We start from the raw sequence: 576,716 nt of genomic DNA, 5'->3' as shown, positions 1-576,716 counted from the left end.
ATTATTATCAATCTTTAAAAATCATACGTATGAAAGTCATAAAAACAACTAGCATTTTTTTATATTTATTGAAAATTTTTATTATAAACAGTTAATATGCGTCAAAAAACCTAATAGTTATTCAAAAATAAACAAAGTTTTTCAGAAGAACGATATTACGTGCTTAAGAAATATGCAAATAGTGCAGAATAATTTTCTGCATTAATCACACATTGTTTTATTTTCCGGTGTTTAATGAATCATTTAATTACTAAGTTCATTGGGTGTGAAGAATTGACGCAGTAAACTAATCTTTGTAATTTTCCAGTCATTTGGTATACTAGTGGACATTTTTTGCCGCGATGTAAAGTGAGAGATGGTATCGATTTAAGAACGGAAGTCTTATACATAATGATAATAGAGGTAAATTGAGACATAACAAATATTCTTCAGTGGTGACATATAATATTTCAATTTTAATATATATTAGATTATATATATATATATATATATATATATATATATATATATATATATATATATAAAAGTACTTTAAGTTTATAAATATTTACAGTGTAGTATAAATATAAAATATAAAAAAAGTAAAAAAAATAAAATGTATAAAATATCTTATAAACTATTGATTGTAATTGATTTTGATAATTAGTCAATAATTTTACCTTATGTATAGAAATTGTATTACCTTATCTAGAGAAATTGTATTGCATAAAAAATCATATAACTCCATTTAAAAATGTGAAGGTAACTTTCATATTTTTTTAGCGCTTCAACCTAGAAAAAAAAGTATATTTCTCTTAAAACCAGATAATTTTTGTTTAAAGCACTTTTTCTATAATAAACTACATCAAAAATAAACAATTTTTTTGGAGATAAATAAAAATGGGACATTCTGATAATAAAGATAGAACACAAGTCTTAAATGTTTATAGAGATATTTAGAAATAGCCATCTACTACAAAACAATGTCGCGGATTTTTATTTCGAAAAAGTAACGCGTAGACAAAATTGTTTCAAAATAATGATATTATTGATGTTAACGTGACATTGAATTAAATTATTTTAACATTAAAATTATCATCTAAACATGTATTCCACCTTTTCTATAATGTTTCATTGTATACAACATTAGTTTACATTGGTATCAATTGTTTATTAATTGGTTATCATTACATTTTTTAACAACGATTTTAACGTCACTTTGATTGATTTAATTTTATAATTGATTTTTAATTTTCATTTTAATTGTCATGTTTTACATTAAGCACATGATTTGAATAATGAATATCATCCTTGTAATTTGAATGCAATTGCATATGTATTTTTGAATATATTTTGACATTATCTTTATATACAGGAAAGTCGCAAAGTAAAATATTGTAGTTCTTGAAAAATTAAGTAAATTGGCTATTTGTAAATTTATTATTGTATATTATTAAAATCTTTAAATGTGTTATTATATGCTATTATACTATCAAAAAATATTGCGCATTGCGATAAAATATTTGATGTTTTTGCTATTTATAACAGAGCGCTATTTATAACATATAGGCACTGGGGATTTTTTTGTAACATGTATGTTTGTTTTAGTGAGGCATTTATGTAGTGGTGGGATATGCAATTATATGTCTATATTACAAATTTGAAAAAATGAAGAAAAATAAGCCAATTTGAAAATAAAAATACCTACAATTTATTTATTTTTGTATTGAAAAATAAAACAATTTAATGTTTTCAATGGTATTAAATGCTCTGATGGCTTTTTTAGAATATTTTGGCTGAAACGTGGGAATACAACCGTAATAACATGCAAACACACAACCAAGACAGATAAGAAATACGATAAAAAAGCGTAGGATTTATTATGTTGCTCAAAACACTCCAGGATGTTTCACCATGTAATTTTTTCGTGTACAAGTAAAAAAATAGAAAAGTACGATGTATGAACTAAAGAGATGTAACAAAATTTGACAACGCGGTGGAAATAATAAATTAAAAAATTGTAACTAACATATTAATTAAAAACCAAGGTGTTGTAAGATTTTAGATGTAAATAAGTATTAAAATTCACAAATTAATTGTCTAATTATACAATTACGTTCGGTATTTTTAATAGCAAAATTAAGAATTATGCACAGAATATAAATAAAATATAAAATTTTATTAACAATTATGAAAAACATTTTGTCGTTTTAATTTTATGCCTTTAAAACCAACAGATTTCATGGAATCCAAATACATGCTAAAATTTCAACAATTGTTATATTCCCAGTAAGTCATTTTTTGCTTAGATTGTATTGCTCATACTTTTTTCAATTTTATGCATTATTATGCATTCAAACATTATAATATTATTATTAAGAATATTGCAATTATTATCAACCTTCAAAAATCATACGTATGAAAGTCATAAAAACAACTAGCATTTTTTTATATTTATTGAAAATTTTTATTATAAACAGTTAATATGCGTCAAAAAACCTAATAGTTATTCAAAAATAAACAAAGTTTTTCAGAAGAACGATATTACGTGCTTAAGAAATATGCAAATAGTGCAGAATAATTTTCTGCATTAATCACACATTGTTTTATTTTCCGGTGTTTAATGAATCATTTAATTACTAAGTTCATTGGGTGTGAAGAATTGACGCAGTAAACTAATCTTTGTAATTTTCCAGTCATTTGTGGTATACTAGTGGACATTTTTTGCCGCGATGTAAAGTGAGAGATGGTATCGATTTAAGAACGGAAGTCTTATACATAATGATAATAGAGGTAAATTGAGACATAACAAATATTCTTCAGTGGTGACATATAATATTTCAATTTTAATATATATTAGATTATATATATATATATATATATATATATATATATATATATATATATAATGTATATATAATTAAAGCAATATATTGAGCAGCAATATATTGCTAATTAATGCATAATTAATGACATGTATAGGATTGACGATAAAGAGTTTAGCAAGGTCATTCCTTGAATCCTTGATCACAGCTGTGGACCAAACATCGCATTTTTGCACTGACTGGAATGATGCCTTTAAGTGGTTGTCGGATTATCGTGTGTCCGTGACGCGTAACGATTGTAAACGGCGTATATGTAGTTGATTAGAAATTAGCATTCAAAATGCGTAGTGAGCCGTCTGAGTCACTCCGCAAGATTGAGACGCAATCGAGACAGTGCCATTAACTATTTATAAAATTTACTACTATTCACGATATGCGTAATGAACTTTGGCACTGGGTGGTCCTTATTTGTAAGAGACCGCGCGTAGTGAACAAGCCTACAATCTGCGTGGCGTGAAACGTTAATGAGTATGATGTTTAGCGCTCCCTCATATCTGTTTAAATATTCAAATTGCGTCAGACGAAAGCAAAAAGCATGGAATTTTATACAGTTTCGTATTTATATTCGATTCTTATATTTAACTCTCAATTGGAGCACTGGATTACACTTAAGCTGTATAAAACAATGCTACGCATTCACAAATTTTCTTTTCTTTTTTCCTGAATATTTCAAATATTTTCAATTTCTCCATGACGCAATTATGTGCTCTACAATCGGGAGATAATGCTCTAGTTGAGGATTAAGATTGTTTTAAGTTCCTTTGTAAGATGTCATTAATCAATTGGACAGTTATATTAATACCGCAAGACATTACTTACGACGACCTTGAAATAAGAATCCTAGCTATCAATTTAGCAGTTTTTATAACGGTACCGATAAGGCTGTACGGCGGAAAGACAATAAAGCTTATGAATAACTTATAAAATAAACTTTGAAAACTTTTTTGTGAGAAAAACAAAGCAATAAATCATAAGCGATAAGACAGAGAATTTTTAGTTTGTTTTTAAATATTGACTTAGTTTAAAAAAATATTTTTTTGAACATATAAATTTTTTCAAATAAAAAGAAAAAATTACTTATAATTATATAATAATTATTATAATAAAGGGTTATAAAAAGTGTATGATAATAATTAAAATGTATAATGATAATTAAAAAATTAAAAATAATCAAGATACAAATATACAGTGTAATAATTTTTTTGCCGCAAGTTATTCGATTTCTTGATAAGGAAATGCATAATTATATATTGTATGATTAATTTATTGCCGCAATTTAAAAACAATTTTTAAAATTAAAATTTATTTAACTTTTGCAATAATTTCCGCGTCGTCACATACATGTATACAATCGACGATTATAAAACAGCAAAGTTGTGAGTGCTAGTGCTTCAAATTATTCATCAAGTAATAAAAAATTATGCTTATAAATTACGCTTATAATCTTTTAAATTTTAGCATGTTACATAGAGAATAAAGGTAAACTTTTTATTAATATTATAATAGATTTGATTTAATTCGTTTTTTTACTCTGAAAGATTCAAATTTGAATAGTTCGAGAATTTTGAATCATTTTGTAAAATTCTTGCAATTAATTTTTTTGTTTATTAAAAAGGATCTGCAATGTCATATGAATGAAAATATTTTATTACATTTAAATTAGCATATTATGTAAATTCGAAAAAATTTGCTTTATGTTCGAATCAAAAAGACTTGATTTCGAACGTATTATAAAAAATTTGATTTGATTCAATTTAAATTTAATTTTTACAACTGTTTTTAAATTTGCTTTGATAAACTAATCATGCAGCATATACACTTCCTACCGCGTAATCTTATCACTAGATATGTGCGGCAAAAAAACTATTACACTGTACATTTGTATTATAAATATTATTAATTTTTTAATTATTATTAGTATACTTTTATAACTTTTATAATTTTAATTATTATTAGTATATTTTTATAATTTTATCATAATAATTATTATATAATTACAAAAATAGTAGTTCTATCTTTTTATTTAGAAAAATTCATATGTTCAAAAAAATAGATTTGTAACCTAAGTGACTATATTTAAAAATAAACTAAAACAATAAATTCACTCGCAAATACTTGATTTCTATTAGAGAGTTTATTTTAGTACATTTTAAATAATATACTTGTTTTTTCTGCATATCATACACATTTTATAGTCTTTTGTGAAATATTCATATTCTTTATACATATTTTCTACATTAGTGTCTCATTAGCGACAATAATCAAATTATAGACTATAATTAAAAGTGATCTTATAAAATAAATGATCAAAAAATCCTTGTCATCAATAGATTTATCCTATCATAGATTTATCCTATCATAGACTATGCCGTTCACGACAGCTTTTGTACGACGTATTCTATTGTTTTTTTTTTCGATTAATACAAATCATGATAATTTAACGAAACATGCGTCGTACGAAATTAATGACATCGGTTGCCGATGAATAAGGAAGCGATGTTACATCCGCATAGTGAAGGAGGGGAACGCGACTATGATTAAAAGAGACAAAGGCTAAACTCGCAAAGAAAATATTATGTTGACTGCCGATCGGATCAACCTTGGCCGTGCCATTCCACGACTTGTTAATTATTGGTCGGTTATCGCTTGCGGAATTAAAATTCCCGTGATGCTTGGGTGACAAATGTGCGCGTCCGAATTTAAGCCGCCGTTTGCACGCAGAAGCACACACGTTGCTACAATACGTGTTGTTTACCTCGTGCAGATCGAGCCAACAACCTGCACACACATTACTAATTTCCAGATTTCTTGTTATTTTCTCCGTTTGTCCTTCTTTTTTTCTTTTTATTCTTTTTATTTTATTATTTAGACGATTATGTTGCTTTATAAAAAAAAAGAAGATAAAGTATAAAACAAATTAATCAATGACAATTAAAATTATTTAAAAATTAATTTAAAAAATAATTACTAAAATATGAAACTTGTATAATTTTGAGTAACAAATCAGAAATAAGAACGTTTGTGTTTGTGTCAAATACGTCAAGATATATCGCGTCAAAATATTATTAATAAACGGATAATGTCTTACATTTTTATTATGTTAATAATCTGCAATTTCAATTAATTATAAAACATTTAATAATAAGCAGAAAGATATTTGACTGATAATGTAACAACACAATTTAAATAAGAATATCTTTAACGGTCGTAGTTAGATTTTAGTGCTTATATTTATTCATGTGATTCTATATACTTCTTCAAGTTCAATAAACTGCGCACCGAATTGTTTTTTTGACCATAATTTAATAATACATTTCTATAAATAAAATAAAAAAATTACTTGATGATGCGTGCGAATATCACTGCAGTTAAATTTTTTTTTACATTAGCATATATTATGTATCACGTAACTTGGATAAAAATTATAAAAGTGAGCAAATTCATTTGACGTTGACAATAAACTTATAAATGTTCTAATAAATTTTCACCAAGTTGTGCAATACATAATTGGCCCCTTAAATACCATCCAGAATGTGTCAAATTGAGAGTGCTTTCAAAATATGCATATATGATGTCGTTGCTACTTTATTATCACTATAGATTTTTTTGTGAAATAAGTTTCTTTATAAAGCGACACACTGAGAGAAAAAATATCTTAAAACAAAAATATTTTACTTAACACAAAAAAAAATTATTTTGGTGAGCCTAATATATTATTAACTTGTAGTCAAGTTACAAGTTTCTTAATTAAAATTTTTATAAAATAAAATTTAAAAATAATTTTTAATTAAGTAATTTTTTTCTGCAGCTCTAAAAAATATTTACTGTTAGTCTATTTTTATATTCAAAGGAATCAGATTTCTTAATCTAAAAAAAAAACGATTTACTTAAGTTTAATAATTATTATTATTAGCATATTTGTAAAATTATTATTTAAACAATAAAAACTGTGAAAAGGGGAAAAATGTAAAAATACAAAATTATACACTCAAGATAATATATCTATTTATTTAAAAGTGAATATTTGTACTTAAACATAATAAACAAATGCTTGCATAAAAATATATAGTTTTAAGAAAAAATATTTTTTTTATTAAATTAAGTTTTTCTCTATAATCATTTTATATGTTTAATTCTTCTCTATGTTTCGAGATAAATCAAGTAAAAAAGAGAGTAAAAAAAAAGAGATGAATGTATGGTTTCGTAGAATAAGATTCATTATAAGTGATTATTTAAATTTTTTATGTCATGGCATGAAGTCCAGATTCGATTTATTTCACTGATTCATCGTTCGTTTTTTCTGTGCCCGAGGGTTTTAGCCTTTTCAATTTTTTTTAGAATGTTTCTAAGAGGAATAATTAAAATCTTTCCATTGACTATCCTTTTCTTTAGAGGTCACATATTGTGGCGATATTTTTATTTGCGAGCCTATCAAAAGTATCTTGTTTAAAAGAGAAACTCGTTGTCCTTCGGTAGTTAATGCGCGTTCAATGATCTCTCGTTCGCGCAACGGTACCGTCGTTTGAACAGAATAACCCAAAGGAAAAAAGAGACTTATATTTGCTATCTTTTCTTTTATACCGTTTTTTATCTTGCACAGAAAGGTTTTGCTAAAGTATCTAAAAATTTAGTTGAATACAGATCTGAAAATAATTTTGTTAGATCATAAAAATAATTTGTTAGACTCTCAAACTGAATTACTAGAATGAAACAATTTCTTCCAGCATTGCTCATCATGCTTGAACTTGTTATGATTATTTTAATAGTACAATAAAATTATTTTTAGATTTGTATCCAGCTAAATATTTAGATACGCCAACAAAATAATTCTTTTAATGCGTACTTTGAACCACATTATCATGAATGAAAAAGACAATACAATTCACTGAGAGGTTAATTTAATTTAAATGCAAATGTTTAATCTTGTGTCAGCACTTTTGCCAACTCATTTGTATTTAGACATTATAATACATTCCTACATACGTGAAAAACCATTTTGCATGTTAAGACTGTGGCGATTTTTATGCACAAAATTATTGGAAATGCACGGTCCGTCATTGACTTCATATTTATACGAATTTATTGTTATTTTAAAGATTTAGGATAGGTCTTTCTTACACACATAGGTCTTTTTTGCATCATGTGCCATTTCACACGTGTGAACGATCTATTTTACCTAAATCTTTGAAAGTTGTGTCTATTCGACCTGTCGTTCTACTGGTTTCTCTCCTCGCAAAAATACATGCATCTCGTTTTTCGTTTATTTTAATAAATAATTATCTTGACAAAAATGTTATTATTTTACTTTTGATTTTATCTTATTTTTACTTATAAAAAGCCATTTACATTAATTGAAATAAAATTGTTTAACAAAAAAACAAGCTCGTTTATGTCAAATAAACAAAACAATAAGAATATTTGGTCAAATTAACGAGCGATATCATAACTTTAATGTTTATTTCTAATAATAACTACATAATAATAATAAATATTTTAACGCGGCAGTATAAAATTGTTTATATTGGTTGTTTGCTCTTTTTGTTTAATAGCTTAGTTCTGATCTTTGCTTTAAATTTCATAATTCAATAAACTCTGGTAAAATCTGAAATTTTTAATTCAATAAGTTTATACGCCACAAATTGATAAAAAATTATATATTTAATTCTAAATTAATAACAATGATAATTAATTATGAGTGAATATTAATTATGAAACTTAATTATGAGTGTATATTAAACAAAGCTTTTTATATCTTTATTCATGTATGACCTTTATATTATATACATATAGTTTAGTTGAATAAAGGTTAAATATAATAAAAATAGTACGGCATAATGGTTAGGATATTTGTGAGGTAAGCAAACATCAATCTTACAGGATTAAAGTGATTCAGGTTTTGATAGCTGCTTTGTATCCGTATTATTTTAAAATTTGGAATATTGCATTAAAGAGGAAGAAATTATTTTTTAAATGTCAAGAGAATAGTAATAAAATTAAAACCTTGTTCTCGCGTTGAAATATTTCCTATTACGTGTTTGAGCGATAAAATTCTATTTAATAATTACACATTTCTGAGAAGAATCCTGATGACGTAGGATATGTGGAATTGATGCATCGATTAACGCGGAATTACAAGTTGCACACACGTGGCGTTCATTGTCCGATATATTAGTGTTCACGTAACGTGGGATATTACTCAGGATATTTCTGAAATCCTGTTTTTACTTTGAACTTTGCACATAATTTTTTGCAGCATGCGGTATATCAAGTAATCATGAGATTTAATGAGATAGGAAAAACACATTTTAATATCTTTTTTTAAATCTTTTTTTAATCTTTTGCACATCTTGTTTAACTTTAGAATGATCGCTATATGTATAAACAACATTTTTTTGCGAATGATATAATTTACAGCAGACACAAACCTGTTTCTGCTGTATAATCTGAGCTTAATCTTTTTAAAGATTACATAAGAGTTCGTGAGATTTCATAAGATAGATTGTTTTACTCAGTCCAGAATGCATTACTTTCCTGACGTGACGTTAATGACAGAATAGAAGGAAGGTTTCATTTATATTAAGCAAGATCGTGAAAACAATTAAGATGAAGACGTGTCACAGCACCTAGGAAGACGTAGCTCTTATATTAAATCTGACAAACTTCCTCTTTTTAATATATAATCACTTGTACTAATATATTTCTAAATTCAACACTCATTTTATTTGCCAATGATTACATAGGCAAAAGCATGGAGTGTAAACTGCTATTTTAACGACACTTGGGAATTTTTTTAACGACTATCCTAAAGGCTATACTACGCAATCGCTGGAAGCGGTTTATGAAGGTTAATGCAAGAATTTACACGCAGATATTTTTCTGCTACCGTTATTACCGGCGTGACCTTCATCTCTTTGCAATAAAATTCTGACGAATATTTTTTCAACCCTAATAATACGTTATGGTGATGCGCTAGTAGTTTCTGCTTTGTGCAGTTAGAGAGTACTTAATGAGAAACTGGTTACAGAAACACCTGTCTATATTTTTCAAAATTCTACAAGAGAGGGATATAGATTGTCTCACTCTTTAACGAGCTCTTCTGAAGCTATTTATTGCATCCGTTAATATAAGCCAGCAAGCAAGAAATATTAAATAAAAATTACGAAATATTAATTTGATATAAATTTTATTAACGTTCTTATATAATATAAATATAAATGTTTATAGTATCTAATAATATAATATTTTTAAATATTAAAAAAAATTTTAATAATATCGTTCCGAATATTTTATATAAATGTTGTTTTCATATATTTATTGAGATAAGTTCAATATATCTGTAATAGTATATTTAAAAAAAATAATATATTTTATTTTATATTTTATTTAATGTTAAAATAATAAGAATTTTGTGTTGTTATGTTTTTTGTATTACTTTAAAATATATGTCATAAATATCATTCTAGTAACATTGCTGAAATGATATTTTGCTTATCGAATAATTATTTCAAATAGCACACGATGTCCAGAGAGCGTCTACAGGACACATTAAATGTTGAATATATATCTTTAGAATGTCTTATGGACGTTTTTAAGAGAATTGTGGTACCTTAAATAAATATTGAATTATTAAAATAAATTTATCACTTATTCGTTCTTTGGTCCCATAAAACTAATTAATGCCTTTAATTAACATAAGTTAGCATACATTAAATGGTTATAAACCTAGCGTCAAAAATTGTTATAAATTTTGACTTCAGGGATTCATATTAACTCATACGTATGCGTGTTTATACATTAAAGTCTTTAAAGATGTGTTTCACTCGCTCAACGATTGGAAGCATCATTTATCATTGTTCAATATTTGATAAACGGCAAAGATGAAATAATTCAAGAACGTCAAGCGAGCGTCAAGTGGAACGTACATACCTTTAGTTATTGCTAAACTATTAAAAGTAACTATAAAAAAAAATGTATGCATATGTGAGATTCTTTAAATATGACTTTATCACCAAGAAAAAAACTTCGAATGTACCTAATTCGGTACAATGACTTAGCAGACTTTGTCTTGCAATATTACGATCTTTGTATTCAACTTCATAATTTATTCATAATTTATATCGTAAATCGCTGATTGTTTTTTTCAATTTTGTCGATAAATTTTCTAACACTATTTCTTCGATAAATTTTCCAACATTATTTATTTTTCATCTTAATTCATAATTTCAATCTTCACAGATTGATTTACTAATACGGCATGTAAAGTCCGTAAAAATTCTTACAGTTTGCAAATAAATACGATAATCAAGAAAAGGCTTTTTGTTTTGTTGAATTTATCTTATAAAGTTTGCAATTACAAAACAAAATTATAGTAATTATATACGCAACATCTGTATGATTACGTTACTAATTTATATGATTTAAAGAAAAAGTAACTAGTATTATTGAGTTTAAAAAAGATTTATGTGGAAGCAATTAACAAATTTCTGAAAATGTATGCAATAAGTAGCAAGTATTATTTCAACTTTTTATCTTCAATTTCCGCTTGAGCAGATTGAATAAAAGCTGTTTTTATTTAAAAATTACTATGTTGCATTCGTATGGACCCACTTATTTACGCTCACTTTCAATCGTCATAATAATTTCCTCTTATTAAAAGCGAATAATTAAAAGAAATAGACGGGAATCATTTGTTCCAGCAATTGAATATTATTAAGTTCTGAGTATTTTACGACTATCAAGAAAGGTGACTATGTTTGTAACTTTCCGTAGAAAAAATTTAGTTGAACGTGTTGTGTTATTTCTTACATTACTTATTTTACTAAGCAAAATGCAAATTAAATTAAAATTCTTGTTAAAACAATATTTTTTTAATTTAGTTTTATTTTTACTAAAATTTTGTTATTTTTTTTTTCAAATGTAAAACTTAAAATTGAAAATTTAGAAACTAGAAAAACGGTTTTGTTGAAATATCTTCTAAAAAAATTTTATTAGATAGATTTAAAAAAGTTTTTATTTATTAAAATAATTATGTAGAACACAATTAAATTATGTAGGACGCTCAAGCGTGATGAACAAGACTTAAAAGTTTTGACATCCTAGGAATTAATTTGAGTATCCTACAAAATAATTTAATGTCCCAGAAGAATTATTTTTAAATAATTCTTGCTAAATTTTTAGACATTTCTGCAAAATTTATTTTCTGTATATGTGTTGTAACAATCACATTTATAATAAAATGTCTAAATCTAAGCAATATTAAGATGAAAGTTCAAAGGAAAAAAACAAAATACAAGAAACCCAGAAAAATATAAAAAGAATCTTTGCTTACTTGCACAACAATTTCAAATAAGAAGTACAATTTAGAGTATGTTGCTAAATTGATTTATAATTAAACTAAAATAACTTCTCAAAATGTTACGTTTGCTACTAATTTTCCATAGCATTTTTGGCGCTAGGTCTATAGCCATTTAATATATGTTAACTTATGTTAATTAAAAGACATTAATTAGGTCTACGGGATCAAAAGAACGAATAAATGATAAATTTATTTTTTTTAAATAAATATTTTAAGAAAATGATTAAAAATTGTATTACCTCTTTTGGTAATAAATTCAAAATTTCTATATTTTTCGTGTAATACATTCGTAGAAATTCTCGTACAGTTAAATTTATTTTTAAATCATTTGACGTAATTATACTATTGACACTCAATAATCGCCGTTATCGATAAATCCACAACGATCTTTATAACTTTACAAGGCACACTATTTTTTAGAAACATTAATTATTCTTAGTTCACTGATGACACTTCATTTTTATTAACGTCAACGTTTAAAGATTGCACATTGAAATAAAATATTTAAAAAATGCAAAGTATTTATAACGCTTAGTCACACTCAGTTATTAAATCGTTTAAGCAAGAACCGGATTTTATTTACATACCTTTTACTTGTGTACATTAATTCTGGGTACATTAATCAAGTATAGTTAGCCAATCTTTAGAAAAATTTCAAGAATTTGCCCTCTCACAGATTAAATGCAACAAATTTTGTAGAACTAATGAAGCGGTTAAACCGTGAAAAATATTCAGTTATCAACAAGATCACGAACACAAAATTATGTAGCCTGCAAACTTTACTATCTGACTATTTTCTTTTTTTTTTTAATATTGAATAGAATAACAAAAAATAATGCAAACATGTCATACAAATTTTGTTTAATATTTTTTTATGTTTTTCCGGATGGAAGAAAAAAGTCGTTATAGCTTACAGCAGTAACATATGTTACACGACTAAACATCGCATATTACTATGAATTATTGCAACGCAAGTAGTAGAGCTATTGACGTTTTTGTTCCCTTGTTTTTATTAAAACAGATTGAGGAAAGAAAATTTTCATGTCTGGAAAAAAAGCTAATTAAAGAAGGATGCATATAGGTGTTTTCCGTCATGTACAGTTGGCTGTTGTCATGAATATCACATACGCGCGAATAATTGTTTTTTTCTTACAATGCGTCACGCATTCTAGTATTTCAAATAAGATAAAAATACCGATTAAATTCTGATTTACTTAATTGGTGAGTTGATACACACCTGTAAGATTTTATTAATATGGAATTATTAATTATTTGTGTTTTGTCGCAGAAAGATTAAATTCAGAGCTCGGCAAAAAATGCACATTTTAACCGATTTTTAGATCGGCTTCGCTACACTTTACTTAAAGCAGTTAAAAAAACTGGTACCAATTTTTATAAAAAAATTTATAAAATATGAAAAAATTTTTTTTAAACGACAATTCTTTATCTCATTTTAGGCGTCTCGCTACGTGGAATATGCTGATTGCAATGTCTTTGCCCGCAATCGTTTATAAAAAAAGTCTCTAAGTTAAACTAAATGATCTTCTCATTTTGCTTATGTTCAATTACTTAAAAGATCATCAACAGAATAGGCTAATGCTGTTATTAGCTAATGCTATTACAAAAAAAACGCGTTAAGAATATCTCATAGACAACGTGTAAATCTATTGGAAACGTATATAATGTGCGTTATACAATTTTGTGAACCGATCAGCATGTGGACTCTCGCGAAGCGGTAAGGTAAAGGAAATAGTGGTAGGCGAAGTTAATTTGAAAATTGATTAAAATGTGCATTTTTTGCCGAGTTCTGGATTAGATTGTACTACAACAAATTAAATATGGAACATTTTCTTGTAGACCATTGCGTCAGTAAAATTAAGCGTCGATAAAATCATATTTAAACAATACATTAATATGATACTCTTTATTATTTTTCTGAATAGAGAATTATTAACGTTTTTGTTGTAACGTAGTGTATATACAGGAAAAGATTAAATTGAAAACTCAACAAGTTATATTTAAAAATGTTTCTTTAAGCGATTTTATATTAAATTAAACGTAATAATACAGTGATAGATTATTCATTGATTAAATAATTGGCGTTTAATTAAACGCCGATTAATTTAATCAATGAATAACCAATCACTGTATTATTTTCTTAATATATATCAAATTATTAATTTTTTTATTTAAGAAAACAGAGACAAAAAATTATATAAGGTACTTTTGTATTGGTTAATACGATTTTTTTCAAAACTGATTTTACTATTATTTGTTTAACGAACGAAAATAAATCGAAGTGAATTTATTTTGACATTTTTGAATTTGCGCTTTAGTTTCTTTGAATATATTTAAATTAAAAGATAATATAATTACATTTAAATTTAACATGATAAATAGCTCATTGCATATTTTAATTCATTTAAATTTAAAAATAATATAATGGGGATATGAAACATTTAATTGTTTGCTGATTGAGAAAATGATAAATTAGCGCAGTTTGTATTTCAATATTTGAATTTATTTGAATAAAAAAAATTCCCGGAACTCTAAAACGCAAACTCGGATAAATTAAAATAAATTGTAATTTTTATTTAATTTGAATTTATTTTCGTTTGGTGGCTATATGTTAGAACGTAAAAAACTATAAAATATATTAAATGTAAAATGATTGATCAAATTGCATTATAAAAAGAAAAGAAGAAAGTTTTACGTTTTGATCTAATAATAAACTTTTTTTCTTTCCATATTGGCAATTCTATCAAGATTGAATTAATTAGGAGAAAGTATTAGGGTTATTGTACGCACTGGGTAATTGTACGCTTTGTGGTTTGGAATCTTCCCGATGAATAAATATATCATGACGATATTTGTCGATAGGCTGAAGGTATTTTTTTAATATATAACCATACGTTACATCATTAAAAAACGTAGTTAATGGAAAAAATAAGAAAAAGTAAAATCATGATTTTTGTTGCGATTTCGGCGTTTAAAAAATAAGGCAATAAGTCCGTATTTTTACTTTATTCATTTAATCTTGTTATATCTAACAAAAGTACGTTTTTTTCCTTCTTTGAGCTATTGTTTATTAAATTTAATTAAATAGTCATCAAGTAATTGTTTTTTTATTAACTCAAGTCCGTCGTGGACAATTTTACGCATTTATCTTGAAAGGCGTGAGACCAACTATAGTGTCACTATAATAGTGTAGTGCAGCTAAAAGAATGAACTATAATCCTATTTTTCTTCCGCGTACATTTATCTAACCGCGCGTAGAATTATCCAAGGCGCGAGAAATTTTTTCGTTTATCCACTTGCCTCTTTTTGCTGAATATAGCATTACCAAATGAAAAATTGTTCAATATGACAATACATAATGATAAAAAAATGTTTAAAGTTTCTATTTCTGTACTCGTATCGATTTCAACTTTAAAAATCACTTCACTGCGATAAATTTTCCTTAGGTGCGTGCAATTTACCTACTTTCCTCTATCGATTAAAGTTAATCAAAGTTGGTTGAAGTGGCCCTTGCAGACTACGATAGCAGCAATCCGTTTTTCCCGGTTTATATTCAATGGATAAGGAGGATTATTGTTATATCGACAACAGTTTCGAAGAGTTTCCTCACTCTGATTATTGGCGGCGCCAGTTTCTTCTGTTCTTTTTAACTGTTTTTAACCTCGTTTTTGCGGCGCACGCTAGGTGCTAGATGTGCGTGGTGCGAGCGCTTAGTAAACACTTGTAAATAAATTCGGTCACAGTGTTCCGAGCGTTTGAAAGAAGGTTGTTATAAAACCGATAGAAATTCAACTAATAATTCGCTGACAATGGTAAAGCTAACGCCGGAACTCATAGAGCAGTCGATGCAGTACATCAATCCTGTGCGGGATCGCGAATTGGATCTTCGAGGTGAGGAATCATGCGTGAAATTTTCTATTGTCATTTCGTGTATCGCTTTCGCTCCACTGTGTTTATTTATGCTGGTATGTTACAGGATATAAGATACCCACTATCGAGAACTTGGGCGCGACCTTGGTAGGTATACACTTCACTAGGAGAAACAACAATCTGTATTTTTACATTGCGTATTTAGTGCAAAGCCCGAAATAGAGTCGATTATTACATTAGATTACTTTTTATGTAGGATCAGTTCGACACGATAGACTTCTCCGATAACGACATACGTAAATTGGACGGTTTTCCACTTTTGAAAAGGATAAAGACCCTGTTCTTCAATAACAATCGCATCGTCAGAATTGGTGAAGGACTGGAACATTCCATACCGAATTTGCACACTCTGATGTTGACTGGCAATATGATACAAGAACTGAGTGACCTGGAACCTCTGATACCACTGAAGAATCTTACAAATTTGTGTCTGCTGCAGAATCCAGTGTCCGCCAAGCCACAGTACAGACAGTACATTGTCTACAGATTTCCTCAACTCAGATTACTTGATTTTCGAAAAATTAAGCAGGCGGAACGTGAGGCGGCGACGGAATACTTCAGAAGTAAGCGTGGCACGGAGATGGCACGCGAGATAGCTAAAAAGGTGAAGGCGCAAGCGGCGGGTACAGCTGCGGACAAGCCTTTGACCACTCCCGAGGAACGTAACAAAATTCGAGAGGCTATTACGAATGCATCTTCCTTGGAGGAGGTGCAAAGGCTCAGTAAATTGCTACAGGCTGGTCACATACCCGGCGAGGAAAGATTTCAAAATGGTACATGAGCTTTTAAGTCATGAGCTAAGCTATTTGTTTATTATATATGTAAGATAAATAGTGTTTGAACAGGTCTATACGTGGACGCCTACATAAAAAAAATTGCTATTAATTTTAACAATCTCTAGATTTTAGATGAAAAATTAACGTTAAAAAAATTAATTTGCAACAAAACTGGATTAGAGTTTATATTTTGATATTATTTTAAAACTCTTTTTTAAGAAACATGTATTTGAAAATATAATTTACTTTTTAAATAATACGTTAACAAATATTTAGGATATTGAAAACAAGCATTTTAGATTATCCAAATATTGATTTGTTCAGATGTTTTAAGTTTTTGTTATTTTCGAAGTTGAAATGTTTTTATATTTTTGTAAATAATAACGTTTTATATTTTATATTTTAGTTAATTGTACAATTAGATTAGATTAGAACAAAAATTCAGCAATATTGGCTCGTTACATATCCAATTACTGAAGCATTTACTTTACAGTATTTCTTAAATAGGTTGGATGCATTTGCGGACAAAATGAGAATAATTATCAATTTTGTTATATAATATTGTATTTTGTTATATTCCAGGTGGAGCTGCGGAACCTATGGAAGAGGATGATGATTAAATTATAATTTAACTTTGCAAAAAAAACAAACTTCCTTTTGTAAGTATGCACCGTGATGGAATAGGGTGTAATAATAGCATGTATGATGCTGATAAGAAAGTTGTATACTACACACACAGTTCTATTACTGTCTTTAAAATAATATGGATACTACTTTTTTGTACAAATAAAATATCGAGATTAGCCTTGAAGCGATTTCCCTAATTACTCCTCACTATTACATTGAACTTTATTTTAATATACCAATGTGTTTATTTCAGCAAGAACAATAAAGTTTCTTCAAGCAATTCATCTTGTTATCGCTTAATCTTTCCTGCGTAGCCGCACTCTACTAATGAATTTGCAGATTTACAAGTAAAGGTTGCGAACTTTGAGTAAAGCTCATTTGTACCAATGTAGCTTCACTTTAAGCTTGGTTTACCGTTTTAGTTTCAAGCTACGTTAATACAAACGAGCTTGAATAAATATAAAATGTATGAATGTATATTTGTATGTTTGTAAGATTCAATTTGTGATTTTTTAGCTTGTGGTTAATAATTTTGGAATAGTTGACACTTTGACGTATAATTTCTAAATTATCTGATTTAATAATCCATATAATAAATAATTGCTCAAAGTGGTCGATCGGTGCAATTTGGCGTTGTGTGTGCGATATACATTACGTAAGTTGAAGCAGCAGTAGATGAGTAGATGTCAGCGCGACACGATAGTGCCCTTACGATTTTCTCTCGATTGCTCGCTCCGCTGGATAAAATTAAGGATAATAATGGGTAATTGGGTCGCTACATATATAACGCATCCCGACACGATGCCCGTGCCCGACGGTAAACCGACGTTCGACCCGTTGTTCGGATTTCCGAACGGTCGAAAGATCAGAGGTAAGTATATTCTAACCTCATTTACGTTTTCATCGCGCAACGTCTTGTGTTATCAATCGAATGTGTATTTTCAATCGTTTGGATGTGGGACGTGTGCAATACTGAAATTTTGTTGTCACTTGTCATCTGGTTTCGATGGATGTTTCTGTCGAGATCGGATAACATAATTATAACGATTTTACTGACCATTTAATTAAATATATTATTATGATCTGTTTCAAATCTACCACAATTGAATATCTTGACGATGTTATATCTGTCGAAAATAGATTTTACAAAGAATTTGCTATACATTTTTTTTGGCAGAATGCTGACAGGATTTTACCAAAATATTTCATTTGCTACATCATGACATAACTCGAAAACAAAATTTTCCAATTTTATTGTTTTGAATCATTAAAATTTTGTAATATCACTTTTAAATGTAATTATGATAGCGATTTAGGACCTTTGCATCAATATGAAGCTTAACTTTTAATTTCGGTTTAACCTACTATCTTTCTTTTAAGAATTAAGTTCTAAAAATTAAAAAAAGATAGCAAGTAAGTTAAACCAAGTTTAAGTTACATTGATGCAAATGGGTCTACTAATTGTAGAGAAATACACAAGTATTAGCTCTATATTTAGTATATTGAATTTTTAGCTCTATATTTAGTATACAGAACTTTTTTGCAGCCAAGTAAAAGATGATAGTTTTTGATTTATTCACTGTTGTAGCAAATGAGCATTATGATGGCAAATTGATTGTAGAAACTGAGCAGAATCCATTGACAATCTACTGTCAGATTATATCGATAGAATAGCAGATGCACTTAATGCCTATCTGCTATAATATTCTGCTTGAATATGCTGGCAAACTGTTAGTACAATACTAATATTTTGTTCACTGGATACGTGAAAAGTATATAAAAATGTTAATGGTAACTTTGCCACGAAAAGCCTTGTTTGAATATACGTTCAATTTTTGAATGATTTATCTGTGAGAAATTAAAACATTGTCTTTTTATGTGGCTAATTAGCATTCAAGTTAATTTAAGGTGTAATTGTAAAACAATTTTGTTCGATTGTCTTTTATAGTATGACATTTTGTTATTTTATTATAAGACATAATTTGGAAAATGAGAATGTATTGTGTTTTGAGTATCGTTTACATAAAGTTACATGTGGTCAGCCACAGTGTTTATAATTCAAAAACTTTATTAAATTTAATTAGATATTAGGGGATATTAGGTATGCCAAATTCTATTCCGAATTTACAGAAATGCCTTTGTCGGAGGAAGATATGAAGGCTTATAAAATCCCTGTTGACAAACGCGATTATTGTGCCCACAAATATATGGATTTGGATGAATGTAAAAGACGCCATTACCCATTCATGTTGAAGTGCGCGCATGAAAGACACGAATATAACGCGTGTTATGTTGAAGAGTAAGTATTTGATGCTGTTTATGTCTACGTTATTACAAATTTTCGAGATATGTTGCCAAAAATATTGTATTTGTTACAGTTACACTATGAGAATGAAGGAATATGAAAGGGAACGTCGTCTTCTCGAGAGAGAAAAGAGGATACGGCAAAAGATGCAGCAAGCTGCAACAGCGTGAAGGTCTATAGAATTTCGATAAATTGTGCTTATCGTCGTCGGTAACTTAGGCTGCACATATGTAAAGGTGAAATTGTGTTCCGCTACTGTACATAAACTATATCAATAAAATGTATTTAACAATAAATTTTTTACTTTATGAAATGATAGACAAACACAGTAATAAGTCTTTGACAATTTACATTAAAATCGATATAAAATTCACAAGATTAAAACTGAAAATTATTTCGAACTTTGTTTTGAAAAATATTTAGATAAATATGAGATACTTTATATTCTATTTGAAATATAATTTTAATAATTTTTATAGAGAAGCAGATTTTTTTTATGAATTTTAGAAACAAAGTGCATGAAATATTTTTATGTCAAATCACATTTCGTTAACAATCTTTTTTTTCGTCACATAGATAATTAATTCACAGGGGTAGATTCTTGAAATAATTTGTCGTTTAATTAATATTTTATTCATTGTTACAAAATGGGAGATACAATATGTACAAGACGGTGCACGCGCGACTGGCGTACGCGAGATTTATAACCTTAGGATTATTGTCTCGCGTCGAGAGAGACTTAATAACTTATCACCTTATATCGTACAATTGTTAAACCTCGAGAGTCTTGTCGCGACTGCCCCTCAGCCCGACGCGACGCCCGGCATTGTTCGCGGCGTTCGCAGTATCGCTTCGTGCGCTCCTCGTGGCTGCGCAGCTTCATCGTGGGAATCGATAAAACGGGAAGCGCCGCGCGGACGTGCAACCGTGCAACTCCGCGGGTCCTCTCCGACGGCGTCGGACCGCGCGTCCGCGCTGGTTCTATCGCCTCCTCGCGACATTCGTCATCTCGCGTCTCGCTATGTAATCCCGTGGAAGTAGAATAAGTGGTGAAACATCAGCGTGGTCTCGCGGAATAATTCTCTTCATTGAATCAAACAATTTCGTATACTTCTATATATATATATATATATATATATATATATATATATATATATATATATATACCGCCTCTCTGTGCCTCACAGAATGGTGAGTTCGACAAGACGAATCGAAGCAATAGAATATGATATATTACAATAATTTAAGATTTGAGTATACTCGTATGATTTCAATCTGTTGTAAGCTTCATTCGTTCGTAGTAACTCTCCAGTAAGTCGTAAAGATTTTTCGGGAAGACAGGATTTGTATCACGCATTTGTATGGGTATTCGTAACATTAATATGGATATGTGAATTTGTTTGCATATTTCTAGCTGTCTCTCGACATATAAATTAGGATTGCCTGTCGCAATTCGTACCGCAATGCGGCATATCCGAGAGTCTCCTCAGCATTGGCGAGTTTTACATAGGTTTCCCGATTCATTTCGCGAATCGAAAAGTTATATTAACGCTTCTTGCTTACTTTAAGTGCAATGCAAAGATTAGCTCATCAGATATGTTTTTCTTTATTTTATATTAATTAACTGACTTTCCACATGGAAAGAACAATTTTACTGAAATATAGATCTGAAAATAATTATGGTGAACCATTAAAAAAATTAAATAGGATATTTAATTTGGTTGTTAGAATGTTAAAACTGTTTGCAGCAACATTATCATGCTTGGATGTCTTACATAATTATTTTGATGGCTCAATTTAAAATTATTTTCTGATCTGTATCTAGCTAAATTTTTAGATTCAGTAAAATTGTTCTTTTCATGCAGCATGGCTTATTTAGAAATTATACACTCAGAAAAAAATGTTGTAATATGAACGCAAAACGTAGTTTGATTCAATTAAAACGTAGTTTGATTCAATTAAACGTCAAATGACGGGCTGTCATTAATATATGTAGTTGTTTCAACTAATTTTATGTAGTTGTTTCAACAAATTTTATTCATTCAGCTATGTTTGTTATTGTCTTTACTTTTACTCTTTTTCGTTTCATTAATATTGTTATTGAATTAACAAAATATTTCCAGTTAGACTGATAACGTTGATTCAACAGTATTTTTTCTCCATGTGCAATATCATGCGCATGTAAAAAGATCTTCAAAATTTATAGATTGATATTTTAATTTAATAGATTGATTATGCAAAAATATAATAATGTCAAGATCGATTAGTCTAATATGGCAGAATATTTTTGTAACTGTGTCACCAATTTAATTTACAAGTCGTATACATTTTTAATTATTGCTTCGTTTCGTCTTTGCACGTTCTCCTCTTGATGCTTATTGCAATCTCACAGTTTCAGACTTTATATTCTCAAAAAAGAGAAAGTTATAGACTTTACCATTTATTTTACATAACTTATTCTCCTCGTGACGTTTCTTGGCACTTAAAAACAATCTTAATTGAGCGATGGAGACCGATTAAAATATAATAGAGATGACATTTAAGTTCGAAGTTAGATCTAATTGCACGCGCGAGACTGAGATATCCTGCGGAAGGTACACACCCGGGTATGACAAAAGTATCCTCTTCCTTACGGAAGTATGCTCCGCACCAGTGAAAATTGTTTGCCCTCGATCGCTTATCGGGAGACGTTTCAACACGACATTCATGAATCGGAGAGTCCAATTTATCACTGCAAAAGCGATCGACACATATTGATCGCCGCCTGACATAAAGAGAATTTCTCATTGTAGTGAACAGTTCTTTTTATGTCATCGCAGACTTTTTGTTGTATCGCCTCGCCAAGATAAAAAAAAAATATAAATAACAAGTACAATGGCATTAACCTGTTAACCGACTGACCCTTCTTTTCATTTATCATTTTTTTTTGCTATGAAATTTTCCCCTACTCTATATTTGAAATTCTTTATAATTATTTATTTATATATAAGATTTAGAAATTATTGTCGGCACAATTTTGCTTGACGCCGTAGTTATTTTTTTTTTTTTTTTTTTTTTTCGTCAACCTTTCAATGACTCCGATAAAAATTCCCGATAGAAAAAATCCTATCGTTTTGAATATGGAATTTGGTTCGTGAATTCACTAATGTGAATAGTTTTCTATCGAAAATTTTTACCAGGAAATTCCGTCATTTTCAAGTATTTCGATATTCTCCAGAACACGCGTTTAAATATTAACTTCTTTCGCTGACAATTGACATTTTCGAGAATATGTTGCTCAATGAGTTCCTCATCTGTTGATACATTAACAAGCGTAAAAGTTCACCGGTGTAGAAAGGAGCCACATTTCGACGCGACATGTGTGTGTGCGTGCGTATTGCGTGTTTCGTTCATCGTTAGAACGAAGATTTTCCCTTTCGTATGTTCCCTCGTGTGTTTTATTCAGCCTTGAGTTCCTTCACAGACTTTCCTTTACGGTAAGCGGACCTGTAAAAGTCGGAGAAGAGCGTGAAGAAGATCGTCGCGTGAAGTAGGAGGAGGGCCGCAATCAGTTTCGGATAGCCGCAATCGAAGATGAGGGCCTGCGCGCTATGCACGAACACCAGGAAGAATTGCACCTGCAAAAGTCGATTCAACAATTCAGCAAATTTAGCAATACAGTCGGACACTAGAGTCTATAAGTGGTGAGTAAAACTATCGACAGTTAAAAAAAAAAGAAAGGAATAAATCGGGAAGTACGAGAAATCAGCATTCAGACATATAAATCTCGTAATTTACGTAAAACTTTTATATAATAACGATTGATCTGAATCTTATAATTTATATTTATTATTAGTTTAATTTTTGTGCTTCTTTTCTAAATAATGTTTATAACAGCGGATTTCATCGTATTTTGCGTTGCGCGCTTTATGTTTTTCTCGATTCCTGCACAGCCGTGCGTTGCGTATTACTCGGTTGACTCGATCAACTCTGTATTGCAACCGAATTCATTAAGCGATTCGAAGAAAGAACGCAATGCAGTATGTAGCAATAACTGTCCGTATATCTAATATACGCAGCGCATATCGTTCTCTCTTAACGTACAACGAGAAGCCAGTCCAGTGAATGAGACAATATTGGTAGCGTGCGAATGCTGTTCTCGTACATAACTTTTGTGTAAGATTTACTTTACAACTGGTATCTCTCCCGTCCCCTAAATTGTCTTCGAAGATTGGCATAATGTGCGAAAGAAAAAGAGTTTCTTAGTCAATGGGGTGAGTCGTCACATAAATGTCAAACATCGTTGACCGACTTGTGGAAGGAGCGGCTAGGCGTGCGATGGCCGGAGTTTCCGGCGCGCACGACAGTTAAATTCATCGTGAATTCATCGGCAAAAACTTGCACTACTTTGTTATTGATTCTTTCAGCATCGCGCCTAATCCTACCGCAATCCTGTTTCGCGGCACATAAAACGAGATCTGCGAGCGAATGGTTGTGTTCCGCATATGAACGCAATATCTTCGAGAGATTGTTCCACGTTCTTACGAGACATTATTAAATAAATGTACTTAATTAAGGCAAACTGGCTCGAATGAAGTAATTGAAACGCGTGATGTCAGATGAGCGCGAGGCGAGATGAAATTATTTCGACGTGCTAATTTGCATATTTATTAATGAGTTTAGAATTAGAATCTTTCAACTTGAATCATTTGAAAAAAAGCCGCTTACTTTTCAATGTCAAAGAACTTATTAAATTTATCGAATGAACGGAAAAAGAATCTGTCATAATTATCCAATATCTAATTAAATCCTATTTAAGCGTGAAATCGTTGAAATGGTTATTACAATATATCATGTGAAATCGTTGAAACGATTATTACAATGTATCACGTCTAGTTTCGTGATTGACGTATTGCAGCGAGTACATGGAATTTTCCGGATTGGATAATTAGTAGAACTTTACTCCTTTTTATTCTCGTTTATTTAAATGTCAAATATCTTGATTCGCCAGGTAAATCGTATTAGTGTAATCCAATCATCAATCTTTCACGGAACAAATTTGATTAGTTTAATGTCTATTTCCACCACGTAGATTAACGTCGCGGACAAAAAAAAAAGATTAGTTACAATTAGTTGCAACAGCAGGAATCCGTGTTGTAGCAAAATTTTTAGCTGTATACGACTGCGATGTACAGATTTTTGCTGTTGTAACTAACCTTCTTTTCTTTAAACTGCAGTTTAACTTACTCTTTGTCTCTCTCTGTGTAAGAATTAAGAAAAGATAAAGAGATAAATTAAATCGAATCAAAATAAACGTGTACATTGGTAGAAATGACCATGAGAATTTTAAACAAAAGTGACCAGACTATCGCGTTCCCTAACTCTTTGCGAACCTATCGTTTCATTTCGTTCCGCGATATTAATTTTCAAGCAAAACCATGAATTTTCGATCGTTACTCATTTAAACAATCAGATATATCTTTTAAAATCTCCCTGCGCACGCAGTAGTTGATGTAGCAATCGCGATACGTTGAAAGATTAAATGACCGCGTATCTACAAATCTCTCATTGGATTCAAAGCGCTTTCGTCATCGAAGAAACTTTTTTTTCTGAATACCGCTATATATCCCTATCTATCGTCTTGCGACGAGCGGGACCCCTCGAGAGAATGCGTCACGAGCGGACGCAAAGTGAGTTCGTTGGTGCATACACCTGTACCTTGGCCGGACATGTGCGCCGGCATGTAGCAAATCGATGGTCTTGCGAGATAAACTGGGATAGGTTGAGGCATATAGGTGAGGCTTCGTAGGTATGCGGCCGGTTCGCGGTAGCTCGCGATGACGACGACGACGACGACGACGACGATACAACGACGATGATGGCAGCGACAGCGGTCGCAGTCGCGGTGGTGGTGGTGGTGGTGGTGATGGTGGTGGCGGCGGTGTCGAGAACAACGACGATGACGATGACAACGACAACGCCGGCGGCGGCGGCGGCGGCGATTCGCGGTGATGATGATGACGGTGGTGGTGATAGTGGTCGCGATGATGGCGATGGTAGTGGTACCCAAGTGCCGTATGGCATATCGGAATGCCAAATTGTTGCGCCATTGCCAACGTGGTTGGCCGAGTTCGGCGGCCGGCTAAAGCGAGGTCTAGTCGAGTCGAATTGCCTAACGCGCGTTGTACTTTTCACTTTCCCTCACCCCTACCTACGTGCGCTTGGCGTGAAATTTTGCCTAGGTAGAGACCGAGATTGACCGATCTAACGAACACCAACGGCCGATGGCCCAGAATCCGCGAGCGATCACCGTGAGTTCGTTCGCGCAATTCGCGTATCCGGGCCGAGACCGCGCCGCCAGTTTTTCGAACGTGCTCTCTTTTCAGCGAGGTGACGTAGTCGATTTTAGCGGTATTCTAATTAGTAGGTACCGGCGTTCGGCATTTCGCCGAACGACGAGGAGAACGAGTTCCCATTTTTTTGCTGCGCGAGGATGCCTTGCAAAATGTTTTCCGCCGTTATTGTAACTTCAGTTCGTTTTTGGTCATTTATTTATGCGTATTAACCCTTTACCTTGCATTTTGCGAAACATTTCATTTTGACGCTATAACGAAGAATTCTATTAATTGAATAATATATTGTGAGACGTTTTAACACATTTAATTGGAGAAAATAAGTTTTAACTAGAAATTGATTTATAATATATATTATTTATAATATATACGTATAAACTTGTACTTAAATAAATTTTCTAAATGTTTGAAAATCTATTTAAATGAACGTGGAGATCTAAGATATTTTAAATCAGGGATTCCCAACGTGAGGATTATGATTCATTAGGTAACGAGCCGACTTTTCGATTGCGAAATATTTTCAGCTGTGGTAGAAATGGAAAAATCAAGTTTTGAATGAATTATGATTATTAAACTTCTTGTACATAAAAATGATTTGCTTCAATGTAATCAAAGATATCAATAGAAACAGAAAATAAATGCATTCTTTATTTTCCTCTCTCTCTCTCTCTCTCTCTCTCTCTGTCTGTCTTTTCCTCTCCTTTTCTTTTTTTACACCTTTGTATTTTATTTTGAGAAATAGATTTATAAAAGTATATTCGATAAAAAATTTAAAAAGTAGGACTAAAGTGGTATAAATAATAATTTACTTTTCCCCCTCCCCCCGCTTTTTCATAATCCCTAAAATTGAATGAGTCTTATATATTTGCCGTTAAAAAAAATGAATCGCGATCCACATAAGTTTGGAAAACCCTGCTCTAAATGTTTCAAATAATGTAATTGACAGAGAAATATTTTTTTCCTTATTTATTTCAATAGAATAATAAAACAATTTTGGCAATCTTATTCTTTTTCCATGTGTAAAGGCACAACATTAAGAAGCTATAAATGTGAAACGTATCCTCGCGTAATTTGTTTTAACAAGCCTACGCAATGTGTTTCGTTATAAGTTTCATGCATACTACTTCGTGAGTTACGAAGTTTGAGGCAGCAATCATTACAGTTTTCCCCATTAATTCAAAGCGTACGATTGATTTAACGTCTCTATGATGATCGTTGCGAGAAATCCGCGGCAAAATCCTGTTTTGGCTCTTAGAATGCAACTCGTAAAGCGGCACACAGGGAAAGCCGGCGACGAAGTACGAGGGATGGTGAAAAAGTTTTGCAAACGAATACATAGATAACACAGAAGAGACAAAAATTATTTGTACATGATTTCTTGCCATCATTTATAATATCATCGGTGAAATTTTAGTTTATTCCGAGTGTGTCGTTTAGTTTTTGCGACAGGGAGAGCAAATGTTTGTTCAATATCTTTAAAAAATGAAAAAGTTAGAAAATCGTGCTGTTATCAAATATCTTGTAAAAAAAAGTTATGCTATCGTCTGAAAATTTTTGCACAAAAAAAAGAAGAGGGGGAGGAGACGCAGTCACTTGGAATCGCGTGAAAATAAAAAAAAGAGGGAAGGGATGAAGGCTTAGATCTAAGATTCGACACTCCTTTTTGGAGCTTCAGACACAAATCAAATTATGTGTCAATGATTAATCAATATGTAAAATAATTCAAAATATACTCGCATAATTTTCTCCAATGACATAACAGCTACACTGAGAAAAAAAATTTATTTGAATACTTGCAATAATTTATTAAATGTAATTGATATAATTTATTAAATGTAAATATTTATTTAATAGAAAAAGAATAATTAAATTACATTAGTGATTCTTGTATTAAACAAATATCTATTTACATTTAATAAATTGTGTCATTGCAAGTATTCAAATAAATATGTGTTAAAACTTTTTTTAGTAATTTTTTCTCTCTCAGTGTAGTGCAACAAAATCATGCAAATAATTTTTTTCCAGTTATTTATGTATTTATCTATGTAGAACTTTTTAAAGAACCCTCTTACGTATCGTAGACTTTAGTGGGAGGGGGCTCTAGTTTTAATCATTGAAATTCTCTATCGCGCGTTTCCTTTAAATATATCCCGTTCTCGAATTACAATAAAAATTCATTTGCGTCATCGTAATTGGTACTCTGTGCTTGATTTTCATCTGAAAAGCCTGTTGTTGGAACGAAGGCATACATTGCGTCGGAAAGTAGATTCGTAGGTGGAAGGCAAACACACTATACCTCAATGATCGATTAGCATATTTCATGTATTGCCGATGTGCACCCTTTAAATCTTTAAAACGCACTCTCAGTGGGTCAGTAGTGCCTGTCCATTCACTTTCAACGACGCGGGTTATTATCGGCTCGACGCGAAACCCGACGCGTTGTGCAAGAAGAAGGTATCACGAATCGGTTTAGATCCGTGCGCGGAAAAATACTACTACCGCACGCTCGCGATTCGGAACATTGGGTCACGTGTTGCATTTTTGCGTTACACTCGCCTGGAGTTTTCCGTGTCCGGTATTATTGCGTACATACACAATCGACACGTATACGTACCGACGGTATATGCCGCAAACATTGTGTACCGGCTTAAATTATATGCTGCGTAACGAGAGAAGAATTCCCCTTTTCTAAAAGACAGTAATTTTTTCCAGATTCCTTTACGTCAACGTATAATCCATTCTTAAATTGATCTATCTAATTGTAACAGGGCAGATTTCTATCTCCATGATCTTCCACGTTCAATCATGCTTAAAATTGTATAATCACGTATAAAAGATACCAGTAAATATGTTTTTTTTTTTTTTTTTTTTTTTTTTTTTTATCTAAATGCACCATTTAAAAATTACAGATATTGTCGTTCGTTTTAAATTTCCTTAATTCTTAAATTTCAAGCTGTCGAAACCAGACATGGTGATTTGTGTTAGCTTGAGAGACTCTTTTTCCTGAATTTGATTTAAGTGCACCGTTTAAAAAAAAGAGAGAGAATACATCGTCGTTTGTTTTAATTTTATTTTTTCTCAATTCTTAATTCAAGGCTCTTGAAACGAAGTGACTCGTTAATAGGAAGTTTAAATAAAGAAGCGGCTCGATTGACTACTTACCATTTGTACGGTAGTTAGGTGCTTCTTCCACCATAAGTATTTCTGAACTTCTGGGCCCATGGCTGCTAACATATAATACGCATACATGACCACGTGCACCGCGTTGTTTATAAGATTGCCCAGGGTGCCATGGCCACCCGCGATAAATTTCACGCAGATCCACGTCTCGAGAGGCGTTAGAGAATGGTGATACAAATGCAGGAATGTCACCTGACTGTCTTTCTTGCGTAACACGAAGAACACCTGAAATTTCGATGAGTAATTGTCGTTACGAAATTTTACGACCTTTCGTAATTTTCTCGCCACTTAGCTTGGCTTTATATTCATTGACCTATGATTTGGCACCGCGTCCGCTTCACCTATCACGACCTATGCCAAATAAATTTGAAAGTAACGCTAATTATTTGCATACAAGGTATTACGGAATTAGAAATTTGAATCAAGAATACGGGAGCACTTTTCATAAGGAAATGGGGTCGCTTCCGAGCTTTGTTGTTTCAAATAAATTATTTATTAACGATTTAATCTATTGAAAATAGTTGATCTTTAACTTAATTTTTAAGAATTCATTCGTTTCAATTTATTTGTTAATATTCCCGAATTACGTTTTGCAATGAAAAGAAATAATGGAATTTTATTGACCGTTCGAAAAGGAAGAGCGAGTTATATTTCACTGTCGTGTTAATTGTCGGTAATGCGTGGCTCGCGAGCTATATCTCCTGGAAAAGATCTATGTTCATTAACGAAGTGTAATGATTTTCGTCATCCAGGCACGATAGAACGCGATAATAGCAACATATACCGCTGTCAAAATTGAGCAACGAATGACGAAAAAGACCGTTTCGCGATGATTCCTACATTCGGTTGAATTTTATACACGCGCTGTCGAAAGCCTGTTTAAGCGTTCACTTTCTCTCTCTTTCTCTCTCGCTTTGCTCGGATAGCTAAACACCCGCTTTGCGAATTGTTCGGAAAGAGTATCTAACAAACGAGTGGCGATTGGTCGATTAAATCTTATCTGCTCCTCGAATCCAGCGCGATTGCGTGCTCGATAGCGATTCGGCGCCGTTTGTGCTCACTCGCACTAATGGAAATGATTGCTTAAGGGTTATTACATCGCGAGAAGGGATACATGAGCGTTCGTACATAATTATGCGATTCCTGTGGAATAGCTGGCGGGGAATAGTTTCCCACATCATACTCTTTCTATCCTTCGGACTGTTTACCACGTCCGCGCATGCAGTCATCGAAAATGCAGAGCGTTCACCAGATCGCGGTACGACAAATAAGAGATATACGCAATACGTTTTTCTTTGCTTGACTGCGCGCAATTTTCGATAGAGAAGTGACTTTGCGCGAATTAAGAATCGAAAGCGTAAGCGCGGATAATGAAATATTTTTCGCCCTTTTATCTTAACTAAGATATATATCTAATAGACTTTTACATCTCGCGTGGTTTGAAACTGGTTTCCGTTGCTTTGCATATAGATAACATGGTGTATCGATGACATTCCATTCCATTTCCGAGCTTGGTGGACATTAATAAGTAAATCTCGCTTTTATGTTGGTATGAATACCGGATAAAAGTTCGGAAGTCATTAGAGGACAGGGGATTAATTGTTTCTGATTTTTTTTTTATAAAATATAAGTTCTACGCGCCTTACTGAAAGAAAATTTTATTAATTTATATGTTCTATGGAGATGACGTAACACATATTACCTCAATAGCATGATTTTGTGCTTTACTGTTTGGACACATTTTCGAAAAGACTCAAAAGACATCTTCATTCCGTTGCCACATTCGTTTCTACCTACACGCATTGATTTAATTAAGACTATACAATGTACAGTCTTGGTTAAAAGTATTGGGCCCATTATATTTTAAAAAATATTTTTGGCTGGACGGATTTAAACAGAAATGAAAATGTGAATTATCTATTTAAACTTATATTATGTATAATGCTTGGAACCAATAGAAAATAATTCAGATAAAAGAATTCTAAATAAAAACGAGAACGTAGAGGTGATCAATACTTTTGGCCAAGGCTGTACATTTTTTGTATGACTTTTATTTTTTAATTTGCAGAAATTTATTCTTGAAAGTAATTGATTAGCGAGCTCGTATGTGACTATCACCGACTGGTATTGCGTACGTGAATTTAATGAAAGTGAATCGTACCGTGTCAGCGAATTCCGTGAATTTGCTGATGAAGTACCACCAACAGAGGTTCGCCATCCTTAGAGCGGATGGATTGTGGGAGTAATCGACCGGTTGGCATTTATAGCTGTAGTCCAACAACCATCCGGACATTAAGTGCTGCAAAAGAAATAGGAAACACTCGTATCAATTACAGCTGTAACGAAGTAATTTCTGTTACTTAGGCGACCTCGTAGTTTAGCCTCTTCAAGATAATCGATCACCACAAATATCGTTATTTCGTTATTACTAAGAAAGTTTGAACGCTTCAAAGTTACACATAAATCAGGCTGATGTAATGTAATTTTATGTAATATCGGTTTGAACAAATATTTATTTTATTTCGCCACGTCATACAAAAATGGCAACTATGTTTTCTCTCTCTTGGCGCGAGAGCTGACGAAAGTAAAACGTAAATTATAAAATTACGGTGAAAGAGTAATAACACAATTAGATCTAATCTTTATAGAGATGTATTTTTTTAATATATTTTTTTATTAAATCTATAGCTATCATATTTGTCATTGGCATTTTAAGTAAATCTATTATCACTTTTTCGTTTTTTTCTCCGTGTCCTCGATTCGCTTGTAAATCGGTCGGAAAGTCTATGTTGAAAAGACTGTGTTACGAATATATGTATTACTGATTTTCATACAACAAGTGGCAGCAAGCATAAATCTGTTTCAGGAGAAACTGTAGGTTTTGAGGTCATGTTCCATTTAATATTATTACATCTAATCTTTAAAAAAAAACCACTTTTAGTTGATACTCATTTTGCTTTATCCCATGACGATGATTAATTCTTTCGTCATACGCTGCGTTATACTTCGAACCATAAGCAGCTGTCGTGGTGGAAGTCATGAATCCTGGCAATTTTTCAGTTTGATAATAATGTGAGTAATTTCATTTCCTTCTTCATAAACGGAAATCAAGGTTGCGCGTTTCTTACCTTCCGTCTAGACTAATATCCGCAAGTATTAGAATGCAAAATCTTAAAAACCTTAGCTATGTAAACAACATATGAATAATAATCAAGATTGTACAATTAAAAATGGAAAATTTATATCTATTTTAATTTATGACAATCACCATAATTAACATAATATCCAATAAGGTAAAAAAAAGGTGTCAAGAGTGAATAGTAAATGTCAATGTCAATTGTGTTGTGAAAATTAACAGAGTGAATGGATACGCGTGTATGCATTATGACCCCAATCACATGAATTCCATCCAATGTTAATGTTTTAATTACTTTGACGAACTATAATTATCTCAATAGTTCTGTATTTGGAATGAGATTTTGCATTAATTGCATTAATTTCTATCATTAACTAATGTAATTAAATGATTTTTCAGCGTGAAAACCTTGACATGAAAAATACTTAATAAAAAATAATTTCTAGAATAGATTTGTCTTGTATCTCGATTGCTTGTAACAACGGTGATTTATCTGCTGTTTTGGTTGCTTCGATATAAAGAGAAGGGTCATCACCCTTCATTTTGTGTTTCAAAACGAATTGATTAATTCTGAACGTATAGAACTATCTTAGAAAACCTGTGCCATTTCGCGCATATAAAAAGCTCTCCTGACCGACTCTCTAACAGAAGCGGCAGTTATTGCGGTTAGTCACTTCTGCAAAGTGCACTTTCGCGCGGATGCAACCATTCATTATCCATTCCATAGCGCGTGAAAATTCGTTTCTTGTTTGACCTTCCGCATGAAGTTTTACTTGGTCTTTTTGATTGTGCACTGTGGGAGTGGTGCAAACGAGAAGTCAGTATTTTAAGGAAAATTTTGTTAGTAACAAAACGAGTGTATGTATAGATTGATTAACGATTGAAATTTTGTCATTGAAAAATGCTGCAATTTTTGTACATATTTCTCTCTCTCTCTCTCTCTCTCTTTCTCTCTCTCTCTCTCTCTAGATTATTATGCTCAATATTATAACTATAATGTCTAACTTAACGTATAAATGTAGATATTTGAATTTATATTTATTGTTTTAAGTTAATAACTGCAAGAATAAATATATAAAAATATAAACGTGTGCACAGAAAACTTGCATTACATCGATACATAACGTTCGCGAAAATATTGACAAGGACTACAGTACTATAGCAGAGTGAAGAAATATAAAAATTCATTGTGAAAAATTTATCGATTAGATTACATTTGATAATCAAATGTAACTGTGTCATTTAAAGACTCAAACAATGGAACATTAGCAAGTAGATATTCTAATTAATTAGCTTTAAAAATGGAGCAGACGTCACGTTTTAATAATATGGATATGTTAATATTCAAGGTTTAATGTCAAGACTACTGAGACGAAGAAATAGAGCATTTATAAAGTTTACAGAATTGGCACAGTATAATCGGCATTAAAAGTTTACAGTTTTTAAATACTAATTGAATGAATGTTATCAGAATTTTGTTGATATTTTTGCATTTGCTCATATTTAAATTAATTATATTTTTTGAAGGGCTCAATCAAAAGTTAAGCAACTTGTAATAAATCTGTTCTAATTATTAAATATTGCTTTATTCATGATTGTTTTTATATTTCTTGTAATATTGACTTTAAAACAGAATAGAGTTGTTTCTTATAGAAATCACGTTTTTTATAAAAATATTGGTATTCTGTCAATGAACGAATATGTGCATAATTAAATTTCACCGCCTATCATCCGTAACTATCAATTTAGAATTCACGATTCGCGGTGAGTCTGAATTACTAATTAATTATAATATTACAATTAAAGGATAAATCTAACCGACTATTATTAATTAAGATACAAATTAATTAAATTTAACATGAAGTGATTGAAAATAATTAATTAAAATATGAACCTTCATCAATTTGTTCCACACAAATGCATATTACAATATGAAAGTCAATGGTCGAGGCAACGAATTTTGAACGATCATTTTTCTTGCAGTTCAGTCCCTTCGTTCATGAAACTGAGCACTCGTTGGAAATGAGCAAAATTTAAGATTTTATTTGATCACAATGTCTATGTATGTTTATTTTGATTTAATTATTAAGCTGTGATTATAAGTTTTCTTTAACTATAATTATAGATCGAGGCGTGTATTGTCTTTGATGAACTCAGCGGCCACGCGATTTGCATAAGTATCACAGTGCGATCCAAGATAATAAGATGAGAATTACTTATCATACTTAATTACCTACGTGGAAATTAAAACTCGACAAAGCTTCATTAAGACAAACGGGAATTGTATTTTATCTGGTACCACTTGCTAGCTGAACGAGCGTCGACTTTGCGCGATGTAATCGTCGAAGTTCTAGGTCGAAGTCTTCTTCCTCGATCTTTGTCAACGATTACACGAGTCTATTCATCACATCTCCTTTCACCGTCACACTTTGTTAACCGCATCGATTTCGCGAGCGATGATTATTCGCGGCTGTTCACTTTGATAGTTCGTAATCCTCCCTACGATTAGCCATCCGATCATTTTCGATATCGAATACGTACTGCACCGGCGGCATACTTACATCGTGACCTATATAACAAGTAAGTTGTCTGACCGGCTTCCAATTGTCAGCCGAGTCCTTAGATCCCGGCGGATCGTTGGCGTTCGTGAACTTTGAACGTCATGTAACGCTATAACGAGAATCTAATGATGGCTGTAAGAAAACGCGAAAGTCAAGGGTGACATGGAAGGTCGTATCAAGACACTCTCTCTCACTCTTTCACAAGCGTACGATCTCATTCTCTTCCTTTCTCTCCCGATTCCTTCCAATCCTCTTGCACTCTCCGCGATCACGTTTCCCCGCCCAAGGATTGCATGATTTCGCAAATTACAGGATTTCTAGTTAGTGCGCTTCTTCGTCGGGGCATCTATTCCCCTGATTTTTTTTTTCAATTATCGTTCTGTACTTGTTTATCTAACAATTATATCTCCTCCACAGCTCTACGATATTTCGCTTCATAACGTAATGATTTTGACCAAGACAAGATAATTCCTTTACCTTATTTAACCAGATACATGACGTCGGTCTGTATTAGTAAAATACTTTGAAACAGCACTTAATTTTTTTTTTTTTTTAACCAAAACTATGCACTTTTATATTATCGACGATAAATCTTGCTTTCTCGAAAATAATTATCGAAAATGTTTACCTCGTACAGCATCCCTAGCGAGAAGACGACTTGAAACGCGTTGTACGCCACCAGGACCCCTCTGAGTTTATACGGTTTTTTATTGGCCATCATACGCGGGCCGAATATGACAACGCCGTACAGATATAGGAGCACAATAAGGATTGTCGGTACAGGCGAGTCCATTAGGGGCCAGTCGCTGACACGTGGATCTGAAACTGTCGTGAGGATTTCCGTGTATTGATCCAGGGCCATCCTGACCAGGCCTTGGGCACCTACAAAGCTCCTGTTCGAGTCCGTCATCTCGATCCTCAACTCCGGTTCTCTCTCCGCCACTAATTCCGCTGCCGCCGATGCCATCTCTAAAAATGCAAACCGACGTTAAATATATATAATATATGATATATAATTATAATACGCAATACCGAAAAACATTTTTTGTCCGATCAAATCATTTCCTTTAATTAAAATATTTATTAGTTAGTTAAAATAATGTATTTTTTAAACTTGGGAAATATTTTTTTAATCAAATAACTGATGCTAAAAAAAGACACATTTATTTGAAAACAACCATTTTCAGTGTAATATGTTACATAACGTGAATCAGGAATTTAAAGATTTTGCGTTTAAATGAGAAGTTTTCAAAAAAAGGCAAGGAGCTTTATGGAAATTGATGCGTTAAATTTAGAATCTTTGTATTGAAATTTTAGAATACTTTTGTATATATAATGTATGAGAAATGCCTGAAGCACGCAAAATATTTATTTGTCAGAACAATTAATAAAAAAAAAATCAATATTCTTTTTATAGTGAATGCACATTTTATATAACTCAGAGAATTAATACGCAGCAAACTACTACATTTAGTAGTGAAAGAGTTAATGCCCTGGCAAAGCCTCTTGGAATTTCTTGCGTATCAAGGCAAATACGTAGTCCAATCCGGTTTATTGTCGGATACAAGTTGGCCCTGGTGACCTATATTCGTACAGGTTGTTTAGCTGGACCCGACCTGCACATGAATTAATTCCTTTTTCGGATCGGGTAAGGTTTTTTGATATTTTCCGACCCGATAAAACAGTTGTGATAAAACAGTTGTGCGTGTCGGTGTTTATTATTTTGGATAAAATACATTTATTTTATAAGTGGAAGTTATATCTCCGCATGGGGAGATATAACTTCATTAGCATGTAAACTGTCTAATACTCTGTCTAATACTCTAATAACTGTCTAATATTCAAATAATTAAAGAAAGTTCTATAAATTTTTCAGGCTTGTGGGACAGAGAATCATTTGAAAAACTAATATTTAATTAATGTTTCGTCTTAAAAAGTTTCTTTTTAGAAATTTCTCTTCTTTTCTTTTCCTTACTATCAGAAATTTATATGTGGAGCCGAAGATTATAGCAGTTCTGCAATCAAACGGGATTCCCGGGATAACTCTTTCCGCTCACGTTTACGCGCGCGATTACATACACGTGTCATTCTAATCGTCAATCAAAGGCTTCGATTGGAACGCAATAGGTCAGGAAGTTTGTCGTGGACGTCGTTTAAGAGTCCCCTGGCCTTATATCGCGAAGTCATCGTCGTCGTGTCGCGCTTTCGCTGCGACTTTACGCACGGATGTAAACCGGTCTCCTCCTTCCCTCCTTCCCTTTCGTCCGTCACCTTCCGTCGCTTCTTCACATTTTCCTTTTTCGCCTCGTTTTCTATAAGAGCTAATAAATCACCAGCCTCGTCATTTTCGAACGAATGCAACGGAGATTCGCAATTACAATGTCGGAGATTCTCAATTACAATGTCGCTTAACGCATTGCGTGAAATTTAATCGTCACGAACGAACTTCCGCTTACATTCTTAAGAAAGGTGTAATTTGCATTTACATAATAATTTAATAAATTGCAATTGGACACAATTTAACGAATGTCTAATTCGTTTAACGCAGAATCTGATACGCTTAATATAATACATAATGTTTTGCAAGGAAGTTTGAACAGCTTACAAATGTGTTAGCAAACAATTGCGGGTAGATACTAAACAAATGAATTTTATTTTTAGGCGTGCACGTAAAATAAATTAATTTTAAAAGATTTATACGCGTCAGGCGTTAATCAGGCGCGTAACTGGCATTCAGCTGTACCGAACAGATGTGATTCCGTTTTGTGCTAAATCGCACGCATCATCTTTATCCGATAATAAAGAAGATAACGATGACATATGCGATTTAGCGCAGAACTAACTGCTGATTTCTAACGATTTCTAACGACAGTTTCTTAAGATTGAAGCTGTCGAACGATACGATTTTAATGGCCGACACAGACTAATGGGTATCGACGGATTAACTCTTTAATTTCAGCATTTCAGTATGCGCGCACTATATTTTTCAATTACATGTTACGCTCCATGCAAATTGCTACACGTGTTCTAATATCTATCTGCTTGAACGTGTAAGAATAGATCATATATCCGAAAAGAAACTTGTCGTGTTAACGGAGAATTCAGGGAAAGCTTAAAATCAATTTTATATAATCGACTTTAACTTTATTTACAAATTATAATGTTAGAAAAGCATCGTTTCCAAATGTCTCTGTTACAAAGAGAAATTTACAAGCAGCAGTATTTTAATAACGTAATATTGTCAGCAAAATAGAAAACAGCGTTATTGACTAGCCATGTGATATTAAACATAAAAAATATGTAATTCATATATATTTATAGATATACATGATTCCTTCTTGCTTTACATGAGTATATATTATCTTTCTCATTACATTTTACTTTAATTTACTTTAATTTACTTTCACACGTCTTCCAATTATTTTTTAAATTTAGCTGCTAGGTGATTGTCGAATTGAAATAATAATTGTTCATTATTTTTGTATTTGCAATGAACGTATTGTATATAATAATATTTCGAATTTATTATATAAACTCTCACCATGTTTGATTGATTTTATAACGTAATTTTTATTAAACGTAAACGATCACTCGCAGATTTTCTACATTCCAGCTAGCTTTAACAGTTCGGTACTATGATTATATGTGAGTCATAAGTTGTCTCTATTATGCAAATTGGGTCTTGGAATCCTCAAATAAAAGATCGGTATAAATTTTGGATTAGTAAAAAGAAAAAGTACTGTAACGTTAGTTTCATTTTTCCGACGCTGGAGTAAAAGTATTTTAGATAACTATTCTCGGGTTAACAGAAATAAAAATAAACCGCAGTACTACTCGTCGGAGATCATTTAGCGAGATTTTACCGTAATATACGCGTAATTACTCACGAACATTTGATCCTTTTCGATAAGCTCCTCGCGTAATTATGGAACAATCATGATGCGGATGATAATTTAACATCGACCGTTCTGCATCTCTCTCTCTCTCTCTCTCTCTCTCTTTTTCTCTCTCTGGTTCCGTCGCCGCGTCGTAACACACTTATTGAGATTTAGAGCTTGTCACTATTACTTATATCGTAATTTGTGTCGCACGGACAGCACTATGTTCATGAATGACACTTTCTCGCCGTCCATCACGAAAGAAATCAATTTCGTAATCTTACGTACCACGCCGTATGCATTATGTCGTACGGTCATTAGATTGCATTTTCGTGGATCTGACGACGTTTGGACGATTATTAACGATGAGTCGCGCAAACTTTCGCGCATAACAACTGATTCGCGTAATCGCGACGGAGACAGTTCGCTCTCGTAAGAGGTAATTCGTAATCGCCTAAATCGTTTTCGTTCGAGCCGTGTTTCTCTTCCGCGCCCCATTTAGGCCCCACGTAACCACCCTCTAAGACTTTTCTTGTTCTTTTTCTTTCGCCGTCACGTCGGGTGGCGCCGACTCATCATGCAGATACAGTCTGTAAACATCTTTGCAATTTGTAACACTCGATTGCTCGTGATTTCCGTGTTCATGACGTAATTATGACAACTTGACGAGACATGTATTATTATTTTTATATGAAAGCATTGAGAATCACGCCTGTAGAGAAAAACGGCGAGGGAGAAGGTTTGATCGATATCTTCGTGATTTCTGGCACGATTTCCGTAACCGTGATGCAACTGTAATGTCTTCCTACTAAGATTTTTTTAAAAAGTCATCACGTACGTAATAAATATTCAACGAAAATTACCGAATCGTCCGTTAAAATTACGAAGGAACGAAGCTTCAAAGTACATACGTATATGTAAAAAATTAGATGTTCATAACTTTCTTCTGGCGTTTTCCGAACTTTGCGTTATCTCGAACTGAAAGTGGTCTCGATCAGAAATCACGTAAGCATTTCCAGCACAATTTAGTGCCTGGACTATTGTTCTAAGATTCTTCTCCGATGTGTATCGAAGTGAGCTGCACTTGGCGCAATCATACTGAATTATAGTAGGAATAATGCATTGTAACTTATCACGGGTACATCGCATAGACGCATACGAGCATTGAAATACGGTTGTGAATCCCCTTAGACACGCGGGATGAGCAGGCGTTAAGTAGACCAGAAAAATTAAACGAGCTGCGATTTGGTCATCGCCGCGGTCGGCGTTTTAAGGCCAGCGGAGAGTTTGCAGTTTACGTAATCGATATTGCAGTTTCGCGAACTGCGAAAACTGGAATATAACGGTAATATAATATATACGCGACTGAAGGTTGCCCAATGTCGTGGCCCTACGCCTCTTTCGCCGACTTACTCGTTCGTCTTTCTTCTTCAATTTTTTTTTTCAACGGTTGCGCTTCTTGCGGCGTGGTGCATTACACGCCTTCTAACAAGTGCATTGTCCCGAAACGCGTCGGCTCGCTCGCGCGCAAATCCTCAATCCGTTACATTCCGCAACATGGCGGACCTCGAAATGTTCAACCTTAACACGACGTGTTATATTTTTACGTCACTCCTGATGCGCGTTATTAAAACATCGTTGTTTGTCGTTTACGGACGATTAATGTCGGCCGGACTTGTGTAAAAGTCAGGTTGCGTCGCATCGTTCACAAAGAATTTGGGTTAGTTAAGTTTCTATAAATATTTCTGCGTTGCTTAAGTGAAAGTATCACGCGTGGGTCTTTTTTTAAAAAGTCAGCTTTAGAATTCGAATTTTTAATGAATGTATTTACACATGGGCGTACGTTTGTGCCAGATAAAACTTGTCTATATATGCGCGTTCGCCTTTTAAATTATCATAATCTATTTTTTTTTAGTTTTCCAGTTTGCCACATAGAATTATAAAATCAATGAAATGAAGAATATTATAGAAATTATACGAAATAAATAATATTCACGGAATTGGGTAAACGAATAATCCATTTTCAGCCACGAAAATAAATATAATATTATCTAATGTAGAAGGGAAGCGATAGAGCCAAATTACAAGCAACAATCAGATGGTGTAGTTTTCCTTAAACAATTTTCAATTCTCCAATAGTATTAAATACTAATGTAATATTAAATGCTGCTATCAAGTACCGTTTCCCTTCTATAGCTTGCATTGCAAAAATAACGAGCGATGCAACATATATATATTTTTAAAAATATTATCTATTTTATAAAGCGTGAAACATTAGAAAAGTGTGAAACATTAGAAGACATCTCGTTTTCAAAATACTCTTTATAAGCCCTTTATATCCTATTTACCTCAATTTAACTAATATCACCATAATGATGCTAAGAGTTTGGTATCTCGGGGGAATATCTATCGTCAGACCGACAAGGTTAATAGCGGCACGTGTTTCACGCGAAACATCCGGCATGTGAATCTCGATCCGCGCGTTAACGCGTTTCATCTCGGCGCTGTGCCGGGTACGGATCCGCCGAGTCAAACGGTACTTGCTATATAGAGAAAGTCCCGCGAGAGTGCGAGATAAAGAGGGTGAGATCTGCTGAAGGTGGCGAGAAGAGGGACAAGGAGAAAGAGAGAAACGTTGTGTGGCCGGTGTCGTCTTCGGCGCGCGGGTTCTCTCTCAATGGGAGAGAATTCCGATGATGATGACGAAGGTAACATCCGTACGGCGGATGGCTCTTCGAGTTTAGTGGGTAAGTGGGTCGTGCCGTCCGGTTAATTACCGATCGGCCTCTCGTGGTGTATCACGTCGCATGCGAGATATTTTCGCCTCCCGTCACTCGCGGCCGTTGTCATGTCGTGTTGAAGAGAGGCGACTCTTTCCTTTTATTTTCCTCGACCTTTCCTTCTAACCGCGGTCCAAATTTCGTACTCTCCCAAGCGCGACTCCTCTACCCGCACGCACGTTCCTTTTTACTTTCAGGACTCGCGGCTCGAATCGCTGCCGAAAGAGATTTGCTTTAACGCGTCGAACATGGTGTTACTTTTGCCTCGAATTTCATTAAACTGTTGCTTGATAGTTTTATGATATTTCACGTGCTATCTTGATGAAAAAAGTATTCAGGATATTATACTTAATCTGGCTGATCTCATTACTATGTTGCTCAGTAAAAAGGTATGTGCAACTAAAGATGGGCAAACTATTCGAATACGAATTGAATAGAATCAGATAAGATTTAATTCATTTCAGATTTGAATCTCGAATAATTCAAATTGGAATTATTCGAAAATTTCTAATCTGACAGGTTCGAATTCGTATCACAAATATTGATAATTTTGTAAAATCATATTTAAAATGATTGTATCATGTAATCAACGTTATTTTTCTTACAACGTAGTAATCTTTTGCTATTATCTGTAATTAATATTCAGTAATAATTATCAGCAATAATTGTTGTTGTTAATTAAAAGTTACGTACGAACGATTTCATTCAATTCTATTTAAATTTGAATAAAAAAAATGAAATTCAAATCGATTCAACGTAAAACAATTGCGATTCGCGCATCTCTATTAACAACTGCATTCTATTATACATTGTAGATGAGAAGAGCTATTATTTCTTCATAGCGTACTTGTTCTTTGAAAAGTATTTTAAATATATACTGATCTATATCGCGAAGAGATTTCAAGCCGTAATTTTCGACGATTTACCGCATTCCGCAATCTTTCTATCTAGTAGAAACGCAGCTACAAACGTTAGATTGAATGGTACCTGTTACAAGTACTCGCTTAGTGGGTCTGTTAGCTTTTGCAAAAGAATGCGATTGCGATTCGTCTAATCGTGAACAGTAAATTAAGGAATTGCGGTCGACGCAGCATATTGACCGGATTACAATCGTGTCAAGAAAACACATCCGCGCATGAAATCATCACGTTGGTACATAAGTGCGACAAAAGGACAACTCTACCTTTCGCCGAGAGTTTCATGGACTGGTTTCATCATTTCTCTCCTATCTTTTTGTTTACTCTCGCAAAAAGTGCTCGGCAAATAAATGTCGTTAAATGTTGTACTTATAACATTATTTACAAAACCGCTTTATCTTTTTCCATGCCTCGAGAAACGATCTAAATGCATGATTAATTATTTATTACCTATGTTTAAAATAGCTTTTTGTCACTTTAATGAGTATAATAAACTAATTGATTTGTGGTTAAATAAACATTCAGCAGAGCAAAAGTATAATTTAAGACTTTGTTTTGTTACGTTTTTTTTCATTGCACTTACGAATAATACATGCCTTTTTGTCACAATCTTTTAATTATGCTTGTTATTTCGTTTTTTATCGTATCACTGTTATCGAAAGGCGGTTGAAACGTATTCGAGTGCCACGAATGAAATATCTCGATCCGCATAAACGGCACATGACGAACGGTACGGTCTACAATCTACGATCTGCAATTTATGGGACATGATCGTTACTTCCTTACGATAAAGCTTTCCTTTCAAGAAATAAACGCATGATGGAAGAATAATAATAATATTATGCCGATGATTGATAGAATATTGTATGCCCGTTTGCATTTCTCGTGTTTTAAGCAGTTTTTCTTTAATTCCTAAATCTTTGAATTACCATTGGTGAGAGTCGAAGAAGAGCGTACTAAGTAGGTAACGCTATTAATGTGACGTGTATGTAATACGCCTTCGGTGATTCTCTCATGGTTTTCGTGTCAGTGAATTTTTATCGCGATGCCACTTTCCTATCTTTTTACTCTGTCGAAGTCTGTACTTCACATTACATTTTATTCCGCATGGATACAAGTAATAATTTTTATCGAATCGCTCGGCTACAATATACGCTCACGATCTTTACGTATGGTTTGCCTCATCGAAAAAAAATTAAATGCTTCCTTTATTATAGCTTATATTTATAATTTTACGTATTTATATCATTTTATTATTATATACATTTATTATTATATACATTTTTTGATGGAATTAATCTATAACTGATAATCGATCTTCAAAGAGTTTTCTACGGCAGCGTGCATTTCCTACACGCATTCCATCAATTTTGACGTCAACTCAGAAAATCTGTCGTGTTCAAAACTTGCGTTTACAACTCGAAACATTCTTGCAATGATAATTTCATAGTGTACACTTAATTTTCGAAAATGTATAAACTTTGATGTACGTAATTATGGACTTTTATTGAACATTGACGATATTTATATTGAACCAATGTATTTTCTGTCTACTTTCTTCTTTTCAAAGAATGTTCTTCACCTCTTCGGAGAGATTTTGCAACATTATAAAGTCGTTTGTTACGCTTATTATAATTAATTAACTGTCGTAAAAGAGAAAAAACGAACGCGTTTTGATTAATATTGCACGTTATTTTACATTGTCCCTAATTATGATGAGTTATGATCTACTATTTTGCCTCGGATACGATTTGCTGATACATGCTTGTCAAGTGTCTTCATCTCTTCTTCGATACTCGCCTAACGGCACTAGTTTAACGTTTCAACGACTCTCACTGCCGTTTGCCATCGATTCGCCTTCGGCGGTTGCTCTTCCTCCATCGTTTTACGCGGTCCGGAAATGAGCATCCTATATCATAAAACGGACGGTTTATCTGCTCTTTCCCGGTTTATCCATTAAGCGTCATCGTATAACTCTTTTCTTACACGGTAAAAAGAACGAGAGAGGAAAAGAGAGAGAGAGAAAGAAAGAGAGAGGGGGGGGGGGGTTATTATTCGCTAATTTCTCTGTGCTACTAGCCTGTTCTTGCGTGATCGAAATGTATCGACTTTTAAGAACCGTTTTCACCGTCCAACGAGAGTAACGACGGCATTTATTTAGAAACGCCTAGATGGAAGCGCGGATTTACGATAGCATTAATAAAATGATGATGTAGTGCAAATAAATCAAAAGTAAATTTTGAAACAGTTGAAATCTGAGATATGTAACGTTTAACTTTAACGTTTGCGTTGAGAGGATCAAAAGCTGTAGCAAAATTCAAAATTCAAAATAAAGTAATCGAAGTAACGGTAGTAATGAGATATAAATGTAATATCTCAATGCAATCCAATGGAGAGATTGATAATTGTTACAAATTTTACAAAATATTGATGAAAAATTATTAGACAAGGAAATAAAAGAAAAAAAGGGAGAAATAAAGAAGGATAAATTTGATTAATTTATAATGACGATTAAGTTTATTATTGAAGAATATTCGAATCGCATCCTGGCTCCCGGTTAGGTATTTCGAGGGATCTGATAAAGTGCCAAAGTGCGATTTTCTCACTTCGATCAATCGCGGAGTGAAAATCGTATCGTAATACTGATACTGGACTGACACATGGCATAACTATTGTAAAATGTTTATTAACCTAAATAAAAAAAAGGTTACACACATTTCTCGCTTATTTTAATTATACGTTTCCCCACGTAATATCCTACATTTTTCCTCGAGTTCCCTAGTTTCCGTATTAAGCATTTCTCTTCAATGGAAACGTAAAAAAAAATCTGACGATCCAATCGCAGCACACATTTCTCTTTTCACGAAGAAAGTAGATAACGAAGCGATTCATAATATCGCGCACCTGTCCTTCCCCCTCCCCCAAAATTTATGATCAAAGTTAATTGCTTCAGACGGTTTTGTCTTCGGCCGCGGAATGAAGCCAGGTGCAATCAACAAGCGCGTTGTAAAACGATCGTACGTCGCTGTCGTAGCTCCACTTTCTTTGCGTGGATAGCACTTTTCGGGACTTAATTGTAAGGCGCGCTGCAATTTTCCAATTCGTCGCACTAACGTTTTAGTGCGCGTATCGATGAACCGATTAGCGAAACGTAAAAATCGCACCCGGCTCGGCTTTTTGTCCGACGTGAAAGCACGTTTTTCGAATAACATTGTTTGCACATTAAAATTTCCCATAGAGCCCGCCAATCTTATACCGCTTATTTATGAAGAGGATGTGTTTTTGCAGAGGTGGTTTGGAAAACAAATTGGATGATTTAGAGAAATGTAGAGCAATAAAAGTTAAAGTATCGAAAGGTACAAAGTTTTCTGTAAGAAGCAACTGAAAATGAGGAAAGGAAGACTTCCTTGCTAGAATTATACTTTTATCTAAATTAGAAAATAATCTATAGACCATATGCCTTCAGCTGGAATATTTTTTATGCAAATCTGACAACAGGCATCGTTTGATTGAAATCTCAGGCTCTGGATATTCAGATCATCGTACTTTATACAGCAATATCGCATAGATTGATAATTGATACAAAGAGGGTAAATCTTAAATAATATTTAAAAGATAACGCAAGAAAGCCTCGTTGTAACAACTCGAAAGTAATTATTTGCAATTCTCGAGTGTTTTAATGTCCTCGATTTGGATAAATGCAACGGTGCGTTACCGCTCTTTCGACATTCTGTAGTTGGAGAGATCTTAGCCTTGACTAGAGTAAAATATCTTCGAAGCTTTGCACAGGCATATTGTGTCACATACATGAAATCGTTCGCTAATCTCTCGTGTAAACGCGAAATGTACTTCTTTTTCCACTTTCTGCGCGACGATAATTATTCATCTCGGTGGAAGCTAACGATATTAAAGAACTTAGCCACAATGATTGTATCATCTCTCCTCATCTAAAGTCTAACAAGGCAATAAAAATCTTAAGAATTCTATTAAGATTAACGAGCACAAAGTGCGCACGTTTAAATACCGGAGATCTAAAGTTTTTTTTTTTTGTGAACTCTTAAAGGTTTTATAATTGAAATAAATGTCAACAGTAAATTTGGATTATTTTTTTTATATTAATTTATCGTTAATACTTGTAATATAATTATCGTAAATAAGAAAATTAATTAAAGAGACGAATAGTTCCTTAAAGAGATACGGTAATAATAATCCAAGTAGTAATCACAGTTCATGTTTTAACGAAACTGTAAAAAAAAACAATGAAGGAGACAAAAAACAGGTTCTGGTTCTTGCGGAACAAATTGATATTCACTACGCGTCTTCAGCTACTATAACGAGCAATTACATTACGCGATTTACTTGTAGTCGCAGTTGAGGCCTATTGTTCCTAATTTTAAGCGGAAGCTGTGTTATCACTGTGAAACACAAGTTCCGAGCAAAGAGCATCGGAAATTTGTCAATATCCGTTAGTCTAGTGCGTCTAACACAGACGTCCGTTTACACGATGTGCCTTGTTACACATTGAAAAATGATAATTTTATATATCTTATATTAAACCGCCAATAAATATGAAATTAATACCAACTTGTACTTTTAAACTTTCGTCGTTCTACTTTTCTTTATCTATTTTAGGACGCCTAATTGTTAAACATTGAATGTACATATTAATGAATGATTCCTATTTGGCATGTTATTATTCATTTAACAGAGTTAACAATAAGTAATAAATAAAAGGCTATCATGCAAAGCAATATAGGAAATTTCATGGCCAAGAAGGAAAACTAATGAAATCTATTAAAGGTGGCGTTACATGTTTCCAATGGTATAAAACAACTAAAAATAGCAAAAACTAAAAAAAACTAAAAACTAAAAAGAAAGTTGTACGTTATGTTTTAATTATCAGAGTCTTCATTAAAAGTTATAAATAAATAATAAATAATTGTTAATGTTGGAAAAACATAACTGAATTGAAAACGATGAGCCCGAGAAAAATAGAAAACCATAATCCATTTAATCAGTGATTAACATGCTTAACGTCAAGCCGATGTTACACAAATGAATATTACAACTTTCAGACGATAATACACCCATTAATAGAAATCATTGAATTTTTGTATCGGTATTAGTTTATTATCATTTTCAATATTATTTGATGCGTTACTTCGAACATAGCATATTGAATAAACGATAAATCACATACGAAAACGACGTTGATGTTATTCGTATATTTTTGACTTGCTAATCAAATTTTGCTATATAAATTCAGAATTACACGAATCCGGAGTTCTGTTCGGAAAAATTATTACAGTCAAACTTTTTGCACATCTGTAGATATTCTAAAGAGCAAACTATTCGTCTCTTTCGAATACACGAAATCACGTCACGTTGTTAAGAAACTGCTTCGAAAACGGTCCAGCGACCTTGTGCCGAATATTACAGCGTGTTTCGAGTCGATTGTGTAATGTGACGTGCTCGGACACATACGTGGGGGTTATATTAAGGTAGGTAGTTGACCATGCAAAGCGAATACGCCGGCACGCGTGGCAGACCGCTGAGATAACTTCTGCCAGATGAGCAAGGTTTCTATGTTGGTTAAGGATCTTTCCTTCCTGTCATGCTTGCAGAACCACGTGCAGACAGGGTCAGACGTTTGAATTAAGGCAAGTACGAAAGAAACTACGTTTCTAGTGCACGAACAACGGCAACTGTATCTTGCGGATGTGCTTTGCGGCGCAATGTCTTGGTTGTGAAATGTAGGTGAATTGTTACATATAAACTTTCAAAAAAAAGTTCCTATTTACGAATTTAAACGTTGTATAGGTTGTAGGTAAATGATATAGCTACGATTTGTCACACATGGATAATTTTTAATAATTTTATATTTGAAAAAATTTTTTAAGTTATATATTCCAAGTATCTCTAAGATCTTTTTTTTCAATATTATTTGTACGTACAAAATTAATTTAAAAACGTAAAAATATTAGTAATACAGTTACGAAGAAAATGAATTAAATTCAACTTGGATTTCTTTTAATAAAAGTTTTAAAAATGATGACCATGAATATTTCTTATTATGAAATATACTGTGAGAAATGTTACACACGATAAAAATGTTGCGAGATACAACCGAAAACATTCTTTCGATAAAGCAATACATTATATAGCAATCTGAGAATTAATGTCAAAACAGTGCCTATAAATGTCAAAATTTTCTTAATATAAAAATACTTCGTATGTTTAAATGTGACATGGCAACATCGACAATCTTAATTTATTTTCTTTTTTGATAGTTAAATACGATTTAGTTAATATAAAATTCTATATTTTCGCGAAGAGTTTATTAATTTTCTTTAACAATTCAAATTTTATACTTAAATTATTTTGCATATGAAATAATATAAATGTATAAACAATAGTGCGTGTTGCATGTATGCATACAGATATATTTTGAAAAAAGTATAGAATATTTTTAAAATTATTAGTATATACGTAATATGTATAAATAAATATTAAATTTTTTAATATTATAAATAAGCATTTTCATATTTTATTAATTTATTAATATTATTAATTTTAAAACAGTTTATACCATTCCTCAATTTCTTTTAACATCTTTTAGCAAAAAAAATTCCGTAAAAATCGCTTTTCTTCTTTTAAAAAATTTATTTGAGTATAAAACACGATAGGTATTTAAATATATCACAGGTCGATTTGGATTATTATCGTTATTTCTAATTTCTTGTTTTAACATACATAAATTTTAAAAAAGCAATTTTAACAAGCTTATTTATTATATGAAATACATTGTAATTTTTTTTATATCATGGACATTGCAATATGAAAATATTTTAAAATTTGATTTATAACGTTGTAGTCTTTACGCGAATTAAAGGTTGATTTTAGCTTTGTACCTAACCCTTTGTAGGGCACTAGCGTACTGTTTTACTACTTCACGCATTACATTATGCGAATAATTCAGTTATTCACACATCGTACAAAGATCAGTTTGCACTATGTAGATAGTGGCAAAAGTACTTTTCTCACTTGAGAAAGAGATACAAAACAAGAGAAAATATTGATATTTTTCTGATAAAACATTCGTCTTTCACACATTCCCTCACATAATACGAAGCGGTCTCGCATCATTTGCTGTGTTGAGCTGTGTTTCGTCTCGTGTTTCGTCTCATAACTTATATAGTATAATCTTACTTGAAGGGTTGATTCATGCAATTTTTATACGATAACTCGCGCACACACGGTTTTTCACAACGTAGGTTTTCATAGCTCGCGCGTCTACTCGTTTAAGGAGTCTGTCCGATTTCTCCACGCGAAAATTCGTTTTGAGTCGCTCTCCAGCGATCGTTCGTGCTCGGTCGAACGTTCCGCTCTCCACCCCAAAGTTTTCGAAACGTGCTCGTGCTTACCTTCCACTCACGCTCCGCCGAGATCAGAAACTGGCCGACACTGTGCACTTCACCACTCCTGCGCCTAGCTACTTCGCCACCGAAATGCGTGTGCCCTGCGTGATTCAGCGGCGCCGCATCAAGCCGAGCTACCCATCAAACGAACCATCCGAGATTCCGCTCACTTGACTCTTCACACTGTACTTCCCTATCCGGTTGCTGGACGCCGTCGTCGATCGGCAGGTAGAGACACTGGATGCCGATCGCGAGGAATCCCCTTTCTCCCCGGAAGCAAAGTGTTGCGAAGACTTCGAAGGGACGCCCTCTCGTCACTGTGTCACACGGTCCTTCTCTCGCAGGGATCAGCGAGACACACTTACATGTGAGTGCTACATATGTCCCCGCGATATCGCATATGCGTTCGTGAAAGTTGTACACCGAGTACTATAATCGGTCCCTAGGGCGATTTTAAGTACCGCGCGCGTATCCGACGTGTACGACGCGTGTACGCGCGTGCGATGAGGGCGTGCGTACGTGAGCTTATGGGTCCAACGGCCGATGCTGCGAGAATAGTCCGCGGCGCGGTAGACCCGCGGTTTAAGTATTGGCTAACCTAAGTGGGGTCCAAGCGTTCGTGTGAGAGGGGCTGCACCGCCGGGGCCTTAGGTGGTCGTCTGCAAACCCCGCGCGCCGCACTCAGTCAAGGTCGCTTCACTCAGGTGGTCATTCGAGGAGAAGTGGAAAGGTGTCTTCTCTACGGTGACGGACTACGAGCGTGAGATCCTTCGGCCAAGGTCAGGTGTGCTTCACCGTTTGAAACTGTGTTGCGCCTCCGGTAGAGGATACGAAGCTCGAGGATAGAGGATCGTGGCCGAGGAAGTATCGTCCATGTAGCACTTCTCTCATTTTTAGCACTTTTGTCTTCTTTTTCAATTGACCTCGTATTTTCCCTTCTGCGTACTACTTCTGCATATAGATAATCACTTTCATGGCTTTCAACGAAATCAAACGAAATACAGAGAGATCGTGGTAATTCACTTTTCATTATTTTTGAAAATGCATAGGGTACATTTAGAAAATGTTATGTTATCTTTTAAAAATTGGAAAATTATTTTAATTGTCTACCACGATGTTTTCGGGATTTTACAAAAATTGGTTTTTACTTTTTCTATATTTATCAGTAATATAACGTCGATTTTTAAACAGCATACAATATTTATAAATATTTATTACTATTTATTTATTTTTTTAATATTGTAGTAATACTTTATCAACTTAAGTGTACTTTTTCTAAAAAATGAATGAAATCTTTAAATTGCGCCAATTATAAAAAGAATATATTGCTCTTTGAAATGACTGCTGTATTTACTTAAAAATAAATATCTTAAGTTTAATCTAATCTAAATGTATTTTTTCCAAAAAAATGAATGAAATCTTTAAATTGCCCCAATTATAAAGAGAATACATTGCTGTTTGAAATAACTGCTGTACTACTTTTAACGAACAAAATGCAAGTGATAGTATATTTATTTTTTAAACAAAATTCAAGTAGCGGTATCTTTAATTCCTTTTTAAATAAAATTCAAGTGATACTGTCTGTGTATTTCTATTGAAACATTTTGTCGTTCTAACCTAAGTGGATGTACTTAATTCAAAAAAGTTTCAATGAAATATATAACATTTAATCTCAAAGAATTAAAGACGAAACAGAAATGAGAATTTTATTAAAATAAAAAATTTTTAAACTACAAAAACTTTGCGCTGCTATAAGACAAGGTCATATATAGTATTATGCTCTCACAAGTGCTATTACATTTTTTTAGTGTTATATTATATAATTTACAAATGCATATAAATATAATAATGAAACAAAGTTAATTAGATCGGATGCTTCTTATTAAATTTATTTTTATCTTTCTATTTTCCTCCAATGCATATGTCTCTAAGTCATAATTTTTTAACTCTAGCGTTAACGTAAATGTATATTTTAAATGAAATGACGTGTGAAACAGGTTCAAATGATTGAATAAAGATATAAAAATGATTCTAACGCCTGTTGTATGTATAATTTTACAAGTTGAGTCTCAGAGGCCTCAATGCTGAGTATTCTCTCTGGTTTCAGAAATTTGTAACTAGATTAATTAATAAGTATGGCAAGTACATTTTGAATCCTGTTTATTAAAGTTAACAAAATTAAGTGTAACTTTTACAATGTATATAGAGTTCACTAAAAACTGGTTAAGATTATATTTACGAAATATTTTCGTAAATATTTATAAAATATTTAAATAATTGTAACAAATTTGTAAATCTTTCATAAATACTGTGTGCTGTCTAGATTAGTGTCAACAAAAAATAGACATATAACTTCTAAACTAAACGTGTTATTTTTTATTAAATCAAATTTAAGAACAAAAACAAGTAATGCAAAATATAATTATTATTTCATTTAAAATAAAATTAATTTTAATAGAATTTTGATATAAAATAATAAAAAATTGCAATCAAAATATTATTAAATACGTTGCTAAGAATAATCTTAACATTTTTTGAACAATGACATTATGGTAATTTTCTATACGCTCTGTTTTCTGTATGCAAATATTACATTTAAAGGAAACTGTTGCTAGACATGCGTGCGAACTATTGTAATAGTTAGAATTGTGCGTGAGCTAATTAAGCGATTGTTGGCAATCGCGCTCAGCGATTATTGGCAATCGGCGATTATCTCCACGAATCGGCTTGCGATATGTGCATCGGAAATCGGCGTCTGCGACATCGAAAAACAATGACTAAGTTTCCACCGAGGGTTCGAATCGGGTCAGAGTTGGGTCGACCAAGAAAACATATAAACACAGCACGTTTGATAGACAGCTCAATTTTCATTTATCCTGTTGGCAACATTGCAGTAAGTAATGTCAACATAAATGAAAATTAAGTTATCTATCTTGATCGTTTCCACCATATCTCATTTGGACCTAAAAATTTTATTAGTTAGGGTTCAACCGCAAATTTGATGTTTCCACCGAGCACTCACCCCAATCCGATTCTGACCCGATTTGAACCATCGATAGAAACTTAGTCCATGGAAAGGTGTCGCAGGAGAAATCAGGAAGAAAGATCGAGTATTCGAGATCGATCCACCTAAGCGCATGCACAAAAGTCATTGTAACGTATACTTAGAAGTAAAGTTTCCATTAATTTCTACAACGGAATTTTTCTCACTAGCGATCCCTAATACATAACAGAAACGTAAAAAGTAAAGCTATTTATTTTTTATTTCTATTGTCGGATGCAATATTATTATAAATAATTTTATAATAATAAATAATTATTACATGACATTAACAAGAAATCTAGGAATTGCTGAAAATCAAGAATAGGTTATAAGAGCAAAGTAATAATATAAAGTTCTAATTATGTTTAAACATTATAATTAATACTAACGTAGTGGAAAAGTTCGAAACCAAAGATCATATCTTAAGAATGCGTATACCGATGTATATCGATTCATATTGACAATAACATATTGCTTTTTTTGTATCTAAGTTCAGGTATAATATGTAATCCTAGGAGGAAACGTAATAGAGTTTGTTGATGATATTTTTTTCTCGAACATTTTTTCAGCATTTTTTTACAAGAATTACATTTTCTGCTGCGTTTTATTTAACATATAAGTTTTTACTTATCTAACTTGTCATTAAAAGGAATGATTTTGCGATAACTAGCAATTATCTTCGAGCGTAATTATCATAATGCGTAGGATAACGTGCAGCTTCCCTTGCCGCCAAGAATATTTTGTAAGAAAAGTTAGCATTGAAAAAATGAAAAAAATAAAAAATTAGAAAATATTAAAAGCAAACGGCGCATGTAACGTACGTATTAATATTTTCCATAAATTATCCATTAAATCCACCTAAGAATTAAGAAAGCTATCTACCAAATAAACACATCTAATGATTTTGAGACACTCGAAACTTTTTCCCCTCCCTCCTTTCATTATTATTAAAATATATGGGCATTACAAATCATATTTGGCAGGATGACGCAATTAGCATAGAATATCACATTTAATTTTTTTACTTCACTACTTCTTAAAGTCGAGAAGGGTGAAGTATCAGAAGACAAATCGTCGTGCAGGTAAATTTCAAATCCGAGGTTAAGAGGAATTCTTGTCCTTGGTACTGTCATTATATGCGGGATACAGGGTTAACTATTAATCTTTGGACTTTGGCCCTTGGACTTAGAATTCATCCGTTCGTTCATCCGCACCTTTTTAAAAATTGATTGATTAATTCTCAGTGACGTGTAACTAAGCCACTTTACTCTTGCCCACCAACATTGTAGGCGGACAAATTATACAATGTCAGCAAAATATAGTTGACGTCATAGCAAATCAAAGAGACATGATTTGCGAACATGTGTTTATTTTGAGATATACCGAGCTCGACTTGCTTCACATCTAAAGTTAAGCAATTTTATAATTTATCAAACAGCACATAAATATGTTGTGTGCATGTTAAAATAAAATTATTTCACTTTGGATAAAGTCCAATAATTAATAATTATTTATTAATAATTTTATGCGCAAATTATATTTTAATAAAATCTAAAAAAAATTTATAAAATTTATAAAATTCCGAGAAACGTTCTAACATTTTTAATATATATCTTTCAAATGTTTTACGTATCTTTTAAGTATTGTTTTGTTTAAGTTTATGTTTTATCTGCATTAACGTTAAATGTTAAATAGATGATAAGTAAAAAAAAAAAAAATATCGCAAGACGCGACCGCGCCTCCTGACTAAGGAAAAATTAAATCTAATGTCACAGCTTGAATTCATTTTGAAATGCACTGATGCATTTAAAAGATATCAGTATTATAAAATGATAAAAACTTAATTACTATTCCTTAGTTTTTTACATACTTATGATTTGAATAATAACATTTATTGTAATATACTAAATTTTATTGTAATGTAGTAATTTCATTGTAGTACAGTAATGATTTTATTTAACAATGCAACAAATTAAAAAAAAATAGTAAAATATGTAAGAAATATTAGAAGAAGTGGGTGGAATACCATTTTGTTTAATAAACAATCAATAAATATTAATTCGACACAATTTTTATTAACACCGATTTGGTAATCATAAAATTTTATCAAACATTTTATAGATAAAAGTTTAACGGGAAATGTAATATACAATCTGAAGAAGGAAAAAAGAATACATTTGTGAGCAGCGAGATCGTGGATAACAACTAATGTCATTAATGATTCTTCGTAGATTTTACACACCAATAAATGTTACAAAACAAAATTTTATGATATTATATAATATATTTTATTTAAAAACATCTTATGAAATGCATTTTATTTAAAAACAAATTTTTAAATTAATTTCTTTGGTTTAAAAAGTAATGTTTTAAAATAATTTCTTTGCTGCTAGAGTAAGCATTATACAATATTCACTATGAGATAATAAAGTCGCAACAGCGGTCTTACGCTCGTAATACAAATGGCTTACGACCCATCTAACGACCCTTCTCACTACATGATTTGGCTTTATATGCTGAATTCATACACACATTACGGCACACATTAAATTTAATTATATTATTTAAAAGCCACATCCAAGGCTTCAAGCTAGACTAAAGTTAACAAATTATAAAATATTTAAAATATTTAACATATTTCTCAAAATTACATAGAGAATGTACACCTGTAAAAACCATTGTTACCTGCAAAACTGAAATTTAATTTTTTTAAAAACTTTGTGAATACTAATAACCAATAACTATTCTACAATATCTAAATAAACTGTACGAATTAATTTTAATGATTGCTTTTAGAATTCAATGCGAATTATATAAGATATGGAATATCATGGTATTGGTATCTCATCACCTCACACGTATCTTACAATTCCCGTTTTTTCTCTAGTAATTTTTTAAACTGTTATTTACTATATGTATTAAATATTGCTAAATTATTAAAAATTTTCTAACTTTTTAATTTTATTTTTAATAAATTATATTCTATCATAGACGATAAATTTTATAATGTTAATTAAGTTATTTTTTTGGCGGAGAAAAACTCTATGTTAACATTTTAAAATTTTATTTTTATCAATATTGAAAAAAACAAGAGTTTAAACTAATTAGAAATTTTATCAAAATTGAAAATTAATCATTGAAATTTAGATTTTGTTGAATAAATTTTTAGAGAATTTTATTTTTTCCAATTATTTTTTTACCATATGAATCAATTAGAAATCCAACATTTGTCTTAAAATTATTTAAGTAATTATAATATTTTTCTTTATAAAATTTAACAATATTTTAATAAAGAATGGAAAAGGTTTCAAAATAATATTAGTTAATATACTTTTATTAAAAAATTGTATAAAAAAAACTGAGAATATCCAAAACTTTTCGATATCCGGTAAGAACAATTACGATACATATATTGTATGAAAATCCACTTGTCAGCGAATAATCAAATGTGTGTCAAGCACGGTCACTGAGAATCTTGCGAAGAACTTCAGCAGTCAAGAACCTGCTATCGACCAACGTGGAGTACATTGGAAGTTGGTATCGTAAGAAAATAATCCGTCTGCTACGGCTGATGCGGCATTGAAAATTATAGTTTGTCAGCATAACACACGATACGATCAAAATTAAACGGTCGCTGCTGACACAAATTCAGAGTGACCGACTTAATCGAATCATCGAACGGTTTTAGGTCATCACACGAATGACATGTCAATATTCTCATTGCTTGTTTACGTAATAAGTTTTACGAGAAAATTACATCGCGAGTTTTAGGCTATTGAATTTTACGCAAGAAACTTCGTTCTATATTAGATTGACAAAAGATTCGTCATTTTTCCATGCTTTTTAATAGAAAATCGATCAAATTTTTTGAAAATAAAATTAAAAATTTTCTCTTTGAATAAAACGAAAAATATATGAAGACTACGACGACAATTTTGTTTTTGTTTTGTTAAAATTTTGTTTTAATCTTTCTTTAACAAATATAACAAATCTTTCTCATCAATCTATTTAGCGTGACAGCTAATTATTTTGGACAACAAATGTGCAAATTTTTATGCACCAACGGTTTAGTTTAATGATATAAACATTTAAAAAAAAATAATAAAAATGTTTTATGATAATATTTTTTAATGATTTTTTATATGCAAATTGATGTATTTGTTATTTATTTCAATAACGTTTTTCTTGTTTTACCTTACGACAATTCATAGATAATAATTTACTAGTAATTTATAGCTAATAATTATGTAAGTAGTGTAAAAGAAACTGCAAACAATTTTATTTATTTGACTATGTGTTGTGTAATAGAATGTTCTCTAGCAATATTCCACAAAGCCTATTTTAGATAAATTTATAAATCATTTAAAATTTTCGATTTTTTGCATTTTTGATATATTGTTCGGATTTTGAAATTCTTGCTTTTGTTATTGATAGCGTTTTTTTCTGGCTGCACTATCGCCCACTAATGCAACACTTGGATAGTGTAGCGTGTGAGAGAGAGTAGGAATAAAAGTATTTTCACAATCTATTCTCCACAAAGTATTCTCTAAAAGTATTCTCCACAATTATTAAAATTTTAATTTCTTTGCTTGCACAATTAAAACAATAGAATCAATGTTAATCTAATAGCGTTTTTCCCTGGGACGCACTGAGTGCGTGCTTAGTGTAACTTTGCACTAAACTTTGCGCTTACACGCAATGCAAAGTTACACCAAGTGTGACCCAGTGTAACCCAGAGAATAACGCTATTAAATTAACATTGATTTAATTGTTTTAATTGTGTGAGCAAAGAAATTAAAATTTTAATGATTGCGGAGAATTTGATGGTTTATTATGCACAATGACTGCTGCTTTTAGTGTTCATAAATATTTAATGTTGTAAAAATGCTTCTATTCCTACTCTCTCTCTCTCTCTCTCTCTCTCTCTCTCCTCTCTAATTGTAAACATATTATTTTTAATTAATAAATAAGCAGAAATGATTGTATTTCGTGTTATCTGTAATTCTTTGAACGATTATTTTCTCGGAAGAAAAATATATTGCAAGATGTATCAATTATTCATTACCAAACATGCAAAACAATGGTACAAAAAGTAAATTGATTTACGTACTTGTGCCGTAATGTAAAGAAGTAAAAAAGCTTCTACGTAAATAGTGTCATATAATGTTTAATTTATATTATATTTATTATAATTGTATTTATTATATTTATTTACTTTTTATAATTAAAAATTAAATTTATAAATTATATAAATTGTTAAAAACTAGTGTTGCAGAAATTAAAAATAAACAGCACTTATCAGAAAGAAAAATAATTCATAATCTCATAAATTGTTTTTTTTTTTTTATAATTTAATGACGGCAACTGAAAATTTAGCGTTTTGAATTCTTCGATTTTTATGAAACTTTATTATTTTAGTCAGCTAAAATGAGAAAATTCTAAATTCAGTAAATTTAATTTAATGTGGATTAACGTTTGATTTGTAAAATATTATTTACATGATATATGTACATTATTATTTTATTTGCACGTGCCATATTTATTTTAATTAATTATTTTAAACGTGTTAGAAAACTAATGTTTTGCCCGATTTGAAAACATGCTGGATTACAGATTTAATTGATATGATTGAAATCGAAAATACCAATTAAATTGTTAGTATCTTATAAATTAATACTTGATCGACGAAAAAGTTTAAAAATTGTACAGGATAAATAACTGTATCATTAATAGATGAATAAGATTTATTGTTTCTTTATGGGATTTATAAAATTACGTATTTTAAGTCAATAGTTTATTTTAAAGTATAGATAAAACCTGTTATTTAGTGGCTATCAAGAATATTTCCGTGTTACTGTGGAATTTAATGAAACTTATGTAAAATTATTAATGAAAATCTATAAGGGAATAAATATTCACATATTTTTAATTCCTCGTTGAATAGCAAGTTCTATTTTCTATAGGAAGTTGTATAATTCAAGACATTAATTATTTAAAATTATTTTGTGATTGTTTTGTGTGACCACAGTAAAAAATATACTCAAAGCCACGATTTATTTCATTTCTAAATACGACAAGCAGATGTATAATCTTTTTCAAAAGGCAACAGATCTTTCTCAGAAGCCGATTTCTTGAAAGCTCTTTGGTTTTGAGATAGAAGCGGTATGGAACGAAGGTTTCCATAGAAGTATTTACCACTGATAGTTCTGGTTGCATACGAAAGGTGCATTTGCCTGAGCTAAGTTGATGCATAACCTTATATTTTTTAATGAAAAGATAAATAACTTAAATATTTAAATTAAGTCAAATAATTTAAAAATAAATTTATTCTATTTCTGTTGAAGCTCACGTAATAATTTATACGTGATACTTTAATTTTTGTCTTATTTATATTTCTGTATAACATAATTTTATTTAATTTTATTTAAACTCGTATTTGTTGTTTAAATTGGCGTCGCTATTAAAGTTTTCTTAAATTGTGTCTGTTAAAAGCAATATTTTTGGCTATTCTCCCTTCTCTTAGAACTCATTAGTAATTTTTTATTATAGATTTTTGCTATAAATTTTGACTGCGACAGAAAACTAAACATCGTAAAAAATTCTTCTTTAAGCAATAATTTTTAGTATCTAGAAAATATATAAAATTATAAGTCAATTGGTCGTCTTTGAAAGCAGTCACGCAAGGTTTTTTTTTAAAACATTTGAATAATTTTATATTACTTTTTAATAAAATTTATGTGTCAAATAGAAAAAAATCTGATCTTTATAATAGAATAAATAACATGGAATAAAACAGAAAACGGATTTAGCTATTTATTTTTTTTGTTTTTCCATAAAATTCACAAAGTTTAAGGCCTCGTTTTTAAATAAATATGTTCCCCCCTTAATAATAAATTTATCTAATTTTAAACTATATTTTTTGCATTAGAACAATACAAGAAAATTTACAAGATTTGTGGAAGTAATAAAGTCTAATTTACAAAAATTTACGGTCTAAGACTTGTATTATCACTATTCTAAAGAAAATACGTTAACCTTACTAATTACTTAAATGAAATGTTGTTATGACTGTTTTACGTCATGTCATTTAAAAAAACATGATAAAACATCTTTGAATCTTTTTTAATTTCCGTTCCATCACAATACCTAATATTATGATTGACAATTCTCAATTATATATAGGAAAGTGTATCAAATTATTTGTAAAATATTATTTATATAATATATGTACATTATTATTTTATTTTTACGTGCCATATTTATTTTAATTAATTAATTATTTTAAACGCGTTAAAAAACTAATGTTTTGCCTGATTTGAAAATATGCTGGATCATAGTGTATTAAATTATTTTTATTTACATTAGTTAACATAAAATCAATTAATTAAGATGTTGTTTTAATGTGATTAAATGCAATTTTATCTCTGATAAAGGAATCATAATACATTTTGCGTAACGCGTAGTTGTTAATTTATATACGCGGAAAGATGTTACTATTGTACTTATTAATGCTATTTACTCGTATTCCACGTTTTTTCTCTGATAATTATTATCGTACGAATCTAAGAAATAAATCCAGCAATATAGGTCCAACTGTACAGGTGTTGTAATATACATGTAACTTATAATAATACTAAATTAATAATGCCACACGCACATACACGCACACAAGAATTGACAAGTTCAATTTTTAAGAAGACATGTAATACATTATTTATGTAATACGTATTATTTATGTAATACATTAATTGAAATAAGATCGCGATTTTTATAATACAATTCAAATCGAGAAAGATCTTGGTGCTAAAATAATGTTTTTTGTATGAATTTTAAATTCGTGCTCTTAATACACAGCGTCGGTTGTTGCAATAAATATTATCATATGTTTCGGTAATCCAGTTGGCTAAAACGTTTCACACGGAATGTGTAGGGAGATCCAGGTTCAAACTTTGGTTTGAGGTAATATTTTTCGTAACAAATTCTTTACATTTTTAGGAGGTGATGCTTATTAGTATCTTATAGATACTTGTTAGCATCAGTATTATCGTGATCAATTTAATTCTGTGATGTTATTTCTCTAATTCAATTTGAAAGCTGTTCTTGAAATTTTGTTTAACTTGTATGTTTTAAAATGCACTTGTATGTTCTAAAGCGTTTAGGTCGAAATTAAGAATAGTAACCTTCTAAACGAAAAATTCAAAGTCGACCGTCGGAGAACAGACCCATACGCGTGTGCGCGCGTTTAAATAAAACAAAAAAGGAAAAAGAGGAAAGGGGAAAAAGCAACGGGAGATAAAGGGACCCGACCAAAGAGAGATACGACCGACAAATCTAAGATCGAAGAAAAGCTATCCGAAAACAGACTGCATCTCGGAGTCGTTCGTTATGCGTCTACGGTATATTAATTATTCTCTGGGTCTGATTACCCCCTCTTCGCGCCTGCATTTCTTTTTTCGTCTCTTCGATATTATTGGAGGACCCCACCGGCGAGACTGACGTGTAATGACAATCAATAAAAATCAATCGAATTTTATCGATTTCTCGATTATTGTGTAACTCATTCCAATTTGACTTACACTTCTCAAGTCGAATAAATTAGGTATAATTTTAAATGCTATTTGACTTTTTCTCCAAAAAATTGGCTTATATTCCGAAAACATCCATAATTAAGAATCCATCTTAATAAAACAATATATGAAATTTTTAGATTTTTGATACTTATACTTCAAGAAATGACACATTTTTATCTAAACAAAGTTATAATAGAATTGTAATTATTATGGAAAATAATTTTTGGCTTGTTGAAGATAAGAATCACTTCTGGTTTGATACAACATTTCAAAGTGTAATTGAATTTTATTCTAATAGCTGGTATTGTACTCCGTTTTACCAAAAATTTCACATAAGTTCTCTATTTTTTTTTTTTTTTTTTTTGTAGAAACGTAAAGTTATTTTTGTTTACAGAACCATAACCATTAATTAATATATAATTATAGTTAATTAAAATATATTTTCAGATAAAATGGTAAATTCAAATTTTACTAAATTGTGTTAAAAGTTTATACTTATAAAGGCGATCGTTAATTTCATATTTCATTTATAGCAAGTTCCTTGTTGTAAAGTAAATCGCGCGCCTGCCGCATTGCAACCATTATTTACGCTGTGTCTGTTGGTCTCGTGAAGTTTATGCTCACATTTGACTCTTTTTATACATTGTGTCACATATAATTCTTTCTTTTTCTTATAAAAATAAATAAATAAATAATTTCTTAATCATAGCGCATTTCATTGATATTTATATTTTTCCGACTTTTACATACCTTGATGTCAAGAAATTCTTAACAGGTAGTAGCAATACACGCAATTGCACAATGCACGATATAGGTATAAATATATTATGAGCCCTTAATTGTTTTAATCGCGTGGATTTTATGCTTATGAGAGCGTGACGTGTGTACCTACTTGCAGAATATAATTTCTTAATCAATATTCATTTTTCTGCTTCTACGTCATCTGTTAAACGTACGCAAAAAAAAAGAAAAACATTTTCTGTTGCAATTCCTTTTTCCTTTCAATTGCTTTTCTTTATTTATGTGTACTGATGTAAAATTCATTTGAATTCAAAAGATTATCTGCCACGAATGCGCTCTTGCTCGTATATATATAACTAGAATCATTTCCCTTAATAATTTAATTCATGATTAACATTAACTGGTTCAATGTTTTTTTTTTTTTTTTTTATGCAAAGCCATCTTAAGTTATCGATATTTTGTCCTCCACCATTAGTGACGTCAAACTGTTTTTTTTTTTGTGTACACATTTCTTCCTGTTCCGAATAAATACGTTTGTCAGTGTTTACGTATAATAATAAATGTTGCGTATAATAATAACTGTATAATAATAACTGTATGATTGACAAATCATACAGTTACGTTACGTTAGTGGTTAGCGTTTATGGTTGCTCAGTACTCTATTGAGGTAACTTTATGATGACGGATTGGACTTTTTTATAAGAAAGAATTAAAGTGAAAAATTTGTAATTGTAAAAGTTTGTTTTTATTACTCATTTATTTATTACTATTTAAAAAACTAAAACTTTAACATATTCTAACCAAAATCTGAAACGTTTCCAATTTATTTTTCAAAGAGATTATATTACAAGGTTGCAATAGATTTACAATAAGTTTATAACGTTCATTATTTTTTCATCAAACTCTATACGTCTGTAAATTCTTTTCAGTTTATTCTGTAGATGCCGCTTAAACTCGTGAATTTACTTGTTTATAAATATACATTCTTAATCGCGCTAATTGCTGGATATATTGTTATATAACTCCGATACAATTAATTATATACATATATTTAAAGAATTAATTTTACTGTATAAAAAGGAACAATTAACACAATTCATACAGATATTCAAATAAGCACAATGTAGGACTGATGTCAATGATCTTATTGCGTTATCAATTGTCTTTTATTACGAAAACGCAATTTGCAATCTTACAAAATGCTATATTTTGTGTGGATGTGCGTGCGTGCGTGTGCACTCAATAAATAATTATATGAATGATATATCGTTTCGTTTACATAGTCGTTTCGTTCCAATAATGCGCAACGTTAAAATGAAGGTATTTCTTCGTTAGATATGCAGTACGTATCGTCGTATCTTCGCGATTCTCATAAATCGCGCGGTGAGATAAGCGAACCGTATACGCATAAACCGTGACTTTTTGACATTTTCATTTACTTAGCAAGGTACCTTGGTAAACCTAACTAAATGTGAAATCTAGCGAGGACCTTTCCAGTTGCAGCAATAACGCTAGATTAGTATTTACGACGTCGTGAAATCAAATTAATTAGACGACACGAGTAACAGGGCTAATTGTAATTGCGTGTTTGATATTGCGGGATTTTAATAAAGATCAAATATATTGATCAAATATATTGATCAGTAATATTTATAAAAAGTGGAGTGTGTTTTAGATATCAAATCAATCGTTAATCATTTAAGAGTGAAAATTCATCTACAGTCCAAAGTTACGTTATCAACAGTAATTGAATATTCTAGTGAGGAAATTTATTTCGCGCGCGCGCGCGCGCGCGCGTGTGTGTGTGTGTGTGAATAAAATATATACGTGTGTTTATGAATATATATTCGGATTAAACTGCGCTAATCGAAAATGAAAAGTTCAACGTGTTGAGCGTACGATGACCAAAACAGTTATCACTATAAACCTTTTAGATGAAAAGTTCAATGCCTTGTCATATAAAGCTATAATATGTAAGCTATAGTGTTCGCTATAGCTCATAATAGTGTTAAGTACAATGTTATCCACCCGACAAATTGCACAATACCGGTTTCACGAATTGAAGAAAATTTTGCAATAATTGCGTTAAGATGATTCGTCAGAGTGAAGTAATTTTATCAGAATAATATTTATAATTAATATTTGTTAAAATCTATTTATTTAATATTTATTAAATGAATATTTATTAATTATAAATTAATTATAAATATCTAATAAAAAATTAGAAAAATTTGAATCAAGATATAAATATTCTATAATTATTTAAAAAACCAAGTTTTATTTAAAATTTGACCATACTGACTGTAATAGTATTTTATGTTGCAACATTTCTAGAATACAATGTAGGAATAATTGTGCATTTTAAACACGGTGTCTGAAAGGTTGCTTTTCCGACAAGACGCGTTATATTCTGATTTTGTGTACTATCTCGACATGCATATTGTCTAGGTGCTAATACAATTTATTACTCTTGTTTGAAATACGTGTCTAGACATTATCCATATTCAAAAGGGTATTATATATTTAAAGTTTGTTCCATCAACATTCTTTGTTACGTCATAGGTGTCATAGATTCGTTATCCAATCTACATGTTAATATTTTAATGAAGTTTTACATAGATCTAGTTTATTTCCTTAAAAAAACCAATAATTACAATCGATCATTTGCATATATAATTAATCATTTTTTAAGCACATCGTCTTATTACTGTTTTATAAAATGCCAAGTTATAGAGAGAAACGACAATAAAAATTGCACGTCCAAATAATGGTGACTTAAGAATCACTAAAGGATCAAATTGTATTCTTTGTAAAGGTAAGTTTAAATATGTTTATTTGTTATATATTTGTAATTATTTACTTATTAATCAATTATTTTATATTTTTTATTATAAATTTATTTAATTATTTATATATAGTAAATTAAAAAATAATACTATTTTATGCTTTATTAATCAATTTTAATACACATTTTTAAATTATCTTTATTTCATTCATAGTTTTAATTTTAATTAATTTCATAAATGATCAACTACAAGTACACTATGCCAGTGTAAAATACTAATAATAATAAAAAAAAATGCATTTATATTATGTTGAAAATCGAATTCTCACAATTGCAAATTCTTAAGCAATTTCTTTCTCTTTTTATCTTTTCTTATTGATATTTCTATTATAAAGAAGTAAAGCTTAATTGACGTCATACAATTTTTAACTGATCCTGTGTAAACGACGATACAACGACGACAACAACGAAATTGCAACACTCGTTCAAATACCGGAGGCGAGTATGCAGAGAAAGCAAACATTTATCCGCCTCATTCGTTCGCTCACTCGCTCGCTCGCACATGCTCGATTTGCTCGAACAAGCTGCGGCGGCGGGATTTTCTGCGATCGGTAAGCGGCGATCTTGGCCAATCTGATCGTCGATACACGAACCGGACAATCGACAGACCCCGATGTTGACCGTATCTCTTCCCCCCTGATTTTCTGATGTCCTCGTTCGCGGCTAGTTTATGGTAGCTGGTCGTCCTGAGATGTCGCAATCGATGTCACACCAGACGATCGGCACTTTTCAATTACTCTCTTAATTCATCTCCGTAATAATGAAATTCTTTGTGCAACACACCCTCTCAATTTCTTCATCGCTCTTATGTTTTTCGTAAGAAGAAAAATTTTTTACAATCCACGTAGAAGGGGAGGTAGGCAAATCCATGCTGCTGTAGAGTTTACACAGTATATTTTTAATACGGGTATCCCTCTTTATTTACGATGGAATTACGTTCCCAGATTTCCCAAGTTGTAAATCAAATTGATCGTAAATTGAATAGCACTTATATTTCACATAAATGAAATATTTTTTATGCAAAATAATTATTACTAAAAACAATTATAAACCTCTTTAGAAAATAACAAAACAAATTTTTTAAAAGTCAATTTTTAATAGAGTATTTACTATTAAAAAATTAATATTTAATTTGAATTAATTTGGTTAACGAATGCTTAGTCAGTTTTTTTTATAATCCACTGTGTCACGGTTCATTGTTAGACAATAGGATACCGATCGTAATTTCAAATTTTTTAGTCAAAAGTCGTAAGTAGATCAAGGCTAAACTTAACGCACTTGAATTTATTTACATTCTTTTAATTTTAATTAACGCATTAATAGAGGAGAAAGAGATTGCGAGATAGTTGTGTGGTAATAAAATATGATATTTCATATAATTTGCGTTGAATTCTAAGAGTAATCGTTAAAATTGCTTTGTTACACTCTATTTACATTGTAGGAGTGTTACTAGTCATTAATTTGTACTACGTTTTTGTAAAAATGACATTTCAGTTTCGCATATCGCAGAGATTTTTATAGGTGTATAGTCTTTACGTAATTTTGAAAAGTATACGTTAGATATAAATTTTTTAATTTTAGTCTAGCTTGAAGGCCTTAAATGTGATTTTCAAATAATATAATTGAATTTAATGTGTAATGTAACGTGTGTATGAATTTGACATATAAAGGTATATTATGTACGGGAGAGAATCGTGAGCCATTGCATTTGCAATTGATGTTACGATCGCTCTTGCGACTTTGCAATCTTATAGTGAACATTGCATAATGCTCACTAGCAGCAAGAAATTATTTTAAAGTTATTTTTTAAAGCATAGAAGATATTTGAAAAAATATTCTCTTTTTCAAATAAAATATATTTTATAAAATGTTCATAAAAGCTCGTTTTATGGCACTCGTTAGTGTGTAAAATTTACGAAGAATCATTTGTGATTTTTTATAATTAAAAGTGTCTTTCATGAATTTTGTTGTTTGTATTCCAGGACCCCCCTGCTGTTTTACAAATTGCATCCTTTTATTCTTTTTTCAGTACATTGTAAATTACGTTGGTATCAGATAAATTTCTACTTATAATGTGATTGTTAGAACTCTATGGCTAACAAATTGATGTTGATAAGAATTACATTAATATTTACTGAGTTATGTTTAAAAAAAACAAAATAGTATTTCACCACCTCTTTCTCTCCTGTATCTTAATTAAAAATTGCCATATTATTTAATATAAAGCCTCTAATTTAAAGTTTTCCGCATTTTCGATGGGTCATAAATTTGTTAATTTAATAATTGTTTAATCCACATTATAAACAGAGAGCCTTTAATGATTAATTGTTTAATTAAGATAAATATATTTATTATAATTTTTAAATTAAATAATTGTGTAATTGATTAATTATTACAAATATTTATTTAATTTATAAAAGTATCGCTGCGAAAAAGACGCGTAGCGCACGTTGGTACGTTCTAGTATAAAAAAATGTATATATTAGTAATTAAACGACAATATAGTGAAATATTACTGGAATATTACTGAAATATTACTGGAATATTACTGAAATATTACTGGAATATTATTACTGCTAGATATTATATCGACGAAGGAAAGACAAAGAAGAAAATATTTTTATTCTTATTCTCGCAACTTAGTTGCACATCAAGGACATTATTTGGATGTTTTGTATCTTTATTTTGCGTCATACTGGTTTTTACTTGTCCGCGACCCACTTATCGGAGCCGACGTAAATTCACTTTTCACTCTCTCATATTTTCATAATTTCAGAGAAATTGTATAAGTAAATATTACGTACTTACTACGCATTGCACAAAAACTGTATGACAATACGAACCTATTTTTCTTTTGTGCATATTTCATCTGCAGTAAAGGAATAAAGACGTTATCCTTTTACTTTCCTAATCGCCATGTAATCATGTAATCAGCTGCATAACGGTGAGATCCACGCGATCCAAATTATTATGAAATTTGCGGAATGCATCATCCTCTTACATTTTTATTACATCGATTACCGTATCCCGTTTAATCGCTTGCCGAACAAGCGACCGCGGGATATCGCGGGATGATGCAAGATGCTCGAAATAATCTTTAATCGGCTTCTTTCAAAAAGAGAAACATCGTCTCATGCATTAATATTAACATTACAGTTAAGAAGTATATCCTGCAAAAACACATTGATTTCATTGAACGCATTCTCTCGTCTTCGTTGGCTGACCCGCATTCAGTGCTTGGTTGGCGTAAAAGAGTGCGGTAAAAGTAAAGCCGCGTAATATGAGTCCCTTCGTGAGCGTGTTGGTGCATTCGTGCACAATTTTGCGAGTTTCCACGCAGAAACCCGCCGCATTTCCTAATTAGACGCAACCTATTTCACAATGTGTTATGGAATCGAAACGCAAGAGCTGAGCGATCGATCTTCAATCTTGAAAGAGATGCGAGAAGCTGAGGTGAGACATTGGTGACGTGCTCGCTTTTCGCGCGGGATAACGGACACGTCGCGTATGAACGAAAATGAATGTAAGATCGAACATCGAGCATGATTTCTCTTCTGGTGTAAAAAGCACCGTCTATTTTGCACGGCATTTTTACGATATCGTAATTATCGAAGAATTGAAATTTAATCTTATATGGTTATATACTGGATCAATTTTAACTGTGTGCAAATTTAAGAGGCATTTTACTTTCCAAGTCAACTTTTTTAACTCTACTTATTACGTTATTTTCTCTCTCTCTCTCGCTTGGATATCGGGAATTTTTTGATGTAATAAAATTAGTATACTCGGTTTTTTTGTGCAATAAACAAAAGGAAATGCTATATGTGGAATGTAAAATTATATATTTTCTGTTTCACTCTTTGAGGAAAGTATGATGTGCTAAAAATGTGTACATTTTGACAAATTGCGAGCAATTTTATTTTGAATAAAAAGAAATAAATTAATGATTATATATACGTTTTTATCTTCTCAGAGATTAAAGTTTAATTATTAATTATATTATATATTTTTGTCTTCAATCGAAAGTTCTTCATTTTAAATTTTAGTTTACACGCTATATATGGTTTTGTCATACTTCCCTAAACGTGCAGAAATCGAATATGTTGCTGCAATATCCAATGACTCATATTGTACACGCAATTAATACTTATCAACTTAGGACATTATAATAAATTAATATCGCTAACATGCGATTGCTTAATTAAATAACAAATAACTAGTGTATTTAGCGCAATATTAGCGCACTTATTCTCGAAATTAATAAACCGAGCAATTGGAATCTAATCAAGCAATTAACATATCAAAGTTAATTAACCCATTAAAGCCCATGGTCAGAGCCAGCAAGGTTAGTAAACAAATACATTATTGGAAAAATCAATTTTGCAACTAGTTATGATAAATAAGTTATTAAAAATTGACTGTAGAAGAAAAAACTAATTGCGCTAAGAAACGAATATTATTCTTTTTTAAATCATTTTTATTTTATGTAAAAAAAATAAACAATCCAAATTCGTTCTTGCCCTTGGCCAGCAAGGCTAGTTAAAAAATAAAAATTAGATAGAACTAAAGTATAAAAAAACATTTCTTACACAATAAAAAGGATATTGCAAAAATCAATTTTGCAACTAATAATTATTTTAAACAAATTATTAGCACAATAATGCTTTTAAGCGCTCATGAATGCCATAAAATGAGAACAATTTAAGAAAGAGTTGTACATGTTTCCTTCATAATTTTTTCTAGAATACAGCGCAAATTATTTTATAGTGTTTAATTTGATAAATTATTAAATTTATCAAAATATTATCAAATTACTTGATAATGCAAGTCATCACTGTTCGCAGATGCTACGAATAGTTAAGTACGGACTACATTCTCGGCTTGACTCGCTCGTAAGAATCGGCTTACGGTCGCAAAGTCGGTGAGATTACGTCGTAAAATCGTTAAATCCACCGTTGAAGATTTGATGGCTTTGATACTTCTGACCGTCGTTGCAGAAACATAATGTAGATTGAACGGTTCACAATTTAATGGTGATGATATAATCGCTGCTTCGTGCGAACGACCTTGAGGAACGAACGAACGATCGATTCTCCCAGTCTTGGAATCTGTTGGCGGTGCACTCGATCGGTAGCTTCTTTCCTTTTTTTCCTTACGCGCAATCCTTCGCGATACACTCGCGATTTCTCTCTTGGCCTTAATAGCACACACTGATTCTTTCTCTTACCCTTTCTCTGACGGTGTGACGGTATCGTATTGAAGGTCTTGCGGCGGGGATTCGTGTTCTCGGAAAATATAAACGGATCATGATGGCAATGCAATATGTAAGATTGCATATGATGTTTCAACGTCCCAACTTAGAGATTGATTACTGTGCGCATTATTCTGTTTTAACAGTTAAATTTTCCAGCCAATTAAAAATTTTTTCTTTCTTTCTAAAAAGTCACAAAAAAATGTAATTTTCTGAAATTTTCCAAATTATTAATGCTGCGGATTCAATAAATAAACTGTTTGCATATAACTTCTTTATTTCGTTTTATTCGCGGCATTGTCTGTCCCACAAGTTGCGAAATTCATAAGAACAAAATCTCTCAAGACTTTCTTGTCATAATTTAATATACGTATACAATAATATTTCTTCATAACGTAGAACGCAATACGCAACCTGGCATGATAATAAACTGATGCTCTGAGACATATGTATGTTGTACTTCAATTTTATTGTTGAATGTAAATGTGTAAATTGATTTCCTTACCTCAGCAAAATTTTTCTGATTTGATTTGTGTTTTATTTTGATTTGTAACAGTGTAGAAGTATCGTGCTAATAGTACACTGTTGAGTCACAGTACAAATTGCAATGAAGATCAAATTGATCATAATACAGTATATAATTTAGTGATGATAGAAAACTTTTCACTTTCCAAAGCTAATTCGCCAAGGTCTAGATATTGCGAAATGTAATATAACTGTCATTTGCATTAATATTAATGCAACGCGGTACTTCTTGTTTTATACGATCTATTTTTACTTTGTATTGTTTAATTATAAATTTTACATTATGCACAAGTATTTACAAATATTTTTAGGTAACAATAATTTAAAAAAAGAAATAATTTAAATAAGTTTTCTAAATAAATTTTTTGCTCCGTTATTATACATAATATAATTTAATGAAAAATATAAACCGTCTATATAAAAATTGAATTAATAAAATAGCGACTTTAATTAAATTTGAATAAATTAGAATTAAAATTATTCCTGATATTGCGTTTTCAGGAAAATTTCTAATTAACACTATTTGAAATGTATTTCTCTTTGCTGTTGTATGTAAACATTTTTAACAAATATTTGACACATATTGACATGGACAGAGAAAAGAAAATTATACAACACTTTATAATGCAATGTAAAAATTCATCGATTCCAATTATACTGCTCGATTTTGTTGACATGTGCGAGTTCAATGGATAACATAGTGGATAACATATTCAAAAATATAATTATGTTTTTCTCTTTCGGATGTGCTCTTAGCTGTGATTAGGAGAAATGCAAACGGTAAATTTCCTGTTGTACAATATTCCGGAAATAATCTTTTTCACTTTCTTTACTGTGATATATTGTGTTATAAGAATTTTTGATCTTTTTGCATCATATAATATTGCATTTCAATTTCCGCGATTTCTAATCTTTATATAAATAATTCAATACTATGTGACATGATGAAAAAAAACGAAAATTTGATAGTGTTTACTTGCTATAAATGCTTTAAAATTTAGTTTTTTTTTTCAAGAGAAGTACACTTGTATTTCTAACAAAAAACACGAGACTGCCCTCTCTCTCTCTCTCTCTCTCTCTCTCTTTCTTTCAATTTTGATGAACTTTTAATATGTTGTACTTTAGATCAAAATAAGGAACACGTATTTTTTTAAAAGTATTTTAACACATTTTTAGGGAGTAAAACACAAATTCTTTTAAACTTTTAATGTGACATTACTAGTCGAATTATATAGATGTAAAAACTATTAATTAAATGTTGAGTTCATATTAATTACATTTATTGTTTTATGTACAATTAAATTAATATCTTACGACTTTGTAGCTGTCGTTTTTTTCAGTGTCGTGTCGCTTAAGCTCAAAGCGAGTTAAATGGAACCGCAAAGTACTTGTTTATTCATTTACAATGATTTAATTTACTTACATTAAAGTGTTACATTGTTTTCGCTGGGCACGATAATGTTTTCGTGATTTACATTCTCGATAAAATAGTTAGTTATTTTATATTAAAAAACTATCTCATATTAAGCACCTTTACCCTTACAGCAATTATAATAAATATATCTATTAGCAATAAAAATTAAAGTCAATTTTTAATGAAGATTAAAGACAAATTTTCATACACAAGTAAATAAATGATTAAATAATTTCTCAATTTACATTTTTTGATCATTTCAAATTTAATTATCAATTTGTCATTGACAAATTTGTAGATAGAGCTATTTTATTAAAATTTATTAAAATATGCCACCTATAAATAATTTAATGTCAAAAATCTTTTAGATTCTAATTTTGAACATTTGCAAATGTGTTTAAAAATGCATAAACTCCTGAAAAAGAAGAGAGAGAGAGAGAGAGTGCGCTGTATTTTGTCTAGAGAAGAATTTAACGCAAACTATTTTATAAAAAATGCAATTTTATGAAAGGGGTGCATGGAGGAGGAATTATACTAGTAATCGTGCGAATTTATTATTATGCAACTTTCTTAATTCTCGAGTGACGTAATAACGTCTGTCCGTGGGCAAGTAAAGAGGGAAACACCTGGACCAGTTCCCCTTGATCATTCAGGAGAGACCCCACCAACGCCGTGATTGCAACAGTGATAGTCTAATGTTTTAGTGCCCCACTTTTGCACTTGTCCGAAAGTGGGAAACACTTTGAACACTCCAAACGATCGCGATCGCGGTCGTTCAGTTCTTTGGGAGCATTGGATCATATGAGAACGATCACTGTGAAATCGAAAGTTGTCTCGTAGGAGGAGCGGCGATCATACCCTCTCGAGCATCGGCCAGTGTAGATTGGTGACGTCTTAATAATCTCTTTCTAAGATACAAAAACAGCATTTTTACATTATATCGTAAAACGGGAATTCTTGCTAATTCGAAAATCGAATAAAACATCATAATCATTCTGTGCATTGCGCGATCCTGTGAGAAGAAGAAAAACTCAGGGATCGCATGAGTTCGAGTGAACTGCGCGAACTATCCTAGGATGAACTAGTGAATCATATTGCTTATTGTGATTTTGCGAGATAAATTACAAAGGTAAGCTTTGCCCCTGGATACGTTGCTTTTGCAGAAAATACAGATGCTACTTCTTTACGTAGTTTACAAAATAATTAATATGTAATTGATGATTGATGAATATTATTTTATATAACTGCGTGTTAGTTTTTTATCTTTACTAGTCGCTGACGCTAACTACTACTGTGAGTTAATATTTCCTGAATGAAAGTGTCGCATTTCATATAACGAGAGATTCTCGACTCCCTGCGCTGCAGTCTCGCGAGCACCGCTACTTGCGCATCATTAAGAGAAAAGAGAAGTAAAAAATAGTTTTTGTCCCGATTTTGTTTGATACAGATTTAACGAGCTTCGCGGTTACAGTGGTTTCACTTCCTCCACGTTATGCTACGATTACTATCTGCAAAGACGGAGGCATTGACATTCGTAAAAAAGTCCTACACTTTTGCATATGCAAGTTAATTTGTTGAAATGAATAAAAAATGTTGATCAGTAACATGAAAAAATACTTGATTAAAAGTATTTGTAGTAAACTTTCTCTTTAAAAATGAAATAACGAAATCGAAACAAATTCGTTATCAGGTAACGATTCCTCTCTCTCAACTTTTACTATATACACATACAAGTACATATATACGCGCATTAATACAGTCCTGACCAAAAGTATTATTAAATACTTATATTTTATAGAGATGGGAAGCTGTTACTTTTTCGTTACTTTCCGTTATTTTTACTTTTTTTTATAACACCAATTTGGTAAAAATGTTACAATTTTCTATGATGACGCTGGTGTTGGAAAAGCGTCATCACACTTATGAAAATTGTGAAATAAAAGTAACGAAAAGTAATGGAAAAGTAACGACTTCTCATCCCTGATATTTTATGAACATATACGAAATAATACATTCTAGGTAATAGAATTCTCGATGAATGTGTGAAAAATATTTAAGTGCCTTTCATCAAGACTGTATGTATGCAGATGTAATCTGTAATTATTGAAAAAGCAGTTAATTATTGAAAAAGTACTTTAAATTACAATTAAAAAAGTGATACTAAATTGAAAAGCAGAGAGTTTATGTTTGCTACATTGACTTACAATGATCACTTCCTGTTTATACTGCGTCAGTCACGGACGTCAATGTAATCGTTAATAATTATTATTATGTGTGTAATACGCAATTACATTTATAAGAGCATATTTAGTAGTAAAAAGCGTGACAAAGTGCACTAGTAAATGAAAAAATGAATATATTTATTATAATACTATAATTTAACGACGCACTTCGTTATTCATATTACTAACTGATGCACTGACAATGAGTGTAACCGGAAAGTTGGCTAAAACATGTTCGCGTGCGTTTTTAACAACTTTTTAAATCTAACTTCCATTTCAGGGAAATCTAAAACAATATTATTATAGTTACTTGATTGTAACAGTTTTTGTAATACGGAAGGTAGATATCTTTTTGTGCAGCTGTTAGTGAAAGTATGAAAGAAAAGTGTATCACGTTACGCTAGTGCAGCTTCTGAGTTGCAGCTCTAATATTAAATGTTGTATATTACTTTTACAATCTTTCTAAAAATAAACGGATTGAAAAAAAAACGCAAATCTTTATGCAGAAGATCGGTATCCATCATCAATTTTTTCACATCGATTTTTTCATCGATAAATACGTTGCTCGCGCGTTTTCCGTTTTTCATAAATTACGTACTCGTCGAAATCGTGATTAATGACATCACATAGATACATTTTCACGGAAGCAATATATGCACTGCTCATAGATGTAATAATATACTGCAAATAATGACATATTGCAATGTTATTTCGAATCATTACTAGTGATCCAGAGCCCGCGAATGAGCAGTCAATTTTTTTAAACTGACGAATTATTACTACAACACTTATTCTTCAATTGCTTTACTGGCACGCACAAATGAGCATCGGATTGTATTATATTCTATTAATGTTTTATTTTATTCTAAAATAAAAGAGCTTAATAAAGCCCTTTCATTTTTCATTAAAAAGTTCTATATTTATTACGCAATATAAATTATCTTGGTGTAATAATTGATATGGAGTTAAAGAGATCATTAATTTTTATCGTTCGTTCTTTTTCAACTTTGTTTCATCATTTGGCAAGTTTGCGTTTGACCTCGCTACGCAAACTGCCTTGTATTTCGCTAATTTGTATGTGTTTTCACATTTCACACATGTTTGTACTAATTGTTACACCGTGTAGAACACGTTGGCGTGTGTAATCGCTTTTACTTTCATGACGAGTCTATAGCACAAGTACGAACGCTCTTGAATAAAAACGGGAAATGAATTAATATAGCACACATGCAATACATTGTAACATTTGCAAATTGCGTGCAATTATTCTGTTTTTGATAAAGTAACGGAAGCCACAGTTTTATACTAAGAATCAATTAACGAATTGGATGATGAATGACGATCCATATTTGCCGTATAATTTCAAAAAAGTTGTGAACTTAATATACAAAGAAAGAAAGAAAATTCGCTGCGGCGAATAACTGCGTTATCATACTTGATAATAGGTTTAATATTACTAATAATACTGGCGATGAAATTGCTTGCAGCCAAATAAATTTCTTTGCGGTTAAAATTGTTACAAGCTAGTTAATTTATCTTTTACATGTATATTATTTCTCGTTGTTGTCTTCTTTCGCAGAAGCTTCAATCGTGAAAATTTCCATCTATTAAGTTAATTTATACAGATTTAACTATTTCTTCTTCGACATTGTACAACACAATTCTAAAGCAAACATAAATTATTATGCATCTGTACCGGAAGTCGCAGATTTGTTTCACTGTCAGTGACAAGCCTCGATAACGGTATGTCTAGCCATGCACACAGATGGATGCTCCTGTTCCTCCGGCACGCGGGCACACGCGATTGCATGCATGAATACTCATTTGCTCTATTGCACGTGAACTTTCATATAACAGCACACGTGTATATATATGTATATACATATCTATATGAATATATATATATATATATATATATACAAATTGACGGTGAAATGGTTGACGGGAAGAAAGCGTAGCAGGAAATCAATGACATGTTGTTACGTTGGTCGACTTAACTGGTAAGACAGCATAAGTGATCCTGAAAGTACGCGGTCGCAAGGTTGATATCGCGAGATCGCGAGAGCTACACATAAGTATTCGTATTAGTAAAAACGAAGCGTTTGTTATACTTGGAAATTCGAATTAATTCAATTAGCTTCTTTCGAACGTGTTATGCGTAAAATTATTTCTAATAGTCCTTTCTAGAGCCGTTCCGTAAAATAAAACGTAAAAATTCCATAACATTGAAACTGTTTAATTCCGCAGTTCGAAGAGGATCAATGTATGATGATGCGTCTTATATCCGAGTTAATTATGCGTAATCAGCAGTCGAAATGATATTCGGAGATGTGCAATGTAAATCGCCGGAATTTAAATTAAATAATTTAAATCAACCGACTTTTTAAGAAATTAATGTCGATTAAAGATCATTTTCATATCCAGTATTGTGTAATTATTAATAAATAATACTTAAAATTTTTTAAAAAATATAATTATAAAAAAAATTTTTTTCATTTACATACTGCACAAAATTTGTAAGAAATTACATGAAACGTAAAAAATTGTGTATAATAATGAACAATGCAATTGAATTTAAAATAATAAAGAAATTCAATTTAAGCTAACGCAGAAAAGCAAATGTGTATTTTACAACGAGGCAAATGCGTTTAAATGACGATATTTAAATAGGTAATATTTACATTGCAATGTATTTATGCAGCATGATGTAAACGAAAATTCGATGCGTTTCTTTTTTTTTAATTTATTTTAATTTATTCGTAAACAAGGTTGGACAGGAAATGAATCGAACCAAGTCTTTAGTCTAAATTAGGCTTTAGACTTTATAGCTTTTAAATAATTACAATTTATATAATTTTATATAATTATAACTATATAACTGAAGATTGTGGTCTTTAAGTTTTGATCTTACTTATTAATAAATTGGATGTGGTGTTATCGCTACTCTCTATTTAACGCATGCTCATACATGTTTCATAGTGATTGTCTTGGCAAAGATACTCTCGATTTGCTATTGTCTTCCGAAAGATTAATTAAAAATCTAATATGTTCTGGATGAATTTGAAATTAGATTTTTAACAAGTAAAATTACAAGTAAAGTAACAACCGTTTAAAAAATTATTAATTTATAAATTCTAAATTTTATAAAAAAATATGTATTTCTTATTTGTAACTAATATTTTAATAGAACCTCCATCTATACTTTTAAAAAGCAATTCTTACATTATCTGAGATCTTAGATAATCAACAGTGTGGAATATGCGCGAACAAAACGACTAAAACAGTAAGCGCAGCTGCAACTTCGCTGCGCGACTTTGTTGTGCAATCAATTTCTCCATCGTTTTTCCATTTACCAGAAATTGCTGTTTGACATTGCTTGTATGAATTGAAGCGTGTAAATTATCATCGTTAGATCTTATTTTAAGTAGATTTCATTGAAACATTCCATTAAATGGTGTAAGAGTTGCACGTCTGTTATTTGTGTTAAAAATCTGGTTTCAAATTCATCCACAGAACATATTATAGATATTTAAATGATCTCTCGAAAAACAATGGCAAATCGAGAGTATCTTTGTCTCAAGACAATCATCATGAAACATGCATGAGCATGCATTAAATAGAGAGTAGTAGTGACCACATTCAACTTATTAATAAGTAAGATCAAAACTTGAAGACCACAATCTTCAGTTATAAAGGATCAACAAAATTCAAAAAATTGAAAATAAGTTGAACTTTATTTTTTACTTAGATATTTTTTGCGTAAACTTATTAAAGTATATCATCGAGATCATGTTAATTTTTGATAATTAATTATTTTTTTTTAATTTATTATACCAGCTGTGTCAAGTTTTACAATTCTTCGCCATTTTCACAATGAACTGATTCTGTTCTTTCTTCTTTACGATACTGTAAACTACGTTATTTGTTGTGTCTTTTCTCTGTCGTTGAATTGCAACGTGAACTATTGCGCCTTTCTAGTTAATGTTTTCGTAGTTGAAAGATTGCGACTCTATAATTTGTTAATCGCGCTGTCACAAAAACAGGGTCGATATCGATGACTTTTGCGTGTATGTGACAAATGACAATTATCCGAAACGAGTTTTTCTCAGACTGCAACGTCGAAGTTCTTGATACTTTTCAATAGATGTTTTTTTTCTGTTGCGTTTCTTTCTCTAATTATTAAAGGCCAATTACAGAGCGAGGGTAAATGCTGCTTCGTTTAAGCCTTCTCTTAAACCTTGGGAATATTATTGCACAATAAGAACTGTAATTACCGATAAATCACTTGATACATTTTTTGATCTTAGTTTAATAATCTCCTCGAGATGAATTGTTGCAACCTGCGAAACGTAATCTTCAAAATTGACGATGGCCGATTTTACGGCCGTGAAATTACAGGATAATGCAATATTGCCATATACGCATTTCCACAGCGAAATGCCGCTGTCTAAGTGGCGATGAAATCGCGCGTTTAAGCACCTCTATCGAAAGACGTTAGTATGTAGACAGAGAGCTATTAATAAAACGTTAAAAAATAAGCGGTACAATGGGCTGCTGTCGAAAGACTTTGCGTAAAGTAAACGGTCTTAAGTACATGGAAAATTCTCCAGAAAAGTCATATAGAATTTAGATGTGAGATAGAGCGAGAGAAAAAAGAGCAAATCTTTATCCTGAGATTATTTTAAGATTATCTTAAGTTAATAATAGTCTTTGCATAACGATCGAGAGGTTCAACACTCGTTCGTAACTTCTTAACAGCGTTTAATACGCGATTTAGAAACACTGGTTGCACTTAAACTTAATTAAGTTTAATTACACTGATCGATGAAGTTACTTGATTAAGTTTAATTACACCGATTGATTGAATAATTAGTCTTTAATATTTTTAATTAATAATTAATATGTGATATCATGAAACGATAGAAATCGAAACGAGATAATCGTACATTTAAACTGATTTGTAGTTGCACACTAGGCGGATGGTGGCGCACTTCTTTTTTCTTCGCATTCGTTGACTCACCGATCATGAATTACTCAAGTTGTGCTTAGCAATACTGATCGTATGAGTCTGCAAAATGCAAAAATCACACGGGCTCTTTCTTTGCTTTGTTATCGTGTTATTTCAAGAAGATATATGTGTATGCAATCAGCTGGTGATTAAGATCGAGATCGCGCGATCATTATCGGAGGATGAATATTGCGCGATTTCCTGCTGTCGCAAGCAAGATTCCACAGACCATCAGCGAGTGCATCGCTGGTCAGTAAACTCGCGTCGCGGCAGACAAAGTAAACGCGTTCTATGAGCGAAAGGTGCATGACTTACTTGGCGAACCGGTATTCGAGCCCTCCGGATCAATGTGGCATAGAAACGCACCGGACAGGAAGAGGCGCCGGTAAAGCTCCTAGTGACACACATACGCAAATTCTAATGTGCATTTTTTGTCCGCACGGAAAATGATTAGAAAACGATTGAAGTTGACAAAATTGAAATTTTTATCCCTCTACTCAACATTTTTTTTTTTTTTAGTTTATATTAGAAATATATTACACATTATTGTTACAACGTTAATTCAATTATTACAACATTATTACAACAATGTTACGAATTACAATTTAAATTAAAGAAATGATTAAAATGTGTAAACTAATGCTTTGTTATTTTTGAAGCAATTTTATTTTTGAGGTAAAATAAAATTATTTTTACGAATTTAATTTTGTGCCAGGGAGATTACAGTGTGATTTAAAGTTTTCTAATTTTTCATAAATCAATTCAAGAATCAATCCAAGAATTTAATCAATATTTGTCTTCCGTACTTATTTCTTTATAGCTTCTTATCATTTTGCAACGATCTCCTTCCGTGTTTTATTTATATAATCAGTATTTATAATGTATTGAATTGTGTTTTAATCACTTTATACACTGCACGATTATAATACATTCAAATGTGTATTCAATGTAAAACAACTGGTCGCCAATGACCATGAACGTTAGTAACACGATCCGCTAGTAAAAGTCCATGAACGTATTATTGCTCATTACTGCGGTTCACATAATTTATTCGCGTATTAATATAATTTACATCTGTACATTCTAATAGAAGTCGAGTATTCTTGATGAACTTGGACGTTTATGCATGCAAAGATTGAATCAGATGAGCATTGCAGAAAGAGAGAGTGTTATCCAAGGAAAATCAATATTAAGGACATTATTTTGCAATCATTTTTTTTTTTCAATCTCCACGGAAAGAATGGTTTTGCTGAAGTATCTAGAAATTTCAGTATGCAGCTGGATATATTGTGGATTTGAAAATAATTTTGTTAGCTCACATCAAAATTATGTAGGACACTCAAACTGATTGCTAAAATGTAAAATTTTTGCAGCATTACTCATGTTTGAACATCAGTCCTACGTGAAATTATTTTGTTAGTCCAACAAAATTATTTTCAGATCTGCACTTAGCTAAATTTTTAAAGTAAAAAATTGTTCTTCAAATTAAAGAGAAGTATATAGTTTGGATGTTCTCGATATATATTTTTAGATTTGGTACAGAATGCCTGAGAGGTAATTAAATTCTCTGAATCATTCATCGACCAACACAAATATATACAACATACTTTGCAGAAAGATCAATGAACGATGATGACATAATATATTCCAACTCTGCTTTACCTGTCATCACAGGCATAATAAGCGACCGGAATGCTGAGGTAAGGTGACAATAATCGCGGAACGGGTCAGTTATTCAAATCAACACAAGAATTAATAAATCACGACGACAAGGAGGAAAGTGAGACGAAAGACGAGCGCTGCATTTGTGCCATTCCTCGCGAAGTATACATCGAACGAATGAGACAGGGATAAATCGGAACGCGTGCCAGCAATGCGCGGATAAAGCGAAACAGCGAAGGAAATGCGTGTCGCAATAGTATAGGTGAAACTGCGGTCGGACCATTACGGACCCTTGATGGGCGATAGGAGCGTGCGTGTGATGCACGCGACGGACGACGCGCTGTTGGGAACGTGATGGACGTATGTACCAATGCGAATACTCTAAAGCGAGTGGATGGTACGTCGCAATTGCCGTTAAAAGGACAAATCGCCGCGGTAGCGTGTTTCGCAAGGTGAATTTATTGGCGGTCATTTGCATGGTCCTGAAGCAATTGTTGGTTTCAACGGAGTAGGTCGTGGAAGACAAAGGGTACTGGTAGAGAGACAGTGTTAGCGGTTTATTATGTAAAACGTTACTAGAGTCGATAATTTATGCGTTAACGGAGTGCAATGTGAGATAGAGGGATATTTAAAAGGTACATTGCAACATGGCATGTATCCTTTTCGTGTATGCGAAAATGATTGTTACTTGTATAAAGTAGAATTAGCCAGTAATTTGAAATGTGTTTGACTCTATATTTTAAATTTTCAACTGGAGAAGTGCATAGTTTGATGTACATCACTTGAGAAAACAAAGATATAAAATTATTCAATGCTGATGTAGAAGAGATGAAACCAATGACATGAATAAGTTTTATGCGTCAATTAAATGTAATCAATTTTTAAACGATTTTTTATTCTATCTGATTATTATTAATACAAGATTTATTGGGTTCTACTATCATCATATTTCTCACGTTGGCTCAGTCAATTTGTCATCAATAATTCAGTATGAAACAAGAAAACAAATACGCGTGAAAAAAATTCGGTGAATTAAAGATGAGAGAAAAAAAGAAAATAAAAGTTAAATTGGATGAATGTGATGGTTGAAAAGTTATCCAAGTTTTTAAAGCTAAATTGCTGAGTCCGACGATAGCGTACACATGGGAACCGATTGTCTATGTCCTAAAATAAAAAGCGTTATGTAAGAACTTTAACGACGTTACACCGGCCGATCTCCCGGGAGCCATTATACAATTGATGTAATGTTCGGTTTTGCGAAATATCAGAAACGAGGCGAAATTTTATGATTCTGCGATTTTCGTAAATCGCAACTCCCTTTTCTTTCAGATAATAAGAACGAGTGGATTTCATAAGAAAATCGTTTTGTCATTAATCAACCATTTATAGTGTCTATTTTCACTTTTTGGCAATATATTTTAATATTTGAATTGAAGATACATGTGTCACGTCTCAAAGCATTACTAAAAATTTTATAAGTTATTCTATTATTACGTTTATCGAGCATTTGTGTAAAATTTGAGATAATTCTCTTATTGGTTTAAAATTTATTTAATTTTTTTGTTTATTTTTTAATGTTATGTAAAATTGTTTTGTACTATTTATTTACAAATTTGATGAGGATGTTTTACGAATTAATTAAAAGTTTTTATATATACTAATAAAACTCAAATAAATATTTACGTAAAAGTTCACTTGAGGATCCATTCACTCATTAAAACTTATTTACCTAAAATTGCAGGAAAATATAGTTATTTACATTGCGCAAGCTATTGCAGGCAAAGTTATTTTCTTGTATTGTTTTTTATAACTGGTCTCAGGACCAAAAATTGAGAATTTGCAACCAACATTTTTTGTCGTTTCTTAGTAAGAAAAAGAATAACATTTAAGAAGTTTGTAGTTTATAAATTTTGATCATTTTTAAAGCTGCTGCTGTGTAGTCAAATCCTTAATTTAGATCAAGATAAACATTTTTGATCAAGATCACATTAGAATTTAATTGTTGATTACATATAGAATTTTCATAATGAGTAACATGCAACGAGATACCTGTTATTATGTTGGATACGATAGTAAACTCAACACGCTTAAAGCGCACGAAATACCATGTGATTTATAAGATTGCATGAAAACCATGCTGCTAATGTACAATAAGAAGAGGACTATTGTGAAAGACCGCACACATGCACATACAATTATAAAAAGACGTGTTTTTAAATGATATTTAAGATACAAAGGAGATTTAGACTGTGATAATTGTGGATTATGTGATGCTAAAAAGATACGTTGCTCTATATTCGTGGTACGTCATTAAATGAAGAAACATTGTGGAAAATGTATTCTTTGTTTATCCGCGTACGTAACTAACTGTAGACTTTTTAAAAATATTAGAAAAAAAGAAGTTTTTTTTTACAAAAAGGACTTCTGTTCAAAAGTTTATCTGAAAACATTTTTTTAATTAATATACTTTTAATTATATTATTATTATTTTAATTAAAAGTTTATTTTATATCAATCGCAAATGTTTAATCGTAATTATTTTTTATTCTTAAAAATTAATTATCCCATCAGAGGCTAGTAAAAAAAAACTACTACACATACTACTACTTTATATATTTTATGAATAATTGGATTGTGAAGAAAAGTGGTGGCTGGGAAGGAAAAGAAAATTTCAAGCGTCGATTGAAAATTTGTTGCATATACACAGAAAAAACGATTAAAAATTGAAAAATTTAGCTGGATACAGATTAGAAAATAATTTTGTTAGATCATCAAAATAATTATGTAGAGTGCTCTAACTGATTGCTAGAATATCAAAACTTTTTGCAACATTGCTTATTTTTGAATATTCTCTAATTATTTTGATGGACAAAATTGAACAAAATTATTTTCAAATCTGTATCTAGCTAAATTTTTAAATACTTCAGCAAAACTGCTTTTTTCGCGTAAATATTTGAAAAATTGTCTCTTCTAATGGGAAAGATTGTTCGTAATGTAGTGTCGCAATATAGAATCGTCTAATCTAGGTGCTGCTAGCTAGTTATTACCAAACCACTACGGCGATCACATCGGTTTTTTCCTTTTTTCAACCACTGCTCTCACTCTCCAGTGAAAAGTCCGGTGTGCAGTCGGTCGCCCGCTGTTCGCACCGGCAGTACTTCCACTTGGTTCCGCCGCGTTGTGGAAAGTCGTACGTGTTTGCAGTGGTCGTGGTTCTCTATTATCCGAAGCGGATAATGTTACTAATAGCACTAATAATCAGAAGGAGTCAAACGCACGCCGGATTGCAAATACGAAAGTGTGTCGGCATTGACAGATATCCGATTTAATATTGTGAGGAAACGGCATTATTAAACTGTTGCACCGTAATGACGATTATAGGGATATGTTTGTAAAAAAAGCGATTTATCATTTCAATCGTATGAAACGGCATGTTGTTTTTGATAACGAATAATTACGGATTTGTGCGTGATTTATATGGGCGAAACATACTGTTCTACAATGTGGTATAGAAGATGCGTGTTAAATACTAAATAAATAAAAAGGTATAAATAAATTAAAATATATATTTTTAAAAAGACTTTTTTTCTAAAAAAAATATTGATGCAAATTGTAGATATATTAAATAAACTTGTAGATATATTTCTAAATAATAATTTTTTTTAGTATATGCGATCAACATCGATGTAAAGTCAAACAAATGCGTTCTTAATATCACAAATTAAAAAGAAATAAGTACAGTCTATATTTTGTTCAATACACGTAATTATACATATTTTTGCAATTGTAGCATTGCTATTAAGCAAGTAGAAATACAACCTATCATTAAAGGCTGCGAAAATGAATGGTTTGTGATGCTTTTTATCGCTGTTCTGTCCACTTTCGATCATTCTAGACATGTGCGACCGGTTCAAACGCGGATTTATTGAAAGAATGCAGATTTCAGCAATCGGTAAATCTCGCGTCTTGCGCAAGAAAATGCCACATTAACCCAATTAGGGCCTCGCGAGTTTAATGACGATATAAAAGCAAGAATTCCTTTTTATGACAGATCTAACGTTTTATTTGCAACTAAGAGCGCCACAGTCATGCGAAGCTATTTATAATAAAACTTAGTAATTTGTATGTATGACGTGACGTTAAACTTCTCTCGAACCGCATACGTCAAATCGTATTTATTATATTTATCGTAGAACCTGGATATATTAAAGTATAGACTCTTTAAATATGTATTACTATCACATATAAATTACATCAATATGTTTTTTTTTATACTCAAACTTTTGAATGAGCAAGAGTATAATTAAATCAGTTTAGTATGGCAGCCGGCGAACTTAATAAGTAGAGAAAAAAGAAACTTGTAAAATGTGTTTCCAGTTAACTTCCCAATGAACATCACCGCGCCGCCAACGTTCGACAGAATGTCTAACATCTACAACAACTCCGTCGTGCGATACTGGCAATTTCTGTTCCATGATTTATCTGGTAAGTTCATTTTACATTATGTGAGATTTAAAGAAGATTATGACTATTGGACTATCAAAATAGTGAAAAAACATGGTATCCATCAGCACCAAACTTTTTTCAGAGGTTTCTCAGAAATATTTCCACCGAAAAATGAAACATTTCATAAAAGTTGCGAAATATGTTTGCAACATTCCTAAGACAATTCTAGCAAAATGTCCGCGACTCGTGCACTTGAAATCACGTTGGAAAGTTGCTGGACAGTTATTGAAAAAATGTGCCACTTTTCTAAAATGTTAACAAGAAATTATTGAAATAGCTAAAACCTTTTTGAAATATTGCTGACCGTAATCCTCCAAATTTTATCATTTTATTATTTCTGAAATATTTTATTAACTTTAACTTTATTTCTTAAGAAATTTCAAGTACTTCAGAAATAATATTTAAATTTATTGTACTTGGTAATTCCCCAAATACTAAAAGAATTACAATGAAAATTATATATAAGATGTACTTAGTATTTTTATTATATGTTTTTATTTAATATTTGCAATATAATTAATATAATAAATGTAAATATAATATTTAATAAAAAGAATGCATGTGCGTTATTTACATAACATTCTTGTATTTTACAACACAAAATAAAAATAAACTATTTCAATAATATTCATCAACTTTTCATAAACTTTCCATAAAATCTTTCCTAAATAAATAAAAATGTAAAGTTAAAACATTACAGCAAATGCTGTATTTGCTATTTAATGCACGTACTACTATGTTATCTTCATTAATGCCGTTCTATAGTACGTCCAATTGTACGAAACACTTGCAATTGTATCAATCTGTTGCTTTGTTATAAATCATACCCAATTAGAACAAGTCATAATAATAAAATAATAAAAATGAATTGTAATTGAATGGAAATTGACTTTTAATAATTATTTTAGAACCATTTTAGAACCATATGTTTTCAAATTTACTGTATAAATAAATTTTACAAATTTTAATAAATGTAACAAATTTTAGAAGCGTTTCTGTAGTGACATTTAATGGGGTGTTTACGATAATCCAAGTTGAGTTGGTTTCCACTAGGTTCGAAAAATGTTAAGCGCAACTCTCTCTAGTACCTGTACGATTCATGACAACTCAATTCTGTATCGTATTGCCTGAGTTAGATTTTGTGCCCAGTCCAAATTTTTTGGAAAATTTCCATGCAGTCCACCGACTGGGCACAGAGTCTAAACTTAACTCGGGCAATATGATACAGCGTTCATACAAGTATTAGAGAGGTACGCTCAATATTTTTCGGCTTCAGTAAAAACCAACTCAACTTGGGTTATCGTAAACATCCGAAATGTTATTAATATTTTGATTTCAAGTATATTCTTTTTCATTTTATTAACGTTGAAATTAATTTCTGTTACTTTATCATCCTTTAATCTCATAACCTTCAAGGCTAATGAAATTTCATTTGTTTTCACTTTCAACCAGTAATGTAATTTAAATATGTATAAATCAGAATTATAATAGATTAAAATCATAGAAAATCTATATTTTTAAATTAAGAAACAACAAACGGGATATCTTCTCATATCAATCGTTTATAACAAAAAATGAAATTTATAATAAAACTTTATCGACTACGATTTTACAACTGTTTTGTTATGCATACTGTTTATTTTTTCAGATCCTCGAACCAGGGACTGGTTTCTCATATCGTCTCCCATACCCGGCCTTAGTATCTTGATCGGCTACCTCTATTTCGTATTGTCGTGGGGTCCGAGAAACATGGAACACCGAAAGCCGTACCAATTAAAAAACATACTAGTCCTTTATAATTTTTTGCAGATTCTTCTTAGTACGTGGTTATTTAACGAAGGCATGGACGCTATATTATACCATAATTACAGCTTGACATGCGAGGGGGTGGATTTTTCATACAAGCCGTATCCTATGAAAGTACGTAAATATTCTCTGTGCTGAACATGTATCTTTAAGTTTTCACCGAATTTTCAATTAGCTTAATTTTATAATTTACCTCCTCGATACTTCACTGTTGTTTAATTATTAACTTGAAAGAGCCTCATTTTTTTCTCTCCTGTATTTTTGCGAAATATTCTCGTTTATTCGAGAGTGCGCGGATATCGCAATTAAACTTTTCTGATAAAAAAAAAACATGAAATATTCGTCGATCGTATCTTCATTCGGTTTCTGTGTGATACTTGTTACAGGTCGCAAGAGGCTTTTACGTCTATTTTCTGGCGAAACTCACAGAACTCCTCGACACTGTGTTCTTCGTATTGCGCAAGAAGGAAAAGCAAATCACATTTCTTCACATGTACCATCATACCGTGATGCCAATGATATCGTGGGGCGCTACGAAATATTATCCAGGCGGTCACGGCATCTTTGTAGGTACGTTAGAATAGATAATAACGTGGTGATATCTAGTTTGGTTTTCTCGTTTGTACATTTCCGTCGTTTTAATCAGATCAAAATCACACGTGCTAATTTCGACATGTGGTTTCTTTTGCAGGAATTATAAATAGCTTTGTGCATATCATCATGTATACTTATTATCTCCTGGCAGCATTGCTACCTCACCACCAGCAAAAACGGTACCTCTGGTGGAAGAAGTACATTACCACCCTACAAATGGTACGAGGGAAATAAACTAAAATAATTAATTAGCGAAAGACTGCTCTCCAAGACTGCTACCTTTTAAAATTAATTTTTATTTATATTCTTAAGAATTTATTTCATCCACAATACCGACTAATTATTTACGGTAATCTTTCTGTTCAACAGACTCAATTCTGTCTGGCCTTTCTGCACAACTGCCAATTGTTGTTCTACGACTGCAACTATCCGAAATGGTCGATCATCCTGGTACTGCCGAATACGATGTTCTTCTACTTCCTGTTTTCGGACTTTTACAATAATGCATATACTTCCAAGAAGGAAAATAACGGCGCAGTGCCGTCGATCCAGAAATCGACCAAAGCAAACGACATCGCGGAGAAAGCGCATAACGGCAAGATACCGAATGGAAAAGGGAAAAGCGACTAAACGGGTACAGCCACGGAAGGAGACGATGCGATCGCAATAACATTCACTATCACTTCACATTTCACTTGAATCGCACTGCGATCTCGCTAATCTAGCTAACGTATCATCAACGTAATATTTCACGCGCTGGGTCATTCAACGCGCGTAAAAAGGCAACGTGAACCAAAACGCAGAGGCGATCAAACATTCATGCAAACTGAACACATCTGACTATTCGACGGTTGAATTTTCAAGTCTTTCATACAAACAAAAGCGATCCACTCATTACGTATCTTTCTGTACGATAACGAATTTATATCGAACAGCTAAGTTATCAAAGACATGACTATAAATAATTAATGCGTAGAATATTTAAATTGTCGTATTTTATACTTGCGATAAATAGATAAATAATGAAAACGTTATTATTATTTGCATTCTCTTTGTCTCTTTATTCATATTATTTTATATATTGATTATTTCAAATGATTTTGGAATACCTTGCTGTGACAAACTTGAATTGCGATTTCGAAACCGGAGAAGTTCACTTTTTAGTTTAAAACTTTTTTAAACTAAAAAATAAATTATCTGTCCTGCGTTTTCGAAATACACAAAAGAACATGGAAGAATGCTTTATTATGTCTTATGGCAAATTTTAACAAATTGCAAATAATCATAAAATTTTTATTGCTATGTGAAAAGATTGTTCTGTGGAATGTCTAACATATTGTATCACTCATGTCATTGTCATAAAAAGTAACATTATTTTCACGTACTTCAAACAATTTATTAAATTTTTCTTGAAATGCAGAGATGGTTCATCAAAAAATGTTCACTTAGAATATCAGTTGTCATTATCTCCATTTCTAAAAAACCGTTGCGGCCTGTGACTTCATAGTAACACATATATCGAGCCCAGGTTGAAGTGATATTTTTTACAATAAGTTCTTTACAGTTTTTAAGATGCTAGTAGCATCATTATTAAATTTGACAATCAAATTTATTTGAGATATTATTTCTAGTTTCAGTTTATGATTGAACTGTAAGTCCGACAACCATATCGACATGTAATTTATAGAATTGAAAAATTTAATTAATAATTAATGTGAAAATAAAATATAAAGAAATTAAAAGTCGAGAGTCGGTATAGTAACACTATTATTATAAAAAAATTTTAATGGTTTAATTACATGATATATAATATATTACACGTCCTAAACAGTTTTTTTTTTTACAACCGTTGATATGAAAATATAAAACATCAAGATCCACCGCTTTGACCGAAACACAGCTCTCCTTTTTATTTCTTATGTTATTTACATATCGGTCTAATATTTAACTTACTATTGACAACAGTAGTCGTTCTTATGAGATTATGCAGATTTAATTGTAACGATATAATCGCAAATTAAATTGTGATTTAATTTGCGATTTAATTTGCGTAAAGAAGGTATGAACAGAAACCAGTGGATCAATGTGATGGCAAGCTAGTTTTGTATTTTTACGACATAAGCGACGTATCTTGTGATTGATCACACGATTATACTCAACCATGGGACTAGGATGGTATTACTAAATAAAGCGTGCCCTAATTATTACAGTTTTATAATAGTTAACGTGTAAACTAGCTTATAAATCAACCGCTATTAATGAAGAGTTTAGAGAAGTATTTTCAAGAGCGCATTTCAAATATATAATAACGTAAAACTTTTCTCCCTTTTGCTCCCGATGCATTTTATCTCTGTATCGCTGCCTCTTACGTATTTGCAAAATTGAAAAGTAACGTGTTACTTGTAACGCTATTACTGGTATTTTTTTTGTGACGATCGTTACTTTTTTTGTTTGTAACAGTAACGGTAATGTCATTACACTTTTTTAAATAGTTACACAAATTTCATCGTTATTTTATAAATATAAAATACATGAACCAAAGCGATAAGCCAAAACTACTTTAGATTTCGTATTGAGATGGTCAAATAGCAACATAGACAATTGAATGCTAGCGTAAAAAAAAATCATCAAAATTTTATAAAAAAAATAATGAAAAAAGTAACGAATCGGTTTTTTCTAAGTAACGATAACGCGTTACTTTTTAAAATCAGTAACGTACAACGGTAACGAGTTACTTTTTATAAAAAGTAACGACAACAGGTGACGCGTTACTTTTTAAAGTAACGTTCCCAAACCTGCGTATTTCATTATTAAAAACACAATCGATAGTTAATATAATACCAGACATACTAGTTTGGGACGTCTGGTACGTAGAGAATAAACCGTATATTAAAATATGCTAATCAAACGCATTACTTTTAAGAATGATTTAACGATTAACCTTTTGTTCTCTTTACACGTGATGTGCGATACAACAGAATAATGAAGTCTACCGAAGATACTCTTCAATATATTTTATACTTTTTCTTATCTCATATTGCATTAATCTTATTTGTTTTCAAAAAACTTTTTTTTCGTTTTACAATGAACTCTTAGCGATCAACTTACGTTACAATTATTATTGCCGTAATATAGAGAGAAATATAAAATGTATTATTTACAGTGAGATATGTATAAGATATATTATTTAAATAAAGCGCAATTCACAATATTTCAAGTTATTTGTAAAGCTATAAATGTTAGCTATAACTGTTAAAAATTATCCTTTCAAATTTCAAACATGAAAAGCAAAAATTTCTAAACAATTTGAAATTATTAAATTCTTCGATTGTTGAAAAATGATTAAAAGAGAAAATAATTTAAAATTGTATTGAGAATATCTTCATTAGATATCATTATCCCGTTGCTATTTGCACATAATAATTATATGCACGATGTATTATACGTGCGTTCAACAGTTTCCAATAATAATTATTCGAGTTACGCGTCAAATGTGTTCGGAACAAGTCAATAATCAAATCTATTTGTCAAATAATTGTAGGTGTCACTAAGAACACAAGGAATATATATGATTAATTGTCATTTTGAACATAATAACAATGATATATAAGTACGTGATATTAACAATGTTGATAAACTTCAAATATGTCAATTAATTAAACGTAATTGAAACAGAAAAACAATTTAAGAATATTTTTTTTGTCATATCTGCTTTTTAAATAAGAAACTACGTATAACATTTAATTTACAATTAGATATTATTTAAGGTAAACTTAAACAAACTAGGTATCCAAAATCTAGATAGATAGATAGCTTCTTGTCGGTCAATTAACATTTATATTTTTATGATTGGAGCTTCTTTTAGCTTAAGCAATATGTATTCATTTTCTTATATATTTCTCAAATTTTGATTATACTTTGTAAAAAAAAATATATAATAGACCACTTCAAAAATTTATTTTATAAAATCGTTTACTCAGATTTTTCTAACTATTTTCACAGAAATATTTAATAAAATTAGATATTTATAATGCTTTAATTGAAAGAACTTTCTTTCATAATGTTTGATGATAAAATTTATGGTGCTGCAATAGATTGCGACTATTACATTTTTTTTTATGAATTAACTTTTTATGTAAAAATTGAAAATTAATTTTAATATAAATAAAATAAATTAATGTTTATTCTAAACTAGGAAAATCAAAAAGCATTGCAAAAAGCATTGATATCCAAAATATATAAAATAATGATTAATTGAATCCAAAGAATATGGCTTTAAGTTTGTGCTCATTAATTTGTTTCAGTTGCTGAGTGTCTCATTAAATATCATATTTTCTTTCTCTTTTTTCTTCCTTTTTTCCTTTTCTCTTTAACTCATTTTATATTTTAATAATAAATTTAATATATCTTGGGATAATAATATATATGTTAGGTTTGGCGTACGGTTAGGCTTCGGATTAAAATGGGATTCTTAATGTAAATAACTACCAATTGCTAAAATTTCTTTTAACTTCAAAGTGAAAGAAACATCGCAATTGCAGAACTATTGGTCGATTGCTCAAATGCTGCGACCTCATATAATGAATAACTAATTATGTCGATCGCAATTTTGTATTATATATTGTATGTGTAATTCGTTGTAGAATAAAAGTGTCATTAATGCATTATTGTGTTGATCTCTTAACAATTGCGTTTATCTCTTAAGTATTGTGTTTCTCTCTTAAAACTTGACTACTGTCTATTTTTTAGAACAAAATAAATACAGTTATCGTAACTTAATCTCTTATCAAAGTAAGCTCTTTTTATCCATTTATTAATTTAGTTATTTAATTAAAATTTTTTATAACATTTTCATTACATTACTTGAATACTGCAAATACTTTTAGGAAAAAGAATGTTGATATTAATTTAGCGCACCGTATGCATTTTAAAGAATAATGGATCTCTGTCAACAAAGATTCATTACAAATTAAAAGTAATTTGTCACTCACCGACACACGATGCACAGCAGCGGAATTTTTAACGTCAATCTGTAAAAAAAAAACAAGTATTATAAATATAATTTACATTATAGTAGCGTGTGCTGTAATTAATATTGATTACGTTACATGTACATTGAATTTTTATTCATCTTTTTCAAGGAGACATTATTAATGAAATAATTATATTTTTACAAAAATCTCTATCTCCTAAATGTAAACTTTTAAAAAATTCGACAAATGAGTCCTTTTAAATTTATATAAATAAACCATGAATAAGCTAATTTTATGAGGACAAACTTAATTTTATTTTATTGATAATTTATTTATGAAAATAAAATTTTTATTTAATTTAAAAAATATTTAATATAATAATAAAAATAATAATTAAATAATTTAATTTGTAAATCACATATACTCGTTTACCTTGTGGTTGCTCCGCCATTGCCCGATGCTTCCCAGGTCCTATTTTCCTTTTCCTCTTCTTTTCCTGCTTGTTGCTTTTTTATGGCACTCACGGAAATACTATTACTTATGTAACGGCCAGCAATAATCACCTCGATACGATAATCGTGCGACATCGTGAACGGCATTTCCGATGTTGATGGCATGTCCGCTGCACAACGCGCAGTTTATTACAACGGAAAGTTAACGCGAAACGACAATCGTTATCCGCACTCGCGACAGGGAAGTTAACGCGATAGACGACGAATTTCGAGCGCAGGGTATCACGCAGTCATCTTTCCGTGGCGCGTAACATAACCTTCGATCCGGTTGACCGCAATCGTTGCAGCTGACACGCATTACAGACGCGCGTCTCCGAATAATTATTATATCTGCGTTCTCACGTACATACGTCGGTAAACATACGAATTGAGACCGAAAACAAACAGCCGCGGATTGAAAAATGCGATCGACCGACGCGGTTTACTGACGCTGTTGCTCGCGCGACGAGCTTCAGTCGAATAGAGTCACGAATCTCGCGATCCAACAGGTTGCCGGTACACTCATGAGTACGACGGTAATTACCTTGAGTTGAAGATCGTACGGTATCTTGCATGACACTTCCGATGTGCGCGATGCACAGTTTATTAACGGGAAATTAAAGCGAAACGACAAGCGCTATCGTACGAAGCTGCGGCTCGCGTCACTCGGTAGCCGCAACGACCTGAAGATAACCGCGCGTCCCGCTGCGCTCGAGCGTTCGAGATTCGTACATCGGCCAACGTCATGTAAAGGTTTGAAACACTCAGAAACATTTAGATAGTTGCATGAATCGTGTGACAGATTAGTGACCGCATGACAAGTGATTATCTAAATGTAATCTCTAATCGATTAGTTTTAAGCCTTTATTGGTTAAAAACTATTACTTGAAATAAAAATTTACAAATTGTTCTACTAAATTTTTCAATAACTTTGTTGCTGTAATATTTTGATTCATAAATTTTGCGACACTCTGTATATATGAGATATTTATATTTAGAAAATATAATAATATACACAAACTTAATTAACTCATGTTTTATTATCTACTTTATAGAATTAAAGAATATAAAAGTTGGACAATTTAAATTTAAAAAAAATGTTTAATAGTTCACACACATGTCATATACAAACACAAATACATACATATTATGTAATTATAATTCTCAATGCTAATGACTTTTTTCCCTACATTGATCAAGAGGCGTGGTCGTATCTCGCGCCAAGTGACACGCGAAGCGAACTCTATATTAATGCGAGCTTATGTGAGCTAATGTTTTTTTGTTAATTTCTTAGTGTCCTAATCCATTTTATGACTGATAATGTTTTTGAAAAAATTTTTCATAAAAAAATTCTGGTATACACTTTCAATATTCCAAAATACAATTTCACAATTGTCTAGCTCAAAACGTTTTTTACTTTCTTGTATTTGTATGTGTTCAAATTTGAGGCAGAATATAATTTAAAATAAAAATTCCCAAGTTTTACAAATCTCCGGTGGGACCACGAAAGATTAATTATTAAATATAAGATTTCAATTAAATCAAATTCTGCAATTAAATTAACGATATTTTTCTAATTCTTTTCTAAAAATTTTTAATTAAGATTTGATCTTAAATCTGACATATAATTTTAAAAAATGTTATTTCAATGTTAATACATTGATCTAATAATAACATTTTCTTAATATATATTATTGTTACACATTATTGTTATGATAAGTATTATTATTTGCCTTGGTAGTCGAACTGACTGACGTCAGCATGGAATATATAAAGAAGGATTCAAAATTGTTATCTTAAATTTTTTCAGATTTTTTAAAGCTAAGAATAATAGAAAAATTGAGCAGTACAAAAAAGAAAAAGTATGCATACAAAGTAAGTAAAAATATGAATGCTTATGGTTAATAATCACAATTGGTAAATTTATTTTTATTTCTTTTTCCTTCTTGTTCATTCTCATTTCTCTCATTCTTTTCATTCTTCTTATTTCTTTCTACAGTATGCAATTGAAATTTTGTACAGGGTTTCTCAAACTTAACACTGCGTTTAATAGTTACATATATTTTATACATATATTCTATAAGTAAATTAAAAATACATAAAAACTTATTTCCTTTTTTTCTATATATGTTTATACATTTATCTTTCACACATTTTTGATATTTTACTATAAAAGCCAATGACATTTGGAACGGTGCTCAATTGGAGATCGTAGTCATTTTGTTCCGTGTTTTTTAACAATATTATTTCTTTTTTATTTATATAAAAATAAAATGTAAGTATTTTTAAAGAATCTTTTGTATTTATTAGTTATTTACAAAGTACAACATTCATTATTAAGTAACTTTTTTCTTGTACGCTTGACGATAAAAGTTGCCAAATAAATATATAAAGATTATGTATATTACTCCGAACAAATAACTAGGAGCTTTTGGTATTCGACAATCCATGATTAAAGTTAATGATAGATAAACTAAAATTAAAGAAAACTGGAGCTGAAATGTAAAAAAGAATTTTAATTATTAAATCTGATTTATAGCTAATATAATTTATAACTAATCTGTTTAAGCTATCTATTTAGATAAACAATTTTAAAATAAAAAAATTTGAAACAAATTAAACAAATACTGTTAGCGACATTATAATACAAAAAATAACTATGAGATATTTATATATGACGATAAAATTCTATCATGTAAATATTGCATAAAAAATATTATGATACAATTAATATAATATAAAAATATTATGTTTATAATATTACAAAAGTACAAATCTTTGATTGATTTTATTAGTAGGTGAACAAATATTGATAGTAATAAAATATTGAAAAATCTATAATTTGCTTTAGTAACCAATTATGTAATTAAAGTTTATTACCAGTTGAATCCACGTCAAATATTTTTTCCACCAAATATATTTCTTGTAGTTAGGGCCAAGTGCTGCGATCAAATAATAACTGTACATAATGACATGGACTATGGAATTCAAGAGAGCAATCATAACACCTTGTACACTAGGTAGATATTTTAAGTAGCACCATGACAGAAGGGTCGTCAAAGTATGATGATAAACGTGAAGAAAAGTAACCTGATTTTGCTTTCTTCTTAAAACGAAAAATACCTTAAAAAGCAAAACATTTGAAGTTATATTTTTTTCTTACATTTTAACATTTTTTTTTACTAGAAAATTTTCTGCTTGTTTTTGTCCAAATTAATTCTTATATTTTAAATAGCTGCTGATATTTTAATTTGTAATATTATTAATAGCTTTTATTTTAAAGCGATACTGTTGGCTATAAAATTGATTATAATGAAAGAAATTTGTGAGGATATATAATAAAATTTTTACTACTTTTTTACTATTTTTGTACTTGTGAATTACAATAAATTTGTGTATTATTTACATATTGAATATAATTTTCAATTTAATTGTTATTTTAACATACTGTCATATTTGTCTGCAGAAAAGAATATTTAAAAAAGATTGTTGAATTTATTAGAGATTATGCAAACAATTGATAAATGTTACTTTTCGATGACCGAGTTAATAAAACGCTGTGTTCATATTTCAAAATGTTTGGTTGCAATAACTTTTATTGAGTAAGTGGTGAAAGAATTGTGCCACTTGTAATTGAAAACGGAAATATGAGATGTGCTTCATTGTCTTATTAGATTTTGCAAGTCAGTTAACTTAAACGTTTTAAATTTTAACCAATTAATTAATTTTATTATTATAAATATTTACTTACCGTGTCCAGAAGCTCAACAACTTTTGTGACAAAATACCACCAACTGCCTCGAGACATCTGTACATGCAATGTATTATGAGAAATATATTTATTATTTGTTAAAAATTATTAGAGTTATTTGAATTAAATTCAATATTGTTAAAAATTACGATAATAATATTTACTATTTTTATGTGTCTTGCAAGTTGTTGATTTGATGATATACTATTTTGATTATTAAATCCATGAATAAAGAACAAATATTTAAAATCCAGTTCCAATATCTGAAATTGATAAATTTTACATTATTTTAGATTATTATATATTTTAAAACATACGCGATATTTTAATTAAATTACGGTATACTTAATTCTTATACAATTTATTCCTTACTTGATTTTAAACAATTATTATATAATACGTGTCATTCGAGAAATGTTTATAGGAATTAAATAATTTTTGTCAGAAAATCATAACTTTGAATAATATTATGCATACAAATTATTTTCAACCTATTCAAACATATAATTAATAATTAGTATCGTTGTACGCTTGTAACGCTGTTTTTATGATATTTTCAAGTAGAATATGTACGAAAAAATATGGAAGAAAGTATTTTTATATTTCAATATACATTTTCTTATTTTTAATATTAAATACTAACAAGGAAACACAGGGAAGTGTCCGCCTCAGATTAAAACGAATTTTTAATATGTTGTAGTACAGATAAAAATAAAGGACACGTATTTTTTTATACGTGCTCATACGCACTTTAAGGGGGTGAAACACCCCTTTGAAGAAAATCGGTTTTTTTCTTTCAAAGCGTGTATCGTCGAAACTATAAGAGATAAAGAAAAATGTTCTCAATGAAAGTTGAATGCATGTTTTTCTCGCATATGATGACAAAAACATTTCGAGGACAGTCTGTGTCTAACATGAAAACGCAGACATCAAGAAAAACATTTACTACCAAATAAAACGACACTACACTGAAGAATAACAACAATTACGGTGTTGTAAAACATTAATTTCTTGTTTAGAAAATAATATGTAATTAATATAAGTTAAACATTTATTTACTGGTCTACATGATTCGACTAGAATATTTGTTCTCTTCAACATTTTACAGATAAGGAGACTTGGATTACAAAAGTTATTACTCACATATTCCATACCTTCACTATCTAACGCCAGCTTATCAATTAACAACAAGAGAACTAACATAAAACTAATTAAAAAATTAGTTAGAAATTTTATCTTTTATACTGCATTTATACAATTCTATTAATGTGTTTATTAAATTCGATTAGTGTAGAAATATACATAACTACGCTACTGGCGCGTGCACTTTGAGTCATTTCCTTACATACGTAACTCTTGAATCTATACATGTCAATACTGTCGAGACGTAAACATTCTATTTCAAGATAGGAAACGGGTGCGCGTACCGTGCGTATAGAGAAGTTTTTAATTATTTCTGGAAAATGGGAATGTTGTATCGTAACTTTATCATATACCGTTGAATTCGTAATAAAATAAGCTTTATTTTGCTTATAAAAAAAATAAAAATTTTGAAAAAAAAATAGGTAAGTGGTGGAGGAAAGTATTAAAAAAAATTAAAAAAATATATTTTTTTTTCGCTGTTATAAATTACTCTTCGAGCCATTCAACTTTCATTTAAAACATTTTTTTCTGTCTCTTATAGTTTCGACGGCATACGCTTCGAAAAAAAAAAGCAATTTTCTTCAAAGGGGTGTTTCACCCCCTTAAAGTGCGTATGGGCACGTATAAAAAAATACGTGTCCCTTATTTTTATCTGTACTACAACATATTAAAATCTCGTTTTAATCTGAGGCGGACACTTCCCTGTGTTTCCTTGTAAGATGACAGATATACTATACGTAATTAAACTTACTAAAGTTATCACCCAAATATTGAAGAGTACTTGAAATGCGTTATATGCAATCATAACGGTATTCAGCTGAAACGCCGGTCTGTTTTTCATCATCTTTGGTCCAATTTTTAAGACAAATATCAAATATGCACTGATAATACATAATATAGGACCCGGAGATTCCATTAAAAACCAAGTATCTACCATTGGATCTATAAAAATATAATTTATTTAATTTTTAATTTTTAAAAATCAAAATATTTTTTTTATTTATCTATCTTTCTATATTACCCATACAGCACAGATGTCCCAGGGACGTCCATGGAACATTCAAAAGACGTTCTTTTAGATAAAGTATGCTGTATGAGTATATATGTACATATGAGTATATACATTGTACATGTATGTAATTCAGTGTTATCCTAGATTTGTAAATCTATATATTGACTTGACATGTTTCGGCGCATTCACACTTTCCTTTAACTTAACTAGAAAGTAGAAAAAGACGTAGGCGTGAACACCGACACACAAGCCAATATCTACAACTACAATTTTTGGATAGTATTGATATACATATATGTACACATAATAGCAAGTGCATAACAAATACATTATTCTAATAATAATAAGTTACGTGCAATGCGACAAAATAAAAAGCGATTACATAAGAATTACAATATCGCTAATCGTATAATCAAAATATACGCAGAAAAATTTGATAAACACCAAGTTATAGTTATAAAATTATTATTTATAATTTTCCACTGAACAATGTCACTGTTCATAACATAACACCATTTTTTTTAACAAACAGTTATATGACTTAATGTTTATTGAGTAGTCTATTAAAATTTATTTTTTAAATATTAGGCAGACTATTACGCTTTTGCTCATTTTTATTTATTATGCTTACATCACAAAGTATTAAGAACAATGTACCATTATACACGAGCTAAAAAAATTTTTTTTATTATTCTTTTTACGAACTACGTTTTAAATATATGTGTTTGGATATAAAAATACTAATATTTAATTACTTTTTAATTTTTTTGCAACCGCATAAAAAAATTGATAAAAAAAACTTCATTATGTACAATTTTAAATTTTTTGAAAAATAATTCCTTTGTCTACACTTAATAGATTTTAAATTTGTATAAGAATACTTAACAGACTATTAAGCTTTTATTAAAATTTGAGTGTGAAATAATGAGTGAGATTATGTTTTTAATTATTTTTATTAAATTATTTTATACTAAGGTATTAACATTATGAGTATTGTATTATTATACACAAAATACAAAAGTTATTATTATAGACTTTTTGCAATATACGTAATTTGCCTTGAAGTAAATAAGTATGCTTGGAATATCATGTTTAATATCATGTTAACAATCGTATAACTTATCACAGAAGGTGTACAAGAAACTTGACTAATAGAATCTATTGTATATTTTAAATCCTCTACAGACATATAAAAAATTTATTCCATGCATATGCAATTAATGAAGGTCTGATAAATTGTTACCTGCACAAATACGTAACAATCATTAATTTCTTTAATTGCATTGTACAATTAATTATATAATGAATTGTAAGAGAATAGATATCGGACAAGGATCGAGGGATCGAAGATCAATTGTTATCGGTCGACAATCGTAACGACCTTATATGTTGTTGGAATTTGGGAGAGACAGTGCTCCGTGTCAGAGACAGAGTGTATAAGAACAGAGTAAGAGATAAACAGAGACAGAGTGCGGAAATTCAGAGTTAGCCACGAGTTTGTTTATTTCCTTTTACGTGAACTTTTTCAAGAAACGATTGATATTATTAATTTGACTGAAGCGACAAGATTCGCTCTATATGTGTAACTATTTAAATCGTATACTTAATTAAATTGCGACATTATAAACACCAGCTACCTTTAATCATTATATTTATTTCCATCTCATCCTTCTTAAAATCTTATTATCCTACAGAATTATATGAAACGATTTTAATTATAGGTATTAAAACTTTCTTTCGTACAATTAATTATGTGAGAATAAAAATTTGTTTAAGTATTATAAAAAAGCTTGATCGTGTACGAAATAAATATTGGACATTATTAATGCAGACGACCGTTGAAAAGTGTATTATTTTACATATAAATAAAAATATTTTATATATAAATAAAAATTTCATACATTTAAATACACAATTTAAACAATTTTGCAAGTTTTTGAATTTATTTATGACAAAAAATATTTTTTTAATAAAATATTTAATATTTTCATAATTAATTTTGTATTAATAACTTACCTTTGGCATTGTTTAAAACTTCGTTATAATTACTAACGACATGACGTATAAGATTAATCATGTTGATGATATAATTTTCAATAAATAAAGATGATTCCTGAGTTATCCTGAGAAAATCTGAAATATATGTAAAACGTATAATGATATTTTAATTTTACAGATATGTGAATTAATTTGTACCTTTTTTCCAAAATTCAACTTTTATTTACTATAAACAGGTAACACAAACTTAATTATTAAAATAGTTTATTATATTCATAACTTTGGTACATCTTTCAATAAATTGTTGAATTTCGTCGCAAAAAATGACAGTTTTAATTCGATAAATTTATCAGAATAAATTTTTTTATTTTTTCAATAATTTTAAAACTCGGGTCAGACAAATAATGTTGTAAGGACTCAGAATGAATAAAATCGAAATCAAATCTGGAGAATACGTCGAGTGTGATAAAACTTTACAACTAAAAAACAAAACTGTAAAATTAATTCAGTAAGGTATACATAATATATGAAACATGTTTTAAAAATAAATTTTGTAACTAATTGTTAGAAATAAATGATCAAAAAATGACTATAGAGGAAAATTAATTACGCTAATTGATTCTATAGGAAAAATTATTAAAGAAATATGTATACATATAATTCTTATATTCGTTCTCGTTTAATAACAGTTAATTGCAAAATTGATTTTTGTAATGTGCTTTTTATGTCAGTAATGTTTTTTTACGGTACGGTCTTGTTTGCAATTGTTATTACTTTTTTGTAATCTGGTCTGTGTAATTAGGTCTATGGACCTAAATGGGCTAAAGTTACTATCATTATTTACTTTTTTATCATACTTTCATTATCTTTGCGTGACGTCGAGTAATAAAACTGATAAATCTGTGGGCACCGAATTAATTTATATGCAACAATGTCAAGGCAGACGTTTATAGCTTCATGTGCTACTTGAGTCTCTATTATAAGTTATACAATAAGTATATTTGAAGAAATGGTTCGAGCTGAATTTAATGAAGTTTTCCAGGACTGTAATTAATAAGATTTGAATAGCCTTGCTGATAACCAAAATCAGTTCCAAATAAGCACGTAAAGAATGAGCTTATAAATGGTATCCTATATAGCCTACTCGCTGTTTTTAAGAGGGACCTTTGGAAGGTAAAAACAATCGATTATTTTTTTTTACCTTTCAAAGGACTTTGCCCTCTTAAAAGCAGCAAGGCCCTCTGGCCCTATATAGAATACTTTTTTATAATCTCTTTCTTCACGTGTCTATCCGTTTTAGTACATTTTATGAAAGTACGTATTTTTAAGAATTTACTCTTAAATTTTTATCGAAAAGTTTGAATAATTATGGAAGTATTTTATTCGATACTTATTTAATCATGGATAATATTTTTTATAGTACAATATATTATGAATAATAGTATTATATAATATTAATAACAAAATAAACACAATAAATGATACATTTCAAAAATTTTAACGATTTCAGATTATACAGTGTCGTCCCTGGCAATGAGACCAAGTCGCGCGTTATGATGAAATATGAATGAAGTAAGGAATAAAAACGACAATAAGTATAAACACATACATTTGAATTTCAAATCCAAAAGTACAAATCCTGGACAGCTCTGGACTCTGGCATAAATCAATAATAAGCACACACACATATTAATTGTGGGTACAACGCTAAAAAAGACTAAAGAGCCGCGCAAGACAATCGTTATTGTATATTATATAAATAAACTAAAATTTCATTTATACAAATAAACTTATTTAATTTATAAGCCCTTTTTAACATTATTATTGATTATTAAATCTACTGAGATTACATATCTATAATTGATATTGTTAATTTTTAATGGATAACGTTATTTTCTCTTGTCTGTTACATTAAAATTACATAATTATAAAAATACATAATTAATGTAAATCTTAAAAATATGTAATCAATATAAACTATACATTTGTATTTGCATTTGTTTTTGAAAAAACCTGGACGTAACGGTGAATGAAAAATCTTTCAAAACACAAATTTCTTGCTGCACACTTACCTTTTTTAACCAATTAAAATCTTGCGAGATTGATTATTTTCACAAACTCAGAAACCTCGTGACCTCGACCTTCTGCCGAGATTCTCCACGCTTGAACGAGGAATGCTTGGAAAGTTTGAATAGGACGTGCTTCACGGTTCCAATCGCCGGTCTCCGATGAGACGAGAGACACGTTCTACCAGTAACTGATCGTGCACGATGCTTAAACGCTACTAAGAAGACTGCTGTCCAACAAACGTGTCTTCCATGATCCCCACCGTCGAATCCCGCTACTTGCAACAGCGTAATAAAAGGTGATAATTAAAAATGAAAATACAGATAGTCTACAATGTATTGAAAATTTGTATAGTTTTATCGTCAATTGGTACAATTAAAATAAAGAAAAAAGAAGAAAGATAAAGAATATACGGAAGAAAAATATGAGGTGCTATATGGGAAACATAAAAGAGGAACGCGGCAAAAAAAGGCATTCTCTAAATCTGAATCAGTGAATAATCACTGATCATCAGTGCCAAGTATGCCACTGGTAATGTTTGATTATCTGAACTAAATATCAATGAATTTTCTCGTATATTTATTAATGACTATTGCGTATTTATTAGTATTTATGAGTGTATTTATTAATACACTGATCAATAAGAACTTTTCAATGATTACCAGTAACTTTTCATTGACTTTTAGTTTTAAAAAAATCACTGATTTATCAGTGATAAGTATGCCACTGATTCAGATTTAGCACTAAGGAAAAGGAGAACGATGATGGAATTTGTAAGTCATTGACCGCAATTATATGCCACAGAGCTATGCTATACCACAGTGTTATTGTACGAAGCAATAAAATGCTTAATTTCTTAATTTAAAAAGGTAAATGATAATTAAAAAATAGGGAGAAAAATGATTAATCAAACATAGATAATATTGTCCAAGATTATACGAAATGATAACGTTTAGTTGTTTTATTTAACAATTTTTATTTAAAAACTTTTAATTTACATTTAAATTAATAACTATCAATACATCCCTATAGGTGATTTTTAAATTAACACATTATTCCAATATACATATATATTAAGACTTTTAATTTACGCCAACCTCTTAAAAAACACGTTAGCTATAACGTTCAATTAATAAAAATTTTCAAAATTTAAATCTAACTTCAGCATTAACAAAAAAGTAAAAAGGATGAGAATGAAATAATTTAAAAAACGTGAATAATATGAAATACGAATTAAATTTCAGAAACAATAAACAATAACATAATAAAGTGCAATTTCTGTTTAATTATGTGAACTCATCAAACTACTATTAAACATACAATGGTACATATTTTTACTCTACACCTGCACATCTTGATATAACAAACAAAATTTTTTTCTTGCTAATAAAAAAAGTTAAGAATCACAATTAAATAGCATAACATTATTCATTCCACATCATTGAGAAAGTCCATAAAATATATACGTTAAACAACTTACTTTGAATTACAATAAAAGACACCGAAGTTTAGTACTCTCAAATTGTTAAGTAATCAATTATTAATGGGCTAATAAGAGTAACCGCGGTTGTTGGTGCGTAGAATTAACAATTTTGTTAATTTAAAAACGGATGTTTTGACTCAGCTTTGAGTCATCTTCAGTTACAGTTTCTTCTCTCTTGAGCGCAGTTACATATGTTTGCTTTTGCGAGAAGCTCCTCGGCTGGGCAATTCACCGATTAGGTAAACAATTTTTATGGGACAATTAATTTCCGGCCACAGAGGAGCCCGCAAATTGACAAAACCATTCACGTTCACTCCACTGTACTCTCGGTACTCTCCGAACAGTACGGTTCGGTCTTTCAATCTGATAGGTTATTGCGCGGAAGTATAATCGTTACAAGTCAAATAATTCGTATAATTCAAGTGGAATGAATGTGAATGCTTTGTCAATTTGCCGGAAATTAATTTCCTCATAAAAATTATTCGTGGGTCTTAACCGGTAAATTGTTCAGCCGAGGAGCATCTCGCAAAATAAACATATGTAACTGCGCTCAAGAGAGAAGAAACTAGCTGAAGATGACTCAAAGCTGAATCAAAACGTCCGTCTTTAAATTAACAAAATTGTTAATTCTACGCACGAACAACCGCGCTATTTATTAGTTCATTAATAGTTGATTACTTAATTTGCTTTGAGCTTGTGGAAATACGATTAAGGCTGACGGTAGATAACGAGACGTAAGCGCTTAAGTCTAACGATATTCTGACCATATTTAGTTATAACTTATTAAGATTATATATTAATATTATTCACAAATATATTAATATTATTCACTTTGTCTCTGCGACGCACTTATTAGGTATCCAACACAACATGTTTATGTCTCTGCGTTTTTCTCTGCCTTCCGGTTATAAGTCAATTATTCGGTCTAAGCAAAATAATTGACTTATAATCTCAAATTTTGCGATTTAAATCTTTGTCTTTAATAACGCGCAATAATTGTCTTGGGTTTCAAGTCTTAAACTAAAAAAAATTGCTGTTCGTAACTTAAGACTTGAGACACAAGACAGTTAATGTGCGTTACTAAAGACAAAGATTTAAATCATAAAACTTGTCTTAAAATTAAAAGTCAATCATTCTGCTTAGGCCCTTACCCTACGTTACGTCACGTCAGACTTAAGCGCTTATGTCTCGTTCTCTGCCAGCTTAAGAGTGCTATTATACGTGTCGTACGACAGATTTTTTAAGCATGTTGATTGGTTGCAGAATGGAAAATATCTCGAATCTCTGGAAATTTTCTATTCTGCAGCTAATCAACAAGCTTAAAAAAATTGTCGGACAACGTGTGTAATAACACCCTAAAGCAATGCAAATATGTCACCAGCGATAACAAAAATAAATAAGTACTTAATCATATTTAAAAAAAACCATTGCATAACGTTTCTTGCTTATTATAGCATGTTTTGCATCTTTCAATGATTATTATACTTAATGCTTCTTTAAAAAAAAATCTCTATTCCATATTACCTTTACCCTGTATTTAATTGTTGATTAAGGAACTTAAAACAACATCAAAAAGTCAAATGGAGACAATAGAGGTCATACGATTGTACTAAAACTTCGTGTATGTACATAATTATGTAAAATGTATAAAATGTAAATTAGTTAATTATCATCCGAATTTTGAAGAGTCCTGAACTGTGAAGTTACGAATTTAAATGTTTGACGTTGTATATTTGACCGGAATAAATAAGACTACGCAGGTAAAAAATGCTTATGACTAAATGAATATAATGCTATAATTTATTCATAAATGCAATGCGAATTTCTCATAAACTTATGTAACTTGCCTTTAATAAATTAAAATCTAAAATTTGCTACAATTTAAATAATAATACTTTCACATATTAAACAATATTATAATGAAGAATATTATAAATTCAACGTAAAATAGTTTATTTCAAAATCAAGAAATGTGGATACGTATTTTTTTAAATAAAGTTTTATTTGCAAGAATTGAACTTTTAATTCTAATAAAATTATATAAATAACAGTTTCCTAATTTTTTTTTATAGTTTTGAGTATAATCTTTTTTAATGTGTTATGTAATATATGTATTTTAGATATTATTAAAGCTAGTAAAGCCAAACAGATTAAAAATATTAGTTATTTTAAAAATAAGCAAAGAAAAAAAGATCAAATATTTAAGGACGGATTTTTGTTTGCCCGGAATAAGCGAATCAAGTGTGAACGTACCTCGTAATATAAAAATTATCTAAGATTTAAATCAGATATCATTCCATCCTCAAATTTATGTCATATCTGTGTCAATATCTAATATTTAGAGAACGTCTTCATAACATTATTGTCTGATATAGAATTTTTCAAAAAAGGATTGCTACAGTATGTGCATATGTATACGCTGATGTCAAGTTTTCAGACATTTGATTCATTTAGCAGCATTAGTGCATACAAAGCGTTTGTAAAAGTTTTTTGTTATGTATTTGTGAACTGTTTTATGTTTTGATAAACATTTTTATGCTTTTTTTGTACTTGTCATGTCTTTTTGCATAAAAAAAAATATACAACTGTTACATAGTCGATCACTTCAGACAACGTAAGCTTATACAAGAAAGTACTTTTGGTATTAGATTCTAAATTAATGTGATTCTTAATTAACTTTAAGGTTTATGCTGATTTACTCATTTTAATAAAAAAAAAGACAAAAAAATTTTTTATATAAATATACTTTATATACATAAAAAAAACAGAGTATTTTTTTTAAGAATGTAATATACTTTATGTAATTTTTTTAAATAAAAAAGGTATAATATAAAAGAGAAAGAAATCTATCTAGCGTTTATAAAAGATTTAAAAAAAATATTTATAATATTTATTAAATAGGTCAAAAAAAAGCGAACAAGTTCTGTCCGTTGGCGATGTTAAAAAACATAGTGAGTCACGGTAGTAGAGTTATATATAACAAGAGCGTGAAATAATTATAGTTAGAGCTTGTGTTTCTCGCACAGCACCATCGACTTGTTTCCGAGATGGGATTTGAAGGAGTCCCATCGAATACTATCTCGGAAACAAGTCGATGGTGCTGTGCGAGAAACACAAGCTCTAACTATAATTATTTTACGCTCTTGTTATATATAACTCTACTACCGTGACTCAATATGATTTTTAAGACAGAAAACTGGATATAACGTTTTTTACGGAGAATATTCACATCTCTGACCGCAAGACGAATATCTTTGTCATCAATGTTACCATTTTACAACTGGATGGATAATCGTAAAATCTCCGATAAGAAAATGTCTATATGCGTTCCAAGGCGACCTTTGTAGTTCAATTGTAATTTTTCATATTTTAATTGCGCTAACTTTTCCATGAACTTCTAATCATATTGTAAACTATTGCTATTGTTGAAAAGGAGCAAGTGAGCTCAAAACGTACATGTTGGAATGAATAACTTTTAATTAATTATATATCTTTATATTGACCATCTACATATTGTTCGCTTTTTTTTACCTATTTATTAATTTGACATTACGGATGCACATGTAGATTTTGTATTATATTTTATAATATTTATTTTAATACTTTATAAATATACTTACCAAAATATTTTATAAATATTTCTGTAATCTTATATTGAACAAACCATAAAGATTTATTGTAAATACATTTAAAAAACATTATTTCTTAATTAAGTTGTGATGCATATTGTTTTTATAAAAATGATTAATATAAAACACAAGAAAAAAATTTTTTTTAATTAAGAATCAATTTTTTCTGTTTGTAAAAACTCTAGCCAAATAAGGAAAGTTAAAATTTCCCTTCAATGGATTTGTCTGAAATTTGACCCATCTTTTATGTCATTAAAAAAAACTAAGTTTCTTAAATTTTCAAGTCTCGGACTTTTTCCTATTATTCATAACCTTAAAAAAAAGAAATATTTTTGGTAAATAATTTTTTTTTCTGTGCGAGTTTTTAATGAATCGATTTGAAATTTTAACTGGTGGTAGATATTATTCAGATACATAATTACAAATTTTGGTTTTCTATTTTGACAGAAAATTCTAATTTTACAAGCTGAAAAAAGATTTAAAATTGTAATATCTCCTCTCATAAGACTTGCGATTTTTATATTTTAATCATAGTTGCATTATCATGCAAACTATCTTCATGTTTCATTATTCATGTTTTTCATAATTTTTCACAGATATGTAAATATTTATATAATCTTAAACATAAAGTCTGTTCTTTATTAAAAGCTTAATTTGATTAAAAGATATAAACACACTGGTTCTTTTATGTATCTGAATAATGTCTAGCACCAGTTAAAATTTCAAATCGATTCATTAAAAACTTGCAAAAAAAAATTATTTACCAAAAAGTATTTTTTTAAGGTTATGGACAATAGAAAAAAAAGTCCGGGACTTGAAAATTTGAAAAACTTAGTTTTTTATAGTGACAAAAAGGTGGATCAAATTTCAAACAAATCCATTGAAGGGGACATTTGATCTTACTTATTCAGCTAGAGCCTTTATAAATTTTTTTATATAATTTTTTATACTTACCGTTATATATTTTGACCGCATGTTTCACGTAAAAAAATTGGTTTCAAATTCATAAAATAATATTACATAAAAGACATTATAATTTTTAAATATGATAAGAAACTAAAAAAATCTAGATTAGATATAGTTCTAGCTTCAATCAATTTATAAATAATCAATTTTAATAATCATTTTGGTACTTAATCAAATCTTTAATGTGATTAATAATGAATAATGAATAATGATAATGAATAATGAATAATGATGCTTCTGTTGAGTCCGATTAATAAAACTAGTTACAGCGAAGAAACAAATTCTGATGTTAAACTATGATATATTAAGTTGCAACAGAGGAAATAACGCAGAGTCATTTATATTTCTAACATTTGAAAGAATAATAACTGATACCGTTAAAAGGTATCACCGGAACATTTTATTTCTGCAAGAAAGCTAAATTTGCAAAAATACTATCCGAGTGTTACATAAATGATAACAATCGTTTAATGATTATTTAATACGCTTTCCAGTTCCACGCTCATACATATTTTATATATATATATATATATATATACACTACTCAAAAAAAAATAGGGAACACTTTCCAGACACCAAAAATTAGGCTATTTTCAAATGACTGTAACTCGGTGAAAAATCATCGTAGATAAAAAATAAAAAAAGCATTTTGAAACTTGAAGATCCAACTTTAACGCTCTATCAGCAGATTTTCAAAATTCTTTTAACTTCCTTGTCTTATGCAGTAAAAAGCACACCCTGTTTTGTTTCTTAAAATTTCGTATTTTTGACACTTTGCAGCTCGACCAACAAATTTTTTTCGAACAATTCAAGTAAAGCTTCATAAACTACAACATTTTGCCTACAAAATGCTTTTTTTAAAATTTTTTCTACGATTTTTTTTGACCGAGTTACAAGACTTGGAAGAAACACATTTTTTACAGTATCTTTTTCTGAAAAATGACGTCTACCGCCGACATTAGCATTACCCAATATGCACTACGTGGAGGTTGCCGGTCGGATATTTGCACATCGTGTGTGTGTGTGTGTGTGTGTGTGTGTGCGCGCGCGCGCGCGCGCGTGCGTGCGTGCGTGTGTGCGTGCGTGTGTGCGTGCGCGCGCGCGCGTGTGTGTGTGTGTGTATCACAGCAGAGATAAGGACCCCACAGTTCGTCACTTCTGCGGTATTTAATGACTCCAAACCCTCTCTGCTGTGTGTGTGTGTGTGTGTGTGTGTGTGCGTGCGCGCGCGCATGAGTATTCAATAGTGTGTATTTCCTCCTCTCTGATCAATTACTGCTTGCAAGCGTTTTTGCATATTTATACATCTTGCAGCCGCAAAATTTAGAAAAATTAGGAGAAATTTTAATGAAAATTTGGCACAACATTCCGCAAGATCGTATTGCAAGATGTATAAATATGCGAGAACGCTTGCAAGCAATAATTGATCAGAGAAGAGGAAATACACACTATTGAACACTCATGCGCGCGCGCGCATACACACACACACACACACACACACAGCAGAGGGGGTTTGGAGTCATTAAATACCGCAGAAGTGGCGAACTGTGGGGTCCTTATCTATGCTGTGATACACACACACACACACACACACACACACACACACACACACACGCACGCACGCACGCACACACACACACACACACGATGTGCAAATATCCGACCGGCAACCTCCACGTGGTGCATATTGGGTAATGATAATGTCGGCGGTAGACGTCATTTTTCAGAAAAAGATACTGTAAAAAATGTGTTTCTTCCAAGTCTTGTAACTCGATCAAAAAAAATCGTAGAAAAAATTTTAAAAAAAGCATTTTGTAGAAAAAATGTCATACTTTATGGCACTTGCATTGGATTAGTCGAGAAAAAATTTTTTATTGAGCTACAGGCTGTTAAAAATACGTAATTTCAAGGAAAAAACAGTGTATCTTTTTTGGGGCATAGTACTAAGAAATTGAAAAAATTTTTGAAAACCATTAATAACATGTTAAAGCTGAAACTTCGAGCTTTAAAATGGTTTTTTGATTTTTTGTCTACGATGATTTTTCACGGAGTACGGATATCATTTGTAAAAAATGCAGGTTTAGCTTCAAAGTTGCGTAACTCGGCCAAAAAAAATCGTAGAGAAATTTTTAAAAAAGCATTTTGTAGGCAAAATGTTGTAGTTTATGAAGCTTTACTTGAATTGTTCGAAAAAAATTTGTTGGTTGAGCTGCAAAGTGTCAAAAATACGAAATTTTAAGGAACAAAACAGGGTGTGCTTTTTTACTGCATAAGACAAGGAAGTTAAAAGAATTTTGAAAATCTGCTAATAAAGCGTTAAAGTTGGATCTTCAAGCTTCAAAATGTTTTTTTATTTTTTATCTACGATGATTTTTCACCGAGTTACAGTCATTTGAAAATAGCCTAATTTTTGGTGTCTGGAAAGTGTTCCCTATTTTTTTTTGAGTAGTGTATATATGTATAATATTAGCTGTTTGCAAATGTACGTATTATAAATAAACGTATTTCAATAAACACTTAAATGAGTAAAGTACGGATAAAAAAACATATATCGTAAAAGTGAGTATTTTCGAGTAACTGATGACGTTCACTTAAATGCAAACGGAAATCGATAAATCTTGTATCTGCATATACAAATATAATATGTAATGCCTGTGAATATGCAACTAAGAATAAATTTTTTTGCACAACAATGCAAATAAAAACGTACAATAACTATTTGATATGCTTTGTATTTCTACGTTTTTGTATCCGCTAATTGCAAACGCGTATAAACTATGCACATAGATACGGAAAGAAACATGATCGTAAACTGCGGATAGTTTCAAATACGTGGCAATGTCTATCTTCTTTTGTGCGTGCTAACAATACTTAAAAAAACAAATACTGATATCAATTTTTTATGTAACTGTTAATAATATAATAATACAATATTATACTAAATTTTCTTAAAAAATAAAGTCTGTTATAAAATATTTTACATTCATTATACAATGTACATAATTGAAATTTTATAGAAAAATTAAATTAACATTTTGATATAATCTATCAAATTTCTTAAATCTATTATCTCTAAATCGTATTATCACAAAACTTATTACAATAAATGCTATTAATGTAAGACTGATAAGAAATAATAAAAAAACTAATAATTAAAATAAATAAAAAATATGTCAATTTGATACTTTCAATACGATTTAGAAGATCCCTAGATACAATTTAGGTGACTGGTTGTTTAAATCTTTTGTAGCATGTTGCAGGTTTATAATAAATTAATTTGCTCTTGATAAAAGATTAAACATTGTATCAAAAGGCATCTGAAATATCAAGCTAATTTTTAACGTCTATTTGCGTAAAAATCAGCATTAAATAAGAAATAAAGAAATGAAAAAAAAATAACTTAAGTAGCATTCGGTAATTCTTCCTGACTTACTGTACATTCTTTTTTGCATAATTGTACAAGATCTGAAATTCCAGATAGTTTGTAGTTTATAGGATAAAATACGAATAGTTTGAATAGATCATAAACGACGTATCACAAACTTAATAACGGGAATTGTCATAAAATCTATGAAAAATCATCTTTCGCGTCGATCATCGACTTTAGTGATTTGATAAAAATCATTGAAAACATCTGTAGCCAACATGTAATATTGTGATTACTGAGTGATAAATGCGTCTTAAATCGTCGCCGCTGGTATGTAAAATAATTACTGACTGATCGATTGTGGCTTAGTCCATAAGAAGCACGAATATCCAAAGAAGTTATGAGCAGAAACGACCTAGGTGCTCATTGCTTTCTAACGTTCTTGGTTGAGGAAGTAAGTTAACGATTCGCAACCGAGAAATAGAATTAACTCTTTATAGTGGGTTAAGCGGTCAAGATATTATTAATAGAGATGCAACAGATTTTTACTTTTTATTAATATAGATTAATCTTAATTTCAGTTTAATTTACTTTTTATTTCTTTTTAATTTTAAGAATTAGGATAAAAAGTAAGTTAAAGATAAAGAATAAGTTGAACCAAAATTGAAATTTTATTTAATTGATAACAACTTTATTTATCTATGGTGCATATAAATGAGTAAAAAATATGACAATAGAGGTATGAATTTGTAACAACATATATTAATTAGTTCCTTTTTTAATAAAATTTTTTTATTATTTATTTTTAGTGAAAAATAGCATACATTGCTCATAAATTATCTAACAGATTTTCAAAAATTATACTATAGTATTTGATTTTCAACGTGACCAAGAAAGTCTCTTAATATGATGGTTATTTAAATGACCAAATATTACACGTAATTCAAATACGTTCCTTATCATCGTTTTTATGTTTATTCTTTTATTTTATAAATTAATTCAGTTTTGGAACAAACTAAATTAGAAGTATAAATTTGTATTATAAAAGTAACTTTTTTTATAAATATCAATATAAATATAAATTGTATTATTACTGTTGTATAACATATTTCATTATTGTATTAGAATAGCTCTTTTTGCAACTTATTTTTTTTTTACTTAAAGATAAATATCTAATTTTTACATTTCTAGTTAATTAAAGAATTAATATATTTAAAATACAATATATGCTTTTTTTATATATACATTCATAATTGTCATTTATTTCATACATTGTTGTCTAATTAAATAAAAAAATAAGATTTCTAATAAGAAAGAAAAATAAGTAGAGTTAATGTTAGTCGCGATACTGACAATTACTCTCTTCGGTCTTAAATTTTTCTCTGCGTTTTTAAAATAATTTTTTAATATTTTTATTTTAACAAAAAAACTATTTTTAGAAGAATTCCGAATAAACATAAAAACAAAGTACTTAAGATACACGAAAACCTAATACTCAAAATATCTAAATAGGATTCTAAACATGCGTTTCAACGAAGAAAGCACGAGCTACATCATACTGCTATAAAACGGCGCTACCAAAAAAAGATTAACTACGTTCATGCGTGGATCTTCGAGAATGGACTAAGATCAAATATAACGGTACCTGCGACACCTCCGTAATAAAAGCTATGATGCTATATGGATACATGTTCCGTTCATCGTCTCTTTACATTCTTCTCTTGTCCCCATTCACAAGACGTGTTCTCAAAAAAAGTAGGTCGTCTACCCGTTTGTATGCACATCATGGCCATGACTAATTATTTAACCGATATATTCAGTCGAACGGAAAAATAAAAAAAAAGAGTAATGCTGGAACAAGATAACTGCGGCCATTTGGATAAAAGAAGAATGTTCTCTGTACATTTCAACTTTAAGAATGATCCAAAGTAATACAACAAATTCTTTTTATATGAATTTTTTATACCGACCAATGGAACAAAATATATTTTTTTTAACAAAAGCTAAATGCCCCATTCTTTTCCTATCATTGAATTAAATAACTAATATGTGTCAGTTTTCTATCCTCCTATATTTTAAATATTCTTTGCAAAATTTTAAAATGCATTAATAAAAAAAAATTATTACAAAATTAAGCAGCAATTTTAATATCGCCTTAAAAATATTAGTTAATATTAAAATGTTAAACACATGTATTATCATAATCTTTCAGTTTATGATTATAAGTTACGTATAAACGAAATACAAGTTATATTACAGCTTAATATCAATGTATCAACTAAATAAGTACACATTACATCTATATTTATATAAAATATATATTTAATTAAATGTACTTAAAAGAAAAGATAAAGAATAACATTGTATATAGGGATTGTTAATGACTGCGTATATAAATAACAACGTTGTTATTAATAACAATTTATTATGTTGATATTAATATTAAACATCTTTTATATCTGTAACTTATGTAACTACCTATATACACTGAAGAAAAAGTCTTATTGCATTAACTGGAAATCTGGTAGATTTAACCAGTATGTTCAAAAGCGGACAAATCAGAATCTTGCAGGAAATACCGAATGATAAAGTCTAGCAAACATTGTAGTTATATAATCTCGATTGTTTTAACAACGAGAAATTCTGCTTAGTTTCACCAAAATACGCTTAAATGCATATAAGTATTGCTGATATAATCAAATTATTTATTTCAGTGTATGTTTATATAAATATGATAAATGTCTTTGCAAATTGCGTAGACAATAATGTAATTTTAAATTTAAAATAAAATCAGAATTCGTAATAATATCGCTTTTAATATGACTTTCTGAAATTAAAATTTATCATATTCCGAGTATAATATTGCAAAATCCTATTATTGCTTTTATTGCATAAAAAATTGGACGAATATAGAGTATGTATAGTTGAAAAACAATGTTAGCTAAAACGTGAGTTGTTTATCTTAAAAAAAAATGAAAAATGTAATAAGATTTTCATAAACGCTTATACTATATTCCTACAGAGCATAAAAAAACTTGAACAACATAAAATATAATATAATTAAATGGGATCATAAACAATACTCAAAAACTGCGAGAAATGATTATTTTCATTTTTGTGCATTTTTTTTTTTGTAAAACAGTGTAATTGGTTTATCAAAATGAAGATTTAAGAGATAAAATATATCGTCAAATGTATTTTTACAAAAGATTTATCAAACTAAGATAACGACCACAAAATAATAAATCTTATTAGATCTTCAGATCTCAATTAATATTTAATTTTAAGAAACATTTGTGTCAACGTGAAAAATAAAGTAAAATCGAAAAAGATTTTAGATCAGGTTTTAGACGAAACATTGTATTTCAAATTTATTGTTCTTTCGGTTTTCCATTTATTTCAGGGAAAGTGCCATTTATCTCTGTCTTTGTCATCGTTTTGATTTCTGGCTTTTTCTTCGTGTATGTTTTGTAATAAAAGTCTCCAAATAATAACATCATAAACAAATTCTGTGGTACCATTATATATACCGGCCATATTGGGAAGCCACAATCTTCCACCCAGATTAATTGTAAATAGTGACAAGCGATTAGGAAAAATTGGACCAGCTGCAGCTGAGTGATGTACTTTTTCCACGCGCTTGTTTTTATCTTCATGGATGCTAGTAGATAGTATGTGTACATTATTACGTGAACAAATGTATTAAGAAGGCCTGAAATATATACAAGTATGTGATTAATTAATTATCGTAAAATAGAAATACTTTTGTCGCTACATGAATCTTAGTCAATTGTATATAATTAATACTATATAATAAGTATAATTTTTCATTCCAGATTACAAAGTCTACATGCTAGAACAAATTTTAAGCACAATATGTGCTATCAATTATTAATGACAAAGAAGCAACAAATTGCGCACAAAATCTGCAATATCTGATAATATAGGTAAATTACTGTCAAAAATATAATAAAGCCTGCAGACATGCTGTGCTAGCAAATTTGTAATAGAAATCAAGCAGGATTTGCAGCACTTACTCGATTTCTGTGTCAGTCTGCCGGCAGATTGCCGGCGTGTGCAGATTTTGCTTGATTTCTGCCATTAATCTGCTGATATAGCATAGATAGGCTTTATCGACAGATTATGCATAAACAGATCGAATATATGGCTATAGAAATTCAGTCAAAATTTGATTAATTTATTGACAATCTTCCAACAAATTACTAGTTATGCAATCTGAAAATTTTATACATATAATTATTTTCTTAGGCTTTTTACATTGACTAATGTTATATTAAATGAAATGAAAAGATTTATTCAGTTATATCTTTAAATTTAGAATACATTTTAAATTAAAAAATATGAATATGATTTTTGTATATTCTATTTAGCGACAGAAAATTATTATCGCGTATATGAGCAGCATAGACGGAAGAGCGTTTATCGCTCTACTCACAACATTACTGTATATATAAATACAGCACGTTTGGGCTATACAATATATTATACAAGCTTAGAAAATTGAAAGAAAGTAAAATAAATTGAAAGAAAGTAAAATAATCTTTAGTCTCAACGCGATATTAAAGCAAAATATATTTAAATAATACACCCTCTCCCCCCCGCAATACTGAACCGAACCGTTCAACGGTATTATTTTGTGAATTAATAATTGTAACAGTGTTCTGATGCCACTCGTTTGAACCCGCTGGCATTATGAATCTACATAAACCTGCGAGCAGTAAAGAAGGAAGCTTCCCAATCGATCTATAAGCAGAGTCTGTGCGAAACGAATAAGTTTTTATCCAACCCGATAATTTTCTCTTGCTGAATAGGATAAAGATAAAATTTTTATGTTTAGTGGCACATACCTAAAAAAGTTGCATGACCACCAGGCAGATATTTAACGGCACACCAAGAAGCTATTAGGACACCAACATGATGATATACATGAAGGAATGTCACTTGATTTTGTTTCTTTCTGAGTACGCAAAAGATAGTATCCATTAAATCCAATAGTTTGATCATGAAATATAACCACACCAATCTGGTGACCTGCAGGCAAATTTTATGTAATAAATATTAATTTACCGAACTGTTTTCTTATATTTTATTTTTATATAGAACAAATGTAAAGATGCATTTATTTTTATATAAACTAGAAAACCGTTGCAATAATACTGTTACTTTAAGCTGTACAAGGTGCATTAAACAATATACAAATGAATATACTTGATAAATCGAAATTAGACCGTTTTAGCGAGATTGATTTCTAATTAACTAATTTTTTTACGATTACCAGTAGAGCATGTGGTGTGTCCGAATAATCAATAGGCTCACAAAAGTAATTATATTTTCCTAGCCAACCTTGCGTTAATGCCTGTAATGTATAATTATAAAGTAAATTTTTATAATAGAATAAAAGTTTAAATATTTTTTTTATATTGGATTATAATTACATTGCGTAGAGAGGAAGAGGGTATTGTGGACATTACGGCTATCCCTATTATTGACATTAGGTGACGAATTCTAGCAATTGCTTATAAATTTATTCGTATAGTAACCTGCATTTTTTTAGTGGCGCTAATATGCCAATACACAATAGCTAACAACTGCTATAAAGCATTTTTACTTTTGAACTTTTGAACACTTATAAACTTTTTCAAAGTACATTTTACCACTTAATTATACATACTTCCTCATTATTTTTAAATTTGAGCATATTATCATACAAATGTGTAATGTACACTCGACTGTTTTACTGTTATTTAACTTTGTATTCGGCTAGACTTTTTTCCCACCAATTATGCAGTGCGTTACGCTTTTGTAAAGCTTAAGTAATAAATATTTTATATTATATTTTATGTTATATTTATTATATTGCGTCTAGAATCTGTTAAACAACACTTTGACGAATATAATCGTCCAAGTTTTACAAAAGTTAAAACAAAATATTGATTATACACAAAGTTATCTAATAAAATAAAAAATAAGTATTACATTACCCTCTTCTTCTTTATTGAATACTCAATATTTAATTATTGAGGCTTAGAACCAGAAAATTCGTAATATTTTTAGAGACTCCTGTTTTTAAAGCATCAAAGAAATTTTTTGATGTCTTTATTAAATCACGTAATTTAATAAAAGATTACTTTTAAGGACTCATGTTAAATTATGTAAATAATAAAAAAATATTTTCTTGTTTTCAAACATCTTTGTAAAACAAATTAACGATTAAATAATTAGTTAAAAATGTAATGTGACTTACTTCGTAAAATAAAAATCCATTTATTAGAATTTGGAAGACATTATATATTTGTAATATCCTATTTAATTTGAAAGGTTGTCTTTTTTCCATAAGCCTCGGTCCAAGATTAAATATAAAATATAAATACAAACCAATTACAGTTAAACCTTGCCATGGTGTGCCAACCATAAAATAATCTTTGCTACGCCGATCTTGCAATATAAAAAATTAATAAAAATAAATTATTGAAAATTTTAAAAAATAATTTAAATATTTTCTAAAGCGTATTGTACATATAAATGAGTAAAATTGTTAACAAATAAATTTTTAAGATTTGATACAGCTAACATTGCTTTTTAATTAACGGATTAATATTGTGTATTTTATTGCATTAGAATAAAAAATTTATAGCGTTATTTAAATGAAAATCAAGAACAGATATATGTTTATAGATTTATTTAATCACATACGTGCCGCTATAAACTTTTGTTCCAATTCAAATGTATATATGATACTATGTATAAAATTATTATATGTAAAATATAAATCAATAATGAACATTTATACAACACTTTTCTACTGCCTAAAAGAAAATTATTTTAAAATACTAAATTAATAAAATTAATAGACTAATAACAAACAAAAAAATAGAAACGTAATACTAAAATTGATTTTGCCATTTCTGTGTGACTTGCGTGTATTGCAATTTCTGTGTATTTTTTGACATAAACTTTAATCAGCTATCTTGTTTTTATGATAAGAAATAGATAGTTTCAGTGATGATAACAAATGTTCCTATTGATATATTACTACAAAAATACAAATGTGCGCAGAATGTGCGAAAATTATAATACAAAATTGATGATATGAAAATATATGTAAATAATGATTGCTATTTCAATACTATTGCGGTAGTAAACTATGAGAGACGTAACGCGTATATACATAGTATACTTAAAATACTACCTAAAAAATAGTATTTTAGGCATTGATTTTTGAGAATATGTTACAAAGAAGAGATTTTCATGAGAAACCTTTACGAGAAAAAAGCTCATATAAACATATATTTTGATTTACTTCTTAAGAACCTTTCCTTGTTCAATTTTAAACATATAATATCAAAAGCCAAAAAATTTTAGAGATACAGAGTGCGTTAGAAATTTAATAAAATTATTATTTTTTCTTAATAATTCTTAAATAAAAAGAGATTTATTTTCAATTTTATCCAAATAAGCAAAATATTACCTTCATGTTACCTTCATAGAAACAAGATTTAAATAGTTACGGCTCTAAACTGATATAGTGCACACAACATACAGTGATTATCACAATATATAGTGATTAATTTAATTTAAAGTTATACATATATAATAAAGTTAAATCTTGGAATGTAAATACTTTGAAATAGTTCAACACAAAAATTAAACTTCTAAAACCTTGTCCCTTTAATCACTATTAAAAAAAAAAGATAAATTTTTTCAGTTAATTAAATAGATCTCAAAAATCAACTTCTAAAATAATGAACAAAAATTAAAAAATGTATGTACATGACAAACAAAAAAAAATCTATGCGTATTTATGATAGTATTAATACCCTTATTATTAGCATACAAATTATCTGCTTATTTTTGTAAATCATATAAATTTTAGGTAGTTTACAAGTATATATTTATAATATGACATAATATATATTTATAATGTAAACATAAACAAAATAGAAACAATCTTCAATAAATTAATATTTTATTTTAAATATTCAAGCATATTTAGTTTTTCTAAGAAAAGATTTTTTTTTAAAAAACATTTTTATAATAATTTATATAAGGATATCACACAAATTATTTTTTCTTTTTTATAACATTTTGTAATATTTTTTCATACAATAAATTATTCTAAAAATATGATAAATATCCCTAAATTTAAAATATTTAATGTAAGTAATAAGACAAAATATTTACCAGCCAAATCCTCGTTAATGTATTTATACCATGTTATAAGATCCAATATTATATTTGCCATGATAACAATATTAAGCAAACTTTGGCACTATTTTTATGTAATTATCTAAGAGAAACGTCATACGATTGTACAATTTACCGCAATATTCACACAATAAGTAATGTTGATTAATTAATTATTTCTTTTTTATTAAAAATCAGTAGTTTCGATGCGCTTCCTTTAGTTTCATTCAACCTTTTTAGGCACTTATTCCTGTATTTTTGATTTTAACAAATTGATTAACTCGAGCTTTGGCGTTTTATTTAATCACTTTGGAGATACCTTTACTCTGTGACCACTCTTTTCAACAATTTCTTTCACCGTGACTAGTCGTCACGAAGCTTTCAAACCGACTGCGACAACGCGTTTTCCCTTTCCGCTTCGGCATAATGTTAACATTTCATTGTATTGTAATTATAGCAAGCTTGTGTAATAAACGCGACATCTTCCAAGTATCGCACTGATGTTTACCTCTTCTAAGTTATGTGACCTCTTAGGAAACGTGACCCACCATTACAATTATGAAATAAAACATTGAATATTTATAAATGATTATATTATAAGAAGAATCCATGTTTGGAATTTTATTTAAATTGCGACCTTTCACCATTTGTCGAATTTTCAATCTTTTACCTTCGCCAATTTAACCAGTTGATATAACATGAAATCATATTCTGAAATACATAATATGGATATGAATGTTTGATTTGTATTATTTATTAAATATGTATTCCAAATTATAAAAGTCATTTAATGAATAAGGAAATTATTAATACGTATTTTATTTTTTTTTCTACAATAATTTTACGCAATTGCAGAGCAAAAAATTATAAAGTGTTTTTGACTAGTACTATTTTTATTTGTACAAATATATAAAATAAATAATGTAAAATACGTACGCAGCATTCACGAAGAAAACAATCGCTTTTCAAATAAGTCCAAATAAAGTTCAAGTAAAGTATCTTATCCAGCTAACAGCCCTAGTCGACATAGTTTAATTTTCAAAATTTTCCGAGCCCCTAATTCGTTAGCAACACAATTCTTTAATTTCAGCTTTCTCGCAAATAATTGAGGTTAATTGCAACGTAATTGCACTTACGATACTCAGACGCGCGACATATTGTTAAGAGGATAAATGTAACAAGTTGCAACAATCACGACCGACATTCAAGAAAAGATAATGCATTACTGCGACATTGCTATTTTCATATAATTTGAGAAAAATTGTTTTTCCACCTTCCATTGAAATACGCGATGACATTCACATATTAATTTTAAATTTGCCTATTAATATTCAATTAATATACTTCCTGCTTATGTGTGTGTGATGTAAGTATATCATAATTAAGTATAAAAAAATCACATAAATTAGTAATGGAAAACTGTATAAAATTTACATAAAATGATTACACAGAGTTTCTCCCTTGTGTAACACATTCGTTCACTGATTGCAATATGCAATTTTTCAAATTATTTCGAAATGGCTAACTCTATCAATTATAAAAATTATCTATATGTGTAGGATGACAGAAATGGCTACATTATGGTAACATTAATTCATTGAAAATGTTAAAAAATTCAGTATTTACTATAATTTAATTTTTTATTCAAATTTCATTATTAATACACTTCTTGTAACTAAATCTTAACTATTTCTAACTATTTTCTAGTAACTTAAATCGGTTTACGGTGACAAATAAAGCAATATTAAATTGTGTTAAAAAATAGATTTCACATCAAATTGATCAACGCATAATATTCTATTATTATTTGTACAATTAAAACTTGATTTGTGAAGACTCTTTCTTTTTCTTTTAATTGAAAGAAACCAAAAATTCCTTATATTATCGATACTGTAGCTGTGTAAATATTTCTGCAAGAATCTATCAAAAATTTTACAAAATAAAATACTATGTAATTATCTTCATATACTATCGTTTTAAACGATTAATTAACTCTAATATTAAAAAGTAAATAATATTATGTGTATATGTTAATATTGTTAAAGATTTATTTTTTAATAATTTGAATAAGCATCGTTTGAGTTTCGGATATATAAAAAGAGCTAAAAAATTTTACAAAAAATTATTTAATTTGATGACAAACAAGCTATTTTTGGTTTTATTTAACTGTATTCGATAATAGTCGTAATGGATTAACAAATCGTTTATCATACAATATGCTGTTTTTCATTGCGTAAAACAAGCATTAATAGCCTTAATATACTAATTATAGCAAATACTCTTTAACTGAAGAATATTAAAGGTCAGATTTCTTACATTTTTATTGCTATTTCTGCGGCTTTATTAGTATAGACAATGATGGATTACAATTTGTGTCAAATATTACGGTATTTCAACTAATTGAATAAGAATTCTCAAGTATTAAAAACTAAATAAGCACATAAAGGCATATGAGAATCAAACGTTGTTAATGACGTTTATACCTTTACATATTGTGCGTAACACATCATTGTCGTCAGGCAATTTTCTCACCTGAAAGGTGATGTGTAAAAGCAATTTTAATTAAGCCGTGAAACTGCTAAAATTTAAATGAAATTAATATCACAATTATACATACAATACATGTATGTATATACGTATTGTATAATTATTAATATATATAATTAATATATAATAAATATATGTACAATTAATGATTGGAAAATAAGCTAATGAGAGTCAGCGCGGGTAAAAGTGCACAATCACAAGTATTGATATTAAATCATTTATTCAATTTAAAATTACAAAACAAACGTTCGGAGCCATCTTCAGAGCAACAACTCTCTTTGTTGCTCTGAAGATGACTCCGAAGAAAGTCAAAACGTTCGCTTTGTAATTTTGAATTGAATAAATGATTTAATATCGACACTTGTAATTGCGCGCTGACTCTTATTAGTCTATTTTCCAATCATTAATTGTATTTAAATTTCAATAATTTCCGGATCTAATTAATTGTATAAATGTATGTTTATTATTATATAAACATATATATAAAATATATAGAAAAATATTACAAAATTAGATATTTTAACTTCATTATTATGTTATACTATATTAATTACACATTTTGCGAACCGTGTACAAACTATAGTTTATAATATCATATGTTTTTTCTATTTTTAATAATTAGTTTTATCAATTTAATGATTATAAAATCAACATTAAGAACATAAAATCAAACAACGATTGCAACGTTTGTCGCGCTTAACAATTTAACGTACCGTCACTGGCACCTATTATTTCATGTTCCACTAGTGCTGACAGTTCTCAATTAAGTTCGCAGTTATAATTAATTCTTGCTGGAATGCGAGAACTGTATATTATTATTCGTAAGTATAATTGTCTCTGAAACTTCTAAAGTGAAAGTTATGATGATTTTCAATTGTATATAGAATCATATCTAAGCATTTTATGTGTATAATCCTCTATGAAAAGTAAAAATAATAAAGAAATAATAACAATATTATATGCTAATTAAAATTTTTGCAAATAGTAATATCTCCGTCAATTTTGGAAAAATTCTATATATGCAACTTTCTATTTATTTTCAAATCCTTTTTTTAACGTTTTTTCTCTTTTTAAGTTCCTTTTCAATGTTATCTTATCGTCCCTTTATTATTATTAAATAAATATTTTTATAAAAATTTGACTGTCTTAACTATATCTTCTTAAAAATTATATAAAAAAGTTTTATGATTATGAGATTTAACATGCTAATAAAAATAAAAAAAAAATTGTATAAACTTTTGATTTTGGCATTTTATTTTATTTAATAAAAATAACAATAAAGAATTTATATGATACCCATGTATTTGTTCTGTAACTAATATAATGACTGAAATTCACATAAAGCGGAAACGAGAGTCGTTAATGAGTTCTAAGGCCGTGACCCCCAACTCTTATGTTAATCAAATAGTGCGATAATGATTTATAATTCAATTTATTACGTAATGGTGTTTATTTTATCATAAAAATTTTTCATTCGATGTGTAAAAAAACATAATAAAAATTTGAAATTTACTTTCTTCGTTACACTAATACATGTTGAAGATAACTCGAAGGATGAGCCGAAACGTACAATAAAGCTTTATCTAGGAGAAGATAAAACAGGGTACTTACTGTATCATGCGATTCGAATGCAGGAATCATAACCCAGCACACTCGTTAAATGCGATAATTGAAAGTTATTTATTCGTTAGCGAACTAGGCAGCTATGTTATTGAGTTAAATCACCATTTTTATTTTTTTGTAATTTCCTTATGATTTGATCTCATATTTTCAGTCGTGACATTTGTATTATATTATAGTAGTTTTCTTGTAAATGCTTGTGTTTCTGAAACAAAATTCAATAGGTTGTAAAGTAAGAATATTATTTTCTACTTTTGTAAACAGTGTTTGGAAAATTATTGATATCACTTTGATTAGATAAGAAGGGACAAGAAGGAAGTAAAAGAAAATAGTAACTGCGTACAGCACGATTACACACCTACTCGGCTATTAACCGTAGCCACTTACAGCGAAATTCTTCTCTTCGAACAGCTAATTAGCATTTGTACAATTGAGTTGCACTCGAACAAGCTTATGTCTGTTATTAATCTCACTGAAAACTATGCCGTGTGTTTTAGTTGACGAATGTACGTTTGAAAAGAAAACTTATTATCTGCTAAATTAAACAAATCATAATTTGCAGAACAACAAAAGATAAGGTGTATAATAAAAAAAAAAAACATTAATTTATTATAGTTCAATGCTGTGTTATGAGATTATAATGCATTTGTTATATCCTTTCAATTACTCATTTATTAACCTATTTTTCTATAGCATTTTATTGTTTAGAAATAACGTATAAGATTGTTATTGAAATAATCCTTTGACTGTATACGTGAATCTGAGACATTCGATACAATGTAATTTCTTAAGTTATGTTACAAAAAACATAAAATTTTTTAAAATTTTACTTAAGACTTATAATTTAACAGCTTATAATCCGAAAGCAATTAGCAGTGCCTAAACAATTTTGCTTTCAAAAATTAACTTTGAATATTATGAAAAAACGACACTAAATCTTGTTATATATTATATTAATTCTAAAACGTTTATATTACGTGCAATTAAATTTTTATTTTAAAATCAGCAGCTTCAAATTAATATTATGACTTATTGTTAGTTTTTCTTTTTTTTTGCGTGTGTGTGTTAAACTTATATAAATATTATAATATATAAATAAATTGATATAAAGAATTTTAAAAAATTGACAATTATCACAAACACGACAGTGCAAAAGTATGTGAAAATGGCTTAAAAGAATTTATTTTGTTTAAAAAAACAGCAAGTATTTAAACATGCGCGGAAATCAGCGTGTCATTCGTTTCCGATCATAAATATCTGGTCTGCGTGACTTGCAAGATTTTTTATATCCGCACGCTTAAGAAGCTATGCGTAAAGGAAATGATTGATAAAAAATAATTATATATATATATATTATTAAACAATGATTAATTTTATTTATTTATAATAGCAAAATATTTGAATAAATATAGTATAAATATTATAAAATAAATATAGTATAAATTAATTTATAAAATTCTTTTATGTAAATTATTATCATATAGGACTGCACAATAAATATTCAATGTTAATAACTTTTATTGGTACAATTAATAATTTATAACCTTTTTCAAAATTTTATTACAAAATTTTTAATGAAAGTCATCTCAATGAATCTAGGATTAACTTAATATATTTTTATTGTACTTATTATGAGATATATTATATAATACTATTACTTGTATTTTTATATTTCTAAGATATTTCCTAATTGAAAAGACAATGATTCATTTAATATATTTTCTTTCCACACCTATATTATGTTATACAACTTTGATGTTATATTAATCGATCTTTTGTGAAAATATTAATGCATTTTATATATATTATTTATATATTAATAAAATATAATAATAAGAAATCTTCATATTTTATGTTTTCAAATTGAATAAGATGAAAGGAGAGAGAAAAAAAGAAAGAGAAAGAAGAAGAAACGGAAGTTTTATGTATATTGACACTTTGTTGCGAGTCATTTCTGTGATTTATGTAAATAATGTAACCTTATTCCATTGTTTCTTTTCCATTGTACTTATAATAATAGCAATGTTCGAATTCTATCACATTATATTCTTTGATTAATAGATTCGATTTTTTTAAACTAAATTAACTTGTAAAATACATGTTTGTATTTAATAAATACTTTTTAGAAATGTCCCAAAAATATATATAAAAATTAATATTAGCTGATGGCAGCAAAAGTATTTCTCGTGTGTAATTAAGTTTTAATTAATATGACAAAACAAAGTTATATTTGTAACGTCACAAATATATTAATATCATATAAATTATCACGTACGTGATAATGAAGTGTACTGTCCCTTTTCATACTTTGTAATATTTTTATATAAAAAGGGAAATTATTAAGCTTTTTTAAGAGTTAAATAATTAAACGGTCTTGATTATTACATATAAGATGCCATGTCAAGTAAAAATTTAATAATTTATAATGCTTATATTTAACACATTTTGCTATATAAAAAATACGATAGAAATTTGTTACTTTAATAGATGCGTTCCGTTATTTATTCAGAAATTCTATAGTATATGTAATGTAAACTATACGAGTATTTTTTTGAGTGCTTATAGTAAATTTCGGAACGTAGTCAACGTGTAGTATTGATGATTTAATGATTTCTGAGCAGAGATTTAAAATATCGACAAACAGTACAACATACTTCTACTGAATCAACCGACTTTAACAGTGCTGGATTTTAAAAATTTTAAAATTATATGAATTTGTGCAACCATCGATAATACCATTGATTAATTCTGTCTTATCAATGTTTGATAAACCTTTATAAGAATCTTTTGTATATAGATATTGCATTTTGTCCTTGAAAGCATTGTTTCTTGATTTTTAAAATAAATTATGGTTATCAATAACATCTTCACTAACATAAACATGTAAACAATAAATCTTAGAAATTTTAATAATTTAAATACAATTATTATATAATGAATAATATAATTAAAATGATATATTTTTTGATAAATTATGAAGTATTTTATACAGTATTATGAAATTTAATACGAAGAAATGTGTTAAAAAATTTTCTTTAACACTAGAACGGATTTTATATATTTTTATATTTTTCTCCAAAAATACATGTAAATACACACAAAATACAATATTTATCAAAGGTTATTGCCTCAGATGCTTCATTTATTCTTTACATTTATTTTATAAAAAGAGATATAAAAATAAATTTGCAAATATACCCTTGCATAATGAGAACATAGATAAAATGAGTTTCTCTGTATTCTCATTAGTAAAATTTAAAACATAAACTTGAAATGCCCAGTTTAACTATATCATGCGAAAATAAATTTCTTGACAAAATTTGAAATACAGGACGGGTAAAATAAACCGATTTTAATCTTCAAAGTGGCAAATAAAAATGGTAGGTTTTTTTGTACTTTTTAAACTGCTTTATCTGATTCTAACCTTTAAAAAATTTAAAAAAAACTGTTTCGATTTTAAATCAAATCAAATCGAATTATTTATCTTGATTATTTTATTATTTTATCTATGTAATCAATTCTCGCGCCTGATTATTTCCAAACCTTTTTGTCTTATCTAAATCTTATAAATAATTCAAAAATTTATCTATACAATCATTTTTGTAATTTTTTTGTAATGTTCAACATTTCATAGGTTTGTATTATGATTTTACAGAACTTTTTTTTTGACTCTTGAAACTATAGCTATAGATATTAAAACATCTATAGTACTGTAAATTACTATTTTTGAGCTTTACGTACGTCGTGTTTTCCTATGTTTCTTCAATATGATAATATTCTCGTCTCTAATAATTAATATTTTGTTTTAAAAAATAACTTCATATACTAATTTTTTATTTTCCAGGCAAATTAAAATTTTTAAAAGAGCCAAATCAGATTTAACAGTTCTAAAACCATAAGAAAACATACCGTTTTTATTTGCTACTCCGGAAACCAAAATCGATCCATTTATTCATCGTCATTAAGCTTATCATACTAGTCGTACATTTCATGCAAGATTGTATTAATATCGTTTTGCATCTTCGAAAGACGTCGATAAATTTTGCAAGAGTATAAACAATCAATTCTTCTGTAATACATTGCGTATAGTCCGCGCAAAGATCGCTTGTAAGCTTGATTACAAGTAAGTCAAATTTATTTATACTGCTAAACACCTTTCTTACCTACGCGTTAATCTCTTTTTGTAATTTGCAGAAATATCGACAAAACAATGCTAAAATTGAGATAACGCCGCGTTATCTTATGTAACATGTTATTACATCTACGCTACAAAAATCTAATCTACTCTTTATTCTACCTACTACCACTATTTTTAAAAAAATCTTGAAAAATCATTCTTCTGCTCTCACAGTGCTTAGCCGAAAAGGCTCCGCGATAAATTCTTTAATCAGATTTATTACAATCTAACTCTTTCGTGAATGTATTGATGACACCATAAACACTATCAGCGCCATTGGTAGCACCATTAATCTTTAATTCCCGTCGCACGTTCGGTTTTAAATAATTATTTATGTAAAACGTTCCGAACATATACATGAATAAGCCGGAGTTAAGTGCGAGCAAGAAGGACAAAATCTTTGGGAAATTGCAGCTAGTAAACAGCATTTGAAAATTGTGGCAAAATACTATAACAAACTGCACGATCTGTATGGTGGTCAGATGCTTTTTCCACCAAAGATACTTCTGCATTTGCGGCCCGAACGCAGACAGCATGTAATAGGTGTACATAATGATGTGGACGAAGGCATTGATGACTCCAAGAAGAGTCGGATGACCGTCGGCAACAAATTTCACACCGATCCAGGCGCAGAACGGCATTAGCGAATGATGATAAAGATGCAGGAACGTGATCTGTCGATCTTTCTTACGTAAAACGAAGAAAACTGTGTCAAGCAGCTCGATCAGTTTGCATATGAAGTACGTGTAAACGCCTCGGGCCATCTACAAAGGCATAATTAGTGACAATTAAAGATTGAATTGAAGATACACTAATTGTAATTATAGATTGTAATTTTCAAATCAAATGACCTCTTCTTCCGGCAGAATAAAATGCTTCCTTATTTAAAATTTAAATTTATGATATAATTGTAGAACCATACCGTACTGAATTACAATATTAAGCTGTAATTCAGCTGCCGATTTAATGTTACCCCAAGAACAGGTAGAAATCTCCGTCACAAAAATACTAATCAAGTAGATTGAGAATCAAGCAAATTCACCGATACCGACACATATCACTTTATTTTTTAATCATATTTTTAATAAAAATCAAAAATAAAACTTTGGAAATAACTTTGGAATACAAACTAGAGAGCGTCTTTCATCAGATAATATAATATGTTTTGTATTATATAATAAAATTGTTTCGAATTTGACAATAATTAAATGTTTTCTAAGAAAAACAAAAATTAACGTTTAAATAAGCACTGGAATCAATATAATAAACAGCCAATATAATGCTACAATTTTCTCTTCTTTTCCTTTCACATGATTCTCACACACATATCTGTACAAAATACAAGTTAATGTATATGAGGATTCTTAGAAGCCTTTCACCCCAATATAAAATATTTTTTGCCGATTTAAACGGTTTATTTCTTATGTCAGAGTTTTCCAAATATATCAACTTAGATATCAACTTATTTTTTAAAACGGTAGACATCCACGACCCATTTAACTTTAGGAATTATGAAAAAGCGGCGAGCGAAAAGTAAATTAATTATGAATTTGTATTATTTTTTCTACTTTAAAATTTTTTATTAAAAATAATTTTATAAATTTATTTCTCAAAATGTAAAGTTGGAAAATTTAAGGAATGCGCTTATTTTCTATTTCTATTGGTAATATTTTTGACGTTAAAGCGAATCCTTGTACAGTTTAATCATTGTTTAAGAAAATTTAAAATTTGGTTAAAATTTTTATCATAACTGAAAAATTTTTTACGATCCAATAAAAATCAATTTGTAATCCATCAAGTCGCAACTCATACTTTGGGAATCCCTACCTTATACTATTCCGCAAGACGCAATATTTAAGGCGACAATATGTAAAGATTAAATTAGATTATTAACTTAATAGATAGATTTCTTAGTGTTGTCCTTTATTTTATTCTATATAGTTTTATTCTTTTTACTGTCTTTGACCAGCATTCGTCAAATTTTATTTTAAGATTGTATTATTTTAGGTAGATTGTGTTAATGACAGGTGTGCAGATTTACGCTGCATTCCACTTTTATGTTTAAAATTGCATTATAAGGAAGATAAAAAAGAGAAAAGTATAAATAAAATAGTTTCAGAACGCTACAAACACGTAAAATAATCTAATTTTATTAATCATATGCTTATTATCATTTAAATTACGCAATTTACAAAAAACTAATCGTAAGAATATTATTTTCGCATTCAAAGAATTTGTTTTTGACTGATTTTATATAGAAATAAGTCACGGATACATGAATTGAGGGTTTCTATTTCTTTAATTATCTACGCGTACATTATGTTTTTATCAGTACTAAAAAAGTATAATATTTATTTTCCGAGAAGTAGAGAAGAAATGTTAGAAGAATTACAAGTTGATATTGGCGACTTTCCTCTATATTGAATTCAAAAGTCTTATCATACCTTTTGTATACAGCGCGGAACATCACGTTGCAAATACATTGTGCAACAATAGATTTTCGTTATTGTAGCATCATTGTAATATTGAGGAAGCGATAAAAGCATCCGCTTTGAAAAAATTTACAGTATAACATCGCAGTATATTAATGCAACGTTAGAAACGTGGAGCAATATTGCATATTAAATATAATTCTACAAATAAATTTAATGTACAAATATGAGAGGTGTATAGAAAGCGGGATATCCTTTGCAGTGCAATTTGTAAAATTGCAACATTGCAATATTGTTGCAATATATCTAAAATATTCCTCTCTGTATAGATTATTATTAGAGAGTTATTATGTTAATAACGGTTCAGACTTACCCGCATTGAACTCGGTTTATATGAATAATCAACTGGTTGACAAATATAATTGTATTCGTACAACCAACCAGCCATCAAGCCTTCGTAAAACAGGTAAAAACTTAACAGAACCTGAATAAAGTTATAAATTATTAAAGTGTTTCTCAATTCGTACGGCTTCTTATCCTTCATATATCTCGGCCCAGCGGAAACGCAAAAATATATATATGTCGCTATGATCGTCAAAATTGGACCAGGACTAGACACTAAAAACCACTCATGTGTTCTCGGATCTAGAAAAATATGCTTAATATTAAACGTTTTAATTTATGTAATGTAACATAATTTAAAATATACATTTTTTTTTTATATAATTTTTTTATTGTAAAAATCACCACGTTTGTTGTCCATCAAATCTCTGTACCACTCCACGATGTACGACATCTCGTTGCCTGATTTTGTAAATCTATAAAAATACATTGTAAATTAGTTTGAGATATTAAAGTTTGATTCCTTTAAAATAAGGTTTACATTTTCTTTCTCAAAGAAATTCAAGGGGCAGAAGAATTTCATCACACTTTAATAACAATTTATAAATAATACTAAAGGTAATAGAATACAAAAGTTTTGATTAATACTAGTTTTATATACTTACATATTTAATAATAGAATAAGAATAAAAAAATTCGTACAGACTTATCTTTTATTATATATGTAACAGAAAAAGAGAGAGAGAGAGATATTGAAGAAGCTGGAAAAATTTGTTATATAAAAATTTAATTATTTTATTAATCTAAATTTATGAATTTTATAGGAAATTAACGTTTAAACGTTAGAAGAAAAGACTAGATTACTCTGTAAACAGTTGCGACATTGGTACTGCAAGGTATTGCAGTTATGGAGCAAACGAGCATTTAAAAAATGAATGATTATGAAAGTGTTTTGCATTGTTTTACTCGTCTTCTTGGCCGTCCTTGGTGGTCCTAATGACAATATGAATTACGCAAGAGAGACGGTAAGGGGATGGAAACTTGTTTGCACCTTTTCCTAAATTGCAAAGAGCGATTGCAACAAAGGATTGCAACGGCCGCAAAATACATATATATGCAATTTTAATTAGCAATCAACAAACAGTTTTTAACATAATTTGATTAATTTTGGACAAAATTAATTCTGAATCTTTATATAAATTGAATTTTTATATAAATTGGATTAAAAGTCAATTTTTTTTCCACCAACTAAATTTATCTAAATTTTTATTCATAAAGTAACATTGAATAATTGTTATAGAAAGAAATGTTTGAACTCAATTAAAATTAGATGTTAAAAAAGTCTAAATTTAATTAACATATTTAAGATACACGTTATTTTCAAAGAAAACTCTTGGAAAAGAAAATTACCAGGTAAATTAAACAGTGTGTAATCATTCTATTGCGATATTACGACAAGTTCATCTGCGCTATAATTAAATTAATGAAGAAGTATGTAAATTAGCGAGAATACAAGAATTAATCTTTTATAAGTAGAAAGATATTCAACCGGTAATGTAAATACAAATCTAAACAAAAAGGCCTTTCTCGGTCGTAGCTAGATCTTATCGTTAGTGCTTTATTTTTATTCGTGTGATTTTATATATCCTCTCAGATTCAACCAAACTGCGTGCCGTAAGATCTAACTACGACCGAGGAAGGCCGTCTCGTTTAAATTTGTATTTACATTACCGGTCGAATATCTTTCTACTTTTAAAGTCACGCGCTTCGAAAGCTTTTTTACACACATAGCCGATTATTGCGAGAAATATCATCACAGCCTCAGTGGTCGAGTTGGACACCCGTACCGGAGATTCGGAAGGTTCCAGGTTCGAACGCTGGCTGAGATAATATTTTTCGCAATAAATTCTTTACTGTTTTTTCAAAAGGGGAGAAGAGTTAGATGTTAGTCAGCATTAATTATTATTAGGTTAATCTAATAAAAAAGTGATATTACTAATTTTCTTATTCAATCCAGAAGCTGTGCTATGACCGATAGTAACGACGTGCAGTTTGATTGAATCTGAGGAAGTATATAAAATCACACAAATAAATATAAAGCACTAAGATTTAGCTACGATCGAGGAAGACCTTCTTGTTTAGATTAATCTTTTATATATTAGTGTAACGTGGATATTTATTTTTTAATGTAATCTTCCTGTTGTGTCATCTGAATATTATATTTTCATCTAACTATTATATTATATATTTCCCACACTATTTTGTCTCACGTTATTATGGAAGCAAGAACTCAGTTAAAATTAGTTAATGTTAAGGAAGTCTAAATTTAATTCGTATAAAGTCAAGTTCAAATTGAGGTGAATCAGATTTCTATAAGTAGCTGCAAAGTTAATGCCCTTTTTTGTCACTGCTTCCTTTGGACAGGTCAAACAAATCGGATGATTCTCAATGATTCTCTTCATGGAAAGAGATTCACAAAAACAATTTTCTGTTGTAATTGTTTATAGTAATACAGTAAAATAATTTTTCACTTTTATTACCGCTTAATTGGTTCTAAAATTTTAAAAAATGACTTAATTGTTTGAGTCTTAAGAGACACGATAGTGTCTTGCGTCAAGTATATTTTTTTTTACTTCACTCTGGCATAAATATATAATTTTTGTGAAAGGTCCCAGATCAATAGAGATTGACTAACAACGGACCATGATTTTATGATCACTAATTACAATCTTACGTAAGTATCGAATACTTTTTAAAAATGTATTATTATTTTTCTAAGAGTAACTGCAAAATATCGATAATTTAGTTCAATATATATAATACGATAATGACACTAGTGCAGTAACAAGCGTATTGCAAGAACCAAAGATTCGAGAAACGCTAAGACACAGTGTTGTCTTGTGAAATCATTATTAGCAATAAATCGTTGTTTAACAACGGGCTTTAAAAGAAACGATCAAGATCTTTGAAGGACGACGATATTATTGCGGCCAAATTTCTGTGGTTAACCACGGAAAGAAAAAAAAGACAATTTCTCTTTGCAACATACCTCTCATATCGTCGCTCATGCGTTACTTACAAAGCATTTTCGATTTGATTTAATTTCCATTTTATTAAATAGAAATTAACAAGCTATTGGATGTATCCGAAAGAGAAAGAGATATAAAGCTAAAAATAAGCTAAAAGTCGAATTATGTTAGTGCATCAATGCATGACACCCTCTCCTTGGTATATATAAAAGAACGTCTTTAGTCCTTGGATGAACCTTGAAGAAAAAAATTGAGGAAACCGGTTGTGATGATTCGGCGAGACTTTCTATACCGTTAAAAATATGCAGCAAAATTTAATGTAATGCCACGGTAGCAAGCTTCAAGCAGGTACATATATTTAAAAAAAAAATTAATGTTGTCAAAAATACATCAAATTTCATGCATATATTTTTCAGCAACATTGAATTTAATGTATTTATGTAACTTAATACAATAAATTTTATAACATTTTTAACAATGTACACCTAAAAATCTAAAGATACAGTATATTGAAAGAGTCATAACGGCATAATTAAAAGTTACAAATAATTTGCTCTAATTGAAAAACTCAATATTTCTTCTTATTTTATATTATAATTCTAATTATTTTAACGGTACGCTATTATCATTTTTATATTAGTTATTATTAGTAATTATTTCTCTGCATTATGTCTTATTCATGTACACATATGTTACAACAAAATAAATGTAATAATTCAAAATTAGTTTTCATGATCAATAAGAAACTTATATGATAAAAATAAATGGAACTTTATATTTCTGAATAAGGAAACTTCACGACCTTCGCAAAAGGTGAATGTAATCTCAAAAGCACATACATTGTAGAATTTGATAAAAAAAAAGCAAGGTTGCCCTTTTGAAATAAAAAAAAGATTGAAATAAATTTTCAAAAGTAAAATTTGTTAACACAACGCACTGATCGTCAAGTTTACGCTTTCAGTCGTAAAATGAGTTTGTTAATGATCAAATTGGCAACATAATTAATTTATTAACCATTTAATTTTGTTATAAAATGAATTTTATTACATTTTTTTAAATTACGGATAATTGTAGCGTTTTAACATAAAATATAAAAAAAAAGTATTATTTTAATGCGATCAACTTTTTTTTACCAAAAACTCTGTAATTAAAACTGAGAAAAATGTTTTGATTAAATAAGATGTATATTATAGAATTTTTGTGAAACCAAATAGAATTTCTGACTATCACAATTCAATATTTTATAGAATTTTTGATAAACTTAATTATAAAAGATTTAATTATAGTACATTTTCCGATTAGATTTATTATATATATATATATATATATATATATATATATATATATATATATATATATATATATATATATATATATATATATATATCTTTAGTATATATGTATATATGTATAATAATATCTATACTATATTTTATTTATAATACATTCACTATATATACTAAAATGTTACGCCGACCCAATCAAATATAAATTTCGTATCACTATCAAAAATTCTGGTATATTTAACAGAAACAAACTGATCGTGCTTATCTGGTAAAAGAATTTCTTCTAAAAAAATTTTGATTTGTTCATTTTTCAACAGATATATTAGTTAAATCTACCAGATTTCTAATTAAGAAATCCGATTTTTTCTAATGCAAATTATGCCTTCGTATATTCTCTGATTATGTACGTTATGCCGGAAACAATTGTTTTCGCAAACAATTATGAAAAATAATCAATAATCCATATTTAATAATTTATAATCAACAGTTTATGAATTACAAATAATATCCGCATTTTCTAGGACTTACGAAATAAAAATATACATATGTCGTGTTTAATTCATGGCCGCGTATATGTATATATGTAATGTAAATACGAGATATGAGTACGTAGATAAATATAAAGATTTATCTTTTCTACGTAATTTTTAATGCTATATTAATTCTAAATTCCAAATTCTCTCTTAAACATTTACAAACTGTCTATTAGTATCAGTACAGCAATTGCCAATTCGGTTTCGTCAGCAGGGCTTATTAAGTCTAACACTGTATTTGAGAAGAATTCAGTGACCGATCACGAAAAGCTAACATTGTTGAAAATATGAACGTAGGCGAAATATTGCATCATAAATCCATTGGAATCTTTGTAAGAAATCGTTTTTTTTTTAATACCATAAAAAATGTAAACTTCATATAGATAGAGTGCCATCAGTAGGAACGGTATTAATAATAATAAATACATTTTTAATTTTAATAAGCGTATTATAAAATTCAGAAATAATGCTAAACTATATTCATTAGAGATTAAATCTTTTCTTTAAGTTTGAAATAATAAAATGATGGTATTAGAAATATCTAGTTTCTATCACACAACAAATTACGAATGTTGAATATGATTATACAGAAACAAAAATGATAGCTTGTATTCTAGCTATTATTTAAGGATGTAATATTTTGCGTACTTTTTACATTTTTAATTAAGCATTTTTGTGATTGATTGTTGAGTTTTTCTCACGTACAGTGTTAAATACTTTATTACATATCATAACTAATTCTTGAACAAATACAATTTAAAAAATAATTATTTCTAAGAATAATGCCTATAAATCGTTTTAAATCTATCGAGTGTTTTTTATTCTTATATTCGAATAACATTAAAATATTGATTCGTTAAAAATTCTTTAATTTATTTTAATGTAACGTCATTAAAATCTTTTGAATGTAATGAGATGTTGAATAAAACAACAAAAAAGTGATGATGAATCTGGAAATAATCTTGCTAAGGATCTATTCAAAAATACAAGCGAGTAGTAAGTTTTTTATTATTATTTGATATCTAAGACTATATTACGATATATAAGAATGTTTTGTATCATTTATGTAAAATTTCGTATTATATAATGTAATGCAAGGTTTTTTGTAAATTTTTATCTTATTCTTTATGCTATTTTGTATGTAAAATAATATAACGTAAGAATTTTTTGTATAATTATCAAGATCGTTTTTATGTAAAAAGAAGGATACTATGGCCTTTTATTTACATTTTGTACAATAATTATTATATTTTTTTCCCAAACGATCTTGATAATCATACAAAAAATTCTTACGTTATATTATCTCACATACAAAATAGCGTAAATAATAAGATAAAAATTAAAAAAAAAAACCTTGATAATAATACATAAAGTATAAACAGATTAGAAGTGGAAACTGCAATTAACTTATCAAATTACTATTTCATGTGAACTTTGATAAAGAGGCCGTATTAGGTCTCTTGAAGCATAAATGCAAAGCTACATTAGCAAAATCATTCTATTGTTTAACTTGGCCTAACTCGAAATATGTACATACCATCGAATAAAATGTTAAATAACAAAAAATGTGCTCAAATGTACATATTCATGTAGTAATATGGAAGTTTAAAAAGAATAAGGATGTGTAAATGTAATTTAATGCTAAAATGTACTTTGAAAATATTTTAAAATGCTTAAAAATAAAAGTGCCTTATAACAGATGTCAGCTATTGTGTATTGGCATATTAAACAAATGATTCCATAAGTAATCACTAGAATTCGTCACTTAATAACGAAGATACGAGTAGGCATTATACAAGGGTCATAATACCACGCAATACCATCTTCTCCACTATTATATTTTTATTGTGTTAACTAAGAAGTATGAATAATAATGCAGAAAAACGAACATATCATTTTTATAAGTATTTTTACACTTTTCAATCCTTGATATGATTTAAATTTATTCTTTGCTGTAAACATAAGAGAATTTGTTTTTCCATACCATTTTTTACAGGAAAAAATTAATTTTTTTTCTCAAGTTGTGTAATGTAATTTTGATTTATTGTTTAACGTTTAACAAAAAATGATTTTAGTGGAAAAAAACCAAAGAAACTATTCCAAATTAAGTCGCAATTTTGCCTTATACTTCTATATTTTTATTTTAAGGCTAGTTTACATATGACGCAGAACGATGGATTGCAGGTCGCAAATACAAACGCAATAGTCAAATAAAGACGCAAAATAGTACTATTGATGCTTCTGTTTGAATATGGCACATTACGGCTTGTGATCTACGTTTCTGTGTTTTATGTAAAATGACCTTTGCTCTTATTAATCATTCTTACGCATTAGTCCTTCAAATATTTCTTTAAGAATGTAGAAACTTCCAAACTATGTATTCTTATTTCAAAATCGTATTAAGTAATGTCTTTAAATGTTAATACGATTTTGTGATTACTTGATGACATTTAAATACAAGACTTATAAATACTTAGCCTACATCGAAAGTGACAGTGACAGATAAATTATATATTCTCCCAATTTTTACTTGACAAAGTGATAATATGTAAAAAAATCCCAAATAAAAATCTCAGAAAATGTTTTTAGCTCACTCAAATTTTTTACGACATATTTATTTACACACTATTCCGAAACTTAAAACTTCTTATTGAAAATTGAAAATTAAATAAATATTTAAAAAGTTTAATTTTAAAGAGGTAATGATCAATTAAATAAACGTAACTATCAACTATACTTGGTAGTACTAGACGTAATCTATTTAATTTTCTATTAACTCTCTGTTTGAACTGCACTCGGTATAGGAATATGTGTTTCAATATTTCCGCGAATGATGCGTCTGCGGTCACGCATCATCGCAATATGCGTAGCAAAATGTTTATTTGGTTCTTATGGAACGAATTATGCAGGACGTGAAAGACTTCGAGTAGAGAACAAATTAAAAACACTTTAACTATGTGCACACAAAAATGCATACTATTCTCGGTGCAGCAGCATTATTGCCTTCTTACATAAATTGCGACGTCGCAGTAAAATTGGTCGAGTCCTTTCTCCGGTTTCTGTTGCAAGTTTAAGGATTACGTTTCGATGTTGTAAGTATTAATTGTATGTAAAGTACTATCAATATCCAGAACGTGCTGTTCCAATAATCGGCGAATGAGAGGTACGCCGGACGTGTAATTTCGAATCGATCGAAGGGTCGAAACGATCTAACGGAAAATAACGTTCAAAACGTTTAATCAACTGTAAATGGATAATTTCTAGATTATAAAATTGTTATAGCTAGAAGAATTCAGCTTGAATAACGCGAGTTATTTATGAGTATGTTTCATACTTTTTTGCCCTTAAACATCTCTTTTGTGGTAATGTTTTCGGATTTTTTGCTCGTTAAAACTTCGAGATTGACGTAGAGTTCTTCGGCTACGCTTCTTTGTTTGCGCTTTATACGCACATATGTATAACCAATTTTTCGGTATCTAAATAAAATAATGATACATCATTATCAGTCGCGTTAAAGTCAGTGACTTTCTCGGCCGCGTCCTTAAAAAGTTCCGGCCACGCATTCACGCGTCCTTCGATATCGAGACTCGCGGAGAAATTGTTTGATTTCACGATCGGTCGGTACTTTATATGTATATACATGTATAATATCATAAAAACATTAATATATGTGCTGCTCTTCTCACGAGCGACGTATATATTTTGTAGTTACCGATTCTTAAATATATAGCAGGGGCATAAGAGGGAATAAATTCATCGCTTTTCTTTGTACATAACAATTGTGAAATGTCCGTAGAACCGGTATACATGCCATCACCATATCTGCGAGTTTATCTGAAAAACTGTGTACAGGGATTGGACGTTGTGCAGATGTAATGTTATTATATGTAAAGTTAAATTTAATATTGCTCATAAAATTCAAATAATTCTTTTTCTGAAGAAATAAATTCTTGCCATAAGTTAAAAATTATTTATTAATTCTATGCATTTATTTTTATATTTTATTTGAGTAAAATTATAATGATTTTTAATGCATACGTGGATATTATTCAAATATCATGAAAATTGCATGCAACATTGAAAATCAATGCAACAAATGGTAGATAAAACATTAAAGTTCTGTGATATAAGTAATTAAGAAATGAACGATATTTTAATTATTCAAACAATATATTTAAAATGTAAAAATTAATATAAATAAATTACGAATCTAATATTTATGCATTAACGGAATTCAATGCAATTACGAAAGGTATGGAACATTGATAATTTCATTATCGTACAAGTGAAGGTACAAGTAAAGGTGATTAGTCGAGTTTTTGCTACATTAATCATTAACATTTATGAAGGAAACTTAATGTCATGATGTCATGTAATGTTATTTTTTGTCGCTTAAGTAAATCTACTTCTCTTTCTAATTTATGTAAAACTAGTATTGTTTAATTGATTAAAGTAAGATAAATTCAGAACTGAGAGATACAAAGTATATTTAACGTGACTATATAAACATAATTCAATTGAGCAGAACTACTTAGCGTGACAAACAGACAGTTAAACAGACACGTATCCAACAATTTTCCACAATTTTGAGATATTACAAAAATCTAAAATAATGCAAAAAAATAATTGTAATATCTTGGCGTAATCAATAAATATATCAATTACATTATGTGAATACAAGTGTTCACAGTGTGCACTAAATACAGTAACAGTTAAACAGTTTAATTATTATAATTATAATTTTATTATTAAAGCTTTATTATTAATAATAAAATAAAAATGTGTATTAAAGTAAAACATTAATAATACGATAAAAATTTGATTCAATTAAAATATTCAAAGAAAACATCCTAATGTCCAGAATAAAATCCTAATTACAGATGTCAGTGGAACGTTCATTATAATAATATAATTAGTGTCAATATTTATGCAAATATCGAACTTTTAGCTTCTTTCTTTATCTTTTTCCTCTCTCTCTCTCTCTCTTTTCTTCATCCCCCCCCCCTCTCTCTCTCTCTCTCTGTTTGTTTTGAGAAAAAATCTAAAAATTAATTAATTTGAGAATCTTTAAAATTTCGATTTTGTGAAATTATAATTTAAATATTTATATATTCAAATTTTGTAATATAAAGATATAAATTATATTAAAACAAACAAAAAATTAATTTTTTTATTAATCTTTTGCAAGACGTGGATAAAAATTATGTGAGATCTACGAGACCATAAAATAGAAACCCTCGAGATTCAATCGTATAATAAAGTGCGATATTACTCTTTTTCTTTTTATTATTTTATTTTCTTATAATCAAACCCTACGTGAAATTTTCTTTAACATTTTTTTATTCATTAAATACTCACTTCTTTAAATTTTATTTTATTTTAATTTATTTTTACGTAATGTTACTCAAATATTGTCAGAATAACAACAGAGAAAAACAAACACCAAACCGGTCAACTATTATTGTTTGCACTGTCAACGAAATATTACTAGGAAATACAATTTCTTAGATCAGTATTTATAGTCATAAATAATTCATACATGCAATCATATTTTTCTTGCAATCTTCGATTAGTTAATCAAAAATTGAAAGAAAAATATGATGGAATGTATAAATGAATTTATAATTAATTACGCTATTAAATCAAACATTGAACATTAATTACAACTATAAACATCGGCTTATTGTTAAATTATAATATTAATATAACACTCATTACAATACTCACATAAAAATGGAGAATAAAATCAATCCAAATCACCAAATTTCGATCAGAATCTTCTTGCCTCTGGCCTAATTAGAGTAGTCGGCGGCGTATAACTATTCTTGATCGCGGTCTTACAACAACTGAGCAATTCGAAGATCGTCTTGAACCACACTAATAGAATTCTTGTTACAATATATTAATTATTTTAGTGATGAAGCCAATTATCATTTATAAAATCTTTTGTGCAATCCTCATACAAAAAAACCGTTCTGTGTATCAAATTACCATGTAAAACAATAGATTATGAGTAATTGATGTAATTTAAGGTGTGAGAAAATACAAAGTAATCAAGAACGGAAAAAAATAGAGGAAACCAAACGGCGAATAGATTGGATTAGGCTCCGATGCAAGTTAACGAGACACTGCTCGAACACCGTGTGTGGAATGGCAATTCTTATCTACAGCACGATGAATGTGCAGTGCAACCGTGGTTCTTTCCCTCTTTCGCAAATGACGTAGATGTCCTCCGGAGCAGCAGCAATAACAGCGACAGTAGCGCAACACGTTGATGAGTAAAGTGCTTTTATCAGACCGGTACCTTCCGTCATATTATTATTTGGAAAGCTGTCACTGAAGAGACATCTATGCATAAAATCAGCATTTTGTGAGACCTTCGAAAGGCTTCAAAAAAAAATTACAGTACACTAGCGCATAATATATTAGTATGTTAATAAAACGTTTATTTTGTGTGATTACTTATTTGAAAAATATTTTTAAAATTTTTTTGTAGAAACTTTAAAAATGATATTGCTCAAAAAATTGCAAGTTGAAGAAGTATGTTTCAAAGTATGATATGAAGCCTTGTATCATGCAGAGACGAAGGGAATCCATTTTAGAAAAACAAACTAGTTATGTATGAAAGAATTAATTTATCTTTTTAAACAATGTTGTGCTTCTTTTAAATAATTTAAAATAATTTAGATAAAAATAAGATAAATTACATATAAATAAACCTTAAATAAGATAAATATGATTTAATTTTAATTTATATAGATTTTTATAAAAGATAAAATTATATATTTTTTTTAGGTAAATTTTTAAATAATATCATAATATTGAGCAAAGAAATTTAGATTTTAGAAACAAAAATTTTTCAAATAATTAAACCTAACAAAAAATATTCCTCTTTGGAATCAATATACAAATAAAAAAGTTAAAAAGAGAAGGAATATATAACAAACATAATGTGACAAAGATAAAATTTCTTCTGAAAGTCAGGGTCAGCCAAATCAGTATAAAACTTATAAATATTCAATTTCGTATCTTATTAAAAACTAAAATGTTAATTAGATTTTAATTAATAAGAAACAGCATACCGGTCAAAGGCAATTTCTGGTGTGCAACATTTTTTAATGTAAATTTACAAATATTTATAAGATTTCTTAAATTACCCGCCGAATTGTTTTTCCAGACTTAAATCATAGATTTTTAAAAAGAATGTAATATCACGAAATTAAATTGCTAGTCAATTTAATTATCTTTTTTATGGTATCTTTACTATTCCCCCTAATCCCGAAAAATTGTAAAAAAATTATTGTGAAGAATATTATTTCGACCAGGGTTTTTCATAATAATTTCTTTATAATTTTTCAGGATTAGGGGGGATAGTAGAGATGCATACAAGTATCAAAAAAATAATTAAATTAATTAGCAATTTAATTTCGTAATGTTACATTCGAAGTTTTTCTTATCAATCTATGTTTTAAACCCAGAAAAATCATTCGGCGCGCAATTTAAGGAATCTTGTAAATATTTGTAAATTTACATAGAAAAATGTTGAGCACTAAGAACTGTTTTCAATCTATATGATGTTTCTCGTTAATTAAATTGTTGTTCTACTTTCCGATCATATTAGGATTATTTGTATTGTATTATTGTAAAATTTTATTAAAAATTCTAATGTACTTAAAAAAATATACTTCAAAATGTTTGGCCAAATCAGGAATAATGGATTCAATTCAGATCCCATGATGTTTTTATGACATTTATTTGAAGAATTGCGGCAGATAAAAACAATGTTAGAGTCCAGAAAATAAGTCAGTTTTATAACTCAACGCAAAACTAGAAAATCGTTTTGATGAACGAAAGCTAAAATTACATCGTAGTATGTTTCTAAAAATTAAAAATTTACAAAAAATAATACTGCATAAGTGAGGGATGTACGTACAGTGGATTTTTAGTATTGGCATTAAATTTTGGAATGCAACTGTATTGTTATCACTTTGAAAAGTACACTTGTAGGTAAATAGAGGACGAAATTAAGGACAATACTTCTCATTACCGTTATTATTCATATTATCCTAGAATTTGATAACACTTTTTTACGTAAAATAAAGATAATATATATTATAACAATACCTAGATAAAAATAAAGTAAAGCTATTTTTTTATTTAGATAATTTTATATAAATAACGCAAATACTGCTTTTAAAATATCTTATTAGTAATTTTAATTCACGAATATATATTTATTATAATTATAATACAACACAAACTTGAGGATTACGAGCTAGTCATAAAAGAAACAATATTTTTTGCTATTATTATGTAACTTCTGACTTGCGTCAGAAAAACCTTAATAAAAATGTGAAAAGGAATGTAAGATATAAAACGATCCTGCGTAAGTACTTAAAGCGTCAAATAACATATACTGGATCAACACTCGATAAAACATGAAACTCCAAGTTTTAATTGCTGTCCTGGAAGCAACACAAAGTACACACACCGATTTACATAATTACGATGTCACTCAACTTTATGTAACTTGAGAAGTCTTGTAATATCAAAGATTATGAGAATATTTTGTATATTATCGTTATGAAACTTGGCGTAACAGAGATCGATTGAGCTTAGAAATATATATTTGCGTACTCTTAGGATCGGCGAATCTCCTTTGGAATTTTCTTATAATTTCATTTGTTAGTTAGTTGTTTGTCAGTTGACATTTCTTACAACATCTTGGCTTGCTTGATTATAATCAAGTTTTATTTATCAAAGTTGCAATGTGCCACTCCCTAAAAGCTGTTTCTCTTAATAAAAGATAGCTGTTAGTGGATATTACTTAATAGTAGATATTATTGTGCATTAGCTCACTATGTAAATATATGACTAATGTGAATAACGGAAAGCAATTTGTGATGACAATTCAAAATAAAAACTGCAAGGTATTAATACTATTTGCAAGAAAAGACGTCATTGTTTGTATTAGTAATCACAATTCGGCCTGTTATAGTCGGAAGAAATCAACGCACAGAAATTTCCGTTATGCATATATCGTGTACACATACATACACGCGCGCGCACACACACAAACACAAAGTCTCGAAATTCGCAGATCAAAATATTACATCACGTAAGTTTTTGAAAAATTAAGTAAAATGGTTATTTGTAAATTTTTATTATAAATAGTAGTTTAGTAGTTTTTGAGATATATAAAATTTAAAGTTGACCAATTACAAGCCACATTTAAATAATCTGTGAGTTGCGCGTGCAACAGTATTAGTGATCGCATCATTGTTTAAATGTAATCTGTAATTAAGCTTTAAACCCTTATATCTCAAAAAATTACTGCTTAAAATAAAATTTTACAAACAATTTTTTTATTTAATCTAATTTACAAATAACTTTACTTAATTTTTCGAAAACTTTCGTATTAGTTTTAATTTACAAATTTTACATTCTGTATATTTAATTAATATGTGTGCATATTAATTCAGCAAGAAAATTATATTATACTTACAATTTATTAATGTAATAAATAATTAAAATAAATTAAGCATGCAGTAAACAAAACTATTATTAAGTAGTGATATTTTTTTATCTTTTCACGTTATTATCATCTTAAACACATTTACTATTTACTATTTACGATCCCAAGATATCTGAGCAAGATTATTAAAACAACTTTATATCATTTATTTTATTTAAATCATTATTTATAATAGTATAATGTGTAATTATGTGTGTGTTTTACTGGAAGAGATTTATGCAAAAGCAATCCCAAATAATGTTAATCTCTTCCAATCGTAAAGAACCATGAAAATTTACGTGAAAAATTTACTATTGATATCTAATTTTAATATAAGAAAATTTTAAATAGCAGAATTTCTCTAATACATGAAAACTGGTTAAGCGCAAAAGAGTTAAGTGAAAAGAGAAGGCGTTACGAAAGATAGCATCAAATTTAACATGTATGTATCGAGGTCGGTCGTAAACATGGTGAACGAAGTCGCGGAGAAGGTGTTCATGGTAACGAAGGTAACGTCTGCAGTTTTGTTGCTTCCCTTTTTCTTGCCTCAGGCCTTTCCAATCCTTTGTCGAGCATTCCTTTGATGCACTATACATTTTTCTTTACTTATTGCATGTATCTGTATTTTCTATTAATATAATATCTTTTTTTTAATTTATAATAATTTATATCAAGTCTTTTGTTCATTTATGGCACTCATTAAAAAGCTATGTAAAGCGGTTATTTATTCTATTGTTACCTTGTTTTTTTCGCGATGTTGATTAGTCCTTTTGTTGTACAACTTGTACGTGTGTGTGTTATACTTTTGTTGTGGTACGCTGCTCTTAATAATTATTCAGTATTCAAACATCTTTTTTAACATGGAATATAAATTAGATAATGCTACCTTTTAATTTTTACTGAATAATATTATTTTAATTTTTATAATTATACATAAACGTTACTTCTCAATTAATTATAAATTGATATTTAATGGTATAGTCGTTAACATAGCGTTTTTATAATTTCCGCCATTATAAAGCTATTATACAGATAATTTATTATTGCATAATAATTATTGCACGGATTCTCATATCTGTATTCATTATTTTTCTCTCAGTTGCAATCGCACGTACAGTTATCATCACTTATATCTTATAACGCATTAAATGTTGTCGTGATATAAGTAACATAATTAACGTGAAAAGACAATTAAATGCATCATCGTAACTGTTCTGTACGGTGTACGTGTAAGAATAAAGATATTCTTGAAAAGGTATTTCCGATAGCGTGTGTGACTCTCAGCCATACCCGTCACCCGATCCCGCTTATCCCCCTGAAATATTCCTGACAATCCAAGTTATTCCCTGGTGGTAAAATCCCTACCGCAAGTCTCATCTGTTTCCGCGGTTCCTTCAAATATCTCCCCGCCTTAAAAAAAAAAAAACCCTTACAGCTCTTGAATGAAAATAATATCGTAATTTAGGCGATCGGACTTATCGATGATATCAATTTTTATAATAACATCAAATGCCAAAACATAGAGAATTATAATGATTTCTATAATACATCTCAAAGTATACAGTATTACAAGCGTGTCTCGGATTTACGCGATGCTGACTAGTTACTTGTACGTATTTACATGGAACATCGTTCTGTGGAATGCTTTTTGTGCGACTAATAAGGAGATTACATTCTTTCGCAATAATATATAATATATAATACTAGTTAGATCTTGCCAACGAAATGACTTCCATTGAATAAAAGTCAGGTTGATTTTTCTGTTGTAAACATAGATTTCTTCTCAGTAAATCCGCAGCGAACGTTTCTTGTTTAGACAGTATTAAAGTTTTATAAAAGTTATATACTTTCCCTCTTCTCTTTTTTTTTCTTTTAGAGTTAATGCCAGTTTTCCTGCAATATTCCTCTTTGCGATTTTTGTCTGCATAATGTTATTTTTCTTTTATCTTTGATATTTAAAAAAGAGATATTCTAAGAGGAGAGAGAGGCAACATTCTCTTCTTTAATTGACAAATTTTCTATTCTATAATATTCTAATGTTCTATATCTAATGTTTCTTAAGTTGATAATCTATAATTTTTTATGCAATTTGACTTTGAGATTTATCAATTAGTTGATTTAGGTTTCTTCATTTATGATGCGCATTTATGATAATATTACAAATTATATTACAAGTTTTAATTGTAATGCTATGTGGTGCTATCGAATACTATGACAATGTTTATAATTAAATTACTTTTCTTTGATTTGCTCAAAAATCTTTTTAACTTTACTTCTATATTATAAACATAAATGGCTTTCAAAATTTTCAATAAAATTTGCATTTATTTTTTTTCGTTGTCTTCAAACCACTGAAAATTGCTTTTTCGTATGCCTTTTTATTGCGGCTTTGTAATTCTTTGGCATTTTGCAATACAAACAAATTAAAATTTGCATAAATGAGAATTAATACGTGTTTTACATGATTGTAAGTGCCTTTCTAATCTAAAAGTCTTAATATTTTTTATATTTAAATTTAATACATATTTAGATATAAAATATTAAATTTATTATATTAAAATATTTAGGTAATGAAGATATTGCTACGGCATTAGTTAATTTCAGAAAATTAATTATCACATAAATTTTAACGCATAAGAATGCAATTTTTGTTAATTTATATTATAATTTTTAAAAACAATTAAATAAATATACAAATTTAATATTTCATAACTAATAATATCTTCGATTTTTACATAAATTTTTTTTTAATTATATGAATCACGTACATTTAATTCTCTACCTGCGTAATTACATTCTTAATTAATAGTTATTATTATTAGTGTAAAAATTTTTTTTTCGGTATTTAGGTATTTATATTAGAGGTGTTCACGTCGGTATCTGTGAAGTATCTTTATGTCGTTCGCTTTCCTATCAAATGCTGCCCTCTGTTACATTTCAGAGCGCAAAAGTTCCAGTTCGCAGGCGCAGATCTTCCGGTATACATATATACCGGTTTACCGTCTCCTGTATGCAACCAGCACCAGAACGCATTTCTTCCTCGTGTCTCACTGGTGCTGGACCCGCTAGTTCCTCTCTCTCTCTCTCTCTCTCTCTCTCTCTATTTCTCTCCTACCCCACCGCACTCTTCTCTCCGCCGACCTTCGTCCTTACGTACCAGCTCCACAGTACTTGCGTGGTAGCGGCCGTTTTCACATCGACCCCACTACCAGACTTCACGACCAGTTTCCATTACTGGTAGTCTGTCTGGTACCTGATGCAGCAACAGTTGTTCCTCGCTGCGCTCACTGTCTGCCTACTTTCCTCCCATTCAATGATCTTTCTTTCTCTTCCCCCACTTGTTCTCTTCGCGAGCGAAGATCATTCTGTCCGCTTACATTCGGGCGAATCTCTTATCCGAACGTCCGTGAACGTCCGATAAGAGCGACAGTGTCAGGGTCAGTGTGAGTGGGGCAACGCGGCGGCGTGTAAGAGCGAACGTCGGCAGAGTTTGGTCAGGTGCAGTACGGGTGAAGGGGTTTCCTCCGTCTCTCCGTCCTCCCGCCCGACGACCGTCATCAGTCTCCGTCGACGAAACATGTCTCTCATCGCCGACTGCTTTCGCCGTCTGACAGACGTCTCGTCCTGCAAAAGCGAGGTAGGCGACACATGCTGCTTATCTTGCATGCCAGTTGCGCGATAAACATCTGATCGGAGTACAAATGCACGCAGTAAGTGCATTCTTGAGAAGCGGCTGGCAATCGAGGAATCTCTTTTTAAAGGCGCAACCTCTCTTTCTCCTTAAATAATTGTCTTTCCTGAACGATTACTTTTAAATTAAGCTGCGGGATTAAGCAAGACTTGTAAGATTAAGAGCTACGTGTTTAAAAAAAATTCTCGTAGCTCTCTACAGCTGATTTATAAGAATATCCAAGTGTTCAGTATAGTGTATTTATTGCATCTACCGTTGTAGAAGTATATAATTGCTGTATTTGCCAATAATTGCGGTATGTACTAATACTGCTGTTACGTCTTCTATTCTTAAAGTATGTGTTAACATGTGAGGTTTTTATTGCCGAGGCAAATTTTTACGCGAGAATGCCGACATCTAATGGCATATCACGATTTGTATCTAACCAGTCATTTTGTCGTTAATCAAAAACGCATGCGTGTGTAGATAATGGTGCGTACGAGGGAATTTGATGAATTTTAGTATCTGCGGCTTCATTATTCATGACATTTGCATTTTGACGTGACGTGTCGAGTGGCATCGACTGGTCGCCATTGAATATAAAATGTGGGTCACTCGAAGAAAATGCGCGCAAAGCTCTGCAATCCGATGGCCTTGAACGTGATGCAGAGTGCAATTACGTGGTTATTTAGTTGGAAATAATCTAATATTAAGCGGCGCCCTGAATGCAATTTATTTACTGACAACCTAACGTCGCTGCTCCAATTTCGATACTAATATTAATAATTATTAACTTGTTATATTTTACATTGTTTGTAATTATATCATTTTTATTAATTAAATTTATTATTATTTTATATGTCAGAGAACTTTATTAATTGCACATTTAATTGCAGAACGCTTTATTATACATTTATATATGAAATATTAAATTAAAAAAGTAGTCCTTTGACTGCCATATATATCTTTGAAAAGTGTTCTTTAATCAAATTCTATAGTAATATAATTAAAATTTATATTAAACATAATTTATATATTGATTTTTTTCCTATGGAAAATTCATTTCAGCTCAAAGGCTACAAAGTGACGGATGTGAATCGTACGCGTAAAATCGGCATTGCCTGCCGAAATTTTCAGGATTTGAAACAGAAGGCATGCTCGAAATTAAATGTAAGTATATATTAATATGGAGTAGACATTAACTTTACATTGTTTACGTTAAAAGCTAATTTTGGAACGTCGCGTTCGAATTCGCCGTGTGTGCGCCGGATAATAATTATTTTCTTATTCTATTTTTCATATTCTAAAAATTAGAATATGAATAATTCAACGTATTTTTACGTAATGTAAACGACGTGTACGCGAAAATGCAACAAAGTTTATCATGTAAATGTCGCGCATTTGCATTTATCGAGTATTTAGATGTCGATGGGTGGCATAGATTTGAACTTGCATTTACGTATTTCAGAACATATTGTGCTGATTCACGTAAAACATAATACAATGTATAAGATCATACGTAAATAACGAATTTTCATTTAGAATAATAGAGTGATTAACGTTGCTTAGAACAAAAATTCGAAATAAATGTCAGAGCAATTACTGATATGTCCTCAATAGAATAATATTGGGAAAAATATTTCGTCAATTATATTTGAAATTGTATTTTTAATTGAAGAAGTTCCTACAAAAACTAAACAAGTTCTTTTTTTTAATTTTATGGCTTTAGATCATTTTTTATCAGTAATGTTACGTCGAACGATTTTGTTACGGTAAAAATCAAACAAAAAACGAGAATAGTATAAATATGAAATTTTGGAAGAATGAAACAAATTCAAATCTTTTTTAAAATAGATCCTCAAAATATTTATTAAAACCTAAAATGTTATTCTTACATCTATCTGGATAAAAATTTATTTATATAAAAAGAAATGTAAAGGAATAATTTTGTTAAAAGCAATTTGTAAAATTTTGTAAATAAAAAATGGAAAATTACTGCTTTAAATGATATTTTTTCTTTACCTTTATCATTATTAATATAATAGAGAAAAAGGAAATTTTAAAATATTATAGGAAAAATAAGTAATAAATATTTAAAATTCTTAAAAAATCAAACAAGTCCAAATATATATATATATATATTGTAAATGAATCCTTAGAATATTTATCACAGTCTACAACTTTTGTTCTTATACTTATTGCGTGTTAAAAATAATTATTATATTTATACAATAAACGCTTTGAAAAGATGAGAACATATTTTTATTTACTAAAAATTTAACTTTTTGGATATGTCCGGTTTTTATAGGAGAGCCTCCAAAAATACCCACATTGTTTTTTGTAACAAACTGATGACGGCACAATGGAGAGCAAAAAATAGCACACGATGCAAACACATTGAATGAGTATAAGTCGACACATTGCTGCTCGATTTACGACCATTAAATGCTTTGTAAAATGTAGAATTTGTCCTTGCAGTCGAAAGCAAGAATAGCAGCCAGTGCATGTGCACTAAACGATTCATTGTTGCATAGATTTACTGTCCTCTCGACACTCATTCAATGCATTTCTTCCTCACCATTATACGTGCACTTAAATCGCACCGAATAAATCTGTTTTCGTTTCTTCTGAACTCCTTTGCAATTAATAGTCCGTGATGATTTTTAATCAGTGATACGATTGTGTGCGAAAATCTTCAGGATAGCAAGCTTAATAAATTGTAATAGAAACGTGGCATAGGTCATAGTGTTTGCTTAATATAGCGTTGCGAAAATAGAAAGTTATTCATTAAACATGTACATTTACATCGAGTAACAAGAATATTCTGTAGAAATTATGCAACCTGACAAGTATACTCTTGAAATGTCTTCTCATTAAGCGCGAGCGCGATATAGCATAGTACAGAGACATCTAAGAACATAAAGTTTTATTTACATTTAAAACTACTAAAATGTATTTTCCTTGAATAATAGTTTTATGTATAGCTGAGTACATCCAAAGAGAATTTTTACTCCTATAATTCCAGTAATTAAATTTCTTTTATTCTTTGTAATATTATAAGAAGGAATTATTGGAAAAATAAAATGTCACTTGCGATATTCAGTGCATCAAATATTACTTCGTATTCTTCTTTTTGACATGATAATACAAGTGCTTAATGCAATTGCAGTAACGGGAATGTTGATAAAGAGATATAAATGTATTCTGAATTGTGATCTAGTCGATCATATTTTTCGATAATTGCCCTTAACGTGAAAGAGACCAGAAGCGTACAACGTAGAAAGCATTTCGCGAATAGATAGGTCAATCCAGTTGCAGTACGTCCTTGAAATCCGCATCCGCTCGGCCGCAACCGCTGGCTCTATCGAACCAGCCGGGCCAGGGACAGGAAGTAATCTCAATGTTAAGGTCGTGAATCCGCTTTTCGCGCTGGTTTAAAGGTCGCCCCAAATAGTTTGCTAGGCCAATGTCAGCCCGAGCCAACGCAAAAGCACGAATATTCGCCTCTTAAAATCGACATGCTCAAATAAACCATTATTAAAAAACAGATTAGAGCATTGATCCAACTTCGAGCAATACATTAAAATATAATTAAAAATTATTGCTAAATAATTGCTATATTGTACATGTGACGTAATAGTTTTAAATTGATGAAACAATGATTAGATTAAAATATATCGCATAACATTAATATCGTGTCGTAACAAACGATTTGGTTCAATAAGTAGTGTCATATTATAATTAATAATAATCTTAATGCGATTAAATTCTTTTTTCTCGTCATTTGTGAGAATTCAAACTTCAAACAACTTCGTTGTTTGAAAAAAATTGAAGACTCGTAGGATGAATGCATGGCAATTTACAGCATCGATCTTCATTGTTCAGAATCGACAAAAAAATGTAAGAATGATGACGTCGTGCCTGCAAAAGCGATATAAAAATCGATGAAAACCTTGTAATTTAGCCTTCAGAATATTATTTATATTCTCTTTAAAAAGATAACAAGAATGTACATTACAACATTGACGTTTATTTGAGATGTCGAATATTCTCTCGTATTACTTCATCACTTATTTAAGGAGTTAGTTCATGAACGGTAATTAATTCGTGAGCAAAGAGGAAACGAAGGATTCTTTCAATGCAAATATATCGTAATGTCCCTCGCACAAGAATTAATTAAAATGGTGAACTATTCAATGCCGCATTTTTCTAGGTAACTAACAATCCGACGGAAGTGAATATCTTTCTTCTAGACGGATCATTAATCGATGAGGAGTATTTTCATACATTGGAACCACAGACTACTTTGATTTTGCAGAAACCAGGGGAAAAGGTGCTATCCGGTTAGTATAGTATCGTAATATGATAATTAAAGATATTAATTTAAAACTAGAACAAATAATGTAACTATATCAGCAACGATAGGAAAAGATATTACATATTTACACGGAAAGAACAATTTTATTGTGATACATAAAAATTTAGATAGATACAGATCAGAAAATAACTTTATGATGGATTCTCAAAATAATTACGTAAGACAAATTAGAGCTGCAAAAAGTTTAGCCATTCTAGCAGTTAACTTAAACGTTCAATACGAATTTTTTAATGGTTCAATATTTTCAGATGTGTATTTCAAAATTATTCTTTTTCCGTGTAGAATTTGAATATTCTATTTTTATATATAGTCTTTGAAGTGATTTTAATCTAGTTTCAACCAATAATGTAATTATAATCTAAAGAATTAGATTTATAGAGAAGCTGATTGCTACAGTAACGTCGAAGAGTTCTGGAGAGTTGCCAAGTTTTCACATAAAATAACCAGTAAAATTTTTAAACTTTAAAATAACTTTACTCACAAGAAAAGCGACACAGTTCCCCTTTGATTTTGACGAGCCTTTAATGAGTTGTAGTACAGATAAAAATAAGGGACACGTTTTTTTTTTATATGTGCCCGTTTTCACTTTTAGAGGATGAAACACTCCTTGGAAGAAAATCGGTTTTTTTTCTCGTGAAGCGTATATCGTCAAAACTATAAAAGATAAAGAAAAATGTTCAAATAGAAAGTTAAATGATTTGAAGAGTACCTTATAACAATGTTAAATTTTTTTTTTTTTACACTTTTTTCTCATCACTTATCTACTTTTTTTCAAAATTTTTATTTCTTTTTATAAGCAAAATAAAGCTTATTTTATTACAAATTCATCGGTATATGACAAAATTATGTTGCGACATTTCCATTTTCCAAAAATAATTAAAAACCATTCCATAACGCATGGTACGCACACTCGTCCGTATACTATGAAAGTGTCCCTCTTCGATTTTGACGAGCCTTTGATACGTTGTAGTACAGATAAAAATAAGGAACACGTATTTTTTTTATAAGTGCCAATACTCAATTTTAGAGGGTGAAACACCCCTTAGAAGAAAATCGGTTTTTTTCTTGTGAAGCGTATCGTCGAAACTATAAGAGATAGAGAAAAATGTTTTAAGTAAAAGTTGAATGGCTTCAAGAGTACTTTATAACAGTACTAAAAGAAAATTTCTTTTTTAATTGTTTTAATACTTTTCCCCACCACTTACCTTGTTTTTTAAAAGTTAATAGTTAAAAATATTTAAAATATTATTATACTTACAAATTCGTGATGATTAATACTGTTGTGCCCGTTGATGCACAGCACTGTAGATATTTGGGATACTCGAATTAGATTACGGATGATGGTCTTAATAGTACTCTGCCGCTTTTCGGTTCGTGAGTTTTATTTATTGACATTTATTTATTAATTATGCAGAATTACAATTCTACGGTCGTAGTGCGAATCGGAAGGCAATACGTAATTTGCTGACGCTAATAGTTTTTCAAACTTCCTGTTATTCAGCTTATTTTCTCACACTTCGGAAATTTTTAAAGTGCGAGTGTGCATAGTAATGAAATGATTTCCTGTTGTTATGCATAACTAGGACTACAACCTTTGACTTAGATAGTCAAAGGCTACAACACACTTCCCCCGTTACGAAAGAAGAACGGAAGAAAGAAATTGAAAGTGATGAAAAAAAGTATTAAAAAATTGAAAAAAAAATTTTTTTATCACTGTCATAAAGTACTCTTCAAATCATTTAATTTTCAATCGGAACATATTTTTTTATCTCTTAAAGTTGGTTTATAATAGCTGTAACCATAAAAAATTAGCCAATCATAGTCGATTTATAGAAAAATAATTGACTATAATTGGTGAATTTCTTACGATAACGGCTATTATAAACCAACCCTTATAGTTTCGACGATATACGCTTTGAGAGAAAAAAACTGATTTTCTTTAAAGGGATGTTTTACCCCCTCCCCCCCTAAAAATAAAAACGGGCATATATAAAAAAATACGTGCCCCTTATTTTGATCTGTACTACAACATATTAAAGGCTCGTTAAAATCGAAGGAGGACACCTTTGTCGCTTTCCTTGTCAGTAAATTACAATTTGCTATTTTTTTGTATTGTCTCAAAACGATAAAAAATTTCATCACTGTTAACGTTTTTATATTATTCTTTCAATTTTCTAAAAAAAAAAAGAGAGACTCACGAGTGTCACTTTTTTAATCACTTCTGTAAATCTTGCATACACATGCGCCTACAATGTTTTTTATCACCGAAATACTCCCAATAAAGTGAAAAATTGTTATGCTGTGCATTTTATTCTTTCACGTCTGTCCTTGATATTCTTGCATTGCGCAATTTATCCACTTGGTACTCGCCATAACTTAAGGACTTTCGTGATATATTGATCTAAAAATTCAACGTAAGTTTATCGCGGTACAATAACGAATGCACTGCGTTTGGCCACGCGCCAAAGTTAAATATTCCGGTTCAGTGTCAGCCTCTCGAAGTTTGCGAACTTCTTGGCAAAGAGTTGAGCGCGGTTCGCGGGATGAGAAAAACAGATCGTAATCTTTCACCGACGCGAGCGAGGACACCGCGCTGATTTTTTTCCAAGGACGATTTCTCGCAGACGCAGACATTCTCTACGATGCACTGAGACGCGTGAACATCGATTTCCTCACCGCCGGCGACAGGGTGACGCAATTTTTAACGGATAATCTTAAAGCAAAAGTCGCCTTGTTGAATAGAGCGTTGAACAAGGATGAGACGAAGACAGCGCTTAGTACGAGGGAGCAGCATCCGGAATGGTTTGAAAATTTAGAAACTAATTACATGACGAAGGTGAGTCCAATAAAACGACATTCTTCTTTCTTCGACAATTATCTTTACTAAACTTAAATATTAATAGTCTGTACCAGACAGCAGGTTACCATCGGTTTGATGTCATTAATTAGTCATTTAAGACGAATCTGACGTTAAAGACGACGCTTAAACATTGAAAAATGATGTGGATTAATCACGTAACATCATATACAGACGTAGAAAATATTACATCATTATTTTCGTGTTTCGTTAGATCTGAAGGTAATTCCAATCACATTCGACTGTTACTTAACCATTCAGTGAGCGAGTGAATGCTTATTACCAAACTGGTCATTAGTAACGTTTATTAGTATGTCTTGGATTAATACATTAATTATCTAATATTAATAACATAATTGGTAAAAGGTACGAGGTAAATACGTAGGTTGCGTAAATAAAAGTCGTTAATTGGTAAAAAAATAACGTCATTAAAATGACTAATTAATGTCATTATCTTGCTAGCTGGGTATACTCCGAGACTTAACATATGCACACGCATTGTAATGAATAACATTTCTTAGTAATAATTAATATTCGTTTTTAATTTTCGAGCAATATATTTTTTGGCCTTTAAAGTTCTGGAATTAAATCAAACTGTTAATTTTCTCGCAGGAAGCATACATGCACCGCAGATGTCAGGACAGAATACGCACTTATCTTTATAAGACGATCGAGCAGATCAAGTGCTCGGACGTGTTCATGAACAACAATAAAGCGAGGCAGCAGCTTTTGCATACGATAGCCTTCTTCAAACTTCAGCTCAAGCAGGATCACTATTTCGGATATTACTTTGACAGAAGCAGAGCGGTGACCGACTCGAAGAGCGAAAGTGACGAGACCGATTACGATCGATGTTACGAACATTGTCCTTGCAATTTAGGTCGTGGTATTAACGACGAAACATCATATCTTCATCAACGTCTGCCTCAGTCGTCGGATACACCAGTTGACTCAGATAATATGGACGAAACGGACGCGAGAAAGCTTCGTGAGTCTAGGAAAAACGAGAAAACGGAGAGCGACGAGAAATTGGAGAGCTGTCCTTACCGCGTGAAAGTGCGAGAAAAGCAAATCGCTATTTGCGACAGGAAGGGTGAGTTTAAATGTGAGGGCCGATGGAACACCGATGGCTGTCCCTACGGCGAAAGGCACAGGATTAATCCGTACAGATCCAAAGAAGAGCTTGCCTTATTCTCTACGTGGAATTTGGACCATCAGTAAGATAACTGTTACAATACTTGTTATTAATTAATGTGAATTGTTACATCACGACGGATGACTTCAGAAAATCGTTAAGAAAGTCTTACATGCATGGAAATGAATTCTTATAATAATTTAAATCTAGAACATTTTATTTATTTGATATGCAACACACCAGTAAGCGAAACTTCATTACTTTTTATCTGTTATGTTTGCCCCAATATTATACACGTGACAAATAATTGATTTATTTTGTAAGAAATACAAATTTGATTAACGTAAAAGCTATTTTGAAGAGTTTATTTAATTGCTAGAGAAAAGTTAATAGAATCGGGATTTCAAACCTTCGATTATTTGTCGTTTGCAGAATCGAAAGATCCAGGACGCTTATACCGAAGCTGCTGCAACTCTCACGAGAAGACACGATCAATGAACAAGATATCTATGACTGTTACGACAATCTGTTTACTGTGAAGAATTTAAGGCTGGTTCACATTATATGCCACGATAAAGGATCGCATAAGTAAAAACGCTGATTCAAAGTGGAGGGAGAATTATAGGCCTGGCACATATATTACGCTTCTAAATGCTGATCATATACGTGAATGAGTAACGTGAAAAATTAAATTGTAAATTTAAAAATAATATTCATAATCGTAAATAATTTTCAATCTTTCATTAAAAAGAAAAAAATCAATGAATGTATAATGATTCTAAACAATTACGCTTTCAATAAAAAGTTGAAAATGATTTAGGGTTATGAATAACGATCTAAATATGTGTTTTTATATGTAAAATCATGTAGCTACTTTTTATGTATTTGTATGCGTTTGATTTTTGAATTTTTTACATGCTTTGACGTGTAAATTACGTGTAAATTACACGTATAGGTATGTAAAAAGTGCAAACATAATGTACGTACAAATGTATAAAAAGTGACTTTTTGACTTTATACACAAAAACACGCAACTAGGTTTAAAATGTACATCCAGTTACGTAGAACGCGCGTGATCTCTTCAGATACAGATCTCTGTAAATATAAGTATATTTAATACGTTTAAGTGCTGTTGATAGAATATAGATTTAGCGATTATATTAATGTTACACTATCGAGCGTACTTCCATTGCGGCATAAAATAGTAAGCAATAACGTTAATAATGAAATGTCCATTCCAAAGTTCGAAATATCTGAATTTGCAGAGATTCTATATATTTGTGAAGGATAAAAAATCAAATTTCAAATAACATATTGACACGTTAATGCACGAGTTATTGACATGTTATACACGAGTTTGACAAAGATAATTATTTTATAATACAAGATGTTGATTGGAACAGAATTAATTAATGAAAAAAATGATATACAATATACGTTGAAAATATGCTCACTTTTTAAAAATATTATTTGATGGATGCTTTGCAACTTTTCAATAAAAAAGATCTGAAAATAAATAATTGGAAATGAAATTCCGATACATGGATACTTATTATATAAATAAAAATAATACGAGATCTAGATATAAAGATCTATAGATATTTCATATCTATAGACGTAGAATATTTTCATATCTTGGTTATACGATTCTTACGGAATTCTTACTACAACAATATTTTCATTGTTCATTGCTATTCTATTTCTATCGTATAGTTACGTATACTTGCGATTCTTTTTGTTCAAAAAAAAAAAAAAAAAAAAAAAACTATTCTACTAATCAATTACGAATACAGGGTTACATAAGTCACACGCATTAGAAAAATTCCAATTTACTCCAGAGGTTATGAAGGTTGTCAAAGAGAAATGCTATTGTTACAAATATGTGATTAAGCATTGAATATCTTCAATGCTTGTGTAGATAATATCTACTAACAAGTAACAGCTCTTCGTCAGAATCATATCGGATCAGGAACAACTCTGAGCGATAAATTTCCATTAAAATCAAGGTCTGATCAGTTTAATTCTTGACTTGATCTGATTTTAACGAAAAACCGACGCTCGTCTTGCGTTTCGCAAACTGGGAAGTAGAATGTTTTTCAGACATATTTTTATTCTGACTGCTCGATAAGAGACAAAACAAAGTTCTGATATATACATATATATACTATGATATATTTAGAGAAAAACACACACACACACACACACACACACACATATATATATATATATATGCGATATATTTATTTCTATATTCCTATAGATACAGAACTTTCCACAATTTCCGCGATTCTGTTCGTATTTATATCAATTATTTCTTAATTTAAAGTAAATTATTTCTTAAAAAATTAGAAAATTGTTTCTCAATGTTTTTCTATAAATATATTTTTATGACTGAAATCAAAATTCTACTAAAGAGAAAGAGAAAGAGGGTAAAGTTCGATATAAAATTATACAAAGAATAAAATCTTGTTATCTATTTGAACCTGTTTCACATTCATGACAATGTATACATATTCGCTTGCTACAACTAAAAGATTATTAAATGTTATATCTTTGTTAAAAGAATTAAGATTAATAATAGAATCAAAGTGAAAGAAAACATAAATAAAAGGAAATTCTGAGAGAATATATATTCTTTTATATGTATAATATTGGATGACGTTTTAGAAATTTTCACCATACACCATACACATATGAAATGTATTTCCAACATCAACGGACAAAATTGCACAAAAGTACTCAATATTGCTAACTTTGCTTTTTTTCTAATTACTAACTTGTTTTTTGTACTGTGACATTTAATTTTGTAATTATAAATATATAACTGCGAGTCTTGAAAGTTAAGAACGCGTCATCAATGTGAGTGATAGACTGATGTTCTAAAAGTATTAAATGTAAAGCAACAATGTAATTTTGTATTTTATAGAATACTGGTATGTATATATCAGTATATCTTATTATCCTAGGCATTTGTATCTGATTATATTTATTTATAGTACACACCTTTGAGCTGTATCAAATATCCCGACATATATTATAGAAAGATAACGTTCCTAATTTAACCAAAGGATTTGACTGCTTCACATACATGTTTGTATGTTGTGTATATTGTTGTACACTATATGTGTATTATTGTCTACAGGGTGCAGAGTTGTAGAGGCAACTGTTATAGCTTTGACCAATATGTCTTACTCTTCTGAGTAGACTTCTGCCGTTCATACCGCTTCCGATGTTTGAAACGTACGGTTATATGGACGCATCAGTAAATGAGTTAAATTAGTTATCTAATTAGTTATCCTTATATCTTTAAAGAACTTCTACAAAAATATATTTTGTATTAAATATGTACGACACGCAAATAACACGTGAGAAATTTTAAAACAGTCTCCAAAATTAATTCTAATAAACTGATTTAAGTTACATAATAAAAGATTGGTTGTATACATATAGCTTACAAAAATAGAATTAAATAAAAAATAAAATATAATTTTATTATTTTATGTGGTTTTTTAAAAAAATATAATGTTTATTTGTTATTTTGCATGCACAAATAAATTAATTCGATAATCATTCATTGATGCGTCTACCCTATATAAAGTTGCAATAATATGCAGAATTAACTTAAAACGGAGCAGAATTAATCTTGTTGATATCGAAAGTACGAAATAACTTTATAGATTTTTTAACTTTAAAAATTTAAAAACATGAAAATCTGGAACATTGTATTTTACATATCTTTTAAAAATATATTTAATACATTTCATATTTCGATAACAACTTGAATTTTTTGATTATTCGTTTAAGCGCTTTGTTCTGCATATTTGGACTGATTTATTACTTAAATTCTAAAGATTATCTATATTTTTATCTAAAGCTAGGAGCTTATACCGTTAATTAATTGTATACTTATATTTGCTAATTTTATCTCATTGGTAATTAACGATGTTGATAAGCTATGCCAAAATGTCTAAATCTTTATCAAATAATTAAATTCATTATTTTTCACGTTATTAAAACGTTTCGCGTTGACAAAGCCAGTCTAAATTTCTGATTATTAATTAAATTATTTCATATAATAATATTTTAGTAAAATTGATTTTTACAAGTTATGCCGCGACAACGTAGAATTAAACTATCAAATTTGGAATACATTGTTAACATAAATAATGATGTTTTACAAACAGAGGTTAATAATACGAAAACTATCGAACGTTATAGAGGTAGCACGAAGTTCATTAATATTAAATGAAATTCTGAATCTCCTACTTTTGTTATTATACATTACAGATATAGATATAAGTTAATTATTATCTTAGATTTGAGATTCGAACAAAAGAGCTTTAAAATTTTTCGTTAAATATCTTTTTCCTCTTTAAAACACAAATATTTCATAGAAAACAATTCGTTTTTTAACTTCTTATACACCTATGTATACGTTGACTGATGTAACTATAGAATGGTTTTGTTTTTACCATCAACTGTTAAATGTTAAAATTGTAAAGCGGCGTGTTAAATGTTAATTAATGTTTAGCAAATATATTTGAAGTTTATCTAGAATTCATTCAAGAGCAACAACGTTCTTGAAATAGTGATTAGATATCGACTTCTTGCCATCTCTTATTAACCATCAGAGATCTACGTAGTTTCGAAATACGAGAAAAAAACAGAGAGACAGAGACAGAGTCATGTTAAATGTTAACAATATTTTCATATGCTTAAAGTATAGATTTTAAAAAAAGAGTAAGAGAAAAAGGGAAGATATACTGCTGCATACATCACATTCTAATACTTATGCGTCTGCGAATAATTTTTTCGATTTCTGTTGGAAAATGGTAACAGCATTTTAATTTTTATCACGATACAAAACAAAATTGTAGCGTAAAATAAAATTTGTTTTTGAAATAAGGGAAAGGAAGAAAAGATTTCCAATCCATCATGATATATCAACATATACACATTATGGAGTAACTGAAAACTATATAGAAGTGCAATACTTCTATACATACATATATATATACTATATTTACTAAAAATACTATATTTACACGCAACCTACATGTATAGATTACGTATAAATATAGTATTTTTCAATGTACAAGAGAGAATTGAGTATTTTACTTTAGAAAAATATATTTTAGGTACAAGACAAAAGTGTTTTATTTTCACTCCTACTCTAAACAAGTATTAACTTTGTCATAAATAAAATTATTAAGTTTGACAAAATATGCATAAATGTGCATGTAAGAAATGTATTTCTCTTTCAGTCCAAAACTGAAATTGATTTGACTTTTATTAATTTTTGAATTACATTCATATAGAACGTTTATACGTTACATACATAGAAATAAAAATACCAAGATTTTATCTGTCATCTCACGGGGCATCGCGCAAAATATGATATGTGATTTCTGAGCCATTTTGTGTCGGAAAAGGTGTCGTAAAAAGTTTATGGATACGTCGAATGCTATCCCTAGGCGATATCCGATCGTAGGAATTTAAACGCTATTTTTTAGTCGAGAAACGTGCTGTCAAAATCACGGCGATGCAAGTTAACTGAGAAAATAAAGAAATGATTACAGAATCGAGAAAAATTTATGGCTGTTTTCGACAAATTTAACAATGAATTCACTCTGCTTGGTGATCATAATTTTTTTGTTCTTTTAAATTCATAAACTCACTTAATTAATTAATAATTTAATTTGAAACATATCGTGCATTAAATTTTACCATATCAAGCTAATCCAATAATTTTTCTAACAAATTAATTAAAAAGAACATTAATTATCGAATAATACATTCTGATTATTAAAGTTTGCAGAATATTCAAATTTATTTCCAACTTGTTTATATTGCAAAATGCCATCTGATATGAATAAAATAAAATAAAATAAATAGAAACGAAAAATTGAAAGTCGGTAAGAGGATAGAGCTTGATAGAATATTATTCTATGCAAGCTTTCTCTATTTCGTCAAGGGTTTTAATTTCAGCGGTCTGTTTTTTCGCAAGCCATATGATAATAGTTTTATTGTAAATTCAGCCTGTATAAATTAATTTCTGCTCCTGTTTTGTAATCGAGATTATTTTCATTGCTTGCTATTCCACGTTGAATCGCGAAAGTCGTAAAAATATTACAATAAGAATGAAAAAAAAAAAGAGAAAATGTATAAAGCGGGTATCTCTTATGCATTTTAATTTATTTAAGATAAATTATTTTTTTTATCGCAATAAAATATACCATATTCTTTATTCAGCTGATAGAACGGGGATTCGTTTTTATTACGTTCCTCGTAAAAAAAAAACGAATAGCTCGCAACGAAAGTTTATTTTAAGCGTGGGTAGAGCTAGAATTGAGATTTTTGATTGAATTTTGTTCGCATACCAATTTGCCCGATGCCTGCGTGCGCATATGTTCCTTATTATCGCATCCGCAATGTAATACGTAATGCGTTGGATAAACGAAGCTTCTACATTTCGTTGATTGAACCAATCATTCAAATCAATTATGCTAATCCTACAAAAAAAGACTAATTTCGGCTAAAGAGCAAAAGGTGAAACGGGAATAATAAATGGTGCGGATAATAAATGGATTTCCAATTAATCGTGCAAATCAAATGAATACTAAACATACGGATAGTAAAACTTCCTCTCCCGGCCAAGAACAGTATCGAGGGGAGAGAATCGCGTACACACCCCGTTACGTGTCGTTCACCGGAAAAATCTTCAACAAATTCAAAGAAGGAACTGTCAAAGTGGCAGCTGGCGGATTTATTTGTAATCAAGACCACCCGGAGGACCACCCTGGCGCGGATAACGAGAATAAATTTTCATTTCACGTGTCGGTGAGTTTTTGCGGCTGAATGACCCTCCATGGGTAACCCCCCGGGGTGCAAATTACCTCACAATATGTTGCCGATTGTACGAGCGAAGTCGAAAATCGATACATGTCAGGGCAAGGAGGATCACTGGGAATGCCGCGTATCGCCCTTTAAAAGTGCGGATTTAGCCTCGGTTCCCTCTCTCTCTCTCTCTCTTTCTCTCGTTTTCTCTCTTTTTTTTCTCTGATCGGCACCCCATCGACGGGACAGTGCGTGCATGCGTGCGGAAAAGTGACCAAAAACGGGAACGAGGAAGCGAGCGAGCTATATTCCCGTTTACGATCCCGTGAACGGAATTCGAGTTGGCTCTCCAACTCCCACCCTCTCGGTCACCCTCTCGAACTCTCGAGTGACTTTACTACCGGCACTAATCACTTCACTGCGAAACGATTTACTGATTTATCGTTTAATTTCGCGTAGATAGCTTCCCGATGCCTCTCTCTCCGACACAGGCCGGCACACATATGTAAAATTCTCGAGCACTGACGAACGAGAGATCCAGATCGCGCAGCGATAACGAAGGTCCTTTACCGTAGCGGCGACCGGCAACAATGAAATTCCACGGGTTTACAAGCAGGTGAAAGGCAAAACTTTACGCGTGTGTAAACGGGATATCGATGCATTTGGCGCACATCAGGCGAATCGTTTCATGAAAGATCAAAAGAGTATTTAAAAAAAGAAAAAAAGTATTACGCATACTCAAAAGTCGCGGCAAAGGTTACAATAATGGCAGAAAATTTTGTGTTACTTTACGCTGACATTCATAAATAATTTTTAATCTTTGAGCGGAAAAAAATGAATAAATGTATGAATAAATTTGTAATTAATTATGCGTTTTGAATCAAAAATTAAAAATTATTTACGTGTCCGGCCTAAGTTCAGCAGTCGTTTACGACCTGTAAATTTTTTACGATGTAAGCACAAGTTCCAAGTTCGTTGCAAATAAACGGATTGTAGATTAAGCGTGCAGAAATATGTAAATAATACATATGGAATAAATTGTCATCATGTCTCATTACGCTTACAATCCAATCGTTGAAAAAATCATTCAGTTATACGGTTCATAAATGTAATATTAATTATCATAATGATAAAGAATGAGAGTGTTTGATATCTTTCACGTATCTATCGTTATCGCGAAGAAATGATACGCGCGCGACGAGATGCTCTGCGTATAAAACAGTGAATATTTTGTCCCTTGCATTTTTATTGAAGCACGACGATTTAAATAAATCGAACTTTAAATATGCAAGATCTTACTTTTTTTATTTCTCTCGCCAAAATGTTCTGAAATAATGAGATGAATAATATATGTCTTCGTGTCAGTATAAAAACGTTTAAAGATGAAAACTGCTTTTTAAACTCTTGGTGTGTTTGTTAAATATATAAGCTTATCCTTAATGTTTAATGACTGTATGAAATTATTTTTTTTCTGTATTGATTTCCTGAAAAATATTTTCGCAGAAATCAAAAGACAAAGTCGGTTGAGTAGTGTTAGAAAAACAAAAATTCTTGTCGCATTAGCAGATAAAATTATTGTCTTCTTTTCTACTTTTTTGAAAGAACTGTTGTAATTATTCAGCACAGTAGCCAAGCCGATCATGTTTGTACTTAATAATGACTAACGCACTCGTGCGAGACGCAAGTTTGTCTGTTTAAAAAGTATGACAAAATAACGTTGTATTTTCCTTTCCAGCGAACATCAGCGAAAACCAGTATTTCTCTTTTTCTTCCTCCCCTCCCGCCCTCTCTCTTTTTCTCTCACTCATATTTTCAATTTTTCCTCCCGTCACAAATATCAACCCGTCAATCTAGGTGTATTTATGATCCGAGAAACGGTATCATTTAAATTGCATACGCTCCCGTTTTCTCACGATCGATAGCACGACCGCGGATAAATATTCTACCGAAAAAGCGGCACGTTTAGAATTATTGATACGACCACCGGCAGCAAGCTTCATCGTCGATGCGCGTTTCAGGACGCGTCTGATTTTTCGCATGTAACTCCCTTATGCGCGTTTTTTCTCGATCTCTCTTTCTTTTTTTCTTTTTTCTTTTTTTTCTTTTTTTCTTTTTTTCTTTTTTTTTATTTGCAGATATGTGACATCGCGATGCGCACGCGCGCGTCTCGTTCTTTACGTTCGATTATAACTCCATTCGCTAACGCGAGTGCAACCCATACCTGCTCAGAAATTAAATTTGAGATCGGATTATGTATCGTTCGTGCGCGCGTTTCTGGCGGCGGGCATCCTCGAACGGGTACTGTTTTGCCGTTTCTTTAACAGGTCGCGTTTCATAGCGCATAAATCGATATCAAACATGCCAATCGCGCATACGTCAACTTTCGCGCCCGGGAATCACGCTGCTTCTCGTGCGATCCGCGGCGCGATAAGAAACAATGCTCTTCGACTTGGGCACGTACCGTGAAGAGAACTGCCACTACCGATTCTTATCGGTTCTCGCGACTCGTTTCGGTCGACAATTCAACACCGCTGGAGCGAACCGCCCGCCGAAGCGCTTGTGTTTCATAATTGAAGCGTTCAGGGAGCCGAAGCAGATCGGGAGAGTACAAAGTTCTAGCTTCTAAGATTTCTTGTTTCAAACGCTTCAAATGTTCCGAGCGAACTGGGTAACGACATTATGATGTCTAACGTAACAATATCTCACACTCTGTCTCCCTCTGTTTCTCTAAACGCACTCGTGCGCGACGGCAGAAATTGGAATATGTCCGCATAATAAATTTTATTCTTCTGTATCTGCAATGCCCGCTCGTATAACTCGTACTTAAATTCTTTTCAATCGAAAATTAATTTCATGTCATTCGCTCCACCATACTACATATCACGATTTGCGCTCCCCTCCCGATCTCCTTTTCTCGCGCGGATCATCCATTCTCTCTTTAACTCGCAAAATTAGATATTCTAATTATCCGTCTGTTTCCGAAGGAAAGGTATTTCCTTTCGGCGGCGAAGTTCTCGTGGATTTATTGATAGTCGGTGTTTCCAATCCGTTTCGCGTTTTTCCTCCCTTCCCTTACTCGTCTTCTTCTCTCGCTAAACTTGGACACAACTACGCGCGCGGGATAGAAGCGCCAAGTTTTCCCGGACGATTAAATGTGCAGGCCGACGATATTCTCCTCGTTTGCGATTATGTTTTAAATGCGGCAGCGCGCTGCATTAGCCGCAACGCATAATTCAAAAGCAATTTCGACGCGATGATCTCGCGTCTCGTTTCCTCCGAATGCCCGGCATCGCCGGCTCTCGTCGCCCGACCACGCTCGATGCGACTGCATGGGAGAGATCGAGAGGACGTGTCGTGGACAGCTTAATGTTCGGTCGGAATTCGTTGAATTATTTAACGTAATGCGCGACGAATACGTGCACGGAAGAAGAGACCGGAGAATGCGGTGACATTTCTCGGTCAAATTTACGCTCTTACTACGAGCGCGTATGCGCGTATGCAATTGGCTAAAAAGTACGAATTTCGTCAAAGTAGACGGGAATATTTTACGTGGCTGATTGTAGAAGCAGATAGATAAATTGCGAGCTAATGTATGAAAGATACTGGCTTGATTTTAAGATTCGCTCAAGTCGTCGCGTAGAGAATTTGCGTAAAACGGTATATCAAAAATGTTCGGTGCAATGCCCCGCGCGGACGGCAGTGTAAAAATCAACAATAAATTTCGCGAGAGTAGTATTAAAATGTTCCGGCTAGAACAAAGATAGCGAAGTTAGAGTAGAAAGAATAATATAAAGGAGGTCGGAAGATGAAACAATGGAGCAGATTAAATTTCCCATAATCCTTTAGAAACAATGCATAAGCGTGCCTTTTTACGATTCTTTCCTTGCTTGAAAGGAAAGGGTAACATTTTTCTGGTGAATTTAGTATTAAAGCAAAATGGAAGAATAATTATGCGAGATATCTACTCGCACTTTGTGTAAAATATTTTATTTATTACTCCGGGACGTGATAATTATTTATTTTATAGAAAGTAGACATCGATTACAAGCGCTTCATAATGACAATGTAAAAAGTGAGAGAATTATTCAAATTTTTTGCAAACTGTTCATTGATTAATTAAAGCATTACATTTATTATAAAATGTTTTTAGTGAAAATTGACTTAGTTTCAAAAAAGTAATCTCTCGGTTATATTTTATCTTCCTAAGCGGAAATACTTAACTTGTGTGTTTTTAAAACTTTGTTTTCCGAATCTTTAAAAAATCGATGCAAAAGAGCAATAATTCAAACGAGCATGAGCCGGACGGTGTATGTCGTTATTGAGAAAAATTCTCCGAGAAAGTGGGACAATTGGGCGAAGACTGAATACACGCTGCGGACGTACTTAGCCGCGTCTCGTAAATTACTAGAAAAGGAGAACGAAGCGATATTGTGCCGTGGTCGATGTAACGCGAATGTACGAAAATCGTCCTTTACACTCTCAGACCGGTGGACCAACCCTTTTTCCACTTTAGCTGCAGCCGCGGTCACGCTGGGAGAGCACAGGGAGGGCTTAAACGGTGTTTTACGGTGCGTTTGTTGAAGACCCTACAAGAATTATCCCAAAAACCTCGCAAGTGTGTCACGTGAGTTCGGTTTCCCGCAAAACTTGCCTCGTGAATATCCCCATGTAATTTCGCGGAATGCGGCGCGATTGTGGCAAACGCGCGGAAGGATCTTCGTTTTCAAAAAGATTCCGGTGTCTTTGTGCTATCTCGACGTTTCGCCAGAAACTACTACTTGAACAGATCCAACTGCCTACGGGAACAACTCAGCGATTGCCTTTTAAATATTTATCCGGATACGGATCTGAAAATAATTTTATTGGACCGTCAAAATAACTGTGTAACGGATGTTCGAACGTGATGAGAAATGACGCAAAAGATTTTGACATTCTGGCAATTCAATTCCAGAGTGCGACATAATTATTTTGATGGCCTGACAAAATTATTTTCAGATCTGCATTCAATTAAATTTTTAAATTCTTTAGCAAAACCGTTGTTTCCGTGTAACACGTTGCAGCATTGGTATTTTGCGTTTGTTGAAAAAGGAATTAGCGATAGCGATAATAATTACATTTCGCCGGTGTGTCTCTGAAAGAATATTGCAATTACCGCGCGTCCTTTAAACTTTTAAAGTCTTGCAAAATAATTGATGAGTTTTAATAATAAAAACTTAAATCCGTGCGCGCAACGAAAACGTCGTCGCAGGATGACAAAGGGCAACGCACAGAGCCTTCATCCGACGTGACTGTGGCCCCGGATAACGGTCGGGAGAATATTTTCCAAAGCATTCGGTTCCTCCACATACGTGCCCTCACGAGCTATCGCGCGATACTTTTCGACATCTACCAACTTGCCACGAAAATGCGTCTTTACCGCGGTTCGAGTGCGAGTCGGGCCAATTTACATAATCTCGTATGCCTAGAATCTTCTTTTCTCCCCTTTCTCCGTTTCATTCCTTTACCACGGCGCTTCTACCACCACCGCGTCCTTTCAGCCACCGCGCCGTCGACCCCAGCTAAACTCTGGATAGAGAAACTCGCCTCTTGTACACCGCGATCCAGGTCAAGGCTCCACCTTCGAGCCCCTCGTACCTTTTGATTCCCGCACGATCCCCGTTCCACTTTGGACTCCGAGCTCAGGCACGCCGCGAGGAAAAATCTTAAATTCCGATCGCGATGAAAGATTCATGAAACGAGGAGTCGCGTGGCGTTCTGCGAGCGCGCGAGCGCACGACCGCTTTGTGTTTTCATGATGGGCCGGCTGAGTCAATTTTGGTTTATGTAACAACGAAGCCACCGTCGCGGCATGACGTTACGTTTGACGACCACATTGATTTTTGTTCGCGCAAATCGTTCAGTTCGCGCTCCAAAGTGCCCGGCATTCTCGCTCAAAAACGCATCGATTTAATCCGCCAAGACTTTGTCTCCTACAACGAAATCTTAATAGATCCAATACGATTTAATAATAATGTTATGCAAAAATAATTGAATTATTTAAATATTAAATCCATTCCATTTTATTTCATTTCGAGATTGATTCTTTATTTCAATTAAGCATAATTGGATTAGAAAATTAATTATATAAAAACATTGAATATATTACAAATTCAGTATTATTTTTTCTCAAAAAAGAAAAAAATAGTAACGCTTAAATCTGCATAAATATCAAATTCTGAGCAAGCGTATTGTTCTAATGATACGCGTATGATACGCGTATTCCGTTTATCATCCTTGAAATCCGTTTTATATGCGCGGAATACAGAGATGTAGTAATCGAAATTACCTATTCTCATTAATTAATATTGTAGAAATGACATTGCGAAAAGTGGATACAAATTGCATGCTTACTGGCGCACACTGTATTCCTTTTCAACACAGTTTTATCTCGCCGGAATTAAATATTCAGTCGAGCGATCGTACTTTCGGGATCGAGTCACGCTACATTTGCTAATGCGTAATTTAAAGTTTTATGAGATCGCGCTGGGGGCTGAATTGCCCCCAGGAAAAGCTCGGGGGCAACTGATTTCCGGGCGACGAAATTGAGTCGGGAGATCCGCGTTACTCCCAAAATTAGCCGATCGCGGGGACGCACGGTGCGGACAGCCGATAATGATTGGAAACAACGGCAACGCACCGCCGCATCGTTGATCGTTACAGTAGCTGATTGTTTCATGACCGTTTTATTATTTCGACGTACATACGTAGAGGGGCACGCGCGGCCACCCTACCGGCCGTACGTTAACTCGATTTTCGAACAATCAGAGTCGATCGTGCATTTTCTCTATATAGAGTCAATAAATAGGTCGAAGCGCGGCGAGTTACGTTACAAGCCAATCTACATCCGCATTTGTACAGCGTGAAAAACAATGTTTTCTCTCAAAGGTTTTTTTTTTTAAACCCTTATAGTAATTTAGTATACATAATTTATCGATAATAAGTGATACGAAAAGCCGCTTAGATTTCATTTTACGAAATATTTCTGACTGACAAATTTATTACATTCGCTGACATAAAAAAGTTTATTTATATGAAGTTGAAACATATTGTTTAGCAGTAATATTTGTGACTGGAATTCATGCAGTACCAATCGGTAATTTGATACCGCATAATACCGAATAATATTGATCAATAAATTTCATCGAAATTTATCATTAATATTTATCACACACAATAGGCAATGCGCATTAAATAAATATGGTCTCAGAGCACTTTAAATGTATTATACTCACCGGCGATGAGACAATAAATATATATCGCTTTTAATCTTTCAGTGAGCCTCATAAATATATTCGATCAATATTATTAATTATGCATGTACAAGTCTATTGAATCTACAGCTATTGATACGTATTAAATTTAGACTACGAACGTATCTTATTTGGAGCAAATTAAAATAGTCCGACTTTTCTCAATAACTTGATATCATCGGCGGGATGCGCGCATAAAACGCGTTGCATTGCAAAAATCACTCCTTCCGTAAACTCGGTTGAACTCGGACGCGCGACACGGCAACGAATTATGAAAGAGTTTAAACCAAGTTAAGTACGTTTGTCCTACGTTCGCGGCTGATTATCTCTCCTGTTCGACTAATAATTACGTGAGCGCCGCGCGCCGTTACACTATACTTCGTGTCGCGGTCTCGTTGCCACGTTAACCCGATTTTCCCCGGCAATTACAGTTGCCGCGTGCACAGAGAAACAATCGTGCTCGTTGCACCGAGGTGAAATGAATCCCGAGTCTAGTAGACTGTAATTAGAAACGGGCACCGCGCAAAATGGATATTGTAAAAAGTAATGCGGTGCATACATTCTTGAAAATGATACGTCTTTGAAGCTATAAATTTGATATAATCACCGTGTCCAATATTGACACGTTTGATATTTAATAATGTAAAATGAGATCCGTCAATAGCAAAAGGACTTTAATAAGTTGCTGCACATATCTTTTTCAAAACTCTGGGTTACGCGCACATATAAAAGAAGCAGGTGGCAATTTTTCCGAATCATATTACTACATATTTAAAATGTTTACACAGTATTAAAGAATTAATATATTTACATAAAATTTGTCGTTACAAAGAATGTCGTTTAGATTACGTTACCTCATCAATTTTGCATCTAAGACTTTCAGTTAACAAGATTAAATTCTACTAGCGGGAACTAGATTAATTTCTGGTCGCTACAAAGGAAACGAGACGACGAAGCAAAATTATTCGCTAAAGGCAGCAATTAATTTACATACTTGGGAACATACGTACTTTCGGCAAACAATCTGTTCGATGCAGTTCGGTGAAGTTCGGATCTAAACTTGCCGGTGATTGTTTCACAAAGCGTCGACGACAATGGCATTCTTATGGGATGCACAAACCTATCGATGCGCACACACAAAGTATGCAAGTGTTTGTGCGCAGATAAGCGAAAATGTGGTAGCGCGATCGTACCCCATCATATTCTGCCCTTTTTCGCCCTTTCAAAACCGCCGAGCCGGCGCGCAATGCAATATTAATTGTTCAGCTTCGTCACAACGATGGCATTGTCGTCGATGTACCATCGCTCCGTAATTTCGTAGTAATTATTTCTCTATTCAAACACATTCCCGGAATTGTTTTCCCCATTCGACGAATATTGGATTTCTACCGACCATCATTTTTAAATGAGTAAAGTTATTATCGGTTTCGGAAAATGCTTTTTCGATGTTAACATCGTTTTCGCAAATCTTTTCGCATTTGATGTTAAAATTTCCGACGTGATTACTGATATTTAAGGTCTATTGCACAGGTTCCAGAATTTGATATGCGTATCTTGTTATCTTTGCGCTCTTAAAATTGTGATTCACAGTCTTGAGTGAAACGGATTTACACGTAATGTGACAATAAAACGTAACGAGTTTACAGTACGAACAGTCGATTCTTTTTCCTAATGTCGCATTCCTGCGTCACTCGATCGCGTATACATATTTTTACGCGCTCGCTTTGTCATTTGAAATCGCGCGTGAATGACACGGGGGAGGAGCAGCCAGCGGAAAGGGCTAAAGAGATGCGGAAAGGGGAACGCAAGGTACAAGAGTTATCGCGAATAACGCACCCTCGCACAAAAGACCCTTAAGCGCGCCCGCGCACTACACACGGCACTTCAGTTTTACTAATGAACCTAGCCACTCGAGAAGAGCACTTTTACTTCTGTCACTCTGTCTGCCGGCAGTCGGCAGACAGACAGTTCACAATGGCCATCCGTGGTTCGCCTCCGCGTCACACAGATTCACGATTCGTTCTATCTTAGACCGCGCGCACTCTCGTTGAATCTTCTTCTCGTGGACTTACAGAAATGGAGAAATGCAACGAGGCGAAATTTCGTCTTTTCCCGCCTGAAGGAGAGCGAGGACGTTCCTATCAGTTCCATAAAACGGTCGTCGCTTTGAACGGTCGCGACGCACAAAAGGCACAAATGGATTATTTCAAGTTTATATAGTCTCGGCGAAAGTTACGGCTACGAGAGAATGGCGTGATTCCGGCGAGGGAATACTTTGTTTACGACGAGAGACGTAATTAAACAAAGGCGTTTAGAAAATGCGATGTCTGTATTCACTCTGTCTAATTAAAATCATCGTTAAGTTGCACGCTTGTTTAATTTGTTCGGTTTGTTCATGAGGAAAAGTTGTAAAAATTAATTTAATTAACGACCAAAATCTTTAGTAAAAAATTTTGTACAATTTGTGGAAAATTTCAGATTCAGGTAGTTTAATTCGGGCAAATCTAATCAACGCTTTCGTGACTTTTTTCCTAACACTGATGTAATACACATTTTACTAGAGATCGATGTTCATAAACCTATAATCAAATTTTCGAAATATAAAACAACGGATCTAACATGACTAATCAAATACCACACAAATCAAACAAAATTTCGCATTTTTATTCGCCATTAAAAACATTAAAAATTAATATACGTGATACGCAAATCAAGTAGAGAAATTAATACCAAGAATACTAATTTATTATATAAAAAACCTTATCCTTCATCTTTAAAATAAACGTGTGTGAAGTTAACATCTCAAGTGTGAGCATCTCACGATTAAACTCTGTATTAATTAGCATCCAGCATAGATGCATATTTCTTGATAAGTTTTAACAACAGTTTTGTCAAATTTACTATAAAAATCACGGTTTTAAGAAATGAGATGCTAACTTCCGACAACGTCAAAAAGCATCTCACCGCATGTTAAATCTTTAACGGTGGGAGAATAAAAATCCGTGGAATTTTGAAGTCCAGATATAAGTCCTTTGAAGTTCAGTGAATAGTTCTAACAATTAAAATCCAATAATTATGAGTAATTAATATAAGAAATGTACAATAGTGAGATGCTACAGTTCTGGCACGAATTTTGGGCTGTACAAAAATTTTAAATGGCAAATTACGTTAAAACACATAAACTCGTGAAAAGTTGTGACAGCTAGCGCACTTCCAATAATTATAAATAAATAACATAAATAAAAAATACACATGATAAAGAGATGCTGTGACACAGAATTTTTGGCCCCAAAAATTTTTTCCTACAGCTCTCGACATACTAAAACGCCTTCCAAAAAGTTCCGGTCGATTCAATTATTCATTAATTTAAAAAAAATTAATATCTTTGTAAAAGACGTATTTTTGCCTATATGGGTAAGACGTTGGACTATATTCAAAAGTTCTGTGTACGAAAAAATATTTTTAATCTAGTTCTGAACATATCTAAGCTATTTAAAAATTATTAATTTTTTGTTGATTAACTAATATCAGAATTGACCGGAATTCTTCGGAAGGCGCGTTAACATGTTGAGAACTGTAGAAAAAATATTTTTTCGTATACAGAAATCTTCGAAAAACACTAACATCTCACACATATAAGCGAAAAATCGGCTTTTTCGGAAGTTATTATTTTTTTCTTAGTTAACTAATATCGGAATCGACCGCAACTCTTCGGAAAACGTTTTAATATATTAAAAACTGTAGGAAAAATATTTTTTCGTACACAGAACTCTTCGAAAAACACCAGCATCTCACCCATATAAGCAAAAAATCGGCTTTTTCGGAAGTTATTATTTTTTTGTTAATTAACTAATATCGGAATCAACCGCAACTCGTCGGAAGACACTTTAGTATGTTGAGAACTGTAGGAAAAATATTTTTTCGTACACAGAACTCTTCGAAAAACACCAGCATCTCAGCAATATAAGCGAAAAATCGGCTTTTCGGAAATTATTATTTTTTTGTTAGTTAACTAATATCGGAATCGACCGCAAGTCTTCGGAAAACGTTTTAATATATTAAAAACTGTAGGAAAAATATTTTTTCGTACACAGAACTCTTCAAAAAACACCAGCATCTCACCCATATAAGCGAAAAATCGGCTTTTTCGGAAGTTATTATTTTTTTGTTAGTTAACTAATATCGGAATCGACCGCAAGTCTTCAGAAAACGTTTTAATATATTAAAAACTGTAGGAAAAATATTTTTTCGTACACAGAACTCTTCGAAAAACACCAGCATCTCAGCAATATAAGCGAAAAATCGGCTTTTCGAAAATTATTATTTTTTTGTTAGTTAACTAATATCGGAATCGACCGCAAGTCTTCGGAAAACGTTTTAATATATTAAAAACTGTAGGAAAAATATTTTTTCGTACACAGAACTCTTCGAAAAACACCAGCATCTCACCCATATATGCGGAAAATCGGCTTTTTCGGAAGTTATTATTTTTTTGTTAGTTAACTAATATCGGAATCGACCGCAATTCTTCGGAAAACGTTTTAATATATTAAAAACTGTAGGAAAAATATTTTTTCGTACACAGAACTCTTCGAAAAACACCAGCATCTCAGCAATATAAGCGAAAAATCGGCTTTTCGAAAATTATTATTTTTTTGTTAGTTAACTAATATCGGAATCGACCGCAAGTCTTCGGAAAACGTTTTAATATATTAAAAACTGTAGGAAAAATATTTTTTCGTACACAGAACTCTTCGAAAAACACCAGCATCTCACCCATACATGCGGAAAATCGGCTTTTTCGGAAGTTATTATTTTTTTGTTAGTTAACTAATATCGGAATCGACCGCAATTCTTCGGAAAATGTTTTAATATATTAATAACTGTAGGAAAAATATTTTTTCGTACACAGAACTCTTCGAAAAACACCAGCATCTCACCCATATATGCGGAAAATCGGCTTTTTCGGAAGTTATGAATTTTTGGTTAATTAACTAATATCGGAATCGACCGCAACTCGTCGGAAGACACTTTAGTATGTTGAGAACTGTAGGAAAAATATTTTTTCGTACACAGAACTCTTCGAAAAGCACCAGCATCTCATCCATATAAGCGAAAAATCGGCTTTTTCGGAAGTTATTATTTTTTTATTGATTAACTAATATTGGAATCGGCCGCAACTCTTCGGAAGGCACTTTATTATGTCAAGAGTTGTCGGAAAAATATTTTTGGGGCCCGAAACTAGCGGCAGTGTCACAGCATCTCCTTATCATGTAATTTTTTTATTCATAATAATTATTTACATTTATTAGAAATGCGCTAGCTGCCACAACTCTTCACGAGCTTGTGTGCAAACGTAATTCGTCATTAAAAACTTTTGTACAGCCCAAAACTCGTGCCAGAACTGTAGCATCTCACTATTGTACACTTCTTACAATAATTACTTATAATTATTGGATTTTAATTATCAGAAACTATTCACTGAACCTATCTAGACTCCAAAACTGCACGGATTTTTATTCTCGCACCGTTAAAGATTCAAGATACGGTGAGATGCTATTTGACATTTTCGGAAGTTAGCATCTCATTTCTTAAAACCGGGATTTTTATAGTAAATTTGACAAAACTATTGTTAAAACTTATCAAGAACTATGCAACTATGCTGGATGCTAATTAATACGCAGTTTAATCATGAGATGCTCACACTTGAGATGCTAACTCCACACACTCAATATTAGGCCAGAAAGTAGTTGCTGTCTTTACTTTTGTAAAAGATATGAATTTTTAAATGTTTGGCACATATGTGTGCCACTAAAAGAAAAAGGTTTAAAATTGATTAATTGTTTTTCTACATCAATTTTATCAGACAAGTTCATACTTGAATTTTTTTTAAACAATACTTAAGTGGTACTATTTTTCTACTTTCATTGAAAATTTTTTTCATTCTTATTCAAGTGATGTATATAATTTAAACAATGATATCACGTAATATAATTCAATCTAAGCGATATGTATTTTTCAAAAATATATGAAATCTTTTAATTGCAAAGAGAAAATTATATCATTCTTTAAAATAATCCTTAAGATGATGAAAAAATTTTTGTACAAGTCCATATTTAAGCTCGTTGGATGTTCACACACTTTTCGCTTATGATGTTGATCGAATCAATGTAGATTCATTGAATCTCGATCGCGGAGGAGTTAGAAGAAACGTAAAACAAAAACCGATCAAAAAACAGACGTTTCAGCGACGTCGTGCGCTTATTATTCGTATTCAACCAAGAGACATAATTTCGCGCTGTAATCGCGAGAGAACGGACCAGGAAACGCTTTGTAACAGCTAAGTGCTTTCTAAATGGGAGGCAGGATGCTTCAGCAATTCCTTTGAATCGCTTGTTTTATCGAATGACGATGTTCTGAAATTTATCGGAAAGCGATATGAACGTATTCAATAACCTAAATTTTACAAATCGACGAATCAAGTTATGGTAGAACCATCACACGCCGCTGTTAATGATCAATATCTTTTTTTTCCAACATAGAAAAAAGACAAAGTCTTAATGTCTGGCGTTAGATACGATTGATTCCTCGTAAGACGCAGTGATACTTTTAAACTGTATCTACGTACAGTTACACAAATTAAAATGCATACAGATGCAGATACACAGACACTTTGAAAATATCTCAGATATATATCAGATACTTTTAAATTATATTTCTTGTAATAATGCACAAAATATGCTGAACAAATTTCTTCAATGCTTTGTTTTTAATTACGACTTCTACTTCATTCATTATTAATCGTGCATACTAAAAATGCTTCGAGGATATCATTACTCAGTTTATTTCACCGCGGTATTAAAATTTGATCACCAGTACTCAATAATCGCTCAACCGGTGCTGATGAATACAGAATCGTGTTAAATTAAAAAAATGTTTTGTATATAGGTACATATAAAAAAAAATACAATTGTGATGCAATATTTTTTTTAATCTGATAAATAAGAAAAAATCTTCATGTCGATAGCGCTGTTGATTGTTATTTCGACGTGGTCGAAGAAATAGAAGATAATCTGATTTCATTCATTACTTCCGTACATTTTATGCTACGTGTGCGAATCTATGTCACGCTATGAACGAGAATAATAAGCAGATCAAAAATAATCTTCAAGAAAAAACATATTTTTTTACCCTAGATAAAAAGCACGTAAAAAATGTACATAAAAATGCATTTCAAAATGGATCTGAAATGTATCTGAAAAGCAGTTTAGATAATGTGTTTTGTATCTAAATGGAGAAAAAAAATGGTTGGAACACTAAAATATTTAACCAACATTGGGTTAATTCAATAATTATTTAGTTGTACAAATAAGTTATAGTTCATATATATTTACGTCAAATATTCAAATTTTCTAATAAAAAATTAACTAAATCAACTCAATAGTTGAACATGTCAGACTAAATATTATAATTTTTTCAACATTTTTTTTTTTCAGTACAAATACACGTACTCCAATTCGAATGTATCTTAGATACACAATACATATATCTAGATAGTGTCCAACACTGGTAAGATGTAATGTAATTTTTAAAAGGGCACGATGGGAATTTGGACGACGGAACAATGAAACACACTCGGAGAATTTCGATCTTTCCTTCTGTTTCTCACTCCCGGCTGAAACGCACATTTTCGTAGAGAAGGGTGCTGTTTCCCCTTTCTTAAGTCGACGCGAGCACTAATAAACCTAATTTAATTAGCGGATTCAACGCGGACGTATTTCTTTCTTTCAAAGTACGTTGTCGCCGACGGCACAAGTCGGCGCAAAGTTACTTTAACTTTTAAATTTTTAACTCGTATCCACCCTCGCGCGAGAGCTCGTTTGCTTTCACAGGTTGTTTTTTATTTAATCAGGCGATTCGCTAACATTATCGTCAATCCCAGGAAATTAGGTAATTATGAGATTGATTAACGGTGACTGATAACTATCTCATCATCATCCACACACTCGGTGTACTAACTAGAAATATTTTAGTTAGTTAGTAACGACCTCGTTTAACGAGGATGGTAATACGATAGTGTATTACTAATGAATGATCGTGAATGCGAAACAAATATCTGTGGCCTGATTCTAAAAAGAGACAATATCAAATTTTCTACAAATTTATTATGCACAAAATACGTTTTTTTTTTTTTTTTTTCATTTAAGTCACACAAATGACATGAATTATAACAAGCAAATTCTGTTGAAAGTATACAAAGTACTTCGATGCAACGTCGCGCTTAAAAATTTAAAGAAAGAAATACATTTTTAAAACCAGAACAACTTAGTTATTTCTGTCAGAACTTTCTAATTGAGTTAAATTATTTGTTTAAATTAAATAAATAATTTATTTACTTTTAAAAAGACTAATAACGTCATTTCTTCAAATAAATTTTGATTTTCCGCAGAGATATTTTCATTTCAATTTAAAAAAACTAAATTAAAGAAACGATTTCATCAATTTAAACGTAATTTTTCTCTGGGTGTAAAAAAATGTAACTAAGTTAAATTATAATGTAGCTGGAAAAAAGTAATAAAGTTAAGTTACAGCTTAAAAAAAAAGGCAACTGCAACTCTGACTTCGTTCAAAATAACGAGTTACTTTCCATCTCTGAATAATATACATTATAATAATCCAGACAAAGATGAGATCAAGCTATTTTTTTAAATTTAAATTATCTAGATAATTTTCTATAGATAACGGCAAACACTGTCTCGATGAAATGTATCGCGGCTTCGGGAGTATTGCATTTCAAAATGTATTAGACAGTCGGAGTTGATAAACAACAAGTAAAGTACCTCCAGACAATCCGTAAACTGTCGAAGAGCTTGGAAGTCTAGACGCAATAGACGAGCAATCTAAAGACGAGCAATCTAACTAATCCCAATCACTTCTGTGACGTCGATACAGCCATTAGTATGTTAATCGAACGTCGCGCTATTAATTGCAAGCGACTCTCTCGCGCGAAGTTAGACGCGATCGCTCAGTCGAATTTTATCACTTACCACCGGACCACTTCGAGTCGCGGACGTCGCTGGTACGCAGTCGGAGTCGAAGCTTGAAGCCGGAGCCCTTCCTGCGTTCCCGTGTCTTCTTGCGCTTCGTGTGTGTGTGTGGCGAGTGCCGAACCCATCGATGCCGCTGCTGCGACGAACGATCGCGTCTTCAGGGTCGGTCAGCCGACTCTCGCGTGACCGTGATCAATGTCTGTTTTGGTCGACGCGTTTGTTGACTCTCGGCACCGGCCGGCGTTCACTTCGCGTCGCGCCGTCGCGTCGGCAGTCGAGCTCATAACCTTTCCGTGTTCGCGTGTGTCGTGAGTGTCGGATTTATCGATGCCGTCGTTGCGACGGATGATCGCGCCTCCGGGATCGATCAGCCGACTTCTTGTGCGACCGTAATCAATGCTGATCGATGCGTCCGTCGGGCATCTCCTCTCACAACGGCCACTTCGCGTTGCGGCCGTCGCCAGTGCGGTAGTCGAACCTGATCCTCCCGCGTTTCTGCGTTTCCGCGTCTTTCTCCCCCCATTTCCACGTTCCCTCGTCCCCCCCATTTCCACGTTCCCTCGTCCCCCCCCGTTTCCGCGTTCCCTCGTCACCCTGTTTCCGCGTTCCCGCGTCACCCTGTTTCCGCGTTCCCGCGTCCTCCCGCGTTTCGCGTATGTGACGAGTGCTAAAAATTCATCGATGCCGTTGCTGCGACGAACGATCGCGTCTTCAAGGTTCGATCAGCCAATTTTCTGAGTGACCCTGATCAACGCGTGTGCTTCGATCGATGCGTTCGTTAGCTCTCATCACCGGCCGACGGCTACTTCGCATCGCTACATCGCGCAGTCGACAGTGCGTAGTCGCGCCCATAACCTTTTCGGCATTCTCTCGCGTTTCGCGTGTGCCGCGAGTGTCAGATTTATCGATGCCGTCGCTGCGACGAACGATCTCGTCTTCAGGGTCGATCAGCCGACTTTCTGCGCGATCGTAATCAATGCGTGTGCTTCGATCGATGCATTCGTTAGCTGTCTCCACCGGCCGACGGCTACTACGCATCGGTAGTGCGTAGTCGGAGTCCATAACCTTCCCCGTGCTCTCATGTTTTGCATGTCGCGAGTGCTAAAGTCATTAATGTTGTCGCAGCAACGGACAATCGCGTCTCCAGAGTCGATCGACCGACTTCCTGGATGATAGATCAACGCTGATCGATGCGTCCGTCGCCTCTCACGACGGCCATTTCGCGTCGCGGCCGCCGTCGGTGCGGTAATCGGATCTGTGATTTTTCCACGTTCCAGTGTTCCCCTGCGTTCCGCGTCCCTCCCCCGTTTCCGCGTTCCGCGTCCTTCCCCCGTTTCCGCGTTCCCTCGTCCCTCCCCCGTTTCCGCATTCCCGCGTTCTCTCGCGTTTCCGCGTTCCCGCATCCTCTCGTGCTTTGCGTGTGACGAGTGCTAAATTCATCGATGCCGTCGCTGCGACGGACGATCGCGTCTTCAGGACGGACGATCGCGTCTTCAGGGTTGATCAGCCGATTTCTTACGCGACCGTGATCAACGCGTGTACTCCAATCGATACGTTTGTTGGCTTTCGGCACCGGCCGACGCGACGGCCACTTCGCATCGCGCAGTCAGCAGTGCGTAGTCGAGCCCATAACCTCTCCGCCTATCCGCGTTCCGGCGTTCTCTCACGTTTCGCGTGTGCCGCGAGTGTCAGATTTATCGATGCCGTCGCTGCGACGGACGATCGCGGCTCCAGTGTCAATCGGTCGACTTTCTGCGCAACCGTGATCAACGCGTGTGCTTCGATCGATGCGTTCGTCAGCTCTCTCCGCCGGCCGACGGCTACTTCGCGTCGCGCCATCGGTAGTGCGTAGTCGGAGCCCATAACATTCCCGCGTCCTCTCATGTTTTGCATGTCGCGAGTGCTAAATTCATTAATGTTGTCGTTGCGACCGCGTCTCCAGAGTCTATCGGCCGACTTCCTGGGCGATCGATCAACGCTGATCCATGCCTCCGTCGCCTCTCACGACGGCCATTTCGCGTCGCGGCCGCCGCCGCACCGGTGCGATAATCGGGCCTGTGATCTTCCCACATTCCTGTGTTCCCCCGCGTCCCCCGCGTTCCTTCGTTCCGCGTCGCTCCCCCGTTTCCACGATTCCGCGTTCCGCGTCCCTCGTCCCTCCCCCGTTTCCGCGTTCCCTCGTTCTCCCGCATTTCCGCGTCTTCCTGCGTTTCGCGCGTGTGGCGAGTGCTAAATTCATCGATGCCGTCGCTGCGACGAACGATCGCGTCTTCAGGATCGATCAGCCGACTTCTTATGCGACCGTGATCACGCGTGTGCTCCGATCGATACGTTGGCTCTTGGCGCCGGCCGCCGGCCACTTCGCATCGCGCAGTTGGCAGTGCGTAGTCGGACCTTTAACCTCTCCGCCTGTTCCGGCGTTCTCTCGCGTTTCGCGTGTTTTGCGAGTGTCAAATTTATCGATGCCATCGCTGCGACGGACGATCGCGGCTCCAGTGTCAATCGGCCGATTTCCTGCGCGACCGTGATCAACACGTGTGCTTTAATCGATGCGTTCGTCGTCTCGCGAGCCGTATTCCGTCATGTTTTCGTCGCAAGATGACTCGCCCGCACGAGACTCATTCTCCCGTGCGATTCGCACGCTCAACGAGCGTCCCGGGTGCCGTCCAGCACGCCCGTGGTGTTGGGAAACATCGAGCGGCATCGAGTAGAGCATCACGAGATCGTCGCGATGGACCAATCGATCGTCACTATTTGCCCAGGATTCGCGTCATTACGTAGCGGTCGTCTTATCGCTCATGTTTCATCGATGACGCGTTGCTTGTTGGGTACAAGTATCCCTCTACTTACGACGGAGTTAAGGTAAATGCCTTAGTGATTCAGCATATCCATGTACCTGACACACTGAAAAGTGTTGAATTAACAGCGCCAGTCTAATTGGAAATATCTTGTTCATTTAATAACAGTATGAAACAAAGATTAAAAATAAAGACAATAACAATTTATTACCGATTACTAATAATTCAGGAACTCATTACTGATTTTAAATGTATTTTTTTTCATAATAATAAAATTTAATTGTAATCTTCAAATATATTTTAATATATTTATGAAATAGATTATTTTTGATATTATAAAAATTAATTTGTTACAAAACTACGGGTTGAATTTATATTTTAATATTTCTAAAATTTGTTAAGAAACGTGTATTCAACATTATATTTTTTTATATTTGTTTTATAAAAAACTGAATAAAACAAGCGCGCGCGTGGCACACGCTACAAGACCTATATTACATAATTTCATACAAATTGAATATTACATTATTAATTCCTCAATATAAATAGTCAAAATACGCAATCTCCGCGAACGGCTGTTATTTATCAAGTAAGCGCTGAATGAGACCGTTCAGCACATTGAAAAAGCAACAACAATAAATTTCGAGATTTTGAGTGTCGATGCAATGCACTTTTTCAGCTAAACTAGAGAGCATTTCGGCTTTTCGTGATGATAAGTGTAAGAGACATTGTTATTCGTGAAAAATAATTTTCGCGTTCGAATAAGCACATGTGCAATTATGGGGTACGATTCGGTATCGGAGACCGCTGCAATGTGCACTCTGACTTCTCGTCACGTTATCGGTTGAATGAGACCATGTCTCATTGGACTTAGCGTTTAACCGGCCGATCAGCTGGATTAATCACGATTTGTGAGCATGTCGCGGGTTGACAAAGCACCCCAGAAAGTGCGTCTCCTTTAAGTGACTTGCTGCCTGCGACTATGGCTTGTAAGATACAAGTGTCGTATGAATCGTGGTTAAAAAAGCTTAGTCGACGTTAGACGTGTGTTAAACGTGACACAAAAGGCAGAACTCATTCGCAACGAGCTTACTGTCGATCCCGTATCCACCGCGTCCGAACTGCTAAGTCGTTACTTCGCGAATTGCGTAACAAGCAATGTCTCTTACATGCGCCACAAAGTAAATGCTTGCATAAACATAGAATAATTTTTTAAAAAGAAAAATTTTTTGATATTTTATGCATAATTTATTTTTTTCACCTTTTTGTGTACTGAAGGAAGAATTATTCAATTTTGATAAATATTTATTCAAATAGTAATAATGAAATATTTAATAAATGTCAATATATATTTATTTAGTAGAAGAAGCACTAATTAACTTTAAATTTTATTTGTTCTATTACAATAAATATATGCACTGTAATATTTTATTAGAATATTTGAATAAATATTTATTAAAATGTAGGCATTTTTTTTCTCAACGTACTAAGTGTAAGAGACATAGCGATACGTCAAAAAAAAATAAATTTTTTGTTTGAATGGGCATTTGTGCAATTATGGGGTACGATTCGGTATCGGAGAGCGTTGCAATGTGCACTCTGACTTCTCGTCACGTTATCGGTTGAATGAGACCATGTCTCATTGGACTTAGCGTTTAACCGGCCGATCAGCTGGATTAATCACGATTTGTGAGCATGTCGCGGGTTGACAAAGCACCCCAGAAAGTGCGTCTCCTTTAAGCGACTTGTTGCCTGCGACTATGGCTTGTAAGATACAAGTGTCGTATGGATCGTGGTTAAAAAAGCTTAGTCGACGTTAGACGTGCGTTAAACGTGATACCAAAGGCAGAACGCATTCGCAACGAGCTCACTATCGAACCCGTATCCATCGCGTCCGAATTACTAATTCGTTATTTCGTTAATCGCGTAATTCGCAATGTCTCTTGCAGATGCCCCGAGAAGATGCTTGCTGCGTTACAAAATGATATTTTTTATGCAGAAATTTTTTTTACTTTTATGTATCATTTTTTTTCTATTTTAATTTTTTGTGATAAGTGCACTAGACATTGTGATTTGCCGAGAAAGTAATTTTCGCGTTCGGTTGAACACATCTGAAATTATGAGGTACGATTCGGTATCGGAGACCGTTGTAATGTGCACTCTAACTTTTCGTTACGTTGTCGGTTCAATGAGACCATGTCTCATTGGACTTAGCGTCTAACCGGCCGATCAGTTGGATTAATCACGATTTGTGAGCATGTCGCGGGTTGACAAAAGCACCCCAGAAAGTGCGTCTCCTATAAGTGATTTGCTGCCTGCGACTATGGCTTGTAAGATACAAGTGTCGTATGAATCGTGGTTAAAATAGCTTAGTCGACGTTAGACGTGCGTTAAACGTAATTCGGGAGGTAGAACACATTTGCAACGAGCTCATTATTGTTCCCGTATCCACCGTATCCAGATCGTTCAAATTTCTAAGTCGTTATTTCGCGAATCGGGTACCAAGCCCGATGTCTCATACACGTGTCACGAAGAAAATGCTTGTAGCTATATAAAATGCTTTTTTAATACTTTAACTTTTTTTTTTATATATAATTTTTATTAGACAAAACGGGCGCGCGCTACAAAGCTTCTAATATTACATAATTTCATACAAATTCCAAATTGAGTATTACATTATTAACTCCTCTATACACATAGGCAAAATACGTAATCTGATTATTTGAATATTGATTTATTCACATGGTTTACAAATGTTTAGTTTCGGAATAATTTAAAAATTTTTTGAATTTTTGTATATTAATGGTAATGTTTCATATTTTATATTTCAGTCAATTATATAATTTGATTTTTTCATATTCTTATAAAAATTCAATAATCTTTACTCTGCAGTTGTTACATGTCCTGGTTACTACACTGAAAAGAGTGCTGTAATATGAGTTGAAACGAGGTTTGATTCAATTAAACGACTCATGGCTATCGCAAATATAAGTAGTTGATTTATCTAAATTTTATTCATTCAACTATATGTGTTGTCTTTTCTTTTAATCTTTATTTCATTAATACTGTTATTGCTTTAACAAGATTTTTTAAATGAGACTGATGATTCAACAATTTTTTTTTACTGTGGAACATATTTATATTTTACTTAAACAAAGTATTTTTATGTAACATTTATGTAAACTAATTATTTTATTATTGAAAATGCGTTTGTAGAACTCTGTTTAGAAAATGATAAAAATTTCTTTAAAGATTATAGTTTTTAACATAATATTTGTTATTATAAAATTATTATTTATCGCTTAAATACGGATTAACTTCAACCTAGTTCTCAAAAAACAAGGCTATTTTTTTCCTTTAAAAATATAACTCTTAATATATTCAGAATTATAAAATTAACATTTAATTTGAATCACTGGGTAACGAGTACTTTATTATGATCTAGTTAATTAGCTTTATTATGATCGAGTTAATTTTTAGGTAAAATGCCGGTTGTAAATCCGAATATTCGTAAGTCGAGCTAAGTAGAGAGATACTAATGCTTGTAACTTGTTTTCGTGGCAAGTCGGTAGTGCCGAATAGATTCGTACGATGTAATCATAAACTCGTGTAATAGGCAAGAATAAATAGATAATCGCGAATGTGATGGTGCGGTGCAGTGCAGTGCAGCGAATCGTTAAAGTGATCGGAAAATACAGTGCATCGCAAGTGTGATCGAAAGGTGCAACTTATCACGAGTGCATGCCGCCCGAGTGGATGGATTAAAACGCAGGATTACTGTCTACAGCGTCTACGATATTACTGCCGCCGTCTACGACATCGGTGAGTGTTTACATTCGTCTTTTACTGTAGCCTAAATTTTTTACGACGCAGCGAAGAGCTTCGAGAGTACGTACAGGCACGCGAAGATGCGTATCCGTACGTGGTTTTCCTTCCCCGCACGCGCAGGATATAGCATTAGTGCGGGGAATTATATAGGTACCCTAATTTACACGAGGACGTAAAATCGATTTCCCTTCAAGCGTGGCGGCAAGTTGCGCGCCAAGTTGCTCCCCGAGCGAGTTACACACGCTCCGGAGGTACGCGTCTGTCCATATCCGGGGGAGAAAAAAACGTTTTGGTTGCGATAACGCGTACTGTGGCGCGGACACTTGAATTTTTCATCATCGTTGTCAGAGGTACAGACGGGGGGAGGGAGGGAGAAAGGATGTCATCCTCTTCTCGAAATTCCATTGTCAACAGAGGGTCGTGGCGCGAATGCGCGATGTTTCGGCTATTCTCGTCGTCGGCGTCGTCGTCGTCGGTCGCTCTAAGGGCGTCGGATAATTCCGACGCGGGATGGAGCAGGTGTTAACGACGCCTCGTGTTTAGTCTGCCCGCCCATATTTTCGACGCTTATCCCGTCGCCGTTGCGCCCATAAAAAAAAACCCGTTAAGGGAGCGACGGAAGGAGACGAAGAGGGAGAAGAGCTCTTCGTGCGCCGCGTGAAGGGAACCCTTCGGCCCTATTTCGGTAGAGAGCTTCGTATAATGCGTGTCCTGCGTGCGCACCGCCATAAATACATCCGCGGTGGAAGCTCCGGGCTCTGGCAGGCATCGGGAGGGCTCTACACCCCCTAAGTGCGAACGTAAACTTCGTTAACGAGAAACTAATTCTCCGCTCGCAGTGGCATAAGAAAGTTTTGCAATTTGGTGGACGAGGCGGAAGGAGAGCGTGATGCAGGCGGTGAATTACGGTGTAAATTAACACGCTACTCAAGGTCGCTGATGCAGTTTACCCCAGGCTGACGACACTTTTGTCTTTCGTACGGCGCGAGATTCTCGATTCCTGGAGGCATTAGGTTTCGGGTCGTGCCGGCTTGAATATCGCCCGAAATGCGATTTGCGCGTAGCATCTGAGATTATTACGCAGGCGCGTGCGCGCGCGGTAATATTATTTCCCGCTTATTATTCCGATTACCGTTCCCCGAGACGCGCGAGCGGCGACTGGCTGCGTGTCGCTCGCGAAACACGTATCTCTCTCGTCGCGCCGAATACGTCCGCGTACATATCTCATCGCGTCGATTTCCGCAACTCCGTATATCGATCTCGGATCTTCCCGGCCCCGCGCGGCGAGAAGCGCGTAAAGTGCGAATGGCCACGTATCCATCAATTCTAACACGCCCCATGCGATTTTTTTTTTACATTCCTCTAACTTTTTTATAATAAAATTTGAAAACCTGGATTGAGGTTCAAGAAGAACTTTAACTATCCATACAACACGGAAATGGTTTTGCCAAAGTATCTCTAAAAGTTTAGCAGGATGTAAATCTGAAAATGATTTAGGCCATCAAAATAATTATGTTGGATTCTAAAACTGAGTGCTGGTACGTTGAAATTTTTTACGGCATATCGCTCGTTACGCTTGAACATCCGTGATCATCTTTTTAATAGGAACAAACTGATCTTGAACAGACTGTCGTTTCCATCTTCCCGCTAAATAGAAGTTTCCAATATCCGAGAAATTCCCTGGCGATATATTCGCGGTCGCGTTCTTTATGAAAGTACGGCCCCGTACTCGCGGCCCCGTACTCGCGTCCGCGCTTTCGACGAACACCATTTCTCCTCCTTAAGAAGTTTACCCCGAAGTTGCCTGCTCCCGGAAGATCGCGATGACGACACGGCTCCCGGCAAGGTGCACGGGACGCACCACCGTACCTCGGGTACCCCTTTACAATGGCATTAATAGGATACCGTACCTCGCCGAACGACCTCGTTATGCGTGAGTATACATACGCGCACGTTTACCCAAGTCGCGGAATGGCGGGATGGAGGAGTGCCTCTCTTCTCTCGCTTCTACGCACCACGTTCTACCCCTTACTTCTACGCTAAAGTCCATAATCGGCATCCTCTTTCGCGCATGGAAGACGAGCGAGACGCTCAGCCTTCGTCGTTGCGCCTGCTCCTATCTTCGACCTTATCCGCGACGGTTAAGCACCGCCGTGCTACGGTTACGTCACGTGCACGATGTGCCAACAAGAAACTCCGGTCCCCGTCGACCAGTAGGAAACAATCTCGATAGTCGTTTATAAGCAAACGATATACGAAAGATTGCTTCTATTCACTGAAGAAGTTTGGTAATAATAATTGAGCTTCGGCGAAATAATTTCAATTAAATGTTTAAGCTATAATAAGAAACGATTTTACGTGTAAATTCTGTGTTGTAAATAAAATGAAATAGTAATTGAAAATAGAAACAGTCGTGATGTAAACCACGTTTAGCGGCGGATCATTCTTCGATAAGCAACACAGCTGTTTTTCAGACACGCGAGCGTTTCGTTAGACACGTACTTTTTTTTTTCAATTTATTCCTGCGTTTACTAGGATACTTTGTTATTCTACAAACAAACGGGATTCCATCTGCGGACCGTCAGGCTCATTTGACTGGAGTATGATTGATATTTTATTCACAGTAGCATTTTATATAGTTTATCAAGAATAGATTATGCACGACGATGCACCACGGATGTACATCGAATATACACGCGTTGAAATACGCAACGCGTTAATAATACACCGGTGCCGATCTGTTCCGCGCTTTGTTCGTTCCGCGCTCACGGTTAGAAAAACTAACGTAAATCAGCAAATGTTCAAGTTTAATTAGACTGTACGCGTAATTGCTAGATAACATTTGCCGTCACGTATCAGTGCGTAATACGCGTAACAAGTGTAGTATCGGGGAGGAGAGGGGAAATACAGCGGATCATGTCACGAAATAGGAACCGGTCGATACGCCTTGGTCGGCATCACAGTAGGATAACGGAAAGTATAATAGAAACAGGAACACACATGTACATTTGCAACGAGGAGGAATCAAATTACGTCCTTCGGATTTACTCGAGAAAATCCACAAAAATGGTGGGTGATACCGTTTGAATTACAGGGATGGGTAGGGGCGAGGGGAGCGATATTATTTACCGATAATTTACTGCGGTCGTGTTATCCTCTTGCCCATCCTGCGGCTGGATATATAGGGACAGATTGATATATCCACAATGCACCCGTTGGGAATGTTGTCCATTTCGTCTTACGCCTATATCGTGTGTATTGAGAGATCCGCGTGTTACGTATTGCAAATGATATACGTATTGCAGATACACACGCGTTGTATATGTACACGTGCATTTTGCACCAGAGATTCAAGTCGGTTTCATTCCAACAAGATCAGATTTCGCTAAATTGACTTCCATTAAGAGGGTATTCTAGTTTGAGGGACCATTTTGAAGGCCAATTAAATCTTTACGAGTTCTTTGCTGTGAAATAAAAGCATCTTGGATAGTGATGTTTTAAATACGTTTTTCTTTAATTTTACAAAAATTTAATTTGTAGTAATTAATATAAAATAGAAATATTTATAAATTGCGTAATATAAAAAATCCTATGTGTGTGTGTGTGTGTGTGTGTTTATATTGTCAGTTTATAAAATACATTTTCCTTTTTCTTTTAAACCGTTTGGAGACAAAAAAAAATTGGTTTTGATAATAAATGAATTAATAAACATTTTGCGCGTCATTCCACAAGCGTCATTACGCTTACATTTTTTTATGTTATTAAAGTTTTTTTTATCTAGTTAATTAAACGATTGAATTTGTCGATTTATGATTAGACGATAATCTTTAACGGTAAAAAATACGAATATTGATTTTTGCTTTGAAAAATAGCGTGTTAGTAATGGCAAACGTTTCTTGAAAGATGTTGCTGTTGAAACAAATCCGAGAATTTAGTGAGATAAAGTTTGCAAAATTGTCAGACAAAATTGAATGTGCAAATTCGCGTGTGAGAATTCGCTTTTGACTGTAGCGTCGTTTATGCGAGAAATTTTTTCGACTTCATCGTATATCCAAGTAGCGGGCAAATTCCGATATTGCATGTGCACTCGCACGTGTTAAGACACACAGCTACAATTCGTATCGATGGTAAAATCAGTATTCAGGCAGTGACTTATACCATATCGCGTGCAACGCGACACATGCGACAAATAGCTAACACGGCCGTGTTTCGTTCGGATGTACCTTTACATATTCACGCTATGTGGCATGTTAAAGCATATTTACAACACATGAGACGCAAATTGCACGCCCGTGTTCTTATACAATATACTGTAAGATGCATTCGCTGGTAACGAATCCGTGAACGTAAGTTGCGTATTTTTAACAAGCGTAATTTAATCTTTTTACTTGAATAATTTTACTCAGTAATTGTTGATAAATATATTTGTATTATAATATTAAGAAATAGTTATTCTTGTTTAAAAATAATAATTTTTTTTAAATCATACGATTGATTAGCGTTGAGACGAAAAATTAAAATGTATTTTTTATTTATCATTATTTAGTTAATTTACTTAAAATTACGTAGACCTAATTTAAAAATCTCTGTAATGAGAAGATAGAAAGGGATACAAAACTTCATCAGGGAAAAGTTGTGTTTAAATTGATGAAACCGTTTCTCTAGCTTAATTCTTTTTTTAAATTGAAGTGAAAATATCTTTGAATGATTTCGAGAAACGACATTATTAGCTTTTTTTTAAAGTAAATAACTTATTTGTTTAATTTAAACAAATAATTTTTTAATTAAAAAAAAGTACTGACAGGAACGTAAGAAATAATTTAGTTAATCAGGTTTTAAAGATATAATTTTTTCATTAAGAAAAGATTTGCGTTGCACAACTAAACTATCTTTTTCTTTAATTATAATAAAAGAAACAAGCAAACAAATTTTTTAAAATAAACTTCTTTAATCATATAACAGACACAACTTTTTTTGAGCCGAATAAATATTTTTTCGACTCGTAGAAACTTTTCTTTATGTGCTTTCATTGGCTAAAATTATATAAATAGAAATTTCTAAATTAAAATGCGAAAATTTGTGAAGTTTCACGTAAATCTTTTCGACTGTACATTGACGCGGTAGTTTACAAGTAAAAATTCACGGATCCGCTGCCTAGGACGATGTATCTCGATGCGAGCCGATATCCTGCTGGCTGTGTGCGTTATAACATCGGCCACTGCATGTTCAGGTTTGCGTTCGAGCCGCGTATCGAGCACTTGCAGACAGTTCTCGAATCGCCGCGGTTAATGCATTCCCGTGAACTAGCGTGTAAATCAAATTCGCACAAAGCGAGAACCGATTTTGCTGCTCGCAATACGAGCGGTTCTTGCACAGCGCGCTTTTGATTTACGCGGCTTCGGATTTACACGGTAGTTTTCGGGTATGCATTAACCGTCGAGTCGAGTTGAGTCGGGTCTAGTCTAGTCGAGCCGAGTCGAGCCGGGGGACCCTGTACCTGGTAACATCGCGTGCAGTTTTCACCCCTCGAGTACGTAGAATGAAATACGTGTGCGCAGGTGCATACGCGCGCTCGCTCTCCCTGTGCGAAGATCTGGCCGCATGCGCGCGTGCACTTACACGTGCGTTCGTACGTGTACGGGTACGTGCGGCGTATGCCGATGGGTTGCGGTTTGACTCCGGTGGCTACCGGATAGGACCGCCGTTATTATCCGTAACTCGCGTTGCGGTGAGAACGGAGCAAACGCGCCCGAGAACCCTCCACCCCGAGAAGCCTGCGATCTTGGTTCCGTAGAACCGGTCGCGTTGTTGAAGAAACAGATGCTCTGAATGAACGACATCTTAATCGGTAACGCGAGAGTTTGAAACTCGTAGCATTTGTCGTATTCAAATCCGCGAATTTTGTTACTCAAAAACGTTTTAGAAATTCTTTGATCGTTGCACTGAGGTATAAAGTTGCAAATTTCATGTGTCATTTCAAAGTAGTTTACACTCAGAGGAAAGTGTCTTCGAATAAAAAAAAAGTTTGTTTGAATCAAAGAAATTTGTGCATTGCCATATACGATTAAAGAGAAGTTTCTTTGATTTGAAGAAATTTTTTGATTGTTACTTTTACTAGAAAGAAGCATATTTTTAAGCCAGAACAATTAAATTTTTTTTTTACACTTCTATCCGTACTTTCTTTGGATTAAAAAATTATTTATTTAACTTAAATAACTCAAACGAATATAATTTATTTAATTTAAAAAAGGTTAATAACGTCATTTCTTGAAATCAAATAAATTTTTATTTTCTTCAAAAATATTTTTACTTTATTTTAAAAAACCAAGTTACAGAAACAATTTTATCAATTTAAATATTACTATTCTCTGGATGTCTCTAACGATTTTCCAGAATATGTAAACAAAATCTTTAAAAATTCTACAGATTTTATTTATTTCTTTTTATCTTACATATTCTTTCTGCATTTGAATTAAGTTGAGGAAGACGACATTATTTTTATTTTAGCTTTTGCAGCGTTTCTTTTTTTTTAAATGAGATTGTGTGTAGTTTAATTTAAATAAGTGGAATTTGTATATCGTGCAAAGAAGCAGTTTCTTCGACGGATAAGCACAGTCACGGAATTAAAAATGATGCCAGAAATATACAATGCGTGTTCGAGGCTTTCGCATCGGCATTCGGAAGTGAGCGATTGAATTAAATTCTTCATGCTTCCGCGATATAAAATATGCGTTCGAGGTTTTTTTAGAGAAGAGGGACAAGGGGCGAGGCCCCCGCGGGTCTAACGTGAAATATTTTACTATTCGGCGGAGGGCTCTCATTCCTTTTCATCGTATTCTTGGGGAAAACTGATAAAAGGATCTGGAAGAATATGGAGGACGGGGGTCGAGTCGTAGAGAAAAAGAGGGGACTCCTGGTTTAGGGTTTAGGGTGGGTTTTCGCGTATCCGCGGTAAAGCTTCGATGGTGCGCCGTAGAAACGATCGGATTACCATTTTTTAGCGCCCACCGCCCACCCGGCGAAAAAGCGCGGTCTCTCACTCTTTCTCTCTCTCTCTTTCTCGCCATCCACCAACAAGTAATTCCGTGTTTTCAATCTTGGCGAATGACGCGGAAAGAACTCCGGGCGCCACTTCCGCACCGGCTGAACAATCGTTCGGTTCCCGTGAGAGACAAATGTCGTTGGACCATAAACTAAATTAGCACTCTGCTCTGAAACGAAATGTCTGGCCTATCGTTGAAATCTTTAGCTGTTTACGGATCGAGCTGTGCTCAAGACAGATAACTATCAGATTCAAGTCTGTCGTATGTTAGCCATGTGAAGTGAAACGTGTAAAAGTCGCAATGTGAAAGAGAATGTAGAACTTTTACATTTATATATAGATAAGCTTTTCAATGAAGAATTCTTATACAAATTAAGCACGATTATTCAAATATACTTGTTAATAAAAATTTTTTAAAAATCAAGTATTTTTTTATTTAAAATAAAAAATTGAAATATAAATAATGTTTAAATTAACATGAAAATAAGCGATGTTATTTTCGCTCTTTTGCTCGTTGTGACTGTTTTCGAATTACGTTATTTATTGAAATTAAAATTAAAATTAAAATTAATGAATTCTAATTTTAATTTAACCTAAAATTATTTAATGAGTTTGCCACAAATGAAGAACGGAGTAATACATGAATTATTTAGAAAAATCGAACACATATAAAAATGGATAAGCATTGAAAAAGAAGTTGTAACTAAACAACCAATAATTATTAAATACACGTATATTGATATGCTATTATGAATAAACGCAATTATACAATGTGCACGCAACTACAGAATCGTATTAATGCGCGTTTGTGTGCTGCGCGAGAGTTGCTGCAAAATGCGACTTGTGAAATATTCTTTACACATTCCTCAACATCTTTCGTTGCAACAGTGCAATTTGATTCTAAGAATTTTCCTATGAAATACCAGGGATAGATGTTAGCAACAGACGGATAATTTTTAGTCTTTCTTGTTGCCGTTCGAGGATGCGGTCGACAGCATTCGAGACATGCTCTACGAAAGAACCTTTACGAAATCGTGGCAAAGCATACCTGGCCCGAAAAAGCCAGAGATTGCCCGGTGCGATCAGGTATGCCGGGAATGGACTTGCAGTTCCGCGAAACGGGAGAGTAATGTTTCCGAGCGCGCGCGAGGGAAAGGGATGCTTTCGGGAGCCATCCCGATATCTTTTCCATGTATCAGACGCTGCTAGTTCTCTTTCCCGCGAGAGGAACATCGGGAAAGTCAAAAGTCGAACATAATAACGTGTAACACATTTGTGTCTGACATTTAAAACCCTACTGCCACAATGTGCCGGCTGAAAATGTTGAGCCCTTTATAATATAACATCATTTCGTAGCGTGATCTTGTCTTAACTCGCGATTTTTGTAGCCTCGAGGTCAAATTTAGTTCCGTAAGATAGAGCGGTATCCGTCCGTCGCTTAAAAAAATCCACATTCTTTTTTAGTATACTTAATTTCTGGAGAAATAACTTTACTAATAAACGCAGTAATCAGTTATTTTCGAGAAACTCCTTTCACGTCTTGCAGCGTATTTAATCGTACGATTTTTATATCAGATGATGTAAATATATCTCGATATTTGTGTTAGATGTGTGCAGTAACGTTGGATAATCTTGTGTTGCGAATTGTAAAATTATTTTTCGATTTAACGTTTTATTTTTTTTGTTTTCTTTATATATATATATATAACGCCAGACTTTGAGGAATACATTTTTGAAGTGATTTAGCGCCTAACGTAAATAAAAAAGGGAAAAATTAGATAAAAATGTTAAAAGCCGTACATTAAAATTTTCATCTCGCGGATGGATAAACTTCCATGAGAGGTAATAATTTAACATGGTAAATAGAGGTATAATATAATGCGTAAATGTATACACAAGTACTCTCATGATTGCGCAACAGCTTTTATCGCGCATGTTATCGATTAATATTATTATTTATCTATTTCCGCCGATTTCATAAACATAACAAACCCATGATAGAATCTTCTATTTATAGAGATAGCGGATAATAGGGAATAATATTTATCTGCTCGTACCGTGGGCGATATCTTTGTAAAAAAGGAGCAATTATTACTTGAAAAATTGAATTTATTTACTTTAAATTAATTTTTACGCACAAAATTTAGAGAAACGTCGTCGAAGATATTAACAAAAAATTTTGTAGCATACATATTATGCGTGACAATAATTCTGATATATTTTTCTCTTCTCTCTTTTCATGATCAATCGTATAAATTTTGGATGCATTACCGATAAATTTATCTGTGAATAAAGTTTAAATTATACTTAAATTTTTCATTTTATTTCATTAACAAGTCTATCGTTTAAAACTGGAGCACAATATAACATAATTTTGCAAAGATTTCGCGAATGTTTCAATAAGATCGATCAAAATTATACGGTATCGAGATTTAACGAATCATTTTCCGCGAGTACCAATTCTCTTTATGTGCATTTCTCACAACGCACGGATTATCAAACAAATTTATCATTCTTTATCCGCGCTTGATATCCGGAAAGTGCAATTGAAGACGAGAGGATGGCTGCGTGAAGGGATGCTGGGATCCGAAGATCCAGCCCGGAATACGGCACTGGGCGCGGTAGGGCAGAAGAACGAACGGTACTGTAAGGGGGAGGGTGGGGGTAGGTCGCGCGACAAGGGTGGGAAAGCCGAAGCGTGGCTCCTCCGGGTGGGGGGAGACGGTACCTCGAGCGACTACGCGGGCCTGTCGAACGCCCCACCGCTCAGTCCGACCCGGACGTTCGAGCGAGACGCGTTCGTCTTCCGTGTTACGTACACACACCAACCGTACGCACGTTGTGTAACCTTCCTCGCTCTCGTACGCGCTCCCGTATCCGTATTTCCGGAGTTCTCAGTTACCGATCTGTGTAAACGCATAAATCGCGCGTAAACGTGCGCGGGGAAAGGGAGAGGAGGGAATCGAGTCGGTGGTACTCCGAAACGATCTCGTGGTACACGCGGTGCACGAGGCGGCAGCCCCCGGACGGAAGAACGGAGCACGCGACGTTCGCCCACTCGAAACGTAGACGGGTATTTAAACGTGTCGTTCGCGGAGGGAAGGGAGAGTAGGATACACGGGGGAGGGAGGGAGAGAAAGCGAAGAAAAAGCTCTCTCTGGGCCGCCTCGCCGCCGGCTTTCCACGGCCACGAATCGATACCACGCGACCGTCGTCGTCGTCGTGTCGTCGTCGTCGTCGTCGTCGACGTCGCCTCCGCCGCCGCCGTTGCCGCCGCCGCGTCGGTCGTTCCTCTCTCTCTCCCTCTCTCGCAAACGCGTAGCTTCTCTTTTGTTCTCTGCTACCCTCTTGCTCCTCGTTCTTCCTCGCGGTCCGCGGAGAAAGCGGAACCACGCGCGAGCGCATCGCGGAAAAACGCGCGCGCGTTCGCGAGGACGACGCTCGACGACGAGTGCTCGCGAGGTGTGTGGCATAGCTGGAAGGGAATAGGAGGAAGGAACGACGACGGGATTGCTCGTTTGACCTTGCCCGAAAGTCCCCTGGTTTCTGGAAAGGCGATCGAATATTGTTTTCCCTTGGGCAAGGACAGTGATCCGCCCGTGCGACAAAAATCTGTCGCGGATCGTCGGCACGACCGGCTGAGGTGTGAACTTGTATAAGTGGCGCGGTTCAGTGACACGTGACGCTGCTGCCTGTTCTCCGCTCTCTTGGTGTTCTTCTTCGCTTTCTTGGTGTGTGCTGTGAACGAACAGATAACACTGCCGGTGTCTATACGACAACTCCTCTCCACGCCTACGAGGATCTCCCATTCACCTCGTCGTCATACAAGTAAGGAGAACAATTTTTCGCTTTTCGACTTTAATGTCACTTTAAGCCGCGCGCTAAAGAGCGAGCGAACGAGCGAGCTAGCTTCAATCCCGAAAATGCGCCCCGCAGCTTTCCCCGTCGACGACTTTCGGAGATTACACGTCTGAATTATTACGCTTGTAAATTAAACGCTTGGCCGCTGACCAAATCGCCGACACCGCTAATTTAACACCACGGTTTCGTCGCGATGACTCTCGCTTAGCACCCGCCCTCTCGTTAGACTCGTTAATCCGCGAGGTATTCGCGCGAACGTCGTCGCGTGCTCGATACCGCCCACGATCGCGGTGGTACTTAGCAGCGCGAGTCGATCGCGCTAATTAACTTCCCTCGTCTTAATCTTCTTTCGAATAACTCCACTGTTAACGTTCTGTGGTGTGTTGACACTACACTGTAACACTTAAAGAACTGCAAAACTGGAAGAAAATTAATATCGAAGTTTCGTTTAGTGATAAGTTGGGAGTCAAGTTGGTGTACTCTTCGTTAATTATCTTGGTATTAGTTTTGTTATTAAAACGATTTCTGCTATTTTATTATGATTAACCAGGGCTGGGCAAAAAGTTTCAAATACAAAAACAAAATGTTGATAATTATTATTTGAATTACAAAGTACTGGCAATCATTTGATTTGTAATACAAAATACAAGCTTCACATTATTATAATTTCGGTATATTGTGAAAGATTAAAAATATTCAAGATAATTAGTATGTCAGAAGCACGTCACATGAGGGTGATAAATATGTAGAATAAATACAGTTCACTAAAAAGGAAAAAAGATGCAATTATAATACAAATCAAATTCAAACTTTAGTTACAATCATTATCAAAGATAGTTAAAAGGCTGGATAAAAAAATATTTCAAATACAAAATCTTTCGATTTAAAATACAAAGTACAAATTCGTATTTTATATTTGAAGTATTTTTTGTCTAGTCTTGTGATTATCTTGGATAATAATAGTAAATAAAATTTTAATTTTGGTTTGTGTCGTAAGCTTTTTTCTTCCTTTATTAGTGGACTATATTTGCTATATATTTCACACTTATGTGACGTTTTTGATATATTAATTATTTTTAATAATATTCTTAATCTTTTACAATTAACAAAATTATGACAACATTAATATTTATACATAGATCATTGAATAATCATTTTTAAGCGATAGCATTTTTTTTTCGTCATTAAATTTGCGAATATATTTTTGTACTCGTTTAATCCACAACATCACGGTCACGCAATGTATCGTTGTTCATTACGTGTTAGTTTAAGCATGCCTTTCAGTTCCAATAAATTTCATAACGAACGTAAATCGATTACAACTTCTAACGTTGAATGAGTTTGAAATTTTACATAACTTCACGTATTTCTTATGCATGTTTCATAACTTGCGAGCATGCAAGATGAAGCGGTGCACTTCCTCGAAATACTACTCGTCTGGTTCCCGACGAAGAAGCCAAGCCAGCTCCTTGACACAGTGACGAAAACCGCGGAAATTGTGCGACGGGAAACATTTATTTTCATTGTCGAAAAATTAATCGTCTTTAAGTGGGTCTCTAATGTCAGAAATACGCCGACGGAACGGACAAAGCGAGCAGTCGTCAAACGGGAGAACTCGTGCGGGCACATTCTCCATTCGGGTATAATTTATGCCCCCGACGTACCCGGCGACGTCCGACGCGGACTGTCTCTAATATATTTCGGAGAGTCTCTTTATATTCTCAAAGATGATCCGTCGACCGGATTAACTCTTTAACAGGCAGCGCGGAGCTGGCTTTTGTTCAATGTTTATAGCGTGTTAAATGACAAAGACGAATTGCAGCGATTATTATGGCCCCTCTTTTTTTACAATGCAATAACTTTGTATAGTTTTGTATTAATTTTTTATTTTATTATTAATGTTGAATTTTATTTGCGTTTTTAACAAAAGTAAGCGTTTAGTTTGAAAATATAGAGAGCTTTCAGCGAAATTTAGATTAACTGGTGTAAATCTCTGGTTTTTGTGTTAATATTTTAAACGGGAGCAGTGGATTTAATTCAAAAAGTTTTTTTGTATAAATTTGTAATTACATATGTAACAGTGTTTACAAAAGGGTCTTGATTATACTGTCGCCGGTATTATTAATTTATAACGCGTATTATTTTGGTATAACTACGTATATTTATTATTTATTTTTGGTACGCGCGCGTCTCGTTAATAGAAAACAATCTTGGCTTGAATTATTAATTTCGTGTTTTAATTCTGATAACATTTTCGTTTAATTTTACAATATTTTAATGGTAGTATCGAATATCAGTCTCATTACGATTGACCGTATCCGTATCGGTTAAAGCTATAACATCGCTGATGCTGAGAGATAATAAGAGAGAGAGTCGCTTCTGTGTGGTAAAAATTCGATCGATTCGTGGAATCGAGTATCGCTCTGCGTAAATAAATGATCGAGCATGAAAAGTCAGGGAGGAAAAGCACACAATAACAAACCTGTAATTTTCCTCGCTATAGATCCGGCGGCGCGTCATAGGACGGTGCGACAGGTATCATCATCGGCTCTGAGTTCTCTCTTCCCTTCGCCGGGGAGAACGGAGGGAGAATGTAAGTGTACATTCCGCTCGTTATTGTTGGTTGAATTAATTATGAATTTATGAAGGAAGTTGCAAAAAAAAACGGGAAAATTCTTGGCTCAATGCTTACGATGGGGTGGAGAGGGTGGGACGCCCGAATGCAGCGAGATAAATGTCCTTTCGTCGGAAGCAGGAATTCAACGAGCAGATACAAGTGTACGTCTTATTCTTGCTTCCTTCTCTTCGCTCCTTTTCAGCTCTTAAATTTCCCGTGGAATGATACGTATATACACGTCGAGGTGTATGAAGCTCGTGGAGCGCGAAGTTGATGCCCTTATACTTTAGCCGCGTTTAATATGGGAGCGTGTTATTGTGCCTTCGGAGTTCTTGCCGGAGACCCGACAACTTTGTTTCAAGGGCTCGCGTTGTCCGAGATACCTATGGATTAAGACACGATGAATATATCGTTTAAAGCGGAATCAAGAGACTAAGGGAGATGAGACGGCGATGAATACGGTTGCTTATGACTCTCTATGTAATGCTTATAGCAGCGCTTATAAAGTATAAAATTATTAAATTTATGATTTAAATGCACGCTTATTTTTGCATGCAGTTTGCCGAAAGAAATGGAAGTAAGGATTTTGTTGAAAATACACAAGTGAAATTAATTACGTTGGATCATTAAAATAATTACATTGCACTGCAAGAAGAATTTAGTAACTATAATTAAATTTGATAATAGTTATCAAATCCTTTTTTCAGCGCAGTATAATTATTTTTATGAGCTAATATAATTATTTTCATATCTGTATTTTTAACAAAATCTTTTTTTCCATTTCTTTCAGTGCGAACAATTTTTTCAATACATGGAGAGAGAGAAAGAATGGTTTCGCTGAAGTATCTAAAAATTTAGCTGGATACAGATCTGAAAACGATTTTGTTAGATCATCAAAATAATTATTATTGCACTCTCAAACTGGAGTGCTGGAGTGTCAACATTTTTTATAGCATTGCTTATCGTGCTTGAATGTCTGTCATAATTTGGTGATTTAGTAAAATCATTTTTAGATCTTTAACTAAATGTTTAGATATTTCAGCAAAATTATTTTTTTCGTGTAAAAGTATTTAATATACGTAGAAAGTTTCATCGGGATCATACGTAAAAATTGCTAGTTAATGGCGCATATTGTCAAGTTATTAATATAAGGGAATTTCTAACGGTCGTATCGCCCGGTTCGAAGACTATTTTTCTGCCAAAGCAGCTACGCTTCGAGAACTTGTGGGCGGTACCCACGCGTAAAGATGTTCTCGCCTTACTTCAATATACCTTCGCCAAAATACCTTCGTGGAAAGGGTTTCCCCTGCCGTTGCCGTAAAACAGAAAATCTCACCGGCAGCCTTGAGCAGCCCCGATCGATCGTAACCTTCGCAACGTCATGTACACCATTTCTCCCTTCCCTGCGAACCCTCTCTCTAAAAAAAGACATCGGTTCGACTTATAAACCCATACGGTTCCCTGAACGATGACTGAGCGCGGTTGCACGTCGCGTACGCTTATTTAAATATCAAATAGACCGTCCTCCGCACGGTGAATCCCGTGGTCTGTGATTTTCGTGCCGCTCCATCGTTGTCGTGTCGTCGTAGTCGTCGTCGTCGTCGGAGGGTTGGGATCGTTGCCGCGTCGTCGAGGGTGTCTTGGGGGAAGAGCTGCTGGGACGTGCCCTCAAACGAGGCATAAAATCGGAGATGAGTCTTGCCGCGGATGCGAGTTGGACTGTCTAGCGAGAGTAAGAGCGAGAGAGAGAGAGAGAGAGTGAGTGAGAGAGATGAAGAGAGAGAGGGGAGGAGGGGGAAGGGTCGCGAAACTGTTTCGAGCTCCACGGGGCGCATTAATCAATGCAGAAGAATAGCCCCTGTTCGCTCTGCCCACCCCTTTTGTCCTCCGTTCTGTTGTTAGTGCGTATAATCGCGAACGTATATATTTTGTCTACGAACGCAAACGCGTCTGGCGCTTCTGGGGACCGGCGACATCGGGGATGAAAGAATTACCATGCAGGACTGGCGGTTATCGTCATTCTTTTCACCTGTAAATCTCTAGCAGCAGCTTGGAGTTGATCTTTTTCGCGATGAAAATTTGATTACGGATATTAGCTGCTTTCGCAACTTTTTAATTTGCGATATTAAGTCCCCTGGCAACTGACTTTCAAAGTAAGATTCTTAATTAAGGTAAAGTGCATTTGCAACTAATGGAAGAATAAGATTTTCTACTTGCACCTCCGAAAGTTCATCGCTTGTAACTCGAGCACTATTAACGGTCTAACATCTTCTTTGAACAGAAGGGTCGATTCAAAATGTTCAAAGGATTTGTAGATGAAAGGACGTTAGTTCATTTTTTTTTATAAACAGTTGAAAATAATAATGTCACCTGAAAATTAAATCTCGTTGCTATGGAAGAAATAAGTTTGCAGTTTTAAAGTGATAGAATTTATGAAAGATCCATAATGATGAATAGAATGTTTACGTCTTTCTGTTTTTCTCTCTCTTGAATTACAGAAATGGTATTGAAATTACAAAAATATCTTTGACATCATTTTGCCTTTATATTTTACTCAACATCTCACTTTCATTACTTTCTTTCTTGGATAGAAGCAATTCATGGTACGAATGCTTACGAATTAAAAGGAAACTCCGTCGAGACAGCAGCTTACTTGTAAATAATCAATTGAGATTGTCGGTGCTCTCAGTAAAAAGTACCGCAGGATCGATAAAAAATGATGCAGTGTGCAGAAATTGGCATCGTTTCTTTACACTGAGAATAAAATCTACTAAAAAAGATGAAATTTTCCTTAATTTTAATAAACGGTTTACTAAAATTAAGAAACGAGTTCTACGATTAAAAAAAATATTTATTTATATTATATAAGTAAATATAATTTTAGTAGATACATTTACTGAAATTAAGTAAATTTTTTTCTTCGCGTACCCTCTTCGCATGTCGAGATGCCGCCTACCACGAAACGAACCGCACGATAACGTGTGGTTATCTTTTTACGTCTCTGTTTCCCTCTCGGTTGCGCGACGCTTCTTGATGCTCTTTCCTTCTCACCTGGGAAAGCCGACATACGAATTAATAAACATCTCGACCGTTTCTTCGTTGCCGCGGGATTAAAAGTATCCTCTCCTGAAAGGGTGGATTCCGTCGACGACGAATCCGCAGCGGGTCACGCGGGGCGACGTGGCGGGATTGGCTGCAAGAATTAATCACTCGTTCAATCTGTGCGAAATCACGCCGTGTAATCGCTCGCCGGGGTTCGTTATTAGCGCTCGGAGCGCTATAAAGCGGCCGCATTGTATTGTAGTTTCGCCGGTTTGGCGGAAACGACGGCAAATCGAATGTTTCGATTAATTGGTGCCAAGCGACCTTTTGGCTTTTTACTCGCGCCCGATGTCCTTTGGCATGGAACGTCGGACGCGTTTCCTGCTTCGTTACCATCGACACTATCTTGCTCGCGATCGCGCATCTTATCGATTTTGCTAAACAAAAGTGTAATTGCGTCTCTGCGAAAATCTAGCACACCTAGATAAAATTATATTTAAATTGATGAAATCGTGTTTTTTTTTTTTTTTTTTTAAGTTGAAGTGAAAATATCTTTGCGGAAAAAAATTCATTTGATTTAATCAAATGGCGTTATTTAGATGTCATAACCTTTTGAAAGTAAATAAATTATCTGTTCAAAGAAAGTACTGACAGAAATGTAAGAAATAATTTAGTTCTGGTTTTAAAAATTATATTTCCTTCATTTAAAAAAGATTTGCGTTACACAATCAAATTAAGTATTTCTTTAATTCTAATAAAAGAAATGAACAAAAAATTCTTTTACATCAAAGAAATTTTCTTTAATTGTACAACAATGTATAAATTTCTTTTTAAGTCAAGCAAATATTTTTTTATTCAAAGAAATCTTTCTCTGAGTGTAAAAAAAAATATATCATACTAAAGTAGGGCTTTATTTTTTTCCCTGAGTTACAATTTTATTATTAAATTAATTTTTAAAATAGAATTTTATACGAGAGAGAAGAAATACATGTATTAATTTTTTAATATTTTTTTTGCATTATCACTGCCTAAGGACATGAAATAAAGATGAATGAAATCTAAACATAGATCAGGATATCCTTAATTTTTTTCACGCAAAGAAATTAGAAAGATAGTCTCTTACATTTGCCATTTTAATTCGCAGCAACGCGCATGTTTCGTGACGCGCAACGGGTAAACACTCGCGGGTATAAACGTCAGACAAAAACGCGAACGTGAAGTGGCGTCAGTAGCAGGACTCCATTGCGGAACGAGGAATTCTAGAGGGACAAAGAGGATAACATTAGAGTCCTTCACGGTGGAGAAGCGCGCATGAGGGAAAGAAACGGATCGGATGCGAAACGCGAGAAAAAGGAAGAAAGACGGACTAAGACTGATAAGACCTCGTTATGGATTCCGGCGGCGTACAGGGCAGGACGTCCTCATTGCCCGAAGTGTCCTGCAAGATACGAAATAATGTCAGCGCGCGCGCGCATCCGCGCACGAACACGCGGAAACGCGAGGATAACTTATCCCGTCCACGCCCCATGGAATTTCTCCTATCTGCCTCTCGAAACTCGTATCTCCGTTTCCGTGACTCATCTCTCTCGCTTCCAATCTCCTACTCTCGGGACAAATCTCGCTCCGGAATCGTGACTACCCTTCCGAAAGTAGCGTATATCTGGGCGCGATTAGGTCCACGGACTTCCGAGAGAACGTTCGAAAAAAGATTGCAAGACATTCCGTTCGCGGGAGAGACATCTCTTTTTGTTATGTTATACGCGACTGTCGTGTGTAGCGGCCGCGAGAACCTTTCTGCGCGATAACGTCAGACGCGAGACGAAAATACTCCGAGAAAAACAAGCAAGAAATTGGTTTTTACAAATGCATAAAGTAACACAACTCGCGGTATTTGCAGTTTCAAGCGATTAATATTTGGAACCCTGTTTTTTACCGATGTAATGTTCACGTTTAAAGAAATAATTGGTTTATTTTTTTTTTATGTTATTAGCAAATGAGCAAATATGATGAAACATTGGAATTAATTATTGTTTTCAATGTCTTTTATTAACGTTGATTCTCTTTTTATAAACATGGGTTTTTTTCGAGTAAACAATCGCAAAAAAAACTCTAAATGTAACAAAAACTGCATTTTTACTGGGTATTCGAACCAGTCCTTTCGAGAGCGCTTCAGAAATTAGAACCAAATTTAAAAGAATTTCACTAAATGCAAATTCGAGCTACAATTGAACTGTCGGCGATAAATGTCAGGTTCGTGTATTCGCGCGTTTAGAGACCACATAAACGCGATACGATGCTATATTGCGGATGCGACCGTATTCGCAACAACGGCAGAAGATTTACGGTGCACCCCTAAACGCGTGATTATTTCTCAGTGGGGGATATATACTCGTGACGAGGGTCGGGTCGAAGATATCTTCCGAGGAAAACACTCGGCCGTATCGCCGGAACTTTATTAGGCGCCGTCTTATTTCTCCGCGACGGACCACCACCGTCTGCATAGTTCTGTGAAGAATTTCGCTGCACTCTCGCTGAGGCAACACTTTGGAAACTGGGTTCCCCCGTAGTAGAGAAACACCCCGCGTTAAGGAAAACGAGTGTGCAAATATGATGTAAAAATGACAGATTGTTCCGATTTTATGACGTGTGCTCATTCAAATTTAGAAACAGTTCTTTATGATAGTGTTGCGTCAAGTGTTAAAAATTTTTTACATTTCACAGTATTCTTCGAAATGATGATTGGTGCAAAAATCTCGTGCAATATGAAAGATTTTTCTGTATAATAATTAATGAAGTAATATTGCATTTAACTGATTATTACATAGGAATATGAAGAATTTATTTCAAATGTATTTATTATTTTTGAGCGTAATTAATTTTTATGCACAATCAATATTTCAGTATCTTTTATCAACATTAATTAATTAATTATAATGAAAGTTTTTGGGGTTTTGTTTCCCGCATTTCATTTGCAAATTAATATTTTATAAATTTTAATATTAACGTAGCGCACTTTTACATCAATTTGAAAATTGTCAATATCTCTTTAAAAATACACGCAGTATAAACGTATTTTATAAAAATTTATCTTTTTTTTTTAAATCATGCGCGTTTCAACTAGACTCTATTTTTAAAACTACAATAACTAATTATTTCTTACATTTCTGTCGGCATTTTCTTTGAATTAAAAAATTATTTGCTTAAACAAATAATTTGAACGAATCATTTATTTACTTTAAAACAGGCTGATAACGTCATTTGTCAAAACCAAATAAATTTTTATTTTTTTCAAAGATATTTTTACTTCATAAAAAAAACCAAGTTAAAGAAACGATTTCATTAATTTAAACATAATTTTTCTCTGAATGCACATTTCAAATCTGCACTATTTTTAGCATTACACTAAAGTAAGTTTTAAGTTCTTCCTGTAGTGACAATTAAACAAAACTATCCCTGAAGAGATTAATGGGGATATTGGAAAGAGCATGTTTCTCTAGTTTATAATACCATTGCTGCGGTAACACTTGCATCATGCATGCGGCTGTTTCCGGAAGCCACGGAAGTTGGCGTCGCTCACCGTGGACGGTTTCACTGACGGTCAGACCGGAACTTCTTACGCCCGATGCTTGTTACATCCGTTTGGCGGTGGCTGGAGGAAGGGACCGACCGACGTGGAAGGATGGGAGGTACGGGGAGAAGGAGAATCTCGCGAGTAGCTCCCGCGACCGAGGACTTGACTCGCACCGATGAAAAATTCACGTCGACGATAACTCGGCCGTTGCATTTTTCATAGCGCCGCGAAACTTTCTTATCCGTCGCTTATATCCGGTGTCGTTCTCGACCCGTACCGGCGACCACGTGCCTCTGGAGGCTGATAAAGGTTCGCTCGCGCGCGTCCGTACGTTGCACTTCCGTCTTGATACCGTCTTCCGCCGTTTCTTCTCTCTCTCTCTCTCTTTTCCTCTCTTTCTCTTCCGCTTTCGTATCTCTAGGATTTTTCGGTGAACCGAAAAATTTCCCGGCGTCTCTCCGCGGGAGAAAGTTTATTTCTTCTTATACATGTGTACATACGTACACGTGTATGTGTATCGCGTTACTGCAATACTGTGAATGACGTGTTGAAGGATTTTCGCAGTCGCGAGAGAAGATCGATCTACGATTCTTGCATTCGCGTAAAGTTTTATATTTCAATTCGCTGTTGAATAAAAATGCGCGAGATCTTCTTAAATGCGTTGTTCGTGGAAGAGATCTATAAATATGCTCTTTAAATAATTTTTAGCATACGTACGTGTTTCCCGCAACAATTTTCTCTCTCTCTCTCTCTCTTTCGCTTGCATGTTCTCGCTTTCCCGCCGCCCTTCCCATTCCCATTGGAAATTCCACTGTTTGTGCGATGGATTTGAAATCGCGTGCGTTACTAAATACGGCAACTGAATTTTTTTTTTTTTTTTTTTTTCGAATTGTCTCGCAGCGGCGCGTGCCCGGAGCGGTCCTTTTTGCACAACTTCCGTCGTTCTCATTCGATAGATGATATGTGCCAGCAGCGACGCAAATAGACACGTCGCCCGGTTTTAGTTGGAACGATTCACTCGCGCGAGACGTCCTCGTGATGACAGTTCGACGTGTTACATCCGGGCGTCCCCTTTTTCACTGTAATTCCGTATCTCGGCGTCGCCGCCGCGCCGCGCCGCGCCGCATCGCGCGGGAAAGCGATGAAAAATGTGAAAAACGAAAAGCCCTTTCACATGATGTCGCGTAACTTTCGTGTAACGTTATGTAACTGCGATCTCACCGGGCGGCACCGCTCGCACTCGAGAATCGGAGAGATATTCCTTTTACGACGTGATCATACGTCGCATTAGGTTTTCCGATACTTTTTTCTATCATATTTCTGACAAGGGCGGTCTCTTTGTTCACCGAAAAATTGGCTCAAAACTGATGAAAGATTCTGCAGGGATAATAAAAATTGAATTTCAAGCGCGGCCATGAAACTGCGTTTTCATCTTGATGCTAGGAGCCTTACCTTAATTGATCGATTCTCTCGTGATTTTAATTGTGACGTATACATTGACTTTTCCTCCTGACTTTAGATATATCACTTAGAAAAGATTAAAGGAGTTACAAATGATGGATGTAACTGAATTCCAATCCATTCGCATCGTAAATCAAAACTTTAAAATAAACAAATAAATTCCAGAAGTAAATGTAAGAATTTATTTTATTATATCTCTTAATGTTTCATTGGAGTCGTACTATGTACTTTCCTATTAAAATTAAATGCTTTAGGAAAAAAGGAGTAATTTTTTCCATACTGTTTTTATAGCACGAATAATAAAAATAGTATTGATAATTATGGGGCCAATTTCCAAGTTCAAAGATTAGGAATTTAATCTCGCGCAGACAAGATTTCCCTTAATTCACTTATTTCTGACAGGAAATGTTTCATATCGGAAAACTGTCTTCCCCCTTCCCCTCTTGCCCTTATACACATACACACACCCACACATATTTTTATCCGATAGCGTATGCAGCGAGCTGCTTCCCTTAGCCTCAGAGATTCACTGCGCGTCAGATGGAATCTTTCCGAAAACTCCTCTCGAAGAGAGATAGGACGCCGTCGATCTCGGATTCAGCCCGCGCGTATTTATCGCGCGTCCCGGTGCGATTAACTCTTAGGGAAAGTAGATCGTAGCTGCTTTCGTGATTAAATATGCACGATTTCAGACGAATATAAAGTAGCGGTGTGAATGGTGGGGCCGTGGGCCCGTTACGTTAGCGATAGGCAGCAACACTCCTGGCTTCTAGCTAGGGTTCAAGGATGAGGCGTTTTCGCGATGATCCGCAGGTGCGATTCAAAGGAACGACAACGAGTTCGCTTATATCTTTCTCGAGGGCTCGTAGACGTTCCGCTTTCGCTTATGAAGTTTGATCGTGCGAGACGCTTCTTCTCTCTTTATCGTCGACTCGGCTTTCCGGGGTGCGAAGAGGGTCCCACTTAAATGAGCTGAGGCAGTTGTTATGAAACGACACCGGTGTCAGGTATTCGACACTACCGAGGGCGAACGAGATACGACTGCTTAATTGAAATTTAGACCGGCACGAAAGTTCCCCAGGTAGGCAGGTGATTGCGCAGGTTACGTCCGAATTTCGCTTTTTCCCCTTTTTTCACAATGTTATTTATGATCAATGAACATCTTATTTGAAAGTATGATTTTTTAAATTAAATTTGAGTGCGACTTCTGTCTTTTATTTACAGAGACAGTATTTATTTAAGTTTATTTAAAAATTTTTTACATATATATTTTTTCACGGTTGTTTTTTTTTTAATATAAAATCTATTACTGTCAGCTTATCTTTATTATTTGATGATATAAGATTAACTTTTTATGTAAGTTGAAAATGATTGAGGTGTATATTATACATTTTTTTTTTAATTTGTCCGATATTACTTAAAAAAGATCGCCTCATTAAGCGTCTAAGATGAAACGCGGGAAGAAAGGTGCTTCGTTACGTTTGAGCCCTTCGCAAAGAGCCGCCAGCTCCTTTTATGTGAGAACGAGTTTACACCCCGAATCAGACACCGATATATAAACTGTATTTTATACGACGAGCTTCATTATGCGTTGCATACGCGACAACCGGAATTATATTGATATAACAACGTAACGGGTCTAATTATTGGGGAATAATTCAACGATCTGTAATAATAATTACTGTAACGCCGTTGTAGCAATATTCACGAAGAGAGAAGGCAGCCAGTGTAGTATTAATCAGCCAGGATGCTGTTGGGAGGTTCGCATTATTACGTACACACAGGGATAGGAATTATATATCTACATGTTAATTCAATAACCGCTACTCTATAGTTGACCAACAAAAATAGACCATCCGACATTAATGGCGTAGATTGTTACGAACAACAAATATTCGCCGTATAAATAAATCGTTAGATATTCAAAGAGAGAGGCTTGTAAAATAAAATATAAACTCCGAAAATAAAAAATCTTATTAAACAATATTCTATCTACACTAGGCAAAAATAAAAAAAAAATAGTTTTGTTATACTAACTAAATAGTTTAGTTGTAAAATGTAATAAACAAAATTATTTAGTTAGCATAAACAAATATTTTTTTATTTACGTATATTTCACAGAAGTATTTAAATTCTTTGTTGGCTAAATAAAATAAATTTAATTGCTGTTAAAAAATACTATACAGCTGTACAACTAAGGATAATAAATTTCTTTTTGTAGTGTATTACGAAATACATTGAGAAAAAAATACTAAATTTATTTATGATATATAATTTATTTTGCTGAAATAAATCTTTATTTAAACAGGGTGAAATAAAGTGTTACTCCCAGCAAGTAAACTAATAATAAAAAAAATGACTTATATTTCTTTGAAATGAACTGTATATTAGCAAGAAAACGTTATTTGCGACATCTCACAGAAATATATCATAACAATCAAATTTTTTTTATAATCAATATTGAAGAATTGTCTTGCTGAATATTTCAACTGTTTTCTCAGTGTAACGCAGAACAGAAATGTGACAATCTTTCATAGTGATATGATTAAGCATTATTTAGATTAAAGAAGCTTACTTAAATCGAAATGTAGAGATTGCATCATTATTTTAATAAATAGAAAAAGTTGTGGACATGCGTTCCTCTTTTATTAATTTTTCCTAAATTCTAATCTCTGTATAAATAATAACCGCGGATCATAATACAATACTTTTAAATTTTTTGTCATTAAAGGCTCTCGTTAGTCCTTTTTTCTGAGAAACCCTCTTGTAATTTTAGTCTACAAGTTTTTTTCTTTTAAGTATAAGAGCGCACGATCATGCATTATAGTTGAACAGCAAACGATCCTCGGTCCGTGCAATCGAGAATAAATACCGGTTTCGCACCTGCTCGAAGGTACGAGGCGGAAAAGGACGAGGTGGAATGCGGGGAACGCGGCAGCCCTCGTTGAGGGGATCGCCGAAAAATCTCCGATCCCTCATCCAACTCATTAAGGATACAGCATGACGTAGGGCGTTCACCTAATTTAAATATTTCCCCTCGCGGTCCCTCAGGGGTCCCGAGAGTTTTCTAATTTAACCGCGGCGGCGGTGGCTCGCGTCTGTCGTCTCACCACCTTTCCTTCCCTCGTTCGTTGCGCTCATACCCCGGGACTCGTTAAAGTCCATTAAGCGGTGAAGAAAAGACGGGCGACGGAGGCCAAGGAGGAAAAAAAAGAGAAATATCGCAGGTGCCGGCTCTTACTGAGACGCAGGTGCCGCCAGCTATCCACTGTGACGTTCGCGTAAGATTGCATCGGGCATCGCGTATGTCTCGCGCGTCATCCTGTGACATTTTTGGAACGTCGCGATTCTATGCAGCACCTCGCCCCCTTGTCACTCTACAACGAATCTGAAGCTCAACGAAATTGGAATTTCGCGTGACGCGCGGAATATCATTCGGAAACGAAAAGACATTAAAAAATAGAATAGTCGTTACATCCCTTCCAATATTTTCTGCGGAATGCAAGTGTCAACAGTTGGTGCGCAACAAAACTGATTTATTTAACTACATAATGCAGTTTTATGTAATATGTACGATTTCGAAATTTCAAAGCTGTTCATTACAATTTCTCGTATCGCATATTTTTAATTTATTATATTTGTCATATATTAATAGTATATTAAACGAAATAATTTGATTATTTTGTTTAGTTAATTCACTATTTCCATGGCAGATTATATATATATATTCAGATGGTTATCCCATTGAAATAACAGAGAGAGTAAGAGAGAGAAAGAGAGACAAACGAGAAACCATATAATGGTTCGCTTCGTAACGATTTTCGGCCAAAAATAGCTGGAATTTGATGAAGATATTGAGTGTTCAGACAATTCATTTCGAGTGCGCCCTCCCCCCCTCCCCCCGATCGATACAAACGAAAATGTTGGCACATATTCTCCAATTTCTTTAATAGTAACAATCATTCATATGGAGATAGTGCAATTTCAAAATAACAAATTTTTTTGAATATTTTTTATATGAGTCGTTATATTGAGAAAAGAAAGCCAAAATATTAATAAAGTAACGTTATTTGTGATATTTTTGTTTATGCTCATTGGTTATACAAAAATGTGATTATGATGACGAAATATACATTTCTGTGAAATATCTCATTTTTCTTCTTAATTGATTTATTTGTTAGAAATAATATTTTATTTCGTCGCATTTAAATAAAGATTTATTTCAGTAAAATAAATTTATATCTCGCAAATAAATGTTTAAGTATTTTCTTCCAGTATAGATTGTTTTTTTTTTAATCACGATCTTACACTGAAAAAAAGTCAAAATATTAGTTAATGTTTGTTAGTTATAAAAAAATTATGATAAAATATATATATTATTTCTGTGAAATATATCTCATTTTTTAATTAATTGGTTTATTTGCTAGGAATAAAATTTATTTCATCCCGTATTTAAATATTTATTTTAATGAAATAAATTTATATTCTACAAATAAATTTTGATTCTATTCTACAAATATCTTTTTTTTAGTGTACTTTAAATTAAAACGCATTGAATAAAAATATGATATGAAAGGATATCACGTCTTAGGTGTAATATAAAATTAATTAAAAGAATGATTTGTTAGTTTTCCAAAGGTTAAATCATTACGAATATTAAAAATATCTAATAGCAATTAAATAAATTATTCTCATTTCTTCTCTCATTTTGGGATGTTCCATACACTGAGAGAAATATTTGGTGAGATAAATAGACCAAACGTTTATAGTTAAATAATGATCAAATGAATTGTAATTACTTGTAATTACTGGTTGCATTTAACGAACCATTTAGTTATTAGTTGTACAAAAACAATTGTTTGGTTAAAGCCGCAGATTGTTCAAATCGATACTACTATATTTAGTAATTATAAAATTCATTTGATCACTGTTTAACTGAACGCTTGGTTCATCTCAGCAAATATTTCTCTCATGTATAGAAAATTACACGCGATAAAATATTAAAATATTGATTGACCGTAGTGATTGATCATAAGGGAATTCCAAGTTCGGTCATTGTCATTCATCAAATCCCTTTTATATAGCTGTCGAAAGCAAGCGCTGGGGTGACTGACTCACCCTATACGCATGTTTCCAAGCTAATGCCCCTCTTTCCTTCCTGAGAGTGGTCAATACGAAGATTAATATTAGCGATATCGCAAGTCGCGGTGACCGTTTATCGAGCCACGAATATTTGCGTTTCACTCTGGTACTCGTCACTCTCTCTAATCTATCGCGCATTTTCGAAATTTCGTCCGCACGCGCCCCTCCCCCTCCTCTCGCGCGGAGGATTCGTCGCGTCATCCTCGCACAAACGAGCGCGGTTTCTCCGTACACGGTGAGCGTGGCGCACAATGGCCGCGCGCGGTCGTGCAAAATACTGTGTACAAGGCGCGGAAATGCGGCGGGAGGAAGGAAGCAGATTCCATTTGCGGCTAAATGACTGATGCGCCCGCGTGTTGCGCGTCACGTTATGACTCTGGACGTGCGATGATATATCGCCGTAACCATCGCGTACACGCTCGCTCGCTCGCTCGCTCGCTCGCTCGCTCGCGGGCATAACGCGCGGACGTGTGCGTTACACGTGCGCGCGCGCGGGTGTGTCGCGTCGGTGTGTATGCGTTAACGCGTACATTTACGGGTAAACCACGAGCCCCCAGGACCGTAACAAGAAGCTCGCATTTCGGAGCGTTTAATCATGCTGAAGTATTCCGAAGAGTTTAATGAAGACAGATAGGTATGATATTGTTTACTCGGAAATACGCGCGACGATTAATGCGGGAGTTTAGGCGCGGCCGGGTAATTAAAAGGAATTTAGGCAGATAGAACTATGGTTGGACGATTTTCCATTTTGATTTTTTGAGACGATAAAATACCGTTTAAAACGACATCCATCACGTTATGCGTGAAATCGAGCGGTTCATAAGTCGAGACTCGAAAGCGACTATTTAAAAATCTTTCAACATTTCAGGATTGTATATTTATTGCTAATCAAGCGGACAATGTGTAAAAAAGTTGAGCTTAATAATTTTAAAGAAAACAATGACTACAGTTGGAAAAAAATATCTAAGCACAAAACAATTTTACTTAACACAAAAAAAATTATTTATTTGACAGGTCCTTAAAGGTTATTTATTTGCAGTCAAGTCACAAATTTCTTTATTGAAATACTTATGTAAATAAAATTAAAAAATCATTTTTAATCAAGTAATTTTTCTTGCAGTTCTAAAAAATATTTACCGCAGATTTTTTAATTTAAAAAATCAAGTTTAATAATATTATTAACTTATTTATAAAATTATTATTTAAACATAAAAAAATGTAAAAAATACAAAATTATATATTTAAGGTGATATGTCTATTTAAAAGTAAATATTTTTACTTAAATAGAACAAACGAATATACTTGCATCAAAATATATGGTTTTAAGCAAATTTATTGTTTTTCATTGGAAAAAAATTTTTCTCTCGTTTACAAAGTCTATAGATTTTTTAAAATCTTGTTTTTTCGCCATGTGCTTTCGCAGTACAACTATCGCTGCCTTCTCGCAGAGAATTCCGGACAGCAAACGAGATTCCATCTTACCGAGACCGGTTGAAGAGTTAATAAACATAAAATCTTGGCCACTGTAGATTGGATAGTTTTCGTATTGTGTGTCGCGATGTAACGCAACACACAATGCTCTGGGTGGCATTATGAAATTCATGAAAGTAGCCGCGTCGTGTCGGGGCTGCCTCGTATCGCGCAGACTGCGCTCGTCATACGGGGAGTTTGGTCATCGCTTGCGATATCGACGACGGTGTTGGCTCTCGCTGTTGACCGGAAGACCCCGGTATACGACGGTGACCGGTGTGTATATATATATATATATATATACACATACGTATATATATATATGACCGGTGTGTATATATATATATATATATATACACATACGTAAGAGACGCGCAGTTTGAATATCGGCCTCATGGTGGTGGCGCGCATCACCGCGAGATTACTCCATTATACCTCATAGACAATGGAAACCGCTTACGTGGCCGTAAATGGCTTCGTCTACCGCGAGAAGACGACCCTACCGCGCTGGTTTTCGCCCTCTGGCTCTTTAACCTTCCGCCACGCTCTATTTCACCGTCGCTTTGTCTCCCTTGTACTTCTTACATCTGTCCATCTCTTGCATATCTCTGCTTATCTTATTTTCTCGTCCCCCTCCCCAGTTCTCTGACTTATTTACCGCTTGAAGATATATTTCGCGATAAATCGCGATAAAATTATCTATATATTTTATTTATAACAGCCTTCACTCGCTCGCTGCGATATAATTATCTTGTTTTGCTGTTGTTCTCTGATACACATATGCGCAATTGCCTCTGATTTTTGGCGCCTGACATAAACAATAAAATTATGTGCAAGCTTTGTTGTAATAGAGTTGTCTCTGTAAATTTTATTTGCGCTCATAAATTTAATGAAGACTATACGTTCGATATAACAATAAATAAATTGATTTTTAAGAAACGTATTTATCTTTCATTTAGTCAATTTGTTATTGACGATAAATAACTCTTTAAACGCTGTTGATTGTAGTATATATGCATATTAATATTACATGTCAATTGTACATCTAATAATCTAGTATTACGCGCGAAGCTATATTAAAATTTTAATTGATTATTATTTCACATTAACATTCTATAATTATATCTCGGCGACGAAATAAATTATAGCCATGTAACCATATAATATAAAACACAAATAATAATGTATTGTGTTATTTATTATGCATAAGCACAACATGGAGTTTATGTCAATAATAGCAGCGTGGATGTAAAATTTTCACAAAAACCTGCCCAAGTCAGAGATTTCGGGAAAATGCAGTTTCTTGTGCATTTGCAGACTCAACACTATCAAGTGGTTAAGGTTAAACGTCGCGCGCGCATGCATTTGCATGCGAGTGCATGCACCTTACGTATTTGCATGCCTATATTCTTTTGTGTGTGGGGGTGGAGGGTAGAGGGGAAAGTGGGGGTTCCCACGAGTTTCGTTTTACCGTATCGAATAAATCGTGCCTTGTCCCATTCTTGAACGGCGATCGCTCTTTCATCCAACGACGTTCTCTCGTCGAGCACGCCGCGCGCGCTCCGCGGTCTCCCGCTTTAACCACCCTCCCTCCCTTCTTGTCGTATATTCTCTTTCTCATCGATCGTCTCTCGTCAAAGCTTCCCTTCCCCATCCGCCCTAACATCGTTACGATATCGTCGCGTGCTCCCGAGACACGTTCGACACGGGTTTGGAGTTGTTCGAAGGTGTCTGGAGCGGGGGCGTGCGGCGAAGGGATGGAAGAACAACGGTAATCGGGGGTGGGAGCGGTTGTAATCGCGCGGGGATGCGACCGCACCCCTCGACGATGTAGCCTTGGTGTGCGATTGATGTGACACACACGCTAGCTTCATGATGACGGCTTAAATACGCCTTCTCCTTTAATTGAATCAACGTTAAATTTCGCATCAAACGTATGTAGGAAGGGATACAACGCTACGAGGGGTTTATTTCATTTAAATAGCTTTCCCACTTGATCATGAATTACACCTAAGAATGGGGCTGGAATGATACAACGTAACAGTTCGACAATTCTGTGACTAGTTTATATATTCTTTCTTCTTAAAAAACATTGCGTCTAAACTTTCTTCAAATAAAAATTTATAAATCTGTAAACTCGTAAATCAGTTTGCTGTAATTGGAATTTTATTCATGGATTAGGTTTAGTAGAGGAGAAGGAGGTAATATGGCATTTATTTTCATTTTATTGAATAACTTTGCTGATAACTAATTAATATTTGATATTGAAACTTGGACGATTATATTTGTCAAAGTGTTGTTTGATTGATTCTAGACTCGAGAAGTGATGAAACATTTATTACTTAGGACGTGGTTTGTGAAAATGTGACGCACTGCATAAAAAATAAATTTAAAAAATTGATTTATTTAAAAAGAAAACACAGTATTTTGTTACAAAATTATACATTTTAAAAATTTTTTATTGTTTAAAATTTAGCTGATTTAGAATTTTTCTGCGTTCACAAATGTTGGAAATATCATCTCATTATTTTATCCTTGTTTAACATTAAACAACAAGCACAAAATGATATCCCTAATGTTTCTGAATACAGCTCTAATAATCGATTTATTGAAGAAATATTTCGATATGAAAGTTTTGCTTAATAAAATCCTATATTATTGTTTAAGTTTGCATCTGTACATAAAAAGTTAAATAACAAAAAAAAAACACTCGAGTGTACATACATTCGGATAATTTGCTCAAGTTTAAAAACGATGAAGAAGTATCTGTAATTAAGTGCTAAAATGTACCTTGAAAAAGTTTCGAAGTGCTTAAAAGTAAAAATGTCTTCCTATAACAGTTGTCGGCTATTGTGTATTGGCATATTAGCGCTACTAAAAAAAAAAACAGCAGGCTACTGAATAATTCCATAAGCAGTTGCTAGAATTTGTCGTTTAATAACGTGAGATAATAGGGGTAGCCGTAATGTCTACGATAGCTATAATACCTCCCCTCTCCTCCATTGCCGTTATTTTTCGGAGAAAAGAGAAGTGAGTTGTTTTACCTCAATGTTTTATTTCAATGCGGACTAATGTATTCATGAATGAGTTTTGCTAATGGTTTTTATTGGGTCAAACTTTTGTTCTCGAGCGGCAGTGGAAAAGAGAGCAGCCGTATGCATCTTTGACCGGATTGCTCGTGAATCGTTGAATAGGGTTCGCGATATTTCGACGTTTCCGACGTGGAAGATCGAGAGAGCATGTCGCAAACTGCAAGTCTCGAAACATGCGCACCGCTACTCTCAATCTGCCTCGCAACGAGCGGAGAGACGCGCCGCCGTTAAATTTTGTACGTAATTTGCGGCTACCCCTCTACACACGCTTGCCGGTCGATGCATGGCATAGATCTTCCGGTGACCTCGTGTAACAAATGTTGTCTGCTCCAAAGCTATTTTTGCGGAGATAATTCGATTTGGCTTGTTTTTTAAAATAAGGAAGTTTATTAAAATATAAAACCATTATTGAATTTTAATCTTTTTTTTTTTTATAATAGTCTATTCTTTTAGTTTTAATTTTTTTACTGGATTTTTTTACTGGATCTGAAATAAATTTATTTCCATTATTATATATAAATGCAATGAAATAAAACAAAAGGATACTAAAATGTTTGCGTCGTTTAACATAAAAACATTTTGAGAGTCGATTGTATAACATGACATTCCTGTTAATCGATTGAAATAGCTAAATATTAAAAATTAAAAATTCAATTTTGAAATTTAATTTAATTTTAATTTAATAAATTTATTCTTTATATTTGGGGGGAATTTCTAAATTTCTAAATTTTTGCGCTTTATAATTTCTCACATTGTCTATTGCATCAACTTTGCATCAATCAAGTTTCTTTGTTACTTTAAATTTATATTTCTGATATTTCTGTCATTTTTTTTGCATATTTAAAAGCAAAAGCGCTGCTTTTCGATTCACCCTCGTAGATCTTTCGGCGCTTACGTGCGTTAAGACAAATTCTGATTCTTGTGCACGTCATAGCAGTTTTGATGTCAATAATCGAAGTAGGTGTCCCCACCTTCATAAATTCTCTATTGTTTTTTTTACTTATTCAAAAGTCCTAGCTTGCTTTTCGATTCACCCCCGTGAAGCAGAGATATGCTGCCTAGGTGTACGCCACTGCGCGGACGTGGTGGCTGCACGGGGGTCGTCCTGGTTGTCCGTTCTCCTGCCGAGTGCACGGGCCGGCGCGGTGTGCGGCTCAGCGTCCCTCTGGAATATTAATATGACGCGAAATATTATAAGCCACGACAGTCGACGTCGTGGGAATACTAAATATTATCCCGCAGAAGCTCCGGTTGGCTGGCCGGCCGGCCGGTCTACTACTCCCGCCGCGCGGTGACTGTATTTTGCTCCTGGCAGCAGCCCGCAGGATATGCAGCGGTCACGAAACGCGGTGATAAACTGGCTTTCGCGCGTCACGACGCCTCGATGTGGCCGCAAAAAGCGTGCGTGCGAGCGAGCGAGCGAGCGAGCATCTCACGAGCCCGATCCCGCAGCTTCCGCTGCAATTCTCGATCGAGCGATCCTAACTTCTGCTCTCCGCGAAACGGTACGGCGGCGGCAGCGGCGGTGGCGGTGCTTTTTGCGCTTGTCATTTGCGCGGAGTGTGATTTATCGTCCGTATTTTCCAAGCCAAGCTCGGGGCACAGTGCACCGAACGAATCCTTCGTCTCTTTTTACTGTTCGGTTCTTCGCCCGGTTTCGTATTATATCTGCTATAACGGTGGCTTCGGTTTTACCGAAATTAGATACTTTACTCGCACGGCGTCATGGTGAACCATACTTTAAACAGAGTTATTTCGTGATGCAACTACATATATCTCTCCTACGCGAAAGAAATTTAAAGCACAATTACGTACGATGAGACCGAATAAAAAATTCATGCTTCGATCTCAGATTCTAAATTGTAATTACCACTTGTTTTCGGAATACTCTGCACGTAAATAGCGATGAATAATATGAAAATTCTTTATATGCTTGCAGAGAAACTTGACTTTTAATTTACAATGATAAATTTTTTATTTGATTTAAGGATGTATGGGTTATATCTCAAAACAAAAATATAAAAATTTTATATAGAACATTGCCAGTTACATTTGAGTATGTAAAATGTATAAAATTTGAGTACAATTCACTTATTCGTTATTTAATTTTTTATTTGCTCTTAATTCCTATGCCAAATTGCGTTTTGCAGTTGTTTGCACATTTGATGGAGAAGTAGCATTATCAATTAAATCAAAAATTTTACATATACTAATAAAACTGTAATAAATATTTGTGCAAAAACTCAGTTAGGTCCACTCACTCGTTTAAAAGTTATTTATTTAAAACTGCAGCAAAATATAGTACTTTTCGCTGCAAAAACAATTATAAATCTAATTTTTCATTGTTTCCCTTTTGCAGCTAGCTTCAGGATTAAAATTCGGGACATTCGCGATCAAAATTTTTTGTTGTTGATTAGGAAAAGAAAAAATAAATCTAGAGAAGCCTTCGGTTTTTAAATTTCGATAACTTTTAGACTCGTACTGTACCTATAGCCAAAACATCTTTAATAATTTTAATGCTTTTCCGAGATGCATTTTTTTTATTCGTAAGCACCTGCAACTTTAAAAGAGTTGCCGAGGAACATATTGTTTAGCATAGTGACATGAATACGATCCGGAACATCGATCCGTGCGACGAGATAATCGGCAATAACGTGGGCAAGATGACAGAATGGGCGCGTAAGTTAGACTGACGCGCTAACGCGACATTTATTGGACGGCGGTCGCTATCGTTGCGCATACCTCGGTTAACAGGTCGTTTTCTTTAATGGCCAGATAAACCGGTGAACAAGTGATTATTGCCCTGCCTGCTCGCAGCCGCCAAGGAAGGCGCAAGGAGCGCCGACGGTTTTATCGATCGTTTTTGTATCTATGTGTGCACATGTGATTTTCTTTTTTTTTTCACAAATACCTCAATTAACACGGTGATAAATAATTTCTTTATTTTTCGCAACGTGATTGTTATTTTATTTGGATATTTATATGGAATATTATGAAAATTGCACAATAATGCGTTTTGAATATTTTCTTCATTATTTTTTAATTATAAATATTATATTGCAATTTTATTTATTACACGTATTTCTAAATATACCTTTGCATTTCTAAAAATTATTGAATTGATATCAGAAACCCTTCTTGCGCTAGAATGTATTACAGTATCGGAGATGCTGCCGTAACATTTTCTATGTATTTGTTCCATAATCTATGGCACTCATAAATTCGCAATGTACTATAAGCGTCGAGATGAAATTTTCCTCCGATTTTTGGCGCGAGAAAGAGGGCGGCTCGCTGCCTGCGTGGGGGTAGATAGAGGAATCGTACGACGTGTCATAATTTATGCTTCGTCGTTCCTTCGGTTACTCGCGTTAGATTTAACGAAAGAATAAAGTAAGATAACGAATTCGACGACACGAATCAAAATTTACTGAGATTTCTCAGTGATAATTTAGATTTGATTATCGGAATCACCTATTCTTCCTTGCTTTAATCGATTTCCTGATACCGTCTACCTTACTCGTGTTATAGCCATCGTTGTGGGGGAATAAAAGTCACGCCGGTGTGATGTATGAGTGAAATATTTACAGTGTTGTAAAAAACGCGTGTTCCGTGAGATGAATCTGAATCCACGTAGCTTGTTCTGCAACTAGTTATGTCTTATCTGCGCTCAATTTGCCGTAATAAAATTATGAGGGCTAACTAGATCGATTCACTCCCGCTAACTGATGAATGTTCATGCTTTATTAATGGGCGCATAACGTTCGTGCTTTATTAATAGATGCAGGTAGAGATGTGAGATAACGCGCGGATTATCGAGTAAAAAGAGAAAGCATTTTTCTTTATCTACATTTCTATAGCTAGAGTATAGCTACAAAAGTTATAGCTAAGTATATTGGTTTTTTTGTTAGCTAGAAGTTTTTTTTCTTTTATGATATCAGACACATCTTTCCTACCTGGGGGAATAACGTATATCTTCAGTAATTGCTAAAGAGGTTTACAAAAAAATATATTTTTTTTTTAAATTGTGACCGAGATGATCAATGCGAGAGATGCAAGTGCAGGGGGTAGCAGTACGCCAACGTGAGAAGAAAATTTCAGACGATCATTAATATCGCTGACCGCGCGGCGTCTGGAAATGACATTTACTTGAAAAAATTCCAAAGAAAATAACACGAAAGAACGAATTTTCGAGGTATCCCCTTCTCGATTTAACGAATTCAATTATTGGAATCGCGCGCACATCACGATTACAGATTCTCTGACGAAGTCCGAGCCGAGTGTTTCTTTATCGAAAATTTGATGAGAAACCTAATAATAGAGGCGCAGGTGGACATGAGTTACATAAAATTAGAATTTTTTATCGTTTCGCGGTTGATTTTTTAACGAGAAACTCCGTAAGGCGTAATTCGTCATACGTGCTACGACCGAATGATTACTCCGATCAAATAACACCCTCTATCTCGAAATTGTCGAGCGAGTGGATATATTACCGGCGAGCGGGACGATTTTCATCGCTCGCGCAAATTGTAACGTCGTCGTCAAGTGCACGAAACTTCGAACGTAGAATCGTGATGTGCAGAGAGAGGGGCGGGGGGTAGAGGGGCGAGAGATGGTGGTTGGAAAGAAGAAGCTCGCAGTGGCAGCGTCAGGAACGGCGGGTGCCGGTCGTTAGGTAGCGCCATAGTAAAATTAATTACGCCTCGAAACTGTCTTAATTAAAAATGTGTCCGCCGCCCGTCGGCCTTGCTCCGCACCCTCTTCGCCGCCCCTCCCCCTCCGTCTCGCTCGCATCTTAACCTCCGTCACCTCTCTCTCTCTCTGTCCTCCACCCTCCTCCGCTCTCCTCCCGACCAACGTAATATTCAGCCACCGCCTCGACTTGGTTCCCATCAAGGGCGGAGATCACCCTCGCCCCGCCGCACGTTATACCTCGTGTTCCCGCCGTTGCACCCTTATTACCTACTCGGTCGCGAGCATAAGCGTACCGCCATGAATATTATGTCATTATGCAATCTCGCGGCGCATGCAACGCGTCATCGTGTCGTGTGCCTCACGCGGCTGCACCATTCGCCGTTACCCGCGCGATGTAGTTGCCAGGTATTTAGGGTGGGTTCTCCGTGTTTGTCATAACGCTCCCGAGAGTTGAGACGCTCGCGAGCAGGCAAGTAGTACCCTTAATCCACGTGCGTTTGCGCGCTATGTAAGCGCCGCGTAACGCGGGTCGCATCACTTTCTTCGCGCGCAACAGTTACGTGAAATATGGGCTTCGTATACTCGATGTGCTTTCAAATCTTATGGAATATATACTTAACAGGAATAAAATGTATAATTAAAAGAATGTTAATTACAATTCTAAATCTTTGTATTTGTATTACATATCTCGCAATTTGCTTTTGATCAGTATCACTTTGACTCGTTAATTTTTTCTAAAAAGAGATCCAATGATTAAAAAAAAAAAAGGTATGTCGAAGGCGAACGACGATGCATTCCTTTTGATAGGGCGGACCTTGATTGGACTTACGAGAAAATTACCCGCCGGCAGAAATTACCGTAATCGCTGGCGCAGTTGTTTTTAGAAAAAAGCGCTCGTGCAAATCTTTTTTTTGTGGCGTCAGGCAAAGTCACGCGTCCATGAGAACGTGACCACGAGATCCGCGATAACATTGTGACCACGCGAACCGCCGTGCGGTGCTCGAAGCTCTTGCGTTTAACGCCTCAATTGAAGGTATTTTTCAACCGCGATCGCGAAAACTCAAAGCTGCACGAAGTTTTCGTTATAATAGTCGACATATTTTCAATCCGGCACGGGAGGTTGCACCCGAACGTTTCATTACGTGGTAATTAACGGCGGCGCCGTTAATCACGCAATTTAGCGTACGACAATTGCTTATTTGCGGAATTATGATCTTCGACCGAGCGCACTTGACGTAGAAGCTCCGCAGTTGTTGCAGCTGCCGGCGGATTTGCGCGAGAAAATGCTCGCCGCCAAATTTCGCGAACAAATAGTATTATTCATCGTGAGCGAATTATATCATAATTTGCACTTCGGGCATTTAAATCGTAATTTTCACAGCTAATTCCTCCGGCGTAATGATAATGTATGTATTTGATGCGGCTGTAAATATAGAACGACCCGCGTTTAAACGGGGGCGCGGATGTAATTTATTCATTTAAATTAGACTCTCGCAAACACGAGCGTGCCAGAATTAATTGGAAAGTACGGATACCCGGCGATAGTTACGTTCCCGAAATTACGCTCTCTGCGCTCAACTTAGTTGCAAGCCTTTTGCGTTTTCGGGACCAAAATAATTGCCTGAACAGTCGATCGTACCGAAACGCGCAGTTGATGTTGATGTAAAAGCTTAAACAGCAGAATTCACAATATTACAGGTTTTTTTTTCTACGACGTAGAAAACCTAATTAAGACTTAGCATATATGTATATATAATGTAACGTAACGCAGAAAAGAAGAAAACGTTGATTTTAAATATTTATATTTTATTTCCAAATTTTAGAAGATTTTATTGACTTTTGAGCTAATACATTTTAATGTTTTCTTAAATTTCAGCCAATCTAAATTAAAGTTACAATTAAATGTTATATTAAATTATAAATAATTTGACACACACATACATACGTAAGAAGAATAAAAATTTTTAATTATTTGAGAGAGGTAGAAAACTTCAGTTTCGTTGAATTAATATGAAGGCCAATGATTCTGATGCAATTATCTTTTCGTTTTATTACCAAATTGAGATAATCACACCGCATCTGGACTAAGAACATCTGTCAAACGTTCGAATTGCTGGAAACTCGAAAACATACGTTCATTCTCTGTCGCTTATCATTCTTGCGTTTTCATATTTCCCAGCTGCATTTCTCTGCAACGAGTGCACACATGGCTATTATATTTCCTACTATGACGATAAAGGGAGAATTCATATCCAACTTCCACTTCAAATATAGATGTAAAAACGCTAATAAATTAGAATTTGCCGAAATAAAATTCATACAACCATTTTTAATATTACGGAAAACGAGGCGAGTGTAATTCTACATTCCATGCCGAATTACATTATTTCTTCTTTTTACAATATTGCGATAGCACATTTTTCGTGATAAATAAATTCCATAACATTTCTGAAATAGTAATTCACTTTCGGCAAAGTTGTAATACATTATTGAGCTACTTGCGGCACACCCCTTACAACTTTTAAGTAATATTATCTTGAAATTGATTTAAAAAATTTATTCGACCAAGAAGCGAAGGATTTTAAAAGAGATTAATGGATAATACTTAAATGTACTTAACATCCGAGTGAAGCTCAGGACGCTGAATGAATAATTCTCACTGTTTCCTACTAAAATCTTGGTTACATCAAGAAATTTGTTAAGATAGTTTTACATAATGTACGACGATTATGAATAGATAATAGATCTCTCGCGCCAAAATGCTACGTTGAATAATACGTTACCGCGGCATCGTGAAATCGTTCAATTTCGCTTTCGTGCCAATCGAAGGTTCGCTGCGGCAAACGGGTGGTTCCCGAAAGGGAAGTCTATAATCCAATATTCCTGACAGCTTGCGCGCACGCAGAGATTATCAGCTCGTACCGAGCTAAGGGTTTTGGTCTAAGGCGCAGCGACAGTCGTTACGCAATGTGGCTTGTTTAAACGCGAGCATTATCGCCATCCCGAATACCGAGGGGAGGGAGAGAGTGGAGGAGGCAGAGAGTTAAATACATAGGTACGTAGACGAGGGGCACGCAACGGCCACACAGCTTTGCACTATGGAGATTTGTGCACGAGTGACTTTTGCCACGAGTTTCCAGATCGTTTCGGGCCACTTATGGCACCTCGTGCCATAGCTCGCGCACGAACGGTGCTCCATCGCCTCGATCAAAGTGAGAGAGAAAGAGAGAGAGAGAATGCGGTTCTATGCATATGCAACGGATGGAGTCACACCGTATTTCTGAATTACTGCCTCGAGCGCGTACCCGTCTTTTGTCGTAGAGAGCGCGAAAAGATCATAAAATATTTCGAGGAGAACGGAGGGGATTGATGTATCAAGAGCCTATTTCACTTCCTCGATATAATGCGCTCTAGCGAGAATATTCGCTCTCGCGAGAAATCTCATTCCTCTCAGATTTGCGCGGCACGACGTGTGTCGCGCGATTCCGCTTGAACTATGACGGAGAATGTCACCGTTTAATCCTTTAAATCTCTCTGTCGCGACAATTTGCGGAAATACGATCATGCAGGTACCCTGCTTTTTCAATGTTAGATTTTTTGCTGGCGCTTCTTCCCGTTCGTTTCTGTTCACTGAAAAGCGCCAAATTGCGTGAAAAAGTTGCGAGCAGTATAATTGACATTCAGACAAACGAAACGCGAAAAATTATTCACTGGCGGCATCATCAAAAAAAAGGCTACGCGCAGAGAAAAGTTTCTTCGAGTCAAAAAATAATTGTTTTGAAGCAAAGAAATTCGTGCATTGCTATACAGTTAAGTATTTGATCAGTTCTTTTTTTTGTTTCTTTTATCAGATTTTAAGAAGTAGTTTGGAAATTGTGCGATGCAAATCTTTTTTTAAATGAAAGAAATATATTTTTAAACCTAGAACAAGTAAAATATTTCTTACGTTTCTATCAGTACTTTTTTTTAATTAAAAAATTATTTGTTTAAATTAAACAAATAAGTTATTTACTTTAAAAAAAGCTAATAACGTCGTTTCTCGAAATCATTCAAAGATATTTTCACTTCAATTTAAAAAAGGAATTAAGCTAAAGAAACGGTTTCATCAATTTAAACGTAACTTTTTCTCCGAGTGTGTACGTATCGAAGTATTAGTATTATTATCTATCATCTGAGCACTAGTTTGACATCATTTCGTCTATGCTGCCGATCTTCGTCTTTCGCGTTTGAGACACGCTGTATCTACATTGCTCATCATCTTTCACAGTCGAATTGCCACTCGAGAATGCAAGTTGCAAGCACTAGCGCGATCAATGGTAGGTGCTCGCATAGAAGGGGACTGCCGCGGGCAATCGTATTGCCCGTCGGAGTGGACCATTAGCGTCGTTATACTTCGAAAATGTAAAGGAACCCGATTGTGGTATGTGCAGCATGGATATGCGATTCGCGCAATATTGCGAGGAAATATCCGTAGGAGCAAATATCGGATGACGCGTATTTCGATTTCGTGGTTTTACGGCAAATCGTAAAATTTCTCACAATCGATCATCGTCGTTGTTACGTGTATATTTTTACGTGTATATTTTTACGGTACGCTACCGTTGTTATTATTTTGCGCAGGTTTCTCGTTGTTTGTGCTCCAATTTTTAATAATTTCAAATGATCAAAGTCACCGTTAATTTCAGCGCTTTAAAATGGAACAGATAATAATAAAAAATTAAATTGTACCACATTAACGTCGTGAAATACTTGCGACTGGCTGAAGAAGGAAACCGCATGCGAGCACGAAGGATTTATCTTATAAGTAAATATTCCTTAGGTGCATTCGTGAACGCTACTGCGCTTTTATATCTCGTTATTCATTTCGTTTTATCATAATCTGAACGCCATTTGCTATTCGATAAGATCTTACGACGTCCGCCGAATCGGAAATGGAGTCCTTTTACGACAATAATATACGAACCGCGCGCGCATCCATCGCGCTGCATACACGTGAATAATAATAAAAAAAATAACGCGAGCGCGCGCGCACGCATCGTGCACGTCGTATAAACTGCAGCGGGCTGGCGAATCCCGATATGGTCTCTCCAAGTGCGCGACACGCTTGAAATATGCACGAAACGTAAGTACGAAACTCGCGGGATATCGTATTGCGCCGCCTTTTGTTTTATGCAGGGAATAGCCTTTCCCCGCCGTCGCCGCCGCCGCCGCCGCCGCCGCCGCCGCGCCGGAGTCGCCGACGTCCGGTGCAGCGGCGCGGTGCATCTCGTACATCGGGGAACGTCGTGTTTTCCCCGCGATAGCGCCAGCCCGCGAATTACCTTTTCTGGCTGCCCGCCGGAATACCGTAACTTTCTTTCTTTTTTTTTCCTTCTTTTTTTACGCCCGTGACCGTGTGACGTGACAGTATTACGCGTTGGTAACATTAATAAGTACGGTCACAATGGCGAAAGAAATTGTGGCAGTTTTTACTGGATAAAAGTCGAGATAAAAGATGACGCGTCCTACGCGGAGGAAACTGCCATTGTTCCGCCGCTATACAAATTACGACGAGGTAACTCGGCGAGGAGAGTTTATCGATGACTTTTTCATAACGAAAATTGGATGGGTATTTTCGCCGTATCGATCGCGGCTCTTTCACATTTGATATATTAAAGTTTCCCGCGGCTGAATATTTATCAAAGTTGATTGGAGAGAATTAATTGGGGGGGGGGGGGGCCGGGGAGTTTTTATTACTCTTGTGCGACACGCGTTGGAAGAAAAAAAAATTTTTTTTGTTTATACATTCGCGCGCTGTCTTGTGAAATATCTGTCAAGGAAGTTATTCGAGTCGTCTTGCGAAACTCCTCTCGCTTTACTCGCTCGCTGGCACATGCGTCGGCCACCACGCCCTAAACATCGAGTCGCGGGGCGGAAACGGGAGCGAGTACTCGCTCGCGCGAGCGTACAACTCGCGTCGGCTCCGCTCACGGCCAATTCCCGGATTAGTCGCGGCCGAATTAATCCCCCGTTCGCGAAGTATGCACGAACGATTCGATCAGCGATGCGAGATCCCGAAATCTCTCCGTGGCAGAGTTCGTGCTTTCGACGTCCGTTGGCAAGGGATGGCTCGGCCGGGGTGGTTCGGAGCGGTGGCGCAGCGGCGGCGGCGGCGGCGGGAGGTGGAGAAGGGTGAAGGGGGAGGAGGAGGAGGTGGTGCGGAAGGTCGACGAACGCGCGAGCGCGCAGGGGGTGTAGCCGGCAATGCGTACCTGTCAAGAGCAGAGACTCACCCCCGCGCGCTCTCGTTCGCTCGCTCGCTCGCTCGCTTACCTGCTTACTCTCGTTTCACCTGGCGCGCACGAATGTCAGCTCGCTCGCTCGTCCGTTCGCTCGCTCGCGTGTCGCTCGAGCGTGCCGTGACGCTGATACTCGCGCCGCGACGAGCGTGCACGGGGTTACATAACCGGTCACTCTCTCCCTCACCTACTTCCCTTTAAAAGACAAAACGGATTACGCTGCAATTCGTTCAACCAGAAGACTCACCACCGCTGCTTTCCCCTCGCTCCCCTTTGAATTTCTCTCCGCGTAACCGAGAAACGGCTGTTTGGCACGTTTTTCCTCGTTGACGTATTGGACAAACGCGAATTTATAACGAGCGATATTACTCAAAAGCTAATAACAATTGGAGCTTAATAGCAATCGATACTCGATTATAATAATGTCGGGCGCGTACAAGTGCCCTTTCACGTGCGGCCGGTTTTATGAGGTGACGGGAATAAAATTGGGGCGAGCCGCGGTCTAGAATTTTACACGGTAGATATACTTATTTTTGCAGGCACACGGGCGCGTAAACAATGCGCTGTCATCGCCCCGTAAATCCGATAAATATTAAAGCGCGATACATAAAAGTCTCCACTCGCATGCAAATGCGGGAGGTGTACGAGTGTGAAACGTGTCGTAGGGTATACAGTTTGCACGCGCTCACGCAATCGACTTGCACATCGCCCCCGATGTATGCCGAAACGAGATTGATCGTCACGATTAACCTTTTGTAAATCCAGATAAAAAGAGAGCCCCTCGGAGCTCCGTTAGAAATCTATGAAAATTGAAATCGCGAGACAGCGTAAATCCATTAACTCATTTGTCCGTTAATTTTATGCGTAGTAATAACAAGGAGAGCTGCGCTGCTGTATAATCTAAAGTTTCCTCGGTAAGATACCGCCTCTCTCTCCGAAATATCAGTGCATCCGGTCTTGCTTCAATAACAGTATCAGATATTTTGGATTCTAAAACAATCCGGATCAATATCCTGTCAGGATCGGATATTTCTCAATCGCTAACGTTAAACGATGGCCCTGCCGGCTATAAAGTAACGCCTAGCTCGCACGACACAACTGGCGCCAGCAATAAAACCACGCCGCATACGAGATCACGACGATTTCGTTATTCTCTCGAATTTCACGGGCTCTTCTCATCGCTGCGCCAAGTCGCAGGAGGCAAGAATTAAGTCACTCTCACACGAGAGCGTCTGTCCGAGAGGGGTCCGTCCGATAATCCGGCGACGTCCGGTATACGAAACGAGTCGGTTATTGTTTCCGCTTCCTAACCGCTCTATTCGGGAAATCGGGGATCGACAGATTTCTTCCTTCGCGCGAGGGAAAATGTGTCCGTCGCGCGAGTTCTCCACACGAAAGCATCACCCACGTCCTCGTCGAGAGAGAAAGAAAGAGAGAGAGAGAGAGAGAGAGAGCCAGAGAGCGAGACCGTCGACGTGGTGAAGGGAGGAGAGACCGAGAGGACGGCGAAGGAACGTCGATAGAGAGAGAAGCGGTATCGGGAAATTTCTGAAATACCGTGGCCCGTGAAATGCACTCGCTCTGCATTCGTACTCGGTACTCGGTCTCTTCTCTCTCCGCGAGACGGTTGGTGGATGCGTGCTCGCGCGCACATCGACGCTTTTCGTCTGCTACTGCGTATTACGTTCGTAGGTAACCTGCAACGTATAAACAGAAAACCTCGCGGCGGGTAATACCCGAGTGGAGTTTCCGATTAAAAGGAAAGATTTTATTAACTCTTACGATACCATGCTCAAAACGGTACCTTGTCTCGAATCTGTACATTTTTTCACCTATTTAAAATGATTTAAAAAACATCTCTGCTAAAAATTTACGAGCATACCTTCAACTTTTTAGAATAAATGTCGAAACTTTACAAAAAAAATTGTATATAAATTGTATAGTATATAACTTAATAATCCACTAAACTTGTACGAACAAGAATCAATCGGACACGAAATACCCAGGTTAGTGAGGAAAGAGTTAATTTTCATTTTAATTATAATTTTTTCCGTTGCTCGTAGCTTTCTTCTGTACTTACGTTCTTGTTATTCGCGTAAAATTTAATCCTTTGCGTTCTAACATTTTTAAATGAAAAATGCATCACGTACTGTGAAAAGTACGAGCTCGAGATTTATATTAAAAAACAAAATTCAGTGAAAGAACATTCGTTAAAAGTACTGTTTCCAAATATTTCTTTTTGTAGACCTGTTAATGACAGAAGACGATAAGAAGCTTTTGACGCCGGCTTGCGGCTGTCAATGCGTTGTTTGGGGCGCGACGTCGATGTCACCGTGAGTCTTCTGCGAATTGATACAGGCCTAAAGCTGGTAGGGTATATTAATCTGGGTATTACGAGACTATCGTTCTGTATTCGAGAGAGTTATCAAAGAGGGTATTAGTGGACTGGAGCTGCGCCCTTCCTTTCGTCCCGATAAGTACATTCGCCCTTCTTGCTTCTCGAGCGCGCGATTCGCAAGTTTTCCCAACTATTGATTCTCAATACTCAAGACGTAAACTCGCGCGAAACGAAATTAATGTGAAAAATATTTTTTCTGCGTTCAATGATAAATTGTTGTTAAAAAAAATTTTTTGAAAACAGTTGCGGCGAACGATGATTTCTTTCAACATTTCAGCTATATTTTCATTATAATCGAATGTTTGAGCATGCAAAACGTTTCGCGACCCTCACGAACCTCCGTGATATTATCGCGCGTTATAGGGAGACGTGGATTTCTGAAGAAGCCGATGGCTCGCCTGGTATCCACCATAACGGGCGACATCATTCCGCGTGGTTGAGATATACTGAAAATTCGTGAGGTATCGCGGTTTGGTTGCGCAGAAGAGAAAAGGGAAAGATTGAAGGAGAAGAAGAGGATTGGGGTGATAGCCTCGAAAGTTTTTTAGACGCGCTCGCACGCACGTTACGTGTGTATTGGTAAGATCGGGACGATCCGCCGACGCACAGCTGTTGGCGTTCGGTGGTGGACGATAACGGTAATCCAATTTTTCGGAATAATATTTGTCTTGAAGATCGACGACTAACGTCATGCGACACTGATGTGTATACGTGCGTATTCGTGCGCTAGCATGTATGTGTGTATGTGTGTCTATACATGTATGTACAGTACGAAGTGTTCCATTCCTACCGTGACGTCTCTCATTCTATCTTTTCAAGCATTTCGATGTTATGAAACTGAATTGCAAAGAATAGTAATCGTCACAGGTCTCCATATCATTGATAATTACGGAAATGATTAGCATTGAGGATTGAAATAATTTGATGTATGAAATTTCGCGTTATTTAACATCAAGTAACGGGAGATGGAAGCGAGAATTTATTTCTTAATTAATTCCTCAGTTAATTTCAAATGCATTTTACATCGATATGAATTTAGTATCCTTGATTACTAAAATAATTTAGACGTTAACATATTTATGAACCGCGCGAAGAGCAAAACCAGACTGCGGTAGTAAAAACAAGTTTGATTTTTAAATCCGATTCTTTTATTGTTGCAATAATTAGGGCAATTTTTTGATAGAAGCACAAACTGTGGATATGAAAAGAATGAGAGAAATGCATATATATATAAAATAACAGTAGCTCTTTGGGCGATGGATTAAATGAAATAACTTGAAAATACGTGCTGCTCATAGAGAAACGCTTTTAGATATTTTCCTACGGAATATTATTTTACGTAACGGTTTATAATACCGGTAAAACTTTTTATTGATAAAAATCCATAACGATCGTGAAGAAAAATTTTCTACTCGCGACGCGTACGGAGAGGGAGATGGAAGAGGGAAGAAATTTATAGATTTTTGCGCAAGCAGTCAACAAGTCAAAAATAGTTGGTCTGCCGTTTTCTTGGTTCGGTGCTCTTACGATGTGATAGATGGCCATTCTCGGACGCATTTCGCGGCCCTATCTCAAACAGTTTGGCGAAGCATTGAGAGGAATAATACGCTCCGCCATCGAATTTTTCATGAGATTGACGATGGCGGAAACGAAGAACATTTTTCTCCAAGCGGGCATATATAAAGGTGTACATATGTATATATACGAGTAATTTTATAAAAATCATAATTATAATCCATGAAACATTTCAGAGATGTACACTTGTCATAAATCTTTAAAAAAACATGTTATACAAGTAAAAAAAAATGTGTTCTTTTTATATAACAGAAACAGAAGTATATATATTTATGTACAGAATAGTTATATATAATTTATAATTAAAAAGCGTAATAAGTAAAAAATATATCAAATTCTTTTAATACGTACAAACTTTTGTTTTAAAATCTTAAATTTTAGCTTCTCGAATTTAAGTTTAAACTGAGAATTTCTGAGAATATTTAGATACAAAAATCCTAGTATTAAAATATCCAGACGACAATAATTTTTAAATGGGAAGATTAAAGTTAGCAAATCAAACTATGCAAAATTTGCACGTTTAAATATTTATATGTGTCTGTCTGTTGGCCATACATGCGAATATACGTTTAAAAAATAGCGTCAAATATTTTTTAACGGACGATCGCGGGCTCGCTCATCGACAAAAATGTATGGCACTTCGGTCGGCGTTTACCTTCGATGCCGATTTTTCGTTTCTCAGCTTGTATGCGAACTTTCCGAATAAAATTATCGTTAGGGAATTCGTCAACCGATAGAACCGACGACAAACGGGCAAAGTCGAGTGTTAAGTCAGTTTCTCGCCTTCAGTGAGTTTCCGTGAGTGCGCTACGCGATTTGCATACAAAGACGAGAATTCGCACCAACCTTCGCGACTCACGATCCTCTATGTCAGACAGAGTGGATGTCGTTTTGTTCGTATATCGATTTTAAAGAGACGTTTTTATTGCGACTGTCGCGAATCGGCTGCGCGGCATTATTTTGTCGACGATACTTTGCTAAAAGTAATTTTATTCGGTTAGATAAACCAAGAATTTTTTTGAAATATATATCGATAAGAGGAATTCTATGTGGCATAAATAAATGTTAGAAATCTTGAATCAAACAATTATTTTTATATAATTTTTTCAACGTTAGGTTAATACTTGTCTAAGTTAGCGAGATCTATTTTTGGCATTTATTTCAATTTAGTGGTAAGTTATATCCATTTGGTTTGAGTAAAGCTTTATCAATATTTTATCTCGTAAATTACTCTCGAACTATAATTTCACTTCAGTAACGGAAAAAATGAGAGAGAGAGAGAGAGAGAGGAGAGTTTTGCAATTAATGAACACGAGAACATTGATAAACGCTATAAAATTTGTTTACTGTAAATGTCAAGACTAACGGGGCTAAAATATCGCTATCTCGTTAATTCAACCTCCATGTCATATCATATACGTTAATTTCCTGTTCGCTGAGTAATTATGTAAGTAGCGTAAATGGCACATGTACGAAGGGATGAACAATTTGAAGGAAACAACGCGTTAAATTCATATATTCGTACCGTTTTTAAATCGCAATAAAATTAATAACGCAATTTCCGATATGCCTCGTCAGGCAGTTTGCCCGGCAATAAAATCTTCTAAATTTAGGATAAACGGCAGTTTGGTATTTCTGCAACGTTACATATTTATGAAAATTGATTATCTATCAATTGTCATTAAATTGTTGGAGAATTTCTCTGTGTCGTGCGAGTATACACAAGTCCCTCTGATATAAGGAGGTAAATTTATGAAACCGTTCAGGACGAGAAAGACGAGAAATATATAGTCAAAACACGGACGGTCGACCGGGAAGCCCTTCGAAGTCCTTGAATTCCTGTGATACATTCACTTCGACGTTTCTCCAATCTGCGGGAGGATCCCTCCTACGCATTCGCGCGCCATGTTAGAAGCGGCCCCCATATGCGCCGGACGAAAAATCGGATCCGGTGGTACGTGCACGGCCAAGTTTGCGCGCGCATTTTTGCGGACGTGTGTGCGTGGGAGGAAAAACGGTCGGGGGAGAGATTTTCAACGGAGAGAGAAAGAGAGAGAGAAAGCGCCGTCGCCGTTCGTCGGGGTCTCGCGGAACGAAAAGACACGCTCGACTAATTTTCTCGATGCGCTCGACTGGTCGATCGACGTCGATTTCGAGTGGGCGGGAACTCGTAACTTTACAGGAGCGCGGCCCGCGTCGGAGAAACGGCCGGAGGGGACGTTCGAATTCATGACTGTCGTAAATATGTTAATACTTCGTAGCCACCCCCGTTGTTGAGAGGGTGATTTTCGAAGACCCGCGAGGGCGCGCGCACCTTCCTGTAGGTATTTCTTACCCCTTGAGAGGCATTGTGCGGACGGGCGAATTGCATCGTCAATATAACGTCGTGGAAAACTTCTTATGAAGTTCGGTATTCGTTGCCGCATTCAACGCGCGCTCGGAATGATCCACTCTTCGCATTGTTGCCGATTTATGTGACCTTTTTTTCCACGACGCGAAGCATGTTTATGATGCGCTATCAATTACAGTTGTGAAAGCCATTATGATTCTTGCGTTACGTGTCAATCGCTACGACGCATACACGTGGGTTATGTATACGTGAATAAAGTGAATAATAAGCGAGCAGCGATAATAAAGCGATTTATGTACTAATTAATTGATGCACGTTAATAAAGGGTTAGTACAGAGCTGCGATTGGGTTCGCAAAGCACAAATATTTCCTGATTACGAACAATGTGCAGGTATTCATTTTTTTATTGATAGTTAACAGCGGCCACTGATACGAAATTGTACTGTCCTAAATTCGGATTCTAATGGATTTCGATTAGTGATTAGCGCATTAGACTATTTTTTTTTTTTTTAAATCTATCGTGGGTTATATTCGAACATTCTACGCTCATTAAGTCGGTTGCGTAATGTGATGCATTACATCACATAATGGTTTTGACGTGGACAATCTAAACTCTCTGGATGCTCGCAGCTATTTCTAACGATTGATAGAGCTGTAATTGTATTGACCGTGCCTACAAATAACGTGCCTGTACCGCTAATACACTTTAGGACTATGGATTTAATGGCCCGTATTCTGAACGGATCGCTTACAAGAGCAGTAGCAGTTATTAGCGGCAGGTCATTAGACGGTTTGCGAGGCCAACGGCCGACAGGTTCGTTGAACATGGTCGTTTATAATCGTTAGGCTGCACATTGGTGCTAATCGAATGTCGAGATAATAGCACGTCGAGGCGAATGAAAAATCTCTGAAATTCGGTCGACCGCGCGAATAATTCGATTGTTATATTACTAATTGATACATAGCGATATCAATGTAGCAAATAATAATAATTATTGGAAATATTCTCTAATAGAGGCACGTATATAAATTCTATTAACGAATTGCCCTATCTTTACTATTGATGCATGTGATTATGATTGATCCTAATTGATCAACACTTGCGTTTATATTCTGCAGCGGCGGGTAAACACTATCGAAATATTATCGTATTTTCAGTATTGCTACGGCATAGTTTTGGACGATCGTATTAATTATCGTGACATCAGAGCCCCCTATGGACGCTTACAAAATATCGCTCTATTCCAAACGTTAAATACGTGACTATTTGCACGGAATTCTTGTTTATTTCGTGCAATTATCTCCCGCGCAACTTCAAAGCGGCGGCTAAACGGCGGCGTGGCATAGTTAACATAATGAACGACGGCGTTATATCTTTAGCATTTAATCAAAGTGCAGTTCGGTCGCCATCTCCGGTCGCTGTACCTGCAGCAGCAGCAGCAGCAGCAGAACCACCGCTGCCACAATAACATCGATTTTCCGTAATGCGAGATACCGGCGTCTTTGATACACCTTCTTTTTTCCTTCATCCTCCACGATGACGGATCACCCTTTGTAACAACATACTGAGTAAACAACGTTCCTGTTTTTATGCGCATATACACCCGCGGATGTTGCTCCGCTGTGTATAAAAATAGTGCTTTTATCTTGGCGGATAGTTTGTGTCCAGAGAAGTCTTTAAATGCGATCATCGGATAAATTCGTGCTTTTTATCAGTATGTTACGCTCGTGTATACATCGTTCGACAGAATTAAGCCGCGATTGACGGATTTAGGATGTTTTTAATTTTAGGACTGTCGTCGCGATCGGCGGTAGGTGCTAATGTTTCTATTATTCCCGCTTTAAAATTTATTTGCGCCGCCGGAAGGCGGAGCACGTTGTGATTGCAGCTAGATAAATTAATCTAAACAGGCATCTAAATTACCACAAGCTTAATTAACCTAAATCTCATCTCCACGTTACACGACAGTTAATTATATCTTATCTCGCGAAAACGTAGTACGATCAAATTAGATTTTTCTGTACAAATTAGATTTCATTTTTTACTCACTATACCGTAACTATTTGTTTATTTTTCTTCAGCTTACTTTTTTAAGGCTTCTTTCAAGGCTTTAGCTTCAAAATATCGTAACTAAAGGTAAAAACCTTTGCATTTAAAGAGTCAATTACTCGTATATGTATACATATAAACTGGGAGTGAGTTATATATACGAAAGATATATTCATTGGAATATAACGTGGGTATACTTGGAGCAACGCGAGAGTTTCAATGTGGTAGTTCGCGAAAAAGAGGGAATGGAGGAATGTACTCCTTCATCTCCATAGCAAATATTGGATCGTCGGATATATACTGAAGATTTTGGATATTGCTGGCACAACATCCTCCGGCGTCGCTCTCGGTGTTCCATGCGATAGAACCAACAACGTTATAAGGTTGACCTCTTATTTTATTACGTCCAAGGTGGGGCCGATTGGAAATGCCGATAATCGCGATTTCTCGACCAGGTACAAAAGAAAAATTATCTCTTAAAATTTTTGACTTGGCTTGCAAAATCGTACGGTCTAAAAGTTTCCAACTTCGACGTCGAATCGTCGCCCGAAAAATGAAATTATCCGACAACTTCTCGCGGTGAATTCGCGAGTGAGTGGGGAAGAGAGAGAGAGGAACGGCGACACAATTCTGAAGCGTAATCTGTATATCGTTATGATGTTAACTGAATCAGTCACGGACTTATTGTCTGCTAAATATCGTTATACTGAAATGAGATCTATTACGGGCGTACGTAACGAGCATATGTATTGAATATTGTAGTTATTTCTAGTTGAACGATTAATTCGGTAATTATTTGCGATATCACTTGATTTGTAACGCACCATTGTCGACTAATTAAGTTCTCTCGTTAAAATAACATGTATCTGTTTCGTGTGACATGGCCGCGGCTTAAGTCGAATAATTAATATTTGGCAACCGGCGCTGCGTTGGTGCCCGCGTACGTGTGTCGGTGCGTTAATTAGTCCAATTTAATAGGGAATCACGCTTGTTAGCGGCGCTGTATCGTCGGTAATCGACTATTTTTTCACGCGTGTACAAATAATACGTTCGGTATCGTCATTTGAACAATGGTGATTGCGCGCTGGTCTAGATATAATTATTACTGCCCGCAGTACCGTTCGCTCGTTACGCATTCATTTTCAGGAAAGCTGATGTAACGCAATACCGTGTATCGCCGATATTGTTCGATCCGCACAATTAACGTAAAATATTACACTTGCCCCGTAATGCGTACGGCGATTTTAATCGCGAAATTTATGCCCGCGGTAGCTCGAAGGTTCTTCTCGCAAACCACAATATCGGGCTCTTCCTTCGGTTGTTCACGGCTCTCCGGCTTACCTACGTTACGAGGGAATCGACGGTTTGTTCGCTGTCTATTGTTTTATGTGATAATCATTTTTGAATCGATTACTAATGCGATTTGCCACTTTATTCGTGCGACCAATTAGAGCTTTGACGCCCGTGAATTCCTTCGAGTGATTCTCTTCTACAACTCGCGGCATAATTCCGCGGCTTTGCGATCCGGAAAATATACTTTCCGCACAGCTGAATAAAATCAATGTCATTAGCGAGGGATCTCCGGTGAACCGAAAGAATCGATAACTTACGCTCGCGCGTCATTCTAACGTTCGTTCCCACATTCAGGATACGCAAAGTGTATTCTGTAGACTCTCTCTTCTTTTTTTTTTCTCTCCGATGCGTTACTTCAGCGGCGCCCTCGCTTCTTCCTCCGAGTGTTTTTTTTTCTGTAGATTTGAGGGCCAACACCACGTCCAAGGAAAACGCCCTTCGTTGCTCGAGTGTCCGGTCGCGGCACGTGACACTATGCAGAATGCACCTTCGAGCGTGTCCCCCTCCAGCAAATTGCAAATTGATTTCTCTCGTAGTGCCATTGTCCGTACCGATTCCGCACGAGTAAATCCACGGTGCGCAAAACATAGTGTCGTCGCTCAAGCTCGATAATTTATCGGCTTTACGGTCGCAATGAAGGCGCGCGCGTGCTCCGTAAAGTCGGAGAAATGACGCAATGTTAGAACTGTCGGCAACTGCATTTATTCCCCAAGAAACGTTCTGTCAGATATTATTTGTCTGTGTGTTAGCGTGTAAACGTTTTCATTGAAATATTGCGCGACTGTTTGTTTTAACGTTTCCACTGCTGTTACTCGCTGGGAAACGCGCGGTGAAATGGCATTGACATTTTTGAGCGGTAAATATTTGCGGCTAAATGTATGCGCACAATTACCATTAACTCGAGACTTTTCCATCCGCATATTCCACCGGTTGCCGCCGGTGTCGCATTGTGCAACTTTAATTTTCCCAATAAACGATTTTTTGTTTTTGTTTTTGGATTACGCAGGTCATTCCGTGTAATGACATTTTATGTAAATCGCTCCTGTTTATTTGTGGTTTAAAAATAGTTCGTCCCGCGATGGTGATATTGAGTCCATCGTGGTTACCCGAGAGACGTGAATAATGAATCTTTAGATAGCGTGACTCGAGCCGGGGGGGAGCTCTTTGATATTCGAGTAAATCGTACCTGCGTCGAGAGCAGACAAAAGCGAGCAAATAAACGACCCTTAGCGCCGTCGCTAAAATTATTCCTTAAAGTGCGCCGTAAGAAATTCGACAAAATCGTAGTGGAAATATCGATGATGGTGAATTTGAAGTGTCTCGTCAACCGCAGATGAATAAATAGCTTCTTAAAGTACCACGAAAAGGAGACGGGAAGAGAATGAGAAGGTGGGAGGAAAAAAAATAGCGAACTCGTCGGAGGAGGAAGGGGACAGAGGGGGCGAGAGAGAAATGTCGAGTCGGAGAGAAATATTTTCTCGTCTACCGAAAGCATCGCGAGACACGAACGATTACCGGATTTTCGGTGTAAATGCGGAATACGAGCATCGATCATCTCGCGAGAACGTAATAATTTAAACGGCCGAATGAACGTAGAGCGACAGTCGCATTTTTTATCCCCTGTCAGAGGATATGACTCTAAGCACGATCCTCTTCTCCGTTCTCGGGACATCTGTCTGCTCCGTGTTTTCGAGAGAAGCGACGCTGCAAAATCGGCAAATTTAAACGCGGCATTTGAGCAACGAATTATATACCGGTTGATATTCAATTAGAAGTGTTATTTCAGAGTATACGATGTCAATTCTTTGGAGACAATTGTGTAAAGAACGCATTATCCCTTCCGCTATTCAATTTTTTGTTAATACAACGGTACAATATTTGTACGTAAAGTGTTACGTATAAAATGTTAAAAATCGAAGTCCGTGCTTGAAAGGATTAAATCTCTAGCAAGCTATTTTTCTTTTCCAGTTTTACTTGCATTAGTAGAAATTCTATGCGACAGAAGCTCGAGTATGGCGAGTCGGAAGATACGTTTACTTTATTTCCTGCCGTTTTATTTTGATCCAGACTCGCAAACAGGCCACATGCAGATTACGTAGTAGTACATTTTACAAATTTATGAAGTCCGGCGTGGGGCGCACGAAGCGGTTCAGGACAGCTTTCGGCCATGTATGACCGGTGGTGGACGAGAGAAGGAGTGAGGGGCGAAAGAGAGAAAGAATCGGAGGAGGGACAGCAAAAGAGGGTGGAAGAGAGACAGTTAAGGGAGAGAAGGGGGAGAGGCCGAAAATAAGAGAAGGGAATGGAGTGCGGTATGAAAATATAAGGTAGGATGTAATGACTGTGAATTCTGGGGCTTTTGTTCTTTCGTCTCGTTCTCCTCCGCTCTCGCGTTATACGAGAAAATCCACAGGCTTAATGGTCTCGTTTATTATTTCTTATACCTTGGCCGTCCTCTCTGTGAGAGTCCAGCCAAAAAGTCAGCCACTTTCTACCATCTCCCTTCGTTTCTTTAGCTTTCAGTGTCTCTCTGATGGTGTTTTTCTCTCTCTCTCTTTGTCTTCTTTCTGATGTATATTAACCGAAAAATGCGCTTCGCGCAATTTTGCATGTCGAAGTATTTTATGTATTCTCGGGTTTCCTTCCCCCGGTGTATTCATATTTTTCTTTCGAGCGATTAATCATAAACTCGCGCGTGTAAGACCGCGAAACGCACGGTTGTAAGGGATTTCTTTCAAGGAAATAAAAATTGAGCTAGAGGCGAAAGATTAGAACACGGACAATTGGACGGAAGCAAGAAGAGAACGGAAAACGAGATAGGGTCAACTACGGGAGAGCGTGCAACAATTTTACGGACTGCTTGACACCCCTTGCGAGCGAGAAATTTTCTGCGCGGTTACAGATTTTTGCTTCATTTATTTAACTAGATACACACGAGACACGTTTACGTTTCCGAATTACACGCGTAAATACAAAGGCAGAGTCCTACAAAAGTAATTTACTTTAACTCTTATCAAATTAGTTGTCGTACTTGAACTCTCGGACGCTTTGAATTTAAGGATATCGGAAATTAGTTACATTTTTTCGAGACACAAAAATTTTATTTTATTTATTTTTTTTTGTATTTGGAAATCTTGGTTGTGTGGAAAGCGTTTCTGCCTTGAAGAATCGTAAAAAAAGAGAGACAAGCGTTTTTTTGTTCTACTTTTCCTCGTCACATTATGTTGAGTAGTTACATTAACATGAATTTTGAATTTAGAAAAGCTGTATGATTGCGATATGCGCGCATAAATTAAATAAAGGAGAATCGGACGGAAGAGAGTACAAAAGAAGAGCATAGAGCGAAAGCGAAAGGAGGAAAGTCCGGCAAATATCCCGGATTGTTCCGAGGGCAATTCTAGAAGTAATACAAAGGGAATCGGGCGAGCTTGGGCGGCGCAGCGAACGTAAAATATGATGCTCTCACGTCGTGTAGAACAGACCGCGTGCGCGGGCGGCGTCGCCTTTAAATTTCAGTTCGGGGATCGAAGAGCTCCCGTGAAATCAAGCGAACGATTTTGCAGTATGCAAATACAAACCGTGGAGGATGTACGTGCGAATTTAGGAGAACAAAAGCGAGGGAGAAGGAGTGAGAAAGAAAGGGATGACGTAAAACAAAGAGAAAAACGGAATAAGAGCGAGTCGCGGCGGTTGGAGGAGGCGCAGAAGGTGATCTGAAAAATGGGATCGTAAAGCATTCCACTCATATCGTACCCCAACCTTCCCACCCTCTTTTCTCGCGTCTTTCCAACAACGCTTTCGCACACATATTCGTGAGCGTTCTTTCAACCCTTTCCTACCGCTCGGGCGTCTTCATAGCGACGAAAGAAAGAGAGAGGGTAACGCGGATCGGCGAGAAGGACGCCGATTTTTAATTTTTGCGAGATTTTCATATCGGTTGAAGGCTACCCTTTTGTCGCCCCTAAGAAGGATCGCGCGCGACATTGGATTCTTGCGAGACGGAATAAACGCCCCGGCCTAGACCGGATTTTCTTTGGAAGAGAGAGAGAGAGAGAGAGAGAGGTAGGACCTCATAATAGTCTGGCTTCGCCGTTGCGGGACGCTTCTGCCGTATATTGTTTGCAAAGCATGTCGTAAAATGCTTGCCGCGCGATGAGAAACTGTCGTGGCCGCGAACGCGATCGATACGCGGTCTGACGCGCGAACCCCGTTTGATAACGCTATTATAAAGCATACAGCTATGTTCCACAGCTCGGCTTGTGCCGAGCAATGATATCGTTTATCTCATAAGGAATCTGACTAAACTTAGTAAGGCACATTTTATTTACGTATTTTTTTATTAAGTCGACATCGATTTTTGGTTTACCATAAATTTAATTCACTTTTATTCTCTTTTAATAAAATATCAAGTCTTGCTTGATAAATTAACAAAGATTAAGACAAGTACAAACAAATGACGCAAACTAATATTTCAATATATTTTTTATCAGTACATTTGTAGTTTACTTAAAAATATTTAAGTTTGAACGTTATGAAAAATTTGATACGATGACCTGAAATTTTTCCTAAAAAAAGAATCTGTTCCAAATAAAATGTAGATGAGTTTATTCGCTAGATCAGGGATATTTTGTGCATAATGAAAAGTCACAAAATGTTGCCCAATACATTTTAATATGTGCGTCACTTGCTTGCTGCATGCGACATTTGAGAGATCAAGGCGTTTTCTCTCTCATGCTCAATTCATTCAATATGGCAGCGTCTGTCAATGCGCCTGTGGTAGATTCACGATTCTGAATTTTTTTCATTTTTAGTTCTGTTATTTTAATGCTCCTGAAAATGTGATTGTACGAAAAGCGCGCAGCAGTAATAAAATATAAGCGATATAATAAAATAGAACATACACCTGCAATAAAATATTATCAGGATGCTCAAAGTGTGGAATAAATGCGGAACTCGCTTTAAAATGTATATTAATATTGTACACAAACTTTTATGAGTCTTTTTTCATAAAAAATATAAAATACCGACTTTATTAACGGTTGCAGTTATCAGATTTATTTCTTTCGTTTTCTTCCGTGAAATTAAAAATAGTCGGACGAACGGCGCGTATATAATACGCGTTTTAACAAAAGGTATAATATTTTATGTAGTAAAGTTTCACGTACTCTAATGTCCGAATTTTAATCCGTTCCGTAAAATTTACATTTACGATTTCTCACTGTCGGCCCGACCCGACAGGATAAGACGTTTCGAGACTGCGTTTCAAAGTCACTCGATGGAAACGTCCGGAGTCACATCGGAACGTCTTTTCTCCCTGAAGCCGTTTAGGAAACGTCAATTAACGTTAATCACCTGCGCGATTATCGAAGGGGGAAAGATTTCGTTAGCGGCGCGATTTCCTGAAATTCTCTTAATACGCATCGCGGGGGATGAGCGTCTAGATTTAAGTGGAAATGAGGATATTTTTAGAGACGAATCCAAGTTGCGAGCATTGTTTTTTATCAGAATTTTCGTCGCAAAATTTAATCAGGCGGAACAACGTTACTGCAATTATTGCAAAATATGCTTTAAAATGTGTAATTTGATAAAATTTTGAACCATCTAGCGCGGAAAAATCATTTTTTTCAACATGAATTTTTATACTGCATAACTGCATTCATTTTGCAGCGTGATTTTTTTCCCTTTATGTAAATATCATGTAATGTGCAACACATTAAGCGTCGTACTACGCTCGCTCAACGAGTAAAATAGTTATTCTAAGAGCCCGTGCCCGTATATCTCGCTAGTCATGGCAAGAGCTAAGGAGGCTGCGCAGCGATCCATTCAGAAAATACGCGACACCGTAGTGCTTACGGTAGCAGCGCTTATAAACCAGCAACGCCAACCGCATTACCGCCTTGCCATCTCGAGACATGCGCATTTCCCAACGGCGGCGGCGTCTCGTCTTAAAGAAAATGAAGGACGTGATTTATTAACGTTCTCCAAAGTTACCGCTTAGGCGCCATAATGGCATCGTCGCAATTATTCTAAATCAGAGTTGCTCAGCGAAACGCTCCTTTCGCTTCTTCCAACTATGCGCCGGCATGTCGAAATTTGCGTAAGATCCAAGTTAAAAGATCTACGCTACGGTGCGTCCAGGGCAAATTTGCCAAGTTCCGTGAATTTAAACTATACCTAATAATATTTTTTAAAAATCTTATCTTAACAAACAGTAACATATTATGACCGGGAAGTGTGTCGACATATTTGAATTGAGAAAAATGATTATCTGATCGAATGCGGATCTTAGTGCTCAATAATGATTTCCTAGATGAATTTATATTTATTTTAATTGTTTATAAATTTAATTTTTAGCCAATCTTTTCAATTTTAAGTGATATTAAGTGATACTTTCTCTTGTAGATATTTCGTAATTGGGGGGGAAAAAGGAGTTACTTCGAGACAATATTGAAATTTGCAAGAGCGAAATTCGATAACGAACGGGTTAAGCGCACGAGTTATACGCGCTTGGAAAGTTTCGGCGCGTAAGGGCGCGTTGAATGCGCGGCAGTTCGTAAGTTCGCGCCTCGACCGGGGGCACGTGTCTCGTTACCGGGGTGGATCGTCGTCTCGACGCGCTCGTATCCGTATTCGCCGATAACTCCGAGAAGCGCCCGTGGACGTGACTTAAATCGCGAATCCCCCTCGTCACCGATGATTTTGCAGTTCGCGGATAAAGGGCGGCCTCGCCCTTGGATTTGAAAGGCGCTCCTCCCTATCTATCTACCTATCTAGCTTGCACGCGGCTGCGAAAGAGCGTGCGACGGTTCACGGTGCTTGCACCTGTCGACCCTCCGTTTAATAACTTAAGCCTATTAGCAGCGAGTGCCTTCGGTCTTGTTCCCGGAGAAGAGAGAAGGAAATAGAGAAATGGTGAAAGAGAAAGAGAGAGAGAGAGAGAGGGGACGCGGTCCCTCTTTTCCCACCTCTCTTCTTTTTTTCGCGGTAACCACGCAAAAACACTACTTTTTTTTCGGACCGCGGAAAAATACTCAATTGCTCTCTTCTCTCTGTTTTTCCCAGCGCGCTTGGCGCTTATTAGCATCCGGAGTGCAAATTATTCGTCTGCTGTTATTACCGCCTGCTCCCTCCTCCACCCTCCCGGTCTTAGTGTGTCGCCGGAAATGTTTACCGCGATTACTCGGATTATTGTTATTGTTTAAAGGATGTTTCGCTTTTTTTTCTTTTCTAGTAACCACACACGGATGTTACTTCATATCTTGTCCTTTACTTTCCGATATTTCTTGTTAGCGTATCAGCTTGCCAAGTGTAATTTACTTTTTTTTTCCTCCCAAGAAAGGCAAATATGCTCATGGGAAAAAGAAACAAGAGTTTAGCTTGAACCACATCTTTCTGTATTTTTTCTTACGCTATTCTCTCTCTCTCTCTCTCTCTCTCTCTCTCTCTCTCTCTCTACACGGAAAAAATAATATATTGACACAGCGTTAGATCTAGTTGGAAAATTATCTCGTTGATTAAAGAACAGTATTAATATAATGAAATAAATACTTATTTCATTCAAACAAAGCATGATATTTTGAATTAACAAGATTATTTTCAGTTAAACTAATGTTGTTTATGCAACATTATTTTTATCCGTACATATTGTCCTTGATACTATCTTTTTTTGTAAGAATTAAGTAAATGAATTTATTGCTGAACTTTGACTATGTTAAAGTTTTGTAAAATTCTCATATGTTTTTCTTTTTAATAAAAACATAAATGAACTTTGAATATACATATATGCATAATTATAAAATGTATACTATAAAAAAATCTGACCGAGCGTACACAAACTATAGGAAGGTATTATAAGGCATTGAGTTTTTTTTTTTCTAAATTGATTTATCCTTGTAATATTGAAAAATTTGGCAGATTTATTATATTATATTATATCTTTTTAAATAAATACTCTTTGAAATTTCTCGGCCGATTTTTAATGTACATTTTAGTGTTGGGACACTTATCATACATCTTTTATTTATAATGTAAGGGAAAAATAAATTGCGAATTATACGATGTAAACTAGATGCTAGAGGAAAGATTTGTCAAAAAGCTATTTCACATTTTCCAGAATTGCTACCATTTCTTTTTGCGCACGAACATTATTCTTTTGGTAGCAACACACAGTCTGGGGAAAAATCATTGTTCTCTTTTCTCTTCTTTTCTCGTCGTGTACCGCGTTGATTAGCATTTGCGTAGTAATTTACTTTTGTGCTTCTACTACATACGTTCACTACACACGTCCGCTCGCCTTCCTTTTTCTCGTTTCTTTTTTATGAATATTCGTCATCGTTAGTTAAATTATTATCGTTTTATGACTATGCATTTCTGTCGTAGTTCCGCTGTATATTCGAAGTGCCAGCTTTTTTCAACCTTAGTCCGCATGGAACATATTAAAAAGCGATATTTTTTGCTTCTTGATACGCTGTGTGCGCGCCTTGGTATTTGCGAGTATATGGTAATTAGAATATAATGAAAATATATGTCGCAACATGACGAACAAAAAAGATCGATAGGTACGGTTTACAATTCTCTATACAAACTCAGAGTGGTATCGCCGCGCGTGGGAACGTCTTTATGACGGGAAACGTAGCTTTGATTAAATTCTAAAGTTACCAGCGGCAAATTTGACGGATGCGGTATACGTAACCGAGGAACCCACCTCGTAACAGCCACCTCGAAAACGCTCCCCGAGCTTTAAGCTCAGCGGGATGGAGAAACGTCGCGGAACTCCCACGTGATAAGGCGATTACTCTTTCTATTTTTTCTGCTAAATTTATGCCATCAGCGCCGCGCCGCCGCGCGCCGGCAGCAACAATATTTTCATTGTGCCACCGGCAGAAAAGCAATTATCGTGCGGCGCGCACTTTCTTGGCGCCTGGGCTACAAAGCGGATAAGGATCTCGGCGCTGATTTCCGGCGCGGCAGGGGTTTTACGGTCTGTCCCGCTAATTGGAGCGGGTGCTTTCTCTCGCGGATGTTAAACACGACGAGTAATGGTTTCTTACGCGAGGCTACATGATCTTGGTAATACGCTCTATTGACATTTGTGCTGTTTAAACGCGTTTCCCCTTTGTGACATTACCTTTGGCGCGACGCGACCGCTCGCTGGCGTTAATAATTTAATAAATACGGTAAAACTTGGTTTTCTACGTTTTTTACGTTTACGAAAATGGTTGGATAAATTCTCATGAAATTTTGTACGCGTTGCGCGGTACACCTTTCTGCACGTAATCCTTTTTTCTTTCCGTCGAAGTTGCGCCCTATTTTTGTATCATGTTAAGTACAGGAAATACTAAAACAGACCTATCGTTAAAGTGATTTGACTGAAGAAGTAAGGACATTAAAAAAAAATTTTTTTTAAGTACTATTTTTTCCTTTTTTGTCTTTTTTTTAATGGTCTTAGTTATGAAAGTGAAATTTTGAATCTAATTTATTAATTTCTAATTATCTTAATTTTTTCTTTGCGGAAGAGAGAGAGAGAGACATCTCGTAGAGTCACCGTTGACGATTCCTCTCCGAGTAGCATGGCTTGTTTAAAAATAGAACACGAGACGCGAGTCGCCGCTGTTGCTAGTTAAAAATAAAACGCCGTCTTCTTTTCGCGTGATGGCGCGAAACGGGTAATTCGCACGTACACGTATATAACGCCGACTCGGTAGCATTGACAATGGGACGAACTGGATTATGTATATCTTGTAATCGAGAGGTGCGTTCGCGACGGCATGAAATTTACGACAGGCACGCCGGCGCGGCGCCGCGCCGCGCCGCGCCGCCGACTGAATTTTATTTTTGTGCGCGCTTCTAACTAGGAATTTATTCCGGATTTCATCCGTTCTGGCCGGCTGCGCCTCGGAACAACGTGGAGTTAGCGGCATGTGTGCATGCGTGTATGAACGGGAGTACAATCGAATTATCAGCAACCATGGGGAAATCCTTTAATACCGGCACACGAATTTACCCTTCCCGATCGATTAATTCCCTATGAAATCACCGGCCATCCTCGTCGCGGATTAGGTCTCGGCACTGGCGCATGCATACGCGCGTACACAGGCGTGCAGAATACTCGCAGGCGGTGGCGGTGGGCGCGCATCACCACCACCAGCAACACCGACCGCGTGGCGCACGAGCCCGCTCGTACGTACGTACGTACACGCACGATATGCATGCGGTACCTCGATGCAAAATTAACGAAGAAGTCCCGCGCCCTGAAACCGAAGGGACGATGCATCCTGCATAATCTCGTTTCGCTCGCGCCGCGCCGCGCCGCCCTACATCCACTCGCACGCTCGGGGCCCGTTTAATGAAGTTATAACATTCAATGAGAAGTTATATGCGCGATCGCGGGGAATTTGTTTCGCGCGGTAACCGGTTCCGGCCGGCGGCCTCGCGGATATTTGATTATCCGCTTCTGCGTTGGCCACGGTGGGAATTCACTGTGGGGGAATATGTATATATAACCTGGTCTTGTCTCAGACGTCGGACGCTCCCGACCGCAGCCGCAGGAAGCTCGAGTTACCCGAACAAGAATGACGATTGTTTCAGTGCAGGTGAGATCGATTGTGCTCCAATTACGCGAAAATTGGAGAGAACTTGGCCGTAAAGGGAGATACGGGCAAATATATTTTCCGATATAATTTTATCAGCCGAATTAAATTTGAGAAGGTCGAAGTAAATCTAAACTAGAAACAAGGTCTAACAATCACGTGAACACATATGTCACGATGATCTCTCTCTCTCTCTCTCTCTCTCTTTCTGTCTCTTGCTCGCTCGCTCGCGCCATCAATTTAGATCATCTCAAAGCAAAAATATCGCCGAGTCATTAATTTAAATTGATCTTAATTCGAATTCTTTGAAAGTTTCGGTTGTACGTATTGTCGACTTTACGAGGGTTATACGTGACGACTTGGAGAATAAAATCGGTCATTTCGTTCGTTACCATTATAAAATCCCCGGCGATGCCGAGAAGTTCGGAAATAAACCCGGAAAATTTACAACGCGCCTGGATATATAGCACGAATAATTAAACGAATTGACTGGCCCCGGCGCGGTCGTAAAGGAACAACGTTATCGCGTCTATTCGGCGGAGAAGTCATGGGAAGATCAACGAGAGAACGCGTGGAGCGAGACGAGAGCGAAAACGGGAAACGTCCGATCGTTACGCGGTACAGTGTTCGCGTCTGTGCCATAACTGCACACTATACGCGCTACATAAATGTGAATATGCATGCACGCGTATACTCGCGGCTCCATGAAGAAAACGAAGGAGCGAAGGTCGCGCTATCGGGAGACGTTCCGACCAAGATAAATTCGCGCGATTAAGAGTAAAAAGAGAGCCGATAGCGGGCGGACGATAGGACGATGAAGGGTGGGACGATCGAAGGAAGAGAGAGTCGAGTTAAACCCAGCGAGTAGAAGAAGAGAGCCGTCGATGCTCAGACGGAGCCGAAACACGAAAAAGGAGTATACGTGAGATGAAGAGATAGAGAGAAAGGCGGTGCAACGAGGCTCAAGGAGGCGAAGGAGCAAGAAGCGGGGTGGCGAGTAAATAAAATATTCAGGAAGCCCGGAACCCCGGGCGGTTCGGTCGTGGATGCCGAGGGTGTCTGCTCCAAGTGGTGGTCGGGAACCGTCAGGCGCCGTGGTGGAAGGGGAGAGGTCCAGGGTTGAGAACTGGTCGGACGCCTATAGACTCGGTGCGGGGCTGGCTGAAAGTTCGGCGGGATAAACGGACCGGTCCAGACGGAACGGAGGAACCGCTCGCCGCCGCCGCCGCCGCGACCGCGTATAAAGGAGGGTAGGGAACACGGCCCGGGCTTGGTTTTATCCCGTGGGATTTGGCGTTGCCCGAGGCAAGGGAAGACGAAAGGGGGAGGTACGTGTTCACGTGCGTCGTGTGCGGCGTTCGAGCAGCGAACGGTTGCACCTGCGGTTCGAGACCACCGTCTTGCTCTTACCTCGGCAACGTCCCGGATCGTCCAATGCCTCGCAGCTTCTCGCTTCGATACACTCTCGACTCTATAATGGAAATTGGGCATACACGTTTTGTGCAGCTTATACGGAGAAGTCAAACTCTATGGTAACGGCACGTGCAAATTTTATATCTATTAACGATACGACGGATATGTTTTTCTTTGTCTCCGTAATTCCCTCGAGGCTCTTCTTTTGTGTGTCTTATTTTATCTAAAAAGTGTTACGGACATTTTGTATTATATATAGAGAAATGTTCGACCGATAATGTGACAACACAAATTAAACAAGAACGCCTTCAACGCCTTTATAACTAGATCTTAATGCTTTATTCGTGTGATTTTATATACTTGTTCAAATTCATCAAACTGCGCGCCGCATTATTTTTTCAGTCATAACGCAGCTCTAAATTGAATAAGAATTAGTGATATCACATTTATTAAATTGTAATCAATTTAATAATAAATGATGCTAACTAGCATTTAAATATTAGAACGTTTTGCGCATGGAAAAAAGTATAATTTTATATAAATATTCAAGAAAATTGCATTTTATGATATTTCTAGTAAAAGGAATATTAAATATCTTATTTAACTTTGTCTTCTTTCACCGTGCACAAAGGACTAACGAAATTAATAAATCAACGTTTAAATCTTTGTTGCAATTGACTGAATTTAAAAAAATTATATTTGGAATCTTTCATTGTTTCTATTAGGAAGAATGGGAGAGCGATGATCTAATAAGATATTAATTAAGACTGACAGATGTGTCGTCGTTTTAAATATATCAATCAATGATTAAATTTATTAATAATAATTGAAAATCGCTTTTGGAAGATGAATCAAGCGCGTTAAATTCAGCACTAGCGACATATCGGTTAATTCCGTGATCTCGAGTTCTCATCTGCGGCAGGATTTCTCGACTTCGAATTTCACGCCAAGCTGCCGGCTTAAAGCACCTCGACACGCCGCTCAGCCATCTTCGATCCCGCATCTCCCTTCGACTTCGCCCTCCTACATAAACACTCGGAGAGAATCGCGGAGTAGAACGTTGGAATGACGACGATCTTTCAAGAGAAACAAGGTGCTTCGGCACCGTGGTTCCGACGGAAGATCAACAGAACTTAATGAAACATTAATCGAAAACGCACAGATTAGACGCTTGCAAATCTTCCGGCAAGTGCCAGAATCATTCTCACAGCAAGATGTCGAAATCTCTAGATTTAACGTGTCAATAAATATGCTAAAGATATTATGGTGTTAATTAGATTTAATGATCAATCAAATTGGAAGTGACTGTTACATGATGCAACGTCGCTTTAGATTTGAATACCGAAAGTTATCCGCAGCGCTTTCAGTTGCAATCAATTTTTCGATATGTGCACGTCGAGAGAATGAGAAATAAGGAAGGTTTCGTCATGCCAAGTGGCGTGGGAAATCAAATATTTAATTACTCGACGATTACTTACATTTATACGAGAGGAGATTGAATTCCGGTTATTCATGCGATATATAAATCTTTATTGTAAAGGGTAGCCCGTGTAAATGTAAATCACATATCTTCCGTTTTTGCCTCTAAAATATGCAACTATTTCGTGAAATCGCTTTTGGACCACCTCCGAGTAAATATTGTATCGGAATGGCATGGCGAGAAGAGTATTGCGGTCTCTCGCGGGCAACTTTGTTCGACGTTCGAGTTTCCCGACTCGAGCCATGACTCTTGGTGCAACCGCACGATCTCGTCTGTGGTCACGAGTGGGATCTAAATTAATGGATTGGAGCGCAGTACATTTTCTTGTAAAGGACAGAAGGGTGGAGCTATTGATCTTAAGAAAATATGTTCGGCTCGAAAATCGCGATTCCAAGTCCATATCCCTCTTGCGCACTCTTACTCTATGTATCCATAGTCTTGCTTCATTAACGTATATTAATTAACCCTTAATTAACCCTATACATTTACCCACTGGACAGTTTTGTACCCTAAATTTTGATAAAATTTTTGATTGAAGTGAAATTTAAAAAATTGATGTTTTTTTTTATCTCATGTAACAATTAAACATTCTGAAAGATAATCATTTATTACAAATACAACAGAAAATAAAGTTTGTTGGGCTCTAAGTAACAGAAATAAAGATTTCTTTTCTAAATAATCTTGGACTACAATTCTGTCATATTTCAATTAAGAGAAAAATTTGTGTAATTGTATGCAGTAGGCTACATTTGTACCGTGACAGTATAGTTAAGAATTAACCAACTTCATTTTATCTAAATTACAATGCGATTAACGATATTGCTGTAACGACGCAAGAATTAAAGAAAAAAGTCATTTTCAGATATTTTCTCGATATTTTTGGAACGGGAAGAGACAGATATTATTTCGTTACGTCGCGCAAGAGCGCGTTTAAAGTGGCGCACATTTTTTCGTGCGTGAGAAGTGAGCATTCCCGTCGAACTTAAAAAGGGCGCTGCCGACCGTGGAATAATTCGACGACCTCGACACACCGTACGATAATCCGCCGTGTCACGCAGCGCAGGGGGATGGAAAGGTGAAAGTACCCCGGGGTGAGACGACGCGAAGGGGTGAAGCGGAATAGGCGCACCGTATATACGGCGAGGATTATAACAAGCCGTGCCGCGCTCCGAAATTTATTTCGTTTCTCTATTAATAATGGCGCACAGGCTCGAAAGGGCCAGCGTACCAGCAGCACCCTTTCGCCACGCGACACTCATTACTGCCATCGCCAAGGGGTGGCCCTTCGTTCTTCGAACTTACCCGTTCACTTTTGAGATTTAGACTCGGTTATCTCGAAAACGATTTTATCTCGTAATTTCGCGCAAATTTGATCCCCAATGGATTTCGTGACGAATCATATTTTTTCGCATTGCATTAAAATGGCCGAAAACGTTTTTAAATCTCAGTTGCATACAATTTTTTTGTTGCTGTTTTTTTTTTATCCCATTTCCTTCAAAAAAAGAATTGTGTATTGAATTTCAATGATGTAAAATATTCTACAAAATGTGACACGATCTGAAAAGCTTTCACGATCATTATTCACAATGGATGGAGCGTTAATAATCGCTCATTAACAATCCAGTCCACGATCGGCTTCGTTTTCACCGACGAGAGCAGTACTTCCCGAAAACGGTCTCGTTAGGGTGTGCCAATCGTTTCGCGTTTCCGCAATTGAGGTATCGCGGTCAACGTCGCTCGTTAGAAGCGCTTTTGCTTCTCGAGTAACGTTCAATCGTCTAATTAGCCATCTACTCAGCTAGGAGAAGCTGAGGGGGTAGTCGATGCGGCACCAAGCGCACTTTCGATCGATATACTAGCGATATACTCATCCCAGTAATTTACTTACCGCGATAATCGCAATCGATGATTACGCGCGACTCATTGTTCGCTCACGAGCAACTGCATAACGCGGTTCTTATCTACGAGCAAAACTAGAATAATATCTTCGCGGACGAGAGGCAAGGACCGGAGACAGAGGACGCGCATTAGGGACAATGGGAGAGAAACGCGAGAGTCAAGTTGTTGAACTGTAATGCCGATCGCGATGTGTTGCAGCGGCGAGTGCAACACATCGCGATGTAGTGAGAGGCGTTGATTGCGATTACTCTCGCGGGTAATTATGCAGCATGGTGCGCCCGCGAAATGCAAACGCTCCCTTATCGTTGCTCTGTTACAGCCAATCCATGCATCGCGTATCTCGGAGTGATAATAACTCGGCGTAGCGAGTGGCTTAAGTTCTAACCGATATGGTTCCCGGCTTCGTTTGGGAGTGTACATAGGTATTAGCGGATTTACCTATCTACTGATTAGCTAGATATCTTAACTAAATGTGTTTCCGCGATTGTGACGCTTACATGTGGCCTCGAACAACATCTTTGGGGAATATATGCCAGTATATTCCAACTCCAGCATTCCCACGCATTTCAGCGGAGTGCGTTTAATTCATACGATTAAAATAATTCAACATATATGAGAGAAATGAAAATAGATTAACCTTCTGCGCATAATGTCTATTTTCGTTACAGATTAATAACGCATAAGATTCACGATCTTCATTTTTCGATAAGAGTTTATAGAGCGCTGATGTTTCTTACATATATCAAAGCTGCGATTGCTGACAAGCAAATAACTCGGTCAATTCCAGTTGTATTATCACTTTTCAAGTATCTCAATGGAACTAGTTCATTCGGCAGCTTACGCCTCGTTAGTACCGAATAGGCAGCAGCATTATGAAGCAGAACGCTTCAGTGGAATGAAGTGTTTACAGTCATTCAGAATGCATTCATCCGATTTTGAGCCTTGAGTAGTCGAATGAACAAAACTACATATTGTATTGAAATGTAAGAGTTGAATGAGAATTAAAAAAAAAAATATATATATATATATGCTTTATAAAAGAAATTCTTTAACCGTATCGCCTGAAAATCGAATTCATTTGCTATATTGATATTTATGAAATGTATATTACATATGAAATATTTCTTGTGTTTCAGTGTAGTAAAGCCGGCTCCGGAAGAAAGTTACGTCCGACGAATCGAATTCACGGTGCAAATTGGTGCGTTGGGAAACAGGTATTTATAATAATAGAGTGTAATAGCAAACGTGCAATTTGCATGCTGCACGTTATGGGCAGCGAGAATGCGAAGCATAATGTATAAACTTTAATTACGTCGCTTCAACTCGAAATTAGAATTGTACTTAAGTTTTAATTGGATCGATTGTCATTGTTGCAGTAAGGCAAAGTTGTGCATCATGATTGGCTTTTCAATTTTAGAGCACTCCAATTGCGTTTATATTCCACCGAAACTATTATGCAGTTAGCGGGAGTTTATAATAAACGTAATAAAGTTATACGAGATGCTGGCTCGCCTTAAAACATCTCGCGATAATATCGCCGCCGCGCGACGGCCGCGCCGGCGGAAAAAAGGATGCCGTCATGAAAATCGTAGGCTATATCGCGAGCTGAGAGAGGCAGCCGCCTCTCGTCTCTACGAGAAAATTATTTCCTACATTTTTCACCGCGCGCCGACACCGAAGACACCGTTCTGTGCTCACGTTGGTTTCCGCCTGCGCGCGGAAAAGATCGCGCGCAAGGCGGTAAAACGCGTTTCAGTTTTCGATTTAAGAATAAGAATAGGAATACTCTATTCTGAAGCTCCACCGATTTCCATTTGCGCGAGGGAAGGGGGGGGGGTGAAAAAAACGCGCCATGCGGAAAAAAGCGTTTTTGCTCCTTTCATTCAGCCACGTTCGTAAACCTAAAGCGTAGTATCCCTTTTTAAACGAATTTCTTTTTCTAATAGTGAAAATTCTATTCTTCACTGTTAGTATTAATTTTCCGATTGTAAAAAGAATGCAGAATGCAGATGAAAAGCTACTTGTTTTGATCGTTGATCCAGCCAAATTAAATTAGCGCAATATTAGCAGCTCTCATTTTCAAACAAATACCCCATGATTATTTCACATGTTGAGCACACGGGAGGGACTAAACACCTTGCTTCGAGGATCAATTCTCTAAACGTGTATTATTCATTGAATAGTCTGATTTCAGGTGGTATACTTATAACTATATCAATCAGTGAGATGTACGGTCTTTCGGTGACAGTACACTGATTCCGGTCAGCGATAGTACTTTTCCAATCGAAATTAAAAAAACAGTGAACAGCCACTGATGATCACAGTTACAAGTATAGGACTGCTGGAAGATTTCACTGATTCAGATTTCGGAGAGAACGATCGATCTTAAACGATTTTCTGTTCGTTCGCAAAGAGAGAACATGCAAGGCGGGAAAGTTTGGCGTTTTGATTAGCGATCGATGCGCCATCAGACACCGTGCGATTCCATCGTCGAAATCAGAGCGCACTTTCGACTGCGACGCGATTGGGGCGAGACGTGCCGCCGTAAAACGCCGGGCTATCTTACGTTATTGCACATGACGGACGTGTTTCGACGGCGTACGGATCGACAGATGCATACTTGCCGTAGATATTGTCTCGTGTCTGAAGCAGCTGGCCGGGAATATTGAAATATTAATAGAATATCGATGAGGCGGAAGGTACGGCGCGAAGAGAGCGGCAGAGCGGGAGAGCCGTCAAAATTCGGTTACGGCGGCTCGCCGCGGGCTGGCCAGGCCGCAAAATTTTGGATCGTGACGATTATATGACCGACAACCGTTCCGCACAGACTACGCACCGCGGCGCATTTCGATCGAGTCGCATTACAGCTCTCTCTCTCTCTCTCTTATTCTCTTCCCCCTTTCTCTCTATCTCTAATCGGATTTTTTAGACGGACGCACACTTGTTGCGAGAGCATTGTTCGCGGCAGACTATGTGGAACGCCAACGCAGGGCTAGAATGCAAATCAGGTCGTAGCTCGCGGCAGCGCTTCGATTAGCGTCGACGATCGATCGAGCGGATTTTAATTATTAAACGCGCGTTTAGATCGCTCATGAATAGTCGTACATATCATCACGGGAGAACCTTCGGAGTGCCGCTTGTTTTCGAAGAGCCTCGCCTCGCATTCATCGCGATGACGCGTTCTTGGAGCTACAAAGAGAGAGGGAGTTGATGAATTCGTAAAATTCGTTCGCGCAATATTAAGTAGCGCGAGTAGTGGATCTTCTAAAACTCTTTTATAGAACTGCTCCAAGTTTTACAGCGTAATTAATGGCTGCAGTGATTGATAATGAGAGAGTTATAATTAATGGTTGCCTGATGAAATATCGAAAAAATTGAACGTCGTGTGACGCGGATAATATTACCCTCGTATTACGTTCTAACGTCGCTCGGGGGGATTATCGCGAGCGTCGGGAGAGACACCGCTGCTTGAACACTATGCGCACTTGCCGATCAGCGAGCGTGAACAATGCGCAGATGGTGCGATTTCCGTCAATGGATAATCTTGTTGATTTCACAAGATACCAGCGTAATCGCGCCGTGCACATTGCGGACGGGAGGACTCTATTGGATTCGGACTATATCCTTTTGTTTCCCTCGGCTCGCGCGCATATCCTCGGGACAAAGAACCAACTGTTACTAAAATACTTTTTACAAGTGCCTTTAAAGATGCTAAAACCATTACTTCGTAACGGTTGTAAAACCATTACCGTCGCCCATATTCGAGATAACGTCGCGTTTAATCGAATTTTCGTCGGGAAAAATTCGTCCCTTAATTGGTCAAAGAATTTTACGACGTCGCCGTCGTCGTGTGCATTATTGCCAATATTTTGTTAGAGATATTTTATTACGTGTAATTACTGCAAATGAGCGGGATATTTTTTTATAAGCATAATTGTTGGAACGTGCTCGCACAATTCGCAAATTTCACTTTTCCATCGCGAGCTTAATTTTCCTACATTCAAACTTGCATTTAAAATGCAGATTTATGGTAATAGTCGTGTATAAAAAGAAAGACGCAATCTGATTATCTCAATTTACTTAATTCCATTAATGATTTGCCTCTTTTTCGTGTAATCTAAATTATAACATGGGGCGAGAAAAAAAAGAGTCGCAACCGCGTCCTGTAATTCAAACGAAAGCCGCAATAAAATCGAATATCTAATAAAAATATAATATACAAATGAAGGGAATAAAAAATGAGAATAAATTTTTTAATGAGCACATATCAGATGCATGTGCACGTATACCAATGTTCGGGGCATGTAAGTTTATGTAGGGCGCGCGATTTACATATCGTTGTAACGCGTTTCTTGTTGAAACAATCGGCTGGCAATTTTTCCAAACAACCGTCGCCTAAAATTTTCACAACTGTCGCCACCGCATCGCCGTAACGGCGGCGCGGCGCCTTCCGCAAACGCGCGATCGTCTCGTTCGCTCTGCCTCCCCGTCGCCACCCCCTCCGAGAGACGACCTCGATGGAGAATCCTCTTGCCGTCGACTCGTGGCGAAACTCGCTCGGCATTCGGCGTCACCGTCTTGAATGGTGACAAACGGCATGCACCGCGGAACACACAATCGCGCCGTGGTGGCTGCGACTGCAGGTACGACCGATGACGCGGGGGTTAGACGAGCGGGCGGGAAGAGGAGGGTGCGGAGGCTGACTGCAGCGCGCGAGCAATGCGGCTGTGCACCCCGGTAGCGACGTACAGTTGACAGAAGCGCTTACGGAGGCGAGAGATCGTATAGTACGTTCGCCTCGCTCTCTCTCTCTCTCTCTCTCTCTCTCTCTCTCTCTCTCTCTCTCTCTCTCTCTCTCTCTCTGCATCCCTCTTCGTACCGTTCTGTTCGCATCCGCTCCGTTTCCACGCTCGTGCGTGCTTGCGTGCGTGCATGCGTGCGCGCATTCAAGCGTGTGTATTACGGGGTGGCGGGTGTGCACACGGGTCGATCCGTGCGAACGCCCGCACGCGTAAATTGCTGGAGTAACCCGTGTGCGAGCTGCGTCAGATTCTTAAGAAAATTACGCTGGCGTTAATAAACGCGCGTCTTATCTATATATCGTCCTCACACATTGCTTTCCGTCCTTTCGTCGTAGTTTTCGAGATTCGATGTCTTTATTCTCTCGTACACTTTTTTTCCGCCCGCATTGGTAACTAGACTGATCCGTTTCATATTGCGGTTACGAGCAAACAAGAGATACGTATGAAAAATGAGATGGCTGAAAAACAGTAGTGAAAAGTAAGGAGCGCTGGACGAGACAGGCATTTCAAGAGGGATCAGCGTAACATGAAAGAAAATAATATTTCTTCGGTGACATCGTTTTATTCGCGTATGCACATAAGTAATGCGGATTTTACATTCATAGTTGCAGGCACCGATGTAAAACTCGACGCAACTGCAGTTTAATCGGAAACGCTTTGGCGGATTGGTGAAATTTGTTTATCGAGCATAGGCATCGCAATTCCGACGCGTAATGTTTTATTAATTAAAACTTTCGGTGAGGTAAATTGCGAAATGCTTAAGCACAAGTAGTAATAAAACGTTGCGGTTGATGCTAATGAAACACACAGTGGAACAAACATTCATAATAAGCGGTAGCCACCCAAAACAGAGCGCAACGGCGGCGGGCGGGCGTTGCACTCGTTGCTTTGCGACGGTATATCACGAAATGTATTTTACAGTCGGAAGATATTAAATATTCTGGTCCTTTACCGTTCTAGAACGTAGCCTGTAATTTTTCTAACGAGCTACCGGGAACTCGCGGACTCTACTTTCGAGAATGTTACTGGTGCTGAATTTTTTTTTCACGCGTAATTAAATCTTCCAGAATTCGGTAAAGCTCAAGAGTGGCGTTCAAAAGTCCGTGTTATTGAAACATTTTTGTGCCGTGCGACGTCAAGGTATAAAATGGTACTGCATTGGCGCGGCGTGACAATTGCGTTAAGAACGAATATAGTCCATGCCATTTTATCTACATGAATAATTTATTGTAAGAAAAAACGCAAATATTAGCGTGATAATTAAATGTAATTTACAATTTTACTGTCATCAAGCACTAGTAATTGGAAGATCAACGAAGTTGATCAAAATTTAAACTAAAATCCAGTCCGTTTTGATTAAATTCAAGTAGATTTGTATTTTTTAAGAATAAAGTATCTTATTAAAATTTGCTAAAAAGTTAACAATTAAAAATGCATTAATTTTGAAAGTAATCAAAATATGGAAAAATGTGTAACAAGAATACAGTATCCAATTAAAAAAAAAATAAGTTAAATACTGTAAAATAATAAGCTAAATATCGTAAATGTAAGCAAACGTTTGCGGACTTAACTTGCGGTACTTTCTGTCTGTCTTCCAAATTGGTTTTATATATCTTTAAAAATTATTTTACAATTTAAAACTGTAATGCATTTAAAAATTTAAAATTATGTTGGGACCTCCTTTACTATAATATTCTTCCGAATCAATGTTACAGCTCTTTTTGTTGAACGTCATAATCACCAGCGTACCCGACCGCGAATAGCAATTCCAAAGCGAGCCAACTAAAACTAAATCGGACCCGACTGAATCCGATGAAATCCAACACCGTCCGAGAAGTACAGGAGTTTCTAAGCATCCCATCCTCTTTCCGTTCTGCGTCTCCGTTTCTCCTTTTGGTCTCTTTGCGCGTTCGCGCACAAGCCGAAATGGTGATCAGTCCGCGGGTGTCTTTGCATACGCATATCCCTGGGGATGTGTGTGCATGCGCGTACGTATACGTATGCGTGCGCACGTGCGTGCGTGTGTCTACGTGAAGCGAGAGGGAGACAGAGAAAGGCCACAGAGCAGAGCGCGGAGCCCCGAAGCATAGTCTCGACTCGACTCGAGCGGCTGAATCGATCCACCAGCCTTCTCCTGTACGCTCTCTGCGCCCCCAGAACCAGAGCGCCGAACGAACGAACACCTACCGTCCCGCACCGAACGCCCATCCCCCTTTCCCTGTGTCTCGTTCTCTTTCTCGTCTGGCTTTCACACCGTTCTGTCTACCTCCTCCTCCTCTTCCTCTCCTCGTCCCTCTCCCCCCTCTCTCTCTCTCTCTCTCTCTCTCTCTCTCTCTCTCTCTCTCGTCCTCTCGCGGCGCCAAACCATCGACCAACCTAGTCACGCGAACACCCGGTTTCAAAAATGCCCGGCTCTCGGCGCCGTACGCGCGAGCCTCTTTGGTATTTCTCTTCCCTTGGCGCTCCGTTTCTCTTTCGCACTCGGCCCCTCGAAAACTCGTTCGAAGAATTTTCGCGGCTGGATAGTCCCTATACCTAAGTGTTCCTTCGAGTTCACTTCTATTAGTCTTGTCCGAATGGCCGAATAGTAAAATTCTTTCCGCGCGCGTCAGTTGGTTGTGGAAACATGTACGAACGTTTGTATTGGATTTACGGGATCAAGACGAAGGTCTGATACGTGAAACAACAGGTCCCTCCGGGCCTGTCTTTAGCTATTCAAAATTTTGCGAATACGCGTTTTCTATGAAAGTAGTCTTTTGCGGGAAACCAGGCGGATGCCATATGATAAACAGCACGATTGTTGCCATATTTTTATTGTTACTGCCACTTTTAATTAGAATATTTTTCTATTAATTTCAGTCAAGTCTAGTAAATTTAAAGCAAATTTGAAAATGATAATTTCTTAGGAAATCTTCATTGTCTTTGAAAAAAAAATGCAAAGAATAGAACAATCCCATTCTACCCGTGTCATGAGAGATATAAAATAGCTCCACACTCGATCTGTCTGAGAAAATACCGATGCCGAAAGCATATTTAGTTATTACGCGAAATGGAAATATTTAAGCAGAGGACAATTTTTTGTCGAATATTACAGTCATATATATAAAAAAAAAGAAAACGCTCGCAGAGTATTATTATCATATCCTGGTCACGCGAGCGGTTCTGCGTACTCGGTCAGTCCTATTAACATAATTCAGTTAACTGAGACATTGTAATAAAAAGCGCTCACAATGCTGAATGAGACGTACCTCTCCGAAGCAATTGTTGCTTCATTTGTCGACTTGTTGTTTGAGATGCATTAGTCTCATGAATGTAATCAGTTACGTCGCTTATTGCAATTTACGCAAACAAGGAGGATTATGCTAATTACTGTGTAATCGTAGCGCAGGACACGTTAATGAAAACATTTCTTGATAACAGCATTTTATTCAGAAAACGTGCAGTTAATCGTGCAACAACTTGCAGGTATTTTCGCATATCAAAGATTATAGGTATAGAAAGAGCGAGTTACATTGGAAATAAAATCATATGTATTAATAGCGATATGTATTCATCGATCTAAAAAATATATAGAAAATGTATTTGAGAAAGAAATTGACGTAAAAATATTATTCCGTGCATAATGTAAAAGTTTATACTTCTGAATGATTGAAGAAAAAATTTCTAATTTCAATTATAAATCCACGCACGTACCGTAGAAACGTCAGAACGATGAAATCTGTTCTTAAAATATAATCAGTTTAATTATATGAAACCACTTTCTATCAATGTTGGCAGTGATTTGCGTCGCAATCTGTCTATGCGCGTGTATCGAATTGCATGTGCATTTGCAAATTGTATACATACCCGGGTGTGTGTACGAACAGACGATAACTATGCGGTGCAGCTATACGGGCAGGATATTAGTTAACATATTAGTGAAACACATTACGTATACAATATATATTACATATTGCATGTGTCCCAGATTTACGGCAAACTCCTATTATTGACGGAATCTGGATCAATTTCAGACATGCATACGCTTTTTTCCTAATATTCTAGATAAACGATGTAGCACACCGTTTTATTTAACACACAATATTTATTTTTCTATTTTCTATACATAAAAAAAGGATGAAAGTAAACAATTAAAATTGACAAAGTAAAGCTTTTCTCATCATAAATTTATTCAGATTCTTTTTAATACAAGACGTTATTCGTATTCACGTGTTCCATTAATCTTTTTTCCGTTGACGCGCACACGCCTATAGGTCTTTAAATCTTGATAAATAACTACGTGGACGACTTCGATCGGTGGTACAGACGTTTCATAATGTTGTAAATAGTCGTGAAACCGTCAACTGTTGGCCGATATTATCAAAGAGCGTTATTATCGATGCACTATACCCACTGCTAATAGACAAAAGAGTGTAATAGCACGGAAATTATTTTCGGCGACTTTATTGAATCACGTGTGGAGTTATAACGTCATATGATAACGCCACACACGCATTCATCGATTCAATTACGCGCGTATGTCATGGAGGCACCACCCCTCGATGTTGTCCCTCTCTACACCGGTGATTTGTGCCCGTCGTCCGTCTACGTGCGTGTCCCGGGCCGCGTGTGCATTTGCAAATTGTATATACACCTCCGTGTATGCACGTGCACACCGGCAAGCTGGTATTAGTGTTTGAGCATACCTAGACGCGGGCATACGCGTGCGCTTACCATGCCCCTGGCTGGCTCCGTCGCGGATATAGGGTAGCTAATGGAGAAATTCAGCCCGCAACGGAAACTGTGATATACTCTCGTTTCTCCGGTCCCGCCGGCTCGCCGCTCGTAATCGTAGCCGGTCGCCTTCTCTATTTAGAGTCTATTTGATGTGGATCGCGCCAGCACGAGCGACAGTCGCCTGGGGTTCGTCTCCTCTAGCCGGCCAGGGCCAATTTGAAACTTTGCCGGCTGCACCGGGTTGAGGGATCGAATCTTGGCGGTGATACCGTGTTCGTTTGCCTTGCGAATCGCGCCCGTTCCATGTTGGAGTTTCGCATCGTTTCAGTCGTGGATGCATCAGCTATCGGGAATTCGAGCAGGAATAAAGACAAGTTTGCCGGATTTGCGACTGATGTCACCGTATCGGATGGAACGAGGAACGAGATCTTTGGCGGTGCTTCCTTTCTTCCTTCGTCATATTCCGCACGAAGTCGAAGATTCTCTGAAAACATTATGAAAAATATCTATAATAACAAATGTGCTGTTGAAAGAGTGCGCGTGCGATGCAACAACGATTTCAAAATCGTTAAGATATTAATTTGCAATATCATGATATGGGAATGTTATTAGGTTGAATTAAAGCGAGTGAAAAATTCACTATTGTACTGCAAGATATAAATAAAGCGTGCAAACGCGTATGAATATAAAAAAATGTTTGATATATTTTTGAAATTTTCGAGAGTATGGGATCGCGGCGAAAGAGAGCGTTTTTGTATCGCGGTGATGGGGAGGAAAAAAAACGAAATCGAGCGTAGACGCACCCAGGCGTCGGGTCGATTCTCGTATCTTTGCTTTCCCAGAGTGTCCATTTTAATCTGTTCAATTCCATGATTTGTGACCTCTCTAATCCTGCCTTACTCACAAGCGACGTATCCACCGATATAAATAAACTACGGATTTTCCTGTCGATTTCGCGAAGCCGTATAACGTCGTTCGAGACTACAGATACTAGTGCTGACATTAACTTTCCCTTCGAATTCGATTTGCGAGTCGTCACGTATTTCATTGGATAAGATTCGGAGAAATTTGTGTGGTTTAACGCGCGATCCATATTTCTAATTTGTTGCATTTAAATGGTAAAATAACTGTCATAACGCGATGCTAGTAATCGAAAACTGCGAAAGAATGATTTTGTTGAAGTACCTAAATATTTAACTGGATACAGAGATCTGAAAATAATTTTATCGGACCGTCAAAATTATTGTTAATAATTGTGATGGATGTTCAATCATGATGAGCAATGCTGTAAAAAATTTTGACATCGTAGCGATTCAGTTTCAGAGTCCAACAATAATAATTTTGATGATCTAATAAAATTATTTTCAGATCTGTATCCAATTAAATTTTCAGATATCTTAGCGAAACCGTTCTTTTTCGTGTATATTCGGGAGAAATAATTTTAAACGCAGGGAAGGATACGTTGTTGAAAATTGAATCCAACTTTTCTGACTCCGTGTAATGAATATATTAACAATCCATAAACACGCAGAAGAGAACTGCTATGAAATATTAGTAGCCTAATCAACTGTAACAGTACGCTGTGCAACAAAGCACTCATAAAACTGTCGTAAGATTCGGCGAAATTGTAGTTATTAAACCGTCAACTTTATAACAGCTATACTTGCTGTACTAAATCTTATAAATCCCTTAGAAAAAGAGACGCCATTTAAGATTTAGTCACGCTACCCTTGTAAAAAAAAGGTGCTTTATTCACCGTTGCTCTCAGACGCGTTGCTAGTTTGCAAGTAGTGTACATGCGTCGTTCCTGCTTTCTTTCATCGTATCGCAGCGCATTTGTTTTATGAATCGCAGGCGTACAAACTTTCGCGATAGGGAGCGTTCGTATAAATTAAGAACTTTTTATGCGGACCGTCTCCCAAACTTGGCGCGCTGTTACCGTACTCGAGCAATTTGGAGCCAATACTTCCCAAGTCGAGTCATCATCTGTCGCAAGTCTCAAATTTCCAATGTTAAATATCTTCGCGATTAATCCGTCAAATACGAATATACGGAATATACGTTATATAATATCGTCGATCGTTATCCGATATGTATAATTTAATTTTGCGAATTCAGCCTTCTGCAAAACTGTCTCCTCCTATCCATGTGACAGATACGTATGCATTTGTCCACGCCATTATCTGCGTAATGTCGTAATAACGGCCGTTTCCTCGTGCTCGAGCGGGAACGCGTCATTCATGCGTAGGCGTATCTACGAGTGCACAAATGTGATACACACACGTGACATGAGAATCGAAGTAACCATGAACAGGCTTCCACCGCGGGGCGGTATCTAATAGGCGGGTTTGCATCAGTGCATAATGACTAGAACGATTGGAGCGAACTGAATATCGGCACTCCACGCCAGCGGCGTGTACGCTTATGGGACAATCGATGATGTATTAATGTCATAGGCGCGCCTCTGCGGACATACGAGGGGAGGGGGAGGGGAAGGGGAGGGAGGAGGCTCTTCGTACCTATTCCGCCCGTTACGGGCATTCATCCGCTTGATACAGATAGCCGCTCGTATACGCGCCAATTTGTCACGATGTCAATCCGCCGTTGTTAAGAAACGCGCGTCGGATTATTGTCCCGTGCCGATGTATGTATTTGCGGGACGTCGCGACGTCCCGTCGTCCCGGCGGGAAGATCGAATTAAATTTCTTTTGTCGAAACTTTGCAATACTTTATTTTTATTTTTTTAAACGATTTACTGCAGTGATTGAAGGAATTTCGAGAACGATGAAATAATCAACAACGTATACTTTGACGTTATCTGAATTAAAATATTAACAGTAAATTTGTGAAACCACGCAATTATTTCTCGGATAATAATCGGCAGTGTACATATCACTGTCAATGACAAGGCGGTAGAGAACAGAAGCTTCATGGAGCAATGCGTGTGGGACTAAGACGTTCATGAAATACGCCACGTTTCACGATAGGTCTGCGACATATAAGACAGCTATACACGCGGACCACAAATAGGCCCGGGAACGTCGAATCAATAGCAATTCGAGGAGTACAGAGACAACCGGTCGTCGACATCGGATATCGGCGAGGATGAATACGGCGAGAGTGGAATGACGGGCCTCTTGCCCTAAATTTTATAGAACTTAGAAATCGAGGGACCGATTTTTACACTTGGTACATAGCTTTTTCTTTTTTGCACTCCCGCCGTACGCTCTGGAGCATATTTTTGCGCTCCCGACGGCAGCAGCCGTTAGGATGCATTTCACTCGTGTGATGGCTCGGACACGTGGAAGAGCATCCATCATGTACGTATGTATGTAGGTTAGACGTGGGTGATAGTCGTGGGAGGATTGCCGAACCTGGATACACGTCGGCGAATCGACGTGTGTGTTCGAGGAGGATAAGAGTATTCGGATATCGACGGCGCGCGGTGAGTTAAGTGCCCAGACCTATCGAATCGCGACGACATAGCTGTCTGTCCGGGGTCACCTTGTTCTCACAAGAAATTTCACACGTGGCTAGTTTTACACGTAGGTGGAGGAGCAAATTAGCAAAACTGAATCGATCGTTTGAGAAACGATGCAAGTCGCGAGCAATTTTTCAGAGGATGGATGAACGATCGCAATTGCTTCTAACGTAGAATCGTTGTAGATAAATTTGAGATTGCTTTCGTATCGCAGACACTTCGAACGCTAACTTGTAATCTAATGGTTGCGTGAACCGAGTCGGGGGAACTCTAATGAATTTTGCATGATAAAACTGATTTTCCCATGTTCTCCTTGAAGTGGCCGGCTCAATTATCCTTTTGTAAGCGGAAATTGAAGGAAGGTGGAATCACCTCGGACGCCCTATGTGCTGTACGTGTCATGATTTCTCGTGCTTGTTGATTTGATTCTCACGATCGTGCGAGGGGCCAATTAGGGACTCTCGTAGTGACTCTTTAACGAACGATAAACGCTTGGACGATTTAACTCGCAATAATAAGAACCGGCTCGTACCGGCGCGGCCGGGCCAGGCTGTAATGGCCGCTGATTCAGCGCTATTTTGACGCGCCGCACGGCATAATCGTGCGGCTTGCGATTTTCGAATCCGCGCGGACGTGCGGAGCCGACAAATTAACCCTCTCGCGGTATTCGCGTAACCAGACTCGTCACTCGCACTCTACCCGGGGCCCTCCCTCCCACGATTCCCCCTTCCTCCGCTTCACCAGTTTTCCGTCGACGAGTCGAGGTAAATGCTGAGTATTTAGGATTCGCGAGCTTCGCCGTGTAAACCGAGGCGAAGCTCGAGTCGTGCAAATATTTGATTCCTAAGTCCCGATGAAACACCAACTCTCCGCACGCTCTCGCGCGTCCCTCCTCGCCCACGGCTCGCTCGACCAGATTATTAACACGATTATTACACGAGCAAACACAACGCGGCAGCGTGCAGTTGTGCGTTGCACTGCGTTGAACAACGAGACGCGAGGTGAGGCGAAATGATCCGCGCGTGAGGGTATAATTAACGCCGGGGCTGAAAGATACGCTCGGAAGCGTGATCCTGTAGGTATTACGTGTAATTTACACTGTACGGAGAAGTGTGCCTGCGTTTAAAATGAATTTGATCACTCGCATTTTCGCGGAGATGTACACCTTGTTAGTTCCAATGAGCGTAACGCTGCCTGCTGCTTTCCTTAACGCGACGCTTAATCGAAAACCGTTCGTGATTTTATGCTCGTGCTTCATCGGGGGATTCTCCCCCTAATTCCAAGGAGGAGAAGAAACTTGTCGGAATTTCTCTTCTCTCTCTCTCTCTCACACACACACACACACACTCTCTCTTTCTACCTCAGTCGCTTTCAACGACTCTCCTTCGTGAATTCATCATCGCCGAACTTATATGATTAAACCCGCTAGAGTCCGCAAACTCTCAGTCGCATCTTGTCGTCCCCTTAATCATATCTATTTTACACTATCATCGAATCTGTTGGATGGAGGGGAAGGGGATAGAGGTAGAGCTTAACCCTTCGTCTCTCGAGAAGGAGCACGCAATCGGTTCCGCACGGAAACGCGTTGAATGACAGGACGAAAACGGGATGGGACAGAACGAGACGGCGTAGCGCAACGGTTTCAGTCGATACGAACCTCCCTACCTCTTCTCTCTCTCTCTCTCTCTCTCTCTCTCTCTCTCTCTCTCTCTCCCTGAATGCGTTAAACCGAATTAAACAAACACGGTCGCCGCCACTGCGGCGTCCTACGGCATATAACATATTTCAGAGAGTCGGCCCTGCGTAGTTCATCCTCCTACCACACACTCCGCTTGATTATTTTCTACCCCTTGCCCGGTCACCCTATAGCGTCCGCGGTATATGGACGACGGCAATCTCGTTCTCTTTGTTATCTAAATGAAAGCGTTGCGTCGTTACGCGAGTGCATACCATTTGATATCTGTATTCTTTCATGTCTAAACAACGCTCGTAACTTCGTGAAAAGAGTTTAATGAGAGATTTATGATAACGTTTGTGTTTACCGGGAAACGTGTGGTGAATACGAACCGGATTAAATATTAGCCGATGAATAAATTTTATGACCATTGATAATCCTGTCGGAAAGAACAACAACCATTGTTGTTAGCGGAAAGTATCATATATTAATGCAATGTTTTTTTCTCCCCCCGAAAAATTTCGCTTTCGACATTTTAACGCATTGATGAATCGTACAGACTATTTCAAACGTAGCCTTTTACATGCAAATAGATGATGGCTTTTAACCCGTAAGCACTCGCATAACTTTTTGGACAGAATAGCTTTTATTTGTCTTTTAAATAATTATACATTGACGTATGTTTAAAACATAAAATCATAATTTTCAAACATTAGTATTTTGCAAAATCTATATTTTTGAAAATAATTTGTCAAATCGACATATTTAAGATATCTGTATATTAAGTATATTAAATACATTTAATTAGTAAATTTATAGCTTGCGTCTTGATTAGTTTTTATACGCGAGTATTTACAGATTAATGTAAAGATTTTATTATCATACATTAGAGAATTTTTTGCACAAATAAAAAATATTTTGTTTATTTTCAACTTTATTTCTCTTGATTAAAATAAATTGTAACTTATTTTGATTCAATGTTTCATCAATAAATATTATAATTATTTATTTTACGTGTTACGCTGCTTCGGCGTATTTTAAATGTATCTCGGTAGATGAAAATGGAAGAAAATTTAATATTTGAAGCTTTTTTTGAAATTTTTTTGGCACGAAGGTAGAAATTTCAGTTAGTTGGAGTTAGATTTGCCACGCGCTTACGGGTTTCCGGATGCTACAAGGAATAACTTCCGCGCATCGCGACGGCCACCGGCGGTAAACTACATTAAACGAATACTACCGAGCTGCGATCTCCACCGTAGGCAATACGTTTTATAGCCGATTTTGCGAAACTAACGCATCGTCCGCCCCTTGTGTACCGCGTGCGGATGCGTTAATACCATACTCCCGGCTAACCCTCGCGGTTGAATGCGCCCAGCTAAAAGCCACCACCACCACCACCACTACCACCACTACCACCAGCAACGCCGACGCCATTCATCCAGACGCGCTTTCTATCCCCTGCCCTTTCCCTCCTCCTTTCCCGCGCGTTGCTCTCCCTCGCCCTACTCCATCGAATAGCCGCGTCCTCTCGTTTCCCCCTTTTCGCTCCCTCCGACCCTCGCGCGACCTCTCGAGAGTACAATAGATTCCTGTAACTACCCCTATCTACAGCACGAATCGAATGCCTGTTTGTGTATTCGAGTGCACGGTTATTTGACGGACACTGGGATGATGTACACACAGATTCACCGTGCCCGTAATCCGCGTGTATGTGACCGCCGCACACCGGCGAAGCATATCACGGCGTACGATACGATAGCGTGGCACAGAGACGACTCTTAAATTACCATTTTCGCGTTAAGAACTCGTGAGAGAGGTTTCCGTAAGAGATCACACGAGTACCAATCATTCGTTTGTTCAAGCGCACGAGCCAATTTTCGAGAAGCGTAAAATTGCAAAGGGAAGAGACAAAGAGTAAGGAAAAGAGTCGGAAAACAAAATCAATTTCACTTTGATCGCTGTCGCTGTCGAACGGGCGCGTGCACTATGTACGGCGACGATTCGTAAGAAGTGATTCAATTATACGACACTAGCGGCTTTGGCAAAAAAATATCGACCCCCCCCCCCCCGAGATTTTGCGCTGCTAGATTTTCACGAGGCTAATTTCATCGTCGTCGTCGTCGTCGTCGTCGCGGCAATAACATCAGTCCGTTCAACGTCGGTATTATACGGGATGACGGAAACTTCACCTCCACGCGGTGACGGCAGGCGACGGCAATTACAACGTAAAGTTACGGTGCGGGACGTACAATGTGCCAGTTGCAACGACGCGACTAAACAATTTGACCCGATATCACTTTGATATATCCGCGTATGCAGCGGCTCCTTCATAAACCGAGATTTGTGCCATTTAGCGTCTTGCGAACTGATCCATCGCGCGCGATTTGCGGCGAAACGGAAGAAAATGAAACGTTCGCTTATTCCGTTTTAGATGTTCAATGCTCTTAAAAGAGCAAATCGATTTAACTCGTTATTTCATAAGAGAACAGTCTATTAAGTAGTTCTTAACTTAATTGTGCAGCCGAGACATTTGACCCTTCTGGATAACGAGCGAATGCCGGAGGTCATTAAAAGAAGGAGAACTCTAATTGTAACTTAAGTTTACTTGCAAGTTGTACACTTACCGTCTCTAGGAAAAAAAACGAAGAAGATAGTAATCTTTTAAGAGTTGCGAATGTATAGCGATTCAATTTTTTTTCGAGAGGAAATCAAAGAGACATTTAATTTTCTTTGTGCATTAGTATTATTTTATTTAATTAGCTATTGTACATATTAAAAATCTAAACATTATTTTACCAAATACATTGCAAATGTATGCTAGGACTAAAATTTGAGAAATTATGAATAAGAATTAACAATTAATTATTTAACAAAGTGATAAATTATTTAACAGCAACAGAAAAAGAGAGAGAGAGAGAGATAAATGTCAGTTAATAAAATTAGAGACATTTAGAGCCCACGATTTACCGTGATTAATCATTGATTTGCATGGTCCCGAGTTCTCCAACTACAAACTTATCGCATTATTCAATCTTCTGTCGTAGTTACCGTCGTACTTTTACAGACTCCTCGCCTGCCGGTGAATTCGAGTTTTTGGTGTGCGTAGCAGCCGTGTACCATCTATCTGCCCCGCTTTCCCGCGCGGCGGCCACCCTTTTATACTCGTTTCCTTGCCTTTCATCTCTTTTACGCACAGCTGTGCATTTCATCTTCTCTAAGTCTTGTACCCTGACATATCGAATGCTACTTACGACTCTTATTAAAACATTCTGTTTGATGGAAGTTTTATAGAGCGCGTATATCTTTATTTCTTCATCTCTCCCCATTAGATTACTTTATATTCAAAATTCATATTTTATCGTATCGCTTATAAATATTATGATTCGTTTACCGGCGCGGGAATATGTTATTTATCAGAGCGCGTTCACATTCACGCGTATCCTATTCTGTGCGCTTTTATTTTATTCCCGTAATTCTCATTTTGAAATTAACGTAGAAATTAAAAAATTGTTCATTTTTAGATACGTTAATAAAGACCGCCATTCTATATATCGAGTTGCTCGAATTGCTTTTTTTATTTGAAACAACTTTGCGCCAATAAATTTTATAGGACCATATTTCTCTTTTTCTCCTACCTATAAAATTAAACAATTCCGATCGGAACTATGTCTCTCGCGCAGCGAAACTAAATTTATGGAGAATTAAAAATATGGATTGCCAAATATTTTTTATTAATTTTTGTCGTTGTAAAGATAAATTTCAGAAATTGTTAGTTTTTCCAATACATCATTCTATTTGCTTAACGAGAAATGAAATTACACTTCAATTTTGTTATAACGTAAGTCACCGTGTACACATGATTTAAACTGTGACTCTCGCAGTATATATATATATATATATATATATTTTTTTTTTTTCATAACTGAAAGATCGTACGGTATCTTCCAGATACCCATATCGAGTCCATAAAGTCCGCAGTAGCAATGTAACTGTCTTTCACATTTTCGCAACTTAACTAGTCGCTGGCTTATGTGGAAGCCATCGATAACGAAACGTCAAACTTTTAATATCCTATCCATCGAGATGTCGGCACACAGCCGCGCGATGGCCCCGGTATTGATTATTCTGCATTATAGCAAGACTATGGGGATATCATATCCGTTCGTTAAAAATGACGTGAAAAGAACAAGTGGTATATCGGCTTGCTGCTGCTGCTGCTGCTGCTGCTGCTGCTTCGAGAGCGAGCCACTCGGGCGTGGGAATGAAAATAAAAGTGTGTATTATCGAGCAACCCCTGTCTCTATTGGCGGCACAGTAAAAGCTCGAATAATGGAGGGAATAAAAGTAAATAAAGATCGGTGGAGGACACGGATGAAGGTATCCACCGTCGACGAAAATCGAGGCCGACGAACGGCTATAAAGGTTCTTCAGAATTATCGGTGGTAACCTACTGAGGAAGAAACATGATTGATTTGTCATGAGCCAACTATATATTTTTGTATCAATTATTTTATATATACACAAGCGACTTGGTCAATTTTAATTGATACACCGTTTGTAGAGTTTGTGTTTAGCTTGCGCTTTAATTAATGTAACGATATTTCTTCTTTTAATTAATTTAGGTAATCAAATAATTTTCAAAGGGCTCACTATATTAAATTATTTCATATTTTACGTTTATGTATATATTTTGAAATGTTATTAGTCAGAGTGGCATAAGCGCGCGCATAAGCGTGCTCTTCGGCACGAAATTATGCAACAAACAGCTAGAACGCGATCGAAGGCGTTTCGCCAGTATTTTTCACGTCGTTCCTCTCTGTATCTTCTGTTCGTTTTGTTTTCGCGCTCTTCAGTCAGTCAAGCGCGAGCGCAAATCGCTTGCAAAAAATGGCCTTAATGCTTCGCACCGTGTTTTAAAATTAAACTAAGGTTAACGAACCGATCGCAGACACGATGCTCGGTTGATTTAATCTTCCCGATTTGCTTACGCTCGAAGAGACTCTTGTCCTGCAAGACGGTCTACGTGAAAAAAAAAGAAAAAAAAAATATGTAAGATGTTGCAAACAGAACGCGGACATTTTCGATGGTCACAGCACAGCAACGGGCAGTAGAGTATACATAGAATGCGAGACATATTACGAGAACTAAAGTATAATCTATTACGACTATTAAAAAAAAAAAATGAATAAGCAGCGTAATTATTCGTAATTATAAAATTTAAATCTAGAGACTCCCTTATTTTTTACATTTGAGCCGTTAAGTCAGCAAAAGCGAAAGAGTTCGAGTAAGCAAGCTTGAGGGAAAAATTTTCATGTATATTAAATCTCTACGACCGACCGGCGTACTGTTCAAACAAAGAATGTTTTTATGCGTACATGGAATCGTGATTTTTCTAAAATGAAGCAAACGCAAAAAAAAAATCGGGAAGCCACACGGGGGATTGTCACTTAACCCTCCCCTCCCCCCTCCCCCCGTTGCTTTTTTTCCCTCGAAATTGAATTGGTACGGGACAAACGGAAACGAAATAAACTGGCCTCACTTTCACGCTCGGCCGCGGATGTTGTGGCGTTGTTTACAAAATAAATAATACTACATACATATGTGTATGTGTGCGGCTGTGTACGGGCCTCTAGCGTAACGGAGTGCTTTTGCAACGAAAAACCACCACGTTACTGATTTTTGTAGTTTTTCCGAGGTCGAGCTTGGCCAACGATCGATTTCACACGACGGCGGTTCTCTTATTTACAGCATAAATTTTTATTTCTCGGACCAGCGCGACAAATAAACCTCGTTAACAAACAACTTAAAACGCGACGAATTACGGATCGAAATTTACGCTCACTCATGTGGCAGATGTTAATTGGACGCTAATTAAAATTCACAAAATATAATCGCGCTTTACATTCTGGATTTAACTAAAATAATTACGATATGTGTTTCAATATTTTTTATTAGAAGCTTTTACGTTTTATTTGTTTTACAAAGCACAATCCCGATTGCATTTTACGATAAGAATGGAGATATGTCGCATGGATAAAAATATGAAAAAAATTGTAGAAACAGCTAGTAGAGAAAAGGTAAAGAATATAAAGCACAGTGTAATGTACAGTAATATTATGTTGATTTCAATGTAGTTAACAGATTAAATTACGCATGCAAATGTTCCTATAAAATGCATTAAGAGGATACTCTTTTATTAAATAAGATATTAAAAAAAATTATTTTAATTTTATTTTAGCGCGTAATTCAAGAATCAAAATGATTCTCTGCACGGTAATCGCGTATTATAATACACAATCATACATTTATTTGCATTAATAATTATCTTCCTGGCTATATTTTCTCTCAATATCATACGAGAAACATAAACATTAATTAACATCCGGCGTTAGATTTTGAGAGTAATTTATACATTTTTTTATATAAATACGTATAATTTACTATATTTACATAACATACGGCATGGCTTTAAAAGTCCCTTCTCTTCAATATCAAATTTTGAGAGTAATTTATGTAATTTACGTAAATGAAATTTATAGAAAACATTTGCATGTAATTTAACTTGCCTAAAATTTATTGTTAGCTTTTCTTACACAAGATTAAAGAGTCAGTGTATAAGTAGACTAAAGAAGTATCTTCGGGCTTCAAAAAATTGATTATTTTTTAGGTATTTTTTTAATAATTCAAACCTTGAGAGTGAAAATAAATTAAAAAACAAAAGATTTGTAAAAGCTTTTATTAACGTGTTTGCAAAATTTTAAATGTGTTTTTTTCGAAACATTTTTCAAAATTTTTGCCACGATAACTCATCCAGTTTTATTTTGATTTACTCAAAATTTATAGGAGATATTTACAATACTTTCCTTTCTCGGCCGAGACCTACAATCAAACAAAAAATCCATTTTTTTTTTTTTTTTTTCGATAAAAAAGAAAAACGAAAAAATCGAATTTTTTTCAAAACTTTGTTGTTTTTGTAAAAATCCATTTTTTTTAACTTGAGCACAGTTCGGACGATAACTGCATTTATACAGATTAAGATTTTTTTGAATTTCTTAATTTGTGATAATTTTTGCATCTCTCTTAAATCATGCCAGTAGTAAGAAGACTCGCCCGACTGTCACAGATTTACAAAGAATTACTGAAAATTAGTTTTTCTAATGTTTAAAAAAAACGTGTAAAGGGCATTCAAATATCAAAAAATAAACGTTTTACCAAGTTTCAAGTTTATAACTTTTATAAAAAAAATGGATACAAAATGGTATTAAAGAAAAAAATGTTCCCTTAATTTTAAAAATATAATTAAGTCGTCAGGGACATGGACGAACAGGAATAATGTTAGCACAATTTGAGTTTCGCTTTGATTTCCACGTAACTATGCACGGTGCTGCGAAAGGAGGGGGAAATATATTCGATAGGATAACCAGCGACTACGAGTGTACAATGGTGACTGGGAGCCCAGTGGGGTGTCGATTCGAAGGAGAAGGGAATCGCCCAAAGCAATCCGAACCCCTGCCGAACCCATGTAACAGATTCACTTACCTATTCGCCCCTACGTTTCCAGCTTCGCTTTTACCGCCTCGGAATCCTTCGCGAGACGCGTCAGTGACGCTCAAATTGGTTCGCTATTGCACCACAGAAGTCATATTGGGTACATTTATCGCCAAAAGGAGACTTAACTTTCATTTATCATAAATTTTCTCCGTTACGTCTTTTTTCTCTCTTTCTCTCAAAGAAGAGTGAATCATTATTTGTAATATTTATTTATTTACTGTTCATGTCCAAACATATTCATTATATGCATGTGTTAATTGTATGTGATTAATACGTTGCATAACATTTATAATTTTTTTCAAGTCTACTACTATATTTAGCAATGCAAATTCAATTACATAAGAATTTTTAATATACTTATTATCAAAAATTATGATACATTTTTGATAGTAATATACATAGAAGATATTTCCTGTAGCAATTTTATTTAAAAACAATTAATGTGTGAAAAAATCAGAAATTGCGAACCACTGTCCTAAACGCATGTCAAAAGAGACAGGCAGGTGCGAGAGAAAGCGTAGTGAGAGTGAATGAAGGCGTTGAAGATAGCGTGAAGGTTGTGAAGATAGTATAAAGATGATGAGATCCAAGGTTCGCAGCCTGTGAATCGGATGCAGCCTCAGGATGTCGCTTGTAATGTGATGCGTGTAAGGACACGTCCTGTATCTTTAGGATATATTCAAGAAAAACGGGATGAAAGAGGTAAGAAGAATAAGACGAGAGCGAAACAAAGGGGTGGGAGGGATCAATGTGAAAAATTGGGAAAGAAAAGAACCTAGATGCGGAAAGTGTCGCGAAGAGTAGCACGCAGAACGAGAGGAGAGAAGATAATCCACGTACGAAGTGAGAATGTCAGAGATGAGCAGGAATGGGACATGGGGAAATGAGAGCGACTGTGTGCGCTTTCCAGTATGCGTTTTCGTTTCGTGCGAGAAAGAAAGAGAGAGAGAGAGAGAGAGAGAGAGAGAAAAGACGAGAGGAGTGGAGAACGTAGAATGAGACCGCGACAAAGGTAGAACGAGGCGAGAGGGAAAAAGGAAGTCGCGGGCGGAGGGTGGCGATACGAGGATAAGCAAAGATGTGATGAGAGAGCGTAACGGTGAGAGAGAGAAAGAGAGAACGAAATGCGATGTGAGAGAGGGAGAGAGAGAGAGCGCGAGCGCGAACTGATGCGTGTAAGGAGCGAAGGGAATGAAAGAGAGCTCGAGCAAGAGTGCGAAGACGTGATGCGGTGGCGGAAGGAGCGAGCGGGAAGCAGACGGGGATGGGAAAGAGCGAGAAGCGTGGTAAGAGACCGGGAGAGAGGTATTCGACCCTCTATAGGGAAATATCCATAATGCGCATTTGCAATTTCAATGCCTCGCCGAACCCCGCCAAGTTGCCGAAGCGCAAGCCAGCAGCCTCAACCCTTCGTGCCAATCCGGAGCATCGCGGTTCTTCCCTCGGTTCACCCACCCACCCGCCCCCTCGACCCCGTCGTCGTCGCGTCCCGAGTTTCCGCGCTCTTCTCCCCTTTTACTCCTACGCGTCCGCCTTCACCGCTGTCGCCTCCATCGCGGAATCCCATAACGCCTCGAGCAACCTCTTATGTGCAACAACCCAATCCACATACTCGAACGCGTCGCGCTTCTCTCCCCCGCGATCAAATAGATTCCGTCCGTGTGTCGTTCTCCGGACTTTTGTTTTCCGATTTTTTCGCGATTGTCAAGCGCGTTGTCTCGCCACCTTGCCGCTCTCGCGGCGGGGCGGACGAATAAACTGAAAAATCGACATCATCGGGATATCGACGGCGCGATGGAAACGTAATTCAATTGTCGAGACATCTGAATATAGATTACGCGGTAGTTTTATGTGGTGTGTGTGTATGTGTGACACATTGGCTTCGTTCGCCTGCAGTTAAATGATCGTGGATGGAAGTGGCGGAGTCGCGAAACGAAGCTCGAGACGAAGCTTGAACTCCCCTGCTTAGCATGCCGAGGGACTCTAGAGAATGTTTCGGGGAAGCCAAATATATATGCGGATTATCGTAACGTGGTACGGTGATAATAATAACTATAACAATAATCTTACCTGTGCCTGCAGTACTATCCGCAATTGTTGCGGGAGAGTAACGTTACTGGCTGAATTTTATCCCAGCTTTACATTGAGCCAAACTATAAGCTCTAAAGGCGGAACTGCAGCATGCAGTGGTGCAACTTCCGTATATTGTTCAACAGTTATGATTAATAAACAGGAAGCGAGTACACACCATGACCGAAATCATATCGGTTTCGCGAAATGAAACACGTAGAGTTTGAGAGCAGAGTTATCCAAAATGCTTCACGATCGCATTGGCGAAATAACTCAATTCACCTCTCTCGTCAACAACAGTCTCTTTCCTTTGTCAATTGCTATAATTATCAACAATCTTTCTGTACTTTTTATAAATATAAAACAATATACTTTATATATCTCGAAGCATTCATTTCTACATCGAAAAGAGCAGCAGCGTTTGTGCTACACTTTATTTATATGGCCCCATATACATGGGTCGAAATATTGGACTTACAAAGTAATAAACAACTAGCATCTGGCCGATATGGCTGACTATTCCTTCTTTCAGCTCAGGCGTGTCAAGTTCAGTTTTTACGGGACGAGGTAAAGTTGAGAGGACCACACCCTATACATTCCAAACTTTCCAATATTTTTCCCAACGCATATCGCGTCATCGTGCCTGGTAAGATATCGATGCGTTTTGCGACAACGGGGCGGAGCGATGGCGATACAGATGGTTATACAGATTTATGATAGGGCTGCCCTATTTGTATTAGTCGATACGATTAATGGATATTAATCTTTAAAGAGACATAGGCGCGCGATGACTAAAACGAGCTATCGAAAGGATCGAATCGAGATAGACGGATCGAGTGCTCTGAGAGTTAAAATGAGACGCGGGGGCGCGACGAAGATGAGATTCGCACGTAACGACACGTGACGGACAAAACGGAGCCGCCGAGCAGGCCGACAGCCAGGTGGCCGCGGGAGACATGAGACCACTTCACGAAGTGGCACGTAACACGCGCGCCGGCCATTTCGTATGGCCGGGGCGGCGGGAGGTCGATAAATCTGACGTCGATTGAAATATTGCCTTCTTCGAAATCCCTCACGGCACCGATTCCAGCTTACGCTTCCACATCTCTACCCTTCTTTTCCGCGTCGCCTTTCCTCCTCCCCCCTCCTCTCCCCCGTTCACTACCTTCTCGCATTTTTCTATCTTTCTCGCCTTCTTCTCCTTCACTTTTCTTTTTTTCTTCCCTTTTTTTCCGCCGCGTTTCCGCCATCACTTTCTCCTTCTCTCTTTATCTTTCTCTCTTTGATCCGACACACATCTCTGTCTTTTACCTCGTTCGCGTATTTTCTCGCTCGGTTTCTCTATCTATCATGTTCTCTCGCATTTTATTTTTTTTTTCCTTTTTCTCTTTCTCTCTTCGCTTCTTTTCCTCTTTTCTCTCTTTCCGTCCTTTCATGTGACCCACGAAAAACGCATACGACAGGACGAGAAAGGGGAAAATAAATTCCAGGGGGTGAAAAGTAACGACCGCGATATGAAGCTCGGTGAATTTCATTCTCTCGCCTCTTACAATAACTCTCTGCTAGCTTCCCTCCCTCCCCCACCTCTCTTTCTCTCTCTCTCTCTCTCTTTCTCTCTCTTTTCTTTTATTTCGTTGGAAACTGTCGATACATTCATCGTCGAATATTTATTAGCTGCTGGTTATTATAGTATGTGTAGGATACTAAAAACGTGGCCGCACGCCCTTGGGATCCCGCCAGGATATTGTCTAACCGCAAATCCAATTATTCAACTAACGAAGTAGATAATATGATAAAACCTTTCGAGACACACCGGTCTCTGCGTATAACATGCAAATGTAACTTCCACCCACTGACGCGAATCATTTATCTTCCTCTCTTAAAGTTTTTCAAAAAGAAGATTCTCTCTGTTAATTGAGATTAAAAAGTTGCTAAAGGAAAACCGTAGAATATACGTCTGGTACTCTTGATTATTTTGAAATTAGTTAATAGATTTATACTATGGCACAACTTTTTTTTTTAATTTATACTATGGCATAAATTAAAAAAAAAAATTATGCCACAGTATAAATTGCATATTAGAAGAAATTCAATTATCCAGCTTGATATATGTAATGTAGTAAAGTGTATTAAGAAGGAACCAGGTCAATAAGGAGCAATTATTTTTTTATTAACAACCTAGAGCTGCTTTAAACTCATTTATTGTACATTAGATATAATTTTAATGTAACAGTTCACATGCGATACAAATATTATCTACATAAAATTAATATAAGTCTCTTGCGTGCTGCATTAAAGCACTTTTTAATAGTTTTTAATGTTCCGTGCTTAATCGGATTAAATGGATTACGAAAAATATGGATATTAACCGGCGATTCCGTTTAAGCTTTATTCACGGTGACGCGTTATAGCTTTTGATATTTGCGCTAATAAAATGGCAATTACTAAATCGCGACTGGACAATATGTGGGGGGATAATTTGTTTTTCCAAACATTTACATATTTTTCCTGTCGGGGCCTGATGAATTTTCCTCAGTCGACGCAGCTGCCGCGATTCGTTACTAATTGTATCCTGCGCGTCTCGTTGCCGCGAGCACGTGCCACTAATTAGCTTTTATGCCATAAAGCAGCTATATTTTATGACCCCGGTAATTCCGACGCGAATTTTCAGCACTAATTACCGCGCGAGGCGGCACAAATCCACAATTGTGTCTGATTACGTACGGTAAGGTTCTCCCTTTTAGTCCGTCCGTTTATGTATGCGTATACGTGTGTTGCGTCGCTACATCTATTGTTCATAATTGGAATGCCCTCTAATCGTTTACATTTTCCCAACCAAATCAATTTACTCGCTCACGGCCGATGTGGCGCGAGCAAAATGAAGTTTTTTATCGCCACGCGCCGGTCCTTCGAACCCAGTGAGATTAGCATTTCATTTTCATTTTGATATAACCGATAGAATTCTGGGGCTCTCTTTCGTTTCCACTTCCACCTTAAAAGAATTTTCTGATTGTAAAAAGATTGATGTGCCGATTAAATGCAAAAATTATTATTTCGAAGGTCATTAAACTTTAATATTTTATTAAATACTTAAGCTTTAATGTGCTGATATTGCACTACAAAGACACGTATGTTACGTGATAGATTATTTTTCACACACTACAATAGATACGCACCGCTGTTACGTGACCGATTATTACTGATCAAACATACATGTGAGCGGTTAAATAATTTCCATTTAATTAATTAAAATAAATTATATTTTTCACGCGTTAGATAATTGAACGTGGAAAAGATTTTCTTATGCTCAGACTCATAAATATCCCCCCCCCCCCTCATTCAGCAAAAGCTCCGGCACCGTGTTACTGTCAGCGATTACGTTGTACGCGTCGACACATGTTTATCTCACGTAGATATCACTCGGAATTTACAACTGATTCTTCGATCCGCGTAAATCGTGCGATCTGGAAACGCGAAACGAATTAGGTATGTAAATCGCCGGGACTTACCAGTACGTTTGGGGAAGGGAACTTGCGTTAGCGGAAGGCTACCTCGGCACCTCTAAAGCTGCCTGTAGACTGGGTAGAAAGTTTCACCGAAGGGCGATCGATAAGAAAGAGTTATTAACGGCCGTTTCCCGACGAGTACAAACTCGTCGTCGGCGGCGGGAAAGTTAAAACATCGCGGTTACTACGCACGATTGATAATGGAAACGTTATTAATTGCTTCGCCGTCGTCGAGCCGTCGACGTTCGGGCTTACCATATGGCACTGATTAATTACTCTGACCGATATCGGCAGAGAGCCGTGTTCGCCGTGTACTTTGCTGAACGGGATTAAGTTGGCAGTGCCAATAGTACCGTACAAATTGCTCGTTCTTCCGACCCGCGCGCTGTGTTTTACCTTTAATTGCGCTGGTATCGCTCCCCGCTGTTTATTCGGGAATAACAACTTCGTCCCGGAATCGCGGAATCGAAAAGCGCCCGCCGCCGCGCGACGCCACACTTTACGAACGTTATACTACGCTTTAAGACCGCGAGCGAGTAAAGTAGTTGGCGAACGATACTCGCCCGTAGCAAGTGGCGAAAGAGCCGATTTGTGTCTTTCTATATGCAGTGACTCTCGACCGTTATTATGGAACGTTTTACCGGTTATTACAAAAGTTGGCGAAATTCTCATTTACAAACTTCGGAACTTTACGACAGGCAGTTTCGTTAACGGGATAGGGACACACGTTCTCGCATGCATACAGGTGCGCAAGAGAGAGAGAGAGAGAGAGAGAGAGAGAGAGAGAGAGCGCGAGTTACATGTTGTTAATAAATTAGTTACGTGTTTCGTTGATCGAAATTAGATACGGTATAAGTAGCAGCATGCAAAAATACGAATCGCGAAAAAGGAAGAGGAATAGACCGCACACTCCTCCGAACCTTTCGTGACGCGATCCTCGTGGAAGACTTTAAAAGAACTTAGGGGACTTTAAGGGATAGGACGAGGACGGAATTCGTCAGGCTCGGCGATCATCTCATTATTGTCGTTAATTTAATATCCCGGACTATCACGAGGTACGAAACGAGAGAGCGGCGACGACGCGAACAAACGACCGAGAGCACAGGAAGGGAAACATCTGACTTGTTAATTTTTCCCGCATAAATTTCAGTCGACCCACGAGCTTTTAATTGATTCGACCGAGGCCTCTCTCACTGACAAGGATGGTTTTCGCCTCCCTTCGTCCCTACACTACACTCGACGATCTCGTTTTTCATCATCGATCGTGGTTTCTCAAAGTCACGATGACCGCATTCTTGCTCTTGTTACGACACGACGAGCGTGCGGGAAATTAATCGATTCCGCGTGTCGCTCTAATCTTACGAGAATTCCTGCGCCATGTTTTTCAAATGAAATATACGCAGCACATACGTGTACGTGCAGGCTTGTTGAGTGCAGGGATCGAATATTTGGTCAGATGCTCGATACGTCAATTAATTGTAACAGATGTATAAGAATTGCTTTGAGAACATTTTTCGAAAATAGATTTGGCATATTTCGTTGTTATACCGTGTTGTTATACCGCTCCACCTGTACTGTTCCATTAAATTCACAGGGCTGTAACATTGATTTTCCTATTTTTAGAAATATTACGATAGGTTTGTTGATATAAATAATAAAATTTATTTTCTTCATATCTAGTGAGATTTGAATCACTTGATATGCAAAATAGAAATTATGGGTCAAAGAGTGCTTTATATTAATAAGTGGAGCTTATTGATATGATCTGATTTAAAACTGAAGAAATAAACTGACTGCATAAACTATTTAAGAATTTATTCGTTCGCTTGTATAAGATTGAAGTGCTGTTGCGTAAATCATTTCGGATATTCTTATCTTCAAAATTAAGGATTGTTGAAATTTGAATATACCAGCAGCAGAGATTATTAAATAATAAAATGACTTATTTATAACGTTTGATGAGAGAGGATAATCTAATCTGATTTATAATTGAAATAATATAACTTTGATAATTTATTTATTTCTGTTTCTTGACTATAAAATCAATAACGTCATAACAGTTTGAAACAATTAGTAAATTATTAGAATTCATGTGTTTTAAATTGGAACAATTTTTGTGTTTATTTGTATTCTCAAAATATATGTAATTGTACATTTGCCATTTCCTTTAAAAAAAAATAAAATTTATCTGCGCAAAATAGGTCCGGCCATTGCTGCACCGGACATTATTGCCCATTTTCAATGTTCAGCAAATTTTATTCATGTTTTACATACATATATATATAGGAAAGTTATATTAATGAAAAAATCACACTTTACATACGTTTTATTGATTATAAGAGGAAAGTTTAAAACATATTCAAATATAAACGAATAAATGATACATTTTGATGAAACTAAAGTTGTGCATATATGAACCGTGATATCATAAAATGTTGAAAAATTATTGCGGATATTAAACGAGCCAATTTATTGCAGCCGTGCCAGTGCTTCAGACTCTCTCCCCCCTCCTCTCTCTCTTGTCATGGGATTATTATTTTTCCGCCAATATGAGTGGAGCAAGGTACGGAAAGAACTCTTCGGGCACCACGAAGGATGCGAAGAGGGTTCAGTAAGTCTAATTAGAGCGTGGCGCCGAGTATTGAGAGGGTGACAAAATGAGTGGAGAACTAATCGAAAGGTGTGAAAAAGATGAGAGCACGAAGATTCGAAATATGCAGCAGCACGCGTATTTGACTCTTTCGCGAGCGCATTCTTTGCACGTGTTCTATTTTTCTCGAGAGTATTACGGTCTACCGAGCGCGGAATTTCGAATTCCCCGTGGTCCTTGAAATATGTAAATAGGTTTGAGGGGCTTCGAAAAGTAGCTCTTTACCTTTTTAACTCGGCACGATGTCGATTGTCATTTTCATAAACATCCACGTTGAAAATAATCTGCTCTCGTCCATGCTAGAAAATCGATTAAGTGAAATGATAAATATTTATCATTTTTGTAAAAAGACTTTTGTTAAAATTGTATTTCTATATTATTTAATAATGGAGCTATATATTATTTCATGCAGTTTTTTTTCCCAAGAAATTTTGAATACACGAAAAATTGAATTGATTCAGATTTTTATATTCCTTATTGATAAAATGTATGTTTATGAAAAAAAAAAAATGTAATTAACAGAAACCAGTATTATTAAGTACCATTTTGGGTCAAAGCACAATTTATAAATGTACATATTTAATTTTTTTCTTTTTTTTCGCAAATGTACATACGTTACATACAGACAGGCACGTAGGAGGAAGTTTCGTTCGCACTCGTGTGTCGCGAGTGTACGCGATGAAAATTGAAATACCGCCGTGCTGCCCGGTCGCCGACCGACGTTATTACTTGCGTTATCGAGTTCATTAAAATTAAAATTAAACGCGGTGCACGGCTATGTTATTTTGAAAAACGACGGGCCGCGTCCGTTCGAGCGCAGTCCCGTTGTGCTGCGCGCAACACAACCGTTTTCGCGCGCGAGGCCGGGAAAATATCGGGCCGAAATATCTTTTGGACGAAAAAGTTACGAGTTTTCAATTAAGCGTGTCTACATTGTTCGCTAGTTCATTATGTATCGATCGATCGGCACCGTTTGCTCGCCGTTACCGCCCGTTATAAACTTTTCAATTTGCGAATGAACAGCAAAATATTACCCGGCACACAGACTTGTGATGGGAAAAGGAAAAAAAGCGGGGGCTCTCTCCTCTCTCTTACCTCGTAAAAGGGAATCTCCCAGGAGTACGTCGAACGAATATCTCTTGCTCTTTCTTCCTCCTCCCCCCGCCCTCGCCTCCCGCCCGCAACCTGTCTAGGCGTCAAAAAAGCTGAGGAAGCGACGGAAGAGGAGGCGGAGGATCAAGAAATAGTAGGGAAAAGGGCAATTCGTTTTCATTACCCATCCCATCGTAGCAGCAACTTCGATGCTGCCCGTAACGCACAAATTTACATCAACCTCTCCGGCCGTAGTAGTATCTCTCGCTGCCTTGTCCTGCGAAGCGCGCAGGAAGCGAAGACGGAAGGCGAGAAGGACGCGGGCGAGGGTGCGCCGGGCTCCGCTGATTTCTTTTTATCAGCCTCCGTAACTTTGATATCGTCCTTTGCACGAGCTTCATTTATTAACAAGCTTGGGAATATTCGCCCGCCCGGGCCAGGTTGCCGGCATAATCAGGGGATAATTTCATTAGACTGAATTATGAATTTCTATTAATGCGTCTGGCGGAGCCTATCTCGACGCGCAATCTCTCTTCGGGCCCGAGAGTCACGCTTACTCGACTCATTATCGGAATTTATGAGGCGTAAAAGTTTCACTCACAAAGAGGACCCGCGACGATCCTGTCCAAAAAAAAAGAGAGGGAGGCAGAGAGAGCGAGAGAGAGAGAGAAAAGCGCGCGTATGTTTATTCATCTGCACGTAGACATGACGTCGTCGAAAAGCGAGATTGAAAAATATTAATAAACACGTCAGGGGCATCCGGCGTAATGTCTACCGCATCGTAATCGGACAAATGATCACATTAGACTCAATTACGTTTTCCATTTAGCGTCGGCGGATTTCAACGGGATGACGTAGGGGGGAAGGGAAGGGCGAAAAACACACCGATGCTTTTCAACAAACGAGACTTTCGGTGTCTACCTGAGTAGACGCGGACCCTCCGTGTTTCGTTTCGCGGGAGCGTGTCTGCACCGTGGCCGAGGGGAAGAGGATGGAAAAGGGCGGGCCGGTGGAAGAAGAGCGATTCGTTTTCATTACCAGGGCCGTAGCGAGTTTCAACGGATCGGTAGGAGGTTGCGCCGGGTATGGCGGTCGGGGGTTCGCTAGATGGCTGGGCGACTAGATGGCTGCCTAGCTCGTCGGCTGGCTGGCTGGCTGACTGGCTGGAGCGGTCCACGGGAGAATTCCACTTGGCGAGTAAGTACGGGAAGAACGCGAGTTGTAGTAGCGGAGGTATCAACGGAGTTCCGCAGGGATACGTATGTTTCGTGCACCCGTGCGGTTGTGCGCGTGTAGACACGCTGCGAAGCTACGCGTGACTCGAACGCGTGGAGGTGAATGGAGGGAGAGGGAGAGAGAGAGAGAGAGAGAGAGACCGAGAAGGGAGTTACACCTAAACGAACGCGGCAATGTCGACGAGCAGCGGCTGAGGCAGTGGTTTCCAAATCATCCCGACCGTCTCTCTCTCCTGGGAGATCCTTAATCAAATTTAAATACTTTCGCGCCGTTCAAACTGCGCGGAGAGATGGCAGGTGGATGTCGGATTTTGAAACCGTCGGCGGTTACTTGATTAAAAGTTTGAGCGTGCCAGATATATTATTTCTAGCTAATCGCGCCTCGCGTTTACTTGGCAATTATGCATATTCGTGCGACTGCAAATTGAAATTTACCGTCAAACCGGTCGGTATAATAAGGGTGAAAGTCATCTGTCGCATTACGTCCGAGCGGCGCGTAAAGCTTTACGAGATTTGCTCTTCCAAATCGCGCTCAGACCGCACGCTGGCATTGCGCTCTACAAATTGTTGCGAATAATACATTCGTGATAGTATTCACGTTACGTAAATTCGTATTCATTCGCATGCTCCGCACGTACAATGTTAACATTATTATCATGCAGGTGAAGCTTTTATATGTAATTCTGAAATATTGAGATCGTATAAAACTCACGCAACGCTGTGTACGCGTGAATTACGTGAATAACATAAACTTGATATGTAATCTGCATTAAAAAAAATATTGCTACGCGTAATATTTTTGGTGGGTGCATAATTGTAAACGTGCATAGGTACGTGGAGTTAATACGTTTACTCACAAATCGTCCGAACTCGTACGCCGGATTCTGAAAACCACTGCTGTACAGGGTGGTATCCATAGTTCAAGCGTACCTCTGGCAATCCTACAGTTCGACCGTCAGCAAGAGGTGGGCCAGCGATGGAGAGGGTCGGGAGTTCGCAGTCGCGGGGGTGTAAGTGCTGTTTCGTGTACGACCAGCTCCGCCACCCACCCCAGCTTGGCAGACCCACCTCCCGCACCCTCTCCGAGGGAGCTATGGAGAACCAGTGGAGTGAAACAGCCACGCACACATACACACACACATATATACATTTTCTCTCTCTCTCTCTCTCTTTCTCTCTTTATTCACTTCTCAACGATCTTGCGTTAGGTACCGACGACGAGGATAGTTTGCGAAGGGAGCCCTTTCTTCCTTTCTTGAAGGAACAAGCGCGGCTCCGGACCCGCCCTTCCTTCTTGATTGTTCCTTCATCTTTCTGCTTTTGCTGCACTTCAAGGACGCGCCGCCCGCTTTTATACATCCCTCTCCTCAGTCTTCTGTCCTCATTTTATGTTTTCGACCAGGACCGGAGGTGATTACTCGCGTACAACGTCAAGAGGTTTTCGCCCTCCGGGAACGATACTGAAATCGCTACTTCTTTGAGCTTTTATTTCAGTTTATTGATATTTCGCTTCTCTCCGCCGCTTTGTTCTCTTCTTTTTCCTGTCTCTTCGTGTCTCTTGATCCGAACCGGATATTTACGTCGGTTACCTAAGTTGCCTCCCTCGAGAAGATTAGAGGCTGCACCGTCGTGATTCTGCCGTCGTGATTCATTCCCTCTTCGCGTACCTTTGAAAATAACTCCGTACCTTTTTCCGGGTAAAATGAAATTAGTATCCTTTGTTCGAGTGTTATTTATCACGCTTCTCTTTTACCACACTCTTTTCTGAAATGTCACTTAATATCTTTACGCTAATCGATATATTCTCTTATGGCCGGAGCCCACTCCTGTTTTCACTTTTGGCAGAGCGTCAGGAACGATAACTCATTCGGAACGTAAACCAGCACTCGACCGCTAGAGATATGTTTGAACTTTGCAATAGAATGAAGGTGGTGATCGATATGTTTGTCGAGTTTGCGAGTACGTTCGAGTCTTTCCACAAAGGGACTGTTTCTATTCCCGGAGAGGCGATTGTTTCCGCGTCCCTTCATATATGTTTCAGAAAATCATAAATGAGGGTGGCTAAAGTTATGGGATGATACCGTGTGTAATCGCCGCCCCGTAGGAAGGGAGCAATTTTTAACACATCGCTCTCCCGTAACGAGAACGATCACTGGTAAATCCGCATCTCACCCTCGGCGAACGTTTCCCCTTCTTACCTTGTTTTTATCCGCACGAGCGAAGCGATAACGGACGAGAAACGTAAAAGTCATCTTTACCGAGCGCGATTCTGATCTTCCTCAGCGATACGCCGCGCCGGCCGCGGTGGGCGAGAGATACCTCGATAGATCGATCTGCTCGTCGAGTTTCTTCCTTACGGACTTTTCGAATAAAACACCTGCGACAACTTGGCGCTCGGTTTCGCGGGACAAATGTCGCGAGTTACTTCGGTGGAGTATTTTCATCGGGGCGAACGACAAAATTGTTACTCGCGGTCGCCGATGTGTGTGGACGCACGAGTAACCGTTTGTAGAGTTTTCCACTTTCTTTATTTCCTCTTGTCGACCTCTTATCTAAACGACAAATGTTACTACCATTCTTAACGCACGCAACCGAGTGGTATCCACACTCGGCGCAGCATCAATTTCGTTATTTTCGTAAGCGTCGTAATTTTCAACAATTTAGCTGTTCAACCGATACAATTACCAATTACTTGTTTTCTCAGATATCTTTAAGAGTTTTTCTTGTCTATCTCATTTTTTACAGCCAAGTATTTACGTATTACATAATGTATTTAAATTTTTTATTTTGCGTTAGAGAAACACAATTTGCGAAATTTAGAATGTGATTAAATTGTTGATAATATTTCTAGCTTTAGTTGTATTTAATTTTTTCTGCTAGAACGTATATGGAATGCTTTATCTAATTTGCGGATTAAAATTAATATTGACATATGATTACACGCCTACTGTATGCGTGAAATTGGTATTAGAAAATACGATCCGATCTCATCCGAGTCCTCCAAATGGCAGTAAATCGGAGAATCAATTCGTAGTTGAGTTAATAGCAGGTTACGATGGTCAGACTAATTCTAGGTAAGGGCAAGCGTGGTCCATCTCATGGTGAACATCCGGCAGTCTAAACTCCAAAATGTGAGACTTGGGCGCGGAAGGAGGGTAATCGGATCATGCACCGGGTGTTCGCTTTGAGAGAGTCTTTAATGATCACATTCGGAATCAGGTCGTTAGGACCACATAGGGAGAAGGCGAAACCCTTATAACATAGAAAGCAAGAAGGGCATCGCATCGATGTCGTCACACGAAAAAGATTAACTTAAAAACTATTAGCGCAGCCGTGTCGAGGCGCGAGAGAGCCGCGTGAAAATCCTTTTCGAACGAAGAATTTTTAATTCTTCCTCTTATTTAAACGGCAAACGAATTTTCAATCAACGATTCACTCCACTCGTGGCGGAAAAAATTACATCTTCGTGCAAGCATTTATTTTCTTTCACTTTTTCGTTCACCGCATTTTTTTCCGCCCCGTGATTCGATTAAATTCGACTTATTCCATCGTAATTTTGACAAACCCGCCAATCTCACCGGAATATCGGTTTTATTTTCTTTTCAAACATTGCTTTTCGTATATTTCGCATTAGATCTATATTTCGATTTGTTGGACAAAGCTGTTCAATATGAAAATAACTTCAAAAGCTCGGCAGCAAAAGCCTTTCTAGAAATACTGTAAATAAAATTCTACTCTGGTATAAAATGTAATCCAAAAGTAATCTAAAGTAAATTGCAATCTATGTTAAATGTTTTCCAGAATGGCGCACTACGTTTTAACAAAGGAGCGTGAATTTTTCAATGCAGGAACAAGAACTTCAAACGTATCAATCATTTTTGTATCGCGTAATTGAGTTCATTAATTATGAATGACATCTAAAAAAAAAAAAAAAAAGTTTGTGGTTAACACATTGAAGTTTATTAAATCGTTTTTAGACAGTTAAGTAAACCATATTAATTACTGTCATACGTATTTAGATTGCACTAAAGAGTTCATCTCTGACAAAGTTATGCGACGTTTGTATCACGTGAACAAGACAAAGTTTACATTATACAAACGTGTGCGCGAATACACGCGTGTGATGCGATGCACGCAGGATAGTTTTTTTTTTCTTTCCTTTTTTCATACAGCAATTGACGTTAGGGTATTTATATTTACGACAGCTGTACATTCCTGGAGCGTAAAGCCCCGGCTATATAGACGTTATCGCTTTGCTAGCTCCGCATTTAAAACCGTGCCGTGCTTCTGTGCGTGCCTCGACTACGGGATTTGATGTCAAAGTTATATCCAGGACGTTAACGAGACGTATGTACGAGCCAAACGATCGCCTACGTGGCGTTCACCTAGTAATTTAGCTAACTTCCGTGTTATTTATCGGCTTCTCCGTACGTATGCATTTTGATTTCCCACACACACACACACATACACACACACGCGCGCGCGCGCGCGCACTGGCTCGCGTATCCGCTGATTTCATTGCCATCCATTAATCAAGTTACGATCACGGTACTTTGCGAAGGTACGTTTTCTTCTTCATTACGTCGCGAGAGAGAGAATGAGAGAAGGGAAAGAGAGACGAATAAATATTCGCAGAAACGTTAGATAAATTATTAACCTCGGCTCACATTATTTCGCCGGGAGCTCGTGCGAAGACGAGCTTAACACGTTTCGCTGCCGTATAATCACGTTCTTGTGCAGCGTAAGTATAAAAACCGAGCGTGATGTAAAGTAATTTTCTCTCTCTATGAGCCTATATAGGTTTTTTTCTTTATTATTATCAGGGGGAACTGGTCTTAACTGCGCTACATTACGCTGTACGAGAAATTCTGCGAAACTTCTTCCTCATACAAGTATACTCGTCGTTTCGAACGTGAACACTACGTTAGAAGAGGCTGGATAGGGGCGAATATGGAGGGAGGGGGAGGGCAGTTTGCGAAAAGTTAAAATTAATATCAAACGTCAGGTTCGGCAAAGGAATCTTAGTTTCAAAAAAGAATCGCGCGGGTTCTTCGAGTAACTTCGAGTAAAGCCGGAAAACTTGAGTCGATTCATTAGCTCTCGCCGCAAATTCGCGGTGGTCGTCAGGTGGACATTCATCGAAGGGTTTAAATCGCGTTGGGTTAAAACCCCCTTACCGCCGCCACCACCACCATCACCGCCGCCGCCGCCGCTGCTGCCGCCGCGGTTCCGCATCGCGCGCGTCCTCCGGGGAACGGGTGGGATGAGGGCAGCGGATTAAGTCGGGTTCGGTGATAAGTGGTCGCGGTACCCGGTCGGAAACTCTAATTAATACCTCGACGCTTCGTTTGAGCCCGTGACTTACGGGCCTGTCGACCGCGCGCGGAATTACGACCGAACTACTGCGGCGCGCGGCACAGGCAGCTCCGTTCCGTTGTCCTTCAGGGGCGGCGCGGTCATTTGTTATCGTGAGAGGGCCAGAAGGGAATCGCAGGAGAGAATGTCAGGAACCGGGAGAACGGGCGCCCGAGTTTGCCGCCTTCGGCATGCCAGGATTCAATCGACATACGCTGAACGCTGCCGCCGCCGCCGCCGTCGCCGCCGCCTGATGTCGGGCTTTAACGAGTCGGCGAGTAATATCGATCAGCTGGTTACGTTAATTGTACGTTTCGACGGGCGATGCTGTTACCTTCCGGCGAGAGAATCGTGGGAACGTGAGGATTTTGTACAGCCCGAGAGCCGTGAATTTTCAACGACCGCGAATCCGTAAAATCAAATCGTGTGAATTACACCGGATCGAACAGCTAGACTGCGTGAAAATTAATAATGTTTGATAAAATATTCATGTATACGCAAATATTGCGTTACATTTCTTATTGTAACGTTAGGCACAAACGCTCGCGATAAAATCTTTCTTTCGATGAAGATTTACTTATTGTTACGTATTTGTAATTAGGGAAGAGTTGTTGAATGTACCGATCGTCTAAATCGTATCCCATCAATGTTTTATTAATTTTACTTAATCAATTGTTAACGAAGCAAACAAATAGTCTCTGATTATTTTTCCTGGCTGCTAATAATCCTGTTAACATAATCAACGTTTAATGAAAAAATATAAAATAAATGAGAATTGAGAGTAATATGGATAAAAATGTAACACAATTCATTTTATTTTATGCATACTGACAACACTTTGAAAAATCAATTACAACTGAAGTTAATTTTTTATTAATTTATGTAGTTGATAATGTAATCATGTGCAATTTTATATTAAATTTTTATATTTTCATAAAAGTAAGTTTATTGTAAAATATTTTACATTTTGTATATACATATTTGCTAGTATTATAAAGAATTAAATCATGTTTCTATAAAGTCTATTAAATTTTTTAAATCGTGTCGCTACAAATTTTATTACAACATATGAATAAAAATATGTCAATTGCAATAATAAATTTCGAGTTTTATTTCGATGTTTTTACCTTTTCATTATATTATTATTTATTAATTATTAAATATTTGATACTTTTTTAAATAAGTTGTTAATAAAATAAGTATTTTTTAGTTAATAATTCTTTTATATTTCTAATTACAATACTTTATTTTATTACTTTAAATTCGATATTTTCAAAGACGATACAATTTAGGAGGCTCACAGGAACGATTTAAATGAAGTCAGTATCTGTTTCAGCACTTTGCAAAAAGGGTTATATAATTATTTAAATTAATATGTTATTAGTGAAAGGTTAAATATTATAGATACTTGAAACATCAAGTAACAAATTCCAACTTTTATTTGCATATAAATCAGTATATATGTTGAATATAATAAAAAATAATTTAAATGGTACGCATTCGACAATTTTCGCCTCTTGAAGTTTCGAAGCCTCTCATATAAGATGAGAGTCTTAAGATGTAGAGGAAGATAGCCATATTCATATGAGAGATTCTCAAGATGTAGGAAGTCTTTATTCATATGAATAAGAAAATCATATATATGAGAATCGTAAGTAATAGAGTTCCTTTTATAGTTTTCTCTTTCCTTTAGAGAAAGTATAAAAAGCGCGAATTCAGATTAATAGACTCGGCGATGGAGAGTAGCGTTAGAAGCCGCGTTGAAGAAGAATGAGTCTTCGTAAGATTTCTCCATTAGTTCGACTATTTTGTTCTTAGACGAGCGCGTACAGAACTACGGAGAACCTTCTCGAATATCTCCCTTTCTTCATAATACAGACTAAAAAGAAAGAAATTAAAAAGAACTCGTCACCATTGCGCCGCACGCACTTGCGTTTTATTACGTCCGCCTGAAAATATTCGCGCGCTACGAATAAAAAATGATCCTTGCGCGTTTACTCTCTCGCTTCTCGTCCCAAACTCCGCTTTTATCATCGCTTCTTTCTCTCTCTCTCTCTTTTTTTATGCTCCACCTGCCGCGAAATTCCGAGCGACCGAGCGAGTGTCCGTTCGCCGTAATAGACGTCGCGCCCGGCATACAGCTGCATCGCGGCGGCGCCGACGCCTCGCAAATGGCTCATTGTAATGGAAGAAAAGACGACAAACGCCGCTGAATAAAGAGCACGGTCAGAAGTGGATGGACAAAGTCACGCGAACTCCCGACGCGCGATGAGTGCGAGACTGCGGGGGTGTGCACTCCTGGAAAAAAATTTCCATCGCTCCGGCTTCGTCGTCTCTCACGGCCATCCGCTATTTTCTCCATCTAGCCTGTCTACCGGACCACCCTCGCCGCCGCCGCCACCGTCGCCGCGCCCGTTTTTTTTTCCCTCCCTCGCTCTTCTCTCTTCGCCGCGGCTTCGAAGTTTTCGTAATCAGATGCGCGCCGTAATTTAATTCTACGCAGAAAGGGAATAAAAACGCGCCATCCGCAAGAGAGCGCGCGTAATAAGTTGATGGCGGGCCGCGTTAAACAAACGGACAATTTGATCATACATTTTCTCTTCCTTCCGCGTATCTTCTTTACTACGCTATTTTTTGCGCAGCCAGTTTTGGCTTCCTGACGAGTAGTGCGAGCGAGCGCGATACGTTACCGCGTAGGTAATTTCAGGGCCACTTTGTGACGGTCTTATTTTTGACGATGAAGAGTCTTAGACCAAACCGGGCTGGTAAGCAAGTGGAAAAGCAAGCACGAACGATAAATACTTGCGATACTTTTTCTCTTCGTTGTCATTTCTTTTTTTTTTCTTTCTTTCTTTTTCTTCTACCTCCCGCCCTAGCCTGTTCCGTCGTTACTGGCAAAATACCGTCAGCCAATTCAGCATCCAACTTTCACGACGCTGAAGAATCGTATTCCAGCGAAGTTCCATAAATAACGTCCTAACGGAAAAAATGGAGGAAGTAAAAAACGAGTGGCGGAGAGGCGAAGGCAGGCGGCAAGAGCTAGCGAAGATCGTTTATGCGAACCAGCGAAGGGCCGTAAAAAATGTCTTCTTTCTTCTGTCGTTATAGTCATAAGTCTCCTTACTTACTTTGCTTGCTCCTTATCGTTTTATTTCTACATTTTTTTTTACTTTTATTATTTTGCCTTTATTTGCGCACGAGCCACAGAAAATTTTACATCTAATTAACTCGATTTCTATAGCGCTCTTTTTTTTCAATCGTAGACACTTGTTCTCCTTGTTTCTTGTTTGCAAGATAAACTTTCGTTTTCGAGAATGCCCTAAAGCATCAGAAGCGATCAAGAGACGAAATTGAGTTTTTATCGAAAAAGATATTAGCGAAAATGATTTCTATTCAGAAAAATAACCGTAGAGAGTAAAAACAAAAAACTATGGAACGATAGAAATTTATCCCATCGATCAATTGCTTTCATCTTCATTATCACTTTTTATATATTCAATTCTCGTAATAAAATCTCCTTCCGTTTCTACCTATTATTTATTACGAAATTGATTATACGTATAAACAGTACGTTTCGCTTCGAACAGCGATGATAGCGAAACGATCGCTCACGGATAGACGCAGTGCAAAAAGACGGAGTAGTTGGAGCGTAATCCTTCCCCGAAGCCGACAAGCGAAATTGTTCGAACGCCGTGGCCTCTCAGTGTCCGCTTTCTCAGAAGCCGCCTGGCCTCCCGACCTAGCTGGTGCAAGATCCAGAGGTGGCGGTTAGATGCGGCTCGCCGATTAAGACGTCGATAAATAATATTAATTGCCGGCCAACCCCGGGCCGAAACCGCCTCCCACGGTCGAAAGGGACGGTCGAAGCGGGGAGGGGGCGACGTGTTGCGTTTAATCAATACCCACGTAATGCTGCGGATGGATGATGGCGGTGGTGCGGCGGTGGCGGCGGTGGCGGCGGCGGCGGCGGCGGCGGCGGCGGCGGCGGCGGCGGCGGCGGCAGCAACGGTGGTGGTAGTGACGGAGAGTGGCGAATGGTTGTCGAGGGGGTTGGCGCGGGCGACAGCAACGGTGGGTGATAGTAGTGGTGCCGATGGTGGTGTGGTGGTAGTAGTAGTGTGGTGCCGGTAGTGGCTGCTAGCGATGGTGTTGCTGTAAGTTTATTACGCAAGGCAGGTCTACTCGACACGGCGAACGCAGCCGGGCCGCTCCGAGTTGTGTAATTAAAATTAATAATTCCACGACCTCGATGCAGCCTCGTCAGACGACTCTATTTGCCACCCCCGCCTGTTCACTCACCGCGACTTCGTACCTTCCCACCGTTCTTCTTGCGCCCTCTCTCCTGTTTCCCCCCTTCCCCTTTGCACTCGCCCCATTTACCGCACCCTTCTTCTTAATGCTCCCGATCGCCCGAACTCGTGTCAGAATCTCCTCTTTGGGACGGGACGCGGGCGGCGTGCCGGATAATGATGCGGATGCACTTAACGCGGCAATAACTACCGGGATGATAATGAATTTTATCGTTCTCCAGGGGAGATTGTTTGCGGACTTTCATTACTAGGTTTTTAGACGTGGCAATTATACCGCTTGCAATGGACGTTGCGGTCAAGGGTTTTTCCCCTTCGTTACATTCATGTAAAGTGACGTAACTGCGTTACGAAGCTTGCGACGATGAAGCGGAGAAGTGGTGTAAAATGGCCCAGAAGAAAGCGAGGCGCTTCTTCTGAACTACAAATGCTACAGGCGACATTAAAAAAGAAAGTTTAATATCGCAATATAGATTCTCGTTAATACATGATATATTTTTTTTTGTCGCATAATTGAAAAGGTAAAGCTTTTTGAGGAGAGAACTATTAAATTAATATCTATAAATTTATATTATCCATATTCTATATTTAGTGCTCTAAATACTTTTAGAGATGCAAATTCGACAAATTTATTTGACCGTTTAAGGGTAAAATTAAATTGCGTTTAGTTACATCAATACTACATATTTCATCTTCTAAATATGTTTTCATTTAAGAGACGGCAGAGACTAATTGACGGTGTCTATGAACGATCTCTCCGATTTGCATGTTTATTAATTCGAAATAGTTATTCAGCGGACAGACCTTGTTACCTCCGTCGAGAGGAGCGGACAGAGGCACGTAGAGATCGTTCGATGGACCGCAAATCGCCGCGCACTCTATGCTGCGAGCATTCTATTCGCGGGTCACGCGGAACGGGCGGGCACGATTATAAACCTTTAGACGTGTTCGCCCGGTTCGTTTCTTCCACACAGGGTTTCGTCCCTCTCGTTATTCCTCTCGCCGTCGTAAATTCCTCGAATGCGTACGTGCGTTACGCGCACATTCGCGAGTCGTGGCAGCGATTCCGCTGCTGGTGAATGCACTCGAGCGAGTACTCGAGCAGGAACAAGTACTCGCACCCCCGACGATGACGACGACAACGACAACGACGACAACGCGAGCTCGAAAGCACTCCAACGAACGCTTTCTTTTCCCGTCAGCAGCGACAACGACAACTAGCGCAGTAATGGAGTGACAATTGCACTCCGGGATGGATTTTAGTCAATGGATGTTGAGCGCGATGTGCTGCGACGAATAGACCGTCTAGTAGTGTGGATATTGCGAGGTGCAACTTCGCTTCGTGACAGCTGCAACTTGCAACTTGCAAACATTGACTGCAGGCAAATGCAGTTTCAAACTTGCTAATCTTAGTTTAAATTTCAGAAATATCATAAATAATCTTATTATTTATATATATGTTTATGTTACATATAAATATATAATATTTGTAAAAAAGCATAATTCAGCTTTTATTGGAGATTTTAACAAGAAATTTCCCTTAAAAATTTTTCATTGTAGTTATTGATCATTCCACATAATTCATAAAAGTATATTTAATTCTATCACGAGATTAACTCTATCATGAGACTTTAAGCTAATTAGTGTAAATTCAAATAAAATATCTTGCTGCACACATCGATGCCATTTTCACCTGTCGATTCTGTTATGTATAATCGTCACTTCAATAAACGCGATTAGCTATGTTCGAATAAAGATTATTTCTATAGTATAATTAGGCGAAATATCACGAGAATGTGCGCTCTTTCGTCGTCCTTCTTTCGCCTAAGACGATCGGCAGGGAGGAATCGTACATGAGTCATAAAAAGCAAACGGGCACGAGCAGAGACCCGACGATGCCATTTATTGGCATCTGTACACGCCGTGTTATCGCCAATAAATGATTTTACGAGCGTTTATCGTGATACTTTGCCCGCACCCGCGTTGTGTCAGTCGACGGCCGGTCTCGCCAAAACAAGCAATCCGTTATTAGCGACTCTCGTAAAGTAACCGTACGGCAAGTCCAGTTTCAGCAATACGATATTTTACTTCTGCTCTCGTACCGAGATACCGTTCCCCGTTTGCCGTCGAATCGAATCGTATTTCCTTCGGTAGTTTCCATCGTGACGAAAAAAAAAAAAAAAAGAAGTGCCGTCTGTTCGCAGAAGCGATAACAAGGCGATCCCGCAATAAAGTCTGCAAGAATATTTCAAGGATATTTTTCAGTGTGATTAAACGGCCGGACGTTGAAGACGCTCGTTATTAAAAAGGAAACAGGAAGTCATCTTATAATGTTAATCACTCGCGAAGATCTAAAAATGACCGTCTCCCCCGACCCTCTTTGCGAAAGTCGGGCGACTGCAAAGTGCATTAATTAACGAGAAATGTCTGGTGAGCGGAAAAATGAATGAACGAAACGACATCACAGAGGAGAATTATTTCCAATGAATTTATCACAACGATTGCTAAATACTTTCGCAGACTCGAGGGGAAAAAAGGAAAGAAGTGGATGTATTAAAGAATTTTTCACGGTGTACGGCTGAATATTTAACGCGCGGTCATAGTATTTTATTAACGTATTAAGTTGATTTGATCGCCGTCTTGAATAATGTAATGTTGCTATAAAAAGATGGATTATTCGTGAACGTGAGAATCTCGACGAAAACTATTGATATTTTAATGTAAAGTTATTTTTCGAGTAACTTGGAAATCTTCGGCAATCCCAAAGTATTTTCCGTAAAGACGATGTGACCCACAAAAATGCTGTACGATACAGCAACAAAGCTGTTCTGTTCAGATGGTAGACAGTTCCATTTCCATTTGGAATCGTTTCGAAATTTGACTGGCAAGCTGCATAACGTTTGGAAAAATGAGATATAAATATAGAATCGCGTCGCAATAAATTCTCGTGTTTCGTAATAATTCTCTTCTAGTGAAAAACTGTGTTCGGATCTCGCGTACGGGGATGAACACCCGTTGCGTGTATCTTTTATAGAACACCTCACGTTTGTGTGTGCAAACTCCGTTTCCGTTTGCATCGTCGTTCTCGCCTTGCCGGCGCGACTTGCACGCGAAAGTTCGGGTTGAAATATTAATTGGTCGTACCGCGCACTGTGTAAATCTATGTATACACCTGCCGGGAACGGGGAAGCCGTTGGGAGGAGCCAGAGAGAGAGAGAGACATGCTACGAGTGAGAAGACACGGGTCGAAATAATTCATTATGTTCTGGGACACAATGTGGCCTATCCCCGAAACAATGGTAGATGAGAGAAAGTGGCAGAATAATTTGCAAAAATGGAATTCTGTCGGTGGTCGACGTGGGGCGTTGGTATGCGTATCGCATGAACGTCGGGGCGGCGAACATCGGACATAAGGCTGGGAATAATTGCGATTCGCTGTACGGCCTTGCTTGACGAATGAAATTCCATGGTCGGAATAAAATTCCAAATTTGCGGCGCGGACGCTCTGCGTTACACCCATCCCCTCCGTTCTCCCCGGGGCCACATTGCGGTTCAACTATTAAGTTATTCATAATTGCGCCCTAATTGCAACACATTCAGTATGTGTTGAATTTCATTCTGCGCATTCAACTCGAGAGATCCCCGTAAATTAGTGCGCTAATTTAAAACGAGAATTCAGTGCGATTAGCAATTTCATTGTCGTCATATAGCGTTATTTTACAATGCGCTTTTGAAATTTACATTTCATTTCGAAAAATTGCCCACTTTTCTTGAAAAGTGCATCCCTCTATCTTTTAAAATTCATTATTTATTTTTACCTGAATACACTTCAATATTGCGTGATTCTTTGATACGATGTGTTTAAATGAATTGTTTAACAATAACTCTAAAACGAAACAATGTTTGTAGGTCGATTTTAGAGGAATATCTCTCTTATAAAGAATTTTAAGAGACACTGTCACAAAGAGCAAAAATACTATCAGCAAAGCACGAGGTATCTTGTCCAAGCTGTCGGATTTGTTTACAGAAGAAAAAGTTAATAACATATTTTCCATTTTACTTGCGTGTATTTTATTTACAATTGGGAAATTTACACGAGCACACAACGGTATGATGTTTGTGCATTTGGAGAGAAGCTTTGGAGATGACAGGCGAACGGGCAGAAAGAACGGAGGAAGAAGAGAAAGCGGGATGCTCGAGAGGGCGAAACGATAGCCGGAGAAACAGGGAAAAGCACGGCGTGCAGGCGGGGTTGAAATAGAGGGGGGCGGGGGAGAACGCGAAAATGAACACTAAATCAGCCGCGAGGGGCTGTAAAATCATTAGCGCTAATAACCGAAGGCTCGAAAGAGAACGACGGGGTTCCCCGATATTCAATTATGTTTCTGCGGTTTGCACGCGCGGAAGGTGAGACGGTCTATCTCTGCTATTGACATTTCAGCTTCGATCGGCTGTACTCACGTCTCGTTATACCTCGCGCGGGCATTCGACACTCATAAAAATTATCGAGGCGCGCGGTTGAGCTCGTGCCCGAATGATTTATCGCTTTCCGATGGCTGGCCGATGATAATGACGGTCTATTATACAGGCGGCAGCTGGCAAATGCGAGCGGTCTTCGCACGCGCTTTATGCTCTGTCGCGTATGACGCACGAGCGAGATCGTGTCACGACGTCCCGTTTCAGTATTTGTGTCAAACACGTCACTAAAAGACTCATTTCTCATTTTCTGATTTCACCCATTTCCATAACCCATCTTTTGTTAAACGAAGGTAGTACATCTGAGCATATACTTTCGGAGCCATCTAGAAGAAAGTTTCGAAGAAGTTTCGATAATAAATATAAATAGCGTTACATGGAATTAATGGAAACTATTAGAAAAATTCAATCTATATGTAAGAACGGTAGAACATAACATTCACAAGTTCATTATTTCGGTTTTTATTCTAATACATTTAGCAAAAGGTCCATACACTGAAATTTTTTTAGCGAAATTTTTTAAACAAAAGAAATACATTTTTTTATGCAAATTTGTTTGTTTAATTAAAAAAAAAAATTTTTTAAGTAAATAGACATTAAGTATATAACTTAATAAATATTTTTTAAACTATTTACAAGAAAAAATTACTTGATTAACAATTATTTCTTTATCATATTATTAGCTGGTTGAAGTTTGGAACGTTCCTGGAGCGATTCGTACGATGCGTTTTGTTTTCTAGTTTATAGCACTTAACAGTCATTGCATGACAAAGTAGAATCATGAAAAATAATTTTTAAAAAATCGCTCTAAGAAGGTTCCAAACTTCAACCAGCTATGAAATTAATATGCGACGAAATCTAATGAGGTGACGCCGACGGAATCAAGCACACGATACTAGAATACGCGGACTTACTAAAATAAAATTCGCGCAATGGCCGGTTTCTCTTAAAAGGCGACACCGATGTATGTACATTTGCCGTGTGCGACTCATCCGGTCGGCGAAATCGGCAGATGTACAAAGATCTGTTCGTTACATCATAGCACGTGATCTCACAAGCTTCCAAAGCTTCTCGTTGAAACGGGCGAATCATTCCGAACAATTTTCCACAGCGAAATATAGCTCGAATTTTTCAAAGAGGACACGCAGGGCCTTTTACTCCACGCACGGGGATTCGCAGCGTCTCGCGATTAAGTCAGACTTATCACGCACGTTTGAAATTAACTGATAACGTGAAAATTAAATACATTTCTTCACACACACCTTACATCTTCATGCATTAATATTTCGCAAAATGACAATTTGCAGTCAATAATTATCTCATCGGCCAAAACATTTTTGACTCTAATTATTATTCTGTTTAAAAAAAAAGAGTAAATAAGAGCAGAAGATGGGGCAAGAGAGGGTGGGGAGGTAAGGAGGAGTATCTTCTGTATCACGTGATTCGAATGCAGGATTTATAATTGAGCATACGCGTTAGATGTGATCGTTGAAAATTATCCACGAGCCAGTGAAGTAGGCAGCTGCTTATTGAGTTAAACTACAATTAAAATTTTTTTTTACAATTTTCTTATGATTTTATCTTATTTTTTTACTCGTGACATTTGTATTAAATTATACTAGTTCCTTTGTAAATGCATGTATTTCCGAGACAAAATTTAATAGGATGTAAGGTAAGAATGTTATTTTTTATTTTTATATTTCAATGTCTTTTTTTCATTTTTTAAAAATAAAATTTATATCTTTAAAGAATTTTTTAAATAGTAATTATATTAAAAGATAAATATCCCAAGAGTGTTGTGCAAGTAAAGATGATTCGATAATTATGTAAACCTACACTGAGAGAAATCGATTGGTAGAATAGTGATCAATTGAATTTTATAGTTAGTGGTAACAAAAACTTAGTTATATTTAACAAAACTTTTTATAATTTGTTGTATGAAAATAATTATTTGGTTAAGACTACAAATTGTTTAGTCAAAACAACAATATATATTTGTGATTATAACTATAAAATTCATTTGATCTACTAAACTTCATTTGATCACCACTTTCAACCAAACGTTAGTTGATTTTATCAACAATTTCAGTGTAACTTATATTCACCATCAAATCTTAACTACCCTGTCTTACGCCACTCTCCCCTAAACACATAGTAATTAATCATCTCATATGTTTATGACACATACAGTATTATCAATTTATATGTTTATTATTTTATTATGTTAATTGCTATAATTAGATGTTTTGCAAATAAACATGTGTTTTAGTACTTATCTCTATTACTATCTCTATTCTTTAGTAATTAAATAATACACATATATAATAAATAAAGTAACGAATTAAATTATTTTCACAGTTTAATGCAAAGATAATATACAATGAATAGAAATAAATAAATATTATTACATATTTGTCAGATGCTTTTTATGAATGTACAACTTTTATTCTCCGACAAAATGATTTAGCTTTGTTCAATCAAAGTGAAAATATTTCATTGTAATTGCAATTTGTTAGATTATTATTGGTAGTGCAACATTACTCAGCATCGACGGACGTATCATAAAAATAATTTATTGTAAAGTTATAAAGGAAAAAACATTAAGCAAAAATGAGAAATTGGTCAAAAATTCACTTTTCCTTCAAAAAATCATATCTATGCAACAAAAAATTTTTAAGGACTTTCAAATACAGCGTTTTAAAGCTAAAGAGTCACACTTTCAAAATAAATTTTGGCAAAGTCATTCCTTTTAAAAAGTATAATTGTGTAAGATGGAGAATATAAGGTATTTTTGGGCATCTAAAAATCCATTAAAAAAAAAATGATATCTTTGCAACAAACAATTTTTAAGGACTTTACAATACGACGTTTTAAAGCTAAAGATTTATACTTTCAAAAAAAAATTATATTATTGTCATTTTTATTAAAAAATGTACTTATGTAACAAGACGAATATGAGGTATTTTTGATTAAATCGTGTCTAAAATTGAAAATTGATGTGTTTCATGATATATTTCGGAAAAACTCTCTTTTCTAGAACATTCTATAATATTCCAACTTTAGATAGAATATATGTGAGTAACATTCGCGAATCGACCTGTTCAAACGTATTTTGTCCAACTTTCTTATGAAAAATACTCACAAAAAAAGTTTCACTTACACACTATATGGGTCGCATTGACTCTAACAAAACTTTGCTGCCGTGCCGTTCGAATTCTAGTTGACCAAAAAAGTTGATCAACCATATCAATCGAAAGAGGAGATTTCAAACTTTTTTTACGTCTTGGTCCGAACCTCCTAATCTCATTCCGTTTTCACACAACAAGCGTTCGAAACTTCATATGGGGTCTCTCAGATCCATTTACGTGTTTAAGGGTTAAGACTCATTGAAGAATTGTACTCTATTGAAAAGGCGACAAATCGTAAAAGTTGTTCCATGTTTTTGAGATAAAAAGTGTAAACATTTTTTAATGTTTAATAAGCTATTAATCCACGGAAGAATGGTAGAATTAGTAGCTTCTTACCATATTTATAAAATTTATTATTTAAGTTATCCACGTATATTTCTTAAATTTATAATATGAGTAATAGAACACAAAAATGATATTATTGCTCTGTTAATATTTATATATTATTTTAATACATTTTTAATTAAATTAAGCAGCTGTTAAATTGTTATCATTTTTTTCGATTACTGTTGTTAATTTTTACAACTCAGTTTACATTAGTTAGCTACTTTTCCTTTTTTATATCTTATGTCATATGGCGTATATACATTGCATAGTTTGTAGAACTAAATAAAATTAGAATTATGCTAAATAGAATATAGAATATACTAAATAGAATTATGTTGAACGTGAAAATGCCGAACAAATACAAAAATATATTGAAAGATCTTTTAATCTACATTAAAATAAAAATTTTATAAAATGAAACATCTTGTCTGTTAGCGATAGAATAAACTTGTAAAATACCGAGATCTATTCTTTTGTTTGGATGATTAATAAATAAGTCATATATGACGAATTTAATGTTGTCTAATCGAGGACAAAAGAAAAGCATTTGAAAACTGTCGAATTAAAAGAAATATTTGCTTGTATTTATATAAAATTACTATGAAATACGAGTCTTCGATATAATTTTTGCATTACAATTATTTGAAATATAAAAACATTGCTCTAAAAGGAAAAATAATTTGTAATAAAAGTTCAACTTTTTGACGTGTAATTTTTCACGTATACATTGAATATTTATGTATGTGTATTTTTTGTATCGACATATGGAATGTGATTTTTTCCCCGATTTAATATAAATTGCTACTGTGAATGCAGACTTGGCAATCAAACTAACAGGAGTCTTGACTATCAGTTATATAACATTTTTAACAATAATAAAATTAGGGCTAATGAAAATGCCAAACCTAAAGCAGCTTTCTGAACCAATATTCTACAGTGGATGTTTTTGCATAATCATAATTTACGTGTGAATTTTTACAATTTCCAACTCACGTGAATTGCGCACTGCGTGAGGTGGAAATCGTAAAAATTTGCACATAAATTATTAGGCACCGTAAACAGCTAAAATTTTCAACATGTAGACATTATTTTAAATTGTTGACTTGAAACATGTAAAAACTATGCTCCGATGTGCACCTCTTTTCTTGCCGACGTCCGATAGATCAAGAGCATGCACATGCGAGACAGATCCTTGCAAGCGGCGCGTCCGAGTTGACACCACTCAATGTGCATGTTGCAATCGTGCATTGAGCTTTAACGGTCAGGCAAGACGCGCTTTTATGTAAGCACGGATAAGCGTGACAAAGTAGAATCATGAAAAATAATTTAAAAAAAATCGCTCCAGGAACGTTCCAAACTTCAATCAGCTATTTTATTCACATAAATATTTCAATTGAAAAATTTTTAAGTAACTGTAAGTAAATAAGCTATAAGAATCTAGCAAATAATTTTTTTGTTTTACAATATTTTTTATACATTTGTAATTATCTGGAAAAGTTATCTTCTCTAATTTGTTGAGGAATGTGTATTTTTGCGATTTATATATATTATTTAATACAATAAAATTCCAACAAAGTTCGAATGTTAGATATCTATAAAACTATCGAAGTAATATGGGCAATATTTTTTTGACATTTCGACAAACAATATGCAATCTAAAATGCTGTAAACCAAATACTTTCGCTCTTGGATTATATTAATTAATCAAAATGATGCACATGAATTAATTTCAATCACGTAATGGACAGCCTAATTTCTGCTTTTGACGTTACGCTGTTATAGAAAATCAATGATCTGAAATTTGGGCTAACGCCGAAGCAATGTTCTCTTCTCGTAACAATAGCACGGTAGAATTTACGTTGCATCGTTAATGATAATGTGAGTGTAAAGTTTACAAAACGTAATATCCATTTGGATATCCATTATGCAATTCTGCAAATTTGTCTAATATCGGTCAGTCATCACTCATCTCGTGCATTTTGATTATTAACCTACGTACCTCCTCTCTCTTTCTCTCTCTCTCTCTCTTCTCCTCCCTTCTTTCCGCCCCTGCCGCCAGCTTTCGCGAGTCGGTTGCAATTAGCACGCTCAACTTCGACAGTTTAATTAAGCGGTCTTTGACTCGTATTCCCGCGATTCGGGCTTAAGCCGATCTTAGACTAGTTTAATTGTGAACTTTCGCCATTACTCCCCAACGTTATGCCTGGCGTTGATCGACGCGACGGAAAGTGCAAACGATAATATACGCCGAAATATATTGTAGAAAAGCATTTCTCCGCGTAACACTTTTTAAATATTTATAAATATCTTGCTCCTCGCTTTTAGTTACAATATATTTGCTTTACATTTTATTTAATCTTTTTTTTTTATTTATTATATAGCCTAAATATAGCAATTCTACAACCATCCACTACCGCAATTGTTAGATCTGATAAAACGGTTCAAGATAAAATCAGGAAGTAGATTAATGTTATAGTGGTTTATGCTGCGCGATGATATTAAACTATTAAAATCCTTTGGTAACTTTAGTCACACTTTTTCGCCACAGTGCTCGGTTAGCAATATTTTTATGATGAAACATATTGATCCAAAATGTTTTGTGTCGAAGTAACAAAGTTTTATAAAAAGTAAAAAAAAACAGGAGTGTTTAATTTCGGATTAATATATCGCGCATACAGATTAAACGAGCGAGGTCCTTTGAAAGGGTATTAGCAAAATGTTAACTTTTAAAAATATCGTTTCAATTATCGAAACATAAAATTCGAAATTTTGTTCTTTCACGTGTAACTATTGCGAGAGTAGTCTGTGTGTTTAAAATAAACAGGCGTGTTTATAAGTAAAATCACGTTTCTGCACTTGTCAAGCCCACACAGTGACCAAATCTAGGAAAAGAAGTACAACTCTCGCAGGGCTGTTAACAGTATTCCAGGCTCGATCGGCAAAGTGCCTAAGTTTACGTATTTGCGGTAGACCCGCGAAGCTGGGAATAGTTATCAAACGCCGAGGTTATTGCGCGCCGCACCTGCAGCCTGTCTGCAACTTGGCGGCGTGCAATGACGCGAGAAGGGTGTGAGTCTTTGTTCCGGAATAATTAATCTCGACGAGTGTCAACGGGGGAACACCACGGAGTCTCCAAGCAACTTCCTTCGATGTCTCGTTGTCACCGTAGTTAGTCGTTTCTTCTGGAACGACCGACTGCATTAGTATCTGCGAAAGTTGGGTATCCTCTGGATCCCTTTACGCGAGATATAACACTCGCCATAAAAAAAGAACGAGCATCTTAATATGCGTTTTTGTTTTTATTAAAAAACTTTTTTTTTTTAATTTTTTATCTTGTTCGTATCCAGAAAATCTCTCCATGAAATAATCAATCTTCTACAGAGGTTTCTATCATTCAACGTGAGATGAATAAGCCATAAATCGGACAGCGTGAATAATGAAATAAATATACCAGCCTAATAAACCGTTTTAATCCTATGTATTAATCTGACTTTTGAATTATTGAAAGATATAAATATCTGACACAATATACCGCATTCCCTCGCATTCATCTTAATTAATAATTTCAATCATTTAAAAAAAAACGTTTGCTTTTGTCACTTGAGAAATACGACTCGTCCCGGTCGAAAAAGCCCGTCTCCACGCGCACGCTAATCGTCCGCGTGATGAAATTTTATCGTTGTTCAAAATTAATAATAATCATCCGAGTTTCTCCCCGCCTCCCCTCGCCGCCGCGCGCTCTCGTGCGTTTATTTCACAAAACAAACATTCCGCGCGTCTGCCAACGAACGCGTGCATTAATTCCAGTAATTCCAGCAATTAATCGTGCATCGAGGACACGTAGCGTAATTAATAACGAGCGCGCTTGTCGCGACGAAAGGTCGCTGCGAAGCTAAACGCGGCGTAGCGACGGCGGGCGACGGGAATGTTAGGCTGGCGAGAGGACCCCGCAGCACCCACCGAAAACTTATGGCTCGACGGGACGTGTAATTTCCTGTCTGCTAGACCGACTTTACGTCCTCTCTTCTCCTCTTACCGTGCTCCTCTCTTTGCCTTTCCCCTCTCCCTCCCCCCTTTCCCCTCTCTGAATTTTCTTATCGTGGAACAACGATCATCATGCTACAATCGCAATGTATATATACGCGTACCGATGATTCGTTTTCTTCTTCTTCTTTTTTTTAGAACGTAATTCATATGGGAACCAAAATGAACTTATTAAGCGCTCGTGTGTGTCCTCGTGTCGTGCCACTTTCTTTAAACTCACGTCCTTTAAATTAATGGTCCTCATGAATCAGAGGCGAGTGTCGAGCGAGCGAGTTTTCACGCTATTTATATTTGAGAACAGTACTGTTAAACATGGTTTTGATATGTTGTATTAATGGTAAGATGGTTAAAAAAGAATCATTAAAATAACGTTATCGTATTTTTTAAATCATTATTTAAGTTTCCGTTTTCATATGTATAAAATAGTAATCAAAAAGTTAGATTGATTGTAACTTGAAACTCAATTAATACACACTCTTTCGCAATTAAAATAAAAATTATATGTATGTAAACATGTAACTTTTAATTCATGTAACCACAAGTTCATTTATTAAGTAATTTTTAAATTATAGTTAAAACGAACTTTTTGGTTAACCATATATTATGAAAACGGGCTTTGAGGTAGCTGTCCCAATTAATGTCAGTGTCCTAATTATTGCCGCTTTTTTTAATTGTTTGAACAAAGAGTATGAGATTATTAATTTATCATATAAAGAGACGATATTAGGCAGGATTGGCAACAATGGGCCTTCTCGTGCTATTTTTTTTTATATTTTTATTTCTTTCATTATATTTAAATAATCAGTTTTCGGGTGTGTTACTTTCATTTTGCGCGTATTAAAGGTTTTACTTGAATAATGATGAAAAAAATATTTATCATCTAATAACTGTATATTTTAAAACCAATAAAATAAGCATATCATCTGCCACTATGTGCTTAAAGCGGCAGTAAAATTGGGACAGTTACCCTATACTTGTAGCATAATTCTCTCAAAAAGTGCATCCGTTAAATTGAGCCGGGCCGAGCATTGCGCTTGGCAGGACCGATATATTTATTAAATATCGTACATCAGCGGGCTCATAAAACAAACCGCAAGTTCCAACCCGATTTTAAGAAGAATTAAAAAGTCAATGAAGCATGCACATAAATTATGCATGAACCATAGAGTTTCATACTTAATAGCATAACAGCAAAGTTAGTAATAGGATAATAGCGAAGTTACTTTAGAGATACGAAAATGACATTTTACGTCGTCGCACAATATTTATCATTCTTACTAAACAGCTTATGGTAAGACTCTGTACCGTGTAAAGTCATAAAATTTTTTTTAACGTTTATTTGTCACGTCTTTTGGAATGGAATTCTCGCGAGAGGCTCACAATCGCGAGTATCAGGCGCACATTCGTTTTGCCGGAAGAGAGTTTCCACGTTTCTCAGGCCTTTTAAATTAATGAGGTGCATGAATCATACACGCCGGTACCCATGTACTCGGCTCGGCTACATCATTCGGGAACACATGGATCGTTGGAATGCAATTACTCCGCGCGCGGCGGAGGAGGAGGAAACGTTTGACGAAAGCAGAAAAATGCGGGCGGGGAATGAGATCAAAACCATGTGTACGCGCGACATTTATTATTGCACGCCACGTATGCATACGTGATGCCGTTTAAAGTTAGTTTACATTTAAATTTCGTCGCCCCGTTTTCAAATTCGATATAGTTCTCATCTCGTAACACGCGCGTATGTAAAATCGCGATAACGGCCAGCGTATTTTTCGATTGGGCACGGCGGGCACATTACATCGTACATTATTTCGCTATTGCGTGGAGCTTGTGTGAGCGTGAGGCGAGAACGTATCACACGACTCTGCGTCATCGCCGCGAGACACCGGCTCCGCCGGCGCGACGTAATTATGTACTGAGGAGTTGCAAGAGAAAGAAACAATCTCGCTCCGAGATCGATGACGTCGCTTGTTCCTTTCTCTGTTTCCATTTTTCAGGCCACGTTATCTTGTCGCGCGTAGCACGGGGAAACTGCGGAGCTTGTATCGCACGACGAATGCCTCCCATGTTTTAGACAAACTTCCTTCTCTCCCCCTCCCACCATTATGCGAGAGAGTCGCGTTCGTTAGCGCTCGCATTTTTCAGCTTTTAAAAGATTAAGATAATCTCGCGCGCTACACACCGACGAGCCGACACTTTTATGTGTGTCTAATAAAATATTTCCACGTCGATTGAAGGGAACAGTCGGAAACGTTTCGAGAGGTTTCCGCAAAAAAAAGAAGTTTGGTAGTAATAATACAAGCTTTTGTTGAAACAATTTCAATTAAATGTTTGATTAATGTTAATCAAATATTTAGTAACATTTAGTATATATATATATTATTAACAAAACAGTAATCAATCGGTTACCAAAAGGCGACTAAATATTTGGATATACGAGCTGAATGTTTAATTGAAACTATTTCATCAAAGCTTAGTGACTGTCACACCTGGCTTTATTAATTATTATTACGAAACTTTTTCCCAGCGCACGCAGATAAACGCGCTATATAGAAGATATCAACAATATACAGATAATGATTTATTTGTTATGATTTCTCACAAGTGCTATCGCGCTCGACATACAAAATGTCAACAAGCCACGGAGCACGATTCAACGTTTACGTAGCCGCATGCGACAAACGGAGATTTGGCCGGCAAGCGGCGGCGGCGAGCGGCAGTTCGAGCTTCGACTTGCTACTAATCAGCTTAATTTGTAACTTGTAAAACACACAAGCTGGGTCCGCGGTCCTTAACGAAGTTATCCCTTGTTAGGCATCCGCCCCTTCCCAGATCTCGCCAGGCACGGTCGTGGCCCGCACGTTTGCCGAGTCTCGCAAACCAAAAAAAAAACCAAAAAAAAGACCGGAAAAGAGCTACTCGGACATGTTGCTCGTAACAAAATTGTTACCGGGCGTTGCTGCCGACACATCGCCATCGTGACGGTTTTAAAAATTTTTACTGTCATTATTTTTCCATTGCTCTGGTCAAAACGTCATCCGTGCGCCGCCGCCGCCACCACCGTCGCCGCCGCCGCTGCCGCCGCCGCCGCTAGTGATGTGTTGCTGCTCTCGGGGAAAATTTTCCTCCAAAAATTGATTTTGTGTTACGTGTCTATCTTCGTCGTTGTTCAAGCATTGAAAGTTACACGCTACACAAAGAACAAACTAATTCATTTTTCAACGTGCCGTGCACAGGTTTTCGGAAAACGAGCGAGCGGGTCGCAGCGTTGCGCCGCGCCGGGGCTTCGGCTATCGCAACGATGAAACGCGGGAGATTCGACGGTATGGAAACTCGTTCGTCGGAAATGTTTTCCAGGTTTTGGAAACATAGGCCCGGAGAAGAGATTACGTTTATTTCAACGAGCACCACTTTAGCTTGTAGCGACGCGATTCAGCTGCATAGTTTGGAAATAATTCAACCGTAACTGCTACGATAGCTTCTACACGCTAATCGCTTGTGGAATAGAATGAAAATAGATTAGTAGTCTTGTTGCAGTAAGCTCTTGATAATACGCGGAATGTGTCCCTATTGATTTATATTTGCACTGAGGAAAAAAAATTGTATTGGTGAATTATATTATGGTTATTGCAACTAAGTTAATGGTTAAGAGAACTAATAAAAAAATAATTGTAATAATTATGTAATATAGTATATTACAACTATTTTTTTAGTCACTACTACAATTTTTTCTCTCAGTATATATTTTACAAAAAGATTTATCAAGATTTTTGAAGGATTAACATAAACAATGATATTCATTGCCATTTTTAATATTCGTTGCAAACCGAATGTTATTTCTTATGCATAAGAGGGTACAAAATGTGTGCTTGTTATTTCTAAAAAAAATATCTCTTGATATTTATGCATTCACGTGTTTACGCCGTCGCAGGTTGAAAAGTTTAATATTTCACTAGTCATGTGAGTCGTTTGTCACATAAACGCGCACGCAACCCCACATTGCGCGTGGTCACGACGACGCGACGAGAGGGCGATTATTCGCGTCACGTCCGGCCGCAAAATTCGGCTTCTCGGCGTTTGTTTAAGATAATGGACAGTCGGTAAAAAGTTTCCGCCCGAAAACGACTCTGCCCTCCCGAAGTCGTTAACAAAAAGCGGAGACGAGCTTTCCCCGGAACTTCGTTAACGAACGCAGAGGGACAGGTACGTAAACTCCGCGTAAGTCGCCGCAGAAAATAATGACGCGAGGGCGGCTGGGAAGTGATTTCCGCGGGAACCACAAGAGACGAATTTAATCCGCTGCAATTATGCTCCGACATCGGTGCGGTCGCGGAAAGATTACCGCGTGCCAGAACGTAGTGCAGGGATCGTTTCAAGGTGCCCAGCAGTATATCTGATCTCTGGAATAAAATGGACTGATTCTCGCAGTAACCGAAAAACTGCTCAATCTGCTGTACGAGTCCGACACGACGCGGTGAAAAATCAAGAGTCTCTAAGAATATTTTAACTCGACTAGCACCCCGATGTTTTATCTTCGTGATTCTTTTTAACTAAAACTCTGCGAACTTTGCTTCATGCTTGTATTTTTATTTCAAATTTTTGAAAGTGTGACATTGCGACTTGTCCATGTAGAAAATGAATTCGTAGCCGATCTTTGTCGAATGTCATCATTCTAATATCAAAGAAAAGAGAGAATGGAAAAAGAGAAACTGCGTTCTCCTAGAATACATTTTTTCCCAATGCTCTACGCGATAATTTGAGAAATCTCGTAGCATTCCAAAATAATTCAGATTGCGCACAGATCGAAGTCTAGGAAAATTATAATCTCGAAGCTAGACAACTGAAATATACTGTCTCGGGAAATTAGATCTTGATATATTTATATCTTGATATCTTGAGAGATCTTGTTCTCTTCCAATTGCTTATTCTTCGCGAGCTATTTCTCACATATTCAAATATACCGCAGTCATATATAATTTTGGATTCATTCAATTTCAGAAAGATAAATATAAAGATGATTTACGTGGTAAAAAAAAATATTTTTTATTAATTATATTATGTTATATTTATATATTTATTTATTATAACATATTATCAAATTTTTTTTTTAATTTAAGAATGTTTCTACAATTCTTGTAAATGCTTTAAACTTGCACAATATATAAATGATCAAAATAATTTTTATTAAACGTTTTACGATTTTATCGAGTTCATAAGTACACACAAAAAAATGAATTCTTAAAGAAATGCATAAATGTTTTAATCTAAGAATATTTTATAGTTAGAATAGCGTCAAGAAAAAATAATCTTCGATTAAGAATAAATTCTTGAAACAAAGCGAAAATATATTCTTAATTAAAAACAAATTTTACTTTATTTAAAGAATAGAATTGCACCCGTTTAACATTAAATTTGCTTGTATTAGGATTATTTTTTTTCAATGCAGGCGAGTCTGTTGCGGCGGATTTATTACACATTTCACTCGTGTTGTTTGTGGATAGCAGATCCGCCTATGTATACAGGCAACCGGTGTTTCTCTATCTAGCGCGGTACGATGCAAAAAAATCTCCGTAAAAGTCGTTGCGGTAGTCTCGCGCAGCGAAAGAAACTCCGCATTACCCGAGTGCACGTGCACACCGTCTCTGTTAAAGCCCCCACTCGGGTCGTTGACCGCGCACGGCCCCGGCAGACAGAGCACGTGCGCGTCGTCTGGCCCGCCTCCCCACTCTCCGTCAACCGCGGAGAGTGGGGACGCCTCCCTACTCTCTGTCAACCGAGGAGAGTGGGGAGGCGGGCCAGACAGCGCGCACGTGCTCTGTCTGACGAGGCCGTGCGCGGTCAACGACCCGAGTGGGGCTTTAACAGAGACGGCGTGCACACGCGCTTCGAGTTCTTAGGTAAACGGAGTCTCTCTTGCTGCGCGAAACTACCGCAACGACTTTTAAGGAGATATCCTTGTATCGCACTGCGTTACAGTCTTTTGTAAATCATTTGCGGGGTTGGGTAATTAAAAAATTAAAAGTTAAAAAATAAAGTTAATAACTTTTAACTTTAACTAGTTATTTTTGAAACACATGAACGTTAATTTGTTAACTTGTGCCAAAGTTAAAAATTTATTTGTATTAAAAAAGTTTATAAAAAAATTTTTTTTAAGAAAAAAAAGCAAAGAAAAGAAAGAAAGAGTTTAAAATAAAAAATAAAAGAAAAAGGAAATGGGAGAGCGAACGATATTAGAAACAAGAATATGATTTTAAGAATAAAATATACTTTGCACAGATATATTTGTCATTGATGCAAGTAAACAGTTGTATAATTGAAGAGATCATTTTATACTTAAATGAAAACATAGCATTTAAGAATAAAAATACACGTGAACTAAGACCTCATTTTTTGTGTGTACGATTTAAATCACATATTTTAAAGTAAAGTATTTAAATCACTGATATTAATCAATCAGATAAATTTTAATATGTTAATTTTAGATAGTCGTTGACTATCTACAAGAAAATGTGATCATGAAAAAGTTTATTTTGACTTTATTTATATATCATATTTCTTAATTGTATATAGATAGCGATTAGCGTACGAGAAACTTTCGTCGGGAAAAAATAGGACCTGGAATCTGTGTCAATTAATAGTCGATATTAGTCAATTTGTTTTCATTGGGAAATGCGTTGGCGCAACGTACGATAACTAACGAAGGCGGATACTCGCGAAATGCCAAGTGCTTGTACATCAAACTTTTTCCTTCCAGCATCGTCATTTCCGCGTTATCCTCGCGCGTGGTTATGAAACAGTGATTTCGGAAACTACGGTAATCCCGTCAAGTATAACGGTCACTTTGATTTACGAAGATCGTTCTGAGCCGCGCGCGCTCGAACGAAAGTCGATTGGGATTCGATCTTATTGCAAAACTCATTTCGCTCAGCAAGCGTACTCGGCTCGATTTACGACTTCGTCCCGTGGATCCGGAGTAATCGCCGGATCCATTTCTCTGGAGTCGACGAGTACTCCGTCACGGGGTTCTCAAAGTCTCGCGGCTTTCGGCTTTTACCCCTTCTTACTTCTCCCGCCCTCCTTTTCCTCCCTCGATTTTCCCTCCTCGTCCCGGTCGAACCACCGCCGATATCCTCCCGTGATTCACGTACGAAGACTTTTTTACGTGACTGCCCGACCATCCGTCCGTTAAATTTCCTCATCCAATTAAATTCGATCGTCATTAAATTTCGTTAGGTACGTGCCGTTAGCTTCGCGGCCGTCTCGGCTGAAATTCAATTACTTCCATTATCGAAGTTTTTGGGTGTTCCCTTACGCTCGCAGTATCAAACTTTGCCGATCGCGCAGCGAAACGTTGCTAACGCGATGACCAATCTGTGATTCCTCGATCTTCTTCAAATAGGATCTCCGCGTCCTATTTTCGACAGCGTTGTGTTTAAGCACAACGCAAATTTCTAACGAATTTTCCAACGAGAATTTCAACCATGAAATTATGAGCATTATTATTAAAATAAATTATTCATTAAATAATGTGAAATCAGTATCGTTCTAATGTTACAAATTAATATCTTATTACACATCCAAAATTAATCGCTAAATTTTATGGTAACTTCAATTTTTCGTATCTTGGAAAAATATGTCGATCCGATTTTGCCGAATGGATTGGATTTAATTAAATTTAAATTAAACTTTCTTTTGTCTGGTCGCATTGCGTTTTGAATTTAAATTTAAAATACAGTTCGCCTTTCGGCGTGCCGCGATAATCGTGTAACGCGAAAGATAATACAAACGCGTTTTTTTTCTCTTTTTTTTTAGAACAATGTATTTTTCTCTTCATTGTAACATGAAATTGCTTTCTTGAAATTCTCAGTGCTCTACGATACCTCTTATCAATGAAATGTTATTTTCCCTTTTGTAAAACTCTCAATCCCAGCTGTGTCTGCGAGAGTTCGAAATTACAAAGTTGATCTCTCCGCTTTAGGTTTCGAAATGTGTATACTGCGGGACTGCTTTTTCCCTGACGCTCGCGCGCCAGCCTCCGTTACACGGCCATTGTTTACAGTTGCATCCTGCCGCGCAGTTGCACCCCAGTGTCGAGATTCGCATTGATCAGATTTCGCCCCCTTCTTGGAATGCGTGCGCGGGCGTGTGCGTCGACCCGAACTGCGGTGCACAGCCGCGAGTTCGATTTTTCGTCGTCTGCTATACCGGAGTAGCAGTGCCGTCCATGTAATCCACCCTTGTTGCGAGCTTGCGGTCGTACGTATATACGTGTGTTCGTGTCTCAGCCACGAGAAGTTTACCTTCTTGCAGCCGAACGAAGTTATAGGTCGGATTACCACGCTCGACTAACACGAGTTTCGACGACAATTTGCTCGCCAACTTGGATCGCTCGATTTGGATCGCTCGATTTGACACTGTTACGTTCGTGCACCGCGATTTGACATCTTTTTTTTTCTGCACCCATGTAACTCCGTAGTTTCCATGAAACATCTTACGTGTAAAACACTCACTTAGTTATACTATATAATAAGTTGGACATTAGACTGTGATAATAAATAACACAAGGAATAAAAAGAGATGCATCTCTCGATCTATAACTGACTCAATTACTTTCGCGCAAAAAGAACCGCGCAGCACTCTCATTAGCCTTCTCTACGTATTATTGTATTTAATCTCGAGAGTCTTTACTATTTTGTTGATATGAAAATATTATTAAATAGTAAAATCCGCTTCGATTGAGAAATGGCACTTTCTCATATTTCTTCAATTAGTTATTTCAATTAACAATAATTAATTTGATAGAATATCGACAGATATTCAGATTTTCCAAGAGTCTCAAGCATGTTGTAGAAACTTGATATTAACTGACTAATTTCTGTAATAACTGTACGACACTCTCTATCGGGGCGTAGAACGTTTTGATGGCATATAGAATTTTGATGATACTCCGTTCAGCAATTTGGATCACCGTACTTTCGTCGCCGCATCGATTCGATGCGATTTTTCGAGCTGGAATATTGCTTTAATTGAGATCGCGATCGCGTGAAATTACTCAAACCATGAAATTCAGTGAATCTTTACGTTCTCAATATATAGGGGTCCCGCGATATCTGCATGACCCCGCCGTTCCCAATGAATTCGATTCGAAATCCGATTTTTTGTAATGAATCCATTCAGTCGAGCGATTTGATGAATAAAATTCCTAGAGTGCTACGCGATCAGCATGCCTTTGAATTGAAAGCTATTCGTCGGTTTTAATGACGACTTACTTTTCAAAACGCAACCCGTGAATTTGTGTATTAGATATTTATACGTACGTTTCTGTAACGTGCAGATCTACGGCAGCGATCGACAATTATCTCACGCCCAATCTCAATACTTCGACGTTAACACTCGCAGCACATTCCCAAAGAGCAAAAATGAAATGGCAATAACGTAGAAATTGAATAAAACTTAATAATTTGCGCTTATTATTAAACAAGTAAAACTTGTACGGGAGAGAGTATTTTAATTGTAACGAATTAAAAGAAAACAGACCGTTCTATCAACTAACGAACTTAACTGTACCATATATATAACTTCATAAAATCTCCTTTAAGTAAAATAGGTTCGAAACTTCCCCCTTTACCAGCATTACTCACCTTAGAAACTTAAAACTAGTTCATGTAGAAGCAGTGACTGCCGAGCCGCGGATAAATTTCTCTCTAGTCAGCCAATATTTCGTCGCCTGAGAAATAATATCGCGTGTACACTTTAATGCACTTTAACGTCTTGACATCTTAAAACAGTTCAATATTTTATTGCCAAAACAATTATACAGTTATAATCGCGTATTACGTGTGAATAAATAAGATAACAGCTGTATAGTCAAAATAGACAAGTTTGTATTGTTCCCTGAACAATAGATCGACAGATTTTAAGATGAAAAGCAATCGAATTAAATATACATATCTGCCACTCTAAACGCACGGGAGCCGAGGATTGAATTCTAAGTACGTCGCTTTAATAATGTCTCTTTTTAACTAAAACTGCCGTTGCGGTTGCGCGAAATCGGTGGCAATAAAAGCGATGGTCTGCCTTACATAAATACAGCATCCTCCGTATGTATGAGGCTGGCGGAAGAGAAAATTTTGAAGCGGACGACGTATAAGTTCGCACGTCCTCGACTACCATTGGACGGGGAGTAGTCACTTTTCCACAGAGTCAGCAAGTCGTTCAGTGTGGTCCGGAGAACGAAGTGGGTATTCCCCGCGAGAAAACCCCATAAAATCGGCTTACTTCGATACAACTCGCTTCCGATCTCCGCCTTTCGCCTCTCCATCTCCGGTCCCGATGTCCGCGCCGGATGTCTTCGTGTGCGGAAGGCTTAGGTCAAAGTCCCGGGGTTTCGTTTTATAAAACAGCACCGCGCGACGGTTGATCGACCCTAGAAAACTTGACCGGAGAGGCTCGATCGTGTCATCCCTCGCCATCGCGACCTCGCTATCGAATCGTGACGGTCGGCATTTTAATAACGTTTGATTCAACGGAGACTTCTCGCTTCTTCCTTTTGTTCTCTATCATTATTTCATCTGATGGTCACGCGGCGTTTCATCGAAACGAAAGAAATGTAGATTTTTACTAGCGAGTGTAATTATCTCAGAAATATAAACTATGCATTTATTTATTACACATATACGTCAGCCGTAATTTGAAACTTTTGTTTCGCCAAATCGTAGATAATTTATCGCGGCACGTACATACGTGCGACCGATAAATAAATCATCAGAAGTGAAAGATGCAGCAAGAATCCTCGGTATCTGTCCGCGTTCGCTTTGTTTCGGCGTAACGCGAGACGGCCGCTATCGAGCGCCAGCTGGAAATCGGCTTACACGTTCTCCCATCGATCCTTCTCCCCCGTCTCGAGCGGGCGAAAGGCAAAGCTCTCTTCGTGATTTCCTGGATACCTCGAGCGTGGTTGGTAACCGCAATTTCGACCGCGTGCAAGAGCGCAGGACTAAAGACGGGGGCGAAAAGGATCTACGGAGCGTGGTCTGGTTTGCGGGACAGGATGAACTCGCGGAGAGCGAAAAAGAGAGTGAGAGTACGCGCGTGTGTGTGTGTGTATGTACGTGTATGTCCGATAGGACTGCGCGTAGGATGGGAGGATAGGTGAGAGAGCGAAGGGAGCTCGCGTCCCGGAAAAAGCCGGAAAAGCGAAAGAGACAAGGTGGAGACCGAGGACGATGGAAAGCGGTGGTGAGAGACGGTGGACCCCATTGTTGACTCCTAATTCCACTTCGACGCCTAATTAAGTCAGCGCGCTGATTCTCTTTCGAGCCTCGAGGCGACGACGGCGAAAAGTCCCACAAGAAAAGATCGAAAGAGACAGAAAATTAGGTACAGAGGAAAAGTATAAAACTTATTGCATTCACCGCCGAGTGGATGCTGACCGAGTTCCGCCGAATACGCGGCATTTTCTTTCAAAGGATAATTGTTAATATTTATAAAGAAATAAATTTTTATATTTTGTTAATTATTATAAATGGTATGTATGACACACGAGTGAAGAATTTCTATCAAAACTAAACAAGTTCGAAAAGCTTCGTTTTTAGGAAACAAAAAACTTCTTTAAACCGTTTATGATATAATTTATTTTAAGGAATCTAATTTTTTTTTAATTAATAAAAAAACCTTTGGACCTCTTTGGTTCTTACCGGAAATTTTACATTATTACTACTTATATTTATTATATTTTTTGTTTTCTGTTTAATTTTTATTAAAACCAGTGCCATAATCCAGATTTTGGAAAAAAATAAACTTGTTTAATTTTGGTAGAAAACAAATACCACAATTAAAATCGAGAGAAGACCAACGAACGGTCATAATAGAATTTTAGTGCTCAATAACATCTCTTATGTGATATTTCTGTATAACTTTTCTAATTACTAATCTATGCCATTTCGATAATTAAAGTCACTTTATATGTTTTCAATTCAGTAAATGCCGAAATTAGAGAATAAAATAAATGATAGATTAGCTCTTCCTGAATGTATAACATCGATAATGTAATCCGTATTGACTGAATCATACTATTTCATATTATTAACCCTCCGTTGAATTTCACTGGTTAGACACACTGAGTTACCGAGGGACGGTTATTCAAAGGATTTTTGAGCTCCAAAAAATCTGAACAAATTCTGGCATACTCTTTCAATATTTAAAAATACGTGCGCATAATTATATGACCCGAGACCCCGATTTTTACTGCTTTTCTTTTACGTGTCCGAATTTAAGGCAGAATCGGCAAAAATTCATTGTTGCAGTAAAAAATTCTTTTTTATACGTGCACATAAAAAAAATTGTTGTAGTTTTAAATAAATGCAAGGTTAGTATTTACCAGCATAAAATAGTTTAACGGAGCCAGTTTCATAAAAGTATAATTATAATTATTTAGTAACCTGAAAATTTTTTTTACAGAAAATAGAAAAAGAAAATAATAGGAAATGAACTACTTTGTGAAAAAAAATCAGTATTTTACGTGTTAGAAATGATTATTTAAGACAATTGTAAATAGTTTGAAGAAAGAAATATATTTATTACACATAAATAAATCTTGCGGCCGCGCGCGTAAAGAAAGCACAATTCTCTCAGCGGAGCGCTCTTCCATCTTAAATTCTTCAAATCCTTACGATATCCGGGGAGGATTAAGTATCTTTAAAAAAAAATTCTGGTATATTTTCATTGCTATTGAGAATAAAGTACGCATGCACATAAGAAAGTAAAGTATCCTCCCGTTCACTGCAAACTTGTCCCGTGATCCGATTAATGTCTCGTACTTTCATTTTGACGTCTGATTAAGTCAGTGCGTTATTTCTCCTGACTACCTTCCGAGTCGATGGCGATAGGAAGGAGCCGGCGGGCGGTAAGAGATGGAAAATTGGATGGGGAGAAACTGCGGAACTCGTTACATTTACTGACACGAAGTGCCGGGCTAGTAACACGAATGTTGTTGGAAACTTCGGAAGTTCCTGGAATGTTTTGCGCTATTTCTACATAGGTAGTTACATAATTCTCGCAGTTTGATGCACATTCGCGCGTCTTGCGTAGCTCTGCTCGCCGCGCGTTCTCCCCGAAGTTTTTATCCTTCACCATACATTAAGCTGTAAATCCGATAGTGAGCGAGCGCGTGTCGGTTGCGCTCTTATCTTGCCGCTAATCGCCAGCCGTATATGTTTTTAGCAGCCTCGCAACACATCATTATTTTCTAATTTTAACCGTCTGCTGGTCGAATTAGTCAAAGTTAATTAGAACATTCGATCCTCCTCCATCCCGGTTTCCGCCGACTGCACTTGATACAGACTGCAGTGATTGCTTTAACAGAACGGATGCAGCTTTTTTTGGGAAATACTATCTAAAAGTTTGATGTTTTTATTGGTGTGATCGTTTCTTTAAAAATGCACGATGTTAAATCTGTTGCGAATGTACTAAATATTGGCGAATCTGCAGCAGCGGAAATTTTTAAAGTTTCATTTTTACTTTAATGGAACGCAGGCTCCAACTCTATTCTTGCAATATAATACAAAAAATCAATATGTAGAGCATAAAAGCTTTTATTAGATCTATAAATAAGTATCGCGATAAATGTCCTGGACGTTGTTTCTCTGATATTAATAGCTCTCGCTATTGATCCGGAGCCTTTTTTTCTCCGCGAGCGTTGCCCCCGTTGGTCGCTGCCGATCCACCGAATATGCGGTGCGGCGGATGCATGCTGCGGATCGATCGTGAGATATGATTTTACGAGGGCGAGAGCTGGGAGTCCGCTCGCCCGGTAGCATTCGAACACAGTCGCGGATCGTAATTCGAATCGGACGTCGTATCAGCCCGGAGCGTATTCCAATCCGCAAACCGAGGTACGAGCAAGAACGGCAAGGACGATGGCAGCTGAATCCCCCGCCCTCCTCCCCCGTGCTCGCCGAGCCAGACGTCGAAATCAGCTTACGCCTACGCCAACAAATCGGGCTTTATAGATTGGAGCGGCGAAAGAGTGCGATGTACCAATTTACAACGGGCTCGTAGAGGATATTTGCGACGTTTTCGGTTTTCCCATATTCTCGCGGCAACGCGGGAACCTTAATTCCGTCGCCAGCAGACCGATATACTCGAGGATTGCCCGCACGGGATTTGAAATCGCAGATTTTCTCGAAGAAAACTTGAATTGTCTGATATATTTAGGAGCGGTGCTTTAAAATAGCCAGCTGTCTTATCCAACTTTCGTTGCTTCTCTGTTACGGGCTCCGCTTGAATATGGCTGGCTCAAAGGACTATTTATGGACCTCGTTACGTATCGGCTTTACTTCCAGTTTCGCATTCTATCGGCTCTCCAACATTTATAACGAGAAAATCCAAGTTCACAGTTCCATCGGTAATTTCGAAAAATCGAGTTTGGAGAAAACGTTTTGCGAAATTTTCATGGTTATCGTTGCGGTGGAAGGCAATTCTGCCATAGAGAGGAGGTGTTCATGTGGAAAGCAGGAGCGGAAGCTGCAAGACGAAGAGCTAGAGTTTCCTGGAACGATATCCGCGCCGCCATCGATCAGGGCAATTGTTGTATTCCAGATAGTTTACGATGGAAACTAAGTTGAGCCAATATCAGAATGCGATTACATGTATCTTCCTAGAGTAAGATTATCTATTGTCATTTATCCGAGTCTTGTACAAGAATAACTAACGAGGAGCAAGGGTAATATAGAAGAGAAGAGAATATTGATAAAAGAAGAGAGAAAAAGGAAAGAAACCGGCAGGACAGAGAGTCAGGAAGGCAGAAATGAATAGATCTAGAAGAGGACGGGGGTTTGACGATTTGGGGAAAACGAAAAGTGGAAAAATGGATGAAAACGAGGCAGAGCGTCGAGATTTATTGAGAAATCGAAAAGTTCCCGACAACGACGCCCGTGGCGACGGAATCAATGATGGTGCCGACGTCATCGTCGCCGTTGTCGTCGTCGACGCCGCCGCCGTCGCCGCCGTTACCGTCGTTGTAGCGGGCATAACGTCGCCCCGTTGGAAACGCTATATAAGATCTGAACCTAAAGGAGATAACACCCTGCGAAAGGGATTCACCGAGATTAACCTTCCGGACAGATAAGGATTTCGAGTCGGCCGATAGAGCCACCCTCCACGCCAACGTCCATCCGTCTTGGACAGCTGGTATCAGTTTCCGAGACAGTGTCCGTATTGCCGGACTCGTGGTTGTTGATGGCTACGCGTCCGCGCAAGAAATCGGGGGATCGTTAATGATGGTAGTCAGACCGCGAGATAATTGGTCGGTCGGAGTCGCCGATACGTCGCCGACGGAGGTGGTGAGAATTAATGGGACTCACAAACGAACACGGAGTAAAGACGTATTTGACTGTCGGGCGATCGATCTTCGATTATCGCGTCGGCCGGATCGCCGTCGCCGCCGCCACCGCGCGTTCAGACCGCCGCGGGAATTGGTAAGAAGTTTGGAACATCCGGGCGACGGACGCGGGACATCGGAAACGCGCCGGCCGAATAATATGCTGTTGAGAGGAAGGACGGCGATAGTGCAGGAAAGTACGATGGAACCATCGTCGCCATGAATTCTTTATCCCACATGTTCAGGCATAAATAATAGACAGTGACATTTGCAACCGCGCTACGATCATACCGAACTTTTTGCTTATTTAAACGTCCGCGAACATGCGCGATGCATCGTATATTCTGCAAACGGTTTTCTTTTATATATATATAAAATTTTGTTACAATGTATTTCTTGGTAATAATTAACGGCGCTTCGCGAGTTGCCTGCAATAATATCTTACTCCACATTTCTGATACTTATTAATTAAAAAAAATTAACGCAATATAATGGATCATCTTATATAACGAGCGGTGTCAGCGGCAAAAAAGCACGAACCTCATTTCGGAGGTTTCTTACGAGGGAAAAATGCGGCTATCGATAAAATCGTCTTTTCCGGTCAGTCTTCAATATCCGGAATACAGCGAACGTTACTTCCTCGAAAATGTCCAGATTAAACCTTCTTAATTATCGACGACGTCGATCGATCGCTGGGTCATTAATAACATTAGATGCGGTTCGCGATAAGTCAGTCGAGAGATCGACCTTTTTTTCTTACCTTCTCGATAGGACGGTAACGACCGTTAAGACGTTGCTGCAATTAATCTTGGCGCTCTCGCACGGCAACATTCTAATTTCATGGGAAAAAGGCGGTCCCCGGAGAGAGAAGCAGCAGCACGCGGGTGGATACTGGTCCGTGCAAAATCGTGCGTTGTAAATTCGTATTACATGTAACCGGCGTGCATTTGAAATTGTAACTAGTCGCGCACTCGAGGAGGGGGAGGGAAAAAGTCGCTTTCGTATGCGGGCAGCTCTTGCGAGTCTATTAGCCGATTGGTGCAGATTCGAAATTCCGCTTTTCAATTAAGGATGCGAGTGTCGCGACGAGCCAGAAGCCAGCGAAGTCGGATTGCATCTCCGTCTACCGACTTGCGCTTTCCGAAGACAATATTAACATTGTAGAGTAGTCGGAGGCAATGGCAATTACGACGCAGCGCGGTGCAATAGCGTGATTTGTTAAACGCGTAGAAATATGGAGGACCGTGCCTTCGTATAGTGGAAGCCGGTGAGTAGCTTTCGCTATCGATCGCGCGCGGAAACTAGCACAGCATTTGATCAATATGAGCCACTCTCCGCGTCGCTCCCTGACAAATTCGACCGCCGTTTTTATTATTACTGCGAACGTGCAGAGGAGCACGAAAGGCGCTTGACTGGCGGCCGAACTCGCTAGTTCGTTTATCTTATAGTTGAACGAGTTATGACGTCGCGGCGTCGGTACATGGCGATACGAAAGCGGCTATATTCCATTACTTTTATAAGTTTTAGCAAGTTTGGGAAATTGCAAGGAGAGAACATTCTCTCGCTTTTATGAAACGTGAAGTTAAAATTGTAAGCGTAACATCTGCATACGTGATATGATTAAAGGAGGAGAGATGACAGTGATATTCTAAACTTGATTCGACAAGTATACATATAATAGTAATGAACCTTTAATTGTCCAAATCGATGCTCGAGAGAATTGCAAAATTTGCTACAAATTTTATTGTATGCGGTAATAAGCTTGGGACAACTTGACAATCTATCAAATATTAGTTGTGCTAGGAATAATAATAGCAATTTTTGAAATATACAACACAAAAGACATTTTATAAACTATTTAATCAAAATTACTGTGCAACATTCTAAGGTGATAGTTTTATAATTTGAGAAGAAAGTTTTTTACATAATGATATATCGTATATGAGATTTGTCTTTATACGCCTATGTATTTATTATTATATAACGTTGTTATATATAACGTTATTATTTATTTATGATATAAACAGCGCACTAATCAATTACCATTGTGCATGGTAAATTTATCATAAGCGACCAAGTTAAATGGAAAACATTCATGCTGCATTGTAAAATTTATAAGATATATATTGTAAAATATTGTTTACCGTTACTTCTGGCACTTATTCTATTTAAAAGACTTAAAGAATCATGAACTCTATTCAATATGTTTTAAAATCACTAAAATTTCACTATATAGTTTAGTAAAAGTAATCAAACATATTTTGTATCTTACTGATTTAAAATATAAAATTTGCGTAAATATTAAAAAATCTGAGAGAAATCACTCAAAATTCTTCAAAATAAAATGTCCTACGATTACTGTGATATTTTCAGGATAACGAGAAAATTCTGTCCATGTAGTTATTTGCAGCAATATAATTTTTATATAACAAAAAAGCAGATAGATACATGCCATTACACATTTTGTTTGGAGAAGTTGCAAGAATTGTATTAAGTGCGTTAGTTTGTGTAGTCCCCAACGTTCCCCTTAATATCATTATTCGAATCCGAAAGGGAAAGATATAAGCCGCTCAATATCTTTGTAAGATATTTCTCTCGGAAACTAGAGATCTCGAGAACTTTTTTTTTTTTGTTTGATTTTACACGAGGAGTCAATTCCTTTTCTCGGGGGTTTGCGCGTCCAATTACAACTTAGCCCGCATTTCGGAATCATGCGTGTGCCTCGTGCGGCTAAACGAGCTGATTGCCACGACATCGCGGTCAAACCTGGCGAACGCGAGAACGCCAGCGAGCGAGCGGTCGGCGCAATATGCGATCCCGAAGAGACGTTTGTTAAATGACTCGGCGTACCACGCAGACGGATGATGGATGAGGACGCGCCCGGAAGGTTTCTTCGCCGCGCCGCGGCGGTAACTCGGAAAAACGGCGCCGCCCTTACGCGCAATCCAATAAAACGAATTGGCCGTACAACTTCGATCGGGACGGAACTAAAGGATCTAGATAAAAGCGCCTTTGACGAGAGCGGTAAGCTGGGCCTGCATGCGTGCGCGTGCGAGCGAGCGAGCGAGTCGACCTCCGAGACGGCCAACCATCATTTTTATCACCGACCGTATTCGTCAACGACCGAAGCGTCGAGTGGAGTTGTCGATTCTTCGGTTTTCGTGCTTTCAATGTACTTGAAACTGATACTGAACAGGGGTAGGCGGGGGGAGGGGGATCGCTTAATTTCGATTTTATTAGACGGTCCAGTCCGATGGCGTTTTACCGTTTCCATTTGATAGTCGACACAGTGCGTTAGAGGTGAAATATTTGGGATGAATTCAAGATTTCGTAGAAAAGAAGAATGTACGAGCATATGTTTCAAAAATATATAATTTTTTTTTCTTTTTTATTGAAAAGTGCAAATGAAATTTGTAATAAGTGCTCATCATAAGACTGCATTAACGCAGATGTGGCAGGGCTCTTTTTTATCGTAATAGTATCATTATAGTCTTTAAATGATACATATATTGCAGCGGATTTAACAATAACGTGTGCATTGTTTCGATTCTGCATTGAATCCAATAATCACTTTCTCATTATAAGCGATAGAAACCGACACCGTAAACACAATGCTATTATATCCCGCAATATTTCGTGCAGTAATTACATAATATATCCTATGAGTTATATATTATTATAAAATATCATAATATTATGCTTTAATGTTGCCAAATTGGCGAGCGCGCTTTGCATCGGTATATACGATAATTACGCGCGGCGAAAGAAAGCGTTACGAGAAATCCAATATTTCTCCGCGGATTTTATGTACCTCGAGGATGTATCGTTAAATACATCAACGTTGCAGTTGATTTCCTCGCGCGCCCCGGCTCCTATATTGACGCGTCTGTCGATAAAATGAAATGATTTCTTGCTCAAGGAATATATCGCGTTCCAATTCGACGACAGCGCGCGACAGCGGGCACGTACGAGGCAGCGCGCCGTGCCCGCAAAATCGCAAAGAATTTCTTAAGCCATCGGGATCTTGTGCGCGGCGCTGCGCGGCGCGGCGCGGCGCGGCGTGGCGTGCGAGCATGACCAAGCCGCAGGAATACAATCAACGACGTCCATTTCCGCGAATTAGATTTCCGTCTACGTCAACAGGCCCGCTTTTGTTTCGCCGCGCATGAAAGAACACGTCGGTGAAGAGTAGAAGAGGAAATAGGTGCGCGCGCGCGCGCGTGTTCGCCGCGCACTCCCCCGAACGCGATGGCGAGACCTGGAGAGCAATTCTCTTGACAATTTGGCCTGGCGGTTCGCCAGCCGAGACCAGTCGATTCAACTAATCTAAGTTGCTTAGCACGACTTCGTTCGATTCGCCTCACCACACTGCCGCCGTCGCCGTCGCCGCCGCCACTACCACCACCGCCGCCAACACCACCCTCGAAGACTTCGGCTTAGCTCCCCGTGTCGAAACCACCCCGTGCAACCGTCGGCCGCACTCTTCTCTCGCTCGATGTCGAAGAATCGCGTACGAGAAGTATTGGTTTTTTAGCTTTTCCGCTTAATTACGCGCGTATCCGGTGTTTGTCGCGTGTATCCTCTATTGGGGATGTATTTCTGTTTTAAATCTCGAAGAAGGAGAAGATGATATGACATGCCAGTTACAACGCGATAACAGTTAGAGCAGTGCAGTCCAATCTCGGTTGTTCTGAGGTCTCGCAAACAATATATTTATTACTCTCCAAATCTGAATCGGTGAATAATTACTGATTATCAGTGACATACTTGGGATTGATAAATCAGTGATTATCTTAACCTGAAAATCAATGAAAAGTCACTGGTAATCATTGGAAAGTTCTTATTGATCAGTGTATTAATAAATATGTACACTCATGAATACGAACATGATTCATTGATTTTTACATTATTAGTGGCATACTTGGGACTGATGATCAGAATTACAGAGCAAGTGTCCCGTATCACTTGCCCTGCCGGCGTAGGTTTTCGTGGGGGCTATGCAGCTTTCCGCTCTGATCAACAACGCCTCTTAAATAGAATAAGTTTGCAACTGAACCTGCAGAAGTCCGCCATACGTTGCGAGACGCCACCGTAATTCGCTCGAGAACGCCGTTTCTTACGACATAATTGGTTACCGCGCGGAATTGGTTTCGTACCTCGTTCATCAGAATCCAGAGAACTTTACAGCGTCCTCACGACGACGACGACGGGCATGACCCGATTTCTGATATACCCCTGTTAATTCCCCGTCCGAGTCAGCGCGGTTTCGAAGTTGGAGGGGAAAGCTTTAGTTTGGAGCGAAGCTTTAGTGGCGATTACACGTGTAAGTATAATCCAGTCGCTTTTGGCGTGTTGTAAATTAGCCCGTTTCACGTGAAGTGTCAATTAGGCGAAAGCGATCGCGTTTATACTGCAACAGTTCCTACATGCATACCTATGAGGCAAGAATGGAATTATTATTATATGTATGTCGATTTGTCATTTAAATTTAATGCCTCTGCTATCAGATCTTTTCGCTACGGTCGGAAGGAGTCGCGAGAATTTAGCGTATCGGATTCTCGCGATTTGCACAGTCGATCCTGGAATTTCTCGCCGCCCTCCGCGACGCCGCGCCGCCCTGCCGTCCCTTTACACGCGTATGCTTCTGGTATTGGTGGATAGAGCGGATAGAGCGAACGAGGTGGGATGCTCCCAACTATAACTTGATATCTCTTCGTCCCGCAGCGCCGTTATCGCTAGGGATGTACACGTACCATCGAGGGAGGTAAGACTACCTTCCCTCGCGCTAACTGCTTGACAAACTAAGTTAACGTTTCTTACGATGTAATTGGCTCCACGCGGCAGCGGAGAATCGCATACCTCGCACACTCGCCGGCGAGTGTACGGAGGGATGAGAGATTGAGGATGGTGGGAACTACGAATTACGCGGAATCGTCCTAGTGACGGCGGCGTCGATAGCGGGGAGAAATTCCCGTGGTGCAAAGTGGACGAGGTAAAAGGGAAAGGGGGAGATCGACGAAAGCGCGTGCGGTAAATTGTACGTCCATTTGCGCGGGCGATACATGCGAGGAGACGACGGGAGGGATAATTACGGGGAACGAGAATGCGCACGTGTTAACGATTGGAAGGCGAGAAATCACGATCGAGACGATTGCGACTCACGACAGCTTGAAATCGCTTCGACCTCGCGAGGAGGATTTGCGTCACGAAACACGTCTCGCGTTTAATTTTTTCGAATACCGCACGGTCATCCGCCATTGTAACTTCTTACGCGACTTCTTTCACATTTCAAATCGACATGATTTAAATGCAAGCACATAGTCCTATCGAAATTATAGGTGCAATTACAACGTTATTATGAATGATTATTATATATATATATATATGTATTAGGGTGAGTTATAACGAAACGTATACAGTCTGTCTCGTTTTCATTTGACTCACCCTAATACACATGTATGTACGTAGGTGGCGTATTAAAAATATAAAATGCACATCTATAAAAATTGGATATGTATATGTTTTTTGGGGGGAAAAATTATAAATTTTAATAAATATTTATTTGAATAGCATTAATTAAATATTTATTAAATATATGTTTATTTAGTATAAAAACCATAAGTATCATTTTTTTATTAAAAAAATGTTTATGTACTGTAAGTAAATATTTCATTAGCAGCATTCAAAAATATTTATTAAAATTAAAAAATTTTTTCTCTCAGTGTATACATGTATATACTACAAAAAAACAGATTAATAATAATAATGTAGCTTTGGTGAGATAGTTTCAATGAAATGTTTGATTAATATAATCAAATATTTAGTAATTATGTTAATAATAACCAAATATAATAATAGTAATCAATCGGTTATTAAACGGTTACCAAACAGTTACTAAATATTTGGTTATATTAACTAAATATTTAATTCAAACTATTTCACTAAGGCTTAGTAACCATCATCTAGGATTGATTGTTATTACTAAACTCTTTTTTTAAGTGTTTGCGTTCGTTTATTAGAAATATATTTTATAATTAATATGATACAAATTGTTTCATCTTGATTTTCGGTTTCTCACATTCACCTTTTTTTCTAAGAGGAAGAACGCTATTTTTACGGAGCACGGTGGAAAATATCATCGAGTCTCGAGCGGAAGTTAAGCGGGATAGCCTGCTTGAGCATACACTCCAAATATAAGTTCACACAACTCACTCAGTTCGAAAGGACTTCGCGCGAAGCTTCGCGATCGTATCTTCTTCCAGTTCATGAAAGTACGACGGTCCAGCTTCATCGTAGTCGGATCGTCCATCAAAGTTTCGACCAAGTTTGCGTCCCGCGTCACAATATTGTCGTCTTTTCCCTCCATTTCGCCTCTCTCTCTCTCTCTCTCCTTTCTCGATTCTTCCTTTTTCCGACGAGCGAAAGAATCGTTTGGGAGATCTACTACGGTAAACCAGTGCGATTCTATTCTCTCTTTCCTCTTTCTTGCTTCTTTATCCTTCCATCTTCGTTGAACTACTCATCTTTTGTCTTACTTCAACTTCCCCGTCGTCACCCGTTTTTATCCCTCCCCTCACATCCTGATCCTTTTTTCCCTTCATCTATACGCTTCGGCGATAATAACCGGCGAACCAACGGCGCAAATCTTCAATCTCGTCTGGCAAATGGCCGATCTCGAGGCGTGCGATGCCCCTGCCAGACGGGACAAAAGAAGAAGAGGTCCTTCCATATATGTCCGTAGCTGATGTGAGTCGCGGAAATTTTCCGCTGGATAAGACCACATTGTTTGTCCGCATGGAGCTTCTTCTATGTGTGTTGTTTTTTTTTATTCTTTATTTTTTTTCTGCGCATGGTCGTTTCTCGTTTTTCCCCGAATGCGTTCGACGTCGTATCCATCGTTTACCCTCCGCTTCGCGTTCCGACAAGAATCTGCGCGGGGAGAAGAGAGATTTATAAGCGATGACACGTGAAAGTGGTCCATTTGCATCTCGCAAGCCGCTGAGCGTGGCAGCGTATCGATTGCGCGTGAGGTATTTTCCTCGATTTTTAAGATGCTGGCGTGTGCTATTTCATACCGCGACCTTATAGAAAGTTCGCACTGGACAAATTGAGGCTCTTCTTGAGCGAGTAATGCCCTGTGTCATTTTAGGCAGAGAGAAGAAAGTTCCGAAGGTTTTTCAACGAACGGTTCACTAAGAGAAAAAAATGGTTGCTATTATCATAATTTAACGATAATTCATGATCGTTAAATCATTTTTAGTGCCAATTATATATTTGCAGTTTAACTATGCAAATCATAACTATTAGTTATTATTACTACATAAGTGGTAAACGAATGTTTAAAAAATAAGTCACTATAATTGCGATTGCATTTTAATTTACTACATAAAAATATTTATTTTACTTTTGCTACTCGTATGTTGATATTTTTATTATTTGAAATTATCATAATTTATACACGAAAACAACAATTTTATTGCAGAATTTAAAAAGCTAAATACAGATCAGAAAATAATTTTATGTTGGACGATCAAAATAATTATGTAGGACACCCAAACTTGATAGTTCTGCTGCAAACAGTTTTGACATTCTAGCAACCAGATTAAACTTTCGATACAATTTTTTTAAATAGTTTAACACAATTATTTTCAGATTAGCAATATTATTCTTTCCATGTGATAAAATTTTCAGCAATATTGTTTTTTCAGCAATATTGTTCTTTCCGTGTGATAAATTTTTTTTATAAAACTATGAACATAATATTAATATTGTAGCAGTAATAATTATAAAAATGGATCGTTTAGCCGTAATTATTTTTATGCAATAATAGTTAGAAATACCAAGCATTTTTCTCTTGTCAGTGTAGATCGTCACGTTTTGAAAGTAGATAACGTAGATCTTTCTTCTACACATTTTATTTTTGTTCGCGTCTGCATGTGGCAATATAAAAGATATTCCGCGATATTTCAAGAGACACGTTTCGATTTATTCCACATTTCGATAATCCCGTAAGTGACACGTGTTTAGATTTATATTAAGAAGAAAAATCATGGAGAAGCGTTGTTCATTATTCGGCAAAGTATGCGTTGCGCGACGAGGGTTTATTTAGATCTCTCTTCGCCCTCGCGAATTCCTCTAGTTCTCCGTTTCCAATTTCTCGCATCGTCTTCGACAATATCATCGCAATCGCGTCGCGCCAATATTGCAATCCCTTAGGTTCGAGGAATACAATTTGCGCGATCAATAAGGAAACCGTCAAAGCGGAAGCTTCCCCTGCGCTGCGGAGCTAGCTTTAAAACGACAAGGATGTTCCGTGGGAAGAAACAATGTTGTTGGATGGTCTTATCTCTCGCTTTCCGTCTTTCTCGCCTCCCTTTTCTTCCTTCTCAACCTGTTATTCTTCGTCTTCTAAACATACGGCGCTGCAGGTAAACGTTGAACCAACATTGTAAATCTCCGGTGTTGTTTGGAAGCCGACTAGATCCTAGAATCCACCTGTATTGTCACGTAAAACGAGAGGAAAAAGATGTTGAGCGTTTAAAATGTCGGGTGTATCGGAACTGTTAGAATATCTGGTGAAATAGATGAAGCTTCGGCGATTTTCTGATGTGCGCCTTTATCAGCTATAGAGTCAAATATTTTGCATAGCACTCTTTTTTAACATCTCTTTTCCATCCATCTTCCACAATGGATGAATTAACCATATTTTTATGAGATTAAATTTTTTTAATATCGACGCTGTTTAAACGTTATAAGAAAAATTAAATTAAAAATGTATTATTTATGAACACGGAGTTATTCCATGTATGCAAGTACAACATGAAAAAAAGAAACAGGAATTCTTACATATATTTTTACTTGCGTTACATCGCATGCATTTTCTACTTCTTTCTTTATCTTTATAATACAGCAACATAATAATTTTATTTTAAATACAAGACGAATTCCACGCACAAGATCTCTGTAATCTCGGTCATTTTCTTCCCTTTTTTGTTTGCTATACGACGATGAAAGATACGTCTTAATTTTCATGTTCATTTGTGATGCATAATGTCGGGGGAAAAGTAGAAAATGCAATGGTAATGACTTGTCGGGAGTTGCGGTTTAAACTTGTTGTGCTCTTCGAAAGCCATAAAAATTTTTTTCCGCGCAAATATTACGACAGCGAGATCAGCTCTCTCTGAAATGAAATTAGCTTTCCATTTCCAAGTTCCACCTTCACTTCCCCGCGCTTGTAGTTCTGGCAGATGTTGTCTCAAATTTTAATTCAACTTTATTATCGTCTTAATTATTCGCTGCATTAGTTAGTAAGAAAATAATTTATGTCACGCTTCAGATGTCAGAATTAGTTACTTGGAAAACGATCCCTGTCGGACTTTGGATATTATTCAGATTCTCTCTCTCTCGCGTATCCACATATCAACAATCTTTCCTTTACACTGCTACCTCCTTCTGGAATTCACTTGCCAGTCGGCTTAAGGGAGGCAAAATCGTTGGGTTCGTTTAAACTATTCTGTCATCTCTAGCAGAATGTACCGCGCCAGCCTTGAGTTAATCTCACATGTAAATGCTTATTTATGCTATTCTTGTAATTTTTTTTTTTTTTTAATCTAGCTTGTAATTATTTGTATTTGTATTTTTTTCTTTCTTTTTATTTCTGCTCTGTTTTTATTTTTTATTTTATTGTGTTATTTTCTTTTGTATAAACTTTTCATCACCAGTTCGGTATTTTCTCGCACGATATTTGTATATTATTAAGTTACATTTTCAGAACGTCAATAAACACTTTGTCTCTCTCCTCCCTCTCTCAATACACATTCAGTGATACAATCAATTTTTTTCGTACAAAGATGTAAAGTGAATATTGCTTTTTTCCACTGATATGTAATTAGCAATCTACATGTAATATTTACTTTAATTGCCAGAAGATTATTCACGCTTTTGACGTTTCCGGTATTGGATGTTTACCCGCTGTACACGATATCCTCGAGCGAGGTAAAATATGGAGCGTATATTTTGATATCGTCCTGCGTCAAAGCTGCAAATCTAACGTCTACTCGGAATCGATCAAACGCTTATAAGTTGAGAGAAGGACTAAAAAGATCTTTAAATTCCGCGGTGAAAGCAACGTCGCGGTGAAAGCGCCGCGCGATATAACAAGTTGCAGTAACCGTCGGTAGCCACGATAAAAAAAGAAAAAAACTTGATATGAAAAAGTGCTCGTGGTACCCAAATAAAATTGTTCGCCTGTAATCGAGTCCTTGAGAGGAAAAGCTGCGTCGTGGAAAACCTCGAACGCCAATATTCGTCGGTTGTGCATACGTCGCGTTTCCCTTACAAAACTGCCTACGTAGAAAACCTCGGAGGAAGGCGTACCAGAAATTATATAAAGGTATTATATAAACGATTGATAACGATACTTAATTAAATCCTCCATTTAATTTTAATTTTTAATTAATTTTCTGTGAAAATATTACGCTAAAACAATTTAATCGTGAATATTTTAAATGAGATAATTATACTTGAATTTCTAATAAAAGAATCAATACCAAAACCGTCGAAGAATTCACGCGTTACACACACACGTGAAGCTGTACGCTGAATATCCTTGCTCTTACATAAACCGAGCACACGTCTCCATTAACGTCCCACGCGATTCGTGTCGTCGTCGTCGTCGCCGCCGTGCCGTATGCTGTTTTTCGCGGAGAACCGCAAAAGTCATCGTCGCAAATGCGTTGCCGCGTAAAAAGCTCGAGTGTCGCGCGCTGGCTGGCACTTTCGTCGCGCCGCGAGACGACGGTGACGAATTCGCGGTGACGGGGATACGACGCGTCAGCGAGATCCACGAGCGAGAAGAGAAGGGCAGCGCGCGTGCACCACGAGAGAATACGGGCGAATTTAATTTCTACGTAACATTACACCTTAGGAGCCTTATACCAGGCGCCATTGTGCGCCTCCGGGGGCGGCCGCGGAGAGACACTCGATCGCAGGACTCCATTTGCGGTTTAGCATAATGGAAACCCAACGCGCCCCGGGGGCCGTCGCGTCCGCGTCCCCTGTCCCCGACGTCTCGTCCCCGTCTCGTCTCGCCTTCTGGGTCTACTTCGTTCTCGTATTCTGTCCGCTGTTTGCGACCAGCGACGTAAGAATAGGCGGAAAATAAAGTAAACCGAGGAACGGGTGGGAAAGATAACCCGGCGGTGTTCTTTCGCCGTATCCATTCAACGCCGAACCACCGGGCCGCGCGCTGCCCATTTCCGCGTGCGAGGGGGGGAGAGGGAAGAATGAATCGTTCCGCATCGCGGCTGAACGCGAGTTGATGTCTATTCAAAATGTGACTTCGCATGCAGACGTTCGCGGTAGGTAAAAAGGGGTAGATCCGTCCACGTGTGATATCTCAGATGTTTTATCGATTAACCATTATCACGCCGCGGATAAAAATGCCACCGCGGCGTTCAGTCATAGCGAATAGTGGTGCCCTTCCCCTTTTTACCACTAAGCTACGACACGCTAATGACACCGGTCGTTCCAGTTCCGAGATATATTTATCACGAACGTAACGAGTGTCAGAAATGTCCTCGAAATCACCCCGGCGCAAATGCGTGTCTGCCGCCCGCCGACACGCGGAGACGCGGAGACGCGGAGACGCGGTGCTCGATGGCGCCCCGTCATTCGTCTGACGGAAGCGCCCTTTGCGAGTCTCATTTTCGTCGACGAAACCGAGCCCGTCGTGTCTTATTCCTTATCTTTTATTCTTACAGGGAGGCTGTGATGAGGGAAGCCGGCTAAGGGGAGCCCGTGTCGCGCAAGCGCCGGTAGAGGAGTGTAGGAAAGATGCCGCTTTCCTCGAGAGTCTTATTAAGCCCGCTGCTGCTTCTAATCATCGCAGGAAGCACCGGCGCCTTCAGCCCCCGTCAAGGAGGTAAGAAACCCCCTGTCTTGAACGACATTTTGCGCCGGCGGGAAGACAATGACGATGATACCGACGAAGACGACAACGACGACGGCGACAGCGACGGCGACGATGGTCGTTACGAATTCCGCCTTTTCGCGGCTACGACGAATTTCCACGAGAATAGTCGCGCGGTTTTACTCTTTCTCTTTCCCTCCCTCCCTCCCTTCCTTCCTTCCTCTCCCCCTGTGAAACTCGGTGCTATAATAGTACCGTTGTATCCTCGAGTTTTGAGATAGCGCATATTTCCGTCCCCGCGGAGCATCCGACTGTCAATTTCACGCTATTTGCACATTCGTCGACAAGCGTGAAAATACGTTATCGCACGTTATTCCTTCGTTTATTTCATGTATCTCTCCCTCTCTTTCTCTCTCTCCTCTCTCCCTCTTTTTCTCTTTCCGACAATCAGAGAAGGTTTCGTGCGATGCATCTTTAGGGAATATAGAGAAATATACTTCAACAAAAGATTCGCGAACGTGGTTCAATGTCAGATTTCAATTTTTAAATTAAGATATTCGCGAAAAAGAAATTTTAGTTGTATTAAGCGAATTTGTCTATTTAGAGAAAAGGGTTTCTCTCTCTCTCTCTCTCTCTCTCTCTCTCTCTCTCTCTCTGTCTCTCTGAATGTATTTGAAGTATCAATCGCGATATCTGTATGCGGATCAGTTTATATATATATATATATATATATATATATATATATATATATGTATGTATGTATGTATGTATGTATGTATGTTTGTATTTTTGTTCGATTCGAAATGTGCGAATCCCGATGAAATCACAATACGCGATGTAAAGTAAACCACCTGCAGCGAATATTTGGCGCGGCGTACGTTTTAGCGGAACGGGAAAACATATTGCATTTCCGATCTTTTAGCCACTTGTAACTTTGCACATACGTGGACTTATGTATTTCGAGGATCGTATTCGCGGTTACTCGGCCTCGCGTATGTTGACAAAAGGATATGCGCGCGTATGTGCACCACTCGAGACAACGATGTAAGCAAAATATTTCCACACCTTTCATCCTCAGCCGACATCATCCATTTCTCTCGTCTTCCCTTTCCCCTCCCCTATGTTCCGCGCCTTCGTTCTAGTCTCTTCTCTTCTCTGGCTGCATTTGTAGAGAGAACGCCTCTTAGTGACCATTTCCTAGATTAAGGTCACCTGGAAAGCAAATAGTTGTTAGGGGAACGTAGAGAGAGAGAAACCGAGAGGGAGAGGAACTTGGAGTAGTCTCACGAACGAGGGACTTCCGGTGTATACGTCCCTGGAAAACTATTATGCGCGAAGGTCCGTTGCATCCGAGAGAAACTCGGCGCACTAGAATGTACGAGCGAACGCTGGACAAATTGTCCTACGATCCTCGCGACTCGCCAATGACGGTAAATCCTTCGTCCGCACTCCGGAGAATACGTTCGATCGATACGACTCTGGATCAGGGGTTGGTCACCAACCTTTTTCAAGACGCGGGAGATCTCTCTCACCCTCTCGGGTGATAAATACTTTCGAGTCGCAGTCGTTCATTACTTATCGTTAATTCTAACGTTCCACCACTCATTATCCTACATGCAGCGCGAACTAAAAATGTCCCGTTCCTTCAATCGCGACATATAGCTTGGGTCTAGAGGTAATCCTCTAAAGGGAAGTAGTGAATTATGTATTGCATTATTAAAATGGAAAATCGCAACAAAGAACAAAATTAATCTTCGAGACATAAATGGAAAATTCCGTACAGTTATGTCTCTCGTGATTCGTCATTAGAGATCTCGTGAATTATTTTATTTTACAAAAATTGTTGCCAATACAATACAAACCATTGTCAGTAGACATTGGGAGATTATTCGCTTTGTTAGCACGCTCGCCCGAGGAAATTTTAGAAATCCCCAACTTTATATGGTTAACGCATCACACCGCGTTATATATATATTTTTTATATTTGCTTGACTATAAATTTAAGTAAACTTCGCCTCCAGTGTTTGCTTTTAGATTGTTGTATGAAAACATGGAAATGTACCTGCAATCGCTGTTTGACATCTCAAATAGCTTCGAAAATATTTGCCCGTTGTAATTTTTGCGATGTTACATGTAAAAGTCACTCTTTGCGAAAGCATTGAAACAATTATTGAATCTAAAAAAAAAACGCGAGTCGTGCGCTATCCAAGATTGATTTACAGTAGAAATAGAACGAATTGTGAACATTGATTTCATCAGTGGACAAAAAAATTTTAAAAGACATTCAATTAATTATCTATTTTATATTAGCCTTTGACATCGTTTCGGTCGTTGACATATCCCGCGGCAGCGGAATGTGCGCACATGTCGTCTCACATTCGCAAATACAAACGCGCGATATTTTAGAAAAGTTTTATTCGATTTACATCCGATTCGCATTTGGGTCAGAAACTTATTGTGGCTACTTTCGCGAGCAGAGAGCCCCGCTCTCTCTCTCTCTCTCTCTCTCTCTCTCGCGTTGAACGGTGTTGATTAGTTGGAAATTTACGCGTCCTCGAATCGACATTGACGGCATCCGGCGGCAAAATTCGTGGTTGTGTCGCGTTAGCGGGGACGAAAGGAAACGAAATTCGTGGTTGTGAAGAGGAAAGTTCGGTCGTTCTATAATCATGACACAAAGATTATCTGAATGAATTTTAACGGAGAGTCTCGGCGTAATCCCCGGTCGCCGACGACGAAGACGCGAAACCGCGGCGCGACGAGTCGAAGAGGTTTCTTCGCTCGACGAGACGCTCGTAAATACCTGTACGACGCGGACGTACGTTCGAACATGTTTCCGTTTAGCTTAGCGAGGCAACGTGGCGGCGACGACAACGACGACGACGACGACGACGACGCCGACGACGACAACATAGACGATCTTGAGTGACGAATTTACAGCGTATAAACACGTTGTCCTAGTTATCTCACGCTCGTGCTTTCGCGGAGCCTCCTATCTTTTTATTACGTTTCCCCTCTCGCTATTCGTCGCCTTTTTCACCGTCTCGCTCAACGCCGCTGCCTTATCTTAATATTAGCAAATTTAGCAAACACGCGCGCGTTTCACCGTGATTACTTTCGAGTATCATAAAGGCGGCTTGGCGGAAGAAGATTTTTACGACATGTACATAACTATTGATAAAAATGAATACTTAATGTCGTTAGGCATATTATTATGTGAGTCACGTAAATTTTGAGACTAAAGGTTTGAAGATTACAAGTTACATTTTTCTTTTGAATACACCAAGCAAGCGTGTTGCACCTAGGAACAAATTTATATTTGTTTACTTATTCTTCTCTCGCTTTCGCTTTAGTTCTATGTACAATATGTGAAGTTTAGATTCCAATAAAACGATTTCAAAATGTAGGTTTTTTATTTTTCCCGCTATTTTCGTGCCATCGTACAATATTTATTATATCTGTTTTTGCAAAATTTACACTCTTGATTTGGTTTCATGTTCAACGGGGACACTTTTTTATACTCTTTGTTTGCTTAAAATACAAATATAATGTGTACTTTACAATTTATACGGTTTATCTTGTATATTTGGTGACCGCGGTTTCGCGGATTCATGAGACTAGGGTACGCGGAGTGTCAGTCACGCGGCTAACGTCAGAAGATTAATTCCTTCTAATTGCAAGAAGCGCTGGCTCCAGATTTAAGGATAGAAAGCAAATCGAGTTATAATCGTGACAACATGGCTGATAATTATCGCGGAAGCAAATCGCCCGTAGATTATCGTCGGCGACGATATGATAATTTTGGTCGCGGCGCAGAATACAATCTCGCGATAAAGCGGTTTGCGCCGCGGGCGACGCGCGGGCCCCCGCATACAGAGAAGTACAAGTATACAATTAAAGCGAATACCACGGCCAGCATCCTCGAAAAGCTCCGTTTGTTCGTCGCGACAGGCCCGTGACTCGCTTTGATCTTGCCGGGAACCAGAAGGCGGGACGTTGCACGACGCGACGAACGGCGCACGGCGCATATCCCGTTAACGAGATCGCGCTCGCTAGAGCGGCTCTTGCATCTCGAGCGCAACAAAGGGCGAAGAGAACGAGGAGAAAGAAGGAAGGAAGGGTGGAACGAGGCTGGAGGTTGGGTTCCATACCCCTCTCCTCCCCTCTGAGTCGACTGAACGCGGGCTTGTCGCACGTTCCGCGTCACATTTCGAACTTCACCGTCCGCTCCCTTTCTCCCCCCTTCCCCTCACCGACTACTTCTTTCGCTTCTCCTTTTTTCTTTCTCCTCGGTTCTTCCTCTTTTTGCGACTCTCTCTCTTCCTATCTGCCAGTTTTCCGCGCTCCTGACTTTCCCTCTCTTTTACTATTCGCCAAAGTAGTTGTCAGATAAAATTCCTCGGCGAGAGCGAAGTCCCAGAACGCGTGGAGTTCACGTAACCGCGGAGACGATAAGACGATGGATGTTGCGAAATTTCAGAATAGGAAAGACAAGAGAAATGTATTTCCTCCTCCTATCCTCGTGATCCGCTGCTGCTTCTCGTTTCGCAGCTGATACATTTTTTATTCTCGCGAATGCTGCTGGCCTCGCCTATACACTATATGCGGTTTTTCTCCGATCTTCTTTAAAGATAAACGCCTGTCGTTTTGACAAGCGTTTCTTTATTTATCCCTGATAGAAACTTATCCCATCAAAAATTGCGCAGGATACGACACCGCATTTACCGATCACCGACGCCAACTGTCAAAGTTAAGAGTACCAGGAATATTCTAGGATGTGATCGCGCCCGGAGAATGACTATCGTATCTGACAAAGTATACAATTTTTGGTTAAATAATAAATTCAGTAATAAATTTCGAATAAGAGTGCAGGAACAAATTTATCAATTTAACAATTTTATTTTACGTATGAGATAATGTAATTGTATAATGCGTATATTAAATTAGGAAATATAATGATAATAAATTTAATTAAGTTAATGTTCGCATTATGTTTTGCGTCAATATAGTTTGCGCTACGCATATACGATATTAAAATGGATAGTATGCACACAGCGTGCTTCTAATAGAAACGTAATATTGATCTGAATAATTACAAATTATTAATATGCCAATCGTTGATTAGAAATCACACATTGATATTTAGACATGTAATTATAAGGCATAGATTACTGCTGGATGCGAATCTATAATTATAAATTACTGATTAGCAAGAAATGATTGGTAAGAAATGAAAATTCATTCAATTTTCAATTTTTCAAGTAGAAATTAAAAGAATTTTTCTAATACAACTGAAAACGTAATTAGACACGAATAACTACAATGTTCATTAATTAATTGAATTAACTGTACTACTTACTTCTTTTGATTTTTATATAATTTATAAAACAAAAAAAAACAAATTGTTCTTCAGATAATCGACTGACTTTAAAACTTAATTTCTCGATAATTCAAACTTTTCTAACCTGTCTCAACTTCAATTACAATAGTAGTTTAACATATTGAGCGATGCTGGAGATAGGCGTGTTACACGAGAATTACGAATATATCGCAGAGAGAGAGAGAGAGAGAGAGAGAGAGACGAGATATAATAAAACTAATAAAAGTGACGAGCCAAGGGGCTTACGACATACATATTTCAGGTAAAATTTAACGTGGGTACAGACCCGCCATCATTCACTTACATCCACCGTGTCGCTGGCTGTAACAGCTGCCTGATCCACCAAAATTTTCGTGTTTCTCGTTCGGTGGAGGAAACCGACGGGCGTAAGATAAAGAATGGGGACAGATAGGTGGTACGGGAAGGGAAGCACGAGCCAGAAACATTTAATTCTGTTTGCGGCGAGCGTAGAATGACACCCGTGCCAGAATAGAAGATCGGAGACAAATGGTCTCGCATACTTAGCGAGCACTTGACTGTGACAAACTATCGCGAGCACATAAGCACACGTTTCTCTCTCTCTCTCTCTTTCTCTTTCGCTCTCTCGCTCGCGCGCACAAACGCGTGTGTAGCCATGCAATCGTGCGAAACATCCCGCCGAGATGGTTTAGCTTACTTTCGGCGGGCGTTTGCATTCGCAGGAATCCGAGAACGGTACCCCTGGTGGCCCTTCCCTCCTTTCTTCGTCTCGAAGGCGCGGTTTCCGCCAAGCATCGCTACGATCTACTCTCCGTACTTGCCCGTTGAAAACTTTTTTACTTCCGAAGCGAAACGTTCCGCTCGCGAAACGTACTTGCCGAGAACTATGCGAATATACGCTAACAACGAACTGTCTTGAGAGTTTCTAAGCTGAATAACAAATGTCGAGAATTTTGCCATGGATATATTACCGTATATTTTCTGTATGATATGAAAGATAAGTACATTATTATTACAGTGAAAATATATAGCGCGATTACCGAGGTGGGCTTTTTACTAAACCTCAGCTAATCTAGAAGCTTAGATCGTAACAAAGTGGAATTTTTAGAATATTTTAAAGTTTAATCTTTGAACCTTGAATTTTATCACAAAATATTGGTATAATTTAAAACGATTAAAAATTTTTTTCTTTTTTTTCTCATGATACAGCAGTTACAAAAATAACATCGGTATCTGATATGTGCTGTCCGTTTTCACTAATATAAATTAATTTTAATTGAACTCAATTTATCTTTCTTCATCTTTTTCTAGCTCTACGGGATCGATGATTAAATACATGTATCTCGTATTATTTATGTCCGGAAAGATGAAATTCGGAAAAAGATTCGGCAAACGTTACACTCGACATGCGCCGCACTGGAAACGAAACGAACAGCTGTAAAAGCGCGTTATTGTGCCATTCGGTGAGACGTGGAATTATTATTCTTGTTTTTTCATACGGCAATAAAAGGACCAGTTATACGCCGGCTTCGACGAGATTACGTATCGCGATAAATACCGTTCACTTGTTTTACGCCACGCAATACAAAATTTTGTAGATTATTGCTTCATATTACGCGATTCAGCCGCCTTTATTGCGCATGTTTATTCCTTTTTTCACTCGCTCTTGTATGTGCCGACGCTAATAATTCTTCCCTTTGCTCGGCCTCTCATGCACGTTTTGTTTCGGGAATCGTGAACTGGCAAAGCTTTATCCATCCGCGCTCCCGAAATTTCCGAGGAACAAACAACGACGATTTTAAATAGTGGCACAGAGTGTTTTCGTTGTCCGAGATAACAAAACGCAGAAATGATTGATGAGAAATACAAGTTTTAGAGTAAAATTCCTTTCTAAAGTGATTGATCGATCGTCTGACCGATACGAAAATTCTTTTTTATTACGATCGTAATAAAATTCATTTTAGGAACGCTTGAAGTTGTGAAATTGTGGAATGAAATACACTCAAGCCGCATGCCCTGAATGTTTACATTATTAAATAAAAGTTCCCGAGATTAATGATATTGGAAATATTTAGCTTATATATATAAAAAAAATTGAGAAGAAAGAATTGGAAAATTTTATAAGAAAATACACAAAGAATTCTTTTGCGTAACGAAGAAAGGATCTCAATTTATTTGGGATCTAAGAATTTTAAATTGGAAATCTTCAATCGTACAATTTATATATATAGTGCCTCGATAGATACTAATTTCTTAGACTCTTTTCTTATTTTTGGATTTTTAGCTTCTTTTCACGATTCTTTGGAGGGAAAATTACTGCGATCAGTAATGCGCATAAAATCAAATGAATGAATTCTCAAGCCGAGTTGTTTCGTTCCCTGGAGCCGTGCCAGCGATCATTTGCTTTCCCCCCCTCTTTCTCCATTAAAAAAAGATATCACGGCGAAGGGTCGTTCGATCCAAAAATACAAGACAAATCGGGCCATCTGTCCGGTTTACGAGTTCTTTTCGTAGAAGAAGAAAAAGAGCTGGTTTTGCCGTTCGTCGTTTAGCAAAAAAGTATACCGCGTCAAATTCCCAAATTCTTTTTCCACACACAGTCGTCGATACGACGTATTTCAACGATATTACAATAAAGCGAAAACTCTATAAAGCACTTTATCAATAATGTATATCGCTTCATCGTTCAACTTTATTAATATATTTATTATTATATATTAATATATTTATATTAATATAAATATATTAATATATTTATTATACTTTATTGATATATTTACCACTGTTCATTAATCTATTTATTATTTTTTAGAAAGAAATGTCTCTAAAACGCTTCACACGAATCAATACGCCATTCACGTTAACTACCGTGTATTTTCTGTAGTTTCATTAGCGAGATCACCGATAAGTAATGCTAAATAAACAAGAAAAGACCGCGCAAATGTAAAGTTTTACGCAGGGGTACGTTAATTGCGCGAGAGGATGGGGGCATGAATGCGATATGAATGCGAGGAGTATTACGACTCGGCAGTCTCGCATTTAAAAATTCCCGATAATTACCCTTCATTAATGACAGCGGATCCGTCTCGCAGGCTCCGCTAATTATTATTGTATTTATCGCGCGGCTCGGGCGCGCCAGGACGAGTTTTTAATTTGCCCAGCCATGCGCGGACGCTTTCGCACACACCGGGTCGGTCGGCCCGCGCTTTTTATTTTCATGCTCCTTGTCCCCCGCACCACTGCCGCCGACGCCGTCACACAGTCCCGCTATTTTTTTTTTTTTTTTTTTTTGAACGCGCGCCCATTTAGCGAGGGAATTTGTCGGACGGTGAAATATCTCTTTTGTCCGGCGATGCGACAGGCGGTTCTCGATTATTTCGCCATCGGGTCGCACGCGCCGCGACGCGTCGCGTCGCCTCGCGTCGTTTCGGTATTTTGCGTCCGTCGCTCGGCGTGAGGAAAACTTCGCCACTCCGATCGCGGAAATGTGATCCGCGCCGCGCGTCATCGCGCACTGATCCGTTTCTACCGAAATACTTTTGCTCCCGGGTCAATGAAATCGACTGATTGTGAGAATTACTAGGACGTCAGCTCGGACGTTTCCCGACAATGGAAAATTAAAGGGTGGATTTCCCATTTAAATTTTGCCAATTTTATAAGATGAAAAGAGCTCATTATATTTTATAACGCGGGATGAAACTCTTGCGTAAAACTCTTTATAATAATAGAAAATTATTTCTTCGAAATCTTTGGGGGAGGAAAGGGGGACCATCTTTTGTTACCTATTCATCTTTCTATAGATATGAATTAAGGGGCAGACTTTCATTTTTTATGTTAGAGACTTTTGTAAGTAAAATAAATAAATTTAAAGAAAGTTGATTTTTGACCGTGCCCGATTTTTTTTTTTTTTTTTACATTTTACTGATTGGCACGTTGTTGTTTTCCGTAGAGCACGTGATTTTCTTTCTTGTTTTCCGAAAATTCTGGAGGAGAGGCATTTTGAAAAGCATTTTCTGCTCCTCAATTACTGAGAAATTTATATATTATTTGTAGAGCTGCGCGGTGATAACGACAGAACAATTACGATGAATTTATCGAATCAATTACCATTAGAAAAATGGAACTTAATAATATAAGTTTTCAGATCGAACGTTCCGTAATTGTTCCAATACACGTATTGGATTTTATAAGAATGGCCGTCAATTAGTCGATCACTTGTCGCGGGGATTACGCGAAGGAGACTTTGGTAAATGCCAGCAATTAAGAATAAAATATCGTATTTACGTAAATGTATTCACTGAATAAGCGGATACTATAAGGTAAATTGTCTCGAAACGCACACCCGATACTTGCCGTTTGGAGAAGCGCTTTGCTAATTGTTTTAAGCCGTGTAATATCTGTGTTCGCGCAGTCCCTGCGGCGGAAACGACGTGGCGCTCCGTAATGCAATGAATTCGCATCGATCTTCCCTCAGCGTGCATTCTGCAGTCCGCGGGGGCGGAGCACGGCGCGGCGCGCTACGCTGCAACACACCGCCCGGATCAATTCAAATTCGCATTATTGCCGAGAAGCCGGGCGCGCGATACACCGGTCGATCCGACACCTAATACCGGTAATTCCGGTTTATTAGGTTGAACCGCATTAGGTTTCCGGTTTATTAGGTCGATCCGAGGCCCATATCCAGCGACTGGCATTACTCCGGGCGATCGTTCATCGATACGATCTAGCCCGCCTCCATGTTTAATCGAATAACTCTGATCGCCATTGTTCGCCCGCGTCATCGGGAAATGACGCGCGAAACTGTATTTAAGATCTCGCTACCCATGAATTCCCGATCACCCTCTCTGTATCATCAGCATTTTGATAAACATTCGACGATCCCCACAATGCATGAAGCCAGCGAGATATTAACGATGAATTAATATTTTATATAATTCCTAATTATTAATGCATTTCGTATTATTATTAAGAACAACAAACTATACCGAGTTACATTGAGAAATCATATAAAGCCCGCGTATTTATTAACGTGTATCATGCATTATTTGGTCGCATCAGAAATGGTCAGGGTACATTAATAATAGAAAAGGAGATAATAGCATTCGATTCAATGCATTATTCTCCTCCCTTCCCCACCTTTCTCTCTCTATACTTTTCTATCAGAGATACAAGTTGTTAAATAATTCTGTCGGTTTATATGGATCCCACCGAGAGGGTTAATACTCTTAGTATGACTGCACGTGCCGTATGAGATTACTCCAAGTTTCCCCGACAAGATTGACGACGGAACTGTTGAATAAATGGCGCCGCGTATCGTAATTTACATGTATATCGCTCTACGAATAACCGGGCTGTACGTGAAATTTGCACGAAAAGAGAAAACAAAAACTACTTGAGAATTATGATTTGATAATAAAAGATGAAAAGTACAATTACCTATTGGAGAATAATGGAAAATTACGTATGTCAGAAATATTTTATATCTCGTTAACTTGTCGAGTGAGATTATTGATACGGGCACATTATTTTTATCACTACGAAATTAAGCTGTCGCCGTAAAAATTGATAACACTTGTCATTTTTCCGTCTAACGGGGTTGTCGATGATTCGATTAGGGTTTATGTTTCTGGCGAGGATTTGAATAAATCCTATCTCATTAATATGCCTGCGAATGACATATTGCGCAGAATGCGGGCCGCAGATGACGTAATTGATGTTATATAATATCTGTAATCGGGAGAGGGGGGGGGGGAAAGCTCATTTCACTAGCGAAACGGCCAAAACATAACGCTTCAGAAATCTAATTAGCATTCCCGCGTGTCTATTGCTAGTAAATTAATCTCTCGAAAAAGCTGCAATATCTTATCCAACTATTCAATAGCATTAATTATTACTCTTTTAGAATAAAATTTTAGATCGTTAGATATAAAATTGTTAGATTTGATTGTTTCTTTGCATTGTACAAAATGATGTAGACATCGGCTTGGTAGAATCAATATAATTTATATACTTCGTTACAATATTTTATTGCATTTACTTTATTATATCACGCTTCAAAACTAAATCGCGGGACATTTTCACAATCTATTTTACTGAATCCTTTATTTTTAACTCTGCATTTTAGATCAAATCATTTCTATTCGATTATAGTTATCTTCTTTATAGTGAATTGCTGATAGAACAATATAAGACGTCGAAGTATTCAATGACGTTATAGTCTATTGGAAACTTCTGTCTACGGATCTACAAACCTTTTCATTTTGCGATTATCGTTCCATTACAACATTATCGGTCCATTAGCCGGGATAAAGCATTAAAATGATTATCTGGATCTATCGATCGCCGGCTAGTTAGTCGGTAGTTCCTTCCGCAAGTAGCTTCCACGAAGGTCAACGGCTGAGAGGGAGGGGGGAAGTAATTTCTTGGCCAATAAACGCCAATGGGGGATGCGAATGGGGAAAGGGGAAAAGAAACAACGGGGAGGAAAACCGCGCGGAATAGAAGGGGGGCGAACTAAGCGCGACGAAACGAGGGAGACTCCTTTTTTTAACCTTCTACCTTCCTCCCTGCGCGTCAAGATTCTTCCGGCGAAAGATCGGCTGTCGTTCATCATCTACGCAGGAAGAAGAAACTCGATCGAAGAGCAACAGCATAAAGGCGAATATATACCGCGACACCTTAGAAATATTTTATGCAGCTTAAAGTTAAACCTCAAACGATCTTTAAAGCGCAATTTATTGGCTTTTCCCTCAAAATGATGCCTACAAATTCTTCGTTAATAGCTATGTTTTTCATTCATGTTCATCGCGCATGAAATTACAACGTTAATTTGAGATTCGATTACGTATCTCACATAACTCCAGCGAAACCATTTTGGCTCCACTAATCATTTCGAAATATATTCCATATTCTTTTAACGTTATACAATATAGAATATTTTAAAAATATGTAAGTATCATTAAAAAAAATTTCAATGAAACAAACAATATTGAAATAATTTTTCATTTGCCGAAAACAAGAATAGAAAATTACCAAATGCATTCTGTTCTGTTAAAATGTTAGTTAAAAAAAGTGGACGGTGTACATCTCGCTCAGAGTTAAAAGCGACTAGCGAGATAACGTTTCTGTAGACGCTTGCAAGCATTCAAAGTACTTATTTTTCGTAAAATTCGTAGTTTCTCGATTGCGTTTGATAATATGTAAATAGCTCTACGCGCATTACCTATGTTATATAAATACAATCTCTTGTCATGCGATCGTACATATCAGTGACAGCTGAGCAGCTATGACATTTTGGGAAGAAGCCGGGGGCTTCTTGCTTGGCTTCCATCGCTTTTCGAAGTAGCATCACGGACACTCGAACGCGCGTGCGGACTTACGATTAGATCTGTTTTCTCAGCCGCGAAATGCGCGTCCTATATGCCAGCGCTAAATTTACGGATCGCCCGCGCCGGCGCGCCGGGACGGCGTTGCCCGTCCTTTTAGTCTTATCTTCCCGGTTCAGCGGTTGTCTCCGCGTGTCTTCCTGGACACTCGGTAATTTTGGCATCCGGTAACAATAACGAGACGTCGTCGCAACGACCGACACGCGTCGCGGCCCCGTTTTAGATTCCTAGACGCGCGCGTTTGTCCGCTCTCTCTTCTCCGCGTCTCCTCCTCCTTCCTTCGTTCTTTTCTACCCTCGCTCTGTTTCCGCCGTCGCCGTCGCTCCGAGAGCACGCGGCCGATGTTTCACTATCGAACACGTGCGTTATATCGTATGCACTCGGATTAACCTGACATTACGAGCGCCGCGAGAATAGAGTGCACCTATCTATCCATCCGTCCGCGTCGTCACGCGTATAACGTGGAAAGTTCCCGGCGAAATAGAAAATACTGAATTTTACAAATTATTTTATAATCGGCTGTTGAATATACAGAATGCGTAATACAAGAGCGCACATGCTTAAATATAAATCATTGAAGTTAAATATAAATTTATTCGCTAAAACTATATATTCATCTGCTAAATATTATATATACATATATATTTTTTTTTATAGCTTTTTAAAGCGAAATATATGATCGAGTGCAAATCTGTTTAGTCGTTAATGGGTACCTTTTAAAATGTACACCTACATATATTGGTTTATATTTAACTTTTTATTCAATTATCAAATATTCAATTTTTTTTATTTCATTAAGCGTTCGTTACACGAATCATTTTTTAAAGTGCTTTAAATTGACTGAAAAACAAAAGAAAATAGAAATTTGTAAGGGAAACCAGCTTTAATTTTTTTTTTTTTTTTTTTTTTCAAAAGCAGGCTTACATGGTTGAAAAAAAGATTTATTTTGAAATACTATGCCAGTTCTGTGTTTTACGCGCACGTAACGTGTACACGTTAATGCACGCGGGTCATGTTGGCCGCGGCTATATTCTCCGGTATTCCCGGGCCGTCAGCAACAATACGATGTCACATCGCCGAGCGGCGTGGCTCGTTTTAGATTCCGTGAGATGCAGGCTTTTCTTTTTGTGCGCCTAACCGCAGACCCGTATTTAAGTCGATCTCGTTAGCCCTTACTCGTCTAAATACAAGACGGCTGCGACGAGACGCGATGTTTCTTTCTTTCTTTCTTTCTCTCTTTTTTTTTCTTTTCTTTCCGTCCGACGACAATCCTCCGCGTCTCGCGCGCGCGGCTCCGTAACAATTTAATTACTCATTGTTCGAAAGCGCACTACATTAATTACGGCCGAATACGCACGTTTTTAATTACGCTGCCGTTACGCGTGGCGTCATTTGTTATGTTATTATCATCGGCAATCACATCATGCAAAGCGCGTATATAATATTCCGCATCCCTTATTTATGAAGTGTCGATTAATTAATTGGTCTTACCCCCGTACGACGGACCACGTTAAAAATCGCTTTTCTACCGCGAATCTCAACATCTACATTTTCGTGAAAAAAAAAAGACAGCAACGACTCGAAAGTTTATATCGCGATTGGCGCCCTCATATTACGTTTATATCATAATTTCCATCTTCGTCGAGCCGGAGCATATACATTTCGTATATACGTGGCCCATGTTACATTGTTCGTATCGTAAAACGAGTTAGTAGGGATAACGTTGTTAAAACAGTAATTTCCTGACATGTAGCTCGTATTTATAAAACGTAATGTAATTTATTCTGTAACATACGTTTCGCCCGGAACGGTACGCGTCTTCCTTTGTCAGAGAGGAAGGTAGGTGTAAAGGCGCCAGTTCCGCTTCTTATTTTTCACGGTGGTCTTTTTTAGATAGAGAATCCGGACGAGCAAAGACGCACTAACTGTGGAACAGAGGCGCGCGACTAATACGCGTTCCGTGCGTTCACGGGTGACTATTATTAGTCTTAATAGACCATGTGTTACAAGTGGAAGCGTCGTCTCGGGCGTCCTTTACCCGCTAGTAGTCTGCCGTCGCGCCGCGCCGTTAAGAACAATGGCAAAGGAATAAGCTCCGAAGGGTCGTGTGCAAGTCTTGAACGAGCTCTCTCGTTAATCCCGCGGCAGTCGCGTGGATTACATTTGTAAACCTGCAGTAGTAACGTGGATTACATTTGTAATCCAGGTAAAACCTTTCATCCAAAGTCTCATTTTTTTTCTTCTCCTCTTTTTTTCTTGTTTCGCTTCGTTACGTATGGCTCGAGTTAAGAGAGGGATTAATTTCGTTGGTAACGAAGATCTTGTACTTCGATTACGGTTGAATTAAACTCGGCTCAGTAGTATATAAGACAGGAATTGATATCGATTACCATTCTAACTCCATCCGCCGTCCAAAAATAATCGCGTGCTACGACTGCGTCTAAATTTAATAAGCTACTCCATTTGATACTCGGGGAATCTCGACGAGATATTTCAACAATCAATCTCTATCACACCTCGCTTTCCGTCCATCCGTCGTGTCGTAATTTAATATTGCGTGTGTAGAAATACCAAGAAAATAATTAAAATTCGTTAACCGTGATAAAGTTAGGAAAAACGGGACGCAGGGGAAAAAAATAGAGAGCCGGTGACAAAATTAAAAAAGTCCTGTGAAAACAAGCGCGGCCAGGTCTCTGGAAAACGGAGCGATTTCTGGCGCGAGAACGGCCAGGAAATGGGGAAGGGAGGAAGCGGAGATTGAAAAAAAGGGCGACTGTGTCGCCGATCGCGCGTTTTCAAATTCCCTCCCGAGCTATATGCCTTTCCTCTTTCAACGCCCTTATCTTCTCGACATTCCTGACTGGCTTTTCCTCGTGCAGGGCTTTTTGACACCCCCGATATCGCGCGCGTATTGACACAAGTGCCAAAAAAAGGAACATCTTCATTTTTCCACGATATCATACATCACGATGACTTTTCGAGGGCTATCGAAATTGTGATGCTTGCATTAACAGTTGTCAACAAACGGAAAAAAGAAAACCGGATAAAAAATTTATATCACGAATATTTCGATATAAATATCAGTAATAACAAATAATTCAAAATTGCTGTCAAAATGTGTTTATTGATCAAATGAATCTGCAACGTTTTGATCTCAGATTTGGGTGCTTTTCAAGCGAATCAGTTGCAACGTAGACATTAGAATAAATAAATCAAGGAAACACGCTCAATTTTATTATACTAATACAGCAGTAATTTGATATAATAATATCATTATGTTTATTATAATTACAATATACGTGTGTCGTCAAAATTCGATTATCACTTGCGCACGGAAAGAACGATTTGGCTGAAAAATAAAAATTGAGCTGGATCTGAAAAATAATTTTGCTGAACTATCAAAGTAATTACAACGGATTTTCAAGCATGACAAGCAATGCTGCAAAAAGTTTTGACATTTTAGCAAGCAATTTGAGAATTCAACGAAATTATTTTCAGATCCGCGTCCAGCTAAATTTTCAGATATTTTAACAGAACTGCGCAATCTTGCTCAATCGTTGGAATAAATTAAATTAATTGTATAATTCCATCCAACATTACATATCTTTTTTATTTAACAAAAATGTGAAAACGCGCATTTACATTAAAATATCTGCCTGCGACTCTTACGAGATTCTACGAGAATCAAAGCCGCGACAAATTGAATCGAACGTTACAAGCCGTAGTGAAATTTTGGCCCACTCCTGCCCCTCTTCCCACATACGTGCCGTACGAGCCCTTCAACCCTTTACTAATCATGCGGTCGTGCGGCGCGCTTTATGCGACGTCGCGCTGCGCCGCGCAGCGCCGCGCAGCGCCTCGCCTCGCCGTTTAAGTGCTCGGCTCGTAAACGCACCGGGCGCGGGGTTGACATCCGGCATTATCGTCCCATGATTTACGCATTCCGTGTCTGTGTATTTCACCGTTCGCATCTCCTTTCGTCGAAATTTATTACAGGCGCCCGTGCGCGCGCGGCTCGCTTTAATACGGGGCGTTTTGCCATCGTCGCCGTCCTTCCCTTACAGGACGCTGCCGCCGCCACCCCCGGCGCAGCGTCTCGCGCTCTTTCTCTACCCCCGTCTCTCTTTTATCCTTCCGCCAGGACCGCCGTCCTCCCCTTCTCCTGCCGTTTCCTTTTCCAGCGTTTCTCCGTTTACCGCCTAACCACCGCTCGGTACGAGCTGCTCGGCGCGGATTACAACGTGTAAAAGGGAGGCGTCGGTACCGGGGGATAGCGGGATACGGGGCCGCGCCGGGAAACGCTCCCAGGGGCTCGACGGGCGATAAATAATCAGATTAATGAAAAATATTTCCTGCCGCACGCGCGGGGAGGGGGCGGGGGCGTCTGCGCTCGAGTGCACTTACGTATAACGCCCGTTCGTTATCCTGTGTGCGTGCGCGGGGTAGAAAGGGGGTAGGAACGGACGGGCGACGGGCGGTTAGCGGGTGGGTTTATTTGCAGAAGCGTTACGTGGCGTAATTTCGTCGGGAAATTGCGAGCTGCCTCGCCATTGGAGGAATTTAGAAATAATACGGGACTTTGTATTTTATACACGCGTCCCTTCATAGCTGCGTATGTTTTGAGTGTGACGGATGGTCGATTTAGATTCGCGACACAATTTCGCCGCAGCGATATGTAAAGTAAACACGCAGAAGACCGCGCGCGCGGCTATCGTTGGAATCTATATAAAAATAATTTAAACGTTTATGCTTTCATCCCGATGTGTGCACTGCGAGACACGAAATCGTTGAGGTGGATTCAGATTTTATAATTTCGCACATTTCCATGCTTTATAAAAGACTAAATTTAGTGACAATTTTTTATAACTTCGATATTAAACGAAAAGTGACAAAAGCTCAGAAATCGTTATCCTGCTTTCATGACGAAAATAATCCACGCGGTTCTACGTCGCGATGCATATTTTATATAAAACTGACAAGAAACAGTTTTGATATAATTGACAAATATAATTTGCTCTCTTTATATGGCCTCCTACGTCTTTTTATAACAAAAAGGGGATTGCAATCCATGATACAATTATATCACTCTCGACATTTATTTGAAATAAATTATCTATGGTAAATGCAACAAAGCGCAGAGAGAGAGAGAGAGAGAGAGAGAGATAGAGGGAGAGGCGATGCAGGCTGAAAATATCTTAGAAGTTTTGTACATCTCTGTATTTTATGACGGGGAACGGTCGCTTTACATCCGTGCCATAATTCTGTCACGTTAAAATGAATGTAACAAGAAGATATTTCTGTTATACCATCGTGACTGCCGTGTTTCAGCAATTGTATACGAGCAAGGAGAGCCGGTCGTAGATTGCTCCTCTTCTCGTTATTTTAATATAGTTGTATCTAAATTGCAAATAAATGTTAACAATTCGCGTATCAAATTACTACCGCATTTACATACTTGTTTCACTTGCCAAGAAAAATTATGGAATTTTCCGCGAGCACAACACTTTCCAACCGTGATGCAATACCCGAGCCTTTTGCGAGCCGTATTGGAAACCGAAAACTATTTTTTGGCTCAGCTTACCTCGGTTAATCGAGTGTCAGTTTAATTGGGTTCGTCAAGCTTTATTTCTTTTATCGCAAACCGATCCGCCGCGCGCCGGCGAAAACGCAAACGATAACCGTCGTACAACGCGTTGCAGAATTTGTCTGTGATGCTGTAACAAACGCGCGGGAGCGCGCTCACGCCCGACGTACACATTCGCGCCTTTGTCGGGCGAAAGTTTTTAATTAATCGTCTGTGACCGAAGTTTTTGATTGTACTAACACCGCCGCGGCCGGCCAAGGTGAATAAGCGTTCATTTGAATAATACCTCCGCGCTGGTTTTGCGTATTTTCTGCCGGCGCGGTTCCCATCGCAATACTTGTGATTTATAAATTCCGCCCGTCGAATTTACGCGATTGTTACACGGACGATACTGGTTTAAGCGCCCGATTGATACCGAATTGTATGCGAGTATCGATTTTTCCGCGGCACAGATGTCAAGGCGCTGGAAATCCGAGTAACACCCGACGTTAACACGGAAAATTCGTTTATTTTTTTGTCGAGTGAAAAAGAATACCAAATTAAGTCGCAGCAGCCACGCTTAAATTAATGTGATAATTTTGCATGAACCAAAAAAAAAATCGCAATTTTTGTTCTGCTAATTTTTACATTTTCATTATTTTTCTACACATAAACGTTACACATGTGCACGATTAAAGTATGAATTCACCGGAATTATATACCGGCTCTGACTCTCTTTATATAAATATTTATGTTAATATACGAGCGCACTTTTATTCGTAACGACATCACGAGCGGATGCGTCTCTTATTTGCATCATTGCGCTCGCATGTTGCGGCAGTCGTATGTTGCGGAAGTGCACCGTACGTACCGTAAAGATCGCCGTATGTATATTTCCTGCTACCGCGTTTTATTCCTCGTTCGACCGTAACGAACGACCGTAACGAATCTAAACCGCGTACATCCTTGTCAACCGGCTCTCGTTAGAAAGTCCGAGAAGACGGCGCTTATGCACGGGACTGGAAAATCGGGAAAAGCTTCCCGGGGTCAAGTGGAATGGATTGCATTCGCTGACCAACTGCGCCAACGGCGGTCGTAAAAGGTCGACGTGCGATTAGTTTTTGCAACAGTGGATGGCGAATGAATTTAATTCTCTCGATGCCGAAGCTATCTCGCGCGCAGTACGTTCCCGAGATGCGTATTGCATGTAATTCTTTAAAGTACTCGAACGCTTTGAGACACCGCTTGATGGGGTACGGCTGAAAGAGATACAGATCTTGTAAATGATCTCGGAAGAGAAGAATTTCAAGAAAGACTAAAATCTCCACAATTTATACATTTTTTATTAAAATCTCTGTCGCATACGTGCACAGGTAAAACAGTATCAAATATTAATACCAAGTTAAAAACTGATATAGTAATATATTCTATTTAACAATTATTATTTAACATTCATACATAAGTAAGAAATTATTATCTCGCTTATATAAATAATTTAATCTTTTTTAAAAAATTTGGCAATCTTAAATTTCAATAAAGTATATAGGTTTTTTATTCCAATATTATAATCTAAAAAACACAATATGATTGTTTTGATAATAATTAAAAATATTTAATTCTTGAAGATATTGTTATTTTAAGATGTAATTTTTTATTTGATGTTTTTTTTCTTGCAACTTGTGAAAATTATTATTGAATTATTAATGAAATTGTATTTTCTCGATGAAATTACAGTTAATTATTACAGTTACAGCCTTACTTGAAATGTTCTTGGTAAATAGATATACAATGTCATTAATTAACAAAAAACCTATATGAGCTTCAGTCATCATTAAATCCTTACTAATTAATCAGCTAACGGTCTTAGACGACTCGTTTCTTAGTTGAGACATACGAGAAATTATACAAATTTCTTCGTGTAAGCAACTTACGTCTTATTTAACTGTATACAATCTCATTTCAATATTCAACATTAAAAAATAAAGACATTCTCAAAACAAGAATGTTCTCTTTTCGGTACGCATATATAATGTATTGCCATATGCTACAGAAATGATTTTGATTTTTCGCGATTATCGTGAAGTTTATTGCGAAATGCTGTCAGACGTGGAGCATGGTTCTATGCAAAGAGGGCATTCATTACCTATTAATTCGCGAGAGACTTACATAGCATCTCGCGAGAGCCGAAATCGTCGTCATGCTCGTTTCGGTATTTCAAAGAGGTCTTACCACTGTTCAGCTCCCATTTCACTCTCGGTGCCTCTTGCGCCGGGTCTTAAATTCACGTTAAATTTCGTTAAGCTCCACCCGAACGGGCACTCGACCCGCTATTCAATATTTCAGTGCAATTAGGTGGCAATACGCCTCCGCCGTACGGTGAATTATTCAGGAAAACTCGAGAGTGAAAATAAACCGACGGTCCGGCGGGGAGGCTCCGAGGGCTCGCCCGGCGGGAGATCATCCATTACTTAGCGCGCGTTAACGCACTTTGCCTGTAAAACGCATCACGCGCGTGCGCGCTCGTCATCGTTGACGTTAATCGAGATCGAACTAGGGTCACGGTGCCGTCCCCTTAGGAATACGTAACGAGTTCGCAGCGGAATGTACGTATCACCTACGTTATTAATCGGCCGTCCGGTGCCGTTACGTCGTTGACGTCGTTTGAGTCTGCGCTCCGCTTCGGCGTAACTTTTCGACGACGAGGTCCGCGAGAAGATTAAAGCTTTGCGAAAATTTTACTTCAAATGAAACGACGACGATTATACGATCGAATCTTTTGCCAAGTTCATACAAGATGGAACACATGGATTTGCACTCGATTAAAGATCGATCTCGGCTGATTACCTTTATATCAACCATAGTCTTCATTTTACTTTGTTATCGGTATTAGAAATAAAACTGAAAAGAGAGGAAATTACCGTTCCACTTTGATGTCATAACTTACTGACAGATCTGGCGTGTAAGTGAGAAAATCTTATTCCTTTCAATTTAATTTCGACGGAGAGCTTCAATATTATATGTGATTTTAATTCCAAGACATTTTCGAGATCTCGCGTTCGCAAGACGCTATACCGGCGTCGCGGAACTGCAGACGAAAATAAATCATGATGCGAATGCATTTCCCAGAAGAGAAGTGAGATGCAGTGTATTCATTATAAAGGTGCAATTAATCACGAATGTTCCGTGCTAAAAAAAAAAGAAGAAGAAGAAGAAGAAAAGAAGAGAAAAGAAATGGAAAAAAAATGGAAACATCATGGGCAGCGGCATTCACGCGCCACTCAGCGGGAATAAATATATTCTGTCCACCCAGCCAACACAACTTTCCTCTCATCATTCTTGCCGACAAGGGGAGGGGGACAACGGCGGGCACTGACGCAGTAGTCCTCGCGATCTATCACTTAGCGCGTAGCAGAAGTACGCCGCGTGCTCGTCTTTCGTTCCCGCGGGACTTTCACAATCGGGATTCTTCTTTCCCTGCGCGACCCCGTCCATTCCAGCCGGCTTTTTCTCATCCTCGTCACCGGCGCGGCGCGAACTGATGTATGGCTCGTGATTGGAGTGATTGTACGCACGTACACGCGCACACATCCACAGTGGCGAGGAGAATTCTCAATGTCCCGGGGGGAGTGCGGCCGATGCGGTGTCCCGTGAGAAAATCGTCGCAGGGTGATCTCTCGGTCTACGCACACGCAGGCGAGCGCACACCCGTCGTGCGTTTCCTTTATTTTTCTTTTTTTTCACTCGGTATTTCGAGCTACCGTCGATGTATCAATTCCGTCGAACATTTAACCGGGAAGAAGATATAACGCAGTCTCGTGGGGCGCGAGAATGGACGAGGGAGAAAAGAACAGAGAGAGTCGGAGAAAGAAAGAGCGAATGCCCACACGTGAGGGAAGATAAGTCGTATTGGCCGTCTACATGATAACGACAAATGGGCGAGGTATCTATTTTTCGAATCACTGTTAGCCGATAAAAGAATTAAAAACTAAATTATGTATATAATATATATAAACATATTATATATCTGTACGTTTGAGGTGTGCGAATAGTTCGAGTTGGAATCGAATAAAAAAAAAATTCGAATTCGAATAATTCGAAAATTTTGAGTCATCAATGATTCGATTTTGAATTAATTTATCGATCACCTATTTTGATTGTTTCATTTGTATCAATTATCGCGCCAATTGTTCGTCGATTTTAAAATACTTTATTATACCTAAATTAGTGTATAACATAAATCCGAGAAAATTTGAATTCAAATTCGATTCATGTTTGAATCAAATAGATTTGATTCAATTCCATTTCGAACGTGCTATGATTCAAATTCAATTCGATTCGACCTCACAAACGTTTGACACCTTTAATATATATAAAATTTATATATAAAAATTTTTTTTAGTTCTGGGACCGCGCACAGTACGCGTGTCATTTGATTTTCCCGTCAAAGATCACCATATAGAGATTCCTCCGTTTTTATACCAATCACGGCAATTAAACGTGTTCATTCGCTCGTACTTTTCACAGCAAAACGTCCTTTTTCTCTCTCTCTCTCTCTCTCTCTCTCTCTCTCTCTCGTATAAAATCCTATCTCACTTTACGTTCCTCGCGCTCGTTTCTCCGATCTTCGCGGCGCGACTCGTTTCTCTCATAACTGTGCACAGTGCGAGATATACTTCCGCTCTGTTTTAACACAGAGAACGCCCCGTTCGGCCTGGCAATCTGCCGTCGTCCTTACGTACGAGCGGTCACGCAGGCGGACCGAGCGACGGCTCGGCATAATGACGCGCTCTAATTGTTTAATTAATCCTGACGACATTTTAGGTGTTTTATCTGGATGCTCGTTAGGCGAGCCAAGCACCGTGCGCGTTTGCTTGTGTATAATGCGCGAGAACGCGTACATGTATACAATGCAATATGCATGTACAAGAGCACGGAATGGCCTTACATACGAGCTATATATGTAAATTGTCGAGCCCGGTACGTAATCTTGCAGAAAGCATTAATAAATTTGTCGTTCTCCAAACTAGATTTGTTTGCAGAGCCAGACGCTTTTTTGTTTCTCTCGCTCTCTTTCTCTGTCCCTTCCCCCCCCCTCTTTCCCTTCTTTTTTTCCCGTCTGCCCGTTTATTTATACCATATACGTGACACGCGAGCGAGCTCTCATAAAACAAACAAGATGAAAAATGACACCATCGATACGCATGGCTTTTAAATGCGAAAGAGGCTGGCGGTGCTTCTATTAAAAAATAATATTGGAAATGAAAAGAATAATACCTATAATTCATAGTTAATAAAATATTACGACGACCGTTATTAGTATTATTACAAACTGCTGCTTAATGAAGCTCAAGTCTCATAATTCCCAATCGTCGTCCGGCTGTAACAATAATCGAAGCATCAAGCGAGCGTACCACTTTCAATTCATGACTGGCGTGAATTTTAGCAAATAAACGACTCTAGCGATGTCTCATACGACAAGTGTAGAATTTAGCGAATGCTGCCGCGGCAAATGCTAAGCGAACGCGAGACGCTTTTGTCCAATAAGTTGCTTCTATCTCTCGGGCGCATTAACGAGGACGAGAAGCCGGAGAAATTGGGATTACCTTTATGCGCGCATCCCCCGTGCCTCTGGCGGGGCGACGCTTTATTACGGACGCAGAAGCTACATAATTATCGTAATTATGATAATCGCGATAATAATCGGCCACCGTCGTGCCGCACCGTCGCATCGTCGTGCATGCGCAACGGTCGCGCCACTACGTGTGTCGGCTAAAGTTACCGTTATATCCCTGCCGCGGAGAGAGTAAAATTCGTGGACGCTAATGACCCGATCAATGAGTCGGGGGAGGAGGGGGGAACTGGAGGAGAGTACGTCGTTTCTATGCGCATCGCGCATAGAGACAAGAGAAAAATCGACGCGAGTCAAACAGATCGAAAAAATTCCGAGTAAATTGTACTCGAATCGTGCTGGAACTTTCGCAGGCAGTTTTACTACTGTACCCGCGCTGTTTGACGCGTTCGCGTGTGTAACGTGAGCTTCACATTAGTTTACGTGTGCCAGCTGAAGGTAATTTTGTTTCAATTCCCTTTTGCCTTTCGATTTTTTTCCGTCTTTCAAATTCCGTCTATCTGCATACATTGTGAGTAATATAGAATTCTTTAACCTCCTTAAGCTTTTTAATTTTCTATATCAATTAGCTTGGCAGTTATAGAAATTTGTTTAAGCAAGGAAGAATTTACCTTAGGTTATTTTAACAAGCACTGCGCCGAGGAAGGTCAATTAAAAATTTTCGCAGAAATTTCTTCTAAAGTATATCATTAGTATTCCGAATATTATATGTATATGTGCCTTATATACATACGCACATACATATAATATATATAAATTTATTTATATATATAATATATACTACACACACACACATATGTATACACACTGTACCTGACACAGATATCCGATGCAAGAACTTAAACTTATATAAATCCTAAAACGCGACGCGCTAACGCGCTGCTCACAATTAGGAACTAAACTGTGCCAGGTTTCACACAATCCTATTTACATGTCCGCATTATTCATTAGGGAAAGCAAGATACATAGCCATTAATGACTTTATCACCGCGCGGGAGGAACAGTATTTCCGGCGCGCGGCGAACGAACATCGTGAGATTTAATCGGGAGGGTATTTTATGGTCGGCACTGTCAACGTGAAAAATGATTACGTTATATTACTTCGCTGGAAGATCAAGATTTATGTAACTTATTGAGAGAGATTTTTGTCACGTCGGCTCGGAGGAATTTTTCAGTAAAATAGCATTTTAACGATCGTTACGCACACATATCTCTTTTTTAAATTCCTGTAGTCGTCTTACTCATTTTCTGCTTGCAAAGCTACTTTGGAGCATTAAAGAGCTTCAAAAAGTTGCACAACGAAGTGAAATATCTTACTGTTATTTGCGCACAGTAATTATTTTGATAGCAACGAAGATATCATTCCTAAATGGTTATTGTAATTGTTGTTAAAATAATATACATTACGGAGGATGTTGTGCGAGATGATTATACACGTATAATCTTTGCGTAAACGATTTTCATATGACGTTGTCATCAACCCCTTTATTTCTTTGACTGTAATTGATGTTTCTACGCCACCATAATCCGCAGCTAGTCGCGTAATGAATCACAAGTCGCCAAAGGCAATTCCAGTTGCTCCAGAGCTTTTGCCGCTTTTGGAGAGCTAGCGAGGGAATCAAAGGTCCTAGCATCGATCCGGTGGCATAGCTTCGCCTCTTATTCACGCCGGGCAAAATCAACGGGCGTATTGTCATATATAAATAAAACCGAAGTTTATTAAATTGTAAACGCTGACACGCGAACGATAACGAGCGCGCCATCGGGATACGCCGTTAAAATATTGTTGCAATTGGCACGAATATTTGCCATCGAAAAGCACATTCTGACGGGCGCAATAATTGGATCCGGACGATGCAAATCGGCGCCGCAGGTGCTCATCGTTATACTGGAAGTAATTCTAACATTAAATAGATAATACCATTGCTGTAATCAATACTAAATATGTGATAATAATACGGGTCGGTAGCTTCTATCGATTTAACTCGCATTTTTTTTTCGTTCTCGTTGGATGGCACTTTTTTTTTACGTTTGTGTCTTTGTGCATATAGGCAACTGAATATGTTAAAGGAATTTTTATCGAATTTTCCAAAAGCTCGAATTCCATATTTAATTCAAACATGGCAAATAATATTCTAAATAAAAAAAATATATTGAATATATGAAATAAATTCTTCTTTTATCTCGCGCGGACGTAAATTTCACGAATTACTGAGAAATACATCGACACGAAAATTATCACTCGACGCGATATTAACAATACAAAGTGCTTAATCGGCAGAGACGCATTGGAGTGACAACGGCATAAAGGGTTCAGCGGGATACACGGGCGCGTGTACGCATTTGTCGATTGCTCGTTACATGATGTAACACGGGCGTTAGTAACGCATTCAGCGTTAATGGTAGCGGCTATTTTTCCAGCGCGTCAATATTCGGCGTAGTCGACGGCGACGGTTGATCTATGGGCGGCGATTAATTACGAGTCTCCTATAGAGGTCCCCCGTGGACGCTCGGCGATGGACATTCGTTCTTCGAGTGACGCACTCGCGATCGTTCAACTGGCGTGGATCCGAGTGCCGGGGCACATTGCAGCCCCGGTATCGAGAGTACGGCGTTTAAAGAGGAGCATCTGCGCGAATTTGTCGCTCGGATGGCGCGCGCGTTACGGTCATGCCGTGCCGGTCGCCGGATGGAGAGGAAAGGATCGAGAATTGGAGAGGGACGGGGCGTTGCGTCTCTCCGATTGTTCCTTCGCTACGCGATTATTCACACGAGTCGGTTATTGCTTGGACGTGCGTCGTCGGAAGTTGAGTTACTCTCGGTTAGACGCAAATTCTACCGAGGCGTCTCTCCCCTCCCCCTCGAAACGAGTGGTCCCCGAGATTTCCACCCCGAAGGATCATCCTGGGACATTTTAATGGACTCGGAACAAAAGTGGACTAAGTCTATAATTTATATGATCTACTTTACCTAAAACTCTTCGCGTTTCAAAGCAGACATTACGGACTTGGCCCACTTCTATTTCAAACTTCTCATTTTAAAGCGTTTTGCTCAGCTCAGATCTACTATACTTTTGAATCGTTCTCATTTTTTTTTTTTTTTAACGCGACAACGCTCCGCAACCACTGACGCGAAAGCATCCTCAGATATTAAAAATTTTGTCAGTATTTTCTAATGGCGTACAAAATATAAAAAAAAAAACGCCGACATATTTAATGAAGACGATGGACGTTTTAAAATTTAAAAATACACAGGCGCTCTCGTTCGAGTCCGGGCGCATAAAATATTGCACGCACCGCGAATAAACATAATTATTAATTTACTTTTCGTTTATATCGTCATTTACGTTTTCGCTCTGCACTATTCCTTCGCTGAAAATAATTTATTTAGGATAATCGGCAGCAGCGAGCCGCTTTATGTTTACCAAGCGCGATGATTCTACATGCGCGCTTGCAACACGTCATCGTGCCAGCCTCCGATCTCTGATATTGTTATCCGCTACACGCGCGTGCATCGAATCGGACCCGTCGCCGAAGAGAGTCACGATCGATAGCGCAGCTCCGCCGCGAATTCAACGAGGAAAATAGGTCAAACGCGGTTAGGCTGATATACCGCTTAGTTTCGACAAGTAATCCAATATGTTAACGCATCTCGCACTCGTACAACCGACACAGCCGGGTTGTATTCATAAGTGAAAGAAGACAGAGCGCACCGTTCTCCCTGCCGAGTTTAAAATTCATGAAGAAATTCGTCATAGCCCTTGGTCCGCCCCCGCCCTTCCGGAATCGTTTCTTCGCGTGATATTTTTCACACGGTTCTACCTTCTCCTCTACGGTGCCGTCGCGATGATATATGATGGAAACCCGATAGCCGCGCTGTGATCTAATTTGCTTTATTGCGACATCCTCTGCGACAAGTCCGGAGCGTACAAAGGTAATGGACTACACCGTTCATCATCGGGATATTGAATTGCATTCGTTGTACATACACATAATCGATACTATTTTTTTGGGCATCGCCGCATAATTGAACGACGAGAACCGCAAACTCGACAGCCTGCATTAAATTGCGATGTGACGTACTCTCCTCCTCCTCTCCCCCCTCCCCCTTTTCCCCCCACGACGTCGATGTCGTGCACCGACTAATCATTTGCAAACACGATGCACTTCGCGGTACATGCTTTTGTTATTGCGATCTCGGGCGCCGTATAACCGTCCGTTTTCCTGCGCGTTCCCTATATCCTAGAGTGATTGGAGAAGTGGCGTTTCACGCGATATCGATTAGCGTCCATCCACGTAACTATCTACAGCACGGTTCAAGAAAGTTCTGACTCCCTCTCTAGTGGGCACTCTACCAGATTACATTATCATTGCCTTGTTTAAGTTTTTTTTTTTTATTTAAATTGCTGCGCTCCCCGTTACAAAATCGCATTACGATCTTTAATTCGTCTACTACGTACTACTGACGATTTTTATCAATAACCGTTTCCGAACAGGATAATCGTAAAAGAACTTTTCGAAGAGCATTGTGTAGTGTGTTGTGTGTTGTAGGAGATTCGATGTGGAAAAGCACAAGATCTCTATTTTAATTCTTTAATAGACGAAGAAAAACGTAAATTTTGGAAAACTCGTAGTAACGTTTATATTGATAAAAAAAAATTAAAGTAAAGAATATTTATTTCACGAAGCTATTCAGCTATAATTAATTACGAATTTCGTCTTTAATATTCACACAGTTTTTTCTATTGCAACTAATAATTAATACTTATAATTGTAATTAATACTTTCTATTGTAATTTCTATTGTAATTAATACTTATAAAATAAATCGTCTTCTTGAATAGATGTGAAAATTGATAAATTTCGTAAACATGTGAGAGACAAAATTAAAACACGGCACGGAAACTGCCGAGGTAACCTTGTTACTCCTCTCGTAATGGAAGAATTAAAATATCGATACTATGCGTTTCTCCGCGAAACGAAATTTCACTCTTTTTCTTACTGCCACACGCGGCGCACGGAAAATTGCATTGTAAGTCGCCGCAGTATTGTTGCACAGCCGATGGAATAATTCGAATTATACAGACTTGAACTGTTACGGCTCTCTCCTGGCCAGAATTGATTACCGCGCGGTTGAGTTAATACACGATGTAATTATGACGTTAAACTGTTAATTTTTTAAATGGTCGATACATCAGCATGCCAATCAGGGTTTGATTAATTAATTATCGCGCCTCGGTGTTATACGTCGATCTATCGGCGAAACGTTTGCCAGTATTACGAAAGGGTTGCCGGGAGAAAAAGCGAGCATGGCGTAGCGAAAAAAAAAAACGTCTCGTTCGCAGTTCGATGGACAGAATCGCTCTGCTGTAAATACCTTTGTCGATGTCAATAAACAGTTCGTTAATAATTAATCGTTTGTTGGAGCGATTAACGCGCGTTCATATTATAATCAGCGCTTTAAACTGTTGCGCGAGCAAATTTCTATGTAAATATTATTTATCCGCTTATCTGTTAAACGAACGGGCGGCAAGAGCTGATATCGTAATGAGTGTTCAAGAAAGCATAAATAAACAGCAGATAGGAGCGGTGTGCGTTTAGCAAGAAATATATACATAACCGTAATAACAAATATGCAAATGTAATACAATTCACTGTTATATGCGACATTAAAAGTTGTATTTTCAGTTGTAAATTTTACGCGTGTTGTATAACGTATAATGTGCCCGATAGATAAATGGGATTTAAATTGTATCTTTTATTATTGTGTCATTAATGATTTATCGCATTTAATAAAAGAATTCTGTCAAGTCTTCCAAAATGCATACAGACGTACGTGAATGTTACATGATTACATAAACTATTCATCAATTACGAAGCAAAATTTAATATAACTCGATAAACTATTCAATAGCTCTGCCAAAAATAGGAGAACGCTAATAACATTGTGTGAATTCATATGGGAGATAATGGATTGTTCGTATTATGTTCGGTCCCTCGATAACCCAATTTATGCAGTGTGATTTATATCCGTTAATAATCCATCTAATTTTCTGCTAGTGGAAGAACGGGTGCTTTTTCGATACCCGTAAATAATCATTTTCCGGATGCGCTGCATTCTCACAACACGGTCAATTTAGAATGGAAAACAAAAAAATATCCAGCAGGAAATCTCGCAAATTGAGCTGATGCAGAAGCAGAGATTGAAACGGTCACAATTTCGGTTTTACATTTCGGAATTCGCGAGCAAACGAAAATAACGTCTATGTTTGTCCGCGATAATGAAAGCGACGATCGCCGACATTTTTCCACATCTGCAATTTCAAAAATTGAAACTAGCCAAAAATTATAGTGGCTACGAGCGCCGGTCAGAATATCGTGATAATAATAATGATCGCGCTTGACCACCGCGAACAATGAACCGACTGTTCGGGGGGGGGAAGCTTGTTCCGCATCGGGAAACTTTTCCTTTGTCATCGGGATGTCGCTTCGAGTAGCAAGCATTCGTGCCAGTCGAAAGCAAATCCGTGTTTCTACACTTTCCAATATGAAGGGACGCGGGATAGCCGCCACTTGGAAACGGTGAAACAGTAACTGCGTGGTTCACGAAAGTTAGATTACGAATCGGTATTCCCTTTCGCCAATATGATTGCCAGTGCCATGTGCTCCTGCACCTTTCCGAAACGTCGCGAAGGCATTTCGAAAATGTCGCGTGGTCTTCGTGGAAATCTTTTAAACGAACGGGTGGAGGTAAAATCGGTCTTTTTTTTTTGGAGTAATATTTCTGGACCCGAGCGGCACCCGGAAATGTGATTAATCGGTGGACGGGAATTAGTTGGTTCGGCCATCCGAAAGCCGCGGTTACCTTAGCATCGATCCTCGTCCGCGCGAAGCTTCAACGGCTTTCAGAGTTATTCGCGGACGTTGAGAGCAAATTCGTGTTTTGGCGTTTCTGCGTTTCCGAGTGTGACTGCGCGCTGCCGTGGTAGCCGAGCACCAGAACAGTATGCAACGTTGAAGGGAAAGCACGATTCGTTTTCGTTAATGCAGCTCGACCGTGCGGAGGTCTTGAGACCTTCGTCGGGGGCTGTCCGTACGCTACGCTGGAGAACGGTATTGTGCTTCGTTAAGACAAAATGAAACTTCGATCTCAAAGCAAGAAGGAATCGAGAGCTTCTGAGTTTTGCTCGTTAAGTATTGAACGTTTGTAAGAATGCTGAAAAAAATTTGTTTCTCGCGGTGACATTAGTATTTTTAATTGAAATTTTGAATGATGAAGTATTGTTTAATCAAAAGTTAAATTTTATAGATAACCGGAAGGAAAAGCATTTCAGGGATGCTAATCTGATCGATTGATGATTTCATATAATCGAGCGGTAGTTACCTTTTGCCTTTTGCATTTAACCACATTTCGTTTTCGGATAATTAACGAATTTCATGCGCCGGTGAAAAATAACCTGAAAAAAAGAGATCGTCTAAAACGAGAACGTCAGAGCGCGCGTTTGCTCCCGAAATGTAGAAATAACTCCGAAAACGGCTGCAGTTTCCACGGTCGAAGAGATGGTGGCAGGCAGAGGTCGTGTTTCCTGGCCAGCGCTCAGTTCCGGCAGTTTACGAGTTTCTCTCGTCCAATAAAAGGCACGTACACACATACACTTTGAAACCGAGCGAAGGAAGGAAGGAAGGAAGGAGAGGGGAAGGAGAATGATAAGTCTCTCTCGGCAATTTGAGGAAAGCTCGCCGCTATCCGCCTCCTATTCTCTCCGTCGTCCTTTCTCTTATCCCCCGCGAAACATTTGCATTTCCTTCTACGAGTACCTACGTGATTTTTATCCTTAACTGGCCGCGGAAAACCCGATGCGACTTTTAGTTTTTACATCGCAGTATGTTTTACATCAGGATTATAGAGAGAGAGAGAGAGAGTGTATATATAAATATCTGAAATATCCAAATTCCTAGGTATGCGCAAAAACTTTGTATCAGCACGTTGATACTTGAATTTGTTTCAATTACTCGAATAATGCAACTAGTCGAATATTCGTGGCTCCCTGCCTGTCTACAGGACGGGATATGAAATGTATAGTGTATAAACTACAATGCATCACTTCCTAATACATGCGCGGGAACGCCTCAAGTTTTCAATTAAATTAATCTAACTTATCGGTATGCCGTGTCAATCATCTGAATCAGTATTCAGACACTAGTGTTTCGATTCTATAGATAGTTGCGAATCGCGAGTTGCGTCGGGTGCACCGTCAAATTATTATGCTATATCGAGGCCGCGGCCTCGCGTTCCGTTTTCTCGCTTATCTAAAGCGTCTTCCGGCGTCCGTGTTACCGAAGCCCCGCCGCTTTACAACGGCATTATCGATCAATCGCAATGACATTTCACAAAAACTGATCTTGCCCGCCGCCGTCCCGATTGAGAGTCTAAATGACCGCGCTAAACGATTTAGTGGCGCGTGTGATTTACCAAATATTTGCACATTGATCACGCAGCGGTGCACGCAATACAGGTGAATTAACATTTCCGCATCCGTTTCCCGGGGGCTTTCCCATCTCCTAACCCAGACGCTCTCAGTCTGGTCGGGCTTCATTTTCCAAATGGACCAAACTCGCGGCTCGTTCGTCAGGAGTTGCGAGTTGGCGTGTTCGCACGGCAGGAGGAGAAAAAGAAAAAAAACGAGAAAGAGAGAGAGAATGGCCGAAATGCTGTATTATGCCGCGGGATAATCGAAAATTGCGGAACCCTTCGTTGTAATTAAATGTGATTGAATTTAATAAAATTTTGATATTTTTATTTATTTTCATGATAATTTGAATCTTTCGTGATACCTTGGGCTACGAGTTAAAAAATCAATTAAAAATAATTAAATAATATAGACGTTAATTGTATTGAAAATTATGTAAGATTATTTGTGAAAAGTAATTATAACAATTTTACACGAACAAAAAGAAAAAAAAATATATATAACATATGTAATTATTTTTTCGTTATTACACATGAAAATGTGAGGAAATACTATATTAAATATTCCATTTAAACCAATTTGTCCTTGTAATTTTTAAACGTCATCATAATTTCTTTGAGAAATGAAATAATAACGAGAGATAAAAACTCTTTGTGAATGGCATAATAGCGTTCCGCACGTTATTTCTGTACGTAATTGCAAATTGAAATATGGAAACTAGGCGCGTAAAGCCACCTATTCAATTCCAACTAAATGGCTTAAGAAGATAAAAGTAAGGGATTATAGAATTTATCGCTTCTCCTGGAGTACGTTTTCAAAAGCCCTCAAACCGAAACCGCGGTAACTTTTAATGTCCCATCGGGCGTAAACGTAACTTTTTGGCCGGGAAGGATTTACGACGGAATTTATGACGGGCGACGCATCTCGCGTCGCAAAATGGGTTACTTCGTTTCCGTTACTTCGTATTCCGACAGTCCGATAACTTTCGGGGCAAAAATCTCGTCGTCGGGCACTAGACGCGTTGCGGGAAGTTCGTTAGGAACGAGCGACGGGATCATAATTGCGAACGCAATAATGCGCATCGAGCCGTACGGAACGAGGAAAATGTTTTCATGATCCTTGAGGACCGTCGTGGGAGGAAACGTTAACAGTTTCAATAGAGGAAGCTCCAATTAAAAAGTTGAAATCGCCAGCCGTTGGTCGATACTTGTGAAATAAAATGCAAAGTGATAATAAAAAAGTTGAAAATGTTGGTATTTCTAATGCGGAATTAATTGTCGTATATAATATATATACGTGCTGAAATTTTTGTTGGTAATTAAAATAATTCTTTCTTATTTTAAAAAAGATAACTAAAAAAAAACGGAATATCGATACGCGAATAGTTTTTAAATTGGTCGATTAAAAGAAAAAGAATTATTTTAGGTAAATAAAATCTTTATTCTTTGATGAAGCCCACAACGCGGTCGAATATGGAAATTCGGATGCTCGTCAATTTTCGAGAGGCTACAAATGCAATATTTCGTCACGTGTATGAAATGTGACGCGTCCCACTATCTCTGTATATGTAAAGTCATTGATGCGCTTCTTGATAGCTTTATATTAGCGTACGAAGCGGCATTTTTTGAACAGTATCTTGACTGTGTCTTTTCAAGGATGATAAGTTAGAAAGCTGATAGGATGCGTTCTTATCTGAATTTCTTATCTGAATTTTCCGGTTCTATGAAATTGGATAGAGTTATTCGTGAAATAGAGCAAGAATTTCAATATGTAGAACGTGAAGAAAGGGTGCGCGAAAGAGAGAAAGAGAAGGCAAGGTAGAGGGAGGGAAAGAGGGGGGAAAGAGATTTTCCGATAGCTCTGATCGATCGAAAGTAATATTCGAGAATAAATTAGTCCCTACGGAAAATTCACGTCTAAAGGGGGTCGCTTCGTTGATGTCCTGCCTTATTAAGGCAGGCCCGGTGGCGGGCATTATTTGCCGAAACAATACCCGCTCTGTCTCGCCCTAATTGACATATCGGACCGGCGGATTGTTCAAATTACGGGAGCAAAAGTTTGCGCACACGTGTGTGCGGAAGGAGGTCCAGGGAGGGAAAAAAACCTCGTCGGGGCGAAGGGCAGGCGAGCGGGAAGGAGGATGATGGGAGGGGCCAGCCCTAGGACTTAATTAGTCAAAGCCCTTGCTAGCTTACTCGCAAGTGCCTCATTAGGGTCGATGTCGCGTCCCGTAATTGGAACGCGCGTCGCGACTAATTACGCGCGGGTTGTGCACGGGGTGGTGGATGAAGGTGGTACGACCGAAGGGCGAAAACTTAAAGAAAGTTCCGCACCCCGCTGTCTCCGATCCGTCGCAACGTTTTTGAATTTCTTCCCATTTCCTCCCAATGATCTGCGATAAATTCCACTTTGCCTGAATTTAGAAGAATTCCCTCACTAAACTTGGAAGGCGGAAAGAGCGTGTATATCATACTCGCGGAGAAAAGAGAACTTCTTTAAGTCGAGAAGATCGATTTTCAGCTTTTTACATTTGTACTTTATTATAGAAACGTTTCCCGCCCGCGTCCCTTTGCGTCTCGGTAAAGTTTGTAAATTAGACAACGATTTTACATCTTAATGGAAATCGTAACAATATTTTTACCCAGAAGTTTTTATACGAGCTTGCAAAACTTACACGATGAATCGCGGCATTCCTATCGCGCTTCGGGATTTCAAAATCTTTTCCCGAAGAGCTTTAATTTTCGAAATGTAGCAGCGTTATTTGAGGAATCTGACAACTTTTCCAGACTAATTCCTTTGTCCGCGGACGCGGGTAATAACGAATCGATCCGTTTCACCGTCCGTTCTTAAATTATCCTCTACTTAAAGATATTACGATGTGCCAATAGCATATGTTGATGTTACGCCACATGGTAACGTTCGTAGTCACTATAAGCGACGTCTATAAGAGAGAGTGTATAAAGTAGGAGAAAAGTATGAAGGAGTTACGTAATACAGAGGCGCGGAGACATTTGTATTCAGTAGTTTCTGAAACAGAATGTTTCACTTTGTTGTAAAATAGGGACGCAAGTAATATCGCACTTACTATTCGTCGCAGTCGGGAAACTTTTTGAACTATACCGTCTCGCTCGCATAAGGTATTAGCGCGGTCTTGCCTCACACAATCCGTACATGTGAAAAATGAGCCGGGCTTTCTAGTGTATAAGTGTCAACGCAATTATCTGCCTTGACGTGGCAACATAACGCAAGGTAATTACCGTTCTTCTTTCTCTCGCGAGCATCATGAGCTCACTTTTTTTTTTTTTTACCGACGTCGACAGCTCGAAGAGATTTGAAGAGAATTTGTCGAGAAACTGCAGACTCGCGGAAAGATACCTACGTCAATATTTTTGCAATTACGTGCTTAAGGTCTTTCAACTAATTACGCACATTCACGGTTGCACCTTCAATGCGGTTATGGAGACTGCAATTTGTCAAACTGCACGTCATCCCGGCGCAAATCCCACTCATTATTGACCTTTGACGCCGGCGCCGAGAAGCCCATCTTCGCGTGAGGTACAATTACCTGTTCGACGTGGAATATCCACGCGAGGCCGTCGTTACCCTCGTTCGGTGGTCTTTAATTATTCCCGCGCTGAATGGCTTTTTAAGGATGTTACCGCGTTCACCTGGAAATTTCTCGTCACGAAGGGCCGCAACTTTCTTCGGGACGGGAATGTCAACGTACGCCGGAGACACGGTTCACGGTTGCGTCCTAACTTCCGCAGAAACGACATTAGGCGATGCAAAAATATGTCCGAGTAATTTGCATGAAATGCGGGTAAATAAGCAAACAAAGTTCTCCTCGCGATACCTATAGATGATACGCGCGTTCAGGAACGACAGCGACCAAAAGTTCGCGGACAGTTTGCATGCACATACGGAAAACTACGTGTATAAATATAGTCGCAGTGTCACGGAACAACGGCCATTCTTTTCGCGTAGAGATTCTTTGACCAAGTTGGAATCGATTGCTCTTTGATAAAAGTATCGAAACATAGGTAGTTTCAAAGTCGGAAAAAAATTGCGAATAAAGTCGGTTAATAAATAGACAAACTAAACTGAATATTGTTTTCCAACTTCTCGGTGGGTCTCTGTAATATTAATACCCTAATTTAAGCGTTACAGTTATTTGAAAATAATTAGAACTACACCGAGAAGACGTGGGTAAAATGTTTTTTAGCGAAAAATCGTCGGGCTAAAACTCGCCGAAAAGTTGTTATCAGAGACATGGCCGCGTTAAAAAACGAGAGGCAGTTAGTAGTCATAAAATATAGATACTACGCAGTAGTACATTTGCGTAATTGAATTTGCAAGTATCAGCGTGTCTTATAATTGAATAGGCAATTTCCCAAGAGCTTACATCGCCAGTACTTTGAAACTAGTACGCACACCACCTCTGAGGAACATCCTCGAAGCCCTTCAAGGAATTCGAGATCTTAGACAACTCTCTGTAAAGGGCAATATAACTAAGGTAGGGACCACACCGTAGTATTTTATTACTCAAACGTGGAGGGAAATGGCAGCTGCCGTAAGACTCGTATATTACCCTACATGAACGAAATTATTACCTGTACGAAAATTTACGAATGATAATATCAGCGTTTCACGGGGGAGCTTTCGCAAAACGACTTCATATATCCGTCAGGTCTGGGAACGACGAGATGATAATTAGACGATATTACGCAAAAGCGCGCGACTGTATCGCGAGGAGGAAAAGAGAGGAGAGAGAGAGAGAGAGAAAGAGAAAATTTTTTTAATAAATTAAATTAAAAATGCAATTTTACATGCGCGTGTCGCGGAGACAGTTGCAAATCGCATTAAAAAATTTGCGTATCTCATTTTCACATGCGCCGTCTAATTTCGGTGTTGTATGCTTTTTCCCTTGATTCAACATCTCGGCGCCATAAAGCTAAAGTCCAAGTGTACAAGTGGAGTGTTACTCTGCGACAGTTGTTGCGCCGGCAAGTGCTACTCATGGCGTGTTTCGGCCAGGTGTATCAGGATTCACGGTAATTTTCGCTGATTGCGAACTGTTTCACGGATGCGTGTACACCTGCAAGTTGCTATTAACAGTTGAACTCGCGCGAAAATTGGCACAAGTAACGCGCTATTGAACGCCGGGGCTTTATAGCACCCATATACAAGCTGATTCGGTTTGTAGATTTGCTGGTGCCGCTGAAAGCGTTATTTGTAGGCACTGGCCAGCTTGACAAATGCTAACATCGATCTGTATTACAAGATCAAAGAGGGTTGTTCGGTTCTCTAACGAAATCGTTACCGCGATCTAGCCAATTGTAATTTATTTGTCTAGCATTTGTAATTTATCGCAGTGAGACTAAACACGAAGACGCCGACAATAACATTTGGAAACAATTGGCACAGGGAAAAAAAAATACAGTTAAAACTTTATACGAGACGCATGTAACCTATTACGTTGCATTTTCATGTATAGCGGATTTATTATTTTATATATAGGTATATATATTTTTATTAGCATTATATTTTGTACTTTTATAATTCATCGATGTGAGCCAATGCTAACAATAACCTTATCACATTTACCGCAATAAATGCCGGAATAAATGATAAATAAAGCTTAATAAAATGCGCAACAGTAGGTAAATGATGAGAATATAATTGAAGGTATAATTTGCATAATTAAAATTGAAAGAATGTTGCCGCGGCATATCTCGCGCGGACGTAACAACACACCAAGCATCATGTTTTAATTAAATCCCTTTTTCAAATTCATGCCGCTGCGGTAGCATTGTTCCGCGCACACCGTATTAAACCGAAGTAGCGGTCTAATTAAATTAACGCGCGTGCCACACAGTGGGCGGCGGCACCGGACAACCACCTCGAGTTCTTTACGGTATCCATAACACGGCTAATAAACTGCCATTAATAGCGCAACACTCGACGTATCCACGCAGCCCTTCGTGGAATTCGAGAACTTCTATCGAACAACTCTCTCTCCCTCCCCCCCTCTCTCTCTCTCTCTCTCTCACTCTTAGTAGGGTCAATATAATCGCAGAAGGGTTCTCCCGCGGCATTTTATTGCTTAGATAAGAATCACGGGAGTAGAGGAACGAAAGGGGGAAGGAACGGAGACTTGGAGAATGAGAGATCGGCGGTCCCGAGTCCCTCGCGCGTACGTTTGAACAACGGGGTAATCCGCAGTCCGCAGAGGGTCTCGAATGTCAGACATTCTGACGAATGACGATCGCGCGACGATGAATAGCACGAAGAGTAGTGTCCCGCGCGCTCGAAAACTGCAAGCAAAACGCTTTTGTCGACTATATTCTCCGCCGCGCGCGACCCTCGCTACTACTAAAGCTCCGAACGTATCGCCGGGTTGAGCTTTCGAGCGGGACACTCGTGAAAACGGGGACAAATTAATATTTCCCCTTTGTCGAGGTCGCACCGGGCGCGCGATTATTATTAACTAAGCCGTGTAATTATTAATTAACTGACAAAGCGTTATCCGCGGTTAACGCATTTGGGAACGCTAAATGGGACATTTCGCGATTGTGTCGTTACGCAATCGTTATTACTTCCAAAGTGATGCCGTACCTAATGTCCGCTTGATCATTCCGCACTACAATCCTGTAATTTTGTCATACGATGGTTTAAACGTGCTATGATTATTATTGTGATTATTAAAATTACCATGAAAATTACAATAATTATTATTACAATGTATGCTCGAAGCAATTAATTAGTCTGTCGAGCGAGGCATTTTATTTCAATTTTAAATAATAATTAGCATTGCCGAATGACAATTTCGTCTAAAAAGCGATAGTTTTTAATCTCACTTTGCCATCGCCATGCCGCGTCGCTGTTATTATTACAACTACTGCGAGAGTCGTAGCGAGCGATCGATCTATTTTATTTCTTTGGTCGTATAGCACGCGGGAGAGCCATCTTTCATGAAAATGACGGTGTAAATCACGCTATCGGCTATTAAAGCAGTATTGCAGTAGAAACGTCCGTTTATAATCGACCCCCCTCCCGGTTTAAATATACTTATTTCTTATCGCCGGGGCGACGCACCATCTCGCGAACGTGACAGGACTTTAATAAAATATTGCAGCGCGCGAAACCGCAGCGCGAACGAAAGCGTTCGAATGTAGAAATAAAGGCTCACGGTCGAAGAATAGAGACGCGTGGTCGCGGGAAGGGTAGGTTGGGAAGGAGGAGGAGAGGGATGCTCCGAGGGATGAGATAAATTGAAAGAGCTCTCGAAGTTGTCAACCTCCACCGCTGGTCGACTCTCACCAACCCCGCCGACCATTTCTCTGTCTCCGCATTCTGCAACGCGTTCCGTGTGCATGTGCGTGCGTGTGTGTGTGTGTATCACGATGCGTATACACAGCCGGTAGAAGTGTATATGTATATCTACATAGCGGTGTACACAATATCCACGTAGGCGCGGATTATACCGTATCCGTGTACAAACGCACAGCCGCCGTACAGTTTGCGCGCGCTCGGGCATTCGGTTATTTATTTATTTATTTATTCAGAACGGCTCGAACGCTCGTCACTTCATGAATACAATATTAGGCGCTTCCGCGACTGTATTTCCGAAGATTCCGCAGGAATCTTCCATTCCCTCTGTCAGACTTTGCACGAACGAAGTCTTATACAAATCTTCCTCGCGTCTCTCTTAAAGTACAGTCTTCGAAATTAGTGGAAGGTAAACGTCCTTTGAAAAAAAATTTTGCTTTCGAACTTTTGCTAAAATAAACTTCGTTGTCGAAATTCGTGAGTAATTGGAAACCTCGATAACTCTTTATTAAAATATTTTATTCAATTTAGCTATTTCAAATCGTCTGTATTTTATTAGGAAAGATGAATTGTTTGGTCAAAAAGAGATATTCTACCTTGATTCAATAACGACTTTTGTAATTCTCTATTAAGATTTTAAATGGAATTAGACAATCTTTTGTACAACAAACAATCAAATATTTGTATACGCAAATTCGATAAGAGAAGTCCACTTTGATTCAAAAATATTTTGTATTACAGAGATGATAGTGAGTATAACATCTTTTTTTATTTCAAAATTTATTTGTACTTGAATAAAACTTCAATTTCGTTAATTTAAAACACTCGTAGTAAATATTTTCTTCGATAATAAGATTTATCGAGCTAGTAATTAATATTAGACGCGATTTTAATTATGAAAATTGAGAAAGGCCCATAGACAGTCGTAACAAGATCTCGATGCTGAAATAATGTTTCTTGTGTTTTACAAGCAATTTCTAATTTGATCTAAATTTGAATGTCTTTCTTCTATTTTTATGTTCAGCATGTTTTTTTTAAATATTAAGAGTTCACTTTCAAATTATTCTGTATATCATCCATACATTAGAGTAGATACGTACGTATATTACAGTAGTGTACTGGCGAGATCTGTCAACTCTTCAGGCATTTATACCCGCGACTGTACCAATTTTCCTGCTCTCACGAATGCGTCTGGGATAAAGTTTGTGCGGGTGTAAAGTCAAGCGGCTTTCTTGGATTCCATAACGAAATCCGTTCTCACCACTCCTCAGGCGGAAACTTCGCAATTCCGACTTCGATGACATCACCGGGACCTGTTCATAACGTGTTCCGCATGCGTAAATAAAATTTACGAATAAAAGACTAGCATCGTTAAAAGAAGTATAATTCATTATTTCCGATACAAAAGCAACGAGTAGAGTGATACTGATCAAAAATAATTCATTGAATTAAAAGAATCGCTGCTCGAGTATTTGAAATCAAGAGTTAAATAGCTGAATGTATATCCGCTTATTCCCGTCGAGGAGCACACAACTCAATATACGATACGGCGCTTCTCTTTAAAATCGATTCGTTATTACTTCAATTTGCTGACGTCGATTTACATTACGCGGTCGCGTCGTTTTTTTAATATTTTACCCGTGAAATGGTTCGAAGAAACTAAATCTGGCAACTACTTCAAGAGAGATGCAAAAAGGTTAAATTGTCCGGAGAGAAACAATCCTCTGTTGACTCTCGAAACGAGTTTAACCCGAGCAGCTTGCTACGTCGATTGTAAGTAGTATAATAAAAAATTCTTGCATTACCGGATGAGTTTAAAAAAAAAAGGCAGACTGAAGCTACGCTTTGTCTGGATATTTTTGATCATTGCCCTTGCACATCCGACAGATTTAGGGCACAATGGAGATTTTAAAGCTGAATTGACAATGAGATTAATTCATAATACCCAGAATAATCGTAAAGGGGGAAAATTACCATCACATCGAATATTCAGCTATCCACGAAGAGAACACAATAAAAAAAAAGAACCGATCGAAATTTACAACAATCAACCGTAATCCGTCCACTTTATATCTAACTTTCGATATTATGCACACGCACGTGAGCGCTTGAAAGACTGACGAAGGAATCGGCATAAAATTCTCGAAAATCCAGGACTTGCACGAGGACTCACATACCGCAGTCGTGCAAGTGAAAGCGGAGAAGTACGACACGAGAAAATTGTGTTTTCCGCGACGAGTCCGCGAAAGGAGCGTCGAGAGAAGTCGTTCGAAGTCCCGCACTTGTATTGTACTTCGCACTTGGCGCACGAGCATGAAAACCGTGGGTGGTTTTCGCGACACGCGAGAAAACTCGCCAAGTTCTATGCCCATAGAGGTATTTACTTGCCGAAATTTCGCATATGTTCGACAGTGGCATTGCCGCATCGCGAAAGTACTTGAGCCGAATAAAGATCACTTCGTTTATCTTATTTTTCAAGAACTCTACGGAGATATTGAAATAAACTGAGTAAAAATAAAATCTTTATTTCAATCGCTTACAAAAGTAAAATACAATATACTGTATATTTATTATAAAATATTTGTAAATAAACTAAAAGAATTTTTTAACTCTGACATGTTGGTGGGCCTTATTAAATATTTATGAATATATAACAAGGTCTAAACAAAGAATAAATTGAAAATAACAAAGAGTTAAATATTATCTTTTTAATTAGTTTTAAAATGATTATTAATCACGAAATCCCTTAGAGTTTACTATTAATCTTTTCCATTATCTTTTTCGTTTTTAATTAATGTTTTAATCTTTCTGTAAATTTCCAGCCATTTTTAACTTCTCAATAGTTAGCAATATTGAAAATCGTTATCCCCTGGTACAAGCCTCATATAAAAAAACAAATAACAGTGACCATATATAAATGAGTGTTATTTAATAGATACGTTGTTTTTAAATATATACATATATTAGAAAAATCAATATATAATATGCATGTTTTTTTTTAATTCAAAGGAAGTCAAATGATATATATTATATATAATATGTTATAATAAACCATGAAATACTATGTATTTAATAAACTTTGCAGTGAATTTTTTATAAAAAACGTGACTCATACCCACTTTGTTACAAGTTTTAATTACACTAAATAGACGCATTGCTGCCAGTTTTAATTCCCCTAAGTCCCTCTTTATCTATCTAGCACATTTTTCAAACATATAAATGTAAAGTTTTTAAATGATAAATTTAAAAGTGGACCTTATTTAGTATTGGGCTCAGGCACGCAGCGCGACGAAGAGACGAGAAAATATATCTTCCTCAGTACGATTAGTACATACATATATCGCATAAAATGTGTGCGCGTGCAAAGCATACGTAATGTTACAAATAACGTGTATGGATAATACGCGAGTGTCAGCAACGAAAGAATTTGCTACTAAGAGCCTTTATAATTTCTCTCTCCCGAGGAAAAATGTATGACATATCGCGCAGCGTGATTTTAAATGCCCGCGAAAGAAGAAGGATAAAGAGGTTGTAATCTTATACGCTTTTGCTAATACATCATGCAATCTTTCTTTCTCGGGACGGCAAAGTACGTAAAATATGACGTACGTGCTTTCAGCGTGCCTTTTTCTTCTTCAAGATTACGTTTTACGCGTACTCGTAAGAATTTTTACAATTTAAATTATTGTACGTCATATCTATGTCATAAATTTCTTTCGTGTATTAAAACTGTTGTGAAATATTTTAAAATTATTTTTAATCGTTGTCTAGTCTATTATTATCGATACATGTCCAGTCTATTATTATAGATATCAAAGGACGAAAATGTAATTAAAATCGAAAAGAGGCTAATGATCATGACAGTTTTAGTGTTCAACAATGTTTCTTGTGTGATTTTATATACATCTTCTTCAACCTCCATCGTTACCTTTGAGACGCAGTTCTTGAAACAGAACGGTAAAATATATCATCACAATCCTAACTGAAGCAGTATTTTGTTCAAACTGATAATATTCTTCACAAAGCATTACAGTATTTCGGGTAAGAGGAGATCTTTTTTACATTATTGCGTAATAGATACTTAACGTCAATATTATTAAATTGATTATTAGTTTAATACTGGGATATTATTCTGGTTCAATTTTGAGAACCAAATTATTAGAAAGTATACATAATCAATCAATAAGATCTTACTATGACCATTGGACTTCTCTCAATTTTAGTTGCGTTAATATCATATTAATATCTTATTTCAATTATTTATACACGATAAAAATATATATACATAAAAAGATACATGTATATAAATAGCTCAATTTTTATTATTTTCCCACACGCACAATGTGGCGAGAGACCAACGTTTTTAACGCGAATGGAAAGGGATATGGAGGGAGGAGAGACAGAAGAGAGATAAAATTGGAGACTTCGAATATTTCGCCCTTGGGAGCAGTGGCCATTTTACGCGCCATTTCAATCCGTGACGTCGTCATCGAGAACGAGCGCGCGTTGTCCTCCCTCTCTCGATATAGGAGAGAACTTCATTTTTTAAATCCTTTTTTCTTTCCTTCTTCGACGATCCTTTTTCAAGTCGCGTACGCGCGCGCTAAAAATTAAAGCAGCGATTATCGAGTTTCCTTTTCCGCGCCGCGCGTCGATTATTTCTGCCATATCGCACCGAACGGACTGATATAATAAGCCGTACGTTTAACTGAAGTGTTTGCGAGATATACTAAAAATTTTCGACCGACGAGCGTTCGTTAAAATCTCGCACTGACGTTGATATCGTAAAATCGCGATTGCGGATATCGGAATAAAAAAATAATGCGCGCGCGGCGATACGATATGTATTACATTACTCGATAAATTATTAAATTTCTCTTACGTAAATACAAAATATCGCTCGTTCACATCTGCGCGGTCGCGGTTGTCAAATAAAAAAAAAAATAATAATAAAAATGCGCGCGCTGACACGAAATGTATTACGTTACCTCGGTAAATTATTGAATTTTCTAAATAAAGATATCACACGGGGCTCTTTGAGCCCTTTTCGCGCGACAATTTTATGAAATACGCTTCGGCAGTGTAGTTAAGGCACGTCCTGAAAACGATGAAAGCGCGCTCGTCAATATTCTGTAACCCCGATTATCGGCAAATGTCTCGCGCGGCCCATTGACACGCGCCGCATCAGCGGACAAAAAAGTGACTGACGTTTCTCGATTGGTAGCTGCGAACGCAGAAGTAATCTGCACGTTTCGGCTTTTGCTGCGCGGAGTTAATAGCGTTGACGCCGTCGCGGCAACGTTTTGGTCCAACCCATTAAGCATTTCACGATACATTAACATCAAGCGTTTTGAAGTTGATTATCGCGACACCCGGTTCCCGAAATTTGAAAGCGATCGCGCGCTCGACGACGACGACGACGAGGACAGATCGCGCATCCCCGGGAAATTGAAAAAGATCTCGCAGTTCGGTTTAAGATAGAATTCAGTCGCAACTCGGTTGTTAATTCGGCTCTTTTGTCTCTAATTGATTTTTGCGCAACGACAATTTGACAGACGACGGAATTAAAGCATATATATTTTTAGCATTAAGAATAAATAGTTTTAAACAAATCGAGTTTTGGGATTCTAAGTAGATGGACAGAAATGCCTGTTAAGCAGTTTTCGCTTCATAAAAGTCTGAGATGTAGCTACTAAAATACGTCCTCCGCACGAAGAACATTTTAGAGAAATTGCTTAATTTGAGATATCGCTTGCACATATAGCAAGAAGAAAGAGGCTTCTTTCGTAGATGTTAATATCCAGCGAGACGATTTGTTTGTATACTACTTATCAGCGAGTACATATCGATTATTTGCAAAGAAATGCACGACGAAGAGAAAGAGAGAGGGTGCGTAGTAAAAGGAAGCAAGTCTGCGCTGGAGAAAGCTGCAAGCGCAGCAATATCAACTTTCGCCCTCGTAAAACTTTCCAACTGTGACGCTTGACAGCTGTCAATGAGGGGCGAGGGCGGTCGCGGTTTTCCACCCTCGGTCACCCCGCTCTCTTACTCCAGGGGCTGTCAAAGTGTCAAGAATCCGCGTTGCCATTCTTCTCCCGCCCTCCCTTTTAGTAAGGATAATCAGCGGTTATGCGACATGGCGCGTAATCAAAATAATGCGGCTATTTTTGCCATCACGTTTCTCGATTGGACTTTCCAGTTTGCAAGATATAATTAACTTGCAAAATCACTGTGCATTTTCACAAGCTCAGATTTCAAGTTATAAAAAGATTATTCGCGTGGACGCTTTTTATTTTTTTTTATTTTTCTTTCCCCTTTTAAAATGTAAACTATACGTTTAGCAATTGCCAATATTTGTGGAAAAATTCAATTTATGAAATGGCCTATTTCAAAACGATCCTAATTGCCGTCAACAGATATAGAATTGCTGATGCGCGTTTCACGGTATTTTGCTTTCTGAATTTTTGCACAGCTCCGCGAAATTGGTATTGTCTTTAGAGGTCTATCGGACCGTTTCGAATCACTTCGCGTAAGCTCGATACTTGTAGATTGTCTCGCTATGATTGCACCGCGCTCGACAAAAAGCGGATTGCCAGCGTTATCCAGCGAAAATCGATGCCCGGCAAAATTGTTGGGACACTTCGACAGTTATTCGGTTAAAGTGCTGGGGGATACGCAATGTTAAATTTCTCCGGGTACACCGAGCGCGTGCTAATTACTCGACGGGGGAGACGCGAACGCGATTAATACCAGGCCATCCATTAAAACGCGTTCGCGCAAATCTATATTCGGCCGTAGCCGAATTTTTTTTTTCTGTTGTTACACGAGCGTGCCCGCGTTTCCGTTCGGGCGTCAGATTTTTCCGTTGCGTCGACAACGAGGACAATAACGAGATTACGTTACGTTCGATTACGCGGCGTTACCCGCGCGTCGTCTTCCCATACGCGCACGTATCGGTTTTTTCCCGTAGCATTTCCAATATTTCGGAATACGTGAATTTGTATCAGATGGTGCGCGAGCGCCATCAAAGTTATACGCAACAAAGATACCCGCGGTACGAATGCGCTTTGCTTGCTTGCCCACATGGCGCGGATAAAAATCTGTATCATCAGAAATAGCGCGGTGATTGCGCTCGTTTGCAATATCCGCTCGGTCTTTGTCCTCTACAAACCGCGTTTCAAGAGCGGGATTTTATATTGTCTTTCTGAAAACTGTGCCAGGAAAGAGAGTCGTATATGTCTTTACAAGCTAATGTTGCTTTATTGAGACACATTTCAGAGAAGATTGCATACTTAGTAGCTGCATGACGCACAAATAAATTTTTTTATAAGGGTGTTACAATTGTTACAACTGTCTGGAAACGATTCGGATCGGACAAAGGATGCTTCGAACAAAACTTTTTTTATTGTGTATATAGATTTTTCAAAAATCCAATATTTTGCAGAATATAACCCTCTCGCTCTTATTATTTTTATGACATTTAAATTTTTGCTGAGGAGAAAAATGAAAGGAAATTTTATGCCAAATTCAATATATTTTATTCGTATATTGCATTTCAACATTATTTTACAAATCACTTTGAAAAATAAGCTGAAAATCGCTATATACGTCACCTGTGCTTCCACGCAACACTCGCCGCTGATGAAAGGGGCATTTTGAAAAGTATTTTTAAAACATTTTTTGAAAAATCTATACACAGTTATAAAGTACATAAAAAAACCAGTTTTGTCTAAAACATTTTTTTATCTCGCCGCTTCATGGTGATTGCTTGTAATCAAATATAAACGTTTATACCTCTGAGGGATCGTTTTAGCTCTCAATTGAGCACGTATAAAAAAAAAATACGTCTTGGATTTTTGTGTTTAGCAACGTATTCGAATCGAATTGATTTCCAAACAGTCGTGACAGGTCCCTCGTTAGTTATATCCAGATTTCGAGATCGCGCCACGAATCTTTTTTTACAACACAAATATATTTCACTTGAGTTACTTTGCACAGACACGAACGAGCGAGTCGAAGTATTTATTAGCGCAACGCAGCCGTCGAGTGTTCGCATAATCACGTTAAGTCACGCATTCCTGTCTTAATCAAGAAATTTCGCGTCCGGTAGCCTCGCCGAAATAAGGGGGCCGCGTACGTTGTCGCAGGCCATTTCGGAGGGTGACTTATAGCCTCGCGGGGGTCGTTACTTCCACGTCGAAAGGGGAAGAAGAGAGAGACTCGGGAGCGGGCGAGGAGACTGCGCGAGGTAATTTAGCATCCATGAAAACGCATCTCCTTAAGTTCGCCTGATATACGAACGTTCTTGCGTCGCGACGCGACGGTTCTTTGCCGTGGGCTCTTATCGGTCTCCGCCTTCGATTCAAGATCAAGATCAAGTGAGAATATGTCCGTCGCTTCCGCGAATCGATAAATTTTAACTTGCCGTTTAATTCAAACGAAATTATCAGGGAATTTTCATAGGATTTTGCCGTTGTGCGGTCGCAATATCTCTTTCCTCTTGAAAAATATCTTGCTTACCATTAATCTCTGGCATGCTGACGTACATCTTTTTCGAGAAATATATTGCGATCTCGCAAGCTTCGTTATCCCGCGCTGCAAAAGGATAAGCACCGGGGAAATGTAATGTTCGAGGCGCATATTTGCAATGTAACATACGTTTTAAAAACTTTTTGACATACGCCCGCGCGTATCCAGGGGGTTTCTTCTTTCGATCGATATGCAAATTTATTTAGAGGATGCGTATAAACAAAGTTAATATTTGGATAACGTGCACGCCGATGGAAATTATTTGATACGCGCAATTTAAAGCGTAAAAATACGTTTGATATATTTTAGCTGCAGGAACTTTTAATTCAACTCGAGCGCAAAGCGTACAAAAAAATATTATAAAGGCGACGTTATAAGGGGATTACATGAAGAAACTCAACCTTCATGTACAGTCCATTAGGTTTCTTTTTCAGATATTCAGCGAGCTTAATTTTCCTACATTTGAACGGAGGAATTTTAAATAGCCTCGGCTAATTAAGAGTATTATCATCTTCCATGTCGTAGGCAGGGACAAGGGCAATCTTTTACAATAAGCGAGATCACTTCCGGCGCCGTGATTCTCCCCATTACTGTAGCAATTATTCTTGTCGCTATTGTCCTTATTATCGTTGTCCAATTGGACGACACGGGCCATTTCGGGGTGAAAATTACAGGCTCGCGAGGGATCGTTACCCGCGCACGGCTACGGAACGAGGGGTGGTGCTGCTGGACAAGGAGGAGCAAGGGGAGACGAAGAACGATGGAAAAGGGCAAGAGTGGATAAGGAGGTCACGAGGAAAGTAATGACTCGTCCGTGAGAATAAAGCCCACATAATTTTGCGTTTCTCAAATCCGCTCGCTCGCGCTACTGCGGGCTATTCGTTTAACGAAAAATAATGTCGGCATCGGGTTAGAAGTGGGTCGTCGTCGACGCTGCTGTCGAGTAACAATCGCGATATCCGTGCCGAAAAGGGCGCCCGTTCGTCATTCTTTGTGCCCGATGTAACGATGTGACTCGAAGCGAGCGAACGAACGACGCGCGGCGACGGGGTTAAAATCCCCACGTCCCCGTCGTTGCGCGAAGAGGACTGTGTCGATTGTGTCCAGACGAGCGTTCACTTCCTGTCGATATGTATATCTCTGGAAAATAAACGAAAGCGGCAATGTCTTTATTCATGTAAAAGGTGTACGCGCGCATAAAGGCGCGCGCGATACGGGACGTCACGTCGCGTCTGGATGAAATTTCGGTGATAAAAAATTCCTCGACTCTCGCTGTCTTGTTCATGGACTTTGCTCTTTGCTTTAGAGTTGGTTATAGGTATGCGCGTGTTTGAAATTAAATAATTCAATCGTGTACATATTTAATATATGAAGACGTGAAATATTTTGAAACAAACAACCGGAGAGTTGTTGTTGCGTGACGAAATTTCTTGCACGATAGATTCCTAATTTTGCTAATTCCCACGCGCGGCGAGCTTCGTCTCTGTCGCAATAATAATACATGGCGATTGTTCTTGCTCACCGTTTACAGGAGCAACGTCCCAACACGGTTATTTGTTAACGAAATTATGTCGCGCACGCGTATCGTTTTGTCGGCGAACGTGCGCCGTTTTGAGGGGTGAATTACCGTTCGTGCGCGAGGGATCGTTGTAACGCGAACAAAAGCAGGGTGCGGTAACCGTTGGACGGCGGCGCAACGGGGATCTACGGCAGGGTGGGGCAGAGGGGACACGGAAAGTAATGTCCTGTCCGTGAGAATAAAGCCCACTTAATTGCGTGTCGAGCACATAAGAACGTTTCTCAACTTCTCGCCGCTACAGCGATCGTAACTTACGCGGTAAGTAACGTCGCCCGAATCTGGAGAGACTCGAGTAAGCTCGTGTGATGACCCCGAAAACAGAGAACAACGGCATTTCAAGAATGGCGCGTAATACACTCCGCCATGAATAGTAAGGACCGTTAGAATTTAATTAACTCGCGAGAAAAACGTTGTCTGGATCTGTTAAAAAGATATTTCCTTGTTTTACCTCGGAAATAAAGAATTTTTTATTCGAATCATGAAATCATGAATTATTCGATGTTCCAGCGAGATTTTTGCAAGATGTTCGTGGCATGATCGTTCACGCGTGGTTCGACGAAAACAAGCAAAATGCAAACGCGTCATTGGAAACGAACATTGCACTGAGGAAAAAAAGTCATTAACTTGACTAAATGTTTCAATGAGATTAAAATTTCTTCAGTTCAAGTATTTATGCATTTAAGTGTATAAATGTATTTAAATCCAAGCTAAAGTATATAAAAGTATGTTAAGTATGAAAAAATATGTAAAAGCATTTCAACTAAAGTTCAAGTATTTTATGTATTTAAATAATCTTGAGCTTAAGAAATTTAATCGAGTTGAAAAATTTAGTCAAATTAACAACCTTTTTTTCTCAGCGCGCAAAGAGATTCTTTTTTTTTGTACATCTATTTTCAGTTAATTATTTTTATAGTCTATTAATCTGTTTAAGCTCTAATGAATTTCGTTCGGGAACTTCATCGTTTTATCTGTTTAAGAGAGCACAGCCTTCTTACAATATATTTCACTCCCTATCTTGTCGATGGTAATTTATATCAATCCCGTGCTATAGGGAAAACCTGAAGAATATTTCTGCGAGAGATATTCTTTGCAAACGACTACTTTAAAGCGCGGGAACTCTGATTCTGCAGCTTCGTCGCGTGTATAAAGCATATTCTTATCGGCGTTAGGCTATAAATAGAGACTCCGGCATCAGAGCTATCTAAGAATCACTAATAATCATAAAGTAACAATACGACCTTATTTATTGCGACGAAAGTTTTATCGTCATTTTATCCACAAGTTTGCTTCCCGCTCTCGCAATCTCTATTCATGCTTTCCCCGCTTATTTTCTTTGTTATCGATAAAATGTTACGTTACGATACTTTGAAACTAAAGCACAATAAAAATATCATAACCATAATATTTCAAGTATAATAAACAAATTCAACAAACAACGATCTCAAATAATAAAATAACTTTTCCCCTTTTTATTGGAATATATAAATCCGTAACGCGTGCGGTTTATTAAAAGTTCATCTAATTGAATAAAATTTCAGAGCCATTGTTATCAGATTTATCCGGCAATAACTAAATCTGCGGGGATCATCTAGGAAAACTGAAGAAGATCGTTGGTTATTTTTTTACGCGGCTACTCGAACGAAAATGAGAGAAGAGTGGAAATCGTAGATCGTTCGGTACAACGCGAGAATTGCATCGGTGTCGATTCGGTTTCCCCTTACCGCTCGAAGACGAGATACTCCGTCATGATAACCGAGATATGTAGAGAGGTACATATCGTGGTTATGGATTTCAATTTACCGATCCGAGTTAGATCGACACGCGTATCGACGCCGATATCGATTTTGTCCACTCGGGTCGAGTTCCTGCCGAAACCGGCAATATACATATAAACCCGGACATGAAGCATAAATATAAAATTTCAGGGCATTCCATTTCGCCGGTGTGGTCGAAAAGTTCCCGCTCTCGCCCTTCCTCCATTCCACCGCCATTCTCCGGCATGGAAAATCTTTTGTTGCGCTAGATTGATCGAGAGCTCGCTCGCGTGTCTCGATTTATCCGCGGTCGGAAGAAGCTTCGTTAACGCGTCACCGCCGCTTTTAATTGCTCTTTAAACCCGTGACATTCGGAGCCGAAGACCTTGCAGAAAATCAAAGCCGCTTTTAAGCAATAAGATTTAATTGATTGACGATACCCCCGGAGACGTTACCCGCACATGCACGCAAGTTGCAGCGACGTAGACTTAAAAAAAAAAGAAATTGAATTATCACTGTTATTGCAAGCCACGGGTTAAATCGGTTTAAAAATGGTTTAATATTAAAAAGGGCTAACGCACAGAGGGTGAATCGCGAAGAAAGAAATTCGCGTAACGCTCGAGACTCCAGACGGCACAAGCTCGAATTATATCCGCTGCTTTTTTCCCCCGGTTCTCCCTTCGTTCTCCTCCTCTCGCGAAGGTGCTCCATCATAGCGGGCGACTGGTGCGAACTGTGATTACGGGTTTTGAGTCTCGCTTGTGGGTTTTACAGCCCTAGCGCGACTCACGGGAATCTCCCCCTCGCGGGCCCTGCGCGACGCGTTCTCGACCTTCGGGAACCTTCCTCCCTCTCGCCATTCCTGCCTCGCCCTTTACGTCTCGCCGCCCGCTCGTCGAGACCGAGAAGCGGGAAACGAAGCGGGCAACGTGCGGCATACGAACCCCGTGCAAATAAATAAATGCTTGGGGTGGCCGCCGACGTTAAAACGGCGCTTGGAGGGGAAAGATGGATGCGAGAGAGAGGAGGGCGACTGACGAATTTTGGGGCCCCCGCGCGTCGTATCGATCCCCATTTCACTAAACGCACCTGTACACCCGTCGTCCTTGAGCGCTCGATGATTTTTTTCACCGCACATAATCAATCTCTCCTTTGACCCTCCAATTACTTCTGTTTGCTATGAATGATGCAAAATAAACAGCGAGCGATGGTTCCAGTTAATCCCGCCGGTATATTCGCTTGTTGTGCATACGTAAAATGTGCGGATTTCAATGTTTTGCGTTCGTAAAACGTCTGTTGTTTTAATGAAATACATTCCCTTTCCTCTGATATTTTTTTTCGCAAATACTCCATATTCGTATTTTGTAAACACGAAATCCAGAAATAAAAATTGACAAATTGGTAAATGCAGCTTGTGGAAGCGAGGGTCAATCGTCCCGCGGTATTAAGATATTTTTGGAAAAGGGAATGGATTTGAGCGAAACGGCAGAATTAATTGAATGACTTCCATGCGACGAAAATGCATCCAAACCCATGGGGAAGGGGGATAGACCCTCGCGCACACGCGTGCACCAACTTTCCCGTATCTATTTTTATATAAAAGCCTTTTTAAATCCATTCGTTAAGAAACGCGCGGTCTCCGTTTCCTTTGTACGGGACAAAAAGGAAGAACGTTATGTTTGTGCGAGCGACAATAAAACCGCGAAAACTCAACGTGGCAACGACCATTGCGTGCGCGCGGCACCGAGAAAGGGGATACTTTAAAAGGGCAATCTCTCGGCATTCAGCGCGGGGAATTCATTCGCGCCTTATTATCGCAAACAGCCCAGTCAAAATTTGCGTTAGCCGCGGAGCCTCGTTCTTGATGGGCTCGCTATTTACCCCACAGTCGGTAAACCATTCAATCAACATTTAACCGTCTCTCCCTCTGAAAAGCTAAAAAAAAACTCACTCTCTCCAATTAGACGAATCAACACCGTGAGTCAACTTTGAGAAACGATAACAGTCTTGTCCCGTTACAGGCTCCTGTTAAAATTCCCTTTGTTACCGCCGCGAAATCCTTGCGAAAATATTTCTCTGTGTTAAATTACTTTCACGCCCAGGTTTCCGTTCGCCTCTTAATTACACCGTCGCTTAATTAAGTGCATTAAACGGTGCCACAGTTATTCGATACGTCCTCGCGCGACATTTAACTCTCTTCTATGTACCTTTATCTGAATATCGTTCGAAAATGCATCGCGTACTTTTGTATGAAAGTTATTAATAAATGTAGGTTATAATTCGGACGGAATTTATGGCGCTAATTATTGCGTAAATCAAAATTATGGGTCTATTAATTTTAGCGGTCTGGTTAATACTGCTTTACGCAGGGAGTTCGAGCAGTTACATCTGATAGCATATTAACGAAGAATACCCCCCTGCTAGCGAATTGATGCGGTTCTATATTAAAGTTAAGCCGTTAAATTAATCTTTGGTGTAAATTGCATCGGACCTGTATAGAATGGTACTATCGGGGAGATTGCACGTGGTAATTTCCTTGTGGAATATAAAATCGTAATTATTCGATTAATTTTGCCATTTAAGGTCGTAAATAATTAGTAAAATATAACTTATTAAACATTGTGCATAATATATACGTAATTATACGCGCACGCACAAAATACAAAGTACGTCTAATTAATAAATTTATCGATATTCGAAAAATAACGCGTAGAAAGCGACGCGTATCGTACGTGAAGGGGATCAAGAACGTATCTGTCATTCTTTTTCGTAATCTTCACCTCATGTTTGGTTCGGCATCATCTTGTATCGCGCGTCCGCTCGTTCTTCGAAAATGGATTCCTATCCCGCCTCATCCGAGCTCAAAAATAACGCCCCGCCGCGCCGCCGTTACCCCCCCCCCCCGCTTCGCTCCCCGTTTCTCCGCTCGTTTTCAGTAGGTGGACCTACGCACGGGAAAACGAACGAGGCACGAGGGACTCCTCCGGATTTCGATTATCGTCGATAACTCGGCTGGATGTATCCCTTCCATACTAGCAGTAGTTTCCGGAAATTCGCCTCGCCCTCGGGATTATCCCGCCCCGGGAATTCCCATCTCGCCACCGACGTTGTGTTCCCGCCGATCCCTCTTTCTTTCTCTCTACCCCACATATCTGTCCCGAATTCTCTCTCTCTCTCTCTCTCTCTCTCTCTCTCTCTCTCTCTCTTATTTCTACCCTTTTCCCCCTCTTGTCTTCGGCTTCGCGTTCGATTTGTCCTGAATTACTTCATTGGGTATATTACATCCCTTCGTTTTTCTTCGTGCAACGCATAATACATCGTCAGACACGTCTTATGACAAGCATAGATATCAAATGGGAATTTTGAAAACAAAGACTTTTGTCGGGCTATATTATGAATGAATACCTGTTGATTTTATATCGCTTTAATTCATACATTTTTCATTAAAAGAAAAATGCTTAAATTTTAATAATTAAATTTTCAAATTTTTCACTTTAAATTCAACATAGATCCTGATGAAATAAATGATAATTAAAATATAAAACGCACGCGTTATGCATGTAGTATATTAAATGCGACGTGAAACATTTTATAAACCTTGATCTACTTTCTATCGTTTCAGAATGCTTGTTTCCAGCGAAGTGGGAAGGCATGTGGTTCCAGAGTGGCGTGAGGCAATCAATATTAATATCCAAGAACGAATTATCCACCAAGGGCAGGTGTCTGCACAACGAAGGTGACAAGTTTCTCCTGGTAGATCAGTAAGTAATCTTCTCATTTTTTTTCTTATTTCACTTTGTGCAGTTAGTTATAAAATACGGTCAACATGAGTAACTGTGACAGAACAAAATTATATTATATAACAAAATTTAAATAGAGTATTCTGTGACTTTATAATTTTGTAAATAAATGTAAATAAAGTTTTTTTGGAAATGCTATATAAAAACCATGCATTTCAAATATAAACAAATCAATTGGACACTATGTTTGAATTCAATGAAATATGAAAAACATTATTGACCTATATAAACAAGATTTCAGATTCACTCCGCATAATATTTACTGTGGGATATTCGTGATTGTTGAATAAAATTTAAAAAAAAGTATCGATGTAATATTTGTTGTGAATTATTATTAATTAATTGCTTGTGATTTCTAAAGTTCTAAATCTAATAACGAATTCGATAAACAATGAAATTATTATCAAAATTCAAACTTTGAGTACAAACATGCAAACTTTTATAACCAAAATTTCTGACATTTTTGTTTTCGAAGAAACATTTTACGTATTTATAATTTTTACATTTTCATAAAATTTTCATTTTTATGCAAAAGAAGGATATTTATATGCTCGATGAAAATAATCAGAATTTTACTTTTTATTTAGATCGCAATGTCACAATTAACCCATGATTTTGATCCTACATGAATCCAAATTACGTGATTGCACTTTTTTAGAAACGGACTGCTACATAATTATCAATCCATTTTTAAAATTGTACAAATAAGAAATAACATGTTTCTGTCAAGAAGCAAATGAGATTAGATTATGGAAACTTTTACTTTTAGAAAAGCGGAGAATTGGAAGTATTTCTGTCTCTGGATACAAATTTTCGAATTATACTCTCGTTCTCGAACTGCAACAAATAATCAAAAGCAATAAAGAACCGTTATCTTTCGAAATAATCCAATATTGGTTTCTTCGAGTATCGAAACGGTATATAAAAACTATCGATATTTATTTACTCGTAACATGTTTATTTTAATCTCTTTGTGTATTGCAAGCAATTGTAGCGAGACAATTTTTACTCGGAAAATTTCTATAGAACTCTTTCTATATAGGATTCATAACGTGTACGAGTATAGTTCATACATCCAACCGATCAAAGCCTTAGTTACTAAAGCTAATATGGCGAAATCAGTCGACCGAATAACCTGGATCCCCATTTATCTCGAATAGCGATTTATTCAATTCCGTGAAATTGGCGATATCGTTTTAAAAACGTGCAGCTGTATACTTTGAAACTTTTTTCGGTTACAAGAAATCTGTTACCAGCTTGAATCTTTCTTGTAAACTTAAACAGTGGTTAACTAAATAAACAGTTTATCGAGCGATAAAAATGTTACGATATTGCTGACAACGGTACAATATTTTAGATAGACAATGGAATCTTTCCTCTTGAAAATACGAAGAAAAAAACGGGGTCCAGAAACGTATAATAAGGCTAATGAAGCCTCGGCGGAAGCCGAGCTTTTGTTTCGCCGTGTAACGTTCGTGTCACACGAGCCGGCTCTCCAAGTTTTTGCGAAGATCGCTATCGGACTCGCTAGTGCTAGGTGTCCCGATCGATATATCGTCAAACGATATGCAAAAAAGTTGAAAAAGAAACGCGCCGTGAGAGACGATAGCGAAAATTCAAACGTCACCGCATCCCTTTCATGCAACAAAATTGTACGACGTTGAAATGCAATAAAATTAGAGTAAAGTTGGCGTAAACAATTTAATAAACGCGCAATTGATTGACAGAAAAAAAAATTAATATCAAATCAATAATCGTATATACGCAAGAGAGTATAAAATTTTCATGAAAGGATTTAATAATCTTAAACATGCACAACTCGCTTGCATGACGAAACAAAATGTTTCATATAGGAAACAAATTTCTTCACGTAAGCAAGTTATGTCTGTTTAAGATTAGGTATCAAATTTTTTCAAGAAAATTTTATATTCTCGCTTTTATGTGAGAATATGATTGTTGATTTAATAATAATTTTTTTCTGTTATAACAATTACGAAAACCAGATACCTAATTTTAATGATTTGTTTTTATTTTATTTAACTTTACGGAGAAATTTTGCTGGAATTTTCGAATCTTACTTGCATTTGTGGTAATTAAAAACGTATTATTCAGATCATTCCGTTTTGTATGTTTCAATTTGTGAAAAACTAAATCAAATACAATAGGATAATTTGTTTTCAAATCAGAACATGAAAAACAACAGAAATTAAAGCAGGACTCTTCGTTCTTTTCCTGTTTCAGGAAATCATGCTACCGTTGCGTCGTCATTCACGAGAAGCATTCCAACGTTCTGCAGTATAAAGAGAGTAAGTACAAAAAAAAGTACAAAAATAAGTACGGAAAGCGCGCGACACGGTGTCGTCATTATTTCAGCGGATCGATAACGATTTGCCGGTAGCCCTTGAACAACCGTTCGTTCATTAGGATGTGCCGATCGTTAATTAAAAGCTCGACACCCGATGACGATGGCGAGAGAAGGAATAGAGAATGCCGAGTGAGTCGTAGCGCCTGAAATTATTCTTGGACGTGGAACTTAACGATTTTCCACGCCGCGCCGTCGTGAAGAACGACGGGCGCGAGACATTAGAAGAGCCGTTACGAAAACGGTTTCGCTAATTCCGCCCCGCGACTACCAATCTCATTTACTGCATAAAGGCGATCGGGAACACCGCCTCCCTCTTCCTCACCTCCGCGTTCTGTACAGATATTCGTTTTCTATCTACCTCGTTAATGCGTTCATCCGAGCGAAGAGCGAACTCGCCGAAACACGATAATAATTTCTAACGAAATGCGCGGCCGTATTTTACACTCCGCACGTTCGCGGATTAAAGTGTGCTTGCGCGTTCCCGGTTTCCGATTAGTAACTCCCAAACGCTAATGCAAGTCCCACTGTAGATCTCTACATGTTAAATAGTTAAGTAATCGTTCAGTTCCGTGTAAGTAAAAAAAAAAAAAAACAATCGTTTCTCTCTTTCGAGTTACAATAAATTCTCGTTTTTCTCGCGTAAACCGAAATTAATCTGTCATCCCAATTCACGACTCGTGCGCATTGCTTACGAAAAGTGACATAATAATATAATTTGTTCAATTTTTTATTTAAGGTTTCTAAGCCAGTTGTTGGATTTGTTGTTACAGCCGAGAGAAATTAAATTACTTTGCAAAACGTACGACGCGAAATTCAACGATCCATTCCTCTATCTATTACATGAGTGGAAGCTGTAATGCAGAGAGTTATTTGTTATGAGAAACCGCAATTACGCGACGTCGCGGGTTATAATTATAGAACTTTCCGGGTCTCTCTCTCTCTCTCTCTCTCTCTCTCTCTCTCTCTCTCTCTTTCTCTCTCGCGAGGTAGCCGGACTAGTTTCGGCGCAACTATTTTAAACAGAAATGTATTTCCCCCTGCAGTTTTATCGATTATCGAGCGCCGGACGATACGAGGACGAAGAAGTAGCCCGAAGTTTCGCCCACCGGATGCGATAGGGAACGCGGGGGAGCTATACTCTATACCTACGCTAGGTCCGACTCGCAGCTCTCTGGCTAGCGGAGAGAAAAAAGCGTAGGTCAACATGTACGAGCGGAAAAAGCGCGACAGCAGCGTCCGCGCTGTGGATCCGCCTCCTACGTCTCGCGTCGGCATTTTTCGACGATTTGTCAAAGTCCCCCACCGTTTTTCTTCTCTCCTCTCGTCGTTTTATCGGGCTTTAATCTGCATAGTGTCACGCCGCGGGCACCGTCGCTCGCAGACTCTGCCTTCGTTGAGCACAGCTTGTCGCCGGGAAAAATGGGAGAACGAGACGCGAAACGGTACGCGCCGCGCGCTATACTCTCTCCTATCCTCTCGCGGCGCGAATCCAGGCGACTCGCGTCGGTTGCGAACGTCAAAGCGCGGACGAATGGAACGTCGAAGCGAACGCAATATTTCCACGTACGACGTATACTTTATTAAAGAAACGCGAATTTCGCCCACGCGAAAGCCGAGAAGCCGGAGGTTCTCGGCGCACAGCTTCGCTGTACGTACGTGCCGATAGATATAGGGGAGACTTGCTGAATGCGTAGCTATTCAATATTTTGCATTTTTATTTCATAAAAGCAACATTTTGTGGCAAAAATAAAAAGTAAATAAGAAATAAGTAATATAGACCGACATTTAACAAGTCTCGTTATGTTTTTGCGCATGCTATCGGCATTTTAAAAAATCAAGTACACCTGATGTAAGTTTTTAACTGATAATAACGTAATTGGGCAATTTTATTTTGAATTATTATATTTTCATAAAGGGAGGCTTATTAGAAGCATATTTCACATTTATTTATTATGAAAAACTAAATCGATATTTTTATAAATTTTATCAAATTTCCTAATTCGTTATCACTACGAATTTTATTATAAAGAAATGATACTAATGTAAGATTGGTAAGTGATAATAATAAAACTAGCCATTGCTCTGAATAAAAATATGCCGATTACAAAAGTAAATTCGAGCCAATTTTATTTCAGTGTTCTTAACTCTTCATTATTGTTATTTATTAATTATTGAATATTTAATTGCTTTTTCGATAAATAACTAATAAAATAAATATTAGTCAATGGATTCTTATATTTTCAATTACTTTAATTCATAAATTTGATATTTCGAAGGTGATACGATTTAAGAGATTACCGGCAATTCTCCCCTAGCACTTTTCTCATTTAATAAATACACGACGCGTGCAATCGAATATCACGTGTGGGGCGTGTACCGTTAATTCGACACGGCCGAATATTTTATTTTATCAGCAACGTCTGCTGTAAATATTTTTACAACAGAACCGACGTTGGTGTACGTAAATTCCGCCAGTTCCTGAAAATATTGAAATTATAAGAGAATCTTTCGAAAGCTCGGGATGCCGCCAATAAAGAGGTAGACCGAAGACAAAAGTCTTTTGCTCGATTTTTCGCTGGCCGCGGGTAACACCTGCGTGCAGAAAAGTTAAGTCTCTTTGCGAGGCGAAGTCTTTCGCGGAAGCCTCCCGCCGCTTTTCCGCCGTGGGGGATGGTGGGCGCGGGGAGAAAGAAATCGGAGGGAAATATCCTCGGTTAAACTTCCACCGCCGGTATGAACTTGCTACTCAGGAAGATTCGTCATCGTCCAACTCGGCCCGCTTCTTCCTCTCCACCGTCGTCGCTGCCGCCGTCGCCGTCGCGTCACCGGCGATATAAGAACTTCCCGTTACCCGGCAAAATTTTTATTAACGTCGTGATTCCCCCGGGAACGGTCTCCGCAAAAAGAGATGTAGCAGCGATTATCGTCGGTTCGTTCGAAAAATGATTCGCGCGCCGTAGCGAAAGATTTGCCGCCGCGGAAACTTTTACGAGGGTTGAGGGGGAGGGCGAAGTGAGGCAAGTAATAGAACGGCTTCTAGAGGCTTTTATTCACTTTACGCTGCACGAGTGATACGTTATCATCAGCGATACGAAATCCGATAACGGCAATATTGCGTTCGAGAAAATTGGAGTTTTCGCGATGTTACGGGACTCCTATAATCGTAATCTCTCGAGTGATCGTAACAATATCCCATCTGTAGAATCCTATGGACTTTGCCGGACGCGAACGCAGGTAGAGGTACAAGTTCCAAAGGACGTCAATTTCGGCTCATAATTCCCTTGGTACATAAAAAAAAAATAGAATCGCCTCCTTTTCTCGTCGCACCAAAAAATCTAATTGACATAACGCAATTGGATTTTGTATTATTCTCGTGAACTGATTTATTTCTCGATATGGAAAATTATGACTTATACCGCCGCGCCCGCATTTAACGCGAGCGTTTAAAACGAACGTTAAATATACGTATTTAACGTATCTCTCATTTATAATACATAAATTTCGGGTCTTTTCATGGAATTATTTAACATATACCTACTTCTGTCACTCTCAACGCCGCGGTTTTCATGCGCGCGATGTCACATTTCCGTATAACGTGTACGTTTCAGGTAAATTTGGGTCGCGGATTTATGAAATACCGCCGGATATAAGATTTATTATTAATGCACATTGTGAAGCGAGCGCATACGAGATAACGAGGCCGGGACGCGCGTTTAATCTCAATTAATTTTCTCTTGCAGCTTTTTGCCACAGTAGGAACTCTCTGGCGTCTCTCTGCTCGTATATTACGGGGGATGCGTTGCTGTATTCTATGTTCCGCGAGGAGGCAGCCCCCGTAGCGTGCCCTTTCCGCGGCCCCATGACCTTTTCCTACAACCGTGGCCATGGCACGTGCTCGAATCCACCGAGCAACGTCGACACCTGTACGGACGACAGCAGACTCCTCTTCAAATACCAGGCTTGTCCGGACGTACCCGCCTCGGAGAGCGCAGGTAAGATACTTTTCGTTTACTGAAAACTTTACCCGTATTTTATAAAAAGAAAGATGGCTGTACGCGTGGCAAATGGTATCGAAGGAATTCGTGAGTCTTAAAAATAATTTAAAGAAGAATAATAAGCTGGTAATGTAATAAAATTGTTTGGTCTTTTCGAGGCTGAAAAAGAATGAATGCGGAATCACGCAGAGTAAGCTTTTCCTTTTTTCTCTCCTCGTCGCGTGCTCTTTTTCGCCTACATATTCTTTGACAAATCTGGCGTGCGTTCTATTTCAACAAAAATGTATTACCTGTAACCTTTCCACTATACACTCAATAACATTGAAGATTAAAAGTCTCTGTTTTTTTGTTTTTTGTTAATGGACAAACTCCACACTTTCATACTCCACACTTTCATACTGTTATAATCTGGACATGCGCATAAATTTTTTTGTCAATGGAGTTATTTATAACACATATTGTAACTTACAGTTCAGGATACGTTGCGCTTCAAAGCATCTGCTACATTACAAATTATGTAAATACGAGGAGATAATCATATTAGTATAAATTATGTAAATACAGGTTTTATAATCCTCGTTCTTTGGCAACTGCGTGCGGTACTTTACATAATTTGTAGTAATGTGATAAATATTACGTGAAATTCTAATTGCGACCTACGCAGAAAATATTTTGTTTTCATAAATTTTTTTATATTTTCCATTTAAATTGATTTGAAAAGAAATTGAAGTTTAAGAGATCCGTTGACGGTGTCGAGGAAAATCTTCCTTTAGTACGTACAACCACTGGTTAATTGACACAGTTTAATTTGAATGGCGCAAACTTATTAGTACGATTGATATCTCATATGCGAGCAGTCACTTTAGCGACTCCAGTAGACTGGCCATGACCGGTTTGTATATCTTGCGCGCTTCAATTAAACGCTCGTTATTCGATGGATTTGCATTTAATAGCGCGGCACAGCGAGATTAAATTTGTAGTCAATATGGGGTTTATACGTCTATTTTTGACCGACGTGTGTTCAATTTAATATATTGCGGTATAATCGATACCGCCGATAATCCGTTTCGAGGCAACGGTAGCGTTGTCAATTATACCAAGTTACATTGCAAAATGCACGGGCAGCGTCTAAATATTCATCAACCTCGTCGATTCTAGGCTGCTAATAGGGCTCCTATCACACGGCGCCAAATGATAGGACGTAATAGAATAGAATATTCATTCCTGTCCGCGAATGTATAAACCTTTCGGTTTAATAATTTACCGCGAAAGCTAAACTACTTTTGTTCCTCGCGATTATTCGAGCGTTCGAACTGCCTCTCGAGTTTGACGGGGAAAAAAAAGTTTTGCTATAAAATCGTATGTTTTAGAAAGCGATTTACACTTATGTATATATACGCTACGGCTATATGTTTCATGAAAAACTCAACATCGATACACGCTTCGTTTTGGTTTCATTTGTACCGCGGTTCCTATTTTACCGCGACATCACAAAATCACAAAATATCAAAAATATTTAAAACAAAATATTATTTTTAAACTCGTGTGCCGTTCTTGCCCGTCTCTAAAGAAAGGAGCGGTATAGACTCTCATAATGTTGATCAAAGGGATTGTTGTAATCCATTATTCCGTGTCGAAGGAAATTCCCTGCTGCAATTTGTGGGAAACCATCGATTTTGTGTAACTTTGAAATATCTGCATATATTCCTGATAACAGGACGGATTAAAAGAGTCTATGCACGGTCATGTAAATACAGCGAACGATGTGAATGAAAGAACCGACTGGCGTACGTGTGCGGCTTTTATACCAGCATTTTCTTCTATTTTCCTCATCGCGTTTGATCGGATTTACTTTCGATGCGCTTTGGTCCCGCGTTTTCAAACACCCACCAAAATGGAAACGGTTTCGTTCGAAATCTAACCGACGAATCGTACCTTTAACGAGCACTTTGCGGAGGGGGGAAAAAAAAAGCGATTGCGAATCGGTCAGGCGGCAGATTTTTCAGAATTAAATCGACGCAGGGGTATTACGATTCTTTTATCCTGAATCCCGCCATTCACGCGAAAAGGGACGTCATCAACGCCTTCCGTTTTCCCGGCTTCGACAACCTGTTGAGAAACCGATTTACTGATGGGAACACTGATGTATCGTCACCGGCGGACACGCGCAGCATGGAATAGATAAATTTTTATTCATTTTTATCGTTTGAAAATTTTTGTAATTCGATGTAGCGATTTAAACGTTCCGCGTAGAGAATCGGTTTTATCGTCCAACTGGTGTTTCTGAATTTCGTGACACGTAATGTTTTAACTATCGCACAAACACACCTCTGTTCACCATCGATTTGATTAAAATAAAAAAAGAAAGGAAAAACAAAACGCACATATGTATAATTATTCAATTTTTGTAACGCAGCGGACGGCATATCGTTATCAGTAGTTTTCAGAAAACTCGACATTTAAGAACCCATCACTATTATGAAAAAAAAAAATAATAATAATTACAATAAAAGTACAATTTTACATTATTAATCAGTCGGTTGCTTGCTCGCGCCCTTCAGCGCCATTTAGCCACGCGTGAGTGGCATTCGCGTTCTAGAAAGCGAAAAATCCAAGCTTTGAAGACGCGACGGAAAGCAGGTGATGCGAAAGTACCCGGAGTAAAATCCAGGAATGAGTCTTTTTTCCAAGAGCGTTACCTCTCAAATTACTCGCAGATCAAAAAACCGACTCTCCGCGGCGGTCGAGCGAGAAGATAAAAAGGTGAAGAGGCGCCGGCCGCGACGGCAGTGAAAGAGCGAACCGCGAGAAAGAGTCGTCGTCTAACGAAAAAAGGGAAGGCAGACTTTCGCGAGCGAGATGTGATTTAGATACGCAGTAGAGCAATCCCGGAATCCGGACTGGCCTCTATTCGCGCTCTAGAGGCGTCTAAAGGGCAGAAGGGAGGAGGAAGCGAAAGCGAAGAGGGTCGAAGTGGCGAAGCGGAACGGTGAACGAGCGGCTTGAACGATAACATCTCTCGCTCTTTTGCGCGCTCTTTCGTGCCTCGGAGTTCGGCTCCGAACCGATAATTGTCGGTCTCGTCGGTCGCGTCGTCGCCGAGGAAGCCGGAGGGATCTCTAGCGGCGACAGAGCTCGGAGAGAATCCCGGGGTATCGTTTTTCACGCGGAAATCTCCCCCGAGCTCTCGCTCGCTCGCTCGCTCGTCCGTCCGTCCGTCCATTCGCCGCACCGTCAGGTCGCTTTCCGCGCTTCTTCCTCGTCCATTCGTCTTCCTCCGGTCGTCCCTCTCCGTCTGTCGCGTTGAATGCCTGGGCTATCCCAATGGCGCTTTAAAGAGCGCTCTGGGAAGCGTCTTTACGACGACGAACGTCGACGACGGACGGCGCGCCGCGGTCGCTGCGCCCCGAAACATTTTTGCTGCGAATACCCTCGGCTATACAGCGATACCCTCGGACTCTGCACACGCTCTCCGGATCTATCGGATGTCTTTCAGCCGCTGATCCTTTGACGAGTTTTTTTTAGGTCAGCGTTTTCTCAGCGGGAATTTATATACCGAAATAGTTTTCCGTCCTACGTACAAAATAATAAAAAAAAAAAAAATTCTCCCGAAAAAAGACGCTCAAGCTGAAGCAAGAAAATCTTTCTTTGCTTATCGCATATTACGAGCACAGCTGAATTCGCGAGCTCTCGCTTCTCGTACGAAGTCTAAAGTCCAATACGTTATTTATAATGCATTTTAAGGAAAATGAAAGAACTCGCTTTCCGACTCGAGTCTCACTGCCTGTATTTAACATTTTGAAGAAAAGAAATCCTTCTGATCCGATGGATAACTTAATTATTGCATTTTAAGTTAAGCATATATGTAGCAATTATTCAGCTCTCGTGAAGAAACGATATATATTCCTTTCCTCGATTTTGCCGTAAAACAAGAATTGCTACGTGCGTTTTCATTAAAACTGCACACGACGAATAAAAGTCCAGCGGCGAAGTGAAAATGGATATCGAAGTATGGCCGACGGGCAATGGTCAGTAATCGCGGTAACGTTTTTCACGTGGAAATCATGGCGGTCGTCCGTCTACGATCGCTGGAGGATGTTCGCTGGCGTCCGTAACGTTTCTCCGTCTCCCCCGTCTCCCCCGTCTCCGTTCGCCGCTTTTTCTCCGACCGTTTGCATTGGCTCGTTCCTTCAATGGCGTTTCCAGGAGCGCTATCGAAATCCTCTTTGCGAGGCGGCGCTTGTAGCCCCTGCGAATGGCTGATAATGGGCACGCCGAAAGAGTTGCCTCAACGACTCGCCAAATCGAACATTTAGGTTCAACCGCGATGTGCATCAATATTTTCCAACTGCGAGCGATTAATGTCATTCACTGTATTTCAAAGGGGGCAAATCAGCTGTGCTTCAGGAGGCATTACTTTTTTTCTACTCGAATAGTACAATATTGCTTTAATATTCTAACTTCAATATCATGAGATATCAATTAGGATGGACTGTCCCAATTACTGTCGCTTTACATTTAGTGGCAGTTGATATGCTTATTTTGTAGTTTGTTGTTTATTATATACAATACATACATATATAATAAACATTTTTTTTCGTTGCTCGAGTAAAAGCTTTAATATAAACAAAACTAATAAACTCGAAAACTAATTAATTATTTAAATATAATGAAAAAAGAATATATATAAGGCATGAATCTATTTCCAGTCGGTAAATACTCTCATTCTCTCTTGCATATATTTAAAATTGTTTACCGCCAGGCATTTACTTATACAGTTTTAAACGTTGGATTTTTCGTGGTCCAATGGCTTTTTTTTCGCTGCTTTTCTGGTTCAACCGGGTCACTGGTGTCTGATAGTGTTTTTGAAAGTTTTTGAGCTTTAAAAAATCTGTAAAAATTCTAGTACACTCTTTCAGCATTCCAGAATACGATTTCACAATTGTTTGACCCGAAGCGTTTTTCACTTTTTTTTATACGCGTGCTTCGAGGCGAAATAATTCAAAATTGAAAATTTGCTTGTACCTTAAATCCCAGTTTGTACCAGTTTGACCACAATTAATTTAACGCGCATTAAAACATTAGTCAATATATTTTTAATACAACGCTTTCGTATTTTTTATTCTAATACTACACTTGGAGAAAAAAGCGGCATTAATTGGGTCAGTTAGCCTGTAGAATTCACTTTGTCGGAGAAAAGTAAATAGAAGCGATAAGAGAAATTGCGATGCGAATTCAATGGTGATATCTCTTTCTATTGCCAATTGTTTGTTGCAGATATTGTAAAGTTTCCGCAGTATCTAAAACTATAACGTACATTCGGAAGACTTTACCCGAGAACCGCTTTCGAAGCAGCATAGGAGCGTTAAGCGAGCAGTCATTAAGAGCTTTCCTTTCGATTCTTTGTCTAGCGAACGGTTTCACCCGCGTGCGGAGTCGGTCTCGCAGAATAAAACTTTGGGACGTGTATCGAGCTTGGGAGCCACGGCCGTCCCTGAGAAGCGAGTCTAGCGTGTAAAACGCCTGAAACTTCGAAAGCACGTTTAGCGCTCCGAGCGTCAAACTCAAATTCATTTAATTTTGTTGCTCCAGACAGTTTAAACATAGGAGCGCGCAGTGTCAGGCCGCAACCGTGCTTCACCATTATCTTGTAGCACGCTTCGAAACGCTAAATGCGCTTTCGAAGTTTCAAATGCTTTGCACACGCTTTCTGCGCCGGTGCGCGCTAGCTGTAAGAGCACACGGTGCTGCTCGTATCTAAGCAGATCTTAGCACGTCGCCGGCGCCGTTGACAATTTGCTTGGTTTCGCACGCGGAGACTTCGCCGAATGTCGTCGCCGCGCTCTCGTAGAGGATTAAAGAAAGCGGACCAGTGGGTCCGCTCGGGTAGCGTTGCTTCAAAAGTTTCAACCGCTCGAACGGTCGCTGAGGAAGAATCAGCTCGATCGTTTGAAAATCCGTAGAGAGGCGGCGACTCCGTTTTTCCATATTTTCGGATCATCGATGATACGCGTCGACGACTGAGTGGTCGACAACGCGCAGATCCAACACACGGAATAGCGCTCGGCGAGAGCGATTTTGCGCAACATTCCGATACATCGTACTCGAGAAGTTGAAAGACTTTTCCTATTCTACCACTCGTGCGGTCTCTCGCGTGCATTATGCCACGCGAAGAGACGAGATTTTGCGAAACTCAAGCTTGCTCGCGCTTTGCTCGAAACTACCGTTAACTCCGAAGGCTTTTCTCAAGATGCTATTCTCTTTCGCGTATTTTCCGCAGTGGAGGAACTGGAATGCCTGGCCACCTGGAAGGAGGGCAGCAGCCGTTACTTAGTCGGCCGTCTGCATCACGGCCACGCGTCCAGCAACGAGGATCGATACCGGTGCTTCGTTTACGAGAAGGCAGGCCAGACGACGGTGCAGGGTAATCTGAACAGGGCGGCCATGGGCATGGGCACCATGGACCACGAAGTCGCCTTGCCGGGCGGGCCGGTGCCCGAGGGCGCCGCCGAGGTATACCGGGTGGCACAAAGCGGTGATGCGACGTGCAACGGTCTGTTGTGCAACGGTCTGTTCAGTCCTATGGAGGGGTCGCGTACAATGACCCTGAGAAAAGGTAAGTCCCGACGAATCCCATTTGATTTTCGTCTGTCACTCGATGACTCGAGTGACTGTTAAACTGTAATACTCACACCGGGCGCTGTAAAATTAGCTCACCAATTTGCGCGAGCGTATAAGGCACGTTTTAACTTTGTAACGAATGCGAAATGTTATACAAGTTTAGATTGTAAAATTAACACCGGAGTAATTGGTTTCCTTTATTAATTCCTTCGGATATTCCGCGCATTGATCAGATATTGACAACTCTTTAATTGTTCACTATGAAACGATGATATGTCAGCGTTTGAATTATTTCAAAGTTTAATTCAAAGAGTCGTTATACCACCGTTCATGACCCGATCGTATCGAGGAATGTTCGAAACCGGCATGCAAAATAGATATCCGATATTTTCATCCACCAGCTGGCGTGTTTCATATTAATTTGAATGGCAAAATCACTATTTTTTGACGTGAGTTTTTTTTTTCATCTAATTCTCGAACTTTAACAAACGACGACATCAAAAATAAAAAATTCGAGGTACATCGATGAAGAAAAATATTCCGAGGTATTTCTGATAAATTAGTCGGATAAATTAATGAAAACGGACACGAATTGATACATGAGAAAATAGATCCGTAGAAAATGTATAATGTACAAGTGTACCGAGAATAGGTCAAACTTGACGTCAGGTTATAAAATAATCAGTATATTTCAAAGTATAACTCAAACGACTATTGGAATCGTTGTCTCGTTGTCTCGTTTCTTCGTCGAGAGTCTCGTCGCCTCATTAAGACGAAACAATCTTCCAAAGGCAATTATCGAACGCATTTATCACGCACTTACGTCGAATTATTTCCCTTAAAAGTCGTTATGCATTAACACTGTAGCGTCTACACAAGAGCTTCAATCGCCACTTTCATAACCGTGGCCGTAATGAAGATTTTGCACGATAACACAGATATTTAGCGGGTGGGAAAAGTTATGACAGTTAAAAAATGTTTAATTATCGTGAGATATTGCATGGTAATAAATCGTATCCGCGAATTGTATCTCCCACCCAGTTGTGTGATTCGCCGTCGTTAAAATTTTTCCATTTGTACCGCTCTCGTAGATTTTAATTATTACAGTGTAAATACGTGCTTGACGAGGATTCCCATCGGGACGCGGACGTTTCAATTTATCGTTATTTTCTATCTGGCCGGATTTTTGAAATTTTTTTTACGACTCGCGCGCGCGGACCGCGTCACACCTTCGCGCGACGTTGCACATCACATCCCTCGCGATGCACGTTTGCATAACGCGATCTCGCGCTTCCTCTCGACGTCGTAACGTCTTAAGTGAAACGTCCACGCGGCACTCAACAATATTAAATTATAACTCGCAAAATGCGAGCCGGAATGCTGCGGTGGCGGTAACGTAAGCGTATACTTTAAAGAATTACTAATCAACGTACGGGTTTTTCATTCCATGAATAAGAAGAGCGTGTTTGCACGACGTCTGGCGGATCGTCGCGCGCTCTACATCTCGGTCCCCCTTCTCGCCCAGCTCGTACATTTCCGTCTTACTCGCTTTTCATCTCGGGGGCTCGCAATCCCATTTCGCTCTCCGTTAATGGATTCATATATAATTACCGGGGCTTCACGCTCCCGCATTACGCTTGATAAATATCATCGCGAAAGGAAAGATATGAAATTCTCGGGACGATGAAAGCAGGCTTTAAACCTGCCGGAGCACCGTGGACGACCATCGTCTCCCGATCGGCAACTCTATTCTCCGCCTCCCGCCCCCATCCCTCACGTTTGGCCCGTACGTTTTTCCGTTTTGCGATTTTCAGAACGCGATTTCCCCTTTCCCGCTCCCCGCGCGCGCCGGAGGATAAATAACGTTGGATTAAACAACATCCCTAATACCCGCTCTTACTCTCGTAGTCTTTTCATCCGAAATGTACACGCGGGTTATTTCGCAGTCATAAATATCCCGTGTTTTCTTAATTTCGCCGTTGTACGTCCGGCGGGTCAGTGGCGAGCGATACTCGGGGGCGTAATGAATACCCGACCGCGATGTTATCGCGATATCCGACGAAATTATCGCGCGAGGACAAAAGCGGCCGGTGATAAACAGGGTTCGGACGTTCGGATCGTCGTCGTTTATATCTGAGCCTGATCGTTAAAATCGGAAGCGCGCGCGTATTCACCCACGCGCGCGTTACGTACACCGTCACACGCGGCCGAGCGACACGGCTATACAGCTATTTCCCTATTCGGTAAGCGCTACCGAAAAATAACCGATCGTCCATTGTTATTGTTGCGTAACAGCCAATCTCTCGCAGGTGCCTCGCGCGCGGCGCAGTGCTATTATCATGCCACGTGAGTTGGCGTTTTGTTACATTCCTGCTATATTGTTGAATAGACAGGGTAGTGTAGCTATCCGATTATGCTAGTTACACAAAGTACTCAAAAAGAGGAGGCAATTAAGAGGATACAGCTATATTCCGTACACGGAAAGAACGATTTCGCTAATATCTAAAAATTTAGCTGGATAAAATTTGAAAGTAATTTTTGACAATCAAAATAATTATGATGAACGTTCAAGCGTGATGAGCAGTACTACAGAAGGTATTTTGACACTTCACCAATCAATTTGAGTGGACCAACGTAATTATTTTTACGGTCTAACAAAATTATTTTCAGATCCAGCTAAATTTTTATAATAAATGCTTCAGCAAAACCGTTCTTTCCGTGTATATGTTACTTTAATTATTTTATATTTTTACTTTTTACTAATATGAGTAACAAAAATATGAAAGAAATAATAAACGAGTAATACAGACAAATATTTAATAAGTTACAGCTCGTTTTATGCGTAATATAATACTTTTAAAAAATCAGGCACGTCCGATGTTAATTTTTGATTAATTTATGTAGGTAATAATAATGTAATAATGTAATGCTTTTTTATTCTGAATTTTTATATTTTCATAAAAGCAGGTTTGTTATAGAATATTTTAGATTCATTACGTATATACATATTTGTAATTATTATGAAGATTAAATCGATATTTTTTATAAAATTTATTAAGTTTCCTAAATCGTATTGTCACAAATTTTATAATAAATAATATTAAGACTGATAAGTAATAATAGTAAAATTAATAATTTACATGAATAAAAATATCAATTGTAGAAATAAATTCGAGCCAGCTTTATTTCGACGTTTTCACTTTTCCGTGGTTATTATTTTTATTATTTATTATTATAAAAATATTTGATCCTTTTCTTTGTATTTTTAATTATTTTAATTTATTCGAATACTTTCAAAGGCGATACGATTCAGAAATACCCGCAGGTATAATTTAGGCGATCGGCTGCTTAAATCGTATCTTTTGCAATCTATTTCTAAAAAAATTTTTAATAAATTAATGTGTTATCGATTAAACATTACAGTAATAGATATCTGAAACATCAAGCTGTAATTTCCAACATTCATTTGCATATAAATGGTTACCGAATAGTGTATAATAAAAAATAACTTGAGTAGGGTACGCATATGGCAACCTTTCCCTAATGCCTTCCATCGAGCCTTCTGTCTTCTAAAAATTCAAAAATTTCAGAACCCTCATATTGCATCATAAATTTATATAACAAACTGACGAAAAAAAAATACAGGCGATAGCCGCCATGCACTCATGGCAAAATAGGAAGAATAAGGGGTGAGCTGAAGGAGATCGATGGTAACGCTATTAATGCTATTATTTGCATGATAAAGCTCACGTGACGTGATAATAGGGTTTCCCCCGCGAGCGATGACAAAGCCCGAGTCCCCCGATGATGAATCGCAAAACCGCCTCGTCTGTCTTTTTAGACTTGTTTCTCCGTGAAACAAAACTGCACTCGCGCGCGGGCACACGCGCTAATCGAACGTGTCAACACGCGTCGGCTTCGTTCCGCGAGTAAGAAGAGCATATTTGCACGACTTTTTCCGCGCTCGCGTTTTATTTTTCCCGCCCTAGTGGCGTCCACAGCCGTCCCCCGCCTGGCGTTTCCGCCCCTTACCGCCCTAGGTACTCTCGAGTTTGCAAACCCGTATCTTGCCTCGCGCACAGTCTCACAACAAACTTCGTTAACGGATTTCACTCCGGTGGATTTTCACGATCCTCCCGCGCCATCCTCCCGACGCATCAACCGTTCCCTTCCCTCCCCCCCCTCTCTCTCTCCCTCTCTCGTTCTCTCTTTCTCTCTTTCTGTGCCTCTTTGCTGCGCTCATCGCGCTCTCCATTGCCACTTTCTTCGGCAAATCGTTTTAAGTCGAGTGGGAGTCACCGACACGCGCATAAAACTCGTCGAAGAAAAGAAGAGGAGAGAACGAATGGCAGGGGGGTGGGGGGTGGAGAGGAGAAAGAGAGGCTTAAGGGGACGAAAGAGGGAGGCTTAAGGACGCAGTCAGAGACAAGCCTTGGAGGGATGCTTGTAAGCTTCGCCGCCGTTAATATTACGATCCGCGCGCGTCTAGGAAAAAGCGCGAGGTAAAGGCGGAAGGGCAGCCAGGTGAAGGGACGCGGAAAAATGGATTAACATTGAACCTTTCGCCGCTTTACCCTTCGAGCCTTAGCCTGGGCTTCTTTTGTTCCACTTCGCTCCCAGTTCGCGTACGTATCTCGCCCTCATCTTCCGACACTCGCGAACCCCTATTAACCGCGTCCGCAGCCTCGGTCGAGATCCGAAGTTTGTTCAATTAGCTCGGCATCTACTTCGTCAGAGTAAATATCTGGGGAAAACTGCGAGACTGCGACTTGAGTTACTCGCTCGGAGCGTGCTCGGTTGGAGGAAGAGTCAAGTAGTTAGGCGAACGGAAGGACAAATTGCTCCAATTATCCGATCGAAAAATTGCAGGAACAACGTTACTTCGAATCGTTATGAAAAGTTGATGATCCTGCCGATTCTTTTTATAGCTTTCGCGGAAAATGTTAATCACAGATTTAGCTCCGACATTAACGAGCCAAGGAAAACGAAAGATGAGTCATTATTAACAATTTATTTATAAAAAGATAATATAACGCGCAATCATTTAGATTATTTAAGTTATTTTGTAATATAAATAAAATTTGTTAAAAATCTTTAAATTGAACAAATTGGATAAACGTTAAAAACAGTATAATTTCGTAATCATTTGTTAAATTATATGGGTCATTTAAATAAAAAATACACCGAACAGAGAAGAGAAAATGAATAATATTATTCGCCAAATGTTTGTAACTTTTGTCTTTCTAAAATGGACATTTGAATTAAATATTTAAAAAAATTCAAATAAAAATGGTTAAAATGAAAACGAATATTGAAGATGTAAATGTTAAAAGGGTAAAAATTACGAAAAGGGTACCAAATCGGAAAACGTATTATACAGTTCATTTTATGATTATGCGATTTATATATCGGTTCTATCTCTTTTCTATCTCGGATTATCATTGCGGCCGAATTGCTTTGACCCAATTCGGTTACATCTACAAAAGAATATTGTGGATAATACAAATGTCGAGCGTTTGTCAAACGCGATTGCCAGTAACGGTATAAATGTAATATTCGCACACGTCGAAATCGACGTAATTCCCCGCACGTGCGTACGCGTACATCCACTCAATTATTAATTCGTATATAAATTCATAATCATGACATCACGCATATTCCACCGAATTACCGTCGCTTTATCTGCATTACAATTACTTGTAATTCGCTCAAAATTGCACGTAGGCCGATTCAGAGCAGTTAAACTCATTCAAAGTAGTCCCCCATCGCCGACATGTTTCAATGCCAATTTTGGAGAAACTTAATTTTCGAATAGAAAAAAAAACACTAATTGCCAATGATTTTAACGTCTCCCTCTGTCTTTGAAACGATCACGATCATTCTAGATTAAGAATATTTTGGCTTTATAATACCAGCTAAAAGTTATTGAAAAAAAATTTTTTAATTGCAGACTTCTTAAGTTTGTTCTTTTTTCTTCTTATCTTGTAACAAAAACTTTGATCGTAAATATCCGAATTTTAACCCTGAAACCAATTGCAAAGACAAAAACAATTAAAAATTTAATTTACAATGACTTATGCAACGAAAAATGACTTGCTGCGGTAAAAAATTTTACTTAATTCATGTTACTTTCTCATTAAATTTACAAAACGCGATTTCATAACAATAAAAATAAAAAAAATTAAATAACTTTCAATAAGAGAATTATGTTCCAATTTTACACGTGCAAATAGTCAAACGTAATAATAGAATAAAGAGAGGATATATGCATCTTTAAACGATCTATGATATCTAATACATAAATCTCGATAATATGATCTTGCGATATCGCATTAGCGAAAAACGAGTTTGACGAAAGCTCGAAAACAAATGGATATTATTACGACAAAAAAAACCAAATTTCTATAACGGCGAAAATAATAGCGTAAATGTAGAACATTATTATTATTATTATTATTATTATTATTATTGTGTTACACGGGCTCACACGTTTCGCCATATGATATTGTTAAAAGGGTGCACAGCAGGAAGGCCATATACCATTTATATTTTATCGTTTTCTGCAATTAATCTGAAAGGTACGAAACTGGGACAATACGTAATTTGTATTTGTAGTATAAATCATTTGATGGGAATTTAAATGCGTTTCAGAGTGAAACAGCGTGATATAGGTCACCGATACATGTGATATTACGTAATATCGTACCTTTTGTTTTTTTTTGCGCGATACGCAATTTAAAAGTTTCACGTCACGTCTCTTTCACTCTCACGCGCGTGTGCGCTGTTAAATGAATATATTACGTAGGTAATAGTTTATCTGACATCCAATGAAAAAAATATGGACCAATCAATAAATATTAGCGAATAAAATGAAAAAAAAAAGAAAAATAAAACAGGAAACGCGAATCTATACGAATCAATAACTTTATCAACGTTATTAATCCCAATATAACGTGACAGAAACGAAATAACAGTGACCATGGTTTCTACCTTAAAAGAACAAGCGAAAAAGGTCCGTTCCACTTTTCACGATTGTGGAATTTGTATCTTGCTCGTGGCCATCCCGAACGTATACTTATCGGGAGTCGGATCGTTAAATTATTTCCATTCATTGCCGCGCGGCGTGCAACAATGCCTTTATATGGCAACAATGCCTTTATATGCCATAAAACTGACCACACATACGCTGCGCGCTCCGTTTTAACCCGCTTGGTCGACCTTTTGCCCTCGACCGTACTCCACCGCCGCGAACCACTCGACGCGAATCGAGGTGACCTCTTCTGACGCTTCGGTTTTACGTCCCACTCGGACCGGAAGTGGAACGCTAGCGAACGTATGACACGGAGGGGTTGATACATCGTCAGTGCATTCGCTATTGTGGGGTGAAAGCGAAACGGAAGGGCGGGGAATCGAGAGACCGGATAGGCGTATTCGTTGGACCGCGCGATATCCGGTATACGATTCCGCTTCGCTGTCTGAAGGTGGGGAGGGGGAGGATATCGACGTTTATCGACTGTCGTTTTTCGCGATACGAAGGACTTTACGGCGAGCAGTCGTGGAGTCTGTGACGAATTTTTCGACGACGACGCCGTCGCGCCGGCATCGGTCGGCTCGACGCGTAGCCGTCATTGACGTCGAAGCCGCGACCTTTATAGACGATGAGCCCCGTATACGTGATGGGACGCGTAACGATCGCCTGGAGAATCGTTTGTTTTATGAGAGTTGCGCGGAGAGAGGTTTCCAAGACAGAGTCGCCTTTGACCCAACACCCCGATAAAATTTTCCGGTTAACGAGAAGAAGTGCGAGCTTTGTCGCGTGTTATTTAACGAGGAAATCTAATCGCGGTTTTTCGTCGTCCAAAAAATTCTCACATTCAAATAAGAAAATTTGTTTCCGACGTAAAACACCTCGGTAAAAACTGTTTTAAAATTAATCTTTAAAATTAATCTAACCGTTTTAATACTAGTCTAAAGTTAATTTGTCAGATCGCAGACGTACATGTGTAGCTCGTGTCAAGGATGATAAGAGTGTATCTCGAATCAAAATATTCTAGGAGTAAAAAGTCCCTTTTTCTCGATCTTTAAAGTTTCTTCGTTCTGCTCGTTCGAAATAGTTGCGACTCCGCAATGCGATGCGCCGACTATTTCTTACGATTAGACGCGAGTACACATGGTTAAACGACTGGAATGTGGCGTCTGTTATTTCAGTCTCGTCCCCGGGAGAATGCCGGTTCCCAAATTGGTTGACTGGACACTCGAGCAACGGACTGACTTGGCACACTCTGGACCTCGGCAGATCCTACACATTTCATCCGCGAAACGCGTCTCTGCACGTCGCCAGACTAAACACAACTTCGTCGAGTTTCGAAAGCGGTTCCATGGACTCGCAACACGTGCTCGGGACGGAGGATCAGGACGTGAAGATCCTTTGCAACAGCATAAAGCAGTCGAATGGCGCGCAGACCATGATAACAATGATGCTGGTGGCACACTTCACTGTCGGCTGGTAACGTTATTTTATTTTTGCACGTCTCATTTATCTTATTTTACGTAATCCTATTTTTTACACGATAAGTATTTACATTGAGATTATTTGCTTTTATATTAAAAGCAGAAAAAAGATTGTGCACATTTTGATTTAAATTACAAAAAAAAAAATTTGCACGAAAAAGAAATCTGCAAGAGAATGAACTCGCAATTATGAAATTGCGACGAAACTTTATAATTCTACTCTGTATCTGGCCTATGTTCATATATAAGGTCGCAATTAACGTGATGGAACATGTGTTTGCTCCGATTTTTACGGATCTGCGCTTTTCTCTTTTTCCAGTCGGAGCGGTTTTATGTGCATGACATTCTACCGGAGAGACGGCCACGTGATCGAGCTGCAAACGGGAAGCCCGGTATCTAGACCGGAAGAAGCATGCAGCCCGCCCCATTTTCTGCAGCACAGTACGCCTTTTCTCACCTTAGTCAGTGAGTACAATTCTTCTTCGTCCCCTATAGTTTGCGCTTTTCCATTTTCGCGATGTGTCTCGTCGACAAAGTTCAGCGAACGCCAGTGTCACGTTACCGAAACGCCCGATGCATCTTTTAAGCGTTTCCACGTGAAAGTATTACCATTGTTTGCGATATGCTGAAATTACTTCGACGGAGAGTTTGCGACGTTATCTCCGACCGAGGCTCGAAGATCTCTCCTAAGGCGATCGCATTTAGCGCGTGAGATACGAAACGATACCGGTCTCTGTTATCATTCCAGGACAGGATATTAATGAAGCAATTGCTAAGCTATCAGATTAACGTAACTCGGTAAACCTTACTACATCCGTACGTAGGGACCCTCTCTCGCGATATCGTATCGATCGCGAAGCGCGCTCGTCCGCGATCGGGCGATCAACGCAGCTAGCCGCTTGTTCCGCTTGATTTGCCTGGCCGTGGGATCTTATCCGATCCACGTAAAGACGACCGGGAACCAGCCACCAGCGGGGAAAAGAACGAAGGAGGAGAGTGCGGACGGTGCGGCAGGATGCGCGGGAGGGGAGGCAAAGAGAAAAAGGGAGTTGCCAAGTAAAAACTACCCGCACCGCCGATAAACCCGAGAAAACTCCAACTTGGCGGGGAAAAAGTTTTCGCGCGGCGTGGCACGAGGATTTAGTGCGCCGACACTAGGAGGCGGCTGGATCAGCCGGGGAAGAGGAAACGAGATGGCCGGGGGAGGGAGGAATGGGTCGGGAGAAAAGAGAAGAGAGGAAAGGAAAGAAAAAAAAAGAAGTAGAAACGGGAGGAGAAAATCGGGAACTGGTCGGGCTCGAACGATTTGTCAAAATCCCGCGAACGACTTATAAGTTACACCGTCCGTAGCTATTGTTGGTAAGATCCGCGTGGAACCGGCTCGGCGCTAAGTCATTTTCGTTCGCTTATCGTTGCTCGCGTGCGAGCCCGCGCGCGCGACTCGCCAACCACGAGAGATCGGGATCCGAGGCGCGAGACGGGCGCCTCGGAGAAATTCAATTTGCCCGAGGAACGCCTTGCGAGGCGCGTCACGGAAACCCGTTGAGCCTGACAACTTCGTGATTGAACAGCGTATTTTCTTATCATTTAGCGGCTCGGTGGCTCGGTGGCTCGGTGGCCCGTTTGCCGTTTGTCCCGCGCGACCAATTGCCCGCGCCCCGGGGGGAGCGATATCGTGTCCGACATATAAAAAGCGGCAGCAATTATTGCGACCGCCGCAACGGATTAATATTGCCTACGTGTCTACGAGCATGGGTGTATCGAGCTTGCGAATTCCTTGTCTTTCTCTCCGTCTCTCCGCACCTAGCGAGCCCGGGCGTCCTTCCCGATCCAGCCCAGCTATATCGGCTGATACGAATGCAGCCCGCGCCGTTCTCTACGTTTGGATCGAGCTCGACGAAATACTGTCGTCTCCGTTGTTGCCGCAAAGAAGAAAGCTGCCGACCTCCTGTCCTCTCCTTCGCGCGGACGAGCGACCACCTTTCTAAACTTCCTCTCCTTCTCTGCCTACCCCACTCTCTTTACTCTCTCTGTCTCCCAGCGTCTCCTCACACCCGCCATCTCCTCGGGATACGATCGGTTCCCGTGGGCCAGAGTTGTAATCCCCACGGGAGTTATTGGATTCGGTTTGATCCACTGGCCGTCCCTCCCCCACCCGCCGTCACTCCCGCCTCTGTGTCTTCTTAGATCCTCCTTTTCCTTGCTTTAGCCTTCGCTCCTTCGTATCGGAAAGCTCGATCCGTCGATTCGCACGGAACGGAAAAGTGTGCAGCTCTCGAACGAGGACCAATGCGGTTGTAGATGCGACGACTTTCGACAATGAATCGTCGTATCAGATAACGAAACACGCTGCCGTGTTAACGGCGCTAATATAATACGCGAATAAGATAGCGACGTGTTCCGATAAAAATCACGATGGACGATAATTGATGGGAAACCGAGGCTTACTCGCGCGATTTTCGAGCGCGATAAATGACGCGAAATAAATGTAAATGGAATATAAATTATCGCAAAAGTTAATAACACGTGTCAAGGTTATTCGATACGAGATCGTCGCTGATAATTAACCAGCTGTAACACTCGGCTGTACGTTATCGGCTGTACGATAAAAATCGAATAAGCTCATTTGAATTATTGACGAGCATCAGCTAGTAAAACAAAATTTGAAAATGATATATAGATTTTTAATTCACTTGGAAATTGCTTCTCTCTCCATTTTTCGGTATATTTTTCTCTTCCTTCTCGCACAAATGATTAAAACTATCGCTTAGATTTCGCGCGTGCGCCTATATGTTTCAAATAAAATAAAATGTCAAGATCGCTTTCCGGTCTTCTTTGCGAGAGCGTATCCGTCAGAGATTGATTGAAATTGATTGATAATGTGTTCCGACGAAATTCACGGGCGAATTATTTCTTAAATTAAAGATGAAACGTTCAACTCTCGACCCGCTTGTCTTGCCGCCGGTATCTTTCGCGATTCTTTCATAATTCAAGGGAAATATTGACTTCGATTTAATTCACTGCTCGTTCGCAGTTATCTCTCGTGGTTATCCTTCTCGCGGCTGGGAAAAAGCATCGAAAAGCTCAATCCGCCGCTTCGCAAGAAGCAAGGAGCTATTCTCCGGACTGAGTCACGTACGGTTCTCCGGGGAGCCGGCTCTCTAGAAAGGATAGTATTTATCATTCCACGCACGCGGCGCACGAAATTTACAATTCAGATGTAAAAAGAAACGGCCTCTGGAGTTTCGTATTAAAGATTGCAATCGCAATCGCATAAACAATGGCACGGCGTAATATCACATATAAACAGCAAACTAGCGCAAGAAACAACAAGACAGGGAAAATGGAGATATCGACAAAGATTATTGTAAATACAATTTATCTTCGTGCGTTGTATTGCATTGCGTGTAATGGAAGAAAATTCCGGAAGTTAATCCCCAAAGTAATTGTAAAGCGTTAGAGTTTTGAAAACAAGTGTTTTATGATAAGAAAGAGTGACATGTGAAAGCTCGTTACCGAATTGAAATTCGTCTTGAAATGCACACATCGTGAGAATAATGTAACATTATTTTCCGGTCGAGGTATATTATCGAAAAACAAAAAAATGAAAGCAAATTTTTGCGATAACGAAAAAAAAGTTTCAACAATAACAGCTGGTTTTCTGTGTTGCGTAACCACGATCAATTAATTCTATGTATTTCCTCCGAGTAAATTTGCTCTGTTTTATATCGTTTAACAGTGAATGAACGGCAGGCGATCAGTGTATAAAAATTCATTTTGACTCTCTCGCCGTGCCAAGTCAATATGCGGAACGATTGATCATCCATTCGGGGCGAGAGCTGTCTATCTTCCTTTCTTTCTCTTTCTGATCCAACCGAAGCTCCCGGACTATCATCACGCCTTCATAAGCTATATAATGTCCAATGCCGCAATAAAGTAGACCATCTACGAGCTATCCGTCTTTTTTCTTACCTTTGCGAGATTCCCATTCTATCTCCCGCCCCCCTTCCGTCCCTCTCCTTATCCCGAACGGGCTTTCCTCTAAACTTTTATGACCACTCACGGAGAGAATGGAGAATGGCGAGGAGATGACGATAGAGAACGGCGACGGCGACATTGGTATTCCGTTGACGTTCGCGAATTACACCCCGAAGATAGACTCGCCGGTGGCGCACATCGAGAAATTTTCACGAGACAGTACGAACCGTAGGGGAGGTAGCGACCGGAGAGCCACGGATTGATCGTGAGTGCAACGGATAAATGATGGCGATACTAAGTGCCAAGCGGCGAGAAAATCGCAATAGACCGGAGGAATGGAAAGGACTATTTTATGTGAAATAAAATAGCTTTCGCGAAATGTAAAACGTTACGATCACGATTGCAATATGCCACCGGCCACTTTTAATCACCCGAAAACAGTGAATTATCTTTAAAAAAAAAACAATATTTCGATAAAACCCAAAAATAAAATTATAATAAAGTGCAAACGAAGGTAAAATTATCCGTTAATCAGAATTGGGAAAATATGTTGCTTCGAAAAAAGGGATTTAAACAGAATTATAACAATACAACGCTCGCTTTTGATACAATGTCAAAGTATTTTTTTTAATATTTTCTATTCCGAATAAATGTTCGCAACGAGACTGGTTTTGAGCGATCGTTGACTAAGCATTCCATAATGTGCGCGTACGATCCTTCGTTGTATTCAGCAATGGAAAGATCGGGTAAATTGGAGCCACTGAACGAGGAGGAAAGCCACGATCGCCTTAAGATTCCAACGACGATGGAAATTTTGGTTCCGCGCGGTAAATGGCCGGGGAACTGAGTCGCGAACTGGGTTAGCGAAACCGCTGTAACGGACTATGTAAGCGTACCTGAGACACCGGCCATAACGAGCTGGAATCCCTGAGCAATTAAGCCACCAGCACGCCAGGCGTTTCTCCGGCTCGTCTTCTACCGCCGCAACACCGCCGAGCCCAGGTTACCAATGAGCTTCCGGTTTGTAAATAAATAACCCAGACTATGATGCGATGAACCTGAATGCAAAGTTAATGGGCAGAAGTAAATTAGTTCTGCCTGAATTATGCTTGGATTTTTTTACTCGCGTAGAAATTGACTGAGTCTGTTTTTTTTTTCGTATCTCATATGAGATTACCTTTGCGGTAAATTATAAAAGAATAACTCGGAGGTAAGGTATACGAATGCATATAATTGTAAGATAAAATATAATAACGCATCTGAAAAGAAAAGGAGACAAGTGCGTGTTTATAAAGCCAATTATGTCCCCTGTAATCGTTCTCGATTGATGTTAATGGAGTAGGTACGCAGATAAGATAATGATCGGCCGCGGGGGGCGTTGATAAAAAAAAAATTCTGCCTGCCGCTGGAAGTTACACGAATATATAAGGTACAAGTCGCAAAGTTTCGACAATGTCACGCCATCGGGAGCTCCGATTTAGGGCTCTGTATTAGCTTTCGACGAGTCGCGTCACGAAACGCAATCGAGATTTCGCGTGTTCGCCCGAAGCAAGTGAACTTCAAAAGCCTTGTCCGTTGCTTATTTATGCAAGAAGGTAATAATTCCTCGTAATTTGGACGGACTAATTGCAAAGTCGATAGTCGAAAAATTCCTAGTTGGATTATCTTCCAAAATTTACTAAACTTTCGAAACGAAATCATTGTCACGTTCTAAATGAATTGGAATCGTAAAGTTTTCACGTTTTGTTAAGGTCGATTCTACGCACTCTCCTCCCGCATTCATTCACGAACAAGACGATATCATGGGCAAGGTTAATTTTCCAACGCTCGCGTATGACGGCGGATAAATTTTCCGCGCGCAAGGGCGCACGATTTTTGTCGGCGCACGAAAAAAAAAGTGACAAATTAGGTGTATTTACGTGTATTATATGCAGCTCGGCCAAAAGTGCCGCGGTTAAAAATCCCTTTGACGCGGTTTAAAAGCGAGAGCGGAAAGATACAGTGGTCCGCGGAAAAGGAAAAAAAAATATTCAGAAAACACAAGAACGCGGCGGGGGAGGTCCGGCAACGTGTAGAAATATGAGATGGGGGATGAAGCGACGCGTGCGAGAGAAGGAAAGGGGACGTTGGGGGGAGAAAGAGCAGAGAGCTTTACGGGAGAGACTATTATGGTCGGATAGCTAAACGGTGCACAGCATCGCGCGCGCGGTCAGCCGTTGAATATATTATATTTTTAAATCACGAATATGCATGGTCAGGGTGGTGTACCAAAACACACACACATACATCCTGTGCGCGCGTGTATGTACGTTCTCATAAGCTGAACATCCCGTATGCACGTATACGCATACAGTCGCGTCGGAACGTGTCGTACATCGCGAAGCGTAAACACGCGCGCGATCACTCGCTCGCTCGTGGCGTGCACACGCCCACACACGCGCCGCGGGCAAGTGCCGGATTACACGATCGCTTCGCATACAGGACGGCTTCGGCAAGCATGGTCGTCGTCGTCTTCGTCGTCGTCGTCTTCGTCGTCGTCGTCGTCGTCGTCGTCGTCGTCGTCACCGACGTCGCGTTTGATGAAGTAATTTGAATTCTTGTAGACGGAGTTAACTCTTGCTTTCCCTCTCTGGCGTACTGTTCAATTTTCATCTCGCCCGACATATGTACGTGCAACGGAGTAAACGCGGGACTCGCATGCAGTTCGCGCAACATACGTATCTTTAAGAATCTCGAGTCTTCGTGTCCCAATACGTTCGGTATTTTTTTAACGATGTCTTCTTGACGTCTGATACACGGTTTAAGGAAACGGCATTTTAAAAGTTCTCTTTAAATTGAAAACTTTTTATGATCAATGAATTTCTTTTTTAGGAGCAATGAAATTTAGAGCAATGATACTTTTATGTTAAACAATTTGAAGACTATAAGACAAAGGAATATCTCAGTAATTCTTACTTGCGTAATAACTTTTAGCGAGTCCCTTAACGGCGAGGAAGAAAAAAATCGCAGCTCGCCGAGGAAAACGTAAAATAAAGTACGAAATGTAAAAAGGGAGATAATAAAAAATGCCACGTTGAAAAATTAAAGACATATACAGTTCAAAGATTACATGCAATGGGATTCGATCGACCAAAACGCGCCGATGGATGCATTTATACGATTATATGTTGCCCAGTCCTTTGAGAATTTGCTCCAACCGGCTTTCCCATTGGGACGTTCTGTATATTGCCGATGTACGAGCCACGTAGAGGAACGTGCTCGTTGTCCAGATCAAATTGATTAAGGCTTGACGTGGGACTTGATAGAATCGGCCTACTGATTATCCCCCGCGCGCAACAAAAATTGAGGATTACGAAAGGGAATGCGTTCGTGCTCGCGAATAAGCGATTATCCCGCAAATTCCTTTGTCTTTCTCGGGACGACGACGAGTCGGAAAATGGCGCGAGATAACGGTGGGAAAAGGGAAAAGCGCTCCGCCACTGATGCCCGCCGCCTTAAAGAATCAACGTCGGCCAGCGACAGACTTTTGTTTAATAATGGGGAATCGTAAATTTGCGGAAGAGACTCGTAATCGCGCGCGAAGAATGTCGGCGCGATGAATATCAAGGGGGTGCGAGCTGGCGGAAATGTCAAATGACAGGCGCGTTTTCTCGCTCCTGCCTTCTCTTTTCTCTCTCTTTTTTTTAATGTTCCCCAAATATAATTCGCGCTCCCTAGAGTACACCGCAGACAATTCGCGTTCTCTTTCCTCAGCTCGTTTAATACGGAACTCCGCATCTCGCCGGCCCAAATTTCGCGCAACTGTAATACCTTTATTTCGTGCTGCGCAACAGCTACACGTGTATACCGTTGAGTAGCGAGATTTTAATTACGAGTTACGATTATAAGAATTTATTATCGCCGCGTGTTACGTCGTTTAGTAGACGGTCGTAAAATAGCGGGCCAAATGTGTGCGATATTATTCGCGATTTATGCGAGCATAATTACACGGCACGTGAATGAGCAGCGAACAGTCTAAATCGGGCTGTATTAAGAGAGAAGGTATTAAGAGAGAAGTCTGAATTTTTTATGAAATGTTTTTCACGCAACGCGTCAATCTTCCCGTAATATATAATCCGATATGTTAATATAATTAAAAGGTGCATTTTATATGCAGAAAATTTTCTAACAAAGTAAAAAGTAAGTTCTTTAGATTAATTGCAGCAATGTTCTAAGCAACGTGATCATCGAGGCCATGCAGGATGCATTTTTAATTAGTTTCGGCTAGCTTTGAATCATATTTTTACGAAAGACAAAGAGGTATTTTTTTTGGCGCGCTATAGCTTGGAGAATTTCTTTCAACTCTAACTTTCGTCCGCATTATGAATTTCTTCGGAATTATAATTTAATGTAAATAGCGACATATAAATTTTTAATGAAACCCATGTACCCCTTTTGTAGAAATTATGACAAATAAACAATTGTGTACATAAAATTACGCGTCGCAAAACAATAAACAGTTACTTTCGAAAACGGAAAGGCACAGAGAGAGAGAGAGAGAGAGAGAGAGAGAGAGAGAGAGAGATAGGAAATAAAAAGAGTCTTCTGCTTTGTCAGGTAACGAAGCCAGGTCGCCCGTTCGCAATTTGCTGGCGCCCGGAACGACCTCCTCGGCCGTTCTAACGTTAACAAATGTCAGATGCTCGTGTCTACCTCGCTAAACACGGCGAGTGGCCGCGGCAAAAGCCAAAGCGAGAGCAAGAGCGCCAGAAGCAAGCGTGACCCGCGCGGTGGCGTTTAAAGTGTACGCTCTCTCGGCTGCCGACCTCAACGCTCGTTTTCAGGGGTTCGCGATTAACCTCGTTAAGGCTCGGAACGATCGTAAACGTCTGGGCCAGCACGAGTTATCTCCGTTCTCCCTGCTCTCCGCGGGACATCCGCGACCTTTTCCCCCTTCACCCCTCGCTCGCGGAAGACGAAAAGTGCGAGGAAAGAGAGCGGATAATCTCTGGCGGTAATAGCCGGAGTCGGTTGGAATTTTGTCCGAGAGGAATCTTCGTTCCTCGGTCCGAGGAGAAGAACCGGGCGGAGAATACGAGAGAGGGCGGGGGAGGACAGGGGTTGCAGAAGGTTGCGGCGTGCTACGAGAGGGCCTTGTAATTCGCCGGGTTCTCTTTTATTGGATTCCTTGACACCACCCGGCGGAACTCGCGCTTCGCGTCCGCCGCATTTATACATCCGGGCAAACAACAAGCGCCAGCCGGCTCGCATTAAGCTCGAGGAAAGCCCGTCGAATGCGCGAGCATTTGAATACAAGCGGGCGTGCAATGCGGCGCGGAGTAATTTCGCGAAGCTGCGACTGCTGCTATCTCCGCTCGGGACAACTCCCGGTCGGTCTCTACGTCGCGTCCAGATAAAGAAATGCGCTCGCGCGATCGATTCGCGCGGGGCGGCGCGTCCCGACGTAACGAACGCGCGATGAGCTTTTCACGTTTAAAATTTTGAAGATGCTGCCACGCGAGCTCCCGACGAGAAAGAATTGTGAATTGTGAAAGAAGGAGCGGGTTCCTCTCTCTCTTTCTCTCTCGGTTCACGTTTTCACGTGTGTTCTTTCTTTCTTCGTCTTTTTTTGCGCGTTCGCGTGACTCCACCGCGATGAATTATGAGGCATAACCTCGGGAGACACGGTGGCACGATGCATATGACCTATATTTCACGTTCTTACTACGAAACGTGTGCGATACTGCAGTGTCCGTGTCATGACAGCGCGATCTAACTTGGCCCAACTTAACCCCGCATCAAGCCGAAAACTAGAGGCACTAAATATTTTCTCGCGTGTTCATTTTTTACTCATTTTTTATATTCCTCGACAGAACGGGCTGTGTATTTTTAAAGATCCAGTCTGACCTACTTTAACTCAACGTTAAAAAAAGGTGGAAAAATATAAAATATCATTTTTATCTATCTAGCGTTTATTTTTATTTATTTATTTATTTTTTTTTTAATGTCATGTGGAATATTTTATACTTTCGAATCTCTATTTTAGCGATTTATTTTTGATAATTATCTCTATGTAATTCTGAATGTGAAATTGCGTTAACGACATATAACAACCGTAAGACCAAAAATGGCAAAAAAGCGTCGTTTTATTATTGAGATTGTTGGATTATCAGCGGTGGAAAATTATCATTTAACAAAAATGAGACGTGACTTTAAATAACTGCACGATAATTAATTTACAATGTATTGAAAAATAAATATCCGTTTTTCATACCGGAACGACATTTAGCTGAGCAAACTTCTTTAAATCCTATCTTTTGTGTTCAAGTTATTCTCGTTTTGAGTTAGTAACTCCACGTACATTTATATTAAATCCGGAAGCTCGCCAGCCGACCAACAATGCTGTTTGCTTCCGCTCGCCAATCGCGGAACTTTTAAGATAGAGAAAAGAGCAGCAGCTGGGGAGATAAAAAAGAAGTTATATCGATTTCCTTTTGAAAGCTGTTGTGCCTGCAAAGTGTTCCCTTAGAAATCAAAGAAATATGTTTTCTTACATTTAGTCGTCTCCGATCTTATCGTAATAAACTTCAATATGCTTTATTAATCAATCGCGAGCATTTCTTTAAACTTCAGCATCGTTACTTTAAGATTTCTTTTTATTTACGTCGTAACAAGCGTCTTAACTTAACTCCTAAACTGGTTAAGACAAAAATATAACGTCAGTTTTCCGCGGACCATACTTTAATAACTGTGCAAAAAATTTTAGAAAGAATTGTTTCGAACAACCAGATCTAAATCATCGTGGTGCTTATGCCGACAAGTTTAATTATTTTCCGCTAATTACTTAACGCTTCACAAAAATGTTCTTTAACGCAATCTTCTTTTATCACTCACCAATACGTTGCTTCTGTTCTGCTATTGAGATAAAAAAAAATTTATAATATATTAAAAGTGCCGAGTTTTTAGTGCCAATTTAGTGGATAACTGCTGCGTCGAAGCTGGCGTTTCCGTTTCATTTGGTCGTGAGACCACCAAGTCAATAATTAAATACGACATACATAAAAGAGTTAGCTTTACTATCTCTCCGAACGGTCCAAGACCGTTTTAACTCTTCGGCACGACCGGCAATAAACTACCAAGCCGCGGCGTAGCAGCAGGGTGGCGTAGCAGCAGGGTGAGCTTAGAAAAGCTGCGAGCGAGAGGCAGGGGGAGGATCGCGGAGCGCGGAGCGCGGACGGCGGCGAAAGAAAGAGGAGGAGAAAGTGGAAGCGCCGCCCTGGCAGACTCATTTTTCATAAGTTCGAAAAACACACCCGGGGCAGTCGGTGCGTAAATTTGAATTTCTCCGCGACTGCAGCCGAGCGAGGTAAGACGGAGGGAAGAAGAGGGAGTGGCGGGAAGGATCCTCGAGTGGTCTGGAAGTGCCATCGAGCATATGGCGCGGAATTTCGAGAGACACTTTTTTTTTGTCCTCGACCTCTCGCGCCCCGCCCGTTTCCTTTTCTCTCCCGTCGCGGATTCGCGGACCCGTCACCCGGAACTGAAGAGAGAAAGAGCCGCGTTTCCGAGGAACTTCGGTCTCTCGTTCCTCCGAAATGTGCGGCGAAACGAACGCGAGAACGCCACGTGGTCGTGGTGGCGCACACGGGCTGAACGGCATAGCGCCACCACCGGTAATTACATCGGGCGATCGATTGTCCTCGAAACGCCACCGCGAAACCAAAGCGAACGGCGCAAAACGACACGCTTAGATGAAAAAAGTTTCCTATTACCATTCCATAGAGCGAAAAGAGTTGAAAGTTAAAGAACTCGCCGCGTGAAAGGCGCGAGTCCGTTTTATTAAATTTTTCTAGGAGAGATAAGTAACTCATTTAAAGAAGGGATCTTACCCCTCTCCCCCCTCTAGGAGAAGGGCTTGGCGCAGACCTGACTTAATTGTCTACAAAAGTAAGTTGGCATATCGCTGATAATTTTCAATGCTTTTCTCTGTGAGGGATTATAATTTAACTATAAATAGAAACTCCCCATTGAAAGCGTTGCCTTTTAACTAATTGACGAAAGACGTCGGCGATGCGCGAATTTATCCTCGTAGCGCACTGAAATTGTTCGCCTTTTTTTGAAGAATAAATTTTAATTATTTTCCTACAAAATTCTGTTTTACAGTTCGCGCATCGAATGACGTTAAAAATTGACATAAAAAATTGACAAGAAAAAGAGATGAACTGTCAGCGAATTTTGAAATCGCAATATTATTAAAATTGATTGATACGACGATTAATAATAAAACAACAAAAAACCGGTTAAAACTGAGTGGGTGAATTATTACATCATACTGTATTTTTGTTTAAAAAAAATGTCATCTAGACTTTAGCGAACATTTTTATTTTGGCGAAAGACTAAATGAATCAGCGTTTTTAGTAAATAAAAAAAAAAACATGCATTTAGTATCGAATTTTAAAATAACACAAAAATGTCTCATACACCCTTTGTATAAAAAAAAGGTAGGTAAATCGTAAAAAACGAATATTGCGAAGATGATATCTTTCAACCTTTCGTTACAATAGCTTAATTACTGTTACAAATGCGGCAGTGACTCTTCGATCGCGTCTAGGCAGTGATCCAAAGTACTAATTAGATCGAATAGTTCGTGCGCCGCTCCGGGTCCTCTTCACTCATTGTTAGGCCCAGACTTTCCGTCAGCATCTTCGCGTCTGAGCGGAAGACCACTAATGGCCGACTCTTGTTGGCAGACGTACAATTTCGAGCCTCTCTCATTGTCAGTTCTCTGCATTTTGCCGCCTCGTTCACTCGTGCCCGGGAATCCCCAGACTAGATTGCGACGCGCGACGCGCCGCCGTCGGGGATCGGCTCGATATTAGCGCGATGACGTCTCGAGCTATTACATCGCGAGAGCGTGTTACATCGAATTTTAGCATGCCTCCGACACGCCGCGTATATATGCCCTTCGCATTACGGATGCACCCGGCTCGCCTCGTAATTGGTGATTTTGGATCGTTTCCAATCAAGGGTGCATCTCTCCGATCGTAGCTGGTACACACCGCGGTAACGCCCACACTTATGTGACGGTGGTAAGATATGCGCCAATCGGCGAACATGCCCTGCTAATTGGCAGACTGGTTCCAATTTAGCGGAGCACATGCGAACTCGAGATTCCGGCGACAACAACAATATGTGACCCCGCGTATGTGTAAACGATCGTCCATGACTTTAAATAGTTTCCTCCTAACTAAGTACTATTTAAAATTTACCGAGACTTGATTAATTATCCGGCATCTTTTCAGACACTTGGACACTTTTTTCTAGACAATTGAAGCGAATCGGAGAATCATTTAAATTCCACAAGTCTTTACTACAATTATTTTTACTGCGTATAAAAATATCAGATCGCCATTGTTATATAATACAAAGAGTAATTTTTTTCTGTTGCGCACGGAACATTTGAGCAACGAAACTCGAAAACGTCTTCTCTTTTACAAATATTTGAGCTAATAAGTCGTATCAGATATTCACAAGATAATTGTCTAGCGATAGCCAGACGGCAGAGCGGTTAGAAATGTCACTGCGTATTAACGTTAGTTTTCTACGAGAAAATTCAGATTCCCGTAATCGGGTCGATTAGAATTCCTTCTCCGGGGAGTCCGCGCGCATTGCAATTCCGAAAAATGAACTTTGAAAGTAATCAAACAAGCGTGAATTCCGCGAGGGACATCGAGCGATAGTCAACTAGTAGAACTGCGGGATTTGGAAGTTCGCCAATGCACGACGGTCCTCGACGAACGTTGGCGGCGTGAACTTTGTTTCTGAGTTTTGATGCGCGCTGTAAATTGCTCGGATCTCGTACTATGGATCTTTCTATCGCGCGACACGCTTGAGTACGTGTGTTTTCTCTCCGCTGCTGCAGTGAGAGAGAAGTGAATGTTTTTGTTTTCCGATCGTTACCGCGTCCAAACGCTATTCCTATAGCGGTCATATCGTTCTAAGAAGCTCGCAACGCGAGCGTTGATGGAAGTCGGAACGGCGTTTTTGTTTTCTTCTTTTTCCCTTCTCTCTCTCTCTCTCTCTCTCTCTTCCTCTTTTACCCCGACCTCGTTCTTCAATCCAAGTCTTGGGTTCCGCGCGACGTTTTCAATAGCGCGAACGTGGAGCGAGATAACGTTAGGAATAATGCGATCGGCAATATTTCCGCGCATTCACGGGCGTTGGAAATCTTCGAGGAATAAGGAACGGAGCACGTTCGCGAATGGCGATTGCACACAATGCGCCCACGTAGGCGCAGCAATCCCTCAACTTGTCACTTACGTTCCGCTTGTAACGGGCGGTCGTTCCCGTTCTCGCAGCCCCACGCTCACCCCGCCGCCCCCTGCAGACCCAACTTTCGCGCCAACCCCTTCATTCGTACGGCAGACGATGGCTCTTTTCATCCGGCGAGGCATTTCATTCGAGAAACTCGTCGGCGTCGACGACGAAGACGAGAACGATGGAGAATACGGTTTAGAACGGACAAGTTGACCTTCGACTTTTGTAAAACTTCGGACTTCACGAAAGTACTCGTTTCGTCAAGGTCGAGCACGTCTCTATGTCTTTCAAAAAAAAAAAGACTGGATGAATTCGTCCACATGGCACCACGTTCTCACATACATCTTGAAGAAATTGGCACCTCTCACTGCATTTAAGGATGTTTTGGGGCTGTACAGTAGCAATCGTAAATGTTACCAATATTACCGAGAAATTTAAAAATTGCAGACTTCTTAAATCTTATCCCTTTTCTTCTTAATCAATGACAAAAAATTTTTATTATGAATACCTGCATTTTTAGGTCCTGAAACTAGCTGCAAGGAATAAAGCAATGAATAATTTCATTTATGATGGCTCACGCAGCGTAAATGACCATATTTTGCTGCAATTTTAGATAAATAACTTTTAAACGAGTAAATGGAGCCAAATGAACTTTGCACAATTATTCATTAGAATGTTATTCGTATATGTAAAAAGTTTCATTTAATTCGTAATGTTACTTCCTCATCAAATGTGTAAATAAATACTACAAAATGCGATTTTACATTAAAATAAAGTGAAAATAAAAATTGAATTTTTTACTTTTAAGAGAATAAGAGAATTGTAGCTCAAACTTTACGTAGATGTTAAAATGTAATGATAATAATAATAAAAAAAATGTAAAAATAATAAAAACATAATAATACAACGTAATAGAATAATCTATTTATGAAATTATATTTATATGCTAATGCTCGGAGGTGTGACACATACATTTTTAAATAATACATTCACTTCGCTTGTATAAAATATAACAGCGTATTCTATAGATGGCGAATGTACACGAGAACCAAAGTTTTTTTTTTTTAATTTTATGAATAATAAACAATGTTTTATTAAAGTTTATTTTACCAACTCACGCGCGTATCTTATTATCGCGAGCATTTCGAAATAGATGCATGTTTGTGCAGAGGTTTAAGATAGACTTGCGTGAATTCAAAGTTGATCGTCGGTATCGCTTTCAATTGTTTCAACAAATTGAGCAATTTTCCTCGTTACGGTCGATTATTCCCCGCGCGAGTTTAGGCTCGTAAAGCAACGCTGAATGCGTTCGATAATCACCACCGCGTGGCGATTATTAATAATCAACGCGCAAAGTTCTCGGCAAGTAATAACAGGAAGCACATCGCATTTGATAGTCGCCGCGGGTTCGTTAATTATAAATACTGATAGTCGATAATTAGAAGCGATTCCACGATGACCCGGCGCGCGTACGTCCAGTTATTATGGCGAATCCCATAATCATGTAATATCTAAAATTATGCTCGCCGGAGTTTTCGCACTGACGCGCGTACGCGCGCATGAGCGGCGCATTAGCAAATTGGCGGTTAAATAATTAAATAATGCGGTACGGCGACGTGATCATTTTAATACAAAATCATCATCGCGGAAATTGTCCTTCTCGTCATCGTTCGCCGCGACACTGCGCCCCGGCCGCTCTCCGAATTTAATTATAACTTCCATCGCGCGCGCGCGCGCAACCGCGGCACAAATTTAATGCCGCTGTTAAATCACTCCGCAAACTGTTCTTCCACGGTTCGCTATCAGCGAGCCTGCGTCCGCATATTGTATCCATTCCGCAGGATCTCGACGGAAGGCAATGACATTTCTTCGTCGCGTTTCAGATAATGACTTTATTTCGTTCTAATCGTCTAATCTTGCGACGTGGTCGTGGAACGTTTAAAAGCACTTATCGGAACCGCCCGTACCGATTTAATTCCCGGATACACACGCGAGATATAAACGTTACGTGCAACGAGCCCGTTTTTCTTCTTTTTTTTTTTTTTTATAATGCGGAAACTTCCGTTCCAGAAACAGTCCTCTATGAACCGCGCACTGTTTTTAAATGCGATTTTACCTCGCCGCCTTAATATATTCATTGAATTATCTTCCACGCGCTTTATTTTCATCCTTTGCTCCTGCCGCGGCAAGATAGAAACGCGCGTGCAACACATTGGTCGGATTACAAAATACAAAATGCCATAATAGGATACAATAGGTAATTAACATACTCATTTGCCGCTCTACCGAAAGCTCGCGTGTGCGCGAGCTTTCAAAGCGTATTTCTCGATGCTTAGTCTTTAATGTAATGAGCACTACACTGCTAATTTTTGTCCGCAATTATATTTTGTTTGCAAACTCTGTACCGAAATAACTAAATGGGAATAACTAAACAAACCAGACTCGTAAGCCGCTAAAAATCTATATACCCAAGTAGAAGTGCGGATCTGACCAGTCTGATTCAGAATCTAATGTCCGACTAATACTTGGATTAAGTTTTCTAATCCCTGTTACTGGCTGCATTCATAACCAGTTTTCATGGTGTAACTGCTGTCTAGCAACTATTACTACAAAAAAAAAAATGATAGCAAATGGCGATACCTTTTAAAAAATTCAGACTTAACAATAAATAAATGTTATCAATAGTCCAGATTTAAATAGGTACCAGGAGAAGCGAGTACATTTATTAGATAGCGGCTAAAGACACAACTTTTCTATCTCATGATTAAACGGGCATGAAGTCCAATTTCGACAAACGCAGAAACGTGAAATATGATCGGCGAGCCTTTGTTTGTTTATTATAAAATTATATCCATTAATACTTTATTATATAATGTTATTATTTATTCTAAATAAGAATACATGCGACGAGAGTCCATTCGTAGTAGCGATTTGCCCATTTAAAAACAATTGCGTTTGAATCATGTTTATTATGCCGTATTGTCTGGTATCGCGTTATAATTCGCTTCATTAATTTGTCCACGCTAATTTAATCTCGCGTACACCCGCTCCGCATGTGCAAGCCGTGCTCATTGTAGCCATTTTATAAATATCAATTGTGCAACTGAAAATCATTCAATCTTGCGAAACCGCATAATATTTTCTTTAATCAAATATTTATTATACGATACGACTTACATTAAACGATTTTTATGTAAAAAAAATTACATTGAGTTGTGTTAAAAATTTGCGTTTATTTGGCATGACGTACGTTTAATAAAAATGTCGACATATTATTAACGATCTTCGTATCTAAATTATTACAAAAATTCGGAGACTTTGATGGATTTAGCCTTAGAAAGATTATTTACTAATTTATTAACGAAATTTCGATTCATCTGTCGCTTATCAAAATTCTTGAAATCTTTTAAATCAAATATTAGAAAATAAGAGAATATATAGAAAACAATCTAATCGATTTTTTGTTAAAAAAAGAAAATTTAATTCCAACTTCATCATGCATTTATAAACGAAAGAAAATATCAATCTGGGACACTCCGTACATGTATCTCACGCAAAAAATAGAAAATCTGATTTTTCTCCTTCTGCATTTTCAGTATCAATCAGAATCCAATTTCTGTGATGTAATTGCAATACTAATACATGTTAATTCTGACGTTTACATTATTACACGTTCGTGTCTAACACGTGTCTTGAATCTCTGAAATAGGATCGCGTTTCCTTTTCATTCGCGTCGTAATCCCAATACCGTTGTGGAAACGGCTGGTCCGATTTAATCGTACCGCGACTACTGCCGGGATGCGTATCCAAGTGGAAACGGACGGCTATGTCAGACAGAGATGCCTTTGGCGATCGGTAACTGGAAATGACGCGATGTACCAAGACGAATGGGAGGACTCTGACGTTTGGGTCTAGTTATATTCTCTGTATAGCGTTCGTAGATGGATCCGAATTGAAAGTTTTAAGAAAATCAAATTTTTTCCAGTTTACATTATAGACGTAATTCCAAATACTGACATTGCCTTCACTAAAAATATTGTTACAAAACACTTTAACAGAATATACCTGTATGTATTAGAAATATAAGAGGAGTAAAAATATTAAAATTAGAATTTCATAGTTAAAATAGGAATTGTGGAAAAAAATAAAAGAAAAAAATAAAACGCTATCATAAATATATTATCGTCACGGAGAAAAAAAAAGCAGCAAGAAAAGTATATTGGAAGTACACAAATAAGCCAAAACAGCCGTCTCGTCAGATAGTGGTATTCGTCCCATCGCAGCAGGGGGCGAAGATTTATCACGGATTTCCAATCAATTACGACGACCACGCGACAGAAGAAGATAAACTCCCTCGCTCTCGATCGTGTCCCTCGATTGATAATCATCTCCTCGGATTACGACCCTCGACGACTGTCTGCCTCTTCGCCGGCCTCTCCAGCGCGACGAAGGTGAGAGGCGAGTTAATTTGAGGAAACTAGCGGACGTAGCACGGCCTCCAGGTACTACGGCAGGAAGGTCAGCGTCGGGTGCGGATACGACGAAGAGAATCGCACGCCTCCTCGTGTCTGACTTCTCGGTCGGGCGCGCGAGAGACGTGACCGACATTGTTGACCAGTTCATGACGACGAACTCGGTTTAAATTAAAGGAAAACAATTGTCGTGTTCCGACCGCCGGTCAGAGTTAAAGCGGAGTACTTCACGTTTCGGTCAATTTTGCGAAAGGGACGGAGAAAGACGCTTATGCACGGCGCGTACGCGTTCAGGAACGCGAACACGAGAGAGTGTTCGCGACACGAAGGAAAACAGTCGCTCCTGACGACGGCGAAATCTTTCCCTCGTCCACTCGCACACGCGATGGAATAACGAGACACGGCCGACGGCTGACGTGTTCTCGGCGCGTGTCTCGTGTCTTTAGGAAATTCCGGCAAATTGCCTCGTGATAAGAGCACGTACGGAGATAATCGAAACCATATACACTCGCGCGGTCGAGAACCGTAGGCGGATAATCCCGTTACTGGCGTCCGTTACCGTTTACTTAAGTCCCCTACGCTGTGTTTCGCCACGAGGCGTCGGGGGGTTAGCTTGAAAATTTCAGCTAATCGATTTTTTATCGTCGAGATAGCGAGAGAGGTGAGGCACGATAAGGATTTTTTTCCCGAACCGAAACTCTCGTTGCAAACTTTGAATCTGGGTCGAATGTAACAAGGATCGTATAGTATATCGGCTACATTTTTTTCTCATGCTTAGGAGGGTAATGCGTTATGTGCGTCGAAGGAGAAAGAATATTTTGCGATATTGTACGAGACGTTTAAATGACTGTTGCGGAATAGCTTGCAGCATTCGAGATACAGCGGCGAACGAGATGTAATTTCGACGCGGAAAATCCTTGTTACTCGGCACAACGCGATGGAAACTTCTCGGAGTTAGGGAGAAAAATAACGTCGCTAGGGGAGAACGGCATCGCGATATTTGCAAGTGAAACTCGAATCAAATGCAGGAAGTAGAAATGAGAAACATAATTTTGTTGCGAAGGATCCACGGTAAGCGCCCGGTCGTAACAAGGGTTTTCTCAAGGAAAATAAGGATATGTCCGCGAGCGGCTAACAACGCCGCCGTAATTTGCAAGGCAGATTCCAATGGCATACGCCGAGTGAGAATGAAAAACATAAGTTTGTTACGTTTGCCGAAGGAATACGCAAATGAGTTGTGTTGTTCCTCTGAGAAGAAAAAAGCAGAGATGCGCGCCTTTTCAGCTTGTTGTTTCTTCTCGGGCGCAGCATGAATTAGCAAGTAATATTTTACATGTGGTTGCGAGCACGTGGACATGGCTACGATCATGGATGCGAACGTGAAAATTAAATTCTTTTTTTTTTTTTTTCAAAAATTTAGCATTTTCTTGTGAGTTTTAAATAACGTTTCAAGAATTCCATCGAAAAAATAGCACGACCCAAATTCTGCTTGAGATATGAAAATTATTACCTATTTCCGTATAATAAAAACAAGATTGTCGATAACAGCTCATATGCTACATTTTACGTCAAACGCTTAATCGTCAGAACTTTTTTTTTTCTTTTTTTTTGAAACAATGAAACTTTGAAACTCTTTGTGAATCCGAGTGGAGATTTTACTTTTGACTTCAATTAGCCCTTTTGAGCTCCTACCTATGCTTGCTTTGTGTGCTTCAAAATGGTAGTTATCAGAACATTTTCCACTTTGGGATTAAAAAAGAGATTTTTTTTCGACCTCTTAAAACCTCTTGAAACTCCTCACAAAGGTTCTATACTATAATGAATAAGTTCAAAAGGGGGGTTTATTCGAGTGTTTCAAGTATCAAAATAAGTATAAAAGAATTGAGGTCGAAAATAGAAATGAAATTTCAACTCGGCAAAAACCTAGAATTTTATCAATTATTTCAGAAACAGATTGTTAACTTCGCGGGAATAAAATATATCAATCATAGAACGTTCCTTATATTACGCTAAAAACGAATCGTAAAGAAATGTATCCCGAACACTTTTTCGCATGAGAAGGGTTCACTCGCGTCGTCCAGGGGCTACTTCGCCTACGCTCGGTGAAATCCGAAGAATCGCCCGGATGCGGCACGGCGGAGGAACAGGACCCGCGGGCGACTACGGTACGTCGCACGAAATTTGCAAGCAAATTGCCAATTCTCAGACGGCCCATGGACACGGTCGGCCGCCCGCCTGCGCGCGTCGATAGAACGCACTGGGCAGGCCACCTGCGACCTGTCTGTCAGGAGCTAGGAGCACATCTCGTCGACGTACGCGACTTGAAAATCTAACGCGCGTTCGATACTCACGCGTCAAGATACTTTCTCGACAGATTCGAGGAGTATCTGACGAGGGCTAAATCGGGTTCTTAATTTTTCTGAATCTGATTGAGCGACAATCTGGTCTTCATGCGATTTGACGAAATCAGATTGCCGCTTGCCGCGAATTTCGCAATTACATTTCTGAAGTCATTAGTGCCGTCTGTTCAGTGTCAATTACAACGAAGAGCTTCAGCAAATACACGACAAACTGTGCTAAATTTAAAATTTTGATTTGTCGTTTCTAAATGCAACGTTGACCTTTGAAGAATCGAAAACAATATGATGTCTTTTCTGAACTATATTTTTGTAGCGAAAAACATACACGTAATTGTATAAAATTGTTACCGATTTTGTGATATTTATGAGTAATAAAAAAATAAACAGAATAAAGTAATAGAACCACAGTGTTTTGAAGTGGCTGTTTCAAAATATAAAATAGGTCTTATATAAACAATTTCAAATATAATTCGTATCATATGAAATATACATATAATCATGAAAAATGCGCTTTATTTTGTAAACAACTTTAATCCTCGAATTGCAAAATGTATATCGGGAAAGATCTATTTTGCAACACGATCAACTTTTCGGAGAGCAGAGGGACTTACATGTACAGACCTGTAAATTGAGGATTATTTCATCGACTTTTGGGTATCTGAATTACTTGGCGAGTATCGTACTGGAAAAGCACGATAAAAGCTCCTTTCAATTAGCAAATACTTAAGTACTTTCTAAAGGCCGTTGTCGCGCGCGCGCGCGCGCGCCCACGCTCATCGGTATATCGTCTTTGTACACGTCGAAATATTCTCCATTAACTCGAAGTGAGATCCCCTTTCATTCTGCGCCCCCTCTTTCAAACGATCGTAAATGTCTTGAGATCAACGAGGACCTGAAGCCTTTCGGAGTATCGAAAGAGGTTCGCGAGAGATTGAAAGAAATCGTACAAGATGTATCTCAACAAATAGACTTTTTTTCTAATTATTTCAGCACTTTGTACAAAGGCACAAGTAATCCGGAAAATCTAAGAAATTAATTGTTTTTCTCAATACTATTATAAAACTAATATGCCAGCGATATATAATTCAATTATAATACGTGTATGTGCGTCTATATTTATCTAAGAATGATTAAGAGTAATATTCTATTAAGAATAATAACTGAGGAGCCGCATTACAACACATTGTCACGGAACGACAAATACAAATAGTTACATCGCGAGCGGGCAAAACAAGCAGTCGCGATGCAAGAAGGGGAACAAAACGACGCAACGTATTAAAGTGTCGGAAACCTTAACGAAGAACGGGAAGCGATACACAAGAAACAGACGCAGACCAGAGACACGAGCTTGGATAGGCGGGGGAGGGGTGTCCATGGTCTGGTGGGCGAAAAAGCACCGGAGGCGGAAAGCCAAGGAGAAAGGGACGAGGTAGTACGAGGAAAGAAGAGGAGAGGAAAAAAAGCGACGAAGGAAGAAGGAGCAGAAAGAAAAAGAAAAGCTACGAGGAAGGAGGAGCACGGGGTGAGGCAACGAAACCGAATGCCGCGTCTCGGTGTGTGAGCGAAACGTACAGCAAAAACCGAAACTGCAAGATGTGCAACTGCCCGAGCTCTCCTCGGGTGGACGAACGCAGGGATTGCCGGCGACGTCAGCGGAAGGTCCATCCCGAGCCGGCCAAGGCTCCCAGCCTTTTTTCTCTCGTGGATCTCGTCCAACTCGAGCTCGAAAGGGAGCTTAGGAGAGACCCGGTCCTCGTCCGTGCCCACCGAGCGTTCTTTTGAATCCGGTAAGAGGCGCATCGAGGAGAGGATACTCCCCCAGCTCTCCCGACGCTCTTGATAGCCGAGATTTTCGTACTGATCGTTTGAACTGTGCGCGCTCGTACCGCGGCGCGATTTTAGGGAACCGATAATTCAGGAAAACTCTGAACGGGCGCGGCCGCGTGTCCGAGAAGGCGTATAATTTTTAGCGGCCGCCCTTACCAGCGGCGACGATGTTTATGGCTTTCGAAAGTTCGCGCGAGGATATCCATTGCGCCGAGTACGTTGGATCGAGCGCACCGTATACTAAATAATGAAACTTGGAATTATACGACGTTCGCCGAACGCGATTCGGCGAGACGTAAAAATTTAGATACCCTACTTATACGAGAGATTAAAGCAACGGAGGACTGCCGACGGCAAGTGAAATGTCGTTCGACGGAAGACGTTAGAAATAGTTCCTGTCATCTTAGCAAGAGCACCGTCGTCTTAGCCTCACGGAAACCTCGCACTCTCGGTCGCTGAATCGGAACGCGACTCTATTAGGGTCGATTAAAATTTCAGAGCGACAATAATGACATCGACCACGGTCGTTATCGCATTAGAAATCTATTTCCAATAACTAATCGCCAATTAATGACCAAATAACGACCGCTCAGCGGCTATTATATTATAACGTGCATTCCCCACCCCCTCCCCCCTGCCCGCGTCGCTGAGGCGCGATATTGGTTAGCCTCTAAAATACTCAATACTTTTCATCCCCTTAAACGGCACAAAGCACACGATCCTTCCATCTTTTCCATCTGGGCCTTTCCTCATTCCCTCGCGTATTTCTGCCGGAATAAACTTCCCTCTATTTCTTTCGCACCCTCCTATCGTCGCACTCGCACTTCCGCCGGCGCTCTGCCTCTCCCAATCTCTCTTCTTATTTCTCTCCTTCGCCTCTTCTTCGTTCTCACCCCTCGTATATTGATTACATAAGCGACCGAATATACTAACTCAGCTAAAAACGTTCTCTACCCGTGTGCCTCTCCCTCCCTCCCGCCCTCACATTGCCCTTTCCTCCAAAATGTCGATTATGCCGGGTCCAACCCCCCGACTGCATCGTCGTAGTCAAACGATTGCGGGGTGGAGGGGGAGGGAGGGCTGCGATGCATTAACGACGATTTTACGAATCCTTAGCACGATCGACGAAACGGACTATCGCAATCGTGCAGCGCGATAAAGGTGGTCATCGATTACACGTACTTGCTGCACGTACCCTCGCATTAGATGCATACATAATGTTGGCCGGAAAGCCCTACGAATCTGAGTTCTCTTATCGAGCACCGTCGGTGTCTAGAGCCTACGAATTGTGAAGGCTTTTCGTATAAAACTTTTACGAAAAAAAAAAACGGAAGTTTCTCTTTAAAGATAATAGCAAGATGAAAATTGACGAGATACAAGCTTTCCATTGTTAACTGATAAATATATTTATAAAACTAAAATGTATTAAAATAAATTAAAACAGAAAATATCTCCAGTATTTTCTCTTTAACAGTTTAGTTCAGAATGAAAAAAAAAAAACCATCAATGAGCTTGAAAACAAAAAAATTTAAGAGTTGCATTTTATTTTTCAATCAATATACTTTAGATATTCCTAGGGAAAGATTTATTTAAATATTCATTTATTATCCAAGTAAATTACTGTAAAAATTAATTTAATCTTTAAAAGCAGAATTTTTTTATACGCAATTTGATTTATAAATACATTTAGATCCGTTGAATTTACAATTTCTCTCTTAGATTGAATTTTTAAATAATGTTTCTATCATTTGATAACAAAAATTGAAAAACAAAATTATGGCTGAATGATTCATTTTTGATTTATTTATAATCCAAGTAAATTACTGTAAAAATTAAAAGCTCCTTAATTTAATCTTTAAAAGCGGAACGCAATTTGATTTATAAATGTATTTAGATCCGATGAGTTTCTCTCTTAGATTGAGCTTTTAAATAATGTTTTTATTGTTCGATAACAAAAATTAAAAATATAATTATGGCTGAATGATTCATTTTCATCTGATTGTTGCGAAAAATTATTTTCTAAATTGCTAGCAAAATGACAATCATTATCTGCGTTATAGAGAAAGAAAATCTTACTTTATATATAATCCCTTCGCAGAATACTTGTGTAACGAACATGATACGAAAAGCGGTGCATAAAGCATCGTTATTCGCGGTAGAAAGTTCAAGTAACATATATTACACGCCCACGTCCCGAGTACGCGTAATTCATATGGTCGGAATGCATAATTGGTATTGCCGATAAAATTAAAGTACTTTCGGGGAACAGTAAAGCGTCCATTAAAACTTTTCAGAGGGAGGATCGCATCCCCGTTCGCGGTGAATAGACTACGTTTCGCTTTTGAAGCCTCTCTAGTTATTATCCTTGCGCGCTTATAACGTTTCGTAGCTTCGAATAGACCTACAATTTTGACCTTAAAAAGGCCTACAATTTTGACTGCTGCGTCATTTCATTTATCGAAAAGAGCGCATCGTTCAAAAAGCTACGATAAAAATATTCAGATATTATTTATAGGTAAAGAAAGTTTTCACCAAGGATTGTTATCTCACTTTAGATTATCGATAATTAGAACGGAGGATTTCTTACGAGATAATTACGAAGAGCGGAACAATAAACGATTTTATCTGTTGAAGAAAGCACATTAATTTCTTGCGCTGCTAAGTAAGTTTATTATCTCGGCGTTGAAAAAAAATGCATGAGAATTTTTATAGATGAGCTCTTTATAAAGTTATCCATTGTTTCATAAAAAGTCATCCTTCTTTGTTACGCTTCAGTAACATTCTTCATTCAGAAATATCGGTCAGAGGTAAATTTATCAGCAAGCATCCATCTTCGTTCGCGAAACTGCGGAGCAAAAATTCGTAATTTTTGCCGTATTCGTTGGACGTGGGGGGATGTAAAAGGTAAATGTGAGAGAGAGAGAGACGAAATTGGAAATATGAAGAGGAGGACGATAAAACTATTAAGCAAATCCCAATCGAAATTTAATAGCGGACTGCAGTGTGCGTCGGGCGACATAAAATAATTGAGTCAAATATGAAAATGCCGGGGCAGACGGAGCGACGGGAGATTGCCGAAAAGAGAAAAATTGATAGAATTATTGAAACAAAGGCCGTGGGCCTTTAGAGCCGATCCTCGAGGACGCAAACACGCGAATTAATTTGCCCGCGACGCTTTTTCTCTCTCTCTCTCTCTCTCTCTCTCTCTCTTTTTTAAACGTTGGTACAGGAAGGACACCGGTCCCTAGGCTGAAAACTCAATGGGGACGGAAAACTCTGTAGCCGCATAACGAACCGATCTAACCGGGCCTGAGAGAAACGCGCCGCGAAGTCGGACAAAGAGGAGCCGGAAAAAAGAGAGAAAGAACATTGGGCACAATGAAGTATGAAAAAAAACGCGTGCCAAAAATTCCATCTCGTTGGACGCGCCATTTTTACGCGTTGCCGCCCTTGGGGAATTGAATTTCTATCGGGCGCCGCGCTTGATCGTTCCGACGAATTATTTGTCGTTCTGACTTTCGTCGACACGGCGACATCCGTTTTCCTTTTTTGTTTCGTTCTTTTTTTCCATATATATTTTTTTTTTCAGAGGCAGGCGAGCTCTGTATCGCAGTTGTTTCAGAGCCCATTGTTTCTCTGTACGAAGTTTGAGCGACCCGCTAACGCCGTAACCGCGGCGAAGTTATGCGAAACGAACAGATTTGTTATCCGCAAAGAACACGGGGCTTTCGTTTTGAAACAAATTTCTACTAACAGCGTGCTTGTTCCAGAATTATTTAGTTCCCCATATTTAAAAATCCTTTATTTTATTTTTATCGAAATCGCACTTGCGCCGTTTTCTCCCTTCACAAGAGCCGCATTTATTATTGTATTATGAAAAGACGTCCAAATTGATTCATTAACAATTAAACATACCGTGACACTTTAAGTCTTTTCTTTAATTAATTTGGAATACACTTTTTTTAGATAAATAATTGGGACGACGATAAGGCAATTAAGCTTTCAATGAGTATTTTGCATTCTATAAAATGAAATTGGTTTTGTTAGGCTCATGCGGCGGGAATTAACAACGCCGATGTCGCTAATGATATAATTTGAGGGCGAAAATTTTACGTATAACGCGCAAGCTATTCATTCACCGCGTTCCGAGCGGGATGACGACACGTGAGTTCATCAGAAAAATTCTCTGTCGCGACATTGTCGACATTGAGAGGTGGTTCGTGAGAAAAGGGAACTCGTGCGCGCGCCGTCTCCCGAGGGCGTCGGTTTGCTTTTTGCGTAGAAAAAAAGGAAGAAACGGCGAAAAAAGACGGCGGGGAGAGAAGGAGGAGAAGGAGAAGGGTGACAGTCGTCTCTCACTTTCGTGAGATATTAAATTGCGAATTGAGAAAACGAAGATAGAAAGAGAGGGAGAGAGAGAGAGAGACGCGTCGACGAATACCGCCGCGATATGCATTATACAATGGACGCTCGTTTTTCACGCTTAATCTCATTAAACTCCACCGTTCCGCCACTTCTCCCGCGGGGTATTGCCCGTTATAGAAGTAGAAAATCAAATCTGCGAAAATATACGCACGCCCGCGATGCGGTGCAACGAACACGCCGTCGCGTATAAATACGGACGGGCTAACGCGATTATTGTGTCGTGCCGATAATCCTTAATGCATTCGTTAATGCAGAAGTCGGCGCATTTCGTGCTGGCGCGGGTTCCGAGAGGCGCCAGCTATAAAAAGGTATCCGGCACGGAGTGGATAATGGGAAACGCGATTATGGAAAAGCGCGCACCGACATCGACGGCCGTCAAATGCGGACGGATATGTATGAGCGGCCGAGGGACATTTCGATTCGTCCTCTTCGTCGATTCTCCCCGTATAGCAGGAGGAAAAAGAAACGCGCGCTCTTTTTTATCCAACCCCCTCTTCCCCTCCCCCTTTAAAAAAAAAACAGAGATGGATCATGAAAATTTTTCTCGCTCTTTCTCACTCATCGTCGAAGAGATTCCGCAAAGCGTAAGAACGAGCGCGTTAAGGTCGACGCGTCCAACAGCTGGAAACTGGGATTAAAGAAACGCGAAGAAATAATTTGTGCGTCGGAGGAGCTCGGGCGTTTTCACGGTAGTTCGATCAGGGGAGGACCTCTCGTTCGTCTCTCTCTTTCTAGCGGCCTTTCACGAATAAATGTTGGGGTTAGCATTCGCGTCTTTGAACTTGACACGGGTCACCTAGCTCTCTAACGCTAGTGTCCTTTCCTTCCCTCTCTCTCCCCTTCCTCACCTCGAGTTTCCTCTCCTTGGTGAACTTCACTCGGCTACGAGTTAACGGTGCGAATCGCTGTATCTTTTCCCTGCGATTTTCCACTCTAAGATTTCTTTTTAGGGTGTCATCGCTTTTGCATTGCATTCAGAATTTTTATGCAGTAATAACTGATCTTGAAGACATCGTCAGAATGCAATTTTCATTCGAAAGAATAATATCATAATCAGAGAGAAAAAGTGAGAGAGAGAGAGGAGGGAAGAGACAGAAATAAAATGAAAGAATAAATTATTTTATGAATTTTTACTGGTGGTAGTTGGGAATTTTCAAAACTTCGTAGAAAATCGTTATGTATAAAATAACTATTTGAAAATTTTATTGAAAGCGATGTTGGCAAAAATTTTCCACCCATAATCCATCTAAAAAACTTGATCGGAATTTTGTTTTTAAAGTTTAAATAAAAAAGGATTTATTTTTGTTCATTTTTACAAATATGCAATTTTATAAGAAGAAAGACAAATAGAAACAAAAAATTATTTCACTCAAGTTACTAAATCAAGTTACTAATAAACAATATTAGAAAAGACATTGCGGAAATTTTTTCGTTTTATTTTTCTTTCGGAAGAATTTCTAAGAGAGAAAAATATTTTATTTGTAAATAAAATATAAATTCTCGCAAATAGTTTGTAATTTAAAGTTTAGTTATGAACACACGTATTGTGGAAAATTGAGAAATTGCTACAATCGGAGATACTCTCTATTATTTTTTCGCTAGATGTACTTCAAACTGATATACCTTGGAAATGGAATTTGGTCAGAATAGCACATCTTGCAAGCATATATTATAATATATAAATAAAATATCAGTACAAACAATTCATGTAATACACAACGTAAATTGTTAATTCAGTTATGTATGTGTATCTGAATTAACAATTTATATATGTATATATGTAAAATTTGAGACAATGCGTTTTGAATCTTAAACTTGTCACAGATTAATGGATCGCACGAAGCTCGTGTTTATTTTCCTCTCTATCTCTTTGTCCAGTTTTAATGAACCCCCGTTCCGCTCGAAACTATAACCGCAACTTGCAGCACTCTCCGAGTTCTCCGATACACTCCTTCTTCACCGAAAGTTTCGGTAAGTTCATGATCTAGCGCGACTGTTCCGCTCGAGAACGATTCTTCTCGGTTCGCTGGCGAAGTTGCGCTTACAATTAGTGAGGAGCAGCCGGAATAATCGGAAGCTAATTCAGAAACTGCCTCGGAATGGCGATAATTAACTCGAAAGAGAAGACGGAGAAAACGGCGGTCGGTTACTGAAATCTCAGGTGATAAATCCGGCGCGTGTCGTTCGAGACTCGAAACGGACCCTTTTTTTCCCTTCCCTTTTATCTCCCCTCGATTCTGCGGCTGTTTCGTAATTCTGCCGCGTATCGCCGGTATACCATCCCAGTGTTTTATAATACAGAGCACCGATTCTCGCCGGACGGTTCTCTTTATTTCTCTATTATGTCCGTTCTGTTTCCTTCGTTTCCTTGTTTTTCCTCTGGCCGGCACTTCAGATTTTCTCCGGTTCGTTCGGCTTCATGAAACTTTTATTACGAAGCAACGTTGTTTCTTACAGCGGTACTTTGATCATTTTAAATCGTAGTACAAGTACATCTAGATTAAACGAAAGAAGCCGCGCGCGCGTTTATCCTCTGGAAGAGAGAAAGAGAGAGAGAGAGAAAGAGGTAGAACGAAAAAAGAACGAAGCGACGCAACAAAAAGGAAACATCGTTTTCATTTGAGTGTCTTCCTGATTGCAGTGTGCGAGTCTACTAATTGATATCTACTTTATGTTGTGTGCAACGAGTGGTTGTTTCGCAGCCAAATTAATTAAGTCGAATCAATACAATGTAGCTGGAATAATAAATGACGAATTGACAACCGTTGCGGCGTATGGCGGAATCCGATGGAACGGGGAATTTTAAATCATAATATTAAATTGGGCTGTATTAATTAATGAAAGAACACTCACTCGACGTAATTAATAAAATCACATCATGAAAAACATGAATTGGCCAAGTTGGCTTATTATTGCACCGCGTTCGAGAAATATGCAACGTATTACGGAAATAATTTTATCTTCAAAAAGAGGGTGCTCTCGCGCGCGTTCATTTCCGCACACTCGGGGAAATTTAATAAAAGCGAGATTAATGAAAAACGGTATGCTCCTTTTCATCAACTCGTTGTAGCATTTATAATACTGCCTCTTAAATCCAATAATGTTAATGCCTAATTCACTCTGAAAATTGTTAAATCTCAAGTAGAACAGACCTGAAAGAAGCTTTTAAACAATTTTTCTATTTTCATCTTTTGCAGAGAGATTTTTACAGTAAATTTCAATTTCTTGAAATAAAAAAAAAAAGAAAGGAAGGATTTCGCGACAAAACATTGGAAAATTCAAGATTATTGCTCCATGTTTCCAATCTCGTTCGTTTTAACAACGTACCGTTGTGCTCGCACTTTATTTGTTCTCAGTTTTGAAAAAATCGAAGGAAAAAATACTTTCCTCCACGTCCTCTCTCTCTCTCTCTCTCTCCTTTCTCTCTCTTCTATGTCTATACCGGAACACATGTTAATCGTCAACGGCAAGTTTGGTTATTAACTTGTAACGCTTGTCCCCTTTCGCTCGCCGCAGCCTCCTGTTTATTTCAGTTTCTAACGAGGTACATGGTAACGCAGGTATTTCGATTAGTTCGATGAATTTTGCGGGATATTTCACGAGGGCGAGGCGACCACACACCGGGGTTATACCTAACGGTTTAATATTCGCGACACAAAATTATGTCGGCGGCTACATTCGACGGAATCAGGTTGAAATGTTGCCCGGCCAATAATAATCAAGCCGGTAACGATCGACGTTCTGCCGCGCACTCAGGTTTAATTACACCAGTTGTCATCCGTGTTTACTCACGGAGATACGTGCGTTTCGCTTCGATAAAACACCACTGACAGCGACGGAGAATATTTCCGAACTACTGCGCGGCGTTTATTTGTAGAATAGCGTCGCACGAATGCGATACGCTGCGCGGAATTGACGGACCATTTTTCTGCATAGCTGCACGAGATTTCCGCTATATTGCGAGAACCTCGATGGAATCTCTCTTCTTCTCCCTCCCTCCCTCCCTCTCTCAAATGCAAGCGATAATAAACGGAATAACGAATCAGCATTTAAGTGTACGAGCTAAATCGAGAGCATTAAATATGATTAATTAATCAAGTTCAGTCCTACATCCTATTGTATTTTCGATTTTCGCGTTTAATACTCCAGTTGTTAGCAGAATCAACTTTCGACCACAACGAAATGAATAGAAATTTCATATCACGGCTATTGCAATAATCAACGAAGTGAATTTAATTATGAATATTGAAGTGTATTAAATTTTTCTATTTAGAAATAGTGCCATCAAAATTGAAGTGCGCGAGGTCAAATGAAGAAGTTGATTAAGCCAATTCGTTTTGCGTCTGACAATTATAACGAAACCTCTTATATTTATTCCGTAAGACATTATAAAATTACATGGATAGTTATTTTCATTCCCTTTATTCCCAACATTCGTATCTCTGTTAAATGTTAAGTAGTCCGTTGTTACTTCTCCGCGTCCGAGATAGAGATAATCCGCTTAACGTATTTCGGTGTGACGACGCTTCGGTTGTGAAAAGAAATATTCTTGAATTCGCCCCGAGGACGATCGGGGATGATTTATTTTACAAATACAGCCGTAATTTATCGAATGACGTAAACGGATCCCTCCTCGCGAATCTTCCGATCTACCTTTTTTTTTTTTCAAACGAAGACGAACGCGCGCGCGGTTGTGTTCGAGGAGGGTCTCGCCTGCTCTTCCGCGTCCCCTGTCCTCCTTTACCGTGTACTCACCCCCGCCGCCATCTACCCTGCCAAAAGTTATTTCCGTTGGAAATTTATCGCTCTGGCGAGAATCGAGGCGTCATTTCCGGGCGAACGAAACAAAGAGAGTGCCGCGCCGGTGTGCCGGCCGATCTCGTTCCTCGTTCGAAGAATAATTGGCGCCCACTTTTATCGCCTCTCTCTTTAACCCCCTTCCCCCATCCAGATAAAAGTATCGCGAAACTCGCGAATGTAAATCGTCAGCTAAAAGTACGTGATGTATCGGCGTATCTATCTTGCGCCGCGCCGTGAAGAACGCCCGCTAACGGAAGACAAGTGCGGTCGTTCTCTTATTTACAAACTTCCCCCTTTCGCTCGATACATTCGATTTAACTTTCGACGACGATAAGCAAAGCACTACGCTTAACTCTTCCGAATTGTGCACGTATAATGAAATATGAGATTTCGTTCGTCTCTAGCAAACGTTCACTCTTCGAGAATGAAGCGGAGAGCTCGAAGTCAGCTCGGTACGAAAATACAAATGTATTTTTCTACAGAATTTGCCGTCTAACGGAAAAAAAGCGAATGATAGTGACGTTGCTAATTAAGAGTTAATAACGTGAGACGTATTTATTTCCACGATTACGATCGCGGAACATCCCCATATACCGTTGCGTCATTCTCGTTGCCGCGTGATGGTGCAAAACGAACGAAACCCCCCACGAACACCGCGCCAGGAGCATGAACGAGGCAAACTAAGCACGCGATAACGGGGCGAAATTTCCGATCCGTTTCCCTCGTCGTCGAGATCGATCGTTAGGGGCGGCCGTTTCGTTCCCTGAAAAGGGTCTACGTGTGGCGCGGAGAGGGGCCGGGGGGTGGCAGAAAGCAAAATCGAGGGAAGCAGCACTCGACCGATTAATTAAAAACTCGGTACTGCCGTGTTCAAGAAGCACGCTCCGCCAGGAAACGACGCGGGTGTGACAGGATAATGCCGCGGTGACTAAGCGATACCGGGTTTGCCCGCGGGGCTTTTTGGGTCAAAACTGGCGTTGTAATAAGATTTAAAAAAAGGGGACTATGATGTAACGATAGACACGCCGGATCGCGGTTAACTCTTTATTGTAAACGCGTTCTTTTCAAATGTAGGAAGCAAGGGAGGGGAAAAATCGAATCTATTGAACCTCAGATTTGAACTCCAATTTTAAACGTTTCATAATTCTTAATCGTTGAACACTCCGCTGACACTAAACGAATCCTTATATACGTTTTTTATTTTCGGTTTACGGAATTTTTTTTCCACGAATTCACGTAGAATATTTGAATTGACGAAACTTCTTTCATAAATAAATTTTCTATAAATGAAAATTGCTTCGAAAAAGTGATTTCAGTTAGTTGCACGGAAGCATAAAGCAACGTGCAGTTTATTTATTTTTTTTTTTATTTTTTAGATCAGGAAGCAATTTGGTAACAAAATCGTTAACATTTTTACATAAAAACACAACACTTTATGTGATGCAAAAGATTGAAACTGTTATGCAAATATCAAGCGGGGCTCCAAGCTGGCCCAATTTTATTTCTGCCATCGCGATTTCGAGTCGCGATACGGCATAAATTTAGCAATGCTTGTTAAGAACGAACAGGGTCACGAACCTGATGCCCGCCAGAACGGTACAGTTAATTGTCACGATTAATTATTCTGCGATTTTCTTTATTCCAAAAGCGGATCGGATAGTTAGTTCGGTTCGGGTTAACGGAAGTCGAAAAGCTGCGCTGGGTAATTTAGTGCTTGCGGTTGTTATCGATTATCGAGAGCGCGACTCATCGCCAATAAGTATTTGCGCCGCGGGACATAAATATATATTCCAATGAAAAGATGGGATTACAGACACAACAAAATATCGGTGTCACAACGATATTTCGGTGTCACATTTATTTCGATGCTTGATGTAATCTTTTCTCGGCTTTAACAAACAATAGGTCGTAAGAGAATTGACCTGATAAATTGAGTATTATTTATAAAAGATTAATCTAGCACACGTACACATTCTTTAATTTTATCATTCGTATTTTAGTATACGGGTAATTCTATTTATTTCGATATATATTTGAAAAATATCTTCAAATTGTTACAACTACATATACAGGATATAAATACGCTCATATACGGTCTATATAGTTACATCCTTGGAGACAACCAGTCTGTGTGAAACTTCATTGTTACGCGATTCTCAGCGCAGATTAGCACACCGAGATAAGGAAGGATATGTTCCCTCATATATATAGGTATATCTCTAATTTGCGATTTGCGACATGTTACACTGATAACACATCACATTGTTAAAGCAGGCCCATCACATTTATACGAAATATGAAATATTATGTAATAAAGGGGTATATCTCATTTGATTTTGAGTTCTATCAGAACAACAATTTCCATCATTATTGTTATCATGATAAATTACGAAAATTAAGATCGCGAATCGTAAGGCGGCTTATAAATTTAAACTCGTCTTATTATCGAGGAATCTGTGATATTTTGACGAGCGACAAAGCTTTGCAGCATAAATAACGATCAGTACAGACCGTGATTCGCCCTTCCGATCGAATACAAAGGAATCGAGATGGACCAAAGGGGCTGACTCCCAACCTCTACTCGATAACTCGCCCTTAGCGTACCGTCCTTTTAGGCAGGTCCTTCGTACCGGGAATCGTCTAACGAGTCGGAAAAATCAAGTTGCCTTCGCCGAGACCGCTTTTGCGTCGTTGTCGTAAAGTCGTATCTAATTAACCGTAAAAATAACGAGATTTTTGCGATATCGTCGCAAATTACCATTAAGATCGATTTATAAAATTCGGGGACGCAAAATGGAGCAGCAACCTAAAAACAAAAGCGGAAACCTATCCTCGAAGTATAAAAGGACTATAATGAGACTTGCAATTGATTCCTTGATAAATACATAATTAATCCGAGTCTTCCATTTATACGTACGTTCCTTTGCCGGTACTTAAGTATTTTTCGTATTTTTATAATTAAGTTGCAACTAAGTGAAATAAAACAGTATCGTTGTTAAAGCGGATCTTCCTGAAGCTTAATTAGAAAGTGAGATCCTGTTACTTTTGTAACAGAATCTTGCTTTCTAATTAAGAGCAAGTAAATGTAAATTTTTCCGACTCCCTTTATCCGAACTTTTCCGACTCTTTCGACGTTAAATAGCAATTAAACCCTTCGTACTCCTGTACTCTCCCTACAGGATAATCGGTATGGTTATTTTTTTTCTTCTTTCTCGCGAGCATCGCATTTTACGTGCATTCAATTAATCTGAGGCACTGAGCTATTGTAAAGTAAAGCATAAAAAAAGTGAACTCGATTGTTAGCCTACCTAGGGTTTTGAAGGCTTAGTATCGAGGTAAAACGATAATGCAGCTTATCGGACCGAGGGAGAGTGACACCCTTGGCTCGAGGGTGCGTCGTCAGATTTGTCTCGTTAGAGTTCGCATTGTGTCTGCCTACGGTCGATTTACGCTCTCTCGTTATAGCCACCATTCGCCGTCTTCCGTTGCTTTCTCGAGGCCTTCTAGAGAACTCAGGCCTTCTAGAGACTCGAGGTCTTCTTTTTCTTCTTTCCTTCGACCTAACGAGCTTCCATTAAGCCCACAATGCGTTTCCTGGTTTGCGTGTGATTGGCGGTATTTATCGTGGCTCACACATTTATATGTATATAAAAGGAAAAATCTATTTGCGGAGATAAAAAAATTTTTTAATGACCTACATATGCGTATATGTAAAAATTTTAGAATTTTTTTTTAAATATAATCGATGTAAAGCAAGATAAAATTTTTTGTGTGATAAAATTTACGTGATATTGGCGAGAATACATTTCAAAAGCGTACTCTGCATAGAATTTCGTATAAAAATGTCACGAGAAATAACGTCGCGTTTTTACGTTACTTCTCGAGCAAACTGCTTTAAATTAACTACAACTTTGGAAAAACGATTAACCCAAGTCCTATATAAATTTGGAACTATTATATAACATTTTCAACTATCTTAGGATATGTAAGAGATATAATATGATTATGTGAATTCCCTGAATAGACTCGGACATCCGCGACTCTTTTCAGAACTTTTTTCTCTCCCCGGTTTAAAATATACCGTACTTTCTCACTAACAAGAAAGTATCATTAGCAGGGATCGATAACCTTCGTCGAGCTTCTTGTCCCAACTTCTAAAGTTACGGCATTTAAAATTCCGTTTAAGACTCAACTTCAAAGTTTCTTCTTAGGCCGTAGAAATTACGAGCATATCGGTACTTTACTTTCGCAGATAGGATCATTAATTTACAGCAACTCTTTTTATCTACGATGCCATTTGCGTTTATTACTATTTATGCATATTCACGCATATAACTCGTAATATTAAAAATACTAATAATAATGATAATAATAATGTTGCGCAACATGCATTTGTAATTTTACCATGTTCATACAGAATTTCAGCGGTCGAAATATTGCAAAAAGTATCGTTTGAGGTACACGATAAATGTTCATATGTTTTTATATGTTTATCATGCTGCCATTTTTCATTTCTTGCACATGTCGTGCATTAAATTAACTCCTTTATCGTAAATATAAAACGCAATCGTAAATCGCGAGTTATGCGACAGCGTTGTATTAATGTTTCAAATGAAGCAAGCGTGATATTTCATGTCATTAATAATACTGCAAAATTTATTTTTGCTCTGTCATATCACAAATTTTCTGTACCCACAATATAAATATTATATCATCTCGCGTATTACATTATGCTATTAAAACAATTATTTATTCCAGAAGAATGAATTTAAGTACGCTTATTAAATATATGTAATATAATCATTATCTTCAATCTCGATACACAATTTCAAATATAAAATATTGAAAAATAATACTTTATTCGTACTTTGAATCTACTGATTTAAAATTTTATGAATTTTTATAATATATTTTCTCTGGAATTCTTTATTTTTTCGCTCGCGTTGCTTCGAAAATTCGAAAATAGAAATACGATATGTTGCGATATCTCGCGGATACTCTGTAAGGTTTGCGTCTGCTTTTTGTCACAGCGAGCTCTCCGGAACCACGTACCTGTCCGTACTTGGGCAAGTTCACAGTGACGGATGTGAATCGGAATCAACGGAACACGCGCGAAAGCCGTAGGAGCCAACACCAGCAGGAGTCTCTGCCCATCCGACACGATGGTGAGAAGGTGCGGCACGCCCAGGAGAGGAATGAAGACCGGCGGGGTCGTAAGCTGGATTACGAGGTCGAGAAGAGGCGGGCGAACAACGAGTATCTGATCCACGAGAGGATGGGTCGGCGGGCGCGTTCGAATCGCGGCGGCAACCGGAGTCGCAAGGACTACAGCGTGGAGGAGATCCCCTCGTCGAAGAGATCCTTGGAACCGGTGGAGACTTACCGAGATCTACGAGAGCGCGCGTTGCGATCGATGGTCAGACGATCGGGCGACCTCGAGCAACGCTCCGCCGAGAGCTTGCGCTCCAAGACGAGGAGATCGCGCGCTGTCAAACGTTTCGAGGAACTTGCCCCGCAAAACGCGACGAATCGCGCAGAGATCGGTACGAGAAACGAGGGCGAAACGACCGAAGGCGAGGTGAATTCGAGAGATAAGGCGAACAGATCGAGAAGGTATCCGAAGATAGAAGACTTCCATTCATACGACGCCGATATGATCGGACGGTTTTGGGCCGCCGATCCGGACGACAGCTGGACCTCCAGCACGCTGCAGGTGCAGGGCGATTATTTCGGGGATTATCTGGAGGCTGACAGTCCGCCGCGAAAGAGATCCGCGTCGGGGAATTCGGCCGACAAGAGTATGACCTATAAGGATCTCTTGAGAATGAAGAGGGAGCTCGAGGAATACGAGAGGGACGAAGATATCCCGGAGAGAAGGGAGAAGAGAAACGAGGATGACTCGAGGTGCAGCTCCGAGGTGACGACCTTAACCGTGGGCTGCTCCACGGCGGACAGGATGGAGTTTCAAAGTGATTGCGTCGACGACGACGCTATCACCGGTAATTATCTGCCCTTTTCTTCCTCTTTGCTGTCATACCGAGAACCTTGTACCGCGCTGACCTCTTGAATACGAGCACAGTATCGCGAGCGACGAAGAAGGATTATTTTTTCCAAGGCATTTTGAGCGCAGTATTCGACGAGGCGTAGAAAATGTTTAATGCTAGAAGGTTCGGTGATTATGATTTAGAGATAGATGTTTTTATCTAGCAACAACTTTTTCTATATGAGAAGGAAAAAATTTCCTTTTTCTCTGTATTTTCATTTTGTCTGTATCTTTACTGCTTAATTTCCAAAATATTTTCCTTTATTTTTATTAATTATATTTCTTTGTTAAAAAGTTGCTATCTTATTGCTGAGGAAAACATTGATTTTTGATTGACTACGAAGATTGCGGGTTAAAGAAATCAAAAAATTTGGAATCTATAGTAAAAGTAGATACGAAAAATGGATTTTCTCCAAAAAAATTATCTTTATAATAAAACTTTACATGATTAATATCAACTAAATATTTATAGAAAGTTGACAGCAGTTTAAATCCAGAGAGAAAACCTGCATAGTTAAACGGTACATTTTTCTTTTTCCTTTTTCATTACAAGAGCTTTTTATGAGAGAAAAAAGAATTAACAACTATCCGAGAAAAACTCCGTCTTGAGAATAATAAGAGCCATCCATTGAATGATCATAAAATATTTTCTCTGAGAACTGATTAAGTTAGTCACATTGATATTATAATTAAGTCAGTGTTAGCAATAAAGCTCGTCAATGGCACAACCTTTATCGCGCTTACGAAAATATTATCTAGAGACAGTATGACGTATTCGGGCCTTTCAGTGTTAAAGCGACGATATTAACGCGCGCTTCTTATCGTGCCCGAAAACTCGCGCCCCGTTTATCAATCCCGGTAATGTCGTAACTTCATTACGACGGTTGAAGTGATACTCGAGCGCGCTCCCCTGCCGCGATTTCGCATCAAGATCGAAATGCCTGAATGTTCGAAAGAACCGCGAGGCACGTCCGCTCCTCGCCTCTCACCCTTCCCGTTGTGTAGATTTGCGCTTCTCAGTGCCGTGGAATATCCTCTCGACCCTCGACACCCAAGTTTATTTCTGGTGGGGAATAATGGCACTCGAAGGGTAACGGCCGTCGAGACGCCAACCCCCGCTCACCCGATCGTTATTATCCCGAAACTTTCTCCACCCTGCCGTGTTTCGCGAAGACCTCTGGCAGCCCCGTGCTCTCTCTTTGCCTTCCAGCCTACTCCTGCCACGGTAGATGGTTCGACGCCGAAGGCACGCAGTTCGTGATCGCCACCCCGTTAGCGCGCAGAACAACGTGGTCGAGCAGCGAGAACAACAGGGCGCAGCCCTACAGAAACAGCCGTAGACTGTGCTTCATGTACAAAGAGAGCGGCGGAGTTGTCAGTTTGACTGCCAGCCCCATAGCGTGTCAGAGGGGCATCCCACCGCCCGCGCCGATGTTGGCCTTCAACGCTACCAGCACCGGTAAGTGGCAACCTCCGTCAACCCTTTTGCTTTCCGTCGCTGCGCCATTTCATCCCTGGATTAGCATTAATCCGAGAACACTAGAGACGAGTACACGCAACGTTCTCTGATATATTACATTAGGAACATCAATGATGAATACTTCATTAAATATTGTTAGCAGAGTAAACTGAAAGTATTAAAATTTAATTAAAAAGATAACGCGGAATTTATTTTAAAAAAGTCCTATCTGAATCCTATGTTAATATTGAGAAGGTGATTTTGAATATTATTTATTTTTAAAGCTATAATACTATTTAATAAACTTTCTATTTCATGTTTTATGCATCAAACGTAAAATATAATAATGTTTTCCATATATATTGTTCACTTCAAATCTTTAAAATTTCTCCCACTATCCGACTCGACAATTAAAATTTACTTTAACATGCAAATTGTTAGAAAAAAAAATTATATATTAAACAAGCATCTTTCCGTGTAAAAAGTTTCTCTGTGTACAGCTATCAAAATTAATTATTTCAGTATCTTTTATAAATTAATGAGTTTTTTCTAATTATGATAAATGTAAATGTTGCAACGCGTGGTTTGAAATTCTAGGAAGAGTAATATGTTTCATACAGCATAATAATTATATTCCATACTTAACTTATTTCATACCTGCGAGATAGCCTTAGGTTGATGCTTATTAAATCATAAATATAAATGTCAAATTAAAATATGAGGCATACTCTCTTGATGTCGTGGGGATTTGGCAGCTCTGCCTGACCGAGAAAACGCGCGACGAGATTCTCCGTCCTTTTGCAAAACGTTCAGTATACTCCAATAACTTTCTCGTGACGTGAAGGCTGCGCCATCCAATCGAAATCGCGGAGTCAGCGATTGTCATCCATTGCGCCGCTCGAAATATCGTCGCGGAGGGTGCGTGACAGCTACGCATAATCTAGCGCGACATTCGCGTAGCTCTCAGTGACAAATAGACTGCGACAGCGCGTTGATAAACGGTGAATTATGTGTCACTAGACCTAAGGCTATCTCCCAAGCGCGAAATAACCGTTAAATATGGAACATATATTGTCCTAGCCATTAATTATGTCATTCGTTTTACTAGCAGCCTCGATTTTGGTCCGGCCGGATGTTATTACGCTGTATGAAACATTACTTATCCTAGATTCTCAAACCACGCGTTGCAACATTTACATTGATCAAATTAGAAAACTCATTAACTTATAAACGAATACTGAGATGAATAATTTTGTTTCCTTGTACACAACAGAATTTTTTACTCGTCTACGAGATTCGTAGAATGAAAAGTCTGGATTTTGAAATTAATTGTATGTAATAAAATTACATGCAATTTTACATTCAGTACGCATACTTTCAAGGAAAATGTTTCATACGTATTTGTACACGCGAAACGTTTTTCGCGTGTATGAGTAGGAAATGAATTTTTTGCAATCGACTATAAGTAAATGTTGTTTAGTTAAGAACCCAAACAGGGTTGTTCAATCGACCCAGTATTGGCGCGGCATCAGATAATAACTTCGAATCAGTTCTGAGTAACTAACTGACTCAGCACTGGGCCGGCCAGTGCTGAGCCGCAGTTGCCTAGAGTTGGTCCAAAGTTATCATTTCCGGTGTTGGCCCGGTTGCTTGCCAGTAGCGAAAACCCTGTACGGAAAGCTAAATATTCTATCTTGCACGCGCACAAGATACACAAGATGATAAAAATGATCATTTCTGTTGTTGCAGGCCAGTGCATGGAAGCGAACGGCGGACCGATTGGCCGATCGACGTACCTGACGATCGTCTTGCTGACGACGGTCGCCGCAATATTCAGGTGATTCTAATCGAAAGTGCGACAATTATTCGAAATCAATTAAGGATCGGACTCAAACGCAGTGTCGGACACTCGGTGAGATCGTTATATAAGAAATATATAAAATTCGCGACCCAGTCGGCCGCGGCTCGATCAGTCGAGCGCGCACGTATGCGGATGAGTGCGAGTTTAGACCGTGAATGAGAGAGATGCGGGAAAGGAGGAGTCATCGATTGTGGTTTAGACAATCGTGCTCGTGGCTCCTGTTAGTTTCTTCGAACTGGGAGAAACTCGCGTTCGCGCGATCATCGTTCCGGAACGACCGAAGAGGCGGCCGCGTTGATGAAACGGATAAAGAGAAACGAATGACGAACGACGCAGGATCATCTTGCGAAGAACCGACGGAAGATTCGAAAAAAAAAAAAAAAGATTATTGGATTTTCGTGACGATTCCGATAATCTCGCAGGATAGAGTCGGGCGGACATCGGCGGCGTAACGCGTGATCGAGAGAGTAGCTCGAGCGTGAGTTTTTTCTGGCTAGTAGATTTTTTTACCGGACGTAGGCACTAAGATTGACGTCGAGCGGAGTTGACGAAGTTGTTAGGTGCGATTTTTATGGTTGGGCCATATCACGATCGGTATCGCGACGAACGACGCGAACCTCGGTCGAGGACGAAGGAGCGCGATTCGCCCTCGTAGGATCGATCGTCCCGGAGTCCTCTCGTTCCAACCGATAAGACGCGCGATCGTTACTTTTTAGGACGGACAGAAAAAGATGACTACTACGAAGAGACTAGGTCCTCGATAAGTGCAAAAAAAAAAGAAAAAGCGGAAAGAGAGATGAAGAAGCATTTACTCGGTAAATATTTTCTTCGCCGGGCGCGTACGCTCATTTCTTTGCTCATTCTCGGGCATGTACCCTCAATAAGTACCGATGATACGCGTAATAATTATATCGATTAATTACAAGTAATACACGCTGTCGTTTTTTCGACGGATCGAGGCGGATCCCCGCGTGTCCCGAAGTGACGCCACGAAGGATAAAGGGAAATGGATCGCGGGTGAGTCACTCGTCCTCCGTTGGAGGACGAGGTAGCCGAGCAAGAGCCGATTTAGCTGAGCGACAAACGAGAGTAATGAGGACAGTGAATGCTCAATTAGCGTGGCGGAGTCCTCTGGCTGATAAGAACAAACGTGTAATATATTATTTCACCCCGAACCAGTCGAGGATTATAAAGAAGGTCAAGAGATTATTAAACGAGACTAGAGGCTCCGAGAGGTTCTGGACGTTATCATGATACACCGGTTCTCTCTTCCTCGGGGCTCACACGGCTCACCACATTTTTCTTTATTCATGCGTCGAGAAGGGCCGCTGAGGAAATCGCGCGGCGCGACGCGACGCGTCCCTCCGCGCGAGAGGCGGACGGGTGATCCTTTGATCTATATTTTCGCTTCATTAGCATCTCGTTAGACGCCGACGCAAATGCAACTCCCCCCCCCTCGCCCGATCCTAAGTTTTTATTCGTCGAAGATAAAGATCGCGTGCGATGTCACCGCCAAGTCGGGGGAACTGCCTTTAACGTTAAATGTGCGATGGCGACGCGAGCTCTTTGTCTCCCGTGAGCAATCGATTAGCTTAATTAACGAAGGGACGCGCGCGGGATCTCTTCGGCGGTGACCTGCTCGGCGCGAACGTTAATGTTAAGCAATAAGCAATAAAGATACACGAAACATGTATACAGAAGACGTACACACACGCAGAGACACAGACACTCACGCGGCAGCAGTACGCTCGAGAGAACGGTGATAACGAGAAGGATGTTGCGCTTAGTGGAATCGAGCGTGAGGGCGAGAAGGAACTCAGTCGGTTCCGATTTTCGCGATTAATGACGACGGGAGAAGGCCGGACGCGACGGTGTAGAACGCTACGATATTATTGTAACTAATACAGAGTCTATATTATATATATTATTGTACAACCATCTTTGTAATAATTAAGCTATAATCGAGTGACGAGAGACGTAGAAGGAAGAAGAGACAAACAAAGAGGAAGTTAGGGACAACAGAAAGAGTGCATGAGTGTATGTGTGCGAAAATGAGTGTGAAAATTAGAACGAGAAAGAGAAAGAGAGAGAGAGGGGGAGAGAAAGGGGAGGGGGTTAGGAGCATGAAAAAGAGTGAACCATAGGAAAAAGCCAATCGCTATTTTAGCACTTTTTCAATCGCGTTGTACGTAATTTCTATACGCCAGTAAGACTTTCCGTCGGATTTTGGTTTCATTAATCAACGACGTCGGCGAGATCGATTCTTGAGAGGAAAGCGCGATTCAACAGATGCGATGAAAGCCTCATCGAGCCGTCATTCGCCGTTCGTTCATTCGCGTCTAATTACTTTTTGTTCGAAACTCGATCGAAGTCGCTCGCAGCGCCGACCGTGAGCGACGCTCGCGAGAATTTCGTTGTCGATCCGCGATTATTTATTCCATCTCTAACCGCTTCCGGTCGGGATCGTTAAGCATCGCATGGTTATTTCACGCCTACTCAAGGATCCTCTCACGCACATTCATCGGGCGGCAGTGTCTCCGTTTTAGGGTTCTCAGAAGAGAGGGATCGATCGATTTTCGTTGACCTCTCTCGGTGGGTGATACACCGTGAAGATATTATAATTGTCAGTGCGCACAACAACTGCGAGTAGCGCAACACTCGCGCCACGGGCGAGCGGCGCATTCTCATTTTTCACCAACAAATAGGACTTAGGCTACTTAGGACACTTAGCGGTTATCACATTAGGAGCCATACTGTACCTACGAGCGTATACATATATATAGCGTATATGAAGTAGTGTTAATATCGGGTCTAGCCGTTAAGATTTCTCTAGCTTCTTAGGGATAATAAGCTCATTGTGAACAGCAATCAGATCTGATCCAGGTGCCCCGCGGTCGCGAATCACGTGTGTACAATCTTGACGAAGACCAATCGTCAATCTCGCGTCTAACGACGATGCAACTCTTCCGTGATAATCCAACCTCTCACGTCGACGGAGCGTGCGATTGTCGATGAGAAGACAAGGGTTTGGCAGTAACTTACTCTATTTTCTCCTTTTCTAGGAATTTGAAAAAAATTAATCTGAATTAGATTTTCTCAAACTTTTTAACGTCAATTCTCGTCTACTTAAACGGCGAATCAGAAGATCCTTTAAACCGCACAGCATTCTGTACATTCTGAATCATGTTCCGCACGATCCGAGAACCATTCCGAAGCTCCATGAACATTAATTGTAATTTTTAGAATTTTGATGAAATTGCAGTGCTGAATTATAGATTGTCATGTTGTTATCATGCGTATAATTGTGTTCAATCGGAATATCAATTGTTTGTCATCCGCTATATCACAGTCGACGGATGAATAAATATTTATTTTTCTTTAGAGAGCGTGGTTAGAAGGCGGATATGACCATACATCACACCTGAAATCATTCCAAGTCCGGAATTTTTTTAATTATCCTATCCTATATTGCCAGATAAGCGGGGATATTTCAATCGTATATATTTTCCTCCTATATATTTCTGTTTGCTTTCGTGATCTCCGCTATACGCGAAGCTGCGGAATGCATGCAATAATCAGATTAAGCAAAGCTGATGGCAAAGAGAAGAGCGGAACGGGCAGGCGGTATTAAAGAATGAAAATGGTTATTCAAACATTGCTGCATATGCACGTGCCCTTCGCGCTTCCCAACTTTCCCTCGCGATTTACATTCGAGAGCGAGCATCATTTTAGACCCCACGTTCCACGAGTTTTGTTATCTTCGAGGAATCGCAGTTTTACGACGACCTTGTCGGAAGCTACTTTAATAATGAATGAAGTCGAAATATCATCGCAAATTGATTCCTGCGAGGAGAAAACTTCACGAGTCTTAACACAATGTCGCATGTCGCGCGTAGAATTTTGAACGGTAGAAACGACGCCGTGTTTCTAAAACGGAAGATGCGAGAATACGTACGGGCGAGTAAACGCTCGAATATTCTATTATTTTCGATTTGCCTGACGCAAACAACGTCGAGGGATTCAATAATTATCGGAGCATCCCCAAACATCGTTACTAACCCCGACCGCCTCCGCTCGATTCGCTCTCTCTTTCGCCCTATCTCCCTTGCCAAACATTATGCGCGGCATTTAATGAGATTGATGCAATCGTCCGATGCATTTAATCCTGCCAATTTACATTGCGCCCTAATATCGTGCGCGAGCATTCCGCTAATGGAGTCGCTAATGAGAAACAGAAACATTCTCCTCGCTCGTTGTTGTTGTTTTCGATAGATTAGACAACCACCAGCAGAAAATTGCAAACGAGCCGTTCACTCCCGAGAGAAAATTTGCACTTTATTTGAGCACGTTGTTTGCCATTTTCGTCCTGTTACAGTGGGAATTACATTGGTATAAAATATTTACGTGCCACCGTCGAGATGCAAGTGGTAATTTCACGTAATATAATGAATTGAAATCAAATTGTCCTTTTTTTTCTTCGAGACGACACTGTTAAACTTTGATTTACAGGGACAATCGCTCGTTTTGACGGTAAATAGTTTTCATCCGCTTTTTGTCCTATCGCCGAATTACTTAAGTACATAAAATTTAAAAAAAGAAAAGCGTAGATGTCCATTGTCGCCGAGGAAACGTCGACTCCGTGTAACGCAGAGGACAGAGTTGTGGAATCTTCTTTTTAGGCGCATAGTTGCGTTCAGCGGAAACAAGCTTTACGAAAGTTGTTTCGTAACAGCTAACGCCAGTATTTTCGTTCGAAATACCGTTTCAGTGAAACTCGTTCGTTGCAACAATCCTCCTCCCCCGAACGACTGTAAGACGCGCTCCTCGCGAACGCGTTGGTTGATTTCATCCGCAGTGCGGATGTGGCTTCGAAACCGATGTGAATACCGAACCGGGATTAGAGCTCTGCGTACGGCAGTCGTCCGGCGGCGGCGGCGGCGGCGGCGCGCGGCGTACCGACGATTAACGATTTTATGGAAGCTCGTCTGATGGGCTTATCGGATTACTTCCGTGTCGGCGCGAGTATTCCGCGTGCGGTATATTGCTCTCCGCGCCGCGGATTATGTTCTCATTCTTAAGATCGCCGCTGCCACCGACTGTGTCTCTCGAGAGATGCCGGATATACGTCCCTCCGGCAACCGGGAGTCACGGCGAAGTTGGCCTCGTGATAAATGGACGAATTCGAGGACGCGAGATCATCAACCCTGCTCTAATAAATCGAATCAATCGTTTTGGCAACGGCCCAGATGAACCGTATGTGGAAAATATTCAATTGGAGGAAATCGTATTATTTCTCAAATATACATCGCATTTAATGAAATAATTGTTTCTTGTGTTATTTTCGTCATAGGTACATTCTTTTAATTAGAACAGATAATCAGAGTTTTTTTATGCTTTAATTTTATTTTATACTACTATTATACTTTTGATCAAATCTTCTTTGATCAAATCTTCTACGCTATCGTATTAATCCTTCAATTAGCCTTCTTTTTCTGCGTTATTTGAATCAAATGTCTCGAAAATTTCTTTTATTTTAATTATGTTATTTTTTTTCTTATATTTTATTTTATTTTTTTATTATTTTATTTTTAGATGATCATGTTGGAAAATTAAATTTTAAATTAGTTATCTATATTTCTAGACTGTTTTCAAAATGACCGATCGTATTTGTCTGCACAATTCTTGGATAAATATCGACTAATTAACATTATGAATAGGAGTAATAATTCAGAATTTAATTACAAAATTGCATGAAATGTAGCTTTGCTATTCTTTACTGACCTCAAAATATTTTTACTTGCGTTACAAAGCTATTGTTATCACGTGTATTATTCATATCGCTTTATTTCAATTTCCATCATGGAACATATCAAGAACAGATGTTTAAGAGACGCAAATATCCAGTTATATTAAATCTAATTCATTTTTAAATAATAATCTCATTATTGCTATTATTATTGCTAATCCCGTTACCACTGCTCGATTGAAAGACGGAGCAGCGAGATACAGAAACGATTTCTGGCCTCCCTCCTTGAACAAAAAAAAAGTAGAAAAGCAAAACGGGCATGCTCGCGAGCTCGCAATTTATATTGTCATAAATATATTTACGGTTATGACTCCGATATCGTTAAACGCGCGGCGCTTTATTTCATAGCTTCCGGAAATATTGTAGATTCGTCGACTTCCCGCGCCCCCACTAGAATCGATACTCCGATAAAATCCCGCCCGCCCGTACACAGTCATTCGAAAACAATTCCGCGCTTATTTCCCTTCGCGAATCATACGCATATCCGGCCTTAACGAAAAAAAAAACGGGAGGAGTATCGAGGATATCCGGTCCGCGGCGACAACTCGCGTCTCGTATCCAGCCCTTCGTTATCAGAAATGATCCATTCGTCAGGATCGCCGCAGGGGACGAATCTATATGTTACATTGAACAGCCAACATGTTGCAGACGCGAATCGAATCTTTCTTTTTTTTTCAGAACTAAAAAAAATTCTTACATATCTTTTTTATTATGTTAAACACAAAACTGTAAACTGATGAAATTACGGAAAATTAATTTTGTCACAATGTGGAATTATGTATTGTAAAAAAAATGTACCATATTTTCTTTAAAGTCCATGCTTCAGTGCGTTCTCGTTAAAGGCATTTAAAAGCGGTTAGCCTTTAGATTCTGTAAAGTCATTCGACTCTGACGCGTCATCGGTCCGGTCCGCGATGGAAGCGCGCGCACGCACACGAGCGACGTCCACGACTGGAAAATCATCGTCGTCCGGAGATTAAAGTGCCTCCGGTGGCATATGGGGAAGCACGGCGAAACTTCCCCCAATCTGTAGAAGGTAACGACTCCCGCGTGTGCGAGGATGAGAGCCGCGATGCGTCTCGATTACGAGAGTACAAGCGGGGAGGGAAAAAGAAAAATGCGACTCGCTGATAGCCCGCGTTTTTCACGGCCTGAACGCCGGAAAGTTCTTGAGCGTCATTGGGTCGGATGGATTTGGCTCATCGCGAGAACAAGAGAGACGGAGGGGAGGCGGGCATTCTTTAATTTTGCGCTAAATTCTAATCTTTGCATTTGCCGCATGCCACCTAAAATTAGTTCCCTCGTCAACATCGTTCCCCGGCCACATGAAGTTAGCCGATGAACTCGGCACACGCCGCAAACAAAAAGAAAGGAATTTTCTTAATTGTTCCTTTCAATTTCATTTATTATATACGTGACGCAGCAACGTAACGATAGAGTGCAATTAAAGTGATGTTCATCATTTATCTTTGCTTTATGTCCCAATATTATTAAAAATAACGATCCGAGAGTAGTTCCTATCATTTCCCGCCGTCTCTATCTAAAAAAAAAATATATATCCCCACGGACGATCGTGATCTTTCTTTATAAACGCAAAAGTCAGGAAGATAAGACAGAAATGGATTAGTTCCCATTACGGCTCCACTTGCCAAATGTGTAGTCGACGTTCGTCCTACGATAGAGCGCAACCTTGCCCTTACAGGAGGTCAATATAAAAAATGACGTTCTCGGAACATGCGGAATAGCTAGCTGCGCGCCGCCGGGGCTCTCGCAAACTCGGGACACGCCGCCACCTTCCTTTCTCGAGCGTAGTCGCACCCTCCGTCGATTCGAGGACGTTTTCAATCAAGGGACAATCATCCCTCGACGAGCAATCCAAGTTCTATCGGATCAATCCGCTGTTCCGTCTCCCCCGACGAGACACGCGGTTAGATTCGTCCTCCCCTCTATCCTATCCTCCCTCGTTCTTATCCGAACAACGACAGGAATAACTTCCGCTACACCCTCAGCGATGGCCCACCACCCCCGAATGTACAACGCGCTGCGGATGCGTGCGTGAGTTGCTATTACGTTATCCCACTATTTCGAATAATACCGAATGTCCTCGCATCGAATTGATTCCCAATTCCCAGTTTCCTCATATTGATCTCAAGAATGATTTTCGTTCAAATTTTTCGTGTCTCGATAAGGGAAAATCATTTTCTCGTATTATAGGCACTCGTGTAGGAGAGTTCCTACGATAAAATCACGTGAAAAAAAAACTTATACAAAGGAGAGGATGCTTTTTTTCCTTTTTGTACAAGCTTTCTTTATGTATACTTGTAAGTTGAGCAAAACCGTCATAATAAATTTAACACGAGTATTCTTGCGAATAATCACCGAGAGATTTAATTGAATTAAATTTTGGAAAAATAAACCTACAAGTAATGATTTTTATTCAAGACTGAATAGAATGCCTATACATTATTGAGATCAGCATGAAAATCAGATCGAGAAACAATCGCTAAATTTCAATATCGTGGGGCACAGGGTGGTGCAATCTTACGTAATTAGAACGGGTTAGTGATGTATATTACGCGTATCGTATAATTTCGCTATGTGTACATAGAATTACTTTGCGCATTGTGCGTTCCAAGAAAACGCACGTTCGTGAAACGAGCGCAAAAACCGCGGGACAGAGGACGACGAAAGCCACCATCATCGTCCGGTATTTTATTCCCGCATGCTAAATGCGAGAGCGAGACCGAATCGGATTATCCAGCGCCGAATAGTTGAAATGGAATCGAAGAACCGACTACATTCTGATATTAATGCAAAATTTCGACAAATGTACTGTAACGCGAGTTGAAAATTGCCGCTGAAGGCATATCCCATTTCATCGAAATAACGTGGTCGAACATTATAATTGCATAACATTAATTTTTTAACGGTATTACGAGAGTACGAGAAACGAGGAGGAGAGACACAATATCTGGAAGTAATATAAGAAACAATACATCGTTTATTCTGATTTTAATATTTTTTCATAGTCTGCTGTAATATTAGTAATATTACTGTTTTTGTTTTTTTTTTGTGCTCTTTTACGATTACATAACTTTTTTAATTTTTGCTGAAAAGGAAAATTATATAATATAATATTATTGTAACTTTAAACAACTTTTGCATTATGCAATATCATATAATGCACTTTTAATTACAGTATAATTTTTGAGTCTTGCAAAAGCTTGTTTCATACAATTCTGATACTTCTGTTGTGTCCCTCGTCTCAAGCCACTGTCATATCTAATTGATTTATAACGATGAAGACATAAATGGGAAATCGGGTCGCCTAATTTTCGGGTTAGATAATCCCTTGCGAGCTCGTTAAGAAGTTTGCCATTGGCGCGACGGGAGGAAACTGGATACATGATCGCTTCGAATTTGCATACTTCCTCGTAGTCTAAACCTCATTTGCTTAGGCGAATTGTCGAAGTACAGCGGCGACGATCGGTCGGCAATTCGTGCAACGCAAGCGGTTCTCCTGGCGATTTAGCGAACCGGAACTGAATTCAGGTCAGATGAGCAATCGGAAAGTCTGTTTACCGAATACAGTATGTTTATGGAAATGCTGAAGCAGCATCAATAATGGAATCATAGCTATTGATCGGCAAACACAACAAATAGAGTGAAATTCCTTTTAAAGATTTCCCTCGATAATATAATAAACGATAAGATAAAAATCATGTTCCTCTTCGGACTGAGATTCATAATACAAGCGTATTGAAAAATCAATTTAGCCTTGAACGATTTTGATTCAATGTTCAAAGGGAAAGGATGAAGGAGAGAGATCGTTCAAAATGATACATTCCACATTATGAAATGAGGTTTACGGAATTTCTTAAAGATCGGCATTACCCCGTTTGATCTATACAGCGAACTAATACTGCAAATACATGTAGCACGTCGATTTTTATCGACTACGAATACTGAGTCGGCCTTTTCATGCGCGCGAGCACGAAACGGGCACGTCGCTGCCATTTACGGTCGCACAATTTTCTAGCACCTCGGCTGCCGTTTCTCTCCGGCTTTAATCGCTTGCTCGACATCGTCCCGACAATACGAATTGATGATCGAACGTAAAATCGATCGCTCACGTCGCGTGCCGAATGCTCGGCTCAGCGGAGTCCATTAAGATCTTGCATTATGTGTCGCGAATCATGCCTCGAACGCTTTAAATCGACCAGCTCGACTACTGTAATGTCACGATTACACAACGGACAATCATTTACGGACTTCCGTTGCTGATGGAGTTTCCGATAGAAGAAGTAGATGCGGTAACATCTTTTTGCGAATATTCCTTCCTTCTTCAAGGAGTGTTTCGCATTTCGTTTACGTTCTCTTCACTTGGTTTACTTACGAACCTTAATTTTAATATCGAATTTTCATTTTCAATATATATTCGCATCAGAATATTCGTATTAATCTATTTGGAGGATATATCCGTTTGCGAGATTAAACGACTAAATGGACAGATTGCGATGCTTGCGTAGTGGTAGAAGTGTGAGCCATCATTATCCAATCATCCTGGACGTGCGCCATTAAAAGCAGAACCGAATGCGACGATTCGCGGTGAGATCGGCGAAAAATATACGATTTAGTAGTTTGTCGAATGAATGGCAAAAGCAATACTGGAGTGTGTGGGTGCGTGCATGATATTACCATAGTGTGTGAACCGTGAGGAAAGAAAAGATAAGTGTGTAACTACCTGTGCCTTGTAACAAACTATATATGTATGTATATATGCAACACACACAAGAGGAAAAAGAACGTAAATACACCTTATACATATATATATATATATATATAAATATAGATACACGTGACACACTGACGCGTACACACATGCACACATACATACACAAGAACGAGATACTCGTACGATAAGCTATTTAAACAATCGTTGCCGTCTCTTCTGAAACAGAAACCCCCCCTCTCAGAATTTCATTGCAACGCCCGAAGAAAGAGAGAGAGAGAGAGAGAGAGAGAGAGAGAAAGCAAGAGAGAGAGTGCGTGTGTGAGAGAGAGATATAACGGAGCAAAAACGACGAAGTAAAAAAAAGAAATGAAAAAGATATGTTGTTGAATAAAATAGCAATAATCGAATTTCAGACTGAATTATGATTGAATATTATACCGCAAGTCTTTGTTGTCGCGGCGGCGACGCGCGAGTGTGTTAATTATTATAAATACTGTTACAGTGTCTTGCTACAACTGGGGAGATTAAAATAAAATCTCGAAGCTCGAAGCATCGTTGGGGATTTTATTTCTGCCTACAAAAATTTAATCCTCAAATGACGTGATAATTTTTTTACCGTCATTACCAGTTTATACTGCCATTAATATAATTGTAGCATAATGATTTTCTCTTTAATTCATTCGTGATAATCTCTAAAGCGTCCGTGGGTGAGGACAGGCAGAAGCGGCATTTCTTTGCCGCCGAAATTGACATTTCTTCGCCTTTCGATAGAAAGAAGCGTGTCTCGCGATTGAACTTTTTTTCTCGCCCGTGCCTCCCCGGATTTATCGCCGGCCGTTGTTGCGTTGCGAGCGGCCAATTGGCGAAGAGCGATGCCCCTTTTTGATTTAAGGTCTCTCTTTCTTTACGATCGCGCAGTCGACTGTCTCGTGCGGCTATAACAGCAATGCACGAACACATAAATTCTTTCTGTCGGAGTTGGCTGGCACGTGGCAAGATCGAGATTCGGCGTGCGAGCTTCCGCCGTTATTTACTGCCATTTGCACGGGGATGCGGGGAGGAAGGGAGGGGGATAGCTGTTTTTGATGGATGTCGTGGGTAAGTACTTTTTCTTCGTCCCCCTCAGAGATCGTTTTGTAATTTAATGAAAATAAAAAAAAAATCGCGGTTCTTCCTTCTCCGCGACGGAGGAGAATACATCGTCATGGATCTGCGGTGGCGCGCAGCATCAGCGATACATCGCTGCATCTCCCAAGGTGTTAAAGAAGAAACTATCATCAGGTAATGTATGTACGATACTATTATTTTTCTAAATGGGAGAGTTTTATACGCATTTCTGCAAATATTTTGAAATGTGAGCTTATTCACATGCGACATTGAACGTGCTGTAAAAAGTTTATTAATTGTGAAACATTCCTTTCCCTCGTGAATTTCTGTCTCCTAAGAATGAATTGCTTGATATTAGTTCGTATCTGTTCATCTTTACGCGACAAAAATTATGATCGATGATGATAGAATATTATTATTTTCATACTTGTTTATCATACTTTTGCTTCTAATGGATTCATCTATATTCTCTGTTGTTTATTTTTTTATTGCAGACGCCTCATATATTTCTATATTAAAACGAGCACGATAGAAATTAAAAACTGAATAAAAATGAGGCATACTTTTTGGAGCCGCAATTTATCAGAGAGCATGCGATAAAAGCAATAATACAATAAAATTACAAAATAAAATTACGATTCGATATATCGCGTATGATTCGATGATATCATTGGCGTCATATAATTCGTGGAAATACACAACGATCTTTCTGCACATAATTCTGTGGAAGTAAATGGCAGCAACTACGAGGAGTCGTAGATCGCTCGCTCAGCATGTTACACAAAAGAAACGAAACTGCCCGCCCTCGTATCAGCATTTTATCACCCATACTATTCCCGACATTACCTCTTTTCCCAGCGCGACACGAATTCCCGCGCAAGGGGAATATGTTTCAACCGCATTGCGAAATATACGTCATTATCGATCACCGCGTAAATGCTGATATATAATTTTGTATGTACCACAAAACACCATTGCTGCAGTGTTCTATTACGCGCAGTGTTCTACTACCGTTCGACTGTAGAAGAAAAAAATTTCGTTTTTGTTAATCTGAAATCGTGAATTCTTTTAGAACTGAATTATTGAGAGGAAATCTCTCTTGACAAAATTAAGATTTGGAGATTCATATATTTTAGTTTAAAGTTTAATCGATATGATAGTCTCATTTTAACATTTGCTTTATTAAGAGCAAATCAATATTTTAATAACTTGCGTATATAATTTTTGAAAGACATACTTTCTTTTCGCATTTTTTATTTATTTTTTTTATTATGCTTTACCGCGTTTAATTATCATCACCGATGGTATTATATCATCATTAATTAAAATCCAATACTTTTTTATTGACAAACTTTCAGTAATACATTTCATGAGCATCTCATTGATCAGCAAAAGTAACAAACAAGCGAAATGCAATGTATGCGCGAAAGACAATGCAAAATTTCTGAAAATTTAACTACACATCAACGCGCTTTTCATACTATAACGTTCAGTCTAATTACGGCATTTTACAGCACGATAATTAGGTCTCGATATTAAAGATTTTTACAGCGCGTGCAATAATATTTATTTATAAAATTCTACATTGTTTCCTTCTCATTAACGAGTATTTATCGAGGTTTTCCGTTAATGGATATATTCCAGAAATGTTTCTCAAAAACAATGTTCGGTTATTATATTTTATATAATAAATAAATTGATTGGTATACAAATTTTCTTTATCTAAATTTAATATCTTATCTTCTCTCCCTTTCTCTCTCTCTCTCTCTTTTATATCTTTATTTTCTTATTAAATGTTTATGATAATATAAAAAAATTCACTTGTACAAGATTTCATTATTATTGCTTGATTACTTGTACTTTATAACAATATACTTATCTATTTCTTCATATAGATAATACTTTGAAACTGTCATTTTATAATTTCGTCAAATATTGTCGTGCAGAAAATCGTACAAGTGTTTTTTATGTTTTTGTAGCTTTTATCGTATATTCCCGTCGTGTTAAAAGCAAAGCAGGATTTCCTGACGATTTCTGCAATTAACAGCGCGCGATAACATCATTTCATTTTCATTGCCCGTACATATTTCATATCTAGTTATCTAGACATCCATCCGGTTCTTTTGTCACACGATGAGCAACCACCGAATGCTGAACGGTAAGAAAACGCGTTGAAAAGGCTTGCTGGAACATTTATTGAAAAAGGTAGACAGGTATCTGATTCTCTCGCAATCGAGTTTACAATTCGGTCGCGGTGCGAGCGAGATCGATAATGCCAGTATCGCCGGTCAACGCGTCGTTCAGATTGGAAAATAACCTGTACGTGCCCACCCTATCTGCCCACGTATGTCGCCAGCGTGTGTTTCGAATATATCCTATTACCTAACACGCTGGTCTGCGTAGAACAATTGAGATCGCGTGACGGACGGCCGTCTCTATCCGGTCGAATCAGATGACGCGACGCGACGCGATGCGATGCGACGTGCGGAGATCGGTACATGACCAGACATTTTTTTTAATCACGCATTACGCCCACCATAAATCTTCCCGGGCGCCGTTATCGTGCTGGATGCACTGCCCAAGGACCATATTTCATTGCCTAAGACGCATAATGCGATGCATAGTACAGTATTACGTTTCGGGTACGGCCGATATATTTTGCGGGGAATATAATTTATACATGTCGGAATATCCGCCGAATATAAAGATTTCCCGAGGTCTCCTCGTTTAAAATGTCGAACGATACAAAACTTTGTTTTTTTTTTTCAATTTTATTATTTGCACAGACAGTATCTGTAATCGAAAAATTTAGAACCTAAGAACGACGAAAGAGGCACTTAAATACAGCGCGAAACGACTTGTTTAATATTCTTATGAGTCGACGACCACAGTTTATCCCATCATCTTGTAGCTCTCTGTCTAAGTAATTGCTGTTTAACTGTAATCACATCGCAATAATCCATTCATCAGCGCTCACCCTCTAGTCCTTGAATGAATTTTCCTCTTACGATTGTGTTGCCATCAAAGATTTGTTCTACAGCTCGGAATTTCTAGAACTGCACAATTAATAGCCTCTTTCTACAAAAATTCGATAAAAAAACAACCAAAAATTCTGAAAAAAAAATATATATATGTATTTAGATTTTTATAAATTTTTTGGTAAGAGGTAAATTATTTTTAAAATCCATTTTACAGATTTTTATCGATCAATTACAATTAATGATCCACATTTGCAAATTTTAAAATTATATGATTAACGTAATTAGTTTTCTTCATTTTAAAACATGTAAGCTCACATGTAACTTCACTCTTTGAAAATTCTGTAATCTAGCAGTAAATTTTGTGAAAACGGCTCTCGATATATTTGAAGTCTGTACATTCGAAGAATATGCGGGTAAGTAAAAAAAAATTATATTAAATGAGAAATACAAGCATCAAACGATAAATCAGAGCCGACACGTTAATCAATGCTGCAGTGCGCTAATTCAGTTTTATTTATAGCAATCGTTTCTCCTTCGTTATGTCAAGCGCTGCCCTGCAGACACCGACGAACAATTAACATCTTCATTAACATCCTGAAACCTTGGACGAATTCTTATTCTTGCTTTTTAAGTATCTTGCAATCTATTAATTGCCAGGATCGCGTTTTACGGCTCCGTTAAATACTTTAATTTACTTTAATTTACAACTAAATAATGATGCTATTTATTCTTTGTTTCCCAAGGCATATGCTTCGCAAAACTCCATTCTATTCGCACGAGCCCCATTCGGTATAATATCTCAGATGGTCGCAATTGTCCAGACGCTTCTTCAATATTGCAATAACGCTAATGCGTGTGCGAGCTGTACAGTTGTACGGTTCACTTTTAAGGAGTCGCCATAAATCTACAAAGAAGCCGTAAAATGATTATAAACGGCCGAAGTTGCACTTAACTGCGCGCCGACGTTGATTTAACGCGGGCTTTACGCGGCCGAAAGTGTATATTGTTGCGGGCGGCATCGCGCTACTGAAGTCTTTCCCTAACGAAGTATCGCCGGCGAAATCTAGTTTCAACACTTTGCGCCATAAGCTCACTACGAAGCTTGTTTAAAGGATCTTCAAGAACGATTATGGAAGTAAGTCGCGGAGTGGTCGGGCGTCGCGTGGGAGGAGGTAGAGGAAGAGGAGGAAGAGATGGTGGAGGACGAGGAAAAAGTTTATTCGATCAAAGCAATTATTGAAAATTGCCGTACGGACGTTCGAAAACTCACCGTAATCGACTCGTTATTACTTCCGACTCTCTGAAACGTTCGATGTTAATTTAAGAGATTAATTAAAGGTTCTCGAGATTTCTTCGCGGTGCATCAACATCCGGTAGATATCAGTCCTCTTGAAGTGGTACACGAGATTTTTATCGAAATATCCAGGCGAAAATATATTTTTTATATATAAGCTTCTTCGGACGTGAATGAAAAGATATGTGTAAATGTGAACGAATATCAATATAAATTAATACAATATTTTCTTCTATTTTCATTTAACGTAGAAACCCTTAAAAAATTTATATTAATGTTTCGCGAATAACACCTCGTTAAATTTACAGTAATGATAATTATAACAGTATCTTACAGAAACGCCTTTTTGTAAAAACGTGCGAAAACAATTAATTAGAGGAGCGAACTTCTGTTTCGAAGTTAATTTTTGTGCATTTTATTTTTATGAAGAGATGCACGACGGCGTCGAGGGACACTCCGCTAAGCGAAAACAGGTGTCCTTTAATAATTATAATTTTTGCATGGAGGACACCTTTCCTCAAGAGGCGAAAGAGGAACAAATTATACACGTAAACGAGAAGGCACTCCATATTGGCAGACGAGACGAACACCGAACCCGTTTCAGAAGACTCGATTCCGAGTTTCCGGTAATGAACGGTGCAACGTTGAGCCCTCTGCTTTTTTTCCCCTACCGCGGTCTTCTTTTTGTTTCCGAGCACTGCAATCTGACCATTTACGGACTACAAGGAACCGCAAGCTCTCTTTCTCTCTCGTCCTCTCTTTGCGATGGCGCATCGAATAAGAGGCGTGTTACAGCGTGCCATATAATAATGCAATTTACGGCGAATCGCCGCTTATCGTGACGAATTTCGATATTCGTGCAGCTGAGCTTTAAACTTTTCACCGAAAAGAAATGAGAATTTTTAGTGCGTCTCGTGAGCACCTGCTGTTTGTACGTATAATGGGTAAGAGAAAATATGAAACTTTCTTAAATATAAAAAATCTTTTTGTGCATCTAAATTGAAAGTTTAATCCAATAAAAAAATGGTCGGAAATTAGAAATATTTGCAATACTTTTCTAGAAAAAAGTAATCAATAAAGTAAATAATAAATTATAAATGATATCACTCGATGAGATCACACGAGGGCAATTACTAATATTCGAAATAATGGCTCCAAGTATTAATCATTATTCCACCTTTTCCTCGTGCTCGTCCTCCCGTGCAATTTAGGCGAAAACATGCTGCCATTTAATCACTTAGGAACTACTAGGAAGCACGATTTTTCTCTCGTATCGGCGGAGCAGCTGCAACATTACAACCCCGTAGTCATCTATGATGTCATAATTTATCTCAATCTGGAAAATATGGTATCGACTTTCAAGGAATTGGAATTTTTATCGGGCAGCTGGCGTCCTAAGTGATGTAGCTGATGATGAAACAGTAGATTAAACATGAATCACATAAACGAGCTCATTATTTCTGGCTTTCAACCTCAGAATTCTACGCGTTTTAATATTTTATCCCTATCCCCCATTCTATTTATCACGTTATAAAATCGTATTCATTAAGGAATATGAATTTTAACATATTCAAGAAAAAAGTTTGATTCAGTCCCATGACTTATGTTACTTTTATAACAACGAACCCATCCATTTGTTTCCCTTTTATATAATTTTCTTTATCTCTCATACGTCAATTACGTGTTTCGTTTTCATAAATTATGTCATTATACGTTTGTCCCCAACGTATACGAGGTCCTTTCATGTTGCGTAACAACTCGGTAGTTCCATTTGACCGCGTAACTTAAGTTCCATAGTCACAAAGATACAAAGACGAAGAGTGGGTGATGCATAAAAATAGGAGTCGAGCAACGGGGCAAAAGGAAGAAGGCCAGTTCGCTAAACATCCCGCGGAACAAACCGGTATTCGCGTTTGCATCGTGCAGAAAATTAAGCAAAGTGCTCAACAGACAAGGGAGATATATCTGCTCGCAGTAGTTAAAATGACTTTCATCGCGGCCCTTTTATTATCTCATCGTACATGAAACCCTTTGTAAACGTGCCTTTCAGTTTATCGTCAGTGCAGCAGATCAGACGTAACGTAAGATCTAGAGGTTTCAAGAGTTCAATCGTCCGAAAGAGGTCGATAGACAATTAAGTGAATTTATTATTGCTCACTTCAATAGCGAAAAATACTTTCTGGCTTGGACAAGAAATAGAAAATATAATAGAGAGTGTGCTTGAAACTCTTTTATCAAAATTATGATTCTTTATTGTATCGACAAATTCGTGCACTCGATTTATCACTTCTGCTTTATTCCTATTTTCTTTTTTGTTATCAAACTTATTTATCGCTGATGCAAAGTCTAGACGGTTCAATATCGCGCGATTAGCGAAAAAAAAGATGTATTAATAACGCAAATAACTTTGCAATATGGCTTTTTTTTATAAACCGGTAACAACCTATCCGTTTGAACGTACGGATAATATGATCATGAAACAAATAGAACGGCCACAATCCACTTTTTGGCGTGATTCTCTTTCCCGACGCTGTAATGGTAAAATGATCGCTTATCAAGGGTGGAGAGACAGAAAGCGAGCGAGAGGGGGACAGGGAGAAACTACGTTATCAAATTTGCAATAGCTAATTATGGCACGATATAATCCGTTAATGAAGCTATACGTTAACTCGACGCAGAACGAGCTCTACCGAAGCATTATTTATAACAAACGCTGACAAATCCCCCGCCGAAAGCGCTTGATCGAATATTTTTCAATATGTTCGGAAATTATATCTACTTGGCTGACACGTGACGTTATCATTTTCTGTATCATTTATGATATACAGTACCAATGCCGAATTCATACATTTTTAAATGTATAAGATATCACGCGACAGCGTGTTCATTGCCGATCGCGGTATTAGTTTGGGTCAGGAAGTTCAAATGGTGCGTACAGTTTACAGTAACCAAGAAAAAGATTGATCAAAACAACGAGAACAAAAAATATATAATAATAGGGAAACATAGAAATATATGAGAACACAAATAATTAAAAATGAATCTTATTTAGTCATAATCTGATCTTGAACTACGTGCGTGCTGAAATTTTCTGTGTGATTTTAAAAAATAGTAATGTCACAATATTAAATTAATAATCAATTTAATTGTAATGACGCTAACAAGCATCTATTATGACAATGACGCCAATAAGAATTTCCTTCTCCCAGAATACTGTAAAGAATTAATAAAAACTTACAAATGTATATAAAATCATAGAAAAAAAACAACAATATCAGCATGAAAATCCAGTTGATCGAATAAGGCAATGAATAAAAAAGTCCTAAAGTAAGAAACCGCAGATTCAAAGTGATTTTCACCGTTAAAACCTTCGCTTGTGTAGATGAACCAAATTAAAATTTCCTGTATATAGGGACTTCCCGTATATAGTTATTTCAGGAACATTGTATGTTGCCCATTAAATTGCAAACGCATTTAGTTAGACAATTTAGATTAAATTTACGATTGTTTAAAATTCTCAAATAAAAGCTATTTCCGAGCAGGAGCGACCCACATTCTAGTAGCATGTCATGTAACTTGAGAGTCTCTAGCGATGCAATTAACACGTCCCTCATCAAACAGTTAATTGTACACAGAAAACTTTCGTTCGTTTTACAGCCACTGTTAGATGCATAAATATTTGGCGAGAAAAACTGTACACGTGGGAAGGCATCTTGAAGAAATTCGTTTACTGAAGCGTTTCTTGCTTTACAATTCCAATAAGGAGCAGCGCGTTAAGTATAGTAGGTAAGGAGGCTTTCATTTGCATATTTCTAAAAATAGTATTCAACGAGTCATTTATCAGAGTCATTTGTATTCACGACTAGAATATCATACTAATTGAAACCGCGAAATGCGTAACAATGCAAGAGCTCATTTTTTATGAACTTTATGAATTATTTAATTTCATCACGTCGTACTCGCTTCGCTCATTACTACCTTCAAAACAAAATTATTATTGATGCGTCAAAAATAATTCTTCATAATACAGAATCGGTGCTTTAATAAATGAAGTTAGTGCTAGTTTAGCTGCTTTATATTTACAGTAGAATTACCAACACATTTACGTAGTCGATAATATCAACTACGTGGGCGCGAAGCGTAATAGGATTACTTTCACAAGTGCATTCTTATTCCATACGTTTGCCGTCCTTCTCGAAATCGACGCCACGAAGGCAAGCTCATGGAAAGCAAGGCCGCGCCGCTCGGCCATTCATTGCACTCTTGGAATTCGTGTCAATCGCGTGTAATCCGGGCGATCTGGAGGATCTAAGCGTGCGGGGGAAGAACTCGTGCAATGTGCCGTGAGGTACGTCATTCCGCACATTCGCCTCGTCATTCCGTGACATCACAGCACCACGTGTACCGCGAATATCTCGCCGTCATTGTTCGGCGTATCGCTCACGTGTGACTTATTGCACGATGAACACATCTGCTCTCCCTTCGTTCGGACAGAATTAGCTCCCTTGCCAGTGTCAAGGTGATCGGTCGTTTAGATCCCATCATCGGTCGTGTTGTCGGACGTATTCATACGCCACGGTGATATACTTGTCTCAACATTATTTTCGTCGTAAACATCGCGGTAGTAGATGACATTACGGCAAGCTATGCACCGATTCATGTCTATAATAATTATATCCATTGATTTTATAAATGCGGCTCAACTTCTAACAATTGTAATGAATTGTAATGAAAAGAATTACGATTAAAAAAAAAATTGTAATGGAAAGATCGTAGGTTTTTTTGAAATTGTGCCAACCTTTCTTTTCACGATTTAATTAGATACGTTAAATATTAATTTGGCTATATAAATTAAAAAATAATGCATATTAATATATAAGATAAGAACTGTCTACCCCTTCCACCCACTCCCACTCTCTTCTTTCTCTTTAAATTTCTCTTTTAAAAAAATCTGGAGAATGTGATTTATTTTGATATCGTTAAATATAATCTGATATTGCTGCTGTGTGCTCTTATCATTTTTTGTTTATAGCTTTATTGATAATTTTATTAATGTATACATTAATTATTTGTATACATTAGATAAAATTGGGTGCTCAAAATTATTTTAATAATTACTTAGTACTCTCATTTTCTCATTATTGGTACATCGATGAATGTAACGATCAATTTTTAATAACTTTTATTGGGCACAACTTGACGAACGTGCGATGGTCTCAATTGAATTCAATAAACTTCGATTAATCTCTTGACTTATTGCTTTGTCATGTTGCCATTACATATACGGGCGTACACGCAAATAGTTCAATGCGTATTAATAACTCAAGATCTTTTATCTCTTCAATTAACGAACTACAAGTGCTACGAATGAATGATAAGCCAATTTTTTTTTTATTCAACCTAGACACATCATAATGAATACACACAGAAAATACAAAGTTGTATCTATTATGTAATACAGTTTTTCATTAACACAGTATTGGATTGTCACTTTTAACGTTAACGTTAACGATCTAGAGCGTGGCATTTAATTTAAGGACACAATAAGTGTTAAGAAAAAATATTCGAAATATGTAGTACAAGCTTTGGAAAAAACCCAAATCTGACAGACAGTGCAGAAATGTACTGATTCTTCTTTTTATTCAGATAATGGTTTGATGAGAATTTGATATAAGGAATCAAAATACTCGAATCTAATCTTTCAGTCAATGTTATCTAGTAGTAATAAAGATAAATCGAAATAATCACACGTGGAGATAACAAAATTCATTCTCTTAATTCTTTTCCAAATAACTCCTTCTATAATAGTCTCTTAGTCATCTAGCAGCCAGTCAAGTAGATGAAAAACTAATCTAACTCGCGTTTATCACTTTCTGAGATCTATAACACTTAACCAAAATTTAAAATGACTTAAAAAAGATTAATTTTATTCATTTCAATAATTATTATGTATTTGAATTAAAAGTTTTAAAAGAATACATTTTTATCTTATATTTGTATTTTGTGTATAAAAAAAATTACAGTCGTGCAAATAAAGATAAAATGCAGTTTTCTAGGCAAAAGCGACGCGCGACGCGAAAGCAAATTCAAACTTGCACATGGTAATTTGTGTCAAATTTGATTAAAGTCCTACATGTCTCAAACGAAGAAGATTGCGCAATCTTTATTGCTTGCATCCTGATGAAAACCGACGCGCATCGAGGAACGTATCTAGCTTTTCGTTAAAGGGAAAAAACTCGAAGTAGTGCGTTATAAGAAAACGTCATAGGAAATGCAAAAGTGTAAAATTTTAATGATCACTCGTGTATAAATATGCGAATGATCGGGATAGATACAGGATAAAGGTGGTGGGGCGGCGACATGCATGGGAGGAAAAGATTTTAAGCGTGAAGAGGGGGAGACCCTCTCTTACAGGATTTATATATACGAGCGATCTCGCGCAGACCTTTGCGAGTCGCGTCGTACGCTCCGCCGGACCGGTCAATTTACGTGGTGATCGTCACGGTCTTGCCGCGGCTTCCGCGGGAAACAACAGTTTTCAGGAGGAATCACTACGGATGCGCCGATTTATTATCAGCGCAATCGATTACGTCTGAGGGTGAGCTTGATTTTTCACACGAAACAAATTATCGCGACAGTTGACTAATGACGGATTGCTTACGAGTGCCTTGAGCCGTGTCGATTTGTGTGAACTACAATAGACGCAATGTTATTACGTGATTCCTCGATTTTATCGTTATTACATTATAGATAATAGTAATAAAGTTGCTGATAGCGGGGTATTACGCGATAGTGCTAAAAAATCATTTGGTATTAAAAGATGAATTGGATGACATAGTCAATATAGATAACGCAATGTGACACTCGAAAGAATCTAAATTGAAAATGCAAAGTATAAAATCCAATAATTCTACTAACGTGAAATATGATAATAAATTGAGAGTATTACGGATCTTGTTCTTTTCAACTTTTTATATCTAAGGAACTGTATTCCCTTTAGCTCCCAACTCCTATTACAATCATCCGCAACGAAACTAGAAAACTTCATGAACTCAAGATCAAGCTCAAGGACTTCGAGCATCGGAAACCACGAGAAAATTCAATCGGCAAAGCCTCGATTGAAGATTAAAGTCGAGATCGTCGCTCAGTGATCGCATTTATCAACAAGCTGGATTCCCTGCACAGTGCCGAGTCGTCTGTGGTCGAAAGTGTTTACTCACCGGGATGATAACCACGTGGTTTTAGATGCAACAAGATCGAGAAATCTTTCAGATCATTTGTATTCTTTCAAATTCCATTGGATCGATCGATCGATAACAACATAGTGGTATGATTCTTGATTTTATCCCGAATATAAAATATTAAATGAGGCTTCAACATAAGTGTAATACGATAGTAATTTTTTTTTCATCTAGTTATCAAATGAGAGATTTTTAATTAATTTTTATAGAACTTTTTGTAGAACTTTTTGATCTGGGGATCATTTAAATGGAAAAATAATATTAAAAAAATTGATAACGCTTCGAATAGGTGTAAAATTTTTTTTCTCTTAAATACTTTTCAATTAATGTTACTTTAAAAAAATCAATGACTATCGCGATAAAGTAAACAAGATTGAGTCACTGTCGTTCAAAGTCAGTCAAAGAAGAATTTTTTTCTGTCAGAATGTCTGCATGAATATTTTTAACGCGAACTCCCTCTCAATTTCTGATTACGAGCATGCATATTTCAGCGGCCTTTAATAAAAAGCTTCTCGTTACAGACGATCTCTCGTGAAGTCGGTTGTAACGCGCAGAGATTGGATGTCTCTGCATCTCTCGATGGTAGATTTTAACTGTCGCGGCTGAACGAAATTTGACAGGTGAGTGAACGCTGCGGCGCAAACTTTTATCGGTAAATCAAGGACGGTAAAAACCGGCGGAACGCAACGTAATAATTGTGATTGCTCGTGAAACCAACTGAAATAACGCTACAGATAATGAACGACGCGTCGGAGACAATGGCGGAAATAAGCCGAGCAAAGTTATGAATTATTAGGTGTTACTACCCACGCCTAATCTGTAACTATTGCTGCTACTTCAACGTATACACACGCGTATGCCCTATTTTCTTTTTAGATCAAACATGACCGTAACAAATTTTGATTTACCTTCCATTGTTTACAATTCGCTCTGCTTACGTTATTATCGCTCTGCTTACGTTATTATTTATATACGTATCGTCGATTGTACAAAGTCTCGCTAAAAGGGAATCGTCCAAAGTATCGTAAAGCCATCCGTGTTTGAAGGGGAATGCGTGGCGAGCATTTTGCGCCGCATGAATTTACGACAAAGCGATCCGTCATTTTCGTCGATCACGCAATGATTTAATTTCCGCGAAACTAGCCGTGAAATCAAAATCGATCAGCCACGAGGGGGGGGGGAGCCATCACTCCGTGTCGCGCGATCAACCATTGGCAAACGTGTAGTTATTCGAAACCAGGAAAAACGAGGGCATTGAATGCGGTTGCAAATAGGCCGTAAGTCATTGGCACAAAACACGTTTTGCACACATACAATGAAACGCGCGCCGCTGACTTTCGTAAATTGTGAGAATTTCTCGCACACGCAGCGATTTCTATGAGAGCGATATGATTAGCGGAAGAATATTGAACAAGATGTCTCGACGTTAGGTAATAAATTAGCAATCGGTTTTTAAATAACATCCGTTTTCGTTTTATGATATAATTAAAAGATTTGAAGTGTATATATAAAGTTTATTAGAGAATTGTATTTTGTGAAACATTTTTTTTAATGATTGCATAAAAATTAATTATTTCAAATTATTAATTGAGAGATAATTTGAAAATCTCCAATTAATTTTTACAAAAAAAAACCAAAAAACATTTAATATCTGATTAAGTAATAAAATATCCATTATAGGATAACTGTATTGTAAAATAATATTTTCAATATTCGACATTTTAAGAAAAATTACACAATGTATTTGGGAATCAATGCACATAATTAAAAAAACAATGTTTTGCATAATGCAAATTTTTATTAAAAAAATAATAATACGTATTGAACGTATAATTTTATATGAAAAGTTTTCAAACAAAAAGCACTTGGTTACTCTGACGAATTCCACAATAGCATTGAAACATGTTATCAGCTTGACCGAATATCGTGTCATCGATATATTAGTCAGCGATATTTTTTGTGATATGACGAAAAAAAGAGACATTATCGCAAAGTATTATCTACGAGCATATCGTACACGTAAATTATTTAATTGCGAATTCAGACGGTCGCCCGATGTAGCCGAAAAAATTTAAAAACAAGATCTTTAACGTTCGACAATAGGAAGTGTCTTATCGTAAAAACATTGCAGGTTGCAATTTCAGAGTTTAATGCCGACAGGTTTTTTCCATTTCAGTTACGTCGGGACGCGTCGGTGTACGTTTCACTTGGTACAATATCGTGTATGGACTTTTGGAAAATGGAATAAAATGATAAAATTTCAATGAAGCCATTTTTACTGAAGCCATTTTTACTGTTTTCGCAAAAAACTACCGGACGTGCGCGTCAAACGCCGGTAAAACATAAATAATTTCGAATCGGCGGAAAAGGCCAATTGTCGGCATTTACGGCAGCACGTTAAACGTCACCAAGGAAGATGCGCAGATATTGGCCAGTCGATTAATCCGCGATCGCGTCGATATTGATATTAAAACTCAATAAATCGTGAATTATTCATGAACGCTACGGGATCGGGCATACGGGCTTACACGCGAGCTTTTTAACTTCTTCATACTAGATGGAACGGGGCGCTTTATCGGCGCTATGGAATAGCGACAAAAAGCACGCGCGCGGCACATCGCACGAATACAGTGTTAACGACGCAAGTTGTTTTTGTTGAAAATTCCGCAAAATCGCCTACAGCGTATCGTAAACAAAACTGCACTATCCGCAACAAATGGAAATTTTGCAACGGATCCGATATGCGATGCACGATTCGTACCGTTACGAGGTACCGCATTCGTATTCTATTATTAAGCAACGAGAGAGGCTCGATCTAGCTGCACCGCCGAACTGAAGGCGACTTGAAATCTCTCCCGAGCAGTCAAGATAAAATGAACAAATAGTAACTACGGGTAGCGACAATAAAAAAAACCGTTATTAGCCGCCCGTAGCGTTCGTTCTTGATTAGCGTGGCGTAGCACCGTGTTATTGCGCAAGCTGCTGGGCATTGCGCGTCGGGAAAGGAATTCTCTCGTATCGAGCCCGGGGTATTTTTATTCGAGCGATCCTTTCATCAGAATGGAATGACGAAATGTGCAAATCTCCTCCGTGAAATTTTTTGCCAAAGAGAAATATTTCGGAGGGAAGCCAATTGTAAATTAATCGGCGAGTCCGCTGGACTCTGAATAATAATGCGACGAAAGTGATGATGCTGCAAACCTATCGACGACAATGCCGTGCCGTGACAAGCGATAAATCATTTATCATTTAATGTTTTGAGAACTTGCGTCTGTTAATAACGCGAGTCATGTGATACGATGCCCGATCTCGTTATCGATGCACGCACGTGATTTACAAAGCGTTCATAAAGTAAGACAATCGAGCTACGCGAGCGGTTTTATCAGCCTCAGAATCGACGTGTTCATCAGCCGGATACGTTAACGATGAATGTTTCTTAAATTAATCAAGACATACATCTAAGATGTAAGCGACTCATGCTGTGCACGTCACGTTAATGATAGAAATAGATCGAAATAGATAGAATGATAGATCAATACATTGATATTTATTAATTAAGAATGTTAATTTTTGCAACGCTATATCGATTTAAAATTGAAACGATAACGCGATGATATATGATAATGTGCACGCACGAGGCATCTCTCTGAAAACTATCGTTATACATCATCGAAAGATGTCAGATTAGAAAGAAATACAGCTCGCTTTATCGACGGAATATCAATCGACTTTAATTAATTTTAAAAAGCGATTAAAGAAGAGACCGATTTGACAGATTCAACTGCATTCTTGGAAATCCAATTATAGCCAGAAGAATTAACAGGAATTTATTTAAATGTAGCTTATCTTCCTGAGTTATTCGCGTCGCGGCGGTGCGGATTTTATTCCATTTCCATTATCGTCATAAATAACGTTAAATAAAATTACAACGAAACGTCACGAAGTCATAAGCGTCAGAGCAACGATAATTTGACTGTTATAATGAGAAATGTAAATATAGCTTAATACACAGCCGCTTATTGTTCGAGGATATCGGACACTCGGCCGCGCGAATTAGCGATTCGGCGGAATGGGATAAACAAATGGCGTAATTAAATATTCACTCCCGTTCCACTGGTTTGTAAATTCGACCGGATTTCGTTCCGCCAACAACATACGATGACACCATTTTTATTTATTTACGCGATGACACGTTACGAGCCGTGAGCGGAAATTGCGTATTGCCTATATCTCATACGGGCGCGATATGTATATTATATTTCGCATTACATTGAATTTTACAACGCGGCACCGTCGCGCGAGAACGGGGGTAGGATATATTTATTTGAACGCGCACGCCGCAATTAATTTGATTATCTACTTACGCGTTATGTACGTGCGCGCTCTGGTTATTAACTGTCATAATTTGTACGCCAGGAATTTCTACTTTACACTTTGTAATTTTGCCAGCTAAAGAGATAATCGCACTTGGCAAAACGGTAGCCTACAACGGTAGCCTACAAGCAATCGCGTTGTACAAGGCCGTACGCAACTTGCCGACGCAACTCTGCGCAAACGTACTCTTCGGGGTCAGTCATTTTCGCGGGCGAGAGGTAATTTGTGAATCGCGAATAAGCAGAAAACTCTTCAGGAATTTTTAATATGAAGAATCGGCTAAAATAAATACGGAGTTTAATAATTATCCCGCGTGTTTTATAATATTATAAGGGTACCGGTTTTCTTTTTTTTTTATAGATACATTTTATCGTTTACTAACTACTTATACACGTGTACATATCGCAGTCAAGTATGCAATACTTGTAAATCAGATCTGGAATGTTGATCATACTTTCCATAGACCGAGATAGCCTTAATTGCTCAAATATCTTGTCTAATCAAATAGTCTATCGATTGATGGACTGTCAGAGACGATGCTATCTCGTTACTGTCACTTCAGCGATAGTCAATGACAGATTCACCGTGGCTTTTCCCAAGTGAGTCGTTAAATATGCAGCCACTCAATCAATCTCAACATCTAGTAATTTCATCAATTAATGATGAGAGATTTCACAATAAATTTGAAGCGGGTCAAGGTGCAGAAATTAAATCATCATATTATTAACAATTAATAATATCTATTTCATGAGCAAGAAAATTTTTTCCTAATATTAATAATAATAGATGTAACAGACTAGTAAACATTAAGCGTGTTTTTAATTAATTAGAAGAAGAAATGGATTATTGGAAGAATAATTAAAACTATTTGTCGCTTAATAAATCAAATCATGAAAAGTTATACACTCGAAATAATTAAATAGCAGGATGATAGATATTTAATTAAAATTGTCGGTTAATGGACTTTAGATTTGTTTTTCACTTTGTCTATTTTAAAATTAGAAAATTAGATTTCTCTAATTGCCAATAAAATGTCAACCTTTCCGTCCTATTTTTAAAAACACGCCGAAGTTCAAGAATATTTAAAGAAGTTTTAATTCTAGCATGCGTAATGCATAATAGAGTCCCGCGATTTTATGAGATCATAAATTCGCGACGGGAATCGAATTAGAAACAGAAAATCGCGAAGCAACAACAATGAATATATTTTATGAAATTGAAACAAAATAATCCCGGCAACGCAAAATAAAACAAACTAAGTAAAATAAATAAAAGGAGAAACGGCATGAAAGCATCGCATGCGGATTTGTATTATTCAGTTTTTTACAAAAACAAACCAAGAGAATGCCATAAGCTAGCGGCGATGTAACATATATAACACATACAATAATATAGGCTATCTTGCAGTGATATAGGCAAAATAACAAAATTAATGACCAATATTGGTTATTGTTATTATTATTTTTAATTTATTATTGCTTACCATTTTGAAAAATTAAATATGTTTGTGAAAGATATATTTGAATATAAAATTATTTTTTTGTACAAAGTTTTAAATTATTGAATATCTATTTCTGAAAAGGATGACAAATATGACAAGAGACATATACATTTCAACAAATATTCAAAGATATTAAATAAAATGTGAAAACGTCAGATTTTTAGAAGTCTATAATTTAATCATAATAGTCTGATGTATCCAGTGCTAACACATCGTTCAATAAGTCCCGAGACTAACCCAGAGATAACGCTAGTAGTACCAAGCTGGCCACGTTTCCCTAGAATGCGAACCTTCACATGAAACGTGTACAAATTTCACGTCGATCGGACCACAAACAGCTGAGTTATTGAGGTTAGAGCAAAGTCACTTTGTAATTTGTTTGAAAAATGGAAAAAAATTTAGTTTCGCGTGTTGATAAAGCATTGTTTTTTAATGGGTAAATTCCATCTAAATCAACGATTTGTCGTTGGTATGCTGAGTTTAAACGTGGTCGTACGGACACAAACGATGCGGAACGTTCGGGTAGGCCATTGGAAGCCGTTTACAAATTACAAAGTGACTTTGCTCTAACCTCAATAACTCAGCTGTTTGTGGTCCGATCGACGTGAAATTTGTACACGTTTCATGTGAAGGTTCGCATTCTAGGGAAACGTGGCCAGCTTGGTACTACTAGCGTTATCTCTGGGTTAGTCTCGGGACTTATTGAACGATGTGTTATTTAAATTCTAAGCATTAAATAGCTCTATATATTTCCAAAAATTCTTTGATATTTATAACAATGCATATTTTTTTTAGTTGCTTATGGCATATGTCATAATTGTCGATTTTGTGATACCATTTTTTATAATAAATTAGCAACAAATTATTATTTTTGTTTAAGCAAAGCTTCCACAAACATTTTAGGAAATTCGATATTGTGATACGATCAAACGCGTTGGACGATGATATTAATATTGGAAACCGGATCCACAATAAAGGATGGACCGGCAAGAAACTCGTAAATTTACGTCGATAACTGACTAAAGCAAGAAAAGCGTGAGGCGACCGCTAGAATAAATTATTATACTTTCCCATACTATGTGAAAGTATAACATACTATGTAATAAAAAAAAGAGGTTATAATTTTTATAAAAAATCTAATTCTTTTTCTACACAAAGTTAAAAGATACTTAATCCACTTAAACTAATCATTTTAATATTGAGTCAGTAATTGTTAATATCGTTTTCGTTTTAATACCTTCACGATAAAATAAAATTTATTGTCGAACGAAAAGAGCTAAACGATGTTCATCGAGAGCGTCGTTCATCTTTTAGTAGCGTCGAAAATGCCGCGATTTGTATTAACGCTATTTTTCAAAAATGAGCTACCATCATATCATTGTGAGAATAATCTCGCGCCAATAGTCCGCGCTTACAACATGCCTCGTCGCCGTCCATGAAATTCACGCTTCGACGAACAATGCCCATCAATATTCATACGATAAAAGCATGAGTGCTCAAATTTCGACGTAGCTATTACAAGCTGTTTTCGCAACCCCACTCGTACCGCGTACACGAATCCTGGCAATCGTACGATTATTTTCGTAGAAAATGACAGGATACTAGCTAATGCATTCCGTCGCATGTACGGCGTGCGCGCCTAATGATTTATAATACGCGATTGCGCGCACTCTATTTGCGCGCCTATAATTTGTTTTCGAATATACGCAATAAACTACGGGATCAAACGGAAATTAATGAAAGTCGAGTTTCCTCTTTTCGCGACTACAATTTTGCGACTGTGACTATTGAGCGGAGAAAAATTGCGCGCGTGTAACAATGAACATTGTTGCTCACCACATTATGGGTAATGCGTTTATAAATACACGACTTGCCATGGATTTTCCATTGCCAAGCAAAAATCGTGACTGAACGAGTGTAACTACTGCACGAAGGAAAATTGCATTGTGGCAAACGAATATTACTCCCCCGCTGCACGTTGCGGGAATAACATCAGTACGTAATTGTGAATGTGATAGAAAATTAGATAAATTACTGCTTAGTCATGTAAATATTTCACGAATAACGTGCGATCGAAACGGGCGATAAACAATGGTAAAACACCGAAAGCCTTTCGAATTAATGAAGAGCGGGCTGTTGAATCACCACTTACTGTTTAATTTAATTTGATTTCCAATGACTGAAGCACCTAATGTCGAAATTAAAACAAGTCGCGATAAGCGCGACGATATCTGTCGACATGACCGTCGGATAAAGATCGTCTCTGAATTTCTCCGGAACAACGTTACGCGCTCACTTTACAGCGATTCATGACCCATCTCGAAGTCCGAGGGCGTGTAAGCAGGCTCACGTGTAAGTCGGTCGGTCACGCGTGCGACGCTGGCTTCATAAAAGAAAAAGAAAGCCTCGATAAAATCGGGAATAGAGCCATAAAAAATTTCTCGACGGCGGTCAACGACGGACGGACGAACGGCGGCGGCGGAGAGTGGCCGGCGGCCGCATATTTCGCGCTCCATCGATCGGCCGAGAGGGCCCCGAGCGGGCGACAAAAGCCGGCTGAGCGGCCGGCGACAGCGCGCGGCGCGGAGTATTTAAAACCGTTTAGCCGGGACAGTTAATTGCGCCAATAATTCCGCCGATGGAATAATAATGCCGATGCCGTTCGTCGAGCCGAGCGGCGCGCGGCCCGACATAAATCCGACCCGACGAGAGATTCAGAAAGAGTCGTCCCGACTAGCGCACGCGACTACGCGCACCCCGCGCAATGATATATTGAGCGACGCGTGGCTGTAATGTCGACATTTTGCCTTAATGTATCACGGAGAGTACGGTGAGAGAGAAAGATAGAGGGAGCGGGCTCCCCTGAAATATCCTCGCAAATATACGAAGGTGAAACGCGCACTCCCCCTCGATGACATTCTGCCGTCGCAGATATTAAGAAAAGAATTACGTCGTAGGCTAAGTTAGAGGCATCGTTGCTCCGGGTATTGCAATGCCTGATGCAAATCTTATAAGGCATGGTCTTTATTAATTTAATTGCAGAAATTTTAGAATCTTGTTTAAAGAAACAGATGTGAATGAGTTTAAGATATAAGTGTGTATATATATACAGGGTGAGACATTTAATTTAACATTTATAATAAAGTATTTCTTTATAAAATATTTTTCGAGTTATAAATCTCTACGTGGTATCCCAAGTAGAATATCAAGTCACAGTTAGAATGATATAAAAATCGTGATTGATCAAAAAGTGATTTTTAATAATCATTTTGAAATCATGATGTCATGATAATTTTTTATTCAAGGGTACTTAACTTTCAAGTTTTATAACTCGAAAAATATTTAAAAAGAAAAAATACTTTATTATAGTATTTTGGAAACGTATTACTTTAGTTACAATAATATGTTGTGAACAATGGAAATTTTCATTTAAAAAAATGAAGTTGATATCGGTTTCACCGATAGTAGCACCGTTCACAACATAACCGATAGCGCCTTCATCGAAGCAAACAAATTTGATTTAGAAAAATTTTTTCGTAGATAGAGTACATATTTTTCGAGATTATGTATATTGGAATGTCTCAAGTTGAATGTCTCACCCTGTACGTATAAATATATATAATAATTAAAAACGAAAACATTAAAAGATATAAATATATAAAATCAATACGATTATGTTTTTTATTAATCAACTTCAATCTATTCTTGTAATATATTACTTTTTTTTAACCGTAAGGTAGTAATATATGTTTTCTGAAGTTCATGGAAAAAATCTAGAAGCAAAATGATCGCATCAGCATAATGTTGTGTCTCTGAAATATTAATGAGTCGTATTAAATTATACTTTCTAATCAGCAGACATTAACCCACATTGGAATGCGTGTGATTAAGTAATTGACCGTGATAAGAAATTAACATGAAACGGGCATTAAGTCGATCCAACAACCTCCGTTCGATGTTTAATATTTAATTTATGATAATTGTTATTATACAGACCACCGTCTAGATTTTAATTCGTGCAAATCGTTCGCGGTATCGTAATACAAATTAAGGAATAATACGCGACAGTGTGTGCATACGGAGGTAGCATTATTATAGGAAAAAAAAAAAACGTAAAATGTATTTCCTGGCATTGCGAGAATAAAAATCGTCTGTTATTCTCGTGCTTAATTAAATTCGCGGTATAATAATCGCTATTAAACGAATTTACCTAAATGCGAAATAAATGAGCGGTCATTTTTATTCCCCACGCGTTTCTGCCTTATTTTTATGAAATACCGTCCCTTTAATCCGGCTCTAATTAGGGTCTTTTACGATGTGAAGTTACGTACGGTTTTTTTTTATTTCGTTTTTTTGCGCATTACGTGCACGTATCTCGGCTCGAATGGATCCGCAGCGCTAGATATCAAAAATAAAAATTCTACCTTGTTCTTTCTCTCTCTTTCTCTCGTACAGAGTCGCCATGCCCTAAAACACAGTATTTTTCAAGCTCTTTCGAACGCGGTCCACAGTAGGAAATACATTTCACATCACGAATCAGTACAGCCAGACAGACAGACGTACACACGCGCGCGCGCGCGCGTAACAAAAATTTTACGAAAGCGTATTTACTTTTGCTACATGTAATAGAGCAGAAACATGACAATGTTAATATAAAATACGATTTTACGAATAAAAATGCAGTGAGTAAAAAAGAGCCACGAGAGAGGGAGATATCGGAAATATGCCAAATGTGAGCGCTCTAACTAAAAAAATAAACGTATTCTCTCGATTAGATTACGCTGTATAGAGAATCACTCGATTTATTGATTTCCATGTAATCCGGTTTATTTTATTATTAGCACGTCAAATCCTGTTGTCCTTTTCGTTACACGAAATCTATATCTTTTTCTGCGCTACTTTTATCATACGAATTTTCCGCGTTACATAAAGGTAAATCTCGTTTGTCTTCGTCACTCCGTAACGCGCGTTCGACATATTATTCTCTCTCCTCCTCCCTCCTCTTTCTCTCTTTCTCTCTCGTACAGTTGTTATCATACTTCTCATATCTTTTTATTTTTTATTCCTTGAAATACGTGCTGGCCTCTCCGCAATCTCGTGGTGGAACTTCACCGACACTTGACCCACTAAAGCGTATTAAGTTTATCGTCGACTAAGCACTAAACGCGAAAACAGAGAAAAGGAAAAGAGCAAATCGAGTGTGTGATCGAGGCTGAACGGAAATAGCGAACGAAATCGCGTGAATTGACGCTGGCCCATGGCACACAAAATTCGACCGAATTTTCATTCTCCGATGTATAGCGAAAGGGACGGGATCAACCATTTAAATGATCAAACCTGTCAGTGAAATGACCCTTGAGAGTTTAATTAATCGCGTTAATTAGTACCTAATGCAATTGGTTAAATTTTCTTTCGTCGTTTAGGTCACGTGCAGCGCAAAAGTTCACAAGTTTTTACACGCCCGAAACAATTACATCCGTTTGACCGATCCATACGAAAAGTTTCCTTCAAACACTCTTAAAAGTTTCACTGTTGTACTTGAGCATACGTTGCATTAGGATAACACAAATAACTTTCGATGAAACGCATATGTATGTATATGCGAATAAGAGGGAGAGGAAATTTTTGATGGTCGGAAATTCCCTGTCGAGGAGTCTTGCATGGAAATGCTTCTCCTGCTTTTAAGAAAATAATGAGTAAATATGGACTTTATATTGTCGGCGTTGTGAAAATTTCTCTTCGAATAAAGTTCTCCACTGTTTTCAATGCGAACGTTGTTGTAGGAACGTCGCGCACTTTACGAGGGATGATTAAAAAAAGAAAAGATTCGAAATTTTAGAATAATAATGCGGCGTTAAAGAGGCGGGAGAATTTATGGTGAAGCAATAATAAGTAAAATGAGACAAAAATAAAGTTCATTAAGATTCATTCGAAACGAGATAAGATAAATCCTTTATCGGTTAAGAAAGAATGTTTTGATTGATGCTACAAACGCAGATATACAAAATAAGTTTTAAATTCTAACAGAAATGTCATCGCGGCGGATCATGATCTTTTTGGAATTTTGCTTACTATGTTTCGTAAGAAATTATGCAATACCGTTCTGGTTGCGTAAAAATAACGTTACAGCTGGCAAATGTAATACATAAATTGCAAGTCATTTTTCTAGAAGGCTAAGTTGAGAAACTTGATCCATTATAAAAGAGACGCTGGACATTTATACAACGCACGTATACATTTGTATTTTTCCTATGTTTCGTATACTCACTCTCATTAGTTCTCTTACATATTTCTATTTTTAGATTAAAAAATAATATAAATCGCAAGTCATTTTTCTGAAAGCTAAGAACGTTGAGAAACCTAATCCACTATAATTATGTTTTATTAAAATTTAATCAAATTTTACTAAAGGTAAAAATAATAAAATTCGCCGGGTCCACGTTATCCCGCGACTACCACAATTTTGAAACTAAATTCTAGAGAAAATTCTTGGCGTAATTTTACCTGCCTAATTTCCCATCTGCTCCAATACATTTTATTCGCCGTAAATCGCGAGGAATTCTTATATCAAAGTAGATATACTTGTATTACGACTTACCTCTTGACGATCACGTCACGCAAAAAAATACGTTGCTCCCCTCGGCTGCTATTACTGCTCCCCGCGCGTCCACGTAAATATCTTGCGATTTTCGTGAAGTCGTTCCATTGCAGGCACTTCCAAGCACTTTTTATCACACACCACATTTTTTTACTTCGTGCTTTCGATAAGCACTGTTCGTCACGCGTCCTTTTTTTCCAAGTGTCGAAACACTTTCCGTCAAAACGCGACACTCCGCGACGCCCGTTTCGTTCCACTAGGACGCGATCGCCGTCCACGGTGACGACGCCCGTTCCGTTTCACTAAGACGCAATTGCCGTCCACGACCACTTCCACGGCATCGGAAGATCCTCGCGAAAATCAGGAAGACGTTGCTCCCCCCCCCCTCTCCTCGTCAGCCATTACTGTTTGCGGCGCGTCACTCCGAAATTTTCGCGAAGTCGTTACTCCGTTAGAGGCACTCCCAAGTATTTTTCACAACACTATCTCTCTCACCTTTCGTGTTTTGATACGCACTTTTCGCTACGCATCTTCGACACGCGTCTTTTTCGTCCTTTACCCGCCGAAACACCTCACCCTTACACACGACGCTTGCGACGTAATTAACGAAACGCGCGCGACACTCGTCCTGTTTCGCGAGGACCGATGATCGTCTGCATTCTATTTCCACGGCATCGGAGGATCCTTGGGAAGTCCTTAGGCCCATTCCTGGAGCCGCTCGAGTGTCCTATCGGCGAATTATCTTCTCGATCCGCGATCAATAACGGATAGCGAACGCGACCGTGCCGGTACTCGGGGGCGACTGGCGATCCGCTCCTACCAACTGTTAAACAACAAAATCGATTAGTCGCACGCTCCGCATCGATAAGTGCACAAAAATCATACAGTTAAAAAATCTGATCCATGAACATTTTCTTGATCGATGGAGCATTTCTTGGCACAGTAAATAATCGGGGTGCTCCGATCGAGTCGAGTGTTTATACTGTTTACATTCTTTTTTTGCGACGCGCTCGTACCTTAATGTGTAACGAACTTCAGGGTGTATGCCCTGACATAACAATCGAGGGTAAATAACAACGCGACGACATTCGGGGAAGCGGTGGGAAGGGGAGAGAAGAAATGCGCGGGGTGGTTTGTTTTTTTATTCATTTATAATCGCTCGCTTCTCGGAACGTTTTCCGACAGTTTATCTTGTAGTTTTTACCCGTATCAGAGAGATCGAAATCTTTAAGCGTTATTTTACTGATTTTATCGAGTTTCTCCTAATCGATTTCATCGATTTATCGATAAACTTTTAAGTTGTGTGGCTTTTAAAAGAAATTTAATAAAATTTTTATCTAGATCTCAAAATTATTTGTGTGTATGCATTTTCCACAGTATGAGAGTTTGCTAATGTCCACTTCTATCAATGTAGATTAACACGATTCTCTGTACACACAATTTGACAATTTTGTCTTGGAAATTTCTTTTCTTTGAAGAACCAAAAGCATTTTAATAAGTTATAACACAGACAATTTTTTTTAAATAAACAACTGTATAAATACTTTCTATAGACATTAAAGTATATGCATCTTAAAAAAAAAAAATGCTGTTGAATCAATCTAATTGGAAATTATTTTGTTAATTCAAATAACAGTATTAATGAAACAAAACAAAAGTAAAGACAACAAATATTGATAAACGAATAAAATTTAGATAAATCACCTACTTATATTTGTAATAGTCCATGATTCGATGTTCAATTGAATCAAACTACATTTAATTCATATTACAGCATTGTTTCAGTGTAAGACTCATTGAAGAATGTTTTTGTATTTACAAAAGTAACTTAGATGTATCGTGACCTGATACACAGAAAATGCAGGAAAACAACGCATATGTAAATTAAGTATAGACTTTTGTATAACGCACAATGCATAATGCATCAAATAATCAATCAATCAAAAAAAAAAAAAAAAGAATCCTTTATTTCCCTCTTCAGGAAAGAAATAAAGGATTGCGTTCCTACTTTTAATTTTAATCTCAAGTTAATTTATTCTTTATTTTTCTTTAATCTTCTCTGTCTTCTTGGAAAAAAATATAAGTAAAACAGAGATTAAAAATTACTCTACATTGCTAATCTACATTAACAAACATAAGCCTAAATGAGTGTGTGAGATCAGCCGTCCCAGCTGGGTTTATCGATTTCTTGCCGCCAAGTCAACCAAGTGTCAGTCATTCCAGTCGTGGCGCGTCACGTGTTCATTGTTGACGTTGTGTCTTGTCGTTTCTTATCGCTGTTCCAACTGCGATACCTATTGAGAATGTGTGCATGCGAAATATCGCGTGTATTCGTGTTTGTTTGCGTCGTCCTAACGCTTCTATACGAAGAAACGTCGATAACGATAAACGATGTTCATCGTAATCGTTTGACGTCGTCGTAGTCGTTCAACGCGTTGACAGTCACGAAAATTAGAAGTATCCGGAAAAATAATACCGCGAGACGATTTGCCGATCATCGAGATCGTCGACGAGTAGCAGCTGGCGAAATGCGACAGCGCGTGGAGTGTCGCGATGATCCTGTGCATTTTGAGGTTAAACCCGTCAACCTCCCTACACGTTCCGCGTTCGTGTCATCGGCGCGAGCCCTAACTCCACGAACAATCGCAATTACAATGGCGTTCTTGAAACGATGACTGCAAATTTAATTGTCGCCTTATCAACGAGCAGAGATAGTATCAACTTAAGTGTTATAGCACACTGTCTCGTTTCAGTCTTCGTGCAACATGGCTTTACTAAGTTACTCTTGGGTCCTGCTACTACCAGGTGAGACGTGGAAGAGGCATAGAGAAGTATGCACAAGTATTTTTAGTTTCGTTATTGTAGATTACATGTCGTCTTTCATAATTGTAGCTTTAACATACGTTCAGGGAGACCTTAGAACATCAGTGCAGGATTTAAAAGTATACCTTAATCAGCAGACCTCGTTCAACTTATCACTCATCACGTGAGTAGCTTGTTATGCATTGCTAATGCCTAAACCATCACATCGACGATTACTTATAGATTTTATTGGCTTTATATGTTGGAAATTACAATATTAGCTACCATATTGCTGCTTTTAGAGACATATGTATATGTGTTCATAGTGCTGATATAGTTGTTACTTGTATTTGCATTAGCAGACTTTTGTTGCATATATGAATAACAAAAAGCACTTTGAGACTAACACATGCCTTTGTTTTATCATCTTCATGCATATTCCATTTATGTTACTTAAGCCTAGCATGCTGCTAGAATAGATAGAAATTTATTTTTTGTCCTCTTTTATCATACGATTTAAAAATACTGATAACAGTAGGCATCTAACAATATTAAAATGTAACTCTCTGGACTTTATACTTTATCATTTAAATACAGATGGCTTGATGGATGATAAACTCATCTCAATGCGATTCAGAATTGTAGCCATGTGTATATGTGTAAAAACGAGATTATCAATATTTTTTTAATTTGCAGGGAAGAGTTACCTGACAAAAATGCAATCATTAAGATAGATGTGCAGCATCCCGATCTGCTGTCTGTACACCCATTGAACATTTCTATTAAAGAGGAAAGAGAGTGGATTATTTATGTTAAAGGCCTGAGTGCAGGCCACTCAATTGTTAACGCTAATATATCTCATAATATCACGGAGTAAGTATGTGTAATCGAATGTTTTGTAAAGATTTTGCGAACTTTTTATATTTTAATTTTTGTAAACTCTAATCAGTTGTTGATGTTTTTAATAACAGTTTCGATTACGATTGCAAGCGTACAAAAATTATTTGGTAATAAGTATTCATAATCAAGTTTATTGCACAACAATAAACAGTGAGGAGCAGAGACCTATGGCACTGATGCCTCTTCGTTCACTCTTTATCTTCGTGACTAATTCTGAAAAAAAATGTGATCATTCACATTCCATTATACAAAGATTACTAACTGCACAGATAGCCTTTTAACCTAAACTTGTCAACCGAGCTGAAACTTGAGGTTTCGTTAGTCTGTGTCCAGATTTTGAACAGATTGTTTCCTAGTTTAATCACGGTGCTGTGTTCACACTCGTTTATAAATGATTTTAATATAAAATATAAACAAAATTTTAATATAATCGGGAAGTGATTTTAATATATTTATGATATTGATAAGTGAAATTTATGAAATATATAGTGAGAAAAAACCAGCAAGCTCTGAAATTTGTACTGTCATAAATTTAATGTTTTTTTCAAATTGGTTCCCGAAAAAGTATTGCGTGAAACAAATTTATCTCGAAATTTGCAATAATTATCGAATCTGTTAAAAGATGTCAATGTATAAAATTATTATTATACCGCAAGATCAATTACATACTCTCAATTTAAAGTAAGCAAATTTTGTTTTTTTATTAAATAAAGTTTCTTTAAATAATATTGTGATAATGTATACACGAAAGTAACTGGCATATTTTTTTTAGTTTCTCCGAAGCATTTGTTAGAGTGACAATAGAAAAATCAGATGCGCTGTATCATGTCAGTGCTGTGGTTGGGTGGATATACTTTGTAGCGTGGAGCGTAAGCTTTTATCCACAAATCTATATTAATTATAAACGCAAAAGTGTCGTGGGTCTTAATTTTGATTTCCTGTCGCTAAATGTTGTCGGTTTTCTTATGTATGCACTGTTTAATTGCGGTCTCTACTGGATACCTGAGATTGAGGTAAGATATTGCTACATTTTTATATCTTACAAATAAAATAAAAGCTGTAGATAGAGAAAAAATACTAATACGGAAATATTTTTATAAAAATTCTTTAATAAGAATGCAAAATAAAAATGCACGCGTGTGTATATAACTATTAATTAATATATTAAAATATTTTCAGAAACAATATTTCGAACGGTATCCAAAAGGCTTGAATCCTGTACAAATCAATGATATATTTTTTTCGTTACACGCAGTATTTGCTACTACAGTAACTATCGGACAGTGTTTTATTTATGAGGTAATTAGATGTGATCGAGAGGTCAGCGTATATGATTTCAAGACAGCTACCTAAAAGGAATTGAGATGTAATCATTTATTTTTACTTCAGATTGGCAATCAAAGGGTATCAACGACTGCGCGTATTATTCATGGGATATTTGCGCTTTTTATACTAATATCTTTGATATTATCTTGCGTCAAGACAATCCAGTGGCTAGATTTCCTCTACTACTGCAGCTATGTTAAGCTCTGCATAACGCTCATTAAATATGTACCTCAAGCGTTTTACAATTATAGAAGAAAGTCCACTGTCGGCTGGAGTATAGGAAATATATTCTTAGATTTTACTGGTGGAATTTTATCGATGCTACAGATGATTCTCAACGCTTACAATTACGGTAAACACACGAATATGCAGCTAAATTTTTACCTTCGTCTCTCGCGTATTCGAAATACACAAATTAATTCTCGCGAAACATTAACGTTATAAATTTTTATCTCAGACGATTGGGACAGTATTTTCGGAGATCCGACTAAATTTGGTCTTGGATTCTTTTCTGTGGCATTTGATATATTTTTCATAATACAGCACTATGTCTTATACAGGTACGTATACATGCATGCTTTAATATTGCTTGCGCTTTGTATCCAATTTTTTTATGGCATGCACTCTATCGAATAACTTTTTAGGAATCCTGACGCTATACGGTTAATACAATAAAAGCAAAAATAGCATCTTGCAGACTAAGTTTTTTAGATCTAATGATTGTATATATTAACATTTGTATGGAGATTTTTTGTATTGCATTTTAATTATATGCTAACATTTAGATATTAATTTCATGATATTATTAATTGCTAATATAACAGCTAGCTTAATTCCGTAGTTAGTTTAGTTATGTTTAGTTTTGTATGTATTAATAATACACACAATGAGAGAAGACGTTACACATTCTTGTACGAGAATAGAATATCCATTTATGATGGATTTCCTGTTACTCGCATATATGTATGTTGCCATTTCGTCTTATCTATTTAGTGAGCTATGCAATTGTAGATGTGACGTAGAGCAAGACTTTGATTTTACAGACATAGCGATCAGAAGGTGATTGACCTGAATGGCAGAATATAGCGACTCTTCGACGAGGACTTAATTCCCCCCCCCCCCAAATCCTTTCCTGGTGTATATTTTATACAGATGTTTTTATATTCACACATCTCTGCATGAATATTTTTTCATTTATCATTATGTGTACATAAAATATAATAAAAGGTAGAATATAAAGTCTAAACGTGCAAAATAGTAGTATGCAAGCATATGCATTAAAAGATACGCACGTTTTTATATATTCAATTTTTTTTTATTTAATATAGATATTTATTCTGAAAAAATGCATTTTGTAAAAATATATTTTATAAAAAAATTATCTAAGTAAAAGGTTTGTGTGTTGTGTATGACTGCGCACGCAATATAAACATTTTTTTACTTTTATAATTTTTATTAATTAATGTTATTTAATTTTAAGCCAAAACGTATATGAGAATCGATATTATTATAGCTATGATAGAGAATTGTTTGTATTTTCTCTAAACGTTATTTTAAATATGATTGTTGACTGTTAAAATTAGGAAGATGGTACAAATTATTGTCGTAGGGACATAATGAATAATTCTAACGCGAATTGAAATATTACTGCAAACAGAATTAAGCGGAATAATACAACCTGGGGAAGTTTGCACGAATAAATTATGCTTGATAATGTTGCCAGTAAAATATAGATAATCAAGAGAGTCGTATTTAGTAAATTATATTGCATGTAAAAACACTATATTAGAAAAAGGATAATATATAGACGTGAGAAGATTTTTTTAATGTAGCTAAATTTTTGTCAAGGAAATCAGAGTTGTTACAATAAAAATAACATTTTATGGAGCCGGTATTATCTCGATATGAGGTTCCATATTTTCATTATTTTCACACGGTTCATCATTTTGTTCATTACGCAACGGACTAAATCCCTTCCCAAGATAATTACAGATGATATTTTAAATATTAATGTCATATTACACGTTCCACTACATGTTAGTACGCTGTAATACGTTATATTTTATTTAATTGTCACGGGATAAATGTAAGAATCATGGTGAATCACGCATGAAGCATGTCCCGCGCGTTTGTTATTATTATTATTATTATTATATCATGCTTCAGATTCAGTTGTGATTTTTTTATTCACGAATCACACGTGGTGAAACTGTAGCGATTTCAGGTATAACTTGGGAGAATAACCATCCGAAAATAAATTTGGGTGCTAAATACGATTTTGTATGAATGTGTATGTGCTGTCTCGTATTGAGTATGTGAGTGCGTGTGTGTGTATTTGTAATTTTGTTTTTATTAACCCGGGAATAGACGTCTACGCGGAAAAATTCTACATAAATTTAAAAAATGCTACAAAAAATGCTAGAATTGAAACACTTTTATTAATAATTAAATACATATTTCTACGAATAAAAATAAATATTAATTTCTATAAATTTTTATTTTTGTAGAAATTCTAGAAATAAGGCACAACAAAAATTTACAAAAATTTAGAAAAGTCTTCCAATTCTTGTATTTTTACGTAGATTTTTTGTAGCATTTTTCTTAAATTTGTGTAGAATTTTGTAGAATTTTTTTCCGCCCCGTTAATTCTCGCGTAACGTTCGTCATCTCCGAGATAAGTAAATCGATTGAAAAGTTTCTCGAGCGGGAGCACAGATCGCGAAATTAATCCTCGGGGATCTTTGAGGGAATCCACAGACTCGCGTCTTTAATCCCGACCCTCGGCTGACGCCGCTCCATTTGAATGTACGATACTCGTACGCGGACGAAGTTTTTACCTGTACATATATTTCCGAAGCGAACCCTGTAATCGACGAAATAAAAAGAAAAAAAAAAGAGCGAAGCCGCCAGCAATGCTCACCACCGATTCTGTCCCTTTTCGCCGCGCGCCAATGAGAGAGTCGCGGCCATTTTGATTCCCGGGTTAATCGCTAACTCGACTAACTCTACTAACCAGCCTAACGCACTCTTTAACGACGATACCGATATAGCAGAGAGACTTGGCACTCTTCGTTTCCTCCCCTTCGCGCCCCCTGAAACTTTACGGAGATCCGGGACTCCGAAGCTGGCGCCTAAAGAATGTTTCGTAATTCCTCTCCTTACAGGAATCGTGTAAACTACGTCGAGCTGCCAGGCCATTGTCAGGAGGAGCCCGAGGGCGCGTGCAGCGCATGAAAATACGTACCGCTTGTCGCATCGCATAATCATCGTCATCCCCCCGTCAGAACGCTTAAGAGTAACGCCCGTCGCTACGCACCCCCGTTCTCTCTTCGTCGATCGGCTGCACACGCACGATACACGCGCGATATACGCGACGTCTCTACGCGAGAGGAGGGCGCGAACGTGGAGGATCGTCCGCGTCCTCCCGTCGATCGCCGTCGATCGCTGAAGAAGATTGTTGACTTACCGCCGTCGTCGCCGCCGCCCGCTGTCTCGCCCGGTCGCGGCATCGTCCTCCTCGCCGCCCTATGGAGACGCACGATCACCGGGCTCTACCGATCGATCCTCCGCACCACGGGACGTGTCGCACGCAAAAAAGCACGCACCACCCGCCGCGTGTGTCCACCGCACAACCGACAGTTATGAGATGGACCGGTGTTAATTGCCGCACGTCTTTTGCATACTTTTCGATAATCGCAATTCGATTGCGCCAACAGCCGCCAACGCTTTCGATTCGTCGCGCGGGATCATCACGTGACCGTCCCGATTGTTCGACTGCGCAGAGCTTCAAGTCGTTGGATCAAGTCGCTCGTCTCGTCGATCACCTCGGCAGGTAAGCTCCCTTTAATCATCCTCTCACGTACGTTCCCTAGCTGCTTTATAAGCGTAAATGTGGTGTTTTCGATGCGGATGAGATTATTTTGCGCAATCAAATAGGTAACGGCGTCGTACTGCAATCCATGCCGCCCAGACGGATAACCTAACCTAAAAGTGCGACGCTCGTGTAATGTAAAGTGTCCAAGAAAAGATATATATTTTTTGTTTATGTTGCATAGCGTGACCGAAGAGACGATTATCTTCAATGAAATTGCTTTTTAAAATTATAATTGGTGTTAGAATCGTTCTTATTAATATGAATTACATTTACTAAACAATAATTTGAATGAGACTCCGGTTAACTTAGAGATTGATTCTAGCGGTAGAATTGTTTACTGCCAAGTTGCTAATTATAATTTGTTGCTTTAATTTAATTCTGTTCTCTGTATTAAACAACAAAAGTGATTATGGTAATAAAACAGTACTAGGTATTATTCGATAACATGAATAATCTTTGATTAAGATTATCAGAGTTATTAGAACTTGGTTGAAATTACCTTCTGCAAATATATAAGATGAATTTATATCCTGGATGGTGTTAATAATCTTGTAAGCTACAGAGAGATATTTTCTTATTTCAGAATGATCGCCTCGCTCGCACGAATTGGCAGCTCTAAGACTTGTTTGTGCAGAAATATCAATTGCTGGACAGCAGCGATTACAAAGAAGCACAGACCTGTATATGAACGGACTTATCCTACAACACTTGTCTTTTCTGATGGGAGTAGCATAGAGATTCAGTATCATGAGCCACGGAAGATAATAGTTCTACCTCTGAATCTCGCAGAACTCACAGAGGCGGAACAGAAGAAAAGACTTGAAATGCGCAAGCCAAAAACGAAAATAGTCATAGCTGAGGAAATCGAGGACAGCTTCGATGAGAATAGGTATCTCAATCTTAATAAATGATTACATGGCGTTTGTGAAATTTGAATTTTTATGTATACTTGGAGAAAAAGTTACTTGATTTAAATAAATATTATTAATACTATTTCAATACTTTACATCAAACCAGTAATATTTACTATAAACAAGTAATATATTCATTCATCTGATATAAATAAGAGTTATTTGAATAGTACTAATAACATATTTATTTGAATTAAGTAATCTTTTTTTATGAGAATATGTTATTTATCCAAATAATAACAATATATATTAATAAAAATATATATTAACTCGTTGAAACGTTTACATAAGGGCCATTTTATTTTTGTGTAATGTTCATCAATAATTCATCAATAATTATGCATTCATTTTTTGTTTAGTATAACTGATATAAGTACTGTTACTAGAAACTATTGTGATATATATACATATATATTAAAAAAAATATATATAGTACATAATCATCTTTATAATTATTGGACAATATTGTGAATTGTACTTATGATAAAATATGAAATGTTATATCAATAGTGCGCACTGATATAAGCAAGGTTTTGTAAATACAGGTAGTATTTCCAATCTTTATAATAGCACATTAAAAATGTTAAAAATACAATTCTATACAACGCGAAGATTCTATACCCAAAATACAATTCTATACCGCTGCAGATCTCTTCCTATTCCATCCTTCTCTCGCGATTTACGACTGATTGCTTCCGATTGAAATTCAATTGCATGTATTTTACAATATGATGAGAATTATGCACGTATAAAACGAATATAACAGCACCTTGATTTTTCTCGGAAACGACCTTGAACTTGTGTTGCAAAAGAAAGTAGACTATACGGAAATCGAATCGATTACAGGCCTTCGACCGCTTTCGAATAATATACCTTTCTCAATGGGCAATAATCGTTTGGGTAAACTCGTTTTCACATCCGGATGAGGGAGCCGCGTAAGCCGGGCGAGGTGAAATTCCTCATAACGCGTGACGGATGTGAACGAATTGTAATAAGCGCCTTTCCTCATAAATTTCGTCGCCTCGTCGATTCATACGCGTTCATCGCATTTTACTTACATTTTACGGTTGTCTCGGTTCATTTACAGCTCTGCCAGATAATTGAGCTTCTTTTTATCATGAGTCTGTACCACGTGTACCAGCGAGCATGTTAGTCTACAGAACCCGGGGAAAGGCGGGAGGGACCATAACACCGCAACTCGCGATTTGATTACTGGTCATTAAACAACGAGGTATTTTTTTTTTTTTTTGCACAAGTAGCGCACGTGCGCTATCATTTCTGCGGTATGTCGCGTGACAGGAGGGGGGCCCGCCGTGACCAACGTTGACGTCGTTTGTTTTAGAGCGATTTCCTTCGCGACGACTTTCTCCGATTCTCGCCTTCGCACTCTGGCACGCACTTTTCGTCGTCCTCACGCTAACCGTAAATAATTACCGGACGAAACGGCGGATGAACTTTCAACGACGTGCGAGGACTGAAAGTCTCGTGGTCGCGGTGAAGGCGCAAGCAAGCGAAAGTGATAGATTAACGCGAATCGTTATGATCGATGATTAAAAACAGCTTTGCTCGGGAAAGGCGGATGTGGCAGATGTGCGTCAGTAAATTCGTCATGACCTCTTCAAACAGAGTCTACACGAAGATCTAACGTAGATATGTCCGTGCCACATTTAATTAAATAAAATAAAGAAAGAGTAAAACGTCTTAACACATAATACCATATAATTTTATGTGGTCCTAATATCACATAAAAATTACTATGTGTGTGCGCATTTTTAATGTTAATTTTAATGATTTTTTTTTTTAGTTTTTACAATATTTTTATAACTTAATTTTTAAATATATATACATGCAAAAAGAACGCTAAAATATTGAAAAATTAAGCTAGATATAGATCTGAAAATAATTTATATTGGATTATTAAATAAGTGTACTTTTTGTACTGGTTGCTAAAATGTCGTTGGTGAACTTTTTGCAACATTATCGTGATGCTTAATCGTTCTACATTATTTTGATCTAACAACTGTAACATAGTTACTTTCAGATCTGTGTCTGAGCAAATTTTTCTTTATTTTAATAAAACCGCTCTTTCTAAACTCCAATTATTTTTTTCTGTCATTCTTAATTAGACTACATTTTACTTCTACTTTTTTTCAACTATATATTTTCTACATTATGACCTTCAATAACGTACTCTCGCATATGTACGTGTGAGTGCCCGTAATAGTTTGTGCTCGAGTGAGCTCGTTAAGCCAAAATGATCAGTCATTCCTGTGAATATAAATTAAGAAATCCTACAGCAATAATATCTAAAATTATTCCGATATACGCTCTGTTAAACATGTCGTGAAATTTAATGTATTTTTAAATTAAACATTAAATTTAAAATACACTAGAGAAGGTAATAGCACGTGCTACACGCGCGCTTTCTTTTTTCCACAGCGACTCCTTTGCAAATTTAATAAATATATTAATTAAACAATTATACAATTATTTAATAAATAATTTTATTAATTACAAAATAATTTTATTAATTATACAATTATTTATGAAATTATACTTATTATATATTAATTAAACAATTAAACGGTTAAATTAACAAAGCCAATCGATAATGCGGAAAACGGACTTTACATTAAAAGTATAAATAACATTAATTTTAAAATAGGATTAAATTTAATGTATCTATAACTGAAAAGTATGTGCATGAATTTTAATGCACTTTTGACAACATTAAATGTGCATTTTAATGTACTCGCTTGAACTTGATTTTATTATATTATACGAAATTCTGCTGTCGATTTTTAACAGAATGAATATGGAATGATCCGGGAAACGGCAGAATGATTATTCTTTCAATATCTTAGAAAATGCATTTCCAGGTACTAGCAAAAAATCCATGAATTGATTATCGCATAACGCGTTTTAATAACACACCGAATAATTTTCTTCAATTTCCACATACCGTATTGTGTTTCGGTGAGCTAAGGAAGCGTGATCTAACGTGTTGGCTCGTCAATCCGAGCATAATTATGGCGAGCACTTTCGGCCACGGTGAAATCATTGTTGCGACAGAAGCAAGAAAATGTTTTATTAAGCAACAGGATACGCAGGTCGCATTGTAAGACGCTGGAACGCGTTCAGCATATGATAACACCGACGATAAGGGTTTAGGTGTCTTATTACAATAGATGTTGATACGAACTAACACAATTGAATCGATTAGCCGATGACGCCGCGGAAAGTTCGAAAATTGAGCAGACCATTATCGTAGTCTATTGATAGCAGTTCAGGTACTTTAAACCCGGAAAAACAACGTAATCTTCATCAATAATTTTCATAATAATTAATTTATAATTTGGCAGAAAACATTGTCTAATTCAATTATCAATATTGATTAATTCAATTATCAATAAATAAAAAATAAAATGTTCCAGAAGGTCCACTCTAAATTTTAAGTAAAAATAACTTAAAAGTTAAGTTAAAATAAGACTTATTTTAACTTAACTTTTGAGATATTTTAACTTAAAATTTAGAGTGGACTTTCTGGGACATACAAAAGTGTTAAATTAGCATTTTATTTTTTACTGTGCAGCTTTAATTTTTTTATTAATTTCAAAATTATATAATAAACAAGTTTTTTATTATAATAATTGTAAAATGTAACACAATAATAATAAATATTTGTACTACTGCCGTTATATAAAATTGATAGAAATTTAGGAAATTTTTATTTGATGTTTTACTCAAAAATTTCAACTATTTTGTGTCGTATTTTTATAGTTTATTAAATATATAAATACCTCTGAAAGACATAAAGTATTAAGTATATGATAAATGTGACACGATGCACGATTATTAAAAAACATCTAGCTTAAGAAGCTTAAAATGCAGCTACCAGGAAGGAAATGAAACTTTTATATTATAATATGTAAATTATCTTTTACGTAACCATCTGCTATTTAACTTGCCGTACCGAATGTCTCTAGGTGACGTTATTTGTCGTTTTCACTTCAAAATGACGTATATTTAACTACATTTGACGTCAAAATGATTATTTAGCTTGCTACTAAATCAATCAATAAATCGTACGAATTCTTCCATTCACATATATTAATGTTTTATCCGGAAATTTTGTAATGCGTTGCAAAAATCTAGGCTTGGAAAGTTTTGCATGGTTAATCAGTAAAATGTCATCGTTTCATATGCTTATTTTATGAATACATAATTTTGCATATGTAACTTTACAATGCATATCTATATATTATACATTAATTTATTAAAATCCATAGCCAGACCAGCAAAGATAGCAAAAAATAATAATTGGAAATAGAACCGGAACATGAAAAAAAGCATTACTGATATAAAAAGTATTTTTCAAAAATCAATTTTGCAACTAATTGTTATCAATTTAAAATCATTAAAAATGGATTGTGGAGGAAAATTGATAGTGTCAATCGATTCTACGGGAAAAATGAAACATATATGAATTCCTTAAATTATTTATATTTTATGCAAAAAAATAAATAAACTATGTTAATAATTAAAACTCTATTTTGCCCTCATTGGTCATTGGAAACAGAAAGAACGTAAAGAAAACATTAGTGACAAAAAGCAATTTATATTTCTGCAACTAGTTTGTTTATAACAATTAGTTGTAAAATGGGTTTTTGCAACGTGCTTTTTATGCCAATAATGTTTTTTTTTTCGTATTTCGGTCCTATTTCCAATTATTTTTTTTAGCTATCTTTGCTGGTCTGGCCATGGGCAGGAACGGATTTTCAATTATCTATATAATTTATTTTTTTTGCATTAACGTGAATGATTTAGGAAAGAGTCATATGTGTTTCTTTAGTAATTTTTTTCCGTAAAATCGATTGGCGTAATCAGTTTTCCTCCACAGTCAATTTTTAGAAAATTGCATCATTTTTCTAAACCCTGAAGGACATCCTTTGTACTGTCGTCTTCGCGAAGCGGTGAAGAGTTTCCGAAGTGGAGGAACCAACCGGTCGTCGTCGCGCCTAAACACCGTTCGCTGTTCGTGACAGGTAAAGAGACGGCGTAATGCCACGGTGGGAGTCAGTTCTGTTATAGTAGGCCACGAGGCAGCAGGCAACTCTCGTGCTCCTGTAGGCCTTACTCGCGTACGCAGCGCACGTCGGCTTCGCTCTCTCCTCGTTTCGAGCGCGCGCGAGTATTATTGTAAAAAAAAAAAAAAAACTAAAACTACGTAGCGAGCCACGCTGTTTTGAGGGATTAATTGCAAATGAACATTATCGTGCTTCGTGTTGGTGTACCTGTTGAAAAAAAGAAGGAGGAACAGCTTGAGGAAGAATCGTGCGAAACCGATGTTGAATCGTCGTGACTTTCGTTGCGCGTTTCGGGATCGAGGTATTGGACGAACGTGAAACCTGGTTCCTTGCACATGCACGAGCGTTCGTGCGTTCGTCGCGGAACATGTTGAAACGTCAATAATAATAAGCGAAACAGCGAACTTGCGCAAGAAGCGAATTCGGTGCCCGATTTCTTTCACGGCGGAGAAAGCAGACGGCTGATCGAGTCGAGTCAAGTATAAACCGCGATGCAGCGCCGTTTCCTGTCTCTATCTCAACTCGCTCTGACCAGAAAATAAACGCCCATGATGAAGAAATCGCTCACGCTTTACGTTTTAATTTTCTTACATTAATTTGCACGACCTAGAACTATCACCTAAAAACTATCGCTTCGAACGAAATTTTTATCAATGGCGATTTCTTAATGTCCCTGTATCAGAAAAGGCGAATAAGCGATCGGCCTTACGGGAACAATAATTGTTCGGCATCAAAGGAAACAGCGACTCATCGATCTTTCTTTTAATACGTAGATTGAACTTATCTTGCCGGGCTTCATCGCCAAGTAAAACAGCAGGATGCAAACTTGACGTTTTCGTTGTCTCCCTGATGCGATTTACCGTGGAACGATGGGTTTCTAAACACCCACAATGATGGTGGACTTTTAAAAGAGGTTTCCGGGATTGTCCAGAGACGTGAGATGATTGGCAAACTTCTTCTGGCTCTTTGGATATTACGATGGACCAGTTTTATCGGTGAGCAATATTTTCATAATTTTAATTTGTGCAAATGAATAAGAACGTCGTAACATTAAAACTAGTGTCAACGTTATTAAAACCGTTAAAATTAAAGTTAAATAAAATTTACATAAACTGCAATAATATTTATGATTAAAAAACATAATAAATGACTTGTAATTTAAAGGTTTCTGGTTTAGAAGATAAAAAAAAATCAATTTTTTTCCCTTACATTTTTAAAATTTTTGTAGCATTAAGAATTTATGCTCAAAGCGATTTCATTACATTTAAACAGTATATCGATTTTAATAGTTGATATTAAGACCGACGTGCAGATCAAAAGCTTCTAGCGCGCTCGGCTCTCTTTTTCTCTCTCTCTCTCTCTCTCAAGTTGATTTCTACTTATTTCAAATTCTTTTTTAATAATATCCACATCTGCTATGTTAGTTTAGTTTAGAAGGTACATGAATGCACGAAAAAAGAACGATTTGAAGTGTCTAGCTGGATACAGATGTAAAAATAATTTTATCGAGCTATCGAAATAATTTTGGCGAATGTTCAAGCCTGATGAGCAATGCTGCAAAATATTGTGACATTCTAGCAATTCAGTTTAAGAGTCCAACGTAATTATCTTGATGGCATAACAACATTATTTTTAGAGCTGTATTCAACTAAATTTTTACGTATTTTAGCAAAATTGTTCTTTCCATGTGTGATATAATAGATTGTGTTTTTATATTGTAAGAAGAAAAATTTCAATGATTTTAAAACCAGCAGGTATAAACTAGAAATCTTTACGATAGGTTTAATGAATAAAGTTAATATCTTCTTTAAAGGATTTTTTTTTAAACGGTTAATTTACATAATATCTTTTAAATGACTGTTTTCAAGACATTTACATGACACGTCTTTTAAATATGCATGTTCGCGACCCAAATTTATTTCTCGAAAACTAGAAATGTCGACGTTAATAAGTGTGTCACAAAAATGTTATCGAACACTGACGCTCCGTTAAAAATTCCATTTTGATAAAGGCAGCTAAATTAAATCATTGAATCAACGTCATAAGAGTTATCTAATTGATACGTATTAGCTTCGATAAAATTAATTAATATTAAATACGCTATTTACTATTCTCTTTTCTCCTCTTTCCCTTAACTTTCTTGCTATTAATTACAAAGGATAATAGCTTATATAACATAATTGTTTAACTTGAGAGAAAGACGATTATCCGCGGTAAATACGTTGGGCTACTTCCATCGATCTTCGCCGTTATTTCACGTCATTGTTTTTCCGATTATGCATTCATGGCATCTCCCTTGTTGCAACAAATCAGTTAACGAGACATGATTGTTTAATCGTGTCGAATTGGTCATCACATTCAGGTCAGCGGCGGCGTGTTCTTTTATGTATTTTCCAGACGTCGGGCTGACCAACGTCGTCTGTTTTCACTTAAGCGCTTCGCTCAGAGGACCAAGGAAACGTAGCGCTTAAATGTATTTGCGTAAGAATTTACATTTCAATAGGTAGTTTCGAATTTATGCAAACGCCAGAAATGTATTTCGCAATACTTACTGATAATTTTTAATGTATGTTCAAATAAATAACGCGCAGTTAACATCGATTTGCGCTTGGGAATACTACCACGCAATTATATACTTAGTTTCCTCTGTAATTTCAAGAGCAATTTTGTCATGGCGGAAATAAACATAATTTTTGTACGCACTGACATGCTTAAACGTAAAATACAAGTTTATCTATTTTATATATAAAGACAAAAAAAAAGAAAGGCGATATTAAATATAAGAAAGTATAGAAAAAGTGAGCATGAAGTGTTACAAGTTATAACCAAAGTTGTTATGTTTGAAACATTTATATTTAAAGTAAATGTTTAAACTATCTTAAATAACCAATTTTAAACGTTTCCTTAAAAGAAAAATGTGTTTTTAACACGTTTGTTTTAAACACATTTAAAACAAATTTAAAAACGTGTTCTTTTTTTGAGGAAAAGATTCAACCTAGATTTTAGAAATATAATATTGGCATGAATATTTTTATTCGTATTTTTATACATTTGTTTTTGTAAATGTTATAAAGTAAAATAATTATTTATAAAATACAGATTTTATAACAATATTTAAATCGTAAAAAATGTATATATCTCGTTCTATTATTTTGCTGGACATAGCCATTAAATATATAATAATTAAAATATCTTTTCATATGTTTTTGAAAATTTTACGTAGAAATACAACTGAATTTAGAATTAATTATTACTTATTAAATTCATTACATTAAAACATAAAGTGCATTATGAGATTGACATAATTGTACGAAAAACTTTCACGGAAATTATATATTTATTTTATCTATATTATATTATGTGTTTAAAACATTTTTAAAACATTAAAGTTATATTTTAAACGCAATGTATGTTAAAAAAAAAAAACAATTTTTCCAATTCTGGTTACAATGCCTTCCTTCAGAGAGAAACATTAAAAAGATATTGAATACAAGAAAGATAAAAGTCCAAAAAGGTTCTGACTATTACAAAGTGCTTCTCTTAAAGAGAAGACTCTTTCTCGCGTTGCATTTGCCGTGTAAAATTATTCTCTTTAGGGTCAATGAAAAAATTAACGGGAGAGTGGTTTCAGGTGCATAATGACATAGGTGCAAATTTCACGGACGCGTTGCCGCAAGAAACGTTCGGAAAGGTTACACACCGACAGCAGTGAAAGCGACGCGCGCGTACTAATATTATATGCATGCACGTGAGAGACGTTTGAAATTAATGCAATGATGATCTCGGATGGTCTCGCGCAATGACGCGACATCCGCACGGACGCGCGACCAAATTTCCGTCTTCGCCGCAGCGGAATTCAATTGCGCCTTCCACTTTATTCCACTGATTTAAAATTTCACGGAAATCAATTTAGCGATAAATTGATTATCGATTAGCGCGAGAACGAATGCTATATCTTGCTCATAATTTGACGACGCTCGCGCTATTATGTACCAAAATTACGAAAAGTCATAAAGTTAATTACGATCGAACGTAACATGCAATTTTAGCGTAACAAAGAATGGTATTTGAAAGATTTGCTGATATTTCTTCGGAGTCCAGTAAAAAAATTCGGATTTCTATAGCTCGACGAGAAAGTTCGTCTAATCTTCACGTTTCTATCGTGCAGCGTGAACTGAAAATTCAAGCACCGTAATTCTTAGTTACGACTTTTAAATAAATTGTTCGCTTCTGATTCAGGAAACAATAGAAATTCAACGTGAGATATTTCGCGATCCACGTGAAAGCGTTCCTCTGGCATATGACCGTGTTCGTCAAACTGCGGCCGATTACTTTCATCGATTATACATGTATATCTCCCGGTGAAATAATTTTAATCAAAATAATCGTGTAGCCGTTTGCGTTCGCGAAGGTACAATAAGGACAACGCGAACGGAGCAGGAAGTACGCGTGTCCTTAACGGGTCCAAGCTCACAGCGCGAAAGAAAGCCAGAGCCTCGTTATATTCTCGTAATACGTGACATGCCAATTATACTAAGACCGAAAAATTACTGTGAGACATGAGTTTTAATTAACAACACTCTCTCCACTGTCAATTATTCTCTTGAAATCACATCTTTTTCTCATATTTATTCAAAGCGTATTCAAATGACATGAAATCATTGGGCTTTGCTAATTGACGTTAGATTTTATCTTCTTATTGTTAGAAGAAATAATCAACGAGCATCTTTTGCGTATTGATTCATTAATAAGGATTTCGTTGATTTACAAATATATTCCCAGTAAGCATAAAATCATTACTATTTAATATCACTATTACTATTAATAGTAATATATAATATATTAGTAGTATACAATAGTATAATACATTTATAATAATATTACTATTAATAGTAATATATAATTTATTACTATTAATAGTAATATTACTATATATTTATAATAATATTACTATTAATAGTAATATTACTATAAATAGTAATATTATTACTATTTAATATCACTATTGTATTACTGCGACAATATTTAATAACATGTAACGTTAAATATGTTGTAATTAATGTTGCATATAGCATCAATATAAATTTTAACCATGACATAGATAGCGCTAGAAATAACATTTTTAAAACATTTCAACAATATTTCGAATAAAGGTCATGTATTAAATAATCTTTTTAAAATGTTCGTACAATATTATTATAAAATTTTTTTGAGTACACATGAAATCGACATTTCTAAATTTTCCTCGCTTACTGGGTTGATCTTTAAAGATCAAATTCCTCTATGAATCATCAACACGCGGATCATCTCGCGAGTCATCGCGGATTTAACCCTTTTTTTCGGATTGCATTGCTTAGAATCACCTTTCTCCGTACAATTAATTTCTCTCTGTAACGCGAGAGAAGAACATAGAGACGGGCGGCGCGCACGAGAGATCGTATCTCCTGGAGTCGAAGAGCATGGTTTATTTTCAATTAGGTCGAGTCACTTCTACCCGATAGACGATCGCCAATCAGTACATCGGTTAAGATAATGTCTTAAACGAAAAGTATCTCTGCATGTTTAATCACCAACCGGTATATTAATATCATTTGATATAAGTACCGCTATATTAATGTTGCTACATTAACGTGGAATACTAAATGTTGCGATAACCGTGAATTTTTAGATCAGGGCTGATATTATAATCAATTATGAGATAATAGCAAAACAAATAGAAGCATGAATCGTAATTACGCATGTACCATCGTGTGCAATGTGAACAAAAAAAAAAAAAAAAAATAAGAACTCTCTGATGGGATTGAAAGAGAAAGTTCTCAAAAACATCTGGTTCTTTCCAACTGGGCCATAACGGGCATTGTGCCTTCAGTGAATAAGTAAATCGAAATAACTTTCGAGTAACGGAACAAAGAACTAGCTGTCCCACCTTTATTAGCGGATCAATTTTGCGAATTAAAACCGCATAAACGGCAAAATCTTTTGTAAAACGACTAAATATCATCCGTGTTCATGTTTATTCGCGATATCGTGATTAATGGCCGCATCGTGCGTTCCTCCTGCTCTCTTTTCAATGTTGACGATATTTTAACCAATCTCCATCAAATTTGGGTCATCGTCCCACTTTGAATCCACCCACGAGGTCTCGTGGAGACCGGTCGTAGTTGGAAGAAGAGTCAAAGCGACCAGTGAACGACGTCGCGTCGATTTCGCAACGGCGGTGCGGCGGTTTGGTCGGTTCCATCGGGGCCTCCTAAAGATGCAGGTTTTATCTTTGAGAGCCATCATCGATGGTCATTAACCCTTTGATGCCCTCGCGGTTTAAGAGTGAAAGGATCGAAGAGTGGCCCATACACAACAAAGACTGTTGCGCAAACTTGTTGGCGCGACGTATGTAATGCACTTCAAAGTGGCACGACGTGCATGCGCTAGAAAAATTTTGTGCAACGATGGCTTGCGCAAGGTGTTACGTAAGAGTAAAGATACACTTGGGGGAAAATTAATTTTGTTTTATCATTTCACAAATGGCTGATGAAATAAAGAAATAAAGAAAATGCAATTTCGGAACTTTGCGCTGGGCAGTGAAATATTACGGGGAAAAATGAGATCTTACTTGATTTCTTTTTCTCATGATGCTCTCATACGTTATATATTAATTACATTAAAATTTAAAGGAAAGTCTCCAATACTGGTTCACTCCTTCTAAAGCAGCACCCCCGTTTTCTTTGGAAACTGAACATTACTGTATTAATACTGATAAAAACATGACGTGTGCTTGAATAATTAAAAAAAATAAAAACCCTCAGTTCATACATTCACGGCTTTTTGCTGTATAAAATTTAATAAAAATAAATTCTTGAAAAACAGATAAAATTTACACAATTTTCTTGAGTTTTGCAAATTGAATAGTTGAAATAGTAGTAAATATATTATTGGTAATAACAGATCTTTTTACATATTTCTAACTTCCTCTCTTGTTCATATTTTTTTCCTATCATATTTTTCTTATAATGCAGTTTGAAACATGAAATCGCTGTACAGTAGCGGACCATCTCTTCGTGAAAGCAGAAAATAACGAATCAACTACAAAGTTGACAGATGTTTCATAAATTTTTTCATACTTTCTTTAATGTCTTAACTTAGGAAGAAACAGCGTGAAGAACGAAAAGTGGGAGATTTAATTCTAGTCTTTTAATTTTGTAAACTTTGTAGTTTATTAATAGATAAAAATGCATTTTATTACTTTATCAATTTATATAAAAATGTATTTTATTATTCTTCATCAGTTTATTAATTTATTTTATAATTAACTTCTTCCCTACCGGGCCCAATACCTGTCTGAGTTTCGCTATTATCGCCTAAGGTGTCAATTTTGAGGTGTCCAATTTCTCAAACGCTCTTTTTGGATTAGAAAAATTAATTATTACAAAATATGAAATAGTATTATAAAAACTGTTATACCATCCGATAGAAGATACTTTCGAGATTTTTTAAGTTTTATTTTTAGTCTTTGTTTCAGAAATTTTATTTAAAAACAAAATGGGCTACCAGTATTGGGGATTTTCCTTTAATAAATTATTGCCCAAGTTCCAAGAGCGTTTTATAAAAAGCGTCTTTAGATATATGTATAGCTATTGCTGAAGTGAGAAAAAAAAAGTGCGGGATACGAATACACAGAGACGGCATAACAGTCAGCTGCGGAACGAGAAGAGTGCTGATTTTCCCATTATACGTGACAACCAACGATCGCGAAGCGGTCCACGAGGAAGCGGATTACGTCTAAACAAACCTGAGAACCTGGGAACGTCTGATTATCGAATCACCTGCGTAATAGCAATTTTACCGTCGCGCGAAATCGGCCAGCTTCCTACCACCGCGCGCCGTGCTCCCATTATACCAGTCATGTCGTTGTTTCATAGTTATGCCCGGAGGAGAGACCGGATTCCGGGTTACGAGGAAGCGAGGTGACGTTTTCGGTCCGTTGCCTCGGACCGCGACGACACTGAAACTGCATCGCGGAAGAGCGGTCGGGGGCAGGGAGAGAAAAGAGCAGGCAATTATTTCCAGTCGCGGCGCGACTGGATGTCACGCTGTGACGGAACGGTTCGTCGGTGACGGACGGTAGCCGGTCGTGAAACGGTATCCGGTAATTTCTTTGTTCCCCTCTCGAGATGACATTGGATGGCACGTTACGATTTTACATGGAGCGAGATTATCTCAGGTGGCAAGCAGGAGATACGCGATTGACCCGGAAACGTGACTTCTTGACGAAATATTCCGGTTTTTTTTTTCTTTTTTTGTTTCGAGTGTCGCAAGCTCGGTATCATCTTGAAATGGAGAAACCTCTTGCAGAATACCGTAAAATTAACTGAAACCCACTTGGCGTGTGTGGACGAACGGATGAAAATTATCGTCTATACTTTCTATTTGAGCACAGCTCGATCACCATGGACATATACAGCAGCATATATTTATTTTAATTCTTCGCTGCAAATATAAAATGCTCGATTTATCGATACTTTCCTTGCTCACCGGCCATTCGGCTCTAGACAGGTCTGGGGTGTAAAATTTTTATCTCTCCCAACATGGATACATTGCACATTTTATATCGTCTCTAATCAAGTCTACATAATAGCGCGCTATAAATTATTGTACTGCATCGCGTTTACTGCCAACAAATATTTGAATTTACAATTTCAAATTAATGAAGTACCAAAGAGAGAGAGAGAGGGATACGCCGCGCTATGTACATTTGCGATAAGTTTTCTAAATAACCCGCGGTAATTGCTCGGGCGCATGCGTGTGCGTTCGTGCGTGCGTAGGAAGAAGCCGAGAAATTCTAGAGCCGATGTTGGATACTTTCTCTGGTAAACGACGTTCGTTTCCTTTTTCTTTTCTCGTCATGAATCCTCTCCACGAGCTAGCAAGCTCTCTAAGGAGCTTCCTGAATAATTATGACTCATAATTATCGGACATTGAAAACGCAGTTTTCTATTTGCGCACACTAAAATGTGTTTCGCCTCTCGTTAGTCTCATTTATTTATTTCCTCGAAGGAAAGATACGCGTGGACATCCGCTGTCTGTTAATCGCTACTCTTCTAGCGAGCACACTCATCAATTCAGCGCTGCGCCTCGTTCAAGCGCGCTTTGGACGTTTTGCGATTGGCAATTAAATAGGATCTCCCGAAGCGAGAAGTCGGGGCGAAGCGAGATGTGTAACCGAAGATATTACCGAGTCACGGCGCGCGTTGAAAGTTAAAAAGACAGAATTATTAACTGGCGAGTGAGATAGCAAAATTTTATCCGAGTGTCATGTCACGTTGAAAGTTATAAGGAGACAAAATTGCTAAATAACAAATTGCGTAACGGGCATTTCAGCAAAAATTAGTGAGACTAGCAATTTGTGGCTTGAACGGTTTCGACAGGTTTCTTCTGAGAAGCGTTCGATTTAATTTATCTGCCGGAAGGAAACGTCTCGCTTTCCGTGCTCGGTGATTAGACGTCTGAGCGTATATTTTCACGAGAGGAAAAAATAATATTACGGTAGGCGAAGAATATATTTAGAGTAACGCTCGTGCGTTAGTCACAACTATTCTCAGACCGACTAAAAGTACTCGATCCGCTTAAAAGGAATGGAGGAATACATTTTTTTCATCTACCTCTGATACGTTCGCGTCGCCGCTTTTTTAAATATTAATATAAAAAAAAATGATCGTGCAACTTTATCGTCCACGTGCGAAAATACAATAGGGGATAGTATACCGTAATTTTTAATTACGCAACGTTTGTTCTATTCTGAAATTCTATTTTTCGGTTTCAAGACGGGTATCGTGTGAGGTTTCTCGGCTGAGCAAAATTATCGTGCAGATTTGTTAAAAATTATTTCGAGAGTTCCGCTATTGTCGGAATCGTCGAGATGCATCGGTAGCTCGGACATTTATCGGAGCGCGCAGAAAGCGATCGTGCGCAAAGTTTCACGAGCGCGCGCAAACGAGACTCTCGGCGCTATTATTTAACTGCTAAACATCCACTTCCGCAACGGCCCAGTTTCCTGCAATTTTCTCCGAGCCTTTGCGCACACAATTGCGATCGGCTATCGACGATTACGCAGTGGCATCGGCCACAACGGAGACCTTGAAAAGAGATTTATCATATCCTTCGGTGAAACGCGAAAGGCGCAGCTGCGAAGAATCGACGACTTTCATCGACGACTATCGCGGCGCGCCCACGCGTTTTTTTCCACGAGATTCTTCTTTAAATACCAAACTATTCGTCTGTCTGCCGTCTGCGGCGGCTATATACGGAGTTCGTTTAATTTCACATTTAGATCAAACTCCATCATTCTTCTTTTCTTGAATTTAATTCCTCACTTTAGCTAATGATGCGATTTGTAATGATTCTATTTTCAAGAAAAAAATTAATAATGTAATTATTAACGACGACTTGAAATTTATGTAGCCACCGCAGTAATATTTGTGTCTTTAACAAAAACTTTTTAAATTTCAAACACGTGTATATTTGGGACTTTATGTTAAATCTGTTTGCAAGTGATCTCTGGTTGAATTTTCCTTAACTTTTTATTGACGTAACCTGTGAAATTTATTTTTTCGATTATAAAACATGTACACAAATTTTTTTTATTCTTTATTTCAGTTAATGCGGTTTGAATTCAATTTAAAAAAATTAAAAAGTGAAGAATTAAAATTTACGCAACCACCGCAATAATATTTCTATCTTTAAGAGGAATGTTTGAATTTCAAACGCGCGTATACTTGGAACTTAATATTAAGGGTTAAGGTATTTTAATGTTGTTAGCAAGTTTCCTTCAGCTTGGATTTGCTTTAATCTCTCGACGTAACTTACGGAGTTTATTTTCTCCATTGTAAAAATTTAAAGGAATTTAATTTTTTTACTTTAGTTAATAATGCGACTTGGAATAATTCTATTTTAAAAAAACGTTTATAAATAATGTAATTAAAACGAGGAAGTAAACTTTACGTGGCCACCGCAATAATATTTCTATTTTTAAGAAAACCATTTGGATTTCATACGAAAGCTTGGAATTTAAAGTTGAGAGTTAAAGATGTAGTTTTAATGTTGTTTGCAAATTAGCTTCAGCTGAATTTGCTTTATATTTTACAACATACAATAACTCTGCGTTTTAAACCCGATAAAAATGCGGCGCACAGTTCGCATAAGTCGGAGATTGTAAAAATTATTATTCAGCACCAAGATCCGCTGTGATGCAGATTGTCTCATAATTGTATTAAATATTTAATAATGCAATTAAAGTGAGGAATTAAAATTTACGTAGCCATGGCAATAATATTTCTACTTTTAAGAAAACTATTTGGATTTTAAACGCATGAATGCTTGGAACTTAAAATTAAGAGTTAAGGATGCAATTTTAATATTGTTTGCAAATTAGTTTTAGCTGGATTTGCTTTAATCTCTTGTTAGCACAACTTACGGAGTTTATTTTTTCCATTGTAAAAACGTGAAGAAATTTAAATTCTTACTTCAACTAACTACGGTTTGTAATTCTTTGATTCTAAAAAAACTTTGATAATGTTATTAAAATGAGAAATTGAAGTTTAAGTGGTCATCGCAATAATATTTCTATCTTTAACAAGACTGTTTAGATATCAAACGCACGTATACTATACGCGCGTATACTTGAGACTTAATGCGGTTAAGGATGTAATTTTAATGTATACAGTCGCTTGCAAGTTAGCTTTAGCTAGATTTATTTTAATTTTTTGTCGGCATAATCTATGTGGCTGTTTTTTTTTCCACTGTAAAAATGTAAATGTGTCAAGATCAATGGGGGGATTTTTTTTATCGATTTAACTCTCATTACTGTATGAGATGCAAGTTTAGTAAATAAAGTCAAAAAGCTAATGTCAAGATACACCTGAAGAACTCAAACCTAACTCGGAAGCAGGTGATGTACATGGTCCGCTATCTTCTAGCGTGCGAGCATTAAAAAACGGTCTACTAATGGGCAAACACGTAATCGCAGGACATTTGCATGCACATGTGCGGCCGGCTTTGTGCCCGTAAAGCGCATCAAAACACTGATAACGGTACTTCAATGCAACCGCGTATAACGTACGATCCATAATGCTTTGAAACGTTCTCTCCTATCACATGTTACTCTCCCATGCTTTGCTCACCTGAGCAATTTTTTTTTTTTTTTTTTTTTTAGAAATATAGGAAGTGTAACTTCTTTCAATAAATTTTGTGACGCTCCTGAAATCTTTCCTGTTAGACTCGCGAATAATTAACAGTTGGAATATATTACTAAAGAGAAATCGAATGCAAATCACCGGAGCAACAAGGTCTCCTCTGGTGCGTAAGGTGCATTTTAAAAAACATACCGTCGTTTGTAGAGCGTGTTTGTTGAAATTGCTCAATAAATCTGAGAATGAATGGGGAAAGGTGGCACCGGATAATCGAACTAATCTATTTTGACAAGTATCCTCTTTCGCGAGATGGAAAGAGAGAGAGAGAGAGAGAGAGAGAGAGAGAGAGAGAGAGAGAGAGAGAGAGAGAGAGAGAGAGAGAGAGAGAGAGAGAGCTTTCCATGCGACGGGATTCCGACGATCGCCTGGTGCAGGCGGTATCGGTGCAGCGCGAAGGTGTTGGGCTCGATCACCTCCGAGTTCACTCACCCCGAGTCACTGGAAACTGTGTCATCAGCCGATTTTAAGATCTCCGCCAGTCTCGATCCTTCTCCTCTCGGGTTCTCACCGTGGGACAGTCCGCGCGCCGGATACGGGATGACTATCATTGTCCTCGACGCGCTGATCGCGGAAACGTTCGCGAGTAATCGGTACCTTCGATGACGGTCTGGCTCGAAAATTGTACCACTGATTTCTGAGAACGAGATCAACGAGACGCGTGATTGCGATCGTGGCCTGGATCGGAACACGGAGGTGCGAGCCCGCCGCGATAATTATTCGTGAGCCGTTCCGAGTCCGCGTCATTCTCATTACGTTACATTAGGCCGATGACAATTTCTCACTCAAATATTCTTGATTTTGCGACACGCTTATTATCTACGCATGTAGGGTGTCCCACTTCTGTCGCCCGCGTTATCTCTCTAACGACGTATTCTTTCGAGTTAATTCCGATCCTTTCCCGACGGAAGTCGCCGAGGCACCTGCAAGTCTTTCGCGTAATTAACGATGGAGGATAAAAACTGGGCTGAATGTTAGGAAAGACAAATGAGTGAAGCGCATTCGCAACACGGATCGCAGCGAATTGCTCAGTCGAAAATTTTATTTCACTGCTTGGTACATCGGCGTTTGGGTAGACCGCAGGCGAATCGGATCGTTACAAGTTTTCAGGCAATTATCATTAGTTTTTTTTTTATTTCATACGATCTGTTTCTTCGTGCTAATTACTTCTGCATCGGAAACAATAGACAATTCTGCATTGCGTGTGATTCGGTGTCAGTCGGTGATACAAGCGCAGAGATCGTGATTGCGCGAAGAAATTTTGTTTCTCATAAAATCATGATCCCAATTCTGTGAATTTCTAATGAAAGGACTTAACAAGATCTTTCAATGAATTTATTCATTTATTTTGATTTCTTTTAAACTAAGGATGCGCTTCGCGCTCAACAGTTGGACAATTTCCTTTTCTTGATTTTTTCGTTGTGCAAAGAGACACCATGTTAACGTATTATTTTATTACATGAAACCAAAGCCAAGGATGCAAAGATTAAGAATTTACGGTAAAACTTAATAACAATATTATTCTTTCAGCTACGGAGAAAAATCGATTCAATTTGCCTCGGTCTGCCCCCCCCCCCCCGCGGAAAATCGGTGAATGGTTAACGTTTAGACATCGTCCTTCTCGGATTGTGCCATCGCGAAATCAACGGTTTGAAAATGCGACCGGCATTTCGAGAGGCGACTCGTGCGACACGTTTCGCTTTCCAAGGACGATTGACGGTATGACGAAACGATCAATGGATCGCGTGCCCGTGCTCCTAATGATACAAGCGCGTGGATACGCCGCTTCTGATACACGCGATGAAGGATGACGACGAGGGCCCGCCGGCTACGGCGATCGCGATGCGCAAGCGTAACATTGTATCTTTTCGTCACGCCCGTAAAAGCCACGTCTGTAAAAGCCACGAAACATGAACACTCTCCCGGTCCCGTTGTACAGAGCCGACAACCAGGCCCCGCCGTGGCGTACCGTTAACCCTGCTCCTCCTCATCTGCGATGATCGTAATCGTTTCATCGTTCGCCTAATCCGCTTCTCCTAATTAGGAATGTCTGAGCGATCGGCACGTCACGAGCTGTCGATTCGTATAAAGAAGTGGCCCGTTCTCCAGATGCTCTACCGCGAATTGCACTTAATTCCGTTACAGTACATATAAGATTCCCTTGAGTTAAGATTTCGCTGCACTTTCGTAACGTGATAACTGTAATTCGGAAAAAAAAGAGATTCTTGGAAAAGACATCCTTTCCGAATGGAATCTCCTCTTATAATTAGTTTAGTCTCGGGTCAGTCCCATTAAAAGGAAAGGCGGTGTGGATCTGGGGCATCTTGCGCACACGATACCTTTCTATGGAGACGCATCTCTGATAAAAGATTTCACACGCTACGCTTGAGTGTCGAAACATCAACCGTGGCAGAGTGCAACAATGCCATTGTTCAACAATAAGAAATAGGTAATTCAAGTTTTGTTAGATTAACTCGACGAGTAAAATAAGTTAATTAATGTTATCTGGGAATCTTTGGAGAATAGATGATTATGAGATTATAATACTCATAACTTTATTTTATGAACATTGTGAAGAATCAACATTGATATTATGTGATTTGTTCACGCTGTACCTCTACGGATCCTAGCGGTTGAATAAACTGACGGAGAATAATTTACTACAAATGACGAAAGAGAAAATAAAGAAGACGCGGTTCTTGGGGAATAGCTCGTGCCAGGAGGTAATTACCGTGAAGTATCATGCGTGATATTTAGCCGTATGTATTTATCGGAAAAACTTAATAATAGCTTTTATTAATCGTCGATTTTTTCCCCAAATAAATTTCAACGGCATTTGAAAGGTTCCACTTTTTGGATTCTCTTTGGTCCTAAAGGTATAATCAAATCCGGTTTTTACTTCTTAATAAATAAAATGTTTACAATTATTTGGGACATTGCATCGATTGCGAAAGTAAACTAGATAAACGTAGTAATATAACTGGAAAGACCAGAATAAAAAAAAAACAAACGAAACACATTTCTACAAATTTGCAGGTCGGTGTTTGTAGTCGTAAATAATTTTTAATGTTTGGTTAAAAGCGTAATTAATTATAAATTCATTCATACAGTTATTCATTTTTTTTTCACTCAACGATTGAAAATTATTTATGTGAATGCCGGCCCGAATAACGTTAAAATCATACATTTTGCCAGAGAAGACTTAAGAACTTTTTGCTTCTATCGTATCTTTCTAACGACTTCGGATTCTTCGTCAAGTTATTTTTTCTTTGCGAAGAAATGTAATAGTATTTTACCAGAAAACGGTAACAAATCTTGGGTATACATCGTAGAAATACCGTTGCAGACGTCTCTAGCTCTTCTCTCCGCCTTCGGTGATTTCCCTTTTCCACCGCTCTCCCTCGCTCTACCGTTCATTTTGTGGAGCAACTTTAGCGAGCAAAAAGTTTAAGAGGCGGCACGCTCACCTAAGTGACGGCTGGTACTCCTCCGACCGGGTTCTCCCGCGGTCATTTTCGATTTTCCTTTTGTCGGTTTCACCCGTCGCGATCCGATAGACCAGTCCGACGTGATTCTTATTCTTCGCAGAACGAGTATCAGCGGATCAATGTCGCTTTATTTCCACGAGACATGAGAATGTATGTAAATTAACCTGCCAACTCATTCTCATGACTTCATTAAGCGGCCCGCATCAGACGCCTGGTTTCCATTCACTCTGATATAGACGCTGGAGACGGCCAAGACGACAATCTTGGGCCACTTCTTTTGCCTTCCATTCCGTGAGGTAGCATCGGTCAGAACTGGGTCGTAAGGTCAGGATATGTTCACCGACCCAATCGCCGACTGCTCGGCCCGCAAACAGACGGGCATTAACCCTGTCCAAGCTGGGCAAAGAACAACGGTAGAGAGAACGTTCAAGCCTGCGGTTCATCCGGGATACATCTTCCTGAATACCACTGTGACCGAGCCTCGAATTGGAATTAATGCCGTAAAAATTAATGCCGCCTCTCGAACAATTATAACTAAAGAGCAGTATGCGGCTTAGTTTGCCACTGAAACCCGTTACCTTCGATCGCGAATGGAAAACTATGCGCGCCTCGACATCTTCGTCGAAGAAAAATCGTTTTTCAAGTTGGCCACCGAGGTCTGTCGTTAAAAAAATAATGTGCGAGAAGTGGGACGCCTCCTCGTACGTACGTGACGTGACATAAAATTCACGCATAGTCATTGCAAATACATCGTTGGCGACCGTGCGTAAAGAGGGTTAAAGTGTCACCATTTCCCAGTTCATTCGCGGTATTCTATTGTAAACGGTAGTCTACTTCTTGTCCGTCTTATATTGCGGAATATATTGGGGAAAAACCATAAATTGCTTATGACGTTATTAAAAAGACATTTCACTCGAATGAGATGAGCGTTGTAGTTTTGCGGTTCGGGAATCCGACAAATACAGGAACGATTTGGGACGACGCAAATGGCACAATAATTTCCGTCGCTGACCGTCGCTAAACATAAAATTACAGTAAGATTGCGAAGGTATCCGTGCGTAATGTCATAGACGCGTTGGGAATCCTCCGAGTCATCCTAAATGATTATGGTATTCTTCATCGAGAAAAGAAGGACGGGAATTGCTAAGTTTAGTGAGCTATTCTTTCACATTCTCTTCGCGCAGAAAGTACATATATGATATGACGCTATCTGAACCATCTCGAACAACACAATGGGATTCGCTCATAAATAAACATTGGGATGTTCGAAATTTTCCAACGTTGGTGCGATATGCAAAGAGTATGACCTACAAATTTTTAAGCGTATACCATTATCTAAAATCTGAATGACTAACAATAAGATCTTTCGATGAATATCGCTACATCAAAGTTTCCTAACGAACTTTAGCGGTATTACGAAAAAAATAGCATTTTATAAAACGTGGAAAGAATTGTAAATTATATTGCAACGTGCGTTTTATCATTCGCCAATACATTTTACTTTTTCCAGAATATTCCAGAGCTCTCGATATTCTAGAACTAGTGTAGAAGCGATTGAACCGCTTAGTTTTATGAAATACGATCTCTTCTTGATCGTGTCACGTCTAATTAAAATGGCATTGACTTATCGTTTCGTAATAGCGAATGGCAGATGTATCCTTGGCGAATTGTATAACACTATTGAATATGCATCTAATGTATTTTAGAGCCCCAGCTCTCTCACGATGTTATAATTGCAGACGTTCGCTGGCGGGTAATTAAGCATTTTCTGCTTTACATTTTCAGTTATCAAGTTATACTTGTAAAAGGGAAAACATGGAAATCAACCGCGATTCAAATTAAATACGTTCACAGTGATTGTAATGGCACGTTTATTGATATGCATGACTGCGGTTGCGCGTTTTGCCCGTCGCAATCCTTTATCGATCGTTTTTATATAAATTATATGATAATTATAAATATAAAGTTCTTCGTACCTGTTACGGGCTTTTAACACCGCCATAACGCTCAAAGTGGGTTTACAATGATTTTAAATAAAATGTAATTAGATTTGCCTTGAGCAATCGTTATCTAATGCCCGTGAGACGCATCACTTATTTCATTACGTTAAAAACATCTTCGTAATTTTATTTATCGCAATTATATTGCTTTTATCAGTTATTTTGTAATGTTTTTTTCTGAAGAATAGAAAATTAATAAACTTCTTTGCTTGGAGACAAAATTTAATAGCTACTACTTACCACTCGATGCATTTTTTAAGAAAAAAAATAATTTTCGAAATCTATGAAATTAAAAAAGCGTAATTCATCAATATCTTTATCTGATCATTTGATCAACGGCGATTTACCTCATGACAGAGCACCTGCTACAGATTGTAATTGAATTCCCGGTAAAACGGGTAGTAATAATAAGCAATATTAAACAAAAAGCCTAAAAACGGGAATACCTATGATTTTATCAAGTGTAAAATATTGCCATAGCGTTCCAGGAAATTGTTATTCAGGCGTTATGGCAATAATGATAGCGGCCGCGAGCCGTGGAGCGAGAAAGCCGTTACAAGTATTCACATAAACGTATTGAAATGCTCTTTAACCATTGGATAAACTTTACTTGAATTTGAGAATTAGAGACTCCGAACGTACATTTTCACAAAGTACAGCTAATAACGCTTCATTTCCTGAGACCCATTAGCTTTTAATAGCGAATGGTTTCTATAATTATTTAAGTTTTCGCACAATGTTAATTAGTTCTGTCTGTTAGCCAAACATAAAATGACGCAAAGCAAAATGCATTTGCACGTGAATCCCTTTTCATAATGGAATAATAATATTTCAGCAGAACCTGTTGTGGGACAGGTGCTCTCGTCCTTCGAAAGTGCGGACGAAAGGAACGACGCAGAAATTTTTCGCGCGGTCGTCGAATCAATGAAGCAGTGGTCGCTTCACAGAAAGGCTAATCATAGAGTAAAAAGAGAAGTGTCCAAGGTTTGCTATGAGGATATCGGGTGCTTTGAGGATACCGGACCTTTCAGTTATCTGGAGATGCTACCGTCACCGCCAAAGGACGTCGGAACGAGGTAAAAAGGATGAGAGAAGATATTATTGAATAGAAGATTATATTGACAGAAATCCGCGAGAAGCGCAATGTTCGTGCAAATCCTTTTACGGAAAACATCTGATATTATTTGACATCACCACGATGTCAAATAACGTCAACGTTTGCGTGAGACCATGTTTGCGTAACATATGTAAAATATATTTATCTTGTTGGGAATTGAATATAATCAGGAGGTATTCATTCTCTCGTCGATAGATTCCTCGTATATGGAAGTAGAAAAGCAAGATCGATCCCCATGGAGGTGCCCGCCGACGACATAAGCGACAATGCCCACCGTGCCATAGACCCCAATCTCCCAACGAAAGTGATCGTACATGGATTTGGGAGTGACTGCAACCATTTATGGGTTTACGATATGCGATCGGCGTTAATGAGCATTCACGATTGCAATATAGGTACTTATATAACGAAATTTATATAACTATGTTTAAACGGCTCGTGTCAACATCGAATCGATTTTACATCTAGAATATATTTTTTAATCCTACTAGAATTTGCAGATAGTCGAAAGGTAAACACCTCTTTATTCCACAAATTCGTGTAGTGGAAGATCTCCGTTAGATTAATTTCGTATTAAATATGGCGATTATTTGTTAATAAATTAAAACTGTTCATTGTTAAACTTATTTTTTTTTAATGACTTTCAAGGATACTAATTGTAAAGCTTGCCTATAATTTATATGCATGCTTTGCACAACAAGGTGCAACTGTAATTTAATGAATTCAGCGGTATGCACTTTTCTAAATATATAACTGTGCGATATAATCGTCTCAGATATAATCGTTTTTCTTATTGAATGTTACCTGCATAACTACATATCATTTTAGTCTGTGTGGATTGGGGACCCGGTAGCGCAGTACCGAATTACGTAAGGGCAGCGGCCAATACACGATTAGTTGGTCGTCAATTGGCAAAATTAATCCGCAGCTTAAACGTACCGTTGGAAAGAGTGCACATGATAGGATTCAGCCTGGGGGCCCACGTGGCCGGATTCGCCGGTGCTGAGCTCGGAAATGTATCCAGAATTACTGGTAAGTCAAACACTCCACAATCTTCGTAAGTTTTTTAAAATCTTATAAAATGATCCTTACGTAAATGGAGAGATATATATAAGTAATTGCGTTTTTTAAAAATTAAAACTGCAATATATACAAATCAGTTTCTTTATGTGATTTTCCTGTTGTACGAAAATCTTGAAACGAGATTAAATCTCTTTTTAAATATCTTAAAAATATAATAGCGACTATAATGGCAAACTTCGCGTAAGATTCACGGAAAAACTCTTATGAATTTTTACATATCATTGACAAAATATTTTTGAGTTCGTATTAAGTTCAGTTGAAAGAAAACACTGAGAGAAATATGTTAAAAATATATTAAAGAAAAGGAAAATGCATTCACAGTCGTATACAAACACATGGTTTACTAATATTAAGGAAAAGTTTTTTCTTAAAAAAATTTTTGCTAAAAAAGATTTTCTTTAATTTTACTAAACCGTGTATGTGCATGCCTTGCATGATTGTAAACGCTTTTTTTGATATATTTTTTTCTCAGTTTATACTTCACATTTAATCCTCTGTTTTAAATGATTGCTCTTGACTGACTATTTTTAACAAAGAGAAATGAAGCTATTCAAACGGTACATTTCTTAATTGCGCATTGATGATGCATTTATCAATCTGTCTTACGTGCATTTGCGACAGCTGTTGTCTTTGTTACGACAGCTTGGAATTCAGCTTTATTGTGCTCATCTCCATTTGCATTGGAGCATCGACTTCGAGGCAATCTTCGTGTAAATTTCTCATACGCAGGACACGTCGACGATCGCAATCTGATCGAGCACGAGCTGTAATCGATTATTAGAGAGTAACTGTAACAAGGTCCCGCTGGCGGTAACCATTTCGAGGCATTTAAATGCTTGTTACATTCTATGCCTCTTACCTCGACACGCGCCAATGCCTTTCAATCGAATACCAACGCGGTGAACTATCAATCGTGCGTTCTTTTTTTTTTTATCATGTGAATCCATGTAATCGGGCCTGTATTCTTCGAAATTTCGACCGGATGGGACGACAACTTTTTTTTTCAAATCTCTAATTATCAAACAATATCCTTCCTCTGACACGGTTCGGATTTTGTCGACACTATTTTATGCAGAATTGAGAAACATCCCTTTCGTAATTCGTTCTTAATTCGTCGTCACGGTCATTTTATCAGCTTCAAGGCGAATTATGTGTTTTTCATTTGTCCTGTATCTCTTTACGCGATTTCCCCATAAAATTTTTGCTTGGGTTTCAGTAAAGAGAAACCAGTTTTTCTCAAACTCGAGAAGTTATGTTCTTTTGTTCACCGCTTCACACTTTTTTTCAAGGCTGTGTTTATTTTGCCTATAAGGTTGGCAAGCAATTTTCGCAATTTCGATCCCGTACATTCACCATTTGCGTAGGTGTATATAATGAGTGAATAGCCAGTTACGCACGATGCATAAAGTAAAAGCGCATACTGTAACCCGCGCACCTGCAGAAGTAACCGGTTGATATTTTTATAGCATACGCATTACTTATTAAATTACTTGATAATTTTGCGTTATCCATGATGTTGGCTGACTATATCGGAATATTAAAATGAAATTTCTCCTAAAATCCGATTGCAATCTCGACGAAAATGATTACAGAAGCCATTACAACTTCGTACAACTTTTCAAATCAATAATACCTCTCGATTTTTTCCTATAGTCATTATCTTAAGCGTTATATGAGAAAACTGGTTGCTGAAGATTACGAAATACGTTTTCCACGTGCAAATAGGATTAGATCCTGCAGGGCCACTTTTCGAGTCGCAGGATCCCAGGGTTCGCCTGGACGCGACGGATGCAAATTTCGTCGACGTTATTCACAGCAACGGCGAGCAGCTGCTCTTGGGTGGCCTCGGCTCCTGGCAGCCCATGGGCGACGTGGATTATTATCCGAACGGGGGAAAAATGCAGAGCGGCTGCTCGAATATCTTCGTCGGTGCCGTCTCCGACATTATCTGGTGTAAGCTCACCTCTTCGCGATCAAGACAGATTAAGATATAAGATGACCGAATCTCTTTCATGATAATGCGATCGTTACAGCGAGCGCGGTCGAGGGCAGATCGTTGTGCAACCATCGGCGGGCGTACAAGTTCTTCACCGACTCCGTAAGCCCGAAATGTCGATTTCCTGCGTTTCCCTGCGACAACGGGTACGAGGGTCTGCTGAAGGGTGACTGTTTTCCCTGCGGCTCGAACAGCATGAATCGACCCTGCGGCGACATGGGCTATTACAGCAACGAGTCGCCTGCCAGGGGCCAGCTTTACCTGGTGACGAGAGACGAGGAGCCCTTCTGCGCTCATCAGTACCAGATCAAGGTGTATAACAGTCGGAGCGAAAGATCCGCCAGGAGCTACGGCAAGCTTCAGGTGAGCGCTCGGGACGAGTTTTTAATGACGAATAGCGATAGCAATTCAAGTTCTCTCCTACAAATTTGTACATTCATATAATTTACATATTTATAATTAGAAATTAGAAATTACTTTAAGTTTGCTGTGTGCAAATAGCTCTCAGGAATCTTCCAAATGATGTTTTTTTTATGTTGGTTATTTCAATTTTTAATTAAATAAAAAATCGGAAATAAATTTTGAAAGTTCTAAAATCTTTTTCTTAGTTGAAAACTATGTTTCGATGTCTTATAGATTTTCATTTTTTTTCAGGTCACACTTGTGGGAAAAGGTTCTTATAACGACACGTTCGCAATGACTCGTAAGGACGAAGAACTTTTGGTAGGAGCCATTCTTCAAAAAATCGTCGTGCCACACCCTGCAGTTACTAATCTCGAAGCAATCGAAGTAAGTGTGGTGTATTATAGTTTCACTTTGAGAATTAAATTCTGCCATAGACGATTGTCTAATTGGCTAATTATAACGTGAATCGTTTGTTTAGTAAAGCCCTTTTAGAAAAAAATACTGTAAATAAAATCTTATTTTTTAACATTATATTGATCGATTGTTAATTTTACACTCGAGGAGCCAGACACCTTTATCAAAATAATCTATAAGCTCTCATTCTTATTTAATTAGATTATAATAATATTCGTCATTAAAAATACCGAGAACTGCATGTTATTACGTACATATGGTAATATAGTTACGCAATGCTTAATACAGTTATGCGATGCTTAATATAGTTACGCAATGCGTAAATATATTACAATGCGTACAATTAAATTACGTAACTATTTCAATAATGTTATGTTAACAGATCAAATATACAGCGTATAGCGGTTGGATATCGTCCGGTTTGGTGTCCTGGACTATCGACAAGGTGGCCATAATCGACAGTTTCGGCAAGATCCTGTCGGTTTGTAAAAAGGGCTTGATACTAGAATCCGGCCGATCGGTCTACCTACCCCTTTATCCCGGCGAATGCAACATACCCTTGGACACCGACAACTCTACCGTGCCTGCCGCGGTGCCGACGCTCGAGCGCGTGGCGATGGAGGACAGGCAGGGCGGCATAGGGCCATTCACGAAGGAGCAAAACTACGAGACGAAGGATCCCGAATACTCCGTAGAGATTCTGTCGACGGACAGACCATCGCAGAGGCGAGGCCTCGGTCCGTTCACGAAGGAGCAGAATCGGCGCGTCGCCGAGGTCGAGACGGCCCTCGAGGACGCGGAGAAGCGGCGCAACGTCGCGAACCCGTGGATCATCCTGGATATATCCGGCGACGGCGACTCGAATTCGCTAGAGAACGCCGAATCGGAGCAAGGACGGAGCTTCTCCGGCACCGCGAACCTGATCTATCGCGCCTCGACGATACCGGAACGTGTCGCCGAGGTCACCGTGACCACCGTCGCCACTACCACGGAGCTACTGTTACCAGATATCAAAGAACCGGTGCTGCGTCCGAGTAAGAAGGATGCCGGCCGATCGCTCAAGTTGCCCGAGATCACAGAACCGATCCTACGTCCGCGCGCTACTAGGCACAACACGCGGAATGAGGTGGTGCCGCCGCAGCAGCAGCAGCATCACGACAAGCAACGCGATGAGATACAGGAGACCTCGTCGACCTCTACAAGAGCGTTCACCGTGCAATTTCTACCCGAGCGACTAGCCGGCATTCTGGCGCAGGCGGAACGATACGCTCGACAGACCCTGCTGCCCCTGATCTCGCAATACACGCCGAGCTTCGTGACCGGTATACGGCATGAAGAGCCCAAGTATTTCCCTCTCTTGAGCGACATAGTGCGGCCGAAAAGCGCTGATAACACCGAGACTAACAGAACAACCAGTCGACAACGGAACAGCGATCAAATCTCGCGGGTGGTTATCGGCCAGAGCAAGACTAACAGATCGTTCAGCATCGAAGACAAGCGTTATGAGAAGTCTACATTGAGCGTACAAACGGAGAACGACAAGAACATGCCGAAAACCGAAGTGTCGCCAATAATAGTCGAGGCTGTGTATCCGGAGAAAATGGCAAGCGCTAATTTCACCGGTGAAAAGATGAAAACGGTGAGCGAGAATAGCGATTGGCAGCCGATCGATGAACCGACAACTCTCTTGAAGAACTCTCCGTCGCGAAGGGATTCGAATGTCTCGCGTTCACTGGACTGGTCGGTCGACAACAACCGTGACTGGACCTCGCGGATGGTGAACGGAAATACGGAAACTGAGGTCAAGCCTAATGACGACTGGGTACCGATTACGGTCAAGAACGACGTTTTTTCGACGACTGCACGAACTGCGACGTCGAGTGAAGAAACGCCAGCGACGATGATGATAAAGATCGATACTGTCGACAATTCATGGAAATCCGAAGGCAGTGTTTTCGACAAGACCAAAGAGGAAACCACGACCGTTGCAAACACATACGAAAGAAAATTCATACCTCTGGTTAGCTTGGATGCGACGACCAGTTCGTCCTTGTCAACCGATGCTAACGACATTTTGGGTTCCACGACGATTGCCTCGCATATTCAGAAGATTCCGCGATACAAACCGACAATAAAAAGTGCCAGGACATTCATAAACCCCACGATGATGTTCCCATACGCTTATGAGCGAAAAAATGATCCCAGAACGAGATACATACCGCTGATTCCAGAAGAAGACATGGGCAAAGCTTATCCGATATCCGAGAGGGATCGTTAACGTTACGTACGATAAAGGATTAAAAAAAAAGACTCAAAAGTTCTTTTTTTACATTGAAATGTTCGCGAGACGCAAACTTATATCTTTTAGAGTGTACTGTTTGACATTATAATATCATAATCGAAAAATGAACTACATATTTTTTCGGCAAAATTCAGAATTTACTTTTATAAAGATATACCTTTACTTAATATACCTAGAAATGACAATGTCAATGACTAAGAAATCCATGGAATTATAGCCATTACATTAAGCAATAGAAGATCAGCAATGACTTTATTTTAATTAGATAAAAATATTTCTATGTTTAAAAGATAGAAACTTTGCGTTGTTTCCTCGAACAAAATCGCGAACCTCTTCCCTATCAGTGTTGCTTGATATAAATTATAAGAAATTGGAGCTATAAAAGTTATTTTGTTATCGATAACTTCGTTTTTAAGTAAAAAATAACCGTTTGATTTATAACGTACACTTTTTCAAAGTAACTTTGAAGCGAAAATTTTGTCGTGATGGTGCAATAGCCTGTGATGAAAATGCGATTTAAAATCAGTGTTCAGATTAATCTTATTTCTTGCCTCAAAATTAAATGCACTATTTCTTGTATGACGGTGATAAAATATTAGATATAGACAGATGCAAGATAGGTGCAATTTTTGGCAAAGTAAAATATCGTGCCTTATAATAGTTGTATCATCTTATTGACATCAAATTAATGCTTTTTTTTTTAATGAATTCATAAATAATCATATAAAAATTGCAAGAGACACCGCAAACTTTTCTTTCGATCATTAGAATTGTTAAGACTTAATGACTTTAAAAAAAAATCTTTAATAACTTTCCTCTTTTTTCTTCATAAAAATTGGGAGCCCTTAACTTTATTACCTTTGTATATATATAGGAATTTTTTTACATAGCTATATATATATATACAACACATATATATAGCTTCGCTTTTTTACTATTAATCGTTATAACTATTATTATCATCGCCGTCATCGTCGCCATTAATTCTTTTTCCACGCTTATTTATGCCCAATCTATGAGTAATGATCACGGGAGAATTCGGGCGTTTACAGCGCTCATTATTATATATATATAAAAGTGATATATATGTGTATATATAAAACTTTTATATTGTAAATATCTCGACGACCAACGCGGAGAACCACGAAAAAACCCGAGATATCGCGCGTACCCTCTTCGAAGTATAATAATATAAAGAGCTAGAAGATACGGAACTACAACGGTAGCAGTAGATTCTAGACAACAATTGAAAAGTATGGAAGAGACGACGTTTGCGTAAATTTATATATAGATATATAATCTTTAATATAACTGTTTTTACTTAAAATAAATAACCCATATCTTTCTTTTTTTAAAATGCGCCTCTCGGTTCGCTAACTTTGCTCTCATTTTTTTTTTCTCTCTTTCCCTCTTCCTCACTCACGCGATCTTGCGCACGCAACATGTATCCCGTAACTCCGTTACTCCCGCAAACCACGCATTTATTGCCCTTTATCGATCAGGTTGAACTTCAGGATATGCCCATATTCCTGATATGTCCGCACGCTTAAGAACTAACTCGTTCGCAGTCTTTTCTTCGCTTCGATTGTTCAGGTACCGATTGACGCATCGAGGACAAAAAAGGAGGCCCCGATTCGACACGAGCGAAAATTAAAACAGAAAAAAGTATTAAACAAAGAAACGCAAAGGAAAGACACACGGCGCGCATCCTATTGTACACGAGGAAGAAGAGACTGCGAATATCGTTGACGCGATTTCGAGCTTTTCTATTTACATACGACCTATTACATAACAAACGCACAGTCTTATGGAGTAAACCCGTGAGCGAACTTCGACAAGTAAAAAGGTATCGTCACATTAGTCTATCACTCTACAATCGTAGATTTGGTTCGACTCGCTTTCGTCTGAGCGACAAAACGATTCACGTTATATATGCGAAAGTCGTAGCTACCTACATAGATATCGTTTTTTGGACGTGTACACTTTCTTTCTGGTAACGCACACATACACATACGCACACACATACACCCCCGCGGCGCACCTTCTCTCATTCACACACCCTGCCTTACACGTTCACTCTCATTCTTACTTCTCCATTATATAAATATACCGACGTTCAAACAAAACGGGGGAGAAGAATACCGCGCGCAACCGGGATGCTCGGTTTCATTTCGCGCTTATTTCACGCTCGCCATTTCAATCTTAAATACTACAAGTTTTAGCGCTACAATGTACAAAAGATAAGGCCGCCACATTAATACACTGACTAGATCAGTTTCATATATTCTCTCTTTTCAAAGTGGACAAACTCTCTCGGCTACGCGCAACACTTCAACAAGAATATCCAGGACACGGTGTACCTCTGCCAACAAAAAAATATATGTATATATGCATTATCATTATGTCTTCGGCACTTTGTATCGCGCATCCCGAGGTCTTAATGCGCCACGACACGCGAAACTGCGAATCGCTGAGAAAATACGTAGCAACGTCGAGGAATCTTGTACGGCGTCGACGTCGATACGTCAAAGACAAAATAAGTATCTCGCGAACGCGACGTAGGCCTCTATAAATGTGAAACTTAAGGGCCTTCTCCTGACCTCTCACTGCAGCATACTAGGTAACGGCATTAAAAAGAGTTATACTAATTTCTCTCTTGAATTATATATAATAAACCTGTGTCACGATCTAATTCAATAGAATAAATTATAACAAATTAAGTTTTCTTGCCAAATAAAAAAAAATATATATATATTTCAATTTATACATGATTCATATTCATAAATTTTTTGTGACGTTAATTAAGATTTATTATTTATTAACAAAAAAAAGAAAATTTCAAAATTGTATTAAATATAAATAGAATTCAACTTCATAAAATTCAATTCATTTTAATGTACGCAACAAAAATAAATCTATAACTGTAGTAACAGGTCAGCGAACCCTTAGACACAAAAATAAAAATTAAAAATTGATAGGGCTATTAATAACACGTTATAACAAAGAAAAGAACGCGAACAATCCGGCAAAGCCAACCGTATCAATTAAAATTAAGAACGGCGAGATAAGAACCTTTGGCCTGGCAATCCGCCTATTCGATTTAGATAAAAGAAATCATACGCCCTTATTCGTCGTCGATCTGTATAGCTACCCTTACGATGATCGGTAGTACCCATGGTTCGTGTGCATAAGGACGGAGATGGCTACTAGGAACTGCGAGGCACTGCAAATGTATGTCGATCGCGAGCAATTGATTAGCGCTACATTCGGCACTAATCTCAAACGCAGTTTTCTAAATTCGCTATTGCTTCATTTTTCCCTCCTTCCCTTTCTCTCTCTCTTTTCCGAACGGCGTATCGTTGTAGCCAAATTGTATGAAACGCGGCTCGTGTTGCATATAAAAGATTCTATGTTGATGGCTTCGCCAAATTTCAGTCGTACAGCTCAATAATGTATGTATGTAGATTATCAAAAAACATCACAGTCAGGTTACTAGGTTTTTAGAGAAATGTCTGTAATCACGCCGCACGCGTGTTATCAACTATCCTGTTTACAAGTCACGAATAACACGTCGGTATCATATAATCGCCCTTACCACCCATGTTAATCTTTTATGCGCAATAAGACCGATCTTTAACGTAACGTAATCGTCTTGGTCTTCATTCTCAATTACACGTAAGAAATACGCTAATTATCGCCTAACGTCTCAGAATTCTCATCGTCACCGCGTATGATGACGAGCCTCAAATCCTCTTCTCGAGACCTGTGTCATTGCATATGGTTTCTTTTTAAGCCGGCGCTACTTGATCGTCGAAGGGAAACGACAAGAAATTGCCAAAAGCCTCATGCGTAATATCACTTTTTGTCGAATAACGCAAGTTTACTGCGCACGGCACCTTCGCACACGACTAGCCGTTGCGCGGCCGAAATGCTGCTGATAGGTACGGGCCCTTCTAGACTGGCTCGCAGCAGGGTTAGACGGCTCGGACCAGCAGAGTCACCGTGATCACCGAGTCTACCTGCTTGTTTTCTCTCAAAGTACTCGACGATCTTCGAGATAGTCTTGTTCGACGAGCCGATGCCATTCAGTCGTTCTTCCCAACAGGAATCGCCGCCACCTAAGCTGGCAATGTCCTCGGAAGAGTCCGTGTAGATCGAACTGGTCCGATGGTCGTCCAGGAGGAACAGACTGCTTGCCGCCGAACTACTGAGCGTCGACGTGTGCCGTCGGTTTGGGGGCTCTGGACTCAGGTCCTCGCCGACGCAGCTCCAAAAGCCTGATTCGCAGCTACCGCGTCTCCGCGGCTCCCAACCATCTCGGAAGAGTGGGTGTGCGAAGAGGCTCGCGGCGCCCACTTTGGTAGCGACCTGAAAACACATGCAATGCACGTGTGATAATAGTCGATATTTTCAAACGTTTGCAATAATCGAAATTTCAAACTGGGTTTATGATCTGTGTACCTACCTTTCTCTCCCACTTCTTTCTGGCAGTAGGACTGCTCGGTTCGGAATTTGGTTTCTTTCTGTCCAGAATCTTGGCAATACTATCGTTTTGCGCCGGTTTGAACTTGCCGCACGCGCTATCGGTGACGCTTGGTCGCACGTCCTCCAACGAGGGCAGCTCCAAGCAGCTGGAGAATAAGTCACCGAGGATCTTCTTGACGCCGCCCAATGCGTGAAATGGATTCGCCGTCATCGGCCGGTAATGCGGATCGCGGCGGCTGGCCAGCTCAGCTACTCGCCTGGCGGAATGACATCTCGCCTTATCCGAGGGCGTCGCGTTATCGCAACCTCTCGCGTCCGCCGATTGGCTTCTGAGCTTCGCAGTACGTCGCTTCGTCGTACGTCCTTCTCGCGCGATCTCGTCCATGCTGGACATTAGCGTTGGATCGACGGTCGACTGTCGTTTGCCAATGTTGTTCTTCAGCTCCTCTTCGAAAGCCGCTATCATAGTCTCCAGGCTAGTCGTGATTTCCGGAAAGGTTGGCCTGGACTTGGGTTCGTACTGCAAATAAATGACGCACTCCGGATTAATAAATAAAATATCAATTAATGAACTTCTTTTATATATTGACGATGAAAATTAAAATTCAGTAAACATTAGCATCAGATATTTCGTGCGTGAGTGCGTACATTGTATTCTCAATCTGATAAGCAGCCACACTAATCTCTGACTATTCGCACCGGATCCACATTGCATGCCATTTACAGTTAGATATCATCATACTCACCGTGCAGCAATTGAAGGCGAGTTGGAGGAAGGCGGGCGGCGGATCAGCGACCGCGCAGATCTCCGCCACGGCCAGGTAATCGAGGCCAAAGTTATCTGAGCGTGGTAGAACGTCCGGATCCGCCGGCACCCGGCCGATCAGCTCGCACACGACGATGCCGAAGGAGAATACGTCGGACTTGTGGTCGTACCACTGGCCCTTGAGGCACTCGGGCGACATCCAGTAAGGGCTGCCGACAGTGCTGAGCCGGTAGCCTGTACTGGGATCGGGTATCTTCGCGGCCAATCCGAAGTCGCCCACCACCGCGGTCATCTCGTTGCTGCACTCATCTTTCTTGATCAGCACGTTCTTCGACGTGAGATCGCGATGGAAGATACCGCGGCTATGGAGATAGGCCATACCGCGCGCCACGTCCTTCGCCAGATTCATCCGGACGAGGTGCGGTAACGGTGTATGCCGCGACATGATCAGCTGTTCCAGGCTGCCGCCGTTAATGTACTCCGTCAACGCGTGCAGCTGACCCTCGTGCACGCACACTCCCATGAACCTGGACAGAAGGAAATATTGATTTTCAGAATTGCGTCTTTTGAGAAAACTTTGAATTTGTTCCGATAAATAAAACAGGTTTCAAGATGTTATCTGGAAAAGTATTAATGAGGAAAAAAATATAAAATATTTCTTCGAAAAGAAATATAACTTGAAAGCTTTTACTTCTGTATCTGACATATAAAGTAATTAAGATAAATGATAAAGATAAAATTGCGATGCTATCATGACGATTGAATTACAATACGTGAATCAAAGACTGTCTAGACTCTTTCATCATCTTTAAAATGTAGGACACACCTTGCGACCTTCGTTTTTACTTATACTATAAATACTTCATTGTAGACACAGTACTCGCAAAGCAAAGTAATAGGTCTTTCTAAATAACGATGTACTGATTCAAGTTTTCCTTCTTGTAAGCGAAAAATCTCAAGAAAGTCCGCTTCTTTTCGCGTTTGAGATTTAAGAATTTAAATGTGTGCCATTGGATCGCGAAAAGTAAGAGAACAGCACGGATGAAAAGCAGCTCTTTGCTTTGACAAAATTTAATGAAATTTATTTTAAAAGCATATAATGGAACGCAAAGAGAGAGAGAAAGAGAGAAAGAGAGAGAGAGAGAGAGAGAGAAATAAAATTTCAGACTCGTTAAATGAAGCCGAGATCATTGAAGGTTTAAATGTAACGTTATAGCGATATTCTCAAAATGGTCACAAGGCAAAGTGGTATTTATCACGTCACGTTCAACGCAAGCGTAAGGGAATTCAGAACTAGGCGCTTTTATCAATTCAGTGATTTCCAGACGAGATTAGATAACGCGAAGGCGAACAAAGGAAGAATAGAGCAAAGTTGACGTACGATCATAATAACGTTACGTGTTACACTTTAATATGTCATATGCTTATACTTTCTCTATTTATAAGATTCGACAATAAACAAGATAAAATGTCCAAAGGTAAATAAATAAATAAATAAATATATGCACACTCATTATCTGATAAAAAACAGTCCATATTATCAAAAATGTAATGACAATTTCGATAAATAAATATATCTAATAAATAAAGATAAAAATGCTAAAGATAAATGGAGATAATAAGTGCTAAAGTGCAATAAAAGATTATTTATGGCTAACATTGTCACACATTGTTTGCCATTAATTGCATTCTTATTGAATAATAAAATGCAGATGCGTGTTAAAGAATCTAGACATCTTTAATATGTGTCTGTGTATTGTAATTTAATCATCGCGATATCATCGGTTATCTTTATAGCCACTACATGTATTAGATTAAGTCTCGAGGAGAATTAAACATTGCCTTGCTTCAAGGAAACATCTTATTTATTACAGGATGCCTTCGAGCAAGGCAATATTGCTAAATGTTCAATACCGTATGTAATTCAATGGCAAACATTTCAAAATATCATATCATAAGTCTTTTAACTTTTAATTATAACGAGTAAACTTTTCCATGAATTTTATTGTGCATATTGATAAATAAAATATAAGGAAGTATAAAATATTGAATATATTTCAAATTAATTGTACATAATAAAACATCAAACCAAATTTTGCGTTATATTATTTGTATTGTAATTAATTTCTAAAGCACAGTATGGGAGATAATATCATAAAATTGTTTATTATTATTTCGGTAAATGACAAAGCCGCAAATGAGGATTTATTACAAGAGGATTCAGAGATTGCGATAAAACAGCTTGATTATACCCTGAAAAGTACTTCGCTTGCATTTCTCTCGCAAGTTAATCGGTGAGTGCACTTTGCGTTATCGCAAGGGTAAGATCTTGCATAAATGGTAGAGTTGAGGAGAAGAAAATCGCGCGTTGCATCGTCCCGATTTCGAGGCGTTTCTCGCCGAGCACGTCGACGAGGCGTTTCTCTCACGAGCGACAGGAGAGAGAAAAAAAGGAAGAGGACAGACAAACTGCGCGCGAGCGAAAGAGAAATTTCCGGCGGGGAATTTTTCTCGTGCAAAACACAGGCGATATGCATACACACGATGCTCCAGATTTATTTTTTGCCGATCAGATAAGAGGAGAAAATGTCGCTCTCTTCGCACTTCCAGAGGCCTTGCCGGTTCGCGCGATTGATACATAGTAGAAACATTAATTATACCGTGTCACATCGAAGAATTCTAAAGACTAAATAGACGTTTAGCATAATGCGAGAGGAAGAAAGATTTCGACAGATTATACGGCTATAGGAGTGAAATGATAAGGCGAACGTATATATCAATAGACGAATAAAACAAAAGCTATTCATTGGAAAGATGATTGATAGTCCACCTTTTCTATAACTGCCGTTCTCTTTTAAAGATGTTTTGGCTGTACAATATGAGCTAAAAGTTATCGAAATTTATAAATTGAAGGCTTCTCTACATTTATTCTTTTTTTCTTTCATAATCAACAACCAAAAATTTTGGTCGCAAATATCCGAATTTTGCCTTGAAATTAGCTGCAAAGACGGAAACAATAAAAATTCAAACTTATAATATTTTTGCAGCAAAAATTACAATACTATAGTTTGCTGCAGTTTTGAATAATTGAAACGAGTAAGTGGATCTAAATGAATTTTTGCACAAATGTTTATTAGAGTTTTATTAGTATATATGAAAATTTTAATTGGTAATTCTACTTCCCCGTCAAATTTGCAAATGAATAGTGCAAAACGCGATTTTACATAAAAATCAGGAGTAAACATAAAATTAAATAGCTTTCAAACCAATAAGTAAATTGCGCTCAAATTTTACACAGATACTCAAACGCAATACTAGAAATATTAAAATATTCTATAAAATTTTGATATTTTTGGTAATGTTTTGAGATATGGCCAATATATTTTTAACTCTTTTTTTCTATTTTTGCCCCCTGCATATTTATTCATGTCAGATTAACCGAGTACCTAGCTTTACATCGACATGTATATTCCCTCTTTACCGATTTCGATTCGGATCATAACACAAACGTGCGCGATGCACGCAAATCGAAAGTCCGATGCCAAGTGCACGATGGCCGATACGAGTGTCTGACTATGCCGCGTCATTATCTACTAGCCGAGCGCCAGAGCGGCATTTTCTCTTTCACCCGGCTAGGCAAATTCATCTTCCGCAAGCCAAATATTACGTAAAAGGGCGTTCGCGCGTATAACGAGCATCGGCGAATCAATCGGGAGCACGTTCGGAGACAGGAATTATGCGGAGTTCTCGAAGAAGATATTTTCGGATACTGTCCGGTTGTATTCATTCAGTCGCTCTCGTCGTGAAAGCGATGGCGCGCTGATTGTCTAACTCGGAAAGTCGTTCCAAGAATTATGACTGTTGCTATAACGATACTACGCTGAATACTCGATACTATCCTGATGTTACAGCACCGATGTTTACGGCCGATTCCTCGAAAGTACCGCGGCATCTGAATATATTGTTACACTACAAGCAATGATACCGTGAAAAATACCGCGTCGATGTAACATGTTAAAATATAATGATGACGAAACAATAGCAGCAATCTAAAAAGTATTTTCTTGGAAATAAATATCAGTTGATAAGTCATATGTGACAATCATTGTCAAGATACTTCATTAACTTATGTATACTAAAAAAAAATTTATTTTTAAATAAATATATTTATTTTAACATCATTTCTATGATTAAAAAAAAATTTCCCAAGTTTAACAATAAATTACTTTATTAGTTAATATTTACTTAAATCAAAGAAATGATGTTAAATAAAATATTCACTTAAACATAAAAAATTTTTTTCAGTGTGTGAAAGATATTCAATGCTGTTTTTTTTTTAAATAAATTATAGAGAAGAATCGACGTTTCAAATTAACCAAGCAATTTAAACATTCAAGTCAGACGCTTTACACTTGAGATAATTTTTAATGTAAAAGTTTAATTGAAGCAAATCGAATATCAGTGTCACATTATTGTTGCCAGATGCTGTTTAAAAATATCGATGCTTCTTTTTGGTACATCTTGCGCAACGTCAACACTTCCTGAAATTAATGCAAGTCGCTTGTATAGATGTTATCGCGCTATAGCAATGCCCCGGTTACGACGCAACGTCGAGCGCGGGTGTCATGATACACGCGGCAAATGCCGCGACTGAAGATGATAACTATTTTTACGGCTGAGTCAGCCGGGTGTGCGAAGCGGAGGATCCTGAGAGGACTCGCGGAGTTTTCGCGGAGACCTCGTCGAGGGAAATGCCAGAAATAAGATCCGCTAGGTCCGCGACGGATAAACACCGTATCCGAATCTGGGCCAAGCCGTTTATATCGTCGGAATGCGTTGTCGTCGCGGCGCGACGCGTCCCGTCGAACGCGATGTCGCGTTAGCAGCACACGGCGCGTTATGTCATAACTAAAAAGCATCTCAAATCTTAAAAAAAATAAAGCGAATAGCCGCCTTTATATCCCAAACTTTTCATATCCCAAACTCCGTTTCTAAATATCTCGAGAGATTTTGCACTAGATCGCAAGGATGCGGTATATCGAGTTCCAGATCCGGTGGAAAGTTAGGATTATCCGGACATACAGCGAAATTGAAAATCAGTTAACGAAAACGGCGAGATAGCAACAAATAATATTAAATAACTGATACTTGATATGTAAATAATAAATAATTCAGAGTAATCCTTCTTTCAAATATTATATTTGACGCTTTTTGCAACGTGCAAAATGTATCATAGGGATCTTACAAATACCCACAAATACCGACAATATTATTGATCGTGTATGTTAATATTAATGGATTGACGTAGAATATTGACACTGATCCAAATTTCTTGATTCTCGAGTATCAGTATCGCTGCGTGATAGAGATATTGACAGTAATATTGACTGTGTAAAGAAGACGCGTCAAGTATTTTCATCAGCATAGTATCACGATCATGGATAACATAATCGTAGAAACACCTAATCTCAGGTTGTGAAAATATTGATGCACACTGTCAGTATTATTAATTCAGTATTAGAGGCCCGTATTACGATATTAAAATTAAAAATATATGCAAAAAATACAATGTCTATCCTTTCTCGGGACATAAAATAATCTGCATGAACAACTGTTGGCATGCACCTTTCAATATTTGACATCTAATTTCACAAGTTATAGAGTGAAGGATATATCGCACATCCTGCACTTTGGATTCTGCTCTCTGCTATGCGCCTAGCAAGAATTTTCGCAACGGGTACAACGTGCCGAGCTAACCGCCGTTACCGCTAGGCGACGTATTATGTCGTAATTCGTAACGAGCGTAGTTAAAGCGTAATACCGTTTTTTCTAATTTTTTATCCATTTCAGTGGTCTTCCAAGCGAGAGGAATTTCAACGATATAATCGCCGGATGATAAATCAAACGTACAATAACACGTTCAACAATCTGGATTGGTGTCGATGTTACAACTACAAGTATACGGTGCCACGTGCTTCGCGCTAACACCGTGGAGACACTTGATACGAGAATCTTGTGCCAGAATTTTGGCACGACGCCGGAAAGAAGGTCTTAAATTGATTCACGACAAGATGAAACAAACACGAAGAGCAAACATGAGTTTTCCTGCAAACTGGCTACGATAAATAATGTGATTCTTGGGCAAGTACAGAGAATTTTACTTAGAGTGCTATCATGGACGAATTTTCAAACGGATTAACTCAAATTTAGTACAGCTTGTTATTAAAATTTTAATACCTTCAAATAAATATTAAATAAGATTTTTTACATTAAAATAGTGGTAGATCAGTTATTCAAGCACTTTGCAATTATAGGTAAAAAAAAAATGTAAACAAATTTTAATCGTACGGATGAATTTTCATCCAAAGTAGTATCATGTCAGAAAAAAACAATATATCGATAATATTCTAGAATTTATCCTACACACGTCTATCTAGAATCAGTCATATGAGAGTTTAAAGTCATATCAGAATGTGAAGGCTCTTGACAAGTCTGTACGTTGACGTCGTTCACTCAAATCTCTATCGGAAAAAAATTCTGCCTGAAATGTATAACATCGTGCACGTTTTATTTTCATCTATCGAATTGTGCTCGCATTGAAATAACTCATGTGAAAGAGGGCCGATTCGTCTGCCCGCAACACACAAGGATTAAGCGGGCAAGCAGAGCGGGTAGAAATTTATTTTATCGTCCTCGTCGAATTCGGCACGTACGGCCGAGTGATTTTCTTTGATCGCAAAACGGAATTTCACCGGCAAAAGTGAACCGGATTCGATTCTCGCGCCTCACTCACCTGAGTATGTTTGGATGGCTGAGCTTGTTCATTAGCTGGACTTCCTTGAGCATATTCGGCCTGTTCGCCGCCAGCTGATTCATCTTGAGCACCATCACCTGACTCGTCACTTTGTGAGTAACCTGGAAAAACGAAGGAAACACCGAGGTTAGTGACACGTTACGGTGTGCAGTCGCGTCGCGCGTGTTTATTGACGTTAGATCATATGACAGCTGCATACGTAACCGTACTGATTCTCCACGTTACGAATTTTGCCGAGGTCACGAGCGCAAAAGCGCCGTTTCTCGACCCACGTGTCGAGTTATCTCGAGACATTCCATAATATCTTCTAGCTAAAGTCTTAGAATCTAGCGCATTCTGTGATTTTCGCCGAATTAATATATCATATAACAAGACAAATCAAATTAAGTGAAAAGAATTCTATTAGAGTTTAGAATAAATGTTTTCGATCGATGTAGATGTATGAAGTTGCGCGTAAGACTTAACATATGGCTTCGCATATATTTTATTTGTGAATATTGATCATGCTATACTGCGCTTGTACATCTGCTGATTAATTAAAGGATATAAAATTTCTACGGTTCACTAAAGCGACAGAGGCCCGACCTACATAATTTGCAGTCGCATACTGATCTCCCAAAGAATGACCTTAATGCATCGGAATAATTTCATCGTGATCGTGCAAAATATTATACGTTTCTCGCGAAATGGATACGAGCACAGAATAACATCAAAATCATTTAATACTTTGACGATGACTAAGATAATACGAAATCAAATCTCTTTTTAATATACAAGAAATCATTATTGTATCGTTTTTGCAATTTCAAGTATCCAGTATCCTATTACTTATGCAACACGCGAAAAGAACAATTTTGTTAAAGTATCTAAATATTTTTAGCTAGATACAGATCTGAAAATAACTTTATTGGATTATCAAAATTCAAATATAAGAGCGATGCTGCGAAACATTTTGACATTCTATCAATTCAGTTTGAATGTTGAACACAATTATTTTGATGGAAAAAATTAATAAAATTATTTTTTCAGATGTGTATCCAGTTAAACGTATATACTTTAACATTTAGATACTTTAACAAAACCGTTCTTTCCATGAATTAATTGAACGAGATTATATTATGAAATTTTTCTCATCATTAACGCAAAAAGTCGATTCGGTCAAACATTTCTATCTTGGTACATTCTGAATGACACTGGCGAATCGCTTGTGAGCTGCTCGCAGTCGACGGCGACAGATGGGTTTCTCATCGCCGAGTCAACGAAACGAAGACTCCCGTCGTCCCGTTTTCACGAGTAACACGCGCGAGAGAACGCCGAAGCGATATTCTCTCGCGAAAGAGAAACTTATTAATGAAACTGTAGCATCTGGCCGGCGTAAGATGCGCTCGTAAAGGCCGGCGCCGCGCCGGCCGTGCTGCTCGCTCGCATCGTTCAATGTCGAAAATGGACGTACGGACCGCAATTCCTTTATTAGTCTTGAAAGCTGCCGCGCGGCTGCCTAATGAGTGCGATCGCCGCCGCAGCCCGGCCAGCAATTTCGATTATCGCACGCAGCACGAGAAAAAAAGACGGCCTCGTGGAAGTATCATTGAGAAGACTCAATTTCACAAATTCCGCTATTATGCCGCAATAAATTGAGGAATAAGAAATCGGGTCTGCTATGAAATTATCTAATGGAATAAGTACATATATGAAACGCTTACCGAGGAGAGAGATTAATACCGGTTCCGTCAAGAAAACTATCATTAAAATTTATCTATCTATCGAAGAACCTGTTACTAGAACTTTTTTACATTGATACACTGTACCTACATCGTACATACTATATATAGCGCGGGCACTAAAAGACTTAACTATCTTTCTCGTTATCGTTCAGCGGTTTCCTATATTTAGAGAGTCACCTAGCTGCGAGAAATGCAGTCGTAAATTTTTTTTTGGACACTGATAATGCGAAAGCTAATCTCACACACGGGTGTTGCCGCTCGTAGTTAGAACTACGAAAATTTGTATCGCGTATTCCTCGTGACGGCGCGAAAACATCTTTCGAGAGATAACGAGACGCCGTAGAGAGAGTTAAGGACCACTGGATTACATCAACTCACTTCTCCAGCCGATTCTCGCGGCGCGTTGAGAGGCGTAATGCGTTCTTTTTACATTCCAGCGCTCGCGTATTTTACCGTTCATCTCGGATTTCGTCTCGGCTCGAAAAAGAAGTCGGCCGGAGATGAGACGGGAAAGGTGGTGAAAATGGAGACGCGAAACGGGAAACATGAGAAAAAAAAAGAGTAAGAAAGAGAGCCTCTCTCTCGCGGCCACCGACGCGGCGTCGGCGCGCGAGATGGAAGTTTCGGGGGTTAAAAAGTCGAGAATAATATCCGAAGGGAATCTGGCCAGGATTCCTCGGCGATGCTTTGGCTAGCTCACAGTTGGGTCGCGTCCAAACGGTGACGAACACGAGAGACGACGACGACAGAGTCCCGGGTCCGTTGTAAACAGAACGACCGCGAGTCGATGCTGCCTCGCGACAAAAGCGGGAGAAGCGTAAGAAGAAAGCGCCTTTTGACGCCGACGATTTTTATTTTGTTGCCCAAAACCGCTCGGCCGAAAAATCGAACGTGTCATGCGTTCGTTCACGTCGCGTCGCGCTCGTTTTCGTCGTTTCCTGAAAACCTTTCCACGCCGTTTTTCACGAGTTTTTCTCCATGCAGAATATATGATGCGGGATATTCCGAGCAACGTACCTTTCGTTCAGAAGCGCGCAGTTTCATTGATTTATTTGCGATCGATCTCTTCTCGGAAAAGTCAATGTGTTTTCAATGTTTCATTAAATATCGGACAGTCTACTGCGTCTCATTTCCCATTAAAATGCCGGAGGGCGATCGTAATGAGAGAATATTTAGTATCCACATGATCGCGACGCTGCGATGCTGTCAACGAATAAATAAAAGTACTTGAAATATAAATCGGTCGCAATCGAAACACTTCAACGGTTTTCTCTCCGCGCGAGGCTAAAGATCGTCTACTTTATCATCGAATAAATTGTCGTTAATGCGCAACGCGGACTTCGCGGACCTGCATTTATTCTCTCATTTACTTCGTCGCAAATTGCGAGCGCGTAATTGATCCCGTTTGAGTGCGCGTGTGTTGTGAACGATTGGCTCGTAATGTGGCGCGTTCTTGCATTTGCAGATCCGCCGTGCACCACAATTTCCATTCTTGGCGAAAGCCAAATATGAAAATAAACGCTCGAGCGTATATTTACAGCACTTAATCTTATGCCCCCCGCATGCGTTTACAAGTTTAAATATACACTCAATTTACAAGTTTGATTATACCTCATTATTAGAGAAACTCATTAATCATAATTATTAAAAAAAAAAAATAAATAAATAAATAAATAAAAATGAAAATCAGGATGATCGATGATTCGCGTATCATTTGGTATTTCCTGTTGCTCTTCAATAGATGTATATGTGAAAGGAAGAGAAGTAAATGTAGAAGCGAATATAATACAGGCAGGTGAATCAGCCGCTATAAGGAGGATCGGATGATGCTGTTGGTCACCTGCGCCGATTCATTTGAATAATTCCCATTGTCTGGAAAGCTTCGGCCTTGCGTGTTTTCTACGCACTACGCGCCATTGTGTTTACGACCGCGGAGAGAAAGCACGCACGTTAATTACATTGTAGCGGCGAGTGATTAATGCCTCCTCCTTGAGCGCCGCATGCGTAATGTGAAACACGTTTCGCGCCTTTTCACCCACACGTGGTAAAGGCTGTACGTATAAGGACGATCGGTACAAAAGAAAAATTCAAAAGGAATAAAACGAAAGCCAGTTCCCGTTACTCGTAAACAAAACATCAAGATAGTTACTATCTCAATGAGAAATGTCAATTTAAAGAACTGAAACAATCGGTTCTTTCGCGAGTGGAAGCAAAAAGAAGTTATTACGTTTCGCAATTACAAAGTAACATTGATTAATCTCAAAGTTTAATCTCAAACAGTAATATAAATAAAATGCTAATAGGAGATCAATTAAATGGAAATATTTTATTTTTTTAATTTAGGAATTTAATTTAGAATTTTTTTCTAAATAAAAAACTAAAAACTATCAATTTATTTACTTTCGTTATCTCCACAAAAAGACATTGAGTTTAGTTGAATAACGTTATCGATTTCCTGATGATTCAGTCACCGAGAGGTTTGTGTTACAAGAGAGGAGCGAACACTCCATCTATCAAGTATCGTTCCGGGAAGCTATGGTACAATTAAGAGCAGCGAACCAATTAGCAAGCGCACTGGACTTTGTAAGCTCGAAAGCCCTCTCTGCAAAGGTCTGCCTCGTATGCTCGCAATCACCGTCAACCATCGCAGTCAACCGTCTAATTATAAATACGCCAAGAGATGGAAAGCGCCAAATAGGGGGATAGAATCTCGGAAAATAGCAACTTGAACTTTATGCGTTTTGCAAAATATTTAGTACAATATCTATAACTTTGTAATATGTGACTTAATATTTTTATTTAAATATAAAAAAAAATAAAAAAAAATTGTGTGGTATTTCACTCTATAACAAACACTCCATAACAAATAAATTTAATTACAGTAATACAACTTTGCTTCTTTCAGTAAATCAGTCTCAGTAATTTTATTTTTGATTCAATCTAGACAAATGTAGAGCATTGTAAGAAATATATTGCTCAATTAATTACGATATATAACACATTTGCTTTTCTAAAAAAAGAAAAATCGTTTTCAATCTCCGGAATACAATTATAAAAATAAATTTCCACAAAATGGAAGCGACATGTAAAAATATTTTCAAATAATTTATTTAATTACGCGGATAATTGACATAATATTTTGCGAAAATTGCTGCAGTGCTTGGCGTCGAGAGAATCGAGAAATATAATCGTGAAATATAAATATTTAATAATTTCGTGAAGTGGGGAAAACGATGTAGCGGGGAAACCGGACATGCGAGAGACTTTCTAAATTCGAACTTTTTCAGGTGAAAATCCATATGTCGGGGCCATTTGCTAAAGGTTAACTGCACTCACATGTAAATGCATTCTATGGATTAGCACACGAGCCGTAACGGCACGACGACTATAATTTTTATCGTGCGCCTATCGCCAACTTCAGCCAGAAATATATACTTAAGTGATTCACAATGTTATAGACTTCATGTTGCATAAGTTGCAGCGATGACATAAAGGAGGTGGGCTTTAAAATTTTGCGAAATCTTCCTTAACGGCTCTAGATCTTTCCTTTGCCATATGTCTCCATTTAACGTTTATTGAAGTATACAAGCCTTCGTGACTACCGACATCCTGTATGATTATGGAAAATTGGATTTCATGAGAATGCAAGTCTGCAAAATACATGGAATGGAATACATGGCTAAATTTATGCGTGACTACTAAACATTATTCTGCGATAAACGACACATAAAGAGATCGTGTTTAAAATATATCGTTGGCTTTGCATTTATTTTTTATTTATATTTGCAATTATTTTACATTATCACGTGCCAGTAAATGTACCGCGACTTGAGATCATTTTGCGAAAATCAAAGTTTTTGAATCAACCAAAAAAAAAAAAAAAAAAATCGTTTGTCTTAAAGAGACTATCGAGATTATAAATAAATATTTTGTAACGCGTGAATCTGCAAAAATAATGTGACTAACTAAAAGTTGACGTGAGACGCGCGCTATGCGAGGAGTAGGAAAAATGTTAAAGTGGATTTTATTAGCTGCGGCAAAGGTCAACTGCACGCTCAACGCGACCCGCGTGCAGACTCTTAATCCCGCAAACAAGAAACGCGCGATTATTCACAGCCCCGCGTCTCGCCGCGCCGTGTCGTGACGTCGGGAATAAATGTCGAGAGGAAGTGATAGTCAAGGTCACGACAACGTACAATGAATGAGAATTTCTCAGGCGAATGAACGAGGCGAGCAAACGCACAATGTATCGATCGATTTCTTTCTCACAGCGCGTGTCTCTCGCGGGACTTTCTCCCTATTTCTAAAGATCGCGAGCGAAAGATAGAGCGTACGAGACGATTTTCTTTTCCCTTTCTTTTTTTCTCAACGGGGCAGATGTAACCGAAATGTACCGCGCGCGAAAAACGGCATACCGCGCATTCCGCTTCCGTCTAACGCGCGTATATGTATGTATAATATTGTAATTAACAGAAACCTAGATTATATCGCACGCAATGCGAGCCACACGGATACGTATGCGTAATTATGACACGAATGCAGAAGGAATGTTTTTCATACGCCGCTGAGAACAATTAACCGAGCATTCTGAGCATCTTAAATTCCGATATCGCGTAGGCGATTCTCGAGTTCGTATTACAAATCGCAGCACCATTTCCGTGTCTACAAACGGTGCTCTTAACTTCGAAAATATCTATTTGCGCATATAAAAAAAAGAAAAAGAAAAAAGAAAAAAAAGAAAAAGAAAAAAAGAAAGAAAAGAAAAAAAGAAAGAAAAGAAAAAAATCGAAGACCAGAGATGTTGCAAGTAGAAAACAAACTTGTCAAAGTAAAGAGGCGATCGAGCGGAGTAAGTGGTGAAAATGATTAATATCGTTCATAACTTAACGATAGTTTCATCGTGTATCGATTTACGATATCGGTAGTTGGGAAGGAAAGATCTCGGCAAGGCACGGGATGCCAGTCAAGCGGTAGTGAAGAGAACTTGTCGCGCGCGCACCACGTACATAAGTATACTCACCGCGGAGAAATTTACCATTTACATGCATATTTACAAAATAATAAATGACGATTTCACGCGCTCACCTCGTCGTCTCTTTCTCTCCCCGATCGCTGTCGGTCGATCAGATTAATTAATGACGCGACTTTGCGCGAGTAATAATTTCGAGATTGTCACTCCCGTGTACGTTTCCTCGTTGTGACAGCGAGATCGCTCTATAATTATCCGGAGCGAGCGCAAAAGAAGAATGTGCAACCTACATTTAAATGACGTCGATCTCAGTTAATCTTGCTCATTGACAGTTAATAATTATGAACGTCAGCTTGCACACTTGTAAAGCAATGACGCAAAAGACATTGAAATATTTTTTTCATTACGGCAGAAAGAAATGTGTTACCTTTTTCTGTAATTAACTGTGCCCAAAAAAAAATCTTATCGGAATTTAAATTGCAAATCTTAGAGAGTAATTAACTTTTTACCGAAACTAGAAAAGAAAAAAATAAATCGGTGAATTGAATTTCATAAAGGTAAGATTAAATTAAAAAAAAAAAAAATTTTTTTTTATTCAGATGGTTTTTTGCAAATCGGGGATTAGACGTATGGGGAAATCGGAAGAGCAAGTAAACCTTTTCTCTTTAAGAATGCAGAGTAGTTTTTACGAATCGCAGACGCGAACGCCTTCGCGATGCGATTTGCAGCCTTGGCTGCGGAAGTATGCGAGCCGACACGCACGTGTCGCACAGGTGGGAACGGTAACGAATCGAATCGCGGGGAAGGCAAACGAGCGAACGACCGAGCGAGACTCATTAGAGAGTGTTCGTACTCCATGGCCAGCGCGCCGTGACCGGCTTTCTCATTTACTTCCAGCATATTCTCGCTCGCGTGAGGGGGGAAGGAAATGCCGGTGTTGCCTGCGAACTCTTGAGTCACAAGCAAGGTCGTCGTTTCCGACGTTCTGAACGCGAACGGCCAGGTGATGCCAGCCGAATCTCTCTCTCTCTCTCTCTCTCCGTTCATCGGCCGGCGCGCGCTTCTCGTCGAAGTCGAAACACCGTTAACCGTTCTCGAATTATTTATTTAAAATTCATACGATACGGACTGTTTCAATATTTCGCGCGGTAAAAATCTTCTGATTAATGCGCATAGTTTTGCATGGAAACGAAAGTTACGAAGGAGGAATAAGAAATTGCACGAAGCGCAATAATACAGCTAACATTTTTCTCGCTTTACTTTTATTTATATAATTATGCAATATGACGGTTCATATTACATTGAAGGTTATAAATATAAAAAAGAGAAGATTTCTTTTCACGTAGACTTTTCTCAAGTAAAAATTAGATTTCGAAAGAGAACTTAAAATGTTTTTCACAAATTCAATTTATTATTTTTCTCTAGTCCACGCGACAAGAGATCGAGAGAAATATGATTCTCTCTTCGTTTACTTTTATTGATTTATGTTTTAATTGCCAGTTAATTTTTAGTCACGGTCGATGAAATTTCATTTTACGTAATTAAAACATCCGGAATGTCTACCTGTTGTCAATTATAATTAACAAGAACGCGCGAGTTTGCAATTAATATAGTCGTTTCCGTGAAATACGACATTTACTAAGTTTCCGCTCCACATGGTTACGAAGTACCTAGTAAACATAAAATTTAATTCCAATTATAACTGCTAATTAATTCTATCGAAAGTTACCGTAAGACGCGTTTGATGGTTCACGCGGTTAATCCAGATATTTTTTTTTTTTTTAACAATATATTTAAAACTGTATCTTTTTCTTTCTAAAAATCAAGGGAAATATTTTCTGACAATGAGATACGTTAAATCTAAATATGGCAAAAACAAAATTTAAAAGGTGTAATTTGCAAGATTAATGATGGTAATATATTAGTGATTGCGGATAAAAATAATTGTATTATCGATCGATCTCGCTTCCCTATGGAACTAATTAAATAACGCTTCTTTTCAGGAAGTTTCTACTTTCCGTTTACTCACGGTTTCACAAGGTGTTTCAAATTAATTATAAGGCAAGAAATTAGGAGAACGCGAACTGTATCGTGATTTTCATAGCGGCGATTACGTATAGCGAACGCGGCGAACGGTCAGGCAAATGGCACGAATGGCGCTCTTAGAAAACCGTTGCTTCGACGATTCGCTATAAAGTCGAAATTGCTACAATTTCAACGCCACCGTGCCGTTTTACGTCGTGCGTAATCTCACGCGTAGGTAATCTATATTTTAAAATCAGATAATTATATTTTTCAAACTAGTTGAGATTTTTCCACGTAAAAAATTGATTTTGCATAACAAAATATCTATATTAATCATATTTGTAGACTAAGGAAAAAAGTTGTTAATTTGACTAAAATTTTCAACATCTTACTCGCCTATCAAGATAGGGAAAAATATTTCTTTCTTTATTTATTTATTTTTTTTTATAAAGTTTACAATTCTCTGAAAATTTTATTTAATTATATTAAAAGATTAATATTTAAAGATAGATAAGAAGTAAAGACGATTCGTTGATTATGAAAACCTAGCTCTTATTCAATATCATCAAACCTTAAATACTCTTTTATTTTATATATTTGAAGAAAGATCAAGTTGGAAAATTCAGTCAATTTAACAACTTATTTTCTCAATGTATTCCGCTGAAAGGCTCTACTATTTCGATTACTCGATTTTGTATTTTCTCTGTTTTGCATGTGCGAATTTGTCGATGATATTTAAACGCACAAAGTAAACAAATAAATTATACAAATTCCAATTATAATTCTGCGCATTTGCAGACGGTAGCAGGAATAAATGAGATACGGCCGTTTGCAAATTCGATAGGAAATATTACCGAGTGGTTAACCAGATTACGAGGTACTCTATCTTCGATCGCGCTGCATCCAGCGTGCTGACTTTCGCCTGTTACTTGCGCGAGACACTCGCATATCGAATCATCGCGACGTCCACGCGATGTCCGAGAACCGCGGTCCGATCATCACGTGCAATCATCGGTGGAGCGTTCATTCTCAGCCGGGCTCCTCCACGTCCGCCGACTCCCGAGCATTGCCAATATAATCGCGCGCCATAACCATTATGCGTGTCATTATCGATAATTCACCGCGTTTTCACTACGGACAGCGGGATCCGCGCTCGTTGTCGCTCGCGCATACCGCTTGTAAAAGCTCAGCGGGATTACACCGACGTGGATAATAATTGCATTCCGCGGTGACGACGCGACGGACGCGGCGATTCGTCCGCGACGGTGGTGAGCGCGATTATAGAGAATTCCTTCCGATCTTCTCCTCGCGTCGACTTTCGCCCGATCGAGGATTAATGCGCCGCCGGCGCGAAATCATGATGGGGACATTCGTACACGAGGTGTGCGCGAGAGCGAAGTGTCGCTTCCTCCTAGAGGCTGATTTCTCGACGAATTTTAAATTGATCTTTTCCGCAGTGAGAAAATTGATTATGTTCTGAAAGCAAGCTGCTTCGAAGCATTTAATAAAAAAAAAAAAAAAATATCTCACGGTAATAGTTGCAGAAGTAAACGCTGGAAGTTTCAGCTGAACGTTGAAGCGAAGAGTCACACGAGATTGATACACACGGGCCGATACGATTCATAGAAATAGACAAGTCCTAATTTCGTGATGATGATTACTGTCTTTTTTCCATCAAGTGGCCGGACAGAATGAGAGCCGTAATTGAACACATGAACGGTGAGCGATACCGGACAGAAGAGGCCCCGGTGAAGGGAAATTCTATCGAGTCTGCGGGCGACCCGCATCAAAGGATTTGAGCCAGCAGCAGGGAGGATGAGAACGCGGCGTGTAGGTGGAATGGACGGCGGAGAACAAACGAGAGGAAGCGAGCTCCTCCTCCGACGTGGATTGCTGAGAACATCTCGTAAGAGACTCGTTTCTTCGAGGAAGGCCTCTCGCGAGAGCCCCGTTCGAGCGAGGAGGCACCACCTCGTTTCCTCGCAACAACGACAGTTTCGCAACGGAACGGTCGGTTGCGTAATGTGCAATTGCTCGAGACGATCCCCGGCACCGAAATACGGCGCGCGATAAGCGACGCCGACGCGGAATGTGCGCCTCGGATGCACCTTATGCAATATTCATGCGAGCATCGCGGTTAATGGGAAAAGATAAGAAAGGCGGACCGTTCGTTTCACTGAATCGCGTCCTTCGATGCGACACGAAACTTGGAACGGTCACACGCTGCTGTAATGTACAATATGCGGCTTTGTATTGCAAATCGGCCTGCTAACCGATCGGCAAGAGGCTACACCCACCTAGGCGATATATCACGTTTTACACACGGAATGCCTTGTTCGTACCAGATCAACTCAATGATGGCATTTGTTAAGAGTTACAAGAAATAAATAAAAATTCTTCGCCCACGAATGCTCCGAAGACGCAAATAGGGGAAACTTAATTTTGGCACATTTTCAATTTATTTTAAGCCAAGTCTAAATTCAAGATCTATCAAAATATTACCAAAATATATTGGAAAAAATTTAAGCTACGATAAAGCTTACTCGATTTTTTGATTAAAAAAAAAAAAAAAAAAAAAAGAGAGAGAGAGATCGATTTAAAATATCCCAAAGAATATATGTTATTGATATAAAAATAAAAATAACCTTTCAACAATGTCTACATATTGCACAAAAACAATATAATCTTTTTATATATTATAAAGTCAAAATTAAGATCAAAATTACATTTGGCAACATCCAGAGTAGCGTTACAGTTTACAAATTCGTCTGGATGAGAAGTGTTGATATATCTAGCATCTGCAAGCTACTCTAACATGTGCCATGCAAACTTGGCTCGATTCTCGACTGAAGAGATTCAGACTCGGACTTCTCATTCGTCGTGATACGCGTATTATGATTCGTCGCGATACACGGAGACACGACTATGCATATGGAAGCTCGGAGGTTTAAAAATAGATCCCCTGTATCTTTTCGCTTGATCCTTTCCTCTTGTCCCTGTCTTGTCCTCCGTGAATTTTGCCAGTTCGTGATATTTTTTTTGTTACGCTACGGACAGACTTGTCTTCTTTCAAGCTTTTGAAATAATTTTGAAACGGTAAACTGAGTTAGAATAAATCTGTGCCTGAGCAGTAAACGGAAGTAATTTAAAAATTAGTTATAGATTATCTATATCGTCGTCAATAAAACTAGCTCAACAAGTGCAGCATTTATTATCGTTTACCGTTGTTAATCGTCGCCGGCTTATCACCAACCTTGGCCATCTTGGCGATCGTTAAAATGTGCAATTTGTCAATGTCAACTTATCACGTTTTTTTGTTCAAATTTTACAATCGAAGAGTTTGTATAACAAAATAATAAAAAATAACCCGTTTCGTTAAATATTGATTTTACATAATCTCTAATGTTAATATAACATATCCTAAAAAAACTTTCATTATTAATACAACTTTTAATAGATATTTCTTGTTGTTGCTTAAAATATAGTATAAAAGTTAATGCTAACTAAATGTAATCGTAAACGTGCGATTACAATTGTTTGCAAAGTTTAAAAGCTTCAAATTTTGATTAATGAATGAAACAAAATATCTAGAAACTACTTTGCAATTTTCACCTACAATAATTTACTCAGAACAACTTATGTGAATTTATCCCAAACACTAGAACTTCATAATTTTTGGAACGAGAAATCGCTGTATCTTTCTTAAACGAAATGACAACTCAATCGATTAACTTGAACAGGCGAATAGAGATATATACATGGAAAAAAAAATTTTGCTAAAGTATTTAAAAATTTAATTATAGATACAGGGCACGTATTACGCATTTGTTCGGAATCGATTCCGATCGGAATTATTCCGTTTTCCCCTAAATTTCTATTGTGTTTTCTAGGGAAAACGGAATAATTCCGATCGGAATCGATTCCGAACAAATGCATAATACGTGCCCAGGTCTGAAAACAATTTTGTTAGATCAAAGTAATTATGTAGAACGCTCAAGCTAGTTGCTAGAATATTAAAACATTTTGCAGTATTGCTCATTATACATGAACATTCTACATATTTCGTAATTATTTGGATAATTCGTCAAAATTATTTTCAGATCTAGCTAAATTTTTAAATTTTTCAGCAAAACCGTTCTTTCCGTCAAGGTATCGTGAAGGTTTTATTTCGTATATTTAATATTTATAATATTTTGAATAAACAACAGTACGGAACATTTTTATCACGATTCGTATGCTGTATATATTTGAATAGATGTATAAATTTTCAAATTCTGCACGGAAAGAACAGTTTTACTAACCTATCTAAAACTTTAACTGGATACAAATCTGAAAATAATTTTGTTAAAATAATTATGCAGAACGCTTAAACTAGTTGCTAAAATGTAAAAACTTTTGTAGCATTGCACATCATATTTGAATGATCATCATAATTGTTTTAATAAGCTAACAAAATTATTTTCAGATCTGTATCTAGCTAAATTTTTAGAAACTTTAACAAAATCGTTTCTTCTGTGTGTCTCATTCCGTGAAGGCTTACTAAAATCCTATTTTCATCGATGTGTTATATTTTATTGAGAGAGAGAAGATATATATATATATATAAATTTATATATAAGTGAGCACTTTTTTCCAATTATAACCTTTTTACATTTCATCAATTTCATTAATTCTAATTCTGATTTTGGCGATAATTTTACTTTTACACTTGGTATTAAACAAACTGTTCGGATTTTATAAGCAAGTTTGCTCGCAGCTGGCGATTAAAGAGCATGCGACCGCGTGCTCGGCTAGAAAATTGATGTACTTGCTCAAAATTCTTGGCACAGTGATTGCCCTATCGTGCCAAGAATGTATGACCTCTGGTCCCCAGTGACCCTATCTCGGCTGCGATTAACTTTCAAAGTTTTCCGAAATGTTTTCATTTTATTATAACTATATAATAATATTCTTTCGAAATTTCTTCTCGCAATTTCCTTTCTACAAAAATTTCCCGTGATATGAAACAGATCTCAATAATAAACATATAATTCAGATAAGAAAAAATCAATGCAGACTCGTTCTTTTTCTTCATATTATTTTGATCAACTAAATTTAAATCTCCAAATTGTAATTACTACAGTTTCTAACTACATTATTTTCATTTAATATGAGATTTTAGTTTCTCGATTTCATAATATTTTATAAATTAATTAAAGATTTAACAGATTTAAAAAATTCTTCGATATGACACTCTTATCAAATTTTAATGCTTGTTTAGTTTGGAATTGTCTACGAAGCCTATGCGTGCCACCTGCCAGTATAATAAATCGAGAGCAATTATATCAGCGAAATGTGACAGTCTCTGACTCACCTAACCATTAATCATCCTTCCGATTAATAATATTAGTCACATTCGAAAGGAGATTGCAAGTAGAATTTGACCTACGGCACAAACGACAGGATCGATTCTGTCCACGATAACATCGAGAAGCACGAGTTTATTTTTAAACGAGGGTCTCGCTAATGCGCTCAAGCAGAGGTGCGCTATCCAACATCTGGCGGAACAGAAAAATATTATCCTTGCCAGAGGCAATGGAGGAAGGAAAGATGAGAGAAAGAGCACGTTGAAATTATTCCACGGAGCTCGAAAATTGAAGCTCGTGAAAGTCAGACTCATTTAGCTGCGTTAAAATCAATGTAATCCAGTTTAATGCCGACTTTCGGGCGCGAATATTTAGAACGTGTAGAGGAAGCATTAATAAAAATAAAAAAGAAGAGCGCCCGGTGCTCCAAAAACCACTTGCAAGGAGAAGTGCGTCCGAAGGGCTACCGCGATCGTGCCAAGTCCGAGATTTGCGCACCGCTGCGCCGGAGGAATCACCGCAGTCACTACACGGAGCGTGCTCAATTTCCTGTTGACCTATTTATAACGCGCCTATCCACGCCGGAGAAGCCGCGGCATACTTCTCAAGGTCCCGGATCGCTCGGCTGACTTGTGGTGTAGGTAGGTAGGTAGGTAGATAGGTAGGTAGGTAGGTAGGTAGTCCAGCCAGCACACACAGCCGTCATCTCGGCCGGGTGCATCTGCCGCGATTGCGGGCCGGCAAATGCGCAAAATTGCAGACTGTGCGGAATGAATATCGCGGAACTGGGGCAGCTTTCCGGCCACTTTTACCACTTGCACGCGGTGTAGTTGGATCGATAAAGAGAAGAGAGAGAAAAAGAGAGAAGGAGAGACTTGTGCATAAATCTCTCCGCGGGAACGCGTCGCGCGCTCAACAGCGAATTTCGATCGATTTGCGCAAAATTGCTACACGACTTTATCTCGAATCAACATGTCCGTCTCCATTCACCGTTACGATAATAGCGCGATAGATAAAGCGATATAATTTATTTACGTCCATTTCGAGGCTTACGAGACTTCCGCTTGCTAATACTAATTGCTACAATCTCTAGTTGCAGCTATTACTTCGACATGTATGTATATTGCACGTTTTATTCCGTTGAAGGATTATTTCGAGAATTTAATTTGTTCATATAAACTTTCATCACTTTCATTTGGGAATATAACTGTCATAACCTTGACAAAAATATCTTTTTACGTCAAACGCACGTTTCTTATTTCCATATATAACTCCTGTCCTAAATAGATATTTGAGCAATTCGAGAAAGGTCCGTCCATTAAAGCGGATAATTTTAACGGACTCCTGATATCAGTCGAGAAAAATGGAGTCAAGGATGAGACCCTACGTTAATTACACGCTCCTACTCGCGACGCATGAACACAATGATTTACGTAAGCCACCGTGACACTATTCTTTAGTTGCGACGTCGCTTCTGCATTTACAAACGTAAACGTCTCGTATGTACAGTGCGCGCGGCCACGAAATTTTTTAGAAAAGTGCATTTATAGCAAGGTGCTGCGCATATCGTGCAAATATAGTATAGTCCGTTCCGCTCCAAGTATTTTCAGTTGTCAAAAGATCTCGTAGCAGTAACTTGGAACGCTCTAAGCGTAGAACTGCCGCCTTGCCAATGAAAAATTTCACGCCGTATTATTATGGCTCCGCATTTTTTGTGACAGCAAATTGGTGCAGAATTTCGCGGCGTGAACGTGGTAGATATAAAGTAAATTGCTTTATATGTTTTGCGTTAAAATACTTCCTAACGCTTCATTTTCACCTTTCGCTATTTATGCGATAATTGTTATCTTTAGCGTGTTAGCTCTTCGTGAAGTTACATATCGCTCGTGACTCGAAATCATCACTGAAACGTGAATGAAAAATATCTTCCTCCGCAGCTTCCTCCGCTTCGCGGGGAGTAATCGATAAAATCTAATGGCTTAAAGGCCAAGGAAAAGGCGGATCTCTCCTGACAGATTACACGAGGGTTTGACGCGGCAAGCATTCCCGGAAAACCGCGCCGAGACAAAAAAAAATAAAGAACCGTCTTGTGATCGCTCGTTACCGACGAGTAACCGCGTGATTACGAGTAGAATTAATTTCACGAGGCTACGCGTTCGTGCCGGCGGGCAGCCGTATCTAATCTCCATCGAGATATTAATCTACAAAGATAGCGCATTCCACACGGCGAGATACGGCGAGCGTCCGTTTCGAATTCGCGATTGTTGTTCGTGAACAATGGCGAGAATTGAGAGGAAGCACATTGCCATACGGGAGAAAAACTTTCTAACGAGCCTCCTCTAACGCGATCAAATATGTATCTCGAGAGTATCTGATGGCAAACTCGATAGCGGCATTGATCGTTGGAATTTTCATTCTGCCATTCGGCGAAGCAAAAATCGCTTATTATATCAATTATTTAATTATAAACAACGTATTTATTACGCGCGAGATAATGCGCTTTACAATTATCTCATGTGCAAACAGAAACATTTCATCCAAACTGCGCTTAGTATTTCTTTAGTACGAAATCGATCATTAATTCCTGTTTTTACGCCGGAAAGAACAATTTTCTTCAGCTATGAAAATAATTCCGTAGGACAGTCAAATTAATTGCTAGAACGTCGAAAAGATTTTAGAGTCTTGTTCGTCGTGTTCAATTGTCCAATATAAATTATTTTGATCCAGCAAAATTACTTTCTGATCTATATCTATATCTAGGTAAATATTTTTATACTTCAGCAAAACCGTTTTTTCCGTGTAAAATATTTTTATCGTAGCACACGGAGAAAAAAATTTCATCGGAATTAATATTTCTGTTCATTCGATTGAAAGTTGTTTCATTAAAACAACATATACGAAACATTTATTTGAATAAAAATGCTTCATTCAAACATCTATTATTTGACGAAAATAACACTATTATTATTAATCATACCTATTGACTCAAACATTGATCTGGATACAATAAAATTTATCAAGTCCGAAGAAATCGTTATCTCTAACGTACTTTCCTTCGATCAAACTATCGTCTTACCTTGTAAACCTCCGAGAAGAAGCAAACCTCCGAGAAGAAGCCCGCGCCGATCTTCTCCATGTAGAAGTCGTCCAGGCGGTTCAACGAGGCGACGGCGTGCCTGAGTGCCTGACAGGACGCCCCGGTGCGCCTCTTCGAACCCGAATCTTGAAACGTCTCGCCCGAGCACACCGTCAATCCGTGCACCGCACCACTCTCCATCTCCGTGGGCCGCCAAAGAGACTCGCGACACTTCTCCTTGAGCTCCTTGTAGCTCCTCGGCGAGGTGGACGACTGCAGTTCCGTGGGCAGATCCTGCGGCAGCCAGGACGCGCAGCTCTGCTGCAACGCGTCGCTGACCCTCCTCAACGTCCAGTCCTTGGACGGCGTCGAGGTGGCGAAATCGTTGTCGCAGATGTCATTCTCGCAGGACGCGGTGGTGATCGCGGAATCGCCGGCGCCGTCTTTAACATCGATCGCCGGTTTCTGGTGCGCGTGCAACTGCTCGCTCACAACCGGCACGCTAGGCGCGCCATTCGACGTTGGGAAATAATTCGCGCACGGGTCCGTCAAGAGGTCCTCGTTACTGGACCTCTTTCCGCCCGGCAGCGATATGTGGTGGATCATCTCGGAGGATAATTTGGCAGCAAGCGTACTCGAGGCGTAGCCCTGTAAGCACTTGGACTGCTGTTCGTTACACGTCGTCTGATGCTCCTTGCCGCTGCTCGCGGACTCTCGATTAACGGCAATAATCTTTTTTACGGTTTTCGTATAGTCTCTCGCGCACGACTCGACGTTGAGATTTCTCGCGGTCGAGGCAGACTGCGGTCGTCGCGATCTGCCGACACCGGTCTTCGAGCAGTTTTGACCGGGAGGACACTTTTGCATCGCGTTGTGATTCCTGCCGACCTGCAACGATCCTTCTTTGGGCGAATACTTGATTGGAGTCTTGGAACAAACGGGCGCGCAGGTCGTCGTTGTTTCATCGGTCGTCCTGCAGGGTCTAGGGATCTCCACCGCGACTAAAGTATCGTCCATCAAGCTGGTGAGTGGTTGCAAAGAATTACTGGGTGCCTCGGAGATCATGGTGGACGAATCGTCGGCGATGTCCTTCGTCGATCGCCAAGGTCTCACCTTGTCGTCGGCGCTCACTGTCGGCGTCTCCTCCACCGAGAAGCACGGCAGACACGACGCCGTGCCTGTCGTCGTCGGCCTGGTGCACGACTTGGCTGACGCTTGGCCGCCGTTATTATTAGGCGGATCCGGCGTGTTCGATGGCGGCACTTTCCCGAACATCTTCGCCGTTATTGCGACGAGGCGGTCGCGCAAGCAGACGCGGCGAGACGACAACGACGATAGCAGCAGCAGCCTTGCGTGCGCCGCATCACACGCGGCCGGCTCGATGATGCGCCTCTCGACGGTCGTCACGGCGTCGTCCTATCGTAATCCCGTGGCGAACGAATAAAATGCTTCTTTGTAAAGATGCTGCCCGAACAGGTGGCTGCTCGAACGATGATGTTTCGAATCCGTTCGGCCGATGGCGAGGCACCTCCGTTTTGCGGTGTTTGCCGTCGAATGCGGATAACGTGATACAGTCAACGAATCGCTTTCACGACTTGGTCAAGGAACATTCTCGGAGCACTCGATATCGCAATGTCTTGATCGTCTGTTCTTCCCTCGTATGCTCCAAGCGTACTTCAAAAGAAATTCAAGGAAGTCAAAGGTGCTTTTGCTTCGCCGGTCAGGGGCATTGGAACTCGTAGGAAGACATAGGTATGTCGAAGCAGAACGACGGCAAAAATCGTATCGTGCGTTTCTGGTACAACGTGGAAGACACACTCGTCTTCGACGAACAGATTGGAAGGCGTAGGAAGCGGAGACGAAGTCGCAAGTTCGCGATCGACGCTAATTTGTTTCCTTTTTGGCAGTGGCGTCACGCGTTGAAATCACAGTCGGTGGGTCACAAACGGACGCTATCCCCGTAGGGCGGCCTAGGATAACGTCACAGATTCGAAACGAAACGTAGGAAGAGCGCGGTACCGGAACTTGGCACGATTCTCCCCTCGTCGCCAGCGGACGACTCCTCGTGGGCTGACTCAGATCTTCCTGAAATAAAGTTGCAGCCGACAAATGATCGAGGAGTGTTGAAAATTTCGACGAGCATTGACGTAACAAGGACGTATGTACGCAGTGTTTGAGTATACACATTCCTTAACGTCTAGAAAACATTCTTTGCAAGAGTATTATATCTTGTAGTACATCTCGTGCATATCTTCATCTTTTAAGACGTACTTTAGAAGCCATCAGTATTCTTCAAAATTTACATACCTTCCCAACTTTCATAAGTTAAATTTTTTTTAATCTTAAATTATTCTTTATCTAGTCTAGAAAATAAGAAAAAATTGAAAAATTGCCAAAAATATAATTGTTTACATGGATTTTCTTTGCTTTTCAAACGCGTTTCATGGAAATCGTGTTTTTTCAAAAGTCTTAGAGTGACAACTTTAATGATTTTCGATTTTTTTGATAAAACAAATTTTCACTTGTGTAAAATGCAATTCTCTTGTCAGGCCATTTTTTAAAATTGTTATAAATATTTAGAGATCGAAAATTTGTCTATAAAATCAAACTTTCTTTTAATGCTATAATCTTCCGATTTTTACAAAATTTCAAAATTTGGCTTGTCATGTCTTAATGTTTACATATTAATAATCAATAAAACATGTCTTTTTGCAGATATCAAATTTATTATGCTTTCCAAAAAAATTCCCAAATTCAGTAATTTTTTAGCATCGAGAAGATATGTATCTCCTTAAGATATTTTTTAGAGTCCTTCAATATATTTTTATTAAGAAATATATAAGACCAACATTTTTCCTTTTCTGAATTTTCAATAAATTACGTGAACAAAACAAAATTATCGAAATCTTTTAAAATAAAAAAAATTATTTATTTTAAATAATAGTTTCAAAAGTAATATAAATGTTTTTAAACAATTTAAATTAGCAATTGCAATGACAATTTCAACATTCACTTAAATAAGATCAAATATCACAAATTAAAACGTAAAACAAAATATAAAATGCTTTAATCATGAATAACATTAGAGAAACCATGCGTAGCAGAGATCATTTTTAGTAACAGTTCTTTAAAATTTGTGTGATATATTCTGAATATTTCGTTTAAACCGCAGTTTCATTTAATGACAAAAAGATTACATTGGGACAAGATGTACGGCGTCCAATCTTCGAGGTTTGATAACGGGTTTTCGCGATTTGAAGGCATCGTGACGCAGCACGCGGCTCTAAAAGCTATAAATCACGAATAACTGAAATCGATTTTCCCCTCGTCTAACAAATAATCACATTTTCACACGTAACAAACATCGCGTAGATTGCCATCGTAGCAATCTACCATGTCAATACATCGGGATATTTTCTCCACATTTTCGCGGATATATCTCAGACGGAGAATCCTGGCGGAGAAATCGCGAGTAACGGGAGAAGCAAACTATAAGCTGATTATAATAAACCGTTTTTCATTTATTAGCAAGCACATCGTAGGCGCACTTTGCAGGAATAACGAGCAGAATATGTCAATCTTTCGAGCATTAGGAGAAATAAATGTTTTTGCGTCAAAGACATTTTCTTTCAACGAAAAAGAATATCAGATTTATAAGTTTCGACCATTATTGAATTACACGCAAGAGGTCTGGAGATTTCTAATATCGTTGGAAATCTTGGAGATTGAAAGGACAGATCGAATAAAGTGAACGAAGAATTCGAAATATGTCTACTAAAATGAATGAAAATGAATATTACTTTTAAATTCTCAGCGATCTTACGAACCTTTAAGAACCAAGTCTCCGATGTCAATGATAAAAACTGTTTTTCTTTTGCGCTTACGTCAGTGGCGCTACTTTGTTTTTGCACATATGCGTGTCAGTGACGCAGTTCAAGAATAATGAGTCTTCGTACCGAATTTGAATTCGTACTTAAAAAAATATACTTAAAAAAATATTTAAAATTATTTGTATTTATTATTTGCAATTATTATTCAATGATTTAGATAATTTAAAAAATCCATATTTAAAAACACAATAAAATTTTTATAAAATAGGATTCCATAACAATGTATTGATATATAAATATGAATATTTTATCGAAAACTGCGACAGCTCGTCTCCTTCCTCGAAACCTAATTAAATATCTCTTTCGCGTGGTTTCTTTTTAGAACTTTAAGATTAAGCTTAGTCACTTTGATGAATCATATCGTTATTGCTAAGTGCTCATAAACTATGTTACGAGTTATGATTTCATCGGTTTTACGTCCATTTGGAGTTATTTGGGGAACAAATAATATCGTCTACTTGCGTTTCTAAAGCACGATTTGCCGCGAGCATCCCGCGGTGTTGTTACGCTTTATTATTTATGGCAACTAACAAGTCAGTGAAATTTTCCTTTTACCCAACTGCCAAAGTCAACCTCGCGCAATGCGTTCGCCCGCTAGTCAAGTGCTCGATAAGAATGCACCGCTTACATGACGCGTTTTACCACATTGTCACATATTGTGGGATTACGACACAGTCACATATATATACACACGAGGCATCGGCATCCACGTGACACCCTCGTATCGACTCAGCTGAACGAACGAACGGATATAATCATTTTAGGACGCGACAAAAGCAAAGCAATTTGCAAACACGTGCTCGCTGTAAAAAACAACTCTCGCGACTCGCAAACGGTAACTTTAACAGGCAATGAAAAGTAGCAGCAACACTTTTCACGGATGTTTGCGCCGGTTCTAATTAGCGGAGCAATTTGCAAACGCTATATCAAAAACCGCGTGCGCTCGTAAACACAAATTGCTAATTATTATTGAAAATTACCTTGACCATACTTACTTCCCACGTCCTTCGTGTCTTCGTTGTTATTACATAGTTTTAATTTCACGCTTGTCGAGTGACATTGTGTAACGACGTTATTATAAATAGTTGCGCGACATAAATATTGTTATTCTCGGTATTACAGAATTGTTAAGCAAACAAAACAACAATAAAATTTGAAAATTTAGAATTGGTTTACGGTAATTCTATCTCAGATAAATATTTTGATTCCCTGACTGAATTTCCCTGATTTCCCAGTTTTCCCTGATCGCTGAACAACCCTGTATTGATTTTGTAAGTAATTTTTATGCAGTATAAATCTCGAAACGTGCGACGATTCGCGTAACTCTAAATGTTGCGACATATTATGCCAGCGAATTTTCTGCGCGACGAGTTTACATCGCACGATATTCTCTATCGATCTGAAACGATTCGTGAAACCTATGAAAACAGATGTGACTGCAGCCTCCGCGATTCAATTATAGTGACTGTAATATCGCGACAATGCAACGTAATAAAGAGCATTATTATGCCGTTGTTGCATTCAATGGAAAATTCTAATTAAAATCATAATTAAATCGTCATTATACGTGGGGAAGAGAACGTTAATATGTTCTCCACGGAAATGTCCAGTCATCCCTGTGCAATTAGCGATGGAAAACAACGCTTATCGCGAGGCGTAAACCTCGAGGAGTGCTAGACGATAATGAAATCGTGTTCTCCAATTAACTTGAAATGGACTCTAAAATATTATTTTAAGCCCGAGGCCTAGTTAGGAAGATCCTAACGAGTGATGTAGAAAGTTGGAAAGTTGCGACGAATGAAGAAATCAGCGGAAACGTCCGGAGATACGTCAATAACGTTTCCACCGTCACGGGAAGATTGAACGATATATACTCTGTTTTCAACGGTACGTCAAAACATGTCCCAGAGGTAGAATAGACCGCGACGAAAGACGGCATCGCCGCGCCGTGTCGCGGACTAGTGTCCATTTCTGCTGCCAATGTTGAATGACTTCAATCTCAGTTTAACTCGATCTTTCTCTTTCTTCTAATTCCACACTAACACTCTAACTTTAAATTTTCAACAATTACAGAGGATTTATTAATAAGTGATTTTTTTTTAAATTATATCGTTTAATTTCAAATTCATACGCAAACGCAGACGTTCTGGCTTAAATTTTTGGAATCCATGAAGGATTTTGATCATGTGGGAATATGAAGAAGATACTGAAGGTAGAAAACAATTTTTGCACACCTGTTACAGCACCGACTCCTAATTGCCCATTAAATTCTCTGTAATTGTTTAAATTTTTCCTTGTACATTGTTAATTTTATGAATTGTATCTAAATTGTAACTTACTCTTTAAAATTAGAAAAAGATGAAGAATAAGATTAAAAATCGAGGTTAAAGTTAATTTATACTGGTGAAAACAAACATTATTTAACTCTAAACATTCTAAAGAGCAGATTAAAATTTAAAATTAGAGCTATTTTTAAATAATTTTTAAATAAAGGATAAGTTAAATCGAGATTAACGATAATTTATGTAATACATTCTGTAGTAAGCACACAATATTTCTAGAATATTATACGAATAGTATTAAAAATTAAAATAATATTACTATGATAATATGAATATTCCAAAAATATTATTTAATACTTTTTAATATCATGTAAACATTCTAATATTATATGGCCTTAATGTAATATTCTTGATGGATTATTTTAATATCCATAGAACACTATAAAAATACTTATAGTTTTGAAATTTGGAGGAATAAACTCATTTCTTGAAATATAAAATTAATAACAAGTGGCACGTTTAAACTCTATCTTTTGCTTGATACATTTTAAATATTCTATTTATACAAACTTCATTTCACTTTAATAAAGAAAAAACATATTTACCTTAATATGTAAACAAAAACATTCTTTAATATTATATAAACTAGAATATTAATTTAACATTCCGAGAATATACCTAAATTATTACTTAATATTAAATATCGTGCGCTTGCAGGATAGTTAACGAATTATATTTTTACGAAGCTAATTTACATAGTGTAATAAATCAATTTACATTAGGTAGAAATGGACACGTGAGAAGGAGTGAATTTTCTACAACTGGATTTCATTTACGCTTGAAAGAAAACGATTACACAACCGCGAATGGAGAAGACGTTGATCAAAAATAAAAATTGAAAGTTATATGACAGTTAAACCGTGTAACTTCCAAAGTGCCCGATATTACGATAGAGTTGGAGGGCAAACGGGTACTTACGGTACATCGGGTTTTAGCGGACGTCGTCGTCGTCGCTCGAGGAGACTGTCCGACGAGTCCCCGATGACTGGTGAGCCTCGATATTCCGGGATGTGGAAGGGCCGGGGAAGAGTCTCGGCGACGACTGACAGCTCTCTCGCGCGGCGTCGTCTCGCGTCGCGCACGCACGCACGCACGCACAGACGCAAGTAAGCAAGCAAGCACTCGTGACGTCCGGACGTTTTTAGACGACCTTGAACCACGTGAGGAAGAATTCGGGGCCCGCTGGTCGCGGCCCTATCGGACGCTCCTTCCCTCGCAGACCCGGGTTCTCGCCTTCGGTCGGACGAGTCGAAACGTTTCCTCTCACTCGCGCACGCTGTCACACGACGTGTTTACCATCTCTCGGCAGCGAGGGGGCGAGCGAGAGAGAAAAAGAGAGAGACAGTCCGCGCCCGACGCCGTCGTTGTGTGCATCGGCGCGTCTCGCGAACGGACGATCAGGTAGACAGACCGGAAGCGCGCCGTCGCAGGATTTTCGGACGGGGGGTCGCTGACACTCGACGCGGTCGCGCGTCCCGGGTAAACAGACGGAGGCGGAGGAGGAGAAGACGAGACGTAGCGGAGGAAGATGGTGGGGTATGAGCACAACACTGTGTACGAAATATGCAGTCGCTCGTTTTTAAATCGCCGCCGGTGCGACGCGAGGGGGAAGTGAAAAAAACCGCGACGCGCCGAAACGGAGCGCGCGCGCGCGCGCTTACCACCGTCGCGATCCGTTCTCTCGCACGGCGCGCGAGATCTCGGAATCGCGACCCAGCGACGACGCAGCTACCCGACGCAACGCAGCTACTCGCGACGGACACCCGCACTGACCCGCACACTCACTGACAACGCCACTGACGGCAGCCATTACGGGAATGAGTCGTCGCGGCGGATGCGCGAACGCCCCCACTCGGCGAGAGCCCGAGTCAAGTCGTTCCCCCTCCCTGTCGTCTGTCCATCCCCCCTTCCCGTCACTCGAATTCCGCGGTCGATCGATGAATCGACCGCGATGGGAAGCGCGCCATTTTCAAATTGTATTTCGAATATCTTCGAGGAAGGATGCGTGAAAATGTTTGGTACTACATCGAAATATGTATTACAGAAGAAAAACAGGAGAGTCTATTTGGTAAAATTGGATTTTAATCGACTTTAAACGCCTGTACATTTCGTCTTTCATGCGAATATTGCTTGACCAGCGTCATACATTTTAATGTGTTAATTGTATTTATTTTTCTCGTATGAAAATAATATCAAACTTTACTTCTCGCGGGTAAGCGCGGACCGATGAACTCCATCGATCATTGTTCGTTCGCTCCGAGAAATTATACGATGTGAGAATCGAGGTAGGAGAAACTGTATCACTCTCTCGCAAATTCGAGGGACGCACGTGAAATTAATTTACGGAAATTTCTATTCCAACCCGCTGGAGCCTCGTCTCTATCGCGCCGAACGAGCGCCACTTGTAAAACGAAATGAAAGTGTGAGAATGCGCATCCTCGTATGCGTATGCCTTTCACCGTCTGTCTTCCGAACTGTGATTATTAACTTAAATTGCAATTATCAAATAATATACACTGTTGAAAAATTGTGTTGAATTTATATTGCATTATATTGTATAGTACATGCCAAACGGTTTATTCAAATTTTTAGGTTAATTTAACATAACATGAATATATTAGAAAGTAACGCAAATATTATGTATAAAATTAATACAAAAAGTGTAACACTGATATAATTTGAAAGCAAATTATAAAAATATTTCTTCAGTAACATTGACTTAATAATATGTTGATCCATACTTTATTTATTTATTTTAGAAAGTTAACGTTTCAAAACTACGCTATTTTTGTTATTCGTTCATTTACCTATAAATTATATTATTTTGACATTATAAAATTTTTAATTTAATTTAAAATATTTAAGTAATATTACATTATAATACTTTAGAATCTGTAATATTTTATTAATTATTGTAATGTAATTGATAGAAAAAATAAATTTAAAAAATTATAGTTAAAGATTTTATCATAAGCTGTTCTGTCAGAAATTAAATAAATCATCCCAAGTGATTTTATCTGAACTATGATTAAGTTAATCAATAATTAATCTATCAAGAATTATTTCTTTTTAACTTATTAAGTAAAACATTAATAATTATGTCCAATTAATTTAATTAGCAATCAACTGTTAAGTATTATTTGCGATATAATTAAAATGGACAGAACTATTAATTTTTTTTGTGTTTAATATAAAAAAAATTAATTCTAATAGTATAATTAAAAATAACAATAGAAACAATTCTGTTGAATTAATCAGTGCTTAAGTTAATAATTATGGTTTAATCGAAATTATGCCGAAAAAATAATCGCTTCTCGATCAATAATATTTTGATTTAGATGTCCTAAACAGCACGACACGAAAACTGGAAATATCATACACTCAGTCGTGAAATTTTGTTGTAAATTCATATTTTTTTTCTATTTTATTTGAATATAAAAATTTCAAAGTTTTAGTAATTTATTCTAGTAATTTATTGCGATGGTATATACACGATTCAACGGTATACCTGTTGGCGTACTTATTTCAGTGCGCAGAATCTTTCGACGACGTTCATTCGGTTCATTTGGGTTCATTCCATTCTATTCGATCGACTGCACGTGGTGATTATTTCGAACGTATTATTGTCGCGAAAATATTGTGATTATCTTAGTGAATTGTATTATCAACAAGCATGAAGATCCGCAGTAAGTGTGTTAAATATATATTACCGAGAATTCAAAGTCTTGTATACTTTATGAAAAACTGAGACATGTTATATATTTAGGTTATGTACGTTGAAAGCATTTAATTCAATTATTACTGTCTCCGTTTACACAGTTAATGGCAATTAATAAAATTGTATTATAAACATTATTGGAAAATGTATATATCATTATCGTTATTTATTATGCTAATATGTATCTAAAATAATTTTTTTTTAATACCATTGCAAATAGAAAAGCAAAGCAAGCGTATGCCAGCGGCGAAGAGATATAAGATTGAGAAAAAGGTTCGCGAGCACAATCGAAAAATGAGGAAAGAGGCCAAGAAACATTCTAAAAGTCAGTTCTGCACTAATTTGTCATATGTGTCTGTATACAACATTCAATTTAATTTTACTTCATATAATTCTACTTCTGTTCAGAAAAATCTAAAATGATGGAAGTGCCGAATCAGTGTCCTTTTAAAGAGGATATATTGAAAGAAGTGGAGGCAATGAGGAAACAACAGGAGGAGGAAAAACAGAAGCGGAAGGAGGAAGCACGCGAAAGAAAACGCGAGCAACTCGCGAAGGATGGTCTCCAGGGTTTGGTTAATCGGGCTGAGAATAAACAATTGGCACATAAGCCCATGGAAGTAGATTCTCAAGATCAAATGAAAAATGCTGTTACTAAGGAAGAAAATTCACTTAAAGCGTATTACAAAGAATTCAAAAAGGTTCTGGATGCAGCTGATGTCATTCTTGAAGTTGTAGATGCTCGTGATCCATTGGGAACACGATGCAAAGAAGTAAGTTTTGCAAAACTTTTGTTAGAAATGTAAATATGTATTAATTTATTAATATCTGGATATAGGTAGAAGAAGCAGTGCGATCAGCACAGGGAAACAAGAGACTAGTGTTGGTTCTAAACAAGGCGGATTTGATTCCTAGAGAGAATTTAGATCAATGGTTAAAATTTCTGAGGACTAGTTTACCCGCTGTGGCATTTAAGTCATCCACACAAAACCAAGCAAATCGATTAGGTAGAAGAAAATTAGGAAAGAAAACGGAATCCATGATACAAAGTAATACCTGCTTTGGAGCAGAATTGCTCCTGTCGCTACTTGGAAATTATTGCAGAAACAGTGACAATGTAAAAACAAGTATCACGGTGGGTGTGATTGGTTTGCCAAATGTAGGAAAGTCTAGCGTTATTAATTCTTTGAAACGCAATAAAGCATGCAATGTGGGAAATATACCAGGTATTTAATTATTTGTTATTACTTTTAGGTTAAGGCTAATTATGCTTTTTAAGCAATGTCATTTGTGTTTTAGTGAATGTATTTTCAAATTTATTAATCCTTTCTAAATTTTTTTAGAATTGTTTTATAATTGTAACTAATGAAATATTTATATAGTAATTAAATTGTATTATTACTCAGGTAGCAAGCTGATGTTATTCATGTTACTTTAACGTCTTTGACAACATTTTTACATCACAGTGTTAACAATGTCAGCTTGCATCTTGAGTATAATATATATGTATACATTTATTGATTTAACTTATAATTTTTTTTCTAATTTCAGGAATAACGAAAACGATGCAAATTGTTCAGTTAGATTCTAAAATAAAATTGTTGGATTCTCCTGGTATAGTATTTGCTAATTCGGATGAAAATTCTGATGATACATCTGTGGCTCTAAAAAATGCAGTAAGAATTCAAGCGTTGAAAGATCCCTACACGCCAGCGACTGCGATTCTAAAAAGAGTTTCGCGACAACAGATAATGGAATTATATGACATGCAAGATTTTTCAACGCCAGATGAATTTTTCGCAATGAAAGCTGCACGAATGGGAAAGTATAGAAAAGGTGGAATACCTAATGCGGCTGCTGCCGCGCGCAGCATTGTTGAGGATTGGAATTCCGGAAAAATCAGGTTTGCTTTACATTATGCCAGATATTTGTACAGCGATGAATTCTACTTCATTAATTGAAAATATTTTCTGTTAGATATTACACAGTACCGCCTGAACAATCGGTAACTCACGTATCCGCCGAAATAGTTAGTCAGATGGCTAAAGAATTCGATATCGAAAATTTTGTTGCAGAAGAAAAAATGATGCTCGATAATTTAGAGACAGATGTTGCAAGTAATCCTATAGATCCTGTGTTGATCAATAGTACAGGGCCTGTTACGGCGGCAATGAAGATCGAAATACAAAAGGAAGCGGTAAAGTGCAAATATGTTGGAAATTGATTGGAAATTGTGTGTGAAATGAAAAATATTTTGTGTAATATTTGATCGATATGTTGTGCAGGAATATAAAGTACAGAAGAAATTAAAAAAGAAATTGAAAAAGAAGGGTGTGTCTACTGAAAGACAAAAGAAACCAGATCCACTTTTCGAGATTGAAGGTAATAAAAAATTGAATAAACTCAAGAAACTTCAATTCAAGAAGGAAAAGAAAAACCGAGTGAGAAGAGGTATGATAAAAAATTAAACAGAAAATTAAATATTTCATATAATATTTAATGGTTTTAAAATGCCTTTTTTAATTTCCAGAAAAAGCCGCTGCTAAACTAGCAGGACAGCTTCAAGAATTTAAATTGACTTCCGATGATTATGACTTCAATACAGATTTTACAAATGCGTAGGTTATTATTAATATTTTGTAGTGATCGTGGCGTAGAATCATGCATTTGCTTTTCATGCTGAAGATTCGGGTTCAAATTTCACTGATTAGAAACATCTAATTTTATTTGATCGCTATCTCTCGGAAGACAATGGCAAACCACTGAGAGTATTTTGCCATGAGAATCCCTTTAAATTAGACTATTTGGAACTAGCGTTTAAACTGTAGGTTTCGTGTATGTGTAAATTATAAAAAACGTACACCACAGAAATACGTTGAGAGGTTACCATTGAAAAGAGATTATTCATGAACGTATATACGTTCATGACATACAACAAAAATATTAGTAATGATCTCTTATCAGTCCTTAGCTCTTGTCAGAATGGTGGTTCCTCAACGTATTTTTGTGGTGTCAATAATAAAGAAAATTTTGGTATATAAAGTGTTTTTGCTATTTCCCCATGTATTATACTACCTTATACAAAACTATAACGTGAATTATTTTATTATTATGTATATATAAGTGAAGAAACGAGGAATTCTGTCATTTAATATTTATAAATGTATAAATAATTTTGTTATACATACGTACACACTACGCGTACACATACATATGCACACAAAACGAAATAAAGTAATGAATAGATTTTCTTATTGTCACTTTAGTATTGGATACAGTAACAGTAGCTGATATTTATCAGCAATTTAAATATTTTATTGAAATAAACTATATTATATGCTATATTATATTTTGTTAAATATTGTTTGTAATTACTATCAATAATTATTAATATATATGATAGCAATTAAAATTATTATTGATACAAACTCAACACAACTATTTTAATCATTTGTAGAAACGAGCATTATCTGCACATTATTTCTGTGCATTTATCAGCTGACCTAAATATGTGACGATAAATGAGACATGTAAAAATTTATAAAGTAACTATAAGTACAGGAAACTGACAAGATCAAATTGTCTTATCTATGCTTAATCAACACGTCAAGACAGTATAGTTTTGTTCTTTTTTTACATGTTGGTTATATAGATTTTTGCTTGTTTTTTTCAATGTCTGTTTTACACGATATATTAATTACATGTACAGTGACAAATAACAATATTAACAATTATTTGATAGTCATTGAATTTAATTATAGATATATGTATTACGAAATATACAAGCATACACTGTTAAATATTAAAGAATCAAGTTTAAACCAATTCCTTGAGTTAAACAGAATAACAATATTTTGTTATTCTGTTTTAATTCTATGTTGAAATTTATTATTTTAACACAAAATATATATTCTTTACAATTTTTTCAGGGGGGAAAGGGTTAATACAGATGCTAGTAAGCATCAAGTATTATTGAATTAATTTTAATTTAATAAAAGTGATATTACTAACTTTTATTTGATTATAACTGTGTTATATGACCGAAAGTAACGGCGCGCAGTTTGGTTGAATCTAAGAAAGTATATAAAATCACACGTATACATAAAGCACGAAGATCCAGCTATGACCGAATAGGAAATAGGCCTTCTCATTTAGATTGTATGTTACAAAGTATATAGTTAAAAAAACAACCTCTAATCGACCTATTAGTGGTTAAATTGTTTAGTTTCAAAGTAGTACTTATATTAGCATATGCTAGTAAATAATAAATTATAGTCAAATTTAATATTTTTATAGTTAACTTGTTTAACTTTTAGTTAACTTTATACTTAACTTTATCAGATAATGTTAATCTACAGAAAAATTGAAAATTGGTTATGCATTCTTAATGGTGGTGAAGAGATAAGTGTTACAGCAGCGTCAAGTGTTCGTTTGTACGATGAATATAAGCTAGTTTTGCTCAAGGCATATCCATAGTCGCATTCATTGACAATATCAATAAATAGTTTATAATTATCACTTTGAACCTTCGGAGTGTTGATTATATATTATATAAAAATCAAAAAGATAGCGATTACCAGATGATTTATGTTAAGCTTTGTTGATAAATTTGGTTGCTCTGTTTGAATTAAAATTTTATTTTACAGTATAAACTTCATTATATTAATGTTTCCAACTAATTCTTGGGAGTTGATTAAAGATAAAAATATCGAAAAAAAACATTTTTTTATTTTTCTGCTGTTTTGAAGATATTATATAT

The 576,716-nt window shown here is 37.1% G+C and overlaps 14 protein-coding genes across 32 annotated transcripts; 9 read left to right on the top strand and 5 right to left on the bottom strand.

Moving 5' to 3' along the window:
* Positions 1–15,857: 15,857 nt before the first annotated feature.
* On the top strand, positions 15,858–17,850 carry LOC105207325 (probable U2 small nuclear ribonucleoprotein A'). The gene is made up of 4 exons (XM_011176755.3): positions 15,858–16,128; positions 16,214–16,254; positions 16,364–16,940; positions 17,526–17,850. The coding sequence occupies exons 1-4, from the start codon at positions 16,047–16,049 to the stop codon at positions 17,561–17,563; spliced, it is 738 nt and encodes a 245-aa protein (XP_011175057.1). The 5' UTR covers positions 15,858–16,046; the 3' UTR covers positions 17,564–17,850.
* Positions 17,851–18,199: 349 nt separating this feature from the next.
* Positions 18,200–20,171, top strand: LOC105207317 (NADH dehydrogenase [ubiquinone] 1 beta subcomplex subunit 7). Its single transcript, XM_011176748.3, has 3 exons — positions 18,200–18,441; positions 19,701–19,869; positions 19,949–20,171. The coding sequence occupies exons 1-3, from the start codon at positions 18,246–18,248 to the stop codon at positions 20,043–20,045; spliced, it is 462 nt and encodes a 153-aa protein (XP_011175050.1). The 5' UTR covers positions 18,200–18,245; the 3' UTR covers positions 20,046–20,171.
* A 2,736-nt stretch (positions 20,172–22,907) lies between these two features.
* On the bottom strand, positions 22,908–93,274 carry LOC105207307 (elongation of very long chain fatty acids protein AAEL008004). 2 transcript variants are annotated; one of them, XM_039458155.1, is made up of 5 exons: positions 93,256–93,274; positions 35,713–36,053; positions 31,549–31,686; positions 29,370–29,612; positions 22,908–23,492 (listed from the first exon to the last, which is right to left on the bottom strand). In XM_039458155.1, the coding sequence occupies exons 2-5, from the start codon at positions 36,049–36,051 to the stop codon at positions 23,313–23,315; spliced, it is 900 nt and encodes a 299-aa protein (XP_039314089.1). In that variant the 5' UTR covers positions 36,052–36,053; positions 93,256–93,274; the 3' UTR covers positions 22,908–23,312. The 2 variants fall into 2 exon arrangements, with proteins under 2 accessions (XP_039314089.1, XP_011175040.1); XM_011176738.3 differs by lacking the exon at positions 93,256–93,274 and adding an exon at positions 50,084–51,067.
* On the top strand, positions 23,354–88,948 carry LOC105207300 (elongation of very long chain fatty acids protein AAEL008004). Of its 4 annotated transcripts, none has more exons than XM_026139222.2 (6): positions 23,354–23,558; positions 85,736–85,843; positions 87,513–87,784; positions 88,057–88,240; positions 88,362–88,483; positions 88,634–88,948. In XM_026139222.2, the coding sequence occupies exons 2-6, from the start codon at positions 85,747–85,749 to the stop codon at positions 88,892–88,894; spliced, it is 936 nt and encodes a 311-aa protein (XP_025995007.1). In that variant the 5' UTR covers positions 23,354–23,558; positions 85,736–85,746; the 3' UTR covers positions 88,895–88,948. The 4 variants fall into 4 exon arrangements, with proteins under 4 accessions (XP_025995007.1, XP_025995008.1, XP_025995009.1 ...); XM_026139223.2 differs by lacking the exon at positions 23,354–23,558 and adding an exon at positions 73,192–73,352 and having other exon boundaries at positions 88,634–88,894; XM_026139224.2 differs by lacking the exon at positions 23,354–23,558 and adding an exon at positions 73,192–73,595 and having other exon boundaries at positions 88,634–88,894.
* Positions 93,275–95,629: 2,355 nt separating the features above from the next.
* On the bottom strand, positions 95,630–103,936 carry LOC105207288 (elongation of very long chain fatty acids protein 4). Of its 2 annotated transcripts, XM_011176723.3 has the most exons (8): positions 103,705–103,936; positions 103,242–103,288; positions 101,651–101,767; positions 99,374–99,564; positions 97,644–97,742; positions 97,480–97,536; positions 96,609–96,851; positions 95,630–96,223 (listed from the first exon to the last, which is right to left on the bottom strand). In XM_011176723.3, the coding sequence occupies exons 3-8, from the start codon at positions 101,709–101,711 to the stop codon at positions 96,065–96,067; spliced, it is 810 nt and encodes a 269-aa protein (XP_011175025.3). In that variant the 5' UTR covers positions 101,712–101,767; positions 103,242–103,288; positions 103,705–103,936; the 3' UTR covers positions 95,630–96,064. The 2 variants fall into 2 exon arrangements, with proteins under 2 accessions (XP_011175025.3, XP_039314090.1); XM_039458156.1 differs by lacking the exon at positions 103,242–103,288.
* An 11,508-nt stretch (positions 103,937–115,444) lies between these two features.
* Positions 115,445–121,407, bottom strand: LOC105207261 (elongation of very long chain fatty acids protein). The gene is made up of 5 exons (XM_011176692.3): positions 121,347–121,407; positions 119,410–119,600; positions 118,441–118,521; positions 118,013–118,196; positions 115,445–116,856 (listed from the first exon to the last, which is right to left on the bottom strand). Exons 1-5 carry the CDS (start codon positions 121,405–121,407, stop codon positions 116,516–116,518), a joined length of 858 nt encoding a protein of 285 aa, XP_011174994.1. The 3' UTR covers positions 115,445–116,515.
* Positions 121,408–128,567: 7,160 nt separating this feature from the next.
* LOC105207270 (elongation of very long chain fatty acids protein) lies at positions 128,568–155,514 on the bottom strand. Its single transcript, XM_011176701.3, has 5 exons — positions 155,359–155,514; positions 143,043–143,663; positions 132,873–132,943; positions 132,499–132,770; positions 128,568–130,457 (listed from the first exon to the last, which is right to left on the bottom strand). Exons 3-5 carry the CDS (start codon positions 132,919–132,921, stop codon positions 129,900–129,902), a joined length of 879 nt encoding a protein of 292 aa, XP_011175003.1. The 5' UTR covers positions 132,922–132,943; positions 143,043–143,663; positions 155,359–155,514; the 3' UTR covers positions 128,568–129,899.
* Positions 149,863–164,015, top strand: LOC105207280 (DNA fragmentation factor subunit beta). The gene is made up of 6 exons (XM_011176710.3): positions 149,863–150,466; positions 151,568–151,669; positions 154,713–154,842; positions 157,502–157,713; positions 158,347–158,951; positions 159,302–164,015. Exons 1-6 carry the CDS (start codon positions 150,407–150,409, stop codon positions 159,459–159,461), a joined length of 1,269 nt encoding a protein of 422 aa, XP_011175012.1. The 5' UTR covers positions 149,863–150,406; the 3' UTR covers positions 159,462–164,015.
* A 19,512-nt stretch (positions 164,016–183,527) lies between these two features.
* Positions 183,528–460,603, top strand: LOC105207343. 6 transcript variants are annotated; one of them, XM_039457986.1, is made up of 13 exons: positions 183,528–184,907; positions 188,460–188,665; positions 257,183–257,260; positions 338,665–338,825; positions 394,032–394,170; positions 396,451–396,515; positions 400,315–400,566; positions 406,850–407,185; positions 415,399–415,696; positions 416,021–416,166; positions 452,890–453,858; positions 455,113–455,361; positions 457,111–460,603. In XM_039457986.1, the coding sequence occupies exons 4-13, from the start codon at positions 338,738–338,740 to the stop codon at positions 457,200–457,202; spliced, it is 2,634 nt and encodes an 877-aa protein (XP_039313920.1). In that variant the 5' UTR covers positions 183,528–184,907; positions 188,460–188,665; positions 257,183–257,260; positions 338,665–338,737; the 3' UTR covers positions 457,203–460,603. The 6 variants fall into 6 exon arrangements, with proteins under 6 accessions (XP_039313920.1, XP_039313922.1, XP_039313918.1 ...); XM_039457988.1 differs by having other exon boundaries at positions 188,409–188,665; positions 257,183–257,244; XM_039457984.1 differs by having other exon boundaries at positions 188,409–188,665.
* Positions 460,604–479,584: 18,981 nt separating this feature from the next.
* LOC105207230 (cystinosin homolog) lies at positions 479,585–501,282 on the top strand. Of its 5 annotated transcripts, none has more exons than XM_011176664.3 (11): positions 479,585–479,743; positions 480,146–480,472; positions 480,908–481,006; positions 495,613–495,664; positions 495,752–495,845; positions 496,358–496,534; positions 497,334–497,574; positions 497,741–497,860; positions 497,951–498,239; positions 498,345–498,447; positions 501,052–501,282. In XM_011176664.3, exons 4-11 carry the CDS (start codon positions 495,625–495,627, stop codon positions 501,119–501,121), a joined length of 1,134 nt encoding a protein of 377 aa, XP_011174966.1. In that variant the 5' UTR covers positions 479,585–479,743; positions 480,146–480,472; positions 480,908–481,006; positions 495,613–495,624; the 3' UTR covers positions 501,122–501,282. The 5 variants fall into 5 exon arrangements, with proteins under 5 accessions (XP_011174966.1, XP_011174978.1, XP_011174984.1 ...); XM_011176676.3 differs by lacking the exon at positions 501,052–501,282 and adding an exon at positions 498,931–499,826; XM_011176682.3 differs by lacking the exon at positions 501,052–501,282 and adding an exon at positions 498,532–499,826.
* Positions 501,283–501,377: 95 nt separating this feature from the next.
* On the top strand, positions 501,378–503,283 carry LOC105207254. The gene is made up of 2 exons (XM_011176688.3): positions 501,378–501,719; positions 502,345–503,283. Exons 1-2 carry the CDS (start codon positions 501,415–501,417, stop codon positions 502,670–502,672), a joined length of 633 nt encoding a protein of 210 aa, XP_011174990.1. The 5' UTR covers positions 501,378–501,414; the 3' UTR covers positions 502,673–503,283.
* A 3,774-nt stretch (positions 503,284–507,057) lies between these two features.
* LOC105207204 lies at positions 507,058–533,100 on the top strand. 5 transcript variants are annotated; one of them, XM_011176648.3, is made up of 9 exons: positions 507,058–507,717; positions 508,533–508,754; positions 526,322–526,562; positions 526,799–526,998; positions 527,432–527,635; positions 529,412–529,639; positions 529,720–530,045; positions 530,337–530,471; positions 530,884–533,100. In XM_011176648.3, the coding sequence occupies exons 2-9, from the start codon at positions 508,700–508,702 to the stop codon at positions 532,777–532,779; spliced, it is 3,285 nt and encodes a 1,094-aa protein (XP_011174950.1). In that variant the 5' UTR covers positions 507,058–507,717; positions 508,533–508,699; the 3' UTR covers positions 532,780–533,100. The 5 variants fall into 5 exon arrangements, with proteins under 5 accessions (XP_011174950.1, XP_011174955.1, XP_011174938.1 ...); XM_011176653.3 differs by lacking the exon at positions 507,058–507,717 and adding an exon at positions 507,733–508,060 and having other exon boundaries at positions 526,325–526,562; XM_011176636.3 differs by lacking the exon at positions 507,058–507,717 and adding an exon at positions 507,733–508,060.
* Positions 533,101–534,079: 979 nt separating this feature from the next.
* Positions 534,080–570,811, bottom strand: LOC105207162. The gene is made up of 6 exons (XM_011176600.3): positions 569,158–570,811; positions 562,008–564,092; positions 544,848–544,969; positions 538,035–538,581; positions 537,269–537,808; positions 534,080–537,171 (listed from the first exon to the last, which is right to left on the bottom strand). The coding sequence occupies exons 2-6, from the start codon at positions 563,280–563,282 to the stop codon at positions 536,659–536,661; spliced, it is 2,997 nt and encodes a 998-aa protein (XP_011174902.2). The 5' UTR covers positions 563,283–564,092; positions 569,158–570,811; the 3' UTR covers positions 534,080–536,658.
* Positions 570,812–571,768: 957 nt separating this feature from the next.
* On the top strand, positions 571,769–574,999 carry LOC105207178 (guanine nucleotide-binding protein-like 3 homolog). The gene is made up of 8 exons (XM_011176616.3): positions 571,769–571,925; positions 572,178–572,282; positions 572,366–572,730; positions 572,796–573,183; positions 573,509–573,860; positions 573,935–574,154; positions 574,243–574,408; positions 574,488–574,999. The coding sequence occupies exons 1-8, from the start codon at positions 571,913–571,915 to the stop codon at positions 574,577–574,579; spliced, it is 1,701 nt and encodes a 566-aa protein (XP_011174918.1). The 5' UTR covers positions 571,769–571,912; the 3' UTR covers positions 574,580–574,999.
* The last annotated feature ends 1,717 nt before the right edge of the window (positions 575,000–576,716 follow it).

Source organism: Solenopsis invicta, chromosome 15 (genome assembly GCF_016802725.1).
Source record: "Solenopsis invicta isolate M01_SB chromosome 15, UNIL_Sinv_3.0, whole genome shotgun sequence".
Classification (NCBI taxonomy): domain Eukaryota; kingdom Metazoa; phylum Arthropoda; class Insecta; order Hymenoptera; family Formicidae; genus Solenopsis; species Solenopsis invicta.
Note: the sequence above shows the minus strand (reverse complement) of the source record. Positions and strands in the feature narration are given on the sequence as shown.

Excerpts from the sequence above, each read along its gene's own strand:
- LOC105207325 (XM_011176755.3), top strand. The coding sequence starts at position 16,047 with ATGGTAAAGCTAACGCCGGAACTCATAGAGCAGTCGATGCAGTACATC. Across the intron at positions 16,129-16,213 it reads TCGCGAATTGGATCTTCGAG|GATATAAGATACCCACTATC; the intron begins GTGAGGAATCAT and ends GGTATGTTACAG. Across the intron at positions 16,255-16,363 it reads AGAACTTGGGCGCGACCTTG|GATCAGTTCGACACGATAGA; the intron begins GTAGGTATACAC and ends CTTTTTATGTAG.
- LOC105207317 (XM_011176748.3), top strand. The coding sequence starts at position 18,246 with ATGAGTAGATGTCAGCGCGACACGATAGTGCCCTTACGATTTTCTCTC. Across the intron at positions 18,442-19,700 it reads GAACGGTCGAAAGATCAGAG|AAATGCCTTTGTCGGAGGAA; the intron begins GTAAGTATATTC and ends CCGAATTTACAG. Across the intron at positions 19,870-19,948 it reads AACGCGTGTTATGTTGAAGA|TTACACTATGAGAATGAAGG; the intron begins GTAAGTATTTGA and ends TATTTGTTACAG.
- LOC105207307 (XM_039458155.1), bottom strand. The coding sequence starts at position 36,051 with ATGGCATCGGCGGCAGCGGAATTAGTGGCGGAGAGAGAACCGGAGTTG. Across the intron at positions 31,687-35,712 it reads CGCTAGGGATGCTGTACGAG|CACTTAATGTCCGGATGGTT; the intron begins GTAAACATTTTC and ends TTTCTTTTGCAG. Across the intron at positions 29,613-31,548 it reads TCACGGAATTCGCTGACACG|GTGTTCTTCGTGTTACGCAA; the intron begins GTACGATTCACT and ends TCGAAATTTCAG.
- LOC105207300 (XM_026139222.2), top strand. The coding sequence starts at position 85,747 with ATGAACATCACCGCGCCGCCAACGTTCGACAGAATGTCTAACATCTAC. Across the intron at positions 85,844-87,512 it reads TCTGTTCCATGATTTATCTG|ATCCTCGAACCAGGGACTGG; the intron begins GTAAGTTCATTT and ends TTATTTTTTCAG. Across the intron at positions 88,484-88,633 it reads ACATTACCACCCTACAAATG|ACTCAATTCTGTCTGGCCTT; the intron begins GTACGAGGGAAA and ends TCTGTTCAACAG.
- LOC105207288 (XM_011176723.3), bottom strand. The coding sequence starts at position 101,711 with ATGATTAATCTTATACGTCATGTCGTTAGTAATTATAACGAAGTTTTA. Across the intron at positions 97,743-99,373 it reads ATATTTGGGTGATAACTTTA|ATATTGGAACTGGATTTTAA; the intron begins GTAAGTTTAATT and ends TATCAATTTCAG. Across the intron at positions 97,537-97,643 it reads TTGCAAGACACATAAAAATA|ATGTCTCGAGGCAGTTGGTG; the intron begins GTAAATATTATT and ends TTGCATGTACAG.
- LOC105207261 (XM_011176692.3), bottom strand. The coding sequence starts at position 121,407 with ATGGCAAATATAATATTGGATCTTATAACATGGTATAAATACATTAAC. Across the intron at positions 119,601-121,346 it reads CATTAACGAGGATTTGGCTG|ATCGGCGTAGCAAAGATTAT; the intron begins GTAAATATTTTG and ends TTATATTGCAAG. Across the intron at positions 118,197-118,440 it reads ACACACCACATGCTCTACTG|GTCACCAGATTGGTGTGGTT; the intron begins GTAATCGTAAAA and ends ATTTGCCTGCAG.
- LOC105207270 (XM_011176701.3), bottom strand. The coding sequence starts at position 132,921 with ATGTCGTACATCGTGGAGTGGTACAGAGATTTGATGGACAACAAACGT. Across the intron at positions 132,771-132,872 it reads TTTGATGGACAACAAACGTG|ATCCGAGAACACATGAGTGG; the intron begins GTGATTTTTACA and ends ATATTTTTCTAG. Across the intron at positions 130,458-132,498 it reads ATAAACCGAGTTCAATGCGG|ATGGCCCGAGGCGTTTACAC; the intron begins GTAAGTCTGAAC and ends ATGCCTTTGTAG.
- LOC105207280 (XM_011176710.3), top strand. The coding sequence starts at position 150,407 with ATGTCTCTCATCGCCGACTGCTTTCGCCGTCTGACAGACGTCTCGTCC. Across the intron at positions 154,843-157,501 it reads AGGGGAAAAGGTGCTATCCG|ACGCAGACATTCTCTACGAT; the intron begins GTTAGTATAGTA and ends GATTTCTCGCAG. Across the intron at positions 158,952-159,301 it reads ACGTGGAATTTGGACCATCA|AATCGAAAGATCCAGGACGC; the intron begins GTAAGATAACTG and ends TGTCGTTTGCAG.
- LOC105207343 (XM_039457986.1), top strand. The coding sequence starts at position 338,738 with ATGCCGCTTTCCTCGAGAGTCTTATTAAGCCCGCTGCTGCTTCTAATC. Across the intron at positions 400,567-406,849 it reads ACCCGCCTCGGAGAGCGCAG|TGGAGGAACTGGAATGCCTG; the intron begins GTAAGATACTTT and ends TATTTTCCGCAG. Across the intron at positions 415,697-416,020 it reads GCACACTTCACTGTCGGCTG|TCGGAGCGGTTTTATGTGCA; the intron begins GTAACGTTATTT and ends CTCTTTTTCCAG.
- LOC105207230 (XM_011176664.3), top strand. The coding sequence starts at position 495,625 with ATGGCTTTACTAAGTTACTCTTGGGTCCTGCTACTACCAG. Across the intron at positions 497,861-497,950 it reads GACAGTGTTTTATTTATGAG|ATTGGCAATCAAAGGGTATC; the intron begins GTAATTAGATGT and ends TTTTTACTTCAG. Across the intron at positions 498,448-501,051 it reads CAGCACTATGTCTTATACAG|GAATCGTGTAAACTACGTCG; the intron begins GTACGTATACAT and ends CTCTCCTTACAG.
- LOC105207254 (XM_011176688.3), top strand. The coding sequence starts at position 501,415 with ATGGAGACGCACGATCACCGGGCTCTACCGATCGATCCTCCGCACCAC. Across the intron at positions 501,720-502,344 it reads CTCGTCGATCACCTCGGCAG|AATGATCGCCTCGCTCGCAC; the intron begins GTAAGCTCCCTT and ends TTCTTATTTCAG.
- LOC105207204 (XM_011176648.3), top strand. The coding sequence starts at position 508,700 with ATGATTGGCAAACTTCTTCTGGCTCTTTGGATATTACGATGGACCAGT. Across the intron at positions 529,640-529,719 it reads CGTCTCCGACATTATCTGGT|CGAGCGCGGTCGAGGGCAGA; the intron begins GTAAGCTCACCT and ends CGATCGTTACAG. Across the intron at positions 530,046-530,336 it reads GGAGCTACGGCAAGCTTCAG|GTCACACTTGTGGGAAAAGG; the intron begins GTGAGCGCTCGG and ends ATTTTTTTTCAG.
- LOC105207162 (XM_011176600.3), bottom strand. The coding sequence starts at position 563,282 with ATGTTCGGGAAAGTGCCGCCATCGAACACGCCGGATCCGCCTAATAAT. Across the intron at positions 544,970-562,007 it reads TCTTCTCGGAGGTTTACAAG|GTTACTCACAAAGTGACGAG; the intron begins GTAAGACGATAG and ends TCGTTTTTCCAG. Across the intron at positions 538,582-544,847 it reads AGCCATCCAAACATACTCAG|GTTCATGGGAGTGTGCGTGC; the intron begins GTGAGTGAGGCG and ends CCTTCTGTCCAG.
- LOC105207178 (XM_011176616.3), top strand. Across the intron at positions 573,184-573,508 it reads CAATGTGGGAAATATACCAG|GAATAACGAAAACGATGCAA; the intron begins GTATTTAATTAT and ends TTCTAATTTCAG. Across the intron at positions 573,861-573,934 it reads TGGAATTCCGGAAAAATCAG|ATATTACACAGTACCGCCTG; the intron begins GTTTGCTTTACA and ends ATTTTCTGTTAG.